This window comes from Coregonus clupeaformis, chromosome 29, assembly GCF_020615455.1.
Source record: "Coregonus clupeaformis isolate EN_2021a chromosome 29, ASM2061545v1, whole genome shotgun sequence".
Lineage (NCBI taxonomy): Eukaryota > Metazoa > Chordata > Actinopteri > Salmoniformes > Salmonidae > Coregonus > Coregonus clupeaformis.
The window spans coordinates 41283009-41859724 of record NC_059220.1 but is presented as its reverse complement, the minus strand read 5'-3'; the positions used below and the strand labels follow the sequence as shown (position 1 = coordinate 41859724).

General features: G+C 43.2%; 4 protein-coding genes and 3 long non-coding RNA genes across 12 annotated transcripts; 3 read left to right on the top strand and 4 right to left on the bottom strand.

The window, feature by feature from the left end:
• Positions 1–205198: 205198 nt before the first annotated feature.
• LOC121545154 lies at positions 205199–206405 on the bottom strand. Its single transcript, XR_005996202.2, has 2 exons — positions 205939–206405; positions 205199–205868 (listed from the first exon to the last, which is right to left on the bottom strand). It is a non-coding gene; the product is annotated as an uncharacterized LOC121545154 (long non-coding RNA).
• Positions 206406–206409: 4 nt separating this feature from the next.
• On the bottom strand, positions 206410–211413 carry LOC121545153. 3 transcript variants are annotated; one of them, XR_005996200.2, is made up of 7 exons: positions 211063–211413; positions 209808–210042; positions 208556–208993; positions 207860–208013; positions 207450–207586; positions 206657–206858; positions 206410–206541 (listed from the first exon to the last, which is right to left on the bottom strand). It is a non-coding gene; the product is annotated as an uncharacterized LOC121545153 (long non-coding RNA). The 3 variants fall into 3 exon arrangements; XR_005996201.2 differs by having other exon boundaries at positions 206681–206858; XR_005996199.2 differs by having other exon boundaries at positions 206410–206858.
• LOC121545152 (MAM domain-containing glycosylphosphatidylinositol anchor protein 2) lies at positions 211406–431083 on the top strand. Its single transcript, XM_045209210.1, has 17 exons — positions 211406–212275; positions 282557–282696; positions 299692–299866; positions 304427–304623; positions 305732–305864; positions 307956–308225; positions 324872–325201; positions 327554–327847; positions 355006–355275; positions 368900–369048; positions 405780–405957; positions 415631–415651; positions 415981–416136; positions 425654–425818; positions 428620–428750; positions 429000–429099; positions 430014–431083. The coding sequence occupies exons 1-17, from the start codon at positions 212203–212205 to the stop codon at positions 430100–430102; spliced, it is 2871 nt and encodes a 956-aa protein (XP_045065145.1). The 5' UTR covers positions 211406–212202; the 3' UTR covers positions 430103–431083.
• A 77970-nt stretch (positions 431084–509053) lies between these two features.
• Positions 509054–530914, bottom strand: LOC121545157. Of its 2 annotated transcripts, none has more exons than XR_005996203.2 (4): positions 530145–530914; positions 528061–528297; positions 527735–527893; positions 509054–509757 (listed from the first exon to the last, which is right to left on the bottom strand). It is a non-coding gene; the product is annotated as an uncharacterized LOC121545157 (long non-coding RNA). The 2 variants fall into 2 exon arrangements; XR_005996204.2 differs by having other exon boundaries at positions 530760–530914.
• Positions 530915–531047: 133 nt separating this feature from the next.
• Positions 531048–543003, top strand: LOC121545156. Of its 3 annotated transcripts, none has more exons than XM_041855594.2 (16): positions 531051–532328; positions 532538–532606; positions 532690–532994; positions 534480–534553; positions 534679–534803; positions 534913–535003; positions 535484–535608; positions 535776–535942; positions 536219–536297; positions 536406–537453; positions 537671–537828; positions 538160–538299; positions 541503–541648; positions 542005–542092; positions 542363–542411; positions 542521–543003. In XM_041855594.2, the coding sequence occupies exons 1-16, from the start codon at positions 531263–531265 to the stop codon at positions 542625–542627; spliced, it is 3837 nt and encodes a 1278-aa protein (XP_041711528.2). In that variant the 5' UTR covers positions 531051–531262; the 3' UTR covers positions 542628–543003. The 3 variants fall into 3 exon arrangements, with proteins under 3 accessions (XP_041711529.2, XP_041711528.2, XP_041711527.2); XM_041855593.2 differs by having other exon boundaries at positions 531052–532328; positions 532469–532606; XM_041855595.2 differs by lacking the exon at positions 542005–542092 and having other exon boundaries at positions 531048–532328; positions 532469–532606; positions 542521–542612.
• A 792-nt stretch (positions 543004–543795) lies between these two features.
• Positions 543796–554616, top strand: tpp1 (tripeptidyl peptidase I). The gene is made up of 13 exons (XM_041855597.1): positions 543796–543901; positions 544298–544369; positions 544469–544608; positions 544782–544932; positions 546716–546837; positions 546999–547177; positions 547495–547693; positions 548107–548295; positions 548788–548860; positions 549485–549605; positions 549949–550107; positions 550561–550686; positions 553573–554616. The coding sequence occupies exons 1-13, from the start codon at positions 543891–543893 to the stop codon at positions 553714–553716; spliced, it is 1686 nt and encodes a 561-aa protein (XP_041711531.1). The 5' UTR covers positions 543796–543890; the 3' UTR covers positions 553717–554616.
• A 10513-nt stretch (positions 554617–565129) lies between these two features.
• On the bottom strand, positions 565130–570192 carry LOC121545159 (transcriptional repressor protein YY1). The gene is made up of 5 exons (XM_041855598.2): positions 569563–570192; positions 568378–568540; positions 568087–568147; positions 566710–566868; positions 565130–566074 (listed from the first exon to the last, which is right to left on the bottom strand). The coding sequence occupies exons 1-5, from the start codon at positions 570062–570064 to the stop codon at positions 565892–565894; spliced, it is 1068 nt and encodes a 355-aa protein (XP_041711532.2). The 5' UTR covers positions 570065–570192; the 3' UTR covers positions 565130–565891.
• Positions 570193–576716: the final 6524 nt, after the last annotated feature.

Here is a 576716-nt window from a genome sequence, read left to right as displayed (position 1 = left end):
CATACCAATAAAGGAATTTTTACTCATTATATGATTAGTAATTATATGATTATATGGTTATGCCCAGGTGTTTTGGTGGGGGATCACTTAAGCCACAAGAGGTGTAGCTCTGCGAATCTTGATTACACAAAAAATATTATTTGGGAATACTATACTGAACAAAAATATAAACGCAACATCAACAATTTCTAAGATTTTACTGAGTTACAGTTCATTTAAGGAAATGTGTCAATTGAAATAAATAAATTAGGCCCTAATCTATGGATTTGACTGGGAATACAGATATGCATATGTTGGTCACAGATACCTTTAAAAAAAAGGTAGGGGTGTGGATCAGAAAACCAGTCAGTTTCTGGTGTGACCACCATTTGCCTCATGCGACGCGACACATCTTCTTCGCATAGAGTTGATCAGGCTGTTGATTGTGGCCTGTGGAATGTTGTGCCACTCCTCTTCAATGGCTGTATGAAGTTGCTGGATATTGGCGGGAACTGGAACACGCTGTCGTACATGTTGATCCAGAGCATCCTAAACATGCTCAATGGGTGACATGTCTGAGTATGCAGACCATGGATGAACTGGGAAATTTTCAGCTTCCAGGAATTGTGTACAGATCCTTGCGATATGGGGCTGTGCATTATGCATGAGGTGATGGCGGGAGATGAATGCCACGACAATGGGCCTCAGGATCTTGTCACGGTATCTCTGTGCATTCAAATTGCCATTGATAAAATGCAATTGTGTGTAAGGGTTGGTGTGAGGTGTGACCCAGGTGCGGTGCAGGATAGGCAGTAGGCAAAGATGGTGAATCAAGGATCTTTACTTGTGGTCCCAAAGCCAGGATACAAAACAACAGACTTATCAGAAAAAATAAAGGTGGAGCAAATTGGTCTCCAAAAACAGGCTGACAGCAAAAATACGAAATACTAACTATGACTGAAAACAACAATGAAACAGGGAGAACACTTCTCACGTACCTGTACTTCCGTCTCATGATCAGACACTGATTCATACTGCTTGACATCAAGAAACTAGCAGAGAAAACGGAGCAAGGGAACACAGGGAAGTGAGGGCATAAATAAACAGGTGACCAGATAGACACAGGTGACACCAATAGGATGATGATTAGTCCCGACTGTGAGTGAGGAGGTGCCTAAGGTTGTCGGAGGATGACACCTAGTGGGTCGCTCCGGAACTGCGACCCCCTCCTGTAACAATTGTGTTCATTGTCCGTAGCTTATGCCTGCCCATACCATAACCCCACCGCCACCATGGGGCTCTGTTCACAACGTTGACATCAGAAAACTGCTCACCCACATGATGCCATACACGCTGTCTGCCATCTGCCCGGTACAGTTGAAGATGAGCATTTGCCCACTGAAGTCGGTCATGACACCAAACTGCAGTCAGGTCAAGACTCTATTGAGGACGACGAGCATGCAGATGAGCTTCCCTGAGACGGTTTCTGACAGTTTGGGCAGAAATTCTTTGATTGTGCAAACCCACAGTTTCATCAGCTGTCCAGGTGGCTGATCTCAGACGATCCCGCAGGTGAAGAAGCCGAATGTGGAATTCCTGGGTTGTCGTGGTTACACGTGGTTACACGTGGTCTGCGGTTGTGATGCCGGTTGGACGTACTGCCAGACTTTCTAAAATGACATTGGAGGCGGCATATGGTAGAGAAATGAACATTAAATTCTCTGGCAACAGCTCTGGTGGACAGTCCTGCAGTCTGCATGCCAATTGCACATCTGTGGCATTGTATTGTGTGACAAAACTGCACATTTTAGAGTGGCCTTTTATTGTTCCCAACACAAGGTGCACCTGTGTAATGATCATGCTGTTACATCAGCTTCTTGATATGTCACACCTGTCAGGTGAATGGATTATCTTGGCAAAGGAGAAATGCTCAACAGGGATTTAAACAAATGTGTGCACAATTTGTTTTAGAGAAATATGCTTTTTGTGCGTATTGAACATTTCTGGGTTATTTTATTTCAGCTCATGAAACATGGGACCCACACTTTACATGTTGCGTTTATATTTTTGTTCAGTATACATTCCCAGCGCATTTACAGTGGATTCTCTCTGTGTGAGAATATCAGCGACCTATAATCTTAACAATCATATTTTTAATTCTGTATTTCTGTTTCTGTTTTGTATGTGGATTATTGTGAAAATCTATATTTTTAAATACAATTTTTATGTAAAAAAAAAAGAAGAATATCAGCGACCTAGCTACCAGCGACCATGGAATGAGGAGACTCGAGGAGACACAGCAACTTAACAGTTGGTAACTAGAGAGCTCCCGACCAGAGTTGAAAACTTGTTGCAAATTTCAGAAACGCAACCGTTTCTTTCGACCTTTAAGATCAAAAGATACCTTGGCATCCGAGTGGCACAGCGGTCAAAACACTGCATCCCAGGCTGTATCACACCGGGCGGCGCACAATTGGCCCAGCGTCATTGAGGTTAGGGGAGGGCTTGGCCAGGGGGAGGCTGATGGGATTTCTAGCCACTTCTTGTGGCGGGCTGGGCGCCTGCAAGCTGACTTCGGTCATCAGTTGAACGGTGTTTCCTACGACACATTGGAGCGGCTGACTTCCGGGTTAAGCGAGCAGTGTGTTAAGAAGCAGCGCAGCTTGGCTGGTCATGTTTCGGAGGACCCATGACTCGACCTTCGCCTCTCTCGAGCCTATTGGCGAGTTGTAGCGATGAGACAAGATCGTAACTACCAATTGGATCTCATAAAAAAGGGGTAAAAAAAGAGAGCCAGAACTTCGTTGGTGGGTGGGCCTGCAGAAATCTGGTTGGGAAGCAGCTAACTTCTTGCAATTTGTACACATTTTGCATGGGTCAAAAATAAAAATGTGTAGTTTTATAGTTCATCTCATGCTATTCTACAAATCTTGCTGTGAGGCTGAGAGAAAATGTAGCATTAATAAAGCTAATTAAAGCTCAAATATGTGTGTGTTGACTGTGATGTGATAAAGGCACTGGATTATGAGCTTTCTTGATTGCTAACTGAACAAATGAAGTAGGCAGTGGCATGGTGCATATAGCCATAGAAGCACAGTGACATATGCCACAATGCAGTCATATTTGTGGCTTATTGGGAGTGTGGCTTTCAGTTAGTTCTTTTTGGCAAACCATCCCATGTGAGTGAATGTCATTCCAGTTCATCTGTTCTGTTATATTTCATCAAATCTGACTAACCCAGTGCACTGCTTGCTATGGATTCTATCTGATGGTGTTTGCATTATTAGGTAAAAAGACAAGTAATGTCTTGTTTGGAACACTGACAAGTAAAGAGCATTAAAAATAAATAAATTGCTCAATCTGATTGGGTGGGCCTGGTTCCTAGTGGAACTGATTATTGATTTCTGTTGTTTCAGGTTCCAGTACAGTGTGAGGACCAACTCGCTGGTCTTCCTGTAGTGGTGTATGAGAGAGACACCTGGCTGCCATCAGCTGGCCACCATCAGCCTCCTGTAAGTAAAATATAACAGTCTCTGAAAATGAGGCCAGTTCTGCTCCAATAGTTCATACAACAGACAGAGATTTACAGATCTTATCCAGAGCAACTTACAGGAGCAATTAGGGTTAAGGATTCGACCTTTCGATTACTGGCCAAATGCTGTAACCACTAGGCTACCTGCCGCTCTCCCTGAGGGTTGTCTGGTAATCTGAGTGTGATTCTCATGTCTCCAGGTACCTGAACATGACTTCCAGTCTCAGAGATCTACTGCTGCCTCCAGTGTCTTGTAAGTGGACTTCTTGCTACTCAAATCTCTGTAGAAAATGTATCTAATATTGTAAATGGAAATGCAGATTAATGCTAGCCTGGGTACCAGTCTGTTTGGCAAGGAGTGTCATGGTGGCACAAACAGATCTGGGACTACAGTCTGATTTGGAAGCTGTTCAATGGTTATTTACATTCTTGATTTTTTATGTGGAAAGGCTGGCCGATACCTCTCACAATAAAAGGTTTAAAAGTAGAATGGAACTGGGTTTACTCAAAAATACAAGTTTTGTTTTCAATAAATTATAATAAATACATGGACATCAGGCAGTTAAAATGGCTAAAATCAAGGATAAAAAATGAAATGTACAGGAACAATAAAAATGTGCCAAGAAGTACTTGTCTAATCTAACAACTTTTCCCTCCCCCACACCTTTATGCACCTGGGCGCAATCAGGCCAAATTGGTGCCAGGGCTTAGTATGGAATTACCTTCGAGCCTTTAATATCAAGCAAACCTTTTTAATTTGAGAACAGAATTCTTAGTATTACAAACAGAAATTATATTGAAAGCAAAACAACAACCTAAAATAAATAATATTGCAAGGAAATAATTTTGAAAGGCAAGAACAAATGGATTGTAAATTAATGCCAAAACAATGTTTTCAGTGAAACCTTTTCAATTATAGCACGATTGTGATGAAACACTTCCCTCTTTGGCTGACATTTTGTCCTATCTTTGGTTACGTTACTCTGCCCTTTGCTTTCGCTACCTTTTTTTGCGGTTGCAAAGTTTTGGCGCATTCATTCCATGTAGGCAGGGTTAAGAGATAATGTGTCTCTATTGGTCAACTGGTTTTCGAGTGACAGGTCAGCCTCACCCAATGAAGTAGTATTTTTTAACATCTACATGTAGGAGTGAGGGGGTTTGATCATCTTGACCGGGCGCCCGTGTAGTCGTGTTTTGCACCGGCTGAAAGTTGATTGCATTCGATTTGGAAACGGGCAGCAGCCACCACCTTAAAATAACTCCCTCTATGTTAGAGGTAGCCTATTGTGCGGCTGGATAACTTGCTAGGAACTTGTTTGTTATTGTATAAAGTAGCTTGATTGCTAATTCCAGAAGTTGACTTTTTCCAAATGTTGTTACGTCACAGCCTTATTCTAAAATGGATAAAAAAATATATGCTTCTCAATCTACACACAATATCCCATAATGACAAAGCAAAAACAGGATTGTAGAAATGTTTGCAGATTTATCAAATAAAACTGAAATATCACATTTACGTAAGTATTCAGACCCTTTACTCAATACTTTGTTGAAGCAGCTTTGGCAGCGGTTACAGCCTCGAGCCTTCTTGGGTATGACGCTACAATCTTGGCACACCTGTATTTGGGGAGTTTCTCCCATTCTTTTCTGCAGATCGTCTCAAGCTCTGTCAGGTTGGATGGGGAGCGTTGCTGCACAGCTATTTGCAGGTCTCTCCAGAGACGTTCGATCGGGTTCAAATCCGGGCTCTGGCTGGGCCACTCAAGGACATTCAGAGACTTCTCCCAAATCCACTCCTGCGTTGTCTTGGCTGGGTGCTTAGGGTCGTTGTCCTGTTGGAAGGTGAACCTTCACCCCAGTCTGAGGTCCTGAGTGCTCTGGAGCAGGTTTTCATCAAGGATCTCTCTGTACTTTGCTCCGTTCATCTTTCCCTCGATCCTGACTAGTCTCCCAGTTCCTGCCGCTGAAAAACATCCCCACAGCATGATGCTGCCACCACCATGCTTCACCGTAGGGATGGTGCCAGGTTTCCTCCAGACGTGACGCTTGGCATTCAGGCCAAAGAGTTCAATCTTAGTTTCATCAGACCAGATTATCTTGTTTCTCATGGTTTGAGAGTCTTTAGGTGCCTTTTGACAAACTCCAAGCGGGCTTTCATGTGCCTTTTACTGAAGAGTGGCTTCCGTCTGGCCTCTCTAACATAAAGGTCTGATTGGTAGAGTGCTGCAGAGATGGTTGTCCTTCTGGAAGGTTATCCCATCTCCACAGAAGAACTCTGGAGGGCTTTCAGTGACCATCAGGTTCTTGGTCACCTCCCTGACCAAGGCCCTTCTCCCACGATTGCTCAGTTTGGCCGGGCGGCCAGCTCTAGGAAGAGTCTTGGTGGTTCCAAACTTCATCCATTTATGAACGATGGAGGTCACTGTGTTCTTGGGGACCTTCAATGCTGCAGTAATGTTTTGGTGACTTTCCCCAGATCTGTGCCTCAGCACAGTCCTGTCTCTGAGTACTATGGACAATTCCTTCGACCTCATGTATGGTTTTTGCTCTGACATGCACTGTCAATAGTGGGACCTTATATAGACAGGTGTGTGCCTTTCCAAATCATATCCAATCAATTGAATTTACTACAGGTAGACTCCAATCAAGTTGTAGAAACATCTCAAAGATTACCAATGGAAACAGGATGCATATGAGCTTATGTAAATAAGGTATTTGGTTTATAAATGTTTGTACAAATTTGCAAGAAATTCTAAACCTATTTTTGCTTTGTCATTTTGGGGTACTGTGTGTAGATTGATGAGGATTTTATTTTATTTTATCCATCGTAGAATAAGGCTGCAACGTAACAGAATGTGGAAAAGGTCAAGGGGTCTGAATACTTTCCGAATGCACTGTATACATTAACATTACTTAGAAAGTATCTGTCAAATAATTTGCGTACATGGTTGCACCAGGTAATCTGGTCACAATGCAGACACACTGGACGGATAAGAGACACATTTTAATACAATGTGTAGACGCGACACACTTTGATCAGATAGTGATTGGAATATGTTGATCAGATCACGATACCCACATGTTAGCGCAAGGTGGTAACAAAGCTATGGTGAAATTATGGTGTATGAGATGGACGTAAACACACATGACAAGCGCATAAGGCAGGTGTTCACTACAATAAACTGACACAACATGGCAATCATTGAAAAGAAATGCAATCAACTTAGTGGGCCTTCACATGTCATAGGAATTGTACCTCTCCAATGTCAATGCCATCCTGAATCTCCCAGTCTGCCCCGGAGTTGCCGTACATGTTGACATTATGGTGTATGGGGAGGATGCAACCACATATGATGACAAGTTCATAAGGCAGGTGTTCACCAGAACTGTCCTCAATAGGCCCACTCCACCATCAGTCCCCCTCCTGGCAGTTAATAAAGACAGAGACACTATGGAACTGGACTGCCACATGTCAGGAGTCCATGCAACAGCCAAAATGCCATCAGGAAAGTGTTGGCATGTAATGCTCTCATTTGTAGCTATTTCGCTACCACCCATGGCTGGCTAGCCCATGTGACACCTGAACTGGACACGCATGTGAAGAATGAGCTCTCATGCATTGGTTTGGGAAACTGTTCAGTAATCCCAACATCCCTATAAGAACATAATGCCATCAATGGCAAACAAGAGACCCCTTAGGGTGGTCAAACTTAAACAAATATGCTGTATGTGATTGTGTATGGTGGCTGGGGATTGACTGTGAGATAGTGGTCTTTGTGCACTATACTTGATCAGTTCCACCACCTCTGCAACCCCTTTCCTTTCCATCAAAGCCCAGGGATCATCTTCAAATGTACAGGATATGTGTGTGGAGCTGTGCTACGTCCCTCATAACCAACGCGTCATAGTCTATGACCTACGCTCTAAGTAACCTCTAGGTAACCTGAGGTCACCCTCCCCATCTCCTGCTGGGTCTGCCCCAGACTGTAATCACAGCCAACTACCCACAGTAAATATCGCTGCAGCTTGCCCAGAATTACCAGTTAGCTGTGCAACCTGGTCAGGCCCCAGAAATACAACCGATACTGGCTACTTTGTCTCCTCACCCTGTTAGGACACACTCATGTCCTGGTCACCTTAAAGACTTTGAATCAACCTTGCACACTTAGTTTCAGTGGGGAAAAGAGGGGGAATGTTAGATGTACATTTATGCTACTAGAGTGGCTGACTGTTGGATTACAGGTTGCTTTCCTACAACTTGGATACACTACTATGTGCTTGTGTCATGAAAAACATGGACACACATTTAAAAGCTAGTTGGCTTCAGCTATTCAAACACAATTTAGGCATGGCACACTTAGCGGTGTGCCGAGTAGTCGGACAAAACGAGTATAGTAAAGGAAATGGGCAATTTTCTGGATTCGATTATGATCCAAGTATCTTTTAGTAATTATCCTTGATCTAAAAACAGCACGCATCTTTCTCATGTCAGTCAGTCATGTGCTAGGTTCTCCGTGGTTTAAATAACTCAACTGGCTGTCTGTAAAGAGTGGACTGTATGTTGGTCCTGCTACTCTGATTGGATAGTGAAGCTGTATTTCTCCATCCACTTGCTTGATTATTTCACCCGATCAGTTTTCCTCACGTTTTTGGTCTGATCATTTAGATTGCTGCTGCCTGCTACTATGATAAATCACATGACGAGGACATTTGCTATCAAGCTATCAATGTGTATAATATCTAACAAGCGGGGCAAGGGTAGGGAAAAAATATGCAATGCTGATGCACATTCTAACTGACAGCAAACTTGGCTGCCCACTGCAAGTTGAGGACACACACACAGACACACCGTTTTGCGCACTGCTCCTAATCTGCAGCTTTTTTGCAGTGATAATGTGCAGGGAGGTATTTTGCCAACATCAATAGAGCCCCACAGTGGAGGTGTCATAATACCCATAAAACCTAGCGGTCAAACAAGGAAATGGTTCCAATCGTTTTCCCACCATTCATTTTTCCCAAAGGGAATTTTAGAAACACTTAAAATAAGGGCTGTGTTTCGTGTAGGCTTAAACTGGTGTGACGTTTTGATAACCATGTAAATCTCTCTCGGACAAGGTGACTTTTATCAATATATTCAGCTCTATTTACTCTCAGATTTGGGAATTGCAAATTAGCATCAAAGTAGACAATATGCAAAACTACAAATCCCTGCAAGCTCCTGCACGTCATATCTAGCTGACACCTTTGCTACAGGTATTGTGTCAATTTCAAACTTGCACAAGACAGTTCACAGAACTGTCAATTGAAAGAAATGTTGCCAATTTATTCATTACAAAATGTAGCTAACATTAGATAGTTAATCCAGAGATTCTTACCTTTGCCTCGATTCGGCAGTCTCGTCCAGATCATCATGTCATTTGTAGTCCTTTATGATAGCCACATTAGCAGCTAATTAGCATTTCATATTTGGGGGGTAAATACAGGCGAATATATCTTATATGGCCTGAAGAAGGGACATGCCATCCGGTTCCTCTTAGTTTCTGTAAGATTGCTCTGATCCCTGATATGCTCTCAATCGCGTGCCGTTGGTATGATTTGTCTGCAGCCTCTGGGGCTGCTATCTAGGGATAAGCAGAAGTACCTGACTCACATGAATGGCATGTGAATCACCCCACCCATCCTGAGTCTGTATAAAATGTCTGTGAGAACAAAGAGCGTGTTTAATTTGTTTTCCCATGCATGTTCAAATAACTGATCGGATTGCCTTCTGAGTGGGTTTTTTCCTCTACAATTCCTGGTGCCGTGACCCAGATCACTGCAGCAGGACCCGAACCCATATCGCCTGCTGTGAACCAGACAACTTCTCCTGGCCAAAACTAAGAGGAACAGGATGACCTGTCCCTTCTTCAAGCCTTATAAGATAACACATTAAAATGTCCTCTTCCACAATCCCCCCTTTTATGCTATTTTAGCATAACTAATCCTGGTACTGGAGGTTTGTTGGCACCAGGAGTTTCAGACTTCCCTGTCTAGGGGAAAGGGAATTTCAGTCATTAGAATGTTCTGTCCCTCCTCTTCCAGAGGGGGAGGGGACAGACAGGTAAACAGTATTGCTCAGACTTTGGGTGAGAATCTGTTTGATACAAGGGCACATACAGCAAATTACCAGCCAAAGAAAAGGTACAGGAACAGAATAATACAAAGAAACAGATTTTTTACAGAATTTTTACCATCTTCCCAGGAGAAAAGTGAAAATGTGTGCTTTTGACAATAGACCAAACAATGTGTGCTTTTGACAATAAACCAATCTGACCCATTAAGTGGCTGATAGAGACCAGTGCTACCAGTGGCGATCGGTGCCGTTTAAGATGAGGGAGGACGTTTTTTTTATTTTTATGAGCATGGCCTTATTTCTATTAAAGCATATTGGATGACTGTCATACATATTCCATTCACCCAGTTCAATGTAACATCGATAGGTTTAGGCTACTACATGATACTCAAATTTTCCCTATACCCATCATGAGGTTGCTACAACCTAGCCTATTAATGAAAGTTTACAGCGTAGGTGCACACAGGTCGAGATAAACATTTGAGGTGACACAGTGACACATGGACAGACAGTGACACATTCAATACCGCCTTGCACACTCTTGCCTGCATCTAGCTGATATAGGGTGTAATCATTAGTCCAACAGTTGCAAATGATAGTTTCTATTGGACAAATTCAGGTATGTTTATCCCTGTTTTGTTCCTCTTGCTTCCGTTCAAGAAACGTTTTTCAACAGAATCGGCGGAAGGAATACACCCCTGATCACACGTGAACACAGTTCACTTTCATAGCAGCCACATTGTATTCCTTCTTGCATCTATGCGCTCTCCTCCTATCACCTTTTCCTTTCGCTTGTGGACTTCAATGCACAACACATCAGCTGTATGTGACCAGGTGAAAAAAACTTTCCAAGCCAAACCATATCATAACCGCTACACGCAGCCTACATCATTGTCACCATATTAGCTAAAGTAAGGTCAGCATAGCTAATAGAACTAACGTGTTAGTAAACCTGCTACAATCATGCAGTAATGTTACAGTGTACAGTCAGTAAGCAGTTTAGCAGTTACACCGGCGGGCCCCAGTGGCAGTAAATTAGTCAAACCAAAAGCTTACCTTGACTTGGAAGAGTTCCAGTGTTGTGTTGGGTAGTCATAGCCAGCTAGCTAACATAGCATCCCTCTGTTTGAGCCGGGTTGTTTGAGTAGGTTAAACTAGCTAGCTGCATTTGCTAGCTAAGTAAGTGAAAGTGAAAGTGAATATGACAAAATATATCTCTTTCTCTCTCTCTCTCTTGCTTCTCCTTCATTTTTGAAGAAATTAATTTGTTCAAAACTGTTCAACTACTGTCTTTCTCTTTATGCATTCAGTACTAGATTATTTCTCTGATCCTTTGATTGGGTGGACATGTCAGTTCATGCTGCAAGAGCTCTGATAGTTTGGAGGACATCCTCCGGAAGTACTGTATAAGTCTATGGAAGGGAATGAGAACCATGAGCCTCCTAGGTTTTGTATTGAAGTCAATATACCCAGAGGAGGATGGAAGTTAGCTGTCCTCTGGCTACACCATGGTGCTACTCTAAAGAGTGCTGTTGAGGCTGCTGTAGACCTTCATTGTAAAACAGTGTGTTTTAATCAATTATTTGGTGACTGTGTGTGAATATATTTAGTATCGTTTTATCTAAAAAGGATAGCTTAAAAAACTTTAAAATATGTACAGTACCAGTCAAAAGTTTGGACACACCTTTTTACTATTTCCTACATTGTAGGATATTAGGGAAGACATCAAAACTATGAAATAGAACATATGGAATCATGTAGTAACCAAAAAAGTGTTAAACAAATCCAAATATATTTTATATTTGAGATTCTTCAAATAGCCACCCTTTGCCTTGATGACAGCTTTGCACACTCTTGGCATTCTCTCAACCAGCTTCACAGTCTTAAAGGAGTTCCCACATATGTTGAGCACTTGTTGGCTGCTTTTCCTTCACTCTGCCGTCCGACTCGTCCCAAACCATCTCAATTGGGTTGTGGTCGGGGGATTGTGGAGGCCAGGTCATCTGATGCAGCACTCCATCACTCTCCTTCTTGGTAAAATAGCCCTTACACAGCCTGGAGGTGTGTTGGGTCATTGTCCTGTTGAAAAACAAATGATAGTCCCAGTAAGCCCAAACCAAATGGGATGGTGTATCGCTGCAGAATGCTGTGGTAGCCATGCTGGTTAAGTGTGCCTTGAATTCTAAATAAATCACAGACAGCGTCACCCGCAAAGCACCCCCACACCATAACACCTCCTCCTCCATGTTTTACGATGAGAACTACACATGCGGAGATCATCCGTTCACCCACACCATGTCTCACAAAGACACTGCGGTTGGAACCAAAAATCTCAAATTTGGACTCCAGACCAAAGGACAAATTTCCACCCGTCTAATGTCCATTGTTCGTGTTTCTTGGCCCAAGCAGGTCTCTTCTTGTTATTGGTGTCCTTTAGTAGTAGTTTCTTTGCAGCAATTCGACCATGAAGGCCTGATTCACACAGTCCATTCTGAACAGTTAATGTTGAGATGTGTCTGTGACTTGAACTCTGTGAAGCATTTATTTGGGCTGCAATTTCTGAGGCTGGTAACTCTAATTAACTTCTCCTCTGCAGCAGAGGTAACTCTGGGTCTTCCGTTCCTGTGGCGGTCCTCATGAGAGCCAGTTTCATCATAGCGCTTGATGGTTTTTGCGACTGCACTTGAAGAAACGTTCAAAGTTGTTGAATTTTTCCGTATTGACTGACCTTCATGTCTGAAAATAATGATGAACTTTTGTTTCTCTTTGCTTATTTGAGCGGTTCTTGCCATAATATGGACTTGGTCTTTTACCAAATAGGGTTATCTTCTGTATACCCCGCCTACCTTGTCACAACACAACTGATTGGCTCAAATGCATTAAGAAAGCACACCTGTTAATCGAAATGCATTCCAGGTGACTACCTCATGAAGCTGGTTGAGAGAATGCCAAGAGTGTGCAAAGCTGTCATCAAGGCAAAGGGTGGCTATTTGAAGAATCTCAAATCTTTTTTACCAGTGTCACGTTCGTTGAATGACGGGTCAGACCAAGGCGCAGCGTTATATGCGTACATATTTATTCAACTTAATAAACACACGACAAAACAATAAACGAAACGAAACGTGAAGTCCTAAGGTAGTACAGACAACAAACCTTACACGGAACAAGATCCCACAACTAGACAGTGCCAATAGGCTGCCTAAGTATGATCCCCAATCAGAGACAACGAGCGACAGCTGCCTCTGATTGGGAACCACACCGGCCAACATAGAACTATACATACTAGATCCCACACATAGAAAAAGCACAACAAGGAATATACACACCCTGACTCAACATATAAGCGTCCCCTGAGTCAGGGCGTGACATCCAGATAAGGCTATCTTCTGTATACCCCCCTACCTTGTCACAACATAACAGCTCAAACGCTGAAATTCCACAAATTAACCTTTAAGAAGGCACACCTGTTAATTGAAATGCATTCCAGGTGACTACCTCATGAAGCTGGTTGAGAGAATGCCAAGAATGTGCAAAGCTGTCATCAAGGCAAAGGGTGGCTATTTGAAGAATCTCAAATATAAAATATATTTTGATTTGTTTAACACTTTTTTGGTTACTACATTATTCCATATGTGTTATTTCATAGTTTTGATGTCTTCACTATTATTCTACAATGTAAAAAACAGTACAAATAAAGAAAACACCTTGAATGAGAAGGTGTGTCCAAACTTTTGACTGGTAGTGTACATCTTTATGAAATTCACTGAGGAAGATGCTCCTCCCCTCCCCTTCCTCCTCTGAGGAACCTCCACTGGGTGCTACCGTATCTTCAGTCCAAATGAAAGAACAGTTGGATGTGGCCCTTACTGGCAAATATTGAAATACATTAGGAATTTCTGGGGAACCTGTAAAAAAAAAAGATTGACTAAATCTGTTACCTTTACATTGGTCCAGTAACAATACCGGGCTCATTCTTTATGGTAGCTGGGATAGAACAGATTTTGGGTTTGGATGATCTGTGCAAAATTCCAGGGGAACGAATTCTAAAAGGTAACAAGTTAAAGTTGGTAGGACCAAACACTCCTCGCACTCTCAGAAACAACCCTGGGGTTTTTCAATTTCGTGAGACATTTTATTTTTGTCTTATTCTGAAATAGCTTTACAGAATTTACGAAAGGGAGTAGGGGTCTCACGAGAGAATAGAGAGGAGTCAAGAGTGTGAGGAAGCGTTTGTAGAGTTAAATAAACAATTGTGTTAAGCGCCATAGATAGTAGGCTACTTGGCTGCTACGTTGTGTTTGACGCTTTCTTTCTCAATGTGTTCCGGTACCTCAGAGCCCCCCGGATAACCCCCCCACCCCTTGCACTCACTATGTGTTCTGGGACCTCCCGATTTACTTATGAAGCACTGGTTAGAATTACATTTTAAAATGTGTGTGCATGAATAGGATGGGCACTAAAGCGCGGTATAGTTATGCAGAATCATGAAGGTTAAGACAGACCAGTCAGGTACTGGAGTAAATCTTTAGACTCAGTGGCAAGAGGAATGCCACTGTGCCTATTAGTGTTACTATGAGAAGGAAAAGACAGACCAGTGAGACGAAACCTCTCCCTTCTCTACTCCTGTCACTTCCCCTGAAGAGTTGCTGAATCTAAAGGGGAGAACCCCTAGTAAAGAATCAGCCCCCTCCCAAAGACGAGGAAGGAGATCTGTGATCAGGAAACGTTTTGTAAGGGTAACCAGTCAGACAAAGATACTGACAGTAGAGTGTGGGTCCTGATCGGCAGTGAGGGCTGGAACCTGGAGTTTGCAAGAAAACGGTTCGCTTACTTTTGACACCACCCAGATGACCCGAGATGTCATCATTTGGTGGGTAGAACCCCTCTGCGTCTCCTCGCCCTCTGCCGTGAAGTGGTGGAAGAATGCTGCCATGATTAAATGAATCACTAAGTATGTAGTCCTGCGTAGAAAACGTGCCCCTGTTGCCGCCTCACATGCGTGCCCCCTGGTCCGGCCTCCCCCTCCCTTAGGAGTGGTGCATTGTATCCCTGCCTAAACCCCTGTTCTTAGATGCTGAAAAGGTTCCAGTGACAGTAAAAGCTCACATCTTTGTGAATAACTGGTACTACCGATGTGGGAGATTTAGAGAACGAAGAAGACGCCGTACACACCCCCTTTAAGGGGATGCCAACTACACAACGCAGAGCCCGAACCCGTAGGGACCTGTTCGGTGACATAACTGGTGTATTCGGCAGTGCCAACTCTCTGTCAAATTCAATAGCACTGGGTATCGAGAAAGGGAATAGGCAGGGAAAGCAACAGAGGTTGGCTAAAGGGTTGGTGGGTGGGGCAGCGGGGGAGAGAGTCCTAGCTGATGCTTTGAAGTTAAATGTTAAGGCCGCAGTTATATCGGCTAAAGTTACACTATATATACAAAAGTATGTGGACACCCCTTCAAATGAGTGGATTCAGCTATTTCAGCCACACCCGTTGCTGACCCGGTGTATAAAATCGAGCACACAGCCATGCAATCTCCATAGACAAACATTTGCAGTAGAATGGCCTTACTGAAGAGCTCAGTGACTTTCAACGTGGCACCGTCGTAGGATGCCACTTTTCCAAGTCAGTTTGTCAAATTTCTGCCCTGCTAGAGCTTCCCCGGTCAACATAAAGTGCTGTTATTGTGAAGTGGAAACGTCTAGGAGTAATGGCTCAGCCGCGAATTGGTAGGCCACACAAGCTCACAGAACGGGACTGCCGAGTGCTGAAGCGCGTAGCGCGTACAAATCATCTGTCCTCGGTTGCAACACTCACTACTGAGTTCCAAACTGCCTCTGGAAGCAACATCAGCACAAGAACAGTTCGTCGGGAGCTTCATGAAATGGGTATCCATGGTCAAGCAGCCACACACAAACCTAAGATCACCATGCGCAATGCCAAGCATCGGCTGGAGTGGTGTAAAGCTCTCCGCCAATGGACTCTGGAGCAGTGGAAACGTGTTCTCTGGAGTGTTGAATCACGCTTCACCATCTGGCAGTCTGACGGACTAATCTGGGTTTAGCGGATGCCAGGAGAACACTACCTGCCCCAATGCATAGTGCCAACTGTGAAGGGCTGTTTTTCATGGTACGGGCTAGGCCACTTAGTTCCAGTGAAGGGAAAAATGTAACGCTACAGCATACAATGACATTCTAGACAATTCTGTTCTTCCAACTTTGTGGCAACAGTTTGGGGAAGGCCCTTTCCTGTTTTAGCATGACAATGCTCCGTTCACAAAGCGAGGTCCATGCAGAAATTGTTTGTTGAGATCGGTGTGGTAGAACTTGACTGGCCTGCACAGAGCCCTGACCTCAACCCCATCGAACACCTTTGGGATGAATTGGAATGCCGACTGCGAGCCAGGCCTAACCGCCCAACATCACTGCCAGACCTCACTAATGCTCTTGTGGCTGAAAGGAAGCAAGTCCCTGCAGCAATGTTCCAACAGCTAGTGGAAAGCCTTCCCAGAAGAGTGGAGGGTGTTATAGCAGCAAAGGGGGGACCAACTCCATATTAATGCCCATGATTTTGGAATGAGATGTTTGATGAGCAGGTGTCCACATACCTTTGGTCATGTAGTTTAGTACTATGCAATGCAGCATGGCTTCTAATGTAGCAGACTCCTTATCGCCCGCTTCATTGTTAGGACAGACACTCTCTTGGTGGGTGACGGTACATATAGAGATTCCTATGGGAGGGAGACAGATAGGTAAATGGAGTGCAGTGACGTCTATGCCTGTTGATCAGGTCCAATTGGCAAACTCATTTCATTTTGGTAATGGATCTCATTTCATTAATAACACCTGTTCTGACTCCCTGACTACCATCTACTGCCCTCTAGGGGAGAGCGAGTTAGTGTCCTTAGGGTGTTTTCACATACAGTATACAGTCATGGTCAAAGGTTTTGAGAATTACACAAATATTAATTTTCACAAAGTCTGCTGCCTCAGTTTTTATGATGGCAATTTGCATATACTCCAGAATGTTATATTATGAGTGATCAGATGAATTGCAATTAATTGCAAAGTCCCTCCTTGCCATGAAAATGAACTTAATCCCCAAAAAACATTTCCACTGCATTTCAGCCCTGCCACAAAAGGACCAGCTGACATCATGTCAGTGATTCTCTCGTTAACACAGGACAAGGCTGGAGATCACTCTGTCATGCTAAATGAGTTAGAATAACAGACTGGAAAGCTTTAAAAGGAGGGTGGTGCTTGAAATCATTGTTCTTCCTCTGTTAACCATGGTTACCTGCAAGGGAACACGTGCTGTCATCATTGTTTGCACAAAAAGGGCTTCACAGGCAAGGATATTGCTGCTAGTAAGATTGCACCTAAATCAACCATTTATCGGATCATCAAGAACTTCAAGGAGAGAGGTTCAATTGTTGTGAAGAAGGCTTCAGGGTGCCCAAGAAAGTCCAGCAAGCGCCAGGACTGTCTCCTAAAGTTGATTCAGCTGCGGGATCGGGGCACCACCAGTGCAGAGCTTTCTCAGGAATGGCAGCAGGCAGGTGTGAGTGCATCTGCACGCACAGTGAGGCGAAGACTTTTGGAGGATGGCCTGGTGTCAAGAAGGGCAGCGAGGAAGCCACTTCTCTCCAGGAAAAACATCAGGGACAGATTGATATTCTGCAAAAGGTACAGAGACTGGACTGCTGAGGACTGGGGTAAAGTCATTTTCTCTGATTAATCCCCTTTCCGATTGTTTGGGGCATCCGGAAAAAATCTTGTCCGGAGAAGACAAGGTGAGCGCTACAATCAGTCCTGTGTCATGCCAACAGTAAAGCATCCTGAGACCATTCATGTGTGGGGTTGCTTCTCAGCCAATGGAGTGTGCTCACTCACAATTTTGCCTAATAACACAGCCATGGATAAAGAATGGTACCAACACATCCTTCGAGAGCAACTTCTCCCAACCATCCAAGAACAGTTTGGTGACGAACAATGCCTTTTCCAGCATGATGGAGCACCTAGCCATGAGGCAAAAGTGATAACTAAGTGGCTTGGGGAACAAAACATCGACATTTTGTGTCCATGGCCAGGAAATTCCCCATTCCCCAGAACTTGTCTTGAAAAAGAAGGGTCAACACTGCAAATATTGACTCTTTGCATAAACTTTAATGTAATTGTCAATAAAAGCCTTTGACACTTATGGAGTGCTTGTAATTATACTTCAGTATACCATAGTAACATCTGAGAAAAATATCTCAAAACACTGAAGCAGCAAACTTTGTGAAGACCAATACTTGTGTCATTCTCAAAACTTTTGACCACGACTGTATACTCTTTAAAATAACCTATTTCAGTCCTCTTTAAAGTGAACTCTGGGGTAAAAAAAATGGATGACCTGGATGCCCTTCTCCCTACGACTCTGATAGGTGTAGAGCTAGTCAACCTGGTGGCGCCTGAAGTTTTTAATAATACCAGATTGTTGATGCTTAAACAAAATATAACCGTTATAGTAACCGCCACTTAATCCAAGCATGGAGAAAATCTGAAGGCCTTGTCCATTATCCTTGAGTCTGTCAGTAATCAGGTGATAGCCGCTGACAAATTGATGGCAGAAGAATCTAAGTCAGGAAAATTGGTTGTGTCAGCAAGTGTGACTGAACGATTGTGTGATAGTTTTTTCTCCTGGGAAGATGATGCGCTTATCAATGCTGTAAAAATCTGTTCCTTTGTATTATTCTGTCCTGTACCTTTTCTTTGGCTGGTAACTTGCTGTATGTGCCTTTGTGTCAAACTGATTCTCAACCAAAGTGTGAGCAATACTGTTTACCTGTCTTTCCCCTCCACTCCCCCTCTGGACGAGGAGGGACAGAACATTCTAATGACTGAAATGCCCTTTCCCCCAAACAGGGAAGTCTGAAATCCCAGATGCAGTTATTGCTCGCAGAAATGTCCTTACAAGTTCGTGAATTTGATTACATCTACAAATGTTTAATTTTTTTATGTTCACTGTCACAAGTGTAGAGAGGAGTAGGCAGGAGCAGGTTTAGAACTACTGAATGTATTAAAGCACCATAGCTGAAAGCGGGACGAAACCCACTGTGCAAAATATAAAGCACTCAGGAAATAGTAGGAGCGATTCCTCTCAGGAAAACAAGCAACATATACAATGACTGACAAAGACAAATGGCAGAGGGAGTATATATACAGTGATAGTGTGGGGATTGGAACCAGGTGTGTGTAATAATGACGAGACAAGTCCGGGGTTGATGAGTGAAGGGCGTTTTCCAACAGTAGGTTCAGCAGCAGCTAGAAGGCCAGCGACGCCGAACGCCTGAGCTGGACAAGAGGGGGAGCCAAAGCGAAGGCTGGTGTGACAGTAACTCCCCCCCGAGGTGCAGATCCAGCAGCGGGGCGCCGCCGACTTGGGGTTGACCTCGGAGACGCAGTGCGGGTCGGTCAGGACGACACCTGTGGATGTCCCAAATGAGAGAACGACCCAGGACGTCTCGTGTCGGAACCCAGCACCGCTCTTCGGGACCGTAACCCTCCCAGTCAACCAGGTACTGGAGAAGCCCCCCACGACGCCGTGAGTTCAACAGGCTGCGGACAGGGTTAGCTGGGGCCCCCTCGACGTTCAAGAGAGGGGGAGGTGCGTTGTGGGTTCCAGCACTAGCCAAGGGACCAGCTGCCACCGGCCTGAGGAGAGATACATGAAATGAGGGTGAGATACGTTAATTGACAGAGAGCTGTAATCTGTACGACACCTCATTGACTCTCCTCAGGACTTTGAAAGGCCCCACAAACCACGGGTTCAGCTTCCGGCAGGGCAGGCAGAGGGGCAGGTCCTGAAAGCCAGACCCTGTCACCGGGGTGAAAGACCAGGGCCACACTGCAGTGATGATCGGCTTGCGCCTTCTGCCGGAGGACGACGCGGGAGCCTCAATCTGACTCCGGTGCCAAGGTGCCAGGGCCGGCTGATAGCCTAGGACACACTGAAAGGGTGTGAGGTTAGTGGAGGAGTGATGGAGGGAGTTTTGTGCGTATTCTGCTCAAGGCAGAAACGCAGCCCACTCCCCCGGCCGGTCCTGACAGTATCTACAAAGGTACCTACCCAGTTCCTAATTACCCTTTCCACCTGCCCATTAGATTGGGTACCCGTAGGTGAGGCTGACCGTGACCCCCAGTCATTCAATGAAGGCATTCCAGACACGGGAGGTGAACTGAGGACCACGGTCAGACACGATGTCCTCCGGGATCCCGTAGTGCCGGAACAGATGAGAGAAGAGAGCCTCCACGATCTGTAGGGCCGTAGGGAGACCAGGCAGAGGAATCAAACGACAGGCTTTGGAAAACCGGTCCACAACAACCAGGATGGTGGTGGGCCCCTCCGAGGGGGGAAGGTCTGTGACAAAGTCCACGGAGAGATTGGACCAGGGTCGTTGTGGAACCGGCAGCGGGTGGAGTTTGCCATAGGGGAGGTGTCTAGGTGTCTTGCTCTGTGCGCAGGTGGAGCAAGAAGAGATGTAAACCCGGACGTCCCGGGCCAAGGTGGGCCACCAGTACTTGGAGGAGAGACAGTCGATAGTACGGGCTGTATCCGGGTGCCCCGACACTGGTGCTGTGTGTGCCCAGACGAGGAGACGGTCCCACACATCAGAGGGCACGTGGATACGTCCCTCGGGACAGTGGGAAGGTGAGGGCACCTGTCGCAAGGCTCGACGGATGTCTGCTTCCATATTCCAAATGACAGGAGTCACAATGTGGGAGAGGGGAATAATGGGTGTCACTCTCTCTCTCCGATCCTCTGAGTCATGTACCCGGGACAAAGCATCGGCCTTAACGTTCTTTGATCCTGGCCGGTAGGAGAGGGTAAAGTCAAACCTGGCGAAGAATAGGGCCCACCTGGCCTGACGAGGGTTCAGCCTTTTCGCTGCTCGAATGTACTCCATGTTCCGGTGGACCGTCCAGACGAGGAATGGATGTTTAGCACCCTCCAGCCAGTGCCGCCATGCTTTCAGCGCCTTCTTGACGGCCAGCAACTCATGATCCCCCATGTCGTAATTCCACTCTGTGGGAGACAGCTTCCGTGAGTAGAAGGCACATGGATGGAGTTTAAAGTTTAGCAGTACTTAGCACCGCGTATCTGTTCGATCACAGTGGGAATGAGAGACAGTGAATACTGTAACTGAATTTAACAGTAGCCTTATTCAGTGTCTGGTAATCGATACAGGGGCGGAGACCTCCATCCTTCTTTTTCACGAAAAATAAGCTGGAGGAGGCCGGAGAGGTGGACAGATGGATGAATCCTTGGGCCAGCTGAGTTCATGGTGGTTTTGATCAACTGTGAGGGAAATGGGAATCGTGGTCTGGCGCAGCAGTCCTGTTCCTAGGGGACAGTTGTCTAGGGCATGGACTGGGATAGAGGGTTGTAAAGGGACTAGAGGAATGCATAATGATAAAGCCACATACCGGTCTAGGAAATTGCCTGCAGCACCTGAGTCCACTAGGGCAGGACTCAGTGGGGGACCAGGATAGTCAGGGAAGGTGACAGGGAGGAGGACAGGCTGGGTGAACAGAGAGGAGCAAGGCACGTCCATGCCTACCTGGGAAGGTGCAGGAGCGCTTCTCGGCCTGTCGCTTCCTCGCCTGGTTCTGCTTCTGGGACAGGTGTTCCAGGGGTGGTCCTACTCCCCGCAGTAGGAGCCGAGACCCTGTCGGTTTACATTCCGCAGGGAGAAGGTGCGTTGTGCCCACCACCACGACGACAGGCTCGCAGGAGATTATCCAGGCGGATGGCCATGGCGATGAGCTGGTCCAGCGTGAGGTCCTCATCGCGACAGGCCAGCTTGGTCTGGACATCCGCCTGTAGCCCGCTGCGGAAAACCATCAACAGGGCCTGGTTGTTCCAGCCAGTGGACACAGCCACCGTCTGGAAATCCAGAGCGTACTCCGACGCTATCCTGGACCCCTGGCGTAGACGGAGGAGAAGCTCACCTCTCTCTCGGCCCTCTGTTGGGTGGTTGAAGACTGCACAGAAGAGTTGGGTGAAGCGCTCATAGGACTGCACTTCTGGACCGTCCCTCTCCCAGCTGGCGTGCGCCCACTCCAGAGCCTGGCCTGTCAGCACCGAGATCACCAAGGCCACCTTGTTCCTCTCGGAGGCCGTCCCGGCATGACGGGCAAGGTAACACTGCCTGAGAAACCCTCTACAGTGAGCTGGGGTGCTGTCAAACCGCTCCGGGAGGGGCAGGTGGACGTTGCTGATCGGACCGGGGGGATATAGATAGTGGTGGGGTGGCTGGAACGACCGCGGGGAACTGGGAATGTGGTGGTGTAGCCTGCAGTTGGCGTAAAGCCCGGAGCACTTCGTCCATGGCAGTCCCAAGGAGCTCCAGGCACGAGTCGTGGTGGCGGAGCTTCGCTCCTACAGCGGAGAGGTCGGGATGTCCTGCTGCTTCCTGTTTTCTTGGGTCGGTCATTCTGTCACAAGTGTAGAGAGGAGAAGGCAGGAGGCAGTCACAGGTTTAGAACTACGGAATTTATTAAAGCACCATAGCATAAAGCGGGACGAAACCCACTGTGCTAAATATAAAGGAGAGATTCCTCTCAGGAAAACAAACAACATATACAATGACCGACAAAGACAAATGGCAGAGGGAGTATATATACAATGATAGAGTGGGGATTGGAACCAGGTGTGTGTAATAATGACGAGACAAGTCCGGGGTTGATGATTGAAGGGCGTTTGCCAGCAGTAGGTTCAGCAGCAGCTAGAAGGCCAGCGACACCGAACGCCTGAGCTGGACAGGAGGGGGAGCCAAAGCGAAGGCTGGTGTGACATTCACAACTCATCAGTTACACGTTTGAGAATGTTTTTACAACTACAAATATATTATACACGCTCAAATCATTATTTCAATGATTTACCTCCATAGACTTCCCCCAAACAAACAAAAACCGACCCCTTGGAGAATGAGTGCACAACTGGTAAATATTCGCTTATAGATGTGTCTGTCAGTCAGCTGGCTAGCTGCCGTCTGAGACTTCTATTGCAGTAACGTTGAAAGGCTCTGGCTAGTATTACTTTAGCCAGCTAGAAGGATGAAGTAATAAGCTAACGTTACCCGGAGCCTATCTCAGCTGGAGCAAAAATAATACGCTACTAAGTTCTCACTTCTCATAATAACTTTGCTTTACAGAGAGTAGGTTACTGAGGCAGACAGTGATGTGGCGCTCAGTGGTGAGGCTGAGGCAGGTTGCAATGCATGCAGGAGGAAGCAGAGGAGAGAGAGGAAGAAAGCAGGTTAATACAGTGGTTCCCTGGCAGAAACATTTGTTTTAGGTCAAACTCATATTGGTACTGCTAATGAGGAAAATCAGTGCCAAGTAATGACTTGCAACCATAGAGTTAGATGCTGTAGACATTATCTACCTCTATGCTTGCAACCTCCACCTCCTATTTATGCAGGTAGTAGTAGGCCTATCTAATATAGGATACCTACTTGTATCAGCTGGTGTAGATGAACTCCATGAGGATGAGTTCCTGCATATGGTCACTACTCAGTGAAGATGCCCTCCACTGTTGTCCACCACCACCCTCTTCCAGCCATATCTGTTGTCCACCACCACCCTCTTCCAGCCATATCTGTTGTCCACCACCACCCTCTTCCAGCCATATCTGGAACTCCTAAAATGACAGACAGAAATGCAGACAGGACAGACAGATGGACACACACACACATAACACACACACACACACACACACACACACACACACACACACACACACACACACAGCCAATGTGAGAGACAGGCCACAAAAAAAGAAACAAACACAAAACAAAATAGTTTATAGTACATGCACACTGTATAGTGTATAATGAAAAGCTTTCAGACAGTAATGCCCTAACTCTCCAGAACCCAAGGCCATACAGCACTGGAGTCATGAGAAGGGCTAGTAGTGCCCTTGTTCTTGAATAGCCACATACAGTGCCTTCGGAAAGTATTCAGACCCCTTGACTGTTTCCACATTTTGTTACGTTACAGCCTAATTCTAAAATGGATTACATTTATTTTTTCCTCACCAATCTACACACAATGCCCCATAATGACAAAGCAAAAACAGGTTTTTCGAAATTTTTGCAAACGTATTAAACATAAAAAAACTGAAATACCTTATTTACATAAGTATTCAGACCCTTTGCTATGAGACTCGAAATTGAGCTCAGGTGCATCCTGTTTCCATTGATCATCCTTGAGATGTTTCTACAACTTGATTGGTGTCCACCTGTGATAAATGTAATTGATTAGACATGATTTGGAAAGGCACACACCTGTCTATATAATGTCCCACAGTTGACAGTGCATGTCAGAGCAAAAACCAAGCCATGAGGTAGAAGGAATTGTCTGTAGATCTCCGAGACAGGATTGTGTCGAGGCACAGATCTGGGGAAGGGTACCAAAAAATGTCTGCAGCATTGAAGGTCCCCAAAATCACAGTGGCCTCCATCATTCTTAAATGAAAGAAATTTGGAAGCAGAAAGACTCTTCCTAGAACTGGCCACCCGGCCAAACTGAGCAATCGGGGGAAGAATACCTTGGTCATGGAGGTGACCAAGAACACGATGGTCACTCTGAGAGAGCTCCAGAGTTCGTCTGTGGAGATGGGAGAACCTTCCAGAAGGACAACCATCTCTGCAGCACTCCAACAATCAGGCCTTTATGGTAGTGGCCAGATGGAAGCCATTCCTCAGTAAAAGGCACATGACAGCCTGCTTGGAGTTTGCCAAAAGGCACCTAAAGACACTCAGACCATGAGAAACAAGATTCTCTAGTCTGATGAACCCAAGATTGCACTCTTCGGCCTGCATGCCAAGCGTCACGTCTGGAGGAAACCTGGCACCATCCCTACGGTGAAGCATGGTGGTGGCAGCATCATGCTGTGGGGATGTTTTTCAGGGGCAGGGACTGGCAGACTAGACAGGATCAAGGGAAAGATGAACGGAGCAAAGTAGAGAGAGATCTTTGATGAAAACCTGCTCCAGAGTGTTCAGGACCTCAGACTGGGGCGAAGGTTCACCTTCCAACAGGACAACGACCCTAAGCAAACAACCAAGACATCGCAGGAGTTGCTTCGGGACAAGTCTCTGAATGTCCTTGAGTTGCCCAGCCAGAGCCTGGATATGAATCCGATCCAACATTTCTGGAGAGACCTGAAAATAGCTGTGCAGCAACATTCTCCATCCAACCAATGTGCAGAGAAAAATGAGAGAAACTCCCCAAATACAGGTGTGCCAAGCTTGTAGCTTCATACCAAAGAAGCCTAGAGGCTGTAATCGCTGCCAAAGGTGCTTCAACAAAGTACTGAGTAAAGGGTCTGAATACTTATCTAAATGTGATATTTCAGTTCTTAATTTTTAATACATTTGCAAACATTTCTAAAAACCTGTTTTGCTTTGACATTATGGTGTATTGTGTGTAGATTGATGTGAAAAAACAAACAATGTAATCAATTTTAGAATAAGGCTGTAAAGTAACAAAATGTGGAAAAAGTCAAGGGGTCTGAATACTTTCCGAATGCACTGTACCACTAGAGTAACTTCAGAGTAACTTCAGTGCATCATATCTTGCTTGCTGGCTGTGATATAAATTATATAACCATGCTAGTTAGCTAGCTAGCAAGCTAATTGTTTCAATGCATCTTCTGAATGTGAAATTACAAGGCACAAAAGACACCTACCTAAGGGTGTTTCCCCGATGTCCTCCTTGTTGTAAAGGAAACGTTAGCTAGCTAATGTTAGGCAAGTCTGTCCCAATGGGCTAGCTAGCTGGCTAGTAGCCACTGAGCCCTTTTGATCTGAAATGGAAAAGTTAAATAAATAAAAAACTATTTTCTTATACACTAGCTTGTTAGTTAGTAGAAAACACTGTTGCCTCTCATTATTGTCAGCTAGCTAGCTATCTATCTAACATAGCTGTACTGGCCATAATTTTAAAGGTGTTATTAATTTTTTTGCATAGTAATTTCTGAATATGTCCATAATATATCTGCAGTAATAAGGGATCAATAGTGTTTCACAGTATTACTTACCTACCAGTGTTGATTGGCTGTGATATTCGCCTATTGATTGGGTTGGCTTCTGTTCTGTTGTCGAAATGGGAAAGCTGTTTTGACTTTGGCTGTGTTATCTAGTGGAAACTGGGGCAAGCGGCTACTAAAATTCTACACTGTTAGCTCAATTTCAGTTTATTTGAGAAAACAAGCACTGAATTGTGTAGGGAATCATTGTACCATCTAAATCTCTGTGGAATATATTTTCAATAACAACAAATATTGTTTTTACAGCTGTTTGAAGCTGGTGGACTGAAAGACAAAGGCTCAAACGCTTGTCTCCGCCATGTTACGGGGAAATGGGATGTGGAGGAGGGGGAGATTTGTTTTGAATGCAGCCTAGTGCTGTTGCAATTCACCTAGCTCCCACATAGAGGAGAAATTCTGAGAAATTCTATGTGTAGCACCTTTAAACTACTAGCTGGGGTATAGAAAATCAGGATGAACTGTCACTCCAAAACTGGTTGACCAATAGAGACTCATCATCTACACCTCCCTCTAAACCCCGCCTACACGGAATGAATGTTCCAAAACTTTGCAAACGCTAAAAAAGGGCAGGGTATTGCAGGCAAAGAGAGAAGTGCTTCACAGATTTTTATTTTATTTGATTAATTTACAATTAATTTGTTTTTGCCTTTCAAAATGATTTCCTTGCAATATTTTATTTTATTTTTCTCAATACTTTTGGGTTAATGTTTTGCTTTCTTTAGCATTATTTTTGTTTGCAATAATAATAATTTTGATCTCGAATTCAAAAGGCTTGCTAAATATTAAAGGCACAAAAGTAATTCCATAGCTCAGCCAACCAATGAGCAAATTAACCAATGCCTGCTTAACACACACAATACACAATGATTACACAGTTAAAAATCTATAGGCCTATTTCTTCTGATTCAATTATTAAAGATATCAAATGTTATTATTATTTTTTATACCTTTATTTAACCAGGTAAATCATTGAGAACAAATTATATTTTACAATAACGACCTGTACATATAGAATAAACACACAGGGTCCTAATAATACACATTTAAAAACACTTATAGGGGAAATATATTTATCTTAAGGTGATTCTCGAAGAATACAGTGCCTTTGGAAAGTATTCAGACCCCTTGACTTTTTCCACACTTTGTTACATTACAGCCTTATTCTAAAATTGATTAAATCGTTTTTTCCCCTCATCAATCTACACACAATACCCAACAATGACAAAGCAAAAACAGGTTTTTATACATTTTTGCAAATATATTAAAAATAAGATACTGAAATATCACATTTACATAAGTATTCAGACACTTTACTCAGTACTTTGTTGAAGCACCTTTGTCAACGATAACAGCCTCGAGTCTTCTTGGGTATGACGCTACAAGCTTGGCACACCTGTATTTGGGGAGTTTCTCCTATTCTTCTGTGCAGATCCTCTCAAGCTCTTTCAGGTTCGATGGGGAGTGTCGCTGCACAGCTATTTTCAGGTCTCTCCAGAGATGTTCGATCGGGTTCAAGTCTGGGCTCTGACTGGGCCACTCAAGGACATTCAGAGACTTGTCCCGAGGCCACTCCTGCGTTGTCTTGGCTGTGTGCTTAGGGTCGTTGTCCTGTTGGAAGGTGAACCTTCGCCCCCAGTCTGCGGTCCTGAGCGCTCTGGGGCAGGTTTTCATCAAGGATCTCTCTGTACTTTGCTCCATTAATCTTTCCCTCGATTATGACTAGTCTCCCAGTCCTTGCCGCTGAAAAACATCCCCACAGCATGATGCTGCCACCACCATGGTGCCAGGTTTCCTCCAGACGTGTCGCTTGCCATTCAGGCCAAAGAGTTCAATCTTGGTTTCATCAGACCAGAGAATCTTGTTTCTCATGGTCTGAGAGGCTTTAGGTGCCTTTTGGAAATCTCCAAGCGGAATTTCATGTTCCTATTACTGAGCAGTGGCTTCCATCTGGCCACTCTACCATAAAGGCCTGATTGGTGGAGTGCTACAGAGATGGTTGTCCTCTGGAAGTTTTTCCCATCTCCACAGAGGAACTCTAGAGCTCTGTCAGATTGACCATTGTTTTCTTGGTCACCTCCCTGACCAAGGCCCTTCTCCCCTGATTGCTCAGTTTGGCCGGGCGGCCAGCTCTAGGAAGAGTCTTGGTGGTTCCAAACTTCTTCCATTTAAGAATGATGGAGGCCACTGTGTTCTTGGGGACCTTCAATGCTGCAGAAGTGTTCCCCAGATCTTTGCCTCTACACAATCCGTTCTCAGATCTCTACGGATAATTCCTTCGACCTCATGGCTTGGTTTTTGCTCTGACATGTACTGTCAACTGTGGGACCAGGTGTGTGCCTTTCCAAATCATGTCCAATCAATTTCATTTAACACAGGTGGACTCCAATCAAGTTGTAGAAACATCTCAAGGATGATCATAGGAAACAGGATGCATCTGAGCTCAATTTCGAGTCTCATAGCAAAGGGTCTGATTACTTATGTAAATAAGGTATTTCTGTTTTTGTTTTTAATTTGTAAATATGTGTAAAAACCTGTTTTCACTTCGTCATTATGGGGTATTGTGTGTAGATTGATGAGGATTTTTTGTTATTTAATCTATTTTAGAATAAGGGTGTTACGTAACAAAATGTGAAAAAAGTTAAGGGGTCTGAATACTTTCCGCCTTGCAGAAATGTTCTCCCAAACAATATTTTACGTGGCATGTGCAAAGATGCTTCATGGAGTGATGTACAATGACAGGGTGACATTTTTGGTTGATTTCACAAATAATTCACCCTGTCATTGGATTTAGGTTCAAAGTTCGGTGAAAAAAATACAAAATGATCTCACTTTTTGCAAATCTAATCAGTTTTCTATGTTGATTCAACGTAATCACGTTTATTTATTTTTTGTTTAAATTACGTGGAAACCAAATTGATTCAACCAGTTTTTGTTAGTTGACAACTCAACCAAATGTACTGTAAATCAAAAGTAGATGTTGAACTGACGTCTGTGCCCAGTGGGGTGTGATGGACTAGAAAACCGGTCTGCACTGAGTGAATTGATTACACATTGTGTTCTCTAGAGGAAAATAATATTATATTATAAGCCACGGCCCTGATTTTCTCATTCTCTCTCTGCAGTGAATTTACTTCTATTAGGCCAATTTCAGACTTCGAAGATGAGGAGATTCCCATGGAGACAAATCAACAGGAGGAAGCAGGGATGATGGACACTCTCGTGGTCAAGTCTGCTCTGCATTTGGGCTTTGAGCACTGCCTGGTCGAGCAGATAGTCCAGAGTAAAATGAGAACCTGCGGGGAGAACTACAAGACGGTTCAGGAGCTGGTCTCAGATCTGAGGATGGAGGAGAAGGAGATGTGGACAGGTAGAAAAGTTGTGTCACATGAAACCACATTTTTGACCACACCCATTTTGATTTGACAAAAACCTTACATACAGTACATGTTTGCCCATGATAGAAATGGTAAGAATGTGAATCTTAAAGGCCAGGTTCACTTCATTTGAACTAAACCTCTATTTCTTATGGAAATGGTGTTATAGAAGTGCCCAGACACTTTTTTTGCGATTTCACTTGGTTTTGAGAAACTTACCCCACCAGCAATAGACTTCCTCATTGCTCGTTCTGCAGTATGGGGGCCATGGATAAACAAGAACAAAGGCTCCAAAAACACCCAAATATGTCCTTTTAGAAACGGCAAAGCCCTCAGTATAGTGATGCAGGTCTTTATATGTTGTACACATGAAATTGTGTAATTCTGAACTTCATCCACAATGTTATATTCCATTGTGTTGGACTCGAGTGATACTTTTCCATGTGCGAGCATACGCGTGCTTTCTCATTCCCATTGGGGTGATACGAGAAATTAGAAACCACGCGCATGCTCGCACACGGAAATGTATACCGCCGTCAGTTGAAGGGTGGAATACATGTTTGGCTGATAAATGTGCAAAAGATTTGAATATCATAGACATTTTAACTTTTAAATGGTACCACAATGACAGTTGCAGATCCATCCATCAAAGAATATTGACTTGAATGGGGATATTCATTGTTTTAAATTACATTGTCACTCCATAGAAAACCTATTGAAATCATAGAAATACAGATAATAGAACAGACATTCCCATTCAAGTTGATATTCGGCAGTGGGTGGACTGGCAGTCACCTTTGTGGTAGTAATTGGAATCAGTGGAGGCTGCTGAGTGGAGGACGGCTCATAATAATGGCTTGAACTGAGGGAATGGAATGGCATCAAACACATGCAAACCATGTGTTTGATGTATTTGATACCATTCCACTTATTCAGCTCCAGCCATTACCACGAGCCCGTCCTCCCCAATTAAGGTGGCACCAACCTCCTGTGGTGGAAGTTAACTCTTCGGAGTCTGGAGCTTTTTTGGCCGTTTTTGGGTACCTTCAATTTTGCCCTGATATACTACATAAAGAAATGTTTACCAGACCAATGTTGGGTATCTTTTTTTTCAGCACAACCTCACCTATATGATCTGTTAGTAAGTTTTTCACTTTGACATACTATTTCAACACACTGGACCCAAACACACACAGAAAACACAAAGTCCGTTTAGAAAAAAGATGGTTTTTTTATTGTAAAACCCTCAAACATGGTGAACCAAGCATTTAAAAAGCTTCAAATTGAACCACAAGGTGCAAATATGAACATATAAAAGTATTTTGGTGATATATACAAGCAATAAATAACTATTTACAATAAAAAGTAGGTATAACCACTGGCGTTTTTCTTCTATTCTAACCCTAAACCTTTTTGTGCCACTCCTCAAAACAGTTTCTGTCCAAAATGAAAAAAAAAGCTTCAAATTGAACCACAAAGTGCAAATATGAACATATAAAAGTATTCTTGAGATATATACAAGCAATACACAACTATTTACAAAAAAAGTAGGTATAGCCACTGGCCTTTACCCTATTTGTGCCACTCTTCAAAACAGTTCCTGTCCACAATGACACAGAGAGCCACATCACAGGCCTTGCACTTCCATGGTGTGACAAACCTCTTCTTGTCAACTTGTTTACAGCGTTGACAAACCCTGCGGCCTGCTGTGGCTTTGTCTTCTGCAACATTGGCAATGGCCACAGAAACATGGCTGGTGCTTTTTTGAAGTGGAACCCCTGTCTGGGTCACTCCGCACAGCTGGGCCACAAGTTCTGCCACAAAGTTCTTGTGCGTCATGGGTGTGACCTGTTGGGTCGCACTGATGTCACAGTGCAGGATGTATGCATTTGTTGTTCCCATGTCCAAAAAATGCAGGAAGAGGGTACGGTACCAGCGAGCAGTTCTGCGATGGGTTGAGTAATACTGGAGAAGCTGGTCTGACAGGTCAACCCCTCCCATGTACTTATTGTAGGCCATGATGGGGGTAGGGCAGGGAATGTCTTTTGCTACCCAGCGTCCAGGTCCTTCCTTCACCTTCCTCTTGATTGTCTCGCCCGAAAACGCTGGGTGGATTGTGGAGCACACCGACACCTCCCGCGTATCCATCCACTTCACAAAGACCAGGCGATCCTCTCTGATCCATCTCACAGACCCCTCTTCGATTTGCTGGTGAGGGCATTTTCTCTGCCACTAGGACACCCTTTTCTGTTGCTTCTGTAGGTCCCACAGGCTCCAAACTTCATACTTCCCAAACTCAGGAACAGTTTTGGGCTGGTGTTGAAATTGTCCATATAAATATGGTATCCTGTACCAAGATGTGATGGCTGAATGAGGTCCATAACAGCATCATATGAAAGTCCATGCACGCTGGGTGTGTGTGCTTTCCCAACATACACGTTGAAGTTTAGAGTGTAGCCATTGTTAGACTCTGCCAACACAAAGAGCTTGATCCCCCATTTGTTAGGCTTGTCCTTCATGTACTGGGTCATGCCAGTTTTGGCTTTTGTAGCCACCATCCTCTCGTCGACTGACAGTTCCTTCTTAGGATGGTAATGAGCCTGGCAGGCAGTGCGAATGTCGTCCATCAGAGGTTTGACCCTGAACAGTTTGTCATGCTGGGGTGTACCTTTGCGCTGGTCATTTATGACATCCTCCTCTGGATCACTTAGGTGGATGTTCCATGAGATGGACCGGAATCTGTCTCTTGGCATGACCTTCGCTGGCAATGAAACAGACAATATGTGGCTTTGTTTCCAGTAGTCCTGGATACTAGGCAGAGTCACCAATGAGGTGTAGATGAGGAGACCCAGAAATCTGTGCAGTTCCTCCACATCAACGTCAGTCCACTGATATTTGCTCCCCTTCTGCTGATTTCTTGCTGCCTGTTTGTTGGTGTTTCTGCAGATTGTCCTCATTGTATCTGCGGCGAAGTAGAGCAGGAAGAGGTCCTTTGGTGTGTGCCCTGAATGCAAATCCACCTGGGCTCCTGGTGGTCTGCGGGGCATGAACCTACTGGCTTGTGGGGCAGTGTCAGGATCAGTCTCTGTTTTCCATGGCTCAGAGCTCTGTTCTGGCTGTGCTGCTGACTGGGCTGGAGATCTTGACCTGGTCTTGGCCTGATCCTTCCTTCCACGCCCCCCTCTGTGATGGCCTCCGTCGGCTTGTTGTGGGGGTGGGGGCTGTTGATGGCCCAGGCTGCTCGTCGTCGTCGTCGTCACTATACAAAACAGGTAAACGGATTCAAGATTATTCAAAGTTCAAGATGTTCATTGGCATTTGCACTACAGTGAAGTAGAATAGAATACTATAGTAAGATAAACGAAAGCAATAAAACAAATTCATTTTAGAAAAATGTTTGTCTTCTTACCTCACGTTTTCAGCAACAAAATCAGGGTCCTCGAAGTCATCCTGGCCACTCTCATTGTCTGACGACGAACTTTCCAAAGTTTCTTCATCGCTCATTTGGAATAACAAGTCGACGGCTTGTTCAACGTGAAGTGTGCGCCTCATATTGCTTCACAAAAACGATACTGCTGACAATAAAACTCTTGAAATACTAACAATTGAAATACTAACTCGTGAAAAACTCTCCAAAACTACTCATGAACTGAACTAATTCCTCTCGTTCGTTCTTTCGCAATGGCTAGTTGTCATGGGAATGAATGTTTATATACTCGTGTGCATCCTGAAGAACCGGGTTAGCACAAGCACACGTTTTTTTCCGTTCCTTTTTATCACAAAAGACGACAAAGTTATTATAATAAATGCAAAGCGCTCATAAAAGAGCGCATATTTTGACGCACTTTTTTCATGGAATTGAAATTATCATAACTTTGGTTTTAGTTGGTGTATTTACATGAAACAAACACTCAAAACGTAGCTTCGGGTCTCCATTTCTGCATGAAATCGACGGCAGCCCTCTGCGTCACTTGGTTTGGATGCTGCGCGGTCCTAAAGCCGGCCCGCGATTTGAACGCGCCGAAGCGTTCGCCGACTCGGAAGAGTTAAAGATGCACTATGCAGAAATCGCTCCGCCAAATTCAAATAGTTTGACTAATATGAAGAACAAAATCTGAGTTTTTAGATAATTTACATCGAAGGTAAAAAATTACAGATTTATTTTGACATTTTCTTTTCAAGAAATTATAACATTGTTTGACTTTCAGGACCTCTATCTCCTGACAGGGGTGTCAAACTCATTTCGACCTGGGGGCTGAAATTCGGTCTTCAATGAGGTCCGGAGGGTCGCACTGAAAATGTGTTATATTTCCTCTCCGTCCAAATGTGCAAAAAAAAGTCCTCCATCCATAGTTTGGGGGATTTTCCATGCTCCCTGACTGTCTAGCTTTCATTTCGGTGAGTGTTAGCAAGCTGGACACAGTCAAGAAACTGTATGAATGTATAGTAGGTCCATTATCATTTCTACACAGTTTCTATTTGGTTTTAGTCATTTTAAAGTATATTGAGTTAGTTTTCGTTCGTTGTTTTTTTAAATTACTCAAACCACTCGCGGGCCGTATGTTTGACACCCCTGATATAGAATGACCCAGTGTGGGCTATCCGTCTTCAAGACAATATAAAAATGTCATGCCATTAGAATGTTTCATATTTCTCTTTCTACAGCTTCTTGCAAGGACCAAATGAAGCAGTCGCCTAAACAGCAAGAGCAGTTGCGCCATCTGCAGGAGCAGTTGCGTCATCTGCAGGAGGAACGTACATGTAAGGTGTGTATGGATGAGCCGGCCAAAATGGTCTTTATCCCCTGTGGACACCTGGTGGTGTGTGAGAAGTGCGCCTTGCTGAGTAAGTGTCCCATCTGTAGACAGGAGGTTCAACACACTCTCCTCATCTTCACTTAGACCAGTACAGGATGCCACCTGCTGAATCTTGGGTTATAGCGGATCCCCATGCTTTATCTTGGGTTCGAGTCATGCGTCCTCTGAAACATGACCTGCCAAGCCGCGCTGCTTCTTAACACCCGCTCGCTTAACCGGCAGCCAGCCGCACCAATGAGTTGACGGAAACACCGTTCAACTGACAACTGAAGTCTGCTTGCGGGCGCCATGCCCGCCACAAGGTGTCGCTATAACTAACGGGCAACCTGCCCGTCACTAGTGCGTCGCCCTATGGCGAGGGTAAAAAATAAACAAATTAAACCCTTATTCCTTAAGATGGATTTTTTGACTGTCTTTTTTGCCATTTAAGAATGTGTTATGCAATGTCGTTCTATGGGCTATAGTAGTGAAGGCCAAATTCAATATTTTATTAAATCAGTATATTTTTTTATACCTAAATGGCTTAGACTAATAGAGGTTAAAAACAATAGTGAGCTCAGGACAGCCCCTTGAGGCCTCCGGTACAAAGTGGGTGGAGAATGTTGTGACAACCTTCACTCTGATTTCTTCTGTTGGTGAGGATGCTTTGTATGATATTGACCATTTGTGGGGGGAGTTTTAGGTTGCTGTCTCTGAGTTTGTTGAGTAGGCCCTGGTGCCACATTTAGTTCCCGACACACTCAACCCTCTCCAAAAGGAATGCATATGTGAGGATGCTGTTCATCAACTACAGCTCGGCCTTCAATACCATAGTGCCCTCTAAGCTCACCACAAATCTCATGGCCCTCGGACTGAACTCCTCCCTATGCAATTGGGTCCTGCACTTCCTGACAGGCTGCCCCCAGGTGGTGAAGGTAGGCAACGTTACGTCCTCGACACTGATTCTCAACACAGGGGCCCCACAAGGGTTCTTCCTGAGTCCCCTCCTGTACTCAAATAAAATCACATTTTATTTGTCACATACACATGTTTAGCAGATGTTATTGGGGGTGTAGTGAAATGTTTGTGCTTCTAGCTCCGACAGTGCAGTAAAATCTAACAAGTAATATCTAACAATTTCACAACATATACCCAATACACACAAATCTAGTAAGGAATGGAATTAAGAATATATATATATATGGACAAGCAATGACAGAGCGGCATGGACTAAGATACAGTAGAATATTATAGAATAGAATACAGTATATACATATGAGATGAGTAGTGCAAGATATGTAAACATTATTAAAGTGACTAGTGTTCCATTTCTTAAAGTGACCAGTGATTTCAATAGGCAGCAGCAGCCTCTAATGTGCTAGTGATGGCTATTTAACAGTCTGATGGCCTAGAGATAGAAGCTGTTTTTCATTCTCTTGGTCCCAGCTTTGATGCACCTGTACTGACCTCGCTTTCTGGATGATATCGGGGTGAACAGGCAGTGGCTCGGGTGGTTGATGTCCTTGATGATCTTTTTGGCCTTCCTGTGACATCGGGTGCTGTAGGTGTCTTGGAGGGTGGGCAGGTTGCCCCTGGGAACCAGGCTGGGCACACCCCCATCCTCATTAACAGGGCCGCTGTGGAGACTTCATGTTCCTCGCCATGCACATCTCCAAGAAGCTGAAATGGTCAAATCAAACAGACACCGTGGTGAGGAAGGCACGTCAGTGACTCTTCAACCTCAGGATACTGAAGAAATTCAGCCTGCCCCAGAGAGCCCTCACGGTCTTCTACAGGACTACCATCGAGAGCATGCTGTCGGGCTGCATCACAGCCTGGTACGGCAACTCCACCACCTCGGACCGCAAGGCGCTACAGAGGGTGGTGCGCTTTGCCGAACGCACCATTGGGTGCACACTGCCTGTCCTCCAGGACACCTACAACACCAGGTGTCACAGGGAGGCCAAGAAGATCATCAGGGACCCCAGCCAACCGAGCCATGGCCTACTCTCCTCATTTCCATCACTCAGATGCAGGCAGTATAGGAGCATCATGGCAAAAACTGTAAGACTGGCCAATAGCTTCTACCCCCAGACCATCAGGCTGCTGAATACACCCCCCCCACCCCTGGGATGTTCTTTTTTTCAGATCATGAAACATGTGACCAAGACTTTACATGTTGCATTTATATTTTTGTTCAGTGTACATCTGCAACCCTGTACATGTGACAAATAAACTCTCTAATCTCCATTTTCTAAAACCAGCTTGGTGGATTCCCAGTACCCCCAGGGCCTCTACGTGTTCACTTAGTCTTTTGTTTAAAATCTTTACTAAAGGTATCCCTAAGTTGCTTAAAATTGATTGTCGGTAGATGGTTACATTTTGGGGATCTTTCCCAGTTTTTTTTTTTTATAATTGTTTCCCCAGCAGACTTCCAGGGTGCGGAAAGTGGTAGGTGGGGAGGAAAGCAGTGAAGAACTGACCCAGCAGGCTCAAGTAGGTTAGTGGGGCCTCTGAGGAGCCTGCTATCCACCTCGTCCTCATCAAAAGATAACTATTGCTCTCTCCCAGAAGCTTGGCTGGTGCGTAAAACCTGCGAATTCAAACAAAACAAAAAGGTGTAATGGGTTTGCACTCAAAAAGATGTTGCATAAAGCTTACTTCATTATTCATTATTATTTTAAAAAATGTACTGCCCCTCTCCTGATTAAATAGTTTTTCCCCCCTCATCAATAACAAAGCGAAAACAGGTTTTTCAATTTTTTTCTATTGATCATCCTTGAGATGTTTCTACAACTTGATTGGAGTCCACCTGTGGTAAATTCAATTGATTGGACATGATTTGGAAAGGCACACATCTGTCTATGTAAGGTTCCACAGTTGACAGTGCATGTCACAGCAAAAACCAAGCCATGAGGTCGAAGGAATTGTCTGTAGAGCTCCGAGACAGGATGGTGTCGAGGCATAGATCTGGGGAAGGGTACCAACACATTTCTGCAGCATTGAAGGTCCCCAAGAACACAGTGGCCTCCATCATTCGTAAATGGAAGAAGTACGGAAGTACCCAGACTCTTCCTAGAGCTGGCTGCCCGGCCAAACTGAGCAATCGGGGAAGAAGGGCCTTGGTCAGGAAGGTGACCAAGAACTCGATGGTCACTCTGACAGAGCTCCAGAATTCCTCTGTGGAGATGGGAGAACCTTCCAGAAGGACAACCATCTCTGCAGCACTCCACCAATCAGGCCTTTATGGTAGTGGCCAGACGGAAGCCACTTCTCAGTACAAGGCACGACAGCCCGCTTGGAGTTTGCAAAAAAGGCACCTAAAGACTCTCAGACCATGAAAAACAAGATTCTCTGGTCTGATGAAACATAGATTGAACTCTTTGGCCTGAATGCCAAGCGTCTGGAGGAAACCTGGCACCATCCCTACAGTGAAGCATGATGGTGGCAGCATCATGCTGTGGGGATGTTTTTCAGCGTAAGGGACTGGGAGACTAGTCAAGATCGAGGGAGAGATGAACAGAGCACAGTACAGAGAGATCCTTGATGGAAACCTGCTCCAGAATGCTCAGGACCTCAGACTGGGGCGAAGGTTTACCTTCCAACAGGACAACAACCCTAAGCACACACCCAAGAGTGGATTCGGGACAAGACTCTCAATGTCCTTGAGTGGCCCAGCCTTAGCCCGGACTTGAACAAGATCGAACATCTCTGGAGAGACCTGAAAATAGCTGTGCAACGACGCACCCAATCCAACCTGACAGAGCTTGAGAGGATCTGCAGAGAAGAATGGGAGAAACTCCCCAAATACAGGTGTGCCAAGCTTGTAGCGTCATACCCAAGAAGACTTGAGGCTGTAATCGCTGATAAAGGTGCTTCAACAAAGTACTGAGTAAAGGGTCTGAATACTTATGTAAATATGATATTTCAGTTTTTGTTTTATATACATTTGCAAAAATGTCTGAAAAACTGTTTTTGCTTTGTCATGATGGGGTATTGTGTGTAGAATGATAAATGGAAAAAATAATTTCATCCATTTTAGAATAAGGCTGTAACGTAACAAAATGTGGAAAAAGTCAAGGGGTCTGAATAGTTTCCCGAAGGCACTGATTGCTGATTTGGTTGCTGTTTCGTTTATTTATTTTCTGCCAAAAAAAAGTCCCCTGTTATTTGAGTTGGGGTTATTTTATCTTGATGAAGTCTCTTATCAGTTTCTTTTCTGTTTGATGAGGTTGATGTGAGCTGGGAGCTATTGTGATGTTGGCTTGGGGGTGGTGAGAGGTATGGTTTCCTCTAGGGCCTGTATGAGGATTTTCTCTGCCAGCTGGTATATATCCTGGGGTGGTGAGTATTTTGTTGCTTACACATTCTCTAAACTTCTCACAGTCTGCTTTTTTGTAGTTGTGTGTCTTTTTAAGGCAGGCCTGATGGAGCTGAAGGGAGAAGGAGGCGAGGATGGGGAGGTGGTCATTCCCTACATTATGGCTGACAGAGAAGTTGTGGTCAAGGATGTCGGATGAGGTCAACGATGTCGGTGGAGTTATTGGTGTGATTTTCAAGGCGGTAACACCAATGACAAAATCAATCAATCAAAGTTGTCACACAGTGCTTTACACTATTTTTTTAAGAAGGTATATTAATCACCTTTGTTTGGATTCTTTCTATTATTCAAAATAGTAGATAGATGTCTCCAAATCCCCCCAAAATGTCACTGCAACTCCCCAGTGGTCGTACGACATGATAGACGTATTTTACTGGTTTAAATCGGGTCGGGACATCATATAACCAGATCACAACCAGATTAAGACGTCTTCTTCATGGCACCTTTTTGACATCATGAGAAATTTGTCTTATTTTGGTTGATATCTGGTTTTTTGAAGAAATCTGATTAAACTGCTGACCATTTATCTAAATGTTACTCAATTAATAGAAACCAATCTATATGAACATGTGCATAGTGTTTGTGGGACACACACCCATTGCATATAAGACACTAGAACCATTACAATTATAAAAATTAAAGTAATGTTCTTTTTCAGCAGAGTTTGCATGATTCAGTTCAGCACACTTGGCAAACAACAGCTAGTAGAACGCACCAAAGCGGGTTAGGGTCTCGTGGCATTCTGTACCCAGTCCACACACTGGGCTCGGGCCTATTCCGTTTGAGACCCGGGGGACTCGGCATGGACCTGGGACTCGGGGGTGGGGGGTGCTTCATGCGGGCCAAACTCTTCCAGAAACAAGCAGAATCATATTACTCTGGACTCCAGCTAATGGTACTGGGGCCGAGTCCACTTCAGCTTATCCGGCCCGATTAACTTTTTCAGGAGTAGGGCCATTTGAAGTTTTTTTTCGTCAGGTGATGAAATTCAAAAACATGAAAAATAAAAGTGATATATTTCACCTCCAAGTCATCACATTTGCTAGGTCATTAAAAGCAGAAATGTGTGACATTCTCTACAGTCATATATCTATCAGAGATGGTCCCTAATTTAGAGAATCTCTGATGCTATAAATGCTTTTGCTTTTACTACAGGCTATGGCAGTGTTTTTTGTAGTTGCAGTTAGGGCTGTTACGGTGGCTGTATTTCCGCCACACCGGCGGTCACCTGTCATGACGGCAGTCAAATTCCACGTGACGGTTTAGTTACGGTAATTAGGCTTCTCCTAGCACTGATGCTGCTCATGGTCTTTAGTAGCCTACCAAACTTGCTAACTGCCTGGTACTCAGCACTCTATTGTCCCTCTAATCACTCTGACATCAATGCAAATGTAATCGAAAATCTAATCAAACACTTCATGAGAGCCCATGAGCTCATGTTTCGCAAACATTTCTATAGGCTATGCAATTGCGTGAGAAAACAGAGTGATGGCCTCTATTAACATGGTACATATTTTTACCTGTTGTAGGCGTTGGGTGTAGCTAGCTAGCTTTGATTTATGTTTAGTTAATGAGAGAGAGAGAGAGAGAGAGAGAGAGAGAGAGACTTACAAAAAATATTGTAGTTTTGAAACTGCAGTAAAAGTGCAGTAACTGCCTACCCCTGCTCCCCCTCAACATGCATTCTAACATTATACCTCTCAACTGCCTTTGTCAATTCTCGATTCTCTGTTTTTGCAGGAATCTTCTAGAATGATGGAAGGATGGAGGAGGGAACAAAGGGAAGGTGTACAGAAGTTATCCAGCCGGCTGACTAAGAAATGTAAATAGCCTATGCTTTGCTGTCTACATGGTGTCTGTGGGTCCTTAAAAAGTCTTAAATTCATTTATCTAAATTAAAAGCCTTAAAATGTAATAAATTGTCTTAAATTTAGTTTTCAATGGTCTTAAGAAAAACACAGCTATCCAATACTTGTTGTCACAGTTGAAGATAGGATGTTCTCAGCTTTGTGCAGGTATATATTTTTTATTTCTCAGCTGTCTATTTTAAAACCGAGATATTGATATGGATATGAGATACGAGCGTCCAAAATGAGCATTGGCCATTGCATTGGCCATTGGGTATTAGGCTATGACAGCAAAGTTTTTTTTTAGGACATTAATAATTGCTTTACTGTTAAAACATGGCTACTTCCAGTGAAAAGTACAGTATATTTAGAGGTAGTGATCTAGCTAATATTGTCAGAATCGTCGGAGGAAGTGGACCAATGCGCAGCGTGATAAGTGAACATACTTTATTTTGTTGAGAACACCACACGAACAAAACAACAAATGATACGAAACGTGAAGTCCTTGGTTACAATACAAACCATACCACAACACACTGTGGAAAACAGGTATGGTTCCCAATCAGAGACAACAATCAACAGCTGATACATGTTGCCTCTGATTGAGAACCACACCGGCCAACATAGAAACAAATGAACTAGAAAATCACCCTAGCACACAAAACACATACAGTGGGGAAAAAAGTATTTAGTCAGCCACCAATTGTGCAAGTTCTCCCACTTAAAAAGATGAGAGAGGCCTGTAATTTTCATCATAGGTACACGTCAACTATGACAGACAAAATGAGGAAAAAAAATCCTGAAAATCACATTGTAGGATTTTTAATGAATTTATTTGCAAATTATGGTGGAAAATAAGTATTTGGTCAATAACAAAAGTTTCTCAATACTTTGTTATATACCCTTTGTTGGCAATGACACAGGTCAAACGTTTTCTGTAAGTCTTCACAAGGTTTTCACACACTGTTGCTGGTATTTTGGCCCATTCCTCCATGCAGATCTCCTCTAGAGCAGTGATGTTTTGGGGCTGTCGCTGGCCAACACGAACTTTCAACTCCCTCCAAAGATTTTCTATGGGGTTGAGATCTGGAGACTGGCTAGGCCACTCCAGGACCTTGAAAAAATTACGAAGCCACTCCTTCGTTGCCCGGGCGGTGTGTTTGGGATCATTGTTATGCTGAAAGACCCAGCCACGTTTCATCTTCAATGCCCTTGCTGATGGAAGGAGGTTTTCACTCAAAATCTCACGATACATGGCCCCATTCATTCCTTCCTTTACACGGATCAGTCGTCCTGGTCCCTTTGCAGAAAAACAGCCCCAAAGCATGATGTTTCCACCCCCATGCTTCACAGTAGGTATGGTGTTCTTTGGATGCAACTCAGCATTCTTTGTCCTCCAAACACGACGAGTTGAGTTTTTACCAAAAAGTTATATTTTGGTTTCATCTGACCATATGACATTCTCCCAATCCTCTTCTGGATCATCCAAATGCACTCTAGCAAACTTCAGACGGGCCTGGACATGTACTGGCTTAAGCAGGGGGACACGTCTGGCACTGCAGGATTTGAGTCCCTGGCGGCGTAGTGTGTTACTGATGGTAGGCTTTGTTACTTTGGTCCCAGCTCTCTGCAGGTCATTCACTAGGTCCCCCCGTGTGGTTCTGGGATTTTTGCTCACCGTTCTTGTGATCATTTTGACCCCACGGGGTGAGATCTTGCATGGAGCCCCAGATCGAGGGAGATTATCAGTGGTCTTGTATGTCTTCCATTTCTTAATAATTGCTCCCACAGTTGATTTCTTCAAACCAAGCTGCTTACCTATTGCAGATTCAGTCTTCCCAGCCTGGTGCAGGTCTACAATTTTGTTTCTGGTGTCCTTTGACAGCTCTTTGGTCTTGGCCATAGTGGAGTTTGGAGTGTGACTGTTTGAGGTTGTGGACAGGTGTCTTTTATACTGATAACAAGTTCAAACAGGTGCCATTAATACAGGTAACGAGTGGAGGACAGAGGAGCCTCTTAAAGAAGAAGTTACAGGTCTGTGAGAGCCAGAAATCTTGCTTGTTTGTAGGTGACCAAATACTTATTTTCCACCATAATTTGCAAATAAATTCATTAATAATCCTACAATGTGATTTTCTAGATTTATTTTCCTCAATTTGTCTGTCATAGTTGACGTGTACCTATGATGAAAATTACAGTCCTCTCTCATCTTTTTAAGTGGGAGAACTTGCACAATTGGTGGCTGACTAAATACTTTTTTTCCCCACTGTAGAAACAACACACCCTGGCTCAACATAACAGAGTCCCAGAGCCAGGGCGTGACAGTACCCCCCCCCAAAGGCGCGGACTGCGACCGCGCCAAACATAAACCGAACAGGGGAGGGCCGGGTGGGCATTCCTCCTCGGAGGCGGTTCCGGCTCCGGGCTTGACCCCCACCCTCCAACAAACCCCCCAAAGCGCCCCTGGTCCGGTCTGGTCCTGCTGGCCGGAGCTGGACTGAACACTGGTGGAGCGGATTGCTCTAGCTCCGGAGTGGAGCAGCTGACCGGTGCCGGACCAGGCACCGGTGGAACAGGCACGGGCTGTGCCGGACTGACGACGCACACCCCAGGCTTGGTGCGGGGAGCAGGGACGGGCCGGACGGGCTGACGACGCGCACCATTGGCTTGGTGCGGGGAGCAGGGACGGGCCGAACGGGGCTGACGAAGCGCACCACTGGCTTGGTGCGGGGAGCAGGAACAGGCCGGACTGGGCTGACGACGCGCACCATTGGCTTGGTGCGGGGAGCAGGGACGGGCCGAACCGGGCTGACGAAACGCACCACTGGCTTGGTGCGGGGAGCAGGAACAGGCCGGACCGGGCTGACGACGCGCACCATTGGCTTGGTGCGGGGAGCAGGGACGGGCCGAACCGGGCTGATGAAGCGCACCACTGGCTTGGTGCGGGGAGCAGGAACAGGCCGGACCGGGCTGACGACGCGCACCACAGGCTTGGTGCGGGGAGCAGGAACATGCCGGACCGGGCTGGCGACGCGCACCACAGGCTTGGTGCGAGGGGCAGGAACATGCCAGACCGGGCTGGCGACGCGCACCACAGGCTTGGTGCGAGGAGCAGGAACATGCCGGACCGGGCTGGCGACGCACACCACAGGCTCGGTGCGAGGGACAGGAACAAGCCGGACCGTACTGGGGGGACACACCACTGGCCCTACGCGGGGATCAGGAACGGGCCGGACCGGACTGGCAACACACCCCAGTACCTCTCGCCGTGCCTCTACATTCTCCTTCCCCCTGGTGACCAGTGACTCCCGTAACCTGGCGGCCTCCTTTGCCAACCCGCTGAACCACTCTATCCTGGCCTCCTGCTGCCCCGTCGTCCACGGCGTGAGCCCCCCCCTAAAAATGTTCTGGGCGTCTCTCCTCCCCGTGGGCCAGGCCTCCATGGCTCTCGCCAGACTCTCGCTCCTCTGCTCCCAAGTCCAGCCTCTCTCCTCCTCCCGCGGCTTGACCCAGTCGAGGTTGATATCCTTTAGAGCCCTCTCTGGCGTTGGCTCCTGGACACGCTGCTTGGTCCAGTTATGGTGGGATCTTCTGTCAGAATCGTCGGAGGAAGTGGACCAATGCGCAGCGTGATAAGTGAACATACTTTATTTTGTTGAGAACACCACACGAACAAAACAACAAATGATACGAAACGTGAAGTCCTTGGTTACAATACAAACCATACGGAACAAGATCCCACAACACACTGTGGAAAACAGGCTGCCTAAGTATGGTTCCCAATCAGAGACAACAATCAACAGCTGATACACGTTGCCTCTGATTGAGAACCACACCGGCCAACATAGAAACAAATGAACTAGAAAATCACCCTAGCACACAAAACACATAGAAACAACACACTCTGGCTCAACATAACAGAGTCCCAGAGCCAGGGCGTGACAAATATGTTTTGAGTTTCCACTCACCCAGCCTGTGAATTAGCACCAAATATATTAGTCTATGATATTAGCGCTCATAAAGATGTAGGCTAATTAATATGTATTTAAGTAAAAATATTGAGTCCTATTTTAACAGTAAAATATACTTTGACCTAATTGTCAAACCAAAATCCATGACAATCACTGGATTAGGTTGCAGTGCACATATCTTGAATCATGCATTCCTGCTTAGATGAAACAAGTTATTTGAATACCATCTCAGTAGTCTATTGCACTTCTTTATTAAACCTCTGTGAATGATGCCATTAGAAGATGATTAGCCTACTTATTTTTTCTGTTGGTGATGGCATGATAAAATCTGGGAATATTAGCAGGTTTGTGGCACAAGCAGAACTCACAATTTGTATTAAATTGCATTTAAATTGGCATTAAAAAGGTCTTAAAGTCTTATATTCAACTTGATGGAACCTGCCCTGCTTAAATCCATACTCATTGACAGTAAGTTGTGTGCAAAATGTTGATGTTTGATACTCTGATTTTCAATGTTTATTGATTCCTACTAACCATCTTTGTAAGAGCTAGGTTTGTACTAGCTATGCTGATGATCATGAACGTTTTTTTCTCTGCATCAGGTTTCACTGAGACTGGATTCCCCAAGAGACATGCTATTCAGCTGCCTATGATTGTCTGATCTTACACTCTTTGAAAAAAAGGTGGTATTTAGAACCCATTTTGGTTCCAGGTAGAACCCTTTGTTGTAGGTAGAAGTATTTTGGGTTCCATGTAGAACCCTTTCCACATAGGGCTCTACATGGAACCCAAAACGGTTCTAAATGAAACCCAAAATGGTTCTACCTGGAACCAAAAATGGTTCTACCTGGAACCAAAAAGGGTTCTCCTATCGGGACAGCCGAAGAACCCTTTTAGAACCCTTTTTTTCTAAGAGTGTAGGTAATAGGCTGTAGTCAGGTGGTCATTACCAGGTTATAAACACCTGTTATTGGGGCGCGTATTTCAGTTTTATTTTAACTGTCATTGAAGTTGGTGGTTACTACTGGTTTCAGTGGGGGGTTCGATGCCAGCTGCCCAGCAAAGGGCAACCTGTCATCAGCATTCCTCAGAGCCAGATGCTGAGGAGAATTCCTCAGAGCCAAATTATGCAATACAATGCCTTATTATTCTTTCTCTGTTGTCATTCAGTTAAGCCTGTACTCAATTGAATTGAAGTTGTAGTGCTCAGCGGCGCAGCATTCTGGGTAATGTATTATTTATCCCTTACAATTGTCGTGGCGTGACTTTAACATTAATCTGAAGACTGTTATTATCTAATTAACTAACTATGTTAAATTTTTTACCCGATTAAATTAATAATGTAACAATTAACTCATTAGGATCTGGGGCACCACAAGAGCGGTTCTTGAAAGAGTTACCATCTCCCGAATTAACCTCTACGGGAACGGTGTCCCGTATATGGGACTGTTGAGTTAACATGCGCTAATGTGATTAGCATGAGTGTTGTAAGTAACAGCAAACTTTCCAGAAAGCTTCAATGGCCAGAAAGCTTCAATTCTTGTTAATCTAACTGCACTGTCCAATTTACAGTAGCTATTACAGTGATAAAATACCATGCTATTGTTTGAGGAGAGTGCACAACAACAAAAACTCATCATGGCAACTGGTTTGATACATTCACCTCTAAAGGTAAATAATGTACTTACATTCAGTAATCTTGCTCTGATTTGTCATCCTATGGGTTCAAGAGATAAAATGTAGCATAGTTTTGTTTGATCAAATCAATTTGTATATTCAAATATAGGGAACTGGGTTCTACAGTTTAAACCCCTGCTGTCTCTGGCTCCACACCCACCCCGCCCGGCCGTCTAGATGTGTGAAAGTTAGTGTATAAGCTAATGATCCATCATGTATGACATTCCTGGGAGTGTGTAAACTTACATTTTGTATTACCATATCATTTTTGTATGTTCTTTATAGTTATGTACTTGAAAATGTATCAATTGACCAATTCGGCACATTTGGGCAGACGTGATACAAAATAGTCCAGTATTGCAATGCTTCACTGGATCAATCTGAAACTTTGCACACACACCGCTACCATCTAGTGGCCAAAATCTAAATTGCGCCTAAACTGCAATATTATATTGTGGCCTTTGTCTTGCATTTCAAAGATGATAAAAAAATAGAAAAGCATATTTTTTGTTTGTATTATCTTTTACCAGATCTAATGTGTTATATTCTCCTACATTAATTTCACATTTCCACAAACTTCAAAGTGTTTCCTTTCAAATGGTATCAAGAATATGCATATCCTTGCTTCAGGTCCTGAGCTACAGGCAGTTAGATTTGGGTATGTCATTTTAGGCGAAAATTGAAAAAAGGGTCTGATCCTTAAGAGGTTAAACTCTAAAGGTTATTTACCTATCACATCTATAAACAGTCAACTTATTAATCATAACCTCGTATCATATCATCATTCTGAACAGTAGTAACCTCCTTAATCTGCAAAAACCAGAGCCAGCCTTACTTATGATTCAATACTACACAAATTGATTTAATGATTTATTTACTAGCTAATTAAATGGGAACACAGGATAAACATACACACTGGAGAAAACAGGTCCCTAGCGGAATGACAACAATATTGATGCTTGTTAAGAGAGGGACAGACACTTAACTTTGATACATTCAGAAACTACTCTCACATACAGTAATTACATACTTGGCACACGAACCGCCGCCCGCTTTGAGTAAGAAATCATGAATATATTTATGTGAAATGTCTTAGTTCGCCGGGGATCTTTCGGTGAACCGGGCCGCCTTGGAAAGGGGGTGTGCCTTTTTCGCGGTGTGCTTGTAAGGCTCTTCTTGTCCAAAATGGTTCACAATGTCCTTCTTCGTAGTTGTCCGGTCTCCAATGTCTTGTCATGTAGTCCTGAACAGAACTACATAATTTATTTTCCTTCCCGTCGGTCTGGAAGTTGCTTCTTTGAAGATAGGCTAGCCAGCCGTATCGATGTTTCCACAGTGGGGTGATAAGAGTAGCGTGATGCGATGGTTTGAGAAGAGTAGCCGGATGATTCTACTTAAATTAGCTTTCAAGTTTTTGTCCGGGAGGTGAGTTTTCCTTCTCCCCCTCGTGTTGCAATTCAGGGTTCCAACCACTTTAGACGTGCAGCTGCAGCTTTAAGTCTTTCTGGTCTGATATGTTCATTTTTTTAACCAGCTTTTATTCTCTCTGTCCGAAAGGGGGCGGTTACATCAGGCTGACACGCTTTCTGAACTCACTTTGGGCGGTGACTACTAACTGTGCCAAGTTATGAAAAAAATTATCTCATATAACCTCTCAAATCACATCCCTCTGTTAACAAAAACACTTTCATAATTGTTCATATTATATGCATAACGTATAGGATGGACACTTCGTACATGTAGTGGGTATACTTTCCAATATTTTTTCCAATATTTACAGTATTTCCTTTATAACATTTTTAATGACATCACAAATAACAAACAATATGACCTTAGTGTCCAATAGATCGCCTCGGACCATTCCCCACGTTCTACGTTAGGAATATTGTTCCAGTATTCGCTTTTGAACATGTTAGAGTTGCAGCGGGAAAAAGTCTGTTGAAACAAAGCCATTCCTTGGGTGGCTCTCAGATGGCTGTATGTGTCACAACTTCCTCCGAAGCTGCCTCCCCTCCTTGTTCGGGCAGGCTTTGTCATTCGGCGTCACCGGCCTTCTAGCCACTGATGCTCCATATCTCATCATTCCATTTGTCTTGTCTTGTCAATTACACACACCTGGTTCTTATTCCCATCATTAGTACGTGTTTAAGTGTTCCCTCTGCCCCCTTGTCCTTGTGGGTGATTGTTCATTGTGAGGATTAGTAGCTCGGTTGAGCTCAGTATTTTGTATTGCCGGGGTATTTTCCCCGTGGGCATGTTTGTTCCAGTGCGCCTGTTTTGCACACTAGACTGGTTACGCTAGATTACGGAATAAACTCTGTATACTGTGATTTATCGTCCTGCGCCTGACTCCTTCAAATCACGCATCACAGTATGTGTAACCACAGACAGTATAAAACCTGACTGGACTAGGATCAGTTAAGCCAGGGCTGCCCATACAGGTCGTGGGCCAATTATATTAAATGTGGCTCGCAAGAGAAGATAACACACACAACGTTTTGCCGGTAATATGTAACTTTTTACAGTACATAGAGATGTGGGGGGAAATCTGTGAAGATGGCCTCATATTGGGAGTTTTCGACTCATTAGTGGGAATCCTGCAAGCGGAACCTGAGAACCCTTACAGTGCATTCGGAAAGTATTCAGACCCCTTGACTTTTTCCACATTTTGTTACATTACAGCTTTATTCTAAAATTGATTACATTGTTTTTTCCCCCTCATCAATCTACACACAATACCCCATAATGACAAAGCAAAAACGTTTTATTTTATTTTATTTATTTGTGCAAATGTATAAAAAATACAAAACTGAAATATCACATTTACATAAGTATTCTGACCCTTTACTCAGTACTTTGTTGAAGCACCTTTGGCACACCTGTATTTGGGGAGTTTCTCCCATTCTTCTCTGCAGATCCTCTCAAGCTCTGTCAGGTTGGATGGGTAGCGTCGCCGAACATCTATTTTCAGGTCCGGGCTCTGGCTGGGCCGCTCAGACTTGTCCTGAAGCTACTCCTGCGTTGTCTTGGCTGTGTGTGTTAGGGTCGTTGTCCTGTTGGAAGGTGAACCTTCGCCCCAGTCTGAAGTCCTGAGCTCTCTGGAGCAGGTTTTCATCAAGGGTCGCTCTCTACTTTGCTCCGTTCATCTTTCCCTCGATCCTGACTAGTCTCCCAGTTCCTGCCACTGAAAAACATCCCCACAGCATGATGCCGCAACCACCGTGCTTCACCATAGGGATGGTGCCAGGTTTCCCCCAGACTTGAACCTTGGCATTCAGGCCAAAGAGTTCAATCTTGGTTTCATCAGACCAGAGAATCTTGTTTCTCATGGTCTGAGAGTCTTTAGCGGGCTGTCATGTGCCTTTTACTGAGGAGTGGCTTCCGCCACTCTACCATAAAGGCCTGATTGGTGGAGTGCTGCAGAGATGGTTGTCCTTCTGGAATGTGTATCCCATCTCCACAGAGGAACTCTAGAGCTCTGCCAGAGTGACCATCGGGTTCTTGGTCACCTCCATGACCAATGCCCTTCTCCCCCGATTGCTCAGTTTGGCCGGGCAGCCAGCTCTAGGAAGAGTCTTGGTGGTACCAAACTTCTTCCATTTAAGAATGATGGAGGACACTGTGTTCTTGGGGATTTTCAATGCTTCAGAAATTTTGGGGTACCCTTCCCCAGATCTGTGCCTCGACACAATCCTGTCTCGGAGATCTACGGACAATTCCTTCGACCTCATGGCTTGGTTTTTGCTCTGACATGCACTGCCAACTGTGCGACCTTGTATAAACAGGTGTGTGCCTTTCCAAATCATGTCCAATCAATTGAATTTAACACAGGTGGACTCCAATCAAGTTGTAGAAACATCTCAAGGATGATCAATGGAAACAGGATACATCTGAGCTCAATTTCGAGTCTCATAGCAAAGGATTTGAAAACTTTTGTAAATAAGGTATTTTTGTTTGATTTTTGTATTGATTTTTTTTAAATCATTGCATTTTTATTTAATCCATTTTAGAATAAGGCTGTAACGTAACAAAATGTGGAAAAGGTCAAGGGGTCTGAGTACATTCCGAAAGCACTGTATGTCAATAAAATCAACCATGGTTCGTTCTCAAGTAATCATTCCTCACATCCTCTTTCTCGCTTTCTTCTCAAAAGGCATTAGATAAAAAGGTCTGAGGGGAGGGATCTTGAACCTTCTCCTTAAATATGGTTGAAAAGAAGGCGAGACGATAGAAAGAGTTAATAAGATAAATTGAGAAAGAGCCCATATACCCTTTGTTCACTTCAAATGTCACCCATTGTTCTTTCAATTACATAAGTATGCCTAGATCTCAGCCCATTACGCTTGTTCTTATTTAGGTCTATTTAATTGTAGCAATTCACTTCCAAATCAGTCTGTAGAATTTATATTTTACTCTGCTATCAAGTAATCTATAGAAACTCATTGCTTTATCCCCTTGTACATTGGAATAGATTAACATTGTTACAACTCCCTCCGAAGCTGCCTCATCTCCTTGTTCGGGCAGGCTTCGGCGTTCGTTGTCACCGGCCTTCTAGCCACTGCCACTCCTCTTCTCATCATTCCATTTGTTTTGTCTCGTTTTTCACACACACCTGGTACATAGCCCCTCATCAGTCTCTGTATAATTATTCCCTCTGCTCCCCCATGTCTTTGTGTGTTATTTTTCCATGTGGAGGTGTCGCTAGCTCGTGTTGACCATTATGTTACTTTTATCGCCGGGATATTCACCCGTGTGTTTTGTTTTCCCAGTACGCATTTAAGTCTCACTGTATTTGGTTTACGCATTGCTGCGGACTGCTGTGTTGGCCAAATACACCATATTCTTTGATTCACACCTCCTGCGCCTGGCTCCGTCCTACTCACCTTGTTACAATTGTCTTCTTTTGTGTTTTGTCAGCAGAGAGAATGCCAGTCTGGTGTAAGATATCCCAGCCTGCCAAAATAACATGGATTGGGAGGTATGACAACAACCCAGACCCACCAGTCCCCACAGAGGAAGTCTCCACAGAAAGCCATCCACCTCCAGCCATTCCACCTTCCATTCTGCCTTCAAAACTGAGGAATCGGGAAGATGTGTGCAGGCATGGATTGATATCCGGGACAGCCTGCATGTCTCAGCTGTGGAGTCCCTCTGCCCACCACAAGACCCTCGCTGTGGGATTTGTGAGGGTGTCTTGGAAACACTGGACATCTGGAAGTATCCAGACTGTGACAGAGAGGCATTCTTCTGTACATCATGCATATGCAATGTCCACAGGAAATGTAACATTGCCCATGGAATGCAAGTATGGGAGGAATGAATACCATGCACTACATCACCTATAGGCTCACAAGAAAACAACCTCTTTCATACCGTAGTTCTTAACATGTTATTTATGTTTCCCCATCTAGGCTAATGGATTTGTGCAGAAACTGCCGAATGGGTTCAGGTGGGATTGGACCAGGAAGATGGCCATTACTTCACAGCTTGAGGTTACTCTCCCCCTTACTATTTAAGCACTTTGAGCATCCAGAAAACCGCTTGATATGACGTCTTTTCATAGTGTTGTAGGACAAGGTTAAATCTATTAGATAGGTGATTCTTGGTGCCACAGCGTCTGAATGCCAAGGATTTCAGTATGTCGAGGGAGCTTACTGGGGTTTATCTTAGAATGATTGATAGATGGAATATCCTGCCTTGGGTACAAGGTGATACCATCAGGGTGGGGAGTGCCCACTGATGATTACTAGATGTTGTTGAAGCAATATGTAACAGGGACTATAAGAAGAGAGATATTTTCTTTGTCTAGTAGTTCGGGTGACAAGAGGCAACGCACGTGCCGTTTGTTATACGAACCCGGTACCGTATCTATTAAATATTTTGTATCCACTCTCCATCTAAGTGTTAAATATCTTCTTGCATCGTGAATTTCTTGTTACCAGAGAAACTGTAGCTAGCAAGCAACTCCTGAGTGGCGCAGTGGTCTAAGGCACTGCATCGCAATGCTAACTGTGCCACTAGAGATCCTGGTTCGAATCCAGGCTCTGTCGCAGCCGGCCGCGACCGGGAGACTCATGGGCGGCGCACAATTGGCCCAGCGTTGTCCAGGGTAGGGGAGGGAATGGCCGGCAGGGATGTAGCTCAGTTGATAGAGCATGGCGTTTGCAACGCCATGGTTGTGGGTTCGATTCCCACGGGGGGCCAGTATAAAAAATAATAATAATATGTATTCACTAACTGTAAGTCGCTCTGGATAAGAGCGTCTGCTAAATGACTAAAATGTAAATGTAAACTCATCATAACAATTTGGCGTCTAAACGAACAGGATGCAGTTTACAGTCGAACCAACCGGTAAGCAGACTTTCATTTTTTTGATGATGTTAAAATCTGCTTATCTGTGGTAAAGCTGAGCTGTAAAGAACGTTTAAAATTCAATATTTTAAAGGGGGACGATGAGTGGTATTGAGTTATGTATAAGGACAAATATGAAATTAGACAATGACATGGTGCTATGGTTCAGAGTAATGAGTAAAAACAACAGAGGAGAAGGAGAGTGGGTTTAACAAGATTGGGCGCAGGGTCCTTTAATGTGTACGACATTATAAAGATAGAAAAATATAGGTTTGAGTCTTTTGGTATGTAAGAATCATCATAAAGTGTTAGGTTTGAGTAAAGGTTTGAGTCCTTTGTTACGAGGTTCAAGTCCTCAACAAGCTTTGTTAAATGTTAGAGTCCTTTGTAAAAGCCCTATAAGAGAGAATTAGTCCTTTGTGAATGACTCAAAACGGTCAGGAGAGAGAGAGAACAATAACTCATATGGCATAAAGAATCGAGCAGATACAATTAAGCATGTTGAATCATGGCACCAATGAATAAATGAGACAAATGAAATTTTAAGAAAGATCAAGGTGGGGATTTGATTCAAATATTTAATTACTAACATTGCATGAACTAATGTAAAAGCAATGGGGAGTCAACTCAGTAGACCGGTATCTGGCAAGACAGTCACGATTAAGAATAAATCAGAGCTTGATTTACCTCGAAGAGAGAAAGGCAATGACAAAAGTATTACAGACAAATCCGCATTTTAAAACGTCTCTTTTAAAAGTATCGAAAATCAGACAATGCGCGAATGAATGTTAAGTAAATTAGTGTTTTTCTATGTGGAACCATATCTCAGTGATTTATCAGCATGAACAGATAATGAGTATCCTTCAGAAGGTAGTTTTAAAAGGGATAAATTACAGGTAGCGCGAAAATATATCATTGACAATATTGCCGTAAGCAACACGAAATAAGATTTAGATTATATGAAAGAGACGTATAAAGCATGTGATTTGTCCTGGAAGTATAATTAATTAGGAGAAAAAGTCAGCTAACGAAGTTAAATAATTAAATGGAAGAATAGGCTACCTTATGAACAGAGAGCAGAAATTAATTTTAGTCTGATGTGTGCATAATAAATTATAGGATTGTGTATGATAATTTGATATAAGTTTGGATAATACGTTTCGATATATAACAGAATTAGGTCAAAGAAGATCAAGGAGTGGTATTGAGAGCGGGATGGTGTTTTACAAAGTAATGGAAAGTTGATATTTTCTGGGAGGATCCCATGACAGGCAGGGCAGTGTCCGGGAAACTACAGTTTGTTTTTTGGTTTCTGGGAGTAGATTGTGATAAACTAGATTGTGATAAGCTGATGTGTGGCAATGGAGAACCATTAAAAACGTGAAATGATTGGTTGATGTGAATATATGACGATATGGTGAATTTTATGTGTGTGTAGTGGATTACTAGAGATTTCATAAAGTAATAATTGTAATAATATTAATATGCTAACTTGCACACCCAAAACGTAGATGTACGTGAGGGGTGGGAAAGAATACATAGATCATTTGATAGAAATGAGATTACGCATTATATGACTGTCTCTCATTGCCGAGCTAAGGTGGTGTAGTAAAGGAATTTCTTTATGTCGCAAGAGAAAACATAATCCATTTGATTAAACTTGTTAGATCTGTTTCCAAATCAATGAATGTAGATTTGACTCATTGACTGCTAATTTATTCCCTTTGATCATGTGAGATCTTTGCAAAGAAACGTTTGGTCTACCTTTAAGGCCTTTTTCTGGTAATTGTGTTATGTGACAGATGTTAAAACTACAAACCATTGTAATTGGGATTTTAGCGGGATTTACTTGTCATTTTAATAGGCATAGGTTCTGTGTTACTGACTAAAGTCTGGGTTTCTGATTATAATTAAACTATGGCCATGGGTTGCTTAGATTGATATAGCAGTCAGTCTTTATTTTAAGATGTAAACGGAACGATTTCGAGGGAATACAGGTTTTTTTGTGTGGCCTGATGGTTTGCTGGAGGAACCTACTGGCAAACGGGGTTGTAATTTTAAATATTGAATGGAATATGGAAATTAAATGAATATATGCTTGTCAACTACAGCAAGTGTTTGTTTTGTTACCTGTAGCCTAATTGGAAGTGACAGTTACCTAAATGTACTAATAACAGCGGATTGACAATTGCGATAGAGATGTGGCCATGATCTTACTTGATAACATGAATTTTAAAGCATAGCCAGCTCCGATAGGGTGAGTGGAGTATGGTATGATGAGGAAGTAGCTAGCAAGCTAGCCACCTTTAGCCAGTTAGCTTGGGAGCTTGCTTGCCTTTGTGAGAATCAAGGAGAGGGGATATTAGATAACATTTAAAGTGAAGGTATGTATGTGTAAGAGCAGGAATGATGTTTACAAATAGTCTAACTTTGTTTCGCGCCGCATTTCAACGATCGCTACATGGTGTAAATCTGAGGGTTCTGTTGATACAATATGTCAAAGTGAATGGCAGTTAGTTTGGACTATTACGCTGGTAGGGCAGCACCAACTTTTTGGAGGTTCTGGATTTATTAAACAACAAATGTATATTTTTAGTGAATTAATGCAATAGGCTACAATGATAACATTATCGGAAATAGGCACAAATAGAATTACCCAAATTCGAAGGTGGGGGCGCAGACCGGGAGAAAAGGTAACAGTCAGACCACGAATATTAAAACAGTGGTGGGCGCAGGAAATAGTAATAACATAGAAGGTAGGAGAATTTAGGATATGAACTAGGCATCCGGAAATAGACAAGTAAAAGAGAAAAATTAAGAAGGAAAAGTTAGGGAATAAATGCCAAGACGAACATTAGAATGAGAACCAGCCGCATTTAAGTTTAGAATAAGGGGATATACAATAGTGGATTATACAGTGACAGCAAACATAAAAATAATAACGAATGATATAGACATACTGAAAGACAGGAAAATAAGGTATAGGAATTTGGATACGGGATACCTAGAGTACGAAAATGGAAATGTAGGAATATTTGAGAAAATAGTAACGTGGATATTATTAGTGGAAAATAGGGGGTGGTCTCGTGACCCAAGACTGAATAGACCACTGGGAAAATACCTAAGGACCGGAGAGTGAGGGGGTATTTTATAAATTTAAGATAGAATAAGGGAACAAAGAAAAAAAGAATATAATACAGAAGCACAGGGAAGCGAGTGTGTTATCTTAATGGGAAGTGGAGCACAGGGACAAAGAGAATATAAAGAGTATTAAAAACACAAGGGATAAAAACACATTGTTGGAAAGAAGCAGAGTATGAAGATATATTAGGGAGAGAGATACCATTAAATGAGGGATATAAAAACTTTTACCTGAGATCACTACAGAAATATTACTGACCCAACAACCTAACAGAGACAATGAACCAAAACATGAAGCTACAACAGGAATCTAGGATTGTGAAATTTGTCAAGTTAGTTTTTTAACCCTATGATAGAGGTAAACGCAGAACATCGATTAAGATGTGAGGGAAGATAGTGGAATTATCATTGTCATGCTTGTTACTGATTTAAGAGTGAACGTTAACAATATGTATACTTTTTCTTACAGGAGAAGGGGGTTTCATTATATTTTTCAGATGTTCCTGAGTATGTGTTCTTGGGGAGAGATGTTAAATTCGGCAGTTTTATAAGTAGTAAGATATCCGGAGTAGGCAGTGAAGGGAGCTACCAAATAAAACAAGGCCTGACCATTTTATTTCATTTATTTCTGTTTGTTTTGTATACCATATGGTTTGCAAATAACCACACAATACACTTGTTATGTATATTTGGTAGTGGTGTTAAAACATGTTTGACTCACTGAGTGGACTATTTCATTTTGTTTAGTGGGTTTTCACGGGTAAGTGCCGAGGTATCTTAAAGGGACACACACATGGAATTTTTTGAAGTTTTATTTTATGAAAATAACTGTACTAAGGACTTACTGTACACTTGGAATACGAAATGTATGAAATCTTTTGACTGTTGTTTATGATTAGTCTACTATAGAATGAAACACTTCTTTGAAGGAGTTGAATGACCTCTGACTTTCTAGTGGGATTTGATCACCCTCACTGGAAAGCCGAGAGATATTGATGAATTTGAGGTCATTTATAATACTGATTTGAAGGTTATTTATAATAATCTTAATTACGAAGAGGTTTATAGTTAATAGCCATATTTCTATTGTGGTTCGTGGGAAGAATGAGAGGGCGTTGCCTTTCATTAAGGATAGGAGTTTTTAAGTCTATTTTCTTATGACTGTATGGAAACAAGTTTATAGGCCTTATATTTTTAAGTTTTATAGAGTTATAAAGGATAGTGGTCATTATTCGATTTGTTTTTAAACCAGTAGTGGTGTTATTTTTGTTTTTATACTGTACTCACATTATGAGTCGTGTCACAATGGGTAATTACCAGTCCTTTGAGGTTTGGATTGAATTTTACACAACTTGAGTGATATGTAAGAATGTATTGAGGGATATATGGAGGAGTGTAACGTTGTGTTTGTTCTTTTTTGTTTCAATGTAAATCTCACCAGATTGGGTCTGCTGATTTGTTTGCGATTTCTATCATTGGATTGGAGGTATTACGTCATGGTTCGGTGACTCTGAGGTGTAATCGACAGTGTGATAAGGCGAGTATATTAGAAATTGGTATTAAGAATAATTGGTAAAACATAATAATTTGTCATATAGTCAATGCTTATATGGATTTCTTGGATTAGACATGAACTCAACTAAACTGTTAAGATCTGTCCTCTCTCTCTCTCTCTCTCTCTCTCTCTCTCTCTCTCTCTCTCTCTCTCTCGACAGATGGTGTCGTGATGCATAGCAGGGATAATTCGGTCAAGAACGGTGTGTACCTAAAAACAAAACTTTGAATATGATCCTGTCCAGCACCACTTCTACCTGCAACCGGTGTACAGCATCCAATCGAATCTATCAACTGATTTTCTCATGCTTTTCTCTGGGGAGTGTGACAGAAGTCCATGGGGAGTGGGCATGGAGAGAGATCTGTTCAAATACAACATTTATCATGATGCTGGTATACTGGTTGGCAAATGGACAAAACATAATGGGGGTAGTGGTGGTGGCGGATCAGGTGAGACATTGAAATTGTGACATTGTCATGGGCAATTCAAGTGGAACTATGAAGCTGTCTGAAGAACATAATGAAGAGAAGATTGAGTGCCAGGGAAGGACGGGGTTGGTCAGCTGTGTCCATAATTGATTTGGTTTTCTCTAAATTTGTTAATTTGGGTATGAGGTTGATGTCGAAGGTATATACACTGCTAAATGTATAGTAATTTGGACTAAGAATACATTGTGATAATGATCTGTAGTTATTCTCATGATGAGGAAGGTAATACTAGAATTATGGATAGTTATACTGTATGATCATATACAGTGAGGGAAAAAAGTATTTGATCCCCTGCTGATTTTGTACGTTTGCCCACTGACAAAGAAATGATCAGTCTATAATTTTTATGGTAGGTTTATTTGAACAGTGAGAGACAGAATAACAACAAAAAAATCCAGAAAAACGCATGTCAAAAATGTTATAAATTGATTTGCATTTTAATGAGGGAAATAAGTATTTGACCCCCTCTCAATCAGAAAGATTTCTGGCTCCCAGGTGTCTTTTATACAGGTAACGAGCTGAGATTAGGAGCACACTCTTCAAGGGAGTGCTCCTAATCTCAGCTTGTTACCTGTATAAAAGACACCTGTCCACAGAAGCAATCAATCAATCAGATTCCAAACTCTCCACCATGGCCAAGACCAAAGAGTTCTCCAAGGATGTCAGGGACAAGATTGTAGACCTACACAAGGCTGGAATGGGCTACAAGACCATCGCCAAGCAGCTTGGTGAGAAGGTGACAACAGTTGGTGCGATTATTTGCAAATGGAAGAAACACAAAATAACTGTCAATCTCCCTCGGCCTGGGGCTCCATGCAAGATCTCACCTTGTGGAGTTGCAATGATCATGAGAACGGTGAGGAATCAGCCCACAACTACATGGAAGGATCTTGTCAATGATCTCAAGGCAGCTGGGACCATAGTCACCAAGAAAACAATTGGTAACACACTACGCCGTGAAGGACTGAAATCCTGCTGCGCCCGCAAGGTCCCCCTGCTCAAGAAAGCACATATACAAGGCCATCTGAAGTTTGCCAATGAACATCTGAATGATTCAGAGTAGAACTGTGTAAGTGTTGTGGTCAGATGAGACCAAAATCGAGCTCTTTGGCATCAACTCAACTCGCCGTGTTTGGAGGAGGAGGAATGCTGCCTATGACCCCAAGAACACCATCCCCACTGTCAATGATGGAGGTGGAAACATTATGCTTTGGGGGTGTTTTTCTGCTAAGGGGACAGGACAACTTCTCCGCATCAAAGGGAGAACCTCCTTCCCTCAGCCAGGGCATTGAAAATGGGTCGTGGATGGGTATTCCAGCATGACAATGACCCAAAACACACGGCCAAGGCAACATAGGAGTGGCTCAAGAAGAAGCACATTAAGGTCCTGGAGTGGCCTAGCCAGTCTCCAGACCTTAATCCCATAGAAAATATGTGGAGGGAGCTGAAGGTTCGAGTTGCCAAACGTCAGCCTCGAAACCTTAATGACTTGGAGAAGATCTGCAAAGAGGAGTGGAACAAAATCCCTCCTGAGATGTGTGCAAACCTGGTGGCCAACTACAAGAAACTTCTGACCTCTGTGATTGCCAACAAGGGTTTTGCCACCAAGTACTAAGTCATGTTTTGCAGAGGGGTCAAATACTTATTTCCCTCATTAAAATGCAAATCAATTTATAAAATTTTTGACATGCGTTTTTCTGGATCTTTTTGTTGTTATTCTGTCTCTCACTGTTCAAATAAACCTACCATTAAAATTATGGACTGATCATGTCTTTGTCAGTGGGCAAACATACAAAATCAGCAGGGGATCAAATACTTTTTTCCCTCACTGTATGTGTACATTCTGACAGTGGTAATGTGTGTTAAATTGAGGGTTTTTAAACTATGAAACTATTCTCAACATGACCTGGTATTGCGTATACAATCGCAAGATAACTGTTTTAAATTGATATTATAGTTAGAGCAGCGATACATTATTTGAATGTGTTAGGACACACTTATAGTGGTTATTTAGAGTAGAAACTTTTTAATCTTACTGTTTGAAACATATAAGGTTAATGCAAGGATTGTGACTTATATCATGAACATGTTGATTATTAGGTTACTGTATTCACATATCAGTTACTATATACATTTGAAGTATTTGGATGTATTGATATGGGACCTATGAAGTGCCAGAGAGGGGGGATTGATGTGTATTTTTGTAATGAAAGGTTTAAACATTGGGACATGTGTTGCTAGGCAATAACTTAATTGGTTCATCTCACTGGGTTTGGTGTGTGAAACAGGAATGTTTGTTTTCTATCTGTATCTGTTCTGACCTCAGGTTGAATTCCTCGCTCCTAAGTAATCCGAGGCTGTCCTGATTTATCAGTGACTGAAACCAGAGTGTTATCCTTTGCCTCTATCCTAAGGCATATTACTGGAACGGAGTCGGGGTTGAACAGAGTTCAGGCTAAACCTGGTACCTACTAACGGTCATGGGCTTTCAAGCAATTGGGTCTGAAATGGCACTCATTAGACAATGTGCAATTGGTAATCGCATAGCATTGGATGCTATTACAGTGGCTAAAGGGGGAGATGCATGTTGTACATACTTACCATCAGAATCAGGAAGGTCTTGGGAATATAAATAAAGATATGGGAAATATTAGAGAAATAGAGGATGGAATTAGGAATACTAATAGAGATGTATAAATCAATATTAATGCAAGGAGGGAAAGTACACATTCTTCATCTATATCATCTTATTAAAGTGTAGAGTCCATTGATAATGTTGATTGAGGATTGGGGAATGTGATGTTAGAATTGTATAACTTTGACTATAAGGTTACAGGATGCGTAATGGGGGAACGTGACTATTTTAGTAGATAAGATAGCGACCCAGTGTGAAAGTAATTGGGGTTCCTATGAAGGAAGAAATGGAGAATGAAGACTGGAAGTTATTTTTATTGGGATATATTCATGTATTTCTATATTGTAGTCTACATGTAACTTAGAAATTGTCAGGAGCCAATGTATTTTCTTGGATGATGTCATGATGTTAAACATGAATTTTTATGTATGTTTATTTTGTTAGCATGTCTAAAGGGATGGGTATATTTGAAAAATAGGTATACAAGTGTGTTATTTAAAATATGTATGTCTATGTGGGATTTTTCCTTATGTATAATTGAGGTTTTGCCTACATAGATATTTAGAGTGAATATATATTAGTTAGTCATGTATCGATCTTTTACTCAGACTAAGTCCATAGAGGTTTGAGATGTTTGATTGTGCATGAGCCAGGTGACTGAGAATGTATACCTTTGTTGATTAAATATATTGAGAATCTAATTCGATTCAGGTATAGAAAGTAGAGGGGGATGAATTCTCAGTTATCTAGCATAGTTTATACTCTGAATCATGTCTATACTACTGATTGGAGAACATTTTATTTGTATATGAAGTTTTATGTGTGTTTTTTTGGGGTTAAGTCATGTTATATCTGGGGAATTCTACTTACAACAGGAAAAAAAGAAATGCGGGATTGATATGACGTCTTTTCAGTGTTGTAGGAACAAGGTTAACTCTATTAGATAGGTCATTCTTGGTGCCACAGAGTCTGAATGCCAAGGATTCCAGTATGTCGAGGGAGCTTGTGTTTATCTTAGAATGATTGATAGATGGAATATCCTGCCTTGGGTACAAGGTGATACCATCAGCATGGGGAGTGCCCACTGTTGGTTGCCAGATGTTGTTGAAGCAATATGTGACAGGGACTATAAGAAGAGAGATATTTTCTTTGTCTAGTAGTTCGGATGACAAGAGGCAACACACGTGCCATTTGTTATACGAACCCGGTACCGTATCTATTAAATATTTTGTATCCACTCTCCATCTTAATGTTACATATCTTCTTGCATCCTGAATTATTTGATACCAGAGAAACTCATCATAGCACCGCTATATCAATCAATCATCATCAAAGTGGTATAAAAGATGCACATTGTTGACACCATTATAAAGTATACATGCAGTTTGGTGCACCTTTTGTAAGTGTGAGACAGAGCAGCTAACTTTGATCCGTTTGGACTAAGCTAAGTATTATTTGCCTTGTGATATATGCTCAGGCAGATGTCTAATCATTTCTTTGAGTTACAGTTATTAATAACGACTCAATGCACTCTTCTTGCAACTCACTCTGTTACATGCTACAGGCATAACATTATGTTTAACCTATTTTGATATCACTCTGTGTCATTTTAGTGTCTTCACTAAACGTGCTGTGGATTTAGTACACTGGGTAGAGCACTGCAATATTTTCAAGCAAGTCTTTTCACGACGACCACAGACGGCCATCTCCCTCAGCCTGAGACTCTTGTCAGCTCTCCAACTAGTGTGGGGTCTCAATGAGAGGAATAACCACAGCCATTCAAAATGCATTTTGCCCATATAAGGTATTGTAAGTCATAACTATGGTACATACAGCTCAGTGATATTTGTAGTTTTGCTTTGAACAAAAATGTTTTACATCTCAAAAGCATATTGTACTGTTCATATGCAAACATTCTATCATGACGTCATTTTTGCCCATTACACGACGGGGTAAGAAGATACGACAACCAGAGGCAGAGGGGGCCATTCACACGGTCCCAGAACCCATGGGACTGAGTGTCTTTAATTTATCAAGCAAGATATTGAGTCCTGCCCATGTCTCCTTGCTTAATAAAGGGTTATCTTTTGTGCCTACAACTCAGTGCAATGATTTCGATGTTAATGTAGACATGTTTACGTTTTTTAGAAACATCAGTTTAAGGGAATACTTCAGCTCCCCTAATAGTGATATTTCAACTGAACATGTAGGTGGCTCACCTGCACATATTCCGACTCCTTTCAGAAGTAAGAGTTATTTTGTACCTCCAGCCAATCGCAATCACTCTATTGAGACATATTGCAGACTTGTTGAAAAAGATGTTGGTAATCTCCTTGAGAACAAACAGGAGTACATATCTTTTCAAAATTTACCCAAGGATGAAAAACAAGCTTTGCTTGATTTACAATCCGATACGTCAGTTCTTACCCGCCCTGCTGATAAGGGTGGGTCAGTTGTACTCATGGATAGGACAGTTTATGTAAATGAGTGTCACAGACAACTGCTTGACAACACCTTTTACAAGAAACTCAGAAGTGACCCCACTTCCCAATTTCAGAACACTATATTTTCTGTCCTAGATGGGTATTTAAGTTCTGGTCAAATCACCAAAAAATAACACAATTTTTTGGCTATTCAACACCCTAAAATTGCTACTTTCTATACTTTGCCGAAATTACACAAGAATGTTACAAAACCTCCAGGGTGCCCTATTGTAGCAGGCATTGATGCAGTAACAGCCCCTTTATCGACCTTTGTTGACTTTTTCATTAGACCTCTCTCAGAACAGCTCCCCTCCTTTGTAAAGGACACCAGCAGTATGATCTCTATTATTGAACCTCTTGATCCTCTCCCTGATAATACCTTGTTAGTTACTTTTGATGTTGAGTCGTTATACACGAATATTCCACACGAGGGCGATATTGAAGCAATGGAACATTTTATTCTGCAACGTGACCCTAATGAACTACCTTCCAGTGCATGCATTATAACATTGGCTGAAACAGTACTCACACACAACTACTTCATGTTTCTAAATTATTTCTTTATTCAGACGAAGGGTACAGCTATGGGATCCCCTATGGCTCCTAACAATGCTAATTTGTATGTGGGTTACATTGAGAAACAGTCAATTTTCAATCCTCTCAAAAATGTTTTCTTGCCTAACATTATTATTTGGAAACGGTACATTGATGATATTTTTGTTCTATGGAGGGGTGATTCGAAACAGCTCCAGGCATTCCATGCTTTTCTTAACTCTTGTTCTGAGCACCTGAGATTTACTATGCAATCTGACACACGTCAAATCAGTTTCCTTGATCTTCTGATTTTGTGTGAGGATAATATTCTATACACTGATCTTTACAGGAAACCTACTGATCGTAACAGTTTGTTGAGGCCTGATATTTGTCACCCGCTTCCCTTGAAAAACAGTTTGCCCTGCAGCCAATTCTGTCGAATCAAAATAATTTATAAAAAACAATCAGATTTCGACCGAAATATGGCTGAGACGCAAAGAAAATTCAAGAAAAAGGGGGTACAAAAATGGTCAGATTAATACTGCCATTGAGAAAATTCAAAACTAATCGAGACCTGATCTCTTTCAAGGACAGTCTCACAAAAAGAAGCATTCTTGCGTTCTAACTACACGCTATTCAAAGTGCTCTGAACAAATTAAGGGAATCGTTCACAAACATTGGCACATTCTAAGATCCGATGACAGTATTGGTAATGTGTTTTCAGACCCTCCCTTGGTTGTATTCTCGCGGGGCAGAAATCTCAGAGATCAATTGGTAAACTCTGATTTACTACCCCTAAATATCCCTGCACAACGTCTATTTGCGCCTCTACCGGATGGAAATTACAAGTGTAACTGCTGCACTCAATGCAATGGCACTTACAAATGTAGATCCTTCAAACACCCCCAAACAGGGAAACAGATCCCAATCAAAGGTGTTATTACGTGCTCCACTAAGGCAGTTATTTATCTTATAACTTGTCCTTGTGGTAAAAATTATGTGGGTAAAACAAAGCGCGAATTAAAAGTACGAATCTCGGAAGCATGGTAGCACCATTAGGTGCAAAAACTCGACATACCCAGTCGCTGCCCACTTTTTGGAAGCGAACCACTCGATTTCTTCCCAACGTTATATCGACATCGAACAGGTCACCCTCCCTAGGAGAGGGGGTGACCTCGACAACTTATTGTTAAAACGAGAGGATGCCTGGATCTTTAATTTAAAGACCCTTGCTCCCTTCGGTCTCAACGTAAACTTTGATTTGAAGCCATTCTTGTGATTTTGCTATTCATTGTAAATGTTGTGGGCCTATGTAGCCAAGTATCTATGATCATATGCTCTCCATGGTTTTTGTATGTTGTTTTTATCTGTGAATTGGCCAATGCTATTAGGCCACACCCGGCCATGATTACAGACACCTGCGTGTGTCCTTTGACACTATATAAACTAGTGACCCGCAGTGTTTGTCATTATACCCTGATGAAGACAGCTTGTCTGTCGAAATGTTGGTTATTAGGATATTAAATTATTGCATCTGAGCTCCTAGAGTGTGCGGCTTTCCTTTTCGTTTTCACATGCTACAGGCATAACATTATGTTTAACCTATTTTGACATCACTCTGTGTCATTTTAGTGTCTTCACTAAACGTGCTGTGGATTTAGTACACTGGGTAGAGCACTGCAATATTTTCAAGCAAGTCTTTTCACGACGACCGCAGACGGCCATCTCCCTCAGCCTGAGACTCTTGTCAGCTCTCCAACTAGTGTGGGGTCTCAATGAGAGGAATAACCACAGCCATTCAAAATGCATTTTGCCCATATAAGGTATTGTAAGTCATAACTATGGTACATACAGCTCAGTGATATTTGTAGTTTTGCTTTGAACAAAGATGTTTTACATCTCAAAAGCATATTGTACTGTTCATATGCAAACATACTATCATGACGTCATTTTTGCCCATTCATCTTTATGGAATTTTGATCAAATAATGCTTTTTAATAATTCAGACACTGGTAGTTCCAACAAAAGTCTTGCTACCATTTGAACCAAGTTTCCCATGTGCCCAAATGTTGCATTTTTACCATATGTATTATGTAGAATTACTATTAAATACCATAGTGAAGTTGATATCATAGCTTAACAATCTATTTAAGAGCATACACTGAGTGTACAAAACATTAGGAACACCTTCCTAATATTGAGTTGCACCCCTTTTTCACTCAGAACAGCCTCAATTCGTTGGAGCATGGACTCTACAAGGTGTCGAAAGCGTTCCACAGGGATTCTGGCCCTTGTTGACTCCAAAGCTTCCCACAGTTGTGTCAAGTTGGCTGGTAGTTGATCTCTACTCCGAATAGCTCGTTCCATCTCATCCCACAGATGCTCAATTATACTGAACAAAAAGATAAACGCAACATGCAACAATTTCAAAGATTTTACTGAGTTACAGTTCATATAAGGAAATCAGTCAATTGAAATAAATAGATTAGGCCCTAATCTATGGATTTCACATGAATGTGCAGGGGTGCAGCCATAGGTGGGCCTGGGCCCACACACTTAGCAGCCAGCCCCACCCAATCAGAATGAGTTTTTCCCCACAAAAGAGCTTTATTACAGACAGAAATACTCGGCTGGCTGTCCTTTGGGTGGTGGACCATTCTTGATACACACGGGAAACTGTTGAGCACGAAAAACCCAGCAGCGTTGCTGTTCTTGACACACTCATACCATACCCCACTCAAAGGCACTTAAATATTTTCTATTCCATTCACCCTCTGAATGGCACACATATACAATCCATGTCTCAAGGCTTAAAAATCATTCTTTAACCTGTCTCCTCCCCTTCATCTACACTGATTGAAGTGGATTTAACAGGTTGACATCAGTAAGGGATCATAGCTTTCACCTGGATTCACCTGGTCAGTCTATGTCATGGAAAGAGAAGGTCGTCCTAATGTTTTGTAAACTCATCAGGAAAATTAAACAATGATAGTTGATGCAGATGCCCTTTTTGAACTTCCCTGAAATAAGTCATCTAGGGAGAGGTTCGAGGCTCCCAAACATGGGGAGAGGTTTTTCCTCGACCAGGAAAAAGTGAACAGTTTCGTCCAAATAGGAAATAATTTTCCTCAAGAGGAGGTATCAAAATCTATGTCTTAACTTTTAATAGGTTTATGTATTATCCTCAACATTTTCAACCATTGCATAAAAATGGTCCTGTCTATGTCTGTACCTCTCTTTAAAAAAGCTTATGTTGCTCCCTAGGGATGTCCTGGATTTCAAGCTGGAAGTGCTCTCTGTTCGAAAACAAAAAAACTGAAGCTTGATGAGACAGGGGCACAATATGGTTGCTATGCATCACCAAGTGGGTGCTACATATTGGTGGTGGATAAAGTGTGTCTTAGTGATTTCACATGTACAGAAATAATATTGTTTTCTTCTGACTTAGCGTTAATGTTTTTTGGTTAATTATCTGATTGTAGTCGCAGTCCTTCAAGGATGGTCCAAAGCAGAGAAGCCTAAGGAAGAGGCCACAACTGAACAGATGGCCTTCATGCAGTCTCTTCCTGATACAGGTATGCAATGTCCCTTTCATATTTATTTGCAGGATGCAATGCCATCAACTACACCAGGGTTTATCAAACTTTTCCACCACGGCCACCTATAGCTGATTAAATTACCGGTTTTATGTAGCAACATTTGAAATGGTGTTTTTTACATTGGATATAAGTAGAGAAAATTGTATATCATACACTACAGTTGAGGAACAATGGGAAAGTAATTCTGCTTTGAAAGTTGATAAACTTGTAACCCCACTTTTGAGAAAATGGCCCTTGAATGTTTTGGTACACCTACTGGAGAGTTCTTCTTTGTCTACACCCATTCAGCATCGTTCACACCCTCTTAAGCCTTATCCCCACCCATCTCTTTAAGGATTCACATGTGAGGCCATGTGCTTAATAGAGTGAGTACGGTAGTGTACTAAACAACCAAAGATTTCAAGACTAAAGGCTAGTTTATACTACGTCTATCGACATGTCTGTAGACAGTTGTCGCAGTGACATCATGAACATTCTATTGTCGTCCGACATCAAACTTGTTGTTATGAAAAAGTATAAACACAAAAATGACAGGCTGCATGACATGGTACAAAAGAGCATAACTACTCTATTTTAACACCAATAAATCAATCTGCTTAAAAATGAATTTAGTATATGTCAATCTAGCAAACCAGGCAACTAAAAGCAACTTTCTAAGCAATGTTTTGGTTCGTTTCTCGCTTGTTAGCTAGCTAGCTAACGTTAAGTTAGCTGGCTAGCCAGTTCAAATAATGACCATATCATATAGCTGACAACCTCTTAACTTTAGCTAATTTGTATACATTATTACAGGAAAATAAACTCACAACAAGATCATTATTTACAAGTTAATGGCTAGCTAATTACAGAAAATAGCATACGGTTTTGAGTGTGATGAAATAAAAACAGGCCATTCTACCGGAGAATTTTTGAACTTGGACACTGTCTCATTGTTGGTCTAACGTTAAATCCTAATTTGACTTTGGTGCAGGTCATGTTGTTCTTCACATTAAAGCCTCTGGTAAACGCACACTATAACAAATCAAATCAAAGTTTATTTGTCACATGCACAGGATGCAGAAAGTGTAAACGGTACAGTGAAATGGTTACTTGCATAGTGTAGTCTTTTGTTTAAACATGTAGCTAGCTAGCTAGTTAGCTAAACAATTAACCATAATCCCAACTCATAACGTTACTACCCTGCATGAATCTGCAGGTAGCTAAACCTAACCAACTAGGTTCAATGTTAGCTAGCTAGCTAACATTAGGCTATAACTAGCAATTCAAATGGCCCTGAGATACAAATAATATTACTACACAGATCATACACGTAACATTAGCTAGCTAGTTAACAGTATGCTTTAACTTGAAATGAAAATGACTTTCTGACAAAATTTGAAACGTATAATATCTGAAAATGTAGCTAGCTAGACTCTTACCTGTATACATGGATGAACGCTTCTCCCTCTCTGTCACGGATGCCATGGTTGCCCTTAGTTTGAAGATGTAATCCGGAGACAGGTGTTTTATAGAACAGCCTTCTGTGTGTTCTCTTTTCGACTCCCTCCGCATATTTGCAATCCAACGCCTGCATTTTCTCCATCTCCTTAGCTATCATATTCTGTTTCCACTGGGCATTCCACTGATTTCAAAACTCTGTCCTCCAGAAAGTGGAAAATATTAGCAACACTTTTGCAGTTCTTCATAATATCTTTTAAAAAATACGCGTTAGAAAGGATTACCCTCACATACTGCAGGAAGCGTGCTAATGGCAGACCAATCCGAACTCCTCTCTCGGCATGTCCAGCACATCCATTATCTCAGCCAATCATGTCTAGCGGGAAGGTTCCTGTCTTTTTCCGTGGCTAAACCGTGGTCTTGCTTTTTTATGGCGGTTTTGGAGCAGTGGCTTCTTCCTTGCTGAGCGGCCTTTCAGGTTATGTCGATATAGGACTCATTTTTACTGTGGATATAGATACTTTTGTACCTGTTTCCTCCAGCGTCTTCACAAGGTCCTTTGCTGTTATTCTGGGATTGATTTGCACTTTTCGCACCAAAGTACGTTCATCTCTAGGAGACAGAACGCGTCTCCGTCCTGAGCGGTATGATGGCTGCGTGGTCCCATGGTGTTCATACTTTCGTACTATTGTTTGTACAGATGAACGTGGTACCTTCAGGTGTTTGGAAATTGCTCCCAAGGATGAACCAGACTTGTGGAGGTCTACAATTTTCTTTCTGAGGTCTTGGCTGATTTCTTTTGATTTTCCCATGATGTCAAGCAAAGAGGCACTGAGTTTGAAGGTAGGCCTTGAAATACATCCACAGGTACACCTCCAATTGACTCAAATGATGTCAATTAGCTTATCAGAAGCTTCTAAAGCCATGACATCATTTTCCGGAATTTTCTAAGCTGTTTAATGGCACAGTCAACTTAGTGTATGTAAACTTCTGACCCACTGGAATTGTGATGCAGTGAATTATAAGTGAAATAATCTGTCTGTAAACATTTGTTGGAAAAATTACTTGTGTCATGCAAGTGGTTGAAAAACGAGTTTTAATGACTTCAACCTAAGTGTATGTAAACTTCCGTGTGCGTGTGTGGAGTGTCATTGAAACAACTGTTTTTACACCTGTTTTACACTTAAAAAAAAGAGTTCTCAGCAAAATCCATGTATGAATGGTCAACAGGAATGGTTCGTTGGGATGTGTGTGTGTGGAAGGTATTTGAAACAACTGTCTGAAAACAGTTGTGTCCGGGGGCTTCCGAGGATTCTATTACGTTCTATTTGACCCTCTTATCATATCAAAACCTCTCAGACTAGAAAGTATGATTAGAAAGTAGGATTAGAAAGTAGGATTAAGAAACTATAATTATAAACTATGACAAACTATGATATGAAACTATGAACAACTATGAAGCCATGTCTGTGTGTGTGAGTGATGATCTATTATTTAATTGTGTAATATTATCTCTCAATGTATAACAATTCACTCAATGTATACCAAAATAAGTAATACATTACATTGTGTGCATCTGTGAGAACTTTATGTAATAGATCCTCTCTCTCTCTCTCTCTCTCTCTCTCTCTCTCTCTCTCTCTCTCTCTCTCTCTCTCTCTCTCTCTCTCAGGCTATGAAAAACACAAATGACATGACATTGACTCCTGAGTGTTGAACTTTTTGCCCACTCTATAGCCCCCCTGGTTATTATCTGACCCTGCTGGTCATCTACAAACGTTGGAACATCTTGAATAACGATAAGGGGCACATGTACTCTTAAATGTTTACTCAGCACAGCCCTCTCTAATTTTAATCCTAGGTTTATGACTTCTAGGGAGTGTTTCTGTCACGGTTTCGGCCGAGACTGCTCCTCCTCCTGGTTCGGGCAGGCTTCGGCGTTCGCCGTCCCCGGAGTACTAGCTGCCACCGTTGTATGTTTCGTGGTATGATTGCTTTGGTCTGTCTTGTACACCTGTGTCTGTTTGTGTTCTGATTACGTGTCCTATAAGTTTCCTGTTTTGTATTGGTTAGATTGTGTGTTGTTGTCTGCCTGTATTTCGGAGCTGCGTGTTGACGCTCTGTTTGTTTGCTTAGTGTTTACGCATGGTTTACGTATTCACTCGCCTCTGTTTGTTTCGAGGCCGTGTATTGTATTTTTGCACTTTTGACTAGTAAAGTCTGTTGGACGAAGCCTCTGTGTCCTGCGCCTGACTCCTCCACCACATCCACATCGGTTCATCTGACAGAACAACACACCAACCATGGAGTCAGCAGGAGCAGCTGCGACACCCATGTCGCTGGAGGAACGGATCAGCTATCAGGACACCATGATCCGGCAACTTGGGTCCGCCATGGACGAGGTGTCCAACACTCTGCGCCGGTTGGTTACTGGGGAGATGCCCACGTCTTCTTACACCATCCCATCACCAACGGCCAGTCCTCCTCTCTCAGCACCGGAACCCAGGGGCATTCGGCTCTCGCTCCCGAGGGCATATGACGGTTCTGCAGCCGGGTGTCAGGGGTTCCTCCTGCAGGTGGAACTTTACCTGGCTACCCTACACCCAGCGCCCTCGGGATACGAGAGCGTCTCCGCCCTCATCTCCTGTCTATCCGGCAAGGCGTTGGAGTGGGCCAACGCCGAATGGAGGGGAATAGACGCCGCTACCATCACCTACGCGGAGTTCTCCCGCCGCTTCAGGGCTGTCTTCGATCACCCACCTGAGGGAAAGGCGGCGGGGGAGCGTCTGTTCCATCTCCGACAGGGGAAGAGGAGCGCACAGGAGTTCGCCCTGGAGTTCCGGACTCTAGCGGCGGATGCGGGGTGGAATGAGAGGGCCCTCATCGACCATTACCGGTGTAGCCTACGAGAGGACGTTCGTCGTGAGCTGGCCTGCAGGGACACCAACCTATCCTTCGACCAGTTGGTGGACATCTCCATCCGTCTCGACACCCTGCTGGCTACCCGCGGACGTCCCCGAGTGGGGGTCGTCCATTCCACCCTCCAGCACCTCCGAGCCGATTCCCATGGAGCTCGGGGGTGCTGGCGCTAGAGAGAGGAGGAGAGAGAACCCGAGGGGGGCCATCCCCTGCACCAACTGTGGCCGTGGAGGACACACCGCGGCCAGGTGCTGGGGAGGGTCTCCTGGGAGAGGGGACAACAGGTCACGCACTGGGGAGTCATTTCAGGTGAGTAGGCGCCCCACTTACCCAGAGCTCTCTGTTGGTCACATGAGTATTCCTGTGAGATTTCCACAGGTGGCACCTCATTCCCAGCATAAGGCGCTAGTAGATTCAGGCGCAGCTGGGAATTTTATTGATCGTGCATTTTGTTATAGGTTAGGAATTCCCCTTCGGCCGGTAGAAGCCCCCTTTCCTGTCCACGCCCTAGACAGCCGGCCGTTGGGGTCGGGGCTGATCAGAGAAGTCACAGCACCACTTAAGATGACGACGCAGGGGGGTCATGAGGAGATCATTCAGTTTTATCTGATTGACTCTCCTGCGTACCCCGTGGTGCTGGGGCTTCCCTGGTTAAGCGCCCATGATCCTACCATTGCGTGGCAACAGAGGGCTCTTATGGAGTGGTCTGCCCAGTGTGTAGGGAAATGTCTAGGTGTTTCCTTAGGGGCGACCTCGGTTGAGAGTCCGAACCAAGTGCCCGCAATGCGCATTCCCCCTGAGTATGAGGACTTAGCACTTGTGTTCAGCAAAACGAGGGCAGCACGGCTACCACCTCATAGACAGGGGGACTGTGCAATAAATCTCCAAACAGGAGCGGCACTTCCGCGGAGCCGTGTGTATCCCCTGTCTCAAGAGGAGACTGCGGCTATGGAGACTTACATAGCCGAGTCCTTGGCACAGGGATACATACGGTCCTCCACTTCCCCGGTTTCCTCGAGTTTCTTCTTTGTGAAGAAGGACGGGGGTTTGCGCCCGTGTATTGATTACCATAGTCTCAATCAGATCACGGTTAAGTACAGTTACCCTCTTCCACTGATTGCGACTATGACGGAATCATTACGCGGAGCGCAGTTCTTCACAAAGTTGGATCTCAGGAGCGCGTACAATCTGGTGCGCATTAGGGAGGGGGATGAATGGAAAACGGCATTTAGCACCACCTCGGGTCATTACGAGTATCTCGTCATGCCATACGGGTTAATGAATGCTCCTTCAGTCTTCCAATCCTTTGTTGACGAGATTTTCCGGGACATGCATGGGCAGGGTGTGGTAGTGTACATCGACGACATCCTAGTGTACTCTTCTACACGAGCCGAGCATGTAGCCCTGGTGCGCCGAGTGTTGAGAAGACTGTTGGAGCATGACTTGTATGTCAAGGCAGAGAAATGCCTGTTCTTCCAGGAGTCCGTCTCCTTTTTGGGTTATCGGTTGTCCGCGTCTGGTGTGGAGATAGAGGTAGACCGTGTGTCGGCCGTGCGTAATTGGCAAACTCCAACCACTGTAAAAGAGGTGCAGCAGTTCTTGGGTTTTGCTAATTACTACCGGAGGTTTATCCGGGGGCTTTGGACAGGTTGCAGCTCCCATTACGTCCCTGCTAAAGGGGGGTCCGGTTCGTTGCAGTGGTCAGCTGAGGCGGACAGGGCATTTGTCAAACTGAAGAACCTGTTCACCTCGGCCCCGGTGCTGGCGCATCCGGATCCCTCTTTACCATTCCAAGTAGAGGTAGACGCGTCCGAGACCGGTATTGGGGCAGTCCTGTCACAACGGTCCGGCACGCCACCTAAGCTCCGCCCCTGTGCGTTCTACTCCAAGAAGCTCAGCTCGGCGGAGCGCAATTATGACGTTGGGGACAGGGAGCTGTTAGCTGTAGTCCAGGCCCTAAAGGTGTGGAGGCATTGGCTTGAGGGGGCTCAACACCCTTTCCTCATTCTGACTGATCACCGTAACCTGGAGTACATCCGGGCAGCTAGGAGATTGAACCCTCGTCAGGCTAGGTGGAACATGTTCCTGACCCGGTTTGTTTTTAAGATCACATACATCCCAGGGTCCCAGAACGGTAAGGCAGACGCCCTGTCCCGGTGGTATGACACAGAGGAGATGGCCATTGAGCCTACTTCCATACTGCCGGAGTCTTGTCTGGTGGCTCTGGTGGTATGGGAGGTCGATGCGGAAATCGAGCGGGCACTGCGTACCGACCCTACTCCCCCCGAGTGTCCTGTGGGGCGGACGTACGTTCCGCTCGAGGTTCGTGATCGTCTTATTTATTGGGCTCATACATCACCCTCCTCTGGACATCCAGGTATTGGCCGGACAGTGCACTGCCTTAGCGTGAAATACTGGTGGCCAACGTTAGCTAAGGATGTGAGGTTTTATGTCTCCTCCTGCTCGGTGTGCGCCCAGTGTAAGGCGCCTAGACATTTGCCCAGGGGTAAGTTACATCCCCTGCCCGTTCCACAACGACCATGGTCCCACCTCTCGGTGGATTTTGTAACCGACCTACCCCCTTCCCAGGGGAATACCACCATTTTGGTCGTTGTGGATCGGTTCTCCAAGGCCTGTCGTCTCCTCCCAATGCCGGGTCTCCCTACTGCCCTACAGACCGCCATTACACATTCAAAACTGTTGTTACAAAATCACTTCTCATTGTGTACAGTTCAAGGTTTCACACACATAAAACAACTATCTAGTTACTGTTTCTCGGACTAACACACTGTTGAGTTTCCTATTTACTAAAGAACAATCATTAAGACAAAACACAAAAAGTTGTAATATAATCTGTATACATGTCATTCTATACTGAAAACAGGTACATTCTGAAAGATTTTGTTGTTGATGATGTGAAAACACAATGCACAGCCACATGCAAATCCATAAACTCCAGCAATAAAACAATGAAAACATTAACATGATTACTGCCAATGTCATTATTTTCATCACCATCAATGGTTGAATTGCATTCTTTTTATTTGTACATGCACCAAGATTCCATTGGATGGAGCCAATAAACCTGGTAAATTAAAAAAGACCCAAATAAAACGTATGTGAAAAGATGTGGTCAAGTAAAGCTTTGCTGTTTTATTTATTTTTATTTTGTTTTGTTACAACAACCAGGTCTTCCTAACATTTTCCATAACTAGTAAGCCTTACATCCTGACTCTATATGGGCTACCAAATATGCATCGGGGCACACATTGGGAGGGGTGGGAGCACATGCACTTCTAAGTAATTGAGGCGAGAACATAATTGCTAAATTGTAATTAAAATAATTGACCCATAAGAGAACACATGACCAAAGCAAGGCATGACCCATATAGAATTAAATCTACATTATTCTTAATGAGAAATATAACCTAATAAACAAATGTTTGCATAACCAAAGACATGAAAACTGGCTCCAAAATTGTATTTAGCTAGCTATAAAACGTTCATATTGGCAGTAAGGTCATTGAGAATAACAATAGACAATAGTTATTGTTGGTAGGTTAAGGATACATATAGTGAAGGTTTATGAATGTTAAAGATTTGTTCACGGTGGGGATTTTGAAAGAGGGGGATTAGAACCCCAAAGTAATAGTGGTAAGAAAGATCATAAAGGTAATTTCAGATTCAGGTTTAGGGGGGATTAATAACTTTTTTGAAAACACTATTCACACTATGTGGATTATAAACATGTACAGACATAGAGAACCATCACATCAAGGAGGTGTGACAGTGATGAATGGCTATTCAATGTACAACAGAATTCGTCTGTAACAAGCAATACGTGTTAAATATGTTTACATACATCCATGACTGAATGGTTTCATAAACTCCTTTAAAGGTTTTTGTAAGTAAATTGTAACAGGCCTCATTCATGAGAAGCTTGGAGATTATTCCTCAAGTAAGGTGCAAAGAGCTGAGGTACCTAACTCTGCACAGACCAAAGGAATTTCCAGAGCTAGTAATCCCTGAGACTGTGTATGATAACTCAGACTCGTACGACTAATGGTTATTGTAGATGTTAGCTACAGAGGGAGTTTGCAGTATGTCAAAAAGCTTTATAAATTCAAAGAGAGCAATGAATGGACCTACGTGACCTCAAAGAGTGTCCCTGGTGTAGAGAGTAGTAGGCAGGAGGCAGTCGCAGATTTAGAACTACTGAATTTATTTAAGCACCATAGATCAAAGCGGGACGAAACCCAAACGCTGTTGTGCTCAAAATATATCTTCATAAACAAAAAGGCACAGGATGAACCCAAAGTGCAAAATATAAAGTACTCAGGAAATAGTAGGAGAGATACCTCTCAGGAAAACAAGTAACATATACAGTGATTGAGTGGGGATTGGAACCAGGTGTTTGTAATGATGACGAGACAAGTCTGGGGTTGATGAGTTAAGGACGTTTGCCAGCAGTAGGTTCGGCAGCAGCTAGAATGCCGGCGACGTTCCTCGGGACAGTGGGCAGGTGAGGGCTCCAGTCGCAGGGCTCGACGGATGTCCGCGTACACACGACAGGAGCCAAAATTCAGGACAGGGGAATAATGGGTGTCACTCTCTCCCTCCGATCCTCTGTGTCATGCACCCGGGACAACGCATCGGCCTTAACGTTCTTTGATCCCGGCCGGTAGGAGAGGGTAAAGTCAAACCTGGCGAAGAATAGGGCCCACCTGGCCTGACGCTGGTTCAGCCTCTTCGCTGCTCGAATGTACTCCAAGTTCCAGTGGTTCAGGCTCTGTCGTAGCCGGCCGCGACCGGGAGACCCTTGGGGCGGCGCACAATTGGCCCAGTGTCGTCCAGGGTAGGGGAGGGAATGGCCGGCAGGGATGTAGCTCCATTGGTAGAGCATGGCTTTTGCAATGCCAGGGTTGTGGGTTCGTTTCCCACGGGGGGCCAGTATGAAAAATAAAATAATGTATGCACTCACTAACTGTAAGTCGCTCTGGATAAGAGCGTCTGCTAAATGACTAAAATGTAAATGTCCATCCAGACAAGGAATGGGAGTTTAGCACCCTCCAGCCAGTGCCGCCATGCATTCAGCGCCTTCTTGATGGCCAACAACTCACGATCCCCCACGACGTAATTCCGTGGAGATTGGAACCAGGTGTGTGTAATGATAACGAGACAAGTCCAGGGTTGATGAGTGAAGGGCGTTTGCCAGCAGTAGGTTCACCAGCAGCTAAAAGGCCGGCGACGTCGAAAGCCTGAGCTGGACTGGAGGGGGAGCCAAAGCGAAGGCTAGTGTGACAAAGAGGGTCTGCCTACTTTATGATAGAGATTTCAGGGATGTGTACTGAACCTGTACCCATAATAAGACAAAGTGCTCTATGGTCAAATGCATCTAATGGCTTTAATGAAGTGGCAGCAGCATTCATATAGATGATTTAGCCATAGTCTAGGATCAGTAAGAACATCGATTTAATTATCTGCTTTGTACTATTAAGCAAGAGGCATGACCTATTTCTATAGAAAAGCCCCTTTTTATATTCAGCATCTTAATTAACTATTAGCATGGTATGAGACAACATAAATAATACAATTTAAGTAAAATAAAAATAAACAGTATTATCCTAAAATAAGACATGAATAAAAATTGTGTTATCACATCATCAACAACTAAATCTTTCAGAATGTACCTGTTTTCAGTATAGAATGACATGTATACAGATTATATTACAACTTTTTGTGTTTTGTCTTAATGATTGTTCTTTAGTAAATAGGAAGTGTTTTAGTCCGAGAAACAGTAACTAGATAGTTGTTTTATGTTTGTGAAACTTTGAAATGTACACATTTTGAATGGGTAATTGTATCAAATAGAAATCATTGTATGTTTGAATTAGCGCTCATATAAACGGTTTTCATCACTGCCCTGTAAACCCATTATTGTAAATTGGAGCTACTCTACATGATTGTCTGGGGCTGCTTTACAGAGAAGTCATAGAGCATCTTTATTATTTTCCATTTACAGTCAGCTCCTCCAAGCTCATGTAGTCTTTTTGAGGTTTTATCCATAAGGCCCGGGTTTACATTTCTGGGTATGTCTCACCTGTAACATAATAATAAATAAATAAATAAATAATAATGATTATGATAATAATAATAATATTGTTATATTATTTTTTATAATAATACAAATCTGTCAATCAACCAAATGTATTTCTTAAAAACCCTTTTTGCATCAGCAGTTGTCACAAAGTGTTTTACAGATACCCAGTCTAAAAAATCGAAGACCAATCAATGCATATGCCGAAGCACAGCCTGAGAAACAAGATTCTCTGGTCTGATGAAACCAAGATGGAACTTTTTGGCCTGAAAAACAAGATGAACTTTGTTCCGTTCATCTTTGCCTCGATTCTGACTAGTCTCCCAGTCCCTGCCGCTGAAAAACATCCCCACAGCATGATGCTGCCACCACCATGTTTCACCGTAGGGATGATGCCAGGTTTCCTCCAGACGTGACACTTGGCATTCAGGCCAAAGAGTTCAATCTTTGTTTCATCAGACCAGAGAATCTTTAGGTGCCTTTTGGCAAACTCCAAGCGGGCTGTCATGTGCCTTTAACTGAGTAGTGGCCACTTTACCATAAAGGCCTGATTGGTGGAGTGCTGCAGAGATGGTTGTCCTTCTGGAAGTTTCTCCCATCTCCACAGAGGAACTCTAGTGCTCCGTCAGAGTGACCATCGGGTTCTTGGTCACCTCCCTGACCAAGGCCCTTCTCCCCCGATTGCTCAGTTTGGCTGGGCGGCCAGCTCAAGGAAGAGCCTTGGTGGTTCCAAACTTCTTCCATTTAAGAATGATGGAGGCCACTGTGTTCTTGGGGACCTTCAATGCTGCAGACATTTTTTGGTACCCTTCCCCAGATCTGTGCCTCGACACAATCCTGTCTCGGAGCTCTATGGATAATTCCTTCGACCTCATGGCTTGATTGTTGCTCTGACATGCACTGTCAACAGTGGGACCAAAAATAGACAGGTGTGTGCTTTTCCAAATCATGTTTAATCAATTGAATGTACCACTGGTGGACTCCAATCAAGCTGTAGAAACATCTGAAGGATGATCAATGGAAACAGGATGCACCTGAGCTAAATTTCGATTCTCATAGCAAAGGTTCTGAACACTTATAATAATAATATAATAATATGCCATTTAGCAGACGCTTTTATCCAAAGCGACTTACAGTCATGCGTGCATAAATTTTTACGTATGGGTGGTCGCGGGGATCGAACCCACTACCCTGGCGTTACAAGCGCCATGCTCTACCAATTGAGCTACAGAGGACCACTTATGTAAATAAGGTATTTCTGTTTATTATTTTTAATACATTTGCTAAAATAAAAAAAAACAGTTTTCGCTTTGTCATTATAGGGTATTGTGTGTAGATTGCTGACACATTATTTTTATTTAATCCATGTAACGTTTATTTAATCCATGTAACGCAACAAAATATGGAAAAAATCAAGGGGTCTGAACACTTTTCGAAGGCACTGTATAGTATATACACTATATATACAAAAGTATGTGGACACCCCTTCAAATGAGTGGATTCTGCTATTTCAGTCACACCAGTTGCCGACAGGTGTATCAAATCAAGCGCACAGCCATGCAATCCCCATAGACAAATATTGGCAGTAGAATGGCCTTACTGAAGAGCTCAGTGACTTTCAACGTAGCACCGTCATAGGATGCCACCTTTCCAACAAGTCAGTTCGTCAAATTTCTGCCCTTCTTGAGCTGCCCCGGTCAACTGTAAGTGCTGTTAATGTGAAGTGGAAATGTCTAGGAGCAACAATGGCTTAGCCACGAAGTGGTAGGACACACAAGCTCACAGAACGGGACCGCCGAGTGCTGAAGTGCGTAGCGCGTAAAAATAATCTGTCCTCGGTTGCAACACTCACTACCAATTTCCAAACTGCCTCTGGAAGCAATGTCAGCACAAGAACAGTTCGTTGGGAGCTTCATGAAATGGGTTTCCAGGGCCGAGAAGCCGCACACAAGCCTAAGATCAGCATGCGCAATGCCAAGCGTCCGGCGGAGTGGTATAAAGCTCGCCGCCATTGGACTCTGGAGCAGTAGAAACATGTTATCTGGAGTGATGAATCACGCTTCACCATTTGGCAGTCCAACGAACGAATCTGGGTTTGTCAGATGACAGGTGAACGGTACCTGCCCCAATGCATTGTACCAACTGTAAAGTTTGGTAGAGGAGGAATAATGGTATTGGGCTGTTTTTCATGGTTCGGGCTAGGCCCCTTAGTTCCAATGAAGGGAAATCTTAAAGCTACATTAGACAATGACATTCTAGACGATTCTGTGCTTCCAACTTTGTGGCAGCAGTTGGGGGAAGGCCCTTTTCTGTTTCAGCATGACAATGCCCTCATGCACAAAGTGAGGTATAAACAGAAATGGTTTGTTGAGATTGGTGTGGAAGAACTTGACTGGCCTGCACAGAGCCCTGACCTCAACCCTATTGAACACCTTTGGGATTAATTGGAACGCTGACTGCGAGCCAGGCCTAATCGCCAACATCAGTGCCTGACCTCACTAATGCTCTTGTGGCTGAATGAAAGCAAGTCCCCGCAGCAATGTTCCAACATCTACTGGAAATCAAAAAGAAAGGAGGACCAAGGCACTCTTCATGTCATTCATTAAAATGTATTTATGTATTTATTTGCATGTTCAATGGAAACAAAGTTTTAAAACTCCAACACGTTTCGGCTGCATGGCCTTCGTCAGGGAATAAAAATATATGATAATACAATGTCCTCTTTTGAACAGCTTTTTCTTATCAACACTGATTTGAAGAGGGAGTGGTTACAGAATTCATTGGACAACACCTAGTAAGCAATACTATACACATTAAAAAGTGAAATACTGTAGATATGTTATCAAAAATGCAACTCAAGGCTAGAAGCATCAGAACCCCTAGAAAGGTAGATCTAACCTTGAATATGACTGGGCAAAGTGTTAAGAATAGGAGAGACATCTATTTTATAGTACACTAGAACACAGCAAACATGGACCACATCAGTCTAAACATAGCTGAGGGCAATAGAGCAAATGTAAATAGTCAATGTAAATAGTCCGGGTGGCCATTTGATTAATTTTTCAGCAGTCTTATGGCTTGAGGGTAGAAGCTGTTAAGGAGCCTTTTGGTCCTATACATGGCGCTCCGGTACCGCTTGCCATGTGGTAGCAGAGAGAACAGTCTATGACTTGGGTGACTGGAGTCTTTGACCATTTTTGGGCTTTCCTCTGACACCGCCTAGTATATAGGTCATAGACGGCAGGAAGCTTGGCCACAGTGATGTACTGGGCCGTACGCACTACCCTCTGTAGCGCCTTACGGTCAGATGCCGAGCAGTTGCCATACCAGGCAGTGATGCAACCGGTCAGGATGCTCTCGATTGTGCAGCTATAGAACCTTTTGAGGATCTGGGGACCCATGACAAATCTTTTCAGTCTCCTGAGGGGGAAAAGGTGTTGTCGTGCCCTCTTCACGACTGTCTTGGTGTGTTTGGACCATGATAGTTTGTTGGTGGACACCAAGGAACCCTCTCCACTACAGCCCCGTCGATGTTAATGGGGGCCTGTTCGGCCCTACTTTTCCTGTAGTCTACGATCATCTCCTTTGTCTTGCTCACATTGTGGGAGAGGTTGTTGTCCTGGCACCACACTGCCAGGTCTCTGATCCCCTCCCTATAGGCTGTCTCATCGTTGTCGGTGGTCAGGCCTACCACTGTTGTGTCGTCAGCAAACTTAATGATGGCGTTGGAGTCGTGTTTGGCCACGCAGTCGTAGGTGAACAGGGAGTACAGGAGTGGACTAAGCACGCACCCCTGAGGGGCCCCAGTGTTGAGGATCAGCGTGGCAGATGTGTTGTTGCCTACCCTTACCACCTGCGGGCGGCCTGTCAGGAAGTCCAGGAACCAAGTTGCAGAGGGAGGTGTTTAGTCCAGGGTCCTTAGCTTAGTGATGAGCTTTATGGGCACTATGGTGTTGAACGCTGAGCTGTAGTCAATGAACAGCATTCTCACATAGGTGTTCCTTTTGTCCAGGTGGGAAAGGGCAGTGTGGAGTGCGATTGAGATTGCGTCATCTGTGGATCTGTTGGGGCGGTATGCGAATTGGAGTGTGTCTAGGGTATCCGGGATGATGCTGTTGATGTGAGCGATGACCTGCCTTTCAAAGCACTTCATGGCTACCGACGCTATGGGGCATAATCATTTAGGCAGGTTACCTTTGCTTCCTTGGGCACAGGGACTATGGTGGTCTGCTTGAAACATGTAGGTATTACAGACTTGGTCAGGGAGAGGTTGAAAATGACAGTGAAGACACTTGCCAGTTGGTCCGCGCATGCTCTGAATACACATCCTGGTAATCCGTCTGGCCCCGTGGCCTTGTGAATGTTGACCTGTTTAAAGGTCTTGCTCACATCGGCTACGGAGAGCGTGATCACACAGTCGTCCGGAACATCTGGTGCTCTCATGCATGCTTCAGTGTTGTTTGCCTCGAAGCGAACATAAAAGGCATTTAGCTCATCTGATAGGCTCGCGTCACTGGGCAGCTCGCGGCTGGGTTTCCCTTTGTAGTCCGTAATAGTTTTCAAGCCCTGCCACATCCGACGAGCGTCAGAGCCGGTGTAGTAGGATTAAATCTTAATCCTATATTGACGCTTTGCCTGTTTGATGGTTCGTCTGAAGGCGTAGCGGGATTAGTGTCCCGCTCCTTGATGGCGGCAGCTCTAGCCTTTAGCTCGATGCAGATGTTGCCTGTAATCCATGGCTTCTGGTTGGGATATGTACGTATGGTCACTGTGGGGACGACGTCGTCGATGCACTTATTGATGAAGCCAATGACTGAGCTGGTATACTCCTCAATGCCATTGGATGAATCCCGGAATATATTCCAGTCTGTGCTAGCAAAACACTCCTGTACCGTAGCATCCGTGTCATCTGACCACCTCAGTATTGAGCGAGTCACTGGTAATTCCTGCTTTAGTTTTTGCTTGTAAGCAGGAATCAGGAGGATAGAATTATGGTCAAATTTGCCAAATGGAGGGCGAGGGAGAGCTTTGTATGCGTCTCTGTGTGTGGAGTAAAGGTGGTCTAGAGTTTTTTTTCCTCTGGTTGCACGTGACATGCTGGTAGAAATTAGGTAAAACGGATTTAAGTTTGCCTGCATTAAAGTCCCCGGCCACTAGGAGTGCCGCTTCTGGATGAGAATTTTCTTCTTTTGATTCTTGCCTTATACAGCTCGTTGAGTGCGGTCTTAGTGCCAGCATCAGTTTGTGGTGGTAAATAGATGACAACTAATAATATAGATGAGAACTCTTTTGGAAGAGGTTGAAAATGTCTGCCATTTTATGGGCTCCTAACCAACTGTGCTATTTTGTTAGTGTGGTCTACAGCTTATCATAAGGTACTCCATCTCAGGCGAGCAATATCTCGAGACTTCTTTAATATCATCGCGCATCAGCTGTTATTGACAAATAGACACACACCCCTGCCCCTCGTCTTACCAGACGTAGCTTCTCTGTCCTGCCGATGCATGGAAAATCCCTCCAGCTCTATATTATCCGTGTCATCGTTCAGCCACGACTCTGTGAAACGTAAGATATTTCAGTTTTTAATGTCCCGTTGGTAGGATATTCTTGATCGTAGATCATCTATTTTGTTTTCCAATGATTGCACGTTGGCCAATAGAACGGATGGTAGTGGAGATTTACTCACTCGCCTACGAATTCTCAGAAGGCAGCCCGACCTCCACCCCCTTTTTCTCCGTCTTTTCTTCATGCAAATGACGGGGATTTGGACCCGTTCCTGAGAAAGCAGTATATCCTTCGTGTCGGACTCGTTAAAGAAAAAATCTTTGTCCAGTTCGAGGTGAGTAATCGCTGTTCTGATGTCCAGAAGTTATTTTCGGTCATAAGAGACGGTAGCAGCAACATTATGTACACAATAAGTTAAAGAATAAGTTACAAGCAACGCGAAAAAACTAACAAAATAGCACAGTTGGTTAGGAGCCCGTAAAACGGCAGCCATCCCTCTGCGCCATTATTGTTATCTCTGATGCATCACGAGGCGCTCCCCTTCGCAACAAGTTCTCTCTGTCAAGTCGTCCGGCCCTTATACCTGCATCTTTCAGGACCTGAGCGCTGTAGCCTCGATTCAAGAAGCGATTCTCCAATTCAGCAGATTTGCCATTGTAGTCTGTTTCATGATTGCAAATTCTGTGGACTCTTTGGAATTGGCCAAATGGAATGTTCTCTTTTAGCCTTTTGGGGTGAAAGCTGTCTGCCCTCAGAATGGTATTCCCATCTGTAGGCTTCCTAAAGATTGATGTGTGCAAACCTTTGTCATTTTTACTGATGTCAGGGTCCAAAAAATGTATGTTATGCTTGCTGTACTCAATGGTTAGTTTGATGTTAGGGTTAATGCTGTTAAGGTATTGGTGGAAGGAAATAAGTTCATCTTCTGAGCAAGACCAGAACAGTCAAACATCCTCAATATAGCGTCCCCACCATATAATCCGGTCAAAGAACTGGTTTTTAGAAGGATCCAAAATGAAGTCATTTTCCCATTTACCTAACTACAAACCAGCGTAGGAAGGGCTGTAGCAAGCTCAAATGGCACATCCTTTGACTTGTTTAAAAATACGATCCTGAAAGACAAATATGTTATTATTAAGAGTCCATTCAGTCAGTGAGACAATTAATTCTGTGGGAGGCATCTCAGTCTCAGGAAGGGTACTCAAGAAATGGTGCATAGCTGCCAATCCTTGATCATGTTCAATGGTGGTGTATAGAGACTCCACATCCATGGTGACTAAAAAGGAAGCTGTACCTATATTGTTCAGTTCCTTAATTTTGTTCAACACATCTGTGGTATCTTGAAGATAGGCTGGGAGTGACGGCAGAAAAGGCTTAATAAAGTAATCAATGTATTTGGAGATGGGTTCTGTCAGACTTTCATTACCACTAATGACTGGTCTGCCTGGGGGGATTTTCAAGATTCTTGTGGACTTTTGGAAGAAGATAAAAGTGGAAAGCCTTCCCAGAAGAGATGAGGGTGTTATAGCAGCAAATGGGGTCCAACTCCATATTAATGCCTATGATTTTGGAATGAGATGTTCAACGAGTAGGTGTCCACATACTTTTGGTCATGTAGTGTATGAGTATCTAGCTATTTGTACTGTATCACAGCTTGTTATCATATTTATTAGAATATCTTTATTAATCTTTTTAATATTTGTGGCACAAATCTAATGCAAGTCAATATCCCATATATTAGCATTTTTCGCACTTCATGTCCAAATCATGTTAAAGTAACTTCATTGAGCTACACAATCAATTTGTGAAGCCATTGTGGTTATGTGTACTGTAACCTGTTTGAAACAAGCAAACTATACCTTTTTCCTCCTTCAGTAAACTTTGACTGTCTTTTATGTCTGCCTCAGACTGTTTCCCTTATATTGGCCTAGAACCTGTGATGTGATTAGATAATATGTACCTGTTATTTTGATTATATAATATGTACAATAATATGTACAGTACCCGTCAAAAGTTTGGACACACCTACTCATTCAAGGGTTTTTCTTTATTTTTTTACTATATTCTACATTGCAGAATAATAGTGAAGACATCAAAACTATGAAATAACACATATGGAATCATGTAGTAACCAAAAAAGTGTTAAACGAATCAAAATATATTCTATTTTTGAGATTCTTCAAAGTAGCCACCCTTTGCCTTGATGACAGCTTTGCACACTCTTGGCATTCTCTCAACCAGCTTCTTGAGGAATGCTGAGCACTTGTCGGCTGCTTTTCCTTCACTCTGCGGTCCGACTCATCCCAAACCATCTCAATTGGGTTGAGGTCGGGGGATTGTGGAGGCCAGATCATCTGATGCAGCACTCCATCACTCTCCTTCTTGGTCAAATAGCCCTTACACAGCCTGGAGGTGTGTTGGGTCATTGTCCTGTTGAAAAACAAATGATAGTCCCACTAAGCCCAAACCAGATGGGGGTGGCGTATCGCTGCAGAATGCTGTGGTAGCCATGCTGGTTAAGTGTGCCTTGAATGCTAAATAAATCACAGACAGTGTCACCAGCAAAGCACCCCCACACCATAACACCTCCTCCTCCATGCTTTACCGTGGGAAATACACATGCGGAGATCATCCGTTCACCAACACCGCGTCTCACAAAAATTATGAAATCAGACCTTCTTCTTGAGTGTCTGATAATCCTCCATTTACATAGGAGTGGTTAAAACATGCTAACAACGGTCCTCTGAGTATATCAAAAAAGGTTTGGTATACCTCGACTGGTATGCCATTCAGCCCTGGAGTTTTCCTGAAGTTCCTCCTCTATAATTTCACCTTCACATGAGTCTTTCTGTATGGCTGTTAATTTTACATTATCAATAGAAAAAAATATCCCTACAATTAGCTTCAGTTAGAGGAGATGGAGGCGCCTGAAACGAAAACATATCCTTATAGTACTTTGCTTCCTCCTTCAAAATATAATTTGGTGAATAATGGATGACTCCGTCATTTGTAACCAGTTTCAGTAAATTATTTTTGGTAGCATTTCTATGTTGAAGATTAAAAAAGAATTCGGTGCATTTTTCCACATATTCCATCCAGTTTGCTTTATTTTTTATAATATATTACACTTGATCTTTCTTGAATAAGTTTCTCAATTTCTTTTAGTTTTTCCTCTAATTTATTCTGAGCCTCTAAGTTACAGTTTTTATCTGTTCTGTTAGACCTTCTATTTCCTTTGTTAGTATGTACTCTTTTGACCTAAATTGCTTTTGTTTTCGAGATGAGTACTGAATTGCATGGCCTCTAAAGGCACATTTAAAAGTGTCCCATACAATAAGGGGATTTGCTGTACCTATGTTGTGTTGGAAAAATCCAGTTATAAATTCCTCTTGTCCTAGTTAAAAACAAGTTATCATCCAATAGGCTTTGATTAAATTTCCAATATCCTCGCCCACGTGGAAATTCAGTAAGAGTAATGTATATGCCAATTATATGATGGTCCGACCGCATTCTGTCATCTATCAACACTTTTTAAACTTTTGGAGCCAACGAGAATGACATAAGAAAGAAGTCAAGACGACTAGTTTGATTGAGTCTCTGCCATGTATATCTCACTAGATCAGGATATTTAAGCCTTCATACAGTATATCCACTAGTTCTAATGTATCCATGACATTCATGATTGTAGTGTGATTTCCTTTAAGGTCCATTGAGCTATTTAAAACAGTATTATCATCTCCCACCATAATAATAGAGTCTTGTATTGCTTGCAGGGTTGATAATTTATTATATATATTGTAAAAAAGCGTGAATCATAATTATTTGGTCCGTAAAGGTTAATGAGCCATATCTGTTTATGGTCCAATAACATATTTAAAATCATCCATCTACCTTGCGGATCTGTTTGGACAATTTGCACATTCGGATCAAAATGACTGTTAATCAATACCATCACCCCTTTTGAGTTTCTTAGCCCATGGGAGAAGTATATTTCCCCCCCACCCCCCGTCCTTTATCCACACAACTTCATCTAGAATTGTTGAATGAGTTTCCTGTAAACAATATATATTATATTCCTTCTCTTTGAGCCATGTAAATATTGTACTTCTTTTGTTATTATCTGGTAAGCCATTACAATTATAACTTGCTATACTGATTTCACTACTTACCATAATGAGATACAAGTTTAAAATCTATTTATCATAATATATGTTTGTTAATTTACCAATAAAAAGTACCATAGTGATTGAGTGTCCATAGAGCTGTACCATGATATTTGCATTGCTACTTAGTAACCCTCCAATTGTTCTCCACTATTCCCTCCGCTAAAGCCCCTCCCCATCCCAAGTTGGGTTGTCATCCCAGTGATCGGCATACCACCCCCGTCCCCCCGGATCCCTGGGCCCCCCGGGAGGCCAGGACCCATCCTTCGAAAACAGCACACAGTGCCACCCACAAAACAGAAGCAGGTCAACCGCCAAAAGCATTTCCAATGCTCTCACCTCAATTTGCTTTACATATTTATATGTATATATATATATATACAGTGGGGAGAACAAGTATTTGATACACTGCCGATTTTGCAGGTTTTCCTACTTACAAAGCATGTAGAGGTCTGTAATTTTTATCATAGGTACACTTCAACTGTGAGAGACGGAATCTAAAACAAAAATCCAGAAAATCACATTGTATGATTTTTAAGTAATTAATTTGCATTTTGTTGCATGACATAAGTATTTGATCACCTACCAACAAGTAAGAATTCCGGCTTTCACAGACCTGTTAGTTTTTCTTTAAGAAGCCCTCCTGTTCTCCACTCATTACCTGTATTAACTGCACCTGTTTGAACTCGTTACCTGTATAAAAGACACCTGTCCACACACTCAATCATTTTCTAATAATTGCGCCAACAGTTGTTGCCTTCTCACCAAGATACTTGCCTATTGTCCTGTAGCCCATCCCAGCCTTGTGCAGGTCTACAACTTTATCCCTGATGTCCTTACACAGCTCTCTGGTCTTGGCCATTGTAGAGAGGTTGGAGTCTGTTTGATTGAGTGTGTGGACAGGTGTCTTTTATACAGGTAACGAGTTCAAACAGGTGCAGTTAATACAGGTAATGAGTGGAGAACAGGAGGGCTTCTTAAAGAAAAACTAACAGGTCTGTGAAAGCCGGAATTCTTACTGGTTGGTAGGTGATCAAATACTTATGTCATGCAATAAAATGCAAATTAATTACTTAAAAATCAAACAATGGGATTTTCTGGATTTTTGTTTTAGATTCTGTCTCTCACAGTTGAAGTGTACCTATGATAAAAATTACAGACCTCTACATGCTTTGTAAGTAGGAAAACCTGCAAAATCGGCAGTGTATCAAATACTTGTTCTCCCCATAGCATTAAAAATATATATGTATTCAAATATCTTGCATATCTTAATTTCCATCATTATCAATTACTATGCGTAATAATGTTGGCAGTTCATGCGAAGGATTGTTACCTATAACCCGGATTGCCATTGTATTACATTACATTTTTGTCAAGCAATTATTATTTTAGCAAACATTATTGTGGTTCATCCTATATTCTCCTTAACATCCTCAACCCCTTGCAACAGATGTGGGATACACACACACACACACACACACACACACACACACACACGCACATTCTCTTACACACTCAACCCCTTTCCTCCACAATCAACCATAAGCACAGATGCGCAATAGTTGTTACATCCCAGAGCCCAACTCAAGAAAGGACCTGATTTACGAATGCATATACAGTTACAGCTGTTTGAGAAAGCATGCAAGAAGGCACACCTGTTAATTGAAATGCATTCCAGGTGACTACCTCATGAAACTGGTTGAGAGAATGCCAAGAGTGTGCAAAGCTGTCATCAAGGCAAAGGGTGGGTATTTGAAGAATCTGAAAAATAAAATATAGTTTGATTTGTTTAACACCTTTTTGGTTACTACATGATTCCATATATGTTATTTCATAGTTTTGATGTCTTCACTATTATCCTACAATGTAAAAAATTGTAAAAACAAAGAAAGACCCTTGAATACATAACTTTTGACTGGTAGTGTATATGCCTGTACATCCCAAAACACATTAATATATAAATATACCACTAGGGTACATACAAATGCTGATTGCATAACATAATTTAGTACTATAGAATACCTGAATATGTTCAGGTAAAGCTGTATCTCATCAGCCTTTTCTAGTGATATTCATAGCCATGTCATGAGAACTTTTCCAAGGCCTGATTTGAGGCTGTCAGACATACATTATGCAGTGGCTGAAATACATTTTAAAAAATGGCCACTTGGTGGTAGAAAAGGTCTGTTGCTTTGGTTGCTGTGAAGGCCTAATTATGACCATAGATGAGACAGGTGGAAATGTGTGGCACTCAATGTAAAAATCTATTTAGAAGACACCACACTTACAGTGCATTTCAACATGATAATTCAGATAGCCATGCTAGCTGGTATGTGGGTGCGAACAAGCTAGCAAGCAGGCTAGGGACAGAGACGGATACGGGACAGACCGACCAACACTGTCAGTATGGCTACATGCATGAATAACCAATTACTGGAGAGATAGGTAGTTTAGTCATGTGTAGCCTACTATGAAAGATGTTTGTTAGACTGGCCATTATTTCAGTCCATGTCTCAGTATTTTGTATTGACTGTACCCCGTGGTCACATTTTGAACATCTGAAACGTTAAGATTCAGGGTAGAGCTGAGACGATAAACTGTAAATGATAGACACCGACCATACTGATCACTTATCACAGGCATTTCGCTGATATCGTTTATTATGATAAGTAGCCTATACTAGAGAAATGTGAAGTTTGAAATGAAATAAGTACTAATATGGGTGATTGTTAACGGGAAAAATAATGGCTACAACCATCAAATTAGTAGTAGTTGTTTAAAGGATAAAAAATTTTTAACGGTAGTGCACATTAATGTTATAAACTTATCATTCAATTTTTCGTTACCGCATCAATTCAGGCAATTTATCGCTATATGGATTGTCCATATCACCCATCTCTAATTCAGGGGTTTTCCTTTATAATTAATGAACTAGAAAATCTATCGACCCATTGAAGTGGATGGCAGGTGATTTCCTGCCTGGCTACCAGCATCTGTGGCTGTAATGATACCAGCAAATTCATCTTAATAACTCAGACACCCAGGGATAGACATAGAAACCACTAGTCTATTTCTGGCTTTATTGATTTCAGAAATAAGGGTCCGTTGCCATGTCTGAGTGCCTGAATGCAGCGTGTAAATATTCAATAGAGGACAGCAGTCAGAGATTTGGAATTATGAGCCTAATGTGGACAGTGGAAATCTTTCCGGAGAGCTATACTGTATTTCTACACAGTGATTTCTATAAAAATTAAGTAATTAACTGTTATTGGTATTCATCATGGTTCATTGAAGGATACCAAGGACATCTATTTATAATGTAAGCATAGGACACTCAAACAGAGAGATAATAATAGAATAATGTTATGTTTTATGCAAATGATGTGCTTAATTGAGCTATTTTTAAATGTGACATCCTCCCAATGTGCTAATCAATGGTAAGAAACAGAGAATATAAGCAGAGCAAAAAGAAAATCAGACCTATCAAGTCAAGTTTGTGGTCTAAGGCACTGCATCGCAGTGCTAGCTGTGCCACTAGAGATCCTGGTTCGAATCCAGGCTCTGTCGTAGCCGGCCGCGACCGGGAGACCCATGGGGCGGCGCACAATTGGCACAGCGTCGTCCAGGGTAGGGGAGGGAATGGCCGGCAGGGATGTAGCTCAGTTGGTAGAGCATGGCGTTTGCAACGCCAGGGTTGTGGGTTCGATTCCCACGGGGGGGCAGTATGAAAAAAAAATATATATATATATAAAAAAAGAATACAAATAAAATAAATAAAAAATAAATAAAAGAATGTATGCACTCACTAACTGTAAGTCGCTCTGGATAAGAGCGTCTGCTAAATGACTAAAATGTAAAAATGTAAATGTAAGTTATCTCATACAAAACATTCCCAATCATAAAATGAAACCAACTTCTGTTGTTTTCAATTCTTCTGTTAGGAAGCCTCCTTTCACTCCTTAATCCCTCCATAACCACTCAAAGCTAATAGAATTTTAAATGTCCATTTAGGCTACATGGTAATTCTATTACCAGGATAATTATGACGAATGCTTCTTCATATAATATCAGGGCCTCTATGATTCCATAAAGTAAAACAATCTTATTGGAAAGTTCCTTGTCACCTCATTTATACTGTAGAGATTACTAAAAACAAAATGTCAAATACTAAATTAATCTCACTTAGAGCATTTGTTTTCAGGGTCTGTGTAATGCTATTCCATCCACAGAGAATGAAATAGTATTTTTCCCAAACCATGCCTTTTCTTAGTGTGCCTCAGAGTGTTTCCTGTCAGTAGAAACAATATTACATTTCTAACATTTGGAAATAGCTGCAAGGGAAATTTCTATATTGCAAAAATCCACTTCTATCAAACTAACCTTTCTCTAGTTTGCCCAACGGCTCTATCAAACATGAGTGGGTATCTGGATGGCTCTGATATTACTTGATTGCTCCTGAGAACTCAGTTCGGATTTTAATTAAATAAAAATAGCCTTTGAGGGACCATGTGTTTCATTAATGAGGGCATGGGCAATGAAGGTGATTAAAAAACAATATATACACATTAAAAAAATTTGTTCAGAGTTTTTATCAATTTCATTGAGATAAATGGTATACTTGTATTTATTAGGTGATATTATGGAAATTATTTTTGAATTACATAACAGTGAGCGTTGAACAGAGAAATACAAAAATACTTTACTAAACCCATGTTGTTGTTACTTTATTACTAACCTCGTCCCCATGTTATTGCTCACAGCACCTATAAGCCTGGTACCTCAACGATTCAAAGTGGGCCGTTGATCTACGTGTGTACGTGCACTCTTTTTGACTAGCTAGCGACGACGTTTGAACTTCAGGATCCGGTGTTACATGCCTGTTTACAAATGCTAGTTACCTGTCAAGCTAGTCTGGTGTTCTATGCTATATGACACTACTTTTTAGCCGCAAAAGCAAACATGTCTCTTTTTGAACAACAAGAGCTTGCACTGCTATTACTACTCAGGAGGAGGAGAAAAATAAGACTGAGAAAATGGCAAGTTCCTCCACTCAACACTAAGAGGGGAAGATGGAGAATACACGTCTCTTGTCCAACTATGCGAAGCATTGAAGAGGAAAGACATTTTTAATGCTTTCGGATGTCGGTTGCCAGATTATATGACTTGCATCACATTTCACACGAGAGAACTCAGAACTTGCCCGTAAGTGCTGCAGAAAGGCTGTCTGTGACCCTTCGGTTTTTGGTGAGTGGCAACACACAGCAAAGTATCACTACGAGTTATAATTTATAAGCTAGGAATCGCGACAGTTTGTGCCATCGTCAAGGAAGTGTGCCAGGCTATCTGGCATGTCCTGAAGGAGGATTTTCTTGCTTATCCCTTCGTGGCACAATGGGCAGAAACCGCCTGAGATTTTGGGGATCGTTGGAATTATCAATTTTGTGCAGGAGCTTTCGACAGAAAACAAGTTCGGATCCGAGATCCGGCAAACTCGGGCAGCGATTACTACAACTACAAGGGCTTTTTGGTCCTGATGGCAGTCTGCGATGCAAGGTACCGACCATATCCAGGTAAGATATGCTAAATACATGTGACTATATACATATGATGTGAAAATTATACCAATATAGACATTGTAATGATATGCCTCACATAAAAGTGGTCTGGCATCCCAATAAAAGGATGGGGCCCTATGTCCAAAGCATAGTTGTTATAGTACACATTTCATAGCCTTCATGTTCCTGTTCAATACTAATTGAAACATTTATTTTTATTTAAAGGTTCTTCTGGCCGTGATGACGCCAAGGTGATCTACAACTACCGCCACTCAAGAGCCAGAAGAATTTCAGAGAACTGCTTTGGGTTCCTTACTGCAAGATGGAGGATCCTGGGACGAGCCCTTGAGGTTGCCCCAGAAATAACTGAAACCATTGTGAAGGCCTGTGTGGCCCTCCACAACTACCTTTGCACCACAGACACTGACAACACAGATTCATCAACACGGTACATCCACCCCGCTTTCGTTGACCAAATCAAATCAAATGTTATTTGTCACATACACGTGTTTAACAGATGCTATTGCGGGTGTAGCGAAATGCTTGTGCTTCTAGCTCCGACAGTGCAGTAATATCTAACAAGTAATATCTAACGATTTCACAACATATACCCAATACACACAGATCTAAGTAAGGAATGCATTAAGAATATATACACATACAGTGGCTTGCGAAAGTATTCACCCCCCTTGGCATTTTTGCTATGTTGTTGTTTTTTGGGGTTTGTATCATTTGATTTACACAACATGCCTACCACTTTGAAGATGCAAAATATTTTTTATTGCGAAACAAACAACAAATAAGACAAAAAAAACAAAAACTTAAGCGTTCATAACTATTCACCCCCCCCAAAGTCAATACTTTGTAGAGCCACCTTTTGCAGCAATTGCAGCTGCAAGTCTCTTGGGGTATGTCTCTATAAGCTTGGCACATCTAGCCACTGGGATTTTTGCCCATTCATCAAGACAAAACTGCTCCAGCTCCTTCAAGTTGAATGGGTTCCGCTGGTGTACAGCAATCTTTAAGTCATACCACAAATGTTCAATTGAATTGAGGTCTGGGCTTTGACTAGGCCATTCCAAGACATTTAAATGTTTCCCCTTAAACCACTCGTGTTGCTTTAGCAGTATGCTTAGGGTCATTGTCCTGCTGGAAGGTGAACCTCCGTCCCCATCTCAAATCTCTGGAAGACTGAAACAGGTTTCCCTCAAGAATTTCCCTGTATTTAGCGCCATCCATCATTAATTCAATTCTGACCAGTTTCCCAGTCCCTGCCGATTAAATCATCCCCACAGCATGATATTCTTTCCATTTTTTAATAATGGATTTAATGGTGTTCCGTGGGATGTTCAAAGTTTCTGATATTTTTTTATAACCAAACCCTGATCTGTACTTCTCCACAACTTTGTCCCTGACCTGTTTGGAAAGCTCCTTGGTCTTCATGGTGCCTCTTGCTTGGTGGTGCCCCTTGCTTAGTGGTTTTGCAGCCTTTCAGAACATGTGGCACTTAGATTGCAAACAGGTGGACTTTATTTAACTAATTATTATTTCCAAAGGTAATTGGTTGCACCAGATCTTATTTTGGGGCTTCATAGCAAAGGGGGGGAATAGATATGCACGCACCACTTTTCCATTATTGTTTTAATTTTTTTTTTTAAACAAGTTATTTTTTTCATTTCACTTCACCAATTTGGACTATTTTGTGTATGTTCATTACATGAAATCCAAATAAAAATCCATTTAAATTACAGGTTGTAATGCAACAAAATAGGAAAAATGCCAAGGGGGCTGACTACTTTTGCAAGGCGCTGTATGGACAAGCGATGTCAGAGGGGCATGGACTAAGATACAGTAGAATAGTATAGAATACAGTATATATTAGTAGTGTTGATAACCATATACAGTAGAATAGTATAGAATACAGTATATATTAGTAGTGTTGATAACCATATACAGTAGAATAGTACAGAATACAGTATATAATAGTAGTGTTGATAACCATATACAGTAGAATAGTATAGAATACAGTATATATTAGTAGTGTTGATAACCATATACAGTAGAATAGTATAGAATACAGTATATACAGTTGAAGTCGGAGGTTTACATACACCTTAGCCAAATACATTTAAACTCAGTTTTTCACAATTCCTGACATGTAATCCTAGTAAAAATTCCCTGTCTTAGGTCAGTCAGGATCACCGCTTCATTTTAAGAATGTGAAATGTCAGAATAATAGTAGAGAGAATTATTTATTTAAACTTTTATTTATTTCATCACATTCCCAGTGGGTCAGAAGTTTACATACACTCAATTTTTGAGATGTTGCTTCAATATATCCACACAATTTTCCTTCCTCATGATGCCATCTATTTTGTGAAGTGCACCAGTCCCTCCTGCAGCAAAGCACCCCCACAGCATGATGCTGCCACCCCCGTGCTTCACGGTTGGGATGGTGTTCTTCGGCTTGCAAGCCTTCCCCTTTTTCCTCCAAACATAACGATGGTCATTATGGCCAAATAATTTACAACATTTTTGTTTCATCACACCAGAGGACATTTGTACCTGTTTCCTCCAGCATCTTCACAAGGTCCTTTGCTGTTGTTCTGGGATTGATTTGCACTTTTCGCACCAAAGTACGTTCATCTCTAGGAGACAGAACGCATCTCCTTCCTTAGCGGGATGACGGCTGCGTGGTCCCATGGTGTTTATACTTGCGTACTATTGTTTGTACAGATGAACGTGGTACCTTCAGGCGTTTGGAAATTGCTCCCAAGGATGAACCAGACTTGTGGAGGTCTACAATTTTTTTTTCTGAGGTCTTGGCTGATTTATTTAGATTGTCCCATGATGTCAAGCTAAGAGGCACTGAGTTTGAAGGTAGGCCTTGAAATACATCCACAGGTACACCTCCAATTGACACAAATTATGTCAATTAGCCTATCAGAAGCTTCTAAAGCCATGACGTCATTTTCTGGAATTTTCCAAGCTGTTTAAAGGCACAGTCAACTTAGTGTATGTAAACTTCTGACCCACTGGAATTGAGATACAGTGAATTATGAATGAAATAATTTGTCTGTAAACAATTGTTGGAAATATTACTTGTGTCATGCACAAAGTAGATGTCCTAACCGACTTGCCAAAACTATAGTTTGTAAACAAGAAATTTGTGGAGTGGTTGAAAAACGAATTTTAATGAGTCCAACCTAAGTGTATGTAAACTTCCGACTTCAGCTGTACAGTGAGGGAAAAAAGTATTTGATCCCCTGCTGATTTTGTACGTTTGCCCTCTGACAAAGAAATGATCAGTCTATAATTTGAATGGTAGGTTTATTTGAACAGTGAGAGACAGAATAACAACAACAAAAATCCTGAAAAACGCATGTCAAAAATGTTATACATTGATTTGCATTTTAATGAGGGAAATAAGTATTTGACCCCCTCTCAATCAGAAAGAGTTCTGGCTCCCAGGTGTCTTTTATACAGGTAACTCTTAAAGGGAGTGCTCCTAATCTCAGTTTGTTGCCTGTATAAAAGACACCTGTCCACAGAAGCAATCAATCAGATTCCAAACTCTCCACCATGGCCAAGACCAAAGAGCTCTCCAAGGATGTCAGGGACAAGATTGTAGACCTACATAAGGCTGGAATGGGCTACAAGACCATCGCCAAGCAGCTTGGTGAGAATGTGACAACAGTTGGTGCGATTATTCGCAAATGGAAGAAACACAAAAGAACTGTCAATCTCCCTCGGCCTGGGGCTCCATGCAAGATCTCACCTCATGGAGTTGCAATGATCATGAGAACGGTGAGGAATCAGCCCAGAACTACACGGGAGGATCTTGCAGGTCCCCCTGCTCAAGAAAGCACATATACAGGCCCGTCTGAAGTTTGCCAATGAACATCTGAATGATTCAGAGGAGAACTGGGTGAAAGTGTTGTGCTCAGATGAGACCAAAATCGAGCTCTTTGGCATCAACTCAACTCGCCGTGTTTGGAGGAGGAGGAATGCTGCCTATGACCCCAAGAACACCATCCCCACCGTCAAACATTGAGGTGGAAACATTATGCTTTGGGGGTGTTTTTCTGCTAAGGGGACGGGACAACTTCACCGCATCAAAGGGACGATGGACGGGCCATGTACCATCAAATCTTGGGTGAGAACCTCCTTCCCTCAGCCAGGGCATTGAAAATGGGTTGTGGATGGGTATTCCAGCATGACAATGATCCAAAACACACGGCCAAGGCAACAAAGGAGTGGCTCAAGAAGAAGCACATTAAGGTCCTGGAGTGGCCTAGCCAGTCTCCAGACCTTAATCCCATAGAAAATCTGTGGAGGGAGCTGAAGGTTCGAGTTGCCAAACGTCAGGCTCGAAACTTTAATGACTTGGAGAAGATCTGCAAAGAGGAGTGGGACAAAATCCCTCCTGAGATTGTGATTGCCAACAAGGGTTTTGCCACCAAGTACTAAGTAATGTTTTGCAGAGGGGTCAAATACTTATTTCCCTCATTAAAAGGCAAATCAATTTATAACATTTTTGACATTTGTTTTTCTGGATTTTTTTGTTGTTATTCTGTCTCTCACTGTTCAAATAAACCTACCATTAAAATTATAGACTGATCATGTCTTTGTCAGTGGGCAAATGTACAAAATCAGCAGGGGATCAAATACTTGTTTCCCTCATTGTATGTCTATAGGCAGCAGCCTCTAATGTGCTAGTGATGGCTGTTTGACAGTCTGATGGCCTTGAGATAGAAGCTGTTTTTCAGTCTCTCGGTTCCAGATTGGATGCGCCTGTACTGACTTCGCCTTCTGATTGATAGCGTGGTGAACAGGCAGTGGCTCGGGTGGTTGATGTCCTTGATGATCTTTTTGGCCTTCCTGTCACATCGGGTGTGTAGTTTGCCCCCTGTAATGCGTTGGGCATACCGCACCCCCCTCTGGAGAGCCTTGCAGTTGCGGGTGGTGCAGTTGCCGTACCAGGCGGTGATACAGCCCGACAGGATGCTCTCAATTGTGCATCTGTAAAAGTTGTTGAGTGTTTTAGGTGCCAAGCTAAATTTCTTCAGCCTCCTGAGGTTGAAGAGGCTCTGGTGCGCCTTCTTCACCACACTGTCTGTGTGGGTGGTCCATTTCAGTTTGTCAGTGATGTGTACGCCAAGGAACTTGAATTGTCTCACCTTCTCCACTGCGGTCCCGTCAATGTGGATAGGGGGGTGCACCCTCTGCTGTTTCCTGAAGTCCACGATCATCTCCTTTGTTTTGTTGACGTTGAGTGAGAGGTTATTTTCCATGGCACCACACTCCCAGAACCCTCACCTCCTCCCTGTAGGCTGTCTTGTCCACTCCACGCCCACTGGAGACCTGCTTCCAGAACAGTGGAGACAGGTGGTACAAGAGGACACCAGCTTCTTGGACCCAAGAAACATGTTGGCAGACAGGGCAACCAGAGTTGCTATAGACGTGCGCAACAACCTCAATGACTACTTCCTCACACCAGCAGGTCAAGTGTCTTTCCAGGATGCTGCCATCACGTGTGCCACCCTACAGTAAATGTTGGAGTGTGGTTTGGAAAACATGTGCACACATACGTTCTCTTCTTCTGGTTGATGACTGTTTATGTGTCATGTTGTGAGCTACACACTTGGTTTTGCTGTTTGGATTTTGCTGTTTTTCTTATTCACATTTTACAAATCACAATAAAGAGTCCTATAATGACAGTCACTTCATCCTTGTTTTAGTTGTTTATATGTGTTTTGGGAGGCTAGTCCCTAACCTCGTGTTATGTGTAGTGCACAAGAGACTGCTGAGGGGAGGACGGCTCATAATAATGTCTGGAACGGAGAAAATGGAATGGCATCAAACACATGGAAACCATGTGTTTGATGTTTTTGATACCATTCCACTAATTCCACTCCAGCCATTACAACGAACTCATCCTCCCCAATTAAGGTGCCCCCAACCTCCTGTGGTGTAGTGGCCTTTCAATGAGAACTTTCCTGCTATGGGAAATGGGTGAGAATGGCTGTCCAGCTGTAGAGAATAAGGGTAGACCCTCGAGGGTTTAACCTCATCTACATAACACAAGGTTGTACATGGTCATGTGTAGTGGCCTTTCAATGGAGACCTTCCTGCTTTGGTACATGGGTGAGTGTCCAGCTCTAGATAATAAAGACATTAACCTCATCTACATAGCTCATGTACAAAGCAGTACATGCTTACTGAGTGACTGATTCAAAACAGTAATATTTTCTGTAAAAATAACCAGACAAATACATTTGCAGACCTTTTAGATATTTATTTACTATCATAAAAGGAAAATAGTGCAATGTAAAACAGGTAAAAAGTGTGATGAAAGGGGAAATAAGATTTAAAAAAACTAAGTGAACACCAGTAACATGTGGAGCAGATGGCGAATACATAAGAATACAATGCAAGCAATCTTAAAACATCTCCATGGGCTCCTTTGAGTTAAAATGTTTACCCAAAAGAGAAAATGTTTTCACACACTGTCTGTTTTCTGATGTTTGAACTAGCCCTGCTAATCATTATGATAACACAGGCACTAAATAATTCCCACTCACAATTTCTCTCATCCAGAAAAGAGCTGATTTCACATGTTCTAACTAGGTCTCCTAAACATAAGATCACACACACTGACTGTACAAAAGGACTCGGCTGCATGACGAGCAGTGGCAATTTTAGCATGTAGATCTTGGTGGGGGCAAACAAACAAAAAAATGCCAGCAAAGCCACTACACAACACAGCACTAAACAATACATCAATTGCACTATAACAGTGACAAACGGTGCCCACAAACTGTTAGGGCCTACATAAAGCTGTCCCAACAGCAGAGCTTTCTTTTCAGCACCATGGAGTGAATCCTTACCACCTGTCACGCTCGTCTAAGGAGGAGGACCAAGGCGCAGCGTTGAAGGCAAACATCTTCTTTATTTAATAAATGATCACACGATCAAAACAACAAAACGAAACCGTGACGTCCCTGGTTACATACACCAACCAACACGGAACAAGAAACCACAAACACAAAGTGAAAGACAGACAGTTAAATATGGCTCCCAATCAGAGACAACCAGCTGACACTCGTTGCCTCTGATTGGGAGTCACTCAGGCCAACATAGAAATACAAACATAGAATTACACACCCTGGCTCAACATAACAGTGTCCCCAGAGCCAGGGCGTGACAGTACCCCCTAAAGGCGCGGACTCCGACCGCGCCAACTAAATACCACAGGGGGAGGGACCGGGTGGGCACTCCGCCTAGGCGGCGGATCCGGCTCCGGGCCTGATCCCCACTCCCTCTCCAACCCCCCCCAAAGTACCCCTGGTCCGGTCTGGCCCCGCTGGCCGGAGCTGGACTGCACACTGATGGAGCGGATTGCTCTAGCTCCGGCGTAACGCATCTGACCGGTGCGGACCAGGCACCAGTGGAACAGGCACGGCCGTGCCGGACCGACGACGCACACCACTGGCTTGGTGTGGGGAACAGGCACGGGCCTTGCTGGACTGACGACGCACACCACTGGCTTGGTGTGGGGAGCAGGAACGGGCCGAGCCGGGCTGACGAAGCGCACCACTGACTTGGTGCGGGGAGCAGGAACAGACCGGACCGTACTGGGGACACACACCACTGGCCCTACATCGGGATCTGGAACGGGCCGGACCGGACTGGTAACACACCCCAGTACCTCTCGCCGTGCCTCTACACCTTCCTTCCCCTCTTCTACCAGTGGTCCCCGTAACCTGGCGGCCTCCTCTGCCAACCCGCTGGACCGCTCTACCGCGGCCTCCTGTTGCCCCGACGTCGTGAGCCCCCCCCTAAAAATTCTGGGGGCCTCTCCTCCCCGTGGGCCAGGCCTCTATCGTTCTCGCCCAACTCTCGCTCTTCTGCCCCCAATTCCAGCCATTCTACTCTTCATTAGGCTTGACCCAGTCGAAACTCTTCCTCCACTGTTCCCAAGTCCATCCACTCTGCTCTTTACAAGGCTGGACCCAGTCGAGGTTGCCACGGAGATCTGCAAGCGATTCCCCAGGCGATGGCTCCTGGACACGCTGCTTGGTCCAGTTTTGGTGGTTTCTTCTGTCACGCTCGTCTAAGGAGGAGGACCAAGGCGCAGCGTTGAAGGCAAACATCTTCTTTATTTAATAAATGATCACACGATCAAAACAACAAAACGAAACCGTGACGTCCCTGGTTACATACACCAACCAACACGGAACAAGAAACCACAAACACAAAGTGAAAGACAGACAGTTAAATATGGCTCCCAATCAGAGACAACCAGCTGACACTCGTTGCCTCTGATTGGGAGTCACTCAGGCCAACATAGAAATACAAACATAGAATTACACACCCTGGCTCAACATAACAGTGTCCCCAGAGCCAGGGCGTGACACCACCGCTACACCTGGTTATCAGCGGAGCCTTGTCTGGTAGTGAAACAGTTCATTCAGCATAGTTTTACTGCCTTTTTAAAAAACATAGCTGTTATGGCTGACTTACTTAAACAAATGTGGTTTCTACTGACAATTGAGATGTACAAACTAAGGCATAAGGGAATGATGAGCGGATAAGAGGCAATCCGTAATTTCGATTAAGACATTAATGAGCGAGCTAGGACGGACGTTGTCAATATAACTATTTTTTCAGCACTTTTGAAATGTTCAACGACAGAATTCAGAACATGGGCCGTTCTTACAGTATTCTCCCTTTACACCAAGTCAGAACCGTAGGATAAATAAAGGGGGCATATAAGCAGACAATGAAAGCTCTTACAGTATACAATGATTACCTTTCTCTAAAACAGGCTATAGGCTGCATGTGCACCACCAAGTCAGAACAGTAGGCTAAGTTATGAGGGGGAAAGTGACCAAATTATTAGGGTGAGGCACATGGGCTACTAACAGCTTACTACACAACATAGACTTAGTATTACTTTCTTAGCTACAGCATACATATCTCCCTGTCATATTACATTATTTATGCAGCAGCATACAATACATTTTTGGACTCACCTTGTTGTGCTGTGCTCACTTGAACAGGAAGGTGGCGCGGCGGTCCATCTTGTGGGCAAATTTTGTCATCAAATGTTGTCATCAAAGTCTGGCATTCTCTGGATTTATGGTGCTTTCAAGACAACTGGGAACTTGGAAAAAAACAAGGTTGAATCATGACGTCAGTTATCTTCAGGTCGGAGCTCTAGAAAGAGGCCCAAGTTCCCGACTTGGTATTCCAAATTGGATGACCATTCAAAACTTATTTTCCAAGCCGGAGCTCGTATTTTTCAGTGTTCCCAGTTGTCTTGAACTCACTGAAGTCTGAGATTTCCCAGTTCCTAGTTTCCAGTTGTTTTGAACGCGGCAGAAGTCATGCTGGATTGACAGCATGGTCAATGTATTCAACCTTTTCTGGCCCATGGTGTTGAATGTTTATCCTTTAAAACTTGGAAAAGAGACCCTTAAACCCAGACTTGGACCACACACCCCCTCCACTCAATAGCAGGCTAGTGATTGCTTTGCAACGCTTGCAGTTAGCCACTGATTCCTTCCAAACCACTCATTGTTGAATTTGCGACTTCCAACTTGTTGTGTAATGTTTATGTCCAATGGACGATGAGCACCAATATGTTTTATCGATAATGTCTCTTCATATGACAAGGATTGAAAAGGATTTGCCAGTAGATTGTCGACTTGATTCATGATGATGACTGCTTGTTTAGTTTGCTAGCTAAGATTTTGAAAGTATGATGTTGACATGATCAGTCCAATCAAAGCTACAGTAGATATAACGTGATTTGGCGTCATTTTTTTCTGTGGCTAATGACCTTGAGCCTTCTTGGAAGGGAACTTCTAATGTAACTCTATGGCAGCACCCAAGGGGCTTGAATTCTCGAGCTCTCCCCGTAGATTTTGCAGTGACGTAGTGTCCTCATAAGTGACAGAAAACTGAGCCAATTACAGCGCAACTAGAGAACATTACCAACTCCTACGCTCTGCATTTTCTGCTGGCTGCCCCACCACCACAGAAAGCACTGAGCTAGGCTGAAACACCTGCATTTTGGAGCTGCCTTAATCAAGAAAGCAAAAAAGAGACCATGTTTGTATGCGGCTTTATTAACTAAATGATTATTATTTTTTTTACATTGTTTTCAAACAGATATGTGACGCGTATTAATCCCAAAATAACATGCAAAATGTTACATATATAAACTACCGGTCAAATGTTTTTGAACACCTACTCATTCAAGAGTTTTTCTTTATATTTACTATTTTCTACAGTCGTGGTCAAAAGTTTTGAGAATGACACAAATACTAATTTTCACAAAGTCTGCTGCCTCAGTTTTGATGATGGTAATTTGCATATACTCCAGAATGTCATGAAGAATGATCAGATGAATTGCAATTAATTGCAAAGTCCCTCTTTGCCATGAAAATGAACTTAATCCCCCCAAAACATTTCCACTGCATTTCAGCCCTGCCACAAAAGGACCAGCTGCCATCATTTCAGTGATTATCTCGATAACACAGGTGAGAGTGTTGACGAGGACAAGGCTGGAGATCACTCTGTGATGCTGATTGAGTTAGAATAACAGACTGGAAGCTTTAAAAGGAGGGTGGTGCTTGAAATCATTGTTCTTCCTCTGTTAACCATGGTTACCTGCAAGGAAACACGTCATCATTGCTTTGCACAAAAAGGGCTTCACAGGCAAGGATATTGCTGCTAGTAAGATTGCACCTAAATCAACCATTTATCAGATAATCAAGAACTTCAAGGAGAGAGGTTAAATTGTTGTGAAGAAGGCGTCAGGGCGCCCAAGAAAGTCCAGCAAGCGCCAGGACCGTCTCCTAAAGTTGATTCAGCTGCGGGATCGGGGCACCACCAGTGCAGAGCTTGCTCTGGAATGGCAGCAGGCAGGTGTGAGTGCATCTGCACGCACAGTGAGGCGAAGACTTTTGGAGGATGGCCTGGTGTCAAGAAGGGCAGCAAAGAAGCCACTTCTCTCCAGGAAAAACATACATTTACATTTTAGTCACTTAGCAGACAATCTTATCCAGAGCGACTTACAGTTAGTGAGTGCATACATTATTTTTTTCATACATCAGGGACAGACTGATATTCTGCAAAAGGTACAGGGATTGGACTGCTGAGGACTGGGGTAAAGTCATTTTCTCTGATGAACCCCCTTTCCGATTGTTTGGGGCATCCGGAAAACACCTTGTCCGGAGAAGAAAAGGAGAGCGCTACCATCAGTCCTGTGTCATGCCAACAGTAAAGCATCCTGAGACCATTCATGTGTGGGATTGCTTCTTAGCCAAGGGAGTGGGCTCGCTCACAATTTTGCCTAAGAACACAGCCATGAATAAAGAATGGTACCAACACATCCTCTGAGAGCAACTTCTCCCAACCATCCAAGAACAGTTTGGTGACGACCAATGCCTTTTCCAGCATGATGGAGCACCTTGCCATAAGGCAAAAGTGATAACTAAGTGGCTCTGGGAACAAAACATCGACATTTTGGGTCCATGGCCAGGAAACTCCCCAGACCTTAATCCCATTGAGAACTTGTGGTCGATCCTCAAGAGGCGGGTGGACAAACAAAACCCCACAAATTCTGACAAACTCCAAGCATTGATTATGCAAGAATGGGCTGCCATCAGTCAGGATGTGGCCCATAAGTTAATTGACAGCATGCCAGGGCGGATTGCAGAGGTCTTGAAAAAGAAGGGTCAACACTGCAAATATTGACTCTTTGCAAAAACGTAATGTAATTGTCAATACAAGCCTTTGACACTTATGGAATGCTTGTAATTATACTTCAGTATACCATAGTAACATCTGACAAAAATATCTCATAACACTGAAGCAGCAAACTTTGTGAAGACCAAATACTTCTGTCATTCTCAAAACATTTCACCACGACTGTACATTGTAGAATAATAGTGAAGACATCACAACTTTGAAATAACACATATGGAATCATGTAGTAACCAAACAAGTGTTAAACAAATCAAAATACATTTTATATTTGAGATTCTTCAAATAGCCACCCTTTGCCTTGATGACAGCTTTGCACACTCTTGGCATTCCCTAAACCAGCTTCACCTGGAATGCTTTTCCAACAGTCTTGAAGGAGTTCCCACATATGCTGAGCACTTGTTGGCTGCTTTTCTTTCACTCTGCTGTCCGATTCATCCCAAACCATCTCAATTTGGTTGAGGTTGGGGGATTGTGGAGGCCAGGTCATCTGATGCAGCATTCCATCACTCTCCTTCTTGGTAAAATAGACCTTACACAGCCTGAAGGTGTGTTGGGTAATTGTCCTGTTGAAAAACAAATGATAGTCCCACTAAGCCCAAACAAGATGGGATGGGGTATCGCTGCAGAATGTTGTGGTAGCCATGCTGGTTAGGTGTGCCTTGAATTCTAAATAAATCACAGACAGTGTCACCAGCAAAGCACCCCCACACCATAACACCTCCTCATCCGTTCACCCACACCGCGTCTCACAAAGACACAGCGGTTGGAACCAAAAATCTCCAATTTGGACTCCAGACCAAAGGACACATTTCCACCGGTCTAATGTCCATTGCTCGTGTTGCTCTTGGCCCAAGCAAGTCTCTTCTTATTATTGGTGTCCTTTAGTAGTGGTTTCTTTGCAGCAATTCGACCATGAAGGCCTGATTCACACAGTCTCCTCTGAACAGTTGATGCTGAGATGTGTCTGTTACTTGAACTCTGTGAAGCATTTATTTGGGCTGCAATTTCTGAGGCTGGTAACTCTAATGAACTTATCCTCTGCAGCAGAGGTAACTCTGGGTCTTCCATTCCTGTGGCGGTCTTCATGAGAGCCAGTTTCATCATAGCGTTTGATGGTTTTTGCGACTGCACTTAAAGAAACTTTCAAAATTTTTGAAATGTTTCGTATTGACTGACCTTCATGTCTTAAAGTAATGATGGACTGTCATTTCTCTTTGCTTATTTGAGCTGTTCTTGCCATAATATGGACTTGGTCTTTTACCAAATAGGGCTAACTTCTGTATACCCCCCATACCTTGTCACAACACAACTGATTGGCTGAAACACATTAAGAAGGAAATAAATTCCATAAATTAACTTTTAAGAAGGCACACCTGTTAATTGAAATGCATTCCAGGTGACTACCTCATGAAGCTGGTTGAGAGAATGCCAAGAGTGTGCAAAGCTGTCATCAAGGCAAAGGGTGGCTATTTGAAGAATCTCAAATATAAAATATATTTTGATTTGTTTAACACTTTTTTGGTTACTACATGATTCCATATGTGTTATTTCATAGTTTTCATGTCTTCACTATTATTCCACAATCTAGAAAATAGTGAAAATAAAGAAAAACCCTTGAATGAGTAGGTTCTAAAACTTTTCTCCGGTAGTGTATATATATTTATTTTGCTAATCAGGTGGGGCTCAAAACAGGTGGGGCTCTGCCCTACCTGCCCTGAATGATGGGTCGCCACTGATGACGAGTACATACCGTATCTGGCAAATTGGTGTCTGTCTGACAATGTTTCACGTGAACACAAAGCCAATTCAGTTGTCTGACAATCGGTTGGACACACACCAGCGGCAGCCCCACTCCTCTTCTCCTCTTCACCCTTTTCAGATTGCGAACATACCGGTCCCGAATTTTTCCCCATGTTTCTTTGATATCAGTATTGGTGTTCAGATTTTGTGATATCTCCCTCCAGCTGTTGTCTTTTGCTTGCTTGTCCGAAATACAACAAGGGTTGTAAAGGTTCTCGTATTGTCATATCCTCACATGGCCTCTCCTATCATTGCTACGCTGACGATACACAACTAATCTTCTCCTTTCCCCCTTCTGATAACCAGGTGGCGAATCGCATCTCTGCATGTCTGGCAGACATATCAGTATGGATGACGGATCACCACCTCAAGCTGAACCTTGGCAAGACGGAGCTGCTCTTCCTCCCGGGGAAGGACTGCCCGTTCCATGATCTCGCCATCACGGTTGACAACTCCGTTGTGTCCTCCTCCCAGAGTGCGAAGAGCCTTGGCGTGACCCTGGACAACACCCTGTCGTTCTCTGCTAACATCAAGGTGGTGACCCGATCCTGTAGGTTCATGCTCTACAACATTCGGAGAGTACGACCCTGCCTTACACAGGAAGCGGCACAGGTCCTAATCCAGGCACTTGTCATCTCCCGTCTGGATTACTGCAACTCGCTGTTGGCGACCATGGTGCTTGCCTATGGAGCTGTGAGGGGAACGGCACCTCCGTACCTTCAGGCTCTGATCAGTCCCTACACCCAAACGAGGGCATTGCGTTCATCCACCTCTGGCCTGCTGGCTCCCCTTCCTCTGCGGAAGCATAGTTCCCGCTCAGCCCAGTCTAAACTGTTCGCTGCTCTGGCTCCAATGGTGGAACAAGCTCCCTCACGACCAGTGGCGGCTCCTGAAAAAATTCTCAGGGGGGGCAATTTTTCTGATGATTTAGGTGACCTACACACATTTAAAAAAAGATATGTCCAGCAACAACATGAAGACAGGGGCAGCATATAAGTCAATACTGATATACACATTACTTGCTTCAAAAAGGCCTCATGGTTGAATTGGAAATATGTGCACCTGAGCATAATTCACAACAAGCAAGCAGGAGCTTTTGATAGAGGCTACTGAAAACATTGATGCAAGTTATTGGTAATAAGACATTTTTATAGACTTCCATATTCTTCCCTCTTGTATAGATTTGTGAAAATGAACAGTGATAGACATTTTGCCTGAAAACAGAATTTGAAAATAATTTCTAGAAAAGGTAAACACAGCTATCTGTATGGCTTTGTAAAAATGAACAACCATATTCTGGCCAATTGTATAGATTTGTAAATATGATGATGTCTCCTTTCATGCATACATTTTCAAATAAAGCTCTGCTTTGAGAAAGATCGAATGATATTGTTTAATCTTACCTTATGGCCTGCACACTCCTTGTGAAGCTGTCGAGGGCACGTTTGATGAAGACAGCATCGATGTCCTTCTTCTGTAGCTTCTGGTACAGAATGTCGACGTGGGGCATGATTTTGTGAAAAAGCCCCAGGGAAAAAATAAAATCTTCTTGCTATCTATGTACCTCAGCACAAGCACCAGCTGTGTCTGTGTAGAAACGTCCGTGGTCTCGTCAGCTTGGATAGCTACGAAGTTCGCCGACTTCACCTCCTCCACAATATGTTCCCTCATGACCGCTAGCATACACTCCAGTAGCTCGTTTTGAATGGTCTTTGATGTGCCCTTGAAAACTTTAGCATTTTTAAGATGGTCATCAAACACCTCATCTAATTGTGCCACAAAGTTGACAAGTCCAAGAAAAATACCAGGGTTGGTGGAGCCCTCCGTTTCATCTTTGCCTCGCAAAGCTAACTCAAACACTCCGCAAAACTTCACACACTGGATTAGCCGGCTGAGGATGTGGCGGTTCTTGCTAACCTCATCGTTGTGGCGGCGGACAGCTAGCCTGTATCCCTCATCCAGTTGAGTGGCAATGTTCACTCTCCCCAAAGCAGACAATCTCAAACAGCTATCCATGTGGGTCTTTGACAGCCCAATTTTTGGAAAATTGTTGAATTATTAAATTTGGTCTGGGAGGTCCTAATTGTTTCGTTGCCAATTTATCTTGATTTTTTTTTCGCCGACAAAAAGGAACTTCTTTCAAAGAGACAATCGAGTTGCACTGAACGCTAGCCATCTTGATTGACGCTGCTACCCGCTCTTTTCTTAGTTATGTTACGTATGACGAAAGCGCGTAAGTGCAAGCCCTCCCGGAACCCATAGAGATTGTATTGAAAGCTCTGATATTTGAAAAAAAAAAGATTTTACATGAGAGGCTATGAGACACTTCTGGGCGATTTTCAACCTGACTGAAATCGCCCCAAAACGGGCGGGGCCATTTGAAGCACGACTTTAGCCTGATTGGACATTTAGTGGCAGATCAGACGTCTAGATTAGAACACTAATAACTACTGTTGCCGTGATATAATTGATTAGAAAAAAAATCCCTTCCTTTTCCCGTTTGGCAGTGCGTCGCCCATATCGCCCTAATGAACACACCGCCCCTGCTCACGACGCCAGGACAGCGGAGTCCGGAGACATTTGAAACCCCACCTCTTTAAGGAATACCTGGGATAGGATAAAGTAATCCTTCTACCCCCCCCTTACCCCAACCCACCCCCCCCCCCCTAAAAAAAATAAAAAATAATAATAATAAAAGAGACAAAACAAAAATTTAGAAAAAAATAAGTAAAAAAATATATAATTGGAAAGTGGTTGTACTACTGGCTATAAGGTGAATGCACCTATTTGTAAGTCGCTCTGGATAAGAGCGTCTGCTAAATGACGTAAATGTAAATGTAAATGTCTTACCAGCTCGCACTGGCGCTCCTCCAAACTGGACATAGACATAATTACGCTTAGCAAATCTCGAAATAAAAAAGGAAGCTTGCAAGTAGTAGAAGCGAAGTAGCAGAACGTCCATCTCTTCTGTGTTTATACAAGAAGGGATACCGGAAAAGATGTGATCTAGACACAGGGGCGGGACTTCCATTGCAAAATTCACTCAATACTGCCCCTCAGTCTTCACAAGGAATGATACATCGGGTCTCAATTTCCAGGTAGGGAAAAACTGCGTTGAACAACGGAGCATATTACAAGGAGCAGCCCCTTTTGTGACGAAAGACAACATTGCAACACAGCGTTACGCTCCGTCGGCCATGTTTGCGTATTGTCTGTAGACCCCTTTAGTGTTAGTGACCATAGAATTATATGGCAGTGACCTTACTTGTCGTCATTTAATTTTAGTGAATCACACGACTGCGAGTCATGGCTCTGTGCTTGTGATATGCTAGTGTACGGTGTCGGTTAGGAGTGAAGGTGTTGTGGGAGATGATTTGTTGGTAGATTAAGCCAATTAAGCCAATGCCTATGCCCCAGGAGTTTCTCCTGCTATTTCTGTATTTATTAACAGGCCAAGTTTGACGTGTTGGTCCAACAGACTCTTTGCGCATTTGGGTGGAAGTTTCTGGGAACGAGATTATTGTATTACCCTTTTATTTGTTAGACAAGAGACCTCTTAGGCAATAAAAACTTTATAATAATGAGTACATTGAGTTCTCTACTTAAATCACTTCTAGGATGACACCTACACTCATTGACATCCTCCATAGTTAATTAACAGAACATCTGTCACCTGTCTTGAAACCCATTCTAGGTCACTTTAGAGCTCCTTCGTTAGTAGCCTGAGTGCCATGAAAGCAGTGGCACATTTTATGGAGATGTGTGCAAATGTCAAAAGTGACTTACAAATACTTAATTGATCCATAACTCCACATATCCCCAGGCTTTATTCACAAATGCATGACCAAACGAACACATCAACAAACACCGTATCGATCAGGGGGGGCAATGATTGGCCCATTTTCTACTGAAAATCCACTTGTACTACTGCCAATCCATCTTATTTACAACCCTCTGTGGTTTAAACAGGCAGCCCAGTGTTCTGGGAATAATTGAAGATAAAAAAAAAAGCTGAAGGCAAAGTGAGTGGGAAGCAGGCGCGACCCAAAATTGCTTCAAGGAGAGAAAACATATTCAGTTTAATGATCAGGCCCCCTCCATTGACATTTGGAAAATCCAATATTCCACATTGGAGCAGGCAATCTCTGTGAGTCTCTTTCGCTCTCTCCTGGCATTGCGTTTTCAGTGCGATCCGCGGCGGAGACCAATAAACACATATTTGGCATCAAGTCCACCTTCACCAGTGAACCAGAGGCAGGTAATAACACTGTGTAACCTGTGTTGTGTGAGAAACAGAAACATCCCGCTGTGCTGCAGGAATTGTTTCACCAGGATGCAAAACAACAGGATGATATCATACACCTGGTGACAGTGGTATCCAATCAGTGCACCTGTTATTGTGTGTACCTCGAAATCATATATCAATTTACTTTAGCCATTGTATGGTTGCTGGAATCAGAGGAGGGTGACAGCTGTACCACATTTGTAGGAAATACATTTCAAATTCAGTAAATGCACCTGCATTCATACAGATTAATTAATATTGATTCTTCTTTTAACTCTGACCTGATCATAATTTCCTCCTGGCTCCCGACCCTCCTAATGGTGCTGAGGCACACCACTTTCTATTCCAATTCAATTTCTGGTTTCATTTTATAAACGTTAAAATTTCACACCACATTACTACAAAAGTAAAAGTACATTGAGAGCTTCACAGTTTCTGTTTTCGATCTACGGGACCATTTAAGAGAAGCATTAGCTTCATTGAATGTGTTGAAATAAATCAACCAACCGCCGGTATAAAAGACCCGAACTGTGAATAGGATAGAGCACAGAACAAACTTGCTCAACCTCCGCTCCAGCAGATTACCTAGTTGACCTTAATGGAAATAAACACGGAGAACTTATTCAGCCCTCTCTTTTTTAATTAAACTTCAACAAATTCCAGCTCGAGAAGCTGCTTGTGTGACTGGCATGGTAATTACCCATGGAAGAAATTGCCAATTTGTTTTGGTGCCAGTGTTTAAATGCTTTTGGGATTTATTTGTAAGCCTGAAAAGTAGCTTGGCATCTAAATCATTAACAGCGGGCAACTCCATGTTTAATCATGAAGTTTGTTTTGCCAGGGTACATGTAAACCCATTCACCACCACCTGTACAATTACTGAATGAACTCCAACCTGAGGGAAAACACAACAAACAAATAATGCACGATGGAGAGATGTTTTCTCTCAAAACATGGCCTTGCAGTGTGCTTTCAGGAGGCCTATCAAAACATTTTATTACTTTGACCCCAAGGCCAACAACAACGCACTGTAGCTTTGTAGAAAAATATAGCACCTTTAAATCCAAACATGATTATGAAATATCCAGTGTTTGGGCTTTTTAAACACACCATAGTAATCGTTTGGCACGCTCCGTTGGGTTGAAGATTTTATTTTTTGCCTATATCAAAACACTTTAAGAAAAATATATCCCAAAAAGGCCTAATGAAGACACATGCAGAGGATAAAACTTAATAACACTTAAAACATTAATGAATGCTGCTTTGCATTTTATTGTCTGGTAATAAGAAGCCACCTACAGTGCATTCGGAAAGTATTCAGACCCCTTGACTTTTTCCACATTTTGTTACGTTACAGCATTATTCTAAAATGGATTAAATTGTTTATTCCTCCCTCATCAATCTACACACAATACCCCATAAAGACAATGCAAAAACAGGTTTTTTAAAATTTTTCAAATCTATATAAAAAAAATAATAATAATGAAATATCACATTTACATAAGTATTCAGGCCCTTTACCCAGTACTTTGTTGAAGCACCTTTGACAGCGATTACAGCCTTGAGTATTCTTGGGTATGATGCTACAAACTTGGCACACCTGTATTTGGGAAGTGTCTCCCATTCTTCTCTGCAGATCCTCTCAAGCTCTGTCAGGTTGAATGGGGAGCGTCGCTGCACAGCTATTTTCAGGTCTCTCCAAAGATGTTAGATCGGGTTCAAGTCCGGGCTCTGGCTGGGCCTCTCAAGGTCAGAGACTTGTCCCGAAGCCACTCCTGCGTTGTCTTGGCTGTGTATTTAGGGTTGTTGTCCTGTTGGAAGGTGAACCTTTGCCCCAGTCTGAGGTCCTGAGCGCGCTGGAGCAGGTTTTCATCAAGGATCTCTCTGTACTTTGCTCCGTTCATCTTTGCCTCAATCCTGACTAGTCTCACAGTCCCTGCCGCTGAAAAACATCCCCACAGCATGATGCTGCCACCACAATGCTTCACCGTAGGGATGGTGCCAGGTTTCCTCCAGACGTGACGCTTGGCATTCAGGCCAAAGAGTTCAATCTTGGTTTCATCAGACCAGAGAATCTTGTTTCTCATGGCCTGAAAGTCTTTAAGTGCCTTTTGGCAAATTCCAAGCGGGCTGTCATGTGCCTGATTGGTGGAGTGCTGCAGAGATAGTTGTCCTTCTGGAAGGTTCTCCCATCTCCACAGAGGAACTCTGGAGCTCTGTCAGAGCGACCATCAGGTTCTTGGTCACCTCCCTGACCAAGGCCCTTCTCCCCCGATTGCTCAGTTAGGCCGGGTGTTTCTGAACTTCTTCCATTTAAGAATGATGGAGGCCACTGTGTTCTTGAGGACATTCAATGCTGCAGCAATCTTTTGGTACCCTTCCCCAGATCTGTGCCCTGACACAATCCTGTCTCGGAGCTCTATGGACAATTCCTTCGACCTCATGGTTTGGTTTTTGCTCTGACATGCACTGTCAACTGTGGGACCTTATATAGACAGGTGTGTGCCTTTCCAAATCATGTCCAATCAATTGAATTTACCACAGGTTGACTCCAATCAAGTTGTAAAAACATCTCAAGGATGATCAATGGAAACAGGATGCACCTGAGCTCAATCTCGAGTCTCAAAGCAAAGGGGCTGAATAATTATGTAAATAAGGTATTTCTGTATTGTGTATTGTGTGTAGATTGCTGAGGACATGTTTTTATTTAATACATTTTAGAATAAGGCTGTAAAGTAACAAAATGTGGAAAAAGTCAAGGGGTCTAAATACTTTCCGAAGGCACTCAAACATCAAAATGGAATAGCCTGACTGAAACCATTCCCCAAACCTCAGGGAATTCACCGCCGTTGGGCTAACTGAATATATCAGTTCACGTCTGATAACTGTCACACGGGTTTTACTGCCGCCATGTAGGTTGATTATAGCTTGCTTGACTTTGCCTCTCCGGAGGTTGACGGTAATAGAGTTATGGAATCCAAACAGTCCATTTGTTCGCTGCAGTGTAATTAGTGTGGGCCCATATATTATTAACCTGGACATTGAGGGTAATAGCCAGTTGTATCCATTTCAGGGGGACTGACTCTGCTGACAACTAAATGGGGAGCGGTGTCAAAATTAATAAGAACTAATGGTGCTTGATTACAAATCCCCCAACCCAAAACCAATCTCATTACGCATAAACAATGTTCTTTGTTTCCGCCTCCTCTGGTGGACCCTGATTGCGGACTTCACAAGATGTTCCTCAAATTTACGGCCTTAAAGGCGAATTTCACCCTGGCTCTACCACGGCATATACAGTGCCTTCGGAAAGTATTCAGACCTATTGACTTTTTCCACATTTTGTTACGTTACAGCCTTATTCTAAAATGGATGAAAAATAATTTTTTTGTCAGCAATCTACATACAATACCCCATAATGACAAAGCGAAAACAGGTTTTTTGAAATGTTTGCATATTAATAAAAAAAACTTATTTACATAAGTATTCAGACCCTTTGCTGTGAGATTCAAAATTGAGCTCAGGTGCATTCTGTTTCCATTGATCATCCTTCAGATGTTTCTACAACTTGATTTGAGTCCACCTGTGGTAAATTCAATTGATTGGACATGATTTGGAAAGGCATACACCTGTCTATATAAGGTCCCACAGTTGACAGTGCATTTCAGAGCAAAAACCAAGCCATGAGGTCGAAGGAATTGTCTGTAGAGCTCCGAGACAGGATTGTGTCGAGGCACAGATCTGGAGAAGGGTACCAAAAAATGTCTGCAGCATTGAAGGTCCCCAAGAACACAGTGGCCTCCATCATTCTTCAATGGAAGAAGTTTGGAACCACCAAGACTCTTCCTAGAGCTGGCCGCCCTGCCAAACTGAGCAAACGGGGGAGAAGGGCCTTGGTCAGGGAGGTGACAAAGAACCCGATTGTTACTCTGACAGAGCTCTATAGTTCCTCTGTGGAGATGGGAGAATCTTCCGGAAGGACATCCATCTCTGCAGCACTCCACCTATGAGACCTTTATGGTAGAGTGGCCAGACGGAAGCTACTCCTCACCTGACAGCCCGCTTGGAGTTTGGCAAAAGGCACCTAAAGACTCTCAGACCATGAGAAACAAGATTCTCTGGTCTGATGAAACCAAGATTGAACTCTTTGGCCTGAATGCCAAGCATCACGTCTGGAGGAAACCTGGCACCATCCCTGCATGGTGGTGGCAGCATCATGCTGTGGGGATGTTTTTCATTGGCAGGGACATTGAGACTAGTCAGGATCGAGGCAAAGAGAGATCCTTGATGAAAACCTGCTCCAGAGCGCTCAGGACCTCAGACTGGGGCGAAGGTTCACCTTCCAACAGGACAAAGACCCTAAGCACACAGCCAAGACAACACAGGAGTGGCTTCGGGAGAAGTCTCTGAATGTCCTTGAGTGGCCCAGCCAGAGCCCGGACTTGAACTCGATCTAACATCTCTGGAGAGACCTGAAAATAGTTGTGCAGCAACGCTCCCCATCCAACCTGACAGAGCTTGAGAGGATCTGCAGAGAAGAATGGGAGAAACTCCCCAAATACAGGTTTGCCACGCTTGTAGCATCAATCCCAAGAAGACTCGATGCTGTAATCGCTGCCAAATGTGCTTCAACAAAGTACTGACTACAGGGTCTGAATACTTATGTAAATGTGATATTTCCGTTTTTTTTAATATTATTAACAAAATGTATTTAAAAAAACAGTTTTTGCTTTGTCATTATGAGGTATTGATGATTAAATAAATATTTTTTTTTTGAAAAAGGCTGTAATGTAACACAATATGGAAAACGTCAAGGGGTCTGAATACTTTCTGAATGCACTGTAGTCATTAATATATTAACAACATTGCGTTTTTATCATAAACATCACAATTATCCATACCATAAGCTAGAACTAACGCATTTTCATTTCACTTGGAGAATCGGGAAGTTTCGACATCTGCTCATTGTGAACCACAAAGTCCTGCATTCATAGTGAATGCTGATACCGCCTGCTAGGTCGACGGGGCGTGTCCACAAACTTGAATAATGGCGTTGTTTACTTTGAAAGACCAACACAGTAATGGCTTGTCATTGTTGACAGACAACAGTGATTTTTTTCACCTCTTCCACACTCACTTTACGGAATTCAAAATTACAATGATTGTCTGATACCTTTACTAACAAAGGCATGTTGCCCTACGTCCCTTCCACAAAAAGTGTAAAATGCTAAGACCACAGCCATGTCTTTCCAGGAGACGTGCAGTACCAGCAAATCTTCTGCAAAAGAACCAAACAGTTGGTGGTTAAGAAGCCCTACACCACTTTCGGCAGATTCTTATCCAGCTGCCCGGTCACCGCTGACAGGACAGGCCCATCGCCATAAGCTCAGAGTCTCAGCTTCCCCAGCCCACCATTGCCAGTGTACCGAAGCCGGATAAAGGACTATGGCTGTGTTTACACAGGCAGCCCAATTATGATATTTTTCACTAATTGGTCTTTTGACCAATCAGATCAGTTCTGAAAAAGTTCTGATACGATTAAGACCAATTAGTGGAAAAAATATCTGAATTGGGCTGCCTGTGTAAACGCATCCAAAGTGTCTCAGCATATGACCATGTAGAACAGGGGTCTCCAACCCTGTTCCTGGAGAGCTACCCTCCTGTAGGTTTTAGATTCAACCCCAGTTGAAACTAACCTGGTTCATCTTATCAACCAGCTAATTTTTAGAATCAGGTGTGTTAGATTAGGGTTGGAGTGAAAACCTACAGGACAGTAGCTCTCCAGGAACAGGGTTGGAGAGCACTGATATAGAACCACCATAAAATAAATATGGATATTTTCTATCAATCTTCTAAATTTGTCTGCCCTTATGGATTCACAGAATATATTTATATAAGCTGTACAGGGCTCTGTAGCATCAAACAGATGTTGGACATTCAGATATCCAAAGAATGTTTGTTTATTTGTCAAAATCCAAAATACAGGAAAGTGTATTTCCTCAAGAGAATTGGCTATTCAACATTTTAGTCATTTAGCAGACGCTCTTATCCAGAGCGACTTACAGTTAGTGAGTGCATACATTATTCTTTTATTTTTTTTTATACTGGCCCCCCATGGGAATCGATCCCACAACCCTGGCGTTGCAAACGCCATGCTCTACCAACTGAGCTACATCCCTGCCGGCCATTCCCTCCCCTATCCTGGGCCAATTGTGCACCACCCCATGGGTCTCCCGGTCACGGCCGGCTACGACTACGAGGATCTCTAGTGGCACAGCGATGCAGTGCCTTAGACCACTGCGCCACTCGGGCGTTATATGGTAAAAGTAACATACAATAGAAATAGTATGAACAGTGTAGTAGAGTTCAGTGTGTCTGAGTGTGAGAACTATAGTTACAGATTGTTGCATCAGATAATGTGATTAACCCAAAGATCTTTGCAGACATCTTGTCTATTTCAAGTCTTCTCTCATTGATCGAGACAGGTGCGTGTCCACCCCAAAGTGCTGCATGTCATGATGACAGAGACCTGTCTCGATCAATGAGTGAGAAGACTTGAAATAGACACGATGGTGGCACACATATTGTTGGAATACTTTATGGTGCATATATTTTAATAACAGAGCATTTTCTAAATTCAAACTGACCCCCTGCAACTGGACACAGACATTAATGAGACTCCTGTTTCCCCGAATCGAGGACGACGACGGCATCACTTAGGTTGCTCGAAAATTCTCTGTGCTACACCAAACAATACCTATCCTGTAACTCCCAGTAATGGATACCAAAAATATTTGGTTGAAATCCATTATCTGGTGTAACAATCTGGAGCTAAGAGAACTGGTGATCAACAGATGATGGGAGAGGTGGTCATGATGAAATTGCCATTCCAAAGAAACAATCAGTAAGTTCAGGGAATACTTGTAAAGCTGTGGGAGGAGTGTTGTCATGATCAAACTGCCATTCAGCTCCTCATTAGTAATCTGCTTGAAATCCAGCATAATGTCTAATCCCTCGAGATGGATACAGTTCACAGGATACAGTTCTGCTACAATGACACACGCAGGCAAAGGGATTCTGTTTCTGTATCTAGAATCCACACCAGGAAGAAACACATGGTATTGTCTGTAAAAAACAAATATAAAACAAATACTCCATTGTACAGTTTGAATATCATTAACATTTGGGTAGATTAGATTAACATGCATACATGTGCATAGGCACAGAGATTACATTTACAACAACATCTAGCCTAATAGAAAGAAATATGGCATAACCCTCAACCTTCGCACAGTACAAATGAGTTTAGGTACAGTGAGGGAAAAAAGTTTTTGATCCCCTGCTGATTTTGTACGTTTGCCCACTGACAAAGAAATGATCAGTCTATAATTTTAATGGTAGGTTTATTTGAACAGTGAGAGACAGAATAACAACAACAAAAATCCAGAACAACGCATGTCAAAAATGTTATGAATTGATTTGCATTTTAATGAGGGAAATAAATATTTGACCCCCTCTCAATCAGAAAGATTTCTGGCTCCCAGGTGTGTTTTATACAGGTAACGAGCTGAGATTAGGAACACACGTTTAAAGGGAGTGCTCCTAATCTCAGCTTGTTACCTGTATAAAAGACACCTGTCCACAGAAGCAATCAATCAATCAGATTCCAAACTTTCCACCATGGCCAAGACCAAAGAGCTCTCCAAGGATGTCAGGGACAAGATTGTAGACCTACACAAGGCTGGAATGGGCTACAAGACCATCACCAAGCAGCTTGGTGAGAAGGTGACAACAGTTGGTGAGATTATTCGCAAATGGAAGAAACACAAAATAACTGTCAATCTCCCTCGGCCTGGGGCTCCATGCAAGCTCTCACCTCGTGGAGTTGCAATGATCATGAGAACGGTGAGGAATCAGCCCAGAACTACACGGGAGGATCTTGTCAATGATCTCAAGGTAGCTGGGACCATAGTCACCAAGAAAACAATTGGTAACACACTACGCCGTGAAGGACTGAAATCCTGCAGCGCCCGCAAGGTCCCCCTGCTCAAGAAAGCACATATACAGGGCCGTCTGAAGTTTGCCAATGAACATCTGAATGATTCAGAGGAGAAGTGTTGTGGTCAGATGAGACCAAAATCGAGCTCTTTGGCATCAACTTAACTCGCCGTGTTTGGAGGAGGAGGAATGCTGCCTATGACCCCAAGAACACCCTCCCCACCGTCAAACATGGAGGTGGAAACATTATGTTTTGGGGGTGTTTTTCTGCTAAGGGGACAGGACAACTTCACAGCATCAAAGGGACGATGGACGGGGCCATGTACCGTCAAATCTTGGGTGAGAACCTCCTTCCCTCAGCCAGGGCATTGAAAATGGGTAGTGGATTGGTATTCCAGCATGACAATGACCCAAAACACACGGCCAAGGCAACAAAGGAGTGGCTCAAGAAGAAGCACATTAAGGTCCTAGAGTGGCCTAGCCAGTCTCCAGACCTTAATCCCATAGAAAATCTGTGGAGGGAGCTGAAGGTTCGAGTTGCCAAACGTCAGCCTCGAACACCTTAATGACTTGGAGAAGATCTGCGAAGAGGAGTGGAACAAAATCCCTCCTGAGATGTTTGCAAATCTGGTGACCAACTACAAGAAACGTCTGACCTCTGTGATTACCAACAAGGGTTTTGCCACCAAGTACTAAGTCATGTTTTGCAGAGGGGTCAAATACTTATTTCCCTCATTAAAATGCTAATCAATTTATAACATTTTCATCATGCGTTTTTCTGGATTTTCTTGTTGTTATTCTGTCTCTCACTGTTCAAATAAACCTACCATTAAAATTATAGACTGATCATGCCTTTGTCAGTGGGCAAACGTACAAAATCAGCAGGGGATCAAATACTTTTTTCCCTCACTGTAGGCAGGCAGACAGTATCTACCTACAGCCATGTCTATCAGGCATGCTTAGTCAAATATTTCATAGTAAATCCAGCTCCAGTTTTAGAGACTTACAACATTACATTTTTGTATTATTGTTTCTCTTCACTGTTTGCTAGTGAACTTAGCTAGTCAGCTTGCTGGATATACAATACTTGTTATTTACATCTGTTTAGAATCCTATCTTGCGTCATGCCTATACTTTTGTGAGATTTAAATGCATCCAAGGTCATAATCATAACCAATGTCAACCCTCATCAATTATGTTACATAGCTAGCTAGTAAAATTATTTACAGTTGCTGATGTTACACGTTTGCTAACAATTTACAAATGCGAGGCGTGGCGCATAACAAGTTAGCAGGCGCCAGGATAACTAGCTAGCCAACTCCAGTCATGTGCTAATGTTTACTGGTAAATCTAGCTTTACTGTGGGTGGCTGGTTCTAACGTTGTAGCTTGCTGTTTAGTAACTAGCCATATGTACGACTAAGTTTTTCCCAAAGGATTGTTGTTAGTGTCCGCCTCCTTTTTAAAAAAGCACGCCTTGTGGGAGGGACGGGGGCCAGAGCACGAAGCACCGCCCAACACAAGTTGTAGTCTTTCTGAGACTGGAAACAATGTGTCTGCTTGTATTTTTAGCAATAAATCAGCCAATAGGAATATCACTGAAAGACGTCCAATGGCTCTATTGAACAAGGACAACCATATCTACACCCACAAAAACAATAAAGTGCGATCAGTATAACATAGGGCCTTCGCGAAATGCCACAAAGCAGGACTACATGTATTTTTAGATCTTGCCCCCCCCCCCCATCAATACACTGGAATCCGTCATAGGGTGTGTCATTCAGTGCGTGAAGCCCAGACCTGCCTTCCTCCTGGGCAATTATGTGTGAAACATATCTCACTGTCTTAGGTAATGCCTCAGAATAGATGAGAACAAGCCCAGATTCCCCAGGGTTACATTTCCCTTTAATATTGGATCCACATCCTTTATTTATACAGGTTTATGATTATGGTGTGATGAGTACTGAGGATACGAAGAGGCAGGACGCAGACGCAGGAATCAACAAGGTAAAGGTTTACTTAACAATGAGAAAGAGAATAACAAAGAGCGAGTAATGACACGACGCTAACATTTACACACAACAATGACTGAATAGTCCAGGGCTATATAGGGTTGGTGATGAGATGATGTGGTGCAGGTGCGCTGGAGGTGATTAGGGTGCGTTGGGTTTCCATTCCTGTGTTGCCGAGGTGGTGCGCTCAGACCGGTGGCTCGGTAGACCGGCGAATCAGAGCGCCGGAGGGGAGCAACGGGAGGAGACGTGACATATGGTTAGGGATTGTGGGTAAGAAGGGGTACTGTTGGGCCGTTACCTAATTGGCTCATCAAGAGGACATTGTTTAATTTACTTGCGAACGCTTCGAAGACCCAATAGTATAACTTCATGATAACATCATACTGATTTAATAAATGGAATATCACACTATCTTTCTGTAATATTTGGGTCGTGAGTGGGCTTGGGCCTGGCCAGTCAAGTGATTGCAGTGCACAAAATGTTTTCTTTTGTTCATTTATTTGCCTACTTCATAGATCAATGGAAGGTAAATAATGTTATAATTACTCAGAGAGAATGACAGAGAATAAATAATATTATTTTTTAATCCGTTTTTTACTCTCTGGCTGGGCACTTAATTGATCAAAGAAAGGAGATAGGAAAAACTGTTTATATTAAATATTTGTCAACCTTTGAGTAGGTAGGCATACAGTTTGATATGGAACCATTCTGTTAGTCCCCTTTTATTTATGGGATTGAATGATCATATTTGTTTTTCTCAAACAGATCCCACATGCTCCTACCCACGCCTATGTTAGTCATGAGGTTTTGTAGTTTGCTCAGAGATAGTCTACACATCCATTTCTAAAGCCTCATAATGTTTCAAAACTGCCTGCAGATGCACAAAATTGCATAGCTTAGGGATTGTATCAACTTTCCTCAGTTTGTATGTATTTAATTCCTTTGATGACAGAGTTCAGTTTTAAAAACATGCTGCGATTTCTAATTAATGGAGCTGTGTGGGGGACATTAACATATTCATGAAGTGGTTTGCTAGCAATTTCCATATGAGTCAGTTGTACTGAGCTGCTGAAAGATTCTACAGGTAGATAAACTAATTGTGCACAATTTGCAATGCTGAAAAGGAAAATGAACCCTCCCATAACTTTCACTTCATGAACTGCAGGGGTATTTGAACTTTGGCTTTTAATCACGGATGTCACTGACCAACAGAAACTGTATGATAATTTGGGTTGAGGAATATTGGGAGAGAAGGGGTTTTAAAATCGATGCAAAAGTTAGACTTGAGTCAAATTAGTACTACAAATGGTACCCCGTCGTTTTGCTGTCTTTCTAGTAAATCCAGACCGTTAGCTTTTTTGTAGTGTAACAGTTTGTAGAACACTTAATTCAACATGACCATGCCCACAAGGTCAGCGGCACTGGGTGACGCCCTGAAGAGTGAGGGAGGTAAAGTGTACCCTTCATTGACAGTAGGCTACGAGTTCAAATGAATGCTGCCCCAGCCACTTCAGTGTCTCCATGGTGCCTCTGGGAGCACTGCTTTAAATTGAATTCACACTGCTACCCTGCTGTTTCCCTCTCCCGCCTTTCCTCCCTCTCTCCTACCTCTCCTTTCAACGTGATTGGTAACATTGCTTCCTTCAATGATTCAAGACCATTAGCATTTTAGAGACAGGGGAGTCAAACTGAGATAGGGGAGTCAAATGCTAAGTACCCACATAAATAAATTGTAGTATACTATGGTATAAATAATGTCGTATTATTGTAGTATTACTATATTTATATACTATAGTATTCACTGTAGTTTGTTTTGCAGACTTTACTGAAGTATTCACTATAACTGTGGTATTTACAGTAGTGTTTTTGCGAACATTAATGTAGTATTTACAATAGTGTTTTTGCTTAATTGTCTTTGACAGTGGCGACTCGTCATTCAGGTGTTTTGAGCCCCACCTGTTTAGCTAAAAATAAAAAATAAAAATCCCTGTTTTGCATGTTATTTTTCCATTAATTTGTGTTACATATCAGTTTGCAAACAATGTAAATAAAACAATTCCTTGAGTTAAGAAAGCCGCATACAAAAATTGTCTCTTTCTTGAGTGAGTAAGTGTTTCAGCCTAGCTCAGTGGTTTCTATGGTGGAGGGGCAGCCAGCGAAAACACAGAGCGTAGACAATGGTAATCTTCTCTAGTTGCGCCATGATTGGCTCAGTGTTCTGTCACTCATGGGGACACTACGTCACCGCAGAATCTACAGGGAAAGCTAGGCAGTTCAAGCCCCCTTGGGTGCTGCCAGAGATTTACATTAGAAGTGGCAGTCCATGAAGGCTCAAGGTCAATGGCCACAGGTTGAATACATTGGCCATGCTGTCAATCCAGTTTGACTTCTGCCACATTCAAAACAACTCCGACTTCCGACTTCAGTGCATTCAAGACAACTGGGAACTCTGAAAAAAACGAGCTCCGACTGGGAAAATACGTTTTGAACGGTCATCCAACTCGGAATTCCAAGTCGTGATCCCGGGTCTCTTTCTAGAGCTCCAACTTTCTGACCTGAAAACAACTGACGTCATGATTCGACCTTGTTTTTTTCAGTTCCCAGTTGTCTTGAAAGCACCATAAATCCAGCGAATGCCAGACTTTGATGACAAAGTTTGATGACAAATTTTGCCCACAAGAAGGACCACATCGCCACCTTCCTGTTCAAGTGAGCACAGCACAACGGTGAGCCCAAATATATGTCTTGTATGTGTCACGAACTCTGATGCGGATGTGGTGCGAATCAATAGCAGGAAACAGGAGCTCAGTTAATCCAGACTTTACTAGAAAATCCAAAATCATAACACGGGTCTAACAACCCGGAGGCGAAACATACGCCACAGTGCGTAAAGTACTCCCAAACCGAACTGCGCACGAACAATAGTGCGACGGTAAAACAAAGAGAGTCTAGCAAACAGCACTGCACCAAGCGACAAGAAAACAATTACACACAACACATGACAGAAACCACGAGAACTTATAGGACACATAATCAACACTAAACATGAACAGGTGTACTAAGTGGTCTAAGGCACTGCATCGCAGTGCTAACTGTGCCACTAGAGATCCTGGTTCGAATCCAGGCTCTGTCGCAGCCGGCCGCGACCGGGAGACTCATGGGCGGCGCACAATTGGCCCAGCGTCGTCCAGGGTAGGGGAGGGAATGGCCGGCAGGGATGTAGCTCAGTTGATAGAGCATGGCGTTTGCAACGCCAGGGTTGTGGGTTTGATTCCCACGGGGGGCCAGTATAAAAAAAATAAAAACATGTATTCACTAACTGTAAGTCGCTCTGGATAAGAGCGTCTGCTAAATGACTAAAAATGTAAAAAAAAAAAAAAATACTAAACAGACCAAACCAATCAAACATAGAAAACAAAGAACGGTGGCAGCTAGTACTCCGGAGACGACGACTGCCGAAGCCTGCCCGAACAAGGAGGAGGAGCAGCCTCGGCCGAAACCGTGACAGTATGCTGCTGCATAAATGATGTAATAACATGCCAGCGAGATATGTATACTGTAGATAAGAAAGTAATACTACATGTATGCTGTGTGTGAAGCTGTTAGTAGCCCATGTGTCTCACCCTAAGAATTTGGTCCCTCTCCCCCTCAGAATTTAGCTCGCTCATTAACATCTTAATCGAAATTACGGCTTGCCTCTTATCCGCTCATCTTTCCCTTATGCCATAGTTTGTACATCTCAATTGTTATATTGCTTATATACAGTAGGTCTATCTCACTAGTATCTTATCATTTTAGGCAATGTTGGAGTGATGCATTTCATTGTTTTGCTTACTTTGTGTATTATAATTAGCTCATGTGCTATTTCTCTATGAGCAGGGGATATTGTTGTTGGGTCTGTAACCATGTTTGCCAGTGAAAGTTCACTAATAGACCCATGTAATTCCAGTTGATATTGCAAGGGTTGTTTTGTTTTGCGCAATGCCGCTGTCTGCGCGTCGGTATATTGTCTATAAAAGTGGATTGTATTTTCCTTCCTTTTTAGACCACATAGGCCTAATAAAATGCTTAAAATGGTAGGCTAACAGCATCTGTCTCATCTTTCTCTCTCTCTCTCTCTGGTGACTTAAAAAAGAATAAAGTTAAGGCCTCAACATCTTGCTGAATTTATCTGAACTAACATCTATCTGAATTTCTGTCGGTCTCCATTTTGAAAGTGCTTAACGAATAGGCCTACCTCGTCACAGCTCTTTTGCTTGCACTTGGTTATACTTAGAGCTACGTGTTAATGATATAACAACAAACATGAATTTACTGAACATAAATGTAATAATGTTTGTGTGTGGTTCAAAAGTCAAACCTCATGTCGGCATTCAGTATTATTGAAGGAGAATGCGGTTCTTATCGAGTTACACAAATCCACAAGTCAGTAGAAACCATATTTATTTAAGCAAATCAGCCATATCAGATACGGTTTTAAAAAGGCAGTAAATGAGGCTGAAGGAACTGTTTCGCTGCCAGACAGACTCCGCTGATAGCCAGGTGTAGCGCTGGTAAAGATTCACTCCATGGTGCTGAAAGGAAAGCTCCGCTGTCGGGACAGCTTTATGTAGGCCCTAACAGTTTGTGGGCACCGTTTGTCGACATTATAGTGCAATTAATGTATTGTTTACTGTTATGTAGTGTAGTAGCTTTGCTGGCATGCAAAAAAAAAAGTGTTACATTTGCCCCACCAAGATTATCATGCTCACCACTGATCTTTGAGATAGAAGTGGGGGCTTTCTCCTTGAGGAAACCTACTGGACAAGTACTAAAAGAGTGAATGTAACCTGTAAGTAGGTAGGACAGGAGACTGAATGAATAGTTCAGAGCTTCTGCTTTTTTCTATAACCTGTAGGGAACACAACATATGGTCTATACTTGGCATGTAGGTTTCTTACTCATAGGTGGCATAAATTGGGATATGGGGGACTGGGTGGGGTATATGCAAATTGAATACTGTAGTATTACTATAGTTAAAACACTGTAGTGTTTTTGCAGACACTGTAGTGTTTTTGTGGACATTATTGTTTTTTGGGGGATAATACTCTAGTATTTACTATAGTACTCTACAGTATACTACAAAATTCTATAGTAAGTACTACACATGATCAAGGGATACTACAGTTTGGAGTATAGTATTCTACAGTACACTACAGTTTTCTACAGAATTCAATATAATTTTATAGTATTATATCATAAACTGTAGTCTTTATTTATGTGGGTAACTTTAACCTAAACGTATTTAGTGTTTGCTGCTGGCAACAATTGATTGTGTGACAGACTTGACAGATTGAACATCCAATTGATTATGCCTACAGCAGATCACAGAGAAGTGAAGGCAGAACTGATGGTGCTGAGAGTGTCATGCAGTAGCTACACCCTAAAGTCTTAACACGAGAGCTTATGTTTACACTATTACCTAGTTGCTACCATCTTTAAGTGAAAGTTCAAGTGAAGTATCACATACGCTTGAAGTGGAAATCGGAACATGTTTTAGCAGGGCTAAAGAAAATCGGGTAGCACTTCATTTTAATGGGGTCCTTGTTACAGTGTAATTACATATGTAATGTGACTGGTGGTAATTGCAGTCTGTAATTACAGGGGTGTAACAATGAATGCTTGTTACCATGCTTGTTACAAATGTTAAAGTTTCCGATAGCATCCCAACGCACAATATTTCAGCCTGCACAAACCATTTGATAAGTATTAGCATATTGAAAACCGAAAACCTCATTGACACAACTGAACAATAAAGGGCTCTGGAGTCTGATGCCCAGGCCCAATGGCAAAAACAGGTTCCCAAACAGTTCACATCAAAAAATACTTTAAATCAGGGGTGTCAGACTCATTCCATGGAGGGCCGAGTGGGCCAAGGTCACTAATTAGCAAGGAACTCCCCACACCTGGTTGCCTACGGCTTAATTGAAGGGAAAACCCTCAAATATACAGACACTAGGCCCTCCATGGAATGAGTTTGACACCCCTGGCCTAGTGTCTGCGTTTTTTGGGTTTTTCCTTTCAATTAAGACCTAGACAACCAGGTGAGAGGAGTTCTTTACTAATTAGTGACCTTAATTCATCAATCAAGTACAAGGGAGAAGCAAAAACCCGCAGACACTCGGCCCTCCGTGGAATGAGTTTGACACGTGTTTTACATTAAATCATTTAACAGTGCATTTGACAATGGGTCAATTACTTTAACCATCAATTTAAAAAAATTGGACACATTAATAAAAGGTTATGGTTAAAATTTTGATATAGTAATTTGTGCTTGCCAAATTGTAAGCCTATTAATTTTGGTTGAATAATGGTTTATAAATGCACTTAAAATGGTCATAAGACAAACTATTTTTCCATCATGTTTCACTGTTACTGTCCCCACTACAACAACAAAAATACTTAAATACATGTAATTTTGCCCTTGAAACATTTAAATGAAATACTGTAGAATTCCATTCATTTCTATGGAGGATTATTCCTACTGGGGAGTGCCAATATGGCCGACTGGTGACTTCAAAAGCAGCCTCTCAATGGCCAATAGATAGCATCAGCAGTCCAGGGTTTATGTACATCATTGCAAGATCTGTCCATCTGTGCAACACGCTCAAAATAACGACGACCTCGAATGTGCCCACATGTTGATGCTGACATCATGTAACAGTGTGCAAAGAACGGGGTCAAGACAAAGGTTAGTGTGCAAAATCCAGACATGAATGATTGCCGTGAAAGAATCAAAGTGTTGTTGGTCAAAAACGTCAACACAGGAGTGAGAAATACGTTTTCCATGCAATTTGTTTTGCTTTTTTGGATCCATGAATTCTGCTGGACGATTTAGTTTAGGTCGTTAGCTAGCTAGCTAGCCTAGTGTTGGCTAGCTCGCTAACTGTAGCTAGCTAGCAAACGTTAGCTGGCGTTTTTGTTGGGCCTACCATAGAGTTAGGAATTAGAATACTAGAACATACATGAACCTTCTTATGATGGTCCAAAGGTCAGCCATGTTGGTCAGGGAGTTGGTTAACCATGGTTTGCCAGTGCTGTAATGAGATAGTGTAAAACAATGAAAGCAAATAATTTATCTGCACTGTATGTGTGTTAAATAAGATAGCCAGCCAGTCAGAATTTTTTTGAGGAATGATTCCAGAACTTTTTCAAATTAAAACCCTTTAGAACCTATAGCGTCTGTCAACGGCCTTTCTTTAATATACTACAGCGGCCGCGAACGGCCCTATCGCAGAATTAACTTGCTAATAACCTGTTGTCGTAATCATGTGGCTGTCGTCATCAAGCAGAAACTGGAAACAGGGTATGCTGTCATTTTACTTTTCAAAGTTTTTTAAACTTCATTACCCAAAATGACAGCGCCGAAGCAGACACAACTTTTTACTATGAAAGAGGCTTTATCTATGTTTGTTGGTGATACGGATTCGCACACGTCCTTGCACTTTGAAAAGCGATGATGTCAATGTGAGTGAAATAAGTAAACAGCAGATATATGTTTGGTGTTGTCGATGTTTGATGCTGTGAAACCTGGGGAAAAGTTTACAGATTAGCAAATCCTGTCATGATAACTTGGTTGGTACAGGCTTGTCACGTTCGTTTAAGGACGGGTCAGACCAAGGCGCAGCGTGAAATGCGTACATGTTTATTTCAACGATAAACACAAACAAAACAAGCCTCTACACAGAACAAGATCCCACAACTAATGATACCAAACAAGCTACTTAAGTATGATCCCCAATCAGAGACAACGAGCGACAGCTGTCTCTGATTGGGAATCACACCCGGCCAAACATAGAAATACAACACCTAGAAAGAGAACATAAAAATAACAACATAGAACTACACACCCTGACTCAACATACTAGAGTCCCATAAGTCAGGGTGTGACAGTACCCTCCCCCAAAGGTGCGGACTCCGACCGCACAAACCTGACATAACAGGGTAGAGTCCGGGTGGGCATTCCGCCTCGGAGGCGGATCCGGCTCCGGGTGTGACGACCACATTCTCTCAGCCTCCCCGTTGCGCCCCTGGTCTGGTCTGGACCTCAGCGCGCTGCTTCCCCTCTCCTTCCTCCCACGATGCACCAAGCCCTGTCTGGGACCTGGTGTGGGAGACCCCGAACCTGGAGAGGGGCTGATGTCTGGGTCTGGAGCCGCTGACCGGAGCTGGACTAGGCACCGGTGAAGTGGACTGCTCTGGCTCCGGAGTGGAGCTGCTGACCGGAGCTGGACTCTGCACCGGTGGAGCGGACTGCTCTGGCTCCGGAGTGAAGCTGCTGACCGGAGCTGGACTGGACCCCGGTGGTGCGGACTACTCTGGTTCCGGAGTGGAGCTGCTGACCGGAGCTGGACTGGACCCCGGTGGAACGGACTGCTCTGGCTCCGGAATGGAGCCGCTGACCGGAGCTGGACTGGGCACCAGTGGAGCGGACTGCTCTGGCTCCGGAGTGGAGCAACCGACCGGAGCTGGATCAGGCACCGGTGGAGCGGACTGCTCTGGCTCTGGAGTGGAGCAGCTGACTGGAGCAGTCCGGGCCGTGCCGGACTGGACACACGCACCACTGGTCTGGTGCGAGGAGCAGGCACAGGCCGGACCGGACTAGGAACACGCACCAGGGCGGCAGGTAGCTTAGTGGTTAAGAGCATTGTGCCAGTAACCGAAAGGTCGCTGGTTCTAATCCCCGAGCCGACTAGGTGAAAAATATGTCGATTTGCCCTTGAGCAAGGCACTTAACCCTAATTGCTCCTGTAAGTCGCTCTGGATAAGAGCGTCTGCTAAATGACTAAAATGTAAATGAAAAAAAAATGTCTGGTGCGAGGAGCTTGGAACAGGCCGGGCCGGACTGGCAACACGCACCACTGGCTTGGTGCGGGGATCAGGTACGGGTCGTACCAGGCTGGCGACACGCACCACTGGCTTGGTGCGAGGAGCAGGAACGGGCCGGGCCGGACTGGGAGCACGCACCACTTGTCTGGTGCGAGGAACAGGAACGGGCCGGGCCGGACTGGGGAAACACACCACTGGCTTGGTGCGGGGAGCAGGTACGGGTCGTACCGGGCTGGCGACACGCACCACTGGCTTGGTGCAAGGAACAGGAACGGGCCGGGCCGGACTGGCGACACGCACCACTGGCTTGGTGCGGGGAGCAGGCACGGGCCGTACCGGGCTGGCGACACGCACCACTGACTTGGTGCGGGGAGCAGGCACGGGTCGTACCGGGCTGGCGACACGCACCACTGGCTTGGTGCGAGGACCAGGAACGGGCCAGGCCGGACTGGGAACACGCAACACTGGCTTGGTGCGAGGAACAGGAACGGGCCAGGCCGGACTGGGCACACGCACCACTAGCTTGGTGCAAGACACGAGGTGTACCGGACTGGGAACTGACGTTAGAGATCTCCGACTGTACCAGTCCTTCACTCTCCGCGCCCAGTCCTCCTTCCGTGAGGATTCCTCCTTGAGCCCCCACAAGTGCAGTGGTCGGGGCTCTTCTCCATCGATCCCCGACCACCCTTTTAGCCCCCCCAAAACATTTTCTTGTGGCTGTCTCTCGGGCTTCCTCCTCGGCCGGCGCCTTCTGTGTTTTGCCGTTGCTCCTCTCTAAACCGGGCCTCCACTGTCTCCTCCCAAGGACGGCGATCCATCCCAGCCTGAATCTCCTCCCATGTCCAGGATTCCTTTCCGTCCAGGATCTCCTCCCATGTCCAGGATGTCTGCTCCTGGGCACGCTGCTTGGTCCATTTTTGGTGGGATCTTCTGTCACGTTCGTTTAAGGACTGGTCAGACCAAGGCGCAGTGTGAAATGTGTACATGTTTATTTCAACGATAAACACACGAACAAAACAACGTACCGTGAAGTCCTCAGGCTAAACACAACACAAGCCTCTACACGGAACAAGATCCCACAACTAATGATACCAAACAAGCTACTTAAGTATGATCCCCAATCAGAGACAGCGAGCGACAGCTGTCTCTGATTGGGAATCACACCTGGCCAAACATAGAAATAAAACACCTAGAAAGAGAACATAGAAATAACAACATAGAACTGCGTGACAAGGCTAGCACATCAGCGGTGGAACGCGAATGATTGCTCTCTCATGGAAATAGTTGCAGTGTTTAGCTGTATATAGTTAGGATAGGGAGAGATTGAATATGTCCGTAAACACATCAGCCAGCTGGTCTGCGCATGCTCTGAGGACACGGCTAGGGATGCCGTCTGGGCCGGCAGCCTTGCGGGGGTTAACATGCTTAAATGTCTAACTCACGTCGGCCATGGAGAAGGAGAGCCCACAGTCCTTGGTAGGACAGTCCTTGGTAGTTGTTTGTTTTGTCTTGTTTCTACCGATGTACTGGTGCGAGGAGCAGGAACGGGCCGGGCCGGACGGCCCAAGCTGCTTGCTATAGCTAGTTAGCTAACTTGTTAGTTTTGTCAGGCAAGAAAAGTTGTGTGTAGTGGTAAATTTGGGCTGCGCTCACAAAGAGTCAACCTCAGCTGTCACTTTCACTAGCTAGCCATACAGACAACCAGCTAACTAGCCAACGAAATGAAGGCTAGAGTAATTGTGTAATGTGTTGGGCTTAGGTTATGGTTTGTCATGTCTGCTAGGGGCAGATATTCATAGGCTATACATTGCCTCATATTCCTATTATATGACAGCTTAGCTGTCGTGTTAGGGTAGTAGATGCCTGCGCAGTGGAGCTCATATGATGAGTTGGGTATTTGATTACATAGCCAGCTAACAAGTTGCTTGTTTTGTCCTGTTCCTACCGATGCAATTCATTTGGAAACTGTCACAGCTTCTTAACTAATCAGCTAACATTGGCGAACTCTGTTGTTAGTCTGTCAGGCAAGAAAGCAAGAGTTGATTGGAGGAGAGAGAGGGAGTGTGTGTGTGTGGAATGGGAGTCGTGTAACTGTATCACACAATTTATTATGGAAACCCCTTATTAGGAAGAGCGTATGTGTATGTTGAGAAAAAGAAAAAGACGAAGGAAGAGAGCGACATTGTGAGAGAGAGAGATTAAGCAGAGGGAGAGGACGAAGCAGAGGGAGAGGAGGAAGCAGAGGGAGAGGAAGAGGGAGAGGAGGAAGCAGAGGGAGAGGAGGAGGAAGAGGGAGGGGAAGAGAGAGAGCACACACGAGACATGAGCCTACGTTTACAATGGCATGTGTCTGCCCAAAGTCCCACCATTCACCATTGTACCACACAGCCTGGGCCTAAAGTGACAGTGGCAGGGGTTTTGGAGTTGCTTTTAAAAGTGGTAGAAACTTACATCTGTTTCAGAGCTTGTAATAGATTACAACAAGAAAATGGGCGGGTTGACCATCTTGACCAACTGAGGAGCTATTACAATGTTGGATGCACAGGCAGAAAATGGTGGAAGTATGTGTTTTGGGGGATGCTCAACATTACATTGACATTTTTAAATTTTAGTCATTCAGCAGACGCTCTTATCCAGAGCGACTTACAGTTAGTGAGTGCATACATTTTTCATACTGCCATCATAAATTCGTCCATTGTGTAGGGGACCCTGCAAAGGTCCCTTCCCAGAAACCGCAGGCGCTGGTCCCTGAAGGCATTCAAAATGCAGCTTGTGCATTCACTTTGTGATATGGCTACAGTGGCAGGAAGAGGGGTGCCAAGAGTGTGGCATCAGGGCGTGTGGACCGAGTTGTAACTCATTTGAAAGCATGTGAAGTTTGAAGGGCGCAAGAGAGGTGGTGTGCATCCAGAGTGGACGCAGGGCAAAGAGTGGGACATGTGTAGAAACCACCTTTGGGTGCTCTATGTGTTCTGTGCCATTTTGCAGGATGGGGTTGTCAATCAAATAGCCTACATTGTGTGGGTTTTGAAATACTTTCTGAATATTGTCCTCTGGTCACATTTTGGATAATTATATGTGTATAATATATTATACTTGGTACATTTTGAGTGAATAATTTAGTCATATTTACTACAATTTCAATACTCTAGGTTTTTTGTTGTTGTGTTGAGTGTTAATAGTTTTTTGATATTACACAATGGAGGACAAAATGAGTGTTATTACTATTGAATGTGGTGTCATATTAAAGAAGAGGTTGTGCTCTTTAAAACTAAGTTAACTTTGTCATTTGTTCTTTGCTTTTGAGCTATGTCTGTTTGTTTGAAATGTGTGATAAAATTAGCTTTATCTTGAAAATTCTCAGTAATCTACAGCATCATTCTAGAATTCTATTGGGGTCTAAAAGGTTAACTGCCAATATGCCAACATTCCATTCAAACAATGCAGTCTATCCACAACTAAACACTGGCTCAAACAGTTGATGATAGGACTTAGACAAGTTGTAAATACAACAGGTACTGATATTGTATCATATATTAGCGCTCACAGCTTTCCAAGAAAACTAAATCTGAGACATTTATGGTCTGTTGACATATATTTTTTAGAGGCTATTTGTACAGAAAATTGGTATAAAACCCGTATAAACTGTATTTATAATTATATGACAATATTTTAGGTTGACTAATTCCATTACATCATTTCTGATACATCACATGATTTACTTTTATTTTCCTGCAAAAGTTAAAGTAGGAAATGCATCACCTCTACTGCCGTTCATTCCAATTAGACTGGTTTGGGATTTCTCCCTGACCAAGATGGCTGACATTTTGGACCCATTATGGAACTTTGAGGGTTCATGACATGCCCTTCTAGTAATGTAATAGGATCTCTATGGGGCCTACCAACTAGGCTAGCTAGCTAGCTATTTACCATCTACAGAATAAACTTTCCATGCATTCTGTTGAGTTTTTTTGAATTAGCTAGCATGCTAGCTAGCAAGTTTTCTAACCTTGACTAGCTAGCTAGCTAAAGCTTGTAAATATGCTATGGTCGCTACTTTCTAGCTAAGTAGCTAGCTAATATTAGCTGGGCTCGATGGTCTTATCTTCCCTGAACCTTGTTCTCGGTATATCCGTTACCCAATGGTATTATTTGAGACACACCCAGTATATTAATGTTAGCTAGCTAGCTTCTTGTGTCAACACACTATGGGTGGGTTGCACCAACATGGTTGAAATTAATCTAGGATTATAGCTAATCTAGGTTTTGTAAATCTACGTTCATAATTAAGCAGAGATGTGTTGCACCACAAATCTATGATTAACAGTTAAAAAATATGATTAGTGACATGTTACACCAATATATGAGGTATTTCGTGAGTTGAAACGAAGTAGCTAGCCTACTTGACAAATGAGGCCACAAAGTTGCTGTTCCTTGATAAAATAATAACTATGTAGAACTACTGCAACTCCATCGTGAAAGGTTCTCATGGGTTGGCTGATTTGAAATAAAATCCGTTATTTGCCAGTACTAGACAGAAAATTAATTTGTTAGCTAACGTTAGCTACTGTAGCTAGCTAGTCTATAAACCAAGATAGCTAGCATAAAATATCAGTTATTGTTGTCATTACTTAACGTTATTTAGCCATTTATTATTTGTCCGCTAGCCACCTGATCATGGCATGTCAAAGAAGTTCACATTTCTCCGCTTATGAAAGAAACCTCTTGTCGGAGCTGATGATGATGGAGGAATTTAGTAACGTACTGGAGGATAAAAAGACAGACATCACGACTGTCAAAAAGATGGAAGACACCTGAGCCATTTTATGCAACAGATTTAATGGATCGACACGGATGCTGGAAAAACTTAAAAGCGAAAGCCGAAAAGGATGCGGCAGAAGAGAGGTGGGGGCTATTTCAGACCGGAGGGGGGCCTCCATCCAAGAGAATTGATCCTCTCTCCCAGAAGATATGTGAGATGATTCCCCAGTAGTTTGCACATCTCCTTAACCCCTATGATGACGACGGACAACTCGACCCACCAATATTTAGTAACGTTAAAACTAACGTTAATGCTACTTCACTACAATGTTACCGTTATCAGTCCCGTTACACCATGTTGCATAACATCATTATTTGTACCAAGGCTGGGCATATCATAAGCCCCAATTCAATTGTTGTACAAAATGAGCACGTAAATAACCGAATTTTCTTTCTTTGCTTTCCTTTAGTTGAGCTGACACCCTGTGCCGTGGAGAAACAGAAGTGCCTGGATCATGCACCAGCAGCAAAAACACCAGACAGGCCAAGCAAACGCCCCAGAACTGACATGAACCAAGCTCAAATTGATGAGAAAAATCTACTGCAGATTGAGGTCCTGAATTTACAAAAAGAGCTACTGCAAATTCAGAAACAGAAACTCCTTCAGGGAAACAAATGCCCACTCTGTAAAGAATGCTGATCTTTTTATTTATTTAAACAATTATTTATTAAAACAATCCCTTCCCAAGCAATTTGGTGTTCTCCAGTCTTGTCCCCACTCTTGTGTTCTGGTGCTTCCAGTTCCACCCTGTATGGTATTGAGAATAACAAAGTCTTAATAATACATTTCAATACAGATAGCCTAATTAGGAATTGTACGTGTCTATCAAAATATTATATTGCTTTTTACATGTTACCAATGTTACATTATACACACCTTAGGCTGCAAAATGGTTCTCAATCAGGGTTCTCCTCACAGCATTCCCATTTGCATTGGCAGCATGTTGCACCTGGCCATCTTCTGCATTCTCCTCAGGTAGGTCCTCCTCAGTCTCCTGCCAAAGTTAGACAGAACTGCCACTGCAATAATGTTTGTCAGTGTAGTGTCCATCTTCGTGCAGAGCCGTCCTGTAGGCACGGTAATCTTTTTTTCCACACTCCAAAAACTCTCTATGAGACATCTTGCCAGGATATGAGAGGTGTTGAATTCTCTCTCTTCAGGTGTCTAGGGTTTTAAAAGGGGTGCCAAGGTACCCACGACAGGCATATCCATTGTCACCTAGTAGGTCAAATAAAATAAAATTATATTTGCCAAATGCGCAGAATACAACAGGTGTAGACCTTACGGTGAAATGCTTACTTACAAGCCCTTAACCAACAATGCAGTTTTAAGAAAAAAAAAGAAACAAAAGTGTTAAGTAAAAAATAGATAAGTAAAAAATACAAATAGCAAATAATTAAAGAGCAGCAGTAAAATAAAATAACAGTACTATATACAGGGGGTATCGGTACAGAGTCAATGTGCGGGGGCACCGGTTAGTCGAGGTAATTGAGGTAATATGTACATGTGGGTAGAGTTAAAGTGACTCTGCAGCAGTGGCGGCTCCTGAAAAAATTCTCAGGGGGGGCAATTTTTCTGATGATTTAGGTGACCTACACACATTTAAAAAAAGATATGTCCAGCAACAACATGAAGACAGGGGCAGCATATAAGTCAATACCAGAAGCATTTATTGACTGATCTCAAAAGTGTTGGCTTACCAGGGTTGGTGGAGCCCTCAGTTTCATCTTTGCCTCGCAAAGCTAACTCAAACACTCCGCAAAACTTCACACACTGGATTAGCCGGCTGAGGATGTGGCGGTTCTTGCTAATGTCGTAGTAAATATATTTGTTATAGTGAATATGGAATATGATATGTTGAGTAAAATGTTGTGCTAAGATCTATTTAGGTCAGGAGCTGGTTATAAGTTCTGTTCCTATCCAATAACAATGGACAAAAGGGTCCTATCTTGTCAGCCAAGGACAACACCCACGCCATAGGCCTCTCAGTTCTTCCAACTCACGAGTTCTTGCTCTGAGGACACACACACACACACACACAAACACACACACACACACATCATCACTGTTAAACACACACACACACACACACACACACACACACACACACACATCATCACTGTTAAACACACACACACACACACACACACAAAAATCCCCTCTCTTAGGCTGAACATTTGAAGACAGAGAACCCGACTCAGAGCCAATGCAACAGTGACAGTAGCCTGGAGGGGACCTCACCCAACTCATCAGGACCAATCAGAAGATCAGAACTACTAGATTCAACCTACTTCATTTATTGCATAAAATGTCTGCACAGTGCACACAATGTTTCGGGGCTCTCTTCAGATAATAATAATAATAAATAATAATATGCCATTTAGCAGACGCTTTTATCCAAAGCGACTTACAGTCATGCGTGCATACATTTTTGTGTATGGGTGGTCCCGGGGATCGAACCCACTACCTTGGCGTTACAAGCGCCGTGCTCTACCAGCTGAGCTACAGAAAGTGGATACTCATGGATGCGCATCGCAATTGTAAAATGTCAACACAATTGGAGACACCACGTCATTTTTGGAGACATGTTATTGACAGTAAACTATTGTAGATGCGACTGCTAACTAAATAAAACATTTTAGCTGGCTAGCTAATCATCTTAGCTAAATGTGGGGCAAACAATTCAGTTATTTACCGTTAATTTGAGGGATTGGGGTGAAAGAAATCGAGTTACATAGTGATACTTTACTATATACTATATTGACAATATCGCAATATTTTAGCGCTAGTTGGCTGTACCTGCACCAAAACACCATTATTGTTCCTTCATAGCTTGTTCTCAATCTTTTCACATTGGGAGCCAATTTGTTTTCAGCACTTTTATTTCCATGACTGATCAAAACTCGTTCTCATGGCTTTCTGATCCCTCTGCAACAGACATATGGTGCGCAATAAAATCACAGTATCGAATCGCAATACGTATAGAATCATGAGACTCGCAATGCATATATCTTATCGTGAGGTTCCTGGCAATTCCCAGCCCAAGTTCATTTGCCACAACAAATCTCTTCGCTAGCAAACGCGATGTCTTCTCCAAAACGGCAATGTGTCTCCAGCAATGTTTACTTTTTTGACGTTCTATGGCATCTCCACTTTCCAAGCATATATGACCACATGTAATATTTTGGTAAGTGATGCAAATAGTGAACTATGTAGGGCCAGGATGTAAAATATATGTAGCTGCAGCAATTTCTCTTATCTGATATGGTAAGTAATGGGGCTTAATGTATAGCTCCCTAAGAGTTTGACGAACGGGTCCGTGCACGCGATTCCAGATATCTTTACCTCTGAATAAACTGCCTTTATTATACCATATCCACCCTGTCCAAAGTCTCTACTTGGTCTCAGTTCTCCAGTAAACTTGTGATTATCAACACTAACCTCATCGTTGTGGCGGCGGACAGCTAGCCTGTATCCCTCATCCAGTTGAGTGGCAATGTTCTTTTTCGTTAGTACCAATTTTTGGAAAATCCTCGGGTGTAGGACTTTCCGCCTTTAGTAGAAACCTGTTGAATTATTAAATTTGGTCTGGGAGGTCCTAATTGTTTCGTTGCCAATTTATCTTGATTTGTTCGCCGACAAAAAGGAACTTCTTTCAAAGACACAATCGAGTTGCACTGAAGGCTAGCCATTTTTACAGTAGTAGTGAATTGATTGAGGCTGCTACCCGGTCTTTTCTTAGTTACGTTCATGGTTACGTTACGTATGACGAAAGCGTAAGTGCAAGCCCTCAGACACCCATAGAGATTGTATTGAAAGCTCTGAAATTTGAAAAAAATGATTTTACATGGGAGTCTATGACAGACTTCTGGGCGATTTTCAACCTGACTGAAATCGCCCAAAAAGGGGGGGTGGCCATTTGAAGCACGACTTTAGCCTGATTGGACATTTAGTGGCAGATCAGACCAGACACGTCTAGATTACAACACTGATAACTACTGTTGCCGTGATATAATTGATTAGAAAAAAAATCCCTTCCTTTTCCCGTTTGGCAGTGCGTCGCCCATATCGCCCTATTGAACACACCGCCCCTGCTCTGCAGTATGAAAAATGTATGCACTCACTAACTGTAAGTCGCTCTGGATAAGAGTGTCTGCTAAGTGATTAAAATGTAAATGTAATAATAAACAGAGTAGCAGCAGCGTAAAAGAGGGGGGGGGGCAATGCAAATAGTCCGGGTAACCATGATTAGCTATTCATGAGTCTTATGGCTTGGGGGTAGAAGCTGTTAAGAAGCCTTTTGGACCTAGACTTGGCGCTCCAGTACCGCTTGCCTTGCAGTAGCAGAGAGAACAGTCTATGACTAGGGTGGCTGGAATCTTTGAAAATTTTTAGGGCCTTCCTCTGACACTGCCTGGTATAGAGGTCCTGGATGGCAGGAAGCTTGGCCCCAGTGACGTACTGGGCCGTACGCACTACCCTCTGTAGTGCCTTGCGGTCGGAGGACGAGCAGTTGCCATACCAGGCGGTGATGCAACCAGTCAGGATGCTCTCGATGGTGCAGCTGTAGAACTCTTTGAGGATCTGAGGACCTATGCCAAATCTTTTCAGTCTCCTGAGGGGGAATAGGCTTTGTCTTTCCCTATTCACGACTGTCTTGGTTTATTTGGACCATGATAGTTTGTTGGTGATGTGGACACCAAGGAACTTGAAGCACTCAACCTGTTCCACTACAGTCCCGGCGATGAGAATGGGGGCGTGCTCAGTCCTCTTTTTTTCCCTGTAGTCCACAATCATCTCCTTTGTCTTGATCAAGTTGAGGGAGAGGTTGTTATCCTGGCCCCACATGGCCAGGTCTCTGACCTCCTCCCTATAGGCTGTCTCATCATTGTCAGTGATCAGGCCTACCGCTGTTGTGTCGTTTGCAAACTTAATGATGGTGTTGGAGTTGTGCCTGGCCATGCAGTCATGGTGAACAGGGAGTACAGGAGGGGACTGAGCACGCACCCCTGAGGGGCCCCGTGTTGAGGATCAGCGTGGCAGATGTGTTGTTACCTACCCTTACCACCTGGGGGCAGCCCGTCAGGAACTCCAGGATCCAGTTGCAGAGGGAGGTGTTTAGTCCCAGGGTCTTTAGCTTAGTCATGAGCTTTGAGGGCACTATGGTGTTGAACGCTGAGCTGTAGTCAATGAATAGCATTCTCACGTAGGTGTTCCTCTTGTCCAGGTGGGAAAGGGCAGTGTGGAGTGCAATAGAGATTGCATCATCTGTGGATCTGTTGGGGCGGTATGCAAATTGGAGTGGGTCTATGGTTTCTGGGATAATGGTGTTGATGTGAGCCATGACCAGCCTTTCAAAGCACTTCATGGCTACAGACGCCCCCCTTTCCAGCATTGCACACAGACAACTATTGTCAAAGATTCAGCTGTCATGGGTGGATCCTGGCCATCTAGCTACAATGTTGGTGAACTGACCTTTGTCATCACAGACAGCCTGCACGTTGATGGAGCAGTAACCTTTCTGATTACGGAATAGTTCTCCATTCTCGCCACCAGGGTTGGGAATAGGAATGTGTGTACAGTCTATTGCCCCTAGTACACCTGGGAATCTAGCTCTCCTGTAAAATCCAGCTGCTGTTTCCTCTGTAGGACCTTATATACTGATTCTTCAGACTGGCAATAGCACTGGACACTGACTACAATTCTGCAGACGGTTGACTTGTGGAGTCCAAAAAGGTCCCCATCCACCATCTGGAAACATCCAGTTGCGTAGAACCGTAGGGCCACCAGGAGCTGAAGTAGTGGGGGTACAGCCACGTTCCTATCACTCCCATGCTTAATGGTTGGTCCAACCTTTGTTTCCAGTTGCATTACAGAGTCCTTGGAGAAGTGGCATCGCCTTGAAAACTCATCATTATCATAAAATTCAACAGGATTTAACCTGTCTCTAATTATTCTTTGAGGAACTCTGTCGTTTTGGTCTCTCCACAGTAGATATGCTGCCATTTTATCAGTTAAACCACCTCAAGTGGCAGTTTAGAATTAATCTCCGATCTAAATGTATATTATTATTCTTTTAAATAGAGCAACAGGCTTAAAATTAATCTAGGTTTAAAGTGAAAACTAAACTTTATTAGAAGAAGGATTTAATTTAACTAGGATTAATTTAAAACCTAGGTTTAAAATTTGGTGCAACAAGATTAATAGATAAACCTTGATTTAACCCAGTTTACGAGTTAATCCATGTTGGTGCAACCCACCCTATGAGTAACATTAGTTCCTTTTCAATGTAGCTAAACAATAGCTGACTGATTAGTGTTAGCAAGCACTATTATTGCTAGCTAAATAACACAACAACTAGCTAGACCTAGCTAGCTATATGCCTAAACGATAGAAATCATGGTGTTGATAACTAGGGGTAATGTAGTTTGTCTATGCTACATTGTCATTCTTCTCTACCACAGATTCCAACAAGGTCTCAGACTCCAGGATGGTAAAATGCTTACAAGAAAGAAAGATGAAGACAGAATCAGAGTTGTCGATTTCCAATTTTACTTGTAATGTTAAAAATGGAAGAAAGAAAATCAGATTTTTTTAAATTAGCTTTCTAGGCTATTCACCATACTATAGGCTACAGATTTGAGTCACCACCAGAATAGTTATTGTTATGTTATTGAGTAGGCCTATATCTTTGTTTAATCAAATTAATCAAATTATTAATATAAGAATAAAAGTCCTCATTAATTTGTAAGAAATGTAAGGTGTTTTTACATGTTGCAATAAAGTTGACTAAAGTAGAAGGTCATCTTTTGTTTGTAGGTATTTTCTCTTGGTAATGAGTCGTAAGTAATTAGATAGGAATTGCTCATAAGTAACTATAAAGTTACACTTCACCTTAAATAGCTAAATTCTGTGTAACAACTAGCGAGAAACTTGTACTTACGCAGATATTACAGATATGTACTCTGTGTTATATTAGTGTGTTTATTTTATCACTTGGATGGCACTTTCAGAAGCTGATGATTAGATTGTCAGAATGGGTAACATACTTTGTAGGTACACAATAATTACAAGTAAGTACACCTCAAGATACACTTCATTTTATCTAGCTAAATCCTGTGTAACACCTAGTAATTACATTGTATTTATGCAGATATTACATGTACTCTGTGATGTACTAGTGTGCTTATCCTCCCACTTGGATGGCGCTTCCGGAAGCCTTAAAAAAAAGGGCCAGGTTGTCAGGATGGGTAATGTACTATATAAGTACACATTAATGACAACTAAGTACGCCTCAAGATACACTTCATGTTAACTAGCTAAATCCTGTGTAACAATTAGTAATTACATTGTACTTATGGAGATATTACATGTACTCTGTGTTGTACTTGTGGGCTTATCCTCTCTCTTGGATGGCAAAGAGGTTTCAGGTTGTCATAATGGGTAACATACACATTAATTATTAATTAATATGTAACTAAATAGCAGTAGTGTAAATTCCTTAAGTAAAAATACTTTAACGTACTACTTAATTCATTTTTTGGGCTATCTGTACTTTACTTTACTATTTATATTTTTGACAACTTTTACTTTTACTACATTCCTAAACAAAATTATGTACTTTTTACTCCATGCATTTTCCCTGACACCCAAAAATACTAATTACATTTTGAATGCTTAGCAGGACAGGAAAATTGTCAAATTCACACACTTATCAAGAGAACATCCCTGGTCAACCCTACTGCCTCTGATCTGGTGGACTCACTAAACACATACTTCGTTTGTAAATTATGTCTGAGTATTGGAGTGTGCCCCTGGCTATCTGTAAATAAATAAAAACTAGAAAATGTGGCCGTCTGCTTTGCTTAATATAAGGAATTTAAATGATTTATACTTGTACTTTTACTTTTGATACTTAAGTATATTTTAGCAATTCCATTTACTTTTGATACTTAAGCATATTTAAAACCAAATACTTTTAGACTTTTACTCAAGTAGTATTTTACTGGGTGACTTTCACTTTTACTTGAGTCATTTTCTATGAAGGTATCTTTATTTTTACTCAAGTATGACAATTGGTTACTTTTTCCATCACTGCTAAATAGTAATACATGTATTTATACCATAGTAGTTATATGTAATTACTATGTAAATACTATGTAATTACACTGTAATAAGGGTTTAGCGATATAGGTTATTACACAAGTGGAACAAGGATACGTAATTACAAATCAGCTTGTTGGAGGTTATTCCACATGTGTTTAATTTTTGTATTACAACCGTATGGTAGACCCCAGTCAGTGAGGTTGACCTATATCTAATCTGTTTTTGTAAACTCAACCAAGTTAACCCAGATGGTACACTTGACTTTTTGGGGGCAAGTGCTAGCAACAACATTGAGTTGAGATTTTGAGGAGTGCACATTCACGGTAGGTAATTAGAGCCTATTGAGTTTTGTAATCACGGACACCCAGCGCATCTGTCCACAAGAGATTACAACCTTGTGACAGTTATTACTGAATCGGATACAGCGGAGAAGAAATAGAACACTAAATTAGGGAATTTTGTGGAATGTTGGCAATTTGTAACAAGCATGGTAACTAGCATTTGTTGTTACACCTCTGTAATTACAGACTGCAATTACTACCAGTTACATGTTATTACAGTGTAACTATGAGTTATTACAATTAACTGCAATACTTTTTACAGTGTAATTACACATGTAATGTTTCAGAGAGACTTTTCAGACAGCGTTAAAAGAGGGAGCTTTGTTTCTCCTTATAACTGTTAGCATATGGATTAACCTCCCTTGGGTTTCAAAACTTCCGATATTAAAAGTCCACTGTTTGAAGTTCCAAGCAGTACATTTAATAGGTGGAACGAAGCAATTACTTTGTTTTTCAAAGCCCCAATGCTGTATTAAACAAATGCCCTATACACATGAAAAAACAACCTAGTATCCTCTCGCATAACTTGTTTTCAATAAAAACAGTAAGTTGCTGATTAGTTTTGATTTCGGAGGGAATTAGAGGCAAAGCTCGAAGGAATCAGGGAAAGAGGAAAACTTGTTCCAGGAACAAGGTTTAATCAATTTCCCTACCAAACAAAACATCTGATCTATACAAACAGTTACAGTTGATTGGTCACGCTGTTGAATGCCACATTTTCCCCATAAAACAGGAAACATGATCTGCACCGAAGAATCAGCCTGCTACAGTGAATAGCAAAACCCACTCTCCCTCGCCCCAAATCACAATAGCCTTTCATGGTAATTTCATTAAGAAGATAAAGCCTTTACTATAGAGAGTACCTTATACATGACGTCAAGAACAATATGTGCCATTACGTGAATGTTGTTTTATGATGTTATTTGTTTAGGCACCTTTGATCCGAGGCCATGTTGGAGACATCCGCCTCTTTGCTTGATGTTGTCATTCAAATCTCCATTGCTGTTTAGAAGTTCACCTGCAATTGTTCACCTATAAGTGAGGATGTTGAATATTCATATTTCTTAGAATGTATTATTTTGTTGCCAGTACTTAGATCTGTAGAGCAACCCGTAGTTGCAACAATACAGTGTCCATTTTAGGACAGCTTCATACATCAACTCACTTTGATGTATGAAGCTGTCCTAAAATGGACACATACACTATTTCCTCCATGGTAAAAAAAATAAAAATCAACACAACAAGGACCCAACAAATACAGTGCATTCGGAAAGTATTCATACCCCTTTACTTTTTCCACATTTTACAGCCTTATTCTAAAATTGATTACATTGTTTTTTTCCCTCATCAATCTACACAATATTTTGCAAATGTATAAAAAAAAAAAAATGGAAATATCACATTTACATAAGTATTCAGACCCTTTACTCAGTACTTTATTGAAGCACCTTTGGCAGTGATTACAGCCTCGAGTCTTCTTGGGTATGACACTACAAGATTGGCACATCTGTATTTGGGGAGTTTCTCCCATTCTTCTCTGCAGAGCCTCTCAAGCTCTGTCGGGTTGGATGGGGAACGTCGCTGCACAGCTATTTTCAGGTCTCTACAGAGATGTTAGATCGGGTTCAAGTCCGTGCTCCGGCTGGGCCACTCAAGGACATTCAGAGACTTGTCCCGAAGCCACTCCTGCATTGCCTTGGCTGTGTGCTTAGGGTTGATGTCCTGTTGGAAGGTGAACCTTCGCCCCAGTCTGAGGTCCTGAGCACTCTGGAGCAGGTTTTCATCAAGGATCTCTCTGTACTTTGCTCCGTTCATCTTTCCCTCGATCCTGACTAGTCTTCCTGTCCCTGCCACTGAAAAACCTCCCCATAGCATGATGCTGCCACCACCATGCTTCACCGTAGGGATGGTGCAAGGTTTCCTCCAGACGTGATGGTTGGCATTCAGGCCAAAGAGTTAAATCTTGTTTTCATCAGACCAGAGAATCTTGTTTCTCATGGTCTGAGAGTCTTTAGGTGCCTTTTGGCAAACTCCAAGCGGGCTGTCATCTGCCTTTTACTGAGGAGTGGCTTCCGTCTGGCCACTCTACCATAAGAGCCTGATTGGTGGAGTGCTGCAGAGATGGTTGTCCTTCTGGAAGTTTCTCATATCTCAACAGAGAAACCCTGGATCTCTGTCACCTCCCTGACCAAGGCCCTTCTCCCCTGATTGCTCAGTTTGGCCGGGCAGCTAACTCTAGGAAGAGTCTTGGTTGTTCCAAACTTCTTCCATTGAAGAATGAGGGAGGCCACTGTGTTCTCGGGGACCTTCAATGCTGCAGAATTTTTTCGACCTGGTCCCCAGGCGGTGATTCTCATCCTCGACCAGGAGATGGTGGGGTCATGAAGTTGGAGCCACGGGATGCCGGGTGCGGTGCTGATGAGGAAGGGAAGGCTTTCCTGGTGCATGTGTCCCACGGTGAGGTGAGTGGTGCTGTGATGTGTGTAATTGTGCCAGATCCCAAAGTTCGCTTATCCAGGGCTTGCACAGGAAAAGGAGAGGAGAGCGGGTATGAAGTTATGTTCAGGGAGGAGGCGAGGGCCTGGTTGATGAAATTCCCTGTGGCACCGGATTCCACTAGAGCTGTAGAGACAACACCTGAGGGCCAGCCAGCCAGTGAAATAGGAACCAGAAAGGAAAATGATGATTATAGAATACTCATGCCTACCCTGGGAGACGGAAGATCACGGGCCGCCCACTGCTGTAGTGGTCCCCGGGTTAGGATGCACCCTGCTGAAGCTGGTGCCCCTCCTGGCCACAATAGGGACCAGTGTTGCCAACTAATTTTCAGGGGAAGTTGCTAGAGGCAGGTCGATTTGTTGCTAAAAGTTGCTAAATGACGTTGTGATGTCATTGCGTGATGATGTCATTACGTAATAACGTAAAACTGCGTCATTACGTAGAATACACAATAACGTTACTCAAATTGACTGGCCATCTCAGGGACAAATATGATTTGACATTTGTTAGTTTAGATTTGTTTGTTTATTATCACATATTTTTATATGTAAAAGTAATATAAACACAACACATTTTATATGATCAGATATTTTTACACATTACACATTATTGAACAATTACATTTTATTTCTTTTCTTATTAACTAGTAAACCTACACATTCTGAACAATTATAGTTTTAAGCAATGTATTGGTAGTTAGTTAACATGCTACCTAACTGATCTACAATTATAGGTACAAGCTAATAACAAGGTATATATGCTATCTTATTGAACAAGCAACTTAACTCAAATAATGATGTGTGCGTTAGGCATCTCTCTCCAGCTCTCTCCAGGTTGTTATGCTGCTTCGCTGGCCTGCTGCTGCCTGTGCACGAGTTGAGTGCCTGCTGCTGACGTCACTCACAATGCACTTTTGCAGCCAGGCACGTGTGTTGTGACTGAATGTGTGACAGAGAAAATCGTTTTTGTGTCATTTAGAGGGAACATTTTAGCGTTTGATTCACTTTTCAAAAGTTGCTAAAAGTTTTAAATACATTTTTAAAAGTAGCTCAATTTGTTGCTAGGTGCTGTTTGGACAAGAAGTTGCCAGGGTAGTCTGAAAAGTTGCTAAATCTAGCAACAAAATTGCTAAGTTGGCGTCACTGAAGTGTCACCCATTGAGCATGTTTTTAGGATGCTCTGGATCGAAGTGTACGGCAGCATGTTCCAGTTCCCGCCAATGTCCAGCAACTTCGCACAGCCATTGAAGAGGAGTGGGACAACATTCCACAGGCCACAATCAACAGACTGATCAACTCTATGTGAAGGAGATGTGTCACGCTGCATGAGGCAAATGGTGGTCACACCAGATACTGACTAGTTTTCTGATCCACGCCCCTACCTTTTTTTAAAGGTATCTGTGACCAACAGATGCATATTTGTATTCCCAGTCATGTGAAATCCATAGATTAGGGCCTAATTTATTTATTTAAGTTGACTGATTTCGTTATAGGAACTGTAACTGTAAAATCTTTGAAATTGTTGCATGTTGCGTTTCTATTTTTGTTCAGTGTAATAGATTTCTCCTCTAGAATTAAAGTGTACCAACACCTTCCTCATCACAGTAACTTTCACAGTGTATGGGTGTAAAACTAAATACTGTAAATCATTTATGATGGTATCCATTAATCTCCTCTATGATGTCTTGATTTCTGGAGTGTAGATGCAGCAGTTCCTCTGTAATGAGTTGCTGAGTCTCATAGTTGGCCTAAGTTCCCCCCACTTCCCCTCCTTGCTCCCTTAGGGCTCTCTCACAAACTCCCCACAATGCTGATCTCGGCTTTTATTTGCTCATGGTCCACTCTGAGCAGCTGACACCAAAGTCGATGGTACATGCACACTTCAGTGGAACAATAACAAGAAAATTCCCTCCGCCTTGAAATATTTTTAGTGCAAAAGCAAAAATAGTGGTGGTGGCAGTAGTAAAGTATTACTTCCAAGATTCGATAGGTTTGGTTGAGTGCCATAAAGCATAATCTTTGGACAGCAACTAGTTTTGAAATGTGCTCATGTTACAGGAAACAAACACATCAAGCCTTGGAACTCTTTACTCCATTCTTCACTCCATTTACTACACTCCCCATCTCCTCCCAAGTTCTCGAATTCAATTACATTGTAATTGGATCTGAAATGTAATTGGATCAATTTGGATCTGAAATGTAGTTCACTGGTGTAGACAAAGAGGGCAATAAGATCCCAAAGTGCCCCCAAAACATTATGTTTTACTGAATGAAAGCTGGTAACAGGCATCTTGCTCTCTCCCTCTCTGGATTACAAATACCTATAAATGCTTATCCAGGATCAATCTTTCAGATGGCAGGTTTTGTGTATCTTTGAGATGTGTGATACATCAAAGGATACAGAAGCAAATATAAGGCATCAAGACTGAAACACAATGTTGCTTACGAGAACATCTCCTCTTCCAAACATTTCAGGACATTCAGACTCTGAATCTAAACAATTCTTAGCCAATGTGGCTCTCTGTCTATTTGAGAAGTCGGAGTGAGACTTTTGTAAACACAAGCTGCTTTTTTGTCTAATGGGATTGGTCACTTACCCTATGGTTATGTTTTATTTTCATATTACCATTCTCCTCACACAGACTTGACAGGGTAGCCAGCCACAAATTACTTAGGAAGGTCGGAAGCCCGCACAGAGGCTTTAGGTGTCCTTTACAATACTTTTGCTGACCTATTGATTCTTACATGGCATCATATGATGATGGGGTTGGTCAGGCTGCTTGTGTTGGATGTCTTTGAAGCTACCTCGAGGAGTACACTCTTAGAAAAAAAGGTTATGCCTAATGTAACGGTGTTTGCTTAGCGAGTACTGATTCCTCCTGATTCGGCTCACTACCTTGCTACTGTAGCACATGACTGACCTCCCGAAGCGTCTAATCAGTCGCGCCACACAAAAAGCTAGCTATTCGGTGGCGCAAGTTGGGACACTTCAGGCTGACGAGTGAGTTTCACACATTCCCATGTGCTACATTCAACCCCCAAACTTACTCCACAGCGACAACAGCGTTGAGCTGAGCACAACTGCAGATCTGAGTCACGGCACCATCTGTAATGGACGTCACGCAACTTGCTTAACGAGTACCGCTTACTCCTGATTCAGCTCACACCGACGCTCGACCCCGGACCTCTGCCTTGCTAGCACACGTGGCCACCCTCCTGATGCGTCTTACTAGTAGAACCATGTGAAAAGCTAGGCAACGCAAGTAGGGACACTTACACTGAGGAGTGAATTTCACACATCCCCATGTGCTACACTAGCACCATAAATTATTCGTGTTTCCATGAGAGAAGAACCCTTGGTTACAGGTAGAAGGTTTTCACCCAACAAAGAACCCTTTAAGAACTCTTTCTTCAACCTTCTCAGGTGAAAAAGGTCCACATAAAAGCCTTGTCCCTGTAGAAAAAAACTTTCTAGGAGTGTAGGAACTGGACTCATTTATTGTATCTTCAAGCTATAGGAGGTTCCTGAGATGTTTTCTTTCTCATTCACTGGGTAAGGCTGCAGTGTAGAGTGCATACCTTGACTTCACAGGTATTCCACATTTTGTTGTTACAGCCTGAATTCAAAATGGAATAAGTATATTTTTCCCCTCACGCATATACACAATACTCCATAATGACGAAGTGAAAACCTGTTTTTGTAAATTAATTTTGTGAAAATGAAATACAGAAATGTACATAAGTATTCACACCCCTGAGTAAATACTTTGAGGAAGCATCATTCGCAGGGCTTACAGCAGTGAGTCTTTCTAGGTAAGTCTCTAAGAGCTTTCCACACCTGGATTGTACAATATTTGCCCATTATTCTTTTCAGAATTCTTCAAGCTCTGTCAAATTGGTTGTTGATCATTGCTAGACAACCATTTTCAAGTCTTGCCATAGATTTTCAAGCAGATTAATCAAAACTGTAACTCGGCCACTCAGAAACATTCACTGTCTTCTTGGTAAGCAACTCCAGTGTAGATTTGGCCTTGTTTAGGTTATTGTCGTGCTGAAAGGTGAATTAATCTCCCAGTGTCTGGTGGAAAGCAGACTGAACCAGGTTTTCCTCTAGGATTTTGCCTGTACTTAGCTCCATTTCGTTTCTTTTTTATCATTAAAAACTCCCCAGTCCTTAAGGATTACAAGCATACCCATAACATGATGCAGCCACCACTATGCTTGAAAATATGGAGAGTGGTACTCAGTAATGTGTTGTTTTGGATTTTCCCCAAACATAACACTTTGTATTCAGGACAAAAAGTGAATTGCTTTGCTACATTGTTTGCAGTATTACTTTAGTGCCTTGTTGAAAACAGGATGCATGTTTTGTAATATTTTTATTCTGTACAGGACTCTGTCAATTAGGTTAGTATTGTGGAGTAACTACAATGTTGTTGATCCATCCTCAGTTTTCTCTGATCACAGCCATTAAACTCTGTAACTGTTTTAAAGTCACCATTGGCCTCATGGTGAAATCCTTGAGCGGTTTCCTTCCTCTCCGGCAACTGAGTTAGGAAGGACGCCTGTATCTTTGTAGTGACTGGGTGTATTGATACATCATCCAAAGTGTAATTAATAACTTCACCATGCTCAAAGGAATATATAATGTTTGCTTTTTTATGTTTTTACTCATCTACCAATAAGTGCCCTTCTTTGCGAGGCATTGAAAAACCTCCCTGGTCTTTGTGGTTGAATCTGTGTTTGAAACTCACTGCTCGACTGAGGAACCTTACAAATAATTGTATGTGTGGGGTACAGAGATGAGGTAGTCATTAAAAAGTCATGTTAAACACTATTATTGCACACAGAGTGAGTCCATGCAACTTATTATGTGATTTGTTAAGCAAATGTTTACTCCTGAACTTCTTTTAGGCTGGCCATAACAAAGGGGTTGTATACTTATTGACTCAAGACATTTCAGCTTTCATTATTAATTAATTAGTACAACATTTCAAAAAACATAATTCTACTTCGACATTATGGGGTATTGTGTGTAGGCCAGTGACAAAAAAATCTAAATGTAATACATTTTAACTTCAGGCTGTAACACAATAAAAAGTCAAGGGGTGTGAATACTTTCTGTATGTAGGTGATAGAAAACACTTTTTCCACAATCTCTTTGGCCATATGTAAGCTTGTGTTTTGCAGTGTCATCTTCTGATTGCAAACATTTCTGTTCTTCTGAATAATATCTTCCTGTCTTTCTCCATGTTACAAAGATGAGGGCAAGAGAAGATATGCAAATCCCTTTTGTGTTACATCATTGACGCAAATGAAAATGTACAGCTGAATCTGGGCTATCTGGGCTGGTTGGGATGCGAAGTCCTTTGGTCTGTGAAGCTGCAGCAGCAGCTATCAAATCGTAGATGGCGACATCTTTTAATCCATTCCAACCCTGCTCAAGGAGATAAAATTCCACTTATCTGACGAAATTCATAAAAAAAAAGGTGATTTTCAGGAAGACTTTGCCATACTACTTCTTCAACATCACCTCTGATGCTTCTCAGCATCCCCCTCTAGTATCTGCACTAATTTATCCGTATCTTGGAACAGTTCAGTTCCCTTTTGTCTCATCTTCCCTTGTCTTTGATTTATGTTCTGCTCTTGCGACTTTGACTGGTATAATTAGCACAACCTGAACTCTGCAGCAGCACTTTGACTTTCCACTTCAAATGATAGGAGCAACTAAAGATAACTGGAGGCTCCTGTTCAGTGTTCAACAGTCAAATACATGCACAGGTAACTGCCAAAATAATGGGAACACCAACATAAAGTGTCTTAATAGAGCATTGGGACACCACGAGCTGCCAGAACAGCTTCAATGTGCCTTGGCATAGATTCTGCAAGTGTCTGGAACTCTATTTGAGGGATGCGACACCATTTTTCCATGAAAAATTCCATAATTTGGTGTTTTGTTGATGGTGGTGGAAAACGCTGTCTCAGACGCTGCTCCAGAATCTCCCATAAATGTTCACACACACACACACACACACACACACACACACACACACACACACACACACACACACACACACACACACACACACACACACACACACACACACACACACACACACACACACACTTTAAACCCCCTATGCTCCTTTGAGATCTCTTCTTCTAGCCATGGTAGCCAAAACAATGGCCAACTGGGCATTTTTATACATGACCCTAAGCATGATGGGATATTAATTGCTTAATTAACTCAGGAGCTACCCCTCTGTGGAAACAACTGCTTTCAATATACTTTGTTTTCCTCATTTACTCAAGTGTTTCCTTTATTTTGCCATTTACATGTTTCTCTGCCCTATCCATATTTTCTACTGCTAGTTTTCTACTGGTAGTTTCAATGTTTTCCAAGTGCCAGAGCGCACCTTACTGTAAGAGTGATTTTTAATTACCTTCATATAGTCCTATTACCCATACTGGGCACTGTATATGGGATTTATGTTGCTCCCATGTCAATTAATTGGGAATTGTAAGTACCCTTCACCTGGAGCGCTCAAAGAAATAGAATGACAATCCTGTCTCGCCGCTCTAAGGACAATTCCTTCGACCTCATGGCTTGGTTTTTCTCTGACCTGCTCTGTCAACTGTGGGACCTTATATATACAGGTGTGTGCCTTCCAAATCATGTCCAATCAATTGAATTTACCACAGGTGGACTCCAATCAAGTTGTAGAACATCTCAAGGATGATCAATGGAAATAGGATGGAACTGAGCTCAATTTCGCGTCTCATATCAAAGGGTCTAAATACTTACAGTACCAGTCATAAGTTTGGACACACCTACTCATTCAAGGGTTTTTCTTTATTTTTACTATTTTCTACATTGTAAAATAATAGTGAAGAAATTAGAACTATGAAATAGGACATATGGAATCATGTAGCAACCAAAAAAGTGTTAAACAAATTGTATATTATATTTATATTTGAGATTCTTCAAAGTAGCCCACCTTTGCCTTGATGAAAGCTTTGCACAATCTTGGCATTCTCTCAACTAGCTTCATGGGGTAGTCACCTGGAATGCATTTCAATTAACAGGTGTGCCTTGTTAAAAATTGATTTGTGGAATTTATTTCCTTCTTAATGCATTTGAGCCAATCAGTTGTGTTGTGACAAGGTAGGGGTGATCGCGTTTTCTTTGGAAAACAAGGACATTTCTAAGTGACCCCAAACTTTTGAACGGTAGTGTATATATATATATATATATATATATATATATATATATATATATATATATATATATATATACACTTCCAGTCAAAATTTGGACATGCCTACTCATTCAAGGGTTTTTCTTTATTTTTACAATTTTTTACATTGTAGAACAATAGTGAAGACATCAAAACTATGAAATAACACACATGTAGTAACCAAAAAAGGGTTAAACAAATCAAAATATGTTTTATATTTGAGATTTTTCAAATAGCCACCCTTTGCCTTGATGACAGCTTTGCACACTCTTGGCATTCTCTCAACCAGCTTCATGAGGTAGTCACCTGGAATGCATTTCAATTAACAGGTGTGCTTTCTTAATGCATTTGAGCCAATCAGTTGTGTTGTGACAAGGTAGGCGGGGTATACAGAAGATAACCCTATTTGGTAAAAGACCAAGTCCATTTTATGGCAAGAACAGCTCAAATAAGCAAAGAGAAATGTCAGTCCATCATTACTTTAAGACATGAAGGTCAGTCAATCCGGAACATTTCAAGAACATTGAACGTTTCTTCAAGTGTGGTTGCAAAAACCATCAAGCGCTATGATGAAACTGGCTCTCATGAGGACCTCCACAGGAAAGGAAGACCCAGAGTTACCTCTGCTGCAGAGTATAAGTTAATTAGAGTTAACTGCACCTCAGATTGCAGCCCAAATAAATGATTGATAGAGTTCAAGTAACAGACACGTCTCAACATCAACTGTTCAGATGAGACTACGTGAATCAGGCCTTCATGGTCGAATTGCTGCAATGAAACCACTACTAAAGGACACCAATAATAAGAAGAGACTTGCTTGGGCCAAGAAACACGAGCAATGGACATTAGACTGGTGGAAATCTGTCCTTTGGTCTGATGAGTCCAAATTTGAGATTTTTGGTTCCAATGCTGTGTCTTTGGGGGGGTTCTTAATGTTTTATACACAAAGTGTACATCAGCCGGTCTGCATTCAATTTTCATTTCACACATCATAATTTCTCCATGATACACTGCCCAGCCTCCAGTCCAGCCATACATTTAAATGGCACTCGGGTAATAACAAAGTATATTATTCCTCTATTTGGTCGAGAGCATGATTCTTCCAGTTATCAATTTACGCCTTGGCGTCAGTGAAGGGAATACCGGTAGCGCCGTTGCTCATTTGTCATGTGGCATGATTTCATATCTTCCTCCCAATAAGCCAGGATAAGGAGTAAATTAGTGCTTATCAACTTTATTTTACCGTTAGCTTCCATCTTCATTAAATATATGCATAGTGTGCATCCCCAGAGATCTTCATCCATCTACTCAGCTCGTTCAGAATAAGGACCTGCTCAAAAATAAAACAATGATTATTCAGAATAAGGGCCTCTTCAGAAAATATATTGGGTGGCTCTGCGTTATGCCTGTCTTTCAGATCTAAGTGTAGGGTTGCACAATAAAATATAACCTAAATTATTCAGTGATTGTTTTTAATAAATGTCTGTAGCCTGTAGCACTGTAAATTCAGCTCTCAGACAGAGCTCTGTAAATATTTTGGTGGGACTATGCTGCCGTCAACTACTGGCAGAGGGTTATGGAATTTAAACTGAACTGAACAGAGCACTGTTTCTCTTTCATTACATTTTTGAGAGAATGTTATGAGAAAAAGAAAACACCATTTATTTCTCCAACTATAGAAAAATATCATTAAAACATAATTTCTACTCACTTTGAGGAAACCCAGAACTGTAAAGTTCAAGTTTATTTGTCAAATGATCAAATATAAGCACAATTTCAGATTTTTTCTGCTTTTACAGTATCATACTTTTGATTTTGCAATCAAACAAAATACCTATCATGGTGCAAAGAAATAGAAATTGAAAAGATTGATTGATAGATTAATTTACTCTTGTCGGATGTAATCACCGTAAGAGCAAACAGAGACTGAACACCTATCCTCTCTCAAACTTCTTAAACAAAGTCCAAGTAACCAGCACTTCTAATGACACTGATATATTCCCCCTTTTCATTTTCCAAAGGTGATTTTCAATTACACTGCTTTGCCCCATTCAGAAATCACCAAAATCCATTAAATTGTTCTAATGGAGTGTAGAGCTTCCCTCATGCAGTGACTGAATCCATTCTACATTTGTAATTGATTCAACGCTACTGAAACTCTCTGTTGTGAATTCCAATTTCTGTCCTAGTTTCTCCTCATGGCATGGGGGTGTCAGTTAATATGTCACTGAAAAGATAGATTCACCCGTGTGTTTAATGGAAATGCCATTTGATAATAAAATGCCGAAAGTAGCCTACAGATACTAATTGGTTTTAATCAAATCAAATCAAACGTTATTTGTCACATGCGCCGAAAACAACAGGTGTAGACCTTACCATGAAATGCTTACTTACAAGCCCTTATTAACCAACAATGCAGTTCAAGAAATAGAGTTAAGAAAATATTTACTAAATAAACAAACAAAAAAACAACTAAGTAACACAATAAAATAACAATAACTAGGCTATATACAGGTGGTACCGGCACCGAGTCAATGTGCGGCGGTACAGGTTAGTCGAGGTAATTTGTACAAGTAGGTAGGGGTAAAGTGACTATGCATAGATAATAAACAGCCAGTAGCAGCAGTGTAAAAACAAATGGGGGTGGGGGGTTGTCGATGTAAATAGTCCGGGTGGACACTTATTTAATTGTTCAGCAGTCTTATGGCTTGGGGGTGGATGCTGTTAATGAGCCTTGGGGACCCATGCCAAATCTTTTAATTCTCCTGAGGGGGAAAAGGTGTTGTCGTGCCCTTTTCACGTCTGTCTAGGTGTGTTTGGACCATGATAGTTTGTTGGTGATGTGGACACCAAGGAACTTGAAACTCTCGACCAGCTCCACTACAACCCCGTCGATGTGTTCGGCCCTCTTTTTCCTGCAGTCCACGATCAGCTCCTTTGTCTTCCTCACGTTGAGGGAGAGGTTGTTATCCTGGCACCACACTGCCAGGTCTTTGACCTCCTCCCTATAGGCTGTCTCATTGTTGTCTGTGATCAGGCCTACCACTGTTGTGTCGTCGGCAAACTGAATGATGGTGTTGGAGTCGTGCCTGGCCATGCAGTCATGGGTGAACAGGGAGTACAGGAGGGGACTGAGCACGCACCCCTGAGGGGCCCCTGTGTTGAGGATTAGCGTGGCAGATATGTTGTTGTTGTACCACCTAGGGGTGGCCCGTCAGGAAGTCCAGGATCCAGTTGCAGAGGGAGGTGTTTAGTCCCAGGGTCTTTAGCTTACTCATGAGCTTTGAGGGCACTATGGTGTTGAACGCTGAGCTGTAGTCAATGAATAGCATTCTCACGTAGGTGTTCCTTTTGTCCAGGTGGGAAAGGGCAGTGTGTGGAGTGCAGTAGAGATTGCATCATCTGTGGATCTGTTGAGGCGGTATGCGAATTGGAGTGGGTCTAGGGTTTCCGGGATGATGGTGTTGATGTGAGTCCTGACCAGCCTTTCAAAGCACTTCATGGCTACTGACGTAAGTGCTATGGGGTGGTAGTCATTTAGGCAGGTTACCTTTGCTTTCTTGGGCTGTGGTGGTCTGCTTGAAACATGTAGGTATTACAGACTTGGTCAGTGAGAGGTTGAAAATATCAGTGTAGACACTTGCCAGTTGGTCCGCGCATGCTCTGAGTACACGTCCTGGTAATCCGTCTGGCCCTGTGGCCTTGTGAATGTTGACCTGTTTAAAGGTCTTACTCACGTAGGCTACGGAGAGCATGGTCACACAGTCGTCCGGAACAGCTGGTGCTCTCATGCATGCTTCAGTGTTGCTTGCCTCGAAGCGAGCACAAAAGGCATTTCGCTCGTCTGGTAGGCTCGCGTCACTGGGCAGCTCGCGGCTGGGTTTCCCTTTGTAGTCCGTAATAGTTTGCAAGCCCTGCCACATCCGACGAGTGTATTAGGATTCAATCTTAGTCCTGTATTGACGCTTTGCCCATTTGATGGTTCGTCTGAGGGCATAGCTCCTTGAAAGCGGCAGCTCTAACCTTTAGCTTGGTGCGGATGTTGCCTGTAATCCATGGCTTCTGGTTGGGATATGTACAGTGGGGGAAAAAAGTATTTAGTCAGCCACCAATTGTGCAAGTTCTCCCACTTAAAAAGATGAGAGAGGCCTGTAATTTTCATCATAGGTACACGTCAACTATGACAGACAAATTGAGAAAAAAAAAATCCAGAAAATCACATTGTAGGATTTTTTATGAATTTATTTGCAAATTATGGTGGAAAATAAGTATTTGGTCACCTACAAACAAGCAAGATTTCTGGCTCTCACAGACCTGTAACTTCTTCTTTAAGAGGCTCCTCTGTCCTCCACTCGTTACCTGTATTAATGGCACCTGTTTGAACTTGTTATCAGTATAAAAGACAGCTGTCCACAACCTCAAACAGTCACACTCCAAACTCCACTACGGCCAAGACCAAAGAGCTGTCAAAGGACACCAGAAACAAAATTGTAGACCTGCACCAGGCTGGGAAGACTGAATCTGCAATAGGTAAGCAGCTTGGTTTGAAGAAATCAACTGTGGGAGCAATTATTAGGAAATGTAAGACATACAAGACCACCGATAATCTCCCTCGATTTAGGGCTCCACACAAGATCTCACCCCGTGGGGTCAAAATGATCACAAGAAAGGTGAGCAAAAATCCCAGAACCACACGGGGGGACCTAGTGAATGACCTGCAGAGAGCTGGGACCAAAGTAACAAAGCCTATCATCAGTAACACACTACGCCGCCAGGGACTCAAATCCTGCAGTGCCAGACATGTCCCCCTGCTTAAGCCAGTACATGTCCAGGCCCGTCTGAAGTTTGCTAGAGTGCATTTGGATGATCCAGAAGAGGATTGGGAGAATGTCATATGGTCAGATGAAACCAAAATATAACATTTTGGTAAAAACTCAACTCGTCGTGTTTGGAGGACAAAGAATGCTGAGTTGCATCCAAAGAACACCATACCTACTGTGAAGCATGGGGGGTGGAAACATCATGCTTTGGGTTTTTTTTTCTGCATAGGGACCAGGACGACTGATCCGTGTAAAGGAAAGAATGAATGGGGCCATGTATCGTGAGATTTTGAGTGAAAACCTCCTTCCATCAGCAAGGGCATTGAAGATGAAACGTGGTTGGGTCTTTCAGCATGACAATGATCCCAAACACACCGCCCGGGCAACGAAGGAGTGGCTTCGTAAGAAGCATTTCAAGGTCCTGGAGTGGCCTAGCCAGTCTCCAGATCTCAACCCCATAGAAAATCTTTGGAGGGAGTTGAAAGTCTGTGTTGCCCAGCGACAGCCCCAAAACATCACTGCTCTAGAGGAGATCTGCATGGAGGAATGGGCCAAAATACCAGCAACAGTGTGTGAAAACCTTGTGAAGACTTACAGAAAACGTTTGACCTGTGTCATTGCCAACAAAGGGTATATAACAAAGTATTGAGAAACTTTTGTTATTGACCAAATACTTATTTTCCACCATAATTTGCAAATAAATTCATAAAAAATCCTACAATGTGATTTTCTGGATTTTTTTTTCTCATTTTGTCTGTCATAGTTGACATGTACCTATGATGAAAATTACAGGCCTCTCTCATCTTTTTAAGTGGGAGAACTTGCACAATTGGTGGCTGACTAAATACTTTTTTCCCCCACTGTACGTACGGTCACTGTGGGGACGACGTCGTCAATGCACTTATTAATGAAGCCGGTGACTGAGGTGGTATAATCCTCAATGCCATTGGATGAATCCTCGAACATATTCCAGTCTGTGCTAGCAAAACGGTACTGTAGCGTAGCATCGACGTCATCTGACCACTTCAGTGTTGAGCGAGTCACTGGTAATTCCTGCTTTAGTTTTTTTGTTTATAAGCAGGAATCAGGAGGATATAATTATGGTCAGATTTGCCAAATAGAGGGCGAGGGAGAGCTTTGTATGAGTCTCTGTGTGTGGAGTGAAGGTGGTCTAGAGTTTTTACCCCCCTGGTTGCACATGTGACATGTTGGTAGAAATGAGGTAAAACGGATTTAAGTTTGCCTGCATTAAAGTCCCCGGCCACTAGGAGCGCTGCTTCTGGATGAGCATTTTCTTGTTTGCTTATGGACTTATACAGCTCGGTCTTACTGCCAGCATCGGTTTGTGGTGGTAAATAGACTGCTACGAAAAATATAGATGAAAACTCTCTTGGTAAATAATGTGGTCTACAGCTTATCATGAGGTACTCTACCTCAGGTGAGCAATACCTAGAGACTTCCTTAATATTAGACATCACGCACCAGCTGTTATTGACAAATAGACACACACCCCCACGCCTCGTCTTACTAGAGGTAGCTGTTCTGTCCAGCCGATGCACGGAAAACCCAGCCAACTGTATATTATCCGCATCGTCGTTCAGCCACGACTCAGTGAAACATAAGATATTACATGTCCCGTTGGTAGGATAGTCTCGAATAGAGATCTAGGTCAATGACAGGACACGGCTAATCAGAGAGCAGGTAGTCAGTCCTGTTCCGCATGTGTCTTTCCCGATCAAATCACAGTTTAGGTGTCATTATTATCATTGATTAGGTCATAAATAGGACCTATTGCTGCAGCCTGCCGAGCATCATACTCTTATTTCTGTGTCTAGCTAAAATGTATAACCATTACGCAACCAAAGACCTTTATCTATATTTTAATACTGAACCTTGCTGAGAAAAACAAATGCTTTCCAACCAAGGTGCATGAACCGTGGAGCGAGCTGACGATGAAAATATATCCAGCATCTCTTGGCAATGGAAGTTTGTTTAAAAAAGTTTTTGTTATCAAACCCTGCCTCCTGCCTATGTTTGGCACTTTTCAACTCTATTTCCCATCTTGCCTACAACTATTTTTTAAGACTAAGCCGTCATTGGCCCAGGGATGGTGCTCCACCAAAACAAGTTGGATTGATTGTCCATCTGATTCACAGTGAGTCTCCTGTACTGAACTTTCCATATCTCATCCGAGACCGGCTATTTCGTTGACTCAACATAAAAAATCACTTCACAGTATCTAATCCTATCCAAACATCCAGAATGCATAATCACTCCTGTGTCAAGTCAGGAATGTACGGGGGAGCGAAACAGCTCACTATTCAAATACATCTATAGTTGATTACAAAACCCATTTAAAAACACGAAAGCACTGGGATGCACGCGTGCCTGCAGTAATTAGCCAGAGCAACTAGCCGTGAGAGCTAGGCAGGCTGTGAAGTGTGCGTGTCTAGAGAGGAAACCAGAGAGAAAACCCTCCACCTCACTGCAGTGCCAGCAGATGTCAGGTTCAGATTCAGTCAAGGTTTGAGTAACACGTTGACTCTTGGAGGGTGTGTGACGTCGCTATTGTTGACACTTATCGGGGGGGGGGGGCACATTGATACTTATATTTAAGTAAGTATCTAAGTCAAAAACTGCATTTTTTACGCAAGAAGGTATATTGGTATTTGCCTATATCTTAACTACATATAAATTCTGACATTATGCTTACCTCAATGCACTAGATGTTGCTTTTGGCTCATCCTAAAAACCTTATTATCGGGATTGATTGATTAGTGCCCTCTGTCCAAAATATAAACAACTGGCCAGTCTACATACAGTTACAGTCTGATTGGTTTCCGGACATCTACTGTATAATTGACCACAGAAGAGGCTAAAAAAACAACAACTGTCAACTGCTCCAGCCTCCAGACCTGACAGCGGTGCATTCTGTTTGGTGAAGCGCTCCATTGATTAATTAGGAAGAGGTTGACATTGGCATTCTGTCGGTGGGGTGAAGCAAATTAGTGCTGGAGGTACAATTAAGGCTCCCCAAGGAGAGCTGGTGACGAGACAGCCTCTCGCCAGGGGCCTGGGGGCTGCCTCGCTCATTATACAGCCCAGCTCAGTCCATCCATCCAGATACCGGCTCACCAGACCCACTTTACAATGTTTTAATTGCCAGTAAAGTGTGAAGTGTTTGCTCAGAAAGCAGGTCCAGAGCTGCAAGCCTAATGACTGAGCTTAGATTCACCATTAGGGGATGTTTTGGAACGCGGTACAGCAAAATGGCCTGCTGACATTACTCGCCGGTAGTAGTGTATGCAGTGGTTGACGAGAGCGGCCAGGCGAGGATTCTATAGACTGCGTTTGGACAGGAAAGTGATGACATTTTCACTCCAGCACAGTCTGTGGATCAAAAGGGACCTTTGGAACACATCGTTTGCTTCGTATTCAATGTGTGTCAAACACATTTTCTAATTTCACTGTCCCCGCTTAACAAAGTCACAGCAATTGCTGTCAGCCATGCGCAAAGACTCAGAAAAGAGGCAATGAATAATTTGGCAGTTTCTAAGTCCTCTGGACATTTTGGGACATGTCAGCTTATGGATAGGGTGTTATATTCATATTTCACAACCATAAGAGACTCAAACTTTCATTAAAATGTACAATTGTCCCTTGTGTCTTTCATAAAACATAACCAGGATTATAAAAATGGGAGGCAAATTAGGCATGCGGCTGGTGTACTCTGGATCCCCATGCCAAGAAAGTTAGTTCAATCAAGTACAGGCTTAATTGAATGAACAACAATGCAATATTACATTTTATTAAGCAGTTTGGGGAATGGCCTTGTCTCCGAGGGAAGATCCTCTAAGCCAGATGATGTGTTGGAAGGTATCTCTACAGGGCCAGTATTATGGGCGGGCCTGAGCGGGTCTGGCCTGCCCTGCCATACCTCCTTGTCCAAATAATATTTAAATATTGATATTATTTGACAGAGTGTAACGTCAACGCAGGGAGTCAGGAAGCAGGTGCAGTTAGTGAGTTTAATAATAAGGAACATAGAACAATACAAAACAAAACAACAGAAACGTCAGACAAGGAAACCAATACTACCTGATAACTGATAACAAAGGAGTGCTATATAAAGGGTAAGTAATCAGGGAGTAATGTAGTCCAGTTGTGACTGATGATAAGATGCAGGTGTGCTTAAAGATGGGTTGCCAGGACCGGTGGTCAGTAGAACGGCGACATCGAGCGCCGGAGAGGGGGAGCAGGAGTAGACGTGACACCGAGACACATGCCGACAGAAAGACGCATCGATCTCAGAAAAAGCATTAACATGAAGTATATGTCTATGTGCATCTATCAATTACACATACAGTGGGGAAAAAAAGTATTTAGTCAGCCACCAATTGTGCAAGTTCTCCCACTTAAAAAGATGAGAGAGGCCTGTAATTTTCATCATAGGTACACGTCAACTATGACAGACAAAATGAGAAAAAAAAATCCAGAAAATCACATTGTAGGATTTTTTATGAATTTATTTGCAAATTATGGTGGAAAATAAGTATTTGGTCAATAACAAAAGTTTCTCAATACTTTGTTATATACCCTTTGTTGGCAATGACACAGGTCAAACGTTTTCTGTAACTCTTCACAAGGTTTTCACACACTGTTGCTGGTATTTTGGCCCATTCTTTCATGCAGATCTCCTCTAGAGCAGTGATGTTTTGGGGCTGTCGCTGGGCAACACGGACTTTCAACTCCCTCCAAAGATTTTCTATGGGGTTGAGATCTGGAGACTGGCTAGGCCACTCCAGGACCTTGAAATGCTTCTTACGAAGCCACTCCTTCGTTGCCCAGGCGGTGTATTTGGGATCATTGTCATGCTGAAAGACCCAGCCACGTTTCATCATCAATGCCCTTGCTGATGGAAGGAGGTTTTCACTCAAAATCTCACAAAACATGGCCCCATTCATTCTTTCCTTTACACGGATCAGTCGTCCTGGTCCCTTTGCAGAAAAACAGCCCCAAAGCATGATGTTTCCACCCCATGCTTCACAGTAGGTATGGTGTTCTTTGGATGGAACTCAGCATTCTTTGTCCTCCAAACACGACGAGTTGAGTTTTTACCAAAAAGTTATATTTTGGTTTCATCTGACCATATGACATTCTCCCAATCCTCTTCTGTATCATCCAAATGCACTCTAGCAAACTTCAGACGGGCCTGGACATGTACTGGCTTAAGCAGGGGGACACGTCTGCCACTGCAGGATTTGAGTCCCTGGCGGCGTAGTGTGTTACTGATGGTAGGCTTTGTTACTTTGGTCCCAGCTCTCTGCCGGTCATTCACTAGGTCCCCCCGTGTGGTTCTGGGATTTTTGCTCACCGTTCTTGTGATCATTTTGACCCCACAGGGTGAGATCTTACGTGGAGCCCCAGATCGAGGGAGATTATCAGTGGTCTTGTATGTCTTCCATTTCCTAATAATTGCTCCCACAGTTGATTTCTTCAAACCAAGCTGCTTACCTATTGCAGATTCAGTCTTCCCAGCCTGGTGCAGGTCTACAATTTAGTTTCTGGTGTCCTTTGACAGCTCTTTGGTCTTGGCCATAGTGGAGTTTGGAGTGTGACTGTTTGAGGTTGTGGACAGGTGTCTTTTATACTGATAACAAGTTCAAACAGGTGCCATTAATACAGGTAACGAGTGGAGGACAGAGGAGCCTCTTAAATAAGAAGTTACAGGTCTGTGAGAGCCAGAAATCTTGCTTGTTTGTAGGTGACCAAATACTTATTTTCCACCATAATTTGCAAATAAATTCATTAAAAATCATACAATGTGATTTTCTGGATTTTTTTTTCTCAATTTGTCTGTCATAGTTGACGTGTACCTATGATGAAAATTACAGGCCTCTCTCATCTTTTTAAGTGGGAGAACTTGCACAATTGGTGGCTGACTAAATACTTTTTTCCCCCACTGTACATGTCAGTACATACACACAACAAGTAGGTCACATTGGGGAGAGGCGTTGTGCCATGAGTTTGCCCTTCCTTCTCTCGACAGTAGGGTATACTCCTCTCCTTCTCCAGATAGTTGAAGGTGCCGTGCCCAGTTGATAATCACCCAGATAATTTCCTCGAAACAAAACCGAAACTATACCGAAACTCATTTCACACATAACAACAGATTAAATAAATGAAGTAAAGTATGATGGGGGAGAAAGGGGGATAATGGCTGAGTTAATGAGGAAGGGGAAGCGAACAATGCACGGTCACCAATTGTGAATGAAGAACAGGGCGGGCCATTCTATTGTATTGATGTATTCTAATTTTAATCTCAAAATGGTATATACCCACTATCAGTCCACCAAATTCAAGCAGTCTTATCAGTCTACTCTGGCCTACTTGGAGTACACAGCGGGAGCGTGTGTAATTTACAATAGCAAGAAGAGCAAGACGAATGGATGCACATGCTGCGTTAGCGTTGCTACAAAATATAAATGATTCAGTGGGGAAGAAATGAAACATGATGACATCGCTGATGATTATTCTTCTGATTCTGAGCCTGAACCTACACCTCCGAGGCCTACGCGCAAGAAAAGCCAGAACGGTGCACACTGAGCAGGTGCCTGCACCACCACCAAATGAAACAGACAGGAGAGGCACCGTTTGGATAGAACAAGCCGGTGACAATGCTACGGGCAGATTATCAGCACAAAATGTAATTGCTGAGAGAGCAGGCCCTACATCTCCAAAAATTATAATCAGCATCACACTCACCAGCTTTCATTGTTTATGTGATATGGACATGCTCCAACTGATAATACATATTTTTGGACTGTTGTGATATCGACGCTTATTATTCATTATTGCTTTTGTGCTGATTTTCACTATTATCAAGCACACTTGGCTCTTGTAATGATTTTTAGGCTACGCTACTGATGTTTTCATCATTGGACCGTGCATCTTGCTGACCTTGCATCTTGGTGGTTGGGGTATTTTTGTAGGTATAAAAAGAAGCTGTTACCGCATTCCAACACCTATGCTTTCTGTTTTATAGTTGTAGCAGAGGCACTCCACGAATACAATTGATTGAACACTTGAATTTTGGTGCTTTTTTGTTTTACATACTGTATATCCTACAGTAACATATATGAAATGTATTAATTACACTGTTAGAATGACTGCACATTAGCTTGAAGGGGGGTCCAGTGGTTATAGTGTAAAAAAAGATATTGCGCGTGTACACATAGAAGGTCCCTTGAATAATACGTGCCCCCCTATGGAAATCAAATGCCACCGCAACCTGCCCCCTGCAGAAACAAAATAATGTATTAAAAATCTATTCTGTAGGCCTATAACTGTCCGAAAATGTCAGAGATGCTACCTGGTTGTTTTCCATGTGACGTTTAGGACACCAGTGTGTTCTGTAGTAAGTAGTAAAGTTGTTTTGTATAAAGCAAATTGTGTCCTATGCCCAATTGTCATTATGAAGAGAATTTAGAACACCTTTTTGTGAAATAATACAGAACTAAAGAAATATGGGATCTGATGAGAATTATCGGCTGATGTATTGATGTGCTGATGTATTGATGTGAAAGTTGATTAGTATTTATGTTCATTATTTGTGAGTGTAAATGTGAAAAAACTTCAATAAAGATTTTTTGTTTTTACAAAAAAAGAAATCAAATGCTCGTCTAACTGATTCATTCTGGCACCGGCACTGTAGCTCTATGTGGGTCTGCTGGCATCGAAACCCCCCGCTGTGGGAAAGGAGTTCCAATGACGTGCCTTAAGGTTATTACCTGGTAGTGGTGGGGAGGTGGATGGTTGTCAAACTGTTGCTGAAAAAGATCAAGTGAGAGAACAAGGGTAAGTTGGCATATAAATACATCCCAAGATTCATGCCCATTGGTTGAGAGAGAGAGGAAGGTGATAATTGCAGGAGTGAGCCCATAGGTTAAACGGCAAACATGAGGGATGTGCATTATTGTGCTTATAGACTATAACGTAAATAGGTGAATTACATTTCGCACATGGCTAATAGGAAAGAGGAGAAGAAACCAGACAATATGATGATACGTTTGTATTCATTCCCACTATGCCCGTAGAATAGGAAACAAAGTGAATTATGTTCTGCTTACTGGATTAAGTTAAACAAATCAAATCAAATCAAATTTTATTGGTCACATGCGCCGAATACAACAGGTGCAGACATTGCAGTGAAATGCTTACTTACAGCCCTTAACCAACAGTGCATTTATTTTAAACAAAAAAAGTAAGAATAAAACAACAACAACAAAAAAGTGTTGAGAAAAAAAGAGCAGAAGTAAAATAAAGTGACAGTAGGGAGGCTATATATACAGTAAAATAAAGTGACAGTAGGGAGGCTATATATACAGGGGGGTACCGTTGCAGAGTCAATGTGCGGGGGCACCGGCTAGTTGAGGTAGTTGAGGTAATATGTACATGTGGGTAGAGTTAAAGTGACTATGCATAAATACTTAACAGAGTAGCAGTAGCGTAAAAAGGATGGGGTGGGGGGGCAGTGCAAATAGTCCGGGTAGCCATGATTAGCTGTTCAGGAGTCTTATGGCTTGGGGGTAGAAGCTGTTGAGAAGTCTTTTGGACCTAGACTTGGCACTCAGACCAGCCTTCCTGATTGTAAACTACATTTCAATTGAGTACAGGCTTAACTAAATGAACAACTAAGACAGAATGCAATATGACATTTCATGAAATAGTTTGGGAAATGGCCTCGGAGCCAGATGATGTGATGGCAGGTAGCCCTATGCAGGGCTGCTGACATCGAAGTCCCCCCCAAAATAATATGTTACTTACCAGGTAAAAGAGACACAACAAAGCGACAATTGGATCTAAAGATGGAAAACAATGATTAATTAGATGTAAAAGAGATGAATGTGAGGAATAGAACAAAAATGAGATTATGCTGTAATGGAAAGTATTATATGACATTTTTCAATAAAGCATGGTGCACTGAGCGCCAGAATCAAACATTTGCTGATATGTTTAGATGAAATCCTAGGTATGCTTGTATGTAGAACCCATGTGACCTACTGAAAGGCAAACAGAAACACAAATCCGATGATAACATGAGTAGAGATGAGAAAATGGGTCTTACAATCAGATCCTTCGATTATCATTAAAAAATATGACCAAGGAAGAGGAATTTGTATACAAAACAAATGTGACTATGTGAATGAATGTTGCTGACAACTATCTAAAGGTGACTTCTATCACAAACTGAATTATGACCCTAGAATTCCAGCATAATATCACATTCACAGTGGAAAGCTGTTTGGAATCAGGACAAATCACCCAAAAAGAATGTGAAATTTCCTAATATACCTACTTTTTACACAGTCGCTAAATTACACAAACAAGTGTCTCCTCCCCCAGGTAGACCCATTGTAGCAGCAATCAACTCTGTGACGTCCAACATTTCTAAGTTTGTGGACCACCACATTAAACCGATGGTTGAGAATCTCCCATCTTATGTCAAAGACACTAGTCACGTGATCTCATTGATAGAGGGCTTAGGAAGGATACCAGAGGGCACCCTGCTGGCCACTTTTGATGTGGAGAGCTTGTACACTATCATCCTACACACTGAAGGCTTGCAGGCGCTGCAACACTTCCTTCAGCAGAGAGACCCTACCCTTGCTCCATCCAATGATTGCATCTTGCAACTCACTGAACTGGTATTATCCAATAACTACTTTGTCTTTGAGTCATATTTTGTCCTTCAAATTCGGGTTGTAGCTGAACACCGCAGCTCAATCAGGTGTAAGAACACTGACTAACTAGTAGCAGCTCACTTTGTCAAAGCTAACCATCCTATCTCCTCCCTCAAATACACAGGCATTGAGCATGTTGCTCTACCAAGGAGAGGAGGTAACATGGAGATCCTACTACTACAGAGGCAGGCCTACTGGATATCCTATTTAAAAACATTGACCCCTAGTGATCTGAATATTGACTTTGATTTCAGGCCCTTCTTATGACCAATTATAAATGAATATGTTATTTTACAGCTTATCAGCGTACACCTAATATGTTCCCCCTGTTGATGATGCTTATTATGCATTATGGTTGAACCAAAAGATGACATGTAACAAACATTTTACGAAATTGGAAACAATTAAATATATGTATACAGTACATGTTAAAATAAATTAAACAATAATGTATGTTGACGCTAATGTTATGCTAATGCTAATGATAACGATAGCCTAATATATTCAATATGCTGTAAACTATTGTCTTTTAACAGTTTCACTCAATTAATTCTAATCAATCTAATAATTATGACACACCCCTCACTATTGTCATTGCTTGCACTAATTGCACTGTTTGTCTACACACATATACATACATATATATATATATATATATATATATATATATATATATATATATATATATATATATATATATATATATACATACATACTATCGTTCAAAAGTTTGGGGTTAGAAATGTCCTTGTTTTCCATGAAAACATACATGAAATGAGTTTGAATAGGAAATATAGCGGCATGCATAGGAAATGTAGTCATTGACAAGGTTAGAAATAATAATTGTGTCCTTCAAACTTTGCTTTCGTCAAAGAATCCTCCATTTGCAGCAATTACAGCCTTGCAGACCTTTGGCATTCTAGTTGTCAATTTGTTGAGGTAATCTGAAGAGATTTCACCCCATGCTTCCTGAAGCACCTCCCACAAGTTGGATTGGCTTGATGGGCACTTCTTACGTACCATACGGTCAAGCAGCTCCCACAACAGCTCAATAGACAGAATACCAGCTGACTGCTTATTCCCTAAATAGTTATTGCATGGTTTGGAGCTGTGCTTTGGGTCATTGTCCTGTTGAAGGAGGAAATTGGCTCCAATCAAGCGCCGTCCACAGGGTATGGCATGGTGTTGGAAAATGGAGTGATAGCCTTCCTTCTTCGAGATCCCTTTTACCCTGTAAAAATCTCCCACTTTACCACCACCAAAGCACCCCCAGACCATCACATTTCCTCCACCATGCTTTACAGATGGCATCAAGCACTCCTCCAGCATCTTTTCATTTGGTCTGCGTCTCACAAATGTTCTTCTTTGTGATCCGAACACCTCAAACTTCGATTCGTCTGTCCATAACACTTTTTTCCAATCTTCCTCTCTCCAGTATCTGTGTTTTTTTGCCCATCTTATTCTTTTATTTTTATTGGCCAGTCTGGGATATGGCTTTTTCTTTCCAACTCTGCCAAGAAGGTCAGCATCCCGGAGTCGCCTCTTCACTGTTGACGTTGAGACTGGTGTTTTGCGGGTACTATTTAATGAAGCTGCCAGTTGATGACCTGTATGTTTCTCAAACTAGACACTCTAATGTATTTGTCCTCTTGCTCAGTTGTGCACCGGGGCCTCCGACTCCTCTTTCTATTCTGATTAGAGCCAGTTTGCGCTGTTCTGTGAGGGGGGTAGTACACAGCGTTGTACGAGATCTTTCTTGGCAATTTCTCGCATGGAATAGCCTTCATTTCTCAGAACAAGAATAGACTGACGAGTTTCAGAAGAAAGTTATTTGTTTCTGGCCATTTTGAGCCTGTAATCGAACCCAAAATTGCTGATGCTCCAGATACTCAAATAGTCTCAAGAAGGCCAGTTTTATTGCTTCTTTAATCAGCACAACAGTTTTCAGCTGTGCTAACATAATTGCAAAAGGGTTTTCTAATGATCAATTAGCCTTTTAAAATGATCAACTTGGATTAGCAAACACAATGTGCCATTGGAACACAGGACTGATGGTTGCTGATAATGGGCCTCTGTACGCCTATGTAGATATTGCATTAAAAATCAGCAGTTTCCAGCTACAATAGCCATTTTGTCACGCCCTGGCTCTGGGGACTCTAATATGTTGAGCCAGGGTGTGTATAGTCTATGTGTGTTCTAGGTTTCACTTTCTGGTTTTGTAATTCTATGTTGGCCAGGGTGGCTCCCAATCGGAGACGGCTGTAGCTCGTTGTCTCTGATTGGGAGTCATACTTAGGTAGCCGTTAGGCATTCATTGGGTGTGGTTTCTTGTTCGTAGTTGGTTTGTGTTTACCATTGACTGTCACGTCATCGTTTTGATCATGTGATCATTAATATAATAAATATGTTCACCTTCAACGCTGCGCCTTGGTCCTCCTCTCTCACCGACGATCGTGACAGAAGAAACCACCAAGACTTGACCAAGCAGCGTGTCCAGGAGCCATCGCCAGGGAGATCTCTAGCAGATCTCCTTCGCCTCCTCGACTGGGTCAAGCCGGGTGAGGAAGAGAAGGGCTTGACATTGTGGCAGAAGGGCGAAAGGCTGGCGAGGGACATGGAGACCTTGTCCACGGGTAGGAGAGACGCCCAGAAAATTTTTAGGGGGGGGCTAACGCCGTGGACGACGGGCCAGCAGGAGACCGCGGCAGAGAGGCCCAGCGGGTTGGCAGAGGAGGCCGCCAGGTTACGGGGGCCACTGGTCGACGAGGGGGTGGAAGGTGTAGAGGCACGGCGAGAGGTACTGGGGTGTGTTACCAGTCCGGTCCGGCCCATTCCAGATCCCTGCGTAGGACCAGTGGTGTGTGTCCCCAGTACGGTCCGGCCTGTTCCTGCTCCCCGCACCAAGTCAGTGGTGCGCTTCGTCAGCCCGGCTCGGCCCGTTCCTGCTCCCCGCACCAAGTCAGTGGTGCGCTTCGTCAGCCCGGCTCGGCCCGTTCCTGCTCCCCGCACCAAGTCAGTGGTGCGCTTCGTCAGCCCGGCTCGGCCCGTTCCTGCTCCCCGCACCAAGTCAGTGGTGCGCTCGTCAGCCCGGCTCGGCCCGTTCCTGCTCCCCGCACCAAGTCAGTGGTGCGCTCGTCAGCCCGGCTCGGCCCGTTCCTGCTCCCCGCACCAAGTCAGTGGTGCGCTCGTCAGCCCGGCTCGGCCGTTCCTGCTCCCCGCACCAAGTCAGTGGTGCGCTCGATCAGCCCGGCTCGGCCCGTTCCTGCTCCCCGCACCAAGTCAGTGGTGCGCTCGTCAGCCCGGCTCGGCCCGTTCCTGCTCCCCGCACCAAGTCAGTGGTGCGCTCCGTCAGCCCGGCTCGGCCCGTTCCTGCTCCCCGCACCAAGTCAGTGGTGCGCCCGTCAGCCCGGCTCGGCCCGTTCCTGCTCCCCGCACCAAGTCAGTGGTGCGCTCGTCAGCCCGGCTCGGCCCGTTCCTGCTCCCCGCACCAAGTCAGTGGTGCGCTCGTCAGCCCGGCTCGGCCCGTTCCTGCTCCCCGCACCAAGTCAGTGGTGCGCTCGTCAGCCCGGCTCGGCCCGTTCCTGCTCCCCGCACCCAAGTCAGTGGTGCGCTTCGTCAGCCCGGCTCGGCCCGTTCCTGCTCCCCGCACCAAGTCAGTGGTGCGCTTCGTCAGCCCGGCTCGGCCCGTTCCTGCTCCCCGCACCAAGTCAGTGGTGCGCGTCGTCAGCCCGGCGCGGCCCGTTCCTGCTCCCCCGCACCAAGTCAGTGGTGCGCCCGTCAGCCCGGCTCGGCCCGTTCCTGCTCCCGCACCAAGTCAGTGGTGCGCTCGTCAGCCCGGCTCGGCCCGTTCCTGCTCCCCGCACCAAGTCAGTGGTGCGCCCGTCAGCCCGGCTCGGCCCGTTCCTGCTCCCCGCACCAAGTCAGTGGTGCGTTTCGTCAGCCCGGTTTGGCCCGCTCCTGCTCCCCGCACCAAGCCAGTGGTGTGCGTCGTCAGTCCGGCACGGCCCGTGCCTGTTCCACCGGTGGCTGGTCCGGCACCGGTCAGATGCTTCACGCCGGAGCTAGAGCAATCCGCTCCACCAGTGTGCAGTCCAGCTCCGGCCAGCGGGGCCAGACCGGACCAGGGGTACTTTGGGGGGTTGGAGAGGGAGCGGTGATCAGGCCCGGAGCCGGATCCGCCGCCTGCCGGAGTGCCCACCCGGTCCCTCCTGTGGTATTTGGTGGGCGCGGTCGGAGTCCCGCGCCTTTAGGGGGGTACTGTCACGCCCTGGCTCTGGGGACTCTAATATGTTGAGCCAGGGTGTGTATAGTCTATGTGTGTTCTAGGTTTCACTTTCTGGTTTTGTAATTCTATGTTGGCCAGGGTGGCTCCCAATCGGAGATGGCTGTAGCTCGTTGTCTCTGATTGGGAGTCATACTTAGGTAGCCGTTAGGCATTCATTGGGTGTGGTTTCTTGTTCGTAGTTGGTTTGTGTTTACCATTGACTGTCACGTCATCGTTTTGATCGTGTGATCATTAATATAATAAATATGTTCGCCTTCAACGCTGCGCCTTGGTCCTCCTCTCTCACCGACGATCGTGACACATTTACAACATTAACAATGTCTACACTGTATTTCTGATCAATTTGATGTTATTTTAATGGACAAAAAAAATCGTTTTTCTTTGGAAAACAATGACATTTCTAAGTGTTGTGATGTCACGAGAGGCTGTGTCCTGGAGGGACGTTACATCCCCCTGAGGTGGCTGCAAACCCAGACAGCTATGGCTCCATCTGCTGGTATGGTCGGGAACTCCACCCCTCTATGGCCAATCTTCCCACGCAGCTGAAACAGATCAGGAGCTGATGAGCTGGAGGTTTTTGAAGGGAAGAGACACACTGAGGGTGAGGGTGTGGGTTGTGAAGTAACACAGTCTCCAACCTGGGCTCTCTGGAGGACAAGAGTGCTGCACGTCCACTTCCATGAGGAATATAAGGATTTGGAGATACTTACCTTTGGGAAATACTCACCTTTGGATATATGCACCTGTGGAAATACGTGTGGGACATTTGGAAGGACGTTTTGCTGGGTTGGCCACTAGCTGCAACGTGGAAGACAGTAAGACTGGGGAAAAGTTATTTGAGCGAGGGAGAGTTATGATTTTGGATGTGGAAGAGACATCCCTGAACTGTTAACCCTTAAGAGCCACCAGAGAACAGTATTGTGTTATACTTTCGTTAGTTTCCCAAGACCTTTAATAAAATCCTTGTTTTGGTTGAACCTGGTCTCCTTGCACTACTTGAGCAATCCCGCTGAAAGCTGTGTAGCCTCTCGTGACGTCACAGATGGTGGAGAATACGGGCACGCTCAAGCGTTAATAGTGCATGTCAGAGGAGGATACCGAAGGTTTGATCACCCAGTTTTCCAAGTTGGCCGTAGGCTCCCCGCCCGACTGAAATGGAGGACATATTGAAAGCCCTTGTTGCTGGCCAGCAAGCCCAGATGCAAGCAAACGTGGCTCTCTTGGAGGAGCAAAAAGAAAGCCAACCTTCTGAAGGCAGAGGAATTGCAGTTGCAGAGACAGAGGGTGGTCCAAAATACCCGCCCAATAAAGGCAAGTGACTTTATATCTAAGATGGGAGCTACCGATGACATTGAGGCATACCTGCATGCATTTGAGGCCACGGCCACTAGGGAAGCCTGGCCCAAGCAACAGTGGGTTGGTCTGTTAGCCCCCTTCCTAACCGGGGAAGCGCTGAATGCTGTCCGGGACCTGGGCCCGGACCAGGTTACTGACTATGATGCCCTGAAGTCTGAGATCCTCAGCAGATATGGACTCACAAAATTTGGTATGGCCCAGCGCTTTCACAGTTGGACCTTCCAACCAGACCAATCTCCTCGGGCGCAGATGCATGAACTTGTCCGAATCGCAAGGAAATGGCTGGATCCGCAGAGGAATACAGCAGCGGCGGTGGTGGAGGCCGTTGTGGTGGATCGTTACCTACGCGCCCTGCCTTATGAGGCAAAAACGGTTCATCAGTCAACAGGCCTTGACCACGGCTGATCTGACCGTGGAAGCTGTGGAAAAGTACCAGGCCACAGCGGAGATGCTGAATGCTTCCCGAAAAAGACCCCAGGAGTGCGGCCCCACCACAAATGGGAAGGACCCGTCCAAAGGACCCCAAGGTCTCGAACCCAGCCACGTCAGGACTTATCCCGGCTCCAGGGGGAGCCAGAAACCAGGCGGGTCCAAGAAGAGTACACCAGGAGGGGGAAACTTCGACAGTGTTACCGGTGTGGGGAGATGGGACATATCTCCTGGCAGTGTGGGAAACCAGCCGATGAACCTATGCCCACTGCGGAGTCCTCCAGCTCAGCACCCACACACCGGGTTGCCTCGCTCTTGGGAGTCGTAGATGGCGGCCCAGATCGACCCCCACCTGCCCGGTAACTGTGAATCACCATGATGTGGAGGCCTTACTGGATTCTGGTAGCCGGGCCACCCTGGTGCGTAAGGATTTGGTGGGCCCAACGTGTCTGACCCCGGGAAAGTCCTCCCAGTTTCCTGTGTCCATGGGGACACCAGAGAATACCCCATTACTGAACTTACAATGACCAGCACACGGGGAACCATACACACGACGGCGGGGGTGGTTGATTCCCTCCCGTCCCTGTCCTAATTGGGACGAGACTGCCCAGCCTTTTACCCACTCTGGAGAGAGTCTCAGGAGAGGATAACCCGAGTACCTCGGAAACGGAGAGGCAAGACTCATCCTGGGAAGGCTCCGGTGCAATCCTCCGAGTTACTCACTCCTGCCCGGGCTCTGATAGGGATGGCAGGTGCCCAGACCGACACAGAGACGGAGCTACAGAATCTGGACAAAGAACTGTCTGGTCTGAAGGGGACCGCTGAGAGGTATCGTTTGTTAAAGCAACAGTTAGACATGAAGACAGAAGAGTTAGATATCCTCCAGGCTAAACTCCAACAGAGCTCCTTCCCTAAGCAACAGGAGGAGCTGGAGAGGCTGCGCAGGACCATCGAGGAGTGTGAGGAGACCCTGCGCAGTAGTAAGGGAGGTCCAGAAGAAGGCAGAGGAGAAGTACAAGGTGTTGGAGAACAAGATGAAGAATGCGGAGGCAGAGAGAGAGAAGGAACTGAAAGCTGCTCAACAGAAGCTAAACTCTGCTAAAACCAAGGCTGATGCGTTCAGTAAGAAACTCAAGGAGAGACAACAGGAGGCTGAGTCCCTGGTCCTAGAGGTGGAGGAGTTGAAGAGAGAGCAGGCTGGCAAGCACCACGGCAATGCGGACGCCCTCTCCCGGCGTGATGCCTTCTTCGCTGCCTTTACCCCGACGAGGACGTCGGTCCCGAGGAGGGGGATGTGTGATGTCACGAGAGGCTGTGTCCTGGAGGGACGTTACATCCCCCTGAGGTGGCTGCAAACCCAGACAGCTATGGCTCCATCTGCTGGTATGGTCGGGAACTCCACCCCTCTATGGCCAATCTTCCCACGCAGCTGAAACAGATCAGGAGCTGATGAGCTGGAGGTTTTTGAAGGAAGAGACACACTGAGGGTGAGGGTGTGGGTTGTGAAGTAACACAGTCTCCAACCTGGGCTCTCTGGAGGACAAGAGTGCTGCACGTCCACTTCCATGAGGAATATAAGGATTTGGAGATACTTACCTTTGGGAAATACTCACCTTTGGATATATGCACCTGTGGAAATACGTGTGGGACATTTGGAAGGACGTTTTGCTGGGTTGGCCACTAGCTGCAACGTGGAAGACAGTAAGACTGGGGAAAAGTTATTTGAGCGAGGAGAGTTATGATTTTGGATGTGGAAGAGACATCCCTGAACTGTTAACCCTTAAGAGCCACCAGAGAACAGTATTGTGTTATACTTTCGTTAGTTTCCCAAGACCTTTAATAAAATCCTTGTTTTGGTTGAACCTGGTCTCCTTGCACTACTTGAGCAATCCCGCTGAAAGCTGTGTAGCCTCTCGTGACGTCACAGTGTATATATATATACACTTCCAGTCAAAATTTGGACACGCCTACTCATTCAAGGGTTTTTCTTTATTTTTACCATTTTTTACATTGTAGAATAATAGTGAAGACATCAAAACTATGAAATAACACACATGTAGTAACCAAAAAAGGGTTAAACAAATCAAAATATGTTTTATATTTGAGATTCTTCAAATAGCCACCCTTTGCCTTGATGACAGCTTTGCACACTCTTGGCATTCTCTCAACCAGCTTCATGAGGTAGTCACCTGGAATGCATTTCGATTAACAGGTGTGCTTTCTTAATGCATTTGAGCCAATCAGTTGTGTTGTGACAAGGTAGGCGGGGTATACAGAAGATAACCCTATTTGGTAAAAGACCAAGTCCATATTATGGCAAGAAGAGCTCAAATAAGCAAAGAGAAACTACAGTCCATCATTACTTTAAGACATGAAGGTCAGTCATTACGGAACATTTCAAGAACTTTGAAAGTCTCTTCAAGTGCAGTCGCAAAAACCATCAAGCGCTATGATGAAACTGGCTCTCATGAGGACCACCATAGGAATGGAAGACCCAGAGTTACCTCTGCTGCAGAGGATAAGTTCATTAGTTACCAGCCTCAGAAATTGCAGCCCAACTAAATGCTTCACAGAGTTCAAGTCACAGACACATCTCAACATCAACTGTTCAGAGGAGACTGTATGAATCAGGCCTTCATAGTCGAATTGCTGCAAAGAAACCACTACTAAAGGACACCAATAAGAAGAAGAGACCTGCTTGGGTCAAGAAACACAAGCAATGGACATTAGACCGGTGGAAATGAGTCCTTTGGTCTGGAGTCCAAATTGGAGATTTTTGGTTCCAACTGCCGTGTCTTTGTGAGACAGATGATCAAGGTGAACGGATGATCTCAGCATGTGTAGTTCCCACCGTAAAGCATGGAGGAGGTGTTATGGTGTGGGGCTGCTTTGCTGGTGACACTGTCTGTGATTGATTTAGAATTCAAGGCACACTTAACCAGCATGGCTACCACAGCATTCTGCAGCGATACGCCATCCCATCTGGTTTGCGCTTAGTGGGACTATCATTTGTTTTCAACAGGACAATGACCCAACACACCTCAAGGCTGTGTAAGGGCTATTTTACTAAGAAGGAGAGTGATGGAGTGCTGCATCAGATGACCTGTCCTCCACAATCCCCCGACCTCAACCCAATTGAGATGGTTTGGGATGAGTCGGACGGCAGAGTGAAGGAAAAGCAGCCAACAAGTGCTAAGCATAAGTGGGAACTCCTTCAAGACTGTTGGAAAAGCATTCCAGGTGAAGCTTGTTGAGAGAATGTCAAGAATGTGCAAAGCTGTCATCAAGGCAAAGGGTGGCTATTTGAAGAATCTCAAATACAAATATATTTTGATTTGTTAAACCCTTTTTTGGTTAATACTTGATTCCAAATGTGTTCTTTCATAGTTTTGATGTCTTCACTATTATCCTACAATGTAGAAATAGTAAAAATCAAGAATAACCCTTGAATGAGTAGGGGTCCAAACTTTTGACTGGTACTGTATATGAGTGTGCGACTCTATTTTTATAGCTTACTGCATGTAGAACCCAACCACGCATGCTGTAATGCAATTTGTATGATCAAATGAGACGTTTACTTTGCGTCAAACTCAGTAATATTAAGCGATAGGGACACGTGCCAAAGAGTGTCTGACCCAATGCAGGCCTGCTGAGTGCCTCGCATTGTTACATATGAGAATGTGTAATATTGAATGACTGCCACCACTATATGCATGAGTGTAATTGGAAACTTGCCAACTAATGTAGCTATTGATAACTATAGTAAAAGGACCATTGATCTGGGAGGATGGACAATTGATTGGGCTTAACATATGAGGTGTAGGCAGAGCATGACCAGCGACCTAGTTACTGGAGAGTGATGGTGGAATTATACCTAGTGTGGCTGCTGTGCAGGGTTTCAGTTAGCCGGTACAGCTGGCTTTTGTCCGTAATTATTTTTGTTGAAAAGCCAATAAATAAAATTGGGGCAGCCAATTGTCCGGGAGAAGAATAACAAAATTCCCATAATACTTTTTAGCCTATTCATTGATGGAAATACCAGTTGATGTAAATACCTTTCACTGGTCATGCTTATCGGTCTATAGGTTAATTTGCATAAATAAGTGGAATTAAATTGGCACATGTGTATAATATATTCATTATGCATCTTATTTATCACACGGATACAGCATACAGATACAGAGCCTTTGAGTGGAGAATCTGTCACACAGTGCAAGAGCTGCTGCTGCAATATCTTGTGGTGCTTTCAATACAACTGGGAACGAGGTCAAATCATGACTTCAGTGATCTTCAGGTTGGAAAATCAGAGCTCTGGAAAAAGGCCTGAGTTCCCGAGTTGGAATTCCGAGTTGGGAGGGCGATTAACATTTTTTTCCCAGTTCCCAGTTGTCTTGAATGCACTGAAGTCTGAGATTTCCGAGTTCCCAGTTGTTTTGAACGTGGCATCAAACGGCAACGGAAGGCAGGCTTCATCAGCGAGTCACACACCACTTTGCAATGAGCTGGAGGCAGTATGCATTTTGAAAACATATACACTATATATACAAAAGCATGTGGACACCCCTTCAAATTAGTGGATTCGGCTATTTCAGCCACACGTGTTGCTGACATGTGTATAAAATCGAGCACACAGCCATGCGATCTCCATAGACAAACATCGGCAGTAGAATGGCCTTACTGAAGAGCTCAGTTACATTCAACGTGGCACCGTCATAGGATGCCACCTTTCCAACAAGTCAGTTCGTCAAATTTCTGCCCTGCTAGAGCTGCCCGGTCAACTGTAAGTGCTGTTATTGGAAAGTGGAAACGTCTAGGAGCAACACCGGCTCAGTGTCACGCGTGCTGTAGGTGGGTGTAGTGGTGGAATCAAATGCAGAACACCGAAGGATAGTCCAAACAACTTTAGTAAATCTCCAAACAGGAAAAATGACAACACTTGCCCGAAGGCAAAAATACGCACAAAGGCGAATAAGCAAAAGCGCACTAACAGGTGCGTAACGCTCCAACGCAGTGGAGGAAAGCTCAACCGAGCGAAAGGGCGAAAATAAGCCCAACACACGACAGACCAAAATCAATAACACACAACACTAGACAAACACAACGAGAAACATATAGGACACTAATTACGCTAAACGAGAACAGGTGTGACAACAAACAGACAAAAGCAAACGAACATGAAACATACAACGGTGGCAGCTAGTATTCCGGAGACAACGAACGCCGAAGCCTGCCCGAACAAGGGAGAGAGGCAGCCTCGGCCGAAACCGTGACAGTACCCCCCTTGACGCGCGGCTCCAGACGTGCGCCGACTCCGGCCTCGGGGACGACCCGGAGGACGCGGAGCAGGGTGCGTCGGGTGCCCACGATGGAATTCCCGTCAGGAGAGACGGGTCCAAAATGTCTCTCCTCGGCACCCAGCACCGCTCCTCCGGACCGTACCCCTCCCACTCCACTAGATACTGGAGACCCCCATCCGACGTCTCGAATCCAAGATGGACCTCACGGAGTACGCCGGTGCCCCCTCGATGTCCAATGGGGGCGGAGGAGTCTCCTGATCTCACTTTCTTGGAGTGGACCAGCTACCACCGGCCTGAGAAGGGACACATGGAACGAGGGGTTAATACTTTTATATTCAACAGGTAGTTGTAATTTATAACACACCTCGTTCAACCTTCCCAGGACTTTAAATGGCCCTACAAACCGCCGACCCAGTTTCCGACAGGGCAGGCGGAGGGGCAGGTTTCTGGTAGAGAGCCAGACTCGATCACCAGGTGCGTACACCGGTCCCTCACTGCGGTGGAGATCGGCGCTCGCCTTATGACGTCGGAGGGCCCGCTGCAGGTGGACGTGTGCAGCGTTCCATGTCTCCTCCGAGCGCCGCGCCCACTCATCCACCGCAGGAGCCTCGATCTGGCTCTGCTGCCAAGGTGCCAGAACCGGCTGGTACCCCAACACACATGGGAAAGGGGTTAGGTTAGTGGAGGAATGGCGTAGGGAATTCTGGGCCATTTCGGCCCAGGGAACGTACCTTGCCCACTCCTCCGGCCGGTCCTGGCAGTATGTTCTAAGAAACCTACCCACATCCTGGTTCACACGTTCCACCTGCCCATTACTCTCCGGGTGGTAACCCGAGGTGAGGCTCACCGAGACCCCCAACCGCTCCATAAAAGCTCTCCAGACTCTGGAGGTAAATTGGGGACCTCGATCAGACACAATATCCTCGGGTACCCCGTAGTGCCGGAACACATGGGTGAATAGGGCTTCGGCAGTTTGCAGGGCGGTGGGAAGGCCCGGCATGGGGAGCAAACGACAGGCCTTAGAAAACCGGTCCACAACGACCAGTATAGTGGTATTCCCCTGTGAAGGAGGAAGGTCAGTAAGGAAATCCACCGAGAGGTGGGACCATGGTCGTTGTGGAACGGGCAGGGGTAGTAACTTACCCCTAGGCAGATGTCTAGGCGCTTTACACTGGGCGCACACCGAGCAGGAGGAAACATAAACCCTCACATCCCTTGCCAACGTGGGCCACCAGTACTTGGCACTAAGACAGTGCACTGTCCGGCCGATACCCGGGTGTCCAGAGGAGGGTGACGTGTGAGCCCAATAGATCAATCGATCCCAAACCTCGAGCGGAACATACTTCCGACCCTCCGGGCATTGTGGTGGACTAGGGTCGGTGCGTAACGCCCGCTCGAGCTCAGCATCGACCTCCCACACTACCGGTGCCACCAGACACGACTCCGGCAGTATGGGAGTGGGATCCACGGACCTCTCCTCCGTGTCATACCGCCGAGACAGCGCATCTGCCTTACCGTTCTGTGACCCAGGGATGTACGTGATCTTAAATGTAAACCGGGTCAAGAACATATTCCATCTAGCCTGCCGAGGGTTTAGCCTCCTCGCTGCCCGGATGTACTCCAGGTTACGGTGGTCCGTCAAAATGAGGAAAGGGGTGTTGAGCCCCCTCAAGCCAGTGCCTCCACACCTTTAGGGCCTGTACCACGGCTAACAGCTCCCTGTCCCCTACGTCATAGTTTCGCTCCGCCGGACTGAGCTTCTTAGAATAGAAGGCACAGGGGCGGAGTTTAGGTGGCGCGCCTGACCGTTGTGAAAGCACGGCTCCAATACCGGCCTCAGACGCGTCCACCTCTACCTGAAATGGTAAAGAGGGATCCGGATGCGCCAGCACTGGAGCCGAGGTAAACAGGTCCTTCAGCCTCCCAAATGCCCTGTCCGCCTCGGCAGACCACTGCAGACGCACCGGGCCCCCCTTCAAGAGAGAGACGTGATGGGAGCTGCCACCTGTCCAAAACCCCGGATAAACCTCCGGTAGTAATTCGCAAACCCCAAAAACTGCTGCACCTCCTTCACAGTGGTTGGTGTTTGCCAATTACGCACGGCTGACACCCGGTCTACCTCCATCTTCACCCCTGACGCAGACAACTGATACCCCAAAAAAGGAGACCGACTCCTGGAAAAACAGACACTTCTCTGCCTTAACATACAGGTCGTGCTCCACCAGCCTCCGCAACACTCTGCGCACCAGGGCCACATGCTCGACACGGGTCGGGCGAGTACACGAGAATGTCATCTATGTACAGCACGACCCCCTGCCCCTGCATGTCCCTGAAGATCTCATCCACGAATGATTGGAAAACTGACGGAGCGTTCATCAACCCGTATGGCATGACAAGATACTGCGTAATGGCCCGAGGTGGTACTAAAGGCTGTCTTCCATTCATCGCCCTCCCTGATGCGTACCAAGTTGTACGCGCTCCTGAGATCTAATTTAGTGAAGAAACGCGCCCCATGCAAGGACTCAGTCATGGTCGCAATCAGCGGGGAGTGGATAACTGTACTTCACCGTGATCTGATTGAGACCACGGTAATCGATGCACGGGCGTAAACCACCATCCTTCTTCTTCACAAAAAAGAAACTCGAGGACGCAGGGGAAGTGGAAGGCCGTATGTATCCTTGTCTCAGAGATTCGTCTATGTAAGTCTCCATAGCTTTCTTCTCCTCCTGAGACAGAGGATACACATGGCTCCGTGGGAGCGCAGCTCCTGCCTGGAGGTCTATCGCACAATCTCCCTGCCTATGGGGCGGCAACTGCGTCGCCCTCGACTTACTAAACGCAATAGCCAAATCCCCATACTCAGGGGGAACGTGCAATGCGGGCACCTGGTTTGGACTCTCCACCGAGGTAGCCCCCTACGGAAACGCCTAAACATCTACCCACACACTGGGCAGACCACTCCATCAGAGCCCTCTCCTGCCACGAAATAGCTGGGTTATGGGTACTCAACCAGGGCATGCCCAGCACCACCGGGTACGCAGGAGAGTCAATCAGAAATAGCTGAATCATCTCCTGATGACCCCCCTGCGCACACATCCTAAGTGGCGCAGTGACCTCCCTGATCAAGCCCGCACCCAACGGACGGCTATCTAGGGCATGAACGGGGAAAGGGACATCAACAGGAAGAAGGGGAATCCCTAAAGCTAAACAAAACTTCTTATCAATAAAATTCCCAGCCGCGCCTGAATCTACCAGCGCCTTATGCTGGGAATGAGGTGCTACCTGTGGAAAACTCACAGGCATACAGAAATGTGCAACAGAGAGCTCTGGGTGAGTGGGGCGCCTACTCACCTGGAAGGAATCCCCAGTGCGGGACCTGTCGTCCTCTCCCCTAGGAGGCCATCCCCAGCACCTAGCCGCGGTGTGTCCTCCCCGACCACAGTTGGTGCAGGGGGTGGACCCCCTAGTAAGCCGACCCCTCCTCTCTCTAGCGCCAGCGCCCCCGAGCTCCATGGGACACGGCTCGGAGGCGCTGGAGGGTGAAATGGACGGACCCCCTCGGGACGTCCCGCGGGTAGCTAGTAGGTTATCCAGCCTGATGGACATGTCGACCAACTGGTCGAACGAGAGGCTGGTGTCCCTACAAGCCAGCTCCCGACGGACGTCCTCTCGTAGACTACATCTGTAGTGATCGACGAGAGCCCGATCATTCCACCCTGCATCTGCCGCTACAGTACGGAATTCGAGGGCGAACTCTTGGGCACTCCTCCTCCCCTGCCGGAGGAAGACCAGACGCTCCCCCGCCGCTTTCCCCTCCGGGGGATGGTCAAACACCGCCCTGAAGCGGCGGGAGAACTCGTCGTACGTGATGGTGTCCGCATCGATCCTCTTCCACTCCGCGTTGGCCCATTCCAATGCCTTCCCGGAAAGGCAGGAGATCAGGGCGGACACGCTCTCATGTCCCGAGGGCGCCGGGTGCACGGTGGCCAGGTACAGCTCCACCTGGAGAAGGAATCCCTGACACCCGGCCGCGGTTCCATCGTAGGCCCTCGGGAGCGAGAGTCGGACTCCTCGGGGTTCCGGTGCGGGAATGGGCGGACTGGCCGATGGTGCTGGCAGGGAGGGTGGCGGTGGAGGCGTTCCCCAGCCTCGGATGGTGGTGATCACCTCCTGCAGTGCGGTCCCCATCTGCAGGATCTGGTCCCGTTGTTCCCGGACCTGGTCCTCCAGCGTCGTCTGGGCTGCTGCGGCTCCTGCTGATTCCATTATTGGTGTGTTATTCTGTCACGCGTGCTGTAGGTGGGTGTAGTGGTGGAATCAAACGCAGAACACCGAAGGATAGTCCAAACAACTTTAGTAAATCTCCAAACAGGAAAAATGACAACACTTGCCCGAAGGCAAAAATACGCACAAAGGCGAATAAGCAAAAGCGCACTAACAGGTGCGTAAAGCTCCAACGCAGTGGAGGAAAGCTCAACCGAGCGAAAGGGCGAAAATAAGCCCAACACACGACAGACCAAAATCAATAACACACAACACTAGACAAACACAACGAGAAACTTATAGGACACTAATTACGCTAAACGAGAACAGGTGTGACAACAAACAGACAAAAGCAAACGAACATGAAACATACAACGGTGGCAGCTAGTATTCCGGAGACAACGAACGCCGAAGCCTGCCCGAACAAGGGAGAGAGGCAGCCTCGGCCGAAACCGTGACACTCAGCTGCGAAGTGGTAGGCCACACAAGCTCACAGAACGGGACCGGCATGTGCTAAAGAGCGAAGCGCGTAAAAATGTGTCAGTCCTCAGTTGCAACACTCACTACCGAATTCCAAACTGCCTCTGGAAGCAACGTCAGCACAAAAACAGTTCATTGGGAGGTTCATGAAATAGAAACGCAGTGGAAATGCGTTCTCTGGAATGATGAATCACGCTTTACCATCTGGCAGTCTGACGGACAAATCTGGGTTTGACGGATGTCAGAAGAACGCTACCTGCCCCAATGCATAGTGCCAACTGTAAAGTTTGGTGGAGGAGAAATAATGGTCTGATGCTGTTTTTCATGGTTCGGTCTAGGCCCCTTAGTTCCAGTGAAGGGAAATCTTAACGCTACAGCATACAATTTGGGGAAAGCCCTTTACTTTTTCAGCATGACAATGCCCCGGTGCACAAAGCGAGGTCCATACAGAAATGGTTTGTCAAGATCGGTGTGGAAGAACTTGACTGGCCTGCACAGAGCCCTGACCTCAACCCCATCTAACACCTTTGGGATGAATTCCAACACTGACTGCGAGCCAGGCCTAATCGGCCAACATCAGTGACTGACCTCACTAAACTAGCCTTCCCAGAAGAGTGGAAGCTGTTATAGCAGCAAAGTGGGGACCAACTCCATATTAATGCCCATGATTTTGGAATGAGATGTTCAACGAGCAGATGTCCACATACTTTTGGTCAGGTTGCGTACTCAATTGTTTGAAACCTGAACGTTTTAATACATATTATAAGGCATGTCTTACCTTGCTTCAAAGTAGCCCATTAGATCTCTGCTCTTTCTAAATTTCTAACAGATATTTTCATCTCTGTCACATGAAACCGCTCAGTGTTTTTTCTTCTCCGGCTGCATAGACTACTGCCTTGTGCGTATTGCTGGGCTTATAATGTGAAGAAATAATACTTTATCAACATTTTATGCTAAATCTGTTGCATCAGACTCATTGTAAAAAAAATACAATAATGCAGCCTAGGCCTACTGGTTATATGAATGTGTGATCTATCGTCCCACAACAGTCCCAGAGTCTGTTTGCAACAGGCTATTTCTTACTTGCAAATTGACCTGTGGAATAGGTAGCCTAAACTTTTCTACTTATAGTAGAATGACATAGGCTAGTGATTTTGCTGTTTGTTACTTGTTGGCTGAGGAAAAGTAAATGTATACAGTTATTCTAACATGTTCAAAGTGCACATCAGAATTCGGTAGGGACTGCACATAGGTGCATCCTTGACTTGCATGTTCTGTTAATATGAATGATCATATTCTAAAATGTGATTTGTCATTCCAAGCACCGTGAATGGATGCCCTAATCAGGTTATGCACCCAATGCATATGGGTCTGGTAAATTTCTTAAATGTCCATAAATGTAAATGTTGCCAGTCAAATGTCCAGCGCCACATTTTCCTAATGGAAACCCTGCTGCTGTGGTTGCAGCTCCAGTTCTGAAAGAGTGACCAGTGTAGCATTGGGGTGAAAGATAACACCTTTATATTACTTGAGAAAGAAGAAAAGTGAAACATAATTTGGACGAGGGTTGAAAATAGAATGAGGAGCAGAGCGTGGTCGAGCGTGAATATATATTAGCATCGCATAAGACAGGATTGTGTGACTAGGGTGAAAAGACCAGATCAGAAAAACCTAAATCACGTGAAGGAATAAAAGTGATGGAAGGAGTTGTGAACTCGCCATTAGCAGGAAATCATAGAAAATATGATGTGGCTGTTCATGGTCTGATTTCTGTGTGTGTGTGTGTGTGTGTGTGTGTGTGTGCATACAAGTAAAAACGTTTTTAATAAACTGTTGACTCACCCTCCTTGTAGAGAAATGCCAATACCATCCTCCTCTTTCATGCTGCCTAAATGGTCTATGGCTACCTGGCTAAAATACTTGTTCCCTAGCCTAACTTCCTTTCATGGGCAACAATACGCCAGGCCAGCTAGTTAACATTAGCGTACTACATCTAGCTACATGTTGAACTTCCATCCTCTCAGGCCAGGGGCACAATGTATGAATTTATGGTTGGATCAGAATCACCTTTATAATCATTGGCCAGTACGGAGAATTAAGTAAAACCACATGTCCAAATCCCTATCTCCATCCATGGCTAATTTAGGAAAGGGACCATTTTAGCTAACTAGCTAGCCACCGGAGGACAACAACACAACGAGAAGCAACAATTCAAGTTTTTTTCTGTCAATAATGACGTTTGGCCTGTGATTTGATTGGTCTGAAGCCAAATCCAAACTGGCTTCCCTTCACTTTTTTGGGATGCGCCAGGACCGTTCAGAGCTGAGCTCACTCAGTTTAGCTCAATGCTGACTGGCTATTATCTTATAAAAAGAAAATATCAAGGGAGGCCATATGCCTGCTGGCTTCCCTTGCATTCAACGCTACAGGTGGCAACAATGTCATACTCTTTCTGATCAGACAGCATCAGATAGATACGCTACACATAGCCTACTGAGACAGAGGGGCGCTGTTTCGTTTATTCTTTCAACGGTGAGATACTTGCGAATTGAAGGAAATGTATGAAACGCAGAGAGACAAGAGATTAATTAATTTGTATGTTTATTTGTTGGTCCAGTATTATTATTTTGTAATTATACAGTTGAAGCGGAAGTTTACATACACTTAGGTTAGAGTCATTAGTAGTCCCCTGTAGGTAGAGCATGGCGCTTGCAACGCCAGGGTTGTGGGTTCATTTCCCACGGGGGGCCAGTATGAAAATGTATGCATTCACTAACTGTAAGTCGCTCTGGATAAGAGCGTCTGCTAAATGACTAAAATGTAAAAATTAAAACTCGTTTTTCAACCACTCCACAAATTTCTTGTTAACAAACTATGGTTTTGGCAAGTCGGTTAGGACATTTACTTTGTGCATGACACAAGTAATTTCCCAACAATTGTTTACAGACAGATTATTTCACTTATAATTCACTGTATCACAATTCCAGTAATATAATATAATATGCCATTTAGCAGACGCTTTTATCCAAAGCGACTTACAGTCATGTGTGCAGACACAATTGGCCCAGCGTCGTCCAGGGTAGGGGAGGGAATGGCCAGCAGGGATGTAAAAAAAAAATAATGTATTCACTAACTGTAAGTCGCTCTGGATAAGAGCGTCTGCTAAATGACTAAAATTTTAAAATGTAAAATGCAGACATTAGTGGTTCAGAAGTTTACATACACTAAGTTGACTGTGCCTTTAAACAGCTTAGAGAATTCCAGAAAATTATGTCATGGCTTTAGAAGCTTCTGATTGGCTAATTGACATAATTTCAGTGAATTGGAGGTGTACCTGTGGATGTATATCAAGGCCTACCTTCAAACTCAGTGCCTCTTTGCTTGACATCATGGGAAAATCTAAAGAAATCAGCCAAGACCTCATAAAAAAGGAAAAAGGGGAGTTTTGCAAGCCGAAGAACACCATGGCAAAATGGCTTAAGGACAACAAAGTCAAGGTTTGCCCTGACCTCAATCCTATAGACAATTTATGGGCAGAATTGAAAAAGTGTGTGCGAGCAAGGAGGCCTACAAACCTGACTCAGTTACACCAGCTCTGTCAGGAGGAATGGGCCAGAATTCACCCAACTTATTGTGGGAAGCTTGTGGAAGGCTACCCGAAACATTTGACCCAAGTTAAACAATTTAAAGGCAATGCTACCAAATACTAATTGGGTGTATGTAAACTTCTGACACACTGGGAATGTGATGAAATAAATAAAAGCTGAAATAAATCATTCTCTCTACTATTATTTTGACATTTCACATTCTTAAAATAAAGTGGTGATTCTAACTGACCTAAGACAGGGAATTTGGTGGTGTTACCTTGAGAGAGGGGAAGATCAGTAAGGAAGTCAATACACAAGTGGGGCCATGGCCGTTGTGGAACTGGTAAGGGCTGTAACTTACCCGCTGGGAGGTGTCTAGGTGCCTTACTCTGGGCGCACACCGAGCAGTGGGAGACATACACCCTCACGTCCTTAGCCAAGGTAGGCCACCAGTACTTTCCGGTCAGCCAGCGCACTGTAAGGCAGAGAAAAATCAAACCGGGTATAGAATAGGGCCCACCTGGCCTGGCGAGGGTTCAGCCTCCTCGCTGCCTGGATGTACAGTGGTCTGTCCAGACGAGGAAAGGGTGTTTCGCCCCCTCGAGCCAGTGCATCCACACGGTCAGGTCTAGGACAACAGCCAACAGCTCCTGATCACCAACGTCGTAGTTCTCCTCCACCAGGCTGAGCTCTTGGAGAAGAAGGCAGAGGGGCGGAGCTTGGCCCCGGATAAACCTCCAATAGTAGTTGGCAGACGTCCTCTAGCAGCCAGCAGGTTGTCCAACCGGATGGCCATGTCCACCAGTTGGTTGAAGGACAACATGGTGTCCCGGCAGGCTAGCTCCCAGGGAGAAGTCCTGCGCAGTCCTCGTCCCCTGCATCAGTTGGACCAGCCGCTCGCCCGCCTCTCTACCTTCGGGCGGGTGATCGAAGACGGCCCGAAAGAGGCGAGCGAACTCCCCGTATTTGCCTAACGCGGCTCCTCCTTCACTCCAGACCGCGTTGGCCCACTCCAGGGCTTTCCCAGAGAGGCAGGAGACGAGGGCGGACACCTTCTCCCGCTCCAATGGAGCCGGGCTGATATTCAAATAGTATAACTCCAGTTGTAGGAGGAATCCCTGGCAGAGGGCATCTGTCCCCTGGGAAATCCCGTGGTCAGGATATATGGATCCCTCTGGGTGATGGGGTGTGGGTGGCTAGATCCGGTCATTCAGCTGGTCCCGAAAGATCGGGTCCTCTCATCTCCAGGTGTTGGACGACCTGAAGAACCAGATCCATCGCTTCTCCCAAGCTGGCTAGCATCTTCGAATGCTCCCGGACCCGTGCCACGACTCCAGGCATGTGCTCCTCTCCTAGTGACTCCATGTCGGGTGTGTGATTCTGTGATGAAGTGATGTAGAAGGAGTCAGGCGCAGGAGGGTAAATCACAGAATAACAGGCTTTATTCCGCAATTTCACAGTTACGCAGAAATGCGTCAAAACACTCACACTGGAAAATACACGGCACATGGGGAAATATCCTGGCGATACAAAATACACGGAGCTCCACCAAGCTTCACTATCCTCCACAATAAACAATCACACACAAAGACAAGGGGGCAGAGGGAACACTTATACAGGTACTGATGAGGGGATATGAACCAGGTGTGTGTAATAAACAAGACAAAACAAATGGAATGATGTGATACGGAGCGGCAGTGGCTAGAAGGCCGGTGATGACGAACGCCGAAGCCTGCCCGAACAAGGAGAGGTGGCAGCTTCGGAGGAAGTCGTGACAGTTTCACTTATCTCTTGTAGACTGCTGTTGCAGTACCTAATTGTTCCTCCACAGGCCTTGGGACCCTTGTCATTACCAAAAAGGGTCAAATATGTCTATATTTTTTAAACAAAGACATGCTCTTTCAAATGATAGATTTTCAATCCCAAACATTTGAACAGCTCCCACTGTTGAGACGCACACTACTAAATGACTATTTGACATAAGCAGGAAGATAGTTTAAGAGTGCGTAGGCCTACTATTAAAGCGTATGCAATATGCATACAATCTCCACAAAGATACACTACACCATGCTCTTCAAACTGACTAATTGATTTCCAGTGTAAGTCTAGGCATTATGTCATGGAGCTACATTAAGTCTTCAGGTCTCAGGCAAGTTAAGTTACTTGTCTCCTCATCTGAACCACCTTCAGTTACCTTTCATCCCCTTTGACCTCCTCCTCGCAGACCCATCTAGATCATGGCATCAATGTGACGGAACAGGGTTTGGATTCGTGTCTCTTGCGTTAGCCCTCTAAACTCAAGCCTATCGTTATCCCAGAAAGCTAATGCCAGTGACACTCATCGTGCGTCACCACACTACCTGTCTTGCTTCATGACAAGGCAAACTGAGGATGTACTTGCTGATGTTTTGTCTTATGTTTTTCACAAGAACTCTCGCAAAAAAATGGTTTGATTCTGACCGATGGTTAACATGCCCCATGCCAAATAGTCCTTGAGGAGTGGTAAACGTGAAAGCAAGAATGCAAATCTATTAGGAGAGGATTAAAGGACACACTCATGTGATGTTGTACTGTATGAATATGGAGCAGGCTGGATTGCTTCCAAACAGATACACTCTAGCAAAGGCTTAAATAGGGAAGTTTTTTCAAGGTGATAGATTCCAAGGCAACTTCATGAAATACAACCCCGGTAAGGACACGTCAAGATTCACACCAAGCTCCCTATCTGTATTAATTTATCACCGGCAAAATGTGCAAGTCTAAAGATTATCGTAAACTTTAGATTTCCGACGATCCTCCCTGGTTTGCTATCTCTTCAGAGGCTGAGGAGAGTCAGCAGAAGGCCCTGAACTGTCTCCTTCAGCCCTGTAAATCCCACTTCCTTTTCCCAGTCTTTGACACCTCAACACTTTTATACAGTTTTTCTTATTTCAGTATTTAAAATGATTCATAAAAAGTGCATAAGTAGTTTACAAAATATGAACGATTAATTTAGTGTATTTTATAAATCAGTTAGAACCTATTGCTTGAAAATGTATGCTTTTTATTTTGGTGCTTTCCAAATAGTTAGCTTATGAAATATAAAACATTTTGAAAGCATAAACAACAGATCATACTGATGTGCAATAACAACAATGTACTTTCTTTTTTGTAATGTATTCATTGAGAAGTTCACATAAAATGTAATAACCTACGTTTCTGGCTGCTCCCAAGACTGGATAATGATCAGATCAGAGGTTTGATGCCAATACCTATTATATGGGCCATCGGTTCACTGTTTCTTGTCCAACCAGACACTGGTCCAAAATAAGCATCCTCGGCTCATATCATATGACTATTTGTTCAGAGACCGGTTTTTATTTGGCTTCTCAGCACTTCCATGACAAAAGGAATTATTTGATAAGCGTGTCAACTCTAGGATATGGTGCCCTTGGAGAATGTAGCCTACCCAGTTGCCATAAAGAAGGTCATGCCTCCTCAAATCCTCCTAAAGGTAAGCCAACGCTTATCTAAGTAAGAGTATTTCCACAATGGGTTTTGAATGGATGTCTTCCACTGAGGTAAGCTACTTAAACAGTTCACTTCAACTATTGAAATCAAAGAGAACCCTACCAGGTAGAAAAAAGTGATACGCTCATCATATTATCAATGCCAAGTAATGAATTGATTCATTCAGCCTACATAATACAAATAAATAAAAGGTAGAGTTATTGAAACAACGATTAGTATCAAATACAACACCAGCAGATTAAATCACAGGCCCATTCCCCACAATATTTTCCCAATGAACATGGGATTGGAACCGGTGACCCTCCGGTGTGTGAATTATTTGAAAGAACTCATCCACCTGGTCAAATTATGTCAGCATGACAAAATATTGAGGTGAGGGGAATTTGTGTTTTTCTAGGGTGAAAGTAAAAAATAAAAGTATTGGTATTTTATTTGTAAATGTTTCAATTATGGGAGTATCAATGAACAATTATGTTTGTTGAAAAGAGGAAAGGGAGAGCTATATTTCAAACCTATTTTTGAGTTCCTAGGTCATATTGTATGGGGACATTGCCACTGCCAGTATACAATAAATCCCAAGCTCTTTTGTTGCCTCTCTCTCTCACACATATTTTTCTGTTACACACCCACACGCATACACACACAAATTTACTCAAAATGTCACATGTTGAATGCTGAATTTTGTTACGAATATTGTTTGATCTAAGAAAGGCTTGGCTATTTCTAAGACTTTGTATGCTATATTGCTTCATTTCCTGTTACAAAAGGAATAAGCTACTAGCAAAAATTGTGACAACCAACCCCATACTATGTGGCATCCAACCCCACGATGGGGCTGGTTGTCACATGTGGACAGAGTGTGTTTGATGGTTTATAACTTGATGTTGGAATAAGGTATGAGGATACAAATGGGCCCCATTTCAACCCAATACCTTGGTCTTTCTCCTAATATAAAAACATGTATTGAAATACACATGAGAGTAATGACAACCAACCCCAGTATCCCCTGTCTGCTGTTGTGTTGGTATAGTTGACTGACTTTAATACAACATTGTGCAAAGGTCTGGTACAGCAAACCTATCAAAGGAAATTACAGCTTTCCCATTGGGTAGAACAGTCCCTTCATGGAATGACAGATAAAGAGCAGGTGTTCACAGCCTCCAAAGGGCAGCAATCCATCTAGCAATAGAGCCTGTGTTTGGCACAGCTGCCAAGCCAGAACATGACCTGCAGCATAGCAGTGAATACAGCTAAAGAGACATAACCATACAGTGCAAAGCTAGCAGTAGCCTATTGCACCATGGATCAATACTGACCAAATTCCTTTATCTAGATCAAATTGTATTTGTCAAATGCACTGAATACAATGAAATGCTTACTTATGAGCCCTTTCCCAACAATGCAGAGTTAAAAAGTAAGAAAATTAGCTAATACAAATTACAAATACTAACACAATAAATAACAATAACGAGGCTATATATAAGGAGTACCGGTACCGAGTCAATGTGCAGGGGTACGAGGTAGATGAGGCAATATGTACATGTACTGTAGTTAGGGGTAAAAGTGACTAGGCAATCAGGATAGATAATAAACAGAGTAGCAGCAGTGTATGTGGAGCGTGTGAAAGTGTATGTATGTGTGTGTGTGTTTTGTGTGTGTGAGTGTATGTAGTGTGTGTGTTGGAGTGTCAGTGTAAGTGTTTGTGAAAGTGTAGGTAGAGTCCAGTAAGTGTGCATAGAGTTAGTGTAAGAGTCACTGCAAAAAAGGGTCAATGCAATAGTCCAGGTAGCCATTTGATGAACTGTTCAGCAGTCTTATGGCTTGGGGGTAGAAGCTGTTAAGAATCCTTTTGGTGTATTGTGATTCAGTTTTTGCCCATTAATTCAGCGCAGTAACATGAAATAGTCACATAACATAAAATTATAGTTGTCATGTAGAAAACATATTCAATTAATCTACTATTTACTGAATTACACATTTTGTTTGTTATCTGTAGTTTAGTGTTAAACATGACTATGTAACATTACTATGCCAGTCAGTGAATTTTCATTGTAAATTCATACAGTACAGCCTCCCTTTTCCCCATCTCCAGAAGAGGGCGCTGGAATTACAACTCCACTGGGCTAGAGGACGAGAATCAGTTTGACTTTGACAGCGGCATGAAAGCTTTGCCAGCCATTGCATGATTATAAATGCCATACATACAGCCAATAAATAACAGTATTAAGGTTTTACTTCATGAGAGAACTTGAACACAAAATGGTAAAATGTGCAAGGGCAAAGCAATCGCTCCTCAATATTGTCCAAGACAAGAGGGTCTGTAATCTCAGAATTGCATGAGTATTTTGTAGGGGAATAGTTAAAATAGGCCTAATGGCTAGACTTTATACAGTGAATTCAGCTGATCATTTGGCAACCTCTGAAAGTGTACCCCAAAAGCAGTGGTGTAAAGCACTTAAGTAAAAATACTTTAAAGTACTACTTAAGTAGTTTTTTTTGCAGTATCTGTACTTTACTATTTATATTTACTACTTTTACTTCTCTACATTCCTAAAGAAAATTATGTACTTTTTACTCCATACATTTTCCCTGACACCCAAAAGTACTTGTTACATTTTGAATGCTTAGCTGGACAGGAAAATTGTCAAATTCACACACTTATCAAGAGAACATCCCTGGTCATCCCTACTGCCTCTGATCTGGTGGACTCACTAAACACATGCTTCGTCTGTAAATGATGTCTGAGCGTTGCAGTGTGCCCATGGCTATCAGTAAATAAATAAAAAACAAGAAAATGGCACCGTCTGGTTTGCTTAATATAAGCATTTTGAAATGATTTATACTTTTACTTTTGATACTTAAGTATATTTAAAACCAAATACTTTTAGACTTTTATTCAAGTAGTATTTTACTGGGTGACTTTCACTTTTACTTGAGTTTTCTATTAAGGTATCTGCCCAAAAGAGGAGCTAATGCCTTTTACTGTATCTCTAATAGCCCAATGGTGATGGATATCATTCAAATGAACAGTGATGTTTAATAACTGGCCTATACATCTACACTGAACAAAAATATAAACACAATATGTTAAGTGTCGGTCCCATGTTTCATGAGCTGAAATACAAGATCCCAGAAAATATCCATTTGCACACACAAAAAGCTTATTTCTCTCATATTTTGTTTACATCCCTGTTATTGAGCATTTCTCCTTTGCCAAGATAATCCATCCACTTGACAGATGTGGCATATCAAAAAGCTGATTAAACAGCATGTTCATTACACAGGTACACCTTGTGCAGGGGACAATAAAAAGCCACTCTAAAATGTGCAGTTTTGTCACACAACACAATGCCACAGATGTCTCAAGTTTTGAGGAAGCATGCAATTGGCATACTGACTGCAGGAATGTCCACCAGAGCTGTTGCCAAAGAATTGAATGTTAATTTCTCTACCATAAGCGAGGACATGTATGGCGTCATGTGGGTGAGTGGTTTGATGATGTCAATATTGTGAACAGAGTGCCCCATGGTGGCGGTAGGGTTATGGTATGGGCAGGCATAAGCTATGGACAACGAATATAATTGCATTTTATCGATGGCAATTTGAATGGACAGAGATACCGTGACGAGATCCTGAGGCCCATTGTTGTGCCATTCATCCGCTGCAATCACCTCATGTTTCAGCATGATAATGCACGGCCCCATGTCGCAAGGATCTACACACAATTCCTGGAAGCTGAAAATGTCCAAGTTCTTCCATGGCCTGCATACTCACCAGACATGTCACCCATTAAGCATGTTTTGGATGCTCTGGAGCGACGTGTATGACAGCGTGTTCCAGTGGGCCAACATTCCACAGGCCATAATCAACAGCCTGATCAACTATGGGGAGATGTGTCACGCTGCATGAGGCAAATGGTGGTCACACCAGATAATGACTGTTTTTCTGATCCACGCCCTTAATTCTTAATTTATGGGTGTATTACAACGTTTGGATAGTTAACATAACAGATTAGCATAATTAGTTCCGATTATTTGATGATTTATTGGCCGCTACTTTTATTAAATTTTTTACAAATCCCATATCACTATTGGAGGGCTTACCACCTCTGTTCCTGTAGAGCTACTTCACTCCAAAACCAGTAGTAACTAACGTGATTCAGCTTATCAACCAGTTAGTTAGGTGCGCTAGATAAGGGTTTGAAGAAAAATCTACACTCCCATTCAAACCCAGAATCCTACCCTGGATTTCTCAAGATTTCCAACACGATTCAACGAGACAAGATTTGGAAGGATGGCCACACGAGGCTAGTGTTGAACATATCAGCTAACTACATATTGGTGGTGTTCCTGCCTGATTACGTTGAAGACGTTGCATTGCATCAACCAATGGTGGTGCACCATGTCATCGACTGTCGGGCATTACATCGCTATATCATATGATGTGGTTAGCTGATGTGTTAAACACCTATCCAAGCTTTGCGAGATCTGGCAGCCGTCTGCAATGTAGTCATGCAGGAATGCGACCCATATGATATAGCGGTATAGCAATCTAATGCCCGACTGCGCAGTCGATGACGTGGCATGCAAATGACGTGCTATGCAACTATTGGTTGATGCAATGCATTATCTGCAATTTGGTCAGGGCCTGGAACATGACCCTCTGAATCAGGTATGTTAGGTTCGGGTTAGACTGAATACCCACAGGAGGGTAGATCTCCAGGAAGAGGGTTAGGTAGCTCTGTTGTAACCCATGTAAGTACTAGGTCATATTTATTGGTGCGGACCGTAGAAAAACTCCCTTGCAATGAAAAACAAAAAACAAGCGTTTCTTATCGGACAAGTTCAGGTAGTCCCTTGGAGTTTCAGTCCGTTTTCATTCTGTTTGGTGCCTAGTGAATACAACCCTGTACTGCTTCCAAGTCCTAGGCTTTTGTGGGCACACTGCCCCACGACGGCTCATTTGCAGTTCTGTAGTTTCAGTTTTGTTTTTGTGTAGAGAGCAGTCACGTGCATTGTTCGTTGACCGATGGCTGACCCAGATTGTACTTTACGAATTCAGAAAGACTGCCACTGCTCACAGGAAAGATCAAAAGGAACGATGTGACGGACTGGTCGTGGTCTCCCATCTCGTGTAGTGTCTTTAGATTGTTCTGTTATACTGGTCACAGCAAGACTCTTTATTGCCACACATTCAGAGTTGGTGTTCATTGCTTTTGGTACAGCATGATAGGCAAAAACTCTCATATGGTTTTAGTTTGAATTTATTAGTAGACAAGTAGAACATGTTAAGGCACAGTGTGAATTGCATTGACTCTTAAATTGCAAGAGACAAAACAATATAGAACAGCCAGGAAAATAACTTCTCCCTCAACGTCAACAAAACGAAAGAGCTGATCATGGACTTCAGGAGACAGTAGAGGGAGCACGCCCCCATCCACATCGACAGGACCGGAGTGGAGAAGGTAATGACAATCTGTAATGGTCCACCCACACAGACAATGTGGTGAAGGAGGCACAACAGCGCCTCTTCAACCTCAGGAGGCTGAAGAAATTTGGCTTGGCCCCTAACACCCTTACAAACTTTTACAGATGCACCATTGAGAGCATCCTGTCAGGCTGTATCACTGCCTGGTACGACAACTGCACCGCCTGCAACCGCAGGGCTCTCCAGAAGGTGGTGTGGTCTGCCCAACGCATCACCGGGGGCACACTGCCTGCCCTCCAGGACACCTACAGCACCCGATGTCACAGGAAGGCCAAAAAGACAATCAAGGACATTAACCACCCGAGCCACGGCCTGTTTACCCCACTATCATTCAGAAGGCGAGGTCAGTACTGGTGCACCAAAGCTGAGACCGAGAGACTGAATAAGGCCATCAGACTGTTAAATAGCCATCACTAGCCGGCCTCCACCCAGTACCCTGCCCTGAACTTAGTCACTGTCACTAGCCGACTACCACCCGGTTACTCAACCCTGCAGCTTAGAGGCTGCTGCCCTATGTACATAGACATGGAATCACTGGTCACTTTAATAATGGAACACTGGTCACTTTAATAATGTTTAAATACTGTTTTACTAATTTCATATGTATGTACTGTATTCTACTGTATTCTAGTCAATGCCAGTGGTACATTGCTCGTCCTAATATTTATATTTCTAAATTCCATTATTTTACTTTTAGATTTGTGTGTATTGTTGTGAATTGTTAGATACTACTGCACTGAGCTAGGAACACAAGCATTTTGCTACACCCGCAATAACATCTGCTAAATATGTGTATGCGACCAATAAAATGGTGTTTGATTTGAATATATCATAGAATCATGTAGACGTTAAATGTATCTCTACCAGTATAGAGTCTGATAACAGAATGTAGGAAATAGTTGGAATGGCTTTGTCCTAGCAGGTGGAACTGAGAAGCCGTGAACAGTCAGTGCTCTCTGGGTGGAGGGAGGTCGTGAAGAGGGGTGCGATGGATCTCTCATGTCTTTGAGGGGTAAAATTGTGGCTTCCTATCTACATTCCGTTAAAGTCACCTTCCGTGGCCAAAAACGTGAGGGTAGAGCTGGGGAGCATGGGAGAAAAATATAGCCATCTGCATTGTACTCGCTCAAGCTCCTTCTCTAGCTCTTTGGTGCAACTGACAAGCTGAACATTCTCATTCTCCAGTACAACATACTTGAATACATGAGCCCTTGTAATATTGTTATGATATTCTTATATAATCCATATACTGTATATCAGCACCATGTCACCAGGTCAAATTCCTCGAACATATAAATATTCTTGGTGAATAAAGTTTGTTCTGATTTTACAGCCCGTTGTTACAAAGTTAGTTACAAACATGTCAATAGCAACACAACACAGTAACATAACAGTGTACCACGTCAGCCAACATATCATGGAAACAATCTCACTAGTAAATCCTAGCAATAATCAGTGGAGTAGGTTTTTAGTGTGTTAATGGCTAAAGGCACAAAGCTTATACTTAAACATTGTCACGACTTCCTCCGAAGCAGCCTCCTCTCCTTGTTCGGGCAGGCTTCGGCGTTCGTCGTCACCGGCCTTCTAGCCACTGCTGCTCTTCATCTCATCATTCCATTTGTTTTGTCTTTTTTTATTACACACACCTGGTTCATATCCCCTCATCAGTACCTGTATAAGTGTTCCCTCTGCCCCCTTGTCTTCGTGTGTGATTGTTTATTGTGGAGGTTAGTTTAGCTCGGTGGAGCTCCTTGTATTTTGTTTCGCCGGGATATTTCACCCGTGTGCCTTGTTGTTTCCCAGTGCGCCTGATTTACGCACAGGAGTGTTTGACGCATTGCTGCGTACCGCTATGTTTTCGGAATAAACCCTTTTATTCTGTGATTTACCCTCCTGCGCCTGACTCCTTCAAAATCACTCACCACAAACATGCCTTATTGCATCATACGGTAGCTATGGCTGGATGTGAATAATGTGAAGTCAGTATCATCTGCCATGGGACTTGCCTTGCTTGTAATCTTGTATTATGCCTTAGTGATTTCTTAGCTGATTATGGCCCACTTCTCATATGAAGTCTGTGATATGTATACTAATCCATACATAACACTGGATTATGATATGTCATTCTGTTCTTAGGACAAAAAAGATCGTAATTTGTTTCTGATCAAAGAGAGATTTTGAAAGCCTTATTTGACCAGGGAATGACCAGGAGATGTGTGAGGCAGCCACCAGAACTGGACTGTCGGAGAGTATGGTGGAGGTGAGGGCCATTAATATTTTTGTTTTGTATTCTGTGAACATCAGATAGGGTTTTGTATTTTTCTAATATCTCCTTTGGTTCTGTGCAAAACATTTGGCTTAGGACTACTTAGGAAACTTCCTATGGCCTTACTGATGATTCACCTTTTATATAAGACATTAATTGAAAGCATCTTAACCTTCTGCTTCCTTAGATGGTATGTTTCAGCAGCGTCAAGTCTCAATGCATCCCATCACTCTACAAATCAGAATCCAGAACATTTTACAAAGACACACCCACTATACGACCAGTACCAACAGCTGCTATCAGGTCGAAGGTTCAAAACCCCACTCTGTAGAACAAACAGGGCACACAAGTCACTCATATCAACCAGCTGTAACTCACCACCTACAGTTTACCTATTTATCTATTTGTCTGTCTGACCTTGTCTTGTGAAGTATGTCCTGTGATATTTATGTTGTATTTAAGTGAAGTTGTGAATGTTCTGTGATGTGCCATTATTCCCAAACAAATGCCACTATGGAACAATTAAGTATTCATTAATCCATCGTTGTCGGGCTATTGGATTCCCTCACCTGGTCCCAATGCACTCCCTACCCCTTCCCTTTGGCTAGCTATCAGAGGGTTATGACTTCAAATTCTGAAAAAATAACATGGAAATCCTGGACCCTATCCTCTGCTGTTGTAATAATAATGTTGATTCTTATGTTATTTGAACTTTTTCCAGTAGCTATTTGTGTTTTGCCTCTAGTTTCATATCGCCTGGTAAAACCCAGATTCAAAACACCCCCCACTGCCCCTCTGGTTGTGACACAATACAGATAATTAATGGTATATAAGGGCTCCTTTTTCAATAATCTGCAAGATAATACGCTGAGTTGGTGGAGCAATAGTTTTGTGTCTACTCTTTTAATAAACTATTATGTGTAATTACTCTGATTTGAAAATGTGATGCAGTAGTCTTTACTATTGTGTTGTCTTCCTGTTGTTTCCTCTAGAACTGGTTAGGGAATGAAAGAAGAAAACTGTCCTAGAGTCAAGCTGTCCCTCAAAAACAAACTAAGCTCTACAACAGGAATGTGTCAGCTTACAACCTGTTTATGAGTGACCACCTTAAAGCAAAAGGTTTGTGCAGGTTTGGCTTTAATTACCTGTTTGCAATTACAAGAGCAAGGCGGGCATTCAAGTATTGTGGATTGTATGCATTTCTCAATCGGTGTGTCTTTGATGTAGGTTAATTATAATTATTTTTAGATTAATAATCAGAGGGGTTTCTCTTCAGAACTTTATGGGTCTAACGACAAATTCTAAAGTCTACTGACTCCATCTGAAACATATTTCTACTTTGTTTCAAAAAGTAAATGTTTTGTTGTAGTAATGCCTTGATAGAATAGATGGATAAAACAATGTCACTGACATTGTCATGTTTTCTGTTGTATGTCAGGAGTTATGGCAGGTACACAGGGCAAATGGCAGGCATTACCACCTGCCACAACAGCCCATTACAGTGAGGAGGCAGACAAGCTACAGGCAGGAGGTCAGGAGTTGAAGGGAAATCTGAAGGCCTTAAAAGTAAAATATTATTTAAGATGGCTGAAATCAATGGTGGGAATATATACTGTAGGGTCACAATAGTAAATCATGACATTTTGAAACTTTTACTTAAAAAAAGTAATATATTTGGATTTGATAGTTGGAGTTAGATTTGAGAGACAGATTTAAGATCCAGAGAACAGGCATTCTTCTTACGAAAGGATTTCAGTCTTTTTGACAACTCTTTTCATATAAGCATTTTTAGGTATTGTCTTTTTTTACATCTAATTTCATTTATTATTTATCTTGTCTATTTCTACATAATGTTTTGTTAGGTTATCGAGTTGGAAGGTATGGGGGTCAACACAGAATTCCTTGTCCACAACCCTGAGGACCCCATACCAGTCAGCACAGCCTCATCTGGGAGGGGAAAGGAATTTGTTGAGGGCCAGGATCTGATCGCCAAGTTTTCTGTACACTTTTCTGGTACACATATTTTACCTTTGGTAACACTTAACCTCAAGCATACAGATGTAGGATATTAATTTGATCACCCTGTTGCAGGATAACTTTTCTGCAATGCAGGACATTTTTAACTTGTAGTGTATTTGAGGTTTGAAAAGGCTTCTGAAGTTTGTAATTTTCACTTAGAAATTTTTGACTTGATTTTCCCTTGCGATAAATTTACATTTACATTTACGTCATTTAGCAGACGCTCTTATCCAGAGCGACTTACATTATTATTATTTTTTTCATACCCCCTGTGGGAATCGAACCCACAACCCTGGCATTGCAAACGCCATGCTCTATCAACTGAGCTACATCCCTGCCGGCCATTCCCTCCCCTACCCTGGACGACGCTGGGCCAATTGCGCGCCGCCCCATGGGTCTCCCGGTCACGGCCGGCTACGACAGAGCCTGGATTCAAACCAGGATCTCTAGTGGCACAACTAGCACTGCGATGCAGTGCCTTAGACCACTGCGCCACTCAGGAGACATATGTATCAACCCCCGACAAAATGTCAATTTATTATAATCCACATATCACATTTCCTGTTACTGCAGGATTATTTTCCTGCTGTAGCAAACTGATTCAAATTAAGATCACACACTCATATAGCACTGTCCCTCTTTTATTGTTACATCTAGGCAAACCTGCAGCTTCACAGTCAAAGGGGTTTGACAAGGCTAGGGTGCAAGGAGTACAAGCCTTATTCAATCAGAAGTATAGTATGTACCATTTTATTTGAAATAACTATTAAAATGTACTGTATATCTGTGATTCAACAATTCAATAACGGTCCTGCTCCGCTTTTAAGCAAGCTTAAACCTCTAACATTCACAGGCAGAGTTCTGTATACAAGGGCTGACATAAACATATGTGATAGCTGTGCCTTGTTGGTTTACATTGTTGATATTCAAGCAGTGGTGTAAAGTACTTAAGTAAAAATACTTGAAAGTACTACTTTTTTTTATTCTTTTTTTTTGGTCATTTTAGCAGACGCTCTTATCCAGAGTGACTTACAGTTAGTGAGTGCATACATTTTTTTCATACTTAACTAGTTTTTTTGGATGTCTGTACTTTACTTTACTATTTATATTTTTGACAACTTTTACTTTTACTTCACTACATTCCTAAAGAAAATTATGTACTTTTTACTCCATTCATTTCCTCTGACACCCAAAAGTACTCGTTACATTTTGAATGCTTAGCAGGACAGAAATGGTCAAATTCACACACCTATCAAGAGAACACGTGGTCATCTCTAATACCTCTGATCTGGCGGACTCACTAAACACAAATGCTTTGTGTCTGAATGATGTCTGAGGGTTGGAGTGTGCCGCTGGCTATCCGCAAATTAAAAAAACACAAACAATTGTGCCAACTGGTTTGCTTAACATAAGGAATTTGAAATGATTTATACTTTTACATTTTTGCAATGACATTTACTTTTGATACTTAAGTATATTTAAAACCAAATACAAGTAGTATTTTACTGGGTGACTTTCACTTTTACTTTTCCTATTAAGGTATCTTTACTTTTACTCAAGTATGACATTTGGGTACTTTTTACACCACTGTATTCAAGTAAGCAGATTTCTGGATTTCTAGATCACTGGTAGAAGCTTGGAATAATGTGTACACTTGATTGTCCTTCACTAAAGCCTTATTTCTGTTTCTGTTTAGATGAAGCAGGTGGACAGGGCAGAGTTCCATATATGGCTGTGGCTGCCAAGAAGGTGGTCATAGAAGTAGAGGGCATGCCGGGTGGGATAGAGTTACAAAAGCCCTCCCAGTATGGCATAGACCAACTATCTTCCATTTTGGAGGCAGGCCATGGCATCAAGTTCACAATAGGTAATATGCAATGAATGCTCTCTACAATGTTTCAATGCAGAATTGTAATGTCTTGGTCATTAAGATGAACAACATTGACATGTACGGTACAGGCAGTGACTTGACCCATTACTTTAGACCAGGGGTGTCAAACTCATTTTAGCTCAGGGGCCACATGGAGGAAAATCTATTCCCAAGTGGGCCGGACCGGAAAAATCATGGTATATATAACTTAAAAACAACAACTTCAGATTGTTTTCTTTGTTTTAATACGATCAACATACAACATAAAGCTGGAGCCTGAGGACAGTGTGTCCAAAATAGTACAAGCACAACATCACTATTAATCATAAAACACGTCAAGTTTATTTGAAAATTCTAAAGAAAAAGAACACACAAACACACAATGCCTCAGTGATTAACAGAACTGTTTCACAGATCACAGAACTATATCAGGTGTCATTTCTCAGGCAGAAATGTAGATAAAAATAATGAAATCCTGTTCCCCAAACAAGTGCAAGAACCACAGAGTCAAGAATAGGTTAAATATACAAATAAAATAAAAACAATTAAAAACAATAGCACATCAACATAAAAACATATAAACATAAATCTGAAAGCGTTGCTCAAACTCCCGTAACAGTCCCGTTATTTTATCTTTGAACCGCTTCATGTCTGCCACATGTTGGGTCGCGCACACATTTTTCAGACAGGGGAAGTGAGCTGCATCACCACCGGCAAGTTGCGTCTCCCACAATGACAGCTTCAACTTGAAAGAACGTATGCTGTCATAATACTGCGTGACAACTTTGTTGCGCCCTTGCAGCTGTTTGTTCAAGTTATTCAGGTGCTCTGTAACATCCACCATAAATGCAAGGTCCTGCATCCATTCTGCGGAATGAAATTCTAACACTGGTTTGCCCTTTTCTTCCATGAACTGTTCAATTTCTTCTCGTAAATCAAAGAAACGCCTCAGCACAGCACCTCGGCTTAACCATCTTACCTCAGTGTGGTATGGCAGGCCATAGATGTGGTCTTTCTCTCTGAGAAGGCTGTCAAACTGACGGTGATTCAGGCTTCTGGATCGGATGAAATTAACAGTTTGGATGACCACCTTCATGACGTTATCCATCTTTAATGACTTGCAACACAAAGCCTCCTGGTGCAAAATACAGTGAAAAGTCAAAAAATCACGTCCTCCATTTGCAGATTGCACTTTCTCTCTGAATTTTGTCACAACGCCTGCTTTTTTCCCGATCATTGAGGGCGCACCATCTGTAGCCAGGCTGACAGCGCGGGACCAGTCCACTCCGACCCTGTCCAGCGCGCCGACGAGTGCGGTAAAAATATCAGCTGCTGTCGTTGTATCTGTCATCGGCACCAACTCCATGAACTCCTCGGTGACGGTCAATGTGTCATCAACTCCGCGGATGAAAATGGCCAGTTGTGCAACATCTGTAATGTCCGTGCTTTCATCAATTGCAACCGAAAACGCAATAAATTACTTTACTTTTTGCTTCAACTGGCTGTCCAAATCCACTGAAAGATCGGAAATCCTGTCTGCAACTGTGTTTCTTGTCAGGCTGATATTTGCAAAAGCCTGCCGCTTTTCAGGGCACACAATCTCCGCTGCCTTCATCATGCATGTTTTTACAAATTCACCCTCACTAAATGGTTTTGAAGCCACTGCGATTTCATTAGCAATGAGGTAGCTAGCTTTCACTGCAGCGTCACTGATGTCTCGGCTGTGAGTAAACACAGACTGCTGTTTCTTCAGACCCGCCAACAGTTCATTCACCTTCTCTCATCTCCGCTGTCCTTGAAAGTTGTCATATTTGTCGGCATGAAGACTCACATAGTGGCGACGAAGGTTATATTCTTTCAGCACTGCAACATGCTCTGAACACACCAAACATACAGCTTTCCCATTCAATTCCGTGAAGAAATAGGATGACCATTTTTCTTGGAACACTCTGCACTCTGCGTCCACTTTTCTATTTTTTGACAGAGACATATTGGGGCAATGAGGGTGCCAAAGCACATAATGTTAAAAGTAGAAGCCGTAATAAATATCGCTGGCAAAACAAAGTAGCTCATTGGCTGCACGTGCTTGACCTACTTGCTCTGCCCCGGTATAAACAGTTTGCTTGCTTAACACAATTGCTATTGAGCCATCCAGTGGACGCAATTGGAACAGCAGTTTATTTTATTGAAAAATTGCAGCACATTTTGATACTTTACAAAATATATATATATATATATATATATATATTTTTATCATCTCGCGGGCCGGATTAAACCCGTTTGCGGGCCTGATCCGGCCCGCGGGCCGGACGTTTGACACCCCTGCTTTAGACAATCAAGACATTCCCTTTGAACAGATACCCATTGTGTTCCTAATGTTTTGTAAACTCAGTGTAATTGTATGGTATGTAGCTAGAGTATGTATGTTTTGTATGTTACAAATGATGTTTGGCTTAGTTCAAAACTAAATTCCAGATAAACAACAGCTCTGCACCTGACTTTGCACAGCAAATGTGTTCTGCATGACAAAAGAGTAAAAGATAAAGGAGTAATTGTAGTCAATGACCATAATCTTTGCTGGCATAGAAAGAGTCAGTTCAGAATTAGAAATTGGGTAAATGTGTGGAAACTCATTTTCCACACTACATAATGAATGAGGTGTTTCAGTGCAGACACTATATTAAAAACATTTTCAAAATGTATAATATAATATAATATGCCATTTAGCAGACGCTTTTATCCCTAGCGACTTACAGTCATGTGTGTATTCATTTTTACGTATGGGTGGTCCCGGGGGATCGAACCCACTACCTGGCGTTACAAGCGCCATGCTCTACCAATTGAGCTACAGAGGACTACCAATGTACTGTGAATGTAGCCAACAAGTCAACCTGTATTTTGTCTTTGATTATGAAGAACATACTGTATTACCCTACAATTTATCACTTCGTTATTGTGTCTCTGTATTTCTTTTCTTCCAGACATACACAGACATCCTTGCAATTGCAATGAACTACATTATTACTTAGCCACAATTAATAGTTTTTAAATAAAAAATGTTATTCAACATTGTGTTGGGTGTAATTACATTGATAGATCTAGTGAACATTAGATAAGCAACACTGAACTGCACTGGTTGGGCGTGACGGAGAGAAGTTGTCACTACAAGCCTTACATCAAAGTTGCCTGAAGCTGAATGGAACTATGCCCTGACCAGTTATTCAAAATAAAATCCTTGTGTCTCATTTACATAAGGTTGGTTAACTTACCAGCATGGACCCAAAACAAACACATTCTTCACATTTATAAACTACCTTTTTTAAGTTTCATTGCAACCATGGTGTTAATTTTTACTGAAGCATTACAGTATATCAAATAACATGACAATGATCCACATCATATGGGTCAGACGGTCCTATACAACTTTGCTCAACACGTTATACCCCAGAGGGTGTAAATAAAACCTTTAAAAGGTTGGTATGACTTGTATTATTATGATAGGGTACTAAAAGCTATTAGCCAGAAACTTAAACCATGCTTGAAACGGAGCAAACCATTCGGCTATATGGTAAAATCATGTGGCACAATGGAACGAGCCACAATGGAAAGTTATGGTGTAGTTTACAATGCACTGCTGGAATGGGTTATGTGTATATTCAATTCATTAAATGATTGTCATCGATACACTGGGTCACATTTATTTGGATAGTCCGGATTTTCCATCTGTAGATGCTCTACAGACTATCCAAATAAAGTGTTACACTGTAACCTTATTCATTTTGGCAAACAGAGACAAGTCATACTGTAGTAGGATGTCAATGGGATTGAGTAACAAAAGCATGCTCCTGGTCTCCCGGAGTGTTTTATTACTGTTTCTTTCAATCACTGGTGCAATTTTTTACATGTATGTGGTACATTTTCATAACTATTAGCACATAAATCAACAGATCATCAAAATGGGAAATTTTTCAAAACAAGTACATTTTCAATTGACTGAGTACAACAAACATATTCACAAAGTCACTTGTTCTCTGCACCAAATCAATCCTACAATTGGCATACATATTACATCTAAGTATCTGCTTTTCACAATACATTATTCACATAACTTTTGATATGATTTTCTTATCATTTGTTAAAATACATACTAAATATGACTTAATCAATTTGCTCCAAACTGTATTTAACTGTAACCAGTTAGGAAGGCAAAACCCATTTGAGTGTAGATTTGAGTGTAGAGTGGATTATGCAGTGTGAAGTATTGGCACACAGGTCAGAATACTTAATGTAGAATAGATTAAGCAGGGGACGGGGGAACTCATGTTTCTGGGATATGCAGTGAAAAGGGGCAGGTGACAGCAGGAGTTGGTGATAAGAGAATAAAGTAACAGGGAGTAGCTATGCAGATCCAAGAGATTGTGGGACCAGGACACAGCACACAGTAGAGTATAGGAACGTGGCAGTCATGACTGGTAGGGCTAAACCAGACAGAAAGCGGTGTTTAGAGATGGGATAAAACCTTAGGTCAGATATGTAGCAACTACTTACGCTACTTGATGTTGCTCTACGAGAGTTTCCACGTATCTCTCCTGCCAGGTAAGGAACAACGTCCTCTTGTCTGTGAGGGTCTCCTTTATCTGACGGGTCCAAACTTCTGTTCACCTTCCCACCCATGGGCCAGACTACACTCAATCATAGGACTGACAGAAGAGAAAAGTATTCAGTCTAGACTTGAAGTTGAGACAGTCTGATTCTCTCACATCGGCAAACCATTCCATAAAGAGGAGCTCTGTAGGAGAAAGCCTTGACTCCAGCTACTGAAGCCCTGCTTCCAATTCATCTGATTGAATTAGCAGAAAAGGATCATTACATATTAACAAAAATTATGAGCAGAACACATAGAATCTAACCTGGAATGCTGTTTAGCAGCACCATCAACTCCTCCTTACATTTTAGTAATTTAGCAGACGCTCTTATCCAGAGCGACTTACAGTTAGTGAGTGCATACATTTTCATACTGGCCCCCCGTGGGAAACGAACCCACAACCTTGGCGTTGCAAGTGCCATGCTCTACCAACTGAGCTACAGGGGACTCCTTTGCCTCGGTTTCCTCCTTCAGGACCTTCTGCCGACAGAGTTGTATTGCTGGTGCTATAACATATGAAGGTGAACATACATTTCATGTATTGTTTAAAATACATCAGCGCTTTTTTTTGCAAAATGATTTCAACACAATCCTGAACAACGGGTCGTCTCAATACTTAACTGATTTCCAGTTCTACATTTATACCTTGCTTCTCCCTGACCCTGGCTGCGTAGTTGAGGGCATCAGTGAGGGTGTCAACACGATGAGATGGTGTCATCTCTTTTGTGATCTTCCCACATTTTCTAAGGTAGGACCACAACCTCTCCATCTGTTCTCCGTCAGCAAGCCCACTATCAGTCACATACCTGGTACCATCAGTGACCTGAAAAGTAATGTACAATCAGAAACCATAATGAGCATTACAATGTGTGATGATGATTAATTAAGGGACTAGGACAAATTACAACTAGCTGTTTCTTAATATTGCTAGGGCAATTGTGCAACTACAAAGAATTGGTGTTCAACAGAATAAATGATCAAGAAAATGTTTTATTCATTAACTGACAGTCAGCATCATGAGCAGAGGCATGAAAGGCTGGCACTGCAAATGTAGTGTCCACCACCAGATCGGGATTAGTTTCTAAATATCCAAATAATTTATAGTGTAGGAGCAGTTATTTTGTGCATTTTTGTGTAAAATAAAGCAGGTATGGAGCAAAATGTTTCAAGCCATTCATAAAACAGTATCAAGCGATTCATGAATCTCTTACTACAGGGTGGTGGTTAAATTTTAAATACATTATCTAACGTATTATAATAGCTAACATAGATTGATCTATCAATTTTTCCTGTAAATGAGGCTTCAGCTGGCATGCAATGTCTTAGTGAAGAAACTAAATACATCAGCTACACATCTGAAACATCCATTCATCCATCCTTCCATCCATCCTTCCACATGCATCCATCGACATACTTCTCTCCTCTCTTCAGGTTCAGGAACTTCAGCGGATGCTCGTGCCTGCACGCCATCCCAAACACACCAGTTATGTCCAGTTTCTGGGTTTTGGGTTTGGATTGCAGTGCCTCCCCGGCTTGAAATCCCAGGCACCCCTGTAAAATGAAGTGAAAAAAAGTCACATTCACTAAGCAGTTGATGTTTCATCCAATCTGTTCAATTAAAAAAAAAAAATTATAGTCAGAATAGTCCAATGGTAGAGTTGCATCACCAAGGATAAATGGCTTCTCCTGATGTCAAACAAACCTTTAAACTTCTCCAACATTAGCCCAGCTGTTTGTAATACACACAAACACATGTCACACAGACGAGGGCTAGTGAAACTAACTGATTGTGAGATACATCCCATTCTTCAAAATCCAGTATACCTCAGTTGGTGTGTCTGATGCTCCTCCTACAAAGCAGTCAACTTTGTCTTGGTCACAAAAGAACCGCCCAGCATGTTTGGGATCCTCAATGCTGGTCCCAGACAATCTTTTTCCCAAATAGGCCATCAACTGCAATAATTTGATGACCGTTTTCCTTTAAAATCATAATGCAAATAATTAATTATACAAAATTATTAGGGATACAGGGAATGGACATTTGCAAGGGTATTACTTAAACCCTTATGCTCTTTGGGAAACATAGGTAATTTACGCTGTAGTTTCTTCGTGAATGTATCGGTAAATCGGTAGTATCCACTAAGCAGATGATTGGTCCACCTAGCTTTACCAAAGCCCCGTTATCCAGCGTGTTGTGGATCCAGACAGGCCTTCATGGCAACCGTAGCGGCCTGGGTGGCATTGCCACCCACAAAACTTTGCCCTGTCTGGCAATCCCATACTTTACCTGTTTCCGCCTCCCACGACTTGGACGAAGGGTTGGGTTTTTGAGAGGCTTGCAATGGTATTGCCGCATAACATTACTACTGTTTGGCAAGGCAATGATAGAATATATATAAGAAAGACAACAGAAGTTGGATATATTTCCCCTTATAAATTATGAACAACACTGAATGCAAATAAGAATCCCTAGCTTACTGAGACTTTATATTTGTTCCTTAATGGTTATCATTGACATACCTGTGGACAGAGGACACTTTGTTCCATCCGAGGTCAGTGGTGCCAACTTCCTGACAGTCTCTCGTTCAAACTGCCAGTGTTTGAACTCCTCAAATGATTCATTTGTGAGCTTTCGGTAGAGCTCAACTGTCTGTAGATTGAAAAATAAATAGAAAAACTACTCCTCATAGTAAAAAACACTTGATTTCTAATTTAAAATACAATAACTACTTTCCAGCATGCATTGGATGTATGGAAAGCCAAGGTAATCCCCCTCAAAGACATCCCACACTCCAGCTGCAGGGCTGCAAACTGGCGCAGGAGGTCCACTGAAATTGCTGTTTGCGGCAGATGTGTGTGTGTGTGTGGAGGGGGGGGCAGGCCAGAGTCTGTAGCGGATCAGGGTGACAGGTTCCAGCTCACAGCTGCAAAACTGCAGCCAGACGTCATGAGCTCTTCCTGAAATGAGGACATTCCATTTCTTAGATTGCATTGCTAAACATTACATCCGATGTTGGTGAGATGCCTGTCTCTTAAGAACTTTCAAAATGACACCGTATTTTCATCATAACAGAGTGAACAGAGTTATGGTAAACTAGATAAAATGAAATCAAAATCAAAGTTGTCATTTGTGCAGGAATACAGCGTAGTGTGCACAATACAATGAAATAAGTAGATAACTACAGTATATTAAGTACAGTACAGTAGTTGCCATAGAGCAAAGAGTCAGTTCAATTTTCATCAACAGTCTTATGGCTTGGAGGGAGAAACTGTCTCTGAGCATGGTGCTGCTCCACTTGATGCTCTGATACAGTTTGCAAGATGGTAAAAGAGCCAGATGTCTTAGTTTCCAATTTTGATATAAGGCCTATCTCTAACGTCAACAACTGTCAGAAGACGGTTGTACTGGCTGTGACAGTCATGGTCATCTTGTCTCCTCCACTCCCATCGTAGGCCCACCGGGACACATGGGATGAACTGCCCTGACTAAGACAGACAGACAGACACAAAGTTGCTGTAGAACAGACTACAGTAGCTGCAGATTTGAAACTACACTATCAGGGGGATATTTCATTGCACAAGTTGTTAGAAAACTCCAAATCAACTCTGTGCTTGGCACGACAGATTTTGCCACATTTACTTTACTGCTGCAGGGAACTGTAACTTTTATAGAAACTGAACTGTATGTACACGATCAACATTTTTGACTGGGAAGCCATTTTTTTTGGGCCAGAAGTTGACAGGTTTGTTGACAGTACATAAAATACATTACCTTCCATAACTCCAACTGTTGGACAATGTTGGGAGTGCTGTGTGTTCTCACAGCACAGGTGGCACAGAAATATTTATCTGAGCCACAATCCCCACAGCGCCATAGCTCAGCCTTCTCCAAAACTCTATATACACTACAGATGGCGTTGGGTGGAGGACATTCCAGCTCCAGCTATCACCCCTCTAGTCGGGTCTCTGTAAACCAGCCTGGCTCTTTTTCTTCTAAAAGATGGCATCTGTAAAGAAAAGCAAGACAATGACAACTAAGTTTGATTTATTCTAAATAAAGATATAATATGAATTACATTTAAATGATCTGATACATAGGACACATCATTATCTACATAACTATCTACTGTATCATAATGCATGACTAGTGCTTCTGCATCTGCATTGCTTGCTGTTTGGGGTTTTAGGCTGGGTTTTCTGTATAGCACTGTGACATCTGCTGATGTAAAAGGGCTTTATAAATCAATTTGATTGATTGATTGATTGATTGATAGATAGATAGTGGAGTTACTTTGCCTTCACTAAATTATTTTCTTATAGGGAATCTAAAGACAGTTATGGGTGGGAAGTTGTGCTTCGCATGTACATTAACTAGTCTGAAATGCCTCCAGACAGGTGTTGACTCATCTTTGTGCTTCAACAAGCATGGGACAGGAATATTTTGGGCATCTTGGCTAATGGATGATTATTGTTGGAATTGTTATAATGTACCATCTAATACTTGCCTAGTCCAGTGGATCTCAACCTTTTTTGGTAATTGTAGGCCCAATCGCATCTTGCTCTGCCCATAGTGCCTCCAAAGTACACCCTCATATGCATTTTAAATGTGATCATTTGAAATGAGTCTTTCTAAGTACCCACTTTGGATATTGGTTCCTGGTTATATGAATGGTGTAAGCCTTGGCTAGAGAGAGTTTAAATCAATTCGAGAAAGTGTACTATTGCACACTTCGGGAAAAATATGGATATTTAAGACAGACAGGACACGCAGCCTAGCACCTAAAACAGTAAATGACACCATGCCATGGTTCCCGAGAAATTTAAGCCGAAAAGACTGCTAATGCAAAATTGCAAATCCTTTTAAATGGATTACATATTCAAATCGAATTGCACTCATGACATGTTTTTCCCTACTATGGGTCATATTAGCGGCCGGGCTATCCCGGGGTAAAAACACTTTTTAAAATCCATTAGATTAGCTTTTTAAATCACAGTTTTAAAAAAATAAGAAAATAAAGATTAATTACCTTTGACGAAGGGAAAGGACGTCAGAAGATCTTGTAGTTTTAGTTACAGCACAATAAAAATGGTCATTACCGCCACCAACGTATATGGGGTGTAATAACAGCCGCGGTTGATACTTTTTGCCTACTCGGAAATTACGATATGAAACGTTGATTTCAACCTTCTGACCAACTAGTGGGTCAGGCGGCGCCCAACTGTCTGATTCATATCGCGTGATTTCTGATGATTGTTCTCGATTATATCGACTGATTGGTTCTGTATCGGGTGGTTTTTCAGTGTGCGAGTGTCTCCCATACAAATTAGATCTGAGGAGTCACGCACTTGACGTCGGCAGGAAGCGGAGGCTCGGCGTGTCAGCGCAGCGTGACTGACTAGATCAGAACACATCCTCTTCAAATAATAATGTACAAGACATTTTGAGATAAAAAGGCGCACGTAACGACGACTCACCGCTATTTCGAGAGACACAAACTGGAGGTTTTAGATAACCTACATGAGCCAAATGCGCTTCTAAAAACGGGAATTCTCATCCTCCGGGGATGGCATGTCCACCGTAGCATGAACGCATCACATCCAGCGGCTCTGCCTCATTTCGGAACACCTTTTGCCTGGCTGTCCTCGGAACGCTGTGGCAAGCCTTTGAGAGGGGAGGGAAAGCCGCAAGTGGATATCAGAATGTGTTTCATCGCTGTTTAGCAATGGAAGCTGCTGGAATTGGTGAAGGGGCAGTGTATACTCGTGGATATCACCGGACACCGAATAAGCTTGTTCTCGAAATAATTATTAGCGTTGCATCCTCGATTACTTTTGCAATGTCAAAATCAAGGAGATCCTCTTGAGGCTTAAAGTATGCACGGACATTGGCACATCAGTCAAAATCGCCTATCAAGGCACAATATTTACCCGTTTTTATCCATCATTGTAAATAATTTAACTTAATACACCTGCTGTCCTCACTGAAATATGGTTAAGAACCAAATGTATTTCATAGCGCATCAAATGCAAATTCGTTATACGATGTCTCAACCAGATTTACGCTAAATCCTGGTGCGGAACCGCGGGAACTGAGTTCTGACCATCTGCATCTCGCCTTGGGAAGAACCTGTCACCATCGAAGTGGATATGTTGACATTAACGTAAAGATGGGTTTAGTTTTCGGTCTCTTGTGGCTGTTCAACATCTTTTTGGAGGGCATTCATTGCCAAGGAGTGTATGGTAAGCCAATGCATTTCTAAATACCCAACAGTTATGATTAATACCAACTTGACCTTGTGAAAATGGAGTCGAATGCAAAATATGTTGTACAGTGTATCTTTGTTTCTGGTGGCTATAATAGCCTATGACTTGCCCACAATGTAGTTGACTACAACAGGTATGTCATCATTACATTTAAAGACGGTGGCTCGCTCAAACCACAGGTGCTCTCAAGGCATTAGGCTATTCGAACCAATGTAGCATTGGCACTGTTTCCGAACTTCTAAAAAGATACATCTCATCATCAGTGGTGGTATTTATATTCCACCAGCGCGTTTGTGCGTGCGTTAAAGCGACTGGTCTTAACACCAACCCACGACCGATTGTAGAGCCTCAATCTACCACCTAAGGCAGCACAAGCCTGGCAAAGGCATCTATAGAGCCTCAATCTACCACCCAAGGCAGCACAAGCCTGGCAAAGGCATCAACCTCGAATCTGATGTATAGAGCTGATGGAATCATGTCCTTATGCCTATATATCTAAATGTTGGATTTCATCAAGCTGAATGTTTTGAGAAAAGGATAGCCTATATTGGACATTGAAATGTGAGAATAATGTTAAATGAGCAATAATGTAATTGTGGACCTTTAAAACCAAGACCCAGAAATGGTCTTGAAATAGTGTTTCATTACACCATTTCATTACCGATTTAATAATCATTAGCTCAATGTCGTTCCCAGAGACTAATACTTTTACAAGATCAGATTACTGGTAGTGAGAATTTGGCCCCCAGAATCTCTTGTCAGTCCATGACTGCAACTGGTGGCCTATCTCCATGGCTATTCCTCATTTTGTGTCATATTTGATCCACTGTTCAACTTAATGCATGATCAAATCAAAATGTATTTGTCACATGCTTCGTAAACAACATGTGTAGACTAACAGTGAAATGCTTACTGATAGGCCTTTCCCAACAATGCAGAGATAAAGAAAATACAGAAATAATAGAAAAGTAATAATAAATACACAGAGTAACGATAACTTGGCTATATACATGAGGTACCAGTACCGAGTGGATGTGCAGAGGTACGAGGTAATTGAGGTAGATACTGTATGTACATATAACTAGGAATAAAGTGACTAGGCAACAGGATAGATAATAAACAGTAACAGCAGGCAAAAAGGGGCAATAGACCGGGTAGCTATTTGGTTAACTATTTAACTAACTATTTAGCAGTCTTATGGCTAGAAGCTATTCAGGGTCCTGTTGGTTCCAGACTTGGTGCATCGATACATTTACATGTTTACATTTTAGTCATTTAGCAGACGCTCTTATCCAGAGCGACTTACAGGAGCAATTAGGGTTAAGTGCCTTGCTCAAGGGCACATCGACAGATTTTTCACCTAGTCGGCTCGGGGATTAGAACCAGAGACCTTTCGGTTACTGGCACAACGCTCTTAACCACTAAGCTACCTGCCTCCACATATACCACTTGATTTGAAATACAATGGTGGCCAATAGCCAGCTGCCAGAGTTGGGCATGAATCAGTGGTACTGCCTGTGGTTATGAATGAGCCAAGTGCACTATCACCTGTGCCATAAAGGTTCAGACCTCTTGGCATTGACTGTAGTCCACTCACACATACAGGGAGTATACACTATTCCCCCTGTCTTGAGAAGCTCCCTATGTACAAATCCCAATGCAAACGGGGGAACACTTTTAACAAAGGCCTGAGAGGCCATTAGGGCTATCCAACCACTGCCGCCAGTGTAGCAATTGCTGGACCACGTCTTGAATAAGCTATTCTGTGGAGACAGGTCGAGGGCACTACCAACAAGTTCCAGACTTTTGGCAGAGGCTGTAGTATACATTGCTCACCCACAGGGAGGCCACAGTATTGTTTTGCCATATGTTACACGAGACCCAACCTTTATGAGTGGTTTCCTACTGGAATGTGGCTGACATATTATGTTTATATATATATATATATATATATATATATATATTTTTTGGTACAAAGTAACTTTGGGGTACAAAAAACATATGTGCATTTATTCCTGTCTTCCTGCCTTCAGTCCTCTCATCTCAGCAGATCCTACCCTTGTTGTAATGGGACTATCTAGGCCTAGGGTACCATGTAAAAAGATGGGCAACCAACATAGTTTCTAACAATGTAGGAGTCCATTAATCAAGTTATTTGAATGCACTGAAAACAGTGTTTATTGTTAAATGTACACATTAATACATTGTGTTCATCTGCAAAATAAAATAAAAACATTTAATTGAACTTTGTGCAAACTATTTCCAAATTTAGAGTATATATATTTTTTTAAACATTAACAACCAAAACTGTCTGACAGGGTAGTACAAATATAGTGAGAAAATACTAAACATGCAAAACAGATTCAATAAAAGATACTAAAATATTAATTAACAAACGAACAAACAGGAAATTGGTCCATGATTTACCTTCGACAGATTTCGTGAATATACAATACATCTCTACTGCATTAATTTTAAAAGTGATTAAAATTAGAAAGTTATGAGGATTTCTGGTTGAAGTCACTCTACATTCCTCCACAATAGGGTGTTATACCAACATCTATATGCATCCAGTAAACAAACAGCTTGCACATTCCAAACAACTCTCCTAAAAACCACACGGATCATAGTCAGTTGGAAATGTAGAAATCTGATCGCAAATATTCTAAAAATAAAGAATTAGACCATTGAGAGGTTGTGATGCCTAACTCTAGCCTCCTTGGGGGTCTATGAACATCCTGGCATGACGCATTACAACATTATGTATTATGATGTTGCTTAAAGGAAAGATGATTGGTTATGTTACAGGGAACCATCTGGATTAGAGGAAATGTATGAATCTTTTTCTTATACCTTCTTCCTTTGTTTCGTGCACTTAAATGTACTTCTATAACAGTAATGTAGGACCATAAATAACATCAGGCCGTATCTTAGTTTGATGATCATGTTGTTGGCTGAATGCAAACTTTGAGTGTATTCAAGGTTTAAAAAGGTTTCTTAAGTTTGTAAATTCCACTAAAAAATGTCAGACTTCATTTGCCCTAACGAAAAAGGTATCAACCCATATAAAAAAAGATCCATTCATTATAATCCACAAAAAAATCACATTTCTTGTTGCTGCAGGATTATTTTCCTGCTTTGTGAAACTGGCTCAAATTAAGATATGGCATCTGTTATTTATTTTTATACAGTGAATACATAAGGAACCATTGTAGGTTGCAACATTGTTACTGTCTGCACGTCTTTATCTGTAGGCAAATGTTTGCCAAAAGAATTCATTATGTGATCAAGTCAAATTTCATTAACAAGAAACTTCAGGATGTAATGTAAGTATCTGGGTGAAAATGATGGAGTCAACATCTTTTTTTCCTCACAGACCTGCCAAAATCATTAAGACTCACTCCTTGGTCCCTAATTGCAATATTACTGCTTTTAAATGGATTCAGAGGCTTTGACGGATAATGGTACACCTTACTACTTTCATTTGGTTGGTCTGAAAGCAGGTACATTTTTAATCCATCTCTTTTTGTAATCCTCATTTTGTGTTTTATTGAAGATCAAGTAGAAATGTAAACTTAAATGAACAAAGACCTGAATTAATTGTCAACCTGGAAGGATATAGTGGTGCTAATGTTTACCTTTGGAGTGCTGGCACGAGTATGGTGTCAGAGTATAGTGTCAAATCTTACCAGAATTTGTACATGCAAAATTTACATAGGTTATATGTTCATACCTTGTCAGGAAATCATACCTTCTTTAAAGCTGTGTAACATTGAGAATCTTTTGTAGAAAACTAAGATTGTGATTTTTACAGTGTCTTGTAGTTTTCAGTAATTTACTGCCGTCACAGTAGGCATACACAATTTACATTTGCTGCTGAGAATGATTTTATTTGCAGCTCACTTTAAATGCAGTATGTCAAATCTCTGCAGCATTCAAATATAGTTGTATAGCTTTCCTTTTCTTTCAATGCTTTTGAAGTCTACAAAACCTTGAACATGTCTGCTCAGTGGGTATTTTTTCATGGCCTAGACCCGAATTTGACTTCTAAGGTATTCAAATTAATGTTGATTGCGAAAGATGAGGATTTGTTGCCTTTCTTAGTTCTTCCTCCACAGACACCTTCACCAATTATCTTGCATCCAGGCCCCCTCATTCTCTAGCAGTTGGACTGGAACCATATTCAAATGAGTCCTCTCTCACCCACCTGCTTCTATCTATCCTACAAATTCTCAGAGAGGTAGACTTGATCCATGGGTCATATACTGTGTAGCCTCAAGTTCAGGCTCCCTACACTTGGGAGTATGGTAACGCGAGACTATAGATACTATGTGACTGAATAAAGGCAGGCAAAATTCATTCAGACTTCTCTACACACATCTTGAATCCTTTTCACGGTACGGTGGCGTCACCTCTGCCTCATGGAATCGACACAACTTGCAATTCGTAACCACGGGCTGTAGCGCTACCTGATTCCCCAGTCACATTCATTTAGTTAATCGCCTAGAGAACACGCTGCAACGAACAGAAGTATACGCTCCTATATGGACCGTTCGGCTCAGTTCAAGTAAAAATATAGCATTTCTCGAAGGCATCCGATCAGTCTGCAGTCTTTCAGTGGGTGGTGTGAACATTGACCCCTGAGACTGAATGCTTCAAGTAATTCTTCCATGCTGAAACACAACACTGTACAGAATGCCTCCTTTGTGCTGCAGTACTGTACTGTAGGTTAAACGATCTGCAGACTGGGGAATGAAAATGTCCCTTTGATAATTTCCATGAATCCTTTAGCTGTGATGAGGCTTTAGCTACAGTATGTACAGCAGAAAATATATAGTTCACAGGACAAACAATCCTTCAAGGATTCCATTCGCTAGCCTCTGCAAACAAAAATAGTAATCATTCACGAGAAAAGCGTATTTTAAAGCGGCTTCTCCCCAGCCGTTAGGCATCTATTATTAAGGCACTTCAGCATTCATTGCTCAGCATTACAGGGACTGCCGTGATTAAAATCGCTGGCGATGCTGGGTCAGTGAAAAAAACCCAATGCATATGCTGTACTAGCGGGTAAATCCCATCGCTCTGGGATCAGGTCGAAGGAGATCACTATTTGACGTCAGAAGTAGGGCTGTGAAGGTCATGGAATTTTGGATGACGGTAATTGGCCAGTCAAATGACCGCAGTCTCCCTAATAACTGTTCAAATAGCAACAAAAAAAACATACACTGAGTGTACAAAACATTAGGAACACGTTTCTACTATTGAGTTTCACCCCCTTTTGCCCTAAGAACAGCCTCAATTTGTCAGGGCGTGGACTACAAGGTGTCAAAAGCATTCCACAGGGATGCTGGCCCATGTTGACTCCAACGCTTCCCACAGTTATGTCAAGTTGGCTGGATGTTCTTTGGGTGGTGGTCCATTCTTGATACACACGGGTAACTGTTGAGCGTGAAAAACCCGGCAGCTGTACAGTTGTTGACACACTCAAACCGGTGCGCCTGGCACCTACTACCATACCCCGTTCAAAGGCACTTCAATCTTTTGTCTTGCCTATTCACCCTCTGAATGGCACACATACACAATCCATGTCTCAGTTGTCTCAAGGCTTGAAAATCCTTATTTAACCTGTCTCTTCCCCTTCATCTACACTGATTGAAGTGGATTTAACAGGTGACATAAATAAGGGATCATAGCATTCACCTGGATTCACCTGGTCAGTCTATGTTATGGAAACATATGTGTTTTGGAACGCACATTTTCTAATTTCCTCTGCTCCTGACTGCATGTGCTGCCTTAGAAATAGAATGAATAGAACGGTGTCCCCATTCAAGTCAATGATGGCATAATGAGTGGACTGGGGGAAATCCCCTCCCCCCACAAGCTAAATTGACTCCAGACATTATCACCTTGTTGCTGTAGCTTCAATCACCTCAGTCAATAGGGGACTTAACATTCTACAAACACAGGTCATACAATAATTAGTTGTCTGCTACGCACTAGCTCAACACCGCAATTATTAAGATAAATCAAGGGAAGCTTTTTGAGTTTGAGTTATATACACTTTAGGGAAGGATTTAAAGAATAATAAGGACATTGACAGTCGGTCGCAATGAATTTGCTGGTCAAGGATGGATTGATTCTTATCGTCGGAGTGACACAGCCCACTGTTTGCAACCTCTGTACGTTTGCAGCCAGTAGCCTATTGTTTTCCGTCGCTGGATGTTGGCGCTCTCCTTTTCGTGAGGTTGTTCCTCTTTCAGACAACAGGAACAGATATCACAGGCTCCAAACTGTTAAAGGGATCCCTAACCAAAAGGTCCACGACACTCAAGAGCTCAAATCTAACACAATGTTAGGTAGCCAGCACGCGAACAGCTGAAAGTGACAGCGGTCTATCACCGCATCTGGCTGACTAAGCTAGGGGTTAGCCTAAATGAATAAGGTTCTGATTACGTTCCTAATTGTGGAAAAAATATTTGGAGAAACCTAACTTACGACTGAATAGACAAATGTAATGGATATTATTCGCTAAATGACCAATTTTTTGCACCAGCGGCAAAAACCATATGTAATGTTCAAACCATCTGGACACTGGATGTAGCCAGAGCCATATATTTAGAGAGTTTGGCCAACTTTAAGAATGTTTTATATTGTTCTAATTCTAGATATTCAGTTACATAGCTTTAAAAATAAAAAATAAAATAAAAATCCACATGTAATGTTATTTGGGTGCTAATTTTGCTGCCATAGAATATTGTAGTGTCATGTACAGTGGGGAGAACAAGTATTTGATACACTGCCAATTTTGCAGGTTTTCCTACTTACAAAGCATGTAGAGGTCTGTAATTTTTATCATAGGTACAGTGCGGGAAAAAAGTATTTAGTCAGCCACCAATTGTGCAAGTTCTCCCACTTAAAAAGATGAGAGAGGCCTGTAATTTTCATCATAGGTACACGTCAACTATGACAGACAAATTGAGAAAAAGAAATCCAGAAAATCACATTGTAGGATTTTTTATGAATTTATTTGCAAATTATGGTGGAAAATAAGTATTTGGTCACCTACAAACAAGCAAGATTTCTGGCTCTCACAGACCTGTAACTTCTTCTTTAAGAGGCTCCTCTGTCCTCCACACGTTACCTGTATTAATGGCACCTGTTTGAACTTGTTATCAGTATAAAAGACACCTGTCCACAACCTCAAACAGTCACACTCCAAACTCCACTATGGCCAAGACCAAAGAGCTGTCAAAGGACACCAGAAACAAAATTGTAGACCTGCACCAGGCTGGGAAGACTGAATCTGCAATAGGTAAGCAGCTTGGTTTGAAGAAATCAACTGTGGGAGCAATTATTAGGAAATGGAAGACATACAAGACCACTGATAATCTCCCTTGATCTGGGGCTCCACGCAATATCTCACCCCGTGGGGTCAAAATGATCACAAGAACGGTGAGCAAAAATCCCAGAACCACACGGGGGGACCTAGTGAATGACCTGCAGAGAGCTGGGACCAAAGTAACAAAGCCTACTATCAGTAACACACTACGCCGCCAGGGACTCAAATCCTGCAGTGCCAGACGTGTCCCCCTGCTTAAGCCAGTACATGTCCAGGCCCGTCTGAAGTTTGCTAGAGTGCATTTGGATGATCCAGAAGAGGATTGGGAGAATGTCATATGGTCAGATGAAACCAAAATAGAACTTTTTGGTAAAAACTCAACTCGCCGTGTTTGGAGGACAAAGAATGCTGAGTTGCATCCAAAGAACACCATACCTACTGTGAAGCATGGGGGTGGAAACATCATGCTTTGGGGCTGTTTTTCTGCAAAGGGACCAGGACGACTGATCCGTGTAAAGGAAAGAATGAATGGGGCCATGTATCGTGAGATTTTGAGTGAAAACCTCCTTCCATCAGCAAGGGCATTGAAGATGAAACGTGGCTGGGTCTTTCAGCATGACAATGATCCCAAACACACCGCCCGGGCAACGAAGGAGTGGCTTCGTAAGAAGCATTTCAAGGTCCTGGAGTGGCCTAGCCAGTCTCCAGATCTCAACCCCATAGAAAATCTTTGGAGGGAGTTGAAAGTCCATGTTGCCCAGCGACAGCCCCAAAACATCACTGCTCTAGAGGAGATCTGCATGGAGGAATGGGCCAAAATACCAGCAACAGTGTGTGAAAACCTTGTGAAGACTTACAGAAAACGTTTGACCTGTGTCATTGCCAACAAAGGCTATATAACAAAGTATTGAGAAACTTTTGTTATTGACCAAATACTTATTTTCCACCATAATTTGCAAATAAATTCATAAAAAATCCTACAATGTGATTTTCTTGATTTTCTTTCTTCTCATTTTGTCTGTCATAGTGGACGTGTACCTATGATGAAAATTACAGGCATCTCTCATCTTTTTAAGTGGGAGAACTTGCACAATTGGTGGCTGACTAAATACTTTTTTCCCCCACTGTACACTTCAACTGTGAGAGACGGAATCTAAAACAAAAACCCAGAAAATCACATTGTATGATTTTTAAGTAATTAATTCGCATTTTATTGCATGACATAAGTATTTGATCACCTACCAACCAGTAAGAATTCCGGCTCTCACAGACCTGATAGTTTTTTCTTTAAGAAGCCCTCCTGTTCTCCACTCATTACCTGTACAAACTGCACCTGTTTGAACTCGTTACCTGTATAAAAGACACCTGTCCACACACTCAATCAAACAGACTCCAACCTCTCCACAATGGCCAAGACCAGAGAGCTGTGTAAGGACATCAGGGATAAAATTGTAGACCTGCACAAGGCTAGGAAGGGCTACATGACAATAGGCAAGCAGCTTGGTGAGAAGGCAACAACTGTTGGCGCAATTATTAGAAAATGGAAGAAGTTCAAGATGACGGTCAATCACCCTCGGTCTGGGGCTCCATGCAAGATCTCACCTCGTGGGGCATAAATGATCATGAGGAAGGTGAGGGATCAGCCCAGAACTACACGGCAGGACCTGGTCAATGACCTGAAGAGAGCTGGGACCACAGTCTCAAAGAAAACCATTAGTAACACACTACGCTGTCATGGATTAAAATCCTGCAGCGCACACAAGGTCCCCCTGCTCAAGCCAGCACATGTCCAGGCCCATCTGAAGTTTGCCAATGACCATCTGGATGATCCAGAGGAGGAATGGGAGAAGGTCATGTGGTCTGATGAGACAAAAATTGAGCTTTTTGGTCTAAACTCCACTCGCTGTGTTTGGAGGAAGAAGAAGGATGAGTACAACCCCAAGAACACCATCCCAACCGTGAAGCATGGAGTTGGAAACCTCATTCTTTTGGGGATGCTTTTCTGCAAAGGGGACAGGACGACTGCACCGTATTGAGGGGAGGATGGATGGGGCCATGTATCGCGAGATCTTGGCCAACAACCTCCTTCCCTCAGTAAGAGCATTGAAGATGGGTCGTGGCTGGGTCTTCCAGCATGACAATGACCCGAAACACACAGCCAGGGCAACTAAGGAGTGGCTCCGTAAGAAGCATCTCAAGGTCCTGGAGTGGCCTAGCCAGTCTCCAGACCTGAACCCAATATAACTTATTTGGAGGGAGCTGAAAGTCCGTATTGCCCAGCGACAGCCCCGAAACCTGAAGGATCTGGAGAAGGTCTGTATGGAGGAGTGGGCCAAAATCCCTGCTGCAGTGTGTGCAAACCTGGTCAAGACCTACAGGAAATGTATGATCTCTGTAATTGCAAACAAAGGTTTCTGTACCAAATATTAAGTTATGCTTTTCTGATGTATCAAATACTTATGTCATGCAATAAAATGCAAATTAATTACTTAAAATCATACAATGTGATTTTCTGGATTTTTGTTTTAGATTCCGTCTCTCACAGTTGAAGTGTACCTATGATAAAAATTACAGACCTCTACATGCTTTGTAAGTAGGAAAACCTGCAAAATCGGCAGTGTATCAAATACTTGTTCTCCCCACTGTATGTATACAGACATACATACATGTATGTGTGTGTATAAATATGTGTGTATGTGTGTATATATACATACGTGTGTGTTTATTTATATATATATATATATATATATATATATATATATATATATATATATATATATATATATATATGTATTTGCGAGAGAAAAAAACCATATGGGGGATTGGAAGTGATGCAGACAATTACATTGATGGAAGTTACAATCTATCTGCAATATTAAAGCTGATCTACCCCCTAGAAGAAAAAGGAAAAAAAACATTAACTAGCAATGCAAATAATTTTTCAGATTTGAATTATATTACTACACAGATCATACACGTAACGTTAGCTAGCGAGCCAGCAAGCTAACGTTCGCTAGCTAGCGAACAGTACGTTTGAACTTGCAATGAAAATGACTTTCTGACTAAATTAGAAACGTATAATATCTGAAAATGTAGCTAGACTCTTGCCTGTATGCATGGATGAACGCATCACGGCAGACTAGAACCATTTAACTCTGTTTTGTTTGTAGCTACATCTTGATGGGCCAGCGTTGTGTCAAGTCATGCTGGTTCACACTGACCATAGCATGTGCAGAAAGTAGCCCATCACAACTTTTCTCAACTGATCTGTCGATAGCGCCTGCTAAATTCAGGGCATCAATGTTGTTGAGAAAAGTAGCAAAACTTTTGTTGTTCTCGATGGCTAACGTTATATATTTAAAAAAAGCTGTGGTAGAAAGGATTATCAACACATACTGAGCAGCTCACGTTATAGACAGACGCATGCTACATGGCAGACCAATCCAAGCTCATCTCCTGGCATGTCCAGCCCATCCATTATCTCAGCCAATCATGGCTAGCGGGAAGGTTCCTGTCTTTTTCCATGGCTAAACCAACTAGGCTCGTAATTTAACCATTTTATTTGTACTTACAGATTAAATACAAGTTTGTTATTAAGGCACATCAATGTTCACATGTTCCAAAAGGCATTCCTGCCAAAAAACGCATATAAAAATAATAATAAATAAGATATTCAAATGCCTCTCCTGTGAATAAGTGACATGCGACATACGCCTAGCTTCCTGAAACGGGTCACATTTAAAACCTGTTTTAATTTTTTTTTTATCCCGGACCCCCGTAGCAAAATGTGTCCTCTCCCAATGTCAGAGTCGCTCCTACGCCCAGTGTCCACTGAACAGAAGCCAAGCTTTGAAATCAATATTTATGTGATCTTGAGAGGTCTTTGGAGGTTGAGAACACAATACCCATTACATTTAGGGGGCTTTCACACCAAATTGGTTTGGAGCGTTTTTCCTGAACTAGGGCACGTTTTCTCCCTTAGTTGGTTTTCAAAAATAGTTTGGAGCTATAGTTGGAATCCGAGTTCGATTATTTGATACATTGTATTTTTTTCATTTCGTCCTGTTGGTTTCACATTGCCAAATGTCAAACAAATGAAAACACCTAAACAAAACCACGTGTCCATGCAAGTGTTTGTTTATTGGACACAAATGCTCACATTATCATCTATGATTATCATGATGCATCACTTGTGATCCAATCTAAAATATTACTTTCGCTCTGGTCTTCCAACAACATGCGGGAGGAAACAGCGCAATAGCCACTCTAACTGCGATATGAATAGGCTATATTCAGAAGCCTATATCCCCTGTATAGCCCCCGTCTCACCTAATCTGCATCGGATTCGCTCATAATGCGCTGCTATATCAAACAACCGATAACACTGTGACTCTGGTTCTTTTCCTGTGTTTGGTCCTGACTGCCTTCTCACTTGCAGCGAACCACGGTGCGAATTGAATCGGACCGAAACCACCCTTTTTGAGCTCCCGAGTGCGGATAGTGTTCACAGCAGTCCAAATATTTATTTCATTTTGGAGTTAAATTACTGTATCAGCAGCCCTCTGCATGTTTTTTTCTCCATTGGTACTTTCTGCAGAAGAAACTGCAGAAAGGTCTGAAAGGTTACCTGCGAGGCCAAGACGTTAATTAATAAAATGTTAACCAGAGAGAACAAAAGGGCGAAGTACAGGAACATTTTGAGTATAAATGACTCACCATGAAAAGTCTCCCTAATTCAATAAATCTTTTAAATGTATTTATTTGTTTATTTTCCCCTCTGTTTCCCAGCTAATTATCATCTGCTAAGGAGTCAAGATTGTTGTGATACACAATTAGGCTACATAACCACGTTACACGTTACTCTATTATACGACTGGTTGGAACATGGAAAATAGGTCTCTTTCACAACCTCGTTTCTACCACATTTTGGCATTACATTGTTATTGCATTCACATCCCTCTCATTGACTGAAATAATGTTGGATATATTGCATGTAAGGAAAGGATATAGCCTATTGCATGGAAAGACATCAGTTTGTTGACAGACAGTGATATTGTGTGACTGAATGTATCTGCTCATTTGCCCCTCGTTAATCTGCATCGCGCACATAATGGCATTCTTTGGCCTTAAGAACCCATCTGCCAGAGAGAGAGGACTGGATGTTTTATCAACACACACAGATTAGGCAAATGCTCGGTTCACAGACCACTGGAGAGGCCAGTTGTAGATTAGAAAAACTGAAGCCCTCTCAATGAAGCGGAAAAGACACTATCCTTCCTCAGGGTCAGTGCTAGACTGGTAATTTGCACTAAGAGAATCCGACACAGTGATATTCTATTGATGTCAATGGATATTTTGTTGATTCGTTGCACACAATGCCAAACACTTGAATTTGTCACGTGGTCCAAATTGAGTATTGTGAATATATTATAATTCCAGTTTAACATGATAAATCAGAATTATGACAGAACCTATTGTTAACAGCTCTCTCCAAAGGGACCAACTATAACAGAGTGGGTATAAGAGGTTGGAAATGGGTTGAAGGTCACAGATAGCAGATGTGTGCAAAAGACGCACCTCCTTTGTGACTGCCAGATTAAGCCTATGTGGAATAGTTAGGTATGGCACTGTAGTTACGATGTATAATGTCACAGGATATTCAATGTATCGTGTCACACAAAATACGATATATCGTGTCACATGATATACAATAGACACTCACCGGTACACCACCCCGTTCACGAAAATGGATCGCTCCTACTGACAGTGAGTCACGTGGCCGTGGCTTGCTATATGAAGCGGGCAGACAGGCATTGGGGCATTCAGTTACTTTTTGATTGAACGTTAGAATGGGCAAAACTAGTGACCTAAGCGACTTTGAGCGTGGTATGATCGTCGGTGCCAGGCACACCAGATCCAGTATCTCAGAATTGGCCGCCCTTCTGGGCTTTTCACGCACGACAGTGTCTAGGGTTTACGGAGAATGGTGCGACAAACTAAAATGTCCAGTCAGCGGCAGTCCTGTGGGCGAAAATAGCTCGTTGATGAGAGAGGTCAGAGGAGAATGGCAAGAATTGTGCAAGCTAACAGGTGGACCACAAACAGACAAATAATGGCACAGTACAACAGTGGTGTGCAGAAAGGCATCTCAGAATTCACAACTTGTTGATTCTTGTCACAGATCGGCTATTGCAGCAGATGACCACACTGGGTTCCACTTCCATCAGCTAAAAACAAGAAGAAGCGGCTCCAGTGGGCACGCAATCACCCAACACTGGACAATTGAGGAGTGGAAAAACATTGCCTGCAACATGACAGCGAGTGCAGTTTGCTACAGTGGCCTGCGCTGTCCCCAGACCTCAACCCAATAGAGCATCTTTGGGATGACATGGAACGGGCTGTTCGCAGCATGAATGTACCGCCGTCCAATCTGCAGCAACTGCGTGATACCATCGTGTCAGCATGGACCAACATCCCTGTGGAACGTTTCCGACGCCTTGTAGAATGCCCTGAAGAATTCAGGCTGTTATGGAGGCAAAGAGGGGTCCGATCTGGTACTAGATGGGTTTAAGGCTGTTGCGGTGACCGTATTACCGCCACTCCGGCAGTCATGAGTCATGACCGCAGTACAATTCCATGTGACCGTTGAGTCACGGTAAGCTCCTCTTATGAACTCTGGACATGCTTTGTATTTGTGTTTATTATGGATCCCTGCCAAGGCAGCAGCTACTCTTCCTGGGGTCCAGCAAAATTAAGGCAGTTATACATTTCAAAAAACATAACAGATCACAGCACACTGTGTGCCCTCAGGCCCCTACTCCACTACAACATATCTTTGGTAGTACCCAATTTACTAATGACCATCAGGTCCTAATGACATGGTACTCAGGGCTCTATTGTCCCTCTAACCACTCTCACATCAATGCAAATGCAATCGAAAATCACATCAAACACATCAAAACAGTATAGTGCTTTCAAAACTTGCCTCACTGTGATGATCAAGTTAAAGAAGTTCAACAGCAGGTTGAAACTGAGTGTAAAACATGGTCGTTGTGGATGTTGTTTCAAAGCATATCACAACAAAATGGACAGCATTCTAAGGTGATGATTAATTCAAAACAACCATATGCATTTTAGAGCTTATGCATTCGCATAGGCTTATGAGCCCAAGTCCGAAAACCCCCCTGAAAAAAATATGATTGTGCCGTTATACAATACATAGCCTATCGCATATTACCCATGGCAGAAAAACATAAAACAAAACTGATTTAAGATGGTACATAATTGGTCTAGCCTATACCCCAAAATTAAACAATTTAGAGTAATCACCTTTGAGTGTGGACTTTGTATTGTTATACATACTGGATGGACTTTATGGACCTTATGCTACGCTCAAATTTCTATCCATGATTCTGGGAGAGCGGCCTGGGCGATGCTTTTGGTTAATTGATTGTGCAGGGCAGCTTACAGGTAGCCTACAATTATAGTGAATTTGTATTTGATTTTGAAGAGGAATGTTTTTTATTTTCATAATTAATTCGGTGGCACATTACCTTTAGCTATACAGAATACTACCATGCGTTTCCATCTCCTCCTCTCTCTCCTTTATTCCTTTCTCGAGCATGCAGAGAGGCTGTCAACAGTTTAGTGAAATATGTTTAGTTGCGAAACTTTTTACTATTGATGTTCCCGAACAGATTTCACTTGGTTTCCCAAATTAAGCACTGGGTAGCTGCAGGAACAGGGTTGGAGAGCCCATGGTATGCAGAGTTTGGAAAGAAAATCACCTGTCGTGCAGTGAGAGCATGCTCCTCAAACTGTGGTTGATGCCTGGAGTGAAATAAGCGTTCTTATATTTATTTCTCAGCTGCTCATATTAAGCACAGCTCTGCTATAAAACCGAAGTAGCCTACCAGCCATAATTCGCTATTCGAGTGCATACAGATGACATGTCTTTTTCCCCTGCCCCTGTTCCTGCCCCTGTGATAATGGGCCATTCTAAATCAAAACTAATTTTACATATTAGTAAAGGAACGATTACATTGAGAATAGTCTGATGGGTGAAAATATGACCACTTGATGAGAGAACAGCTGTGCAGCCTGAGGCAAGGAACAGAACGCAAGTTTTTTTTTGTGACTTTCTCAATGCCTCAATAGCCTATAGTCGCATCATGCAGCCCATATATGTTTTGATTTCTAAGACATTCTAAGGTTTGTAACATTCACAAAGTTGCCAAATAACTCTAAATCTAGTGTATAGGACCTGTTTCAAATGATCACTTTTACGCTCAACATAGCCACTTCATATGCGCACTCGCTCCGGAATGGGAAGATTATCCTTTCTATTATATTCTTCTTACTGTAAAATCATATAATATAAAATAATGGCATGGGAATTACAGTGCCTTGAAAAAGTATTCATCCTCCTTGGTGTTTTTCCTACTTTGCTGCATCACAACCTGTAATTTAAGTGGATTTTTATTTGGATTTCATGTAATGGACATACACAAAATAGTCAAGGTGAAGTGGAATGAAAAAACGAACTTGTTTCAAAAAATTCTGAAAAAATAAATAACGAAAAAGTGGTGTGTGCATATGTATTCACCCCTTTTGCTATGAAGCCCCTACATAAGATCTGGTGCAACAAATTACCTTCATAAGTCACATAATTAGTTAAATAAAGTCCACCTGTGTGCAATCTAAGTGTCACATGATCTGTCACATGATCTCAGTATATATACACCTGTTCTGAAAGGCCCCAGAGTCTGCAACACCGCTAAGCAAGTGGCACCACCAAGCAAGCGGCACCATGAAGACTAAGGAGCTCTCCAAACAGGTCAGGGACAAAGTTGTGGAGAAGTACAGATCAGGGTTGGGTTATAAAAAAATATCCGAAACTTTGAACATCCCACGGAGCACCATTAAATCCAACAAACCTGCCAAGAGAAGGCCGCCCACCAAAATTCACAGACCAGGCAAGGAGGGCATTAATCAGAGAGGCAACAAAGAGACCAAAGATAACCCTGAATGAGCTGCAAAGCTCCACAGCTGAGATTGGAGTATCTGTCCATAGGACCACTTTAAGCCATACACTCCATAGACCTGGGCTTTACAGAAGAGTGGCCAGAAAAAAGCCATTGCTTAAAGAAAAAAATAAGCAAACACGTTTGGTGTTTGCCAAAAGGCATGTGGGAGACTCCCCAAACGTGGAAGAAGGTACTCTGGTCAGATGAGACTCAAATTGAGATTTTTGGCCATCAAGGAAAACGCTATGTCTGGCGCAAACCCAACACCTCTCATCACCCCAAGAACACCATCCCCACAGTGAAGCATGGTGGTGGCAGCATGCTGTGGGGATGTTTTTCATCGGCAGGGACTGGGAAACTGGTCAGAATTGAAGGAATGGTGCTAAATACAGGGAAATTCTTGAGGGAAACCTGTTTCAGTCTTCCAGAGATTTGAGACTGGGACGGAGGTTCACCTTCCATCAGGACAATGACCCTAAGCATACTGCTAAAGCAAGACTCGAGTGGTTTAAGGGGAAACATGTAAATGTATTGGAATGGCCTAGTCAAAGCCCAGACCTCAATCCAATTGAGAATCTGTGGTATGACTTAAAGATTGCTGTACACCAGCGGAACCCATCCAACTTGAAGGAGCTGGAGTAGATTTGCCTTAAATAATGGGCAAAAATCCCAGTGGCTAGATGTGCCAAGCTTATAGAGACATACCCCAAGAGACTTGCAGCTGTAATTGCTGCTAAAGGTGGCTCTACAAAGTATTTACTTTGGGGGGGTGAATAGTTATGCACGCTCAAGTTTTCTGTTTTCTTTGTCTTATTTCTTGTTTGTTTCACAATAAAAAAATATTTTGCATCTTCCAAGTGGTAGGCATGTTGTGTAAATCAAATGATACAAACCCCAAAAAAATTCATTTTAATTCCAGGTTGTAAGGCTACAAAATAGGAAAAATGCCAAGGGGGGTGAATTATTTCGCAAGCCACTGTTGAAGCATATATTTTCAGCTAAATGAACAAGCCTATGGCATGGAGATTAGCCAGATAGAGTGGGCCAATTTATATTCTGTTCTTCTGAAATACATTTTCTTCATATCAGAATGTTTCTTTAGACGTGACAAAAATAAATAATGGATTTATTGTGATGGTGTATATTAAATTGATTTATTAGACTTTTTAAAAAATGTAGGTGTTCCAAAGGTGCGCATCAGCGGCTTGTATGCAGCTCTTATGCGTGGAGGCCTGGAGATGCTAAACGTGTTTACGTTAATTAACAGTAAATTACCGTGAGACTGGCAGTCTTTTGCATGACAATAACTGTCTGATAAAATGTCATGACCGCCACAGCCCTAGATGGGTGTACCAAATAAATAAAGTGGCCGGTGAATTTCTATTGTATGACTTGCCAGGACAAGACGGAGGGGCTACAGGTGGTAATGCCATTGGACGTCTTAGCATCAGAGATTTGCCCATGGGTTTGAGGAGATGCTCTTTCCATTTCCACTACTGTGACCTCAGGAGAGTGTGGCCCCATATACACTAGTGGTCAGGTTGGGTCGGCAGCCTGGCTTGCTTCTTTTCCATCTCCCCTTCTTCCTGTTATTACCCATATTACGCAGAGAACACCTCACTGCACACTCACCAAAAGGGTGTAGTGCAGGAATCAGTCATCCTAACATCTGGAGGCCAACAAGTAAAGCCAAAGCTCATTATTGGTTGGCCTTGCGCAGTGCTGTGTGGTTATGATAAATAGCCATAGCATTTACTAATGAACACACGTAGCACGTAGGACGAGGTTGCCAGTTTACATTATTAACTGATGCTTTTAGATTGCTTAAGCACAAGGAAGGGATGGGCAACTGGCGGCGGCCCAACTTTCGTAGGCCTGACAAAAAAGGACTCCATCGGGGTCTCAACTTACTGTTGAGTTATAATAGTAGAATACACAAGGTGCAATGTAGAAATGTGTATCAGCTGTGTTTCTCTTATGTCAGTCACTGACAGTCACTCAAATAGCCCATGTCAGCTAACATTTTTTTAGATTGTAAATTGGTCAGGCGGCCAGCTATCTAAACTTGTAGTAATTATAGTCTAATTACCGACCGGGGGCCCCCATTTGATTTTGTTAGTCACTCTCAGTCAGATATATAAAAAATTTGTAGAATTGCAGGAAATTAACTCTAAAACATCCAATTTCACTTAGGGTCCCCAAAAGGCTAGGTCTTGCTCCGACTGCATGTGTGGGTGTGGATGTGGGTACGGATACATGATAAAGCATATTTATTCAGCCAGTAATAGCTTTCCCTCTGATTGTGTTTAATCTAGCTTTCACATCTCTACTGTGTTACTCGTACCTCCCATATCAAAATGTATTCCCTGTGATATTTGTAATCCTGCTGCTATTTTTAACTACAGAGCCTCTAAACATTGACCAAATACTTATTTTCCACCAATTGAGTCTCCCGAGTGGCGCAGTGGTCTAAGGCACTGCATCGCAGTGCTAGCTGTGCCACTAGAGATCCTGGTTCGAATCCAGGCTCTGTCGTAGCCAGCCGCGTCCGGGAGATCCATGGGGCGGCGCACAATTGGCCCAGGGTAGGGGAGGGAATGGCCGGCAGGGATGTAGCTCAGTTGGTAGAGCGTGGCGTTTGCAACGCCAGGGTTGTGGGTTCGATTCCCACGGGGGGCCAGTATGAGAAAAAAAAAAAAAAAAAAAAACATGTATTCACTAACTGTAAGTCGCTCTGGATAAGAGTGTCTGCTAAATGACTAAAATGTAAATGTAAACATGGCGTTGCAGATTTTCTACCGAAATTAGATGTTCCCATTACACAGTGGGGAAAAAAAGTATTTAGTCAGCCACCAATTGTGCAAGATCTCCCACTTAAAAAGATGACCCCACCTGTAATTTTCATCATAGGTACACGTCAACAATGACAGACAAATTGAGGAAAAAAAATCCAGAAAATCACATTTTAGGATTTTTTATGAATTTATTTGCAAATTATGGTGGAAAATAAGTATTTGGTCACCTACAAACAAGCAAGATTTCTGTCTTTCACAGACCTGTAACTTCTTCTTTAAGAGGCTCCTCTGTCCTCCACTCGTTACCTGTATTAATGGCACCTGTTTGAACTTGTTATCAGTATAAAAGACACCTGTCCACAACCTCAAACAGTCACACTCCAAACTCCACTATGGCCAAGACCAAAGAGCTGTCAAAGGACACCAGAAACAAAATTGTAGACCTGCACCAGGCTGGGAAGACTGAATCTGCAATAGGTAAGCAGCTTGGTTTGAAGAAATCAACTGTGGGAGCAATTATTAGGAAATGGAAGACCACTGAAAATCTCCCTCGATCTGGGGCTCCACGCAAGATCTCACCCCGTGGGGTCAAAATGATCACAAGAACGGTGAGCAAAAATCCCAGAACCACACGGGGGGACCTAGTGAATGACCTGCAGAGAGCTGGGACCAAAGTAACAAAGCCTACCATCAGTAACACACTACGCCGCCAGGGACTCAAATCCTGCAGTGCCAGATGTGTCCCCCTGCTTAAGCCAGTACATGTCCAGGCCCGTCTGAAGTTTGCTAGAGTGCATTTGGATGATCCAGAAGAGGATTGGGAGAATGTCATATGGTCAGATGAAACCAAAATAGAACTTTTTGGTAAAAACTCAACTCGTCGTGTTTGGAGGACAACGAATGCTGAGTTGCATCCAAAGAACACCATACCTACTGTGAAGCATGGGGGTGGAAACATCATGCTTTAGGGCTGTTTTTCTGCAAAGGGATCAGGACGACTGATCCGTGTAAAGGAAAGAATGAATGGGGCCATGTATCGTGAGATTTTGAGTGAAAACCTCCTTCCATCAGCAAGGGCATTGAAGATGAAATGTGGCTGGGTCTTTCAGCATGACAATGATCCCAAACACACCGCCCGGGCAACGAAGGAGTGGCTTCGTAAGAAGCATTTCAAGGTCCTGGAGTGGCCTAGCCAGTCTCCAGATCTCAACCCCATAGAAAATCTTTGGAGGGAGTTGAAAGTCTGTGTTGCCCAGCGACAGCCCCAAAACATCACTGCTCTAGAGGAGATCTGCATGGAGGAATGGGCCAAAATACCAGCAACAGTGTGTGAAAACCTTGTGAAGACTTACAGAAAACATTTGACCTGTGTCATTGCCAACAAAGGGTATATAACAAAGTATTGAGAAACTTTTGTTATTGACCAAATACTTATTTTCCACCATAATTTGCAAATAAATTCATAAAAAAATCCTACAATGTGATTTTTTTGGATTTTTTTTTCTCATTTTGTCTGTCATAGTTGATGTACCTATGATGAAAATTACAGGCCTCTCATCTTTTTAAGTGGGAGAACTTGCACAATTGGTGGCTGACTAAATCCTTTTTTCCCCACTGTATACATTTTCGCTATGGGTTTTAAAAGCTGTGTTTGGTCAATATTTCGTTGCAATTCTAATCCATTTTACTACACCAGTTGGAAAATGGGAAGATTTAAGTAACAACACAGGCGGCTGCTGAATATTGAAAAAATGCTGCTTTTACTATATACCAAAAGGAAGTGCTGCTCAGCATTGTGCAGGGGCATTATGATGACGGGACGTTGGGGCATTAAGATGATGGGATGTTGGGGCATCACTTAACCTCTCAATAGGATCAGGATAATCCCAAACTTTGGGATTAGAATGATACCAAACTTTACATTTAAAACCCAGAAAAAGCCACGGCAGCATTGAACTTGGATATGTAACATACTGTTTCTCAGAAGGGAATGGAATTATTGACTAGACTGATTCCGAGGAAGAAATACGACTTTATTAGGTACAAGAACTACAGCCCAAACATGTTTTGCATGAACATGATGATACAAATAGCTGTAGCGCTTTAGTACTGTAGATCATCTTGATAAAGCCCTTAGAGTACAACACAGTTGCATTCTACATAGCCTCACTCTGACAAAGGATGAAACATAGTATTTATTTTGTATTTATTTATTTTCTACTTTCTTTGAATATATGCCAATTTAATAAAGGCTTTTAGGAGTTATACAGGAGTGCCTTGTAAATTATTTGTCCTTTATTGCCAAGAATACCCTTTCATCCCTACTACTCTTTAAAAATGAAAGCTACAGTAAGAAGCACTCAACCAGTTTCTGGTTGTAATGATGTCAGTTCAACCAGTTTGCCCACCCACTGAGCCTGTAGGCTGCAGGTTTTGCTCCACAACATAGACTGCCTTTGGGTCTGCAGACCGTAGGAGTGACTTATAAAGTATGGAGGAGCCTAAAAGGCACGTCGGAGGTTTCTGTTAGCGCTCTCTCTGTTTCTGCGTTTATCAAGCCATTAGCTGTAGATTTAGAGGGAACGAGCGTTAATAAGTGGTAATGAGTGGTAATGAGGATATAGCACTGCAGATTACTGGGAGCAATATGGGCACGCTTCATTTTGTGCTTGGCTGCACACTGAATAATTGTCTATCCAGGTTTGGTCGTCCCGCTGCCACCTCCCTAGCTAGTAGCTACCTCGGTCTCATCAGAGGCGGAGGAATGGTCCATCGGGGCTCAAGGCTTAGGGGCAAAGTTGGCTTGGGAAAAAAGGAATAATAAAAGTTGTAAATTTGCTTTATGAGTAGTGCGTGACCATAGGGTGACAATACATACATTCTAAGTGATTTCAATGGGTCTCTTTCCAATCTGATTGTTTTATACTGTTCAATTAAACTTGAAAAAAACAACATAATTCTGCATTTCTATACATTTCTGCATTTCCTGGACTCATTTGAGATCATTTCCAACTGCCACGTAGGACTGCACGATATTGGCAAAAAATCTAGGCCTTATTTTTAACCAAATGATTATTCTAATTCTATAGTTAGAAGATAATAGTAGGCACTTTGAATACAGTGTTGTTTGACATGACAACAAATGTAAATGCCAGGGAGGAGTTATTGTGACAGGGTAGGAACCAAAGTGTTGGTCAGTGTTTTCTAGGGGACCCTAACATCTTTGGCTACAGTCAATGTTTTCGCTTAGCTCCTTCATGTAGCTAACATATTCATGCTTCGTCTATTCCTCTTTGATTTAGAAGACAATGTTACACAAACAACATGCTGATTTAGGCCTACACCATCAATGGTATCAGGCTGTATTAGCTAGCTATGTTTGCTCTGACTATAACTAGAGATTAGCATTAGCGGTTTACTTAGCCACAACTTGCTAAGAAAAGACAAACTAGCTGTTTGTAGATGTAAGAAACACAAACTAATAGTGTAATTATAGAACGCTTGTGGATTTATATTAAGAAACAAAGTGGAAACAGCAATCTAAAACAGTTATGCATCGGTAGGTTTCTGTGTTCAAAGTACTGAGACAAACGATCTACAGAGGATGTGGTGTTGAAAGTTTGCCACCGATGTCCAATATCTTATGGAAGTATATCAATGCAACAGAAAACTCACATCATTTTCCAATGGAGATGTTCACCCAGAGATTGAAAGCCACTCAGGTCAATTCTGTAGTTCATTAGACATAAAACATGAGTAAGAGAAATCTCTGTTTACATTCCAAATATGTACCCCGCACTTAGAGACCGCAGGATCAAGGAAGAGATTATAGTATTAGGCAGCATTAATATTCCACATCAAAACATTTATTTTAAAGATGGGAAAAAACATTACATAGAAGAATACTGGTATTACACTATTATACAACATTCATATTCTCTTAAATTCAGATGTGAGGAAGCAGAAACGCTGCAGAAATGACATTCTAAATCGGGCAGATACTTTAGGCCTCCATGTTTTGGAGGAACTAATGGGGGGGGGGTTGTTTTTCTGACGTCCAACTGCGTTTTGTTCTAAAAGGCAGCTAGAAACTCTGCTAATCTCGCCACATGAAATTGAAATGTTGACAATAATTAATATGATTACATATGTGTTGGACAAATGGCTTGTTAATTGTCAGGATAGGATTATCTTGGGGACATAATTAAGTCATCAGGGAATGATAAAGATACACAAACATTGCCGTTCATAGATCTTTTCACAATATGCTATGCTACCTTGCGGAACTACAAATCATAGCACACGTGACAGATTATGGCAGTGTTTTGTCTCTATTCAGCCATGTGAAGAAATCCATATCCGTCACTTTATGGCCTGTTCATGAACAGGCATCCCAATTCGGATATTTTTTTCACTAATTGGTGATCAGCTCTGAAAAAGATCGGATGTGAAAAGATCTGATGTGATTGGTCCAAAATACCAATTAGTTAAAAAAAGATCAGAATTCGGCTGCCTGTGTAAACACAGCCTTATTGATATGTCTAACTTGAAGTCGTGTGACCCTCCACGGTCCATTCCACATAGACTACTTCAGTGAAAGTGCTTAGGGAAGTAGACAGAATGCTAGTAAGTAGACAACAGGCTGATGAGATTCCCATTTCTGACCTAAACTTTCTTGAGTTTCCCTCTCAAATGGTTTGTTGTGTTGGAGGGACTAAAAGGAAGGAGTACAATTAGGAAGGAATGGAGTTGATAGAGGGAGAGTAGCACAGTGTCCTTGGCAGAGCATCGACTTTACTTCTGTAAATACACCACCATGTTGAGGCTCTAATCGTCTTGGTCCATTCAAATAGCCCCTTGACCTTCATCTTGATAGGCCTTAATTGCATTTAGTGCATGCCATTTAGATTGCCTCCCATGTATCAGCATCATTCTCCAGGCAGCCTTAGTTTGATCAGACATAATGTACAGCAAGGAATACATTCACATTCCAGATATAACCTTGACAGCCCTTCCCAAGGATGATCATAGTTGGAAGTGAATGTCTTTTGTGAAGCATACACATGCTAAAAACTAGGGAACATGTCTTGAAGACTTGTGAGGGTATATGCACTTGTAGCTGAGGTTGGATGCTCATAAGCCCAGTTTCCATTGGTCATAAAATTGAAAATGACATCTGATTTGTTATGTCTAGATACTGGACTAGGAATGTGAGGATTTGTCAGAATATGGTATTGACCACATCAGGATGTAGTCTTGATAGGATTTCTATGGAATAGGATATAAATAATCACTTCATTCATATCTGAAAGTTGTATTTGTCCACCCCAAATCTTATTTGACTAACTGCATACCAGTTTAGTACTCTAGTTCAATTTTGAATTCCACCAGGAGTGACTCAAGTTTTGTCTTGACAATTAGTGACTTTGTCCATTGTACAATTCAACATGGCAGCTACGACAGAAAATGTTAGGTAGCTATTGTATTAGCCAGCTAGTTTAGCTAAAGTGCAACACTGTAAACTAGCTAGCTTTCAATGTTACAGTGGCATGCGAAAGTATTCATGACCATTGGCATTTTTCCTATTTTGTTGCCTTACAGCCTGGAATTAAAATTGATTTTTTTGGGGTTTGTATCATTTGATTTACACAACATGCCTACCACTTTGAAGATGCAAAATATTTTTTCTTGTGAAACAAACAAGAAATAAGACAAAAAAACTGAAAACTTGAGCGTGCATAACTATTCACCCACCCAAAGTCAATACTTTGTAGAGACACCTTTTGCAGCAATTACAGCTGCAAGTCTCTTGGGGTATGTCTCTATAAGCTTGGCACATCTAGCCACTGGGATTTTTGCCCATTATTCAAGGCAAAACTGCTCCAGCTCCTTCAAGTTGGATGGGTTCCGCTGGTGTACAGCAATCTTTAAGTCATACCACAGATTCTCAATTGGATTGAGGTCTGGGCTTTGACTAGGCCATTCCAAGACATTTAAATGTTTCCCCTTCAACCACTCGAGTGTTGCTTTAGCAGTATGCTTAGGGTCATTGTCCTGCTGGAAGGTGAACCTCCGTCCCAGTCTCAAATCTCTGGAAGACTGAAACAGGTTTCCCTCAAGAATTTCCCTGTATTTAGCACCATCCTTCAATTCTGACCAGTTTCCCAGTCCCTGCCGATGAAAAACAGCCCCACAGCATGATGCTGCAACCACCATGCTTCACTATGGGGATGGTGTTCTCGGAGTGATGAGAGGTGTTCGGTTTGCGCTAGACATAGCATTTTCCTTGATGGCCAAAAAGCTCAAGTTGAGTCTCATCTGACCAGAGTACCTTCTTTTTGGGGAACACCAAACGTGTTTGCTTATTTTTTTCTTTAAGCGATGGCTTTTTCTGGCCACTCTTCCGTAAAACCCAGGTCTGTGGAGTGTACGGCTTAAAGTGGAGCTGTGGAGCTTTGCAGCTCCTTCAGGGTTATCTTTGGTCTCTTTGTTGCCTCTCTGATTAATGCCCTCCTTGCCTGGTCTGTGAGTTGTGGTGGGTGGCCTTCTCTTGGCAGGTTTGTTGTGGTGCCATATTCTTTAAATTTTTTAATAATGGATTTAATGGTGCTCCGTGGGATGTTCAAAGTTTCAGATATTTTTTTATAACCCAACCCTGATCTGTACTTCTCCACAACTTTGTCCCTGACCTGTTTGGAGAGCTCCTTGGTCTTCATTGTTCCGCTTGCTTGGTGGTGCCCCTTGCTTAGCGGTGTTGCAGACTCTGGGGCCTTTCAGAACAGGTGTATATACAGTGAGGGGAAAAAAGTATTTGATCCCCTGCTGATTTTGTACGTTTGCCCACTGACAAAGAAATGATCAGTCTATAATTTTAATGGTAGGTTTATTTGAACAGTGAGAGACAGAATAACAACAAAAAAATCCAGAAAAACGCATATCAAAAATGTTATAAATTGATTTGCATTTTAATGAGGGAAATAAGTATTTGACCCCTCTGCAAAACATGACTTAGTACTTGGTGGCAAAACCCTTGTTGGCAATCACAGAGGTCAGACATTTCTTGTAGTTGGCCACCAGGTTTGCACACATCTCAGGAGGGATTTTGTCCCACTCCTCTTTGCAGATCTTCTCCAAGTCATTAAGGTTTCGAGGCTGACATTTGGCAACTCGAACCTTCAGCTCCCTCCACAGATTTTCTATGGGATTAAGGTCTGGAGACTGGCTAGGACACTCCAGGACCTTAATGTGCTTCTTCTTGAGCCACTCCTTTGTTGCATTGGCCGGGTGTTTTGGGTCATTGTCATGCTGGAATACCCATCCACGACCCATTTTCAATGCCCTGGCTGAGGGAAGGAGGTTCTCACCCAAGATTTGACGGTACATGGCCCCGTCCATCGTCCCTTTGATGCGGTGAAGTTGTCCTGTCCCCTTAGCAGAAAAACACCCCCAAAGCATAATGTTTCCACCTCCATGTTTGACGGTGGGGATGGTGTTCTTGGGGTCATAGGCAGCATTCCTCCTCCTCCAAACACGGCGAGTTGATGCCAAATAGCTCCATTTTGGTCTCATCTGACCACAACACTTTCACCCAGTTCTCCTCTGAATCATTCAGATGTTCATTGGCAAACTTCAGACGGGCATGTACAGTGGGGGAAAAAAGTATTTAGTCAGCCACCAATTGTGCAAGTTCTCCCACTTAAAAAGATGAGAGAGGCCTGTCATTTTCATCATAGGTACACGTCAACTATGACAGACAAAATGAGATTTTTTTTCTCCAGAAAATCACATTGTAGGATTTTTTATGAATTTATTTGCAAATTATGGTGGAAAATAAGTATTTGGTCAATAACAAAAGTTTCTCAATACTTTGTTATATACCCTTTGTTGGCAATGACACAGGTCAAATGTTTTCTGTAAGTCTTCACAAGGTTTTCACACACTGTTTCTGGTATTTTGGCCCATTCCTCCATGCAGATCTCCTCTAGAGCAGTGATGTTTTGGGGCTGTCGCTGGGCAACACGGACTTTCAACTCCCTCCAAAGATTTTCTATGGGGTTGAGATCTGGAGACTGGCTAGGCCACTTCAGGACCTTGAAATGCTTCTTACTAAGCCACTCCTTCGTTGCCCGGGCGGTGTGTTTGGGATCATTGTCATGCTGAAAGACCCAGCCATGTTTCATCTTCAATGCCCTTGCTGATGGAAGGATGTTTTCACTCAAAATCTCACGATACATGGCCCCATTCATTCTTTCCTTTACACGGATCAGTCGTCCTGGTCCCTTTGCAGAAAAACAGCCCCAAAGCATGATGTTTCCACCCCCATGCTTCACAGTAGGTATGGTGTTTTTTGGATGCAACTCAGCATTCTTTGTCCTCCAAACACGGCGAGTTTAGTTTTTACCAAAAAGTTATACGGGCCTGGACATGTACTGGCTTAAGCAGGGGGACACGTCTGGCACTGCAGGATTTGAGTCCCTGGCGGCGTGTGTGTTACTGATGGTAGGCTTTGTTACTTTGGTCCCAGCTCTCTGCAGGTCATTCACTAGGTCCCCCTTGCTCACCGTTCTTGTGATCATTTTGACCCCACGGGGTGAGATCTTGCGTGGAGCCCCAGATCGAGGGAGATTATCAGTGGTGTTGTATGTCTTCCATTTCCTAATAATTGCTCCCACAGTTGATTTCTTCAAACCAAGCTGCTTACCTATTGCAGATTCAGTCTTCCCAGCCTCGTGCAGGTCTACAATTTTGTTTCTGGTGTCCTTTGACAGCTCTTTGGTCTTGGCCATAGTGGAGTTTGAGTGTGACTGTTTGAGGTTGTGGACAGGTGTCTTTTATACTGATAACAAGTTCAAACAGGTGCCATTAATACAGGTAACGTGTGGAGGACAGAGGAGCCTCTTAAAGAAGAAGTTACAGGTCTGTGAGAGCCAGAAATCTTGCTTGTTTGTAGGTGACCAAATACTTATTTTCCACCATAATTTGCAAATAAATTCATTAAAAATCCTACAATGTGATTTTCTGGATTTGTTTTTCTCAATTTGTCTGTCATAGTTGACGTGTACCTATGATGAAAATTACAGGCATCTCTCATCTTTTTAAGTGGGAGAACTTGCACAATTGGTGGCTGACTAAATACTTTTTTTCCCCCCACTGTATATGTGCTTTCTTGAGCAGGGGGACCTTGCGGGCGCTGCAGGATTTCAGTCCTTCACGGCGTAGTGTGTTACCAATTGTTTTCTTGGTGACTATGGTCCCGGCTGCCTTGAGATCATTGACAAGATCCTCCCGTGTAGTTCTTGGCTGATTCCTCACCGTTCTCATGATCATTGCAACTCCACAAGGTGAGATCTTGCATGGAGCCCCAGGCCGAGGGAGATTGACAGTTTTGTGTTTCTTCCATTTGCGAATAATTGCACCAACTGTTGTCACCTTCTCACCAAGCTGTTTGGTGATGGTCTTGTAGCCCATTCCAGCCTTGTGTAGGTCTACAATCTTGTCCCTGATATCCTTGGAGAGCTCTTTGGTCTTGGCCATGGTGGAGAGTTTGGAATCTGATTGATTGATTGCTTCTGTGGACAGGTGTCTTTTATACAGGTAACAAGCTGAGATTAGGAGCACTCCCTTTAAGAGTCTGCTCCTAATCTCAGCTCATTACCTGTATAAAAGACACCTGGGATCCAGAAATCTTTCTGATTGAGAGGGGGTCAAATACCTATTTCCCTCATTAAAATGCAAATCAATTTATAACATTTTTGACATGCGTTTTTCTGGATTTTTTTGTTGTTATTCTGTCTCTCACTGTTCAAATACACCTGCTATTAAAATTATAGACTGATCATTTCTTTGTCAGTGGGCAAACGTACAAAATCAGCAGGAGATCAAATACTTTTTTCCCTCACTGTATACTGAGATAATGTGACAGATCATGTGACACTTAGATTGCACACAGGTGGACTTTATTTAACTAATTATGTGACTTATGAAGGTAATTGGTTGCAACAGATCTTATTTAGGGAATTCATAGCAAAGGGTGAATACATATTCACGCACCACTTTTCTGTTATTTTTTTTAAAGATTTTTTTTTAACAAGTTTCTTCACCAATTTGGACTATTTTGTGTATGTCCATTACATGAAATCCAAATAAAAATCCATTTAAATTACAGGTTGTAACGCAACAAAATAGGAAAACGCCAAGGGGGATGAATACTTTTGCAAGGCACTGTTTTACAGTTAACAAATACCATGCTATTGTTTGAGGAGAGTGCACAACAACAAAAAACGTATTACATTTTACATATTTAGCAGACGCTCTTATCCAGAGCGACTTACAGGAGCAATTAGGGTTAAGTGCCTTAAGGGCACATCGACAGATTTTTCACCTAGTCGGCTCGGGGATTAGAACCAGCGACCTTTCGGTTACTGGCACAATGCTCTTACCCACTAAGCTACCTGCCGCCCCACTTATCACGGCAACTGGTTTGAAACATTCACCTCTGAACGTAAATAATGTACTTACATTCAGTAATCATGCTCTGATTTGTCATCGTAAGGGTCCCAGAGATAAAATGTAGAATAGTTTTGTTTGATAAAATCAATTTTTATATTAGAATGTAGGAACTGGGTTCTACAGTTTGAACCCCTGCTTTCTCTGGCTCCACACCCAACCCACCCGGCCATGAAGATGTGTGAAAGTTAGTGTATAACCTAATGTTCCATCATGTATGACATTCCTGAGAGTGTGTAAACATACATTTTGTATTACCATATCATTTTTGTATGTTCTCTATAGTTATGTACTTGAAAATGTATCAATTGACAAAATTCGGCACATTTGGGCAGACTTGATACAAAATAGTCCAGTATTGCAATGCTTCACTGGATCAATCTGAAACTTTGCGCGCACACTGCTGCCATCTAGTGGCCAAAATATAAATTGCGCCTAAACTGCAACATTATATTGTGGCCTTTCTCTTGCATTTCAAAGATGATGGGGAAAAATAAATACATTAGAAAATGAATGTTTTTTTGTTTGTATTATCTTTTACCAGATCTAATGTGTTATATTCTCCTACATTTAATTTCAAATTTCCACAAACATCAAAGTGTTTCCTTTCAAATGGTATCATGTATGAAGAAAAAAAATATGTATGCACTCACTAACTGTAAGTCGCTCTGGATAAGAGCGTCTGCTAAATGACTAAAATGTAAATGTATCAAGAATATGCATATCCTCGGGTATGTCATTTTATGCGAAAATTGAAAAAAAAGGTCAGATTCTTAAGAGTGGCACAGTGGTCTAAGGCACTGCATCGCAGTGCTAGCTGTGCCACTAGAGATCCTGGTTCGAATCCAAGCTCTGTCGTAGCCGGCCGCGACCGGGAGACTCATGGGGCGGCGCACAATTGGCCCAGCATCGTCCAGGGTAGGGGAGGGAAGGGTCGGCAGAGATGTAGCTCAGTTGGTAGAGCATGGCGTTTGCAGCGCCAGGGTTGTGGGTTTGATTCCCACGGGCGGCCAGTATGAAAAAATAAATGAAAAAATAAATAAATACTGTAAGTCGCTCTGGATAAGACCGTCTGCCAAATGACTAAAATGTATAATGTTAAGAGGTTAACACTTAAACTGATTCAAAATAATATAAAAACAAAATATGAATGTTTTTGTCAAACTAAAACTGAATAAAACTAGTAAACTAACTGAAACTTAACAGAATTTTAGAAACTCGAAAAACGAATAGAAATAAAAACAAATATAAAAACACAAAATTATAATAAACTTGTTGGGACTCGACTTGGACTAATGTTTAGTGACTTGAAACTTGACTACATCACTACTTGACTACATTTTCATTTTAAAGTGAAGTGCCGTCACTGCTACATACTGTACATGGTGTCGGTTTAACCTTTGTCCTTTTGGTGATTGTGTACTCATAAAACATTGTGATATATGATGGTATCACCCCCTATTGGCCAACCCCCCCAAATACAGTGCCTTCGGAAAGTATTCAGACCCCTTGACTTTTTCCACATTTATTAATGTTACATACTAAAATTGATTAAATAGTTTTTTCCCCTCATCAATCTACACGAAATACCCCATAATGACAAAGCAAAAACAGGTTTGTAGAAATTTTTGCTAATTTATAAAACATAAAAAATCACATTGACATAAGTATTCAGACCCTTTACTCAGTACTTTGTTGAAGCACCTTTGGCAGCGATTACAGCATCAAGTCTTCTTGGGTATGTTGTTACAAGCTTGGCACATCTGTATTTGTGGAGTTTCTCACATTCTTCTCTGCAGATCCTCTGAAGCTCTGTCAGGTTGGATGGGGATCGTCGCTGCACAGCTATTTTCAGGTCTCTCCAGAGATGTTCGATTGGGTTCACGTCCGGGCTCTGACTGAGCCACTCAAGGACATTCAGAGACTTGTCCCAAAGCCACTCCTGCGATGTCTTGGCTGTGTGCTTAGGGTTGTTGTCCTGCTGGAAGGTGAACCTTCGCACCCAGTCTGAGGTTCTGAGAGCTCTGGAGCAGGTTTTCATCAAGGATCTCTATGTACTTTGCTCCATTCATCTTTGCCTCGATCCTGACTAGTACCCATGTCCCTGCCGCTGAAAAACATCCCCACGGCATGATGCTGCCACCACCATGCTTCACCGTAGGGATGGTGCCAGGTTTCCTCCAGACGTGGCGCTTGGCGTTCAGGCCAAAGAGTTCAATCTTGGTTTCATCAGACCAGATAATCTTGTTTCTCATGGTCTGAGAGTCTTTAGGTGCCTTTTGGCAAACTCCAAGCCGGCTGTCATGTGCCTTTTACTGAGGAGTGGCTTCCGTCTGGCCACTCTACCATAAAGGCCTGATTGGTGGAGTGCTGCAGAGATGGTTGTCCTTCTGGAAGGTTCTCCCATTTCCACAGAGGAACTCTAGAGCTCTGTCAGAATGACCATCAGGTTCTTGGTCACCTCCCTGACCAAGGCCCTTCTTCCCTGATTGCTCAGTTTGTCTGGGCGGCCAGCTCTAGGAAGAGTCTTGGTGGTTCCAAACTTCTTCCATTTAAGAATGATGGAGGCCACTGTGTTGTTGGGGACCTTCAATGCTGCAGAAATGTTTTAGTACCCTTCCCCAGATCTGTGCCTCGACACAATCCTGTCTCGGAGCTCTACGAACAATTCCTTCGACCTCATGGCTTGGTTCCTGCTCTGACATGCACTGTCAACTGTGGGACCTTTATATAGACAGGTGTGTGCCTTTCCAAATCATGTCCAATCAATTGAATTTACCAATCAAGTTGTAGAAACATCTCAAGGATGATCAATGGAAACAGGATGCACCTGAGCTCAATTTCGAGTCTCATAGTAAAGGGTCTGAATACTTATGTAAATAAGGTATTTCTGTTTTTTATTTATAATTTGCTAAAATGTCTAAAAACCTGTTTTCACTTTGTCATTATGGGGTATTGTGTGTAGATTGCTGAGGATTATTATTTTTTAAAATCCATTTTAGAATAAGGCTGTAACGTAACAAAATGTGGAAAAAGTCAAGGGATCTGAATACCTTCCGAAGGCACGGTATGTTTTGCAAAAAATACAAAATAATACAACACTGCTATAACCACTGTTGGGCTATTGCGTGAACTTGCATGCTACAACTGGCCGAATCATGCCGAAAGATAATGTTGTTTAAAGCCTGGGCAGAGGATACATGGAGGCAAATCTTTTCTAATCGTTTTTGGAGCTTCAGAATGGAACAGGTATGTGTATGTGTGTGTGTGTGTGGCATGTACGTGATGGAGCAAAGGGAGGGAGAGACGTGCCACTCACGCTGCCTCGGGGGAGGGGGCGGTGTGTGTGTGTGTCAGACAGGAGAGATGCAGTATAACCAAGCCAACTTGTGCTAGCTAACTTGTAGCAGCCACAATGTTATTTATCATCCCATCTGAACCGTTTAATTTCTTTTTGTACCGAAGTTTCGGTATACCATGCTTTGGTGGAATTTGCTTTTGCTTTCTTGAACATATTTATTGAAATAGGCTATAGCAAATAGGAATAGGCAAATTACTTAATGCCACTCGTGCGCTGCTCGACTCCATTCATTACTGTGTGGCGCCAGTCAAGTTAAAATAGGCTAAACCACCATCTGTCACATCATGATATCACCTTCGAAGATGGCTGTCAATCGTCGTCGATAGACGATACTATCGCAATATCACCCAACCCAAATGTACACACAAATTCTCAAGATATTACATTCGTTTTAATATTCAATGCTACATGTTATGAACTTGCTTTCATTATGAATCCCTCTGTCACTCAATGATTTATAAAAGGTATAAATTCCAGCGCACGTGATCTTGAATGCCCCATATAAAATGTCATGGAAATCAGAATTATATCAATTTTTTATATCAACTTTTGGTGGACGGTAGCTAGTCAGGGTAGGATTCAGGGTGTACTGTACTTATTCAAATGTAGTAGCCTGGGTTTGACAAATATATTAAGTTTCATTGGAATTGTTGGCAGTTACATTTTTTTTACTAAAGTGAGTAAAGGAATACGAGAAAGGCAAACACAAGAACGAGTAATCGATTATCAATAAGGCACCAGTGCACATGTGAAACTGGGAATTGATAACTGTGAAAAAAATCAAAAAAATCAAGATATATATATTCTGCATGACCAAGTCGTTCTTGTGTTTGCCTTTCTCGTATTCCTCAGCCACAATGGACTTTTGTCATGGAAGATGAATGGTGTAATATTGTGCTGTGTCAACTGTTTCCAAGTCTTTATGTATGAGAGGTCATCTGAAATACTCCTGGTGGTTGGATGATTTCAACATGTTTTGGTGAAGCTCTATTTTGTGCATGACCTGTCTTATTGATTTGTACTATATTATGTAATTACAATGATAGTTTGCAATGGTGGAGTTAAAATGATGAAATACTGCATGACACATCTGTTTGTATGGAATATTGGGCACCATAAGTACTAGCAACCAATTCCCTGCTACTGCATGATCGTCAACCTGAACTTTGTACTGAACAAAACTTTAATCCCAAAATGACTTATGGTCAGCCTCAATCGTTTAGGAACGATTATTAAAATGGTCGGGCCTTCAGAAATGCCTCAATTCGTTGGGGCATAGACTCTACAAGGTGTCGAAAGCGTTCCACAGGGATGCTGGCCCATGTTGTCTCCAATGTTTCCCACAGTTGTGTCAAGTTGGCTACCATGTCAGATATAGAGTTGAAATGTATTCAATTTTGAGTTTGCATCCCAATATTACACTTTATATATATCACAGAAGAGTGAAATATAACACAACTGTTTGACATAGAAACAAGTGACATCAATAAGGGATCATAGCTTTCACCTGCATTTACCTGGTCTGTTATGGAAAGAGCAGGTGTTCTTAATGTTTTGTATAATCAGTGTACAGTATATGCAAATATGATTACGTGGTCACTCAGCCAGAATCTTTAGACTACACTTAAAGCATGGTACCTTTCAAATGTTATTTAGCGGCCTTAAAATAGGTTGTGTACATTATGTAACTTGAAGGCGTATCATTTGATTCGCCAGCACTGAGGGGCCCAAACACAAGAGGGTTCAGTTGCATTTCAGAGGGAGAGATGAGGCTGGAGAGAGAGCCTTTTAAGGGTACGCAGGACTGAATGTTAAAGAAATTACAGTGACGGATGAAAAAGAAGAAGAAAACGGCCGTGCCGATAATGCAGTAAAAGTCATTTCTGTCTCTGCTGTCTGGCTGCCATCAGGCATTCTGGGATCAAGCGGATTGAATCTGAAATCTCCATTCCAGCACAGGCCTCCCTCGCGGGCCTTCACAGATCAAATAGCCTGTAGCGTTACAGTTGGAGTTTGGAGTATTGGGCTGTGGAAATGTGTGTATGTTTTCCATCAATGTGCTATAGCCATGATACATTGAGCCTTTTTCGGTGCTGCCGGTATTGCCGCGTGGCGTCTGAATATGATCAAGTATGATGGAAGTTTTAGATCAGAGATTTTCGACTACGTTATGTCTTAGCCCTTTGAAGCAATTTTCCAATTGGCCGTCACGGTTCATGTCGGTTGACATCTCTAAAACACTGACATATGGGGGATCAATTTAACAAGCCCCAGCTCTGGTCACAGCAGAGCCTCTAACCTTTGCTAACGCACAGTGACATTCTGCATGTGTTGGCAGAATCAAAGGCAGCAACTGTTAACATGACACCGCTGAAATGCTAGCTAAAAAGGCTATAGCTGTGTGTAGCTAGAGACCACTAGGACTATTTTCACACAATATCATAACATCTGTGTAGAGACATAGCTCTGATGCTAGAATTGCTTTTGCTATTTTTGTCAGAAATAACGTTCATTGTACAGATAAATGCCTAGAATCAAGAGGTCTAAGATGGAAGTAGCCTGATTTCTCATCAAAGCCTCAACACCTGAGAAGGTAACAGTGACTATATTCCACTATCAAAACATTTCCCATTACCAGCCTATCTGATACAGCTGAATACACGGGAGAAACCTCCAGTAAACATAAAATAAAAATCCAGATACACTATTAGTATGTGGACATTAGTGGATTCAAATGAGTGGATTTGGCTATTCAGCCACACCCTTTGCTGAGGTGTATAAAATTGAGCACACAGCCATGCAATCTCCATAGACCAATATTGGATGTAGAATGGCCCGTACTGAAGAGCTCAGTGACTTTCAACGTGCCACCATCATAGGATGCCACCTTCCCAAAAAGTCAGTTCGTCAAATATCTGCCCTGCTAGAGCTTCCCCGGTCAACTGTAATTGCTGTTACTGTGAAGTGGAAACGTCTAGGAGAAACAACTGCTCAGCTGCGAAGTGGTAGGCCACACAAGCTCACAGAACGGGACCGCCGAGTGCTGAAGCGTGTAGCGCGTAAAAATCGTCTGTCCTCGGTTGCTACCGAGTTCCAAACTGCCTCTGGAAGCAACATCAGCACAAGAACTGTTCGTCGGGAGCTTCATGAAATGGGTTTCCATGGCCAAGCAGCCACACACAAGCCTGAGATCAGCATGCACAATGCCAAGCGTCAGCTGGAGTGGTGTAAAGCTCGCTGCAATTGGACTCTGGAGCAGTGGAAACGCGTTCTCTAGAGTGATGAATCACGCTTCACCATCTGGCAGTCCGACGGATGAATCTGGGTTTGGCGGATGCCAGGAGAACACTACCTGCCCCAATGCATAGTGCCAACGGTTAAGTTTGGTGGAGGAATAATGGTCTGGGGCTGTTTTTCATGGTTCGGGCTAGGCCCCTTAGTTCCAGTGAAGGGAAATCTTAACGCTACAGCATACAATGACATTCTAGACGATTCTGTGCTTCCAACTTTGTGGCAACAGTTTGGGGAAGGCCCTTTCCTGTTTCAGCATGAAAATGCTCCGTGCACAAAGCGAGGTCCATGCAGAAATTGTTTGTTGATATCGGTGTGGTAGAACTTGACTGGCCTGCACAGAGCCCTGACCTCAACCCCATCAAACACCTTTGGGATTAATTGGAATGCCGACTGCGAGCCAGGCCTACTCACCCAACATCAGTGCCCGACCTCACTAATGCTCTTGTGGCTGAATGGAAGCAAGTCACTGCAGCAATGTTACAACATCTAGTGGAAAGCCTTCCCAGAAGAGTGGAGGCTGTTATAGCAGCAAAGGGGGGGACCAACTCCATATTAATGCCCATGATTTTGGAATGAGATGTGAGGTATGAGCAGGTATCCACATACTTTTGGCCATGTAGTATACATCTGCCAAGCCCCAGTTAGGTCAGTTGAAGGGTCAAATACCAATTGCTTGCCACCTGCTTGTTCCAATCCACGTTCATACACACTAGGGATGTGACAAATGGAAACATTTTCTTAATGTTTAAAAAGCCATTTTATTTTATCGTTTTTTGTTGATAAGAAAAAATCATACAATTCCTCTCAAATTCTCAGAGAGAGAAAATGTTATAATTTATGCTGCTGCTGCTCTTGCTTTTCACGAGAGTGGCACGTGTAGCTTGTTGTCGTCCAATCACAAGTCTTCAAACCGGCACTAGGCTACAGTTGTAGAGGTAGAACCTCCGTGGGGCAAATTATTAGGAGATATGAAGGCTAATGAATGGAAGATGGAATTAAAAAGACAGAACTAAAAGTTAAATGAGAAAGACAGGATACAACACCAAGAGCCAACATGTAGGCTGCTACTTAGTAATCTGAATGGAGTTGTTGTTATTTACTGTAGGATTCGGAAGGCGAGAAAGCCCACAGTTAAGGTTATGGAGTCTCAATAAGCCTAGCTAACGTTTGGTTTGATGCAATCAAGACGGGTACTATGTAATCAGTTGAGATGATAAATAGCTATCAATAAACTAATCTACCAGCGCAGGTCGGTTGCTATCTCTTTCCTGCTGCCCTTGTCACTCACATTTGAACTGTTGCTCTGCTTCGAGTCTCTCGCTCTCCCTCGTGCATTACGGCTCCGGCTAATAAAGTAGCTATTTTTTCTCCTCCTACAAACGTTGCAGCATTTCTGCATTAGGTATTTGTTGAATTTTTATTTTACCTTAAGGACAATGATCGGGACCTGTTAGTGGTAGTTTTATGATAACTGCAGTGTGATTTTAATTTTGTGAAGAGAAAAACCAAACATTGTTTTTCGGTTAGGGATTTCATCTTAACGTTAAGGCTACCAATTCACACCCCTAATACATAAATACATACATATACATACACACACACACACACACACACACACACACACACACACACACACACACACACACACACACACACGGCCTCTGCCCAGCAAGCTTTCCAAATAAAGTGTTCAATTGGGTTGAGATCTGGTGACTGAGACACACACACGCTTTAAACCCCTATGCTCCTTTGAGACCCCTCTTTAAAAGTCACTGAAATCTCTTCTTCTAGCCATGATAGACAAAATAATGGGCAACTGGGCATTTTTATACATAACCCTAAGCAAAATGGGATGTTAATTGCTTAATTAACTCAGGAGCCACACCTAAGTAGAAGCACCTACTTTCAATATACACTGAACATGCAACAATTTCAAAGATTTTACTGAGTTACAGTTCATATAAGGAAATCAGTCAATTGAAATAAATTCATTAGGCCCTAATCTATGGATTTCACATGACTGGGAATACAGTTATGCATCTGTTGGTCACAGATACCTTTAAAAAAAGGTAGGGGCGTGGATTAGAAAACAAGTCAGTATCTGGTGTGACCACCATTTGCATCATGCAGCGCGACACATCTCCTTCGCATAGTTGATCAGGCTGTTGATTGTGGCCTGTGGAATGCTGTCCTACTCCTCAATGGCTGTGCAAAGTTGCTGGATATTGGTGGGAACTGGAACATGCTGTTGTACACGTCGATTCAGAGCATCCCAAACATGTTCAAAGGGTGACATGTCTGGTGAGTATGCAGGCCATGGAAGAACTAGGACATTGTCAGCTTCCAGGAATTGTGTACAGATCCTTGCGACATGGGGCCGTGCATTATTATGCTGAAACATGAGGTGATGGTGGCGGATGAATGGCACGACAATGGGCCTCATGGGCTCGTCACGGTATCTCTGTGCATTCAAATTGCCATCGATAAAACTGCTCATACCATAACCCCACCGCCACCATGGGGCACTCTGTTCACAACGTTGACATCAGCAAATCGCTCGCTCTCACGACGCCATACACATACTTGTCTGCCCGGTACCGTTGAAACCAGGATTCATCCGTGAAGAGCACACTTCTCCAGTGGCCATTGAAGGTGAGCATTTGTCCACTGAAGTCGGTTACGACACCGAACTGCAGTCAGGTTAAGACCCTGGTGAGGAAGACGCAGGCAGATGAGCTTCCCTGAGACGGTTTCTGAGTTTGTGCAGAAATTCTTTGGTTGTGCAAACCCACAGTTTCATCAGCTGTCCGGGTGGCTGGTCTCAAATGATCCCGCAGGTGAAGAAGCCAGATGTGGTCCTGGGCTGGCGTGCTATAAACGCGTGGTCTGTGGTTGTGAGGCCGGTTGGAAGTACTGCCAAATTTTCAAAAATGACGTTGGAGGCAGCTTAAGGTAGAGAAATGGACATTCAATTCTCTGGCAACAGCTCTGGTGGACATTCCTGCGGTCAGCATGCCAATTGCACGCTCCCTCAAAACTTGAGACATCTGTGGCACATTTTAGAGTGGCCTTTTATTGTCCCCAGCGCAAGGTGCACCTGTGTAATGATCGTGCTGTTTAATCAGCTTCTTGATATGCCATACATGTCAGGTGGATGGATTATCTTGGCAAAGGAGAAATGCTCACTAACAGGGATGTAAACTAATTTGTGCACAAAATTCGAGATAAATCGTCTTTTTGTGCTCATGGAAAATTTCTGGGATCTTTTATTTCAGCTCATGAAACATGGGACCAACACTTTACGTGTTGCGTTAATATTTTTGTTTAGTGTACTTTGTATCCGTCATTTACTCAAGTGTTTATTTATTTTTTGGCAATTACCAGTATATTACCCATTCTCCATATTTTTGATCTTACTTGAACTCCAATCTGTCCCTTTTGTCCAACTAGCATTTTTTATACTATTGAATCCTATCACTGTCATCCCATAGAGGAAAAACATGTTCCTTCCCACAGAATCCACATTAATTTGATTTAAACTAAACTTCAGCCAAACATGTTTGAATAATTCATGAGGTAGCTTAATAGAAACTATTCCAATTTTCTCTTCTTGATCGTAGCCAGTAATGTCCCCATCGGCAGACCAAAAACGCAGCAGAATGTGTAAAAGAGAATTTGCGTTCGAGGTAGGCTCTAGGCAATTACATTAACTTGTTATGTTGTGGTACGCCCAATTTCCCGACTGGAGCTTTCCTCATGTCTCCTATCCAATAGATGTAGCGGAGAGCATTTGTGAATCAAACCCCTAATCTAATCATCACCTTTCATGTGGACAGCATGCTGCAGTATTAAGGGATTAAGCGTCTCTAAGCCGTACTGTAAGCTGCTTTGCTAAATTTCATTACTGTCTTCCTCATGATCAGGTGTTGTATTAAAAACAATTCCTCCGTCTCCTTGTGTTTCTGAGGGGGATGGCTGATTGATTGGTTGGGTAGTTGATTGGCTGTGTTTCAGAGGGGCTGATATGTTGATAGGTTGGCTTGTCGCTTGGTTATTTCTACCAGGGGCTGATTGGTTGGTTAGTTGGCTGGTTGGGTGGGCGAATTTCAATTCACAGTCATATTTGTGCTCATTTCACCAAATACATGTATGCTATTTCCTCTCACTGCATTCTGATTCAACCTGCTCTCTGTAGTGTAGCGGAAATGGCCTCTCAATTTGAAGGACTGTACAGAATTGCGTTTATGCCCCCTGTTGCGTCAAATATGAATACACATCTAAAATGGAACGTGTTCATAGGTAACTGCAGAACACTGATCAACAAACTTGGTGAACAATACCCGCTGATCAGATTATAAATGATGTATTCTTTTATTTCTGTAGGAGGTAGCCTTGGATCTGATGGGAAACACACGCACACGTGCACAAGCACACACATACAAACATACACACATTCACACACACCCTCCTCCTACCCCCCACACACTGTGATGTATTCATACGCAGGTCCTGATCTGACAGGGGTAGGCCTAAGTGTGCTGAGCGGAGATGGCACTGTGACAGCTCCTGACAGCGGAACGTCTCTGTGAGCCTGTCAGATGAGTCACTCTCCGTTCTATGTGATAGCGTGAAACACTAAACACCTCCAACTGGGCCAACTATTCCATGTCCTGTTTTTCCCCAGAGGACTGGAGTGTTGCGTTAGTGCCGACAAAGATTAATCTGAGGCCAACCCAGACAGGGCGGCGTTCAGCAGGGCACAGTGTTGTGTACGTTCAGATATACACTGAGTGTACAAAACATTAGGAACACCTTCCTAATATTGAGTTGCACCTCCTTTTGCCCTCAGCAGCCTCAATTCGTCGGGGCATGGACTACAAGGTGTCGAAAGTGTTCCACAGGGATGCTGGCCCATGTTGACTCCATTGCTTCCCACGGTTGTGCCAAGTTGGCTGGATGTCCTTTGGGTGGTGGATCATTCTTGATACACACGGGAAACTGTTGAGGGTGAAAAACCCAGCAGCGTTACAGTTCTTGACACACTCAAACCGGTGCGCCTGGTACCTACTACCATACCCCGTCCAAAGGCACTTAAATATTTTGTCTTGCCCATTCACTCTCTGAATGGCACACATACACAATCCATGTCTCAATTGTCTAAATTGTCTCCTCCCCTTCATCTACACTGATTTGAAGTGGATTTAGCAGGTGACATCCATAAGGGATCATAGCTTTCACCTTGAGTCACCTGGTCAGTCTATGTCATGGAAAGAGCAGGTGTTCCTAATGTTTTGTACACTCAGTGTATATTATGTACAGGTAACTGCCAAAATAAAGGAAACACTTGAGCAAATGGGGGATACGAAGTATATTGAAAGCAGTTGCTTCCATGCAGTTGTGGTTCCTGTGTTAATTAAGCAATTATCATCCTATCATGCTTAGGGTCATGTATAAAATGCCCAGTTGCACATTATTTTGGCTACCAGGGCTAGAAGAAGAGATTTCAGTGACTTTGAAAGAGGGGTCAGTCACCAGATCTCAACCCAATTGAACACTTCTGGGAGATTCTGAAGCCGTGCCTGAGAAAGCGTTTTCCACCACCATCAACAAAACACCAAATTATGGAATTTCTCATGAAAGAATGGTGTTGCATCCCTCCAATAGAGTTCCAGACACTTGCAGAATAATAATAATAATAATAATAATAATAATATGCCATTTAGCAGACGCTTTTATCCAAAGCGACTTACAGTCATGCGTGCATACATTTTTGTGTATGGGTGGTCCCGGGGATCGAACCCACTACCTTGGCGTTACAAGCGCCGTGCTCTATGCCAAGGCGCATTGAAGCTGATCTGGCGGCACGTGGGGGCCCAACGCCCTATTAAGACACTTTGTTGGTGTTTCCTTTATTGTGTCAATTACCTGTATTCTGAAAAGTATTCAGACCCCTTGACTTATTCCACATTTTGTTACGTTACAGCCTTATTCTAAAATGGAATACACACAATACCCCATAATCATCAATTTACACACAATACCCCATAATGACAAAGCAAAAACTGGTTTTTAGAAATGTCTGCTAATTTATAAATAACTGAAATGTCACATTTATATAAGTATTCAGACCCTTTACTCAGTAAAGGGTCTGAATACCTTTGGCAGTGATTACATCTTCGAGTCGTCTTGGGTATGACGCTACAAGCTTGGCACACCTGTATTTGGGGAGTTTCTCCCATTCTTCTCTGCAGATACACTCAAGCTCTGTCAGGTTGGATGGGGAGCGTCGCTGCACAGCTATTTTCAGGTCTCTCCAGAGATGTTCGATCGGGTTCAGGTCCGGGCTCTGGCTGGGCCACTCATGGACATTCAGAGACTTGTCCCGAAGCCACTCCTGCATTGTCTTGACTGTGTGCTTAGGGTCGTTGTCCTGTTGGAAGGTGAACCTTTGCCCCAGTCTGAGGTCTTGAGCGCTCTGGAGCAGGTTTTCATCAAGGATCTCTCTGCATTTTCCTCCGTTCATCTCTCCCTCGATCCTGACTAGTCTCCCAGTCCCTGCCGCTGAAAAACATCCCCACAGCATGATGCTGCCACCACCATGCTTCACCGTAGGGATGGTGCCAGTCTTCCTCCAGACGTGACGCTCGGCATTCAGGCCAAAGAGTTCAATCTGGGTTTCGTCAGACCAGAGAATCTTGTTTCTCATGGTCTGAGAGTCTTTAGCGAGCTGTCATGTGCCTTTTACTGAGGAGTGGCTTCCGTCTGGCCACTCTACCATAAAGGCCTGATTAGTGGAGTGCTGCAGAGATGGTTGTCCTTCTGGAAGGTTCTCCCATCTCCACAGAGGAGCTCTGTCAGAGTGAACATCGGGTTCTTGGTCACCTCCCTGCCAAAGTTGTGGCAAAATGGCTTAAGGACAACAAAGTCAAGGTGTTGGAGTGGCCATCACAAAGCCCTGACCTCAATCCTATAGAAAATGTGTGGGCAGAACTGAAAAAGCGTGTGGGAGCAAGGAGGCCTACAAACCTGACTCAGTTACACCAGCTCTGTCAGGAGGAATGGGCCAAAATTCACCCAACTTATTGTGGGAAGCTTGTGGAAGGCTACCTGAAACATTTGACCCAAGTTAAACAATTTAAAGGCAATGCTACCAAATACTAATTGAGTGTATGTAAACCTCTGACCCACTGGGAATGTGATGAAAGAAATAAAAGCTGAAATAAATAATTCTCTCTACTATTATTCTGACATTACATTTTCGTCATTTAGCAGACACTCTTATCCAGAGCGACTTACAGTTAGTGAGTGCATACATTATCATATTTTTTTTCTCATACTGGTCCCCCGTGGGATCGAACCCACAACCCTGGCGTTGCAAACGCCATGCTCTACCAACTGAGCTACATCCCTGCCGGCCAATCCCTCCTATACCCTAGACGACGCTGGGCCAATTGTGCACCGCCCCATGGGTCTCCCGGTCGCAGCCAGCTACGACTGAGCCTGGATTCAAACCAGCATCTCTGTGGCACAGCTAGCACTGCGATGCAGTGCCTTAGAACACTGCGCCACTCGGGAGACATTTCACATTCTTAAAATAAAGTGGTGATCCTAACTGACCAAAGACAGGGAATTTTTACTTGGATTAAATGTCAGGAATTGTGAAAAACTGAGTTTAAATGTATTTGGCTAAGGTGTATGTAAACTTCTGACTTCAACTATATGAGCAGTCAGCAGTTCACACACCAAGTAGGCCACTTAGAAGACAGGCAGCACTTAAAGTAGATGGCCCTAGCTTGCAAATATACTTTACTAGACCACAGCAGATAAAGACAAAAAAAGTTATACTTATCACTCCTGGAGATATCAGGAGTCCCCTAGCTATAGAATGAAGTATGATGCCTGGAAAAGTTTCATTAAGTCTTACAAGTTCTGTGGGAATTGCTGAGCTGTCAACGTTTGAATATTAGTCACAAAAGGTTTTTCATTTTAGCCCTGTAAAAACTACTTGTATTGAGGTCTGTTGATGGTCCACCTGCATTTTCGTGAGAAACCCTTGCTTTGTAAAATTGTACTGCTATATTTGTACTATTCTTATACACATCTATACTACCGGGATCATCTGGGGTCATTTAGGAGGGTTTCTATCTGCAACGTTCTGAACATTTCACCTCACTGACTAGGTCGTTATCAATAAAACGTCACAATACGGTGCAGAGCGTTTGATTTGACTGCTGGGGGGCAAGGACGCCCCCAGCTCTGCTAAAACCATTGACAACTATGTGCCGTTTTCAAGAGATTGTTAAATCAATTTTATAACTAGGCTAATTGGTTTTAATATCATCACCTCATGAAGAGCATAGTCAGAACTACACTTTTTCCACATTTAGCACTATCATCAGAGTTATAAAGCAAGTAACTGCAAGCTTTTCATGATAAATAAACATTGATCATGTATTTTCAGATACGTTAGGGTAGTCTATCCATTTGGCATGTGGCATGTAGCTAAGCAAACAACGTGTCATTTAGCTTGCTTCATCAGAGATTAGGCTTTTGGAAAGAGATTGACAAGTTTGTCATCACTATAGATGGCAATCAAATCAAACAATATTTGGATATAGCCATCTAGTTTATCCCCTGAAAGTTTGCTTGTTAACTAGACATATTGACGTGATCTGTTATTAGCTAGCTAGCCAATTTGATGTGGTCCATCAATCAATGTAACCTATCATGTCTGTCAGCAGCAATCGTGATTAAACACTCTTAAAAACAATGTTGAAAAGGGGATAATGTTAGCTAACTTAAAGTTAGGCCTACGTTGGTTGGAGAAAAAAATACATTAGCTCTATACCAATATGTTTAGCCAACTGTACAAAGTTATACCGGTAGCTTGCAAAGTAAGCATCATCAACTAACAGTACATCGGCAAATGCGCCCTTCTTCTGCTTGACAGGCAGAGCCCACAAAGGATGGGAAATTAACCTAAATATACTTGTCAGGTATAGCTCACTTTTATTTTATATCACTCAAATGTCCAATTAATGGTGGCCAATATTGAGAGATAGTGAGGCTACCCTCACGTATCTGAAATTACATGATCAATTGATGTTTACTGATCTTGAAAAGCATGCAGTTGCTGTATAACTGATGATAGAGCTAAATGTGCACAATTGTTTTGCATGGAATAATTGTAAATGTGTAGTTCTGACTATGCTATTCGAGGTGATGAAATTACAACCAAATAGTTAACATTTATTTAACAATCCCTTGAAAAGGGCATGCAGTTGTCAATGGTTTTGGCGGAGCTGGGGGTCTTCTTGCCCCCCAGCAGGCAAATTGAACGGTCTGCACCTTATTGGGACGTTTTATTGATAACGACCTATGTACCTACCTCGACTTTCACAGCTGACCAGCCCCATCCTCTCCAGCTCATTGCTCTGGGTTACAATATATGGCCTACTTGCCGGTCGCTCGTATACGTTCCACACGCCAAGACGAGCACAAATGGATTTGCAAGCCATCTCTTGTGAGCGAATTGTAACAAGGTTATAGAACTTTGCTGTGTCAGCCTTTCCCCCGGTTCACTTAACCTAGTGGATGATGGGAAAATAACCACGCTGGGTCCCTGTTTACTGACTGCATGGGCTATGATGACTTTATGTACACTGCAACGATGTAGGAAGCACGAGCAGAGCGGCACGACGACGTCGACGGAATGTCAGATATTGCTCTAATGGGGGGGGTGAAGAATAACAACCGAAACAAGCTTATTCACAAGTGAGTGGATATTGCTCATTTATTATAATTGTGTGATATTGCCTACGGTACAAAGACTGATAGAGAGTGGGGGCTGCGTCAGCAAAGAGCATGAAGGAACTCTCAAATTGCTCTGTCACAGGCCACCCATTCATTCATTTCACATCACTATCACAAAACCCCCCCATTCAGTACTCTGTAATGTATGACCAAACAAGATGTAGTCTACACACTGTATGAAAATGCTATATTTCATGCACCCAATGACATTTTGATGCCAGCAATTAGATGGCTAATGTCTGTGTCTGTTCTGTTACTATCAAATCAAATTGTATTTGTCACACCGAATACAACAAGGGTAGACTTTACCCTAAAATGCTTACTTACGAGCCCTTTCCCAACAATGCAGTTAAAAAGTAAGAAAATTAGCAAATAGATAAAAGGACAATAGTAACACAATTAAATAACAATAACGAGGCTATATACAAGGAGTACCGGTACCGAGTCAGTGTACTGGGGTATGAGGTAGTTGGGGTGATTGATTGAGGTAATATGTACATGTAGGTTTGGTTAGGTTAGGTGATTGATTGATTTAAGTACTATATACATGTAGGTAGGGGTGAAAAGCAGAAAGTCCAGGTAGTCATTTGATTAACTGTTCAGCAGTCTTATGGCTTTGGGGTAGAAGCTGTTAAGAAGCCTTTTGGTCCCAGGCTTGGCACTCCGGTACCACTTGCCGTGCGGTAGCAGAGAGAACAGACTGTGACTTGGGTGGCTGGAGTATTTTTAGGGCCTTCCTCGGACACTGCCTGGAATAGAGGTCCTGGATGACAGGGAACTCCGCTCCAGTGATTTACTGAGCCGTATGCACTACCCTCTGTAGCACCTTGCGGTCGGATGCCGAGCAGTTGCCACACCAAGCGGTGATGCAGCCAGTCAAGATGCTCTCAATGGTGCATATGTAGAACTGATGCATATCATTTGAAACACCAGGTTCAGAGAAGGCAAATTTTCCCACAAAACCACAGGTGTGAAAATTAAACACATTCTACTGCCACAGTCCTGCTGGGTGGAATCTCTTTACAGTGCTTAAAAACTTTGAATGGATTATTGTCGGTGCATTCCAGGTAATACTCGCTTAGCACTACCAAGCAATATCTTTCATGCCGTCGACATGTTCTACCCTCGACTTGCCCACGTAAATAGGGCTCAATTTGCTCTTCTTCTAAGGCAGCTTAAAGTTAGGATGCACGACTAATAAAGAAATGCATTTCCCAACAAAGTGGAGATGAATAGAAAGCTCCTGCCACTTGGGATAAAGTATAATGTAGCCTACACTGTAGTACTGGATGTTGATAACATAGTTTGACCGGTACAAGTTTTATCATCACATCAAACCACAATGTGTTCCTACAGTAAAGACTCCGAAATATCCAGACTGTTACATAAAGAGCAGCTCCCAGAACATCTGGAGTCTTGTCACCCCTGGAGCTGGGTCATACATCCACATGCAGATGGGTGCACACTCGCGACGTTACACCGGCTGAATCAGAACCTTCTGGAGTTTAGGAGACATGAGTTGTAGTGTAGATCACGGAAGGAAGGGCACAGTTCTCCAAATAAGGGTAAAAGGTGGGACGAGTCGGTTCAGAATGCGTGATTGCGGTTTGAAGAGTGCACTGGAGCTTCGCGCCAGTTCCTTCACCTACTATTTGCATGTAGAAAAGGAAGAGAAAATGCGGTGTCATACAGTAAGCCCTGGAGGTTGTGCTTTGTCATCAGTATGCTTGACGGGACGTCACATTTTCTCCAATCCTCAAGGCACGAGACGAATGGAAAACAAGGTCGCCTGCCTCCTTACAGGGATCTCGGATGCATTTAGAATTTCAAACAAAACTTCTCTGGGTTATGAATTGCTTGTAAAATTAGGCCTATTTCACATTGAACAGATTCGCTTATTAAGACTGACTCATATTGACCAGCAGCGAAGATGATGCAGGCCTTTGAAACAGCAGTTGCCAAGCTTCCATTCAATCGCACAATAACCCCTGTGTAATTAGCAACTCCGTAATGAAAAGGAAAAAACAACAACAAAGGAGTCATTTTGCTGCGCTTATTCAATTGCCACTTTATGAATAAAGAATTAGGGGAATTCCATCAGGCGGTACCCCTGCAGTGCCTCCTCCCAGACTGTGCCATCCCATCCAGCAGTATACTCATTCCCCATCCCAAAATGAAACGGGATATAAAATGGATCTGCTACTCTTCTCTCCCTCCCAGAAAGCTGTTGTAAATGCGTTGGTTTAGTGGGTGGGGGCAGATGCAGGGAGTACAGGCCAGGTTGGCAGGCCATGCCGAGCCAGATTCGGCCCATGTGGCAGGAGCCTGAGCAGCAGCCGGGAGCAACCTGTAGATGTGGCGTAGTGCCCCTGCAGTTGTCCTGTCATGTGTATCTAAGTGATTATCAGGGAGGGCAGTGGGCCGCTCTGTCCAATCAGGGCTATTATCCTCCCGGCTCCACGGCTGATTAGAGTGATTGAGGAGAGAGAGCGGAGAGGGAAGAGATCACTGTAAAAATTGGATTACGGGTACAAATGGGACTGTGGCTCGTATGTGTGTGTCCAGTGTGTCCAGTGTGTGTGTGGACCCATTGTGACCAAGTCCAGCTAAAACACTCGCTAGCTTTAACCTCCAGGTTAAGCAGCATGTAATCAAAGCTGGGATTTGTGTCGTTCACTGTACCTGGAATTAAAATATGTAGGCCTATTTCCCGTCCCCTTTATGGTTGTTGCTTATACAAGTTTGTTATTAGTTAATGGTTTCTGTATTAGTTTTTTTCGAGAAGCAGTAGCAATGTCCCACTTCTGCCATCTTGGGTCTAGCTCAAAGTGATAACCATTAGCGAACTCAGTTGCCACTGACTGTGAGGAGTTATCCAAAAGAGTGGCTATGTTTGTCCCTATTATTGTCCTGGTACTTGGTTTGCCACTTCCTCCACTGCTTTTGAAACACTCCGATGTCTGTGCAGTTCAAGTCAGAGAAGTGAGTCCAACAATTACGCCACCAAAAAGATGATAGATGCGAACGACTATGTTTATGGGAATGAAAACGAATCCTTTTGAAAGCTGAGCGATGATGTTGCTGCTCATCGGGACTTTCAATTTCAATTTACAGCAGAGTTCATCTAGCTACTTCCTCAGTTTTCTCTGTAGTAAAGTTTCAGGTGATATATACAGATCTAACTTCCTGAATAACAAATTGCATGGATCTCTTGGCCTCAAATATTTCTAACTTCTCCTTTATCCAAGATGGGTTGTAGTCAGAGCTAGAAACCAGAGTCATACCATGATGACTGCAACAAAATTTAACGGGCAATCATATTCTGTCTGCTTGTATGATTTGAGCAGGGTATAACCACACACAAACTGCCTGGCCCTTTCCAAGCACTGATATAATGTCAGATAATAAAAAATATAATATTTCAGCTCGCTCAAAACATATGACTACTAGCCTACAATCCAAGTTATTCAGTTTGGATTGCAGGCTCCATGAACACACAACCCAATTGTTTGCGTCTCCTTTCTCCGATGTTGTTCTCCTATTCAAATCCCACACGATTCATGATAAACCATGAACATATGCTACTCCCCGAACCATGGAAATGGCCCTAATTAAGGTGCATGATGGGAACTCACGTCATTGTCATCCTATGGGGGCATATTTTGGTGATGCACGCCACAGAGAAGACTGACATCACAGGACGGCCACATTAGCAGAGTCATGTAGGGGATAAAAGAGACTAATTCTCTAAAAACAGATAATAGAAAAGTAGGCCAGGGTACATCACAGTCAGCTGGTACACAGGAAGAAGAATACTTTATGTTTTTCCCCTTTTGTTGTGCGATCTGATGGAACAGCCTTAACCTTTAGCTCGTTAGCTATTTCGGGCCTCTGTATTTCAATTAGTTTAACTGATTGCTGTGTGCTTTCTGTGCTTTTTCCCACAGTGGAAAACATATTATGCATTATGAGTAAAAATGTATATTTTCCCGGCTCGTAAAGTTTTCTTATGTTCCGTAATGGCCTCCCGATACACATTCTAAACATTAAATCCATTCATTTCATACAGCACATTTCAAACACATTTCACTAAACCACTCTACACAATGGGAGGCTGCCTGTGCCAGAACCTCAATAAGAATAGGAGAAAATTGCATTCATTTCAGAGCTGCTTGGGGGAATTCAAGTGTAGATCATTGAAATTCTAGCTCTGTGATTCTGAAGGCTTCAGTTCTGCCTGTTCGGAGGGGGGGTATCAATAATGGAAACATCCCGGCTCATCGGTTTCCCGTGCACAACTTTGTGAAGTCAAATAAGATAAGGTTATTTTTATCTCCCGTTTCTGAGATTAATAATATCTTTGGTTTATTGCATAAATCGTATGCCTCTCAAATCCGCTGTGCTTTACATCTGTCGGGGAGATGCAGGTAATTGCACACAGGTCATTGCTGTGTGGAGTCGTTGGGTACTTTTTGGTTTCTTTCTGTCTCACATTTCTGTGGCAATGTTTTGTGTGAATCCTTAGAGACTTTTTCCTGACCATGTGACTTGACCCCCAAAAATAAAATAGAAATGTAAACCTTAATGAAGACACTAGCCAGCTTTACATTTGCTAGAAAAGAGTGGTGCAGTATCTAATAAACTTTAAATAAGTGATTTGTTTTGCCCCAGTTAGCCAAGCTAGATTACTTAGTTACTTTTTTAACTAGGTAAAGTTGTTTACAGTCAATGAGCCACCGCTCGCTAGCTACCATAACGCTGTCGTGTTAAAAGCATGTCTCCAGTTGTGTTTATACACTGAACAAAAATATATACACAACATAAAAAGTGCTGGTCCCATGTTTCATGAGCTGAAATAAAAGATCCCAGAAATGTTCCATATGCACAAAAAGCTTATTTCTCTCATATGTTGTGCTCAAATTTCTTTACATTTTAGTCATTTTAGCAGACGCTCTTATCCAGAGCGACTTACAGTTAGTGAGTGCATACATTATTTTGTCATACTGGCCCCCCATGGGAATCGAACCCACAACCCAGGCGTTGCAAACGCCAAGCTCTACCAACTGAGCTACATCCCTGCCGGCCATTCCCTCCCCTATCTTGGACGACGCTGGGCCAATTGTGCGCCGCCCCATGGGTCTCCTGGTCGCGGCCGGCTACAACAGAGCCTGGATTCGAACCAGGATCTCTAGTGGCACAGCTAGCACTGCGATGCAGTGCGCTGTTAGTGAGCATTTGATCCTTTGTCAAGATAATCCATTCACCTGACAGGTGTGGCATATCAAGAAGCTGATTAAACAGCATGATCATTACACACCATTATCCCAGAAACCCTAGACCCACTCCAATTTGCATACCGCCCCAACAGATCCACAGATGATGCAATCTCTATTGCACTCCACACTGCCCTTTCCCACCCTGACAAGAGGAACACCTACGTGAGAATGTTATTCATTGACAACAGCTCAGCATTCAATACCATAGTGCCCTCGAAGCTCATCACTAAGCTATGGACCCTGCGACTAAACACCTTCCTCTGCAACTGGATCCTGGACTTCCTGACGGGCCGCCCCCAGGTGGTAGGGGTAGGTAACAACACATCTGCCACGCTGATCCTCAACACGGGGGCCCCGCAGGGGTGCGTGCTCAGTCCCCTCCTGTACTCCTTGTTTACCCATGACTCCATGGCCAGGCACGACTCCAACACCATCATTAAGCTTGCTGATGACACAACAGTGGTAGGCCTGATCACCGACAACGATGAGACAGCCTATAGGGAGGAGGTCAGAGACCTGGCCGTGTGGTGCCAGAATAACAACCTCTCCCTCAACGTGCTCAAGACAAAGGAGATGATTGTGGACTACAGGAAAAAAAAGAGGACTGAGCACGCCCGCATTCTCATCGACGGGGCTGTAGTGGAACAGGTTGAGAGCTTCAAGTTCCTTGGTGTCCACATCACCAACAAACTATCATGGTCCAAACACACCAAGACAGTCGTGAAGAGGGCACGACAAAGCCTATTTCCCCTGAGGAGACTGAAAAGATTTGGCATGGGTCCTCAGATCCTCAAAAAGTTATACAGCTGCACCATCGAGAGCATCCTGACTGGTTGCATCACCGCCTGGTATGGCAACTGCTCGGCCTCTGACCGCAAGGCACTACAGAGGGTAGTGCGTACGGCCCAGTACATCACTGGGGCCAAGCTTCCTGCCATCCAGGACCTCTATACCAGGTGGTGTCAGGGGAAGGCCCTAAAAATTGTCAAAGACTCCAGCCACCCTAGTCATAGACTGTTCTCTCTGCTACCGCACGGCAAGTGGTACTGGAGCACCAAGCCTGGGACCAAAAGGCTCCTGAACAGCTTCTACCCCCCAAGCCATAAGACTCCTGAACAGCTAATCATGGCTATCCGGACTATTTGCATTGCCCACCCCCCACCCCACACCCTCTTTTACGCTGCTGCTCTTCAATTATATGCTATTTTTATTTTTTACTTATTTATTTTTTACTTTACCCTTTCTTTCTTTTCTTAACTGCATTGTTGATTAAGGGCTTGTTTTGTGCCGTTTTGTCACGCAACACAATGCCACAGATGTCTCAAGTTTTGAGGGAAAGTGCAATTGGCATGCTGACTGCAGGAATGTCCACCAGAGCTGTTTCCATAGAATGTAATGTTAATTTCTCTACCATAAGCCGCTTCCAGTGACATTTTAGAGAATTTGGCAGTATGTCCAACCGCCCTCACAACCGCAGACCACGTGTAACCACGCCAGCCCAGGACCTCCACATCCGGCTTCTTCATCTGTGGGATCGTCGGGAGGGGGGGTGCTGAGGAGTATTTCTGTCTGTAATAAAGGCTTTTTTTTGGGGGGGGGGAACTCTCATTCTGATTGGCTGGACCTCGCTCCACCGTGGGCGGGCCTATAACCTCCCAGGCCAACCCATGTCTGCGCCTCTGCCCAGTCATGTGAAATCCATTGATTAGGGCCTAATGAATTTATTTCAATTGACTGATTTCCTGTATGAACTGTAACTCGGAAAAAAATCTTTGAAATTGTTGCATGTTACATTTATTTTTGTTCAGTATATTGAAATGATTGATATATAATACACTTTTCCAATGTATTAAAAAGGATTTATATGACTTTAGTTAAATCTGTGTTAATTATTGAACATTAGGGGTGTAACGGTTTACCAAAACCACGGTTCTCTACGTATTGCAGTTTTGGGGTCACGTTTTGGTACAGCGGGAAAAAGTAATGCTAACATTTACAATATTTAATTTTTGTTTATTTAAGAAAATAAAAAGTGTTGGTATTCCAGATTTCATATATGATCATTAGTCATACAGTGCATTCAGAAAGTATTCAGACCCCTTGACTTTTTCTGGACTTGAACCCAATCGAACATCTCTTGAGAGACCTGAAAATAGCTGTGCAGTGATTCTCCCCATCCAACCTGACAGAGCTTGAGAGGATCTGCAGAGAAGAATGGGAGAAACTCCCCAAATACAGGTGTGCCAAGCTTGTAGCGTCATACCCAAGAAGACGCAATAATGTAATCTCTGTCAAAGGTGCTTCAACAAAGTACTGAGTAAAGGGTCTGAATACTTATGTAAATGTGGTATTTCCGTTTATTTATTTTTATACATTAGCAAAAATTCCTAAAAACCTGTTTTTGCTTTGTCATTATGGGGTATTGTTTGTAGATTGATGAGGGAAAGATTTAATCAACTGTGGAAAAAGTCAAGGGGTCTGAATACTTTCCGAATGAACTGTATATTGCCTGATGAGAGCACAATCAGGAATAACAACACTTTGTATTTTCTTAAATGAAAACACACGATAACTCATCAACAACACTAAAATAAAGTGCAATATGCGTGTGAAATAAATATGTAAACATGGCTCTGACATTGTATAGGCCTATGCTATGTTTTCTTACAAAGAGAAAAATATGTGCACTTATGATTCTCATAAAGGGGTACATTGGCCAATTCACTGACAACTTCGATTTTAGCTTGCTTACAGTGAGGGAAAAAAGTATTTGATCCCCTGCTGATTTTGTACATTTGCCCACTGACAAAGAAATGATCAGTCTATAATTTTAATGGTAGGTTTATTTGAACAGTGAGAGACAGAATAACAACAAAAAAATCAAGAAAAACGCATGTCAAAAATGTTATAAATTGATTTGCATTTTAATGAGGGAAATAAGTATTTGACCCCCTCTCAATCAGAAAGATTTCTGGCTCCCAGGTGTCTTTTTATACAGGTTACGAGCTGAGATTAGGAGCACACTCAAAGGGAGTGCTCCTAATCTCAGTTTGTTACCTGGATAAAAGACACCTGTCCACAGAAGCAATCAATCAATCAGATTCCAAACTCTCCACCATGGCGAAGACCAAAGAGCTCTCCAAGGATGTCAGGGACAAGATTGTAGACCTACACAAGGCTGGAATGGGCTACAAGACCATCGCCAAGCAGCTTGGTGAGAAGGTGAGAAGGTGACAACAGTTGGTGCGATTATTCGCAAATGGAAGAAACACAAAATAACTGTCAATCTCCCTCGGCCTGGGGCTCCATGCAAGAACTCACCTAATGGAGTTGCAATGATCATGAGAACGGTGAGGAATCAGCCCAGAACTACACAGGAGGATCTTGTCAATGATCTCAAGGCAGCTGGGACCATAGTCACCAAGAAAACAATTGGTAACACACTATGCCGTGAAGGACTGAAATCCTGCAGCACCCGCAAGGTCCCTCTGCTCAAGAAAGCACATATACATGCCCGTCTGAAGTTTGCCAATGAACATCTGAATGATTTTATTATTATTATTATTCAGAGGAGAACTGGGTGAAAGTGTTATGGTCAGATGAGACCAAAATGGAGCTCTTTGGCATCAACTCAACTCGCCATGTTTGGAGGAGGAGGAATGCTGCCTATGACCCCAAGAACACCATCCCCACTGTCAAACATGGAGGTGGAAACATTATGCTTTGGGGGTGTTTTTCTGCTAAGGGGACAGGACAACTTCACCGCATCAAAGGGACGATGGACGGGGCCATGTATCGTCAAATCTTGGGTGAGAACCTCCTTCCCTCAGCCAGGGCATTAAAAATGGGTCGTGGATGGGTATTCCAGCATGGCAATGACCCAAAACACACGGCCAAGGCAACAAAGGAGTGGCTCAAGAAGAAGCACATTAAGGTCCTTGAGTGGCCTAGCCAGTCTCCAGACCTTAATCCCATAGAAAATCTGTGGAGGGAGCTGAAGGTTCGAGTTGCCAAATGTCAGCCTCGAAACCTTAATGACTTGGAGAAGTTCTGCAAAGAGGAGTGGAACAAAATCCCTCCAGAAGATGTGTGCAAACCTGGTGGCCAACTACAAGAAACGTCTGACCTCTGTGATTGCCAACAAGGGTTTTGCCACCAAGTACTATAATGTTTTGCAGAGGGGTCAAATACTTATTTCCCTCATTAAAATGCAAATCAATTTATAACATTTTTGACATGCGTTTTTCTATGATTTTGTAGTCATTACTCAAACAGATAGTCACTGTGACCCTGTAGAGGGTCCAGATTTAAATTGGATCAACTTGAACATTTTGAGTAAGTCAAGAAAGGTTTTTAAGTACAACTTTAAACTCATTGTTAATTAAATGCAAAACGTATTAGTGGCTAAACAGATGTGTTGAGAAATTATTCAAATTAAGTTGATTGAACTTCAAATCAAGATGTTGCTAATTCAAAACAAAAAAAATCTAATCGTGCAATAAGCGTAGTTCTTTGTTTACCCAACTACAAAGAATAAAGTCAGGTTAACTGGTTAATTGCTTAAAACATTTAAGTCTGCATAAATTAACTTTTTTAAGTATCTTAGTTTCAATAGGCATGTAGAACTTACCTATTTTTTAAAATGATTTCTATTACTGAAATATATTTTTTATAAATAACGAAGAAATACTGTTGTTTTTTAAGTAGACTTAACTTGATAAGAGCAATTCAAAAGGCAAAATTATTAAGTTTATTGAACATTGATTTATTGTATTATGTTACTTTATTATTTGGAGTACACATGTAGCATATTTCTGGCTTAAGTAGATGAAGGAAGTCAAGTTCTGTACATGCCAACTACATTGTATTACAAGACGTTTGGGATGTCACGCAGTTATAGCACTTGTCCATTGAAGATGTAGTATTTTGCTTAATCTACTCCATCAGTAGGTAAATCAACACAATTCTGTACTGCCATGACATTGGGACTTTCTCATCAACAATGGAACATTTCCCCTAAAAAAAATAAGAAAAATAAACAACTTTGTCCTGGTAGGCAGCCCTTTTTAGACCTCCTAAAACCAACATATAAAAACACCAAGCTGGTGTGACTTGCAGACTGATTTAATCACATGCAGCAAGATAAAGTTTTCAATTCTGTAGATAAAGTTGCTACCGTGTGATCTCATTGGACCAGACTATTTCTGACCTAAAAAAGCACCCAAACTCTGTAGTCTCGTATAAAAAAAGTTGGTGAAGTGGTAAATACCAGTTGACAACAACCTTTGTCTAAATATTAGATTAATTGAGTGCAGTTGCAGTTGCAGTATTCGATTGCCTGTGTGTTGTACACAGCATTGTGATTTAATCATTTCTCAAGTAAAACATGTTCAGTCAAATTGCAGTCCGTCATTATGGATTCAAAACTTAAATATGTTTAGGATTTAACACCAAGAACTTGAATTCAGTTGAGTGAAAAACGTATATTAATTTAAAGAAGAATATGCACCACATGCAAAAATGAAATGTCCCAGCAGTAGCTGTTCCTCCTTGGAGAGGAAAATCAACATTGACAAGTTACAAAGACCCAATTGTCTTTCAAAGTGGTTCTGACCCAGCTTTCACAAGGGTGTATATATAGCAATCACATGCAGTGCACCAGGTCTTTTACAGTTGTAAAAGGAGCTTTGGTTTCAGTCTGTCACCATCTTAGTTCAGCAGCACTTTCTGTATGAAGTCAAACGTGTTCTTCATGCATTTTGGGTATTTCTTTTGGAGCGAGTACAGTAAACACATAACAGCATCAGGCCAGCATCAAGTCCTCCACCACCTTCTCTTCAAGGACCATGTAGATTCTTCGTGTAAGAATGGAACAGCATGTACATCTCTGTCATCCTCAACCCACCGTGCAAGTTTTTAACACTTCGGAGTCATCCTCTTTGAGTAAAGCTGGTAGACATTTGACAGCTATTCAGAAATATGAGGCAGACACATAGGCATATTGATCAAATTGGTTGAGGGTTCAGAAGAGATGAGTAAAGAAAAGAACAGAATGAGATTCGGATCCTTAGTTTTGAGAAATAATGTTTCGTGGCCTCTGCTTATTTTTTAAGTAATGTTCTTTAAATCTTTGTTTCGAAAATCACCAACTTCATTCATACTTCAATTAATCATTTTGCAATGTTTCATTGTAGCAACCACATGAACACAGATTGAACAGCTGTCTTCAGATATCTACCAGCTTTACTCCAAGAGGACGACCACGAAGTGTTCAAAACATGCATGTTTTAAATAAAAACCCTGCAGCGATTTGTACGAACATTCCAAAAATATATATATGAAGGCTAACCTTCTCTGTCTGTTGTAACGGATATTGCCATAGCACAAGCAAGACGCAGTCTACACATTGCATTGGGGCAAAACAATTAGCGTTTGGTGTGATGATTTAATCTTTATATTTATGCTGCCAAATAGCCAGCAGTCCGCCTCCTGTTTAACCAATGTTTGCAATTATGAAAGAATAACATTAAACCGCTATTGACTGCCTGTCTGTGTCTTGCTTGTTTGATATGCTGCGTAGGCTACATACAGCTTGCCTAAATTGGAATATGAAATTGCTAGACTGCCTGTTGTACTTATCTTTGCAATAGCCTATTGTTACAACAGACAGAGAGAGAACTACGTTTGTTCAAGCTGTTTGTGTACAAGTGGCAGCGTAGTCACGGAGTCTGAAATGAGGAGGTAGGCTAGCAGAGCTGCAGAAATCTCCTGTGCAGAAATCTCCGTATCTTTAGCAACGGCAAATCTGGTTCCAGAAAATCCGGAACCGCAGCCACTCTGTAAGAAATAACATTGCATACAGATTGCTTTCAAAATGGAGGATATCCTCTGTGCTGTTCTCCCAGACTTTCCTTGTGTGTCTCTGGATATGGCTAGCAAGCTGTCCGTGTGTTGGGCCAACATGGAATACATGAATTGCCGGAGTTGCTGGTTTGTGATGCAGTGGTATCAAAAACATACCTGTAACATAAGAAACACACACATAACACTGTAGTAAATACAATACTAATACTACACAGACAGACTTATGCTATAGACTTATAGCCAGGAGCCAATATGAACCGTTTATCACACACATTTGTCAGCTAAATTACACTTTTATTCTGTATCACTCAACTCTCATTTATAATTAGTCTTGTTTATAGATAGGCCTGTTTGTATTGTTGATGTGTTGCTGTAGTCATGGAGGGATCAGAGGAACAGATAGGCCGAGAATGTACACAAAACAATTATCAACATAGGCTATGCATAATTACCTGGAGAAATCTGACTTGCAATTTGTAAACAAAGCTGCTGTACTTTTTTTTATCACTTGACACAAATGGCAAATTACGCTTTCCTCTATCCATTTTGAGATATATTAAACAAAAAAAGAAAATGTGATATTTAATTTTTTACTTACCAAGTCTGGCTTTAAATCGGTAATGCTTGAGAAGATTGCCTATTGAATGGCAGGAGAAATAGCAGAGCTTACACTTCCATAGCATGGTCGGGGCAACTCTGTGAATTGGAGAAGTGAAATGACTGTTTGTCTGCAAAAGAAGGAAAACATTTCAGGAACATTTTCAAGTTAAAGGTCCAATCCAGAGTCTGACAGTTGTTTGAAGCTTTTAGCAACGCGGGTGTGTTTACATACACTAGCGTTGCTTTCAATTGTATTGGAATGCACAAAAACAGTCCGTGGGAAGCCAGAAGTTAATTCCATTTCAACTTATTGTGCAGGTGGGCATCCCCGGGGGCGATGACGTGGACGTCGATTAGGGCAGCCCCCCTCACCGCTCAGATTCAGAGGGGTTGGGTTAAATGCGGAAGACACATTTCGATTGAATGCATTCAGTTGTGCAACTGACTAGGTATCCCCCTTTCCCTTTCCCTTTCCCATTATGACGGGGGGGAATTTGAGACAAAATATCTAAAGGATCGTATTATTAAACAGACTTTCCAAACGGATGTCTGTTGTAGACTCACTTCCTCTCTGCTTACTTAATGTCACAATCATTATTTCTCCATTTATTTTCCCCATAGGAATGGCTGAACAAACCAGAGGTAACTCATTGCCATTTTTTAGGACTAGAAGCTAGCGAGCTCTATAACTTGTTGGAATAAACAACTTTATTCAAAAAGGGATCAAGGGTCTCAGTAGAGCAGCTGTTCAACATTTGAGGGGTAACTGTTAATTTTTGTTTGTGCATTGTTAAAAACAATACACTTAAAATGCAGAAGATTCAAATACAGTAGCTAACTGTTTTGAGGAATTAGCTAGCTAACTCTGAGTGATTGAGGAACCACTTGTCAAAAACGGTGGAATTGTCCTTCAATGTTAATCATTTATGACCATTGTTTTTTAGGCCAAACAAATCACAGTATCTAAAAATAGCTAGCTAGCTAGCTAGTCAGCTTAGCTTAAATTTCTCAAAACATACCTGGTGCAATGTTGGTTTGTTGCAGCAAACTCTGTAAGAGAGAATATGGATAACATTAGCTAGCTAGTACCCCTTTTAATGTTACGTTAACGTTACAAACATTAACTACCCACTGGGTTCAGACATCAGTTCAACTTCTAGTTTTTATTTACATTTGGTTGAGTTGTCAACTAATGTGAATGCAACATGAAATCAACAAAAAATGTCATCATGACATTGGATTTAGGTTCAAAGTTGGGTGAAAAAAGTACATTCCCTTATGTTGATTACTTTTTGCAAATCCAATCCATTTTCCACGTTGATTCAACATCATCACATAGTATTGTTTTGTTGAAATGATGTGGAAACAACGTTGATTCAACCAGTTTTTGCCCAGTGGGTAGTTACCTGGTACTCAGCCCACTGAAATGACTCTTGAACTTGTGGCAAGCTAGCTAGCTAACACAGCTAGTAATGCTAGCTACCCATGATAGCTAGAAAATCATGCTAGCTAGCTTGCCATGCTAAGCTAGCTAGTTGTTGAAGCTGGCTGCATGGCTAGCGAATATTTATAATGTTTCACGAGTGGTTCAGTCTCAAGGTAAAGACATATATTAACATATAAAACAATTGATTATATATAAAAAGGTAGATAGTTTTGATTGCTTTGACGAAAGAAATGAGCACTGGAAACACTCAACTGCTGCATTCGTGAAGCTGTAGCTAGCGCAGCATTCAACGTGAAAGAGCGAGGTGATACAAAGTTGTATAAATCCTCTTAACCCTCCCGTTGTCCTAGGGTCAAAATGACCCGCCACTGTGTTGAACCAACTTTATTTAATTTGTATATTTTTTGGATCATTTGTGAGAAGGAGGCAGTGATACTTTCTTTAAAGTCTCACTGCCTCCTTCTCACAAATGATCCCAAAAATATAAAAATTAAATAAAGTTGGTTCAACACAGTGGCGGGTCATTTTGACCCTAGGACAACGGGAGGGTTAAATGTAATTTCCACCTAAATAGACATACCCAAAAGTAACTGCTATTCATGTGTAATTACATGATTCTGACATGCAAATATGTGGTATATTTGGAAAGAAGACATCTGGGAGATTGTGAGGAAATGATCAGAAGATAATTAGGAGTTACATAGTTCAGAATATACAAGACCAAGCACACACAAAATAACCGTTTTTTATTTTGAAAGTCCTCTTTCATTGACAAGCTATAAGTGAATTATTGATGACCAGAGCTGGAAACACATCAGATGGCTTCCACAACATGTGAACAATATCAGGAAAAAAAATGGGATTGATAGACCTAACAACTAGAAATGGGCAGATGTTTTAGTAAGTGGTGTCAGGTGTGGTCACGGGACGTTTCCAAGTGTCCCTAAACCTCTCCAAAGTGGCATATGTCTGTACATTAGATAATTCCAGTGCTATTACATATTTGCAATCCCTAAATGCTATTTGTTCAGTGTAAAAACACAATTTCTACCAAATCACCTCACTCAAACATTTTGGTGGTGTTATGGGGTATCCAGGGTACATTCAAGTGTCCATTCAACCTCTCCAAAGTGTCCGAATGTGGTAATTGCACTGTTTTTGCACACTGGATGTGCCTAAAAGTTATTGTTCACTATAAAAACTACATTTCTACAACACCAACCTCTCTCAAACATTGTGGTGGTGTCGGGGGACAAACAGGGGATATCCAAGTGTTTTTTCAACCTCTCCAAAGTGCCTGAACGTTTAGCCTAGGCATATCCAATGTATTGGTCCCACATACAAATGAACTGTTTACCAAAACAATATAAAAGCAACAGATATACAGTACCAGTCAAAAGTTTGGACACACCTACTCATTCAAGGGCTTTTCTTAATTTTTACTATTTTTTACATTGTAGAAAGATAGTGAAGACATCAAAACTATGAAAACATATGGAATCATGTAGTAACCAAAAAAGTGTTAAACAAATCAATATCTATTTTCTATTTGAGATTCTTCAAATAGCCACCCTTTGCCTTGATGACAGCTTTGCACACTCTTGGCATTCTCTCAACCAGCATCACCTGGAATGCTTTTCCAACAGTCTTGAAGGAGTTCCCACATATGCTGAGCACTTGTTGGCTGCTTTTCCTTCACTCTGCCGTCCGACTCATCCCAAACCATCTCAATTTGGTTGAGGTCGGGGGATTGTGGAGGCCAGGTCATCTGATGCAGCACTCCATCACTCTCCTTCTTGGTAAAATAGCCCTTACACAGCCTGGAGGTGTCTTGGGTCATTGTCCTGTTGAAAATAAAATGATGGGATGGCGTATCGCTGCAGAATGCTGTGGTAGCCATGCTGGTTAAGTGTGCCTTGAATTCTAAATAAATCACAGACAGTGTCACCAGCAAAGCACCCCCACACCATAACACCTCCTCCTCCATGCTTTACAGTGGGAACTACACATGCGGAGATCATCCATTCACCCACACCGCGTCTCACAAAGACACAGCGGTTTGAACCAAAAATCTCCAATTTGGACTCCAGACCAAGGGACAAATTTCCACCGGTCTAATGTCCATTGCTCATGTTTCTTGGCCAAAGCAGGTCTGTTCTTCTTATTGGTGTCCTTTTAGTAGTGGTTTCTTTGCAGCAATTTGACCATGGAGGCCTGATTCACACAGTCCCTTCTGAACAGTTGATGTTGAGATGTGTCTGTGACTTGAACTCTGTGAAGCATTTATTTGGACAGCAATTTCTGAGGCTGGTAACTCTAATGAACTTATCCTCTGCAGCAGAGGTAACTCTGGGTCTTCCATTCCTGTGTCGGTCCTCATGAGAGCCAGTTTCATTGTAGCACTTGATGGTTTTTGCGACTGCACTTGAAGAAACTTTAAAAGTTCTTGAAATGTTCTGTATTGACTGACCATGTCTTAAAGTAATGATGGACTGTTGTTTCTCTTTGCTTATTTGAGCTGTTCTTGCCATAATATGGACTTGGTCTTTTACCAAATTGGGCTATCTTCTGTATGCCCCCCTACATTGTCACAACACAACTGATTGGCTCAAATGCATTAAGAAGGAAAGAAATTCCACAAATTAACTTTTAAGGCACACCTGTTAATTGAAATGCATTCCAGATGACTACCTCATGAAGCTGGTTGAGAGAATGCCAAGAGTGTGCAAAGCTGTCATCAATGCTAAGGGTGTCTATTTGAAGAATCTGAAATATAAAATATTTTTTAAAACACTTTTTTGGTTACTACATGATTCCATATGTGTTATGTCACAGTTTTGATGTCTTCACTATTATTCTACAATGTAAAAATTAAGAAAAACCCTTGAATGAGTAGGTGTGTCGTAGTAGCACAGATGCAGCACAAAGGAGAAAGGAGCGGTAGGATCAAACAACAACCGTCATTGGCCTAAATGCCCGCCTTCTCTCAAATTAAAGGGTAGGCCTACATACATACATTAAAGGGTTGTTTTATAGCTCAATGGTACATACACATTTATTTTTACATGTATTTATCACTCTTGTAGTTATTGTTTTTTCATGCCATTGCTTGCAGCACTCAAAAAGTTAACTAAGGTAACTTATCTGGGGACACTTTGTATACAATTTAAAGGCCTACATGAAACGGACAGAGGGGTCGCATCATGGCCAGTTCCTCCGTTACTTAGTTTAGATCAAATAAACCATACACATTAATGATTGAGTGTACTCGAAGGGTACCATCCAGGTCAGATGCCAAGAAATATCACCGGAGAAACAGGACAGGAGTGACACTGACAGCACAGCAGAGGCGTAGGCAGAAATTGACTGGGTCAACATTTTCCAGCAAAAATACATACAAAATTCCCAGACATCAGTGGTGTAGTCGTGGTGCATGGAGAAGTGGGTATATCCCTTAATGGCCTGCCTGGTGAATGAAAGGCGCCCTGTGTGAAAAATTATATGAGAAACAGATTTAGGCTACTCTGAATGACCTAAAATCATGGCAATGTGAAATACATCCACCGTGATATCCAGAATTAAATAATAGGCCTAGCCCTTATGGCTGATATGTTAGGCTAAGGGACCAGATAATCTCGGAGGTAAGAAATGGAACAGATTTCTGTGGTGGTGCGTTTTATGAGAACGGGATACTCGAGGAGTTCCTACACTTCACAGCAGCTGAAGGCTTGGATTCTAGTCACTGCTGATTCATCTCTGTATTGTGCGTTTTGCTAGAGGAGATTTATGGGTTACAAAAAAAGGCCTAGGCTACATTCAATTCCATACACCATGGTTTTCACATATTTATACCCTAATATTACTATTCTTGTATAATTTTCTTGACTGTAGTCTTTGCCACATGATTTCTGTGGGCCTAGGCAATTTCATCCATAGCCTGTCCCTAAAGCTCTTATATATCGAGAAGCAAAATAAAGGGGCTAAACTGTAGAACTCATGAGACATGGGAATAAATGCACAATTTTAGTTGTGAATGAGAATATTCGAAGTCAGAGAACAGAGTGGAGTGCGGAGCTGTCCGGTGCTGAAATATTTGACCCTACTTTCGCAGGCTCAGCCAGCGCCGGCCAAGCCGCATTACCTGCCCACGTGATGCTGAATAATATAGGCCAACAGTATGCTATGGTTTCACACTCACATTTTTCAAACCCATATTGCCAAATATTTCACGTGATTTGTCTTTGTGTAAGCTACTTTGTGCATGATTTCGCTATTGTACTACATACATTGATATGTCATATATTGTACCTCCACTACACCACATTGATATGCATCAGTAGGGATTAAGAAGTGAGTATACACAATGCCCACTGAAAAAAAAAAGTGGGTATATGGCGTATACCTGCGTATAACCTCCACTACACCACTGGCCATCATATTTAAGTGAAAATGTGTGCAATCACATTGCATCATTTAACAAATAACACAGGATAAATGTGACCAAAAATTATTATTATTGTCAAGTAGGCAGCGCAAGTGCGCAACTACGAAAGCCCTTACAACAACACCGCTGACAAAACAGGCTGATTGAAATACACAACATGTGTATCACCTACATATTCAGAGTGAGAGAGAGAAAGAGAAAGATTCTACAGCAGCAAAGTGCAGTGATAAAATTGGAAAAATTATACTGTCACAAAATACGGATAATGGATGAAGTGTTCAGTCCTTACAGTCCAACTTCATGAAATAATCAACATATTATCAGATCAGACCGACCACTCACACTCAAAGGAGTGATCTACAGTACAGGCACAACAGGTGGATTCAGGACCATGGTCAGCGCATTGGCCAGACACCAGCTCGGCACTGGGGTGGAATATGCGCAAACATCTTATTGCACAAAGAAGCAAGGAAGAATAGAAAGCCCGGAAAGTATTTTCATTAAGCCCAAAAGTGCACACTTTTTGCCATATGAAAACAGCCACACACAATACAATACAAACACTAGGCGTATATCTTGAACTGTACGGCAGGTATGCAATGAATAGCTCACTTTGAATAAGCAAATGCTACTCTATAGGCATTGAGGCATGAAATCATTATAAATAATACCACAGTGGGTAGGAATACAGTAGCTCACTTGAATCAGCAAACATATAAACCTGGCCTACAAGGCAGGCAAGAAAACATGAAATCATCATCATAACCTAATATCACGGTGGGTATGAATACAGTAGCTCACTTTGAATCAAACACATATAGGCCTGGCCTACTAAAGCAGGCATGAAAACATTAGGCTAAATCATAAATAAACAGTATTCAGGCTTACCTTTCTTGTGTGTTTCATGTTTTACAGCACAAGGCGTAGACGCCTAGGCTTAATGTTGACGATGGAAAGTATTTAATCATAGTCCAAAGAGTCACTGAGTTCCTTTTCAAAGGACAACAGGGCTAAATTGTTGAAACTTGCAGTCAGCATGCAAGATCTGATCAATGTTTTGATGCGGCCTGTAGAGGAGCAGAGTCTCTCAACAGTACATGAAGTCATAGGAAAGATGATCATGGCCCGTAGTAGTCTATTGATGTTAGGAAAAATGTCAGGGCTGCAGCTGTCCAAAACTTCAATAAGGGATGGGAATTCAAGACCTCCCCCCACTTTCTGATGCAATTGCGGAATAAACACTGTTAATTCTACATCCTCAGAGATATGATAGTGATCACATTGGGCCTCCAGTGATTATTTCAGTGCAAAAGTCATAGACTCTGGCAGACAGGCTGTTGCTGCTCTCATTAGTCCATATTTATTCTCCTGGAACCGGGTATGCAGCTCAGTCAGCTGTCGGTCCAGGATGATGAGTCTAGCATTTTTGGGCAGCTGCTCTAGACATTTTTTATTTAAACAAAATCATATTTGGATTTTTATTAAGGTCCTCTTCATTCCCTATATCCACGTAGTGCTATGTCCTGTAGTACCATATGATTGCGATATAACCAGTTGGATTTCTGATTAGTCAGGAGAGAATACAAACAGCAAATCAAATTAATTGATTTCATTTTTTTATTGAAAAAATATATCTTAAGCCATCCTGATTGAGTGGGCCAGTGTTCAATCTGGCAGGGCCTCTGCCCGGCCTGGCCCTGCCATGGCTTCGCATCTGTAGCACAGCCAGCTGAGACACACTGACTGAGAGGAGCAGAGGGGAGGACAGAAGGGGGGAGGGTAGGAGAGGAGATTTGGGTGAGAGGAGGCTGACTGAATAGGTTTATTAGCCCCCTTTCCACTACACAGGGCTGATCAGGGGCTGATCATCTTCCTCATTATTCAAGCAATTGCATTTCCCCTAAAATTAAATGAATGTGGCTGCCTTCTCATCTTGTTGCCTCCAGAGATGATTTGTCAGCTGGTGTGTGGTCTCGTTAAAACAATAGTGCCATTGACCCCATTTAACGTTAATTTTAGCTGGACCTGCAAGCCCTGCTGTTAAAAACTGTCTAGTGTGTCCCTGTTTCTGCTGTCTCTCCCATGCAATCACCATGATGATACCACCCATCTCATGTGCCTCAACCAACATTCACCAGAGCAGTGCAGTTACTCAGTATATACCCAGAAGAGCAGAAGAGCACCTTTACTCCCAGGAGGACCTGCATGGCCTCCCTCAATGCCCTCCAATCAACAGCACAGCATTATACCGCAGCAGCACCACTAGATGTATAGACTTACACAACCCTGCAGGGGAGAAACATACACTACATGACCAAAAGTATGTGAACACCTGCTCGTCGAACATCTCATTTCAAAATCATGACCATTAATATGGAGTTGGTCCCCCCTTTACTGCTATAACAGCCTCGTCTCTTCTGGGAAGGCTTTCCACTAGATGTTGGAACATTGCTGCGGGGACTTGCTTCCATTCAGCCACAAGAGCATTAGTGAGGTTGGGCACTGATGTTGGGCGATTAGGTCTGGCTCGCAGTCGGTGTTCCGATTCCTCCCAAAGGTGTTAGATGGGGTTGAGGCCAGGACTCTGTGCAGACCAGTGAAGTTCTTCCACACCGATCTCAACAAACAATTTCTGTATGGACCTTGCCTTGTGCATGGGGGCATTCTCATGCTGAAACAAGAAAGGGCCTTCCCCAAACTGTTGCCACAAAGTTGGAAGCACAGAATCATCTAGAATGTCATTGTATGCTGTAGCATTAAGATTTCCCTTCACTGGAACTAAGGGGCCTAGCCCAAACCATAAAAAACAGCCCCAGACCATTATTCCTCCTCCACCAAACTGTACAGTTGGCACTATGCATTGGGGCAGGTAGCATTCTCCTGGCATCCGCTAAATCCAGATTTGTTCGTTGGACTGCCAGATGGTAAAGCGTGATTCATCACTCGAGAGAACGCGTTTCCATTGCTCCAGTCTAATGGCGGCGATCTTTACACCACTCCAGCCGACGCTTGGCATTGCCCATGGTGATCTTATGCTTGTGTGCGGCTGCTCGGCCATGGAAACCCATTTCTTGAAGCTCCCGACTAACAGTTATTGTGCTGATGTTGCTTCCAGAAGCAGTTTGGAACTCAGTATTGAGTGTTGCAACCGAGGACAGACGATTTTTATGCACTACGCACTTCAGCACTCAGTGGTCCCATTGTTTGAGCTTGTGTGGCCTACCACTTCGCGGCTGAGCTATTGTTGCTCCTAGACGTTTCCACTTCACAATAACAGCACTTACAGTTCACCGAGGCAGCTCTAGCAGGGCATAAATGTTACGAACTGACCTGTTGGAAAGGTGGCGTCCTATGACGGTGCCACGTTGAAAGTCAGTACGGCCATTCTACTGCCAATGTTTGTCTATGGAGATTGCATGGCTGTGGGCTCAATTTTACACACCTGTTAGCAACGGGTGTGGCTGAAATAGCCAAATCCACTAATTTGAAGGGGAGTCCACATACTTTTGTATATATAGTGTAGCTTTTCACTCCAACAGGAAACACAGGCCAAATGCAGCACATGTATCAGGAAGCGTCATACCTTCACAGCTAACCTTGCCAACTAGCTAGGCTATTGATACAGTTCAGCCAATAGGTTGACTTTCCATATGTACAGACAGTTGGCAAGAGGCTAACTTGACTAGCCATATTGATCAGTCATCAGAGCCAAATATCATGTCATGTCTCTCCAGAACTGGTGCAAGGAAAGTGCCCTGGAAATATTAATGTTGCTAAAACAAAGGAGATGATAATTTGCAGCAATTTGTTGATTTAGAAGATAGTGTTAAATACTTGTTTTTAGTCTCGTTTTTAGATAACTCTCAGAATTTGTATGTGAACACTGACTACATTTTTAAGAGGGCCAAGCAGCGTTTTTACCTGCTCAGGAAGCTAAACAACTTTGGTGTCAGCCATCACATTCTTGAAATGGTCTACAAAAGCCTGATTGAAAGTGTTCTTTGCTTCAATATAACCACATGGTACGGCAACCTGAGTTCCAAGAACAGGACAAAACTGTCCAGGGTAGTAAATATGGGCAGCAAGATAGTTGGTAAACCTCAAAGGTTGCTAGCTCAGTGAGCAGTCAGAGGAAAGCACTGACTTGCTAATGACCCCTCTCATCCACTATTCCCAGAGTTTGAGATAGTCCCCACTGGGAGGCGGTTTAGGATGCCAAGAGCTACTAAGAATATATTTTTTTAATTATTTGTCCCAAGTGCAATAAGCAAATGCTTACTGGACTCTGTTGTGCTATGATGATGACATGTATTGTGATAATGGGGTGTTTTGCTGTTGATGATGGTCTATGATGTACACAGGAATTATTGGAATCATGTACTGTAGATAAGATTTTTAAACGTTAGTTGCACTTGTTTATTTGTGATTAAAAACATAAAATCTGGGCTCCCAAGTGGCGCAGCGGTCTAAGGCACTGCATCGCAGTGCTTGAGGCATCACTACAGACCCGGGTTCGATTCCAGGCTGTGTTACAACCGGCCGTGACCGGGAGTCCCATAGGGGGGCGCACAATTGGCCCAGAGTTGTCTGGGTTAGGGGAGGGTTTGGCCGGGGGGCTTTACTTGGCTCATCACCTTCTAGTGATTCCTTGTGGCGGGCCGGGTGCCTGCAGGCTGACTGCAGTCATCAGTTGAACGGTGTTTCCTCCGTGTTTCCATCACTTACTTAAAAAACACCATCAATTTAATGTAAAGTTACTTGACTAACCTCTGATTAAACAAATTATAATTTATATGTGATATTACCTTCAACTTCCTCAAAGTATTTGAGGTAAAAATGCCTTAGCGTTTACAGTGGAGGCTATACTAGTTGAGCAGTGGCAACATACTCTCCATCGCCATTGTAATCTACTGGGAAGTCAAAATGTTCCCAAACTGGAGATTTAAACGATGATGGAGAATCCTCCTGGTTTATCGACCCCACCACTCGCCATCGTACAGAACTAGTTCCCGGCTGTGCCTCACAAAAGGACAGTTTTAAATGCGGCAATTAAGATTAGAATTTTGATTACAACGTGCACATAGGCTCTAGTTCAGGGCTCTCCAACCCTGTTCCTGGAGAGCTACCATCCTGTAGGTTTTCGCTCCAACGCTAATCTAGCACACCTAATTCTAATAATTAGCTGGTTGATAAGCTGAATCAGGTTAGTTACAACTGGGGTTGGAGTGAAAACCTACAAGAGGGTAGCTCTCAAGGAACAGAGTTGGAGAGCCCTGAACTAGTTATTTTTTCAGCTCAGATTTACTCAATAGGCATACAACACAGCATAGACATAGCCTATAGGCCTACAGTTTTTATTTTGTATATATATATATTTTTTTGTTGTTGTGTGTGTTCATTTGGGTTCACAGAGCGAACTGAACCCGGTACCGTTACACCCCTATTGAACATGCGCCTGAAGTTAAGTTCTTTGATCTTTTCTTCCTCCACAGCATCTCCTACAGTCCGAATAATCCACTCTGGCCATGCATGCAACATTGAGGAGGAGCGCTACACCGAGCGCGTCTACACCATCCGGGAGGGAGAGACCCTGGAGCTAGCCTGTCTGGTCTCAGGCCACCCTCGACCTCAGGTGAGCTCATCACTGCACTATCCCCAGACCCAGTTTACTTATGTACTGCGTTGTCTGTGCCATCAAATTAGAAAGACTAGAACGGACATTACCATTCAAGTCAACGTTCTGTGATGGGTGGAACGGTGGCCATATTGAGTGTACCCACGAGTGTACCAGTCAAATTGCTGTGGTCTGAGCATAGAATTAGAATGACTAGAATATGCACTAATTTAAGTCAACGTTCCGTGATGGGTGGAACGGCGGCCATATTGAGTGTACCCACGACTGTACCAATCAAGTTGCCGTGGTCTAGCATTTCTATTTCTACGGCTCCTGTAAAGCCTCCACTTTTTTGACTTCCACTTAACTGCCTTTCTGTACCCACCTTTCCTTTGCCGGAGCAGCGGGGCTCAGTCAAGCACTCTCAGACTCGAGGATTCTGTAGGCAGCGGCGGCGGAGCGCTGTTCTGTCGAGGTCTTTATATGTGCAAATGAGTGCAATCACACCTAGTGAAGAGGAGCTCCCCATTGGGGAAATCATCAGATGTGCTGTACTGCAGTGCAAGCCCCTCAGGGAATCAAACATTTACACTAAAAGCAAGAGAGAACTGGAAAAGACGTGGGGGGGAGAGTCTTAATGAATCCGTGTGATAGTAATCTTTTATTACTCGACATATTTCAGTGAGTGAATGGGAAAGGCATACATGGATTTGACACAGTGGATGGTGGAGTTGGGGGATGGATTACTGGGGGATGCAATGTTTTATTGTGGGATTTTAATGCACATTTTTATTAGGATACCCATTCGCTGATGCCATAACATCAGCTAATCTTGCTGGGGTCCAATACAGAACTTAAAAGACAGACACCAGTGGCGCCGGAGGGGATGGCTGCCGTTTTACAGGCTCCTAACCAACTGAGCTATTTTGTGTGTTTTTTCGCATTGTTTGTAACTTATTGTGTTACTTTTTATTAAATGTTTTTACTTTAGTTTATTTAGTAAATATTTCCTTAACTCTTTTTCTTTAACTGCATTGTTGGTTAAGGGCTCGTAAGTAAGCATTTCACAGTAAGGTCTACACCTGTTGTATTCGGCACGTGACAAATAGCATTTGATTTGATTACAAACAATTACATTTACATTACAAACATTTAACAAGTAGACATTACAGACAATTAAAATACCTGACAGGTAATGCATTTAACATTCAGTGGGATTAGTATCTGTCCCGTCATATGGTCGATCACATTAGATGTCCTTTTAATGTTTTCTTGAAGGAGGATTTATTTTTTGCCTGAGAAATGTGATTTGGTAAAACAAATCACATCAACGTTTTGTTGCATACACAGATTTGCAGATGTTATCGCAGGTGCAGTGAAATACTTGTGTTTCTAGCTCCAACAGTGTAGTAATTCCATTCAGTGATGGCTCTGTATATTACTGTAGATTTGAGGAGATGTGTCTTTGTTCTGGGAGGTATCAGATGTCCTAAACTAGCCTGTCTGTTTTGGTGGTTATGTTCATTGCTAATATACACAAATTGGTCTGACAAATACAGTGGTTTCTAGAAAAATATGGATACTCATTTGTGTTCAACGGGAAGCCATGAGAGATGGTGGTGCATTCTGTTGACATTCATACCGATAGAGCAATGAAGAGCTAATCTGGCATCCCTGTTTTGAGCGAGTTGGAGCTTTTTAAGGTATTTTTGTTGTTGCTGCAGATGACCATATGACTGGACAGTACTCTAGGTGTGATAGAACCAAAGCTTGGATCAACTGATTCAGAGTGCTGGATGTTACATACTCAGAACATTTTCTTGTTATAGCAATGCCCTTACCCATTTTAATTGCAATGTTATCTATATGTTCAGACCAGGATAGAGTTGCGTTCAAAGTGATGCCAAGTAGTTTGGTCTTTTTAACTTGTTCCACAGGCAACCCATCCATCGACACGTTTAGTCGAAGGTCACCAGCAAGCATATACAGTGGCGTCCTAAATTATTGACACCCTTGATAAAGATGACCAAAAATAACTGTATAAAATAAAGAATTCAAGTACTGAGCTACAATGTATGCTCAGTATTTTTCAACACCTATCAATAGCTTACCTTGCGAGGATAATGGCACAGAGCCCTTTTCAAAGTTTTCACTTCCGTCCCGCCCCTCTGGAAACGTCTTTCTCAAATCTAATGATCCGAATCACATTCTGCGCATGTGTTATTTTACACACACATTCACGTTTCTCTCTTTCAAATCAAATTTGTATTTGTCACATGCATTGTGAACAACAGGTGTAGACTAACAGTGAAATGCTTACTTACAGGTCATTTTCCAACAATGCAGAGTTAAAATATAGAAAAACAATTAAATACAAACTAGAAATAGTGACATGAGGAATAAATACACAGTGAATTACAAATAGCAATAATGAGTAAAAGTAGCATTGCTACTGTATATACAGGGAGTACCAGTACAAGTCAATATGCATGGGTTCAAGGTAATTGAGGTAGCTACAGTGAGGGAAAAAAGTATTTGATCCCCTGCTGATTTTGTACGTTTGCCCACTGACAAAGAAATGATCAGTATATAATTGTAATGGTAGGTTTATTTGAACAGTGAGAGACAGAATAACAACAAAAAAATCCAGAAAAACCCATGTCAAAAATGTTATAAATTGATTTGCATTTTAATGAGGGAAATAAGTATTTGACCCCCTCTCAATCAGAAAGATTTCTGGCTCCCAGGTGTCTTTTATACAGGTAACGAGCTGAGATTAGGAGCACACTCTTAAAGGGAGTGCTCCTAATCTCAGTTTGTTACCTGTATAAAAGACACCTGTCCACAGAAGCAATCAATCAATCAGATTCCAAACTCTCCACCATGGCCAAGACCAAAGAGCTCTCCAAGGATGTCAGGGACACGATTGTAGACCTACACAAGGCTGGAATGGGCTACAAGACCATCGCCAAGCAGCTTGGTGAGAGGTTGACAACAGTTGGTGCGATTATTCGCAAATGGAAGAAACACAAAATAACTGTCAATCTCCCTCGGCCTGGGGCTCCATGCAAGATCTCACCTCGTGGAGTTGCAATGATCATGAGAACAGTGAGGAATCAGCCCAGAACTACACGGGAGGATCTTGTCAATGATCTCAAGGCAGCTGGGACCATAGTCACCAAGAAAACAATTGGTAACACACTACGCCGTGAAGGACTGAAATCCTGCAGCGCCCGCAAGGTCCCCCTGCTCAAGAAAGCACATATACAGGCCCATCTGAAGTTTGTCAATGAACATCTGAATGATTCAGAGGAGAACTGGGTGAAAGTGTTGTGGTCAGATGAGACCAAAATGGAGCTCTTTGGCAACAACTTAACTCGCCGTGTTTGGAGGAGGAGGAATGCTGCCTATGACCCCAAGAACACCATCCCCACCGTCAAACATAGAGGTGGAAACATTATGCTTTGGGGGTGTTTTTCTGCTAAGGGGACAGGACAACTTCACCGCATCAAAGGGATGATGGACGGGGCCATGTACCGTCAAATCTTGGGTGAGAACCTCCTTCCCTCAGCCAGGGCATTGAAAATGGGTCGTGGATGGGTATTCCAGCATGACAATAACCCAAAACACACGGCCAAGGCAACAAAGGAGTGGCTCAAGAAGAAGCACATTAAGGTCCTGGAGTGGCCTAGCCAGTCTCCAGACCTGAAACCTTAATCCCATAGAAAATCTGTGGAGGGAGCTGAAGGTTCGAGTTGCCAAACGTCAGCCTCAAAAACTTAATGACTTGGAGAAGATCTGCAAAGAGGATGTGTGCAAACCTGGTGGCCAACTACAAGAAACGTCTGACCTCTGTGATTGCCAACAAGGGTTTTGCCACCAAGTACTAAGTCATGTTTTGCAGAGGGGTCAAATACTTATTTCCCTAATTAAAATGCAAATCAATTCATAAAATTTTTTACATGCATTTTTCTGGATTTTTTTGTTGTTATTCTGTCTCTCACTGTTCAAATAAACCTACCATTAAAATTATAGACTGATCATGTCTTTGTCAGTGGGCAAACGTACAAAATCAGCAGGGGATCAAATACTTTTTTCCCTCACTGTATGTACATATAGGTAGGTAGGGGTAAAGTGACTAGGCAACAGGATAGATAATAGACAGTAGCAGCAGCGTATGTGGTGAGTGTGAATGTGTGTATGTGCAGTCAGTATGTATGTTTGCGCGTGCTATGTGTGTGTGGGCATATGTAGTGTGTATGTGTGTGTGTTGGGATGTCAGTGTAAGTATGTGTGAGTGTGTGGGTAGAGTCCAGTGTGTGTGCATAGAGTCAATGCAAGAGAGTTAGTGCAAAAAAGTATCAATGCAGGTAGTCCGGATAGCCATTTGATAAGCTATTTAGCAGTCTTGTTTAACAAGACTTTACTCACCCGCTTCTGAACCCTCAACCAATTTGATCGATATGATGATGTAGCCTCTCTCTCTCTACCTCATATTTCTGAACAGTTGAGATTTGAACGAACATTCCAAAAATATATATGAAGGCTACAACCTTCTCTGTCTGTTGTAACGAATATTGCCGTAGCACATTGCATTTGGGCAAAAACAATTATTATTTTGTGTGATGATGTAATCTTTATAGTTATGCTGTTGTATAGCCAGAAGTCTGCTTCCTGTTTAGCCAATGTTTGCAATGATGCTGAAAAAATTACATTACATCGCTATTGACTGCCTGTCTGTGTCACTGGGAAGTTCCACGTCTAGTTCTAATTTACATTTGGTTGAGTTGTCAACTAACGTGAATTCAACGTGAAATCAACAAAACATTTCACCATGTCATTGGATTTAGGTTCAAAGTTGGGTGAAAAAAAGACAAAATTCCCTTCCGTTGATGACTTTTTGCAAATGAACATTTACATTTGACATTTTAGTCATTTAGCAGACACTCTTATCCAGAGCGACTTACAGTAGTGAGTGTATACATTTTTATACTTTTTCCCCCATACTGGTCCCCCATGGGAATCAAACCCACCGCCCTGACATTGCAAACGCCATGCTCTACCAACTGAGCGACATGGGACCAACCTCATCACATATAATTTTTTTGTTGAAATGACACGGAAACTACGTTAATTCAACAAGTTTTTGCCCAGTGGGTTGCTTGTTTGATATGCTGTGTAGGCTACGTACAGTTGAAGTCGGAAGTTTACATACACTTAGGTTGGAGTCATTAAAACTCGTTTTTCAAACACTCCACACATTTCTTGTTACGACGTTGGATGCGACTTATGGTAGAGAAATTAACATTCAATTCTCTGGCAACCGCACTGGTGGACATTCCTGCAGTCAGCATGCCAATTGCACGCTCCCTCAAAACTTGAGACATCTCGTTTTTCAACCACTCCACACATTTCTCCAACGACGTTGGAGGCGGCTTATGGTAGAGAAATTAACATTCAATTCTCTGGCAACCGCACTGGTGGACATTCCTGCAGTCAGCATGCCAATTGCACGCTCCCTCAAAACTTGAGACATCTGTGGCAATGTGTTGTGTGACAAAACTGTACATTTTAGTGGCCTTTTATTGTCCACAGCACAAGGGGCACCTGTGTAATGATCATGCTGTTTAATCAGCTTCTTGATATGCCACACTTGTCGGGTGGATGGATTATCTTGGCAAAGGAGAAATGCTCACTAACAAGGATGTCAACAGATTTGTGCACAACATTTTATAGGAATAAGCTTTTTGCCCGTATGGAAATTTCGGAGATATTTCATTTCAGCTCATGAAACATGGGACCAACACTTTATATGTTGCGTTTTATATTTTTGTTCAGTATAGCTTGCCTAAATAACTGCATGTAACTCCACTCCTGAAAAACGAACATGAAATTGCTAGCAACCTGTTTGTGTTGTGCTTATGTTTGCAAAAGCCTACTGTTACAATAGACAAATAACTACGTTTGTTCGAACAGTTTTGTGTACAAGCGGCTGCACAGTCACGGAGTGACTGAGCACTGAACAGCAGGTTAAAAAGAGGTAGGCCAGCAAGTCGGGTTCCAGAAAATCCGGAACTACAGCCACTCCTCATGTTTTTAATGAGTTGGAGAACCACAGGCTTTCAATGGGTTTCAAGTCTGGAGAATGTTGATTTTGTGACCAATGAACAATTTCTTTGTGGATTTTGATGTGTGCTTGGGGTTATCCACTTGTGGCCAAGTTTCAGCCTCCTGGCAGAAGCAGCCAGGTTTTGGGCTAAAATATCCTGGTACAGGGTACCTCTGCCTCTGCCAGGATGCTAAAACTTGTCCGCAAACCCATTGAAAACCTGTGGTTTGAATTGAAGTGGGCAGTCCATAAGCGCAGACGAAGGATATCAAGGATATGGAAGGATTCTGTATGGAGGAATGGTCTAAGATCCCTCCCGATGTGTTTTACAACTCATGAAACATTTTAGAAAAAGGCTCATTGCCATTATCCTTGCGAGGTGAGATATTGAAAGGTATTGAAAACAGGGGTTTCTATAGACGGGTTGGCTGACAACGTCACGAAAATTATGTGCGCGCATCGACGTGGCCGGAAGCCGTGCATTGTTATAATTCAGAACGGTCATATAAAGTTGAAGTCGGAAGTTTACATACACATAGGTTGGAGTCATTAAAACTTGTTTTTCAACCACTCCACAAATTTCTCCACAAACTATAGTTTTGGCAAGCCGGTTAGGACATCTACTTTGTGCATGACACAAGTAATTTTTCCAACAATTGTTTACAGACAGATTATTTCACTTATAATTCACTGTATCACAATTCCAGTGGGTCAGAAGTTTACATACACTAAAGTTGACTATGCCTTTAAACAGCTTGGAAAATTCCAGAAAATGATGTCATGGCTTTAGAAGCTTCTGATAGGCTAATTGAAATAATTTGAGTTAATTGGAGGTGTACCTGTGGATGTATTTCAAGGCCTACCTTCAAACTCAGTGCCTCTTTGCTTGACATCATGGAAAAATCAAAAGCAATCAGCCAAGACCTCAGAAACATTTTTTTAGACCTCCACAAGTCTGGTTCATCCTTGGGAGCAATTTCCAAATGCCTGAAGGTACCACGTTCATCTGTACAAACAATAGTACGCAAGTATAAACACCATGAGACCATGCAGCCGTCATACTGCTCAGGAAGGAGACTCGTTCTGTCTCCTAGAGATTCACGTATTTTGGTGCGAAAAGTGCAAATCAATCCCAGAACAACAGTAAAGGACCTTGTGAAGATGCTGGAGGAAACAGGTACAAAAGTATCTATATCCACAGTAAAACGAGTCCTATATCGACATAACATGAAAGGCCGCTCAGCAAGGAAGAAGCCACTGCTCCAAAACCGCCATGAAAAAGCCAGACTACGGTTTGCAACTGCACATGGGGACAAAGATCGTACTTTTTGGAGAAATTTCCTCTGGTCTGATGAAACAAAAATAAAACTGTTTGGCCATAATGACCATCGTTATGTTTGGAGGAAAAAGGGATAGCTTGCAAGATGAAGAACACCATCCCTGCTGTGTAGCACGGGGGTGGCAGCATCATGCTGTGGGGGTGCTTTGCTGCAGGAGGGACTGGTGCACTTCACAAAATGGATGTTATCGTGAGGAAGGAAAATTATGTGCATATATTGAAGCAACATCTCAAGACATCAGTCAGGAAGTTAAAGCTTGGTCGCAAATGGGTCTTCCAAATAGACAATGACCCCAAGCAGACTTCCAAAGTTGTGGTAAAATGGCTTAAGGACAACAAAGTCAAGGTATTGGAGTGGCCATCACAAAGCCCTGACCTCAATCCTATAGAAAATGTGTGGGCAGAACTGAAAAAGCGTGTGCGAGCAAGGAGGCCTACAAACCTGACTCAGTTACACCAGGTCTGTCAGGAGGAATGGGCCAAAATTCACCCAACTTATTGTGGGAGGCTTGTGGAAGGCTACCCAAAACGTTTGACCCTAGTTAAACAATTTAAAGGCAATGCTACCAAATACTAATTGAGTGTATGCAAACCTCTGACCCACTGGGAATGTGATGAAATAAATAAAAGCTGAAATAAATCATTTTCTCTACTATTATTCTGACATTTCACATTCTTAAAATAAAGTTTTTGGGGGATTAAGTCCATTTTCATGGCAAAGAGGGACTTTGCAATTCATCCGATCACTCTTCATAACATTCTGGAGTATATGCAAATTGCCATCATAAAAACTGAGGCAGCAGACTTTGTGAAAATTAATATTTGTGTCATTCTCAAATTTTTTGACAACGACTGTATTATTCTCAGTTCTGTCTGAAGTGAATGAACTAGCTAGGTAGCTAGTAGCTACCACAGCCAGTTCAGCCCTAGCTATCTGTCAGGTAGCAGTATCTAACAGCTGTTGTGTGTATGGAAATGTTTTGTAGACTTTTTATCCCTTTTCAACAGAAGTTAATTAACTTGGCTGGTTTTCGCCAGTTGATGTACCATTAGAGCTAGCCAAAAATTGGCTAACGTTAGCTAGCTACCTCACTAACTTTAGCTATTATTTCTGCCTCAATCACACTAGACCCAAATCAAAAGATGAAACCAGCGGCCAAACGACTGAAGACCGATATTCTGATATTCCCTAGTTAATTCCTTACTTTTCACACTGACACGGTATAAACAGCTCTACAGGCTACACTGCCATGGTGCAGTCAGTACACAACACTATGCTCATCATGTCTTAGCAGGATTAGATGGTGACAGGTGTCCCAGCAGGGTCAGACAGCCAGGTGGTTGGCTGTAACTCTAAGCAATTTCCGTCAAGATTAGCTGTACCTGGTAACTTATCAGAAAGAGGCCGCAGCATCCTTTCAACCTCTTCTCTTTCTACTTGGGGAAATTAAAACTGGCAATGCCTCTCATTCTTGATACAATCTTTTATAAATGTATATGGCAGGGAGCATCAGTTGTACTCATGGCATTTCTCAACTTGTCCACTTTGCCTGTGAAATAGTCATTAAATTAATTTGCAGTGGCTTTATAATAGATACAGTGGGGAGAACAAGTATTTGATACACTGCCAATTTTGCAGGTTTTCCTACTTACAAAGCATGTAGAGGTCTGTAATTTTTATCATAGGTACACTTCAACTGTGAGAGACGGAATCTAAAACAAAAATCCAGAAAATCACACTGTATGATTTTTAAGTAATTAATTTGCATTTTATTGCATGACATAAGTATTTGATACATCAGAAAAGCAGAACTTAATATTTGGTACAGAAACCTTTGTTTGCAATTACAGAGATCATACGTTTCCTGTAGGTCTTGACCAGGTTTACACACACTGCAGCAGGGATTTTGGCCCACTCCTCCATACAGACCTTCTCCAGATCTTTCAGGTTTCGGGGCTGTCGCTGGGCAATACAGACTTTCAGCTCCCTCCAAAGATTTTCTATTGGGTTCAGGTCTGGAGACTGGCTAGGCCACTCCAGGACCTTGAGATGCTTCTTACGGAGCCACTCCTTAGGTGCCCTGGCTGTGTGTTTCGGGTCGTTGTCATGCTGGAAGACCCAGCCACGACCCATCTTCAATGCTCTTACTGAGGGAAGGGGGTTGTTGGCTAAGATCTCGCGATACATGGCCCCATCCATCCTCCCCTCAATACGGTGCAGTTGTCCTGTCCCCTTAGCAGAAAAGCATCCCCAAAGAATGATGTTTCCACCTCCATGCTTCACGGTTGGGATGGTGTTCTTGGGGTTGTACTCATCCTTATTCTTCCTCCAAACACGGCGAGTGGAGTTTAGACCAAAAAGCTATATTTTTGTCTCATCAGACCACATGACCTTCTCCCATTCCTCCTCTGGATCATCCAGATGGTCATTGGCAAACTTCAGACGGGCCTGGACATGCACTGGCTTGAGCAGGGGGACCTTGCGTGCGCTGCAGGATTTTAATCCATGATGGCGTAGTGTGTTACTAATGGTTTTCTTTGAGACTGTGGTCCCAGCTCTCTTCAGGTCATTGACCAGGTCCTGCCGTGTAGTTCTGGGCTGATCCCTCACCTTCCTCATGATCATTGATGCCCCACGAGGTGAGATCTTGCATGGAGCCCCAGACCGAGGGTGATTGACCGTCATCTTGAACTTCTTCCATTTTCTAATAATTGCGCCAACAGTTGTTGCCTTCTCACCAAGCTGCTTGCCTATTGTCCTGTAGCCCATCCCAGCCTTGTGCAGGTCTACAATTTTATCCCTGATGTCCTTACACAGCTCTCTGGTCTTGGCCATTGTGGAGAGGTTGGAGTCTGTTTGATTGAGTGTGTGGACAGGTGTCTTTTATACAGGTAACGAGTTCAAACAGGTGCAGTTAATACAGGTAATGAGTGGAGAACAGGAGGGCTTCTTAAAGAAAAACTAACAGGTCTGTGAGAGCCGGAATTCTTACTGGTTGGTAGGTGATCAAATACTTATGTCATGCAATAAAATGCAAATTAATTACTTAAAAATCATACAATGTGATTTTCTGGATTTTTGTTTTAGATTCTGTCTCTCACAGTTGAAGTGTACCTATGAAAAAAATTACAGACCTCTACATGCTTTTTAAGTAGGAAAACCTGCAAAATCGGCAGTGTATCAAATACTTGTTCTCCCCACTGTATACCCTCTGATTCAATAAAAGAGGCAGACATGTTTGAATTCCTACCCATTATAACATTAAAAGTTCTTGACTTCATCGATATTTTTTTTCTTGGATGTGATGTGCTAGGACTCTGGTCACAGATGGTTTCATCCATCTCCACTATACAGAACAGCTAATGAATACAGTAATGAATTCCACAGTAATGAATTGTCTGAGATCCATCACCCCGTTGCTAAGTCCAACTGTCCAACCTATGCGACCAAGGACAGATGGCGTCATGGGGGCTACAATGAAGCCGGGTACTATTTGACTGATTTCACCACCATTTCATTGGTTGGATGGGCTTCAAACATGCTGTAGATTTCCAGAGCTTGGTTTATGGGGCTCGTCAGTGATGGAGCTACTGGGCACAGTCCAGCCCTGGCACTGGCTTCCTTCTCCCCCCAATGACAAAAGTGTAATGTCACGGGGACATAATACCAAGATCATTGTTCTTCTCTGCTATTGTAGACTCAGCTGTGCTAGCATGGCCAAATGATATGTTTATTCCAATTTTCCACAAATTTTCTGCTGAAGACTATACACATTGTTGTCCATATTGGTTTTTGCTGGATTGAGATTGAGAATGTTTTCTTCCTCAGTGATTAGCACCATATCTCCCGCTTTCAGAAGAGTAGCTTGCCACCAATATAGCCTAACAACCAATACATTGTACCTAGGCTTGGTGGTATACCGTATACTGGAGTATTTCTATATTTGCGGGGGCTGTGGGGGTGTGTGTGCTACATATAATAACTATAAGTTATAACTATAAGTTAACTATCTAAGTAAGATGTGCCAAATAAATTATCTAGAGATCAGGGCTCCAGTTATGCATTTGTTTTTCTAACTTGCTAGCTAATTGCCTAGCTTGCAAGATTGTAAGCTTCTTGAGACAGTAAATTCCTTCCTGAATCAAGATCCCTGCTGCCTAAATAAATTGTTTTGTGCGTTTGGAAAGAAATAGCACCCCCTGTGTGCACTGCCGGTAATACTGTATACCCCGCCATGGTACAGGACCGGTATGAAAGTCTGGATACCGCCCAAACCTAATTGTACCTTTCCATCGCCATTTGCGCCAAGCCATTTTGTACTAGTTTGCATTTTTGTACTGTTACAATAGATTTTAGTATGTGATTAAGTCCTTTTTTTTCATGTGATTGTCATTTTAGTATGTGATTATGCTTTTGTCTATTGGTTTGAATGGATCTTGAATGTTCAGAGATTCAACAGATATTATAGGGTCAGGAAGGGTCTTTGGAGTAGCCTGGCTTCCATCCATGTGTAAAATGGAGCCCCAGATGTTTTGACCTAATCCAAAGCACAGTGTTCGACCACATGGGTTTGTGTGCTAAATTCACCCATCGTAACAAACATGACATTGATAGCACCGGTTATTTTTTGGGAGGGATTCCACATACCCATTTATTAGCAGAATTCCAGCCTGATAACAATGGTGAGCACAGCGTTCAGTCTGGTTTAACCGGGATATCTTTGGCATGTCCTAGAAGAGAGAAGTTGTATAGGATAAGGCCATGAAGTCCAGTGAATTGATGGTGAGCACAGCATTCAGTCTGGTTTAACCAGGCTATCTTTGGCATAGCCTATAAGATTTACAGTGTAAAGCCATCTTTCCATCTCATTTTCAGTCAGTGACCTCATTGGGCACATTGAACAATTTACTGTAATTCAGACAAAAGTAGACGATTGCAGTCCAGGACTCTGTTCAGCTCAGGACATGATCAAAGTTACAAATGCCATGACTGCTAGTGGTGACTATTGATCCGTTGAGTTTTAGCCGAGCAATTTCAGAGCGGCATAGACTAAGATACAGTAGAATAGTATAGAATACAGTATATACATATGAGATGAGAATTGCAATAAATGTAAACGTTATTAAAGTGGCCAGTGATCTCTAATCTATGTATATAAGCAGCAGACTCTAATGCGCTAGTGAAGGCTATTTAACAGTCTAATGGCCTTGAGATAGAAGCTGTTTTTCAGTCTCTCGGTCCCAGCTTTGATGCACCTGTACTGACCTCGCCTTCTGGATGATAGCAGGGTGAACAAGCAGTGGCTCGGGTGGTTGTTGTCCTTGATTAACTTTTTGGCCTTCCTGTGACATTGGGTGCTGTAGGTGTCCTGGAGGGCAGGTAGTTTGCCCCCGGTGATGCGTTGGGCAGACCGCACCACCCTCTGAAGAGCCCTGCGGTTGCGGGCGGGGCAGTTGCCGTACCATACGGTGATACAGCCTGACAGGATGCTCTCAATTGTACATATGTAAAAGTTTGTGAGGGTTTTAGGTGCCAAGCCAAATTTCTTCAGCCTCCTGAGGTTGATGAGGCGCTATTGCGCCTTCTTCACCACACTGTCTGTGTGGGTGGACCATTTCAGTTTGTCAGTGATGGACCTGGAAGTTTTCCACCTTCTCCACTGCGGTCCCATCGATGTGGATAGGGGGGTGTAGTATGCTATAATATGCATAAATATTTAAGGAAAATAGACATTTCTAGTGTACAAACTTAACATGATGAATATTAATGACATTTACTGTAATGGGTGGCCAAAAATAATTATATAAAAGACACGCCTCCAATAAGCCACACCACCAATCTTCTGATAGGCTGCCACCGCTACAATATATTATTAAAAAGGTTCCGTTTTGAACCTTTACACAGGGGTTCCTCGAATACCCTTTTCAGAGGGGTTCCTCAAGGAACCTTTTTGAACTGGAAAGGTTCCCCTTGCGTGGCAATTTTTAGAACCCAAAAGGTTCTTCCAGGCTCCTTTACTTCTAAGAGTGTCGAGCTGCCTGGTTTATTATTCTGAAGGTGCTAATGTTTGAGTGAGTGTGTGAAGTCTGCGGTGACAAAGCAGTAATATATCTTAAGACCATCCCACACATTATTTTCAAGAAGCCGTTTGAAACTCCACAGGAAGTGTTCGACAGTTCAAAAGACACCTTGTATTATGGGGAGGATTACCCTTTTTTGCACGAAGCTCAAGTGGTGTCTCCGACCTGAGCCCTTCCTCTGCCATATCCCCCACAGTTAAAGCAGCACTGCATCTTCCTCTCTTCCTCCTCCACTCGGTCTCTCTCTCTTTGATATGGAAAGAGCATGAGGGAGGAAGGGAGGGAGGAAGAGCGACATGGGGTAGCAGACAGAAAACCTTGTTATATCATCCTACGGTTTCGGTATATTCAGCTAGCTAGCACACTGACGCACCTGTCTTCCTCGCTCCTCAGCCACTGTCCACATGCATGCACACACAGTCAGAGTCCAAGATCAATTGTGCTGCCGGGGCTCCCACAGACAACAAGTGTGGCTGACTGGCAGATCCCCAGGGCTGCTGCTTATAACAGACCGCGGAGGCAGTGAGCGCTATAAATAGACCGGCGAATGGGCATGCTCGCCTGTCTTTTCCCAAACTGGAGCCTACGTCACTGCAGGGCGCTGATCGGGGACTGAGGCGCTCCTCTCATATGCCAGTCATCTGCTGTTACTGCTGCTGCTGATGCTGACTAGCTACATGCAGGCAAACCATCATAGCCATGCTGTGTGTGTGAACGACTATGTGAGTGACATACAAGGCAGAGAACAGCTTATTTTTCTTCTCTTTCTGGAACATTCTGTAACGTGCTTCAGGATCATGTCATAGGCTACAACCAGTGGCTTTGATAGACTGGATGGAATACATGATTAGCACATGCTGACTTTGAAGCAGGCCACATCACAAAAAAGATGCATTACGTTATTTCGTAATGATTTACATGATATTGTTTATAATAAAGCATATATTACACATCTATAAGCACATTGTAAACATGACATTATAGCTACATAGAGCATTTTCTAAGTAATACCTATGAGACCTGACTATACAGTGGTCCATCATGAACATTTTTGTTTTGTCATTAGCAGCAACTAGCACTCACCCAAATGAGATGGCATCCCTGAGTTGACAGTGATAATATCTGCGCCATTGGCCAGTGTCTTTCACTGTCCTGGTTTGTTCAGTAGTACTAAGTCGAATTGGAATTCTGAACGCCTGCTTTCATTTCAGACACTGTCTGGGGACCTAGATGTTTTATAGCCGAGGTTCAAGTTGCTGAGGAAAGAGAGGACATAATATCCCCCCGCCCCTCCCCCCAACCCCCCAAAAAGAAAGCCGGCGTGGCTAACCTAAGCCCCATGAATTCCAACGCCATGTTATTCCTTAACCAACACCAATATGCATGTAAACAAATCCACGCTACCTACCATCTTCAGCAAAGCATGAAATTGATTTTATCCCTTCGCTCGCCACGCGAAGCTAGGTTTGCGACTCTGTTCGGGCTCGGAACGTGTCTTAACCCAAGTGGTATTTGTATTATTATTCTGCCTCCATGGGGAGGTGAGGATGTGAAATGCTTCCAATTAGCTATTGAGAGGGGTGGAGGTGGTGAAGGGTGGGGCGGGGGTGTTAGTGGCTCCTCAATGCCCCCCCACCTACCCTCTTGAATGGGTCTCTGCTGCAGCTCGCTCGACTGCCGACCCCGGCCCTCCCCGCTCTTAAGGAGCCGCTAATAGTAAAGGAGGGTTTTGTTGCAATGTAGGTCAACCACACAGGAAGGCTCACACAGGCCCCATCAAGGGCCATGCCAGGGCTGAATGGGCAATTTGCTCTACTTGTCGGCAAGACTGGCAGAGTGAGTGTAGTGGGGGCCACACATCCACTTTCTTCAAAGCGCCATTTGCGCATTCCGAGAACACTTCTGCTGCCGACCGCGGCGGTCTTCTTCGCCTTCGGAAGCCAACAGCTTCACTGATCGTATATATATGTAAATGCAGAATCCGTGAAAATGCATAGACAGGCAGCGGGAGACTGATGTTCTTATCCTCCTCTCTTCTCAGATCACAAATGTATTTGATCTGTCCAAATGCCACTGATGCCTTGTTTCTTGTTTCCAGATGCGTGGTGGGAAGGATCATAAGATGCCATGTTCATTTGATTTCCGTGATATCAGAGGCATTTCTCTCCGAACACTCAAACACATTAGGTATTAGAGACTGTTTATCAAACAGCTTCAGCGCCATTGAGAATGCCACAAAGAGTTGCACGAAATTGTCAGAGCTGTTTTCTGAGGTTTTGTCAGAGTTCTGTGTGAAACTTGACGTGCCGTATGGAATCCAGACCCACTGAATGGCGTTGGAATGTTGGACACATGTCGCAGTCTCACGAGAGCCACTCAAACACGAGCCACCTAAATATTTGATGTGCTTATCCATCAATGGCCTTCGAACAGCACCATAGATATACATTTCAGTCAGTTTTACCATAAATTTCATTGTTATGCCTGTACTTTATTACGGAAACACTTTGCTCTGTTGTTGCGATTCTCAATCAAGAGTATATGGACATAATATATTATCAAGAAAGTTCCAAAAATATGTGGTACTACACTGAACAAAAGTATAAATGCAACATGTAAAGTCCCATGAGTTTAAATAAAAGATCCCAGAAATTTTCCATATGCACAAAAAACATATTACTCTCAAATGTTGTGCACAAATTTGTTCACATCCCTGTTAGTGAGCATTTCTTCTTTGCCAAGATAATCGGTGTGGCATATCAAGAAGCTGATTAAACAGCATGATAATTACACAGGTGCACCTTATGCTGGGGACAATAAAAGGCCACTCTAAAATGTGCAGTTTTGTCACACAACACATTGCCACAGATGTCTCAAGTTTTGAGGGAGAGTGCAATTGGCAAGCTGACTGCAGGAATGTCCACCAGAGCTGTTGCCAGAGAATTTAATGTTCATTTCTCTACCATAAACCACCTCCAACGTCGTTTTAGAGAATTTGGCAGTACGTCCAACCGGCCTATCAAATGCAGACCGAGTAACCACGCCGGCCCAGAGAAAAACTCATTCTGATTGGCTGGGCCTGGCTGCCTTTGCCCTCCCAGGCCCACCCATGGCTGCGCCCTTGCCCAGTCATGTGAAATCCATAGATTAGGGCCTAATTTATTTATTTCAATTGACTGATTTCGTTATATGAACTGTTACTCAGTAAAATATTTTCAATTGTTCTATGTTGTGTTTATATTTTTGTTCAGTATATTTTGTTTCATTGATTGTTCCTCACATGGGAGCGTAACAAAGCCCATATCTGAAAAGTTAACATTACTAGTCTGGCATTTGACTTATTTTAATCCAGAGTATGTGTTGTATATTTATCCCATGGCTGACCCCATTACCCTCTGTCCAGCCTGAGCCTGTTGTCCATAGCATTAGACCTCCTCGGTCAGCAGATGTCACCTCTGACCTCTATCTGTCTCTCCAACCCCAGATCAGATGGACCAAAACGGCCGGTAGCGCCTCCGACCGCTTCCAGGACTCCAGTGTGTTCAACGAGACCCTGCGCATCACCCGGATCCAGAGGCACCAGGGCGGACGCTACTACTGCAAGGCTGAGAATGGCCTGGGCTCACCGGCCATCAAGTCGATCCGAGTGGACGTCTACTGTGAGTGTACAGGCTTTGTCTCGGTCGCCTGTCTGCCCTTTTCCCATGCACTCCCCCGATGTTTTCTGCTAGGGCTGAGAATTGGCAGGGACCTAACGATACAATATTATCACAATACTTAGGTGGCGATCTGATGTGTATTGTGAATCTCACGATTTTCACGATTATTTTTATTAAATTTTTTTATTTCACCTTTATTTAACCAGGTAAGCCAGTTGAGAACAAGTTCTCATTTACAACTGCGACCTGGCCAAGATAAAGCAAAGCAGTGCAATAAAAACAACAACACAGAGTTACATATGGGGTAAAACAAAACAAAGTCAAAAATACAACAGAAATAAATATATATACAGTGTGTGCAAATGTAGCAAGTTATGGAGGTAAGGCAATAAATAGGCTATAGTGCAAAATAATTACAATTAGTATTAACACTGGAATGATAGATGTGCAAGAGATGATGTGCAAATAGAGATACTGGGGTACAAATGAGCAAAATAAATAACAATATAGGGATGAGGTAGTTGGGCGGGCTAATTTCAGATGGGCTGTGTACAGGTGCTCTGACAACTGATGCTTAAAGTTAGTGAGGGAGATAAGTGTCTCCAGCTTCAGAGATTTTTGCAATTTGTTCCAGTCATTGGCAGCAGAGAACTGGAAGGAATGGCGGCCAAAGGAGGTGTTGGCTTTGGGGATGACCAGTGAGATATACCTGCTGGAGCGCATACTACGGGTGGGTGTTGCTATGGTGACCAATGAGCTAAGATAAGGCGGGGATTTGCCTAGCAGTGATTTATAGATGGCCTGGAGCCAGTGGGTTTGGCGACGAATATGTAGTGAGGACCAGCCAACAAGAGCGTACAGGTCACAGTGGTGGGTAGTATATGGGGCTTTGGAGACAAAACGGATGGCACTGTGATAGACTACATCCAATTTGCTGAGTAGAGTGTTGGAGGCTATTTTGTAAATGACATCGCCGAAGTCAAGGATCGGTAGGATAGTCAGTTTTACGAGGGCATGTTTGGCAGCATGAGTGAAGGAGGCTTTGTTGCGAAATAGGAAACCGATTCTAGATTTAACTTTGGATTGGAGATTCTTAATGTGAGTCTGGAAGGAGAGTTTACAGTCTAACCAGACACCTAGGTATTTGTAGTATTCTATATGTATTGCAATTCGATACTGTAATCTTGATGTTCCAAACATATTGCTCACTAGATGGCTGCTGCAGAGAGACATGAGAAAATGAGTTTTGATCAGTCATGGAAGTAAAAGTGCTGAAAAATGTTGGCTCACTTTTTCAAAAAGAAGATGGAGCGCAAATCGATACTTGGAGTCAAAGTATCGATATAATATTGTCCCAAAATAACATTGCAATATTTAACTGTATCGGTTTTTCCCCCATCATCACAGCATGCATCATAAGTTCTGCCGATTGTCCTTTACCCTCTGCAGATTGCCCTTGTCCAGTTACTCATGCCTTGTGCTTTAGCTACTGAACAAAAGGCATTAGCTCGCTCACTCCTAGTCCTTACCATCCCAGACAACATGACATTGTGGCTGAAGAAAGTCGTTTCAAGCAGGTTAAAGTTATGTTAGAATTACAACATTACTTTTTGAAACACAAAAGGCCTCAAAAGAAAGCCACCCCAGGTATGACATCAGAGTAAATGAAATGTACCATACCCTCGCTCGAAAGCCAAAGGAAACAAACACATATTCGTCCTTACTCAGGACAATCCGAAGTGTTAATTGCAGGCAATGGCAGCCATTTCTTGACGCTGCCATCATATCAGTGTCATCGCTGCTTTTATTCACTCATTAAGGGAACTGCCCCCCAGCAGTGTGAAGGCCTGACAGTGCACATCGCTGAAGAAATTGATAGTTGTGAAACAAAGGGGTTGTGATTTCCAGCAATACAGACTGAGGTTGCATCCCAAATGGCACCCTGTTCCCTACATAGTGCGTTACTTTTGACCAGGGACCATAGGGCTCTGGTCAAAAGGATTGCACTATATAGAGAACAGGATGTCATTGGGAACGCAGACTTAGATGTCTGAAGTCATGCTGCGTAATCCCTACATTGTAAATGAGAAAAAGCAGCAACACTACCTAAAGAGAGAGATCACCCAAATTGCAAATCTAATTTTATGGCTGTAGAAAGTACTTTGTGGACCCACAGAGATGGCCACCCATTGGTGTTCACTTCGAATTCTCAAAGAGCACTTTATAGTGTTTCATTTGTGCAACTGTTATAGGCCTTGAGAGACAGATTGGGTTTAGCCTTTAGATGGTGAATTCATCAATTGTTCTAATTGCTCTGTTAATCAGGGCTGATAATTGTAAATTGACTCAAATTAAGCATTATGCGGATACTGCAAGATTTAGTGCCTCACATTGGTGTTTGCATACCTCTCTCTCTCCAAAGCAGCAATTTAATTTCAAATGTCTGAGGACATAATGTATGGTTTTGCATATACATTTTACCATTTACTAAGGCGGGCTAGATGTATACACTGAGTATACCAAACATTAGGAACACCTTCCTAATATTGAGTTGCACCCTTTTGCCCTCAGACCATTCGTCAGGGCATGGACCCTACAAGGTGTGGAAAGCATTCCACAGGGATGCTGGTCCATGTTGCCTCCAATGCTTCCCACAGTTGTGTCAAGTTGGCTGGATGTCCTTTGGGTGGTGGACCATTCTTGATACACACAGGAAACTGTTGAGTGTGAAAACCCCAGCAGAGTTGCAATTCTTGACACAAACCAGTGCGCCTGGCACCTACTACCATACCCTGTTCAAAGGCACTTAAATATTTCGTCTTGCCTATTCACCCTCTGAATGGCACACATACACAATCCATGTCTCAATTGTCTCAAGGCTCAAATCCTTCTTTAACCTGTCTCCTCCTCTTCATCTAGACTGATTGAAGTGGATTTAACAAGTTACATCAATAAGGGGTCATAGCTTTCACCTGGTCAGTCTATGTCATGGAAAGAGAAGGTGTTCTTAATGTTTTGTATACTCAGTGTATACTTTCTCTCTCTGGATGAGTTGTATCGGAAGCCCCCTAGAAGCCTTACTCTGCAATCTTCCCCTACCTCCATCCTCCCAAAAAAAGAGTCAGCTATAAATTCCCCAACCCCCCAAAATGAGGTTGATCGAGTCAGCGTCTCCGTGTTTGACATTCAGCGTTCCCCGGATGCCTGGAGCTGGCAAATACAAAAACGAGACAAATCTGGTGTGTCTGCACTCCGAGGATGTGCTTCCGAGAGAGTGGATAGGAGGAGACGATAGAGGGCCATGGGTTAGTTTACTGCAGAGATGCAAGATAAATAGGACAGGAGATGGACAGTGGCAGAAAACATTGCCAGGGGGAGACAATGAGCGTAGTGTCATTACCCCTGACTCAGAGATCAGAGCCAATGAGCTTACTGTCTGATCTCTGCTCCACTGTGGCGTACCGGCACACATGCACTTTTATCGATCCTGCCTGCTTCGCTAAATGAGACGAGCTGATCAAATCAATGACACGTGTTGCTGTTCGCTGCCACTAGGCGATGCTGTGTTGGAATCCTTGGTGGTTGGCAAGGCTAAAGCACAACGATGACCTTGATTGAGTCTGACTGACTGACATTCCACAGCAATAGGAGAAAGAATTAAGGAAAACGTGTAGACGAATTGACTCAGACTAATCTGCGAAGCCATTATTTATTATTTAAAAAATGCAAAGACATTATAATGGTTTGTACAGGAGATTTGTCTGGCTCTGGACTGCCCGTGGCAGTAGTTAGTCGGCTGGTGGGAAACTGCTTTTTCAAGGTGCTTGTCTGCATCTCAAAGTAGCCCATAAAAGCCGGTTGCTCTCCCGTGGAGCACTTTGTAGTCATTATCGAGCTCTTGTCAAAATCACAGTTTAAAAATTCTCCCTCTCGATTGGAGCTGGAACTTTGGAGTCTAAGTGACCCTTTTCATTGAACTTCAAGCATTACTCTGGCTGTCAAAAAAACGCTGAAAGCACCTCAGTGGAGTGCGTGTGCCTTTAATTGACAATTATGGATGGAGTTGAGGATTCCTGATATTTTGGATGTGTCATTTTGATGTGGTTGTAGACTGTAGAAGTCAGGAATTGTCATTACTGATGCTCTCCAGAAAAATCTCCTGAAAAATAGAAAAATTGAAATATTTCTATGATATTTCATATGATATTCATATGATTGATATTATATTTATAATGGAATCAGATTTCACATGTATAACAAATCATGATTTTCCCTCGTCATGCACATTTGGCATGAGTATTATGTCTGTGGCATCACGGGCTGTTTAAAGAGCTTAAGGGGGAAGATGTGATTGCAAAAGAAGACAAGAGCTTTATACCACTTGAACCAGCACACTTCATTAAAACCCAGCCACTGTATATAAATAGGTCCCTGGGATTAAGAAGGTCATGTAATTGCCCTTCAGGCGTTGACCTACACAAGTGTGTGGCAAACAGAGGCTGTTTGGAAGCGCCTTGAAGCCAAGGACCACTGTTTCTATGTTGTATGTTCTCTCTCTAGATTTGGATGATCCCATCGTAACCGTCCACCAGAGCATCGGGGAGGCTAAGGAGCAGTTCTACTACGAGCGGACGGTGTTCCTGCGCTGCATGGCCAACTCCAACCCCCCAGTGCGCTACAGCTGGAGGCGTGGCCGAGAGTTCCTGTCCCAAGGCTCTGATAAGGGCGTGGAGATCTACGAGCCCTTCTTTACACAAGTAAGCTGAAAGTCCACACCTGCTGCAATCAGGATCTGAAACTAGTGGCCTGGGCGCCAAATCCGGCCAAGAGCTGTTTCTTGTGTTTCTCCAGACCTATTGGAATCAGGCCTTCGGGGGAATTTTTCTGGCATTTGGGTAATTTTTGTATGAAAACCCTGAGCTTGATCAAACAACCCGTTCCTCTGATTTCAGCATTTAAGATATTAAGGAATTCCTATTCTCATAAAGGAAGTCGTTTCTTATTATGCAAATTGTGTGTTTTTGTGTTTTAATTGTGTGTGTTTAACCCCTTCACAGCATATAGGACGTTTCGTGAGGGCAATTTCAGTGACTTGGGTTGGGAAATTGCACCTGTTTTTTTAGAAACAACTCATCTAATCTAATTTCTCCTTGCAAAGTCAGCTCCATTGACAGGAGAGATGAGAGCATTTTGACAGTCATAAGCAGACAAACTATGATAGAGAAGGGAACAGCTTGGGCTCGCGGTGGCATGAAACTCACACAACTCAGATGTGCTCGAAATGAGCAGAGGGAGACGGCACTTCAGGGGCTCGCAGTATTTTCCTCCCAGTGGAGTTTCACACACAAACAGACACACACACACACACGAGGACATCAGGACCTAGTTTTTCAGGTAGACTTCACATGTTGTGCCATCCTCAGCCTAGTAATGCCCTCCTGAGTTTTAATTAAAAACATAAGGAACATAAGCATATTCTAAGTATGTTGCCAGTGCTACAAAGATGGTGGTGTACACAAGAGCAGACAAAACAGCTATTGTTGGTCAAATCATTTACAATGTCATGACGACACGTGTGTATTAATAGTGCTTGTACGCATCTTGACATTGGTCCCAAGCACACCGCTTCAAGCACATCCAAATAGACAGCTAATGAACTTCATGAAACTGAAAGCTCGGTGTAAAGATAATACTCCTCGTTTGAGGACAGGGAATGAGCTCATTGTTGAAGCGCTGCCAAGGAAGCTCTTTGATGAGGGCGAGCCGACGAGACCAGGTCAATACCACTGCTATCTTACTTTGTAAGACACATTAAGAGAGACAGGCGGCACAGCACTTTACACTGGTTCTCTTTCTGAGTTGCAGGGGGAGACCAAGATTCTAAAGCTGAAGAACCTTCGACCTCAGGATTACGCCAACTACAGCTGCATCGCCTCTGTCCGGAATGTGTGCGGCATCCCCGACAAGAATGTCCTCTTCAAACTCTCTAACAAAACAGGTAAACCTTTGCGGCGGCTGAGAACACTGTTCTGTAGTGTTCAAGGGTCTGGCAACTCCGCCATGAAAAGTGGCGGAATTGCCGCATCCATTACGGATGGGAATCCTGTAGGCTCGCCATTTTTCTCTGTGATGCTTCACCCACACATAGGGCCAATAATGATAAAGGAGAAAGCCAATCAGTCCCAATACACCCCCCTGCAGGTTTTCTGCTCCGGCCCTTTCCCCCGCAACCAGCATTGATTAGACTTGCAGTGTATGTGAGTCTATTTTGTGCCTGTTGATAAACCTATAAGGGTTATGAACTTACAAACGTAAAACCAATCATCATCTATACAGCTACACTATAGAACCGAATATCAACTAGTAACGGAATAGGATATGCTATTGGTTTTCAGGAAACAGAAAAATCATATTATTGACTTTCTATCGGCAAAGGTACCACTGCAGAGCATGATTAAGAGGTACACTACATGACCAAAAGTATGTGGACACCTGCTCGTCGAACATCCCATTCCAAAATCATGGGCATTAATATGGACTTGGTCCCCCTTTGCTGCTATAACAGCATCCACTCTTCTGGGAAGGCTTTCCATTAGATGTTGGAACATTGCTGCGGGGACTTTCTTCCATTCAGCCTCGAGCATTAGTGAGGTCAGGAACTGATGTTGGGCGATTAGGCCTGGCTCGCAGTCGGCGTTCCAATTCATCCCAAAAGTGTTCGATGGGGTTGAGGTCAAGGCTCTGTGCAGGCTAGTCAAGTTCTTCCACACCGATCTTGACAAACCATTTCTGTATGGACCTCGCTTTGTGGGGGAATTGCCATGCTGAAACAGAAAGGGCCTTCCCCAAACTGTTGCAACAAAGTTGGAAGCACAGAATCGTCTAGAATGTCATTGTATGCTGTAGCATTAAGATTTCTCTTCACTGGAACTAAGGAGCCCGAACCATAAAAAACAGCCCAGACCATTATTCCTCCTCCACCAAACTTTACAGTTGGCACTATGCATTGGGGCAGCGTTCTCCTGGCATCCGCCAAACCCGTCTGTCGGACTGCCAGATGTAGAAGCGTGATTCATCACTCTAGAGAACGCGTTTCCACTGCTCCAGAGTCCAATAGCGGCGAGATTTACACCACTCCAGCTGACGCTTGGCATTGCGCATGGTAATCCATGGCTGCTCGGCCATGGAAACCCGTTTCATGAAGCTCCCAACAAACAGTTATTGTGCTGATGTTGCTTCCAGAGGCAGTTTGGAACTCGGTAGTGAGTGTTGCAACCGCGGACAGATGGTTTTTACGCGCCACGTGCTTCAGCACTCAGCGGTCCCATTCTTTGAGCTTGTATGGCCTACCACTTTGCGGCTGTGCTGTTGTTGCTCCTAGACGTTTCCACTTCACAGTAACAGCACTTACAGTTGACCGGGGCAGCTTTAGCAGGGCAGAAATTTTACGAACTGACTTGTTAGGAAGGTGGCATCCAGTTGAAAGTCACTGAGCTCTTCAGTAAGGCCATTCTACTGCCAATGTTTGTCTATGGAGATTGCATGGCTGTGTGCTCGATTTTTTACACCTGTCAGCAATGGGTGTGGATGAAATAGCCGAATCCACTCATTTGAAGGGGTGTCCACATACTTTTGTATATATAGTGTATGTCCTACCTTTGGGAGGATACTAGTCAGTTTACAGCAGCTATAGTACCTATTGACTTGTTTGTTGACTATTGACTAATCTCTCATGGACAGATGTACGTAACATAAATGGTATTGTAACATCTGTCAACAGACTGTGGGATGCAACAAATAATGAGTAACAATTGTTCCGGTGCGCAGATCTTTCGTCACTGATTATATGGACTAAATCACAATTTTGCAGGTGTATGCATCTTTTGAATTTAGGAAGGGGTGGGGACATTTGGCCCATGCTTTGGTTGAGAGTTTCCGTTCTAGTTTAAAATGTCTAGTTTTCTCATCTCAAGAACCTAATTGAGTAGCTGGCGGGAGATAAAAAAATATGGTTTGCCGAGATTAACTATTGACTTGTTTCATACAGACATACATTATAATGCATTCTACTTATTCCTGTGGTTTCAAGCATCCCCCACCATTAAGCTGCTGGTGGAGGACCCCATCGTGGTGAACCCCGGGCAGTCCGTGACCCTGGTGTGTGTGACTTCCGGTGGGGAGCCAACGCCCACCCTCACCTGGGTGCGCAACACGGACGAGCTGCCCAAGAAAAGCCTCCTTAATGGGGGAACCCTCACGCTGCCCGCCATCTCCATGGAGGAAGCAGGCGTCTACAGCTGTGTGGCCAGCAACAACGTCGGCAACCCGGCTAAGAAGTCCACTGCCATCGTGGTTCGAGGTAAGGCCCTGGAGGTAATGCATTGATCCCGGACGAGCCTCCAATTGCTACCTTTATCCCGGGCAAACTCCTAAAATATTACCAAACCTGTTAGGTAGCATAAGGACAAGCCTGACTCTGTCTAGGAGAACAGTAGCTAGGATCATCTAGGGGCCAAACCTTCATGTAATTCTTGCATTGAGGTCAATGGAAGATTTGCACAAACACTGGAATTACATGCACACGTATCTCAAGTTAGGATTTAGGCCTTAGTGAATTACCTAAGATAGTGTCCATTCTACACTCTTAGGAAAAAGGGTTCCAAAAGGGTTCTTCGGCAGTCCCCATAGGAGAACCCCTTTTGTTCCAGGTAGAACCCTTTTGGGTGTCACGCCCTGGCTCTGGGGACACTGTTATGTTGAGCCAGGATGTGTAGATCTATGTGTTGTATTTCTGTGTTGGCCAGAGTGGTTCCCAATCAGAGGCAACGAGTGTCAGCTGTTGCTGGTTGTCTCTGATTGGGAGCCATATTTATAGAGGCTGTTTGCCCACAATAGTTGTGGGATCTTGTTCTAGTTGGTTTGTGTTAGACTGTTGACTGTCACGTTATCGTTTTGGTTGTGTATCACTAATAAAGAGTATGTTCGTCTGCAACGCTGCGCCTTGGTCCTCATCTCTTACTGACGATCGTGACAGAAGATCCCACCAAGACTGGACCAAGCAGCAAGTCCAGGAGCCATCGCCTGGGAGATCTCTAGCGGATCTCCTTCGCCTCCTCGACTGGGTCAAGCCATGTGAGGAAGAGAGGGGCTTGACGTGGAAGCAGAACGGCGAAAGGCTGGCAAAAAGTATGGAGACCTGGTCCACGGGTAGGAGTGAAGCCCATAAAATGTTTAGGGGGGGGCTAACGCCGTGGACGACGGGGCAGCAGGAGACCGCGACAGAGCGGCCCAGCGGGTTGGCAGAGGAGGCCGCCAGGTTACGGGGGCCACTGGTCGAAGAGGGGAAGGAAGGTGTAGAGGCACGGCGAGAGGTACTGGGGTGTGTTACCAGTCCGGTCCGGCCCGTTCCAGATCCCTGCGTAAGGCCAGTGGTGTGTGTCCCCAGTACGGTCCGGCCTGTTCCTGCTCCCCGCACCAGGCCAATGGTGCGAGTCTCCAGCCCGGTCCGGGCCGCTCCTGTTCCCCACACCAAGCCAATGGTGCGCGTCGCCAGCCCGGTTCGGCCCGCTCCTGCTCCCCACACCAAGCCAGTGGTGTGCGTCGTCAGTCCGGCACGGCCCGTGCCTGTTCCCCACACCAAGCCAATGGTGCGCGTCGCCAGCCTGGTCCGGCCCGCTCCTGCTCCCCACACCAAGCCAGTGGTGTGCGTCGTCAGTCCGGCACGGCCCGTGCCTGTTCCCCACACCAAGCCAGTGGTGTGCGTCGTCAGTCCGGCGCGTCCCGTGCCTGTTCCACCGGTGCCTGGTCCGGCACCGGTCAGATGCTTCACGCCGGAGCTAGAGCAATCCGCTCCACCAGTGTGCAGTCCAGCTCCGGCCAGCGGGGCCAGACCGGACCAGGGGTACTTTGGGGGGTTGGAGAGGGAGCGGGGATCAGGCCCGGAGCCGGATCCGCCGCCTAGGCGGAGTGCCCACCCGGTCCCTTCCCTGTGGTATTTGGTTGAAGCGGTCGGAGTCCGCGCCTTTAGGGGGGGGTACTGTCACGCCCTGGCTCTGGGGACACTGTTATGTTGAGCCAGGATGTGTAGATCTATGTGTTGTATTTCTGTGTTGGCCAGAGTGGTTCCCAATCAGAGGCAACGAGTGTCAGCTGTTGCTGGTTGTCTCTGATTGGGAGCCATATTTATAGAGGCTGTTTGCCCACAATAGTTGTAGGATCTTGATTCCAGATAGCACCTTTTTTTCTAAGCATGTACAAGGTCATATCAGATGTGGATGCTCAATTGAACGTGTAAAGAATCCTTGGAAACTGGTCTATTCTGACCAAATAGCACCAATGTGTGTTTGATTCCCCTCTAAAAGCATTGCCACTGGGCTGTGTGTGTGTAGTCAGTGAATTACTATCAGTGCCGGAGATATGATATAACAACCCTCGTGGGACAAATGAGTAAGATCAAAGAAAACAAATGCATGCTTACGGTTTGATGCTCCTAATATCACCCTCTTTTATTGAATCCTATGTAATGATGTTTTTTACCCCGACTCCTGTGATATACTCTTGGATTTTTGTGATGCTATTTTACCTGCTGAAAAGGACTAGAAAGACTTAAGCCATTGTTTTCCACAAGTACATAGAGTAGCCAGCCAAATAGAAAAAGTAGCCAGGCATGGTTAGAATTATTTTGCCGAATAGCTCTATTTTGGTGGCCTCAGGTACATTCTTATGCCTTGATTCCATCTGAAATACATAGTGAAATTATTGAATACTTTATTGAGTTTACCTCCCAGATGTGTGTTATTGTGTAGAAAGACATGACTTTGCAATTTAAATTACTCAAAATGTATGAATTCAGTGTATTGTTGGTTGCATTCTGTTCATGTCTTATGATAAACTTGGACAATGAATACATGTTCAATACATTTAGTTGATTCCCTATTAAGATCAACACATTTTGTTATATAGTTGAATTCGGTTTTAATTCCTGGATTCCGTGAGTGCCCTAATTATCATATTTGGACCAGAATAAGAATGTTTTCATAATTTATCTGCAAATAATCGCCAAAACCCCTAGGCCTACCAGTAGCATATGCAAATGAGCAAGCTCTGGCAAGCCCCGACATCCTACAATCTTAGAAAAAAGGGTTCCAAAAGGGTTCTTCGTCTGTCCCCATAAGAGAACTGTAAGGGTTGGGGTGAGGTGTGACCCAGGTCCGGTGCAGGATGTACAGTAGGCAGAGATGGTGAAACAAGGATCTTTACTGGTGGTCCCGAAGCCAAAATACAAAATAACGGACTTATCACGATAAAAGAAAGGCGGAGCAAATAAGTCTCCAAAAACCGGCTGACAGCCAAAATACGAAATATTACCTAAGACTGAAACAAATAACAAAACAGGGAGAACACTTCTCAAGTACCTGTACATAGATCTCCAATCAGACACTGAGTAGTACTGCTGGACATAGAGAAACTAGCAGAGAAAACTGAGCAAGGGAACACAGGGAAGTGAGGGCATAAATACACAGGTGAACCGATAGACACAGGTGACACCAATAGGATGATGATTAGTCCCGACTGTGAGTGAGGAGGTGCCTAAGGTTGTCGGAGGATGACATCTAGTGGGTCGCTCCGGAACTGCGACCCCCTCCTGTAACTGAGAACACTTTTTGGATCCAGGTAGAACCCTTTTTGGATTGAGGTAGAACCCTTTTGGGTTCCATGTAGAACTCTCTGTGGAAAGGGTTCTACATGGAACCCAAAAGGGTTCTACCTGGAACCCAAAAGGTTCTTCTAAGGGTTCTCCTATGGGGACAGCTGAAGAACCCTTTTAGGTTCTAGATAGCACCTTTTTTTCTAAGAGTGTAGGAAAGGAAACCTAGGAAATAATTTGGTATACTTGTCCTGATGGGATAGCATGGACATAGTCACTTTGCATGATTCATGAATGGCAAAGGGATATAGCAGATGGACTTTATTCAGTCAGTTCCACACCTTTTATAAACTAGTCAACACTTGCTGTTCAGTTGTCAATCAAAGCACAATAAATAGCCTATGCGCCACGACTCCGCGTGAATATGCCAGAAAACGAGTGGATTACATTACATTACATGGTACGTGCAAATTCACGAGCATCATGCTCTCCCTCCTCCGTTTAAATACATTTGACTGCAACCAACCACAGAGCGCAAAATTGTACCGGGAGGCAGGACATACAGCAGACTGCGCTTCCCTGTCATCTCTCGCTCTGTGACTGACGTGCCTATCCTATCAATAGTTCGCTAGAAGATGCTTATCGTTAATTCTAGTGGGAGAGGGCTCGACGGACTAGCGAATTGAAACTTTGAAATGAAAAGGACAGTAGATAATATGAAGTGGAGAAAGTAGCCGGCTGATTAGTCGACAGCCGGGGCTAATGGAAAACACTGCTTAAGCCTTGCAACAGAGGAGTGCAAACTTTCTACTTTTTAACCCACCCATTTCTCTTGCCTCAGACAAGCACCCACTCAGACTCGATCTAGGAGAAACGGTGAGTCAAATTCTAATGGGGCTGGACCATATGTGGTCTATTATGGCTGTTACAGCAATAGTTTACATCAATATGTTTGTACGATCAAACGTTCATTCCGCTTCTTGCACCTTAATAATTTTTCTGTCACAAATTTCTGTAATCAAACAACGTTTCTAGCCAGCCAGCAAACAGAATTGCGGGTACCGCCCCAAAAAGTAATTTTCATTCCACTCATGAGGCTCAGAAACGGTAACTTGCCTGGGCCAATGCTGCTGTAGCTGTTGCATCTTATTTCACAGTCACCCCCTCTTCAAAGCGGATAATCTGTGCGCAGAAATCTGCTGGCACCTTGGGACGGGTATAAACTGCAGGTTTTGAGAGGAGATCAATTTATGTCTGTGGCGTCTGTGGAGTCTTGGGCCCTGACAACACACTAAGTCCGATAACAGAAAGCTCCACATTTGCTTGGGGAAGGAGAATGTGGTTGTGTGTGTGTGTGTGTGTGTGTGTGTGTGTGTTTTGGGAGGTGGAGAGCCGTGGTTAGTTAGCGGTAGTCAGATGTTTTGCCAGTCTGTTGAGAGAAGGACTGGAGGCAGCTCAGGCTAGGAGCTCAGCTAGAGAGACCCAGGGTGGTAGACTCCACACTCAGCATTTTTGGTCCCCTACGGAGAAAAAACACATCCATCCATTCCAATCTAAGACTAGGATTTGTGACAGTCTTCTTCCAAAGTATTGTGTTTGGTTCTTTGTGGAAAGATTGTGACTCTTAGTCTGTAAAAACCTCAAAGGACATTGAATACTGTAGTGTAAATGTGTAGTAAGTGTTGAAATACGATAGAATCTGGGTGCTTGTGCTCAACGTACGATATAATCATTACATCATACAACTGATGAAGGTGTTCCAGTGTAACCCCATGATACGGCAACATAAGACAGACAGAATTCTTCACTCTTATTGTTGTTATTCACCAACCAATGAGGTTAGAGTCGCAGCCGCCGTGTTCTTCTACGGTTTTGTAGACACTCGCAAAAAAAATTGTTCAAGAGTGGATAGCTGTCTCCCTGGGCCTTCATCAAAGTTCTTCTACACAGGCTTCAAGGATGATAAACATATAACAGACAATAACCTTGATATGGTCTGTGCTGTGCAGCCGCTCTGAGTGGTAGTTCATTCGACTGCCTCTCCCAAATAAGGTATTCAGCCTCCGGTGACTTGGAGAGACATTTACAAGCTCTGCCACGCTGCTAGAATCTCATTTGTGGGGCAGCAGCAGAGGGGGATTGCACTTACATTTAAGTCATTTAGTAGACACTTTTATCCAGAGAAATTAGGGTTTAGTGCCTTGCTCAAGAGTACATCTACAGATTTTTCACCTAGTCTGCTCTGGGATTTGAACCAGCAACCTTTCGGTTACTGGCCCAATGCTCTTAACCGCTAGACTACCTGCCACCCAAGTAATCTCATTGTGTTTCTTGCAACTTTATTCTGGGTCCACTTATGTTGGGCTTTAATAGTCATTTTTTCACAGATGCATGCACTGTAAAAAAGAGACTGACTGTTTGTGGACCTTTTCTGAGAGTGGGGGCTGGACGGTGGAAATCCAGCCTCCCTTAGCATCCTGCTTGGACTAAACTGACAGGTATTCCCTCAGCAATGATGAAAACATCATCAAGAAAAGAAACGGCAGGCGCACTTTAGCTATCGTAATACAACCGGACTGCGAAACGTGTCAAATATATTGAGAGGGTCCATTCAGCATTTCAGTGCTTTTGAAGGCGTTCGGTAGACGACAATGCAGGAGGAAAATTACCTTACTCTGTGGTTTATAACTTATTTAGCAGTCGAGGTGTCGGGCAGGTAGGCAGAGCCGGGCTGGGGGTTAGCTGGGCTTGCTGACCATGCAACTCACCCATTTTATTTATTTACACATATCATCTCCAGTTGGTCTGTTTCTCCATGAGGCAAACATAATAGGCAGTTGAGATATAGTATATTTTGTTACTGTTCCAGTTATACTGCATAGATTCCGTTCTATAATGGGAGTCCTGGGCAAGTGGCAGCACTAGTGTTTGCCTCAGCAGAAAAAGGCCTGATCAATGGCCTTCTCTGGCTGTCAGTCTGGCCTAATTGATGAGTGGGCCGCTATTGAAGAAACTGCCCTCATTAAAAGCAGGTGGAGGGTCATGCAAAGTGCTCTTTGTGGTTATGGTATGTTTTTGGGGGGGTTCATGTTACAAAGAAAAGTCAATACTGTTTCTGAACTGTATTTCTCTCATTCTCTCTGGGATCTACTGGAAGGTTTTAGGGTTTGGGAGGTTGGGGCATTTCCTGACAAATTGGGTTGTATCAATGACAATACAGATTGAATTTGGTTTGATTGGAATTGACCATGGCTGCATATCTGAACAATGCTCTATTGTTGAATGGTGTCTGAGTAATCAGATCTAGAAATAATTGAAATTGTTTCCAGGAATTTCTATGGTCTACTTGTGGCTTGCTCGAATTGTGGGCAGATATATGCCTTTTCTTAGTTAAAGAATACACGATTCCAACTGATGTTCCATGACACCCGAGTGGCGCGGTGGTCTAAAGGCACTGCATCGCAGTGCTAGCTGTGCCACTAGAGATCCTGGTTTGAGTCCAGGCTCTGTCGCAGCCGGCTGCGACCGGGAAACCCATGGGCGGCGCACAATTGGTCCAGCGTCGTCCAAGGTAGGGGAGGGTTTGGCCGGCAGGTATGTGGGTTCGTTTCCCACGTGGGGCCAGTATGAAAAAAAACAAAAAAAAAACATGTATGCATTCACTAACTGTAAGTCGCTCTGGATAAGAGCGTCTGCTAAATGACATAAATGTGAAGCCTGGACTCTAGTAAGTGACCACATTTTTTTGGGTCACTGAAAGATTGAAGTCAGCGTTTAAGTAGCTTGATCTTAGACCATGTTTTTAGCTATTTTTTTCTAATTTTCATTGAAGTAGCTCTTTTTAAATCGCTTGTTAGAGAGAGTATGAAATCTATGACTGTCAGATGAAAGCTACACCAGTACACCAAATGCATGTACCACCGAGGGAAATGGCATGTCCCTAACTGCGTAGCATCAAACAAAGTGCAGAGTTAGACTTTTCTCTTTCTAAAGCATTTTTTGAAGTTACTTTCTAGAGTTAGCTTAGTGTCAGGATAAACAGCTCTGTTGAGATTAAACAGCTCTGTTGAGATTAACAAATTGAAATGAAATTAAACCCAGGACTTGATGTAACTTGACTCTCTGCCTTGCAATTACTTGTGAAGATTAGTCTAACCTCGTCTAACACACCGTCTCGTAAGTAGTAATATAAAAGCTCTTTTGATAATGGCTGTATCCATGCCAAGGCATCAGATTCCCAATCACCACACCTCAAAGGCTTTATGCGCTCATCGAAGTGGACTCCAGCCATTCCGGCTCAATTATGCTATCGATTAAGTTGCAAATTCGCCAACGAGAGGTGAGCCAAGCTGACCCCCTGCATGCCGTGATCCGCCTGAGCTACCGCTGCATGTTTACCAGGAGCAGAGAGAGGGTATTATTTATACAGCCTTCCCCTAATGTTACCACTTGGCTGCCCGCCGAACCCCCTTCGCCTTTGCAATAGGGACTTGTTACATTTCCTGCCCTGTATGTAAATCAGCATATTCATCAGATCTTCATCAAATTTGTTCAAAAATTATTTATTTGCTCGCAAAGCATCCTATTTCCATTAATGACTTGCAAATGAGGGCTGTGGGTGAGAGTGGTGCTATAGCAGGGGACGGTTGGTCGATGGCTGGCCAAGAACCCTAGAGTGAAGACGGGGAACCAGCGGACACTCTGGCGGGCAGATGGGGCTGTAGAAGTTCTCTAGGGAGAGGAGGATTGGAGAGGCGAGGGAATGACAGGGAGGAGGAGAGGAAAGGAGAGCAGATGAGGAGGAGGGAGAGGAGAGGGTGGAGGAGGAGGAGGAGGAGGGAGAGGGGAGAGGAGATGGGAAGGGAAGGGGAGAGGAGGAGAGAGATAATGGGAGAGAAGAGGGGAGAGGAGATGGGAAGGGGAGAGGAGGAGAGAGATAATGGGAGAGGAGAGGGGAGAGGAGATTTGAAGGGGAGAGGAGGAGAGAGATAATGGGAGAGGAGAGGGGAGAGGAGATGGGAAGGGGAGAGGAGGAGAGAGATAATGGGAGAGAAGAGAGCAGAATAGAGCAGGGGAAAGGAGAGGATGGCAGGGGAGAAAGGGAGAGGAGAGGAGAAGAAGAGTAGAGGAGGGGAGAGGACAGCAGAGCAGAGAGCATCTGAAGCAGCGTGCCGATCTCTCTGAATGGTAATCACCAGTCCCACAGTGCTTTCTTTCCTTCCGTTGAAACGCCTGCAGTCTACTCTGTGCTCAGCAGGTTTGAGTAAAGGAGAGACGGAATGGCAGGGTTAAACAACTCATTCAGGGGGAGAGATAATGCGTGTGACACATGGATTGGCAGGCACAGCTTTTAAAAGGAGAATTCACAACATAGGTCGTGGATGTCTTTATCTGCAATGAAAGCCATCATCATGGTGGTCCTCTGTAGCTCAATTGGTAGAGCATGGCACTTGTAACACCATGGTAGTGGGTTCGATCCCCGGGACCACCCATACGTAAAAATGTATGCACACATGACTGTAAGTCGCTTTGGATAAAAGCGTCTGCTAAATGGCATATTATTATTATATTATATCATATGAGTGATGATTTATTTGATTTGATTTGAGACAACGCTCGCTAGGGTTGAATGGTGGGAAACCGGTTACTGAGATTTATTGCCCAAACCAACTCCCTTTTCCCGGGATAAATAACTGCAAGAAACCGGTAAATTATAATACATTATTTATATGAACAGCATGACGTGAAATGGAACTGATAAATTATATGCAATGTCTAAATCTGGCTTCTCTACGGCCTTCTCTCTGCTCTCTGCATGATGAATCATCAACGCTCAGGGTGGGGACAGACAGCCCATCTCAGTATGGAGCACATTTCACAATGCATGTAGACCTATCATCTCATCATGGTAACTTTGTTTTATTGTGACAGGTAGGCCTACATTTGCTCAAGCATAGCATATTCTACTGGCTGTCAGGGGTCACCTTATTTTTTAATTGCAAAGATAAAAAACATGTTATTGCAGCTGCAGAGTTTTTAAACAGCCTATCACTCGAATATCGTTGCTTTAAATCCGTGCATGTGCGAGCACTCTCTCACATTCTTTCTCTCGCTCTATCAATTCCATTCAAATTCCATCCAAAATAGATAATCCTGTTCAAGATTGATATATATAGCCATATATATACAGTGGGGGAAAAAAGTATTTAGTCAGCCACCAATTGTGCAAGTTCTCCCACTTAAAAATATGAGAGAGGCCTGTAATTTTCATCATATGTACACGTCAACTATGACAGAGAAAATGAGAAAAAAAATCCAGAAAATCACATTGTAGGATTTTTAATGAATTTATTTGCAAATTATGGTGGAAAATAAGTATTTGGTCAATAACAAAAGTTTCTCAATACTTTGTTATATACCCTTTGTTATCAATGACACAGGTCAAACGTTTTCTGTAAGTCTTCACAAGGTTTTCACACACTGTTGCTGGTATTTTGGCCCATTCCTCCATGCAGATCTCCTCTAGAGCAGGGATGTTTTGGGGCTGTCGCTGGGCAATACGGACTTTCAACTCCCGCCAAAGATTTTCTATGGGGTTGAGATCTGGAGACTGGCTAGGCCACTCGAGGACCTTGAAATGCTTCTTACGAAGCCACTCCTTCGTTGCCCGGGCGGTGTGTTTGGGATCATTGTCATGCTGAAAGACCCAGCCACGTTTCATCTTCAATGCCCTTGCTGATGGAAGGAGGTTTTCACTAAAAATCTCACGATACATGGCCCCATTCATTCTTTCCTTTACACGGATCAGTCGTCCTGGTCCCTTTGCAGAAAAACAGCCCCAAAGCATGATGTTTCCACCCCCATGCTTCACAGTAGGTATGGTGTTCTTTGGATGCAACTCAGCATTCTTTGTCCTCCAAACACGACGAGTTGAGTTTTTACCAAAAAGTTATATTTTGGTTTCATCTGATATTCTCCCAATCCTCTTCTGGATCATCCAAATGCACTCTAGCAAACTTCAGATGGGTCTGGACATGTACTGGCTTAAGCAGGGGGACACGTCTTGCACTGCAGGATTTGAGTCCCTGGCAGCGTAGTGTGTTACTGATGGTAGGCTTTGTTACTTTGGTCCCAGCTCTCTGCAGGTCATTCACTAGGTCCCCCCGTGTGGTTCTGGGATTTTTGCTCACCGTTCTTGTGATCATTTTGACCCCACAGTGTGAGATCTTGCGTAGAGCCCCAGATCGAGGGAGGTTATCAGTGGTCTTGTATGTCTTCCATTTCCTAATAATTGCTCCCACAGTTGATTTCTTCAAACCAAGCTGCTTACCTATTGCAGATTCAGTCTTCCCAGCCTGGTGCAGGTCTACAATTTTGTTTCTGGTGTCCTTTGACAGCTCTTTGGTCTTGGCCATAGTGGAGTTTGGAGTGTGACTGTTTGAGGTTGTGGACAGGTGTCTTTTATACTGATAACAAGTTCAAACAGGTGCCATTAATACAGGTAACGAGTGGAGGACAGAGGAGCCTCTTAAAGAAGAAGTTACAGGTCTGTGAGAGCCAGAAATCTTGCTTGTTTGTAGGTGACCAAATACTTATTTTCCACCATAATTTGCAAATAAATTCATTAAAAATCCTACAATGTGATTTTCTGGATTTTTTTTCCACATTTTGTCTGTCATAGTTGACGTGTACCTATGATGAAAATTACAGGCCTCTCTCATCTTTTTAAGTGGGAGAACTTGCACAATTGGTGGCTGACTAAATACTTTTTTTCCCCACTGTATACCCTTTGTTGGCAATGACACAGGTCAAACGTTTTCTGTAAGTCTTCACAAGGTTTTCACACACTGTTGCTGGTATTTTGGCCCATTCCTCCATGCAGATCTCCTCTAGAGCAGTGATGTTTTGGGGCTGTCGCTGGGCAACACGGACTTTCAACTCCCTCCAAAGATTTTCTATGGGGTTGAGATCTGGAGACTGGCTAGGCCACTCCAGGACCTTGAAATGCTTCTTACGAAGCAACTCCTTCATTGCCCGGGCGGTGTGTTTGGGATCATTGTCATGCTGAAAGACCCAGCCACGTTTCATCTTCAATGCCCTTGCTGATGGAAGGAGGTTTTCACTCAAAATCTCACGATACATGGCCCCATTCATTCTTTCCTTTACACGGATCAGTCGTCCTGGTCCCTTTGCAGAAAAACAGCCCCAAAGCATGATGTTTCCACCCCCATGCTTCACAGTAGGTATGGTGTTCTTTGGATGCAACTCAGCATTCTTTGTACTCCAAACACGACGAGTTGAGTTTTTACCAAAAAGTTCTATTTTTGTTTTCATCTGACCATATGACATTCTCCCAATCCTCTTCTGGATCATCCAAATGCACTCTAGCAAACTTCAGACGGGCCTGGACATGTACTGGCTTAAGCAGGGGGACACGTCTGGCACTGCAGGATTTGAGTCCCTGGCGGCGTAGTGTGTTACTGATGGTAGGCTTTGTTACTTTGGTCCCAGCTCTCTGCAGGTCATTCACTAGGTCCCCCCGTGTGGTTCTGGGATTTTTGCTCACCGTTCTTGTGATCATTTTGACCCCACGGGGTGAGTTCTTGCGTGGAGCCCCAGATCGAGGGAGATTTTCAGTGGTTTTGTATGTCTTCCATTTCCTAATAATTGCTCCCACAGTTGATTTCTTCAAACCAAGCTGCTTACCTATTGCAGATTCAGTCTTCCCAGCCTGGTGCAGGTCTACAATTTTGTTTCTGGTGTCCTTTGACAGCTCTTTGGTCTTGGCCATAGTGGAGTTTGGAGTGTGACTGTTTGAGGTTGTGGACAGGTGTCTTTTATACTGATAACAAGATCAAACAGGTGCCATTAATACAGGTAACGAGTGGAGGACAGATGAGCCTCTTAAAGAAGAAGTTACAGGTCTGTGAGAGCCAGAAATGTTTCTTGTTTGTAGGTGACCAAATATTTATTTTCCACCATAATATGCAAATACATTCATTAAAAATCCTACAATGTGATTTTCTGGAAGAAAAATCTCAATTTGTCAGTCATCGTTGACGTGTACCTATGTTGAAAATTACAGGCCTCATCTTTTTAAGTGGGAGAACTTGCACAATTGGTGGCTGACTAAATACTTTTTTTCCCCACTGTATAGATGTCCTAGCCTACCTCTTTCAGGTAAGAAATTGATGGGTTGTGCATAATAAGCTTCTAACTTATAGCCTCTGTCTCTTGTGCAATACGCACACACCTGTGCTCCACTGGCCTCGCTCCTTATAAAATACTCCTTAACTTAGAGTCCCATGCAGGAAAAGCTAGACTAGAATAGCTTGCTGGACATTCTTTTTTTTAGCGTTTCTTATACCAATAGACTATTCGAAGAGGGAAGCAATATCTTGTTTGCTGAACGTTAAATATAGCAACCAATAGAACTCATGGGTAGTTTGAAAGAAGAGCGAACGCACAATGGTGGTAGGCTAGCAGTTATTTATTCAGAGCCATAACTATTCAATCTGATTCTAGTCCTATATTATTCAAGCATGTCATTAGAATGATGAAGATAAGGATAACGAAACTTATGTCATTTAACTGTTGAAAGTGAGGTAGGAATAAAGCAACACCAGAGAGAGAAAGAGGAATTATTATGAAAGGCCCTATTATATTTCAAAAAATCAAATCAAATTCACTAGCCTATACTTGTAACTTTGTTCTCTCCCTGCTTTATCATGGTTTGAACGAGGTGTGTAATTCCAGTCCATATATTACAGTACAATACAATACAGTACAGTAATACAGTGCACACTCAAAAAGATTAGCCTATTGGAGCTTGTTTCATTTATTTTCCCAAGAGAGCATATACTGTAGCTAGCTTTTATGTTTTTCTGTTGTGCATAATGTGCAGTAGACCCCTAGATTTTTTCCACATTTTGTTATGTTACAGCCTTATTCTAAATGGAATCTACACACAATACCCCATAATGACAAAGCGAAAACAGGTTTTAATAATTTTTTACAAATTTATAAAAAAAAAAAAACTTATTTACATAAGTATTCAGACCCTTTGCTATGACACTCAAAATTGAGCTCGGTGCATCCTGTTTCCATTGATCATCCTTGAGATGTTTCTACAACTTAATTGCAGTCCATCTGTGGTAAATTCATTGATTGGACATGATTTGGAAAGGCACACACCTGTCTATATAAGGTCCCACAGTGCATGTCAGAGCAAAAACCAAGCCATGAGGTTGAAGGAATTGTCCGAAGAGCTCCAAAACAGGATTGTGTCGAAGCACAGATCTGGGGAAGGGTACCAATAAATTTCTGCAGCATTGAAGGTCCCCAAGAACACAGTGGCCTCCATCATTCTTAAATGGAAGAAGTTTGGAACCTCCAAGACTGGGGCGAAGGTTCACCTTCCAACAGGACAATTACCCTAAGCACACAGCCAAGATAACACAGGAGTGGCTTTAGGACAAGTCTCTGAATGTCCTTGAGTGGCCCAGCCAGAGCCCGGACTTGAACCCGATCGAACATCTCTGGAGAGACCTGAAAATGCTCCCCATCCAACCTGACAGAGCTTGAGAGGATCTGCAGAGAAGAATGTGAGAAACCCCCCAAATACAAGTGTGCCAAGCTTGTAGCTTCATACCGAAGAAGACTCAAGGCTGTAATCGCTGCCAAAGGTACTTCAACAAAGTACTGAGTAAAGAGTTATTTTTAATACATTTGCAAAGATTTCTAAAAACCTGTTTTTGCTTTGTCATTATGGGGTATTGTGTGTAGATTGATGAGAAAAATAAGGCTGTAACGTAACAAAATGTGGAAAAATTCAAGTGGTGTGAATACTTTCCGAATGCAGTGTATATCATGTCTATTGGATAACGGTACAATCATTTGCGCTTTTCTGGGCTTGGGCTCATTTTGGCCAAAGCACTTGGCCCTAAGCCCTTTATCGAGTGTCCACTTGTTCCGTTCGATAGTGATCACTCGAGTCTGCAAGTGTTTTGGCCAAAATGAGCATTGACTTCACACTCGACATTCCAACTGCCACTTATCAGTATTCAACATATTCTAAATATTTTCCCAACCATTGTCTCCCGCAACCTGTCTTGTGCATAACTCACTCGCTATGAAACACGGGCACTGGGGCAGACGTATACTCTGATAGACAGTGAGAAAGTTGTAAAAACAAAACGACATCGCTCTATAAAATATGTGCAAGTACTGTATATCGTCACCAGTGATTTCATCAGCTGATTTAGCTTGTTGTAGCCTGTCTGCTGCTAGCTAGCTTCACTGACAAACACAGATATGGATTTTTGATAGCTAGCTAGGGATGTTGGGCACTGCCCTGATAAACAGTGTGTAGCTTGTCACTTATTTATGATAGTTTGACAGCTTGCTGATGAAGATGTAGACATGTTCTCATCATGTTTTCAAAGCACCAATCACTATGTTGTAACATTGGGTCAGCTAAAAGCACAGCGGAGCAGCAGACTCGATACTGTACTGATTCGGGGCAGAGCAGGCTCTTCGTTGCTGTCGCTTGCCTTTCTCTGACATTTTTCCAATTTAACGACGATGTGCTTTGTAGCCATGTCAAATCATTTGAAAGATGCATAACTCCTAACGTTACAGCATTGTTGCGTTAGGTATTTGTTTAATTTAAATTGTCCCTTCATGATGATGATCGGGATCTGTTAGTGATAGTTTTATGATAACTGCACTGTGATTTAGATTTTGCGGAAGAAACAGTTAGGGAGTTTTTCTTAACGTTAATGTCCCAATTTCATTTAAACATTTTAACATTTAAACATTCACACCCCTAATTTGATTTCTTTCATTTAATTCATGCTCAAAATCCAAAAGACTGAATTTTGCAGAATATACAGTAACATTAGGACAATACTTTTAAAAAAACACAACACAAGGTACTACATACACTTAGTCTACAATTAATAATTAATAATTCCAGTTATTGCGATGTTCAGTCTTTAATGCTCTTTTTAAAGTAGCATTTTGACGTAGTATACAGTGGTCTCTACAGTAGTGTGAAAAAAAACATATTTTTCTTCTCCATGTTAGTAAAATGGCTCACGTAACATTCAAGCACTACTTACAAAATAAATATTGTTGAATGCAGCTGGCTGATTCACTTCATGACTCCATCTGTAGTCACTCACTACTAATGTAGCCCTACTGTATGAGTGAGTGGCTTCACATTCATCATTCTGATCCCGTGGTGCAGTGGTTTTCTCAAAGTCAGTGTCTTGGAGGCATTTTCTTTTCATCTTGATTAATAGGGACAGTACGATGCTTCACACTCACTCGCCTGGGCTATTTTTAGCAACTCTTTGTGATGTCAAGAGACTGGAGAGATGGGATATGTACTTACACCAATCGTAAAAGGAACATTTACAAATACGTTTGATTGTGAATAATCTTTTTCTGTTGTGGTTCATGTTTTAAAGTAATAGACGTTGTTTTTTGGAGTGTGGGAACAGCTATTTTTGTATTGGAAGTGTTTTTTTTTCATCCCCTTTGCCTGCATCCTCTGAGTTGACGTTTCACTGCAATTGTGGCTTCAACCTTTTAAGCTGCATGCTCAAACATTTGAATTCAACAGAAGGCACAAATATTTTCCTGTTGTTTCAAAGTATTAGATACCAAATAGATAGTACATGGAAAAGGGACTGAGAGACCACTGTTATATCAGTTATTTACGTCACTGTAAATTGGTACATTGGAAATATTTTTGCTAATGTTTTTAATGCTTTTAGTGTCCTGCAAAGATGCATATGAACTCTGAGGTAAATGGGAAAGTGATGTTTATCAAAAACACTGTCGTGAAACGTATACCGCTGTCTTCGTGGAAAGGTGTGTGACAGTTAGAATGAAGTCGGAAAACAAACAACCTCAAGTAATTAGTTAATTCACTGAAATGCAACCTCTCTCAGAGAATCTGGGAATTTGGCTCTTATTTTTGCTCTATTATTAGCCGTCCCTAATAAGTTTGTCCTGAATTTGTCCTGACCACATAAACTAACCAGGAAAGTCTCTTGGACCTACAATAGTTATACAATGACTTATACCAAGTGTTTTTTCTTGGTCTCCAAAGGGAGACGTGGTTTGGATTCCACTTCTGACACCAATATTATGCTAGCTAGCTTTGGTGAGCAATGAACATTCATTCATTCAGCCATCTTTATTAAAAACTGTAACTTTTTGTGCCCCCAGGTGGCAGCCATAATCATATATCATATCAGTACAGTAAGGTTGCTTGTTTATAGGAAAAACATGGGGCCAAAATTCTTAGCATTAGTGCTGATGTAGCCTAATACTCTTTCTCTCCGCAGGGCTAAAGAAGGGGCGCTTCTGGATCACGCCCGACCCGTACCACAACGACGACAACATCCAAATCGGCCGCGAGGTCAAGATCTCCTGCCAGGTGGAGGCAACGCCCCCTGAGGAGCTCCTGTTCAGTTGGCTGAAGAATGGCCGTCCACTGCGCAGCTCGGAGCGCATGGTCATCACCCACACCGACCCCGACGTCCAGCCCGGCACTACCAACCTGGACATCATTGACCTCAAGTTCACCGACTTCGGCACGTACACCTGTGTGGCGGCGCTGAAGAACGGAGGTATCCCCGAAGTCAGCATCGACGTCAATATCTCTTCGACTACAGGTGAGCAATGGACTGTACTGTACTGTTGTCCTTCTAGTCGTTTAATAGCTTTGTGGCACAGTAGACTAAGGTCATCTGGTCAGCCCCTGTTTTAGTGCACAGGACTAGGCCAGCTTTGTCACGTCTAAAGTGGGCATATTGTAGAACTCATCATTACAGGACGTCATAGGTTACAGCAGGGCTCTCCAACCTTGTTCCTGGAGAGCTACCCTCCTGTAGGTTTTCTCTCCAACCCCAGTTGTATTTAACCTGATTCAGCTTTTCTACCCGCTAATTATTAGACTCAGGTGCGCTAGATTAAGGTTGGAGCAAAAACCTACAGGACAGTAGCACTCCAGGAACAGGTTTGGAGAGCCCTGTGTTACAGGGATATGGAAAGTCATCAAGATCTTTTAGTGTTTATGTAGGATGAGATGCTGGGACAGCCCCTCCACACACACCCCTACCCCTCTTAGTAGGCAATACACAAAGTGCATACTACAGTATGTGGACTTTGATAGGAAGGACACGCCAAGACTGAACGATGGGCAGATGTGGCAAAAACACAGACCGCCATTCATATACAGTCCATAATCCTTATGTGTTGGGTTTTAAAGCATGATGAGTTTCCAGTAAAGTCCGGATTCTAATGTGAGTGTTTTCGGGCCAGATTGTTGGGATCTGTCCATTCAATCAGGCCTAAATCAGTCGCTAATATGCACATTCCTACTTAATGATTATTTACAGCCTGCTAGTTTAGGGTCACCTGTGTTATTTTCTCCTAATTAGCTACTCCCTCTGTATTTTGCCTTTAGTTTGTTGGCATACAAACTGATGAAAAATATCTTTAGGTGTTTTTTCTTTAAAACTATTGATAATGAGTTAGTAATGCTGGAGTGGAACATCAAATGTTTGATGATAAGCCCGGACGTTGACATTATTATTCCTGTTGTGGGCGGGATGATTGGTCAATTGGCAATGAAACAGAAGGAGAACTTAAAAACATCAAGGAGCTGACCATTAGGATCATTGAAGTCCATTAAAACTACTGTTGTGAGTAGTTACAACGCATAAACCCAGAAATAGATGAGTCTATGTGCGGCGAGGAGCCTTTGTAGGACATGCTAATGTGCATCAACCTGGAAATACACACACACACACACGCATACTTCCCTCCCTGGCACAGGTCTCCTGCAACTACTTACGTAAGTCTCAGCTGGTGTGTCTTTCCTTCCCTCTCATCTAGCTGTCTTGATCTGTTCGTCAGATTCACATTTTTAGGGCCTGCGTTTGCCATTGTTGTCACCTCCAGTATATTAACCAATGGAGCAGAGAAGCAGCCTCCAACATGCATTACTCAAATCCATTTGGGCTAAGCAAAGTAAAGCCCATCCAGAATGATTGGCCTGGGTTGGGATGATGGTATATGCCTTTGGCAGAGAACCCCCGTAGGGGAGCGGAGCTGAAAGCTCAGGGGGAGATAGCTACCCCTCAAACGCGCCAAATAAATGACCTGGCAAGCCCAGGAGACCTGTCTGTTCATTCGTTGCCTCTCTGCTCTGTGTTCCCTTCCCTTACTGTATTACATATTTGGTGCTATTTTTGTATTCATAGCTTTTTATGTCAGTGTAGCAGCAGCGGATTGGGATTGCAGTAGCAGAGGATGAAGGATGAAATGAAACAAGGATGCCACAGTCATAGCACTGTTGGAGAGGGGGGGAGGATGAGGGGGTGGTTCAGAGGGTTGGATGATCAGAATGCACAGGGCAAAAATCAAAGTGCTTCCTGCCTCCCACTGGGTGATTGTGATCAAGAGAGTGGAGGGGGAAAACACTGAGTAATACTTATACTGTCTACCAACCCCTAATCCTGGCTGGAGAACTACAGGGTGTGCAGGCTTTTGTTCTTGCCCACCTGATTCAGCTAATCAAGGTCTAGGTTATTTGTTGATTAGTTGAATCAAGTGTTAGTGCTGGGTTGGGATAAAACCTAGCTCTACCACAAAGTAAAATCATGTTAAATAACATCACGTAAAGTAACACAACGTAAAGTAACATAACGTAAAGTAACATCACGTAAAGTAACAAAGTAACATCACGTAAAGTAACATCACGTAAAGTAACATCACGTAAAGTAACATCACGTAAAGTAACATCGCGTAAAGTAACATCGCGTAAACTAACATTGTGTAAAGTAACATTGCGTAAAGTAACATAACGTAAGAAACAACCTAAAGTAGCATCACATAAAGGAACATCACGTAAAGTAACATCACATAAGGGAACATCATGTAAAGTAATGTAACGTAAAGTAACACCACGCAAAGTTAAGTAACGTAAAGTGACGTTAAGTTTCTTTCTCCTTCTCTCCCAGTCCCTCCGGAGCTGACAGTGCCTCGGGGCAAGTCCCCCATGGTGGTCCAGGAGGGTGACACAGTGGACCTGCAGTGCCTGGTATCAGGGAAGCCAAAACCCATCATCCTATGGTCGAGGGCTGACAAGGAGGCGCCTATGCCCGATGGCAGCCTTCAGACGGAGAGCTATGATGGTGTGCTACGAATTGTCAATGTATCGCGTGAGATGACTGGAACCTACCGCTGCGCCACCAGCCAGTACAACGGCTTCAACGTGAAGCCCCGGGAAGCGCTGGTGGAGCTCACTGTGCAATGTGAGTATTCTGGATATACAGTGTTTTTACAGTACACTTCTGATAAATGCAATGGGTTTGAACCACGGTGGGTTACATTGGTGCTGTGAGCTGGATAGGTCTCTATAAGGAGGAGGTCAGGAGAGGTAGATGAACCGTGCAAAATAAAAAATAATATATTTGAATTGTGACTTGAAATCGTTTTAAGGGGTTTAAGTTAGATGTGTGGGCATTTCGCATTTCAGTATTATATTTTGTTTGATACATCATACGTCATCAATTCAATACATCATTAGTTTCAATTAGAAACAGCACACAACGTTGGTGCGTTACACATTTCACTAATCATCTGGCCTCGGCTAATCATTAAAACGTCTGGATTCAATTTCCCCAGGTGGAGAGGTTAATGTAACGTAATCAATTCCCTATTGTACGTTCTACGTTCAAATAAATATTTCAACACAACTTTAACTCAGTCACGCCGAAAAAGTGACCGAAAAGGCTCGTATCTCAGTGTTAATGACCATTAGCGGCCTACACTTAACGTTTATTGACCTTGTACATACATGCGTGCAAGGAAATGATCTGGTGACATGATGGAGGAAGACACTATTAGAGGAGCCTTGGTGGATGCATACCAAATGGCACCCAATTCCCAATGTAGTGCACTACTCTGGTCAAAAGTAGTGCACTACATAGGGAATATGGTGCCATGTGGGATGCAAGCTGTGAGAAACATCCAGTCTAATTAATAGCGTCTGTGTTACTCTTAATATCGAAGAGGAGGGAAGATGCCTTGGGATGGCTTATAGAAATGCAGAGCTAGTTATCGCTCGGATCACCGCTTCTTACTTACTAGTGTCAGGCCTGTGAAATATCTGTGATCTCTGACCTTATATCCCACCCACCACCACACACACATACAGACCGTGAGGTGGGTGAGGAATGATGAGCCATAGGAAGTGTGTGCGTGTGCGTGTGTGCGTTCATGGATTCATGAAGGCGCATGTGTGTGTGTGTGTTTTGAGCGTGCCTGTGTGCATTCATGGATTCATGCGGCAGTGTGTGTATGGCTGTGCGTGTGTGTATCACTAGGCCACATACACTATTCCACAGTAGCTCTCACTGAGTCACTGGAGTGAGAGCCCCTTAGGCAGCCTGGCCTCAGAGTTGTCCTTAGTGTGGCCCCAGCAGAACCGTTTGTGGAGTGTGCAGAAACAGACGAGAAGGAGGCTAGGGGAAAGGGGGGATGAGGAAGAAGGAGGGCTGGGCCCAGAGAGCCTGGCCTTGTGGGACCAAGCCAGGTACAATCAGAACTACAGCAATAGGGCTCTGGTCAAAAGTAGTGCACTATATAGGGAGTAGGGTGCCATTTGGGACGCAGCCTAGCTCCAGCATTGGGATGCAGATGCCACTCCTCCTCCCCCTCTCCCTACCCAATCTCTCTCTCTTCCCCTCCTGCTCTCTCTGGATGAGTGCACTGAACAGTGTATTGACACAGATAAGGAGGTGTAGGACATGACAGTTATCTGTTACTGTACGCAGTGCTATGCACACCAAGGAATTGCAGGAGCGCCGCTATCCGACAGGAGTGGCAAATAACGGTAACAACCGGGGCCATGGGATTGAAGGTGGGATTTTCATTGGCTCATGGTGTTGGTGTAAATATGACAGGGTAAATGCTGGGTATAATCTTGTATATGCTTGATAAAAATTAAAACGGGCAATCTGCAATTGCTACATACATTTTTAGACTTTTCAATCAGTTATATACAGTGGTGTGAAAAAGTGTTTGCCCACTTCCTGATTTGTTATTTGTTTGCATGTTTGTCACACTTGTTTCAGATCATCAAACAAATTTAAATATTAGTCAAAGATAACACAAGTAAACACAAAATGCAGTTTTGAAATGAAGGTTGTTATTATTTAGGGAAAACAAAATCCAAACCTACATGGCCCTGTGTGAAAAAGTGTTTGCCCCCCCCCTGTTATAACACAACTCAACTGTGGTTTATCACACCTGAGTTCAATTCCTCTAGCCACACCCAGGCCTGATTACTGCCACACCTGTTCTCAATCAAGGAATCACTTAAATAGCCTGACATAGTGAAGTAGACCAAAAGATCCTCAAAAGCTACACATCATGCCGAGATCCAAAGAAATTCATGAACAAATGAGAAAGAAAGTTATTGAGATCCATCAGTCTGGAAAAGGTTCTAAAGACATTTCCAAAGCTTTGGGACTCCAGCGAACCACAGTGAGAGCCATTATCCGCAAATGGCGAAAACATGGAACAGTGGTGAACCCCTTCCCAGGAGTGGCCGGCCGACCAAAATTACCCCAAGAGCGCAGCGACGACTCATCCAAGAGGTCACAAAAGACCCCACAACAACATCCAAAGAGCTGCAGGCCTCACTTGCCTCAGTTAAGGTCAGTGTTCATGACTCCACCATAAGAAAGAGACAGGGCAAAAATGGCCTGCATGGCAGAGTTCCAAGACGAAAACCACTGCTGAGCAAAAAGAACATGAAGGCTTGTCTCATTTTTGCCAGAAAACATCTTGATGATCCCCAAGACCTTTGGGAAAATACTCTGTGGACTGACGAAACAAAAGTTCAACTTTTTGGAAGGTGTGTGTCCCATTTACATCTGGGGTAAAAGTAACACCGCATTTCAGAAAAAGAACATCACACCAACAGTAAAATATGGTGGTGGTAGTGTGATGGTCTGGGCCTGTTTTGCTGCTTCAGGACCTGGAAGACTTGCTATGATAAATGGAACCATGAATTCTGCTGTCTACCAAAAAATCCTGAAGGAGAATGTCTGGCCATTTGTTCGTGACCTCAAGCTGAAGCGAACTTGTGTTCTGCAGCAGGACAATGATCCAAAACACACCAGCAAGTCCATCTCTGAATGGCTGAAGAATTTTTTTTTTTTTACTTTGGAGTGGCCTAGTCAAAGTCCTGACCTGAATCCTATTGAGATGCTGTGGCATGACCTTAAAAAGGCAGTTCATACTCGAAAACCCTCCAATGTGGCTGAATTACAACAATTCTGCAAAGATGAGTGGGCCAAAATTCCTCCACAGCACTGTAAAAGACTCATTGCAAGTTATCGCAAACGCATGATTGCAGTTGTTGCTGCTAAGGGTGGCCCAACCAGTTATTAGGTTGTAGGGGGCAATCACTTTTTCACACAGGGCCATGTGGGTTTGGATTTTGTTTTCCCTTAATAATAACAACCTTCATTTAAAAACTGCATTTTGTGTTTACTTGTGTTATCTTTGACTAATATTTAAATTTGTTTGATGATCTGAAACATTTACAGTGAGGGAAAAAAGTATTTGATCCCCTGCTAATTTTTTAAGTTTGCCCACTGACAAAGAAATGATCAGTCTATGATTTTAATAGTAGGTTTATTTGAACAGTGAGAGACAGAATAACAACAAAAAAATCCAGAAAAACGCATGTAAAATATGTTATAAATTGATTTGCATTTTAATGAGGGAAATAAGTATTTGACCCTCTCTCAATCAGAAAGATTTCTGGCTCCCAGGTGTCTTTTATACAGGTAACGAGCTGAGATTAGGAGCACACTCTTAAAGGGAGTGCTCCTAATCTCAGCTTGTTACCTGTATAAAAGACACCTGTCCACAGAAGCAATCAATCAATCAGATTTCAAACTCTCCACCATGGCCAAGACTAAAGAGCTCTCCAAGGATGTCAGGGACAAGATTATAAACCTACACAAGGCTGGAATGGGCTACAAGACCATCGGCAAGCAGCTTGGTGAGTAGGTGACAACAGTTGGTGCGATTAATCGCAAATGGAAGAAACACAAAAGACCTGTCAATCTCCCTCGGCCTGGGGCTCCATGCAAGATCTCACCTCGTGGAGTTGCAATGATCATGAGAACGGTGAGGAATCAACCCAGAACTACACGGGAGAATCTTGTCAATGATCTCAAGGCAGCTGGGACCATAGTCACCAAGAAAACAATTGGTAACACACTACGCCGTGAAGGACTGAAATCTTGCAGTTCCCGCAAGGTCCCCCTGCTCAAGAAAGCACATATACAGGGCCGTCTGAAGTTTGCCAATGAACATCTGATTGATTCAGAGGAGAACTGGGTGAAAGTGTTGTGGTCAGATGAGACCAAAATGGAGCTCTTTGGCATCAACTCAACTCGCCGTGTTTGGAGGAGGAGGAATGCTGCCTATGACCCCAAGAACACCATCCCCACCGTCAAACATGGAGGTGGAAACATTATGTTTTGGGGGTGTTTTTCTGCTAAGAGGACAGGACAACTTCACCGCATCAAAGGGACGATGGACGGGGCCATGTACCATCAAATCTTGGGTGAGAACCTCCTTCCCTCAGCCAGGGCATTGAAAATGGGTCGGTATTCCAGCATGACAATGACCCAAAACACACAGCCAAGGCAACAAAGGAGTGGCTCAAGAAGAAGCACATTAAGGTCCTGGAGTGGCCTAGCCAGTCTCCAGACCTTAATCCCATTGAAAATGTGTGGAGGGAGCTGAAGGTTCGAGTTGCCAAACGTCAGCCTCGAAACCTTAATGACTTGGAGAAGATCTGCAAAGAGGAGTGGAACAAAATCCCTCCTGAGATGTGTGCAAACCTGGTGGCCAACAACATGAAACGTCTGACCTCTGTGATTGCCAACAAGGGTTTTGCCACCAAGTACTAAGTCATGTTTTGCAGAGGGGTCAAATACTTATTTCCCTCATTAAAATGCAAATCAATTGATAACATTTCTGACATGCGTTTTTCTGGATTTTGTTGTTGTTATTCTGTCTCTCACTGTTCAAATAAACCTACCATTAAAATTATAGACTGCTCATGTCTTTGTCAGTGGGCAAACGTACAAAATCAGCAGGGGATCAAATACTTTTTTTCCCTCACTGTAATTTATGCCTCATGCGCTTACTTTAACTGTTTTACCCCTTTGTTTGTAAACAATGTAATTGCTCAAAAATACTGAAAAGCTTCAAAACAAAACTATCATTTTTATTTCATGGATGGGCAGTACTTGTAGTCATAGCTTTTCGTTACATTTTCACATATTCGTTACATTTCTCCAGCCCCATCTCACAGCTCTTTACCAAAACAGCGGCTGGGTGTGTTCAAAGGTATTTCTAGTTGACACTTTACACAACTGTTCTCTTTTTTTGTAGCCCTAACCCTTATCCTTAACCCTTACCCTCACCCTAAGTACAGTGTAACCATGAGTAATTACAGTACTTGTTACACTGTACAGGAATAATTACACAGTAACAAGCTCACAGTCATGTAAAGTGTGACCTATTTTGGCTAGCTAGTTATCTCTACAGTCTCTATACAGGTGGTGTAGTGCTATTCAATTTGTTTGTTCTACAAATCACGACACAGACAATATTCTATCAACCAGATCCACAATGGCAATACCACTGAATTTAATGTAACGCTTATATAACCTTACATCTCTATGGGCAATACTCCAGTCTACCAGATCCACAATGGCTCTACTCATAGTTTGAGTTTTACACACAAGGATGTCTGTAAACAGCTTTACAGCTGCTCCTGCTGTTCTGTGTGTGTGTGTGTGTGTGTGCGTGCGTGCGTGCGTGCGTGCAAGTGAGTGACTCACTGATGTTGTTTGTGGTTGCTAGCCATTTGAACGGCTCTCCACTCATTATGTAACTCCCATGCAGCCATGTCCTTGAGCACAAGGACTTAGGTTAATTCACTATGAATACAGCACGCCGCATTGTTAGCCTCTATTAATGAAAGTACATTGAATGTGATGTTCCACAGTAGTTCGCCTGCTAGTCGTGGGGTCTGTACATTCTGTACAGCAGGAGGATTTACATTACTTGCATGTTTATTTCTGCTCCTCAATAAAACTTATTTGAAACACAAAACCTTGGCAGAGAGGGAATCCTGTTCTTCCTGTGTCATGGACATGATAAATGAGGACGTTCATATTATAGGCTTGAGGAGCATTTTGTAGGAAAATGACTATTTCTTATCAAGCGTCTTTTAAATCAAACAATCTATTTTGTATGGTTTACCAATGATTAGAAGAGTTTTCTTGAGTGCATGTTAAGCATATGCATGTACACCAGGCTAAATGTGCTGATGCCATGTTGATTTGGGGTGTGTCCCAAATAACGCCCTAGTCACTAGGGCCTTGCCTTCAGAAAGTATTCACACCCCTTTTTCCACATGTCGTTGTGTTACAGCCTGAATTTAAAATATAGTTTTTTTGTCACTGGCCTACACACAATACCCCATAATGTCAAAGTGGAATTATGTTCATCAATAAGTATTCAACTCCTTTGTTATGGCAAGCCCAAATAAGTTTAGGAGTAAAAATGTGCTTAACATAATAAGTTTCATGGACTCACTCTGTGTGCAATAAGTGTTTTTGAATGACTACCTCATCTCTGTACCCCATACATACAATTATCTGTAAGGTCCCTCAGTCGAGCAGTGAATTTCAAAGACAGAATCAACCACAAAAGCCAGGGAGGTTTTCCAATGTCTCGCAAAGAAGGGCACCTATTGGTAGATGGGTAAAAAAAAGCAGACGTTTAATATCCCTTTGAGCATGGTGAAGTTATTAATTACACTTTGGATGGTGTATCAATACACCCAGTCACTACAAAGATACAGGCGTCCTTCCTAACTCAGTTGCCGGAGAGGAAGGAAACTGCTCAGGGATTACACCTTTAGGCCAATGGTGACTTTAAAACAGTTACAGAGTTTAATGGCTGTGATAGGAGAAAACAGAGGATGGATCAACAACATTGTAGTTACTCCACAATACTAACCTAATTGACAGAACAGAGTTAAAAGAAGGAAGCCTGTACAGAATAAAAATATTCCAAAACATGCATCCTGTTTGCAACAAGGCACTAAAGTAATACTGCTAAAAATTAGGCAAAGCAAATAACTTGTTGTCCTGAATGCCAAGTGTTATGTTTGGGGCAAATACAATACAACACATTACTGAGTACCACTCTTCATATTTTGAAGCATAATTTTGGCTGCATCATGTTATGGGTACGCTTGTAATCGTTAAGGACTGGGGATTTTTTTCAGGATAAAAAAGAAACAGAATGGAGCCAAGCACAAACAAAATCCAAGAGGAAAACCTGGTTCAGTCTGGTTTGCACCAGACACTGGGAGATGAATTCACCTTTCAGCAGGACAATAACCTAAAACACAAATCTACACTGGAGTTGCTTACAAAGAAGACAGTGAATGCTTCTGAGTGGCTGAGTTACAGTTTTGACTTAAATCTACTTGAAAATCTATAGCAAGACCTGAAAATGGTTGTCTAGCAATGATCAACAACCAATTTGACAGAGCTTGAAGAATTTTGAAAAGAATAATGGGCAAATGTTGCACAATCCAGGTGTAGAAAGCTCTTAGAGACATACCCAGAAAAACTCACAGCTGTAGTCACTGCCAAAGGTGCTTCTACAAAGTGTTAACTCAGGGGTGTGAATACTTATGTAAATGTGATATTTCTGTATTCATTTTAATACATTTGCAAAAATGTCTAAAAACATGTTTTTACTTTGTCATTATGGGGTATTTTGTGTAGATGGGTGAGAGAAAAAATATATATTTACTACATTTTGAATTCAAGCTGTAATACAACAAAATGTGGAATAAGTCTAGGGGTATGTGTAACGATCCCTGCAGTCTGAGTCGGTTTCTGTCTGGGTACTAGTTTTTCTGCTCGGGATCTCCAGTTTCCCGAGGGTTCTGGAACGCTCCCTGCCTGGTTGCCGGGCAACGTTGCTAGGCGGGAGCTTTCTTGATTTCCGCACCTGCATCCCATCAGCAATCTGCACACCTGGTCCTGATCATCACCCTTCTTAGGCTCTGTCCTAACATCCAGTCCCTGCCGGATCGTTAGCCATGAACAGTATGTTTATCAGTGGATCAGCCTTAGAGCATGTAGCGTTAGTTTTGTTGTTTTGCACCTTGTTTGCTTGTTTTGTACTTACCTCCGTTTTGTTCCATCTGCAGTCACTCATCCGGAACCTTCACCCAACCTCTGCCTGATGGTCGGCGGCTGCCGAGCCATTACTGGACCTACCACTGCACCCTCTACAACCCATCCACGCCGCCCGCTCTGTTCCCTGGATTATTCAACATCACCCGTGGATCAGTTAAATAAACACTCACCTTTGACACCACTTACCTTGTCCTGGTCTGCTTCTGGGTTCTGGCTTAGTAAACCGTGACAGAACGATCCGGCCAGTATGAACCCAGCGGACCTGGACTCTGTTCGCCATGCCCTTTCCCATCAGGAGAAGATGTTGGGCCATCATAGCACGGAGCTACAGGAGATCGCGTTGGCAGTTCGGAACCTTTCTACCGGTCTGACGGAGGTCCAGAACCAGTGCAAGTTTCCGGTGGAGGATCCACTACCGGTTTCACCCATCTCGCCTGCCGCTTCTGGAGCTGTGTCCTTCCGTGAGCCCAAGGTTCCGACGCCGGATAAATATGAGGGGGAGCTGGGAAGATGCCGTTCTTTCCTTATGCAGTGTGGGTTAGTGTTCGATCTACAGCCCTACTCTTATGCCACAGACAAGGCTAGGATAGCCTTTGTGATTGAGTTGCTGCGTGGTCGGCGCTGGAGTGGGCTTCAGCCGTTTGGGAACGACAGGACCCCTGCATGGCTTCATACCAGGGGTTCACGGCCGAGATGAGGAAGCTCTTGACCATTCCGTCCGAGGGAGGGACGCAGCTAGGCGCCTGTTTTCGCTTCGCCAAGGAACTCGCAGCGTGGCCGACTTCGTGATCGAGTTCAAGACGTTGGCTGTGGAGAGTGGGTGGAATGAGGAGTCTCTGCAAGCGGCCTTTTACCAGGGTCTGTCGGAGCAGCTCAAGGATGAGTTGATCTCCTATCCGAGCCTAGTGACCTGGACAGCTTGGTAGCCTTGTCTATTCGGGTGGATAATCGAGTCCGAGAGCGAAGGAGGGAGAAGCAATGGGTCCCGTCCAACCGATCAGCTTCTCAGGTTCCAGTCGGGTCGGGATTGGACCAGAATACGTCGATCATCGTCCACCACAGGATTAGTGGAGAGGTCCTGTCTCCCGATTCTGAACCAATGCAAGTAGGGCGGCACGGGTTAACCAAGGAGGAACGCCAACTCAGACGTAGGACTAACTGTTGCCTCTACTGTGGTGGTTCGGGACATTACCTCGCCACCTGTTCCCGGCGGTCGTCAAACTGCGCGGCTCGCTAAAGTTGGGAGGACTTTTAGCGAGCCAGTTTCGACCTCTCAATACCTCTGTCAGACCCCGTTTCCCGGCTACCCTTATGAGCAGGAATCAGAGCTTAGCGATTAACGCTTTTATCGATTCAGGTGCCGATGGAAGCTTTCTTGATGCCGAGTTGGTGGAACAGCTGGGGCTTTCCAAGGAGCAATTGCCGGAAGCCATTGAAGCGACCACTCTGAACGGCAGTAGTCTGGCACGTATCACGATGAGGACTGAACCGGTTAAGATGCTGTTGTCGGGGAATCATTCTGAGATGATTTCATTCTTCATTCTGCCGTCTTCCCATGTTCCTCTGGTCCTTGGATACCCCTGGCTGAAGGAACACAATCCCACGTTCGATTGGGTGACGGGCAAGGTAACGAGTTGGAGCCTTGATTGTCATGCTAACTGTCTCAAGACTGCCTGCCCCCATTCGGTTCCCAGTCAGGTGATTGAGGCTAAACCCCCAGATTTGTCCCTGGTTCCCGAGACATATCACGATTTGGGGGAAGTGTTCAGTAAGCAGAAGGCTCTGTCACTCCCTCCCCACCGACCATATGATTGTGCCATCAACCTGTTCCCTGGAGCTGTCTACCCCAAGGGAAGGTTATACAGTATCTCCGACCTGAACGTGAGGCTTTGGAGACCTACATCAAGGAGTCCCTAGCTGCTGGTCTCGTTCGTCCCTCGTCATCACCCCTGGGGGGCAGGATTCTTCTTTGTGGGTAAGAAGGATGGCTCTCTTCGACCGTGTATTGATTATCGGGGGTTGAATGACATCACGGTCAAAAACAAGTATCCCCTGCCCTTGATGAGTTCTGCCTTCGACTCCTTACAGGGTGCTACGGTGTTCACCAAGCTAGACCCACGCAATGCGTATCACATGGTCCGGATCAGAGAAGGGGACGAGTGGTTGACGGGTTTCAATACACCGATGGGTCACTCGAGTATCAGGTGATGCCGTTTGGACTGACCAATGCTCCAGCGGTATTCCAGAGTATGGTGAACAACGTCCCTGAGAGATATGATCGGTCTCTTTGTGTTTGTTTACCTGGATGACATTCTGATCTTCTCGAAGGAACCTTCCGACCACGTCCAGCATGTCCGGCAGGTTCTGCAGCGATTGTTGGAGAATCGCCTGTTCGTGAAGGCCGAGAAGTGCGAGTTTCACGCCCACACGACATCCTTTCTCGGGTACATCATCTCCAGGGGAGAGATTAGGATGGACCAGGAGAAGGTTAGAGCGGTTCTGGAATGGGCCCAGCCCGGTACGAGATTGCAGCTCCAGAGATTTTTGGGGTTTGCGAATTTCTACCGCAGATTCATCCGGGATTACAGCCGTGTGGCCGCTCCGTTAACTGCCTTGACTTCCAGTATCAGGATCTTCAAGTGGAATCCGGAGGCGGATCGAGCGTTTCTGGATTTGAAGAGGCGATTCACCAACGCACCGATTCTCTCTCAACCGGACACGGCCCGTCAGTTCGTCGTTGAAGTGGACGCGTCTGATGTGGGAGTTGGCGCCATCCTGTCGCAGCGATGCTCCACGGACAGTAAACTCCATCCCTGCGCCTACTACTCTCGTCGCCTTTCGCCTGCGGAGAGGAATTACGATGTGGGTAACCGGGAGCTTCTCGCGGTGAAACTTGCCTTGGAGGAGTGGCGCCACTGGTTGGAGGGGGCGGAGCAACCGTTTATTGTCTGGACTGACCACAAGAATCTTGCTTACGTGCAATCGGCTAGACGTCTCAACTCCCGTCAGGCCAGGTGGGCGTTGTTTTTCGGACGATTCAATTTTTCCCTGACGTTCCGACCTGGATCTAAGAACGGCAAGGCGGACGCCTTGTCCCGGATGTTCTCCAAGACGGAGGAGAGTGGGTCCAAGACCGAGACAATTCTTCCCCGGAACTGCGTCGTGGGAGCTGTTAGGTGGAAGATTGAGGAGGAGGTGATGGCGGCCCTTCGGACGCAGCCCGGTCCCGGTAACGGTCCACCCGGTCGGTTGTTTGTGCCTGAGTCGGTTCGTCCTGCTGTCCTCAAATGGTCCCACGCCAGCAAGATGGCTTGTCACCCTGGCGTGGCTCGGACGATGGCGTTTCTTCGCAGACGTTTTTGGTGGCCTGCCATGGCCGAGGATACTCGGGGTTATGTTGCTGCCTGTCCAGTGTGTGCGCAGAATAAGAGTACCAATCGGCCCAGCTCTGGACTACTTCACCCCCTTCCTATTCCCCGGCGACCATGGTCGCATCTGGCCCTGGACTTTGTCACTGGGTTGCCCGCTTCTGAGGGAAACACGGTCGTTCTGACTATCGTGGACAGATTCAGCAAGTTCGCCCACTTTGTGCCTATTGCCAAGCTTCCCTCTGCCTCGGAGACGTCCGAGATCCTGGTTAGGGGAGGTTTTCAGGGTCCACGGTTTGCCCAGTGATATCGTTTCCGACCGTGGCCCTCAGTTTACCTCTGCTGTCTGGAAGTCCTTCTGTTTGGCCATTGGAGCTACAGTCAGCCTCACATCTGGTTTTCACCCCCAATCTAATGGTCAGGCGGAGAGAGCCAACCAGAAGATGGAATCCACGCTACGCTGCCTTGTCTCCTCCAACCCCACCTCCTGGGTCTCTCAGTTGCCTTGGGTTGAGTATGCCCACAATACTCTCCCTACATCTGCCACTGGGATGTCTCCCTTCCAGTGCCTGTATGGCTACCAACCTCCCTTGTTCCCTTCTCAGGAGAAGGAGCTCTCAGTGCCCTCTGTTCAGGCCCATATTCGTCGTTGCCACCGGACCTGGCATCGGGCCAGAAAGGCACTCCTTAGAGTTTCGGACCGGTATCAGCTCCAGGCGAATCGTCGCCGGATCCCCGCTCCCACCTATACCATCGGAGATAGGGTCTGGTTGGCCACCACGGGATCTTCCTTTACGGACTGAGTCTAGGAAGTTGTTACCGAAGTTCATTGGTCCGTTTGTGGTGGAGAAGGTGATCAATCCGGTGGCAGTTCGACTCAAACTACCGAGGACGCTCAGAGTCCATCCCACCTTTCATGTCTCCTGCCTCAAGCCTGTTCTCCTCAGTCCTCTGTTGCCTCCTCCGCCTCCTCCTCCTCCTCCTCGGATGATCGGAGGTGGTCCTGCCTACACGGTGCGACGCATCATGGATTCCAGACGGCGGGGCCGGGGTTTCCAGTATCTCGTGGACTGGGAGGGGTATGGTCCTGAAGAGAGGAGTTGGATTCCGCGGCGACAGATCCTAGATGCTGACCTCATTCGTGACTTCTACCGCCTCCATCCTGGCGCTCCGGGAGTCCGCCCGGTGGCGTTCGTCGGAGGGGGTACTGTAACGATCCCTGCAGTCTGAGTCGGTTTCTGTCTGGGTACTAGTTTTTCTGCTCGGGATCTCCAGTTTCCCGAGGGTTCTGGAACGCTCCCTGCCTGGTTGCCGGGCAACGTTGCTAGGCGGGAGCTTTCTTGATTTCCGCACCTGCATCCCATCAGCAATCTGCACACCTGGTCCTGATCATCACCCTTCTTAGGCTCTGTCCTAACATCCAGTCCCTGCCGGATCGTTAGCCATGAACAGTATGTTTATCAGTGGATCAGCCTTAGAGCATGTAGCGTTAGTTTTGTTGTTTTGCACCTTGTTTGCTTGTTTTGTACTTACCTCCGTTTTGTTCCATCTGCAGTCACTCATCCGGAACCTTCACCCAACCTCTGCCTGATGGTCGGCGGCTGCCGAGCCATTACTGGACCTACCACTGCACCCTCTACAACCCATCCACGCCGCCCGCTCTGTTCCCTGGATTATTCAACATCACCCGTGGATCAGTTAAATAAACACTCACCTTTGACACCACTTACCTTGTCCTGGTCTGCTTCTGGGTTCTGGCTTAGTAAACTGTGACAGTATGAATACTTTCTGAAGGCACTGTAGTGTACTACTTTTGACCAGGGCTCATAGGGCTCTGGTCAACAGTAGATGGGTCCTGGTCAAAAGTAGTGCACTATAGGGAATAGGGTGCCATTTGGAACGCACTCATGGTTTGCCAATCTGGGATTGTTGCTTTTTATGTCGCTCTCATGTTTGATATTATTAATGATGTATTCAAATGCGCAACTTTGGTTTTAGAAGTGGTGGGGACATACAGTACCAGTCAAAAGTTTGGACACACCTACTCATTCAAGGGTTTTTCTTTCTTTTTACTATTTTCTACATTGTAGAATAATAGTGAAGACATCAACACTATGAAATAACACATATGGAATCATGTAGTAACCAGAAAAGTGTTAAACAAGTCAAAATATATTTTATATTTGAGATTCTTCAAATAGCCACCCTTTGCCTTGATGACAGCTTTGCACACTCTTGGCATTCTCTCATCCAGTCTTGAAGGAGTTCCCACATATGCTGAGCACTTGTTGGCTGCTATAAAATATAAACCCTTGAATGAGTAGGTGTTCTAAAACTTTTGATCAGTGGTGTATATTATTATATATTTTTTCCCCAGTCGGATAAACACTCCAAACAGCCTATCCGATCGCTCAGAGGTGTCCACATAGTCCTAAAGCACACTGTTGCCTCGTTTTGTATCACATTCAAATCAAATCAAATCAAATTTTATTGGCCACATGCGCCGAATACAACAGGTGCAGACATTACAGTGAAATGCTTACTTACAGCCCTTAACCAACAGTGCATTTATTTGTAATAAAATCGTAGAATAAAACCACAAAAAAAGTGTTGAGAAAAAAAGAGCAGAAGTAAAATAAAATAACAGTAGGGAGGCTATATATACAGGGGGGGTACCGGTGCAGAGTCAATGTGCGGGGGCACCGGCTAGTTGAGGTAGTTGAAGTAATATGTAGATGTGGGTAGAGTGATATAACTTGGGGGGACAAAAATGCAATTTCAGGATGTGAGGGGGACTTGTCCCCCCGTCCCCAGTGAAAGTTGTGCCCCTGTTCAAATGAGTCCTGGCAAAATACCAGCTCTAAGAGAGCATGTCATCATAAATCCACAGCTGCTCAACGACTGAATTATTAAATTAATGACTATTATTAAATTAACTATTTCATATCTGTGCAGCGCACCAATTATATTTAGCGGAAGTTATGAAGTATTAAATTGTAAAACATAATGTGGTGTTACAGTAGTGATATAGTGCATACTGTGCGTCACAGATATCTGTAAACCAACTGTTTGTGTTCCCCTTAGCCTCTGGTCTGGAGGCAAGGATCACATTATTTATGTCACATGTCCAGTCTGTCAGTCTGACGGTACTATTAGTACGTCATGTAGCTCTCTTCTCCTTAGTATGTGTAGTCCTTTAGGGTAAAGTCTTCAGTAGTGTGTGGTGTTCCCTCCTCCATAGCGGAGGCCCAGTGGACTGTGTGTGTGGCTAATTGAAGGAGATGCCTGTTAGTGATGACTCATACATATAAACTTCACTGTATACAGTTGAAGTCGGAAGTTTTCATACACTTAGGTTGGAGTCATTAAAACTCGTTTTTCAACCACTCCACACATTTCTTGTTAACAAACTATAGTTTTGGCAAGTTGGTTAGGACATCTACTTTGTGCATGACACAAGTAATTTTTCCAACAATTGTTTACAGACAGATTATTTAACTTATAATTCAATGTATCACAATTCCAGTGGGTCAGAAGTTTACATACACTACGTTGACTGTGCCTTTAAACAGCTTGGAAAATTCCAGAAAATGATGTCATGGCTTTAGAAGCTTCGGATAGGCTAATTGACATCATTTGAGTCAATTGGAGGTGTACCTGTGGATGTATTTCAAGGCCTAACTTCAAACTCAGTGCCTCTTTGCTTGACATCGTGGGAATATCAAAATAAATCAGCAAAGACTTCAGAAAAAATTTTGTAGACCTCCACATGTCTGGTTCATCCTTGGGAGCAATTTCCAAACGCCTGAAGGTACCACGCTCCTCTGTACAAACAATACTACGGTTTGCAACTGCACATGGGGACAAAGATCGTACTTTTTTGAGAAATGTCCTCTGGTCTGATGAAACAGAAATATAACTGTTTGGCCATAATGACCATCATTATGTTTGGAGGAAAAAGGGGGCCGCTTGCAAGCCGAAGAACACCATCCTAACCGTGAAACACGGGGGTGGCAGCATCATGCTGTGGGGGTGCTTTGCTGCAGGAGTGACTGGTGCACTTCACAAAATAGATGGAATCATGAGGTAGGAAAATTATCTGGATATATTTAAGCAACATCTCAAGACATCAGTCAGGAAGTTAAAGCTTGGTCGCAAATGGGTCTTCCAAATGGACAATGACTGTCAGATGGGGTGATGTGTATGCGGCGGTGAAGTCAGGCGCAGGACACAGAGGATCAAGATGACTACTTTACTTCAAGTAAACACGCACAAAACAAAAGTCTCCACAACACTGGAGGAGTAAACACGCGCTGTGCGTAAAAGGCGAACTAGAATTGCCGAACATCAAACAGGACAAAATGACAATAACACACAAAGGCCAAACGTAAAACAAGGGAACTTATATGTTACACAATCAACACAAAATAAGTAACAGGTGTACAAACTAGACAACACAAGACAAACACCGAAACATCGATCGGCAGTAGCTAGTACTCGGGGACGGCGAACGCCGAAGCCTGCCCGAGCAAGGAGGAGGAGCAGTCTCGGCGGAATCCGTGACACTACCCCCCCTTGACGCGGCTCCAGCCGTGCGCCGACCCGGCCTCGGGGGACGGCCAGGAGGACGCGGAGCAGGGGCGAGTGGGATGACTCGGTGGAACTCCGTCAGGAGGGAGGGATCTAAGATGTCCCTCCTAGGCACCCAGCACCGTTCCTCCGGACCGTACCCCTCCCACTCCACGAGATCCTGCAGACCCCCCATCCGACGTCTCGAATCCACGATGGACCGGACTGAGTACGCCGGAGCTCCCTCGATGTCCAGTGGGGGCGGAGGAGTCTCCCGTATCTCATTGTCCTGGAGTGGACCAGCTACCACCGGCCTGAGGAGAGACACATGGAACGAGGGGTTAATGCGATAATCATTTGGCAGTTGTAACCTGTAACATACCTTGTTCAATCTCCTCAGGACTTTAAATGGCCCCACAAACCGCCGACCCAGCTTCCGGCAGGGCAGGCGAAGGGGCAGGTTTCGAGTCGGGAGCCAGACTCGATCTCCAGGTGCATACACTGGACCCTCACTGCAGTGGCGATCAGCGCTCGCCTTCTGCCTACGAATAGCCCGCTGCAGATGGACATGCACAGCGTTCCATGTCTCCTTCGAGCGCCGAAACCATTCATCCACCGCAGGAGCCTCGATCTGGCTCTAATGCCAGGGTGCCAGAACCGGCTGATACCCCAACACACACTGAAAAGGGGTCAGATTCGTAGAGGAGTGGCGAAGGGAGTTCTGGGCAATCTCTGCCCAGGGGATATACCCCGACCACTCCTACTGCCGGTCCTGACAATAAGACCTCAGAAACCTACCCACATCCTGGTTCACTCTCTCCACCTGCCCATTACTCTCAGGGTGGAAACCCGAGGTAAGGCTAACCGAGACCCCCAAGCGTTCCATAAACGCCCTCCAGACTCTAGAGGTGAACTGGGGACCCCGATCAGACACTATATCCTCAGGTACCCCGTAGTGCCGGAAGACGTGAGTAAACAGGGCCTCAGCAGTTTGTAGGGCAGTAGGGAGACCCGGCATTGGGATGAGACGACAGGCCTTAGAAAACCGATCCACAACGACCAGAATAGTGGTATTCCCCTGGGAGGGGGGAAGGTCCGTCACAAAGTCTACCGATAGGTGAGACCACGGCCGTTCGGGTAGGGGTTGTAACTTCCCCCTGGGCAGGTGTCTAGGCGCCTTACACTGAGCGCACACCGAGCAGGAGGAGACATAAACCCTCACGTCCTTTGCCAATGTTGGCCACCAGTACTTTTCACTAAGGCAGTGCACTGTCCGGCCAATACCCGGATGTCCAGAGGAGGGTGACGTATGAGCCCAATAAATTAGTCGATCACGAATCTCGAGCGGCACGTATTTCCGCCCCTCCGGACACTCTGGAGGAGTAGGGTCGGTACGTAACGCCCGCTCGATCTCCGCATCGACCTCCCACACCACCGGTGCCACCAGACAAGACTCCGTCAGTATTGGAGTGGGCTCAATGGACCTCTCCTCTGTGTCATATCGCCGGGACAGGGCGTCTGCCTTAACGTTCTGTGACCCTGGTATATAGGTCAGCTTAAAGACAAACCGGGCCAGAAACATGGCCCACCTAGCCTGACGAGGGTTCAGTCTCCTAGCTGCCCGGATGTACTCCAGGTTACGATGGTCAGTCAGAATGAGAAAAGGGTGTTGAGCCCCCTCAAGCCAATGCCTCCACACCTTTAGGGCTTGGACCACAGCTAGCAGCTCCCTGTCCCCCACGTCGTAATTACGTTCCGCCGGGCTGAGCTTCTTAGAGTAAAAAGCACAGGGCCGGAGTTTAGGAGGTGTGCCTGAGCGTTGAGACAGTACAGCCCCAATACCCGCCTCTGACGCGTCCACCTCCACTTGGAACGCCAAAGAGGGGTCCGGATGTGCCAGCACCGGAACCGAGGTGAACAGGTCCTTCAGTTGTCTAAACGCCCTGTCCGCCTCAGCCGACCACTGCAAACGCACCGGGCCCCCCTTTAGCAGGGAGGTGATGGGAGCTGCTACCTGTCCAAAACCCCGGATAAACCTCCGGTAGTAATTGGCTAAACCCAAAAACCGCTGCACTTCCTTAACCGTGGTAGGAGTCTGCCAATTACGCACGGCTGAAACGCGGTCAATCTCCATCTCCACCCCTGACGCGGACAACCGATGGCCCAGGAAGGAGATGGACTCCTGGAAAAACAGGCATTTCTCCGCCTTCACATACAAGTCATGCTCCAACAGCCTACCCAACACTCGACGCACCAGGGCCACATGCCCGGCTCGTGTAGCAGAGTATACTAGAATGTCGTCAATATACACCACTACACCCTGCCCATGCAAATCCCGGAAAATCTCGTCCACAAATGATTGGAAGACTGAAGGAGCATTCATTAACCCGTATGGCATGACGAGATACTCATAGTGACCCGAGGTGGTACTAAATGCTGTTTTCCATTCATCTCCCTCCCTAATGCGCACCAGGTTGTAGGCGCTCCTGAGATCCAATTTTGTGAAGAAGCGCGCTCCGTGTAATGACTCTGTCATACTCGCAATCAGAGGGAGAGGATAACTGTATTTAACAGTGATCTGATTGAGACTACGGTAATCAATACACGGGCGCAAACCTCCATCCTTCTTCTTCACAAAAAATTTACTTGAGGACGCAGGCGAAGTGGAGGGCCGTATGTATCCCTGTCTCAGAGACTCGGCGATGTATGTCTCCATAGCCGCCGTCTCCTCTTGAGACAGAGGATACACATGACTACGTGGAAGTGCAGCACCTGCCTGGAGGTCTATCACACAATCCCCCTGTCTATGAGGTGGCAATCGCGTCGCCCTCTTCTTACTGAACACGAGTGCCAAATCATCATACTCAGGAGGAATGTGCAGTGCGGGCATTTGGTTCGGACATTCCACCGTGGTCGCCCCTACGGAAACACCTATACACCGCCTGACACACTGATCAGACCACTCCCTGAGACCCCTCTGTTGCCACGAAATGGTGGGGTCATGAGAGATTAACCAAGGAAGCCCCAGCACCACGGGAAACGCAGGAGAGTCGATCAGATACAACTGTATGATTTCCTCATGACCCCCTGCGTCTTCATCTTTAGTGGCGCCGTGACCTCCCTAATTAAACCTGATCCCAAAGGACGGCTATCTAGGGCATGAATAGGAAAAGGCACATCTACTGGTAGGAGGGGAATCCCTAACTTAACACAGAAATTACGATCAATAAAATTCCCAGCTGCGCCTGAATCGACTAGCGCCTTATGCTGGGAATGAGCATATTCAACTTGAATACACAAGTGGACAACAGAGAGCTCTGGGTGAGTTGGGCGCCTACTCACCTGAAATGACTCATCAGTGCGTGACCTGTTGCCTCGATCCCCAGGAGACCCTCCCCAGCACCGAGCCGCAGTGTGTCCTCTACGGCCACAGTTGGTGCAGGGGACGGCCTCTCCGGGTCTCTCTCCTCCTCTCTCTAGCACCAGCACCCCCCGAGCTCCAGGGCTCGGCTCGGAGGTGCTGGAGGATGGAATGGACGGCCCCAACTCCGGACGTCCGCGGGTAGCCAGCAGGGTATCCAGACGGATCGACATGTCCACCAACTGATCGAAGCTTAGGTTGGTGTCCCTGCAGGCCAACTCTCGGCGAACGTCCTCTCGTAGGCTGCACCGATAGTGGTCGATGAGGGCCCTCTCATTCCACCCCGCATTAGCCGCCAGAGTCCGGAAGTCCAGGGCGAACTCTTGTGTGCTCCTCTTCCTCTGTCGGAGGTGGAACAGATGCTCCCCTGCCGCTTTACCCTCTGGGGGATGATCGAAAACCGCCCTGAAGCGGCGGGAGAACGCATAGCTGATGGTGGCGGCGTCTATTCCCCTCCATTCGGCATTGGCCCACTCCAATGCTTTGCCGGATAGACAGGAGATGAGGGCGGAAACGCTCTCGTATCCCGAGGGCGCCGGGTGAATGGTTGCCAGGTAGAGTTCCACTTGAAGTAGGAAACCCTGACACCCGGCTGCGGTGCCATCATATGCCCTCGGGAGCGAGAGCCGAATCCCACTGGACTCCGGAGATGGTACGATGGGTCTGACCGATGGTGGTGGTGTTGTAGGAGGAGGTGTGGGCAAGCCTCCTCTTTCCCATCGGCTCAGAGTGTCCATCACATCTTGCATGGCGGTGCCAAGTCTACGGATCATGGCGTCCTGGCTGCTGACCCGATCCTCCAGAGACTCAGTTACCACCGCTGGTCCTGCTGACTGGTTGGTGTGTTATTCTGTCAGATGGGGTGATGTGAATGCGGCGGTGAAGTCAGGCGCAGGACACAGAGGATCAAGATGACTACTTTACTTCAAGTAAACACGCACAAAACAAAAGTCTCCACAACACTGGAGGAGTAAACACGCGCTGTGCGTAAAAGGCGAACTAGAATTGCCGAACATCAAACAGGACAAAATGACAATAACACACAAAGGCCAAACGTAAAACAAGGGAACTTATATGTTACACAATCAACACAAAATAAGTAACAGGTGTACAAACTAGACAACACAAGACAAACACCGAAACATCGATCGGCAGTAGCTAGTACTCCGGGGACGACGAACGCCGAAGCCTGCCCGAGCAAGGAGGAGGAGCAGCCTCGGCGGAATCCGTGACAATGACCCAAAGCATACTTCCAAAGTTGTGGCAAAATGGCTTAAGGACAACAAAGTCAAGGTATTGGAATGGCCATCACAAAGCCCTGACCTCAGCCTATAGAAAATGTGTGGGCAGAACAGAAAAAGCATGTGCGAGCAAGGAGGCCTACAAACCTGACTCAGTTACACCAGCTCTGTCAGGAGGAATGGGCCAAAATTCACCCAACTTATTGTGGGAAGCTTGTGGAAGGCTACGCTAAACGTTTGACCCTAGTTAAACAATTTAAAGGCAATGCTACCAAATACTAATTGAGTGTATGCAAACCTCTGACCCACTGGGAATGTGATGAAATAAATAAAAGCTGAAATAAATCATTCTCTCTACTATTATTCTGACATTTCACATTCTTAAAATAAGTGGTGATCCTAACTGACCTAAAACAGGGATTTTTTACTAGGATTAAATGTCAGGAATTGTGAAAAACAGAGTTTAAATGTATTTGGCTAAGGTGTATGTAAACTTCCGACTTCAACTATATGTGCATGTCATGCTTCCTCCATTTCACAAATGCCTCCTACTCATCCACCTACTCCTCCTCCTCTTCCTGCAGAGATTGTGATGGCAGGGAAGGGAACTAGGGCAGGGAAGAGAGAAGGGTAGCTAGGAGGATAATCCCTAGCACAGGACTCATTACTTGTGGTAGGTCTGGGTACCAATGTATGCCACTGGATAATGTGTACTTATATCTGTGACAGCTGAGCAGGCTCTTGCAGCAGTGTTTGCGGAGGCGGCAGATGGAGAGGAGGGATGAGAGAGAGGGAGAGGAAGAGAGAGGGAGAGAGGGACAAGAGGAAGAAAGAGGGAGAGAGAGTGAAATTGAGAAACAGAGGGAGGAAGAGAGGAGGATGAGAGAGGGGGGTGGGGGACAAGGTAAAGTGAAAGAGAGAGGAGAATGCTGCCCACCAGGGAAATGGAGAGATTGCTCTAGATTTCCCCAGGCTTTAAGCCTCCAGATCGGCATTACTCTGTTTTATTGGTAATGAAATATAATTGTTCCTCTCTCTTTCTCTCTTTCACTCTCTCGCCTCTCTCTCTCTCTCTCCCGCCCGGCCGGCATCACCCTTTACACAAAGTGACGCCATTAAGGCCTGGAGGCCATCTGTTAGTTGCTGCCCCTTGTATTTAGCCCCACTCTGTTCTATGTGTCAGGGCCAGCACATGTAAGATAGACACTTTATTTTTAATTGCATTTTAATATGCATAGAAGCCATTGTGATGGCTGTTGTTGACGACGTCATAAGACAAAGGCTTTGGTTAACTTCGGAAACTTGGAACAGGACCTTGGTTGACTCCACTAGAACTTCTCAGAAAGCCCCAGAGGACCTGCAGCCCACTTCAAAAGCCTTCCTCAGTGAAACTATTGCTGTACTGTGCAGCTTTGGTCTGGAGACTTCACAGCTCAATTATATTCAATGCTACTGTACAGTGTATGTCCATCTGCTCTGAAATAGTTCAGGCTTTAGTTCACCAGAAACATTAAAACCTCGGAAAGGCAGAAACCTTGAAAAAGCCAAAAAGGCAGAAACATTGAAAAAGTATATATAATGATAAATAGCCGTAAGACTGATTCCTATGACAGCATACTACAACTAGGAATGGGGAGCAGCACCCAATGTAGAGACCACAGCCCCACACCCAGGTAATTGAATGCTCTCAGGTAATATACTTGAACCCAATTAACTCCTGTCTCACCTTAACAGTGTGGGTGCTGCAGCAGCCAGCCAGTAATTCAGTTCCCTGCAGTCTACAGACCTTATCATTCCAAGGGTTAATTGAGTTTATTGGCCAGGCGTGTTCCGGCAAAGCGCCCAATATACAATTACGAGGCACAGTGATTCAGCTGGATCAACAGGTGGGCTCCCGAGCGAGCCGGGATCACGGAGGGCCTGGTTGGCTTTGTCAAAGGATCTCAACCTAATCAGACATGCTGGCCGAAGGGGGAACTCTCCGCAGACTGGAAAGGTCAATGCCCATACTTGTCACTGTTTCACGCTCTTTGAGTTGGCGCGGGCAGGTGCGGTAACAGGGAAAAGGGAGATGGCAAGGCTTTTGGAAGCGTGGCAGCGTGTAATTTGCACTGGAGCTTTGTTCTTTGTAACAGTACAGTCATTCAGTGTCTGGTACCATTGTCACAGCTGTGTCACAGACGTGTCACAGACAGGACAGAAACATAGTTGTTATCACTAGGATTAGTGTGATTTGCAGATTGCAATTGTGACAGACTGGGTTCAAACCCGAGTTTCCTGCTCACAATGACTGAGTTAGCTCGCTGAGCCAAAGCCCGGTCATGACAAAGAAATGTCTTCCAATTGCACAGGACTTTGTAAAGCATTGATATAGTATCACATTATTTGTAGGTAAAAAAGTTGGTTTGGAGTGCATGTTAAGATAAAGTTGTCAGTCATATTGTGAGAATTATATAATGACAGGTATATCCTTAATAAAATCATAGGCTGTAGAGATTGATTTCTTTCTCATAGGCAGGCACTGTGCTACAGTAGTTTCCCCCAAATCCATAATGAATTTTCTCAAAATTCTGATAAGACACTGATGATTATTAATGTCGCTATTTAAAGCATAATGAAGGGATAATTGCAGTCGTACTCTGACATTTCACGGCCCTTTCTGCATATTTCTCCCCTCGACATAAGTGCAAAAGGATTAAACGTACAAAAAGAAACCAGCGAAGATCCATCTTCCTCTGAAAAGCCCCAATTATTGTTAGTTTAAGCATTTCATCTATGGCTGCTATTTTTTTCTTGCTTTACCCTGGTTATAAGAAATTAAATGTGTTCTGAAGTATATTGATGTAAGCTGCTCTACCATCAAATCATAGCCTCTTTAATAAACACATGAAATGAGCTATGGGCATCATTTGGAAGGCAAGAAGAAGGGGAGAGAAAGCAGCATATCAAATGTAAAGAACAATTACTATAGGATGAATGGCAAATTCCTAGTCAAGCCCCCTGACTATGGGTTGATAAATGTGGGCATTGTGATCAGCACTGGGGAACTAGCTGGAGGGTGATCTATATGGAGGATTAACATTACTCTCTAAAAGGCTTCTATGACCAAGGCTCTGTCGTAGAAACACGTGTTTAATCCTGGGCTGTTCGTTAAGTATGGCATTGAAAGCTGGCTCCCAGCCTAATTAGCGAAGCGCAAATTTATCCCCACCAGTATTCATTTACGAAAAAGAGAGAATACGTTTGGAGAGGGATAAAAACTAAACGACAACACTGAAATTCTGAAAGTGCTATCATCACCCAGTCATGCAATGCGAGTAGACTGAGAAATCCCCAGTTGAACCGACCATGAAATGGGGCACGGATGGAACTATTCACACTGCAGCTTTTTTGCTGCCATTTCCCCCATTTCAAGATACTGGTAACAACATAGCATTAGCATAATAATGTTCAGTCGAACAATGGAACATGTTCTATGAATGTTTCATGGACTGTCATATGGAGTGATTTTAGTGCCACCAGTAAATTCAGATTAAATTTTTGGTGGCACTAAAATCACTCCATACTGTCATCTATAGCTCGGTTGCATCCATAACACAGCCCCGTCCCTCAGCTTACCAAACAGTGCCAGAATCAGGCTGTTGAAATTACATATTGTGCCTTTAAGGTTCTCTTTTCTCTTATTTACTTTTGTTTAGACTTTTTGTTCTACCTCTTATGTTTTAATCCCTGTGTTAAATAACAGGTACAAACCTTACACCATTAATGAGTAATACGGATGGCTTTTAGGAGGAAAACGAGTTTTTAGTTTTTCCATAGTTCACTTCCTTGCCTGTTGTATTCTGCATTTTTGAGGATATTTGAATTGAGAGTATTTCTCTACTTTACAATCAAAAGGCATTGCTGCTCCAAAATTCCAAACATATTGTATGTGACAAAAATGTTTGAAGTTAGTTAATTTAAGCATAGTAATATTAGCTGTTCCGATGGTGGCCTGAGGAGTGCTCCCCTCCAGCCTCGTTACAGATAGCGGTCCGTTAGGTGCTTGCTGGGCTGTAGCATGCTAACAGGGTTCCTACCACTTTCATTGTTTTGCACTCCACTATGCTATTGCTAGGGTGTAGCTAAGTAAACAAACCACTTGGGACACCGACCTTCGGCCTCTATAGACTACTTTCTAGGTATCAATAAGATAAAGTATATTTGCATTTCTGGAGAATCAAATCAAATCATATGTTATTCGTCACATGCTTCGTAAACAACAGCTGTAGACTAACAGTGAAATCCTTACTGAAGGGCCCTTCCCAACAATACAGAGAGAAAGAAAATAATAGAAAAATAAAACACGTAATAATAAAAGTAATAATAGATATACAATGAGTAACGATAACTTGGCTATTTAAATGGGGTACAAGTCGATGTGCAGGGGTATGAGGTAATTGAGGTAGATATCTCCATGTAACTAGGAATAAAGTGACAGATAATAAACAGTAGCAGCAGCGCATGTGATGAGTAAAAAAAGTTAGTGCAAAAACGGTCAATGCAGATAGTCCGGTTAGCTATTTGGTAACTATTTAACTAACTATTTAGCAGAACTGTTCCTTTAAGTGTTTCTGGAGTATTATCTAGTAAGGTGCCACTCAGAAATTCTGTGAATCACGCTCGTTTGTCTCCGAGCAGAAGGCGGTCCCTACGGACACTCTCAGCCATTCTGTGTATTCAGGCAGCAAGCTCTTTCAGTCAGTCGAGTTAAGAGAGGACAGTTCCTCTGAGAGTTCTCAAAATTAGACACGAAATGGGAAAAAGATATCAGAGGCCCTTAAAATATCTCCTACTAAAGTGCCTCACATAGATACAACAACAATTCCTTTTCACTAGAAGCTATAGTATCCTAGACGTGCGACTTCTTAGTTCTCATGTTAGTGCTAAGTAGCCCGTTTTGCCCACATACTCAGACTTCCACGGTGTAGCTGTGTCTGCTAGACGTGTACCAAAGAGTGACAGGAACATTGCAGTTTAGATCACTTTCCACTGAAGTCGGACTCGCTAATTGATAAAGCCACGGCTAGTGGCATCTCATTGCTGGTGCATAAGTGGTAATTACAGCACAAGATAATCTAAAGGCTGGATAAATAAAGAAGGGCTGATGGGACTTTAAAGTCCTGCAGATGGAGAAATTCTGGGTGCAGATGAATGGATTATGCTTGGGTTGACATACGGAGACGGGCTCAGATACTGCCTGTGTGAGAAGGACAGTTTTGCTGAATTCCAAATCAACCCCTAGCCCTTCCTACTACCTAGGCACTCCTGTAGATCTGAGAGGTTGATAGGTGTAAACAATATGGGGAAGTAATTACCATATTGCTTGCACCTACCCAGTGGTGTGAAGTACTTAAGTAAAAATGCTTTAAAGTACTACTGTTAGATTCTAAATAAACAGAGTAAAAACTCACGGACGACTAGTAAAGCTAAAACCAAGTTTATTCACCCACTGGGTCACACAGCAGCATAAGACCAAGACATATTTACACAAGTACTGGTAAACCTTCCCTCCTATGCTGAGTCTCCTCCTTACCCATCTGGACAGCCAATACGTCTCTGTTGCTAGACAGGACTTTAGTGATGCCTGTTCTTTCTCACTTCATCTGACCTGACCAATTCCTCCCTCCTCCCCAACTCACGGCTGTCCTGTTGACTGGAACCAGACTGTGGCATTTCTCCTCTCCATAGGATACCTGATGTCTAACAATAACATGTTCTGACAGAATGTAAACATTCTGCATTCCCCTCTCTCCCTCAGTAACATGAATAAGGATATTTCAAGTTTAGAAGTCAGAACCCATCACTACTTAAGTCATTTTTTGGGGTGTCTGTACTTTACTATTTATATTTTTGATTACTTTTACTTTTACTTCACTACATTCCTAAAGAAAATAATGTACTTTTTACTCCATACATTTTCCCTGACAACCAAATGTACTTGTTACATTTTGAATACTTAGCAGGACAGGAAAATTGTCCAATTCACACACTTATCAAGAAACCATCCCTGGTCATCTCTACTGCCTCTGATCTGGTGGACTCACTAAACACACGTGTGAATGAAAATGATGTCTGAGTGTTGGAGTGTGCCCCTGGCTATCCGTAAATAAAAAAAAACAAACTTGAAAATTGTGCCGTCTGGTTTGCTTAATATAAGGAATTTGAAATGATTTATACTTTTGCTTTTGATACTTAAGTATATTTTAGCAATTACATTTACTTTTGATACTTAAGTATATTTTAAACCAAGTACTTTTAGACTTTTACTTGAGTCATTTTCTATTAAGGTATCTATTAAGTTATGACAATTGGGTACTTTTTCCACCACTGCACCTACCAAATCTTCTCAGATCTCCACAAGTGCACAGAGGCTAGGCGCTATTTTAGGCCAGGGCCATTGCTGCTCTGTGCCTGACTGATGTGATATAGGCTAGGGATTTATTTGGGACTCAGCCTTTGCCTCCCTGCCTGCCTGACTAATAGGGCCTTCTGTCTTTCTCTCCATAGATCCGCCGGTGGTGGAGCCGGTGTTCACAGAGATCCGCCAGGGTCTGGGTCGCGCCTTCACTCTCAACTGCCAGGTGCTGCGGGCGCACCCGTCCAAAGTGCTGAAGTACGAGTGGAAACTGGGCACCAGGCTGCTGACCATAGGCCAGTTCGACCAGCGCGACGAGACGGACTACCACGTCAGGGCACTCAATAGGGAGGGCTACGGGGAGTACACCTGTGAAGTGACCAACGAGGCAGGGGCGGGTGCCTGCAGGTTCTTAGTCACAGGTATGTACTACAGACGTCTTTAAAGGCCACGTTCCAATACTGCCCACTTGCAGTGCACTTCCTATATATCCACTAGATTGCTTCATACTAAGTGGTGTGCTAGTGTTGATATTGTTGATATTGGAACAGAGACAAATACTGCACCTTTGTAATAGAACTCAAGACTGACCCATCTCTAGTCCTACCTCTCCTGCATTGTCTCTAAACGTGTCTGAACATTTGGTCCTGTGTGGCTCAGTTGGTAGAGCATGGTGCTAGCAACACCAATGATCGTGGGTTCGATTCCTGCTGGGAAAAATACAAGAAAAAAATATATACAGTTGAAGTCGGAAGTTTACATACACTTCGGTTGGAGTCATTAAAACTTGTTTTTCAACCACTCCACACATTTCTTGTTAACAAACTATAGTTTTGGCAAGTCGGTTAGGACATCTACTTTGTGCATGACACAAGTCATTTTTCCAACAATTGTTTACAGACAGATTATTTCACTTATAATTCACTGTATCACAATTCCAGTGGGTCAGAAGTTTACATACACTAAGTTGACGGTGCCTTTAAACAGCTTGGAAAACTCCAGAAAATGATGTCATGGCTTTAGAAGCTTCTGATAGGCTAATTGACATCATTTGAGTCAATTGGAGGTGTACCTGTGGATGTATTTCAAGCATCATGATGTGGTGCACTTCACAAAATAGATGGCATCATGAGGAAGGAAAATTATGTGGATATATTGAAGCAACATCTCAAGACATCAGTCAGGAAGTTAAAGCTTGGTCGCAAATGGGTCTTCCAAATGGACAATGACCCCAAGCATACTTCCAAAGTTGTGGCAAAATGACTTAAGGACAACAAAGTCAAGGTATTGTAGTGGCCATCACAAAGCCCTGACCTCAATCCTATAGTCAATTGGAGGTGTACCTGTAAATGTATTTCAAGGCCTACCTTCAAACTCAGTGCCTCTTTGCTTTACATCATGGGAAAATCAAAATAAATCAGCCAAGACCTCAGAAACAAAATTGTAGACCTCCACAACTCTGGTTCATCCTTGGGAGCAATTTACAAACGCCTGAAGGTACCACGTTCATCTGTACAAACAATAGTATGCAAGTGTAAACACCATGGGACCCTGCAGCCGTCATACCGCTCAGGAAGGAGACACTTTCTGTCTCCTAGAGATGAAATCAATCCCATAATAACAGCAAAGGGCCTTGTGAAGATGCTGGAGGAAACAGGTACAAAAGTATCTATATCCACAGTAAAACAAGTCCTATATCGACATAACCTGAAAGGCCGCTCAGCAAGGAAGAAGCCACTGCTCCAAAACCGCCATAAAAAAGCCAGACTACAGTTTGCAACTGCACATGGGAACAAAGATCGTACTTTTTGGAGAAATGTCCTCTGGTCTGATGAAACAAAAATAGAACTGTTTGGCCATAATGACCATCGTTATGTTTGGAGGAAAAGGGGGGTTCCTTGCAAGCCGAAGAACACCATCCCAACCGTGAAGCACAGGGGTGGCAGCATCATGCTGTGGGGGTGCTTTGCTGCAGGAGGGACTGGTGCACTTCACAAAATAGATGGAATCATGAGGTAGGAAAATTATCTGGATATATTTAAGCAACATCTCAAGACATCAGTCAGGAAGTTAAAGCTTGGTCGCAAATGGGTCTTCCAAATGGACAATGACCCCAAGCATACTTCCAAAGTTGTGGCAAAATGGCTTAAGGACAACAAAGTCAAGGTATTGGAGTGGCCATCACAAAGCCCTGACCTCAATCCTATAGAAAATGTGACGGCAGAACTGAAATGGTGTGTGCGAGCAAGGAGGCCTACAAACCTGACTCAGTTACACCAGCTCTGTCAGGAGGAATGGGCCACAATTCACCCAACTTATTGTGGGAAGCTTGTGGAAGGCTACCCGAAATGTTTGACCCAAGTTAATCAATTTAAAGGCAATGCTACCAAATACTAATTGAGTGTATGTAAACTTCTGACCCACTGGGAATTTGATGAAAGAAATAAAAGCTGAAATAAATCATTCTCTCTACTATTATTCTGACATTTCACATTCTTAAAATAAAGTGGTGATCCTAACTGACCTAAGACAGGGAATTTAGACTAGGATTAAATGTCAGGAATTGTGAAAAACTGAGTTTAAATGTATTTTGCTAAGGTGTATGTAAACTTCCGACTTCAACTGTATTATGCACACGACTGTAAGTCGCTTTGGATAAAGGTGTCTGCTAAACGGTATGTATTATTGTTATATATTATGTCAAATTTCATACCTCGAAGGATAAACAACTTTTGCACACTGTAGTGTACATTAATGTTTGTAATGCACTGCTTTTGGATGTGTATCAGTCAGATCTACAGTATAAATAAAAAGTTGGATGGGGAGAAATAATGCATACTGAGAGGATTCCTCTGAGGAATAGTGTGTGTTTTTAAATGGCACTGTATCAACAATACTGAGCATAGAAATGGCACTCTTATTTTAAGTGGTTGGTTGGGGAAAGTACCTCTTCAAGGAAGAAGCCTCAGAAAGCCCTGGTTTGTTGTTTTTTGCTGAATCATGTTATCTTTCAATGAGACTACATATTATATTCACATTTTAATAACTTTGTTCCCACGAGACAACTTCTTATGTGGACATGCAGCAGAATCAGCAGGGAGAAAATGTCTTAATTGTCAATGTGATATGGTGTTGGGATTTTGTCGTTTTGCTTTCAAGCTTCTTCAACAGCAGAGGCTCAACCCCTATCTTGCTACCAGCCATTTTCTGATGGATGGGAGAAAATGGCTAGAATGTTTTACTGTTGATAAGTGTTCAGAGTCTGCAGACTGCAACTGAATCACTGCTAAAGTCTTTCCCAAGTTATATTAGCCCCAACTTGGATTTGCATTGGCAATTTTCTGCCCTGCACAGCAGCCACGAGAGAGGATTACTGCACTCTCCATCCTGCCCTCCACCCCAAAGAAAATGTCAGCAATTTAGGGAACACGAAAACTCAGGTTCACTTGTTATATGAGAAGGTCACCTCGTGTTCCTGTACGGCATTCCTGAAACAATTTGACTGTCGAACATTAACGATGAGCAAGAAAACCTGTCTGTCTTCCTAATAAAAGTTTGTGGTTAAGACTCCCTCTCTTGATCCTGGCAGTTGTTTGAATCTTTGATATATTCTGTCTGAAAAGAGCATTAGCATCCAAACAACACTGCTTCTGCTTTTATTACGGATTAATGCTTGATATTTCAGTGCTTTTTGGAGGCGTTAATTCACATGAAAGCAAGGCATTAACAAACCTTGAAGGTAAACTCAGTGATACGATTTAGATGCAGAAAGTAAACAGCATAGTGGGTTTATTTCCGCAACAACTAAGAGCGTTGAAGTGCGAAGCTCAACTTCTCCGCTGTTTTGGTCCCGTGGCTACAACGCTGTAACAGCGTAAAGCGGACCCATGGACATGCGCAGATACTGTGTGAGAGCGAAGTCTTGGATCTCGCTCATCTCAATATGGTTGATGTGATTGGTTGTGGTCTTCTTCTATGTGTCTTGTCACGTTACAATGTGCACATGTTCTGGCTGCCTTCTTCTGATCCGTAGCAGTAACATTGCTGCGTCAGTGGCTGGTAATGAATACTTGACAAGATGACAGGTCCACATTTCTGGAGTTGGTTGTGAAATATTGATGGCCTTGGTTTATCTCAGATGTCTGTTTTCGATGGGTAAAAATATAGAGGTGTAGGCTATTTGGGAAAGGGATAAGAAGTAATCAGGTAGGCCTATTTTATGACATTTCCAACGGATCAGAGCATGACATTTTTCCCTTTCACGCTGAGTGGTTATCGAAAAGGAGAGAGCTGGAAAGATTTTCCAAATACATTGAGGAACTATTTTTATTCTCAATGGATGTAAAAACAGACTTTGTTTGCTTTACAAAATTACCTTGAAAAGCTCCACAGCTCATTAGTGGTGGTGCGTTAAGCCAATCAGAAATACTATCAGATCCTCAAATGGGCATATTTATATGCCTACATTTGCGCGCAGGCCAGGTAGCCTATAGGCCTACTTCAATGCGTAATCAGGTGTGCGTCCTTATTCAACATTGACAGGAGTGCTCCAAACAAAAGACAATGACTAAATTGACAAAATTCGTAAATGGAATGAAATAAACCAAAACTTGTTTCTCACAAGTGCGCTCCGCAAACAACGTGTCCACTCCGACAATGAGAACAATAAAAGACTGTAATAATAATATATTGAATGCATTAACAGAAATTACTGGAACCAAACAAACATTTGTAGATTATAAATTATAGGAATGAACGGAAAATGTACTACTGGTAATAAACAGTGCCTTCGGAAAGTATTCAGACCCCTTTACTTTTTCCCCCAAAAAATTGTTACAGCCTTATTCTAAAATTGATTAAATTGTTTTTTTCCCTCATCAATCTACACACAATACCCCATAATAACAAAGCAAAAATAGTTTGTAGAAATTGTTGCTAATTTATTACAAATAAAAAACAGATATCTAATTTCCATAAGTATTCTGACCCTTTACTCAGTACTTTGTTGAAGCACCTTTGACAGCAATTACAGCCTCGACTCTTCTTGGGTATGGCGCTACAAGCTTGGCACACCTGTATTTGGGAAGTTTCTCCCATTCTTCTCTGCAGATCTTCTCAAGCTCTGTCAGGTTGGATGGGGAGCGTTGCTGCACAGCTATTTTCAGGTCTCTCCAGAGATGTTCGATCGGGTTCAAGTCAGGGCTCTGGCTGGGCCACTCAAGGACATTCAGAGACTTGTCCCGAAGTCACTCTTGGGTTGTCTTGGCTGTGTGCTTAGGGTCGTTGTCCTGTTGGAAGGTGAACCTTCACCCCAGTCTGAGGTCCTGAGCGCTCTGGAGCAGGTTTTCATCAAGGATCTCTCCGTACTTTGCTCCGTTCATCTTTGCCTCGATCCTTACTAGTCTCCCAGTCCCTGCCGCTGAAAACATCCCCACAGCATGATGCTGTCACCACCATGCTTCACCGTTGGGATGGTGCCAGGTTTCCTCCAGACATGACACTTGGCATTCAGGCCAGGCTAAGAGTTCAATCTTGGTTTCATCAGACCAGAGAAATCTTGTTTCTCATGGTCTGAGAGTCTTTAGGTGCCTTTTGGCAAACTCCAAGCGGGCTGTCATGTGCCTTTTAGAAGATTTTCTAAAAGGCACATGTTTTTTGGTACCCTTCCCCAGATCTGTGCCTCGACACAATCCTGTCTCGGAGCTCTACGGACAATTCCTTCGACCTCATGGCTTGGTTTTTGCTCTGACATGCACTGTCAACTGTGGGACCTTATATAGACTGGCGTGTGCCTTTCCAAATCATGTCCAATCAATTGAATTTACCAATCAAGTTGTAGAAACATCTCAAGGATGATCAATGGAAACAGGATGGACCTGAGCTCAATTTCGAGTCTCATAGCAAGGGGTCTGAATACTTATGTAAATAAGGTATTTCTATTTTAATTTTTTTATACATTTTCAAACATTTATAAAAACCTGTTTTGCTTTGTCATTATGGGGTATTGTGTGTAGATTGCTGAGGATTTGTATTTATTTAATCCATTTTAGAATAAGGCTGTAACGTAACAAAATGTGGAAAAAGTCAAGGGGTCTGAATACTTTACGACGACACTGTATGTAATGGTGGAATTGATAGACACTAACAGTCAAACGCAAACAATTCACACAATTAAGTTATGAAACAATGAATGTGCACAAATTCGTGGGAGAGAGTGCATTCAGGAGAGAGACGTGCATTGTGCATTTTAGCCACACTCCCCTTGTTCTTGTACTGGACCATCCCCGCGGCCTGTGCCGCGGGGCGCAGCCGAGGTGGTGCGCTCAGACCGGTGGCTCAGTAGACCGGCGAATCAGAGTGCCGGAGGGGAGCAACGGGAGGAGACGTGATAGTACCGCCCCCCATCCACCAGAGGACCAGGAACCACTGGCCTGAGGAGAGAGACACATGAAACGTGGGTGAGACACGGTAGTGAGGGGGAAGGAGCAGCCGGTACGATACCTCATTTATCCGCCGGAGGACTTAAAAGGCTCCACAAACCGGGGGCTCAGTTTCTTGCAGGGCAGGCGGAGAGGGAGGTTTCGAGTAGACATCCTCAGTAGACCGGCGAATCAGAGCGCCGGAGGGGAGCAACGGGAGGAGACGTGACAACAGTGTGTACTTCATTCTTACTTATAGGCTATATATTTTGTCTACAAACAACAACATGTCCATGTTTTTATTGTAGATGATTGATGGGAAATGGATGAGCTTGGATAACTTTGTTTTCTTTCAATCATAATAACAAGCGGGAACTCTATTAATCTCACTTTAGAGTTAATAGTTTACCAAGATGGTGTCAAACACAATCAAATATTTATATTTTCATATCATTTTTTCATTTCTCCATGAAAACAATTCAATATTAGAATAGATTCCATACAATTAGATAGTGTTAGCCCGCTAGCTAAAGCCAAGGCATTCGCTTGGGAGCCAACGCAAGTCTCCAGGTTTCAGACAAGGGTAAACATCACTCGAGCGTGCTCAAAAACAACCTCTGTTACACACACACATACCTTTCATGTTAAAAATCCTAGAATATGAGACAGATGCAGTATGTTGTGTTGAATCGTTATTCACTGTAACATCAAATATACAGTACTTTATCCCCATTTTGTTACGTTGTTGTTTTTTTCCCTCATCTATCTACACACCATACCCCATAATGACAAAGCAAAAACAGAAATATCAAATGATGTAAATATTCAGACCCTTTACTCAGTACGTATGACGCTACAAGCTTGGCACACATGTGTTTGGGGAGTTTCTCCCATTCTTCTCTGCAGATCCTCTCAAGGTCTCTCCAGAGATGTTCGATCGGGTTCAAGTCTGGGCTCTGGCTGGGCCACTCAACGACATTTAGAGACTTGTCCCAAAGCCACTCCTGCATTGCCTTGGCTGTGTGCTTAGGGTCGTTGTCCTGTTGGAAGGTGAACCTTCGCCCCAGTCTGAGGTTCTGAGTGCTCTGAAGCAGGTTTTCATCAAAGATCTCTCTGTACTTTCCTCTGTTCATCTTTCCCTCGATCCTGACTAGTCTCCCAGTCCCTGCCACTGAAAAACATCCCCACAGCATGATGCTGCCACCACCATGCGTCACCGTAGGGATGGTGCCAGGTTTCCTCCAAACGTGTTGCTTGGCATTTAGGCCAAAGAGTTCAATATTGGTTTCATCAGACCAGATAATCTTGTTTCTCATGGTCTGAGAGTCTTTAGGTGCCTTTTGGCAAACTCCAAGCAGGCTGTCAAATGCCTTTTTACTGAGGAGTGGCTTCCGTCTGGCCACTCTACCATAAAGGCCTGATTGGTGGAATGCTGCAGAGATGGTTGTCCTTCTGAAAGGTTCTCCCATCTCCACAGAGGAACTCTGGAGCTCTGTCATAGTGACCATCAGGTTCTTGGTCACCTCCCTGACCAAGGCTCTTCTCCCCCGATTGCTCAGTTTGGCCGGGCGGACAGCTCTAGGAAGAATTCCCCAGATCTGTGCCTCGACACAATCCTGTCTCGGAGCTCTATGGACAGTTACTTTGACCTCATGGCTTGGTTTTTGCTCTGACATGCACTGTCAACTGTGGGACCTTATATAGACAGGTGTGTGCCTTTCCAAATCATGTCCAGTCAATTGAATTTACCACAGGTGGACTCCAATCAAGTTGTAGAAACATCTCAAGGATGATCAATAAAAACTGGATGCACCTGAGCTCAATTTCGAGTCTCATAGCAAAGTGTCTGAATACTTATGTAAATAAGGTATTTCTGGTTTTTATTTGTAATACATTTGGGAAAAAATCTAAAAAACCTGTTTTTGCTTTGTTATTATGGGGTATTGTTGGTAGACTGATGAGTGAAAAAATTATTTTATCTATTTTAGAATAAGGCTGTAATGTAACAAAATGTGGAAAAAGTCAAGGGGTCTGAATACTTTCCGAATGCTCTGTATGTGATAGGAACTAGGGCTGACCCCAATTAGTTGACTGGTCGATTGTTTGGTCCATATGCTGTTGGTCGACTGATAATTAATTGTTTTAGTCGAGCAGTTGCAGATATATATATATATATATATATATATATATATATATATATATATATATATATATATTTTATGGCACACGAGACAACTGTCTTATTTGCGGCCATCTCTGTGAACTAATCCATTGTGGAGGCCGAGACTAATCCATTGCGGAGGCTGCGGGGATGGTACAGTACAAGAAGTGGAGTGTGGCTAAGATGCACAATGAACGTATCTCCAGAATGCACTCTCTCCTGCCAATGTGTGCACATTCTTTGTTTCATAACTTCATTGTGTGAATTTTTTGCGTTTGATTGTTACCGGCTATCAATTCCCCATTACATACAGTGGGGAGAACAAGTATTTGATACACTGCCGATTTTGCAGGTTTTCCTACTTACAAAGCATGTAGAGGTCTGTAATTTTTATCATAGGTACACTTCAACTGTGAGAGACGGAATCTAAAACAAAAATCCAGAAAATCACATTGTATGATTTTTAAGTAATTACTTTGCATTTTATTGCATGACATAAGTATTTGATCACCTACCAACCAGTAAAAATTCCGGCTCTCACAGACCTGTTAGTTTTTCTTTAAGAAGCCCTCCTGTTCTCCACTCATTACCTGTATTAACTGCACCTGTTTGAACTCGTTACCTGTATAAAAGACACCTGTCCACACACTCAATCAAACAGACTCCAACCTCTCCACAATGGCCAAGACCAGAGAGACAGAGGGGTGCTGTTTCACTCGCTCGGATGCTTTAACTGAGATTGATGCTTTAACTGAGTCTTTCTGTCGACGCACGTCTCCGTCAAATAAATTATCAATATTTCAATATTTTATTTGAAAGGACAAGGAGGTAGGGCGGGCCAGGCCCATAACGCCGGGCCTGCAGAGCGCTCAACCTATGCTACACTTGTGAGAAACAAGTTTTGGTTTATTTAATTACATTCATTTAGTCGTTGTCTTTTGTTTGGAGTGCTCCTGTCAATATTGAGTAACCTGATTACGCATAGAAGTAGGCCTATATGCTGCCTGGCCTCCGCGCAAATGTATCTGCTACTATTTCTGATTGGCTTAACGCACCACTACTAATGAGCTGTGGAGCTTCTCAAAGTAATGTTTTCACCTCAAACAGCAAACAAACAAAGTCTGTTTTTCATCCATTGTGAATGACAATAGTTCCCCAATGTGTTAGGTTTCCCAGCAATAAAACCAAAAATGTTGCTCAAACAGAAGGGGGAACTAACAGGGTCACTGACCAACAACCAAAACGAAACAGGTGGGATTTTAGGAGGAGTTCTGAAAGACACTCATGGGGGTGTCCACTGAAAGTTGACTAGCAACAACTGGAACCTAAAAGACACCCACCATGAGTGCCCACAAAATTTGCCCAAGAAGAGGCAAACAAAAAAAAAACACACACCAAACTTAAGGACAGGAAGCAAACCAAAAAGTGGAGCAAAACGAAAACAGGGAAGCTCAGATAAAGGATTGTTTGTCTAGAAATCAAAATAGCGAGCGTTAACACTCCTCATCTCTCAAGACAACTGGCGCACTGGGCCAGCCACTCTTAAATAGCACCTGGGCCAGCACAGGTGAAACACCTTCCCACTAACGAGATGGCAACCAGCACAGGTGTAACACATACTGACTAACGAGGTGACACCAATCAGTGCGCCCTACTTGCTAATGAGCTATACGTGCTAAAGTCCAACCTCAAAACATAAATGGAAAAACCAAAGCCTGTAACAAATGTATTTGAAAAATCTTTCCAGCTCTTGCCCTTTCGATAACCACTCAGCGTGAAAGGGAAAAATGTCATGCTCTGATCCAGTGGAAAGTCATAAAATAGGCCTACCTGATTACTTCTTATCCCTTGCACAAATACCTTACAGCTGTGTCTGTCCCGAGCTCACTTGCGAGGGAAACTCTGAGGGCCCAGAATATTTTATACAATGTTGCAAGTTTGCTAGCACGAGGTTCGGGCTGGACCCAAGTTAATAGTTGATACAATGTTTCAATTTGGTTGCAGACAAGCCATGTGTAGCCGATGTGATTTATAGGATATTTATTTTTATCCGGATATTTTCTACCTGCAGGCTGCAATGTTTTTATTTGTTGGCTTTACAGGCTATTTTTACAGTTGGCGATGGCAATAAAGTTACTTTTTAGGTTTGTATATTTTTTATTAAGATTTGGATATAATTTTTATTAACCACATGACAATGACTTTGGGTTTCGAAGATGTTATTATAAAATAAATGAAACTGTTACACAAATGTGCATATGAAAACCATAACTGTCACGCAGATCGGGAGAAATGGTAAGATAAATTGGCATTCCACATGAGAAAGGTTGCCGACTACTCGTGTAGCCTATTACCGGCAACTTCAGGAGAGTAATGGCAGAATCTGCGAAAGCCAGTGGGAGGAAGGTCGGGTCAGGTATAGGTTTGATTCTTCTGGTTATCTTGATCTCGGGCTCCCTCTTGAGTCATTTGTGTCTTATTTCATCAAACGGTGCACTTAAAGCGTCAGACAAGTTCAATGCATATATAGTTTATTAAAACACATACAGTGAGGGAAAAAAAGTATTTGATCCCCTGCTGATTTTGTACGTTTGCCCACTGACAAAGAAATGATCAGTCTATAATTTTAATGTTAGGTTTATTTGAACAGTGAGAGACAGAACAACAACAAAAAAATCCAGAAAAACGCACGTCAAAAATGTTATAAATTGATTTCCATTTTAATGAGGGAAATAAGTATTTGACCCCCTCTCAATCATAAAGATTTCTGGCTCCCAGGTGTCTTTTATACGGTAACGAGCTGAGATTAGGAGCACACTCTTAAAGGGAGTGCTCCTAATCTCATCTTGTTACCTGTATAAAAGACACCTGTCCACAGAAGCAATCAATCAATCAGATTTCAAACTCTCCACCATGGCCAAGACCAAAGAGCTCTCCAAGGATGTCAGGGACAAGATTGTAGACCTACACAAGGCTGGAATGGGCTACAAGACCATCGCCAAGCAGCTTGGTGAGAAGGTGACAACAGTTGGTGCGATTATTCGCAAATGGAAGAAACACAAAATAACTGTAAATCTCCCTCGGCCTGGGGCTCCATGCAAGATCTCACCTCGTGGAGTTGCAATGATCATGAGAACGGTGAGGAATCAGCCCAGAACTACACGGGAGGATCTTGTCAATGATCTCAAGGCAGCTGGGACCATAGTCACCAAGAAAACAATTGGTAACACACTACGCTGTGAAGGACTGAAATCCTGCAGCGCCCGCAAGGTCCCCCTGCTCAAGAAAGTACATATACATGCCCGTCTGAAGTTTGCCAATGAACATCTGAATGATTCAGAGGAGAACTGGGTGAAAGTGTTGTGGTCAGATTAGACCAAAATCGAGCTCTTTGGCATCAACTCAACTCGCCGTGTTTGGAGGAGGAGGAATGCTGCCTATGACCCCAAGAACACCATCCCCACCGTCAAACATGGAGGTGGAAACATTATGCTTTGGGAGTGTTTTTCTGCTAAGGGGACAGGACAACTTCACCGCATCAAAGGGACGATGGACGTGGCCATGTACTGTCAAATCTTGGGTGAGAACCTCCTTCCCTCAGCCAGGGCATTGAAAATGGGTTGTGGATGGGTATTCCAGCATGACAATGACCCAAAACACACGGCCAAGGCAACAAAGGAGTGGCTCAAGAAGAAGCACATTAAGATCCTGGAGTGGCCTAGCCAGTCTCCAGACCTTAATCCCATAGAAAATCTGTTGAGGGAGCTGAAGGTTCGAGTTGCCCAACGTCAGCCTCGAAACCTTAATGACTTGGAGAAGATCTGCAAAGAGGAGTGGGACAAAATCCCTCCTGAAATGTGTGCAAACCTGGTGGCCAACTACAAGAAACGTCTGACCTCTGTGATTGCCAACAAGGGTTTTGCGACCAAGTACTAAGTCATGTTTTTCAGAGGGGTCAAATACTTATTTCCCTCATTAAAATGCCATGGTGGAGAGTTTGAAATCTGATTGATTGATTGCTTCTGTGGACAGGTCTTTTATACAGGTAACAAGCTGAGATTAGGAGCACTCCCTTTAAGAGTGTGCCCCTAATCTCAGCTCATTACCGTATAAAAGACACCTGGGAGCCAGAAATCTTTCTGATTGAGAGGGGGTCAAATACTTATTTCCCTCATTAAAATGCTAATCAATTTATAACATTTTTGACATGCGTTTTTCTGGATTTTGTTGTTGTTATTCTGTCTCTCACTGTTCAAATAAACCTACCATTAAAAGTATAGACTGATCATGTCTTTGTCAGTGGGAAAACGTACAAAATCAGCAGGGGAACAAATACTTTTTTCCCTCACTGTAGGGTGTGTCTATATATGGACAAATACAAGAACAGACCACTTTCAGTCGACCAAGATGTTTTTATTCGGGGACAGCCCTAATACATAGACAGCTCCTCAATGTCACATTAACATCCACATTGGACTAATCCTTTACCCTTTTGGAATAATAGTCACACTGAATCTCCTGTGCACCTCTTCTTGCTTCCCTAGTAGCAAGTTAGGTTTTCATTTGACAAGAACGAGACAGCCCTCTCTGCTAAGCTGTTTTCAATTTCCTGTCAGCTTTCAGCTCATAGAGGAGCCCTCTTCTTCTTTACTGCATAGTTCTGTGTCTATGCATTCTTTGAACCACTGAAAACCTCTCATCTCTGCATTGGGGAAAGTAACGCTTCAATGCTACAGTGGCAGTGCTTAGAATGTACCATGAGTTTACAAAACATTAGAAACAACTGCTCTTTCCATGACATAGACTGACCAGGTGAAAGCTCTGATACCTTATTGATGTCCCCTGTTAAATCCACTTCAATCCGTGTAAATGAAGGGGATGAGACAGGTCAAAGAAGGATTTTTAAGCCTTGAGATAATTGAAATATGGATTGTGTATGTGTGCCATTCACAGGGTGAATGGGCAAGACAAACTATTTAAGTACCTTTGAACGGGGTATAGTAGAACTGCAATGCAGCTGGGTTTTTCACGCTCAACCATTTCTTGTGTGTATCAAGAATGGTCCACTACCCAAAGGACATCCAGCCAACTTGACACAACTATGGGAAGCATTGGAGTCAACATGGGCCAGCATCCCTGTGGAACACTTTTGGCACCTCGTAGAGTCCATTCCCCGATGAATTGAGGCTGTTCTGAGGGCAAAAGGGGGTGCAACTCAATATTAGGAAAGTGTTCCTAATGTTTGATACATTCAGTGTATATTGACAAGAGGCTATTTGTAGGCGTAGAAGAGTATTGATAAATGGCATTTCAAGGAAACTAAGAATGTTATGTCACCGCTGTGTGTGGCTGAGGGGAATAACGTCAGTTAGAATGGTGATGTATGCATGCACACACACACACACACATTCACACAAACACACAGCTCATGCTAAAACCAGTCTGCTTTTCTTTTTTTTGTTACAGGGAGGGCCTTTGCCCCAGAGTTTTACTATGACACATACAGTGCGTTGTGGCAGAACCGGCCCAGGGTCTATGGCTTCAAGCTACAGTGGACCCAGCAGAACCCCCTGTCTGTGGACCGCATCGTGGCCTACCGACTGGGGATCAAACAGGTGAGCAAGAACAATGGGACCTTCTCCCACTTTTTATGCTCTCTGTTTTGTCACAGTTTCACCCTTTTACGTCTGCTTTTGTCTCAAGGGTAAGAGATCGATAAAGTTTGAATTAGCTGTAGCACACACTAGTTCCTAATTGTGTTGTCACTCTTGAGAGTGAGTTAGGCTGTCATGCTAGCCAAGTAATGACTTTGACATTATTCATTGCAACAAATGTCATTACTTTGCAGTCATTTCATGCAGAAAGACCAAACCAAGGAGATTGATAAGCATTGCAGAAGATGGGCCTGAGACCTAACATAGCCAATCCCACTAAAGCTTGTGCATGATGCACTTGTGAATGCATTAGCATTTGTCCTTTCTGACTGTGTCGCATTCTCTTGTGGGGGTCCTCCCCCCCACTCCACTTCAAAGATGAACAGAGGAAGCCAGCAGAGTGCGTTTCAGTTCTTTAAACCTCCTCCCTGTTGGTGGTGTTCCAGTTATGGATGGCATTCCGCTTGTCAATCATGTCTTCTCCGTTCACCATTCCCTCTCCCTCACCTTCAGCGCTGTCATCGCTCAGCTGGAATGGCAGAGTCCTCAGCCACTTCTAATGACATCACACACGGCGTGATTTATTCCCCATCAGGGTTGTCATTGCCTGGTCGCCACCCACCGGCACTCAAAGTCAACACTGAGTAAAAACAAGTCACTGATTTTGTTCTTTCTTTTCCTTCTTTATTTAATAACAAAATTAGCAGTCTTGCGTGCTGTTAGTCATCACTGCGGGGAACTTTTTTTTTTTTTGGTACTGTGTAAACGTCAGGTGTTCTGCCCAGTGATTTCACACATATTGGGGGAAGCTCTCTCTCTCTCTCATGACACGCTCACCGTTACTTTTAGCACACTGAAGCACATTTTCACTGACTGCACATATTTGTTTTTCAGGCTCGCAGGACTTCTTTAAGTACTCGAGCTGGGTGTCTTTTCACCTGGGAGGTGGTGCATCTGTATCGTCAGTGAGTCGGCTCTGTTCTACTTGTGTTCGTTCATCTCTTCTGCTTTCGTGTTTTCTTTATTATGACAAAGCATTGTGACAAAGCAGCTAGCGATTGTTTCTTATTTCCTAATTCTTGCTAGGTCTGCATAGGAGAGGAGCCTGACAGTCATTGCTATATAGGTGATTCTACAGAAGTGGTGAAAATTGCAGTCCCACCCCAAAAACGTAGGACATTTATTTACGTCATGATATGTTCTAATTCAATTCAATAACAAAGTAATTGTTTATACACCCATTTCTATTGAGAGGTGGCTGTCCCAAACCCGGACTCCTAAACTTTGTTTGAAATAAAGCTATTAATGATAAATATATATAGCACTATTTAAATTGAACATCTTGAGTTGTTCTATTATTACATTGAAAGAAACTGATCTAATTAGTAGTTTTGTTTATTTTTAAACATCTTTCTAAAAAAAATGCTGTCCCACCATTTGAAGGCACTTCTGAAACACACACGTTAGAAGACTAGAATGAATGTGCCTTAAGCCACACCCCTACAAATATCACCAGGTGATGGGATTGCACCCCTCTCCAGCGTAGCCTGTCTGCAAACATTTTGGAGAAAATGAGTGAGCAAGTTGGTAAATCTTTATGTATGTTTAAGAAGTATCACTACCGAACATCTAATATATCAAGAAATAGTTAAAGTATGGTTTTGGAACTAAACTATATATATTTTTTGCAAATGTACATATGTCCAAATGAAAAATATCCAGCCATATGTTAGTACTAATGAGTGATTAGTGCTTTTTGAGGTGGGTTCGGTTATTGAAAAATAATCACGGCTTTCAATTTCAGTTTCTTTTTTTCTTTTCTTTTTTTTTTACAATAAATGCATTGTGGGTCCAATGCTGTTACAACACAGAATATAACAATTTACGGTAGTGACTACTCATTACTATCACTTATTAGAATGCTGAGTTGCATCCAAAGAACACCATACCCACTGTGAAGAATGGGGGTGGAAACATCATGCTTTGGGGCTGTTTTTCTGCAAAGGGACCAGGACGACTGATCCGTGTAAAGGAAAGAATGAATGGGGCCATGTATTGTGAGATTTTGAGTGAAAACCTCCTTCCATCAGCAAGGGCATTGAAGATGAAACGTGGCTGGGTCTTTCAGCATGACAATGATCCCAAACACACCGCCTGGGCAACGAAGGAGTGACTTCGTAAGAAGCATTTCAAGGTCCTGGAGTGGCCTAGCCAGTCTCCAGATCTCAACCCCATAGAAAATCTTTGGAGGGAGTTGAAAGTCTGTGTTGCCCAGCGACAGCCCCAAAACATCACTGCTCTAGAGTAGATCTGCATGGAGGAATGGGCCAAAATACCAGCAACAGTGTGTGAAAACCTTGTGAAGACTTACAGAAAACGTTTGACCTGTGTCATTGCCAACAAAGGGTATATAACAAAGTATTGAGAAACTTTTGTTATTGACCAAATACTTATTTTCCACCATAATTTGCAAATAAATTCATTAAAAATCCTACAATGTGATTTTCTGTACCTATGATGAAAATTACAGGCCTCTCTCATCTTTTTAAGTGGGAGAACTTGCACAATTGGTGGCTGACTAAATACTTTCCCCCCCCACTGTATTCAAAATAAACTGAAATATTACATTTACATAAGTATTCAGACCGTTTACTCAGTACTTTGTTGAAGCACCGTTGGCAGCGATTACAGCATCAAGTCTTCTTGGGTATCACACTACAAGCTTTGCACACCTGTATCTGGGGAGTTTCTCCCATTCTTCTCTGCAGATCCTCTCAAGCTCTGTCAGGTTGGATGGTGAGCATTGCTGCACAGCTATTTTCAGGTCTCTCCAGAGATGTTCGATCTGGTTCAAGTCCGGGCTCTGGCTGGGCCACTCAAGGACATTCAGAGACTTGTCCCGAAGCCACTCCTGCATTGTCTTGGCTGTGTGCTTAGGGTCGTTGTCCTGTTGGAAGGTGAACCTTCACCCCAGTCTGAGGTCCTGAGCGCTCTGGAGCAGGTTTTCATCACAGACCTCTCTGTACTTTGCTCCGTTCATCATCGATCCTGACTAGTCTCCCAGTCCCTGCCGCTGAGAAACATCCCCACAGTGTGATGCTGCCACCACCATGCTTCACCGTAGGGATGGTGCCAGGTTTCCTCCAGATGTGACGCTTGGCATTCAGGCCAAAGAGTTCCATCTTGGTTTCATCAGACCAGAGAATCTTGTTTCTCATAGTCTGAGAGTCTTTAGGTGCCTTTTGGCAAACTCCAAGCGGGCTGTCATGTGCCTTTTACTGAGGAGTGGCTTACGTCTAGCCACTCTACCACAAAGGCCTGATTGGTGGAGAACTGCAGAGATGGTTGTCCTTCTGGAAGGTTCTCCCATCTCCACAGAGGAACTCTGAAGCTCTGTCAGAGTGACCATCGGGTTCTTAGTCACCTCCCTGACCAAGGCCCTTCTTCCCCGATTGCTGAGTTTGAGTCTTGATGGTTCTAAACTTCTTCCATTTAAGAATGATGGAGGCCACTGTGTTCTTGGGGACCTTCAATGCTGCATAAATGTTTTGGTACCCTTCCCCAGATCTGTGCCTCGACACAATCCTGTGTTGTGGAGCTCTACGGACAATTCCTTCGACCTCATGGCTTGGTTTTTGCTCTAACATGCACTGTCAACTGTGGGACCTTATATAGACAGGTGTGCCTTTCCAAATCATGTCCAATCAATTGAATTTACCACAGGTGGACTCCAATCAAGTTGTAGAAATATCTCAAGGATGATCAATGGAAACCGGATGCACCTGAGCTTAATTTCGAGTCTCATAGCAAAGGATCTGGGTACTTATGTAAATAAGGTATTTCTGTTTTTTATTTTTAATAAATGTGTAAGAATTTCTAAAAACGTGTTTTCGCTTTGTCATTACGGGGTATTGTGTGTAGATTGCTGAGGATTTGTATTTATTTAACCATTTTAGAATAAAGCTGTAACGTAACAAAATGTGGAAAAAGTCAAGTGGTCTGAATACTTACCGAAGGCACTGTATTTATTTTCATTCCCCAAATTGCACCACTTCTGTAGAATGACCCATATAAGAGTCAGCAACAAAGCAGACACCTGGTTAAGAGCAGGGGGTGAAATAACAGGAGAGGAGTGAGGGCAGGAAACTAATTAACAACTTCATCCAGAGGGGAATAGCTGCCAAAATAAGGTGAGGAACCAGTGATGGAATTCACTAGAACAGAGGTTAGCTGTGTGTGCCGTGATTACATGTGCATGAGCTATGTCTGAAAATCAGACAGGCAGTATCTTTCAGTGGGAGAGGAGAAGAAGTGGCTGCTGGGTAAAAAGAGGACTCTTCCACTCTTCCAGACTCATCACATTGCAGGTGCCCGGTTGTCACTGTCCCTGTCAGCCCCTCTCTTGTTTAATAGACAACGTTCTCTAACCGCCTGTCTTTTGCATTGATATTATGGAGCGCTTGTATTGTGGTTTTATTCGCCGGGTTCAGTACAGTGGTTTCCTGGATGAGGCCCATCCATCATGGAGGTATGGTTGGTGACTGCTCTCTCCTTTCCGCCTGGCTCAGTGCCTGCTGTGCCATGCACTCCTCCCGTCCTCTCCCCCTCTCTAGTCTGGCACTCCGGCCCTCTCTCTCCTCTCTCTTGCTCACTCATTCACTCACATTTGCTCACGTGTGACATTTTCAGGACACCAGCTGCAGGTTGGACGTTTATTGTCATTATTCTTGTCCTGGACGCAAAGCGGAGCGATTTCCCCTTAGATAGGCCATCTGCAAATTCAATATGGCTATATTGTAAAAGTTCCTGAAAACAAGAAGTAGCTTTTTGGTCTTAATTTACAGTAAGGTTAGGGTTAGGCATTAGGGTTAGCAGTTTGGTTAAGGTTAGGGTTAGGTTTAAAATCAGATTTTATGACTTTGTTGCTATGCTAGCTAGTGTCCTCCAGAAGAAGATTCATGACATAAAACGCTAACCTGCATACCAGCCTGCATGGGCTTTAACTTTGCCCCTAGGAGGGTTGACTGGACTGGACACTTAGCTTGTTCACTTGCTGCATATGCAGTTCCTAGCAAATAGGTATGGATTTTTTAATAACATACCTATTTGTGTTTTACAGCTAATTGATCCATAATTGGGTAATTATGGGTATGAGATGAGGGGAGGTAAATCTCTAGTCATGTGTGTCCCTCTTTAGATCTCAGATTGCAATACTAGTGAAAAGATGACTCACTTATTTGAAGTATTATATTACCTTGTAAACCAGGCATTGTATGAAATAATATCCATGGGGAAAACAAAGCAGCACCATCTCTGGCCACCAAACTGAAGGCAAACCGAACAAATACTTCATTTAAAATCAGGCAAAAGTAAATCAAACCCCACTTCTTGTTTGAAGTGTTAAGCGTAGGAGATTTTCATATTGTTTCTAATTTCCCCAGCTTTCAATGTTTTGCCTCTTAAATCTTGTTAGGGAGAAGGTAATTGCTTTACAAATGAGCTTACTCTTTTGGAGTATGAATGCTTTCCAGCGCTTTTTATATTGTTTGTGTCCAGTTGGCTGGTTTGATTTTGGAGTTTCATTTAGCCCTTTTTTACGTGTGTGTCTATGTGTGTGTGAACAAAGTGTTTCTTCCCAATCCAATCATTTGCCAAAATGACAGATAACCAGTCCTATTGTTTAATCAGAATTAGCCGGTTATTATTCTGTCTGTATTGTGCATAGTTTAATAGCATTGTTTTCTGGGCAACGAGTAATGATGAATAATGAACACTTCCATTAACTTTTTAATCACTTCCACTTTTCCAACATCGTGGCTTTGGCGTCACAAACGATTTACATAATGAGGAAATGATAGCTACCTCGATGATGAGATGCCGCCATTATTATACGCATTAGTCACGGTGGTCTAAGGACATGCAGATTAATTCTCATAGTTATAAGCCAACCGATAACAGAGTTAGTCTCACTTCGGCTGGGGGATTTGGCGTCGACTAAGACTGGGCTATGTGAGCCTATATCACGTTCTCACGAAACACGCTATATCGCTGTCTTCCGTTCTCATCCTTTATCCTTGATAACAGAAGCTGATCAGATCCCAGATGGATCAAGCCATTGGGAGTTTGGGGATCAGCCCGGGCTGCCTAGAAGTGTTGCAATTCCACTGTAACAATATCATCATACAGCTCCAGTGTTGCAGCAAGTGGGAAGTAGCATCCCATTCATTCATTCTGAGGAAGAAATGCAGTTTGTCTATTTGTTGGTTTGGACTGGCTGGCTGGTTGGCTGGCCGGTTGTCTGTCCCTTTGTCTTTCAATACCCGTTTCCCATGGTTGATTGGGTGCAGGGGAGGGAGGGAGGGAGGAAAGGGAGAGACTGTGAGGAGGGATGTAGGGGGGGAGTCAGAGGGATACCGTCCTCCATCACGCTAACTCTCCAAGCTCCCCATCTCTTTTGGTCAGGTGGCCAAACCCTCCCCCCACTCCCATTGATTATGTAAGCCCCCGCGGGGTCATGACGGCGGTCGTTTCCGATCAGGCGTCCCAGCAGGACGCCCTTATCTAATTGTGCACCCCGTATCCGCCTCTGATTCCCGTGCCCCCATACTGTTTATCCGCTTAATTTATTCAATGGCGAGTTCTCTTCTTTCGCTCTCCCGCTTGCTCGCTCTCCCTCCCACCCCCACCCGTTCTCAGAAGCTCATACAGGCTGAGATATGCCAAATGGCTGCTAATAGCGTAATAAACTCTGCGACTGCTCATAGAGCTTCGCCTCAACTTCACACACAGTGTCGTCTAGCATCCTAACAAGGCCACGTGTAACAACTCATTCACATTCCCCCTTACAGCTCTCTCTCCCTCCTTAGTACACTACTGTTAGAGTTATAAGTACTCTTAGAATATCTGTTTCACAATGTGCTTTTCTTGTCCTTGCCGTACGTAATAGGGAAACATAGACTATTGCAGAATATTTACATAAGTATTTACTAATATATTTTATATTTACTGTATATATTTACATATTCAATCTCTCCCTATCCCAGTCTGCTGTCCCCACTTGCTTCAAAATGTCCACCATTGTTCCTGTACGCAAGAAAGCGAAGGTAACTGAACTAAATGACAATCGCCCCGTAACACTCACTTCTGTCATCATAAAGTGCTTTGAGAGACTAGTTAAGGATCATATCACCTCCACCTTACCCGACACCCTAGACCCACTGCAATTTGCATACCGCCCCAATAGATCCACAGATGATGCAATCGCGCTGCACACTGCACTATCCCATCTGGACAAGAGGAGTACCTATGTAAGAATGCTGTTCATTGACTACAGCTCAGCCTTCAACACCATAGTACCCTCCAAGCTCATCATTAAGGACGGGGCCCTGGGTCTGAACCCTGCCCTCTGCAACTGGGTCCTGGATTTCCTGACGGGCCGCCCCCTGGTGGTGAAGGTAGGCAACAACACCTCCACTACATTGATCCTCAACACAGGGGCCCCACAAGGGTGCATGCCCAGCCCCCTCCTGTACTCCTTGTTCATCCATGACTGCGACCTTCAACTCAATCATCAAGTTTTCTGACGACACAACAGTGGTAGGCCTGATTACCAACAACGACGAGACAGCCTACAGGGAGGAGGTGAGGGCCCTGGCGGAGTGGTGTCAGGAAAATAACCTTTCCCTCAACGTCAACAAAATGATGGAGCTGATCGTGGACTTCATGACCACACTGCCTGCCCTCCAGGACTTCTACAGCACCCGTGTCACAGGAAAGCCAAGAAGTTCATCAAGGACCTCAGCCACCCGAGCCACGGCCTGTTCGCCCCGCTATCATCCAGAAGGCGAGGTCAGTACAGGTGCATAAAAGCTGGGGCCGAGAGACTGAAAAACCTCTATCAGACTGTTAAATAGCCATCACTAGCCCACCTCCACCCAGTACCCTGCCCTGAACTTAGTCACTGCCCTATGTAGATAGACATGAAACACTGGTCACTTTAATAATGTTTACATACTGTTTTACCCATTTCATATGTATAATACTGTATTCTAGTCAAGGCAATCCAACTATTGCTGTAAATATACTATTCTATCCTACGTATTCTTCAGATATACTACATATTCTATCCACATACTGTCCATAATGTCTATACATCCCATCACATATATACTGAACAAAAATATAAACTCAACATGCAACAATTCCAAAGTTTTTACGTAGTTACAGTTCATTTAAGGAAATAAGTCAATTTAAATATTTTCATTAGGCCCTAATCTATGGATTTCACATAACTGGGCAGGGGTGCAGCCATGGTTGGACCTCGGACGGCATAGGCCCACCAACTGGGGAGCCAGGTCCAGCCAATCAGAATGAGTTTTTCCTCACAAAAGGGCTTTATTACAGACAAATACTCCTCAGTTTCATCAGCTGTCCGGGTGGCTGGTCTCAGAAGGTTCCGCAGGTGAAGAAGCCGAATTCTCTAAAATGACGTTGAAGCGGCTTATGGTAGAGAAATTAACATTCAATTATCTGGCAGCAACTCTGGTGGACATTCCTGCAGTCAGCATGCCAATTGCAAGCTCCCCCAAACTTGAGACATCTTTAGTATTGCGTTGTTTGACAAAACCGCATATTTTAGTGGCCATTTATTGTCCCCAGCACAAGGTGCACCTCTGTAATTACCATGCTGTTTAATCAGCTTCTTGATATGCCACACCTGTCAGGTGGATGGATTATCTTGGCAAAGGAGAAATGTTCACTAACAGAGATGTAAAGTAATTTGTGCCAAAAAATTGAGAGCAATAAAGTTTTTGTGATTCTGGAACATTTCTGGGATCTTTTATTTCAGCTCATGAAAAATGGGACCACCACTTCTTGTTGCGTTTATATCTATATTTGTGTGTGTGTGTATGTGTGTTTGTTTGTCTATTTTTGTGGGGACCAGAAGTCCCCACAAGAATTTGACCAACTGGGGACATTTTGTTAGTCCCCATGAGGTCAAATGCTATTTCTAGGGGGTCAAGGTTAGGTTTAGGATTAGGAGCTAGGGTTAGAGTTAGGAGCCAGGTTTAGGGTTAAGGTTAGGTTTTTGGGTTAGGGTTAAGGTTAGGGTAAGAGTACGGGTTAGGGGTTAGGGAAGATAGGATTTTGAATGGGACTGAATTGTGTGTCCCCACAAGGATAGCTGTACAAGACTGTGTGTGTATGTGTGTGTGTATATATATATATATATATATATATATATATATATGTATGTATATATGTGTGTGTGTGTGTGTGTATACATACATACATACATACATACACCATACATACATACATACATACATACATACATACATACATACATACACAGTACCAGTCAAAAGTTTGGACACACCTACTCATTCAAGGGTTTTTCTTTATTTTTACTATTTTCTATATTGTAGAATAATAGTGAAGGCATCAACACTATGAATTAACACATATGGAATCATGTAGCAACCAAAAAAGTGTTAAACAAATCAAAATATATTTGAGATTTGAGGTTCTTCAAATAGCCACCCGTTGCCTTGATGACAGCTTTGCACGCTCTTGGCATTCTCTCAACCAGCTTCATGAGGTAGTCACCTGGAATGCATTTCAATTAACAGGTGTGCCTTCTTAAAAGTTAATTTGTGGAATTTCTTTCCTTCTTAATGGGTTTGAGCCAATCAGTTGTGTTGTGACAAGGTAGTGGGGGTATACAGAAGTAGCCCTATTTGGTAAAAGACCAAGTCCATATTATGGCAAGAACAGCTCAAATAAGCAAAGAGAAACGACAGTCCATCATTACTTTGACATGAAGGTCAGTCAATACGGGACATTTCAAGAACTTTGAAAGTTTCTTCAAGTGCAGTCTCAAAAACCGTCAAGCGCTATGATGAAACTGGCTCTCATGAGGGCCGCCACAGGAATGGAAGACCCAGAGTTACCTATGCTGCAGAGGATAAGTTCATTAGAGTCACCAGCCTCAGAAATGGCAGCCCAAATAAATGCTTCACAGAGTTCAAGTAACAGACTCATCTCAACAGCAACTGTTCAGAGGAGACTGTGTGAATCAGGCCTTTATGGTCGAATTGCTGCAAAGAAACCACTACTAAAGGACACCAATAAGAAGAAGAGACTTGCTTGGGCCAATAAACACGAGCAATGGACATTAGACCGGTGAAAATGTGTCCTTTGGTCTGGAGTCAAAATTGGAGATGTTATGATGTGGGGGTGCTTTCACTGTCTGTGATTTATTTAGAATTCAAGGCACACTTAACCAGCATGGCTACCACAGCATTCTGCAGCGATACGCCGTCCCATCTGGTTTGGGCTTAGTGGGACTATCATTTGTTTTTCAACAGGACAATGACCCAACACACCTCCAGGCTGTGTAAGAGCTATTTTACCAAGAAGGAGCGTGATGGAGTGCTACATCAGATGACCTGGCCTCCACAATCCCCCGACCTCAACACGATTGAGATGGTTTGGGATGAGTCGGACCGCAGAGTGAAGGAAAAGCAGCCAACAAGTGCTCAGCATATGTGGGAACTCCTTCAAGACTGTTGGAAAAGCATTCCAGGTGAATCTGGTTGAGGGAATGCCAAGAGTGTGCAAAGCTGTCATCAAGGCAAAGGGTGGCTATTTGAAGAATCTCAACTATAAAATATATTTTGATTTGTTTACACTTTTTGGTTACTACATATGGTTACTGCATATGTGTTATTTCATAGTTTTGATGTCTTCACTATTATTCTACAATGTAGAAAATAGTAAAAATAAAGAAAAACCCTTGAATGAGTAGGTGTGTCCAAACTTTTGACTGGTACTGTGTGTGTGTGTGTACATATACAGTTGAAGTTGGAAGTTTACATACAGCTTAGCCAAATACATTTTAACTCTGTTTTTCACAATTTCTGACATTTAATCCTAGTAAAAATTCCCTGTTTTAGGTCAATTAGGATCACCACTTTATTTTAAGAATGTGAAATGTCAGAATAATAGTAGAGAGAATTATTTATTTAAGCTTTTATTTATTTCATCACATTCCCAGTGCGTCAGAAGTTTACATACACTCAATTAGTGTTTGGTAGCATTGCCTTTAAATTGTTTAACTTGGATCAAATGTTTCGGGTAGCCTTCCACAAGCTTCCCACAATAAGTTGGGTGAATAGTGGCCCATTCCTCCTGACAGAGCTGGTGTAACTGAGTCAGGTTTGTAGGCCTCCTTGCTCGCACACGCTTTTTCAGTTCTGCCCACAAATTATCAATAGGATTGAGGTCAGGGCTTTGTGATGGCCACTACAATACCTTGACTTTGTTGTCCTTAAGTCATTTTGCCACAACTTTGGAAGTATGCTTGGGGTCATTGTCCATTTGAAAGACCCATTTGCGACCAAGCTTTAACTTCCTGACTGATGTCTTGAGATGTTGCTTCAATATATCCACATAATTTTCCTTCCTCATGATGCCATCTATTTTGTGAAGTGCACCACAGCATGATGCTTGAAATACATCCACAGGTACACCTCCAATTGACTCAAATGATGTCAATTAGCCTATCAGAAGCTTCTAAAGCCATGACATCATTTTCTGGAATTTTCAAAGCTGTTTAAATGCACAGTCAAGTTAGTTTGTGTAAACTTCTGACCCACTGGAATTGTAATACAGTGAATTATAAGTGAAATAATCTGTCTGTAAACAATTGTTGGAAAAATGACTTGTGTAATGCACAAAGTAGATGTCCTAACCGACTTGCCAAAACTATAGTTTGTTCAAAATAAATTTGTGGAGTGGTTGAAAACGAGTTTTAATGACTCCAACCTAAATGTATGTAAACTTCCGACTTCAACTGTATTTATATATAGAAACTCAGCAAAAAAAGAAACGTCCTGTCACTGTCAACTGCGTTTATTTTCAGCAAACTTAACATGTGTAAATATTTGTGTGAACATAACAAGATTCAACAACTGAGAAATAAACTGAACAAGTTCCACAGACATATGACTAACAGAAATTGAATAATGTGTCCCTGAACAAAGGGGGGGTCAAAAGTAACAGTTAGTATCTGGTGTGGCCACCAGCTGCATTAAGTACTGCAGTGCATCTCCTCATGGACTGCACCAGATTTGCCAGTTCTTGCTGTGAGATGTTACCCCACTCTTCCACCAAGGCACCTGCAAGTTCCCTGACATTTCTGGGGGGAATGGTCCTAGCCCTCACCCTCCGATCCAACAGGTCCCAGTTGTGCTCAATGGGTTTGAGATCCGGGCTCTTCGCTGGCCATGGAAGAACACTGACATTCCTGTCTTGCAGGAAATCACCCACAGAACAAGCTGTATGGCTGGTGGCATTGTCATGCTGGAGGGTCATGTCAGGATGACCCTGCAGGAAGGGTACCACATGAGGGAGGAGGATGTCTTCCCTGTAACGCACAGCGTTGAGATTGCCTGCAATGACAACAAGCTCAGTCCGATGATGCTGTGACACACCGCCCCAGACCATGACGGACCCTCCACCTCCAAAACGATCCCGCTCCAGAGTACAGGCCTCAGTGTAACACTCATTCCTTCGACGATCAATGTGAATCCGACCGTCACCCCTGGTGAGACAGCACTTTTTGCCAGTCCTGTCTGGTCCAGCGACGGTGGGTTTGTGCCCATAGGTGACGTTGTTGCCGGTGATGTCTGGTGAGGACCTGCCTTACAACAGGCCTACAAGCCCTTAGTCAGCCTCTCTCAGCCTATTGCTAACAGTCTGAGCACTGATGGAGGGATTGTGCGTTCCTGGTGTAACTCGGGCAGTTGTTGTTGCCATCCTGTACCTGTCCCGCAGGTGTGATGTTCGGATGTACCGATCCTGTGCAGGTGTTGTTACACGTAGTCTGGCACTGCGAGGACGATCAGCTGTCCGTCCTGTCTCCCTGTAGCGCTGTCTTAGGCGTCTCACAGTACGGACATTGCAATTTATTGCCCTGGCCACATCTGCAGTCCTCATGCCTCCTTGCAGCATGCCTAAGGCACGTTCACGCAGATGAGCAGGGACCCTGGGTATCTTTCTTTTGGTGTTTTTCAGAGTCAGTAGAAAGGCCTCTTTAGTGTCCTAAGTTTTCATAACTGTGACCTTAATTGCCTACCGTCTGTAAGCTGTTAGTGTGTTAACGACCGTTCCACAGGTGCATGTTCATTAATTGTTTATGGTTCATTGAACATGCATGGGAAACAGTGTTTAAACCCTTTACAATGAAGATCTGTGAAGTTATTTGGATTTTTACAAATTATCTTTGAAAGACATATACATATATATATACAGTGGGGAGAACAAGTATTTGATACACTGCCGATTTTGCAGGTTTTCCTACTTACAATGCATGTAGAGGTCTGTAATTTTTAGGTACACTTCAACTGTGAGAGACGGAATCTAAAACAAACAACCAGAAAATCACATTGTATGATTTTTAAATAATTAATTTGCATTTTATTGCATGACATAAGTATTTGATACATCAGAAAAGCAGAACTCAATATTTGGTACAGAAACCTTTGTTTGCAATTACAGAGATCATACATTTCCTGTAGGTCTTGACCATATTTGCACACACTGCAGCAGGGATTTTGGCTCACTCCTCCATACAGACCTTCTCCAGATCCTTCAGGTTTCGGGGCTGTCGCTGGGCAATACGGACTTTCAGCTCCCTCCAAAGATGTTCTATTGGGTTCAGGTCTGGAGACTGGCTAGGCCACTCCAGGACCTTGAGATGCTTCTTACGGAGCCACTCCTTAGTTGCCCTGGCTGTGTGTTTCGGGTCGTTGTCATGCTGGAAGACCCAGCCACGACCCATCTTCAATGCTCTTACTGAGGGAAGGAGGTTGTTGGCCAAGATCTCGCGATACATGGCCCCATCCATCCTCCCCTCAATACGGTGCAATCGTCCTGTCCCCTTTGCAGAAAAGCATCCCCAAAGAATGATGTTTCCACCTCCATGCTTCACGGTTGGGATGGGGTTCTTGGGGTTGTACTCATCCTTCTTCTTCCTCCAAACACGGCGAGTGGAGTTTAAACCAAAAAACTCTATTTTTGTCTCATCAGACCACATGACCTTCTCCCATTCCTCCTCTGGATCATCCAGATGGTCATTGGCAAACTTCAGACGGGCCTGGACATGTGCGGGCTTGAGCAGAGGGACCTTGCGTGCGCTGCAGGATTTTAATCCATGACGGCGTAGTGTGTTACTAATGGTTTTCTTTGGTGACTGTGGTCCCAGCTCTCTTCAGGTCATTGACCAGGTCCTGCCGTGTAGTTCTGGGCTGATCCCTCACCTTCCTCATGATCATTGATGCCCCACGAGGTGAGATCTTTCATGGAGCCCCAGACCGAGGGTGATTGACCGTCATCTTGAACTTCTTCAATTTTCTAATAATTGCGCCAACAGTTGTTGCTTTCTCACCAAGCTGCTTGCCTATTGTCCTGTAGCCCATCCCAGCCTTGTGCAGGTCTTCAATTTTATCCCTGATGTCCTTACACAGCTCTCTGGTCTTGGCCATTGTGGAGAGGTTGGAGTCTGTTTGATTGAGTGTGTGGACAGGTGTCTTTTATACAGGTAACGAGATCAAACAGGTACAGTTAATACAGATAATGAGTGGAGAACAGGAGGGCTTCTTAAAGAAAAACTAACAGGTATGTGAGAGCCGGAATTCTTACTGGTTGGTAGGTGATCAAATACTTATGTCTTGCAATAAAATGCAAATTAATTACTTAAAAATCATAAAATGTGATTTTCTGGATTTTTGTTTTAGATGCCGTCTCTCACAGTTGAAGTGTACCTATGATAAAAATTACAGACCTCTACATGCTTTGTAAGTAGGAAAACCTGCAAAATCGGCAGTGTATCAAATACTTGTTCTCCCCACTGTATACAGTGAGGGAAAACAGTTTTTGATCCCCTGCTGATTTTGTACGTTTGCCCACTGACAAAGAAATGATCAGTCTATAATTTGAATGGTAGGTTTATTTGAACAGTGAGAGACAGAATAGCAACAACAAAATCCAGAAAAACGCATGTCAAAAATTTTATAATTTGATTTGCATTTTAATGAGGGAAATAAGTATTTGACCCCCTCTCAATCAGAAAGATTTCTGGCTCCCAGGTGTCTTTTATACAGGTAATGAGCTGACATTAGGAGCACACTCTTAAAGGGAGTGCTCCTAATCTCAGCTTGTTACCTGTATAAAATACACCTGTCCACAGAAGCAATCAATCAATCAGATTCCAAACTCTCCACCATGGCCAAGACCAAAGAGCTCTCCAAGGATGTCAGGGACAAGATTGTAGACCTACACAAGGCTGGAATGGGCTACAAGACCATCGCCAAGCAGCTTGGTGAGAAGGTGACAACAGTTGGTGCGATTATTCGCAAATGGAAGAAACACAAAATCACTGTCAATCTCCCTCGGCTTGGGGCTCCATGCAAGATCTCACCTCGTGGAGTTGCAATGATCATGAGAACGGTGAGGAATCAGCCCAGAACTACACGGGAGGATCTTGTCAATGATCTCAAGGCAGCTGGGACCATAGTCACCAAGAAAACAATTGGTAACACACTACGCTGTGAAGGACTGAAATCCTGCAGCGCCCGCAAGGTCCCCCTGCTCAAGAAAGCACATATACATGCCCGTCTGAAGTTTGCCAATGAACATCTGAATGATTCAGAGGAGAACTGGGTGAAAGTGTTGTGGTCAGATGAGACCAAAATGGAGCTCTTTGGCATCAACTCAACTCGCCGTGTTTGGAGGAGGAGGAATGCTGCCTATGACCCCAAGAACACCATCCCCACCGTCAAACATGGAGGTGGAAACATTATGCTTTGGGGGTGTTTTTCTGCTAAGGGGACAGGACAACTTCACCCCATCAAAGGGACGATGGACGGGGCCATGTACCGTCAAATCTTGGGTGAGAACCTCCTTCCCTCAGCCAGGGCATTGAATATGGTTCGTGGATGGGTATTCCAGCATGACAATTACCCAAAACACACGGCCAAGGCAACAAAGGAGTGGCTCAAGAAGAAGCACATTAAGGTCCTGGAGTGGCCTAGCCAGTCTCCAGACCTTAATCCCATAGAAAATCTGTGGAGGGAGCTGAAGGTTCGAGTTGCCAAACGTCAGCCTCGAAACCTTAATGACTTGGAGAAGATCTGCAAAGAGGAGTGGGACAAAATCCCTCCTGAGATGTGTGCAAACCTGGTGGCCAACTACAAGAAACGTCTGACCTCTGTGATTGCCAACAAGGGTTTTGCCACCAAGTACTAAGTCATGTTTTGCAGAGGGGTCAAATACTTATTTCCCTCATTAAAATGCAAATCAATTTATAACATTTCTGACATGCGTTTTTCTGGATCTTTTTGTTGTTATTCTGTCTCTCACTGTTCAAATAAACCTACCATTCAAATTATAGACTGATCATTTCTTTGTCAGTGGGCAAACGTACAAAATCAGCAGGGGATCAAATACTTTTTTCCCTCACTGTAACTCAAGGCTAATAGGTACCTTTTTAAGGATTTAGTGTTGTTTGCTTCTTGTGAGAGAGAGGCCGTGGATTGAATACTCCCCTGATTGTTATTTCCTCAGATTAAAGGATTTCCTCCTGGTCTCCGGTGGATTTGAAGCCGTTTTCTGTATCCCAATGAATCGCAGAGGAAGTGAGAGAGGAGGAATTTACATGAGAAGGGATCTTTCTCTCTCTTCTCTCTTCCTTCCTTCTTTCTGTCTCTTTCTCCCTCTTCCTCTCTCTCCCACTTTACAAAACATTTGCAGAACGATGACTTGAATGAGAAGTGAGACTCTTTTCCATGGCAACACTGGGTTTTACCTCCAACAGGCATTGCTTAGCAGAATACAAAAGCGGCAAAGCAGAATGTGGGTGAAGAGACTTCAGTATAGAGTTTTTGCAAGGTCTTACCCTGACATTGTTGTATTTATTCATAGTCACCGTTTTGGTGGATGACAAAGACATTTTGTCTAACTGTGTATGCAACCATACATAAGTGTCAGTATCTGCTCTCTCTCAATATCTCTAAGCAGTAAATGCTGAAAGGTGGGTGCATTTTTATAGAGGACATAGCGTTGATTCCCGATAATTACCATAAAGAGAACCATCAACGCATTCAAATCACCATTATCACTGTGAATGACCCTAACATGGAACGTTAATGGCTCTTACCTACACTACCTCCTACCTGCAATGTGGGCAATCATCAAAACGAGCCAATCTATAGCTAGAGGACTCCTGATATCTCCAGGAGTGATAAGTATACTTTTTGTCTTGATCTGTGGTTGTCTAGTACTGTCTTTTTGCTAGCTAGGGCCATCTATTTTAAGTGCGATATGTATTCCCAGTAGCCTACTTGATGTGTGAGCTGCTGACTGCTCATAACTTGCAGCTGATTGTTGACACATCAACCAGGATTAAGGTGCAATTTGTGACTGTTGTTTTGGTAATCAGTGCCTGTATTGGAGGGGCAGTGTTTTCACCTTTTACGTAGTTATTTTCAGATCTAATTCTGCTCTTTTGTAGCTTTGTCAACTATGTGTGTGTTTTCTATACCTGTTTGCTCCTCTCCCTGTAGGCTTTACACATGCTCCCCACCCCTTGGCTGCAACCCTTCTAATTTTGTACCCTGCTTGCACAACCCATGTGGAATTCATGGTCTCTGGCAGCATTTGGACCTGCCGATCTACGGTCTATAGACTTTTTGGGCTGACTGACACATGGATCACCCCAGAGAACACTGCTACTCCAGCTGCTCTCTCTCATCTGACTATGTGTTTTCTCATAGTCCGAGAGCATTTGGTCATCGCGGTGGTGGCACAGGGCTACTCATTTCTCCTAAGTGGGGATGTTCTATTTTCTCCCTCACTCACCTGTCCATATCCTCATTAGAATGTCATGCTGTCACTGTCACTTGTCCACTCAAGCTTAATATTGTTGTCATCTATTGCCCACCAGGTGCCCTTGGAGAGTTCCTCAATGAACTTGACACCTTGATAAGCTAATTTCATGACGATGGCTAGCCGTTCATTGTACTGGCCGATTTCAACCACCTCTTTCTTTCCCCTCCTTGACGCTTTTGACCTCACCCTTTCCCAGTGCCCTCCCACTCACAAGGCAGGCAATACACTTGACCTGTTCGCCTACTAATCTCACTGCAACCTTTGAAAAGAAGGTTGACGACATCCGCTACTCATTCACTCAGCTAATTGAGTCCACTGGACCCACTCACACAGAACAACCCTATGCCTTGATTTCTTTCTCCCCCTGCTGACATATCTGCCAGGCATGCAGAGATGCAATCCTGTGAGTAGTGAAGTCCGGCCGCCCGACAACCTGCCCGCTCAACCCCATCCCCTCCTCCCTTCTCCAGACCATCTCTGAAGATCTTCTCCCATTCCTCACTTCCCTCATCAATGGATCCCTGACCACTGGCTGCGTTAACCTCTGACTTCAAAATGGCCAGCGTCGCTCCCCTCCTCCCCTCTGACGTCAAAAACTACAGACCCTTCTTTATTTTATTTCCAAAACACTCAAAGATCTTCTTGACCCTAACCAGTCAGGCTTCAAGACGGGTCACTTAATCGAGACTGCTTTCCTCTGTGTCACAGAGGCTCTCCACACTACCAAAGCTGACTCTCTCTCCTCTGTTCTCATCGTCCTAGATCTATCCGCTGCCTTCGACACCATGAACCATCTGATCCTCCTCTCCACCCTCTCAGGGCTGGTCGTCTCAGGCTCTGCACACTCTTGGATTGCATCCTTCCTGGCAGGCCTCTCCTACCAGGTGACGTGGAGAGGATCTGTGTCTGCACCACATACTCTCACTACTGGTGTCCCCCAGGGCTCGGTTCTAGGCCTTCTCTTTTTCTCTCTATACACCAAGTCACTTGGCTCGCTCATATCCTCACATGGTCTCTCCTATCATTGCTATGCAGATGACACTCAACTACCTTTCTGCCCAGGTGGCAGATATCTCAGCCCACCACCTCAAGCTCAACGTCGACAAGATGGAGCTGCTTTTCCTCCCGGGAAAGGCCTGCCCGCTCTAAGACCTCTCCATCACGGTTGACAACTCAACAGTGTCCACCTCCCAGAGTGCAAAGAACCTTGGCGTGACCCTGGACAACACCTTGTCGTTCACTGCAAAAATTAAAGCAGTGACTCGCTCCTGCAGGTTCATGCTCTACAACATCCGTGAAGTACGACCATACCTCATACAGGAAGCGGCGGAGGTCCTAATTGGTTGGGCTCCCCGCTTGTGCCATTAAGCACCTGCAACTTACTCAAAACGCCTCAGCCCACCTGCTGTTCAACCTTCCCAAGTTCTCCCATGTCACCCCGCTCCTCCGCACACTCCACTGGTTTCCAGTCGAAGCTCTCATCCACTACAAGAGCATGGTACTTGCCAGGAGGAGACAGGTAGAGACAGGAGGAGGCAGGAGGAGACAGGAGGAGGCTGGTGGGGCTGGAAGAGACAGGAGGAGACTGGTGGGGGGAGGAGACAGGTAGAGAGACACCATAAAGTTCAGATATCATTCTCTCTCCTCAAGAATAGAGAGTCATTTCAGCTTTATACATCAGATTTCTATCTGCAACATTCAGAACGTTCAGATACTTTAGAAATATATTGAATAGAACAGATATGATGCGGCGCATAATTGGCCCTGCGGTAGGGGAGGGAATGGCCGGCAGGGATGTAGCTCAGTTGGTAGAGCATGGCGTTTGCAACGCCAGGGTTGTGGGTTCAATTCCCACAGGGGGCCAGTATGAAAAATTAAATAATGTATGCACTCACTAACTGTAAGTCGCTCTGGATAAGAGTGTCTGCTAAATGACTAAAATGTAAATGTAAATGTAATGAGCCCCGTCCTCAAGAATAGGGAGTCATATACGTTACATTTCTAACTGCAACGTTAGGAAGATTTTTGCCCTACTGAACACACCCCGTGTGTAACACACCATCTTCTTTTTTAGTGGATATCTCTGCGGTCCCAGCCCCCTCAGCCCAGAGGCGAGGGCAGTGCTCATGCTCAAGGATGTGTTAAAAGTCAAGTGCTGTCTCAGACGAGGCCGATGGTCCCTTGTGCTTCTCGGGGTGAAGTGCTTGAATGGCAGACTTAGCTGATAACTTCCTAACATCTCAGCGACATGGGACCTAAACTGGGGCAGAAGAGGAGTGTAGTGTATTTTGGAATATTCCAAAGGGCCATTAGTAAAGTACATGCAATGCCATTTTAACAGCACATAGTTTCAAGTTTTATTAGTCGTACGGATGCCCATGGTATACACGGTCCAACGAAATGCTTACTTGGTGGTTCCTTCTCAACAATAATAAATAATCAAAGATAAGAATACGAACTTAAAGTATATGGCTCATTAGATTAGATTAAACATTTTAGCACAAGTATAATACAGGAAGGCACAATTTATAGTCCAATATTTACACGTGTTTTGGGGAAGGGGGAATTGGGGGGGCAGTATTTTGCAATCATAATAAGTCTAATATCAGCAATTGTGATGGTGTCTATGTGAGTGTCTGTGTGCATGAGTGAGTGCATGTGTGCTAAGGTGCGGAGAATCAGAGCAGGTGGTCAGTCCAGTTCAAGTGTTCAGCAGTCTGATGGCTTGTAGATACCAACAGGCTCAGAGACAGTTTCTATCAGACCTCATGATCCAATAGTATTTGGAGAGAACCTGGGGTGGCATGCCAAATTTCTTCAGCTGTCTTTGGAAGTAGAGATGCTGTTGCGCCCTCTTGACGAGTGGTGGTGTTGTTGCTCCATGTCAAGTCCTCAGTGATGTGGACGCCGAGGAACTTCAAACTGCTGACTCTCTAATGTGTTAAGAGTCAGTGTGGAGGAGGTTTTTGTTGCCAATCCTCACAGCCAGTGGTCTGCCTGTCAGGATTCAGTTGCAGAGAGTGGTGTCCAGACCCAGGGCTCTGAGCTTGGTCTCGAGCTTGGAGGGAACAATAGTGTTGAATGCTGAACTGTAGTGAATGAACAGCATTCTCACATAGGTGTTCCTCTTGTCCAGATGTGGTACGGCCGTGTGAATAGCAATGGAAATGGCATCTTCCATGGATCTGTTGGCGCAGTAGGCAAATTGGAGTGGGTCCAGTGTGCCAGGCATGCTGGCCTTGATGTGAGCCATGACCAGCCTCTCTAAGCACTTCATGATGACCGGGGTGATAGTCATTTGGGCATGTATTGTCTTTTTGCGTCCCTAATGGACATATGCGTTGTCTCTCGGGACACACAGGCCTATAGGTAGAATTGGATTGTGCATTGTGTTGCAGTTATAGTGCGTTAAGACTTGTCATAAGCGTGTATGACCCCCTTATAATGTCTGATTATCATCTCATAATGATCCTGACTACAGAAATGCCATTTTAAGTCAGTTCAAATGTTGATACATAGAGAGACATCACATATTACACCTTATTATTAGACATTATAGAGGCTTTTACATGCTTATAACACTTTTTGAAGCATTAGACCTGCAGGCTTTAAGTAAAGTGTTACTTTATCCAGTAGTCCATTTGGGCTGTTTGCTTGTCACCTGGAAATCGTGAGTAATTACAAGGTAAATTTGGAACAGCTGTAAGGGGTTTAGGATCAGTAGCTTTTCATGGTTTGCGAGGACATACTATCTATCAATGTCTAGCTAGTCAACAAAAGATACAGTACACTTTATCTGAAGAAGAAGGACAATAAGAAAAAAAGCTATCTTTCTCTCTAACATTTCAACCTTGGTTCCATGCGGTAACCATAGAAATAGTATTAGAACACATACTGTAGTATTATACTGTAAATCTCTACGGCTCAAGTGGACAGAAGAACAGGCAAGAAAAAGATGCAAGTTTCCTGGTACGACCTGTAGACGTGGAATTAGGTTGCTAGCCGAGGCAATAACCACGTAATTGGATGTGTGGAAGATGGAAATGTGGTTAGCGGGGTAACAGGGAGCTGCAGGAGAAAAAAGTCCTGATGAGAACACTGTGGGCCTCACAGGTCCCCCGCTCACTTCCCACCAGCTCCACTCCCCATTGGTCGAATTCTGGCTTTGACCAATCATCTTCTATTTGTCGGCTGCCAGGCCTACTGTCACTCATTCAGCTGTCACACGAGACGGCGTCGGACTTGGCACCACGAAGAAACGGCACTCTGGGAAAATGGCCAGCATGCTAATTGTTGTAGCCAAGATCAACAGTCATTAGCTGCACAACATGGCTCAGGGGTTGGCCACGTAAACAAGTGTTGTTGCATCTCTGGCATGGAAAGAGAATGAGTTGAGATGGTGGTATAAGTTGTTACTGGTGATGAGTGCATAAAAAAATTGTCACGCTGTCATTTTGAGTGACAGGATATGAATACAGTGATTTAAAGTTGTTCAATAAAGAATGAAAACTGAAGCTATTATTTATTTTGAGACGGTTTGTTTGAGCCTAACCCTAATGTAAAATTAATAGGTATCAGATGCACTAATGAGGATGTGAACAGCAGAACAGTACATTATTGTTTTGCATCAGTGAGATACAATATACAGTTGTGTTTGGTGTACAGTTACATGCTGACTACACCAGGCACGCGTGCTTGCCATCGCGCGCATGTTGATTTTTGTCTATCCACACCAGACGATCAGAACACACAGGTTGAAATATCAAAACGAACTCTGAACCAACTGTATTAATTTGGGGACAGGTCGAATCACATGAAACATTCATGGAGATTTTTAGCTAGCTTGCTGTTGCTAACTAATTTGTCCTGGGATATAAACATTGGGTTGTTATTTTACCTGAAATGCACAAGGTCCTTTTTTTCCTGGAACTTTGTAGAATTTTGACCCATTATGAGTCACACAAAATCTTGTGTTCTCTACTTCGACAATTAATACACAGATAAAAGGGTATACCTAGTTAGTTTCTAATAATCTCTCCTCCTTCAGTCTTCTTCTTCTGTGGACTTTATATGGCAGTTTGCAACCAACTTTAAGGTGCATTACCACCACCAACTGGACTGGAGTGTGGACCTCAGTTCAGCTTTCAATCACCCATGTGGGTATATGCTCCTAAAAACCAATGAGGAGATGGGAGAGGCGGGACTTGCAGCACATCAAGCGTCAAAAATAGAACCAAGTGAAATCTTAGCGCCTGGCTACGCAGACGCTCGCTAGCAGTTTGGATGAAATGATTGAATAACATGTATGTGTACATTTATTTTGCACTGCTTGCTCGCTCAACGCGGTCGGTGTGGTCAGCATGTTATTGTCGTCCTCAACTGTCTCCAATACAGGAAACCTGGCAAGCAAGGCAACTGTACAATCAATCGATGTATAATTCCAAACATTGGGCCTCACTAAAAGCTACAGTGCCTTCAGAAAGTATTCACACCCCTTGACTTTTTCCACATTTTGTTGTGTTATAGCCTGAATTTAAAATTGATAAAAATTTAGATTTTTTTGTCACTGGCCTACACACAATACCCCATAATGTGATAGTGGAATTATGTTTTATGAAATGTTTACACATGTAATAAAAAATGAAAAGCTGAAATGTCTTGAGTCAATAACTATTCAACCCCTTTGTTATGGCAAGCCAAATAAGTTCAGCCGTACCCCACACATACAGTTACAGTGGGGAAAAAAAGTATTTAGTCAGCCACCAATTGTGCAAGTTCTCCCACTTAAAAAGATGAGAGAGGCCTGTAATTTTCATCATAGGTACACGTCAACTATGACAGACAAAATGAGAAAAAAAATTCCAGAAAATCACATTGTAGGATTTTTAATGAATTATTTGCAAATTATGGTGGAAAATAAGTATTTGGTCAATAACAAAAGTTTCTCAATACTTTGTTATATACCCTTTGTTGGCAATGACACAGGTCAAACGTTTTCTGTAAGTCTTCACAAGGTTTTCACACACTGTTTCTGGTATTTTGGCCCATTCCTCCATGCAGATCTCCTCTAGAGCAGTAATGTTTTGGGGCTGTCACTGGGCAACACAGACTTTCAACTCCCTCCAAAGATTTTCTATGTGGTTGAGATCTGGAGACTTGCTAGGCCACTCCAGGACCTTGAAATGCTTCTTACGAAGCCACTCCTTCGTTGCCCGGGCGGTGTGTTTGGGATCATTTTCATGCTGAAAGACCCAGCCACGTTTCATCTTCAATGCCCTTGCTGATGGAAGGAGGTTTTCACTCAAAATCTCACGATACATGGCCCCATTCATTCTTTCCTTTACACGGATCAGTCGTCCTGGTCCCTTTGCAGAAAAACAGCCCCAAAGCATGATGTTTCCACCCCCATGCTTCACAGTAGTTATGGTGTTCTTTGGATGCAACTCAGCATTCTTTGTCCTCCAAACACGACGAGTTGAGTTTTTACCAAAAAGTTATATTTTGGTTTCATCTGACCATATGACATTCTCCCAATCCTCTTCTGGATCATACAAATGCACTCTAGCAAACTTCAGACGGGCCTGGACATGTACTGGCTTAAGCAGGGGGACACGTCTGGCACTGCAGAATTTGAGTCCCTGGCGGCGTAGTGTGTTACTGATGGTAGGCTTTGTTACTTTGGTCCCAGCTCTCTGCAGGTCCTTCACTAGGTCCCCCCATGTGGTTCTGGGATTTCTGCTCACCGTTCTTGTGATCATTTTGACCCCACGGGGTGAGATCTTGCGTGGAGCCCCAGATCGAGGGAGATTATCAGTGGTCTTGTATGTCTTCCATTTCCTAATAATTGCTCCCACAGTTGATTTCTTCAAACCAAGCTGCTTACATATTGCAGATTCAGTCTTCCCAGCCTGGTGCAGGTCTACAATTTTGTTTCTGGTGTCCTTTGACAGCTCTTTGGTCTTGGCCATAGTGGAGTTTGGAGTGTGACTGTTTGAGGTTGTGGACAGGTGTCTTTTATACTGATAACAAGTTCAAACAGGTGCCATTAATACAGGTAACGAGTGGAGGACAGAGGAGCCTCTTAAAGAAGAAGTTACAGGTCTGTGAGAGCCAGAAATCTTGCTTGTTTGTAGGTGACCAAATACTTATTTTCCACCATAATTTGCAAATAAATTCATTAAAAATCCTACAATGTGATTTTCTGGATTTTTTTTCTCAATTTGTCTGTCATAGTTGACGTGTACCTATGATGAAAATTACAAGCCTCTCTCATCTTTTTAAGTGGGAGAACTTGCACAATTGGTGGCTGACTAAATACTTTTTTCCCCCACTGTAACTTTTTAAAATTATATAATCTTTGTAAATGATATCATCGGTAGGACTGGTGGAGTTATGTCGCACATGCAGCTAACAAAAACATATGGAAATGTCTGCTCTACCCAAAATTACAACCAAATAATTGCAGCCTTACCGCAAAAATGGAAGAGGAAAGTGGAAGGGGGAGAAAGTAAGGAACTTGTCTGTCGGCCTTGCATTAAAGAACATAATTGGTTAAGGAAAACTGTGATAAATAAAAAAGGATATCAATTTCATTTAAGGACCAAAAGATTGACAGCCGTCCCATATAGATTGCAAAATAGTTGGGAAGAGATTTTTGACGTACCGATCCCATGGCATAGTGTTTATGAACTGATTCGCAAAACGACACCGGATTCAAAACTTAGAATCTTTCAATTTAAATTATAATATACAATTCTTGCTACCAATAGAATGTTATTTATATGGGGGATACAATCTTCCCAGCTCTGCAGATTTTGCTGCGAAGAGACAGAATCATTAGATCATTTGTTTTGGTACTGTCCATTTGTAGCTTGTTTTTGGACACAGGTCCAGGAATGGCTAAAGGATTGCAATATTTACCTGGAGCTAACCCTGCAGATAGCACTACTGGGTGATCTGAAAAGTCATAGTCAATCGATCAATAACATAATAATACTATTAGCAAAAATGTTTATTTTCAATTCACCATCTGTAGAAACAATGAGAATAGAAAGGTTCAGAACTTTTGTAAGACATCTCAGTACAGTTGAAATATATATGGCAAATAGAAATCCTATATGGATGGTGTTAAAAGATAGATGGGAGGTGTTGAATGGAATTGAAGGATGGGACTAATAACAACTAACAACAAACAATAACAAGATAACTAATAATGTAGGCACTCTGTGTCCATAATAAGTGTATAAATTGTAGGTTGGGAGCTTTTGTGAAAGAGCACAGTTAGAAAGATATGGCATATAGAAGCAAACCGGATGGACATCATGAAAATGATCAGAGAGGTTGAGAGTAGAAGAAGTTCAGGAGAAAGAACAAACAAAATGTAATTATTGTAAAATTGACTGTGTCCATAAAATGTAGATAGTAAGTATGAGCTGGAAGTAGAGGCCTAAGCATTGTTGTTCACTAGTTTACTCCAAGTAGGGAAAGGGTGGCGGGGTTGGAAAGTAATAAAGGGGAATATATACAGTGAGGGAAAAAAGTATTTGATCCCCTGCTGATTTTGTACGTTTGCCCACTGACAAAGACATGATCAGTCTATCATTTAAATGGTAGGTTTATTTGAACAGTGAGAGACAGAATAACAACAAAAAAATCCAGAAAAACACATGTCAAAATTGTTATGAATTGATTTGCATTTTAATGAGGGAAATAAGTATTTGACCCCTCTGCAAAACATGACTTAGTACTTGGTGGCAAAACCCTTGTTGGCCATCACAGAGGTCAGACATTTCTTGTAGTTGGCCACCAGGTTTGCACACATCTCAGGAGGGATTTTGTTCCACTCCTCTTTGCAGATCTTCTCCAAGTCATTAAGGTTTCGAGGCTGACGTTTGGCAACTCGAACCTTCAGCTCCCTCCACATATTTTCTATGGGATTAAGGTCTGGAGACTGGCTAGGCCACTCCAGGACCTTAATGTGCCTCTTCTTGAGCCACTCCTTTGTTGCCTTGGCCGTGTGTTTTGGGTAATTGTCATGCTGGAATACCCATCCACAACACATTTTCAATGCCCTGGCTGAGGGAAGGAGGTTCTCACCCAAGATTTGACGGTACATGGCCCCGTCCATCGTCCCTTTGATGCGGTAAAGTTGTCCTGTCCCCTTAGCAGGAAAACACCCCCAAATCATAATGTTTCCACCTCCATGTTTGACGGTGGGGATGGTGTTCTTGGGGTCATTCCTCCTCCTCCAAACACGGCGAGTTGAGTTGATTCAAAAGTGCTCGATTTTGGTCTCATCTGATCTGAGGTTACAAACTGAGATTAGGAGCACTCCCTTTAACAGTGTGCTCCTAATCTCAGCTCGTTACCTGTATAAAAGACACCTGGGAGACAGAAATCTTTCTGATTGAGAGGGGGTCAAATCAATTTATAACATTTTTACATGAGTTTTTATGGATTACTTTGTTGTTATTCTGTCTCTCACTGTTCAAATAAACCTACCATTACAATTATAGGCTGATCATTTCTTTGTCAGTGGGCAAACGTACAAAATCAGCAGGGGATCAAATACTTTTTTAAGGATATGTATGTGTATGTATGTATGTATGTATGTATGTGTGTGTGTATATATATATGTATATGTATGTGTGTATATATGTATGTATATGTGTATATATATGTATATGTGTGTGTATATGTATATGTATATATATATATATATATATATATATATATATACATACATACATACATACATACATACATACATACATACAGTGGGGGGAACAAGTATTTGATACACTGCCGATTTTGCAGGTTTTCCTACTTACAAAGCATGTAGAGGTCTGTAATTTTTATCATAGGTACACTTCAACTGTGAGAGACGGAATCTAAAACAAAAATCCAGGAAATCACACTGTATGATTTTTACGTAATGAATTTGCATTTTATTGCATGACATAAGTATTTGATCACCTACCAACCAGTAAGAATTCTGGCTCTCACAGACCTGTTAGTTTTTCTTTAAGAAGCCCTCCTGTTCTCCACTCATTACCTGTATTAACTGCACCTGTTTGAACTCGTTACCTGTATAAAAGACACCTGTCCACACACTCAATCAAACAGACTCCAACCTCTCCACAATGGCCAAGACCAGAGAGCTGTGTAAGGACATCAGGGATAAAATTGTAGACCTGCACAAGGCTAAGATGGGCTACAGGACAATAGGCAAGCAGCTTGGTGAGAAGGCAACAACTGTTGGCGCAATTATTAGAAAATGGAAGAAGTTCAAGATGACGGTCAATCACCCTCGGTCTGGGGCTCCATGCAAGATCTCACCTCGTGGGGCATCAATGATCATGAGGAAGGTGAGGGATCAGCCCAGAACTACACGGCAGGACCTGGTCAATGACCTGAAGAGAGCTGGGACCACAGTCTCAAAGAAAACCATTAGTAACACACTACGCTGTCATGGATTAAAATCCTGCAGCGCACGCAAGGTCCGCCTGTCCAGGCCCGTCTGAAGTTTGCCAATGACCATCTGGATGATCCAGAGGAGGAATGGGAAAAGGTCATGTGGTCTGATGAGACAAAAATAGAGCTTTTTGGTCTAAACTCCACTCGCCGTGTTTGGAGGAAGAAGAAGGATGAGTACAACCCCAAGAACACCATCCCAACCGTAAAGCATGGAGGTGGAAACATCATTCTTTGGGGATGCTTTTCTGCAAAGGGGACAGGACGACTGCACCGTATTGAGGGGAGGATGGATGGTGCCATGTATTGCGAGATCTTGGCCAACAACCTCCTTCCCTCAGTAAGAGCATTGAAGATGGGTCGTGGCTGGGTCTTCCAGCATGACAACGACCCGAAACACACTACTAAGGAGTGGCTCCGTAAGAAGCATCTCAAGGTCCTGGAGTGGCCTAGCCAGTCTCCAGACCTGAACCCAATAGAAAATCTTTGGAGGGAGCTGAAAGTCCGTATTGCCCAGCGACAGCGCCGAAACCTGAAGGATCTGGAGAAGGTCTGTATGGAGGAGTGGGCCAAAATCCCTGCTGCAGTGTGTGCAAACCTGGTCAAGACATACAGGAAACGTATTATCTCTGTAATTGCAAACAAAGGTTTCTGTACCAAATATTAAGTTCTGCTTTTCTGATGTATCAAATACTTATGTCATGCAATAAAATGCAAATTCATTACTTAAAAATCATACAATGTGATTTTTTGGATTTTTGTCTCTCACAGTTGAAGTGTACCTATGATAAAAATTACAGACCTCTACATGCTTTGTAAGTAGGAAAACCTGCAAAATCGGCAGTGTATCAAATACTTGTTCTCCCCACTGTATATATATATATAAAACATGGGGGATTGGAAGTGATACAGACAGTTACATTGATGGAAGTTACAATCTATCTGTAATATTATGCTGATCTACCCCCCAAAAATAAAGAAAATAAAAATAACTTCTTAAAATTAAGCACATTAATCCGCTTTACAAGGGGTATAGATAGAGCCTAACTGGCATCCATTAGCAGCGCGTGAGTTTCAAGTTTGGGGAAGATAATTTTCACCATAAAAATGCACCTTTATAATAAAAGCATTACATGTATAATTGCATTTGCGGTCACTTTTGATAATGGGGTTTTCCGATAATGGAACATTCACGCTTATAGCCTACTACCATGTGCGCATTGCTGCGCTTATAATGTGAAGAAATAGCCTAATAGTTTATCAACATTTTAAGCTAAACGTGCTGATCTGTTGCATCAGCCACAATGCATAAAAAAGGTTTTTTGAATCTAGTGGTTGTATTAATTTGAGATCTATCGCATCCCACAACTGTCCCAGACTATGTTTGGAATATTTATTTCTCGTACAGAATAGGTCAACTTTTGTACTATGGGGGATAGTAGATTGACATAGGCTAGTGCTTTTTCTGTTCGTTAGGCCTACTCATCTTGTTAGCTGACGAAAGGTAAATGTGGACAGTTCTTCCAAAATCTTCAATATGCTCCTTGGAATTGGATAAGGACGCGCGCAGTTGCGTCCCCAATGTGTCTGTCTTCACTTGTAGCCTGTGAGAAAGACCTGATCCCGTGACGGAGTGCCATGTGAGTGAGAGGCGCTTCGGATTGCGCAGCACACTCAGGGAGAAGGGCACAACGCAGCACTCTGGGCCGCAAAAGGCATAGATTTTTTTAGGGTGCATTAAGGCCTCAAAGGGGATGCCGCCGTGAAATTCGAGGCATTATCAAGTGCTTGTCAAATTGTGAATGAGAGACTATTGGAGTGTGTACAGCCTGCGCAAAAAACAAAGCAGAGCTCATGCCTTTTAAGCACCTTTTTTTCAAATCATCATAAGTCTCATTATGCAGCCTTACAATGTATTAAAAATCTAAACATATAGCCCGACGTTTGTAGAACAACTAAAGTTACATTAATAACTCTAAATTAAGCATATAGGAATAAGTATTTCTTTGTTAACCGCTCAACACAGAATAGCCGCATGTGTGCACTCCCTCAAGTCGTTTGGAGAACATCTTTGTATTTTATTCAGCTTTGTTCAATTGTATTCTTCATACTATAAAATAATATAAAATAATGCCACGGAATTGTAAGTAAATCTTGTCTGCTAAATGAACTAGTGTAGCCCACAGCCATTTGGCATAGCTTCATCAGGACCTAACATAAGGACAACTCAGAGTATGCTATTCTTTTCTTCTGAAATAGACTACATTTTCTTCATATAATGCTTCTTTAGACCTGCCTAAAATAAATAATGGATTTATTGTGAAGGTGTAGGCTATATTACATGGATTTATTAGACTTTTTAAAATGGCTTTTAGGCTATGTGTGGAAGCCAGGAGATGATAAATGTGTTTGTCAATTAACGGTCAATTACCGTGAGACCGACAGTTATTTTCTTGACAATCACCGGCTGAAGAAATTTCGGGACCGCCACAGCCCTAGTGGTGGCTGCATCATGTTATGGGTATGCTTGTAATGGTTAAGGACTGGGGAGTTTTTCAGGATAAAACAGAAACGGAATTAAGCTAAACACAGGCAAAATCTTAGAGGCAAACCTGGTTCAGTCTTCTTTTCACCAGACACTGGGGGATGGATTCACCTTTCAGCAGGACAAAAACCTAAAACACAAGGCCAAATCTACACTGGAGTAGCTTACCAAGAACACAGTGAATGTTCCTGAGTGGCCGATTTACAGTTTTGACTTGAATCTAAAAATGGTTTTCTAGCAATGATCAACAACCAATTTGAAAGAACTTGAAGAATTTTGAAAAGAATAATGGGCATATGTTGCACTATCCAGGTGTGGAAAGCTCTTAGAGACTTACCCAGAAAGACTCACAGCTGTAATTGCTGCCAAAGGTGGTTCTACAAAGTATTGACTCAGGGGTGTGAATAATTATGTAAATTAGATAGTTCTGTATTTCATTTTCAATACATTTGCAAACATTTCTAAAAACATGTTTTCGCTTTTTCATTATGGGGTATTGTGTGTAGATGGGTGAGAAAAACATATATTTAATCAATTTTGAATTCAGGCTGTAACACAACAAAATGTGGAATAAGTCAAGGGGTATTAATTATTTCTGAAGGCACTGTAAACATTGTACTCATATTCAGCCTATGATTTTGAGACTCATCTCTTTTGACTAGTGCACTGGTATACCTGAGGACCGAGGGAGTTGTGGTGGTGAGTTGAGTTTGACATGCTTAGCTGGTTCTAGAGGAATCGTGCGACTAAGAAACCAATAAGGGAACTAAGACGGCGAGAGTATTTAGATTAAAACCTACATGCTTTAAATTATTCCTTTAATATTTGATTTGAAGATGCATGTTTCTTTGTGCAACTTGTTTTCAATGCAAATGGGGATTTCAGAAAGCGAAAGCATCTTATCACGTCTCAATGCTTCCAACACGGTGGCACCACAGCTCCAATTAGGTGTCTTTGCTCTTTAGCATGTTTGTCCATTTCGTAATTGACACCTATTCGTGAACATATTTCTTATCTTCCCTGCAGCAATAGTCTATTGTCGTCATTGCAGCTGTAGTTTGTGTATGTGCGTGCGTGTCTGCGCATCTGCCTGCTTGTTGTATTCAAATGCATTTGTTAATGTCTTTGTTTATGTCTGCCAACAACACTTGTCATTATGTTGAGGTGCCATTTGTAAAACAGTTGGTCAATTCATTATGAAGTTTCACAATATATTTCTTGGCAGGCTGTGTTATTTGTAAGAAAGACAGAAATAAAAAGCCATAGTGATAGACAGGACTGTACAACAGAGTGTACAAGTGTGGCACAGTGTGGTCATTACAGAATGGTCCAAAAGTATTTGGACAGTGACAATTGTTTTGGCTCTGTACTCCAGCACTTTTGATTTGAAATTATACAATGACTATGTAGAATAGAATATGTTTCTAAACATTTCTACATTAATGTGGATGCTACCATGATTACGGATAATCATGAATGAATCGTGAATAATGAGTGAGAAAGTTAGAGGCATAAATATCATACCCCCCCAAAAATGCTAACCTCCCCTGTTATTGGTAATGGTGAGAGGCTAGCATGTCTTGGGGGTATGACCTTTGGTGCAGGATATATCGCTTGGCTTCGGAACATTCTCAGCATATTTATGGAACCTCACAAAACAAAACAAAATCATGGTGTTTCATTACTTTAACAGAACGTTTCCTAAAAGTTCAAACATGGTTACATTTAATTAAAATGTTTTTAATGTTCTAGGAACGTTCTCTAATTGGTTTGACTTTGGGAATGTTCTCAAATAGGTCAGAGAACGTTAAGAAACAACATTCTTCTGTGGGAATTTCAGTACTTCAGTATAACGTTTCCTACAGGTTTCCTCATGGTTCTATTTAAAGTCGTTCTCAAATTGTTCAGAGAACGTTAACAAAACGTTCCATAAAAACCACAAAAGACTAGTAACGTTCAGAGAACATTCTAAGAATGTTCTCGCAATCAACACAATTATCTTCTATCTTGTTAAGTGTGTTTAGGTGTGTTGGACGTGCCCACCTGATCTTAATGAGTGCTTGTTTCCTTTGAAATGGGGTCTGTTTGAATAGACCAGGGCTCTCCAACCCTGTTCCTGGAGAGCTACCGTCCTGTAGGTTTTCACTCCAACCCTAATCTAGCACACCTGATTCTAATAATTACATTTACATTTACGTCATTTAGCAGACGCTCTTATCCAGAGCGACTTACAAATTGGTGCATTCACCCTATAGCCAGTGGGATAACCACTTTACAATAAAAAAATTATTTTTTCAAATTTATTATTATTATTATTTTTAAAAAATATTTTATTTTAATTTTAAAAAAATATATTTGGGGGGGGTAGAAGGATTACTTTATCCTATCCCAGGTATTCCTTAAAGAGGTGGGGTTTCAAATGTCTCCGGAAGGTGGTGAGTGACTCCGCTGTCCTGGCGTCGTGAGGGAGCTTGTTCCACCATTGGGGTGCCAGAGCAGCGAACAGTTTTTGACTGGGCTGAGCAAAGGAAGGGGAGCCAGCAGGCCAGAGGTGGATGAACGCAATGCCCTCGTTTGGGTGTAGGGACTGATCAGAGCCTGAAGGTACGGAGGTGCCGTTCCCCTCACTGCTCCATAGGCAAGCACCATGGTCTTGTAACGGATGCGAGCTTCAACTGGAAGCCAGTGGAGTGTGCGGAGGAGGGGGGTGACGTGAGAGAACTAGCTGTCTGATAAGCTGAATCAGGTTATTTATAACTGGGGTTGGAGCGAAAACCTACAGGCAGGTAGCTCTCCAGGAACAGGGTTGGAGAACCCTGGAATAGACTCAAATGAACAGCTTTGAATACGTAAAAAAACATTCTGGTGGTGCAGTGGACTAATTCCATAGACAGAGAACAGAAGATCATAGGTTCATATCGCACTGATGCCATGTCACAATAAAAAATTAATGTGTTTGCATGATTAATGCTTAAGGAAATGAATTACCATGTGTCCTATCTCTGGTTGGAGTTTGTTTTTTAAATAATCCCCAAAAAGCTAGCAGTGTTATTAAGTCTTATTGAAACAGTCAGTGAAAGTTTTAAGGAAGTTATTAAAAAATAAAATAAATAAAAAATAACCTATCATTTCCATTCTCAAAACATTAATAAAACCTCCCAGGAAACCAGAGTAAAACTTTCTCAGAACCGCCCTGCAACATAAAAATAAGCGGTCTCAGATCAGGCACAATTTTCACTGCTGTTATCAGAACGTTAAACTTTCAGTTTTACAGGTCAGGAAATGTATGGTGCACACTTGCAGAGAATTGTGACGTAGCCCCAGTCTCTAGGGGTTTCCTTCACTTGTCATTCCTCCAGAATCACACAAACTAACATAAAGCTAATTGATGGCAAGCTTGGGAGAATCTCAATTGTATTTCCTTGATCAAGGGACGGAGTACACAAGGAATTAAGGAAATACAATTGAAATCCACCCCTTGTCTCAACTTATTTTGGTCTGACTTAATGGTAGATGGGACAAAGATCATGTAACCAAGTGTTTTGGAGGCTGTAGTGATGGTTGCACTTCCTTGTAAAATACGTACACTTCCGGTCAAAAGTTTTAGAACACCTACTCATTTTCTTTATTTTTACTATTTTTAAATTGTAGAATAATAGTGAAGACATCAAAACTATGAAATAACACATATGGAATCATGTAGTAACCAAAAAAGTGTTAAACAAATCAAAATATATTTTATATATTTGAGATTCAAATAGCCACCCTTTGCCTTGATGACAGCTTTGCACACTCTTGGCATTCTCTCAACCAGCTACACCTGAAACGCTTTTCCAACAGTCTTGAAGGAATTCCCACATATGCTGAACACTTGTTGGCTGCTTTTCCTTTACTCTGCCGTCCGACTCATCCCAAACCATCTCAATTGGGTTGAGGTCGGGGGATTGTGGAGGCCAGGTCATCTGATGCAGCACTCTATCACTCTCCTTCTTGGTAAAATAGCCCTTACACAGCCTGGAGGTGTGTTGGGTCATTGTCCTATTGAAAAACAAATGATAGTCCCACTAAGCCCAAACCAGATGGGATGGCATATCGCTGCAGAATGCTGTGGTAGCCATGCTGGTTAAGTGTGCCATGAATTCTAAATAAATCACAGACAGTGTCACCAGCAAAGCACCCCCACACCATAACACCTCCTCCTCCATGCTTTACGGTGGGAAATACACATGCTGAGATCATCTGTTCACCCACACCGCATCTCACAAAGACACGGCGGTTGGAACAAAGAATCTCAAAATTGGACTCCAGACCAAGGGACACATTTCCACCGGTTTAATGTCCATTGCTTGTGTTTGGGCTGCAATATTTGAGGCTGGTAACTCTAATGAACTTATCCTCTGCAGCAGAGGTAGCTCTGGGTCTTCGTGGCGGTCCTCATGAGAGCCAGTTTCATCATAGCACTTGATGGTTTTTGCGACTGCACTTGAAGAAACGTTCAAAGTTCTTGAAATGTTCCTTATTGACTGACATTCATGTCTTAAAGTAATGATGGACTGTCGTTTCTCTTTGCTTATTTTAGCTGTTCTTGCTCAACCCACTCAGTTTCCACCACAAAAGACCAGAAAATGGGTATGAACCAGCTCACCAGCTTTTACTATGATTTGACTATCAATGTTGTTGTTTTTTTTTTTTTTTATAATAGTTTCAGCATATTAAAGTGAGAGTTAAGTTCACGTAACAGGGTTGACCTTAAAATCAGGGACTTGATATTTTACCAAATAGGGCTATCTTCTGTATACCCCCCCCTACCTTGTCATAACACAACTGATTGGCTCAAACGCATTAAGAAGGAAAGAAATTCCACAAATTCACTTTTAAGAATGCACACCTGTTAATTGAAATGCATTCCAGGTGACTACCTCATGAAGCTGGTTGAGTGTGCAAAGCTGTCATCAAGGCAAAGGGTGCTCCAAACTTTTGAAAGGGTGTCCAAACTTTTGACTGGTAGTGTACGTCTGTCCCTGATTTTAAGGTCAACCCTGTTACGTGAACTTAACTCTCATTTTAATATGCTGAAACTATTTATTTTTTTAAATATATAAAAAAAAAGAAACATTGATAGTCAAATCATAGTAAAAGCTGGTGAGCTGGTTCATAGCCATTTTCTGGTCTTTTGTGGTGGAAACTGAGTGGGTCGAGCATAGCACGTCAACCCTGTTACCCATAGATAGACAGGCTAGAAATGTTTTAACAATGTTTGACATTTTTTGTCAAGCTTGCATTCAATTGGTTGAGAGAATGCCAAGAGTGTGCAAAGCTGTCATCAAGGCAACGGGTGGCTATTTGAAGAATCTCAAATCTCAAATATGTTTTGATTTGTTTAACACTTTTTTGGTTACTACATTTTTTGGTTATTTCATAGTTTTGATGTCTTCACTATTATTCTACAATGTAGAAAATAGTAAAAATAAAGACAAACCCTTGAAAGAGTAGGTGTTCTACAACTGTTGACCGGTAGTGTAATTCATTAAATATCTGATGGCCAAATGTATTCTATTAGTATGGATTTCAAGGATGTTTTCTTTGACCTTGAGTTCAGAAATGGGATCAGTGAGAATTGATTATAATGTGGCCAGTTTGGACTATGTGCACTTCTTGTATAAAAAAACATTACAAAAGGGTATTCTAATGATTTTTCAAAAAAATCCTATGTTTTGTCTAGACGGGCCAGTCGAGGTGGTGGGAGCAGGAGATCCCCATGGAGGGAGCAATCGCCAAGGGGGAGCTGATCACCCACAACCTGACGGAGCTCATCAAGCCCGAGGCCTACCTGGTCCGCCTCACCCCCATCACACGCTTCGGAGAGGGAGACTCCACAGACAGAATCATCAGATACAGTGGTGAGCGGAAATCATTCTCAGTCTAGTTGAACTGTACAGTATGGCTGTGTATACTCACAATTTTGTTTTGTAGTATACAAATGTACTTGACCCTCAGCATTGTTCAGACTGTATTTTATTCTTCAGTAGGGACTAGCATGGCCTTGTATGCGCACAATTGTGTATTGCATTATTGTAGTTGCATATTGTATTGTATATTGTTGTATATTGTATGTGACCCTCAGCATTGTACTGTAAAGACAGAATGTTCTACAGTAAGGATTAGCGCCATATGTAACATGGACATAATGTTCTATGTAGAACAGGGGTGTCAAACATACGGCAGGATGGTTTGGTGGGGAAAACAAACTCAATATACTTTAAAATGACCAAAACCAAATCCGTGTCGAAATGATAATGGACCTACATTCATACAGTTTCTTGAATGTGACCAGCTCGATAATAATCAACTAAAGGAAAGACGGACAGTCAGTGAGCATAGAACATTCCAAAAATAATGGATAGAGGACTGTTTTTGAAATCTAGATGGCGAGGAAATGTAACACATTTTCAGTGCGGCCCTCCGGACCTCATTGAAGACCAAATGCGTACCTTGGAGTAAAATGAGTTTGACACCCCTGATGTAGACTGTTAGCATCTAGGTCCTATCCTAGCCCTATATGGATGTTGTCATTTGTCATAATTACACAGTCATGTAAACATGGCTTGAAGAAAATATCACTGTAAGAGCGATTTAGACGCTGTCATATTTTGTGAGTATTTATATGGTAATAGGGACCCCTACTGGTTAGGAAAATATAATTAGATAGGTCACTGACTGAGGTAGTAAAGCACAGAGAGAAATGCATTTTTTTTCTTCTCATTCAGAGTGATCAGTGATCATTTCTCATTCAGAGATTCAGGCAAAATTACATCAAAACTTTCAGCAATTCAACTTAGTCATCAAAAAGTGCCATTATCACCGCTGACGGGGCAGACAGCCTTAAAAGTATCAGGAGCCATCCATTAAGGATTTCAGCCGAGGTTACAGACTTAAAGGATTTTGAATGAAATGCAATTTTAATGTAGTTGGAGGGTGGACTTTAATTGCGTATCTGTTATTACTGGTCTTTATGTAGACAAGGTTCCACATCAGAGAATAATCATTGTCTATTTAACTAGTGTTTCTCTATCTTTCACTCTCATTTACTGTTTTGTCTCAATCCATTTTGGTACATTCTTACAAAGGGAATGAAAAGAGTCACAGAAAATGTCTGTCCAATGCACCTGTTCAACAAATTAACTCCTTTCAAGACTGGACAACAGGCTGCGGAATTAGAATGACAGCCTGAGCGTTGCTTCAATGCTTCAACAACACCAACACAGTTGGAAGCCCTTGTAGTGCAACACTACAACACAAGAAACAATACTGTCCAGGTTTTGAGTCCTCTTTCTCCCAGACATGAATAGCCTAGCCTGGGTCTATGCTAGCTCCACCCTTTGAAATCCACGCCTGGTACAAACCTACAGCTGTCAGCCCTAGCATGTGAAGTATGCATGCATGCACGCAGCCAGCCAAACCCACCCCATAGAAACACAAAATTACAGTCTGGTGGCGAGCTGCTCTGACTAGCAAACAAAACACAACAGTTCACTGACCTTCTGCACTAATTAGATGCTTCCAGCCTATTTTCTCTAATTATGTGTTCTCTGCGCCCAGGTTAGGTGAGGTAATAGCAGCACTAGAATGCATTGCACTCCATCCACCCATCTATTATCCTGTTTTTAGGGGGAGTATGCTATATGTTCCATTTCAGAGGTCTGAAACTCCCGGCCCTTGGCCCACATCAGGCCCAGAGGTGCTTATTAGTGGCCCGCAGGCCTGTAGTTTGAGACGATGCTGTATGCTGTATCCATGTTATGGTTGTTGCCCATACTGACAGGCACGCCTGACTTGACATTTCAACCTCTACTCTCCGGTCTCCTCTCAACAGTGTTTAAGGTCCCATGTGACCATAGGTTGTGGTGCAACAACGACATCAGGACTCGAAAGGTCGCCGTTGATGCAGTGACACACTTAACCTATCGGTGTACAGTTTTAAGCCCATGGGAAAGCACATTTTACTGTATTCAGGAATGTCTATACTGTGTATACTGTAATGACCAGTATGAGACCCTTATACTCCTCATAAAATTATTTAGGCTACATTAAACTCACCAACTGCAATTTATACAACCACTAAGGACATCGTGGTAAAAGAGAATGTTTGTAAGTGAACATCCCTCACTCCCCTATTAAGACTGACCTTTGACTTATTGAGATAAATATTCATCTTTGAATGTGCTTGTTGGTTCTCCTTTCAATGAGTTTCTCTCATAGAGCTATAAAGCCGGCAGTTACGACCTGTGGCAAAGGTTGAGTTGTGTTTGTTAATCAAGATTTGCAATGGCTGCAGTTCAAATGTATGCTTGGATGGTGCCAGACAAATTGGCAAGCAAATGGGGAAAACTGTAATTGCTCAGTCATCTCATATCATAAAATAAAAGGGATGCTCAAACACACACACACACACACACACACACACACACACACACACACACACACACTAAATGCCTGTGGATAACATTTATTTTAATATAAGAGAAAACATTCTTACACATGATTGTTCACATAAGATGATACCGTGACCTGAAATATTGAGAAATATATTTTCGTGTTTTTGCCCAGTGATACAACATTGTACTTCAATGATTTACAGATTATCTGACAACCAACAGATGATTCCTCCAAAACTATCTGACCTGAAACGTTTAATCTCCCTCTGCATGAGTTGTATCAAGATTACACAAAGCACACTACCCTCAAATAAGACATTTTTGCATATTTGTAAATGTTATAAACCAGAACCTGGATACTGTTTAATCACTACTGTCTGAGGAGTGCCTTGAATTACTTTTGGCTACACATTATACCTGTGTAGCAAGACTTTACACTGTAATTACCCTTATAACAACATTGTATTAACTTGTTATTATATTATACATTAGTAACTGCATTTTAATTGCATGAGGAAATATCAATGAGCTCCTCCAAAGGGCACCTTCAAACTTATTCCCAAACTTGTTCCCAAACTTTCCTGCCTTTGTTTATTCCTTGACACTGTACGCAGGCTCTTAAACTAAGACATTATACTGAGCTTGATGACAAAACCATTAGTTGGCTTAGCACCAGATAGACTACTGCTGTACAAACGTTCTATACCATTTTAGTTGTATATCACCGGGCAGAGCTTAAGTTGCTGTAATCATAGATCAGAAACATTGCTTGGTGAAGGGGGCCTTTGAAAGCAAGCTAAACAGGGAAATTATTGCAAGTAGCCTATATAGGGAATACAGCAATGAACTATTGCACTGTTCATTTTCTGTCATTTGATGGGAAGATGAATGGACCCCAGATTCATTGTCTTATATCAGATAGCGCTTAGAAGAAGATGGCGCCGGAGTAGATGGCTGCCTGTTTTACGGCCCTCTAACCAATTGTACTATTATGTGTGTTTTTTCACCTTTATTTGTAATTTATTCTGTACATAATGTTTCTGCCACCAAAAGAGCTATGACCAAAAAGAGCTTCTGGATATCAAGACTGCGATTACTCACCTCGTATTGGACAAAGATTTTTTCTTCAACGAGTCAGACGCGAAGGATATTCTACAGACACCCGACAAGGCCCAAATCCCCGTCATTCGCATGAGAAAGAGACGGAGATATCGTGGACAGAGGTCGAGGTGCCTTGTAAGGATCCGACGGCGAGCGAGTAAACTGCCTCTTCCATCAATCCTATTAGCCAACGTTCAATCATTTGAAAATAAATTGGACGACCTAAGATTACGGATATCCTACCAACAGGACATTAAAAACGTTAATATCTTATGTTTCACCGGGTCGTGGCTTAACGACGACATGGATAACAGCTTGCAGGATATACACTACAGGCAGGATAGAACGGCTGACTCCGGTAAGACAAGGGGTGGCGGTCTGTATATATTTATTTGTAAACAACAGCTGGTGCATAAAATCTAATACTAAGGAAGTCTCAAGGTTTTGCTCGCCTGAGGTAAAGTATCTCATGATAAGCTGTAGACCACACTATTTACCAAGAGAGTTTTCATCTATATTTTTCGTAGCTGTCTATTTACCACCACAAACCGATGCTGGCACTAAGATTGCACTCAATGAGCTGTAAAAGGCCGTAAGCAAACAGGAAAACGCTCATCCTAGTGGCCGGGGACTTTAATGCAAGGAAACTTAAATCCGTTCTACCTCATTTCTATCAGCATGTTAAATGTGCAACCAGAGAGAAAAACTTTAGACCACATTTACTCCACACACAGAGACACGTACAAAGCTCTCCCTCGCCCTCCATTTGGCAAATCTGACCATAACTCTATCCTCCTGATTCCTGCTTATAAGCAAGAACTAAAGCAGGAAGCACCAGTGACTCTGTTTATAAGGAAGTGGTCAGATGACGCAGATGCTAAGCTACAGGACTGTTTTGCTAGCACAGACTGGAATATGTTCCGGGATTCTTCCGATAGCATTGAGGAGTACACCACATCAGTCACTGGCTTCATCAATAAGTGCATCGATGACGTCGTCCCCACAGTGACCGTACGTACATACCCCAACCAGAAGCCATGGATTACAGGCAACATCTGCACTGAGCTAAAGGGTAGAGGTGCCGCTTTCAAGGAGCGGGACTCTAACCGGGACGCTTATAAGAAATCCCACTATGCCCTCCGACGAACCATCAAACAGGCAAAGAGTCAATACAGGTTGAATCGTACTACACCGGCTCCGATGCTCGTCGGATGTGGCAGGGCTTGCAAACTATTACAGACACAAAAGGGAAGCACAGCCGCGAGCTGCCCAGTGACACAAGCCTACCAGACGAGCTAAATCACTTAATAATAATAATATGCCATTTAGCAGACGCTTTTATCCAAAGCGACTTACAGTCGTGCGTGCATACATTTTTGTGTATGGGTGGTCCCGGGGATCGAACCCACTACCTTGGCGTTACAAGCGCCGTGCTCTACCAGCTGAGCTACAGAGGACTCACTTCGAAGCAAGCAACACTGAAGCATGCATGAGAGCATCAGCTGTTCCGGATGACTATGTGATCACACTCTCCGTAGCCAATGTGAGTAAGACTTTAAGCAGGTCAACATTCACAAGGCCAGACTGATTTCCAGGACGTGTACTGACGAACTGGCAAGTGTCTTCACTGACATTTTAAACATGTCCCTGATGGAGTCTGTAATACCAACATGTTTCAAGCAGACCACTATAGTCCCTGTGCCCAAGAACACTAAGATAACCTGCCTAAATGACTACCGACCCGTAGCACTCACGTATGTAGCCATGAAGTGCTTTGAAAGGCTGGTCATGGCTCACATCAACACCATTATCCCAGAATCCCTAGACCCACTCTAATTTGCATACCGCCCCAACAGATCCACAGATGATGCAATCTCTATTGCACTCCACACTGTCCTTTCCCACCTGGAAAAAAAGGAACACCTACGTCAGAATGCTATTCATTGACTACAGCTCAGCGTTCAACACCATAGTGCCCTCAAAGCTCATCACTAAGCTAAGGACCCTGGGACTTAATACCTCCCTTTGCAACTGGATCCTGGACTTCCTGACGGGCCGGCCCCAGGTGGTACGGGTAGGTAACAACACATCTGCCACGCTGATCCTCAACACAGGGGCCCCTCAGGGGTGTGTGCTCAGTCCCCTCCTATACTGCCTGTTCGCCCATGACTGCATGGCCAGGCACGACTCCAACACCATCATTAAGTTTGCCGACGATACAACAGTGGTAGGCCTGATCGTCGACAACGATGAGACAGCCTATAGGGAGGAGGTCAGAGACCTGCCATGTGTTGCCAGGATAACAAGCTCTCCCTCAACGTGATCAAGACAAAGGAGATGATTGTGTACTACAGGAAAAGAAAGAGGACTGAGCACGCCCCCATTCTCATCGACGGGGCTGTACTGGAACAGGTTGAGAGCTTTAAGTTCCTTGGTGTCCACATCACCAACAAACTATCATGGTCCAAACACACCAAGACAGTCGTGAAGAGGGCACGACAAAGCATATTCCCACTCAGGAGACTGAAAAGATTTGGCATGGGCCCTCAGATCCTCAAACAGTTCTACAGCTGCACCATCGAGAGCATCCTGACTGGTTGCATCACCGCCTGGTATGGCAACTGCTCTGCCTCTGACTTCAAGGCACTACATAGGATAGTGCGTACAGCCCAGTACATCACTGGGGCCAAGCTTCCTGCCATCCAGGACCTCTATACCAGGCGGTGTCAGAGGCAGTCCCTAAAAATTGTCAACGACTCCAGCCACCCTAGTCATAGACTGTTCTCTCTGCTACCGCACGGCAAGCGATACCGGAGCTTCTTCTTAACAGCTTCTACACCCAAGCCATAAGACTCCTGAACAGCTAATCAAATGGCTACCCAGACTATTTGCATTGTCCCACCCCCACCCCCTCTTTTACGCTGCTGCTACTCTCTGTTTATTATCTATGCATAGTCACTTTAACTATACCTGGATTTAACTAAACATGTACATATTACCTCGACTAACCAGTACCCCCACACATTGACTCTGTACTGATACCCCCTGTATATAGCCTCGCTACTGTTATTTCTACTATTATTTTACTACTTTTATTTTTCACTTATCTATTGTTTAGTTAACACATATTTTTCTTAAAACTGCATTGTTCGTTAAGGGCTACTCTCTGCTACTACACGGCAAGCGGTACCAGAGTGCCAATTCTAGGTCCAAAAGGCTTCTTATCAGCTTCTACCCCCAAGCCATAAGACTCCTGAACAGCTAATCATGGCTACCCAGACTATTTGCATTGTCCACCCCACCCCACCCCCTCTTTTACGCTGCTGCTACGCTGTTTATTTTCTATGCATAGTCACTTTAACTCTACCCACATGTACATATTACCTCAATTACCTCGACTAACCGGTGCCCCCGCACATTGACTCTGTACCGGTATCCCCTGGATATAGCCTCCCTAATGTTATTTTATTTTACTGCTGCTCTTTAATTATTTGCTTCTTTTTTTTTACTTAACACTATTTATTTTTTATTTTTTTTAAAGCTGCATTGTTGGTTAAGGGCTGTGGCAAATAAAATTTGATTTGATTCTGCCAGTATTTCTGGAGTTTGAAAATGTGCATGACAACTAACATTTTAGTCATTTGGCAGACGCTCTTATCCAGAGCTAAGTGCCTTGCTCAAGGGCACATCGACAGATTTTTCACCTAGTCGGCTCAGGGATTAGAACCAACGACCTTTCGGTTACTGGCACTATGCTCTTAACCACTAAGCTACCTGCCGCCCCAATAGTAATAGGAAGCTAACCTAGTGCACACACTCAATGCTGAACACCAAACACTTCCTCCATAAGCTAGCTAGCAAGCTACTTTAGCAACATTATTTCATCACAATGAATTCGTTTTTAAGAAGCTGCTAGCGCAGCCTGTTCTGCCACGAGTCAGTAGCTTCCCGTCAGCTCAGCTGCTGCTGCTCTGCTCAGCTGACCCCAACGTGATTGGTTGCTAATAATTTTAGCAGCACCTAGTCACAACTTTGTTGTGCACCGCATAGGAGTGATGCGATCTGACATAAGACAATGCCCCAGATTGTTATTGCTCTGTGAAAGCATTTAGCTAGCCTAAGTGCAGGTATTACGATAAGGGCTTGTGTAATAAGCCTAAAATGAACTGACCTTGGATTCTGTATTTTCTAACTGTAAGAAGATGATGAGCATTATCCTGGTGCCAGATCTGTTTGTGTTCATAGGACTTGGCAAGACAGCACAAACAGGTCTTGGACCTGGCTAGTTGAGCATTATTTCTCGCAGAAATATACTGTAGTACAGTGGTTTGCGTTTAGTGTTGTTAGATGAGTGTAGATAATTATCATGTATGACTGGAGGCAATTGCTCAGAAATGTGTTGAGTTCTGATTCTGGCGTCCCATATATGTACAGTAGCATACGAACATTGCACCTTTCGATTCTAACGTGCGGTGGCACTGCGTACAACTGTGTCCTCTGGATAACAGCATTCAAGGCCCGAGGACATGCCAGGGCAGCCACTTCAGTTTGATTCACTGGATCATCTTTCGTAACCACAAGTGTTGGTGTTAGAGTTACAGTATTTTCTTGGAGCAACTTTGGCCTTGTGTTTACTTCTTGCACACTAAATTGTACAGCAGCTGTTTGATAAAGAAAACAAGGATATTCAGACGGTCTCCTGAAGTGACGCCTACAAGAGAAAAGCAGAATGTACAAAAACATGTATTTTTTTATGTAGGCTTACGAAAACGTGTAGTCTATCCTACACGATGAGGAAAAGAGAAATGCACCAATTTGAATGTGTATTTAATGATGTTGACTACCTTTTTATGCGTTTTTTCACCGTCGCCTCCCTGCCTATTGCCTCCTACATCCCGCCCTGCCTCTGTAGCCCTAATTGTGGTCTTGCTGCACCGAGTGCACAGAGGCTATCAATTAGTGTCAGTGCTAATGTAGAGCATGTTTCCAAACTAGCAGCATCTGCTCCTCTCCACCAAGGCAACCTCCTCCTCCTCACTCAATTTGGAAACAGCTGTGTGGTTTAGTAGTGGGGGAAATGGAACCTCCCGATGCATAATTGGCTTCTATATTGCAGCTCGGAAAGGGGAAAAACTATGTAAAAAACGGGCAAATAATGAACATCTGATGCGATTCGCCACTAAACCTCCCACCCACCCCTCCATATTATACAGTTGCCCAAATTAAAATAATTTGATGCAGGCGCATGCATTTTCATATTTTAATCCTCAATCTGAAATCAATCAATTGGCGGTTCTCTTTACAATGGGATAATTTCTCAGCAATTTTTTTGTACAGACTTCATTTTAATAATAGCAGCTTCTTCCCTTGAACATCTGCAGTTGTTTTGTTTTTCAAATGTGTTATATTTTTTGCATTCTGATAATTCATCATTAGTCTATTCAATGGGCCTCTGGCTGCACTTCTCTTGGGCCGCACTGATCTGTTACACTACCAAATGGACACACTGTTTACTCTAGTGCAGATGGCTCACCATGAAAGTTTACAGCCTGAATACATCTCACCAACTCCTACTGTGCTTGAAGAATGCTTTCTCTACAGATTAGGCTCTGGGAGTTGATTGGTTGAAATTGGGATCAATTTCAGGTCAACTATCTCCGCGGCACATTGTTGCGAAACCTCTACCTAGCATGCAGTTCTGCCCTCATTGGGATTGCGGAAGGACTCAGCCGCTGTTCCTGGCGAGCGCAGATAGGGAAGGTGGTGAATTAAATTAAGAAAGATGCAGGTCTGTATGGTTCACCTGAGCATTGTGCTTCCTCTCTTCCATTAGCCCTCTGCAGTATATAAGCCCTCTCTCTCTCCGGATGATAAGAGAGAGTGATGGCACCTCACTACTCCCTAGTACTTTGCTGCAAATTCGACTGCAGGGACAAACAAAGTAGTTCTTCATTTTTATATTTAAATCTTAAACGCAGGCATTCCTTTCAGAAGTTTGAACACCTAAATGATTTAAGTCTCATGTTTTTTCTTTCAGCTCCAGCCAACCCTCACTTGAGTAAGTATCACTCCTATGAATGCTATGACTCCCTTGGGCAGTTTGATCCAAATATTTAATAAGCCAAGCAAAATGATTTAGTTAACACAGGCCATAGATAAATAAAAAGAAGTGAAGAGTTTTAATATGTAATACACAGTTCATTAATGTTAATCATCAATTGCAATACACAGGTCCTTAATGTCAAAAAATTATGACCTATTAATACATTCTTCATAATGCATTTTAAGCCCCTTTTGTAATCTGTTTGAAAATGCATAACGTCTATTTTTCCTGACCTTCATGTACAGTAGCATCTAAATGTCTTCTCTGTGTGTCTTCCCCACCAGGAGAGTTCCAGTGCAGCTTTGAAGATGAGGCCGTGTGTATGTTCACCCAGGACAAGACGGATGACTTTGACTGGACCCGACACAGCGCTGCCACCAGAGACACCAAGTACACGCCCAACACCGGGCCTAGCAGTGACCGAGCGGGCTCCAAGCAAGGTTAGCACACACACAAATACACACACAAACACACATACACCTTCCCACGCATGCACACTCTTACCCAACCAAACACAACACTGGGCTCTATATCTTTCAACTAATTTCTCCATTCTGTTCTGCTCTCATGTAGTGGACAATGATGGGATGACATATCAGGAAGTCGATTGGTTATTGCAAAATCACGTTGCTGATCATTTGCAACTAACGTTGGCACTTTCTCTAATCTGATCGCCAAATCTATAATTGTTGTTTGACATTTCTAAGGGACGATGGATACAAATGGACTGGCTGACACCAGACCATGTGGTACAATCAAGCTTTTAACTCTCATTGAGTCCCACACCACGTTAAGGGTAGTTTTTGCTTAGTTTTGAGTGATCGCGCTGATTGGTTATCACACACAACAGTTGTAAAGCAAGGGGGGCGGTACTCAGTAGCTGAGTGTGTGGGTGTTTAGTGTGTAAGAGAGACACAGTGGAGAGCCATCCACTATAAAAGCACAGCCCCCTTCATTATCGACGTGTCGTGCCTACATCATCAAAGAGCCTCCCCCAGACTCTGGAGTCAGCCTCAGTCTGTCGCTTTAGCCATGCAAGTATACAAGGGCATTTATGTGGAAAACATTTCAAGGACATTTATGCAAGTGCATTGATAAATGGAAACCGGATTTGAAACAATGTTTGAAATGTACTTAGTATTCTCTACATCAGTGGTCACCAACCGGTCGATCACGATCCTTCAAGGCTCGATCCCCAAATATTTCTGTAGAAAAGCCAACAATAAAGGCTTGCGCTCTATTTTTTATTTAATCGTGTTGCACTGTTGGCGGTAGGTGCACTTGATTCAGAAGCCCTTTTGGCGGTAGGTGCACTTGATTCAGCAGCACTGTTGGCGGTAGGTGCACTTGATTCAGAAGCCCTGAGCACTGGGTAGGCAAAGTGTTCCCATTTTGAATCATTTCATTTGTCTGAAAAGAAAAACTCTGCCTACCCAGCGGACCGGGAGATCTGTGGCTAAATCGAGTGAACGGTCATCCAACTCGGAATTCCAACTCGGAAACTCAGGCATCTTTCTAGAGCTCCAACTTTCCGACCTGAAGATCATTGACGTCATGATTTGACCTCGTTTTTTTCGAGTTCCCAGACTATCAGATGCAGGTACTGTTATATCTAGCCTAGTTGTAGAAGAACGGACATCTGCACAGTTTCACATTGAACATCACTCTGTCGTTTAATGACATGTGCCACGCATTCTGACAACCCATTCATCCGTAACGCAGCACACTGTCGTAAACCATAACAACGTACAGTACGACGTACAGCACGTCGTACCATACATAACATTTCCCCCCCCTTTCCAAAACCAGGGACTGGTACCATATATAAAATGTCCATAGGGCAAGAACCTAGAGTGATACCTGTAAGAAATAAACATTAACCCTTAAACGGATGGACTCTCCAAACTAGCCAGTTCAGTCCATTAACCTGGAGGTTGACTAAGACACCTAACGGAGCCTAAGAATGAAAAGAGGTTAAGTAGTCCCCCAGATAAGCAGGGCGAGTTCGTGCCCGCATAGGCCTTTCTTCCACCGCCACCGCCTGTGGCTCCGGCCCTCGGGGAACCCACAGAGGCTGGGGCTCAGGTGGTAGTGGTGGAGGAGGTCCATCTGGTGGCGTCTCTGGCCTGCATGTCTGTTTTGTGTGCCTTCGTGTTCCTTGAGGGGCAGGGACTTTTCTGAGGCGGCTGGCGTGCCAGCGTGATCCATTGCTCATCATGAATGTGGCGGGCCCCAGTTGTCGACTGACCTGCAAGGGGTCCGACCAGAATGAGGCCATTTTGTTGCACCGCTGAGGCCGTCGGGCTCGGACCCAGTCTGACACTTGAATGATCGACTTCTTCACCCTGTGTGCCTTGTCAAAACGCTGTTTCATTGCTCTTTGGTGCCTGGTCACTGCCTGCTGTTCTTGGGTGCGCCTAGTCGCCGGTTCTGCTACTCTCTGTGTTCTGAGTCTGTCCAGTGGCAGTTCCATCTCACGACCTAGCATGAGGGATGCCGGGGAGACCTGTGTTGTTGTGTGTTTGCTTGCTCTGTAGTGCATTAGCGTTTGATTCAAAGCAGTTTGGAACGTGCACCCCTGGACCAGGTGCGCTCTGATGCCGTTCTTCAGCGTTTGGTTGAAGCGTTCCACCCCTCCGTTAGCTTGTGGGTTGTAGTAGGCCGTGCGGATGTGTTTGATTCCCTTGTTGCTGAGATATGAGGAGAACTCGGCAGAGGTTAGCTGGGGCCCATTGTCCGTGGTAAGGGTGAGGGGTAGGCCCCACCTTGTGAACAGGCTGTCTAGGATGTCCACGATGGCCTGTGCTGTGACAGTTCCGACAGGAACCACTTCTGGCCACTTAGAGTGGAGGTCATACACCACCACCAGGAAGCGCTGATGGTGAGGGACTGCGTGTCCATGGATCTCGCCACAGATGTCCAGTTGGATGTGCTCCCAGGGGTGGGACGGCCATGCGAGAGGCTGCAGGGGGGTGGGGCGGACTGTCCTGTTTTCCCACTGAGGAGGCATGCAGCACAATCCCTGACTAGGGCTTCAATGTCGTGGTCGATGCCTGGCCACCACACAAGGTCTCGACATCGCTGTTTGACCTTGACTATGCCCAAGTGACCCTCGTGCGCCATGGATAGAACACGCGCACGCAGGCCACTCGGGACCACAGTGCAAAACCCTCGAGAGACACAGACTTCTTCCCAGCAAGAAAGTTCGTGCTTCACTCTGGCGAAAGTCGCCAGCTCTTCCGGCACATGTGCTGGCCATCCAGTGCGTATGTAGGTGCGCAGGGTAGACAGTGTGGGATCCTGTTCCGATGCTTGCTTCAGCTCCTCCAGTGAGACGACTGACTGAAGAGGAGCGTAGAGCATTTGTACAAGCTCTGTTTCGTTGTCGTCTGGCAAGACGGTCGGAGTAGGAGCGTCAAAGGAGCGTGAGAGGAGGTCTGCCACCACGTTATCCCTCCCCGGAGTGAACTTCAGCTGATAGTCATACTGTCTGAGGCGGTCGGCCCATCTGTGCAGCCGAAGTGGCTTGTGGCCAGTTCCTGATGCTGACAGTAGCGTTGTGAGGGACTGGTGGTCGGTTCGGAGTGTGAACAGACGGCCATATAGGTAGAGGTGCCACCTTTCGCACGCCCAGACACAGGCCAGTGCTTCTCGTTCGCCCACAGAGTACCGTTGTTCTGTGGGGCTCAGGGCCCTTGAGGCGAAGGCGACGGGCCTCTCAATGCCATTCTGCAGCTGTGAGAGGACAGCTCCTAGTGCTCCAGCTGAGGCGTCACATGTGACAATGGTGTGGCAGACGGGGTCAAAGTGAGCCAAGACTGGGGCTGTGGTGAGCTGACTCTTCAGTGAGCGGACCGCGTCTGAGCAGGCTGCCGTCCAGGCCCATGGCTCATCCTTCTTGAGGAGCTGGCGAAGGGGCGCTGTGGTCTGAGAGTAGTGGGGCAGAAACCGGAGGTAGTAAGCTGTCATGCCCAAGAATGAGGCCACCTGAGAGGCTGAGGTCGGTTCCGGGATCCGGTGGACGGCTTCAATGTTCGACATGAGTGGGGCAATGCCTTTGGCCGACAGGCGGAAGCCCACAAACTTGACGGCTGGAGCTGCAAAGGTGCACTTTCCACCGTTCAGGGTCAGGTTGTTCCGCAGTAGAGCACTGAATACTCTGTGGAGTCGATAATCATGGATGTGGAGGTCAGGGCCGTGGACCACGATGTCATCCAGATAGACCGCCACCCCAGGTATTCCAGCGAGGATGGTGCTCATCACCTTCTGGAAGCAGCTGGGGGCGGCGCTAAGTCCAAAAGGCATGCGTGTATATCTGAACACGCCAGCATGTGTGACAAAGGCCGTGAGGTCTCTGCTAGCTGCATGGAGGGGTACCTGAAGATAACCCTGACGAAGGTCAAGCTTCGTGAAGATCGTGGAGCCATGGAATTGTGCGGTCAGCTCCTCAGCTGTAGGCAAGGGGTACTTATCCGGGACAACGGCCTTGTTCACAGCACGGAGATCCACACAGGTCCGGATTCCACCTGACTTTTTGGTTGCAATGACCAAGTTTGAAATCCAGGGGGCAACGTTGACTGGCTCAATGATGCCTGCATCCAACTGTGACTGGAGATCTTTTGTGACGTCATCACGCAGTGCAAAGGGAATGCGCCGCAGGGGCTGCATGACTGGGGTCACTTCCGGATTCACTAGGGGCCTGTGAGTAAAGGCTGTGAGGCAGCCCAGTCCATCAAACAGAGTCGGCCAGTTCTGTTGCCATGTGCAGGTAACCTGGTAGATAGCTGACCCACTGTCATCTCTCAGTGTGAATCCCAAGCCTGTGAAGAGGTCGAGGCCCAGGAGGTTGGCACCCCGCTTTGCAACATGAAATGTGAATGATGGCAGATGTTTGGTGCCGTAGTGTACTGGGACCTGGAGGGTGCCTACAATGTCTATCTTAGATCTACCGTACCCACACAGGGCAGTGGAGGGCTGTTGGAGTGGTAGGTGACTGAAAAACTTGTAGTAAGTGGCAAGGTTGAGCAACGACACCGCAGCGCCAGTATCCAGCAGCAAAGGCAAACCCACCTCACCCAGCTGCACAGTGCATGTCCTGAATGACACATGGTTGGTGGAGATGGTTCGGATTTCCGTGTGTTCATGTTGAGATTGAGATGAAACGAAGGGCCTGTTCTGGGTGGAGCTAGTAGCAGGGGCAGAACGACACACTTTCGCAAAGTGATTGTATTTTGAACAGTTCTTGCATATTTTCCCACGGGCTGGGCAGTTTGAAGCCCTTGAATTGTGAGAGCTAGCCCCACAGTTGCCACAGCTAGTTCTGTTTGTTTGTCTGTGTGCCTGCTGCACGGGCATGTCGGTGTCTGTGTCCATGCAGCTATCGACGCGGGAGGGCGTGCGCAGCGCGTGATCGTTGTAGTGCGCCTGCTCGGGTTGAAGCTGCTGTGTGAGAATGGCTGGGGGCCGAGTGTATGCTGCAGAGCTGTCTGTTAGCATTGAAGAGCATTCCAACGCCGCTTCAACCTGGAGTGCTATTTTAATAGCTCCATCTAGTTGTAAATTATCCGATTCCAAAAGCAGTTTCTCCCTTGTCTTTTCACATAACGTCCCCTCTATCAACTGATCCCTGATGATCTCGTCCTGAAGTGTCCCGTAGTTACAAGAGCTAGCCAAATCCCTCAGATTAGCCACGTAGCTTTGAATGGACTCACCCGGCCGTTGGTGTCTCTTCCGTAGCCGGTAGCGTCGGAGGAGCACTCGCTCTTTCCCGGCGAAGTGGTTCCGTAAGAGGCTGACTGCAGCAGTGAATGTAGGAGCCGATCCAAGCGCTCTGAAAATCCTCTGTTCCTCTGTACCAAGGCAGTGACGGAGCAGTGCTGTCCTCCGCTTGTCGGAGATTGTAGAAAAGTCCATAGCTTCTAGATAAGTGTTAAAACTATCAAGGCAGTTATTCCACGGGACTGGAGGTTCGCCAGGCACGGCGAGGAATGGTGCTGGCGGTGGTAAACTGAATTCAGCCATCTTCGTCGCCAATGTTATATCTAGCCTAGTTGTAGAAGAACGGACATCTGCACAGTTTCACATTGAACATCACTCTGTCGTTTAATGACATGTGCCACGCATTCTGACAACCCATTCATCCGTAACGCAGCACACTGTCGTAAACCATAACAACGTACAGTACGACGTACAGCACGTCGTACCATACATAACAGGTACCATCAGTCCAGTAAAATAAAAAAGCGAATTATTTGCAAAATATAAAAATGTATGCTCAGCTGTGCCTCGCAAGTGCTACACCAACTGGTCTATTTTGTTATAAAAGCTCAAGTTTTTAAATATTATATGGTCTGAGAAGAACAATATTGGCAGGCATATAGCCAATATGCTGTGATAATGTATTAGGCCTACTGCACAAACTTAATTCCTACAGAACTGTTTTTAATTAGGTTAATGTTAAATTTTTTAAGTCAGGCCCTGTGTAGCTCAGTTGGTAGAGCATGGCGTTTGCAACGCCAGGGTTATGGGTTCGATTCCCACGGGGGGCCAGTATGAAAATGTATGCACTCACTAACTGTTAGTCGTTCTGGATAAGAGCGTCTGCTAAATGAGTAAAAAATTATTATTATTTTTTTAAATCTGAGCGGTAGATCTCAGCTTGCTTTTTGACTGTGAATGTGATCTTGTCTCAGAAAAGGTTGGTGACCACAAATCTACATGTTAGCTGTGTCATTCCACCAATTCAGTGCCTTTTGTGAAGTGTAACTTGGACATTTCACCTTATTTTAATATTCTGTCATAAAGAACGAGTTTTTCCATCCCAAGAGATTTAAAAAATATATACTATAGTAAGTGCCTATTAAGTGCCAAATAAAGTAACACGGTTGACCGTAACCGGGTTGACGATTTCTTCTTAAATCAGTCATAAATCCCATTGTGACAGGGGGAATGGAAGCTTGTTGTGTGCAACAGGGAGTGGCAATTGAATGCAAGCTTGACAAAAAATGTTTTATTGTTAAAACATTTCTAACCTGTCTATCTATGGGTAACAGGGTTGATGTGCTATGCTCGACCCACTCAGTTTTCCACCACAAAAGACCAGAAAATGGCTATGAACCAGCTCATCTGCTTTTACTATGATTTGATTATTACATGTTCAATGTTTCTTTATAATAGTTTCAGCATATTAACATGAGAGTTAAGTTCACGTAACAGGGTTGACCTTAAAATCAGGGACAGACGTACACTACCAGTCAAAAGTTTGGACACCCTTTCAAAAGTTTGGAGTACCCTTTGCCTTGATGACAACTTTGCACACTCAACCAGCTTCATGAGGTAGTCACCTGGAATGCATTTCAATTAACAGGTGTGCCTTCTTAAAAGTTCATTTGTGGAATTTCTGCCTATCAGTTGTGTTGTGACATGGTAGGGGGGTATACAGAAGCAAGAACAGCTCAAATAAGGAAAGAGAAACGACAGTTCATCATTACTTTAAGACATGAAGGTCAGTCATTGCGGAAAATTTCAAGAACTTTGAAAGTTTCTTCAAGTGCAGTCGCAAAAACCATCAGGCGCTATGATGAAACTGGCTCTCATGAGGACCCCCACATGAATGGAAGACCCAGAGTTACCTCTGCTGCAGAGGATAAGTTCATTAGAGTTACCAGCCTCAAAATTGCAGCCCAAATAAATGCTTAGTGAGGGTGAACGGATGATCTCAGCATGTGTAGTTCCCACTGTAAAGCATGGAGGAGGAGGTGTTATGGTGTGGGTGTGCTTTGCTGGTGACACTGTCTGTGATGTATTTAGAATTCAAGGCACACTTAACCAGCATGGCTACCACAGCATTCTGCAGCGATACGCCATCCCATCTGGTTTGGGCTTAGTGGGACTATCATTTGTTTCTCAACAGGACAATGACCCAACACACCTCCAGGCTGTGTAAGGGCTATTTGATCAAGAAGGAGAGTGATGGAGTGCTGCATCAGATGACCTGGCCTCCACAATCCCCCGATCTCAACACGATTGAGATGGTTTGGGATGAGTCGGACCGCAGAGTGAAGGAAAAGCAGCCAACAAGTACTCAGCATATGTGGGAACTCCTTCAAGACTGTTGGAAAAGCATTCCAGGTGAATCTGGTTGAGAGAATGCCAAGAGTGTGCAAAGCTGTCATCAAGGCAAAGGGTGACTATTTGAAGAATCTCAAATATAAAATATATTTTGATTTGTTTAACACTTTTTTGGTTACTACATGATTCCAAATGTGTTCTTTCATAGTTTTGATGTCTTCATTATTATTCTACAATGTAGAAAATAGTAAAAATAAAGAACAACCCTTGAATGAGTAGGTGTGTCCAAACTTGTGACTGGCACTCTAAATGAATCACTAATCACATGAAATAAAAAATGATCTTCAGAAATGACTTTGTCAAAGCAACAAAATAACTACGGCTTTACAATGATTGTGAAACTTGGAGAAGTTTTGGGAGTAGGTGGGTTAAAATCTTCCTAGAAGTGACACTGACAGGGTTGACGGAGGGACATGAGAAAATGTTGAATTTAGCAAGCCTTTATTAAAATATTAAAATTATTTATTGAATTCTCCGGTCTAGCAGAAGGCTAGTAAATACACAGAGGTAGCTACACAATTGCAATCAGTTAACCCCAGTCATGACCCTTGCAAAAGAAGGTAACACTTAGCCAACAGGTATATGATGCAGTTATAATGCTTTGTAAGACTTGTCATGCATGTGATATGTTAGTATTCTTTGCAGTTTCCAGTTGTACTTTTATTTTCTGGAATTGGGTATGCTCCCCTGCTGTATAGTACCACCTCATCTGCCCCCATCTCCTCCTCCTCCTACTCCTCCTCCTCCTGCTCTGTCTCTATAGGGTGTGTGTGAGCCGTGATAGACATCTGCAGCGCCGCGGGCAGCATTATGAAATATGAGTGTCAGTCACTACCTGCCCATCGACAACCGCCTGAGGGAGCTAGCAGTAGCCATTCCTCCAAAGTAGAATCTCCTGCAATTCCATCCATTCGTTAAATGCCAAAAGCCCCAGCCGTTAAAATAAACCAATTAATTGGTAGGACTCCTCGGGATACATTTGTTTAAGTGTTTTAGGGCCTGTTACGGTGGATAATGTCATAAATAATGCATTGCTTTTAATTATCCAAAGCATTCCAATGAAACACGTGGCTCACAGTTTCCCAGTCCGTTTATTGTTTGTCTTTCAGTTCAAGTCATCTGCTTTTTGAATTCCCGACATAACTTGCTCTAAGAAGATGAAACTCTTTTTATCTGATTGGTATCCACGGAGCAAGCCAGTTTTATGGATTTATGCAAGTGCATTGATAAATGGAAATGGACACAATTTCAACTTTTCATCTCCCTCAAGGTCAGAAAGAAAATTGCAGTGCAGTGTTCAGAAAACTCTCCCGATACCACAACAGTTTATGGACTGCTAACGGCATGTACCTTAGCTACAATCTTGTAGCAGTTGTTATAGGTAGAGAGATTAACTCTGCCGTTTGTTTTAGAATTCTAATGGTCTCTCAATTGCAGTGGAACACCATCACATCAGACCTGGGTACAAAAAGGATTTGTTTTCATTCAAATAATTGTATCTTTAACTGTGTTTGCCTGGCACAATGGCACCAATAATCCCAAAAGTGCAAAGCCAGCCCTTTTGGCACTTGAGGCAGACTTAATTATATGCTCAAAGCATTTGAAAGAAGACATACTATTTGAATCCAGGACGGAATCACACTACCATGACAGAGAGAGAGAGAGTTACTATTTTTTATTTTTTTTACATAAAGTATGATGTAATGTTTAATTAGTGTTGTTGTTTTGATATCATATGGGTTTCTACATGGACATTGATTGTTGTTGTTTTTCCAATATACAGGTTTCTACATGGACATTGATTGTTGTTGTTTTTCCAATATACAGGTTTCTACATGTACATTGAAACGTCTCGACCTCGGCTGGAGGGAGAAAAGGCCCGACTGTTGACCCCCACGTTCAACGTCGCCTCCAAAAGCCCCTATGGGACTGTGAACGCCGCTCCCACCTACTGCTTTGGCTTCTACTACCATATGTATGGGAAACACATAGGTAAGCTGCCCCTAGTGAAGGGATCATCAACTATATTCAGCCGGGGGCCGTTTTTTTCTTTTTTTCTTGAGCAGATGGGGCCGGAATATAATTACAAATAATTTGTAGACTGCAAATTGACCGCAAGAAGTCCAAACATATATAATATTTGACTGAAACATAATAATTTCAAACCTTGCTTACATTTGTATACGATCACATATATCTCTCTATTACGCTTAGGAATGCTTTGGAACAGATTTCCAAAATTAAAATCACTTGGAGCTGATTTGCATAAAATCACCCACGGGCCAAATGCCAGTTGGGGAACCCTTTTAAATTAAATGTACACTATATATACAAAAGTATGTGGACACCCCCTCAAATTAGTGGATTCGGCTATTTCAGCCACAACCTTTTCTGACAGGTGTATAAAATCGAGCACACAGCCATGCAATCTCCATAGACAAACATTGGCAGTAAAATGGCCTTACTGAAGAGCTCAGTGACTTTCAACATGGCACCGTCATAGGATACCACCTTTCCAACAAGTCAGTTCATCAAATTTCTCCCATGCTAGAGCTGCCCCGGTCAACTATAAGTGCTGTTATTGTGAAGTGGAAACGTCTAGGAGCAACAACGGCTCAGCTGCGAAGTGGTAGGCCACACAAACTCACAGAACGGGACTGCCGAGTGCTGAAGCGTGTAGCAAAACTCACTACCAAGTTCCAAACTGCCTCTGGAAGCAACGTCAGCACAATAACTGTTCATCGGGAGCTTCATGAAATGGGTTTCCATGGCCGAGCAGCCGCACACAAGCCTAAGATCACCATGCGTAATGCCAAGCGTCGGCTGGAGTGGTGTAAAGCTCGCCGCCATTGGACTCTGGAGCAGTGGAAACGCGTTCCATCTGGCATTCTGACGGACGAATCTGGGTTTGGCGGATGCCAGGAGAACGCTACCTGCCCCAATGCATAGTGCCAACTGTAAAGTTTGGGGGAGGAGGAATAATGGTCTGGGGGCTGTTTTCATGGTTCGGGCTAGGCCCCAGAGTTCCAGTGAAAGGAAATCATAACGATACAGCATACAATGACATTCTAGACGATTCTGTGCTTCCAACTTTGTGGCAACAGTTTGGGGAAGGCCCTTTCCTGTTTCAGCATTACAATGCCCCCGTGCGCAAAGCGAGGTCCATACAGAAATAGTTTGTCGAGATCGGTGTGGAAGAAATTGACTGGCCTGCACAGAGCCCTGACCTCAACCCCATCGAACACCTTTGGGATGAATTGGAACGCCGACTGCGAGGCCAGGCCTAGTCGCCCATCATCAGTGCCCGACCTCACTAATGCTCTTGTGGCTGAATGGAAGCAAGTCCCTGCAGCAATGTTCCAACATCTAGTGGAAGGCCTTCCCAGAAGAGTGGAGGCTGTTATAGCAGCAAAGGGGGACCAACTCCATATTAATGCCCATGATTTTGGAATGAGATGGTGTCCACATACTTTTGGTCATGTAGTGTATGTTACAAGGATTCATGCAAATCCTGCACTGTAGCTATTTCATCAGGCAAATTTAGCATAGAGTGTGTTTGATTTGTTAAGTACACACATGCTAGCTTTCCATTAGCATCCACTTGCAATCATATCCCCTATTTCCCTGTTCGGTGCCTCCCTGATGATTAGATAAGTGTTTGCTTACCACTCAAGTTGTACTCCCACCTTTCTTTTTTAATTCGACAACCACTCAGTAACACTTCAATACTGGAATATCTGAAGCCCCCCAGGTGTTGGTGGAAATGGAAATTGAACACAGCACAATAAAAAACCTCACTATTTCTGGGTGTTTACAAACCTTCCATTTGAATATTAATAACCTTATCATCCATCAAAATCTAGTCAGGCTCCCCAGCTTCTGTCGCCAAGGTTGCCGCCTCACACCCTGCTCGTGCCCTCCTGTTGTTGCAGTGTCTTCCTCAGACAGGCAGTTGCACCTGAGCGATGGGTGTGACCCCTGACCTGCCAGACATGCCTGCAACTTCAATTTTCTGCCCCGCAAAGCTGTTGGGATTCTGAATAGGACGTGTCAACCTAATCCACGCAGGGCTCAAGGGGCCCTCTCTCTCTCGGCTCGCTCAGCCTCAGCAACCAGCAGCCAGAGTCAAAAATGGCTGGCGGCATGTGTCCTTCTTACCCGTCTTTCTCTTTCATTGGTTTCCGTTAGAGAAAGAAAGGCAACCTGCATTCAGAGTATATTTTTATTCTGTGCAGAATGTGAGTGAGTGGTGGAGAGACTTTTGAGTTCTTATTTGAAGTAGAGTCTGTTATTGTTGCCTTTTGATCATCCAGTGAGATCCACTTAAGACTCCCGTCACAGGGATGTGGCATATTGTAGCTGATGGCTCGTCTAGTTTGGCCTCTGTACATCAGAGCACTCACTTTGGCATCTCCTCGTTTGCACTGAAAAACCCCCCACAAGATTTAACTCCCATGATCATCCCTTGACAAGTAAATAATCTTAGCAAATTCATACATTCCACTCAATAAAAGCCACACTCAATAAGGGGAGGTTAATGTGTAGACCCCTTGAGACATTTAGTATTTGCAGTAATGAGCTTTTATGTGTTTTGTTAATAGTATACATACATTAATAATGAGTAAAGTATCAATACATAAGGATAAGTGCTGCCATGATGAGGCCATATATGATAGATGATATCAGACTTGGGTTCCAATTGTGCTTGAAATCTTTCAAATACTGAAGCTGTGCTTGATTGAGCTTGCCAGGCACTATGTTGTCCATAAAGTGCATGATGTTTTCTCCTCTAGGGGCATTGAACGTGTACCTACGGCAGAAGGGCCAGTCGGGCTCAGACAGTTCCTTGTGGACCTTGGTCGGGAACCAAGGGGACCGATGGAAGCAAGCCAAAGTCAACATCCACCCAATAGCCTCTTTCCAGGTGGGTACAGCTCTTTGGGAGGAGCAGTGGGTCACCAATGCAGAACTATGGTGGCCCTAAGGTACAAAGTACAAAACTACCTTCATCTTTGCTTCCCCTCTTAGGCCATGTCTTATATAAACATTTGTCTTATATATTTTGCTACAGTATATGTTTCACAGAATGAGCCATTGAGTTAGTAGCAGTAAGACATTTAAGCAGTTGGTGTTAACAAGTTTGGTTTTTGTCTGTCTTATCCCATTTTGGTAGTTGCTTCTGGAAGGAATTCGTGGTCCGGGTATAGAAGGGGATATCGCCATAGATGATGTCACCATTGAGGAAGGAGAATGTAAAGACCCTCCACCCAACAGTAAGTGCTTTTTTTTGTTTTTACCTGGGAACCCATGACAACCATGGACCTATACATCATCCAGAACCAATCAACTATGAAGAGGCAAGGCTTATAACATATGTATTTATATCATTCCTCTTAGGAACTATAATTCAAGGACTGAGAGAGCTCTATTGAGAGAGCTCTACTGTTAGCTCTCTCAGATTTGCTCGCCAGTGAAATTACATTTTAGAGGGAATGATCGAACAGCTGCTTTGAAGTGTTATGCAAGCCAGAAAATGTTTTGGAATGGCCTAGTCAAAGTCCAGACCTAATCCCAATTGAGATGTTGTGGCAGGACTTGAAACGAGCAGTTCATGCTTGAAAACCCACAAATGTCACTGAGTTAAAGCAGTTCTGCATGCAAGAATGGGCCAAAATCCCTCCACAGTGATGTGAGAGACTGATCAACAACTACAGGAAGCATTTGGTTGTAGTCATTGCAGCTAAAGGTGGCACAACCAGTTATTGAGTGTTAAGAGGGCAATTACTTTTACACACAGGGGAATTGGGTGTTGCATCACTTTGTTAATTAAATAAATAAAATAAGTATATAAATATTTTGTTTGGGAACTCAGGTTCCCTTTATCTAATATTAGGTTTTCTAAAGATCTGATAACATTCAGTATCCAAAATATGCAAAAATGGAGAAAATCAGAAAGGGGGCAAATACTTTTTCACGGCACTGTACATGCCAGAGGAGTCTCCTCCAGGGAGAAAGAGTACTCCTCAGAACAACTAAAAACTATAAAATATATTGAAAAGTATTCCGTAAATCAAACATAGAATCGTACACGTTCCAAACACATTATCCCATTAGCTCAATTAAAAAGTATCATGCTCCCTAGATTATCTAAATCACCAGCTTTCTTTATCTTTCTCTATCCCTACAGATCTAAGGTCACTGGCTCCTCCCACCACGCCCCATATATGGCAGTTATTGGTCACCCTGCCCCTGGTCTTTGTGGGCCTTCAGAGGTGACCCCTCTCTCCCAGGAGGAGCAACCTGACGTCGGCCCAACCCCCATTGAAGAGTTTCCAGACTTGGACTGTCCAAACCCCCAAAACTACCAAAGATGTACTCCTTTTCAGTCTGCAGGAGAGCAGCAGTCCAGCACTGGTCCAGGGTGGAGTATGAAGGAAACGAAAAACTCAGTAAATCCGGATTTTTCTGAAATATGCACAGAGAGCACTCCAAGGTCAGGATGGAGAGTCGGGTTCTCCATAGTCTCCGTAGTAGGGGCTCCAGTTCATAATTTTTTCTGAAGCTGAAGCAATCGTGGCAGAGTGTGGGTACATTTCTGTAAAGCACAAGCACGCATGGTGTGGTTACATTTAAATAAAAAAATTAAAATATTACGGCCACAGAATGATGATAATTGATTGCTTGATTAGATGGGTGTAGAATAGGTTGATTTTATGTCAACAGTATGTCGAGAAATGTACGAAATTCGCTCAACAACCCACACTGACCCCGAAGCTATTTTTTCATGAATATGATAGAGGCTGCTATTCCTCTGGGTTGTGGCTTTTCATCTCTCTTAAAACTTGGAGGCTGCCTACGGTCAGATTCATCAAAATGTGGATAAACAAGAACATTTGCATACTTTCTACCCAGAGGCTAGACTTTGACTGCTTGGTATATTATATGTATATCTGTAAGTCAATTCTTCATAATTATTCCTTTGTCTGTTCTTTTTTTACCTTTTCTTTTTTTACCTTCGAGGTTGCGTAAGGTTGGTTTCATTACAGTGTGCGTACACTTGTTAGCTAGGTTACTCTATTATGCAGTGGCTGAACTATGGTGCATTGTATGCCTTGTGTGTAATCAACCTCTAGACTCCTCGTAGTTGCAGCGCTATGAGATTGAGACCTTAGATCCTTTCGATGTACTGTAGGGGCTTCTCTGTGTCCCACCTGCCGTACAATTTCAGAATGTGATTTAATAAACAGGGACATGACACATCTTTCTTTCATTACCTAAAAGGGATTGATGAGGGATTATTGCGTTTTTCCCTCCCTTAGGTACTCTAGGCTTTATTAACCATGGTAATTTCAATCCAGCCCTTTGTATGAAAGGTGAGCTTCTATCTCTCTTTTTTTAGTTTAAATTATCTATTTAAGCTTCTCCTTTCACCTCCTGACCAATCATGATTCAGTCAGGTCAGGCCACATGTGGTGCTTAAAGACCAGAGCAGTGTGTATTCCAATGCGCTCTGAATCATCCTCCTGTAACATTCCTTACTTTAAGGACATTGGAGGAAATTCAAGCTCATTTGATTTCAGGTTGTAGAAGTTTTTCTCTCTCTCTCTCTCTCCTATTTGCAACTGCCAAGATTAATACCCGTTTCCAATAGAAGTCATTATCTTGATCTTTGATTTCAGCATGGCTCCATAAGCACATAAAATAGGTGCGAAAAAGAAAAACATTGAATGTCAGCACTCTCTTTCTCTCCCTGCATGAGTTGCTCATTGATCATGATACAGTTCCCATACAGGCTTGCGGCAGTCTTTTGGAAGGTTACTTTATGAGCAGTCGAAAGAGCAGTTTTTGCATCTTTTGGTCCTATCTCAACAGCTAGTCCTCTCGGGATAAGATAAGACGCTGCTGTCTGACATGAAATCAAGTGCCTTCAGACTTAGTGGAAATTTGCATGAATGGAATAACCGACATGGGCTATTTTACCATGCAAGCATTTGCCCCATAGGCACATTTTATAGAGAGAGAAAATTATGTGATCTGCAGCTAACTCCCATCGCCACACAGCTCTCTTTATTTTGACCTAGGAGATTACTTACTACCCTTGACAGTCCGGGCTTTTGGAGTGGGACTTGTGCTCGAGCGGAGGAAGGACGGTGGCTTTGTCAGAGTGACTGATTGAGAACGGGGAGCAATGGGCTTCGACAAAAAACAACTTGGAGGGAGGGATGGTTTTGATGTCTCCCCATTCATTTCAGCTGGACCTGCTGAGAAAAATACATTTTTGCGATGATGTCTAAGGACTGTAAAAGGAGTATTACAGCTGATAATGGACTTGGTTTACCTGGGTGTTTGTCAGTCGATTGGATCAGACTGTCTGGTTCTCACAGACCTATTTTAGTACTCAAATGAGCGTAACTCTACTTTCACAGAAACTGTAAATACATTGGAACTACCTGAGACCATGAGTTACCTTAACCAGCTGGTTTTTGAAAAAAACATATTGTAAAATTACTCTACTATTGTTCGTAACAATGTTTTGGGGGAAGGTTTTACATTTCCCTTTTAATTTATTTTCTTTTGGGGATTTTTTGTTTTTGTTTTCTGATTCCTTTTTCTTTACAGAATAATCAGAAATAGGCTATAAGCAAATTAATTGGGTAAACACCCCAGTGCAAAATATTCTATAAGAAACCATTTGTCAGTATTCATATAAAAAGCACAAGATGACACAAAACAGAATACAAACTGATTTTGACAAAATGTAATACATTTCTCACAAAGATTTAGGCCTATACATTTCCTCTCAGCAACCTGTTAAAATAAATAAAACATTTTCTTCCCTGTTCAATTAAATTATTTATGTAAATCATAGCATGTGTGGTCAGTCACTTTTTATCATGAAAAATATAATATTTTATCGAACAATCAGTTATAACTTCCATTCCCCCATGTCTCTCAATTCAATATTTTATTGCATTGTTTATCTACAAATTTGTGCTGACATTAACAACTCCCCCATGACTATTTGTGTTATTTCAAAGGAATGGTAAAAATATTTTTTTCTGGAAAAATGCTCTCTCCGCACTTACAGAGAAATGGAACTAGACAACTCCCCCCTCCTTTGCTTCTGGTCCTCGCTGTCATTTTCTACATAAGTACCACCAGCAAACAGATTTTATTAGAGAAATTCATTGCTTTTAATGTATGTCGATTTTTTTTCTACCCCAGGCTACCATCTTGACTTCAGAAACCCCATATATTATATTGTACAGCAGATTTCAATAGGGATTTTAACTCAATAATGCATTTCCTCTAATTGGATAATCGTTCTCTTGACGACAACACCCACAGAACAGAACTTTGTCTAAATGTATCAGAATGCTTTTATTTTTTATATAACTATAATTATCTGCAATAGTCTTCCTGTCATAATTTGGATTTGATTTCCCAGATGATTACATTGCATTATTATGAATAAATACACATTAAATGTAGTTTTCCATCCTGTGTCATCTGTTATCTTATTAGACAACAGTTTGTTGTCAGTGAGATGATCAGTAATATTTCATCACTTAGTTACTCATCACCAGAAAATACATCTTTGTAGAATGTGTCTGGAAGTGAGTTGATGAGAGAGATGTATTTATTATTTACAGGGATATATAAAAACACAACTGAATATGAGCAAATAGTTCTGTTTCAGTAGATTTCGTTAGTTGTTACAATTCTTTGATTCTCAGAAAGATTCTTTACACCTGATAGCTGTTTTCCAACCACAGCCACCCTTACAACTTCTGTTGACTTTCATTATACGTTTTTACTGTCCCTTGGCCTTCGGTTAGGCCATACTAAACATTTAAATATTTATATAATACACTGTAAGCCCTGGGGATACCTTACTGACCTTACCTTGAGTTGCAATGCAATGTGTGTACTGTACAGCGTGTGTTCTCTCCATTCAAGCATTGTTTATGTATTCAGTAAGTAAACCATCTCTCTAGAGCCACCAGGCAAAGCCTCTTCTCTCGGTGCAGATGAGATGCTGGACATGTTTCACATCTGGCCGGGAGGGCACCCATCTGCAGGTGCATCTGCTCCCAGGTACAGTACAAAGAGTCCCTCATGCATATTAGCCAGTGAACATATGGCCCCGCTGATAACTAGTCTAGTATGCAAAATTTTACCTGAATGTTCTAAAAGTATGAACACAGGAGGTTTTAGATGGTTTTTATTTATTTATCCGGAACTGTTATCACACTTATTATACAGTCTGTGGAAGACCCTAGAGTCTAAAGGGATGGACAGGATTTAAATAGTTTTCATAGCCACGATCAAGGTTGAGCCACACTATACTATTCTTGGAGTGTTTGTATCTGACACTGACTTGTCTAACACTGTACACGTTGAGGATAACCTGGGTTCAAATAGTATTTGAAACCTTATTCAAAATATTTTTACAAATTAAGCTGTGCTCGATTGCGATTGCCTGCCACAATGGAACCAATGGGATAGTCCCAAAACTGCAAACCCCGCCCATCTAGCAGTATTTGATAGTATTTGAAGTCTATCTAAACCCATCCATTGAGGATGTTTATTCCAGGGGAAATACTATACATATGACAACCTATTGACATTGAGGGTTATTTTCTTGTATGAAAAGAAAACACAGAAGTTATTTAAGCTAACTGTGCTGATTGGTTATCACACAAGTTATGTGGCATAATCCGGTACACTTTTAATCAGATCCTATCATGGCTTCCTATCATCAGTATTGCAGGCTGATGCTGTAAATGTATTGCCTGGCACGGAGGCAATGTCAACTGCATTAAATGCCACGCTAGGGTGGAATAGTGATAGCCACAAGTAACAGAGCACGGTGATGAAAGATATGGGAGCTGTGGAGACACGTTCATTTCCCAGCTGCCTTCCAAACCGAGATTGAGATGTTTCCTTCCCAGTTCAGATGGTATTCTCCAAGGCCTTTCGATAATATTTTACATACTTCTGTTTGTTTGTTTGTCTCTCTATATCCAAGGCCTGGTGGTGATTACCCTGTGATCCACATAACAGCACGACCTTGACCTTATAATTTTAATATAGTTAAATGTTTTCTTCTTTTATTGTTTTCCAATTCCACTCCTAGTCTATGTGCATACCATAGACTTAAATGCATACATGCTGTCACGTCCTGACTCAAGGGACTCGTATTTGTTGAGTCAGGGTGTGTATTTTCTGTGTTGTGTTTTGCTATGTTGATTTTCTATGTTTAGATCTGGTATGTGTAGATCTATGTTGGCCGGTGTGGTTCCCAATCAGAGGCAGCTGTAGCTCGTTGTCTCTGATTGGGGACCATACTTAGGTAGCCTATTGGCACTAGTGGGTTGTGGGATCTTGTTCCGTGTGAGGTATGTTGTTTAATCTACCTTGGACTTCACGTTTCGTTTCATTTATTGTTTTGTCGTGGTGTTTATTCAATATAAATAAACATGTACGCATATCACGCTGCGCCTTGGTCCGTCCCGTCTATAAACGATCGTGACACATGCAGTATATATTTGCTAAAACACTTATTATTTAAATGCTGTGGCAATGGTAGAATGTGTTTTGCGTTATGAGCAGTCAGATGTTATATATTTCCTCCAGCATTAAATGTAATTAAGTTCAAGTCACAAATCAATGAGTCACCAGAAATAACTATGCTAATCATATTGTCAACAAAACACAGGAATATATATATATTTTAGCTTTATTTTGACAGGGAAGACATAGACCTAGGTCTCTTTTCCAAATGTGCCCTGTATAATACAATATAAAATACACATTAAACACAAAACAATATATACATTATATATAAGTTATATACACACCCGGTCAAAAGTTTTAGAACACCTACTCATTCAAGGGTTTTTATTTATTTTTACTATTTTCTACATTGTACAGTAACAGTGAAGACATCAAAACTATTAAATAACACATATGGAATCATGTAGTAACCAAAAAAGTGTTAAACAAATCAAAATATATTTTATATTTGAGATTCTTCAAATAGCCACCCTTTGCCTTGATGACAGCTTTGCACACTCTTGGCATTCTCTCAACCAGTTTCACCTTGAATGCTTTTCCAACAGTCTTGAAGGAGTTCCCACATATGCTGAGCACTTGTTGGCTCCTCCTCCTCCATGCTTTACGGTGGGAACTACACATGTGGAGATCATCCGTTCACCCACACCGTGTCTCACAAAGACACTGCGGTTTGAACCAAAAATCTCAAATATGGACTCCAGACCAAAGGACACATTTCCACCGGTCTAATGTCCATTGCTTGTGTTTCTTGGCCCAAGCAGGTCTCTTCTTATTATTGGTGTGCTTTAGTAGTGGTTTCTTTGCAGAAATTCGACCATGAAGGCCTGATTCACACAGTCCCCTCTGAACAGTTGATGTTGAGATGTGTCTGTGACTTGAACTCTTTGAAACATTCATTTGGGCTGCAATTTCTTAGGCTGGTAACTCTAATGATCCATCCTCCCCTCAATACGGTGCAGTCGTCCTGTCCCCTTTGCAGAAAAGCATCCCCAAAGAATGATGTTTCCACCTCCATGCTTCACGGTTGGGATGGTGTTCTTGGGGTTGTACTCATCCTTCTTCTTCCTCCAAACACGGCGAGTGGAGTTTAGACCAAAAAGCTCTATTTTTGTCTCATCAGACCACATGACCTTCTCCCATTCCTCCTCTGGATCATCCAGATGGTCATTGGCAAACTTCAGACGGGCCTGGACATGCGCTGGCTTGAGCAGGGGGACCTTGCGTGCGCTGCAGGATTTTAATCCATGACGGCGTAGTGTGTTACTAATGGTTTTCTTTGAGACTGTGGTCCCAGCTCTCTTCAGGTCATTGACCAGGTCCTGCCGTGTAGTTCTGGGCTGATCCCTCACCTTCCTCATGATCATTGATGCCCCACGAGGTGAGATCTTGCATGGAGCCCCAGACCGAGGGTGATTGGTTAGTAGGTGATCAAATACTTATGTCATGCAATAAAATGCAAATGAATTACTTAAAAATCATACAATGTGATTATCTGGATTTTTGTTTTAGATTCCGTCTCTCACAGTTGAAGTGTACCTCTACATGCTTTGTAAGTAGGAAAACCTGCAAAATCGGCAGTGTATCAAATACTTGTTCTCCCCACTGTATATGTTTTTTAAACGTCAAATACATATCATTACAAATGCCTAAGTATTTAATTCAAATCAAATCAAATCAAATGTTATTTATCACATATACGTGTTTAGCAGATGTTATTGCGGGTGTAGCGAAATGCTTGTGCTTCTAGCTCCGACAGTGCAGTAATATCTAACAAGTAATATCTAACAATTTCACAACATATACCTAATACACACAAAACTAGTAAGGAATGGAATTTAAGAATGGTATGGACAAGCAATGACTGAGCGGCATGGACTAAGATACAGTAGAATATTATAGAATAGAATGCAGTATATACATATGAGATGAGTATTGCAAGATATGTAAACATTATTAAAGTGACTGTAACCATTATTAAAGTGGCTAGTGTTCCATTTCTTAAAGTGGCCAGTGATTTCAATAGGCAACAGCAGCCTCTAATGTGCTAGTGATGGCTATTTAACAGTCTGATGGCCTTGAGATAGAAGCTGTTTTTCATTCTCTTGGTCCCAGCTTTGATGCACCTGTACTGACCTCGTCTTCTGGATGATAGCGGGGTGAACAGGCAGTGGCTCGGGTGGTTGATGTCCATTATTATCTTTTTGGCCTTCCTGTGACATCGGGTGCTCTATGTGTCTTGGAGGGCGGGTAGTTTGCCCCCAATAATGCGTTCGGCAGACCGCACCACCCTCTGGAGAGCCCTGCGGTTGCGGCCGGTGCAGTTGCCATACCAGGTGGTGATACAGCCCGACAGGATGCTCTCAATTGTGCATCTGTAAAATTTGTGAGGGTTTTAGGTGGCAAGCCGAATTTCTTCAGCCTCCTGAGGTAGAAGAGGCTCTGTTGCGCCTTCTTCACCACACTGTCTGCGTGGGTGGACCATTTCAGTTTGTCCACTGCGGTCCCGTCGATGTGGTTAGGCGGGTGCACCCTCTGCTGTTTCCTGAAGTCCACGATCATCTCCTGTTTTGTTGACGTTGAGTGAGAGGTTATTTTCCTGGCACCACACTCCCAGAGCCCTCACCTCCTCCCTGTAGGCTGTCTCATCATTGTTGGTAATCAAGCCTACTACTGTTGTGTCGTCTGCAAACTTGATGATTGAGTTGGAGGCGTGCATGGTCACGCAGTCATGGGTGAACAGGGAGTACAAGAGGGGGCTGAGCACGCACCCTTGTGGGGCCCCAGTGTTGAGGATCAGCGAAGTGGAGATGTTGTTTCCTACCTTCACCACCTGGGGGCGGCCTGTCAGGAAGTCCAGGACCCAGTTGCACAGGGCGGGGTTCAGACCCAGGGCCTCGAGCTTGATGATGAGCTTGGAGGGTCCTATGGTGTTGAATGCTGAGCTATAGTCAATGAACAGCATTCTTACATAGGTATTCTTCTTGTCCAGATGGGATAGGGCAGTGTGCAATGTGATGGCGATTGCATCGTCTGTGGATCTATTGGGGCGGTAAGCAAATTGAAGTGGGTCTAGGGTGACCGGTAAGGTAGAGGTGATATGATCCTTGACTAGTCTCTCAAAGCACTTCATGATGACAGAGGTGAGTGCTACAGGGCGATAGTCATTTAGTTCAGTTACCTTTGCTTTCTTGGGTACAGGAACAATGGTGGCCATCTTGAAGCATGTGGGAACAGCAGACTGGGAAAGGGAGAGATTGAATATGTCCATAAACACACCAGCCAGCTGGTCTGCACATGCTCTGAGGATGCGGCTAGGGATGCCGTCTGGACCGGCAGCCTTGCGGGGGTAAACATGCTTAAATGTCTTTATCACGATGGCCACGGAGAAGGAGAGGCCACAGTCCTTGGTAGTGGGCCTCGTCAGTGGCACTGTTTTATCCTCAAAGCGGGCGAAGAAGGTGTTTAGTCTGGAAGCGAGACGTCGGTGTCGGCGACGTGGCTGGTTTTCCTTTTGTAGTCCGTGATTGTCTGTAGACCCTGCCACATACGTCTTGTGTCTGAGACATTGAATTGTGACTCCACTTTGTCTCTATACTGATGTTTTGCCAGTTTAATTGCCTTGCGGAGTGAGTAGCTACACTGTTTGTATTCTGCCATATTCCCAGTCACCTTGCCATGGTTGAATGCGGTGGTTTGCGCTTTCAGATTGGCGCGAATGCTGCCATCTATCCACGGTTTCTGGTTAGGGTAGGTTTTAATAGTCAGACAGTGGGCACAACATCACCTATACAGCAAAATGGGATCGTGGTCAGATTTGCCGAAAGGAGGGCGGGGGAGGGCCTTATAACCATCCCGGAAGTTCGAATAGCAATGGTCGAGGATTTTGGCAGCGCAAGTACAACAGTCGATATGTTGATAGAACTTCGGCAGCCTAGTCCTCAAATTTGCTTTGTTAAAATCCCCGGCTACAATAAATGCAGCCTCAGGATATGTGGTTTCAGTGAAGTTCTTTGAGGGCCATCGTGGTATCGGCTTGAAGGGGGATATACACGGCCGTGACTATAACCGAAGAAAATTCTCTTGGGAGATAATACGGTCGGCATTTGATTGTGAGATATTCTAGGTCGGGTGAACAAAAGGACTCTAGTTCCTGTATGTTACTACAATTACACCATGAAACACACACCTCCGCCCTTCTGCTTCCCGGAGAAATATTTATTCCTGTCTGTGCAATGAACTGAGAACCCCTCTGGCTGAACCCCTTTAAACCTTATGCGGGAACATGTTCGATTGGAGAACCAACTAATGAGTGAACATGTAGTTCATCTAAAACATTCTTACGAGAGTTTAAAAACACACATGTATTTCGTTTTGCCCATATTAAGCAGAAGTTGGAAAGGGATTCCTTCATACAGTAGTTATAAAATCTGACTGTAGTTTTGACACAGCCAGATCAACAGTTGGGGCAATAGCGTACATAATAGTATAATCCGCACATATATTAAGTTTGCAAATTTTTACAGATTGACCAATGGTGCTTATATAAATAGTTTAGAAAACAGGTTCCAAAATCGACCCCTGTGGTACACCTTTATGCACTTCAAGGAATTCTGATTTAACCCCATACATTACGGTGGCCTGAGTTCTGTCACTAAGATAATCATGAACCCAAGAACAGGCATCAGAGCTCAGGCCTACAGATGACAACTTATTCAATAAAATAGCATGATCAACAGTTTTAAAAGCTTTTGACAGGTCCACAAACAAAGGAGCACATTTAATGTTAGTGTCTAAAGCATTGACAAGATCATTAACAACTAAAGTGGTTGCTCTAATAGTGCTATGCCCAGGCCTAAACCCTGATTGGTTTACATTCAAATAAAAAATAGCAAAGTTTTATATTTACCAATGATTCGAGAATCTTAGCTAGACAAGGAAGCCTTGAAATGGGATGGTAATTATTAAGATCACTACTACACCCGCCCTTATGGAGTGGTAGCACAAGAGCTGATTTACATACTTTTGGAATATTTCCCGATAACAATGTTAAATAAAAAATTTGTGTTATTGAGCCATCAATGATGAGCACTGCACACTTAAACAGACCAGGATCCAATTGGTCGGCCCCTGTGGATGTCTTGTTGTCTACTGCTAGCAAAGCATCTAGGACTTCTTTATTTGTAAATAGCCTGAAAGAACAGCTTTGACTATAATTTCTCTGATCATTCAGAAAGTTTCCCCTGTCAGCACCCAGCCCATTATCATTGTGAATAGTCTTAGAAGTTCTTTCAAATAAATAAAATCAATGATGGCATTTTTTCCCGTAATGAGGCCAGTGCCTGAATTAATTCATTGTGGCAGAGAGGACAAAGTAGAACCCTTTTAGGGATTTCACAGTTTTCCAGAATTTAGCCGGTTCCCATTACAATCTGAAAGAGCGGTTACATAATAATCAAATTTAGCCTTTCTGATTTGTTTAACACAATGATTCCTCAGTTGCTTAAAAGCGTGGCCTTGACCCAAGCGTCATCTCTTTTATGAATGACTTCTGAATATTCTGGAGTGTACCAGGCATTCGATCTACCTTTAACCCTTAATTTTTTGAAGGGAGCATGATTATCCACAATAGTATTGAAGACATCCGCAAAGAGGTTCAAAGCTAAATCCGGTTCAGGGATAGCTGAAATACAATGAAGGTCACTAAAATAAAGATAATGTAAAGAAAAGCCTGTTCAATTCCACATGAGGCTTTGATTTTTGTATTCTCACATCTCTAACAGAAACAACTGGGCAATGGTCACTAATGTCTTGGGCGAAGACACCAGTAGAAATGTTTTTGTTTTACTTGTTAAAATAAGGTAAATCAGAGTTGACTTTGAAGGATCTCTAGGGTTGGCCTGTGTAGGCTTGGTCACCAGCTGGGTTAGGTTTAGATCATTACACATGTTTTTTAGATTGCCTGAAGCCTGCATTTCCCAATCCTAATTTAGGTCACCCAGGATAATAACTTCTGATTTAGTAAAAGAAGACAACAAACTAGTTAGCTCCTCGAGTGCACAAAGGTTAGCCGAGGGAGGACGGTAGACCCCTATAACAGTTATGGATAATTTTTTCCCCAGACAAAGGCTTAAGGATAGTAGCTCAAATTGTTTTGGGGCAAGGGAAATGGATTTCAGTAAAGAGACAGATACATTATTTTAAATAAAAATGCCACTCCACCACCCCTACCCTGTCTGTTAGCTCTGAACACATGATAACCCTCAATATTAATATCAGAGTCCAGAATGTCCCCAGAGATCCAAGTTTCAGTCAATACCAGAATGTCCGGATTCTTCTGCATAGCCCAGATCTTGATGTAATCCAGTTTAAGAAGTAAGCTCTTAATGTTCAGATGCATCAAACCAAGTCCTTTAAGATTTCTAATGTCACATGGACACTCAAACAAGCTATGTTCAATAGGCGATTGCAGGCCCTGTCTGATGGTTGATATTGAAATAGTTGGTATGCCTTTAAGATGCATAGAACTGCACCATTTGGTCTATCCCTATTAGTAATAGAGGATGGAGAAGAAATGTGAATTACTTTTCCAAGGTTAGCACCAATAGGGACTGAGGCTGCAGACAATGTTAATATGAGGAACTTTCAGAGTAACCGATGATGGAATGTTATAAACTGACTTACATAGGCTTTGGTTGCCATCGTGCAACAGCCCAAGCCCTCTACGTGATTTGAAAACCGAGGTGGTATTCAAGTTTATGGAATTCACATTTGAACTAAAAGCACTGGGTGAGCAAACCACAGCGGACTCCTCTTTTGAGGTAACAATAGCAGATCTAAGAGTGGAGTTCAAACGAATGGGTAGAAGATTACAACTGACAATATCCCCTGGCAGTATAGACAACAGTACGATGATAACGCTTAGAAAGGATGGGAGGTATTACCTGTAGCTGAGTCAATATCTTAATGCTGCCTTGAAATGTGAATAGAAGGGTCCAGGCTCCTAGATGGTTTGGGTGGAGTCCATCATCCCTGTAGAGCATCTTTTGTTTCCAAAAAGTGTTGAAATTGTCAATAAAAGTTATGCCAGCAGAGTGGCAGTAGTCTTTAAGCCAGATATTTTAACATTTAACATTTTAGTCATTTAGCAGACACTCTTATCCAGAGCGACTTACAGTTAATGAGTGCATACATTTTGTGCTAAGAGCCTGCTGAACCTTTCGCAGCCGCGACCCAGCGACGGCACGGGACCAGAGATAAATGGCTGCTTTTCAGAGCCTTTTAGGGTGTTGGATCACCTCAATAAAATCATGTTTCATTAGCTCTGATTAACCCTTTCTGATATCATTTGATGCCACATACACTAAGACAGCAGCAGCCCTTGGCTGCTGATGTAGGACGGACAGAAGAAATACTGTGATATCCTTCACCGTAGCTCAGGGATTTTGCTCAAGGAACCAAGATGTGCCTCACTATGGAACTACCAATGATGGTGGCTGGATGAGTGGCCTGATGTGAGAGGGAGCCCAGGAGGTACGGGCCTGTGGTAGAGACCCCCTGAGCTGGACCCTCAGAAGACAGGGTAGAGGATAAAGGAGCAGGAATCTCTGGAAGCAGGTGGGCGAAACTTTTGGACAGCAGGATGGGACCCTCAAAGCCATTTCAGCCCAATTCACCAAAGACCGCTGCCTTGCGCTGGGCTTACGGTGTATGACGTGCCTTCACTGGGATGCAGGATCGATAATCATGGCATCCGCCAGCTCCTCATGAAGTGTCCTTGCTCCTTTATTCTACAAGGGGGGTGGGGAGGGGGGGCCGGGATGGGAGGTCGGGGTAGGATGGGAAGGGCGGGTGAGATGGGAGGGGAGAGGTGGCTTCACAAGGGATGGGTCTCTGCAGGCAGCCCTGGCCAGTCAGTCAGAGAGTGGCAACACAGTGGTGAGGCAGTGGCACGATGACCAGGCTGAGGAGTAGAAAAGGAAAAGGTCTTAAAGTGGAGTGGGACCTATCCAGGATACGCTGCATTGTCTTAATTTGCTTACTCTGGATGTCCACCTCAGACATACTGTATATTCCTCAATAAGCTGACAGTGTCCACATTGGAAATTTGGCCGACCAATATCATCCCGGAACTGAGCAAAATACACTACAATACAAAAGTATATGGACACCTGCTTGTCGAACATCTCATTCCAAAATCATGGGCATTAATATGGAGGTGGTCCACCCTTTGCTGCTACAACAGCCTCCACTCTTCTGGGAAGGCTTTCCACTAGATGTTGGAACATTGCTACGGGGACTTGCTTCCATTCAGCCACGAGCATTAGTGAGGTCTGGTACTGATGTTGGGCGATTAGGCCTGGCTCGCAGTTGGTGTTCCAATTCATCTCAAAGGTGTTCGATGGGGGTAAGGTCAGGGCTCTGTGCAGGCCAGTCAATTTCTTCCACACCGATCTCGATAAACCATTTCTGTATGGACCTCGCTTTGTGCAGGGGGGCATTGTAATGCTGAAACAGGAAAGGGCCTTCCTTAAACTGTTGCCACAAAGTTGGAAGCACAGAATCGTCTAGAATGTCATTGTATGCTGTATCGTTAAGATTTCCCTTCACTGGAACTAAGGGGCCTAGCCCGAACCATGAAAAACAGCCCCAGATCATTATTCCTCATTTCCACTGCTCCAGATGGCAGTGAGCTTTACACCACTCCAGTCGACTCTTAGCATTGCGCATGGTGATCTTAGGCTTGTGTGCCATGAACAATTATTGTGCTGATGTTGCTTCCAGAGGCAGTTTGGAACTCGGTAATGAGTGTTGCAACCGAGGACAGATTATTTTTACACATTACACGCTTCCGCACTCGGCGGTTCTGTACTGTGACCTTGTGTGGCGTATCACTTCGCGGCTGAGCCTTTGTCGTTTCCACTTCACAATAACAGCACTTACAGTTGACCGGGGCAGCTCTAGCAGGGCACAAATTTGAATAGAAAACAATCTCCAGAAGTGCCTTCGGAAAGTATGCAGACCCCTTGACTTTTTCCACATTTTGTTAGGTTACAGCCTTATTCTAAAATTGATTCAATTGTCCCCCCGCTCTTCTCTGCAGATCCTCTCAAGCTCTGTCAGGTTGGATGGGGAGCGTCGCTGCACAGCTATTTTCAGGTCTCTCCAGAGATGTTCGATCGAGTTCAAGTCCTCTCAAGGACATTCAGAGACTTGTCCCAAAGCCACTCCTGCGTTGTCTTGGCTGTGTGCTTAGGGTCATTGTCCTGTTGGAAGGTGAACCTTCGCCCCCAGTCTGAGGTTCTGAGTGCTCTGGAGCAGGTTTTCATCAAGGATCTCTCTGTACTTCATCTCTGTTCATCATTTCCTCGATCCTGACTAGTCTCCCAGTCCCTACTGCTGAAAAACATCCCCACAGCATGATTCTGCCACCACTATGCTTCTCCGTAGGGATGGTACCAGGTTTCCTCCAGATGTGACGCTTGGCATTCAGGCCAAAGAGTTCAATCTTGGTTTCATCAGACCAGAGAATCTTGTTTCTCATGGTCTGTGAGTCTTTAGGTGCCTTTTGGCAAACTCCAAGCGGGCTGTCATGTGCCTTTTACTGGGGAGTGGCTTCCGGTGGAGTGCTGCAGAGATGGTTGTCCTTCTGGAAGGTTCTCCCATCTCCACAGAGGAACTCTAGAGCTCTGTCAGAGTGAGCATCGGGTTCTTGGTCACCTCCCTGACGAAGGCCATTCTCCCCCGATTGCTCATAGCAAAGGGTCTGAATACTTATGTAAATAAGGTATTTCTGTTTTTTTTAAATTATACATTTGCAAAAATGTCTTTACACCTGTTTACGCTTTGTCATTATGGGGTATTGTGTGTAGATTTCTGTGGATTTTTATTTTATTTAATCCATTTTAGAATAAGGCTGTAACGTAACAAAATATGGAAAAGTAAAGGGGTCTGAATACTTTCTAAAGGCACTGTATTTGGTTGGTGTAATGATATACTGTATTGTTTTATATTATATTACAGTCATTTAGCAGACGCTCTTATCCAGAGCGACTTACAGTTAGTGAATACATATATATATTTTTTTCATACTGGTCCCCCGTGGGAATTGAACCCACAACCCTGGCATTGCAAACGCCATGCTCTATCAACTGAGCTACATCCCTACCGGCCATTCCCTCCCCTACCCTGGACAACGCTAGGCCAATTGTGCGCTGCCCATGAGTCTCCCGGTCGCGACAGAGCCTTTTAGTTATGTGTTAGGGTTATTTAAGATGTTACATTCTCTTCAATCACAGATATTAACTTGGGTGTCAACCACCCTTTTTCATGGTTGATTTCCTCCAAAACTATCTCACGGCTTTGCTTCTCTGAAATACTCTCCCCGCATCATGGCTGGCTCTAGCCTTTTGGGGGCCGTAAGTGAGAGTTGGTTAACATTTTACATTTGAGATTTTAGTCATTTAGCAGACGCTCTTATCCAGAGCGACTTACAGTTAGTGAATACATTTTTTTTTTTTTATACTGGCCCCCCGTGGGAATCGAACCCACAACCCTGGCGTTGCAAACGCCATGCTCTATCAACTGAGCTACATCCCTGCCGGCCATTCCCTCCCCTACCCTGGACGACGCTGGGCCAATTGTGCGCCGCCCATGAGTCTCCCGGTCGCGGCCGTCTGCGACAGGGGCCAAACATTTTAGTGGTCCCCCTCTTAACTGTGTAGAGAACATGTTTTATTTTAAAATCAATTTCCTGCAATTCTACACATTTTGCCATGTGGTGGAGAGAAATCTTTGCAGTTTGAAAGCTAATTTCCTGCAATTCTACACATTTTGTAATTACTTATGCCATGTTAATATGATATCTGAGTGAGAATGACTAACAAAATCAATGTGCCCTGCGTGCCCGGTCGGTATTCGGCCATGATTGCTACAAGTTTAGATAGCTGGCTAGAATAATTACTAATCTAAAAATTGTTAGCTGACATGGCTAATTGAGTGACTGTCACTGACAGACATAACAAGAGAAAAGCTGCTGATGCATAACCACAGTAAGTTGAGACCCTGACTCAGATCCCCCAAAAATATATATACATTATTATAAATTTTTTGTGGCCGGGGGGCCCTAAGCGACTGCTTATGTCACTTATGCCTGGAACCGGCCCTCATTTGCCAAAACGTCTGGGTAATGTGAATTAATTTAACTCAATGATATTCCACCCTTTGCCCTTGGCCCGATGGCGTAGTCAGCGATGATTTGAGGCCTCGCCATTAGGTTATGTTGGAAGTGTAATTTATGGTCTGAAGGCCCCAACAAGCAAAGCCATTTGTCACTTGTGACAACCCCACCAAGCAAATGTACTTCTCAATTTAAAAATGAAAAGAGCAAGTCTCTCTCCTGCTTTCCAAAAACTGTACTGTGGAATATAATTATGATCGGACAGCTACCTTGTTGGACACTCTCCTTTATTTACCATGTAAAAGCATCGGGAACTTAATGTCAGTGGACTTAATAGCTACAATACATCATACTTAAATAGATTTTCTATTTTGTCTGAGAGTGTGTGTGTTAAGAGGATCAAAATTAGACCACTGTACATATTGTCTGGACATTTATTTTCGTAGTAGCCATAAGTGGGTTGCTCAGTTCTAGGAAATTCTTATTATAGAGTGGGTAGTAACAATACAAGGACATTTCTAATATCAAATCGTTATTGTAAAAGAGAATGCCCTAAATAAAGATCTGGTGCAACCAATTACCTTCAGAAGTCAAATAATTAGTAAGATTGCACACATATGGACTTTATTTAAGTGTCACATGATCTGTCACATGATCTCAGTATATATACACCTGTTCTGAAAGGCCCAGAGTCTGCAACACCACTAAGCAAGGGGCACCACCAAGCAAGCGGCACCAAGGAGCTCTCCAAACAGGTCAGGGACAAAGTTGTGGAGAAGTACAGATCAGGGTTGGGTTATAAAAAAATATCCGAAACTTTGAACATCCCACAGAGCACCATTAAATCCATTATTAAAAAATGGAAAGAATATGGCACCACAACAAACCTGCCAAGAGACGGCCACCCACCAAAACTCACGGACCAGGCAAGGAGGGCATTAATCAGAGGCAACAAAGAGACCAAAGATAACCCTGAAGGAGCTGGGCTTTGCGGAAGAGTGGCCAGAAAAAAGCCATTGCTTAAAGAGAAAAATAAGCAAACACGTTTGGTGTTCACCAAAAGGCATGTGGGAGACTCCCCAAACATATGGAAGAAGGTACTCTGGTCAGATGAGACTAAAATTGAGCTTTTTGGCCATCAAAGAAAACGCTATGTCAGGCGCAAACCCAACACTTCTTATCACCCCGAGAACACCATCCCCACAGTGAAGCATGGTGGTGGCAGCATCATGCTGTGGGGATGTCTTTCATCGGCAGGGACTGGGAAACTGGTCAGAATTGAAGGAATGATGAATGGCGCTAAATACAGGGAAATTCTTGAGGGAAACTTGTTTCAGTCTTACAGAGATTTGAGACTGGGACGGAGGTTCACCTTCCAGCAGGGTGAATAGTTATGCACGCTCAAGTTTTCTGTTTCTTTGTCTTATTTCTTGTTTGTTTCACAATAAAAAAATATTTTGCATCTTTAAAGTGATTGAATGTTGTGTAAATCAAATGATACAAACCCCCCCAAAAACTATTTTAATTCTAGGTTGTAAGGCAACAAAATAGGAAAAATTCCAAGGGGGGTGAATACTTTCACAAGCCACTGTATCTAGTCCCCCCATTTGAAGGTGTCATAAGTATTTGGACAAATTCACTTATAGTGTATTACATTTAGTCAAAGGTTTAATATTTGTTCCCATATTCCTAGCACGCAATGACTACATCAAGCTTGTGACACTATAAACTTGTTTGATGCATTTGCAGTTTGTTTTGGTTGTGTTTTGGATTATGTTGTGCATAATAGAAATTAATGGTAAATAATTGATTGTGTCATTTTGGAGTCACTTTTATTGTTGATAAAAATGTTTCTGAACACTTCTGCATTAATGTGGATGCGACCATGATTACGGATACTCATGAATGAATTGTGAATAATGATGAGTGAGAAAGTTACAGGTGTACAAAGATCATGCCCCAAAAACATGCTAACCTCTCACCATTACCAATAACAGGGGAGGTTAGCAGTTTTTTAGTGGTATAATATTTATGCCTCTGTTTAAGCCTATTTATGCCTCTAACTTTAAAACATATACTTTTTTATCTCACATCCAAAATGATGGAATATAGAGCCAAATGAAAAGTTTTAGCTTCACTGACCAAATAAATAGGTATTACTTACCACTAATACTTGTTGTTTTTGTCAACTAAAGCTTTACTCTTGTTTGAATTCAGCTTACTCGTCTTGACTCGTTTGAATTCAGCTTACTCGTCTTGACTCTTGTTTCAATTCAGCTTACTCGTCTTGACTCGTTTGAATTCAGCTTACTCGTCTTGACTCTTGTTTCAATTCAGTTTACTCGTCTTGACTGGATTTGTGTTAGCTCATAATTTTGCTTACCGGAACATTACAGCATGATTTTGCAATGAATGGCCTCTGGCTTACATGTACTTGACCTACTGACGTCTCAATAAAGCTTTGTTTAGATTGATATGGATGATGTCACTCCTTGCCTGGCGGTGATGTAATCCGTTCAGTGGTGAGGTAGATTAAGTGGCGGGTCAATGCAGCAGTAATTGTCTGCTAGTGAATGAGGGGGACATCCACATCCAATATAGTACATGAGTGCTAAAGTACATGCAAAATATCCACTAGGCATGATTAACAGAAAGCTCTGTGAGACCTTTTATGAGAAGTGGTCTTAAATTGTACTATGCACTGTTGTCCTTTTTTTCTATTCTGTTGATGGGAAGCATCACAATCAAAGTCCGAAATGACACCCTATTCCCTATATAGTGCACTACTTTTGACCATGGTGCCTATAGGGAATAGGGCAGTGATGTAGTCAAGTCACTAAACCTCGAGTCAGAGTCAAGTCCCTAGTGTTCGAGTCCGGTCCTTTATACTTGAGTCACAAGTCAAGTTATAAGTCCCTTGGTAGTGCTAAAAGTAGCTGTCAAAGCATTTTTTTATATAAATGTAATAACACTGTTGCACATTTGTAAGGCTAAATAGACAATACAGTTATCTAACATTTGCTGTTGTAGCTAGTACATTAAATTATGCAAAAAAATAGAGATTGTCTGACAACAAAGTCACAACTGGTCGAGTCTGAGTCCAAGTCTGAGTCACCACTGGTCGATTCCAAGTCGAATCACAAGGACTCAAGTCCACGTCCTGGACTTGAGTACTACAACACTGGAATACGGTGCCACTTCAGATGCAGCATAGAGTATGACTATTACTCTCCAAACCCTCACTGAGTATGTGTTAGTCTTCTGATGTGTGTTTCCTGTGATCTCTGTGTACGCCAAAGATCTCTTCCACTGGGGATTTCTCTGTGGCCCCTACTTCTCCCTTCAGCAGGCTTATACCACTAAACAACCCTCAATTGTGTTTTGTTTTACCCTACAGTAGGTCCCCACCTAGCAGAAGTATTTTCCTAAATAATATTGTCGACTCAACATTGAATCCATATGGTGTCATGCACAGAAGCAAACTCTCAACACGTTGGCATTGCTTTCCAAAAGGTCAAATGAAAAACACAAAAGGAGTGTTTGAAATATATGGAATAAAAACATGGGCTGTGGTCTCAGTACCGGGTGGTTCTGCTATCTGCTGCTTTGGTCTAACCTTCAGAGGGACCAACAGGGGGGAATTGGCTGCTCTGGTCGTCTCTTTCATCTGGCTTCACCTGAGCAAAATATTGAAAATGTGAATAGCGTTTGTTTGACTGCGACCTTACAACACTGTCACTTTGGATATTGGTGAATAACATGTGAGTGGCAACTGGGGTGAGGCCTTCAAACACTGTGCTGGAAAATAGCATCAGAAGGAGGAGGGGGCAGACACACATCTACAGGCAAGATAAATGACCATTATCATGGTGGATGTGCGACAAGCTTGCGAAACAAGTACTGTCTATTCATTATTTCTCTGGTGTATTGGGAGCTTAAATTGAGCATTTTATTGCTCAAAGAAGTGCCTGTATACCAAGCTTTCCCTTTCTCAAAAGCACAATCCCATTACCTGTGAACCACTGAATTAATCAGGAAGGACAAAGACATACAGTGGCTTCAGACAATGGATTCACTTTATTTTTGTTTCTCACCCATCTACACACAATACCAGATAATGACAAAGTGAAAACATGTTTTTGGTTTATTTTGCAAATGTATTGAAAATGAAATACAGAAATCTCTCATTTACACAAGTATTCACACATGTTAGAATCACCTTTGGCAGCGATTACAGCTGTGAGTCTTTCTGGGTAAGTCTAAGAGCTTTGAACACCTGGATTGTACAATATTTGCACATTATTCTTTTTTTAATTCTTCAAGCTCTGTCAAGTTGGTTGTTGATCATTGCTAGACAGCCATTTATAAGCCTTGCCATAGATATATTCGTCTCCCAGTGTCTGTTGGAAAGCAGACTGAACCAGGTTTTTCTCTAGGATATGTGCTTAGCTCTATTCCGTTTATTTTTATCCCCTAAAAAACTCCCTAGTCCTTGCTGATGACAAGCATACCCATAAAATGATGCAGCCACCACCATGCTTGAAAATATGAAGAGTGGTACTCAGTGATGTGTTGTGTTGGATTTGCCCCAAACATAACGCTTTGTATTCAGGACATAGTTAATTTCTTTGCCACATTTTTTGCAGTTTTACTTTAGTGCCTTATTGCAAACAGGATGCATGTTTTTGAATATTTTTATTCTGTACACATTTCCTTCTTTTCACTCTGTCATTTAGGTTAGTAACTATTGTTGATTCATCCTCAGTAACTATTGTTGATTCATCCTCAGTTTCTCCCATCACAGCCATTCAAATCTGCAACTGTTTTAAAGTCACCATTGGCCTCATGGTGAAATCCCTGAGCGGTTTCCTTCCTCTCCGGCATCTGAGTTAGGAAGGACGCCTGTATCTTAGTAGTGACTGGGTGTATTGATACACCATCCAAAGTGTAATTAATAACTTCACCATGCTCAAAGGGATATTCAATGTCTGCTTTTTTTTACCCATCTACCAATAGGTGCCCTTCTTTGTGAGGCATTGGAAAACCTCTCTGGTCTTTGTGGTTGAATCTGTGTTTGAAATTCACTGCTCGACTGAGGGACCTTACAGATATATGTATGTGTGGGGTACACTCGGGTGTCTCCCGAGTGGCGCAGTGGTCTAAGGCACTGCATCGCAGTGCTAGCTGTGCCACTAGAGATCCTGGTTTGTATCCAGGCTCTGTCGTAGCTGGCGGCGCACAATTGGTCCAGGGTAGGGGAGGTAATGGCCAGCAGGGATGTAGCTCAGTTGGTAGAGTATGGCGTTTGCAACGCCAGGGTTGTGGGTTTGATTCCCACGGGGGGCCAGTATGAAAAGAAATATATATATATATATAAAAAAAGAATGTATGCACTCACTAACTGTAAGTCGCTCTGGATAAGAGCGTCTGCTAAATGACGTAAATGTAATGTTAAACACTATTATTGCACACAGAGTGAGTCCATGCAACTTATTATGTGACTTGTTAAGCACATTTGTACTCATTTGAACTTATTTAGCCTTGCCATAACAAAGGGGTTGAATACTTATTGACTCAAGACATTTCATCTTTTCATTATTAATTAATTTCTAAAAACATAATTGACATCATGAAGTATTGTGTGTGTAGGCCAGTGACCAAAAATCTCAATTAATCATTTTTAAATTCAAGCTGTAACACAACAAAATGTGGAAGAAGTCAAGGGGTGTGAATACGTTCTGAAGGCACTGTATAAAGGCCACATCTGTAGGTGAAAAGGACATCCTGCCTCCTGACCTTTGAGAGACACCGTTGGATTTTTAACACCAATCTATTCCTCTTCAACATCCTGGGAGTCATTCTCAGAGAGATTCACTTCCAAGAACACTCATGCCTCTCTAGAAATTGACCATATTATGAAGAAAGCAGGTACATTTGGCGATTTTGTTTCCTATGTAGTGGTCAAGCAAAATGCTAAAGGCCCAGTGCAGTCAAACACAGTATTTTCCCTTTGTTTTATATACAGTATATTTCCACACTATGAGGTTGTAATAATACTGTGAAATTGTGAAAATGATGATAATGCCCTTTTAGTGTAAGAGCTATTTCAAAAGACCGCCTGAAATTTAAGCCTGTTTTGGTGGGCTGGAGTTTTGGCAGTAAATTAGTTAATAGATCAATAAGAAAGAGAGTTCCAAACCTCTGCCAACAACAGCTAGTCTCAGATTTTCCCTCCACACTCAGACAACTCCCAGACAGTCCTAGTAAAATTCTTCCTTGAGAAATCCCACTGGGCAAACACTGGTTGAATCAACGTTGTTTCCACGTCATTTCAATGAAATTACGTTGAACCTACGTGGAATAGACGTTGAATTGACATCTGTGCGCAGTGGGATTGCTCTTGCTAAGAAAAATGTTTTGTCAATTTTTTACCATTTTGATTGAAAACAATCACAGTAAGGTACGTAATTGTTACCCGGAAATGATTTGATATTGACGTAAAAACGGCTGCATTGGGCCTTTAATGCACAAGGGGCCCGATTCACTTAGGAAATGTATGCCTTTCCTACGCACTTAGTTGGCATTGCCACCCCCGTGCTTCACGGTTGGGATGGTGTTCTTCGGCTTGCAAGCAAACTCCTTTTTCCTCCAAACATAACGATGGTCATTATGGCCAAACAGTTCTATTTTTGTTTCATCAGACCAGAGGATATTTCTCCAAAAAGTATGATTTTTGTCCCCATGTGCAGTTGCAAACCGTAGTCTGGCTTTTATATGGCAGTATTGGAGCAGTGGCTTCTTCCTTGCTGAGCGGCCTTTCAGGTTATGTCGATATAGGACTCGTTTTACTGTGGATATAGATACTTTTGTACCTGTTTCCTCCAGCATCCTCACAAGATCCTTTGCTGTTGTTCTGGGATTGATTTGCACTTTTCGCACCAAAGTATGTTCATCTCTAGGAGACAGAACGCGTCTCCTTCCTGAGCGGAATGACGGCTGCGTGGTCCCATGGTGTTTATACTTGCGTACTATTGTTTGTACAGATGAACGTGGTACCTTCAGGCATTTGGAAATTGCTCCCAAGGATGAACCAGACTTGTGGAGGTCTACAACTTTTTTTCTGAGGTCTTGGCTGATTTCTTTTGATTTTCCCATGATGTCAAGCAAAGAGGCACTGAGTTTGAAGGTAGGCCTTGAAATACATCCACAGGTACACCTCCAATTGATTCAAATGATGTCAATTAGCCTATCAGAAGCTTCTAAAGCCATGACATCATTTTCTGGAATTTTCCAAGCTGTTGAAAGGCACAGTCAATTTAGTGTATGTAAACTTCTGACCCACTGGAATTGTGATACAGTGAATTATAAGTGAAATAATCTGTCTGTAAACAATTGTTGGAAACATTACTTGTGTCATGCACAAAGTAGATGCCCTAACCGACTTGCCAAAACTATAGTTTGTTAACAGGAAATGTGTGGAGTGGTTGAAAAACAAGTTTTAATGACTCCAACCTAAGTGTATGTAAACTTCCGACTTCAACTGTATATGAAAATATGGTGAATTTTATGTGTGTGTAATCGATTACTAGGGATTTGATAAAGTAATAATTGGAATAATATTCATATGCTAACTTGCGCACCTAAACGTAGACGTACGTGAGGGGTAGGAAAAAAAGAAATAGATCATTTGATAGAGATAAGGTTAAGCATTATATGACTGTCTATCATTGCAGAGCTAAGGTTATGTAGTAAAGGAATTTCATTATGTCGCAAGGGAAAACATAATCCATTTGATTAAACTCATCAGATCTATTTCCGAATCAATAAATGTGGATTTGACTCGTTGACTACATTTGTGAGAATCAGGAGAAGAGGGCGTAGCCAGGGAGAAAATATAATAGTTAAACCACAGTTATTTAAACATTGGTGGATACAGGAAATGGTAATAATAGAAATCTGGCTCTGAGAATTTGAGATATGGACTAGCCATTCTTGTATAAACATATATATAAAGAAGTCAAAGAAAAAAACTAAAAGGGAAACAGGGAATAAATGCAGAGACGAAGATTAGAAAGAGAACCACAGGAAAGGAGATATGATATAAGGGGATGTTACATAGGGGAATATACAATGGCAGCAAACATAAAAATAATAACATATGAGGTAAACATGTGGAAGGAAATAGAGAACAGATATAAACAATTTAGATAAGGGAAACATAGAGTAAGTCAATACAAATGGAGGACTATTGGAAAGTAACGCAACGTGGATATTAATAGGGGGAGACAGGGTGCTGACATTGGCCAAGAGTCACAGCAAGGAGCCATGGAAGGCAAATTAAAACGAGAATTGAGGAACAGAAAGACAATAAAAAAAAGCAGATGTTAAGACTTCAAACCATTGTAATTGGGATATTTGGGGGATTCCTGTGTCATTTCAATAGCATTGGGTCAATGGCATAAACTAAAATCTGGGTTTCTGATTGTAATTCAACTGTTGGTATGTGTTGCTTAGACAGATACTGCAGCCAGTGTTTAGTTTAAGATATAAACTGGACGATTTAGCAGCTTGCTTGGTTCAAATTGAAAAACTCACTTATGCCACCGGAATAGCGAGACGATTTCAGGGTAGTCATTTTTTGCGTTGCCTAATGATTTGTTAGCTTAAACTACTGTGAAGGGGGTCGTAAATTCTATCACTAAATTGAATATTAATACTATGGCTATAAATTGAATGTATGCTCGTAAAAAAAACTGCAGATGTGTGTTGTATTACCTGTAGCCCAATTAGAAGGGACAGTTACCTAAATATGCTGACTTCTAATAACAGCGGATTGGCCATTGCGATAGAGATGTGGCCATGATCTTACGCGATAACATGAATTTCAAAGCATAGCCAGCTCCGCTAGGGTGAGTGGAGTATGGTATGATGAGGAAGTAGCTAGCAAGCTAGCCACCTTTAGCCAGTTAACTTGGGAGCTAGATTGCCTCTGTGAGAATAAAGAAGAATGGAAATTGGGTAACATTGATATTGGTGGTATGTATGGGCGAGGGCACGAATTATGTTTACAAATAGTCATATGTTGTGTCGCAACGCATTTCAATGATCGCTGCATGGTGTAAAATTTAGATTTGTTCATCAACAGGTTTATATATTTACTAAATCAATGCAACAGGTTGCGATGATTAGATTACCGGAAAGGGGTTATAGGTTTATATTAGAAGGTGTCTAGTCAACTTAATTGAACACTGTATTATCTGAGGTGTCTTTAGTAGGAGTCTTTCTTCCAGGACTGTTGGAAGTACCCTACAGTATGTATGTTAAGGAAGACATAGGAAGCAACGTCTCAAACTATTTTTTAATAGATGCCTGGGGATCAAATATCACGGATTCTTTACGCTGAGAAATTGATTATATTTGCGAATGACTAAAATATTACATTTAGAGGGATAACAGGAACAATCCAAGGCAAAACAGCTATTACCTATGTCGTTGGACAGTGATCCAATAACGATACGACGATAATTTGACATGGGAGCAAATGGAGCCGATTTTGGGGTTGAATAATCCTTGTGTGAATTACAGATAGTAATGTCTAAAGGGTAATCAATTAAAAATACTCATTGCAAACTCAGAGAGCCTTGGGTGGTTTTCATCTTGAGAGATTTTAGGTCATCTTATTCTGGAGTAGTAACAAGGAATTACATTTAAACATTGATTAAGATGTGAGGGAAGATAGTGGAATTATCGTTGTCATGCTTGTTACTGATTAAGAGTGAACGTTATCAATATGTATACTTTTTCTTACAGGAGAAGAGGGTTTCATTATCTTTTTCAGATGTTCCCGTGTATGTGGTCTTGGGAAGAGATGTTAGTTACATTCGGCAGTTTGATAAGTATGTAGATATCCGGATTAGGTTATAAGAGGGAGCTACCAAATTAAATAAGGCCTGGCCATTTTTGTTTGTTTTCACCATATGGTTTTCAAATAACCACACACAGCCCACCTATTATGAAATGTTTGTTGTATAGGGGTTTTATTTTTAGATTTTAGGGGGTTTTCACGGGTTAGAATTGCGGTATCTTAAAGGGACACACACATGGAATTTTGTTAAGTTTTTATTTTCTGAGTGAGTTTAAGTAAGAACATGTGATTTATTTTTAAAAGAACTGTACCAAGGCTTTACTGCACACTTGGGATACGAAATGTATGAAATGTTTTGACTGTTGTTAATGATTAGTCTACTATAGAATGAAACACTTCTTTGAAGGATTTCAATTACCTTTGACCTCTGTCCTGAAAGCCGATAGACATTGGATGATGAATTTAAGGTAATTTATTATACCGAGTTGAGGGTCATTTGTAATACTGATAATTTTGAAGAAGTTTATAGTTCATAGTCGTATATATGATTCGGACCATTACAAGGACAGAGAGAGAGAGCGCTAGCCCTGAATAAGGGACACGTGTCGCTAGTCAATTTTTATATTCCTTGTATTACATTATGGGATACAATTAAGTTAAGATGTTATCAGGGGGTGTCATTCTACTTTGATTTGTTATTTTGATTTAAGAGGCAGTGTTGTTTTGTTTTTTGAACACATTAATCACTTTGTGAGTCATGTGTCCAAAAGGGGGAATTATTGGTCGCCTGGGGCTTTTGGTAAATATGCAAATTGTATTAAGAATATGAGCAGTAGTATTAATGCATATTGGGTTAGATGGAATGTTTTATGTGCAAGTGTATGTGTAGAGGAGGCCTGTCTCTGAAACTAGTGGACTACAACAAGCTGCAAGTATGTGCACTTCCTAATCTCAGGGCTTCTCCTGACTGATGAGAAGACATGGTACAGTAGCATACTGTGTCTCACTTAACAATGTTCTTAAGACTCTCTTCCCATGGGTGAAGGCTTCTCTGCCCAACCTAGCAGGATAATCTGAGCATTGTCTGCGCACTGGAGGCTTTGTGGTGGTAAAAGGTTACAGAAGTAAGAGCTGGACAGACCCTAGGTGGAGAGGCCTGTGCCAGTTGGTGCTGACTACCTCATTGGTGGTCAAAGTAGCAGAGAGAGATACCTGGATCCATGTGTCCCACTGTAGGAGAGCTCCAACCCCAGAAGAGGAAGATGGCCTCGCCACTGCATAGCATTGTTTTATTTTGTGTCTGTGTGTCTTTGCAGCAGTGAATCTCAGCTTCCCTATTGGTACGCTGCCAGAAGGACACACTCCACAGACCGATGTTGATAAATTGAGAAAGATACTGCTTGAGCCCGAGACCCTAGTGACGGAAGAAGGTTCCGAGCCAAAGGGACCATACATCGTCACCCAGGCTACACCGACGGCTGTACGGAGAGTGGTGAGCTCGACTTGGTATCATCTAAACCACTACACCAGAGTACCACGAGGAAACCGACTACATAGAGATGAGGGAGCTGCGGATGCTGGAGCTGGCCAGAATCAGGTGATGGGAGACGATGGCAATGGGAATGCTACTGATGAGCTATGTGTTCTGGCTGATTCCTTCGGCGGAGGGACAGACCTCCAAGAACATCCAAGAACTTCAAGATCTTCCAGAATTTCAAGAATCACCTGACTTCCCCACCATTGATTTCTATGTATTTGACTAGTCCCCCTAACAGAAATGGAGGTCTAACTTCCTAATCCTGTAACTTTGCGGTGTAGCTGATAGGGTGATAAGGGGAGTATATGAGAAATTGGTATTAAGAATAATTGGTAAAACATAATTTGTCATATAGTCTATGCTTATATGGATTTATTGGATGAGAAATGAGCTCAGCTAAACTGTTATGTTCTGTCCTATCTCGAGGTAACTACAGATGGTGTCGTGATGCATAGTAGGGATAATTCAGTCAAGAACGGTGTGAACCTCAAAACCCCTCTAACCGGCTGAAGAAAAGCAACCAAGGCGTTGAATATGGTCCTGTCCAGCACCACTTCTACCTGCAACTGGTGTACAGCATCCAATCAAAGTTTTCAACTGTCTTTTCTCTCATGCTTGTCTCTCGGGAGTGTGACAGGAGTCCACGTAGAGTGGGCATGGAGAGCGATCCGTTCAAATACAACATTTCTCATGTTGCTGGTATACTAGTTGGCAAATGGACAAGACATAATTGGGGGTAGAGATGGTATCTGCTCGGATGAGACATTGAAGTTGGGACATTGTCATGGGCAATCCAAGTTGAACTAGGAAGCTGTCTGAAGAACATGATGAAGAGACGCCAGAAGATTGAGTGCCGGGGAAGGGAGGGTTTGGTCAGCTGTGTCCATCATTAATGGGGACTTCTCTAAATTTGGTAATTTGGGTATGAGGTTGATGTAGGAGGTATATACACTGCTAAATGTATAGTAATGTGGATTAAGAATGCATTGTGATAATGATCTGTAGTTATTCTCATGATGAGGAAGTTAATGCTAGAATTATGGATAGTTATACTGTATGTTAATATAAGTGTACATTCTGACAGGGTCGATGTGTGCTAAGTTGAGGGTTTTTTACTTTGAGTGGTAGGACCAATGTGAATCACCAAGCATTGTCATTCTAAATTTGGGTTGGATAATTAATTTGGATGTTGATGATTTTTCAGTAGACTATAGTTAAATTTATTCAGACTCAGTGGACTAAACGTAGTTAATCAACGAACACGGAGCTAGGGTTATATCTATGTTGCAATACAAGAACTTAATTGGTTCCTATGATGGGGTTCGGTGTGTGTGGCATAGGAATGTTTATGCTATTTTCATCCTATCTGACCTTGGGTCGAATTCCTCGCTCCTACATAATACAAGGCTGTCCTGATTTGTCAGTGACTGAAACCAGAGTGTTATCATTTGCCTCTATCCTAAGGCATATTAATGGAACAGAGACAGGGTTGAACAGAGTTCAGGCTAAACATGGTACCTACTAACAGTCATGGGTTCAAGCAATTGGGTCTGAAATGGCACTCAGACAATATGCAGTTGATAATCACATAGTATTTTATGCTATTGCAGCTAAAGAGGGAGTGTATGTTGTACATACTTGCCATCAGAATCAGGAAGGTCTTGGGAATTTAACTAAAGCTATGGGAAATATTAGAGAAATACAGGATGGAATTAAGAATACGAATAGAGATGCAAAGATTGTGGCGGGATATAGTAATTTGAACGCTGTTGAAGTCTTTAAGGTTTTTTAGTGGTAATTCAATAGGCACATGGATGGCAAGCATTCTAGGTCCCCTAGGGGCCATAGTACTTATTGTAACCATAGTTATGGGGTGTTGTTTTCCCATATTTCGGGGATTGATTTTGAGATCTGTACAAACGATTACTAAGATGCCAGTGGTTACAGCTAGAGATGTGTTACAAACCCTGTGGCTTTAAAAGTCTAGGGTGGATGGAAAAGAGACCCGTAACATAACTCATGTGAATTAGAATATTGCCACGGAACAGTGAGAACAAAAATACGCCAACAACCAAAAAGATACCGTCAAACACATAAATGTTTATTATAAACACACGGTAAAGGTTTGGGGAAAAGGGGCTGAGCAGGACCCAAGGAATGAAACAATAATGTCAAAAACCCCTGAACTGATCTTGCCTGCCTCAAGAACTGCTAAGCTTACTACTAACTACACAAAAATACACTGGGTGGTCCGCTCAGGTCTAACTAGTGTTTTTAGACAAAGTTTTCCTACGGGTAGTGTATGCCCAAGGGTGACTTGCTAAAAATCCCCTTTTCCCAGGAACAAACATCATAGTTAGCATATGGAGTAAACAGCAAATGACACCACAGTATCAATAGTATCAAAACAAGACACCACAGTATCCATACTCACAAACAAAAAGAGTCTCTCTCAGAAACCACAACTGACTGGCTTTTAAAACAAGGGGATGTGTGATGTGATTGGGTATGAAAACCAGAAACAGTTGGTGCAATCAGGAGAAGTGGCCACTGATTGGTCCACATCAGCAATCCGCAGATGAACTGATGACTGACAGGTGGGACACACCAACGACCTCCAATCAGGAACACAAAGGACACCTGTGAATAGGGCAGAAGGAGAGGAAAAGCACAAAAACACAAAAAGGATACCTGTATCCGTAACACTCCCACCCTTAAAAGAGCAAACCACAATGGTTTGCGACTCAAGTACTATCACACAAAACAAATTCAAAGAGCAAAACATCCGCACGGGATACAAAATAATGTCTAAACACGAGACAAAGCATCTGCCATCACATTATCCAAACCTTTTTTTGTGGCAGATCTCCAAATTATAATTTTGCACAACAAGGGTTGGATCTGGTTGTACATACGGCGGAGAAAAACTAAGGGGTTAGGGTCAGTATACACTATTACTGGTAGTGCACTGGTACCAACATAGACTTCGAAGTACTGCAGAGCGAACAACAAAGCTAGAGCTTCTTGTTCAATGGTTGAATAGTTAGTTTGACATTTGTAAAATGTACGCAAAAAATAACAGACCGGATGGTCCACTCCACTCTGGTCCGGCTGCAGTAGAACAGCACCAGCACCTCTGGCACTAGCATCTACCTCAAGTTTAAACGGCCGTTCAAAAACTGGAGCAGCAAGAACAGGGGTACTACATAAGAGTGCTTTCGCAATGTTGAAAGCAGTATGACAATCCACAGACCATACAAATCTTCTCGCAGGACTGAGCAAATCTGTTAATGGAGCAACTACCGCAGAGACATTTTTACAGAAACAACGGTAGTAGCCAACCATCCCTAAAAAGTGGCATAGCTCTCTTCTGGTGGTAGGTGCTGGAAATGCAGTTATAGCCGAGACCTTGGCATCAACAGGGTGCACCTGACCATGGCCGACCTGTTTTCAGAGATAAGTAACAGTGGCCTTCCCAAACTCGCACTTTGCTAAGTTCAGGGTTAGAGAAGCGGCTGCTAGACGTTTACACACTACCCTTAATGTGTTAATATGATCTGACCACTCAGTTGAATAAATTACCAGATCATCAAGGTAGGCACTACAATTAGGAACTCCAGCCAATACTGTGTTAACCAGGCGTTGGAAAGTGGCTGGTGCGTTCCGCATCCCAAATGCCATGACAGCATATTGCAGGAAGTTGTCTGGGGTCACATAGGCAGAGATGTCGGAGGCACGTGAGGTTAACGGCATCTGCCAGTAACCTTTTTTATTTTTTTTTGAAAACATCGCCGGAGAAGATGGCTGCAGTTTTACAGCCCTCTAACCAATTGTACTATTATGTGTGTTTTTCCGCGTTATTTGTAATTTATTTTGTACATAATGTTTATGCCATCGTCTCTTATAACTAAAAAGAGCTTCTGGATATCAGGACAGCGATTACTCACCTCGTATTGGACGAAGATTTTTTCATCAACGAGGCGGCCGCGAAGGATATCATACAGACACCCGACAAGGCCCAAATCCCCGTCATTCGCGTGAGGAAGAGACGGAGATATCGCGGACGCAGATCGGGGTGCCTTGTAAGGATCCGACGGCGAGCGAGTAAACTGCCTCTTCCATCAATCCTATTAGCCAACGTTCAATCTTTTGAAAATAAAATGGACGATTTAAGATTACGGTTATCCTACCAACGGGACATTAAAAACTGTAATATCTTATGTTTCACGGAGTCGTGGCTGAACGACAACAATGATAACATTCAGCTAGCAGGCTATACGCTACATCGGCAGGACAGAACGGCTGACTCCGGTAAGACAAGGGGAGGCGGTCTGTGTATATTTGTAAACAACAGCTGGTGCACAAAATCAAATACTAAGGAAGTCTCGAGGTTTTGCTCGCCTGAGGTAGAGTATCTTATGATAAGCTGTAGACCACACTATTTACCAAGAGAGTTTTCATCTATATTTTTCATATCTGTCTATTTACCACCACAAACCAATGCTGGCATTAAGATTGCACTGAATGAGTTGTAAAAGGCCATTAATCAACAGGAAAACGCTCATCCAGATGCAGCGCTCCTAGTGGCCGGGGACTTTAATGCAGGGAAACTTAAATCCGTTCGACCTAATTTCTACCAGCATGTTAAATGTGCAACCAGAGGGAAAAAAACTCTAGACCACCTTTACTCCACACACAGAGACGCATACAAAGCTCTCCCTCGCCCTCCATTTGGCAAATCTGACCATAACTCTATCCTCCTGATTCCTGCTTATAAGCAAAAACTAAAGCAGGAAGCACCAGTGACTCGGTTAATAAAAAAGTGGTCAGATGACGCAGATGCTAAGCTACAGGACTGTTTTGCTAGCACAGACTGGAACATGTTCCGGGATTCTTCAGACAGCATTGAGGAGTACACCACATCAGTCACTGGCTTCATCAATAAGTGCATTGATGATGTCGTCCCCACAGTGACCGTACGTACATACCCCAACCAGAAGCCATGGATTACAGGAAACATCCGCACTGAGCTAAAGGGTAGAGCTGCCGCTTTCAAGAACGGGACTCTAACCCGGACGCTTATAAGAAATCCCGCTATGACCTCCGACGAACCATCAAACAGGCAAAGAGTCAATACAGGTCTAAGATTGAATCATACTACACTGGCTCTGACGCTCGTCGGATGTGGCAGGGCTTGAAAACTATTACAGACTACAAAGGGAAGCACAGCCGCGAGCTGCCCAGTGACACAAGCCTACCAGACGAGCTAAACCACTTCTATGCTCGCTTCGAGACAAGCAACACTGAAGCATGCATGAGAGCACCAGCTGTTCCGGATGACTATGTGATCACGCTCTCCGTAGCCGATGTGAGTAAGACTTTTAAGCAGGTCAACATTCACAAGGCCGCAGGGCCAGACGGATTACCAGGACGTGTACTCCGAGCATGTGCTGACCAACTGGCAAGTGTCTTCACTGACATTTTAAACATGTCCCTGACTGAGTCTGTAATACCAACATGTTTCAAGCAGACCACCATAGTCCCCGTGCCCAAGGACTCTAAGATAACCTGCCTAAATGACTACCGACCCGTAGCACTGACATCTGTAGCCATGAAGTGCTTTGAAAGACTGGTCATGGCTCACATCAACAGCATTATCCCAGAAACCCTAGACCCACTCCAATTTGCATACCGCCCCAACAGATCCACAGATGATGCAATCTCTATCGCACTCCACACTGCCCTTTCCCACCTGGACAAGAGGAACACCTACGTGAGAATGCTATTCATTGACTACAGCTCAGCATTCAACACCATAGTGCCCTCTAAGCTCATCACTAAGCTAAGGATCCTGGGACTAAACACCTCCCTCTGCAACTGGATCCTGGACTTCCTGACGGGCCGCCCCCAGGTGGTAAGGGTAGGTAACAACACATCTGCCACACTGATCCTCAACACGGGGGCCCCTCAGGGGTGCGTGCTCAGTCCCCTCCTGTACTCTCTGTTCACCCATGACTGCATGGCCAGGCACGACTCCAACACCATCATTAAGTTTGCCGACGACACAACAGTGGTAGGCCTGATCACCGACAACGATGAGACAGCCTATAGGGAGGAGGTCAGAGATCTGGCTGTGTGGTGCCAGGACAACAACCTCTCCCTCAACGTGACCAAGACAAAGGAGATGATTGTGGACTACAGGAAAAAAAAGAGGACTGAGCACGCCCCCATTCTCATCGACGGGGCTGTAGTGGAACAGGTTGAGAGCTTCAAGTTCCTTGGTGTCCACATCACCAACGAACTATCATGGTCCAAACACACCAAGACAGTCGTGAAGAGGGCACGACAAAGCCTATTCCCCCTCAGGAGACTAAAAAGATTTGGCATGGGTCCTCAGATCCTCAAATAATTCTACAGCTGCACCATCGAGAGCATCCTGACTGGTTGCATCACCGCCTGGTATGGCAACTGCTTGGCCTCCGACCGCAAGGCGCTACAGAGGGTAGTGCGTACGGCCCAGTACATCACTGGGGCAAAGCTTCCTGCCATCCAGGACCTCTATACCAGGCGGTGTCAGAGGAAGGCCCTCAAAATTGTCAAAGACTCCAGCCACCCTAGTCATGGACTGTTCTCTCTGCTACCGCACGGCAAGCGGTACCGGAGTGCCAAGTCTAGGTCCAAAAGACTTCTCAACAGCTTCTACCCCCAAGCCATAAGACTCCTGAACAGCTAATCATGGCTACCCGGACTATTTGCACTGCCCCCCCCACCCCATCCTTTTTACGCTGCTGCTACTCTGTTAAGTATTTATGCATAGTCACTTTAACTCTACCCACATGTACATATTACCTCAACTACCTCAACTAGCCGGTGCCCCCGCACATTGACTCTGCAACGGTACCCCCCTGTATATATAGCCTCCCTACTGTCACTTTATTTTACTTCTGCTCTTTTTTTCTCAACACTTTTTTTGTTGTTGTTTTATTCTTACTTTTTTTTGTTTAAAATAAATGCACTGTTGGTTAAGGGCTGTAAGTAAGCATTTCACTGTAATGTCTGCACCTGTTGTATTCGGCGCATGTGACCAATACAATTTGATTTGATTTGATTTGATTTGATTTTAGAAGATCTAGTTTGGTTACATAAGTAGCAGCACCCACAGTGTCAATACAATCATCCAGTCTGGGTAACGGGAACGAGTCGGGCACTGTGACATAATTTTCCTTTCGATAGTCCGTACATAACCTGGATGTCCCATCAGGTTTGGGAACCAGAATGCACAGAGAACTCCAAGGACTTGAACTTGGTATAGCCAGGTTATTCTCCAGCAAATAACCGACCTCATCCCTCATCTTTCTTTTAGAGACGTTAACACGATAAGCATTGTTCTTGATAGGTGCAGCGTTTCCAACATTAATGTCATGTTCTAACACATTTGTGCGTGTAGGAACATCATTAAAAAGACATGCAAAGCTGTGTAATAGCCTCATAATATGATCTGCCTGTCCGTCCGTTAAATGAATCAGGCTTGACGGGAGAGACAGCAGCATCTCTGAATTGGGCAATCTAACACATTGCTGCTGAGTATTGCGCAACTCCAAACCATCTCCGTCCACACCATTAACATGACCTCCCACTACAGCAATAGAGAGCCGTCTCGGCCAGTTTCTCTGGACTGTCTATCTGGGTGACGGGTCTGGTGTAGTATGTCTTCAACATGTTAATGTGGCACACACGAGATTGGTGTTTTCTATCGGGAGTCTGTATCACGTAATCAGTTTCACTTAGTTTATTTTCAATTACATAAGGACCAGAGAAACGTGCTGACAATGACACTCCTGGTACAGGCAACAATACAAGAGCTTGGTCACCCAGCTGCAGTGAATGAGAAACATCTTGGTTGACATGGTGCCGTTTCATACGTCTTTGTGAGGAAGACAGCGCTTCCTTTGCTAGAGCACAGGCACCATGTAGGCGCTCACAAAAGCGACTAACGTAGTCCAACATTTTCTTTCGCACACAACTCCTGTGATAAAAACTGATCTTTAAGGACGTTCATAGGTCCTCTCACTGTGTGTCCAAACACCAGTTCAGCTGGGCTGAACCCTAGGGATTTCTGTACCGTCTCACGGACAGCAAACAAAACTAGAGGAACTCCCTCATCCCAATCCTTCTCAGATTCCAAACAATATTTACGGAGCATAGACTTCAGTGTCTGATGCCAACGTTCAAGCGCACCCTGAGACTCTGGGTGATATGCGCTTGACACACGGTGTGTAACTGACAAGGATTTTAACACCTGTTTGAAAAGCTTAGAAAGGAAATTCGTACCTTGATTAGTTTGTACCACTTTAGGTAACCCAAAAGTTGAGAAGAATTTAATCAAGGCTTTACTCACCACTGGAGCAGTAATCCTTCGCAGAGGAATGGCCTCTGGGTATCTGGTGGCCACACACATAACCGTCAACAGAAACTGGTTACCAGATTTTGTCTTCGGTAATGGTCCAACACAATCAACAATCACATGTTCGAATGGTACACCTGGGACAGGTATGGGACAAAGAGGAGCGGGAGGAATAACCTGGTTCGGTTTCCCAGTTACTTGACAGGTGTGGCATGTCCGACAGAACTGAGCCACATCTTGTTTTAAACCGGGCCAAAAGAAATGTCGAAAAACCCGATCATAAGTCTTGGTGACTCCCAGATGTCCGGACCACTGGTGATCATGAGCGAGGGATAAAACATTTTGTTGAAAGGCTCGTCTGCCAGTACTGTCAGGGCGTGTTGTAGGTGTAATGTAGGAATCAAACGCAGGACTCAGACTGAATGTTCCAAAGGCTGTATTACTGGCCAAACTAAGGCAACAGGACAACTTAGCCCGAAAGCGAAAAAACACGCACGAAGGCGAAAGGTAATTGCGCACAAACAGGTGCGACAAAAATGTAACTGTGCACACACAGGTGCGAAAATGCTCCAGCACAGTGGAGAATAAGCTCAACCGAGCAAAACACAATACTGACGGAAATAATTACACACAACACTAGACAAACACAACGAGAAACTTATAGGACACTAATTACGCCAAAACAGAAACAGGTGTGGAAACAAACAGACAAAAGCAAACGAACATGAAACATATAGCGGTGGCAGCTAGAATTCGGAGACGAGCGAACGCTCGAAACCTGCCCGAACAAGGGAGAGAGGCAGCCTCGGCCGAAACCGTGACAGTACCCCCCCTTGACGCGCGGCTCCAGACGTGCGCCGACTCCGGCCTCGGGGGACGACCAGGAGGACGCGGAGCAGGGCGCGTCGGATGCCCCCGATGGAATTCCGTCAGGAGCGACGGGTCCAAAACGTCTCTCCTCGGCACCCAGCACCGCTCCTCCGGACCGTACCCCTCCCACTCCACTAGATACTGGAGACCCCCCATCCGACGTCTCGAATCCAAGATGGATCTCACGGAGTACGCCGGTGCCCCCTCGATGTCCAACGGGGGCGGAGGAGTCTCCAAGATCTCATTTTCTTGGAGTGGGCCCGCTACCACCGGCCTGAGAAGGGACACATGGAACGAGGGGTTAATACACTTATACTCCACAGGTAGCTGTAATCTATAACATACCTCGTTCAACCTTCTCAGGACTTTAAATGGCCCTACAAACCGCCGACCCAGTTTCCGACAGGGCAGGCGGAGGGGCAGGTTTCTGGTAGAGAGCCAGACTCGATCACCAGGTGCGTACACCGGTGCCTCACTGCGGTGGAGATCAGCGCTCGCCTTCTGACGTCGGAGGGCCCGCTGCAGGTGGACGTGTGCAGCGTTCCAAGTCTCCGCCGAGCGCCGCGCCCACTCATCCACCGCAGGAGCCTCGATCTGGCTCTGCTGCCAGGGTGCCAGAACCGGCTGGTAACCTAACACACATTGAAATGGAGTTAGGTTAGTGGAGGAATGGCGTAGGGAATTCTGGGCCATCTCGGCCCAGGGAACGTACCTTGACCACTCCTCCGGCCGGTCCTGGCAGTATGTTCTGAGAAACCTACCCACATCCTGGTTTACGCGTTCCACCTGCCCATTACTCTCCGGGTGGTAACCCGAGGTGAGGCTCACCGAGACCCCCAACCGCTCCATAAACGCTCTCCAGACTCTGGAGGTGAATTGGGGACCCCGATCAGCCACAATGTCCTCGGGTACCCCGTAGTGCCGGAACACATGGGTAAACAGTGCCTCGGCAGTTTGCAGGGCAGTAGGAAGACCCGGCATGGGGAGCAAACGACAGGCCTTAGAGAACCGGTCCACAACGACCAGGATGGTAGTATTCCCTTGGGAGAGGGGAAGGTCTGTTATAAAGTCCACTGAGAGGTGGGACCATGGTCGTTGTGGAACGGGCAGGGGTAGCAACTTACCCCTAGGTAGATGTCTAGGCGCCTTACACTGGGCGCACACCGAGCAGGAGGAAACATAAACCCTCACATCCCTTGCCAACGTGGGCCACCAGTACTTGGCACTAAGACAGTGCACTGTCCGGCCGATACCTGGATGTCCAGAGGAGGGTGACGTGTGAGCCCAATAGATCAATCGATCCCGAACCTCGAGCGGAACGTACTTCCGACCCTCCGGGCACTGTGGTGGACTAGGGTCGGTGCGTAACGCCCGCTCGAGTTCAGCATCGACCTCCCACACTACCGGTGCCACCAGACACGACTCAGGCAGTATGGGAGTGGGCTCCACGGACCTCTCCTCCGTGTCATACCGCCGAGACAGCGCATCTGCCTTGCCATTCTGTGACCCAGGGATGTACGTGATCTTAAAAGTAAACCTGGTCAAGAACATACTCCATCTTGCCTGGCGAGGGTTCAGCCTCCTCGCCGCCCGGATGTACTCCAGGTTACGGTGGTCCGTCAAAATGAGGAAAGGGTGTTGAGCCCCCTCAAGCCAGTGCCTCCACACCTTTAGAGCCTGTACCACGGCTAACAGCTCCCTGTCCCCTACGTCATAGTTCCGCTCCGCCGGACTGAGCTTCTTAGAATAAAAAGCACAGGGGCGGAGTTTAGGTGGCGCGCCAGACCGTTGTGAAAGCACGGCTCCTAAACCGGCCTCCGACGCGTCCACCTCTACCTGGAACGGCAAAGAGGGATCCGGATGCGCCAGCACCGGGGCCGAGGTAAACAGGTCCTTCAGCCTCCCAAACGCCCTGTCCGCCTCGGCCGACCACTGCAGACGCACCGGACCCCCCCTTCAACAGAGACGTGATGGGAGCTGCCACCTGTCCAAAACCCCGGATAAACCTCCTGTAGTAATTTGCAAACCCCAAAAACTGCTGCACCTCCTTCACAGTGGTTGGTGTTTGCCAATTACGCACGGCCGACACCCGGTCTACCTCCATCTTCACCCCTGACGCAGACAACTGATAACCCAAAAAGGAGACCGACTCCTGGAAAAACAGACACTTCTCTGCCTTCACATACAGGTCGTGCTCCACCAGCCTCCGCAACACTCTGCGCACCAGGGCCACATGCTCGACACGGGTAGGTGAGTACACGAGAATGTCATCAATGTACACCACCACCCCCTGCCCCTGCATGTCCCTGAAGATCTCATCCACAAATGATTGGAAAACTGACGGAGCGTTCATCAACCCGTATGGCATGACCAGATACTCGTAATGGCCCGAGGTGGTACTAAAGGCTGTTTTCCATTCATCACCCTCCCTGATGCGCACCAAGTTGTACGCGCTCCTGAGATCTAATTTCGTGAAGAAACGCGCCCCATGCAACGACTCAGTCATGGTCGCAATCAGCGGGAGTGGATAACTATACTTCACCGTAATCTGATTGAGACCACGGTAATCGATGCACGGGCGCAAACCACCATCCTTTTTCTTCACGAAAAAGAAACTCGAGGACGCGGGGAAGTGGAAGGCCGTATGTATCCTTGTCTCAGCGATTCGTCTATGTAAATCTCCATAGCTTTCTTCTCCTCCTGAGACAGAGGATACACATGGCTCCGTGGGAGCGCAGCTCCTGCCTGGAGGTCTATCGCACAATCCCCCTGCCTATGGGGTGGCAACCGCGTCGCCCTCGCCTTACTAAACGCAATAGCCAAATCCCCATACTCAGGTGGAACGTGCAATGCGGGCACCTGGTTTGGACTCTCCACCGAGGTAGCCCCTACGGAAACGCCCAAACATCTACCCACACACTGAGCAGACCACTCCATCAGAGCCCTCTCCTGCCACGAAATCGCTGGGTTATGGGTACTCAACCAGGGCATGCCCAGCACCACCGGATACGCAGGAGAGTCAATCAGGAACAGCTGAATCATCTCCTGATGATCCCCCCTGCGCACACATCCTAAGTGGCGCCGTGACCTCCTGATTAAGCCCGTACCCAACGGACGACTATCTAGGGCGTGAACGGGAAAAGGAACATCCACAGGAATGAGGGGAATCCCTAACGCTAAACAAAACTTTTTATCAATAAAATTCCCAGCCGCGCCTGAATCTACCAGCGCCTTATGCTGGGAATGAGGTGCTACCTGTGGAAAACGTACAGGCATACAAAAATGGGCAACAGTGAGCTCTGGGTGAGTGGGGCGCCTACTCACCTGGAGGGAATCCCCAGTGCGGGACCTGTCGTCATCTCCCCCTAGGAGGCCATCCCCAGCACCTAGCCGCGGTGTGTCCTCCCCGACCACAGTTGGTGCAGTGGATGGACCCCCTAGCCTGCCGACTCCTCCTCTCTCTAGCGCCAGCGCCCCCGAGCTCCATAGGACACGGCTCGGAGGCGCTGGAGGGTGAAATGGACGGACCCTCCGCAGGACGTCCGCGGGTAGCCAGTAGGTTATCCAGCCTGATGGACATGTCAACCAGCTGGTCGAAAGAGAGGCTGGTGTCCCTACAAGCCAGCTCCCGACGGACGTCCTCTCGTAGGCTACATCTGTATAGATCGATGAGGGCCCGATCATTCCACCCTGCATCTGCCGCTAGAGTACGGAATTCGAGCGCGAATTCCTGGGCACTTCTCCTCCCCTGCCGGAGGAAGACCAGACGCTCCCCCGCCGCTTTCCCCTCCGGGGGATGGTCAAACACCGCCCTGAAGCGGCGGGAGAACTCGTTGTAAGTAATCGTCGTGGCGTCGATCTTCCTCCACTCCGCGTTGGCCCACTCCAACGCTTTCCCGGCCAGGCAGGAGATCAGGGCAGACACGCTCTCATGCCCTGAAGGTGCCGGGTGCACTGTGGCCAGGTATAGCTCCACCTGGAGTAGGAATCCCTGGCACCCAGCCGCGGTTCCGTCGTAGGCCCTCGGGAGAGATAGTCGGACTCCTCGAGGTTCCGGCGCTGGAATGGGCGGGCTGGCCGATGGTGCTGGCAGGGCGGGAGGCGGTGGAGGCGTACCCCAGCCTCGGAGGGTGGAAATCACCTCCTGCAGGGCGGTCCCCATCTGCAGGAGCTGCTCTTGTTGGTCCCGAACCTGGGCCTCCAGTCTCGTCTGGGCTGCTTCGGCTCCTGCTGATTCCATTGATGGTGTGTAATTCTGTCAGGGCGTGTTGTAGGTGTAATGTAGGAATCAAACGCAGGACTCAGACTGAATGTTCCAAAGGCTGTATTACTGGCCAAACTAAGGCAACAGGACAACTTAGCCCGAAAGCGAAAAAACACGCACGAAGGCGAAAGGTAATTGCGCACAAACAGGTGCGACAAAAATGTAACTGTGCACACACAGGTGCGAAAATGCTCCAGCACAGTGGAGAATAAGCTCAACCGAGCAAAACACAATACTGACGGAAATAATTACACACAACACTAGACAAACACAACGAGAAACTTATAGGACACTAATTACGCCAAAACAGAAACAGGTGTGGAAACAAACAGACAAAAGCAAACGAACATGAAACATATAGCGGTGGCAGCTAGAATTCCGGAGACGACGAACGCCGAAACCTGCCCGAACAAGGGAGAGAGGCAGCCTCGGCCGAAACCGTGACAAGTACAGACGCTTCCGACAGAGAGGATACTTTCTGTTCGTTTAGGTAAACTACAATGCGGTCGGGTAAGCAATTTTTAAACTCTTGTAACAAGATTAACTCCCGTAGAGAGTTAAAATCAGTTACCTTACTAGCAGTGTTCCATTTGTCAAACAGATTTCCTTTGTCTCTAGCAAACTCCACATAAGTCTGAGTAGAATACTTTTTATGAGACCTAAATCTCTGTCAATATGCCTCAGGAACAAGCTCATAAGCACAAAGAACAGTAGCTTTGACCACGTTATAATTCAAGCTGTCTTCAAGAGGTAGCGCTGACAGAACCTCTTGGGCTTTCCCTGATAATTTACACTGAAGTAATAGGCACCATACTTCTTCAGGCCATTTCAATGCTACCGCTATATGCTCAAAAACACTGAAATAGAAGTCAACCTCTGACTCCTTAAACACAGGTACTAAGGTGATCTGTCTACTAATATCAAAAGTAGCAGACGACACAGCTGGTGAGGACGGCTCTCTAGCAGGCATAACATGAGCAGAGACTAACCTCGCTGTCTCTGCCTCCAGTTCTATCTTACGCGTCTCCAGTTCCATCTTACACGTCTCCAGTTCCATCTTACGCGTCTCCAGTTCTGCCTCTAGCTTACGCATCTCCAACTTTTTGCCTGATTTGTGCCCTCTCTTCCACCTCCATTTGGAGCCGTCTCAAGCGGACATCCATCCTGGCATCACTGTCTGACAGTGGGGAGAGTGGGTCAAAACTGGGCAATGTGGCTGGAGCCTTAGCCTCGCTCTCGTCCTCAGACACCAATGGGCTCATAGGAGCAGCAGCCACATCCCCTACTGGAGCAGCAGGCTCAGGCGGCGGTAACTCAAGCACTCGCTCGTTCAATAATACCTCTAACACCACTTTCCTAACTTTCGCTTTCACCAAAACCCTCGCTATGGGTATAGAAAAGTGGTCAGCTAAAGCCTGTAGATCCACTCTACGGCAATTATCAAAAACCTCCCACGTAGGGTTATCCAAAAAGGCATCCAAATCAAAAGTAGCCATCTTCAGCTAGCAACACGAGCCGACAAATACTGCACACGAAACCAGCTAGTCACAGCTGCCAAGCTCAACACTGAACCAGACACTAAACCAATGTGCATGAGTGGCATGGGTATCATTGAGAGATCCAGGGCGAGCCCCCACTTTATGTTACGAACCCCGTGGCTTTAAAAGTCTAGGGTGGATGGAAAAGACACCCGTAACATAACTCATGCGAATTAGAATATTGCCAAGGAACAGTGAGAACAAAAATACGCCGGCAACCAAAAAGATACTGTCAAACACAAAAATGTTTATTATAAAACACACGGTAAAGGTTTGAGGAAAAGGGGCTGAGCAGGACCCAAGGAATGAAACAACAATGTCAAAAACCCCTAAACTGATATTGCCTGCCTCAAGAACCGCTAAGCTTACTACTAACTACACAAAAATACAGTAGGTGGTCCGCTCAGGTCTAACTAGTGTTTTTAGACAGTTTTCCTACGGGTAGTGTATGCCCAAGGGCGACTTGCTAAAAATCCCCTTTTCCCAGGAACAAACAAACAACATAGTTACCATATGGAGTAAACAGCAAATGAGTGAGTACACAAAAAACAAGACACCACAGTATCCATACTCACAAACAAAAAGAGTCTCTCTCAGAAACCACAACTGACTGGCTTTTAAAACAAGGGGATGTGTGATGTGATTGGGTATGAAAACCAGAAACAGGTGGTGCAATCAGGAGAAGTGGCCACTGATTGGTCCACCTAGAATGAATATGTGATGGAATGTCCTGACTAGGGTGCAAGATGATACCATCTAGGGTGATACTATTGTAGTTGGGAGTGACACCCAATAATGGTTGGCAACTGTTGGATAGAATTGGATTGCTAAACAGTATATAAACTGAGAGATTTTCTATGCCTATCATTCGGATAGTAAGATGCAACCCACGTGCAGCTTGCTATGTTGAATCCGGTACCGTGTATATTAAATGCATGTATCAACTCTCCATCTAAGTGTTGAAGTATCTTCTTGCATATTGAATTCCTTGATACCAGAGGACTCATCATAACACACTGTTTATTAAGCTCATACAGTGCAGTACATTGCATCACATCACACTTGAAGCAGAATACTGTATGGCGCTTCATCAAAGGATCTTTTGGTCCTGCCATGAGTCTCCTAATGGCCCATATGCCTTTTTCTGAGAGTAATCACCTTTCTCTTCAAAGTATTCACTTTCATCTCCTAGAGTGATTTAGAGAGAGACACACCGAGGACCTTCATGAAAAGAAATGTGTTCATGGATGCCAACGTTGAAACTTATGAGGGAAGTTATGCTGACTTGGTAACCTGCATATGAATCCATCCTGCGTTGACGAGAGAGCTAGTCGTTGAAGGAATTCCATTTCATAATGTGTGCCTCGCAGACACTGGATTACCTCAGAAGATGTCTCTTCGACACCTCCCCTCAGCACCGTTGAATAGAGAAAAGCCACCGGGTGACCATCGTGTTTCATCTCTGATTAGATTGAATAGGCAATCATTGCCCATCTCCCCTCAAAGAGCCCAAAATGGGTTAGGAAATGAGGCGTGCAAAGGGAATCCATAACCTGTGTGTGTGTGTGTGTGTGTGTGTGTGTGTGTGTGTGTGTGCGTGTGAGCGTGTGTGTGTGTGTGTGTGTGTGTGTGTGTGTGTGTGTGTGTGTGTGTGTGTGTGTGTGTGTGTGTGTGTGTGTGTGTGTGTGTGTGTGTGTGTGTGTGTGTGTGTGTGTGTGTGTGTGTGTATGTGTATGTGTATGTGTGTGTGTGTGTGTGTGTGTGTGTGTGTGTGTGTGTGTGTGTGTGTGTGTGTGTGTGTGTGTGAGCGTGTGAGCGCCCCCTCCATCCGCAGCCAATCTAATTAAAGGTGCTCCACCCAGCCCCGCTCTGTTCTAAACCATCGGGTGCCGCTCACCTCTCCTTACAACAGCATAAGATACCGCTGGAGGGCAGGAGCCATCACTCAAGCAAACCAAAGTCCTCATCCTACTGTTATTTGCATATGACTAACAATCAGTGATTTAATTAGCATATGAGGACTAATTAATTTGTTACCTAACCTTGCCATTTTGGTTGGGTGGCTAGTGTGAAACTATTTAGATGAACTAAAAGGATACTGATAACCAAATTACCTTGTTAACACAACTTCATTTGTTGATTTCTGTATGAGTGATGAAGCAGTTATGTTGTCTACTATAAGTCAATGCAATGAACAAGTTACTTATGACTTATTAAAGGCAAAACTTTATATTTAGGCGTCCCTATAAGGGTGGTTGTAAATTACTTATAAGTAGACTAAGGGTTAATTGACAGTTAATTATTTGTTAATATGTAGTTTATAATAATTAATAAACAGTGGTTTTACAGGATGCAGATTGCAAAATGTGTTTATTCTTAAGTGTCCATAGAGATTTTTTCATCTCATCAGGTGTACAAATGACCCTACTCTGACTCCAGCCTACTTCTTATTAATCTACAAACACATTTCTGTTTCAGATATGATCAATTGAATAGCATGGTATTTTTTCAAGGTGGGATGTGGCAGGAATTTACTTACAGTACTCTTAAAAAATGCAGACCTGGATGTTATGCAAATTGTAGTGGAGCATTTCTGGAGCCTCCATAAAACAAGACAGAATTAATCTGACTGACTTCTCCTGGTTGGAAATTCTGTGTTTGAGGGCTGTGCTGCCTAAATTGCACCTGTACACAGGAGATAAAAGGAGTTCTCTCCTATGTTCCTGCAACTGACTGTTTATCCCAATTAGGTCAAGATTAATTATTATTTAATGTCAAACTCTTCTCCCACAAGTGGTTAATAGGAGGTTGTACTGCCCTCTTATCTGGCCTCTTTATTCTCTCTTTTTCAGATGTAAGACTTTTTGCTGATGATACCAACTTGATTTTATAGCACAATAATTTATATTCACTAATCAAAGAAAATAAAAAATATCGCTAGCCTATGTCAATCTACTATAGTAGAAAAGATTAGGCTACCTATTCTATTGGTCAGCTTGTCGAGAAAGAAACAGACTCTGGGACAGTTGTGGGATAATAGATCGCAAATTCATACAACCAGTAGACCTAGGCTACATTAAAACAACTTTAAAAAGCAATGAGTCTGATGCAATAGATCAGAACGTTTAGCTTAAAATGTTGATCAACTACTATTATGAATGTAATGTGCAAAAGGCAGTAGGCTACAAGCGAATGTTCGTTCCATAATGCAATTAGCGGGAAAACACCTTTGTCAAAAGATAACTGCAAATGTTCGTTCCATAATGCAATTAGCGGGAAAACACCTTTGTCAAAAGGGCACTGCAAATGTTCGTTCCATAATGCAATTAACAGGAAAACACCTTTGTCAAAAGGGCACTGCAAATGTTCGTTCCATAATGCAATTAACAGGAAAACACTTTCGTCAAAAGGGCACTACAAATGTTCGTTCCATAATGCAATTAACAGGAAAACACCTTTGGCAAAGGGCACTGCAAATGTTCGTTCCATAATGCAATTAACAGGAAAACACCTTTGTCAAAAGGGCACTGCAAATGTTCGTTCCATAATGCAATTAAGAGGAAAACACCTTTGGCAAAAGGGCACTGCAAATGTTTGTTCCATAATGCAATTAGCGGGAAAACACCTTCGGCAAAAGGGCACTGCAAATGTTCGTTCCATAATGCATTTAGCGGGAAAACACCTTTGTCAAAAGGGCACTGCAAATGTTCGTTCCATAATGCAATTAGCGTGAAAACACCTTTGTCACATGCGTGCAGTTTCATGTAACAGAGATGAAAATATCAGTTTGAAAGAGAGGAGATCTAATAAGCTACTTTGAAGCAAGGTAAGACATGCCTCATAATATGTATTAAAAAGTTTAGGTTTCAAACAATTAAGGATATGTTTATAAAATGCATACTGCCTCCAGGACGGCTAATAATAGTGGCTGGAATGGAGCAAATGGAACGGCATCAAACACATAGAAACCATGTGTTTGATACCATTCCACAGATTCCGCTCCAGCTATTACCACGAGCCCGTCCTCCCCATTTAAGGTACCACCAACCTCCTGTGGTAGGTATATCTAGCAGACATTCTGATGGAATGGCTTGTGCTGCACTTTGTAAAAACCCAGAGTGCATTGAGTGAATGTTGAAAAAAGATCTTGGTTCTTTTCTAAACATCACACTGTGAATGCAAAGAGGACTCAGACCACAAAATAGGTGAAGTTAACTGGCAAAATAGTTGAGTCCTCATTCAAAGGCAAGGGCAGAGTGAATACAAAGAGAACTGAGTTCCTTAGATTTTTTTTACCCCAGAGTCCACTTTAAAGAGGACTGAGCTCGGTTCTTTTAAAGAGGACTGTATGTGAAAACCCTAAGCACGTACACTTGCACACACAAAAACAAACATGCTTTTTGAACACTGAGTTTATCATGTTTAATTGTAATTAATATGCTTAGTTGAATTGATTGAACAATCTGTTTAGTATATAAATATAGTGATTTTTTTGTTGTGGTTTTCATATAAGCCCTCACCTGCATACTTATTTCTCTTCTTTTTTTTCTATCTGCACTGTTTGTCTTTCAATTGTCTTTTTTCATTGTGTGAAAAAATAAAGATACAAATAATAATAATAAGCACACGCATATGCGCATATAAATGCTTCAGAAATCATTAATCGTCATGCTATGTAAAGGGTGTCAAAAGTGTTATGCTACATTAGACAAAGCACCAGATTTAAGGACCTTTTATATCACCATTTATGTAGTATGTGAATCATATTCTTCACGAATGCCCTTTAAAGTGTTGTTCATTTAGCGTGACAGACTTTTCAAAAAAATCTGCAATCTCCTGGACCACAACTCTATAATGAACAGGCCTGTTATGATTCGAAGCATACTCCAATGTGTTACATGTTATGAAAGGGAGAAGGACCTCAGCCAACCTTAACGGGCAGACTTCAAAATGATGACCAAATGATGGTTCACTCACACATGTAATGGTGCATCATAAAACAAGTCATAGTGCAACAGCACATTGGCTATGCTCAGTTGCATTTTATGATGGGCAGAATATATAGTCTGTGCACAGCTGGGTGTGTGTTCACTGTACAGACACATTTGACCCACTTTGGTATTCCACAGTGTTGCATACATTTCCATTCATTAGTCTGGGCAACTAAGGTTGTTTCCCAAATGGCATCCTATTCCTTATATAGTGCACTACTTTTGACCAGCACTACAGTATATAGGGGATAGGATGCCATTTGGGATACCATTACACCCCATCACCAACTGAAAACGTGGGTCAAGGATCATCTCATTGAGTAAATGGTCCTATCTTACAATGGCAGTCCTGCCCTGAAGTACCTAGGCAGAGAAGAGAGTGAGTAAAGGACAGAGCAAAAACAGATCAACTCAAATGCCCCAGATTCAGTAGCCTACTGCTGTATGAGGGCAATCCATGCTGTACATATTACAGTATGCAGTGCAAGTAGTGTGTGTGTGTGTGTGAGTGAGTGCGTGTGTACGTGTGTGTGTGTGTACATGCATGTGTGTGTAGGTGTGTGCGCTAACGTGCACGCGCACGGGCACACATGCATGTATAGGTTTGAAGTGCAGGGGGTCAACAGCTCCAACTCAATCACATAGTCCTTGACCCTACGAGAGCCGAGCTGAGATGCAGTTCCCAGTATCAGCATCAGTGGCCAGCAGATAAGAAATGATGAATGCAGGCTGTTCCCTCCCTGACAAAATCATTAGTCTATAGTGAGTTAACACCAGCGGGAGATGCACTCTCCTGCTTAGTCTGCTCTAGCTTTCAGGGCCTGGAACCAACGGTGACTGACCGCTGATGCATCTAATCCTGATCCACAGTGCTGCTGTGCATGAAAACCAAACGGGGCTGCTGCTTTCAGACAGACGCACACTGACAAATACGCTGGGGAATGGGGGTCTACCTACCCCGAGAGAGAGCGAGGCAGGGAGAGAGACATCTACACTACAAGGCCAAAAGTATGTGGACGCCTGCTCGTCGATCATCTCATGCCAAAATCATGGGCATTAATACAGAGTTGGTCCCCCCTTTGCTGCTATAACAGCCTCTACTCTTCTGGGAAGGCGTACCACTAGATGTTGGAACATTGCTGCGGGAACTTGCTTCCATTCAGCCACAAGAGCTTTAGTGAGTTCAGGCACTGATGTTGGGCGATTAGGCCTGGCTCGCAGTTGGCGTTCCAATTCAGCAAAAGAGCATTAGTGAGGTCAGGCACAGATGTTAGGCGATTAGGCCTGGCTAGCAGTCGGCGTTCCAATTCATCCCAAAGGTGTTTGATGGGGTTGAGGTCAGGGCTCTGTGCAGGCCAGTCAAGTTCTTCCACACCGATCTTGACAAACAATTTCTGTATGGACCTCGCTGGCATTGTCATGCTGAAACAGGAAAGGGCCTTCCCCAAGTTGTTCCCACAAAAGTTGGAAGCAAAGAATCGTCTAGAAGGTAATTGTATGCTGTAGCGTTAACATTTCCCTTCATTGGAACTAAGGAGCCTGAACCATGAAAAACAGCCCCAGACCATAATTCCTCCTCCACCAAACTTTACAGTTAGCACTATGCATTTGTCCGTCGGACTGCCAGATGGTGAAGCGTGATTCATCACTCTAGAGAACGTGTTTCCACTGCTCCAGAGTCTAATGGCGGCGATCTTTAAACCACTCCAGCCGGCGCTTGGCATTGCGCATGGTGATCTTAGGCTTGTGTGCGGCTGCTTGGCCATGGAAACCCATTTCATGAAGCTCCAGACGAACAGTTCTTGTGCTGATGTTGCTTCCAGAGGCAGTTTGGAACTCGGTGGTGAGTGTTGCAACCGAGGACAGACGATTTTTACACGCTACGCGCTTCAGCACTCGGCGGTCCCGTTCTGTGAGCTTGTGTGGCCTACCACTTCGCGGCTGAGCCGTTGTTGCTCCTAGACGTTTCCACTTCACAATAACAGCGCTTACAATTGAATGGGGCAGCTCTAGCAGGGCAGACATTTGACGAACTGACTTGTTGGAAAGGTGGCATCCTATGACGGTGCCACGTTGAAAGTCACTGAGCACTTCAGTAAGGCCATTTTACTGCCAATGTTTGTCTATGGAGATTGCATGGTGGTGTGCTCGATTTTATACACCTGTCAGCAACGTGTGTGGCTGAAATAGCCGAATCCACTAATTTGAAGGGGTGTCCACATACTTTTGTATATATAGTGTATGTCCACCCTTGATTTAAAAGAACCTTCTTTGCGGATCAGTCTTTTAGCAAACAGCTTCACAATACTACCCAGAGCCTACAGTGACTGCTATGAGGTGAAATATAAATGTAGTTAGAAATAGATAAGAAATAGACAGTTACATTTTTCAAACCAGCGTGGTTTTCGTTGATATCCTGTGGCACATTTCGCAATGAATTGACAGGTTTTATTTCATCCTGTTTTATTGATAATATCGCTGTGTCTCTCGACTATCTCTTCGTGTATTGAAGAGCTGCCTGTCTGTTGTCTGATGTATTTTGTTTTTGTTGATTGAAATGGGACTTCGTCAGTTTAGTTAACGGAAACGAAGTGGTTGGTGGTGATTTCTAAGAATACTTTTTATTTCTTGTGTTAGCCAATACTAATAACGAATTAAGAAGAAATGAATCCATAATTACTCATGAGTAATTTAACATTAAATGAAATTACTTGAATTAATGAAAACAAGTTTGTGGTTCTGTTTGGCCTTCCGTTAGAAGCTTACTGGCAGGTATACCCCTTTGGACTATAGCAGACAAATCTCACACCCTCTTTTCTAAAAGTATTTAACTACTGTCTGTTGCAATAGGAAAGGAATGAAAAAATGAAACACATTAAAGTAAAAGCCGATCTAAGTAAGTTTTCTCATGTTGATGACACTGCAGTTTACCTTGACTTCGGTAAGGACAAATCTTTATTTGAGAGATTACTTTTTACACAACTCCTCTTTCATTTCACTGGGTGTGTGTACTTAACTTTGACTGTCCAACACTCAATCAGCCTTTTTGGGGACACAGAAGGTCACATACATAGTAACCCATTTCATGAATCTCTCAGTTCACAGCTGAAATTCTGAGTCACTGTTTTAATAGCACACAGTATTACAAATGAAAACCAGAGTCCTTTGAAGGGGTGAGGCTTCACACAACATGTGTAGCATTCACACCAGCAAACAAAACAAATATTTGTTACTTTTTAATGATGTCTGATGTTTGATCTGAGCATCCGGAATGGTTATTCCTTTCAATCGACAATAAAATGTAAACTGTCTCTCTTCAGAGTACTTTTTAAAATTACACAATGAATAATGCATCGCATCAAATGTGATTAAAAACATTTGTTGGAGCGAGATGTATATTATTTATAAAGAAGCCAGTCATATATATGTCTGTTTCTTTTCTGTCATCTCCCTGAGCATGATACCATTAGAACCTAAGTTCAGAGATACTATCATTTATTCATTGTTTCTCCAATTCTTCGAGAGAGTTATGAAAAAGGAATGCTCTCTCTTTGTATTCAGGGGTCTTTACCCCAACATTCCCACCCTCCAGTAGCCCATGAAGAAACAGTGAATGTTGTGTTGTACACTAGAGTCAACAGTTGCCTACATTGTGAATCCAATATGTTTACATATTGGTGTGTCCCACCCCATTATAAATGGAAGTATTTCTGTCTGTAATAAAGCCCTTTTGTGGAGAAAAACTCATTCTGATTGGCTGCACCCATTGCCTAGTCATGTGAAATCCATAAATTAGTGAATGCCTAGTGAATGTATTTCTTTTTGACTGATTTCCTTATATGAAATGTAACTCATGCAACAATGTAAAATATTTTATTGTTGTGTTTATATTTTTCTTCAGTATACATAATAACAGTTTGTAAAAGTTACTACCTATGTCTGAATGTGCGGGAACGCATTTTATTATGATGGAAAGCTACAACTTCATCCCTGCAAAAATGACTACAATACCTCTTATTAGAGAATAAGAGGGCTGTAAACAAAAATCCCAATGTCTCCGAATGGGTCCAATAATTGCTAATGCTGTTGAAGTGTGGAGACAGGCCAATAGACATTTTATGATCCCATCCCCTTTTCACAACCATTCTCCATTATGGAACAATAACCTCCTATTATCAGGCTCAAAATCTTTAGTTTTTCCTCAATGGTCTAGTAGAAATATTTTCACCCTCAGTGACATCTTTGCCAATTCAGGTCATGTAATCATATAATCTCCCTGGGACTTCCTTATTTTTTAAAACTTAAGCTCTTGTCACGCTCGTCATAGGGAACAGACCAAGGCGCAGCGTGATGAACAAACATACTTTAACTAGTTAAAGTTTAAACATGAATACAAAACAAGAAACGACTAGTGACGTCCAACGGTATCAATGACCGAACACGGAACAAAAACCCACAAACACAAAGGGAAAACATACAGTTTAAATATGGCTCCCAATCAGAGACAACCAGCCAACAGCTGACACTCGTTGCCTCTGATTGGGAGTCACTCAGGCAAAACATAGAAATCAACACAACAGAATTACCAACATAGAAATACACACATAGCATGAACACACCCTGGCTCAACATAATGAGTCCCAGAGCCAGGGTGTGACAGTACCCCCCCCTAAAGGCGCGGACTGCGACCGCGCCTCAACTAAACAAAACAGGGGAGGGCTGGGCGGGCATACCTCCTCGGCGGCGGTTCTGGCTCCGGCCTAGACCACCACCCTCCAATACACCCCCCATAGTGCCCCTGGTCCAGTCTGGCCCCGCCGGCTGGAGCCGAACTGGACTTAGCAGGAGCGGTTAGCTTCAGCTCCATCGTGGAGCAGTTGACCGGTACCTTACCAGGCACCGGTGACCCAGGCACGGGTTGTGCTGGACTGACGACGCGCACCCCTGGCTTGGTGCGTGGAGGAGGAACGGGCCTTACCAGGCTGACGACGCGCACCCCTGGCTTGGTGCGTGGAGGAGGGACGGGCCTTACCAGGCTGACGACTCGCACCCCCTGGCTGGTGCGTGGAGGAGGACGGGCCTTACCAGGCTGGACGACTCGCACCCCTGGCTTGGGTGCGAGTGGCAGGAACAGGCCGGGCCGGGCTGGCGACGCGCACCGTAGACTTGGTGCGAGTAGCAGGAACAGGCCGGGCCGGGCTGGCGACGCGCACCGTATACTTGGTGCGAGTGGCAGGAACAGGCTGGGCCGGGCTGGCGACGCGCACCGTATACTTGGTGCGAGTGGCAGGAACAGGCCGGGCCGGGCTGGCAACGCGCACCGTATACTTGGTGCGAGGAGCAGGGACAGGCCGGACCAGGCTGGCGACGCACACCGTAGGCTTGGTGCGTGGAGCAGGGACTGGCCGGACTGGGCTGGCGACGCACACCGTATACTTGGTGCGAGTGGCAGGAACAGGCCGGGCCGGGCTGGCGACGCGCACCGTATACTTGGTGCGTGGAGCAGGGACAGGCCGGACCGGGCTGGCGACGCACACCGTAGGCTTGGTGCGTGGAGCAGGGACTGGCCGGACTGGGCTGGCGACGCACACCGTAGGCTTGGTGCGTGGAGCAGGGACAGGCCGAACCGGGCTGTGGAGATGGATAGGAGCCCTGGAGTGAAGAGCGGCCACAACCCGTCCTGGCTGAATGCCTACCCTCACACACTCTGTGTGAGGCATCCGCACAGGACGTACAGGGCGGTGTATCCGTAACCTGGTGGCCTCCAGAATCCGCCCCTCTTTTGCCTCCGTCAGCCCCGTCGTCCATGCCGTGTGCCCCCCCCTAAAAATTTTCTGGGGTTGCCTCTCGACCGCCCGACGACGACCCTGATCACGCCGTTGCTCCTCTCTACGGCGCGCCTCCACCGTCTCTTCTCCCGGCGCTTCCTCCCATGTCCAGCCCAAGAGCTGCCCCTGGACACGCTGCTTGGTCGTTTCATGGTGGGTTTTTCTGTCACGCTCGTCATAGGGAACAGACCAAGGCGCAGCGTGATGAACAAACATACTTTAATTAGTTAAAGTTTAAACATGAATACAAAACAAGAAACGACTCGTGACGTCCAACGGTATCAATGACCGAACACGGAACAAAAACCCACAAACACAAAGGGAAAACATACAGTTTAAATATGGCTCCCAATCAGAGACAACCAGCCAACAGCTGACACTCGTTGCCTCTGATTGGGAGTCACTCAGGCAAAACATAGAAATCAACACAACAGAATTACCAACATAGAAATACACACATAGAATGAACACACCCTGGCTCAACATAATGAGTCCCAGAGCCAGGGTGTGACAGCTCTGCTCGGCTCTAAAAGCCTACGGAGTACCCTGGGATTCCCTATTGCCACCCATCCCCTGGTTGGGGGGTGACAAATTGCTTTCTGATAAGAATGGAGCTATTGTGTTGTGTTTACTCACACGTGTAGTGCTTTGGCCCTTCACTCAACTCATTCACTGACTAAGCTATAACTATAAGGACAAATTGGTACAATTATCAACAGTATCTTGCAAAGAGAAATCAGTTGAAACGTCATTTCTATGTTATCATTGGTTTCCAGCGCTTCACAATTAAAACGAGAAATGATACTGTCACTAGGCCTATGTGTGCAAAGTCTCTAGCGAGACAACTGGGTCCATACAAACAAGCCTCATAGATTATTTAAGCATTATTTATAGTGTTCTGGTATTACAAATCTAAGTAATGCATCATATTTGTAAAGTACATCCTCATACAAAGCACTCTGTCACTATGCATTTATATTCCGTTGCATGTTTGTGTCAGCATTTTAGTGGGTGTGCAATACTGCTCAGTTTGATCTCCAAAAAGCATTAAATAAAGTATGGTAGAGCCACATACAGTGGGGAGAACAAGTATTTGATACACTGCCGATTTTGCAGGTTTTCCTACTTACAAAGCATGTAGAGGTCTGTAATTTTTATCATAGGTACACTTCAACTGTGAGAGACGGAATCTAAAACAAAAATCCAGAAAACCACATTCTATGATTTTTAAGTAATTAATTTGCATTTTATTGCATGACATAAGTATTTGATCACCTACCAACCAGTAAGAATTCCGGCTCTCACAGACCTGTTAGTTTTTCTTTAAGAAGCCCTCCTGTTCTCCACTCATTACCTTTATTAACTGCACCTGTTTGAACTCGTTACCTGTATAAAAGACACCTGTCCACACACTCAATCAAACAGACTCCAACCTCTCCACAATGGCCAAGACCAGAGAGCTGTGTAAGGACATCAGGGATAAAATTGAAGACCTGCACAAGGCTGGGATGGGCTACAGGACAATAGGCAAGCAGCTTGGTGAGAAGGCAACAACTGTTGGTGCAATTATTAGAAAATGGAAGAAGTTAAAGATGACGGTCAATCACCCTCGGTCTGGGGCTCCATGCAAGATCTCACCTCGTGGGGCATCAATGATCATGAGGAAGGTGAGGGATCAGCCCAGAACTACACGGCAGGACCTGGTCAATGACCCGAAGAGAGCTGGGACCACAGTCTCAAAGAAAACCATTAGTAACACACTACGCTGTCATGGATTAAAATCCTGCAGCGCACACAAGGTCCCCCTGCTCAAGCCAGTGCATGTCCAGGCCCGTCTGAAGTTTGCCAATGACCATCTGGATGATCCAGAGGAGGAATGGGAGAAGGTCATGTGGTCTGATGAGACTAAAATAGAGCTTTTTGGTCTAAACTCCACTTGCCGTGTTTGGAGGAAGAAGAAGGATGAGTACAACCCCAAGAACACCATCCCAGCAGTGAAACATGGAGGTGGAAACATCATTCTTTGGGGATGCTTTTCTGCAAAGGGGACAGGACAACTGCACCGTATTGAGGGGAGGATGGATGGGCCATGTATCGCGAGATCTTGGCCAACAACCTCCTTCCCTCAGTAAGAGCATTGAAGATGGGTCGTGGCTGGGTCTTCCAGCATGACAACGACCCGAAACACACAGCCAGGGCAATTAAGGAGTGGCTCCGTAAGAAGCATCTCAAGGTCCTGGAGTAGCCTAGCCAGTCTCCAGACCTGAACCCAATAGAAAATCTTTGGAGGGAGCTGAAAGTCCGTATTGCCCAGCGACAGCCCCGAAACCTGAAGGATCTGGAGAAGGTCTGTATGGAGGAGTGGGCCAAAATCCCTGCTGCAGTGTGTGCAAACCTGGTCAGGAAATGTATGATCTCTGTAATTGCAAACAAAGGTTTCTGTACCAAATATTAAGTTCTGCTTTTCTGATGTATCAAATACTTATGTCATGCAATAAAATGCAAATTAATTACTTAAAAATCATACAATATGATTTTCTGGATTTTTGTTTTAGATTCCGTCTCTCACAGTTGAAGTGTACCTATGATAAAAATTACAGACCTCTACATGCTTTGTAAGTAGGAAAACCTGCAAAATCGGCAGTGTATCAAATACTTGTTCTCCCCACTGTAGGTCAGAGATGCTATAGCCAAATGATGAATATCTCACAAACTTTTATGCCTTAACTTTTCTGATATACTGTATTATTAATGTTAAAATCAATTGGCTCCCAAAAAGAATCCTAAATTACCCAATGGAATAGTGGTGTATTGACACTTTAATTCACTTCTCTTGACTGGTAAATCGCCCAACAACAAAGGCCAGAAGCTTTTTCTTTGTAGGCCTACTTCTAACATTAAAACAACTTTAATGTAGAAACATTCTGACTCTGTTCATTAGAGAAAGATGGGAAGTATCCACCACAACACAATATGTCATAGTATAATTTATATTTGTACATATATGGGAGAAACTTTGTATTGTGTCTAAAGCTTTAGAAATCATCATCAGCTATACATCCGCACAACAGGTGGCCATAATAAAAAAAAAGATGAAATGATTTGAAAATAAATACTGTATTCCTCTCAGGGGAAATGATTTACAGTCACGAAATACATTTTCATTCACACACCTTTCAGGCAACATCCACAAATTGGTTTTGCTGGCGAGCTTCAAGTCAAACTTCCTGGGGCACAAATTGCAGAACTACTAAAGCTCAGGAAATGGAAGAGTTCAGAAATGTTGTTGTAAAACCTAAAATTATTTTTGCAACTACCGGGCAATAATCCAGTTTTCTTCAATAAATAGGCCTACTGCTGTATTGGTGAGGGCAAGCGTTATGAAATATATTTGCAGTGCCTTGTGAATGATAAACAAAATATTTACAGTGACAGTGACTGAAGAGAACGGAAATTGATAAGCAGTTAATTGCTAACCAAGTTGATGAGCGGTCCTTCGTTGCCAATAATGGAAGACTTTGCAGATTTTTAATTTACACTACCGTTCCAAAGTTTGGGATCACTTAGAAATGTCCTTGTTTTCAATGAAAACATACATGAAATGAGTTTGAATAGGAAATATAGCAAAATGAATAGGAAATGTAGTCATTGACAAGGTTAGAAATAATGATTTTTAATAGAAATAATAATTGTGTCCTTCAAACTTTGCTTTCGTCAAAGAATCCTCCATTTGCAGCAATTACAGCCTTGCAGACCTTTGGCATTCTAGTTGTCAATTTGTTGAGGTAATCTGAAGAGATTTCACCCCATGCTTCCTGAAGCACCTCCCACAAGTTGGATTGACTTGATGGGCACTTCTTACGTACCATACGGTCAAGCTGCTCCCACAACAGCTCAATAGGGTTGAGATCCGGTGACTGTGCTGGCCACTCCATTATAGACAGAACACCAGCTGACTGCTTCTTCCCTAAATAGTTATTGCATAGTTTGGAGCTGTGCTTTGGGTCATTGTCCTGTTGTAGGAGGAAATTTGCTCCAATCAAGCGCCGTCCACAGGATATGGCATGGTGTTAAAAAGTTGAGTGATAGCCTTCCTTCTTCAAGATCTCTTTTACCCTGTACAAATCTCCCACTTCACCACCACCAAAGCACCACCAGACCATCGCATTTCCTCCACCATGCTTGACAGATGGCATCAAGCACTCCTTCAGCATCTTTTCATTTGGTCTGCGTCTCACAAATGTTCTTCTTTGTGATCCGAACACCTCAAACTTCGATTTGTCTGTCCATAACACTTTTTTCCAATCTTCCTCTGTCCAGTGTCTGTGTTCTTATGCCCATCTTAATCTTTCTTTTTATTGGCCAGTCTGAGATATGGCTTTTTCTTTGCAACTCTGCCTAGAAGGTCAGCATCCCGGAGTCACCTTTTCACTGTTGACGTTGAGACTGGTGTTTTGCGGGTACTATTTAATGAAGCTACCAGTTGAGGACCTGTGAGGCGTCTGTTTCTCAAACTAGACACTCTAATGTATTTGTCCTCTTGCTCAGTTGTGCACCGGGGCCTCCCACTCCTCTTTCTATTCTGGTTAGAGCCAGTTTGTGCTGTTCTGTGAAGGGAGTAGTACACAGCGTTGTACGAGATCTTCAGTTTCTTGGCAATTTCTCGCATGGAATAGCCTTCATTTCTCAGAACAAGAATAGACTGGCGAGTTTCAGAAGAAAGTTATTTGTTTCTGGACATTTTTATTTTGTAATCGAACCCACAATTGCTGATGCTCCAGATACTCAACTAGTCTCAAGAAGGCCCGTTTTATTGCTTCTTTAATCAGCACAACAGTTTTGAGCTGTGCTAACATAATTGCAAAAGCGTTTTTAAATGATAAACTTGGATTAGCAAACACAACGTGCCATTGGAACACAGGACTGATGGTTGCTGATAATGGGCCTCTGTAAGCCTATGTAGATATTCCATTAAAAATCAGCCGTTTCCAGCTACAATAGCCATTTACAACATCAACAATGTCTACACTGTATTTCTGATCAATTTGATGTTATTTTAATGGACAACAACATTTATTTTCTTTAGAAAACAAGGAAATTTCTACGTGACCCCAAACTTTTGAACGGTAGTGTAGCTATTGTTGATCTCTGTAAGCAGGAAGTTACCCCGCTGTGTAGGATAATGAGTTCAACTTATCAACTTAATTAAGAAATTGCTTTTGCCAAATTCTTCACATGACCTACGCACACCGGAACATATCCCAGTCCGCGTGATGAAAACAATCTTGAAGCATGGATTCCGATTGGTCAGACCAGTGTTGAATAGACCTTAGCATGGGTACTTCCTGTTTGAGTTTCTGCCTATAGGAAGGGAGGAGCAGGATGGAGTCGTGATCTGATTTGCCGAAGGGAGAGCGGGGGAGGGCCTTGTAGCCATCCCAGAAGGGAGAGTAACAATGGTCGAGAGTTTTTGAAGCGTGAGTACTACAGGCAATGTAGAACTTCAGTAGCTTTTTCCTCAGATTTGCTTTGTTAAAGTCCCCGGCTACAATAAATGCGGCCCCAGGATATATAGTTTCCAGTTTGCACAAAGTCCAGTGTAGTTCCTTGAGGGTCGTCGTGGTATCGGCTTGAGGGGGAATATAGACGGCTGTGGCTATAACCAAAGAGAATCCTCTTGGGAAGTAAGATGGTCGGCATTTGATTGTATTTGTATTTGTCAAGGCAGCAGCTAGTCTTCCTGGGGTCCATCAAAATTAAGGCAGTTATACATTTTTAAAAACATTATAATACATTCACAACAGATTGCACGCGTCCTTATCCAATTCCGAGGTGCATATTGAAGAACTGTTCACATTTACTTTTCGTCAGCCAACAAGATGAGTAGGCCTAACAAACAGCAAAAGCACTAGCCTATTTCAATCTACTATCCCCCATAGTACAATAGTCGACATATTCTATTCTGTGCGAGAAGTAATATTCCAAACATAGTCTGAGACAGTTGTGGGATACAATAGATCCCAAATTAATACAACCACTAGCATCGGAAAAGCAATTTTTACACATTGTTGCTGATGCAACAGATCAGAACGTTTAGCTTAAAATGTTGATAAACTATTAGGCTATTTCTTCACATTATAAGCGCAGCAATGTGCACATGGCAGTAGGCTTTAAGCGCAAATGTTCCATTAGCGGGAAAACACCATTATTAAAAGTGACCACAAATGTGATTATGCATGTAATGTAAAGGTGGATTTTTATGGTGAAAAGATCTTCCCCAAACTTGAAACTCACGCGCTGCTTATGTATGCCAGTTAGGCTCTACACCCCTTGTAAAGCAGATTAATGTGCTTAATTTTAAGAAGTTATTTGGCCACTTTAGTTGTGATACAAACCTTATTAAAACATTTAGGCCTATGGGCTAGGCTACAGGAGGTGTGCGACTATGAACAAGAAAAAGTAGCTAAAAAAAGGCATTGTTTCTTATGCTGGGCATCATTCACAAGTGATAATATATAATTCACAACTGATAGGCTAATATTGTCACCCATCAGACTATTCTTGGTTTAATCTTGTCTTTACATATACTAAATAATATACAGTACCATTCAAAAGTTTGGACACACCTACTCATTCAAGGGTTTTTCTTTATTTTTACTATTTTCTACCTTGTAGAATAATAGTGAAGACATCAACTATGAAACAACACATATGGAATCATGTAGTAACCAAAAAATGTTTTCATTTGAGATTCTTCAAATAGCCACCCTTTGTCTTTAGGACCGTTTTGCACACTCTTGGCATTCTCTCAACCAGCTTCACCTGGAATGCTTTTCCAACAGTCTTGAAGGAGTTCCCACATCTGCTGAGCACTTGATGGCTGCTTTTCCTTCACTCTGCCGTCCGACTAATCCCAAACCATCTCAATTGGGTTGAAGTCGGGGGATTGTGGAGGCCAGGTCATCTGATGCAGCACTCCATCACTCTCCTTCTTGGTAAAATAGCCCTTACACAGCCTGGAGGTGTGTTGGGTCATTGTCCTGTTGGAAAAAAAATGATAGTCCCACTAAGCCCAAACCAGATGGGATGGTTTATCGCTGCAGAATGCTGTGGTAGCCATGCTGGTTAAGTGTGCCTTGAATTCTAAATAAATCACAGACAGTGTCACCAGCAAAGCACCCCCACACCATAACACCTCCTCCTCCATGCTTTACGGTGGGAACTACACATGCGGAGATCATCCGTTCACCCACACCGCGTCTCACAAAGACACGGCGGTTGGAACCAAAAATCTCAAATTTGGACTCCAGACCAAAGGACAAATTCCCACCGTTCTAATGTCCATTGCTCGAGTTTCTTGGCCCAAGCAGGTCTCTTCTTATTATTCGTATTATTATTATTCTTCTTCTTATTGGTGTAGCAGTATGAAAATGTATGCACTCACTAACTGTAAGTCCCTCTGGATAAGAGCGTCTGCTAAATTACGTTAAAAATTTTTTTTTGCTCAGTTGGTAGAGCATGGCGTTTACAACGCCAGGGTTGTGGGTTCGTTTCCCACGGGGGGCCAGTATGAAAAATGTATGCACTCACTAACTGTAAGTCGCTCTGGATAAGAGCGTCTGCTAAATGACTAAAATGTAAAAATGTAAAATGTGTCCTTTAGTAGTGGTTTCTTTGCAGCAATTCGACCATGAAGGCCTGATTCACACAGTCTCCTCTGAACAGTTGATGTTGAGATGTGTCTGTTACTTGAACTCTGTGAAGCATTTATTTGGGCTGCAATTTCTGAGGCTGGTAACTCTAATGAACTTATCCTCTGGAGCAGAGGTAACTCTGGGTCTTCCATTCCTGTGGCGGTCCTCATGAGAGCCAGTTTCATCATAGCGCTTGATGGTTTTTGCGACTGCACTTGAAGAAACTTTCAAAGTTCTTGAAATGTTCCGTATTGACTGACCTTCATGTCTTAAAGTAATGATGGACTGTCGTTTCTCTTTGCTTATTTGAGCTGTTCTTGCCATAATATGGACTTGGTCTTTTACCAAATAGGGCTATCTTCTGTATACCCCCCCTACCTTGTCAGAACACAACTGATAGGCTCAAACGCATTAAGAAGGAAATAAATCCCACAAATTAACTTTTAAAAAGGCACACCTGTTAATTGAAATGCATTCCAGGTGACCTCATGAAGCTGGTTGAGAGAATGCCAAGGGTGTGCAAAGCTGTCATCAAGGTAAAGGGTTGCTATTTGAAGAATCTCAAATATAAAATATATTTTGATTAGTTTAACACTTTTACGGTTACAACATGATTCCATATGTGTTATTTCATAGTTTTGATGTCTTCACTATTATTCCCTAGAATATGTGTGAAATTTGTTTTGATTTAGATGGACCATTATCATGCACCTGTATCAAAACAGACAGAGGCAGTGGGAAAAAATACGCCATCTATGCACTTAAATAGCGAATGGAGGACGCTTTTCCTCGTGGTTTATTTTCATGCCAGCCAGGTAGGCTATACTCCTGTTGTAAATATAAGCAATGTGCTTAATATTAGGAAAGATGAAAAATACATTTAGTAGGCCTAGCCTATAGAAAGCCATCACTGTTTTCTCGCGCAATTGCATAGCCTATTGAAATGTTGATGAGCGCTCATGAAATGTTTGATTCGATTTTCGAATACATTTGCATTGATGTCAGAGTGATTTGAGGGACAATAGAGTGCTGAATACCAGGCAGTTAGAAAGTTTGGTAGGCTACTAATGACCATCAGCAGCATCAGAGCTTGGAGAAGCCTAATTACCGTGACTAAACGGTCACATGGAATTTGACTGCCTTCATGACTCGTGACCGCCGGTGTAGTGGAAATACGGTCACCGCAACAGCCCTAGCCATAACACATAAATTTTTCCAACAACAGACTATGATCGATAATGTCAAGCCAACACTGAAGTAACAGAACAGCCCCCACAATCTTTTTATCATCAATTTCTCTCAGCCAATCATCAGTCATTTGTGTAAGCGCTGTGCTTGTTGAATGTCCTTCCTTATAAGCGTGCTGAAAGTCTGTTGTAAATTTGTTTTCTGTACAATAGCATTGTATCTGATCAAACACCATTTTTTCCAAAAGTTTGCAAAGGGTTGGTAACAGGCTGATTGGTCGGCTATTTGAGCCAGTAAAGGGGGCTTTACTATCCTTGGGTAGGGGAATAACATTTGCTTCCCTCCAGGCCTGAGGGCACACACTGACCTGTGTGACCTTGCAAGGGTTATTTCCGGTCTCTTGTGTGTCTCATGTTGTGAAAACATTTTGTCTTGGTGACTACCCAACAGTGTGATGGATGCTTTGACCTTGCTAGATGCTAGATATTTCATAGCTTCAATAAACCGTGAAACTCGGAGGGGATTGCACCACATTACATTCAACCCCTGTGAAATAGAAACTAATGACCCTTACGACGAACTTTTCAACCAAGACATCTTCTGAGTATGCATTTATCCTAACAGCATGGTGCTTGTTTGCATTTATCAAACTGAGTGTAACTATGAGTTTCAGATAAGATTGTGAGGTCAATTCAAGGTTATGGGTTCAGTTACCACAGGGATTGCAGACACATACAAAAAATGTGTGCTCTCACTGTACTGTAAATCTCTTTAGATAAAACCATTTGCTACATGGCATATACATTTTTGTTATAAGATAATTATAAACTGCATGAGAGCAACATTTCATTTTAAAATAATATGTCAGTCCTTTGTCCACATCAAAATGGCAAATTATGGGAGGGGAAACTACCCAATAAACAACACATATGTGGGTGGCAACAAAGGTATCAAATGCAAAGAGTGTGCATACACTTACTAATTCAACACAGGTGGGATATGTGGAGGGGTAAAAAAACATCCTTATAATGTGATGCATCTTTAGAAATGTATCTCTCTGGACCATCACAAAGTTAACAAGGCAATGTGCTCCAGCAGGCTACAGGAAGCGATTGACTGACTGACTGTGTGTGTGTTTACTGCCCTCTTGTGGCAACTCAGTAAAACATGGGATAAAATAAGCCAGGATCTTTTGACACTCAAGACATCAACTCATGCTTTAAAGGCTTTAAAGGCCATGTTACACGTTCAATTTGGCAACATAGAATATACACCCCTTGTAGATGGCAATAAAAATAAAAAGCTTAGATTTATTTTCCCAGGGCTGCTAAATAAAAAAAATTGTGAAGCACATGTGCTAGTAAGCAACGCCCCCTCAAGTGCATGACACAGCCTGTGATTTTGCCTGACATTCCTTCAGGTGAAGACTGGACAACATCTGGTGAAGACAGTTCTACAAACAAGTAGCAATTATTCCTCAGCCTGAAGTCCTAGAATAAAACTGAAAGGATCTGCTTGAAGGTAATTGTCTCTTTTATATGTGTACATGATATGTGTTGGTAAAAGGCATGAACTTGGCATTGCTAGCTGGCTTCTGACTTATTCATCCCTAGCAAGCTGTATCAGGCAGCTTTAGATGGGGAAACAAATAGCTATATTTGCTAAGCTATCCATCTGATTGATAAAGTTGATAAAAATGCGGTTAGCTAGATTTAAACTGCTGGAGGAAAGTTAGCTAACATTACCTAACTCCGACCATAAGTCTGAGTTCACCACCTTAGCTAGCTGTGGACTAGCTACGTTTCTAGAAAATAACTATATATTTGCTAGCTATAATACTGACTATTGTGAACACTTTTTATCAAACTACTTTGTTCCCCTGCCTGTTTATTGATGCACTGGTGACTGAAAAAGTTGGTAAGAAAAATGCCCCACTTGATTTCACTGCAAATAGGCAAATTTGGCTGAATGGGCTTGTGCACGTTTACATTAGTGTTTAATTGGTTAACTAAGTTACTGACTGACTAGGCAAATTCTTATTCATGTTTTTGGTGTTGTTGCATTTCAGATGAAGGGGGAGTTAGTGCACTAGAAAGCAGCATGCAGACAGACCAGGTCCCGGTTTCACAAAGCATCTCAGTCGGAGTACTGATTTTAGGATCAGTTTTGCCTTTTATATCACTATTAATAATTACATTGTCAAGGGGGAGCTGGGTCTAGATCACTATTCCTACTCTGAAGACACTTTTTGAATACGGGCCTGGGAAGAAAGCTGTTGCCCAATACCTTGCACAGTAGTCTTTCACCACAGGACCCTAGTGGCATTGCAGTCAATGCTTATGAAGTTAATATTTGTATGTGAATTTCCAAATCAATGACACTAACAAAAGGGTTGAATTGTTCAGCAACATTTGCAGTGAACATGGCTTTAGTGATAAAATATACATAATGCATTTGTCCCTATCAGGCCACCGCATGCTGTGACATGGGCTTGGATGGTGACACGCATCTTCTTCAAGCTTCCTGACTGAATACTGGGGTCTTCAGTGGTTCAGGAAGCAAGGGCCTTACCTGGGAGTACAGTAACAGTCTGTCAACATGTTTTATATGTAACCACCCAAATTCATACAAACTGCTACGGACGCAAGCACCAATTTATATTCACTTTGTCCCATTCTTTAATATATTTTAGTTGAAATACCTGTATGATATACATTAATAAAAATGTATTCACTCTGGACATGAGACTTAAATCATAACCTCTAAGTGTAATTGTCTGGATGTTTAAGTTAGTAAAAATGTGAAGCCCAACATGACAAACATGCTATGAAAAAGTCATTGTTTTATAATTTTACAATTTAAAAAAAATGATGAGTTGTATTTGGTCATCCCCAAAATGTGACCATTGAAAATCTGCAGATAGCTGACAACAGGGTGGCAGATTAGTTGATGTGCTGCTCTAGAGTTCCACAGCCCAGCAGACTCACCTAGAGGAAAGGGGGTTGGACACATGTTAGTTTTGATGAAGGTCTGGGAGACTTTTACAGGGAGCAAGCATGAGCTGGAGTGAGTAAAGTAAATCCAATCCAACCATTGGCCCTGGATAACATGCTAGCATCACAAAAGCAGACTGCCATAGAGAAGGTTGTTTACGTAGTGCATCAAGATGGCACCGACAGACATGGTAGCTCTGCTTCTAGCTCCTATTTTTATTTAAATGTTTGTTATTTCTCACATTATTAGGCCAGAATTTTTTTGGGGTTATTACATACAGGCGGAAATAACTTTTGGATATCAGAGTGGCGGTAACTAACCAGCATTCCGACCAGAAATACGACTTTCCCGAATTGGATCCTTTGTTCGTACCCCCCAAGGCAATTGAACTTATCCCAGAGGCTGCTCTAACACGCCGCCGGCGGAGAAGAGGTATTCGGAGTGGACTTCTAGTTCGACTCAGGAAGCGTGCACTCGCTAATGTTCAGTCCCTGGACAATAAAGTAGACGAGTTCAGGGCAGCTCTGAACAGTTGACACAGGATTTCAAAGAGCTTATTGACTCTCTGCTAGACACTAATAAAATACCCACCATATCTGGCCCTGTGCCCCCTCTGAATCGTGGCATTAAATGCTTTAGCAGGATTCTTTCTCTTCACAACTGGCTACGTGATTATTGCAGCTCAATGGGTGTAACTTTTGTTGACAATTTCGATACCTTTTGGAAACTAAACATGTTTTATAAGGAGGATGGGATCCACCCATATCATTTGGGTTCCTGGATCCTTTCACAGCATTATAAGGCTGCATTGAGACAATGACTTATCATTGTGTCGCTGAGTCATCATAATGCTTTAGCGAATGTACATTATACCAGGGGCATTGGTAACCTAATTTATGTCCCTCTAACTGCCCTGAATGCCTGTGCTGATCCTACAGCTATTGTATTTAATTTTTTTATTTTACCTTTATTTAACTAGGCAAGTCAGTTAAGAACAAATTCTTATTTACAATGATGGCCTACACCGGCCAAACCCGGACGACGCTGGGTGTGTGCCGCCCTATAGGACTCCCAATCACGGCCGGTTGTGATACAGCCTGGAATCGAACCAGGGGGTCTGTAGTGACGCCTCAAGCACTGAGCTGCAGTGCCTTAGACCGCTGCGCCACTCGGGAGCCCGTATGCAGCAATCATGTGCCTATGAACCAGATTTATGCTGTTAGCACTGAGGTGGTGTGCCATAGTAGGAAGTCCACTGTGTGCAGCTCACCCTGCACTAACATAAATAACATGATAATATCTACTTCTGCTATGCTTCTCAATAAAGCAATGAAAACAAACAAGCATCCCAGAAAAGTGCTCAAAATAGCCCACGTTAACATATGTAGCTTAAGAAACAAGGTTCATGAAGTTAATAACTTACTAGTAACAGATTATATTCATATTCTGACTATCTCTGAACCTCACTTAGACGATACCTTTGATGATACAGTGGTAGCAATACAAGGTTATAACATTTACAGAAAAGACAGAAATGCCAGTGGTGGAGGTGTTGCTGTTTATATTCAGAACCACATCCCTGTAAAGATTAGAGAGGATCTCATGTTAAATACTGTTGAAGTAATATGGCTACAGGTTGATCTGCCTCACCTAAATCCCATTATTGTGGGAAGCTGCTATAGACCACCAAGTGCTAACAGTCAGTATCTGGATAACATGTGTGAAATTCTTGATAATATATGTGATATCAACAGAGATGTATATTTTCTGGGTGATTTAAATATTGACTGGCTTTCATCAAGCTGCCCACTCAAGAAAAAGCTTCAAAATGTAAGCAGTGCCTGCAACTTGGTTCAGGTTATCAGTCAACCTACCAGGGTAGTTACAAACTGCATAGGAATGAAATCATCAACATGTATTGATCACATCTTTACTAATGCTGCAGAAATATGCTTGAAAGCAGTATCCAGATCCATCGGATGTAGTGATCACAATATAGTAGCCATATCTAGGAAAACCAAAGTTCCAAAGGCTAGGCCTAATATAGTGTATAAAAGGTCATACAATAAGTTTTGTAGTGATTCCTATGTTGTGGATGTAAATAGTATTTGTTGGTCTGTGGTGTGTAATGAGGAGCAAACAGACGTTGCACTTGACACATTTATGAAATTAATAATACCAGTTACTAATAAGCATGCATCCATTAAGAAAATGACTGTAAAAAATGTTAAATCCCTGTGGTTTGATGAGGAATTGAAAATGTGTATGGTTGAAAGAGATGAGGCAAAAAGAATGGCAAATAAGTCTGGCTGCACAACCGATTGGCAAACGTACTGCAAATTGAGAAATCATGTGACTAAACTGAATTAAAAAGAAGAAGAAACTACACTATGAAACAGATAAATGACAAAGAATGATAGTAACAAGCCTTGGAGCACCTTTAATGAAATGTTGGGATGAAAGGCAAACTCAGCTCCATCATTCATTGAATCAGATGGCTCATTCATCACAAAACCGACTGATATTACCAACCACTTTCATGATTTTTTCATTGGCAAGATTAGCAAACTTAGGCATGACATGCCAGCAACAAACGCTGACACTATACATCCAAGTATATCTGACCAAATTATGAAAGACAAGAATTGTAATTTTGAAATCCGTAAAGTGAGTGTTGAAGAGGTGAAAAAAGTATTGTTGTCTATCAACAATGACAAGCCACCGGGGTCTGACAACTTGGATGGAAAATTACTGAGGATAATAGCGGACGATATTGCCACTCCAACTTGCCATATCTTAAATTTAAACCTACTAGAAAGTGTGTGCCCTCAGGCCTGGAGGGAAGCAAAAGTAATTCTGCTACCTAAGAATAGTAAAGCCCCCTTTACTGGCTCAAATAGCCGACCAATCAGCCGGTTACCAACCCTTAGTAAAGGTTTGGAAAAAATTGTGTTTGACCAGATACAATTCTATTTTACAGTAAACAAATTGACAATAGACGTTCAGCATGCTTATAGGGAAGGAGAGGTATTTGTGAGAGGTATTAACATGTTGAAAGAAGGAGGACTTGTAAGAAGAAGCTGGTCCAACAGGGGGCCTGTTGTTAGACAAGATGGCATATTGAATAGAAAGCGGTACAAACCACCTCAAGATAAAAACATATCCAAACTAGATCGATGAGAGAAAATCTAGTACTTACGGGTATTCAGGAAAAGGAGGGAGAAATAACCGAGAATATTATGAAGGATTTCCTGCATACAGCGCTTCAAATCCCACTCGAGGCTGTCGATAAAATCCAACTCGAACGTGTACACCGTTTCGGAGAAAGAGGACAGAGATATGAGCGCCCAATCGTTGACAAATTAGCATTTTTTAAGGATAAAGCAATGGTTAAAAGCCTAGGTAAAAGACTTGCTGGCACGAAAATAGGCATGAATGATCAGTTCCCGAGGGAGATTGCAGAAAGGCGCAAAGTTCTATATCCAATCTTCAAGGAAAATAGATGAAAAGGGAAACGTGTTGTACTTGTTGTCGATAAACTGTATATTGACAACCAAATGTTCAGAGACACAAAGACAACTCCATGGCTATTCTAAAAGTTGTAATAGAGGAGTCGAATAATGGAACACCCAATACTAGCCATGATAGGGATTGTAATATTAAAGAACATTTATAGTAAGTATAGTATTTTATAATAGGATATGACGATATAACAAGAAAAGATAACAAGCAGAATAATACATCTTCAAATACAACTAATTAGAACATTGCTTTTTTGGCGGGCAATTGTTGTTTTGGTGGACGGTTGTTGTGGTTGGTCCTGTGTTCTCCCTGGCGTCCTTTCCCCCTTGCGGCAGGTGTGGGATGCGGGTGTGTTTGTGCGCTCGGCCCATTTCCTCCGCAGTCAACCATGTGGTGTGCATTTTTGTGTTTGGAAAGGTGCAGCGTTAAGTGAGTGAGAGGGGAAATGGTTGCATATCCCAGAGCCGACGGGGGTCTATGAGCAGGGGTAGTGAGAGAGAGCTTTCAATTTTGTGTAGATGAGGGATATACATTTTTAAATATAGTATACATCTAATCAAATGTTTTATTGTCCTATCATGATGGAAAGATCCCCAACCCTATATCCTGGACACCCACCTGAGCGACCCATACACCAAAGAGAAGTTCCCATCTGTTTTATGGACCTGCTGTGAGTATGCAGCCTAAACAGAGAAAATAAATGCGGTCAGAGACCTACTTGGGCAGCACCACCCCCTCAAGATTCTGAGCCTGCCTGGCAGGGTTGGTCCTACAAAGCCAGAGCCCCCTGATGGGAGAGCATTATATACAAGGAAATTCTCAAAGCTGCTAATGAGAACCTTGACGACCTTGTACCTAGCCGGTGGAGATTCCGGTGGGGTACCCCCACCCAGGTAGTGGCAGTGCTGGCAACACTGGCTGCAGTAACCCATGGGGAGGGGGTCACACTCGGACAATCAGAGAGTGGGCATATTATTGTGGCCCTGGTGGCACAAAATAATCAAAGGTCTGACTGCACGGAGATGCTTGGGAACAACAGGGGACCAGAGTGTTTGTGTCTCAGGTGAAGAGGATGGATCTGATCTCCTTCACCTAGGACTTGACATAGATTAAATGATTAATCAAATCTCACATTGTTGTCAATTTCTGCTCAATCTTGCATGCTTTCTCAATCATCTATAACTGTATGTGCATTCGTAAATCAGGTCCTTTCTTGAGTTGGGCTCTGGGATGTAACAACTGTTGAGCATCTGATTTTATGGTTGATTGTGGAGGAAGGGGGTTGAGTGTGTTGGAGTATGTGCGTGTGTGTTTGTCCTGCATCTGTTGTGGGGGGGTGGGGATGTTGGGGGGAGTATGGGATGGACTGCGGTAATTGTTTGCTAGGATAATAATTGCTTGTCAATAAATTAAATGTAATACAATGGCAATCCGGGTTATATGTTAAAATCATACGCATTAACTGACGACATTATTATGCATATTAATTGATAAGATATGCAAGATATTTGAATAGATATATATTTTTAAATAGTTTTATATATATAGAGGTGACAACATTGGAAATGCTTTTGGCGGTTAACCAGCTTCTGTTTTTGGGTGGCACTGTGTGCTGTTTTTGATGGATGGGTCCTGGCCTCTCGGGGCCCTAGGGATCCGGAGGGACGTGGGTGAGATGCCGATCACTGGGATGACGGCTCAACTTGGGATGGGGAGGGGCTTTAGCGGGGGAATTAGTGGAGAACAATTGGAGGGTTACTTAGTAGCAATGCAAATATCACGGTACAGCTATATGGACACTCAATCATTACGGTATTTTTTATTGGTAAATATACAAACATATATACAGTGGGGAAAAAAAGTATTTAGTCAGCCACCAATTGTGCAAGTTCTCCCACTTAAAAAGATGAGAGAGGCCTGTAATTTTCATCATAGGTACATGTCAACTATGACAGACAAATTGAGAAAAATAAATCCAGAAAATCACATTGTAGGATTTTTAATGAATTTATTTGCAAATTATGGTGGAAAATAAGTATTTGGTCACCTACAAACAAGCAAGATTTCTGGCTCTCACAGACCTGTAACTTCTTCTTTAAGAGGCTCCTCTGTCCTCCACTTGTTACCTGTATTAATGGCACCTGTTTGAACTTGTTATCAGTATAAAGGACACCTGTCCACAACCTCAAACAGTCACACTCCAAACTCCACTATGGCCAAGACCAAAGAGCTGTCAAAGGACACCAGAAACAAAATTGTAGACCTGTACCAGGCTGGGAAGACTGAATCTGCAACAGGTAAGCAGCTTGGTTTGAAGAAATGAACTGTGGGAGCAATTATTAGGAAATGGAAGACATACAAGACCACTGATAATCTCCCTCGATCTGGGGCTCCACGCAAGATCTCACCCCGTGGGGTCAAAATGATCACAAGAACGGTGAGCAAAAATCCCAGAACCACACGGGGGGACCTAGTGAATGACCTGCAGAGAGCTGGGACCAAAGTAACAAAGCCTACCATCAGTAACACACTACGCCGCCAGGGACTCAAATCCTGCAGTGCCAGACGTGTCCCCCTGCTTAAGCCAGTACATGTCCAGGCCTGTCTGAAGTTTGCTAGAGTGCATTTGGATGATCCAGAAGAGGATTGGGAGAATGTCATATGGTCAGATGAAACCAAAATATAACTATTTGGTAAAAACTCAACTCGTCGTGTTTGGAGGACAAAGAATGCTGAGTTGCATCCAAAGAACACCATACCTACTGTGAAGCATGGGGGTGGAAACATCATGCTTTGGGGCTGTTTTTCTGCAAAGGGACCAGGACGACTGATCCGTGTAAAGGAAAGAATGAATGGGGCCATGTATCGTGAGATTTTGAGTGAAAACCTTCCATCAGCAAGGGCATTGAAGATGAAACGTGGCTGGGTCTTTCAGCATGACAATGATCCCAAACACACCGCCGGGCAACGAAGGAGTGGCTTCGTAAGAAGCATTTCAAGGTCCTGGAGTGGCCTAGCCAGTCTCCAGATCTCAACCCCATAGAAAATCTTTGGAGGGAGTTGAAAGTCCGTGTTGCCCAGCGACAGCCCCAAAACATCACTGCTCTAGAGGAGATCTGCATGGAGGAATGGGCCAAAATACCAGCAACAGTGTGTGAAAACCTTGTGAAGACTTACAGAAAACGTTTGACCTGTGTCATTGCCAACAAAGGGTATATAAACAAAGTATTGAGAAACTTTTGTTATTGACCAAATACGTATTTTCCACCATAATTTGCAAATAAATTCATAAAAAATCCTACAATGTGATTTTCTGGAAAAAAAATTCTCAATTTGTCTGTCATAGTTGACGTGTACCTATGATGAAAATTACAGGCCTCTCTCATCTTTTTAAGTGGAAGAACTTGCACAATTGGTGGCTGACTAAATACTTTTTTCCCCACTGTAATGATAAATAGACTTGAAACTTGTATCTCATTATGGTGTATGGTGAAATAAGTATAGACAGTTATAATTTTAATGGCTTAGCTGATAATAACAAAAGAAGAACAATATTTACATGGCTCAAAGAGAAGGAATATAATATCTATTGTTTACAGGAAACTCATTCAACAATTCTAGATGAAGTTGCGTGGAAAAGGGAATGGGGGGGCGAAATATACTTCTCCCATGGGCAAAGAAACTCAAAAGGGGTGATGATATTAATTAATAGTAATTTCGATCCTAATGTGCAAATTGTCCAAATAGATACGCAAGGTAGATGGATTCTTTTAAATATGTTATTGGACCATTAACAGATGTGGCTCATTAACCTTTACGGACCAAATAATGATGATCCACACTTCTTTGACAATATACAGTGAGGGAAAAAAGTATTTGATCCCCTGCTGATTTTGTACGTTTGCCCACTGACAAAGAAATGATCAGTCTATAATTTTAATGGTAGGTTTATTTGAACAGTGAGAGACAGAATAACAACAAAAAAATCCAGAAAAACGCATTTAATTTTTTTTATAAATTGATTTGCATTTTAATGAGGGAAATAAGTATTTGACCCCCTCTCAATCAGAAAGATTTCTGGCTCCCAGGTGTCTTTTATACAGGTAACGAGCTGAGATTAGGAGCACACTCTTAAAGGGAGTGCTCCTAATCTCAGCTTGTTACCTGTATAAAAGACACCTGTCCACAGAAGCAATCAATCAATCAGATACCAAACTCTCCACCATAGCCAAGACCAAAGAGCTCTCCAAGGATGTCAGCGACAAGATTGTAGACCTATACAAGACTGGAATGGGATACAAGACCATCACCAAGCAGCTTGGTGAGAAGGTGACAACAGTTGATAAGATTATTCACAAATGGAAGAAACACAAAATAACTGTCAATCTCCCTCGACCTGGGGCTCCATGCAAGATCTCACCTCGTGGAGTTGCAATGATCATGAGAACGGTGAAGAATCAGCCCAGAACTACACGGGAGGATCTTGTCAATGATCTCAAGGCAGCTGGGACCATAGTCACGAAGCAATTGGTAACACACTACGCCGTGAAGGACTGAAATCCTGCAGCGCCCGCAAGGTCCCCATGCTCAAGAAAGCACATATACATGCCCGTCTGAAGTTTGCCAATGAACATCTGAATGATTCAGAGGAGAACTGGGTGAAAGTGTTGTGGTCAGATGAGACCAAAATTGAGCTCTTTGGCATCAACTCAAATCACCGTCTTTGAAGGAGGAGGAATGCTGCCTATGACCCCAAGAACACCATCCCCACCGTCAAACATGGAGGTGGAAACATTATGCTTTGGGGGTGTTTTTCTGCTAAGGGGACAGGACAACTTCACCCCATCAAAGGGACGATGGAAGGGGCCATGTACCGTCAAATCTTGGGTGAGAACCTCCTTCACTCAGCCAGGGCATTGAAAATGCGTTGTGGATGGGTATTCCAGCATGACAATGACCCAAAACACTCGGCCAAGGCAACAAAGGAGTGGCTCAAGAAGAAGCACATTAAGGTCCTGGAGTGGCCTAGCCAGTCTCCAGACCTTAATCCCATAGAAAATATATGGAGGGAGCTGAAGGTTCGAGTTGGCAAACGTCAGCCTTGAAACCTTAATGACTTGGAGAAGATCTGCAAAGAGGAGTGGGACAAAATCCCTCCTGAGATGTGTACAAACCTGGTGGCCAACTACAAGAAACGTCTGACCTCTGTGATTGCCAACAAGGGTTTTGCCACCAAGTACTAAGTCATGTTTTGCAGAGGGGTCAAATACTTATTTCCCTAATTAAAATGCAAATAAATTTATAACGTTTTTGACATGCGTTTTTCTTGATTTTTGTTGTTGTTATTCTGTCTCTCACTGTTCAAATAAACCTACCATAAAAATTATAGACTGATAATTTCTTTGTCAGTGGGCAAACGTACAAAATCAGCAGGGGATCAAATACTTTTTTCCCTCACTGTATATAATAAATTATCAACCCTGCAAGCAATTCAAGACAATATTATTATGGTGGGGGATAATAATACTGTTTTAAATAGCTCAATGGACCGTAAAGGAAATCACACCACAAACAATCACCCACATGCTCTTAAGGAAATCGTGAATGTCATGGATACATTAGAACTAGTAGATATATGGAGGCTTAAATATCCTGATCTAGTGAGATATACATGGCGGAGACTCAATCAAGCTAGTCGTTTTGACTTCTTTCTTATCTCATTCTCGTTGGCACCAAAAGTTTAAAAAGTGTTGATAGGGGACAGAATGCGGTCGGACCATCATATAATTGGCATATACATTAGTCTTACTGAATTTCCACGTGGGCGAGGATATTGGAAATTTTATCAAAGCCTATTGGATGTTAATTTATTTTTAACTAGAACAAAGGAATTTATAACTGACTTTTTCCGACATAACATAGGTACAGCAAATCCCCTTATTGTATGGGACGCCTTTAAATGTGCCTTTAGAGGCCATGCAATTCAGTACTCATCTCGAAAACAAAAGCAATTTAGGTCAAAAGAGTTTATACTAACAAAGGAAATAGAAAGTCTAACAGAACAGATAGATGGCAATAAAAACTGTAACATAGAGGCTCAGAAGAAATTAGAGGAAAAACCAAAAGAAATGGAGAAACTTATTCAAGAAAGATCAAGTGTAATATATTATAAAAATAAAGCAAACTGGATGGAAAATGGGGAAAAATGCACCAAATTCTTTTTTAATCTTCAACATAGGAATGCTACCAAAAATTATTTTATGAAACTGGTTACAATTGACGGAGACACCCATGATTCACCAAATTATATTTTGAAGGAGGAAACAAAGTACTTTAAGCATATGTTTTCGTTTCAGTCGCCTCCATCTCCTCTAACTGAAGCTAATTGTAGAGATTTTTTTCTATTGATAATGTAAAATTAACAGCCATACAGAAAGACTCATGTGAAGGTGAAATTACAGAGGAGGAACTTCTGGATGCAACTAAAGACTTTAAGTCCTGGAAAACTCCAGGGTGGGATGGCATACCAGTCGAGGTATACCAAACCTTTTTTGATATACATTTATTTATTTTTTTTACATTTTTTTGTCATTTAGCAGACGCTCTTATCCAGAGCGACTTACAGTTAGTGAGTGCATACATTATTGTTTTTTTAAAATATATTTTTTATTTTTTTCAAGCTGGCCCCCCATGGGAATCGAACCCACAACCCTGGCGTTGCAAACGGTAAATACCTGTCAATTTGTGAATTGAATTCGGAGGACAGAAATGATTAAATATTAAAGCATTAGACCTATCACTAAAAGCTTCAGTCATACAAAAGTTACACTTAAATTCGAACTGGTTCTCTAGCAAATTAGTAAGATTGTCTCACCCAATGTTCAAGAATGGCCTTTTTCCCTTTATTCAGATTACAACCTCTGACTTTCAGTTATTTGAAAAGGAAATCATCTCCCAAATATCACTATTTCTAAAACAAGCCATAGAAAGTTGGTTACAATTTCAATTTAATCCTCCAGAAACTACAGAATAAATAATGCAACAAATATTGTGGTTAAACTCAAATATACTAATTGATCCCCTGCTGATTTTGTACGTTTGCCCACTGACAAAGAAATTATCAGTCTATAATTTTAATGGTAGGTTTATTTGAACAGTGAGAGACAGAATAACAACAACAAAAATCCAGAAAAACGCATTTCAAAAATGTTATAAATTGATTTGCATTTTAATGAGGGAAATAAGTATTTGACCCCCTCTCAATCAGAAAGATTTCTGGCTCCCAGGTGTCTTTTATACAGGTAACGAGCTGAGATTAGGAGCACACTCATAAAGGGAGTGCTCCTAATCTCAGCTTGTTACCTGTATAAAAGACACCTGTCCACAGAAGCAATCAATCAATCAGATACCAAACTCCACCATAGCCAAGACCAAAGAGCTCTCCAAGGAGCATTTACTCAGTATATTGTTGAAGCACCTTTGGCAGTGATTACAACCTCGAGTCTTCTAGGGTATGACACTACAAGCTTGGCACAACTGTATTTAGGGAGTTTCTCCCATTATTCTCTGCAGATCCTCTCAAGCTGTGTCAGGTTGGATGGGGTGTGTCGCTGCACAGCTATTTTCAGGTCTCTCCAGAGATGCTCGATAGGGTTCAAGTCTGGGCTCTGGCTGGGCCACTCAAGGTCATTCAGAGTCTTGTCCCAAAGCCACTCCTGCGTTGTCTTGGCCGTGTGCTTAGGTCGCCCCCAGTCTGAGGTCCTGAGTGCTCTGGAGCAGGTTTTCATCAAGGATCTCTCTGTACTCTGCTCCGTTCATCTTTCCCTCCACCCTGACTGGTCTCCCAGTCCCTGCCATTGAAAAACATCCTCACAGCATGATGCTGCCAACACCATGCTTCACCATAGGGATTGTGCCAGGTTTCCTCCAGACGTGACGGTTGGCATTCAGGCCAAAGAGTTCAATCTTAGTTTCATCAAAATGTTTTATTTAATCCATTTTAGAATAAGGCTGTAATGTAACAAAATGTGGAAAAAGTCAAGGGGTCTGAATACTTTCCGAATGCACTGTACGTAGACATGGAATCACTGGTCACTTGAATAATGTTTACATACTGGTTTGACTCATTTCATATGTATATACTGTATTCTAGTCAATGCCATCCTATTCAACTATTGCTGTATACAGTTGAAGTCGGAAGTTTACATACACTTAGGTTGGAGTCATTAAAACTTGTTTTTCAACCACTCCACAAATTTCTTGTTAACAAACTATAGTTTTGGCAAGTCGGTTAGGACATCTACTTTGTCCATGACACAAGTAATTTTTCCAACAATTGTTTACAGACAGATTATTTCACTTATAATTCACTGTATCACAATTTCAGTGGGTCAGAAGTTTACATACACTAAGTTGATTGTGCCTTTCAACAGCTTGGAAAATTCCAGAAAATGATGTCATGGCTTTAGAAGCTTCTGATAGGCTAATTGACATCATTTGAATCAATTGGCGGTGTACCTGTGGATGTGTTTCAAGGCATACCTTCAAACTCAGTGCATCTTTGCTTGACATCATGGGAAAATCAAAAGAAATCAGCCAAGACCTCAGAAAAAAAATGGTAGACCACCACAAGTCTAGTTCATCCTTGGGAGCAATTTCCAAACACCTGAAGGTACCACGTTCATCTGTACAAACAATAGTATGCAACTATAAACACCACGGGACCACGCAGCCGTCATACCGCTCAGGAAGGAGACGCGTTCTGTCTCCTAGAGATGAACATACTTTGGTGCGAAAAGTGCAAATCAATCCCAGAACAACAGCAAAGGACTGATGTGTACAAAACATTACGAACACCTTCCTAATATTGAGTTGCACCCCCTTATGACTTCAGCACAGCCTCAATTCATCGGGGCATGGACTACAAAGTGTCGAAAGCATTCCACAGGGATGCTGGCCCATGTTGACTCCAATGCTTCCGACAGTTGTGTCAAGTTGGCTGGATGTCCTTTGGTTGGTGGACCATTCTAAATTCACACAGGAAACTGTTGAGTGTGAAAAAGCCAGCAGCATTGTAGTTTTCGACACACAAACTGGTGTGCCTGGCACCGACTACCATACCCCGTTCATAGGCACTTAAATATTTTGTCTTGCCCATTCACCCTCTGAATTGCACACACACAATCCATGTCTCAAGGCTTAAAGGGATCCTTCGGGATTTTGGAAATGAGGCCATTTATGTACTTCCCCAGAGTCAGATGAGCTCGTGGATACCATTTGTATGTCTCTGTGTCAAGTATGAAGGAAGTTAGAGGTCGTTTTGTGAGACAATGCTAACTAGCATTAGCACAATGACTGGAAGTCTATAGATATCTACTAGCATGCTAGCAGATACCCATAGACTTCAAGTCATTGCGCTAACGCTTGTTAGCAATTGCACGAGTGCTAGTTAGAAACTTCACTCAAACTACACGCAGACATAAAAATGGTATCGACGAGTTCATCTGACTCTGGGGTTAGTAGATAAAGGGACTCATTGCCAAAATCCTGAAGTATCCCTTTAAAAATCCTTCTTTAACCAGTCTCCTCCCCTTCATCTACACTGATTGAAGTGGATTGAACGGGTGACATTAATCACCTGGTCAGTCTGTTATGGAAAGAGCAGGTGTTCCTAATGTTTTGTACACTCTGTGTGTATGACGTAGTACGCAATTTTCGGGAACACGTTTTGGCTCAAGCTCTACTTTCAGAACTACTGGCTAAAAAGTATGCAAATCCTCAGGAAAGTCTCTTTAATATCAGTGGTGTTCAACCAGACAGCTTTCAGGAGCCCAACAATATGTTTATTTAATCAAAACTGAGTATCAGCCATTTGTATTGCCAATTGTATTGTCTCATCAAAAATGTTGATTTTGTTGTCGTGTACAATCATTTATTCTGTTCATCTCAATCAAGCACACACACATCAGATTAAAACTACAAATATCACATACCATTTGAAATTCCTAGGCTGTTCCAGTTGTATCAACTGTCTGTTGCCATGTTCTATACACAGATAGCCTGTAGTTGACCACTTTGACCTTTACAGGGGTATTTACTTAATATACATCCGTTTCCTTATTTTGCATCAGCCAAGTTGGCGTTGTAAACAAACCATTTTTGGACTGAATAAATATTTTGTATCTCAAATGATGAGTAAGCAGTTTCGTATCATATCACATGTTGAAAACATGCTGTTGAAAACGTTGTCCACAGTCACAGGTTCACTTCCTCTGATTAGTAGTGAGTACAGTAGCAGGCTGTGGGATCTCTAGGGCCCAGAGAATGGATGATTTGGGCTCTGTAGTTGGTCAGGACCTGCAGCGTGTGGATCAGCTGCAGAAGGTGAGGACTAGGTCTGTGTGCATCCAGGATCGCCAAATGCTCCAAATGCTTCAACTGTTGGAGGCTCAATAACTCCCTCTCTGGTACATTGTAGTGTCTGAAAGAGTGGAATAGAAAAGCATATCAGTATATCTGCCTGGCTTAGATTATTGTGTCAAACCTTTGGAAAAAGTGTACATTACATACTAAACACTTCATTAGGATTATAATAGGACTGCTAAATAGTTAGTTAAATAGTTAACCAATCGCTACCCGGAATATCTGCATTGACCCTTTTTGCACTAATCTTTTTTGACTCATCACATCGGCTGCTGTTACTGTTTATTTTCTATCCTGTTGCCTAGTCACTTTATCCCTACCTATATGTACATATCTATCTCAATTACCTCCTACCCCTGCACATCGATTTGGCACTGGTACCCGTTTATATAGCCAAGTTACCATTACTCATTGTGTATTTATTCCTTGTGTTATTTTTAAAAAATATTTTATTCCTCATTATTTTCATTAAAAAATATATTTGTTTTCTACTCTCTCTTTTTTTTCTCTGTGCATTGTTGGGAAGGGCCCGTAAGTAAGCGTTCCACTGTTAGTCTACACCTATTGTTTACAATGCATTTGACAAATACAATACAATTGATATGGGCGGCAGGTAGCTTAGTGGTTAAGAGCGTTGTGCCAGTAACCGAAAGGTCGCTGGTTCTAATCCCAGAGCCGACTAGGTGAAAAATCTGTCGATGTGCCCTTGAGCAAGGCACTTAACCCTAATTGCTCCTGTAAGTCGCTCTGGATAAGAGCGTCTGCTAAATTACTAAAATGTAAATGTATATACACTACCAGTCAAAAGTTTGGACACAACTACTCATTCAAGGGTTTTTCTTTATTTTTACTATGTTTTACATAGTAGAATAATAGTGAAGATATCAAAACTATGAAAAAACACATGGAATCAAACCAAAAAAGTGTTAAACAAATTGGAGATTCTTCAAATAGCCACCCTTTGCCTTGATGACAGCTTTGCACACTCTTGGCATTCTCTCACCTGGAATGCATTTCAATTAACAGGTGAGCCTTCTTAAAAGTCAATTTGTGCAATTTCTTTCCTTCTTAATGCGTTTGAGCCAATCAGTTGTGTTGTGACAAGGTAGGGGGGGTATACAGAAGATAGCCCATTTTGGTAAAAGACCAAGTCCATATTATGGCAAGAACAGCTCAAATAAGCAAAGAGAAATGACAGTCCATCATTACTTTAGGACATGTAGGTCAGTCAATATGGAACATTTCAAGAACTTTGAAAGTTTCTTCAAGTGCAGTCGCAAAAACCATCAAAAGCTTTGATGAAACTGGCTCTCATGAGGACCGCCACAGGAAAGAAAGACCCAGAGTTACCTCTGCTGCAGAGGATAAGTTCATTAGAGTTACCAGCCTCAGAAATTGCTTCACAGAGTTCAAGTAACAGACACATCTCAACATCAACTGTTTAGAGGAGACTAAAGGACACCAATAAGAAGAAGAGACTTGCTTGGGCCAAGAAACAAAAGCAATGGACATTAGACCGGTGGAAATGTATCCTTTGATCTGGAGTCCAAATTGGAGATTTTTGGTTCCAACCGCCGCGCCTTTGTGAGACGCGGTGTGGGTGAACGGATGATCTCCGCATGTGTATTTTCCACCGTGAAGCATGGAGGAGGAGATGTTATGGTGTGGGTGTGCTTTGCTGGTGACACTGTCTGTGATTTATTTTCGAATTCAAGCCACACTTAACCAGCATGGCTACCACAGCATTCTGCAGCGATACGCCGTCCCATCTGGTTTGGGCTTAGTGGGACTATCATTTGATTTTCAACAGGACAATGACCCAACACACCTCCAGGCTGTGTAAGGGCTATTTTACCAAGAAGGAGAGTGATGGAGTGCTGTATCAGATAACTTGAGATGGTTTGGGATGAGTCGGACCGCAGAGTGAAGGAAAAGCAGCCAAAAAGTGCTCAGCATATGTGGGAATTCCTTCAAGACTGTTGGAAAAGCATTCCAGGTGAAGCTGGTTGAGGGAATGCCAAGAGTGTGCAAAGCTGTCATCAAGGCAAAGGGTGGCTTTGATTTGTTTAACACTTTTTTGGTTACTACATGATTCCATATGTGTTATTTCATAATTTTGATGTCTTCACTGCTATTCTACAATGTAGAAAATAGTAAAAATAAAGAAAAACCCTGGTATCAGTAGGTGTGTCCAAACCTTTCACTTGTACTATATAAATAAAAAAGACAGAAATCATGTTTTTGACTGCACTGGGCCTTTAATATCTCACCGCATTTTAAGAGTCCTGAGCTGGGGGAATAATTTGGGGATCTCTCCGATCCTGCTCCCGCCATTTAGGGCTGTCCCCGACTAAAATAAATATTGGTCGACCGAGAGTCATCTGTTCTTTCGACCAATCGATTGGTCTACATTTAAAAACGTGCATTTTTCCATATATAGACACAGCCGATGTATTTTAATCAAATCAACTATATGCACTGAGCATGTCTGATGCTTTAAGCAATCTGTTTGATGAAATAATGAAGACACAAAAATGACTAGAGAGTCCGACCGCAATTGTTTTGACTGTGCCGGGCTCAGACTGACAGCGAGTGACTGTGACTAGCACCCGTTGTCTCTCTCTCCTCCTTACTGCAGCAACCACCACAGAACATCAACAGTGTTTATCGCGCTGTCCGTGTTGCTGAAACTGCAACATAATTACAGCCATTTCTGACTGACATTTTTAACCAAAATCCCTAATTTGTTTAGGAAAAACATTCCCTATTCCCTCAACCCTTGCGCTATTTACTTGACACATGTATGCACCACATGCACGTGACCAATAGGGCCTGACCTATAGCATATTATAATCACATCAATAAATTGATTATAAAAAACTCCGAACACCATAACACATGTGACAGCAAAATGGATGCAGAGGACGTGACAAAAACTCGAAACGGGGGAATGTTCACTGGTTGCTCAGGAGGTAAAGCGGAAGTCAGATGTGTGGAATATATTGTGACCGACCGCCTTGATTTGGTCTTATGTAGCAAATTTGAAATTGTGTTTTTTTCATTGGATAAAAGCAGAGACCCAGAAAAAAATTTGTATATCATGCATTTGAGGAACAATGGGAAAGTAATTCTGCTTTGAAAGTTGATAAACTTGTAACCTCACTTTTGAGAAAATGGCCTTTGAATGTTTTGGTACCTACTGGAGAGCTCTTCTTTGTCTACACCCATTCAGCATCGTTCACACCCTCTTAAGCTTTAGCCCCACCCATCTCTTTAAGGGTTGATCCAGAGTGTTGGTGGCTGTAACTGTGCTGCTGGCAAAAATTTACTATTTTTTGCCAACGTTTACTGACACCGGCCATATTCAACGGGTGTTGAGCGTTTGTAAATTAGTCAGTTATTCTGCGCTCTGGCACACTCAGACGACAGTGCTCTGAAATCGGAGTAGATCGCCAGAGCGAATTTACCAGCTACGTCTATCAACAGTTGTCGCAGTGACATTCTATTGAAATGGTTACTAGCATAGTGGAGTCTTTTGTTAAGACATGTAGCCAGCTAGCTAGGTAAACAATGAACCATAATCCCAACTCATGAATCTGCAGGTAGCTAACCACCCAGGTTCAATGTTAGCTAGCTAACATTAGGCTATAACTACCAAAGCAAATGGCTCTGAGATACGAATAATACGATCATACACGTAACGTTAGCTAGCAAGCCAGCCAGCTAATGTTAGCTAACTAGCTAAACAATGAACCATAACCCCAACTCATGACGTCACCACCCTGCATGAATCTGCAGGTAGCTAACCAACCAGGTTCAATGTTAGCTAGCTAACATTAGGCTATAACTAGCAAAGCAAATGGCTCATTCGTCATTTCCGTTTTGAGCGTGTCACTTATCTCCGTGCTGCTGTGCTGTGCTGTTTGCTGCTACTTGGCTACCTGCCAAACTTGACTGTTTGGTTTAAACCGTTTAATCAATCTTAATTTAACACATTTTACCAATGTCTTAGTTATGATTTTTATTTTTTTCCTCTTGCTCAACTTTTTTCATTCAACTTTTTCACCCTGGACGCTTATCTGGACATGGTTCTACAGGACTTCCACCTAGATGACATTAACACTATGCCATCTAAATGAAGTCGCTGTACTAATAATATACAAGAAAACTATTGCCTTATGGTGAGGATAGTCATGCTGCATTCACAGCTTCAGATGCAATCGTTAGGCAAGGGCAATTTCAGTGTAGGAAAGGATGATACAGCGTCTGTGCCACCAGTAAGTACAGATAGTAGTATAAATCCCCTCGCACAGTCCCCACAGCCGGACAATTTCTCAAGGCTTCTGGAAAGAAATGCGGTCGGCATGCTCAACCGGTGTCACTCATTCAGACGACAGAAACGTTCAACCGGTTCTCCCTATTACGCAAAGAGTCGGAGTCAGAGGCCGATCCTTCTCAGGTCTCTCCTCCACTCGTTACGGGGTCTGAGCCACCGAAGCATCCCACCATTAGCTCTGACAAATGGAAAACCCTAGTCATTGGCAACTCTATTATCCGCAATATTAGACTTAAAAAGAATCATCCAGTGATCATACACTGTTTACCAGGGGGCAGGGCTACCGACGTAAAGGCTCATCTGAAGATGGTGCAGGCTAAGGCAGAAACTGGCGAGTGTAGAGAGTACAGGTCCCCACAGTGATCGTACGTATATACCTCAACCAGAAGCCATGGATTACAGGCAACATCCACACTGAGCTAAAGGGTAGAGCTACCCGGACGCTTATAAGAAATCCCACTATGACCTCCGACGAACCATCAAACAGGCAAAGCGTCAATACAGGACTCAGATTGAATCGTACCACACCGGCTCCGACACTCGTCGGATGTGGCAGGGCTTGCAAACTATTACAGACTACAAAGGGAAGCATAGCCGCGAGCTTCGAGACAAGCAACACTGAAGCATGCATGAGAGCAACAGCTGTTCCGGACGACAGTGTCATTACGCTCTCCGTTGCCGATATGAGTAAGACCTTTAAAAACAGGTCAACATTCACAAGGCCGCAGGGCCAGACAGATTACCAGGACGTGTACTCTGAGCATGCGCTGACCAACTGGCAAGTGTCTTCACTGACATTTTCAAACTGTCCCTGACTGAGTCTGTAATACCAACATGTTTCAAGCAGACCACCATAGTCCCTGTGCCCAAGAACACTAAGGTAACCTGCCTAAATGACAACAGATCCGTAGCACTCACGTCTGTAGCCATGAAGTGCGTTGAAAGGCTGGTCATGGCTCACATCAACACCATTATCCCAGAAACCCTAGACCCACTCCAATTTGCATACCGCCCCAACAGATCCACAGATGATGCAATCTCTATTGCACTCCACACTGCCCTTTCCCACCTGGACAAAAGGAACACCTACGCGAGAATGCTATTCATTGACTACAGCTCAGCGTTCAACACCATAGTGCCCTCAAAGCTCATCACTAAGCTAAGGATCCTGGGACTAAACACCTCCCTCTGCAACTGGATCCTGGACTTCCAGAGGGACCACCCCCAGGTGGTACGGGCAGGTAACAACACATCTGGCACGCTGATCCTCAACATGGGGGCCCCTCAGGGGTGCATGCTCAGTCCTCTCCTGTACTCCCAGTTCACCCATTACTGCATGGCCAGGCATGACTCCAACACCATCATTAAGTTTGCCGACGACACAACAGTGGTAGGCCTGCTTACCGACAACGATGAGACAGCCTATAGGGAGGAGGTCAGAGACCTGGCCGTGTGGTGCCAGGATAACAACCTCTCCCTCAACGTAATCAAGACATAGGAGATGATTGTGGACTACAGGAAAAGGAGGACCGAGCACGCCCCCATTTTCATTGACGGGGCAGTAGTGGAGCAGGTTGAGAGCTTCAAGTTCCTTGGTGTCCACATCACCAACAAACGATCATTTTCCAAACACATCAAGACAGTCGTGAAGAGGGCACGACAAAGCCTATTCCCTCAGGAGACTGAAAAGATTTGGCATGGGTCCTCAGATCCTCAAAACGTTCTACAGCTGCACCATCGAGAGCATCCTGACTAGTTGCATCACTGCCTGGTATGGCAACTGCTCGGCCTCCGACTGCAATGCACTACAGAGGGTAGTGCATACGGCCCAGTACATCACTGGGGCTAAGCTTCCTGCCATCCAGTACCTCTATACCAGGCGGTGTCAGAGGAAGGCCCTAAAAATTGTCAAAGACTCCAGCCACCCTAGTCATAGACTGTTCTCTATGCTACCGCATGGCAAGCGGTACCGGAGCGCCAAGTCTAGGTCCAAATAGCTTCTTAACAGCTTCTACCCCCAAGCAATAAGACTCCTGAACAGCTAATCAAATGGCTACCCGGACTATTTGCATTGTCCCCCCTCCCCACACCCAACCCCTTTTTTAGCCTCTGCTGCTACTCTCTGTTTATTATCTATGCATAGTCACGTTAACACTATCTACACTACCAGTGAAAAGTTTTAGAACACCTACTCATTCAAGGGTTTTTCTTTATTTTTACTATTTTCTACATTGTAAAATAATAGTTACAACATCAAAACTATGAAATAACATATGGAATCATGTAGTAACCAAAGTGTTAAACAAATCAAAATATATTTTGTATTTGAGATTCTTCAAATAGCCACCCTTTGCCTTGTTGACAGCTTTTGGCATTCTCTCAACCAGATTCACCTGGAATACTTTTCCAACAGTCTTGAAGGAGTTTCCAAATATGCTGAGCACTTGTTGGCTGCTTTTCCTCCACTCTGCCGTCCGACTCATCCCAAACCATCTCAATTTGGTTGAGGTCGGGGGATTGTGGAAGCCAGGTCATCTGATGCAGCACTCCATCACTCTCCTTCTTGGTAAAATAGACCTTACACAGCCTGGAGTTGTGTTGGGTCATTGTCCTGTTGAAAAACAAATGATAGTCCCACTAAGCCCAAACCAGATGGGATGGCGTATCGCTGCAGAATGCTGTGGTAGCCATGCTGGCTAAGTGTGCCTTGAATTCTAAATAAATCACAGACAGTGTCACCAGCAAAGCACCCCCACACCATAACACCTCCTCCTCCATGCTTTACGGTGGGAAATACACATGCGGGGATTATCCGTTCACCAACACCGCGTCTCACAAAGACATGGCGGGTGGAACCAAAAATCTCCAATTTGGACTCCAGACCAAAGGAAAAATGTATACCGCTCTAATGTCCATTGCTTATGTTTCTTTGCCCAAATAAGTCTCTTCTTCTTCTTATTGGTGTCCTTTAGTAGTGGTTTCTTTGCAGCTATTCGACCATGAAGGCCTGATTCACGCAGTCTCATCTGAACAGTTGATGTTGAGATGTGTCTGTTACTTGAACTCTGTGAAGCATTTATTTGGGCTGCAATTTCTGAAGCTGGTAAATCTAATGAACTTATCCTCTGCAGCAGAGGTAACTCTGGGTCTTGCATTCCTGTGGCGGTCCTCATGAGAGCCAGTTTCATCATAGCGCTTGATGGTTTTTGCGACTGCACACATTTTCCGGATTGACTGACCTTCATGTCTTAAAGTAATGATGGACTGTCGTTTCTCTTTGTTTATTTGAGCTGTTCTTGCCATAATATGGACTTGGTCTTTTACCAAATAGGGCTATCCTCTGTATACCCCCCCCTACCTTGTCACAACACAACTGATTGGCTCAAACACATTAAGAAGGAATGAAATTCCACACATTAACTATATTTTGATTTGATTAACACTGTTTTGGTTACTATATGATTCCAAATGTGTTATTTCATAGTTTTGATTTCTTCACTATTATGATACAATGTAGAAAATAGTACAAATAAAGAAAAACCCTTGAATGAGTAGGTGTGTCCAAACTTTTGACTGGTATGGATGATTTATAAAGCCAGGCACACTTAACAGTTAGGCTACTGATTTTAGACCTAATTAAGTTGGGGTTTCCTCTCTCCTCACTTTTTTTGACAATGAAGGGCAAAACAGAAGAAGCATGATTGACACTGTAATCCAGATGCATGCCTGGATAGTAACGACCTTGTAATTATCTTTAAGAATGTACTCATATTATTTATGAAACTGCTAGTATCACGCCACCAACATAATTGCGTTAAGAGTTGAAGGGGAGGGGAAACCCCGCCTAGAGAGAAACAACTTAGGTTTGGAAACAATAGTGGAGTGAAACTAACAGACATTAGTCATTTACATAAAGAGGAGTGACTATGTATGTTGTGTAAGAATGAAACTGTATAAAATGAGAGCTCTGAGTCAGTTGCTCCATGGACCACCTCGGTTTGTTACTTTGTCAGTACTGAATTCACAAGCTCTGGTGTCTGAGAAATATCTTTGAAGAATATTTCCATGACATATCTTGAAGTCACGAAAAAGATTGGCAAAAAGGGACCAGAAAACATGAGAACCTGCGGCTGTGGACGGCCTGGACGAACTACACAAAAAAGTGACCACTAAAAATTAAGCAAAGTTCTTGCTTAATAGTATAGAGTTTGTGTGGTTCGCTCCGGGGCCTGGCCTCAGCAGCAGGACACCAAGTAGGTCTCTCCAAATTTAAGAACTAGAAAAACATAAACGGGGAGCTTTTGATTTCAAAATGCATGCAAAAATAATGAAGGAATAAAAAGTCTCAAGGGTTGCAACAAGTAGAAAAAGCCTAGGTAGAAGTACATTTGCTCAGCCCATGTGGGTTGGTGGTTTGCTTGGGTGGTTTTGTTTCATTCAGTTCAGTTAAGTTGGACTGTTCACCTGTTTCATTCAGGTTGTTCATTTGATCAATCTGTTTGATCCGGTTGTTTTATCTGTTCGTTTTGCCCAGACCTGTTTTGTTCAACCTGTTCGAGTTGCGAATGCAACCTGTTCATCTTATTCAATCAGTCAGACTCAATTCGGGCATTCAATTCATCGGGTTCACTCAGTTGTTCGTCTGGTGCATTTGTTCAATTCGTCTGATTCATCTGTTCATCCTGCTGATCGTTCTGTTCGATTCATTTCAGCGCGAGCGGCTGCCCATCTGTTTGGGTAATTAGAAAAAGAAATCCTGCGGATACCGCTCTAGTGTGTTGAGGAAGTGAATCAATAAAGGGCTGCTTAGACAGGCAGAAATCCTGTATAAATACTGCTTTTTCTGTGTCGAGGAAGTGTATCAGAAAGATGGCTGAATTTGCAGGTTGTTTTTTGAAAACATAGAAAGAAAGTGTGAATATAAGTACGAAAGCTTCCGTCTCTGGTGGAGAAAGGGTTGCGCACCTCTCCTGGATCGTCACATAAAAGTAACCTGTGAGAGAGTACGCACCCAGTTTGCACGGGAAAGGAAGAGCGTGAATGAATGTGTGATTAAAGTACTAAAAGTGAGAAGTGTGAAAGAAATTCCTGTCCTGGGTGGGGAAGGGGCTGCGCACCTCTCCTGGACTGTTGCTTAAGAGTAACCCGGCAGAGAGGACGCACCCAGTCTCGCACTTGGAGAGAAAGAGTGAACGGTGCGCGAATGCCCATTGAAGCACTAAGAGTGGAAAGATACACGCTGCCAAGCGGTTTGGAAATAACAAAAATAAGAATAAAAAGAAAATGTATGAGATTGTCCACACGAAAAAGGCGGACATCAGGAAATATAAGTGTAATAAGAGAAAACCGAACACACACATTTACAATAACTGAGTTCTGGCTAGGAGAGTCAAGATTGTGGACAAATTTCCAATAGGAAAATGTAAATAACAGGGTAAAAAGAAACTAGGGAACAAAGAATAGCACGGATATTACAGGAAGCTGAAAGGGGGTTGAACTTGGGACTGGCAGTGGGGAGTCCAAGAATACAGGTTGCAGAAATGAATAAAACAGCGGTAGAAATGTTAAGTGCCAGGTATCCTCTGTGCAAAGAATAACTAATAAAGATCTCCAACAAATAGGAACAACGCACCAAAAAGATGGGCACCAATTGGCCAGAAGGAGGAACGTTTGATGTCTCGGTGTGTGAGGAAATGGAGACACTGATAAAGAACTATAAAACAAATGACACAGGAAAGAAAAGAAAAGGCCAAAAGAGAAAGAGAAAATGTTTGCTGAAAAACAGCCCTGAATTCTGGCAAGCCTTAAGAATGGAATACCCGGCAAGAATTTACCCCAAATCACTGAAAGGGGGAGCACTGGGGGAGACAGAGAATCCAGTTGCCTATCTACACGGACGGCTGAAACGATGGAGACTGGAAACAGAACGAGACCCAGAGGGGGATCCACTGATGAGAACCTTGTTCCGAAACTCAGTGATAGAGGCCATGCCCCAGCCAGTGAAGACAATCCCAGGGTCCTGTGAACCCATGGGCAGGACCCAATCAGGGGTACTAGTGGTGCCCAGAGAGTCTTACAGGGGAGGGTCAGTTTCCAGTGCTAACTACACAAGCTGATCAGGAACCTACTCTGCGGGTTCAAATAGAAAATAGAGGCACACCCATCATGATAGACACTGGAGCCACTTACACTTACACTCCATATTATGCCTCTCACCTCCCCATGTCTGGCAAATACACCAAAACTGTAGGATTCTCGGGACAAATGCAGCTAATTCCAATGACATCTCCAGTTCACTTAACAGCTGATGATAAATCCGCAACCTTCCTTATATTAGTATCAGAACACACCCCTGTTAATTTATTAGGAATGGATGCTCTATGTAAAATGGGCATACAAATTCGGTGTTCCCCCGAAGGTGTGATTATAGATAAAGCAGGGTTAATCTTGCAAATGATAATGACAGGGGGCACAGCAAATGTATAATGGTTAGGAGGCATTGAAACGGAAGTGGATAAGACAATTAAGAAATGGGGTAGGTTTATTCAAGCTCAGATACCAGAAGCTGATAGAGCAAAATCAGAGTACCATTGCACAATGCAATTTGATCCCTATCGTGATCATCTTTTGGAACAGCTATGGTTGTTAAATGCAAATGGGAAATCAGTACGTCTCAGTATATAATTATAGGAAAACAGGGAGCAGCAATGGAAGTAACAGACAGGGAAAGCTCAGACTTTGTGGCAAGATGGTATAATGTTTCCGGGGCTGCCCCACACATTACCTTATTAGTAAATAAGGGAGTAATGGCTAAAGACCTAGGCCCCATGATGAAACGAGCAAAAGCAAGTCAATGGGACAAATCAGACAACCCGTTGATTTATCACTCAAAAAATAGAGCTTTTATTAAAATATTGACTACCACATTAATGACTGGAGACCCAATGGAGGTAGAAGTTACAGTCAAACAGCAAATACAGTTAGGGGAAGCAACAGAACCAGAAAACCAGCAAAAACAGGAAATGGAGAGAAACATACCGGATGGGTTATGGTCACAACATGATACAGATGTTGGATTGGTAAAATCAGCAAGTACTATATGCGTCAAGATAAAACCAGACGCTAAGCCCCCTTGGAAGGCTCAATACCATATGAAACCTGAAGCAGAAGAAGGTATTAGCATGACAATAAAGGGACTAATAAAAGCAGGGGTGCTGATAGAAACACAAAGCTGTTGCAACACACCTCTGTTACCGGTTCTTAAAGCGGATGGGAAGAAGTGGAGGCTAGACCATGATTTAAGGGCAGTCAATTATATAGTACAAGCTGAACCTCGGAAAGACGGAGCTGCTCTTCCTCCCGGGGAAGGACTGCCCGTTCCATGATCTCGCCATCACGGTTGACAACTCCGTTGTGTCCTCCTCCCAGAGTGCAAAGAGCCTTGGCGTGACCCTGGACAACACCCTGTCGTTCTCCGCTAACATCAAGGCGGTGACCCGATCCTGTAGGTTCATGCTCTACAACATTAGCAGAGTACGACCCTGCCTTACACAGGAAGCGGCACAGGTCCTAATCCAGGCACTTGTCATCTCCCGTCTGGATTACTGCAACTCGCTGTTGGCTGGGCTCCCTGCCTGTGCCATTAAACCCCTACAACTCATCCAGAACGCCGCAGCCCTACTGGTGTTCAACCTTCCCAATTTCTCTCACGTCACCCCGCTCCTCCGCACACTCCACTGGCTTCCAGTTGAAGCTCCTATCTGCTACAAGACCATGGTGCTTGCCTACGGAGCTGTGAGGGGAACGGCACCTCCGTACCTTCAGGCTCTGATCAGTCCCTACACCCAAACGAGGGCATTGCGTTCATCCACCTCTGGCCTGCTGGCCCCCCTACCTCTGTGGAAGCACAGTTCCCACTCAACCCAGTCAAAACTGTTCGCTGCTCTGGCACACCAATGGTGGAACAAGCTCCCTCACGACGCCAGGACAGCGGAGTCACTCACCACCTTCCGGAGACACTTGAAACCCCACCTCTTTAAGGAATACATGGGATAGGATAAAGTAATCCTTCTAACCCCCCTAAATGACGTAAATGTAATTGGCCTGCTGAAGTTCCAAACCCTCACACGCTGCTGACCAATGTTCCCCTGGAAGCCAAATACTTTACGATGATTGATCTATGTGGAGCATTTTTTTGTGTGCCCCTGGCGGAAGAATGCAGACATTTGTTTGCATTTACGTATAAAGGAAAACAGTACACATACACCCGCATGCCACAGGGGTTTAAGCACTCGCCTCGTTTGTTTAATCAGGTACTGAGAGCAGACCTGGAGGAATTAGTACTTGAAGGAACATTGATTCAGTATGTAGATGATCTGTTGATCTGTGCCTCCTCTTAAAGCAATTGGCAGAAGGAGGGCACTTGGTGTCAAAAACAAAACTCCAGTACTGCCAATCCCAAGTTGAATACCTAGGACGAACAATAGCACATGGAACAAAGGCAATGGCACCAGGACAACTAGAAGGGATTAGCAAAGCGCCACTTCCCCAAACAGTGGCTCAGATGATGACATTTTTAGGAATTACTGGATTTAGCTCGGACTGGATAGAAGAGTATGTGGTTAAGACAGCCCCTCTGCGAGAAATTATGAAGGAAGCAGGACAGCTAAACCTTAGGGCAGGTCTTGAGTGGAACAGTGATGCCCTGACTGCATTTGAAACACTGAAAAAAGAGATGCAGTCCGGTCCGGCTCTGGCAGCCCCAGATTATACAAAACCATTCCTGCTGTATGTGGTGAATAGATGTGATAGGTATGCGGCGGCAATACTTATGCAGTAAACATGCAGTGGAAGATGCAAACAACCCATTGCCCATATAATACCAAATTGGACTCTGTTGCCCAGGGATACCCACCCTGTTATCAGGGCTTAGCTGCACTACAATATGCATATGATAAAGCCTCCACCATCACCATGGGATATCCAATTACAATACACACACACCATAAAATAGTGGAGTTCATAGAGCAGGGAAAATGTGTCTTAACCAATGCTAGAACCTTAGAATATATGACCCTACTAACCTACCAAGATGTTTCCATTAAACGATGTAGCACGGTGAACCCAGCTGAAAGAATTCCATTAGAACTTGAGGGACAAGCACATGACTGTGTAGCAGAATCTCTGACGTTTACCAGGCTTAGATCAGACCTAGAGTTAACCCCATTGCTTAACATGGGGGAAGAGTACGTAGAATAATATTTTGTGGATGGGTCCTGTTATAAAGACCATACGGGAAATCATGCAGGTTATGCAGTGGTACGAAAACAAGGAAAGGAGCTTAAAGAAGTGATAGCAGAATACTGTCCACAGCCATGCTCAGCCTAGTTAGCTGAACTAAAAGCACTTACCGCGGCCTGCACTCTAGGAAAAAATAAGACAGTTCACATATATACTGATTCGGCATATGCACATGGGGTATGCCACCTATTTGGGGCAGTCTGGAAACAACGAGGATTTAGAAAAAGTGATGGAACACCCATTCAACATCACGAGCAGATCGTAGAACTAATGACGGCATTAATGTACCCCACAAAGCTGGCAATAATAAAATGTCAGGCGCACAAAAAATGAAATTATTTTGTTTTTAGAGGCAATAACGCGGCAGATGAGGCTTCCAAAAAAGCATCTAAATGCACCATCCCAATATAAACGGTACCAATGGTATTTATCGAATCTGCACCGCAACCAGATGATATAATTAGGATGCAGAAATGGACAGGGACTTATGAACAAACAATGTGGCACCAAAGAGGGGCCACCAAAGACATGACAGAATTATGGAGGTCTCATGAAGGAACCATAGTAGCACCCACTATGTTGCTTAATCTGCTGATAACTGATGCGCATGGTTTTGACCATTGTGCAAGGGTGGAAGTGGTAAGAAAGAAAAAAAAAAGGATAATGGTCTTCATATTTGCAAGCAATGGTAGATGATGCATTGGCAAAATGTGAAGTTTGTGCGCAAAATAATGTGCGTAAAGGCATAACCACGCCTATAGGTCACATACCAGTCCCAGAGCAACCATTTCGACACCTAGTCATGGATTATGTGGATATGATAAAAAAGGTAAATGGCAAGAGATACATGCTTGTGATAAGTAGAGGTGGTAACATCAGCAGACCTTGGATCAGGGACAGTAATTAAATTCCTAACCAGAGAAGTAATAGCCAGGTTCGGAATACTGACAGAAATCAGCTCAGACAATGGATCAGCATTTATTTAGAAAACGGTCAAACAAGTGCTACAACAGTTAAGGATTAAGTAAAGACTGGGATGTGTATATCAACCAGTCGCAAGGGATGGTTGAGAGAATAAATGGAACCTTCAAGGCTAAATTGAATAAAGATCTGTACTAGTGCAAAGCTTAACTGGGTGGAGGCACTACCACTTGCTTTAATGAGTTATCGCATGCAATCTAACAGAAATACACACCTACCCCGCATGAAATGCTTACAGGTCGACCCATGCCAGTGCCAATTCTAAGAGGACCCTATAAAGGTCCCTTATTGGAACAATTAGAAATGGAACTTAAAGAATATGTGAGACAACTAACTGATATACATAAAGTTATTTATATTCAGGAAAAAAGGCAAGAACCGGAACCCAGACCAGAGGAGCCAGGCCCAGTGATACCAGGGGACCAAGTTTACATCTGAGCGTTCTGCAGAAAGTGGAACGAGCCCAGGAGAGAAGGACCATACACGGTGATCCGAGCAACACCCACGGCGATACAGTTGGAAGGAAGTACAACGTGGTACAATCTGAACCACTGCACCAGGGTCCCAAAGGAATCGGCGTACCACCGGCGAGCCATGAGGAAGCTGAGGATATTGAGGCACCAGGCAGGGTCAAAGAAGAAGAAGAAGCAAGCACGAGCCTCAGCACAAATATCGAAAGCCAGCAGATACTCCCTCCTGAAAATCCAGAGTCAGGGGATGGGGCCTGCTGACGTGTGGAATATTACTAATGGGATACCTGTTGTGGCAGGTGCCCCAAACACAGGTAATAACCCAGGCAACGGAGGGACAACAGGCGATAGAGGGGAAAGTGACTCGCCCACCATCGAGGATAGCGCCTTCCCCACCATTGACTTCTCTGTCCTCCAATGGTCCCCCTAGCGGTAAACGGAAATCAGATCAGTTGAAAAACTGCGGAATGGCCCTAACACTGATAGCAGTTAACCTAGGAAAGATGGTAGTGAGTTTGCCCACAACCATACAGTATTCAAGGGATAGCCTTACTGAACCAGGGAGAATATCTATTATGAATAAAGATCAGGTTCTGCTCACAGGATGGCCAAAATTAGGCAGATGCCAAATAGAAGGGTATGTGTTAATTAGGATGAAATGGCTTAAAGACCATTGTGTAGAAATAACACACAAAAGAGATGTGAATAGGAGGCCTCTAGGAATAGAACATGCAATAATAATGGATATAAAACAAGCCAAACGTCTTATGATCCCAACAATACCTGAGAAACTAACTCCTGAAACTAAAATGAAAATATGTAGTCTAGCGGTTCTAATGGCAAAAATACCTCAGCAAGTGGAGGCCAGACAATGTAACCTGATAGGTCAGATGCATCAACAACCCAGTATAGGAATAACCACACTTAAGGTAATGACTAGTGATCAAAAATGGAAGACCTGGGTGACTCAAACAGAGGATAAATGCAAACTAGATGAACCAGGTTATAAATTGAAAACATATGGAATAGAAGTTAAGTGTCACTACAATTGGTGTACCTTGATAGATTAAATAGATATTACTCTGACCAAAGAAGATGTAAAACAGTACCTAGGACAACAAGTACCAGCATTAGAAATACATTCTCCTGAGAAAGGAGGAACATGCAATATAACCCTAGGAGATGCAAATAGAAAGAGAAGGGACTTGCCCACTAAATGGTACTGCCCTCCCAACCACCACTCCACCCTCAACAGAACAGACAAAATCAGCAGGGGGTCTACAATGGCTGTGGAATATCCTAGGGAGCATAGGTAATTTAGAACCATCATCAAACACGATAGCAACTCCTAAGACAGATGAAACTACCCCTAGAAACAGGGATAAGGCATGGGAGGAAGGATTTTAAAATGATTGGTATAAATGGGCACTGTACTGTATTGTCTAGTATGCGCCCCCTCCCCATTGAAGGAACTGATAGTAGTACCTAGTCCGCACAGCTACAGGGACTGCGCTGACTTTAATCAGAAATTCTGTTACCTCAAAAGATCAGAAAGACCCTATTGCCCTGCGGAATGCTTATCCTACTTAGGAAGTCCCGACCACCACAAGTATTATATTCAAACAGGATGGGGGGAGTGGTGTAAACAATTAGATGTCAGAAAGAAACTAGAAAAATGGAAACACCTGAGAAATATCGAATAGATTATGGGCAGAAGTATGAGTGCTACAACAAAACAATGATTAGGGAAATTTTAAGGGAAAGTGTGAAACTACATGGCACCTGAATAACGATATCTCCTGGAATGCAGACACCCCCCGAAGAGCAACCTATCAGGCAGCAGGGTCAAGTACTGGTGATAGTTACCCCTGGGGGCCCTGGGGAATGCGAGAAGCAGACACTGGCACTACCACTGATCTCTCCTTATGAGGAGCAGTCGGTGGCGGTGGTAGACTTCTATTGGATATGTGGAGGATAAAGAGTTAGAGCCACCCTGCCTAAAAAATGGAAGGGAATATCTGCTCGAGTACAAATGCTTCAGGAAATAGGTATATCAGACTGGGAGTCAGTAAAAACAACAGACTGGGATGCACAGAATAACTATAAAATAATAAAAAGAGAGTGTCAGACTGACCTCGATGTATATTTCCACTCAATAGGTCAGCCTAGAGGATGTGCAAAGCTGCCATCAAGGCAAAGGGTGGCTATTTGAAGAATCTCAAATATAAAATATATTTTGATTTGATTAACACTTTTTTGGTTATTATATGACTCCATATGTGTTATTTAATAGTTTTGATGTCTTCACTATTATTCTACAATGTAGAAAATAGTACAAATAAAGAAAAACCCTTGAATGAGTAGGTGTGTCCAAACTTTTGACTGGTAGTGTATATGGATGATTTATAAAGCCAGGCACATTTAACAGTTAGGCTACTGATTATAAACCTAATTAAGTTGGGGTTTCCTCTCTTCTCACTTTTTTTTGACAATTAAGGCAAGGGCTGTTTTCTCGTCTCCTAACTCTGCTGCTGCCTCCGCCACATTTTTCTCAACACCAATATGCTGGTTAACTTTGCTATTATCCACATAACAACATGGTCTAGGAAAAGGCGCCAATTCAACAGCGCACTGATGTTTCAGAACCACGGACAGCGACCGCTATCAAACGCGGGAGAAAGTGCATTTGATGTAAAATAATATTATTTTTATTAGTGTTGCACCATTGTCCTTAACCATATACAATTTCAGTAACACATGCCTTAGAGTGATGGACTTTGCCATCCCCACGGCCTCCACAATGGATTAGTCCACTCAGACAGGCGCAAATCAGACAGGTGTCTTGTATACCATTATTGTATAATTTTTTTGCTACTGCTTGACTAAAGCGATCTCGGTCGACCAACAGCCTATCAACCAAACAATCGACTAAATGGGGTCAGCCCTACCGCCGTTATAGCTGCATGGATCAAAGTGCTGATGCAAGAGGCCTGGAACCTGTTTCCCTAGAGTATTCAAGTCGTCCAGCTCCATCGGCACCCACCGCAGAGTCCAACTGATCACTGTGTCGGGAATGGAGCGTGCATAAGCACTGACGGGATGGCCTTCTAGAAAACAAGAACAGTCAGACATAGGACATCCCCAATAGATGCCATAGGACAAGGGATGCATAAATGCACAGAACTGTTAGACTCCATACTGCTACCCCGTAACCCCACCAACTGCGCATGACATGGAAAATGCTGGTTTGCTAGCTGGCGAATCACATACTCACTTGCAATGTTGAGAACTGCCAGTTGAGGGAGTTCCCTCAGCCATGTTTTCAGGTGGCACTTTCTGGAATCCACAGGCACAGGTCTCTGTAGTCCACAGATAGGCTGTGCAGGGAGGGCAGGCACTTTATCGTCTCTTCATATCAGGTGGGCTCCATGTAGTCAAGAAGCTCCAGACTGGTCAAGCAAGGTTGCCTGACCTGCGGATCTTCTAAAGACTGTTTGTCCTTATTGCAGAACTTAATAACATGCAATTTATGATGATATAGGTTACTACAGACAATGACATACAGTGGGGAGAACAAGTATTTGATACACTGCCGATTTTGCAGGTTTTCCTACTTACAAAGCATGTAGAGGTCTGTAATTTTTATCATAGGTACACTTCAACTGTGAGAGACGGAATCTAAAACAAAAACCCAGAAAATCACATTGTATGATTTTTAAGTAATTCATTTGCATTTTATTGCATGACATAAGTATTTGATCACCTACCAACCAGTAAGAATTCCGCACTCACAGACCTGTTAGTTTTTCTTTAAGAAGCCCTCCTGTTCTCCACTCATTACCTGTAATAACTGCACCTGTTTGAACTCGTTACCTGTATAAAAGACACCTGTCCACACACTCAATCAAACAGACTCCAACCTCTCCACAATGGCCAAGACCAGAGAGCTGTGTAAGGACATCAGGGATACAATTGTAGACCTGCATAAGGCTGGGATGGGCTACAGGACAATAGGCAAGCAGCTTGGTGAGAAGGCAACAACTGTTGGCACAATTATTAGAAAATGGAAGAAGTTCAAGATGACGGTCAATCACCCTCGGTCTGGGGCTCCATGCAAGATCTCACCTCGTGGGGCATCAATGATCATGAGGGAGGTGAGGGATCAGCCCAGAACTACACGGCAGGACCTGGTCAATGACCTGAAGAGAGCTGGGACCACAGTCTCAAAGAAAACAATTAGTAACACACTACTCCGTCATGGATTAAAATCCTGTAGCGCACGCAAGGTCCCCCTGCTCAAGCCAGCGCATGTCCAGGCCCGTCTGAAGTTTGCCAATGACCATCTGGATGATCCAGAGGAGGAATGGGAGAAGGTCATGTGGTCTGATGAGACAAAAATAGAGCTTTTTGGTCTAAACTCCACTCGCCGTGTTTGGAGGAAGAAGAAGGATGAGTACAACCCCAAGAACACCATCCCAACCGTGAAGCATGGAGGTGGAAACATCATTCTTTGGGGATGCTTTTCTGCAAAGGGGACACGACGACTGCACCGTATTGAGGGGAGGATGGATGGGGCCATGTATCGCGAGATCTTGGCCAACAACCTCCTTCCCTCAGTAAGAGCATTGAAGATGGGTCGTGGCTGGGTCTTCCAGCATGACAACGACCCAAAACACACAGCAAGGGCAACTAAGTAGTGGCTCCGTAAGAAGCATCTCAAGGTCCTGCAGTGGCCTAGCCAGTCTCCAGACCTGAACCCAATAGAAAATCTTTGGAGGGAGCTGAAAGTCCGTATTGCCCAGCGACAGCCCCAAAACCTGAAGGATCTGGAGAAGGTCTGTATGGAGGAGTGGGCCAAAATCCCTGCTGCAGTGTGTGCAAACCTGGTCAAGACCTACAGGAAACGTATGATCTCTGTAATTGCAAACAAAGGTTTCTGTACCAAATATTAAGTTCTACTTTTCTGATGTATCAAATACTTATGTCATGCAATAAAATGCAAATTAATTACTTAAAAATCATACAATGTGATTTTCTGGATTTTTGTTTTAGATTCCGTCTCTCACAGTTGAAGTGTACCTATGATAAAAATTAGACCTCTACATGCTTTGTAAGTAGGAAAACCTGCAAAATCGGCAGTGTATCAAATACTTGTTCTCCCCACTGTACATAGCAATATTTCAACATGGACTTCACACACTAAACAGAACATAGACCTATGAAGTGATCAGCTAGTGGAAACCAAGTGGTAGGTTTAGGCTTATCATTCATTGTACCACCAATGCTTTGTATAAGTAGTAAAAATAAACTTTGGTACAATCAATCACTGTTGTCTTGGGTTGTAACTCTGTGCCTTACCTGGAGAGCCATTTATTGTTTTGTCAAGATTAAAATAACAATCTGTGAGAGAGCCATGTTGTGTTCCCATTTTCAAAGACCGACGCTTCAGATGTGGCAAGCGGTTAAGCATTATGTGGAATGTCTGTCTTGGGTTAAGATGATTGCCTTCGTGATAAAAGAGATGCCAGATGGGGTCTTTGAGACAGCACTAATAATATCTGCTCTTGGAGCACAGTGCATCTCACACATAATAAAATGAGTCACAACAATGGAATCAGACACTCCCTGGCCACAGCTACACCTGCGAATAGCCAGCCTCTTCAAGTTATGAAATTGCTTGATAATTTCAAAGGCTTTCACGTCGAAACAATGCTCCATGGCTATTGTCTTGAGCCAAGAGAGGGATAGGGCAAGCTGTTTCCATTATTTCAAACTTGCCCTCTGTACAACAATTGAGATGATTTTCCTACTGCGAATAGTTGTCCAGAACTGCGAGGTGTAGGCACACAGCTTTTTAAGCATTACTGTGTTGCCTTTCCAAAGAGACCAGTGGTCAACCAGTTTTTTTAAAAAAATTATTTGCAGCATGATTGAATGTTACGTTGACAGATATCCAAACACATTTACCCATACCTCCGATGGTAACTTAGTTGTGCAGATCCCACCACATGAAGTGCCATATCTAAGCAGCTGCTGCTATTTTCATCTCTTCTTCACTGCAGGCATTAGCAGGAAAAATTGGTTAAAAGTAAATACACCCCAAAACTACTATATGCTCACACTTTTCTTCAAAATGTGAGGTTTGTTTGAGTTCTTTTGACAGCACGCTCCATGCCATGGGGCATCTCGGTGAACATAAGTTGTTTGTGGAAGTGACGCGTTTGACATCGCCGTCCAATCACACGACTTCTGAAGTTCAAAATACAGCAGGTCTCCGCTGTGAGTGAAGTTAGCTAGCTAACGTTAACTAAATGTTTGCTATTTTACAGTTTAAATATGTATAATTAATGCAGGCATTCACAATAGTATGTAATATATAATTACTGTCTAGATGTAAACCAGGAATAAGAGCAAATGCTTTACCTTTGAATCGGGAGATGCCATTGCATGTAACTTAGCAGCTAGCTGGCTAACTAATGTTAGCTACCTATCCAGTCGTTAACGTCTCGGCCAAAATCGTGAAAAACATGTTTACTCCGTCAAGACAAAACAGAGAATCTGCTTATTTTAATGAAGAAAGTCAATTTGGTGGAGAGTCAATTATTTTCCCCACATTGAAGGCTTTGAGGACAAGCGACCCAATACCCAGGCGACTCGTTGAAAGCCCAGCCAAGGTTTTTGCGAGGATGAAGGCTAGAGTTCAGACAGAGAGAATAGCGGTTGAGAATGAGGGGACCAAAACACCTAAACCTGTCCAAGAAAAACGAGTTAGAGGAAAAAATGTCAGAGAAAAGCGAGTCCAAGAAAAACATGGTGGAGTAATGAGTTCGCCAAGAAAAATACATCAGCCTTGGGTGAACTATGAACAAAAGGAAAACGAGGACCTTGAATTCACTAATGAGGCAGAGGCTCTGACCCTTTCACCAGGTCAATCACCAAGGAAGGGCTTGACGCATCCATACTTTGTGGTCCACAAACAAGACCTTCAACGACCATCACCTCAGAAAGACATGGGTAGTGCATTCAAGCCAACCAACAGAAATACACCCATGAAAGGCCCACCTCTGGATGCTTTCTCAGTAGCATGGTCTCCAAGGAAAGCGTTGTCTCATCCCAAGGAAAGCCAGACCTTTGACTTCACTAATGAGGCTGAGGCTCTGACCCTTTCACCAGTTCAATCACCAAGGCAGAGTTTGACACATACGTACTTGGTCCACACAGAAGACCTTCAAAGACCTTCACCCTTGAAAGACATGCATAGTGCATTCAAGCCAACCAACAGAAATACACAAAATAAGGGCTTAACTCTGGATGCTTTCTCAACACAGTCCCCAAAGAAAGCTTTGTCATACCTGTACACTCAACTCAGCTCAAATGACATCCAACAACCAGCCCCCCCAAAATACTTCAAAGGGGCCTTCCAGACAACCAACAGAACTACACCAGTGAAAAGGTCAACGCAAAGGTCGAAGTCAACTGAAGATTATAATGGAAAAACTGCATTTGGGGCACATGACATTGTACAAGATCCTTCGGTTTTCAGTAAGTTGTGATGTTTCTCTTATTCTCAATTATTGTGTCAATCAACTAAGGTTGCTAGGTTGTCAGAAATACTTTAATTGAAGACTTTAAGATAGATTATTCATTTTTTATGTTTTTAAAAACAAAGGTTTTCTGCACAGGGTGTCATGTTGCTTTGGATAGACTGCCCTTTCTGGAATCTCCAGCAAATATGTGTTCTCTCCTGTTAGAGAGAAGGCAAAAGAGGGACCAACAAGATGGTTATCAAGTGAGCAGCCCGCAGGATCCCATAACTGGAGGTGAGAGCTAGAAATGTAGAGCATCTGATGTCGACTCAACAAACAGAGCAATCTTTCAAACCACCTTTCTCTGCTCTTCACAGGATGTGCCCGTGTGCGCAGCATGTCGACCCCTGCACATGTCGCCGGGGGGAATGAAGAGGATGCCAGTGTGAATGTGACCTGTGGTGTCGCCGCAGTGCCCACTAGCCTATCAGAGACCAGTGTTCCCTCGAGTCCAGAGGCCGGCCCCAGCCAGTGTGGGTACTACTGTGCCGAGCCTCCCCCTAGGCCCCTCCCAGACCTGGTGCACGACCACCTCCTGCAGGTCTCACCAAAGATCTCCATCCCCAAGAAGCAAGAGGCTGTATTCCAATCCAAGCAGATTGCAGAGTCCAATGGATCTAATGTAAGTAGATGGTCTTGATGGTGCTGTTTCATCTGAGTTTGTTGCTGTTAGCTTTGTATTTTTGCTGGGAAGTTATGTTCTCTTGTATGGTATCTGGTGTGACCACCACCATTTGCCTCATGCAGCGCGACACATCTCCTTCGCATAGAGTTGATCAGGCTGTTGATTGTGGCCTGTGGAATGTTGTCCCACTCTTCTTCAATAGCTGTGCGAAGTTAGTGGATAATGGCGGGAACTGGAACACGCTGCCGTACACGTCGATCCAGAGCATGTCTGGTGAGTATGCAGGCCATGGAAGAACTGGGACATTTTCAGCTTCCAGGAATTGTGTACAGATCCTTGAGACATGGGGCTGTGCATTATTATGCTGAAACATGAGTTGATGGTGGCGGATGAATGGCACAACAATGGGCCTCAGGATCTCGTTACGGTATCTCTGTACATTCAAATTGCCACCGATAAAATGCAATTGTGTTCGTTGTCCGTAGCTTATGCATTCCCATACCATAACTCCACGGCCATCATGGGGCACTCTGTTCACAACGTTGACATCCAAACCGCTCGCCCACACGACGCCACACACGCTGTCTGCCATCTGCCCGGCACAGTTGAAACCGAGATTAATCTGTGAAGAGCACATTTCTCCAGCGTGCCAGTGGCCATCAAAGGTGAGCATTTGCCCATTAAAGTCGTTTACGACACCGAACTGCAGTCAGGACAAGACCCTGGTGAGGACAACGAGCACGCAGATGAGCTTCCCTGAGACAGTTTCTGACAGTTTGTGCAGAAATACTTCGGTTGTGCAAACCCACAGTTTCATCAGCTGTCCGGGTGGCTGGTCTCAATATACGGACAGGTGAGACAAAAAAACTGGTTGCTGTTCATTTTGTACAAGCTGGACATCCTATTAGTTCTCTGAAATGCATTGGAATATAAATGGTCAAGATGTCACGCGGGGGAGGGAACATTGAGAGTAAACTAATTCAAAGGGAATCTTTCTGGATCCACTTGGCCTTAACGAGGAGTTCGACTTAAAACAATTTTTATAGTTCCAAAATGTCCAAATCATTGTGTTTTCTATCCTAACTGAATATTGTGTATATATATTACTGTAGATATTGATCACATTCCTTGTGTATGGTCATATATTGTTATACATTGAATGTTGATATTGTGAACCTATGTTATATATTCTTACCTCCTGTTTCAGGAAGTGATGTCACTGAGTACTGCCCCTGTATATAGGACCTTCCACCCACACCTGGGATATGGATGCTTGATGAAGACCTAAGGGTCGAAACGTTGTTATAATAAAATCACCAGGGAGCATGAGCAGCAGTGTGCAGCATTTTCATCTTCATTTTCCATCTTTTATTTCAGCTCCTGAAACATGGGACCAACACTTTACATGTTGCGTTTATATATTTGTTCAGTGTACGTGATCGATATCTACCTATATAACTATTAATGTCTATTGCTTCATAGGCTACAGGAATTCACCTTAGGCGCTGGATCCTGAAGGGTAGTAGCAGCAGCCTGTATGTGGAAGGTTTCCGTGCGTAAGTAGAATTGATTGTTTCTCGGAATCATATTCTAAAGTGATACCACAGGTTCAATAGCAAGTCATTATTTTGGTAAACGCAAATGTTGATTCACTTACTTATCTCTATGATTTTCCACCAAGGGACAACAAAATGCCCTGGCATAGCAACACCATCGCAGAGCGAATGTCAAGCAACATCCTGAAAACCACATCGGGCAGCACTTACGTCCTGGTGGGGAAAATGGCCCCGGATCTCAGCGGAACTCGTAAATCAGAAATAATGTTCCATTTTGGAATATGTGTTAATCATGCACAGCCATAATAGAACTCATTATGATGCTTTCTTCTTGTTTTTGTGCCTTTCTCCTCGACAAGAACTCCCAACATGGCTGTTGAAGAAGTTTCTCTTTGGCTTCCCAAAGAATTGGAAGGAATACCTTGAGCGCTTTTTGTCAGAGCCGAAAGGGTAAGTTGTGTCTCTGAGGTCGTGCCATTTGTGTCAAGCGTCTGAGTAGGAGTGATATGCTGATCTAGGATCAGGTCCCCCCGTGTCCATGTGTTCTTATTCATAGGCTGCGTTTACACAGGCAGCCCAATTCTAATATTTTTTTGACAAATCAGATTAGCTCCTTTGCCAATAACTGTGCAGTAGATCATAATTTGGTAAACGCAGCCATATTGATCTAAAAGGCAAAACTGATTCGAAATCAGTACTCCTATTCTGAAAGGCTTGATGCGTACTGCCCCAGGTCAGGTCGTTAAAAGAGAACGTGTTCTTTTCAATGACATATCTGGATAAATAAAGGCAATGCATAAAATCCTCTGATTTCAATAGGTCTTTATCTGTCTCTTGGGCTATTCAGGTTTAACGAGTGTTGTAGTCATATCTGTTTGTGTTAACATCTAGTGCTTCTATTTTGTCAATTGTTTGTAATGACAAATGCAGTTCAGAAGCTGACAACAGTAAAGGTCCAAAAGGGAGCAAGGACCTGGTAACGCCCCAGAACCAAAACCACCTCTCCACCAAGATGCAGTCTTCCACATCCCTGAAGCTAAAGGCCACTAAGAGACGTGAGTCCAAAAGTTGGCTTCACAAATGCTCACTGTATTTATACTGGTAGTACTCATGTCTCTTGTTTTAATTATTGATTGAAAAACAAATTAATCTATAGATGAATTTATATTTATAAATCTGGGAAGGTTCATCCTATTCATGTTTAATATTGCTCATCCAACAGCTGCTCCTTGCAGTGCCACCTCTGAGGCGAGCCGTGCTAAGGTTTCCCGGAGTGGCCGCCTTCTCAAGACCCCTCTGGAGTACTGGAAAGGGGCCAGAGTCATCTTGGATTGTGACATGAACGTCACCATTCTATCAGGTTATGACGAGTCGTCCATCCTTCAATCGGTAAGCTGCTGCTGCTCCATTTTTTCCTGTATATTGTAGAGCAGTGTACCCCAAGCCACTTATTCACTTATTTAAGTATTTAATGTATTCCAGTTCTAACACACCTGAATCAACTAATCACCAAGCCCTTCATTTGTTGAATTAGGTGTGCTAGTTCTGGAATACATCCAATACGTGGAATGGCTGGGGGTTGCTGAGAGGTTTGGGAAACACTGTTGTAGAGTGAGTTATCGCGTTGCTGCGTTAAACTGATAAGTTATTTCCTTTCTTTCTCAGCGAATAAGTACACCTGTAGCCAGAAAATTGTCACTGCTACCACCAAAATCAGCCAAGGTGTTCTTAACTCCAGCAGAAGGTATGTTTTTTCTGTACATAAGCTTGGGAATGCCTTTATCCTCGTATCCCAGCTCCAACAAAGATGGCGACTACAGTTTATTTGACAGTGTTATGTTGTGTTCTACAGAGCGGCTGCGAGGTGACACCAGTGAGGAGGCTGTGCCACTGAGAAAAGTGACGGCCTATCACAGGCCTCAGAGGTCGAAGCCAGAGAAGAACCCCTCTCCCGGGACCCCCAAGTCTCAGAGGGGTAAGGCTGAGGACAACCCCACTCCCAGGGGCCCCGAAAGGCCCAAGAAGACCAGCCCAGAGCCTCCCAGGTTCATATCTTTAGAGAACCCCTCTAACAGGGGCCACGGAAGACCCAAGAAGACTAGTCCAAACTCTCAGTGGTCTAAGCCTGAGAACCTCTCCACCAGAGGCCCCGGAAAACCGAAGAGGGCCAGCCCAGCATCTCTGAGGTCCAAGTCCGAAGTGATCCTCTCTCCTAAGCACCTGGGACAGCCCAGGAAAACCAGCCTAAGGTCTCAGAGTGCAGCAGCGCCGGCCGCATATGCAGACCCTGCCCCACAATTCCTGACCCCTCCACATCGCTCCCTCCAGGGCGCCAACAAACAGAGCAGCCATGACGACTCGGACAACACCAATACACCCACAGAACTGTTGCCAGGGAAACCGATTAAGGGTTCAGATAAAGCAGACCGGAAAGTGCTTGAAATGCCAAAGATAAGGGTTAGTCGTCAGAAGAAGCTCCCAGCGAAGCTCCATAATGACATTGAGATGGAGGGGAAAGACACAGGGAGTCGTGCGCCCACAAAGACCGGGTCAGCTGCCATGGGTAGGAGTAGGAACGTTCAGGGCAGTGGAAGTGGTACTGCCGAGGAGTCCCAGTCTGATGACAATTTCGCACCTAAGAAAAGGCCTAAGGCAAAGGCAGTCAAATCAGGACCCATAAAGCCACGGGGTATGAGGACATGTGGAAGGGTTCCGAAAGGTTCCGAATCAGCGACGAGTCAGTTGTTGACTTCCTCGGACGACTGTAAGAGGGAATTGACGAAAAGGGCTGTCCCGCAGACACCAAGAGAAAAAGTGGGAAAATTTGCCAGGGTTCAGCAGGGAAAAAAGGAAGAAAATGCAGATCAGTGGACAGAGGCGGAACTTCTGAGACTACATGAGTAAGTTGCTATCCACATAGGGCGTCATTTTGCATGCATCGCTCAGTTTACTTAACTCTGGTTAAACAATGGTCTCCTTATAACGCACTTTGTTGAAGAAAAGTTTCAAGCAAGCTAGCATATATAGGCCTAAATGTGTGCAAATTGCTTTGTTTATATAGAAACAGGACTGTATTAGTGTATGTCAACTTCCGGTGTGTTTGTGTTTGGCATTCAGGGCTGTTACATCATTTCCTAAAAACATGAATAACTTCTGGTTGAACGTTGGCATGGGGGTGGGCACCCGTTCAGCCGAGGAGTGCCAGGAGCAGTACAACGCCCAGGCCGCCACCAAGTCCACGAAGAAAAAGGAAGTGCCCCAAAAGAAGGAGCTATGCAAGTTACTTTATCTAGTATTTTTATCCATAAGCTATGCATCATGGGACCTTATATGTCTTAGTGAAGGTCTCCCATACAAGCTCTAACCATGACAACCAATGCTTAGCATCTGTGATTGTTCATGGCTTTTACCAGTGTTCTACCGTAGTGTTGGTCTTTTATTAATGAATTAACTCAATGACAGAACACATTGGGCTCTCACTGATTGCAATTTATTTTAATGGTGAACAATAGTTTTTTTATTGAATCACAATCTATACAGTCTGTACGTCAATAAGAATTACAGAGAATTTATGTGACAATGTCATATATTATATTTGAACTGTAGTGACGGAACCACCCCGGATAACCGCGAGAAAGGGCACACTGAAGCGGAAGCAGCAGGTGAGGAACCTCCTGGACCACATGCCCAAAGACGACCACGATGACATCTTCAACAGCTCTCCCATGCAGAACAAGCGGGTCAAGGTGTGTTGTGTTTCCGCCTGGGGTGCAACGTCTCAAACACTCAACAATGTTGCCGTTTTTGGTTCTTTAGGAAAATATTGCATATGTACATTAAGTGGTGCTGGAGGTCAAATAATATATTCAGCAAAATTCAAAGACTCTTGCTTGCATGTGCAAAATGTATATTTAACAACTGCTGATATATACAGTTGAAGTCGGAAGTTTACATACTCCTTTGCCAAATACATTTAAACTCAGTTTTTCACAATTCCTGACATTTAATCCTAGTAAAAATTCCCTGTCTTAGGTCAGTTAGGATCACCACTTTATATTAAGAATGTGAAATGTCAGAATAATAGTAGAGAGAATGATTTATTTCAGCTTTTATTTCTTTCATCAGATTCCCAGTGGGTCAGCAGTTTACATACACTCAATTAGTATTTGGAAGCATTACCTTTAAATTGTTTAACTTGGGTCAAACGTTTCGGGAAGCCTTCCACAAGCTTCCCACAATAAGTTGGGTGAATTTTGGCCCATTCCTCCTGACAGAGCTGGTGTAACTGAGTCAAGTTTGTAGGCCTCCTTGCTCGCACACGCTTTTTCAGTTCTGCCCACAAATGTTCTATAGGATTGAGGTCAGGGCTTTGTGATGGCCACTCCAATACCTTGACTTTGCTGTCCTTAAGCCATTTTGCCACAACTTTGGAAGTATGCTTGGGGTCATTGTCATTTTGGAAGACCCATTTGCGACCAAGCTTTAACTTCCTGACTGATGTCTTGAGATGTTGCTTCAATATATCCACATCATTTTCCTTCCTCATGATGCCATCTATTATGTGAAGTGCACCAGTCCCTCCTGCAGCAAAGCACCCCCACAGCATGATGCTGCCAACCCCGTGCTTCACGGTTGGGATGGTGTTCTTCGGCTTGCAAGCCACCTCCTTTTTCCTCCAAACATAACAATGGTCATTATGGCCAAACAGTTCTATTTTTGTTTCATCAGACCAGAGGACATTTCTCCAAAAAGTACGATCTTTGTCCCCATGTGCAGTTGCAAACCATAATCTGGCTTTTTTATGGTGGTTTTGGAGCAGTGTCTTCTTCCTAGCTGAGCGCCCTTTCAGGTTATGTCGATATAGGACTAGTTTTACTGTGGATATAGATACTTTTGTACCTGTTTCCTCCAGTATCTTCACAAGGTCCTTTGCTGTTGTTCTGGGATTGCTATGCACTTTTCGCACCAAAGTACGTTCATCTCTAGGAGACAGAACGCGTCTCCTTCCTGAGCGGTATGACGGCTGCGTGGTCCAATGGTGTTTATTATACTATTGTTCGTACAGATGAACGTGGTACCTTCAGGCGTTTGGAAATTGCTCCCAAGGATGAACCAGACTTGTGGACGTCTACAGTCTTTTTTCTGAGGTCTTGGCTGATTTCTTTTGATTTTCCCATGATGTCAAGCAAAGAGGCACTGAGTTTGAACGTAGGCCTTGAAATACACCCACAGGTACACTTCCAACTGACTCAAATGATGTCAATTAGCCTATCAGAAGCTTCTAAAGCCATGACATCATTTTCTGGAATTTTCCAAGCTGTTTAAAGGCACAGTCAACTTAGTGTATGTAAACTTCTGACCCACAGTGAAAAATTATAAGTGAAATAATTCCAAACGCCTGAAGGTACCACGTTCATCTGTACGAACAATAGTATAATAAACACCATATATATATATATATATAGGAGCAGTCAAAGTTTGGACACACCTACTCATTCCAGGGTTTTTCTTTATTATTACTATTTTCTACATTGTAGAATAATAGTGAAGACATCAAAACTATGAAATCACACATGGAATCATGTAGTAACCAAAAAAGTGTTAAACAAATCAAAATATATTTTAAATTTTAGATTCTTCAAAGTAGCACTCCATCACTCTCCTTCTTGGTCAAATAGCCCTTACACAGCCTGAAAAACAAATGATAGTCCCACGAAGCGCAAAACAGATGGGATGGCGTATCGCTGCAGAATGCTGTGGTAGCCATGCTGGTTATGTGTGCCTTGAATTCTAAATAAATCACAGACGGTGTCACCAGCAAAGCACCATCACACCTCCTCCTCCATGCTTCACTGTGGGAGCAACACTTGCAGAGATAATCCGTTCACCTACTCTGCGTCTCACAAAGACACGGCGGTTGGAACCAAAAATCTCAAATTTGGACTCATCAGACCAAAGGACAGATTTCCACCGGTCTAATGTCCATTGCTCGTGTTTTTTGGCCCAAGCAAGTCTCCTCTTCTTATTGGTGTCCTTTAGTAGTGGTGTCTTTGCAGCAATTTGACCATGAAGGCCTGATTCACGCAGTCTCCTCTGAACAGTTGATGTTGAGATGTCTGTTACTTGAACTCTTTGAAGCATTTATTTGGGCTGCAATTTCTGAGGCTGGTAACTCTAATGAACTTATCCTCTGCAGCAGAGGTAACTCTGGGTCTTCCTTTCCTGTGGCGGTCCTCATGAGAGCCAGTTTCATCATAGAGCTTGATGGTTTTTGCGACTGCAGTTGAAGAAACATTCAAAGTTCTTGAAATTTTCCAGATTGACTGACCTTCATGTCTTAAAGTAATGATGGACTGTCGTTTCGCTATGCTTTTTTGAGCTGTTCTTGCCATAATATGGACTTGGTCGTTTACCAAATAGGGCTATCTTCTGTATACCAACCCTACCTTGTCACAACACAACTGATTGGCTCAAATGCATTAAGAAGGAAAGAAATTCAACAAATTAACTTTTAACAAGGCACACCTGTTAAATGAAATGCATTCCAGGTGACTACCTCATGAAGCTGGTTGAGAGAATGCCAAGAGTGTGAAAAGCTGTCATCAAGGCAAAGGTGGCTACTTTGAAGAATCTCAAATATAAAATATATTTTGATTTGTTTAACACTTTTTAGGTTACTACATGATTCCATATGTGTTGTTTCATAGTTTTGATGTCTTCACTATTATTCTACAATGTAGAAAATAGTAAAAATAAAGAAAAACCCTTGAATGAGTAGGTGTTTAAACTTTTTTGACTGGTACTGTATGCTTGCTTCTCTTCCATTTCTAAAAGCTTGTATGTGCAAAATGCAGCTGATAGTTTCACTTGTTTCTCTGAAGCTTACAAAAAATGTGCAGCAATCAGAAAGGGATTGCCTAAACTAACCGTGTGCTCTCTTGTGAATTAGTTGCCCACAGTGTCTCCCAATGGGAAAGAAGATGTGTTCATGCGCTCTGAGCAGGACCCACAAACCCCCAGTTCATCACGCTTCCCATCAGTGAAAACTCCTCAGTGTCTCCACATCACCCCAGGCATGATGGGCTCAGTGAACCGGTAAACAGAACTATACCACTGACATGGTGGTCCTCGGTAGCTCAGTTGGAAGAGCATGGCGCTTGCAACACCAGGATAGTGGGTTCGATTCCCGGGACCACCCATATGTAAAATGCATGCATGACTGTAAGTCGCTTTGGATAAAAGTGTTTGCTAAAATGGCGAAAGGCTACCCCAATCGCTGCTTATAGAATGAGCAATTTAATACTGTATTTAAGTTGTAATGTGTGCGGTTTGTTTTTAAATCATTCACTCATTGGCTATTACAAGAGAGGTGGTACTACCGGTAAATGAACGGTTATGTTGGTTTTTTCAAAAGCATTCTAAAATCTGAAACTTTTCATCAAATGTTTCAGAGGCAACGATGACAAGTATGTCTACCAACTTCAAAAAAAAATGAAAAAAAGCCAAGCTAAGCTGCATAAATTGGGGGCCGCTTCAAAGGTATGCTGTTTTGAATGGAATATTTCTGAGGAGCTTATCGACAAAATAATGGCTTTGTTCAGTCATATACAGAATGCCTTGGGCCATTGTGAAAATGAAGCTGTCTCAAAGATGCCATGGACAACTCTAGGGCAGTGCTCTGGAAAACATGTGATAGTCAGGAGAGGAGACCTTTAAAGTCTTTCACTGTTTATAGTTTTGAGTTCTTATTTTTATACAGGACGTATACAGAATGTTCTTTTTTTTTAACATCTGCATTTTCCATCATAGCACATGCCAACTCCATCAGCCAAACATGTTTTGAAGAGATGCAATATCGGTAAGTGTTATTTTTGAATGAAGATTTTTCTTGAGGTATTTTATACTTTTTCTGAACTTGAGAATTTGGAAACCTTATTCACTCAATAACATGTTTACTTGTCTTTCAGCGGAGAATGATTCTTCTTTTGTGGTGTGGGAAATGTTCCCTGATAAGGAGGACCATTCAGTGGAAAGTGGGGAAGAAGAGGACTATTATTTCATGGATGACGACTGACTTACAGATTCCCCATTGGTAGACATCAGAGGCAAATGGGCCGAAACGGGGAGGGATCTACCTGAATTTGTCAAATAGAAAACGCTTGTTGTCGTTGCAAAACATTTCTTGTTGCAAAACGTTTTGCTACTGTTTGCACTAATGAATACACCCCTTGTTCAGATGATTTCGTTTTAAATCAGAAAGTGAAATACTCCAAGATTCTCAATAGATAAATATAGACTGTATAGTAATGTCAATTAGGTTATTTGATTCAAACCCCACTGCTGTTGTTTAAAATGTTTTGTTTGTATTATTGTGCCACTGAAGGCAAATTTGTTTATATTGTGCCACAAAAGGCAAAGGTTTTTGCAATAAATGTTAGGACAATTTTGTTCATTGTGGTTGTTTCCAATACTTTATCACCAAAAACAGGCAAAGATGGTACCTTCTCTAGTATGCTGTAATGCTCAGTGGTGGAAAAAGTACCCAACTGTCAGACTTGAGTAAAAGTAAAGATAACTTAATAGAAAATGACTCAAGTGAATGTCACCCAGTAAAATACTAAAAGTAAAAGTATTTGGTTTTAATTAAATATACGTAAGTATCAAAAGTAAATGTAATTGCTAAAATATACTTAAGTAAAAGTATAAAGAATTTAAAATTCCTTAAGCACCATTTTCTTGTTTTTATATATATATATTTATTCATAGCCAGGGGCACTCCAACGCTCAGATTTAATTTACAAACGAAGTATGTGTGTTTAGAGAGTCTGCCAGAACAGAGGCAGTAGGGATGATCAGGGATGTTCTCTTGATAAGTGTGTGAATTGGACAATTTTCCTGTCCTGTTAAGCATTCAAAATGTAACGAGTACTTTTGGGTGTCAGGGAAAATGAAGTAAAAAGTACATTATTTTCTTTAGGAATGTAGTAAATTAAAGTACAGATACCCCAAAAAAGTAGTACTTTAAAGTATTTTTACTTAATGCTTGAGTTTCACAAATCTAGTTCATTGCACCACTCATACAAATGTGGATTATAATGAGTCATTTATTTATGAAATTCTAAAGTGTAAGAATAAGCACTTCGTACTTCAAAAAGCTGATGGCAACATCATGGGATTTGAGCGTTTGCAGCATTTTGTCCTTTATGCCGGTTACTAGTCACGTGACAGGCTACAGCTCATATGGTCATGTGATGAGGAACCGCAACTAATATTATCGAGCAAACAACAATTCGAAAACAGTCAGTCCTTGCGTGGAGAGTCAACGAATGTCACCAAAATGAGGATTCTGTAAGTATTTCCATGACATTTTGTATTGTTTAGAATGCGACAAGAATAACTACTGTACTCCTCGTGGTTTTTGCTTCTAGCTAAAAGACTAAATTGTTGACCTATTTTACATGAAGACCTTTGGGCTATACTTCCTTGTTTGTTTACAGTTTGCACTGTAAGCTATTCTAGAGATTGTATTTGTTTTGTGCACGATTTCAACTGAGGGTGGCGTCGACAATCTCTGTTGCAGCCTTGCACAGGCAGTAACACAGAGGCAGATCCTTTGTTTAGCACAGAGGTCAAACGTTTTCTGAATGTTATACTTTAATTTTGCTGATTTTATAATGCTCTCGCACATTTTATTAATGGTTTTCTCTGATATTTTGTTTGTAAACACCCTCTTATTTACTTTAGGTTGGCCTTCAGTGTCCTCATATACAGCTCATTGGTTCTGAGTGAACATCTTGAGGCTGATCAAGACATCTTGTGAGCAAACAACCCTAACATTGTAAAGTTTTTGGAAATGAACTGCTACAATGTGTAGTTTACCATCATTTGAAGCTACATCACATAATGTATTTTCAGGATACCAGAAGACTGGACTCGTGTAGGCAGGATCTCCTCCACAGAGAAGTTGGAGCTGACCTTTGCTTTGAGACAGCAGAATGTGGACCAACTGGAAGACCTGCTGCTACTGGTTTCGGACCCTGAGTCGGCACAATATGGTAGAAATCATTCTCATGCTTAAAACGGCAAACATTTTACACCATTCCTGGGCTCACTAACAATCAAATAGATTTTGAGGAGATGAAACTTACCGACTTTTATCCCCTTGGATAATTGATTATGCATTACTGTGTACTCCTTTACAGCACTGTGTCAATTATGTCTGTCGTAGGCAAGCATCTGACTCTAGAGGAGGTGGCTGCTCTAGTACGTCCATCCCAGCTGACCCAGAAAGTGGTTCGTCACTGGCTGCAGAGTCACGGGGTCACAGACTGCCAGACCATCCTCACTCAGGACTTCCTCCAATGCTCCATGACCACGCAGTAAGGGCCTCTCTCTCAAATCACATGCGCCGACTACAACAGGTGTAGACTTTACCGTGAAACGCTTGCTTGGGAGCCCTTCCCAGCGATGTAAAGTAAAAAAATTAATTAATAGTAACGCGAGGAATAAAATACACAAGAATGAAGCTATATACAGGGAGTACCAGATTAATGTGCAGGGTTACAAGGCATTTGAGGTAGATGCATCTAGCGATAAGGCCTGGCTCGCAATCGGTGTTCCAATTCATCCCAAAGGTGTTCAATGGGGTTTAGGTCAGGGCTCTGTGCAGGCCAACCAAGTTCTTCCACACCAATCTCGACAAACCATTTCTGTATGGACCTCGCGTTGTGCACGGGGGCCATTGTCATGCTGAAACAGGAAAGGGCCTTCCCCAAACTGTTCCCACAAAGTTGGAAGCACAGAATCGTCTATAAAGTAATTGTATGCTGTAGCGTTAAGATTTCCCTTCATTGGAACTAAGGGGCCTAGCCTGAACCATGAAAAACAGCCCCTACAATTATTCCTCCTCCACCAAACTTTATAGTTGACACTATGCATTGGGGCAGGTAGCGTTCTCCTGGCATCCGCCAAACCCAGATTCGTCCGTCGGACTGCCAGATGGTGAAGCGTGATTCATCACTCCAGAGAACATGTTTCCACTGCTCCAGAGTCCAATGGCGGCGAGCTTTACACCACTCCAGCCAATGATTGGCATTCGCATGGTGATCTTAGGCTTGTGTCTGGCTGCTCGGCCATGGAAACCCATTTCATGAAGCTCCCTACTAACAGTTTTTGTGCTGATGTTGCTTCCAGAGGCAGTTTGGAACTCAGTAGTGAGTGTTACAACTGAGGACAGACGATTTTTACACGCTACACGCTTCAGCACTCAGCAGTCCAGTTCTGTGAGCTTGTGTGGCCTACCACTTTGCGGCTGAGCCGTTGTTGCTCCTAGACGTTTCCACTTCACAATAACAGCACTTACAGTTGACTGGGTCAGCTCTAGCAGGGCAAAAAAATTACAAACTGACTTGTTGGAAAGGTGGCATCCTATGACGGTGCTAAGTTGAGTCACTGAGCTCTTCAGTGAGGACATCCTACTGCCAATGTTTGTCTATGGAGATTGCATGGCTGTGTGCTCGATTTTATACGCCTATCAGCAACGGGGTGGCTGAAATAGCATAATCCACTAATTTGAAGGGGTGTCCACATACTTTTGTATATATAGTGTATGTACATGAAGGCAGGGTAAAGTGACTAGGTATCAAGAAGAAGAAGAATAGACAGAGTAGCAGCAACATATGAGTGTAAAAGTGTGTTCTGTATGATTGTGTGTGGGTTTTATGTCAGAGTAGTCTGTCTGTCTGTCGAAGCTGTCTTGAAGCCTGTTGGGCCGAGGGCCGAAATTTTTTTCGGTACCGTTTGCTGACGTCGACTCACTGACTTCACACACAGTTTCTCCAGACAAATTCTCAAATGATTGGGGGATGTCATTATTGTTGGTTACAAAGTCAGGGCCACAATCACTAGTGGAACATTACAGATAGAAATGTCATGAATAAAGCTCATGTGATTCCTGATTTCTACATGTCAGACTCATATTAACTCTACATAATACATTTTATATCTGAACGTTCCACAATGCTGTTCACTGCTGGCCCAGGTTTTACCACCCATGTCTGGGCCCAAGAAAAACAAATCCTAGATCAGCATTCCCTCTGAGATGCTTTATGAACTCCATACAGCTGCCACAGAGAGTGAGGCTTTCTACTTCTCCTGTTTCAGAGTGGCAGAGGCCCTGCTTCCAGGCATTGAGTTTCACCGCTACGTAAGAGATGGCATCTCCCTGGTGAGGTCATCATCTGCATACCAGGTGCATGAGGATGTTCTCCAACATCTTGACTTTGGTGAGCAACAAGTTCATCATGACCATTTCTGAGGTTGTCGAAAGTAATGCTATTGATATCTTATAGCTAGTATGGTAATAGTACAACAAACCAGTTGTTAAGAGTGTGACAAACAATATTATGGATGTGATGATCATTTATTTATGTATTTCCACCCATAGTTGGAGGTGTTCACCGCTTTCCACCCAAGGGGCAGGACCTCAATGAAGTCTTGACAAAGAGGAGACGGTCTGGAGCGAAGTTTCATCTTGGAAACACACCCGCCACCCTCAGGTCTCGATACAACCTGACAGCAGCGGACGTGGGTTCAGCTCAGAACAACAGTCAAGCCGTGGCTCAGGTATTTGACCACTTGTTATGTCAATACCAATGGACAGCTGTGTCGGACTAGAACAGTTGATAGAAAATATAGGGGGCAAATGTTTTGCCTCAATCTAACAAAACTTTGCTCAGTAGCTCTTTTTCCCATGGTCAAATAAAAATACTAAACTGATCTTTGGTACTATATACAAACCTACAACTACTGCCAGGTAGACACCCCTCACAGATATGCTTTCACTTTTCAGAATGAGAAGTGTGTGTGAGTAGGATGAAATTTGTACGGTGGATATGGTTTGATTGAATTCCAGCATAGCTATCATCTTATCCTCTGTCCAGTTCTTGGAGCAGTTCTACCACCCTGCTGACCTGGCTGAGTTCATGATGCTGTACGGACGGGGATTCCAGCACCTGTCTAAGATTGACCGGGTGGTGGGCGTTCAGGGAGCAGGGAAGGCCGGTCTGGAGGCCAGCCTGGATGTGGAGTACATCATGAGCACAGGGGCCAACATCTCCACGTGGGTCTTCACCAATCCAGGTATACTAACAATGACAAACCAGAGTGTTAATGTAGCCTTAGTCACGTTGCCTTTGCAAAAAAAGGTTTATTTACATTTGCATGTTAATCATTTGGCGGACGTGACTTATAATAAGTGCATTGAACTAAGGAAGGCGTGACGACCACATATCATCGTCGCAAGTAAGCTAAAACCTTTCCAAGAATGCTCCTAGCAACAGCCACAATGCTAGTGAGATCAAATACCCAGTGGTGTATATATATTTTTGTATCTTTAGCTATGTCTCATATGTCCATACTAATATACCACTTAGAATGAAGCAATGTATTGGGGATGCACTCTTAGTACAGGTAGGTAGTATGCTAGAGTAGATATTGAAACAGCCTTTGTCTGATAGTGGTTTGATAATGGATACTTCTTGACTGCTCCTCAGGTCGCCATGAGTCCCAGGAGCCATTCCTCCAGTGGATGTTGCTGCTCAGCAACATGACGGACATCCCGTGGGTCCACACCATCAGCTACGGGGACGATGAGGACAGCCTGTCCTCCGCCTACATGATGCGCATCAACACTGAGTTCATGAAGGCTGGCGTCCGGGGAATCTCTATACTGTTTGCCTCAGGTTAGTCTGTGCTAACCTGGGCCAAAATCTGTTTGTGCTGTCTTGCCAACACCAATGGTCAAAATGCATGACAATGACCATCGGTGTTGGCAAAAGCGCACAAATAGATCTGGGACCAGGCTAAGTCAACATTTTCTGTTTTATTGGCTTTTTACTTTTAAGTGTTTACGATCTTGATCTAGTAGTCAGTGACAGCAGATTTATGATTGTACATTTAAAATGATCTAGACTATTTGAATAGTTCAAACTCAAGCAGGTGTTGTGGATGTTGTAAGAGGTGATGTGGCCTTGGTTTTTGTGGTGATGCCATTGTTACTTTGGAAATGTGTAATTTCAGATATGAGTCAGGCAGGGATATGATACATGAACACGGCACCATGTTTAATTGAGTAAATTGACTACTTTTTTTTTTGTAATCCATAATAATGTCATCTTGGGTAAGACTATAATTTCCCTGAAGTTCGTTTTCATACTTTAACAATCTTGCCTCAGGTGATAGTGGAGCTGGCTGCAAACACTTGACCAAAGGAGAGAATTCTTTCAGACCAAGCTTTCCTGCATCAAGGTGAGCCATTTCCACTGTTGAAAGAAACTAATGGCACTTGTGTTATTTGGGTATTCATTGCTTTATTTGAATCCATAAAATACGGAAAGTATTCGATTTTGTGCGAGATTCAATCCAATCGCAGGTTATAGAGTGGCGCAGTGGTCTAAGGCACTGCATCTCAGTGCGTGAGGCGTCACTACAGACCCCCTGGTTCGATTCCAGGCTGTATCACAATCGGCCGTGATTGGGAGTCCCATAGGGCGGCGCACAATTGGCCCAGCGTCGTCCGGGTTTGGCCGTCATTGTAAATAAGAATTAGTTCTTAACTGACTTGCCTAGTTAAATAAAGGTAAAATAAATAAAAATAAATACGCATTCCGGTTTTTAAAGGCAGTTTCTCGATTGATTTGACATATGCAGCGTTTAACGTGGCAACATTGCCTTTAAATGCCGCAGTGCTTGTAGACCGGTTGGTTGACAAAGTCACGACAATGATGTGTGCGCATCTGAGGCTAAATACTTAGTCTATTTTGTCATCTGAAATCAATAGAATAAGAGAACCATTGTCTTTGTGGGGCAGTGGGGTCGGTTTTCCAGTCCATACCCAAATCTGTTCTCCAAAGTGAATTTATATGCTTTCAGCCCATACGTGACGACAGTGGGGGGAACTTCATTCAAGAATCCATTCAAGATCACCTATGAGGTCACGGACTACATCAGTGGCGGCGGCTTCAGCAATGTTTTTAAGATGCCAGACTACCAGGTATTAAGAGCGTCTATGCAGGACATAAACTCACGGACACTGCCATAGGTCTTTCCTAAATATGTGCTTTTTAAAGTGACCTTTAGAATTAAAAAAAAAAAAAATATGTTGTACGTAACTGAGTAAAAAGACAAATTAGATGTATTCACTAACTATCAGTTTAGGTACACAAAAGTTCTATCAACAGATGAGGTCCAGGCTAATTCTACCAGTAGACCTCATTGATGCACACTAAATGATGTGTGAAGTATTTATTTATGTATGGTTTATTTGGATAGAGACTGATACAAATACGTTTGATTGAATAAACAATGATCTGATAGCTTGTCACTTTTTGCCATAGGTCGGTGCTGTGGAGGGTTATCTGAAAGCGGTGTCGAGTCTCCCTCCAAAGACATACTTCAACACCAGTGGACGGGCCTACCCAGACATAGCCGCTCTCTCAGACAACTACTGGGTGGTCACCGATAGGGTACCTATCCCCTGGGTGTCTGGTACTTCGGTAAGAAAATAGTATCTCATAGGGTGAATCTCAAAAGTATTTTGTTGATTCCTCATACAACCTCAAAACAGATTGGAGAAGATCTTCCAATATACTTTGAGAAGGAGGCAAAGAATAAACTGACTTTTTAGATACACCTATAGATTTTTTTCTCTCACCTGCTTATCTCCAAATGTAAAAAGTATTCAACTGTATCTATGAGAAATACTATATATGTTGTTATTATATTTACATGTTTGTCATTTTAGCAAATACTTTTATCCAGAGCAACTTAAAGGAGCAATTAGTGCCTTGCTCAAGGGCACATTGACATATTTTTCACCTAGTCAGCTCGGGAAATAGAACCAGCAACATTTCAGTTACCGGCCCAATGCTCTTAAACACTAAGCTACCTGTCGACTCTTGGATCATATAATGCATTAACAATGAATATTTACTTGTGTTGCTCTTTAGGCCTCCACCCCTGTGGTTGGAGGAATCCTCTCTCTGATCAACGACCAGCGCTTTCTGAAAGGCCTGCCTTCTCTGGGCTTCCTCAATCCCCGCCTGTACCAGCTGCAGGGCCAGGGACTCTTTGATGTAAGTCACTGATCATTAGATATGGAGAAAATAAGACTAGTTTCATGTTGTGTATGGTGGTGTCATGTATGTGTATAGTCACAGTAGTGGTGGAAAAACTACCCAATAGTCATACTTGAGTTAAAGTAAAGATACCTTAAACGAAAATGACTCAAGTGAAAGTCACCTAGTAAAAGACTACTTCAGTGAAAGTCTAAAAGTATTTGGTTTTAACTATACTTAAGTATAAAAAATAAATGTAATTACTAAAATATACTTAAGTATCAAAAGTAAAGTAGATTCCTAACCACACGGCACCATTTCATTTATTTATTTATGGATAACAGGGGCACACTCCAACACTTAGACATATTTACAAACAAATCATTTGTGTTTAGTGAGTCTGCCAGATCAGAGGCAGTAGGGATGACCAGGGATGTTCTCTTGATAAGTGCGTGAATTTGACAATTTTCCTGTCCTAGTAAGCATAAAAAATGTAACGAGTACTTTTGGGTGTCGGAAAATGTATGGAGTAAAAAGTACATTATTTTCTTGAGGAATGTAGTAAAGTTAAAGTTGTCAAATATAAATAGTAAAGTACAGATGTACTACTTAAGTACTTTACAGCAATGGAGCATCTAGTGCAGGGGTTCTCAAAGTTGGGTGTACTGCAGGGGATCCGCGGACAGATAAAATGTGTATGTGTGTGTGTATAAATATATATATATATATATATATATATATATATATATATATATATATATAGTACCAGTCAAAAGTTGTTATTTTCTTTTTACTATTTTCTACATTGTAAAATAATAGTGAAGACATCAAAACTATTAAATAACACATGGAATCATGAAGTAACCAAAAAAGTGTTAAACAAATCAAAATATATATATTTTTTGAGATTCTTCAAAGTTGCCACCCTTTGCCTTGATGACAGCTTTGCGCGCTCTTGGCATTCTCTCAACCAGCTTCATGAGGTAGTCACCTGGAATGCATTTCAATTAACAGGTGTGCCTTGTTAATTTGTGGAATTTCTTTCCTTCTTAATGCGTTTGAGCCAATCAGTTGTGTTGTGACAAGGTAGAGGTGGTATACAGAAGTTAGCCCTATTTGGTAAAAGACCAAGTCCATATTATGGCAAGAACAACTCAAATAAGCAAAGAGAAACAACAGTCCATCATTACTTTAAGACATGAAGGTCAGTCAATCCGGAACATTTCAAGAACTTTGAAAGTTTCTTCAAGTGCAGTCGCAAGAACCATCAAGCGCTATGATGAAACTGGCTCTCATGAGGACCGCCACAGGAATGGAAGACCCAGAGTTACCTCTGCTGCAGAGGATAAGTTCATTAGAGTTACCAGCCTCAGAAATTGCAGGCCAAATAAATGCTTCACAGAGTTCAAGTAACAGACGCATCTCAACATCAACTGTTCAGAGGAGACTGCGTGAATCAGGCCTTCATGGTCGAATTGCTGCAAAGAACCCACTACTAATGGACACTAATAAGAAGAGGCTTGCTTGGGCAAAGAAACACGAGCAATGGACATTAGACTGGTGGAAATCTGTCCTTTGGTCTGATGAATCCAAATTAGAGATTTTTGGTTCCAACCGCCGTGTCTTTGTGAGATGCGGAGTAGGTGAACAGATTATCTCTGCATGTGTGGTTCCCACCGTGAAGCATGGAGGTGTGATAGTGTGGGGGTGCTTTTCTTGTGACAGTGTCCGTGATTTATTTAGAATTCAAGGCACACTTAACCAGCATGGCTACTGCAGCGATACGCCATCCCATCTGGTTTGCGCTTAGTGGGACTATCATTTTGTTTTTCACAGGACAATGATCCAACACACCTCCAGGCTGTATAAGGGCTATTTGACAAAGAAGGGGAGTGCTGCATCAGATGACCTGGCCTCCACAATCATCCGACCTCAACCCAATTGAGATGTTTTGGGATGAGTTGGACTGCAGAGTGTAGGAAAAGCAGCCAACAAGTGCTCATCATATGTGGGAACTCCTTCAAGACTGTTGGAAAAGCATTCCTCATGAAGCTGGTTGAGGGAATGCCAAGAGTGTGCAAAGCTGTCATCAAGGCAAAGGGTGGCTATTTGAAGAATCTCAAATATAAAATATATTTTGAGTTGTTTACATGATTCCATATGTGTTATTTCATAGTAAAAATAAAGAAAACCCCTTGAATAGGTGTCCAAACTTTTGACTGGTAAAAATATATATATATATATATCAACCAATTTAAACTAATTTTGGCCAAGGTTTCCGTGGAATAAGTTTAGTGTGTAATAAATTGTTAACCCTATTACATTGTATGTTCAGGCTCACATGGGTATTGGTATCCACAGTACTCCAACAATTATCCCTGTTTCAACTCAATACTTATTGTATTCCCAAAAATTGTTGCATTTTTTAACAAAAAAAAATAAAATATATATATATATATATATATATTCTCTTAGCATCATGGCAAAATGTGTAGAATTACAGGATATTGGCTTTTTAAAGCTGGAACAGCTAAAAACATCTCTGCCCTATAAAAATGTGTAGAATTGCAGCAAATTTCCTTAAATTGCAACATTTTCTCTCCAGTGCCAAGAGGCGGGCCTTTAAAATGTTTCTTCCCAGGGCCTGAGACTTGGTTAATCCAGCCATGCACTGCTGGCTAAGTCATAGTAAAATGGCTTGTATGAGATAGATGGAGAGATCTCAGTCTAGTTGTGTTCTGATTTTATGAATTTGCTAAGGTATCCCCCGCCCAAAAAAGTTTGAGAACCCCTTGAGCTATTGTTTCTCAATGTTGTATTGTGAACACCACCACAAGATGGCAGTAAATAAGAGGTTTCCTCCTGTCATTGAATTTACTGACTGCTTTCTGTTCCGACCCCCAGGTGACTGATGGTTGTCACCTGAGCTGTCTGGACGAGCAGGTCCAGGGGAAGGGTTTCTGCGCGGCACCATCGTGGGACCCAGTCACCGGATGGGGAACGCCCAACTACCCTGCTCTGCTGGCTGCCCTGGTGTTGGAGAAATGAACGCCTGGGACTCTATTCAGAAAGTGCAAATGTAACAGAATGTTAAGATAGAAAGGTAGTGTGTGGAACAAACCTTTGTCTGCGGTGTAGAGTAGAGATTGTGTCAGCTCTATATTTGTTACATTTCTAACTGCAACTTTCTGAACGTTTCACCTCAGAATACACCCCTGACAATTTTGAAGTACTTCAGCTGCCTGCTTATATGGTGTCAAGCAATGCCTCCTTTCACCTTCCATTGTAAATTACACTGGACAGATACTTTTATTTTTAAATGGAAAACACAATTCTGGCATATCCTTCGTCTCAGGTTGTTTGATACTTTTGAAGGATAGACTCATTTAATGTGGTCAGTGACATAAAATATACATAAATTTTCACTGTTACAAGTTCATCAGTCAGCCATATGATCGTAACCAGATCTGGTGGGCTAATCAATGACAAGGTACGTAGATCAAACAGGTATTTTTTTCATATTGTTTTTGCATGCGTGTTCTGATAAATATTTCTACTCAAAGGGTGGTGAAGTTAGGCCTATGCTATACATTTCTTATCTGAATCTTGGACAAATAGTTTTTTGCTTGAGGAGAGAAGCAGCATTTATCACGGTGTTATTGATTTCAAATATGTTCTGTGGTTGCACACACAGGCCTATACCAAATAATTACCGATTTAATCTTGATGTGCTCATTGAGCAAATTGATTCTGCAAATCTCTATCCCCACCAGAATTGTTGCACTTGTTTTTACTTTTTAATAGGTTTTTGGAAATGGTCCATGCAATGTATAAAATAAAGACTGCATTGATTGTAAACATTGAATGAAGTTGGAAATAATGAGTTCGCTCTGCCGTCAGTACTTGAACTTGTCTTTGCTTTGAGGAAATAAACTGTACTTACTGGTGGTGAAATTGTATTTCATTTCTGTATGTCTAGAGAACTGAAATTAGATTGAATAACAACCAACCACAAATGGATACAAGAACAGGATGAAAATCCATATCCACAGATCACTGACAGCAACAAACTGCAGAGCAAAATCAGATGTGTGGCAGAGAAAGGAAATAAATAGAAAATGTGGCATTCTGACCATTTATTGAAAAGACCTGTCATAATTTTTTTTTCTTTTCTTTTTCATAAATACATTTTAACATTGTTCACCATGTTCCTATCAACCATTCAATTTCAATGTAGGTACCAATTTGGAACAGTCCTTACCGATGGGAAATGTCACATAAAAAAAAATCCGTCATAACCTTAAAGGGGCAAGCTGCAGGTGCTACATCCATTATTAATTATATTTATCCATTGATTCTTGAATATACACTGTGTACAAAACATTAAGGACACCTGCTCTTTACATGACATAGGCTGGCGAAAAAGGGAAAAATGTATTTGATCCCCTGCTGATTTTGTACGTTTGCCCACTGACAAAGAAATTATCAGTCTATAATTTTAATGGTAGGTTTATTTGAACAGTGAGAGACAGAATAACAACAAAAAAATCTAGAAAAACGCATGTCAAAAACGTTATAAATTGATTGGCATTTTAATGAGGGAAATAAGTATTTGACCCCCTCTGCAAAACATGACTTAGTACTTGGTGGCAAAACCCTTGTTGGCAATCACAGAGGTCAGACGTTTCTTGTAGTTGGCCACCAGGTTTGCACACATCTCAGGCGGGATTTTGTCCCACTCCTCTTTGCAGATCTTCTCCAAGTCATTAAGGTTTCGAGGCTGACGTTTGGCAACTCGAACCTTCAGCTCCCTCCACAGATTCTCTATGGGATTAAGGTCTGGAGACTGGCTAGGCCACTCCAGGACCTTAATGTGCTTCTTCTTGAGCCACTCCTTTGTTGCCTTGGCCGTGTGTTTCGGGTCATTGTCATGCTGGAATACCCATCCACGACCCATTTTCAATGACCTGGCTGAGGGAAGGAGGTTCTCACCCAAGATTTGACGGTACATGGCCCCGTCCATCGTCCCATTGATGCGGTGAAGTTGTCCTGTCCCCTTAGCAGAAAAACACCCCAAGGCATAATGTTTCCACCTCTATGTTTGACGGTGCAGATGGTGTTCTTGGGGTCATAGGCAGCATTCCTCCTCCTCCAAACACGGCGAGTTGAGTTGATACAATGGTAGATATTGCTCGTCTGCCTGCAGCTAACTCTAGCAGGCTTGTAACTGCATGGGCCTCCCGAGTGGCGCAGCGGTCTAAGGCACTGCATCGCAGTGCTGGAGGCGTCACTACAGACCGGGGTTTGATCCCAGGCTGTGTCCCAGCCGGCCGCGACCGGGAGACCTATGAGGCGGTGCACAATTTGCCCAGTGTCGTCCGGGTTAGGGGAGGGTTTGACCGGCCCGGATGTCCTTGTCCCATCGCGCTCTAGCGACTCCTTGTGGCGGGCCAGGCGCATGCACGCTGACTTCGGTCGCCAGGTGTAAGGTGTTTCCTCCGACACGTTGGTGCGGCTGGCTTCCGGGTTAAGAGAGCAGTGTGTCAAGAAGCAGTGCAGCTTGGCAGGGTCGTGTTTCGGAGGATGCATGGCTCTCGACCTTCGCCTCTCCCGAGTCCGTACGGGAGTTGCAGCGATGGGACAAGACTGTAACTACCAATTGGACATCATGAAATGTGGGGTAAAAAATAAAAAGGCTTGCATGTGGCTAGTCAAACGCCATACTCTTAATTGAAGCAATGCTGAAACATCCAACCATGGGTGAGTCAGTGCCACATTTTAATTTGTGCCAAAATTGAAGGTCAGCCATTTGCCAAGCTGATCTGGCACCTTTGATCCTCACCAAGGAGAGTGTCATGACAGTGCCCCTCTGGTGGGTTCAAGCTTAGAAAGATTCTGCAAGTTGCAACCCACCATAAAAATGACCACGGGATGTCCTGGTTGTGGATCATCGTTGCGGTCCCCTTCTGGTGGTTTACTCTGGTAGGATTTCTGCAAGCTGCATACCACCACAAGAATGGCCAGGGGATGTCCTGGTTGGGGATTGCCGTTGCGGTCCTGTCGTCCGGTTGTCCAGGCAGTAACTTAGGCAGTTGTTAACGCACAACACTCACAAAATACATCATTACATTTCTTCCCCAAATGAGTGGCGCTGTGGCACTATCTGATTGTTGTATGGGGAACTTGTTTATGGCTCTATCACTTCCTAAGTGTCAAAGAAAATGAAACAGAAATGAATAAAAGCATTAACAAAAGATATACAAAATAGTGAGAAAATTGAAAAAGATAAGTCAACATGACTAGGTGTGGATTTGCCGGACAACAGGTCAGCCAAAATTAACACCATTTGCGAGGATGTAAACAATCAAATTACTCCCGCTCTCACTCGAGACCCTATCCAGGGCCCGCTCGATCAAGAAACAAGCCCAAAGGCTTTGACTATTGACTCTGATACTAATGTTGCGAAGCAAAAGGTAAAAAAACATTGCAATAGCCAATTCCACTCAAACCCCGATAAGTCGACCTGTCTTCACCATGAACACAAATGACACATCACGTCGTTGAGAACAACTACTCCACTTTGTGGGGAATATGACCATAAAACGCAACTCAAAAAGCCCATACCTGTGATGCGCTAATTGATTAGGGCGCGACAATATCGCTAATCTCTCAAACGTTGTTTAATGATCTCAAAATCGGAACGATGCGACACTACATTTAGAGGTTTCACTCAGACTACCTCAACTCAGACTCACGCTGAAACTACACTTCCAAGACGTATCGCTTGTTCACCCTGTGTATGTTACCAGCCTCGAAACTGAACACCTGCTACTCGGAGCAGACTTGATGGATCGTTTGATCCCACTAATGGATTGGAAAACCATCCAAGTATGGTCACTGGTAACCGTGCCGTCTTCACTGACCACACTGTCTTCTCCGAACGCTAGCTGCAACACAGTAATCCAATAGGGGTATCTATCGAAAGAACCCCTTGGGAAAAATACGTTTTTCAGGAAACAAATCTAGTTGTAAACTTCCCCATGAGAACAGAGAGGAGCGGACAGGCCCCTCGACGGGGATAACCTTAGAGCACATCTGAGATATAACTGAGGTGTACCACACTGGTCGTGAACCTCCAAAACAAATGGCAACACCAATAATTCCTTGCCATGTGTAGTTTCAACTACGATGCAACTAGTGACATGCTCTAATCATGTGTTCCGGTAGGATAACACTTCAGAATAACTCGGTAGGATAGCTGGTCCCCTTGAGTACCAGTACCAATGCCAGCCACACTAAGAAGGTTAGAGACCTAACAATTTGAATTGCCCTTGACAACAGCGACAGAGGAGTTAGTAGTCACTCAGATTGCAACACGTGGAAGGGAATCTCCCAAAACACTCTTCTGATGGTTAACACACATGCCACTAATAAATAGAACCCTCCATTCAGGAGGAAAGTTATTAGAAGTCAAGAACCATGATCACACCGCGTACGACTTGTTCCGTGCTTATAGAGTACTGCCGTCGTGAGGTTAACTCCTCCGTGGATAACATAGCTATGAAATAGACTCCTTCATACCTATCGCCACTATAATGGTGTAAGACACATTGACTTGTAGTAAAACCACTACAGGTCCACTTGGTATATAGCTTGAGGTTGGCACCGATTCTTACTGGCACACGGTCATTGACATGGAAATTATCTGATGACGTCAGACTCATTCTGAACAGGTTGCAGCCGACACGGATACTTGATTTTCTTTCCCTTGGCATGTGCGCTTGTGTAAGCATAAACGCACATGTACAACGGAACATTTAATTTATGCTAGGATCACTTAAGGGTCTGAGCAAAATAACAGCCTTGGTAAAGTTGAAAATGTACCCTGAGGCCTTTTGATTCTACAGCTACCGTACTCACCAGTTTCTCCCCAGAAGTCCATAGGTCGTCCCTGTAGACTGTCCGAAGCTAGTGCCTTACAGCTGTAGATGTATCATGTAGCTATCAACTTAGGATAGTGCCCTAAGCATTACACCTCTAAGTAGGAACACCCTAGATATGACATTAGAGAATGCCATGATAGCGTAATTTAGCCAAGACCGTGGACTTATATAGAATACAGTCCAATTAGATGATTAAGGTGTGGTAACTATATTTTGTATATCTTTTGTTTCTGTTAATTTTTTACTTTCATTTGATTTGACTTAGGAAGTGATAGTGCCACAAACAGGTTCCCCATAACACCACCAGTTAATGCTAAAACGCTGCTCATTTGGGGAAGAAATGTAATGATGTATTTCATGAGTGTTGTGCGTTGTTAACGTCTGCCTAAGTTACTGCCCAGATCTACCAGCCTGGACGACGGGTCCGGAACGGCGAACACCAACCCGGACATTTCCTGCCCATTCTTGTGGTGGTCTGCAGTTTGCAGAAATCCTACCAGGTTAAACCACCAGAGGGGGGCCGCAACGATGATCCACAACCAGGCCATCCCGTGGTCATTTTTGTGGTGGGTTGCAACTTGCAGAATCCTTCCAAGGTTGAACCCACCAGAGGGGGACTGTCATGACTCTCCTGACAGTGGATCAAAGGACCAATCAGCTAGGCAAATGTTTGAAGATAGCCAGACCCCCCTTCTCCCACAGAAGACGGGAAGGGGGGCTGTGCCGGTCTCGACACCTTAACACTGGGTCGTACATTTAGAGAGAACTTTCCCTCTCTGCCTTTCAGTATCCACCAAAGGAATGGTCATTAAGGATGGTATAACGAAATGACTAACTCGGAAAGGCTACGCTTTCTATTTGTCAAGTTTACATCTAAATGTTGTATAAAAGATATGATATATGGTCTACAGACCAGCCGACGTGCAGCGGGAGCTGAACATTACAAATGGTTGACACTCTAAGACCAGGAAACGTGAGACGTTAAACCACACGTTTGAAATGGTGAGAAACTCTGAAACTCTCAATCTCTACACAAGAAGAAACTCATTAGACCGTAGCATTAACAGTCTGCAGCTGGCATGTATGCACGCATGACTGTAAGTCGTTTTGGATAAAAGCGTCTGCTAAATGGCATATTATTATTATTATTATTAAAGTAGTTTAGAGCTTTCACAAAGACACGAATTGGGAAGGACAATACCATCTCAGACAATCATTGGTACATCTGAAGTATCTCTTCTAACAAACACTTTACTACCAGAGAAGCTCTACAAAGGACATTGTGACCTCTGGTGGACAATCAAAGCCTCACACCCATCGACTCCTTCCCCATAGAAGGAGTGATTGGTTTCAACAGAGAGACGACGGAGAAGACATTCTACACGTAAATAAACTCTGCAAAAAAAGAAACGTCCTCTCACTGTCAACTGCGTTTATTTTCAGCAAACTTAACATATGTAAATATTTGTATGAACATAACAAGATTCAACAACTGAGACATAAACTGAACAAGTTCCACAGACGTGATTAACAGAAATTGAATAATAATAATAATAATAATAATAATAATAATATGCCATTTAGCAGACGCTTTTATCCAAAGCGACTTACAGTCATGCGTGCATACATTTCTTGTGTATGGGTGGTCCCGGGGATCGAACCCACTACCTTGGCGTTACAAGCGCCGTGCTCTACCAGCTGAGCTACAGAGGACCAACTACAGAGAACAAAGGGGGGATCAAAATCAAAAGTAACAGTCAGTATCTGGTGTGGCCACCAGCTGCATTAAGTACTGCAGTGCATCTCTTCCTCATGGACTGCACCAGATTTGCCAGTTCTTTCTGTGAGATGTTACCCCACTCTTCCACCAAGGCACCTGCAAGTTCCCGGACATTTCTGGGGGGAATGGCCCTAGCCCTCACCCTCCGATCCAACAGGTCCCAGACATGCTCAATGGGATTGAGATCCGGGCTCTTCGCTGGCCATGGCAGAACACAGACATTCCTGTCTTGCAGGAAATCACGTACAGAACGAACTGTATGGCTGGTGGCATTGTCATGCTGGAGGGTCATGTCAGGATGAGCCTGCAGGAAGGGTACCACATGAGGGAGGAGGATGTCTTCCCTGTAATGCACAGTGTTGAGATTGCCTACAATGACAACAAGCTCAGTCCGATGATGCCGAGACACACCGCCCCAGACCATGACAGACCCTCCACCTCAAAATCAATCCTGGTGAGGACCTGCCTTACAACAGGCCTACAAGCCCTCAGTCCAGCCTCTCTTAGCCTATTGTGGACAGTCTGAGCACTGATGGAGGGATTGTGCATTGCTGGTGTAACTCGGGCAGTTGTTGTTGCCATCCTAGTACCTGTCCTGCAGTTGTGATGTTCGGATGTACCGATCCTGTACAGGTGTTGTTACACGTGGTCTGCCACTGCGAGGATGATCAGCTGTCCGTCCTGTAGCGCTGTCTTAGGCGTCTCACAGTATGGATATTGCAATTTATTGCCCTGGCCACATCTGCAGTCCTCATTCCTCCTTGCAGCATGCCTAAGGCACGTTCACGCAGATGAGCAGGGACCCTGGGCATCTTTCTTTTGGTGTTTTTCAGTCAGTAGAAAGGCCTCTTTAGTGTCCTAAGTTTTCATAACTGTGACCTTAATTGCCTACCGTCTGTAAGCTGTTAGTGTCTTAACGACCGTTCCACAGGTGCATGTTCATTAATCGTTTATGGTTCATTGAACAAGCATGGGAAACAGTGTTTAAACCCTTTACAGTGAAGATCTGTGAAGTTATTTGGATTTTTACAAATTATCTTTGAAATACTTTTTTTGCTGAGTTTACATTTTATTTCTTACCAAAACGGGCGGTGGTTAGGGTGCTAAGTATTCTGATTACTGTGAGCGTAGTTTCCAAATGTATGTACGATAAGTTTGATTCTCTGTCCCGCTCTCCCCCCTTCTATTGACCCCTCCACGTTTTGATAACCAAGCAGTCATGCTGTTAGTCCGCTAGGGACTTTTCTCATTTATTAAATATGTATGTATTCTGTGTTATTGAGTTAGCTAGTAAATAAATAATTACGCCAATTTGTGTATTGCCGACTCATAAGGTTAGGGTTCTTGCAGATTCAAGGATTATGCGACGTTCAGAATGAGACTGATATGAGGTAATGATTTAATAAGTGACTGTTATCGATATAACATATATCTTCTAAGTTTAATTCAGGAGATGGTAACTCGTTAAACAACTTATTCCGTGGTGCCCCAAATCCCTAATGAGTTAATTGTTACATGATTAATTTCATTGGGTAACAATATAAAACATAGTTAGTCGATTCGATAAATAACAGTCATCACATCTATTAAAGTCACGTCACGACAGTGTCTTCCGTATTTAACCCAACGACTCTGAATCAGAGGTGCGGTGGGCTACCTTACGCCTTGATCACACCGACAGTGTTTTTACGCAAAATGGTACGCGGCATCATCTGGATTTGTGTGCAACAAACGTTAAACATTCACCTTCTGCCGTCTACGCATACAGCTTGTTAAATTCAACGAATGCACCACACAGAACGCACTGCAACTGCCTCTGCAATGCAATGCTGCAAGTCAAACGCAGCATTCATTTACATTACATTTTAGTCATTTCGCAGACGCTCTTATCCAGAGCGACTTACAGTTGGTGAATGCATACATTTTCATACTGGCCCCCCGTGGGAAACAAACCCACAACTCTGGCGTTGCAAGTGCCATGCTCTACCAACTGAGCTACAGGGGACTGGATTTCGCAGTTGGTGTGATCGAGGAGTTAATCGATGTCATCGGTGCCCAGGGAGCAGTTGTTGGTGGGGGTTAACTGCCTTGCTCATGGGCAGAACGGCATATCTTTTCACCTTGCCTGCTCTGCAATTCGAACCAACAACCTTTTGGTTACTGGCCCAACGCTCTTAACAGCTAGGCTAGCTGCCGTGTGCTTATCAATGCACAAGCACCTTCCCCCCATTCTGTCATTATTAAATGTGATAGGTATTTTAAAATTATATATATATATATATATATAAAATATTTGATTAATGAAATTTAATCTTCCTCAAATCTTTGCGAGAGGGAGGGAATCTGATTTAATTGGTCCTCAACTTCCGGCTCAGACACTTCATTCAAGATAATGGAGTTAGTTAGCCTGCCCCAGAGCAGGTTAGTTCTTAAGGATTCATTGCCATAGAAACGTACCTGGCTAAAAGATCAGCCACTTTCGTGGTACCGGTTATCCAAAGTTACATTGCTAACTCCTCAAACCACATACAGTGCATTCGGAAAGAATTCAAACCCCTTCCCTTTTCCCACATTTTGTTACAGCCTTAATCCTCAAATCTACACACAATACCCCATAATGACAAAGCAAAAACGGGTTTAGAATTGTTTTCAAATATAATAAAAACAAAAAACGGATACCTTATGTACATAAGTATTCAGGCCCTTTTCTATGACACTCGAAATTGAGCATAGGTGCATCGTGTTTCCATTGATCATCCTTGAGATATTTCTACAACTTGATTGGAGTCCACCTGAGGTAAATTCAATTGATTGGACATGATTTGGAAAGGCACACACCTGTCTATATAAAAAGTCCCACAGTCGACAGTGCATGTCAGAGCAAAAACCAAGCCATGAGGTCGAAGGAATTGTCCGTAGAGCTCCGAGACAGGATTGTGTCCAGGCACAGATCTGGAGAAGGGTACCAAAAAATGTCTGCAGTATTGAAGGTCCCCAAGAACACAGTGGCCTCCATCATTCTTAAATGGAAGAAGTTTGATACCACCAAGACTCTTCCTAGAGCTGGCTGCCCGGCCAAACTGAGCAATCGGGGGAGAAGGGCCTTGGTCAGGAAGTGACCAAGAACCCAATGGTCACTGTGACAGAGTTCCTCTTTGGAGATGGGAGAACCTTCCAGAAGGCTTTTGTGGTAGAGTGGCCAGACAGAAGCCACTCCTCAGTAAAAGGCACATGACAGACCGCTTGGAGTTTGCCAAAAGGCACCTAAAGGATTCTGACCATGAGAAACAAGATTATCTGGTCTGATGAAACCAAGATTGAACTCTTTGGCCTGAATGCCAAGCGTCACGTCTGTAAGAAACCTGGCACCATCCTTACGGTGAAGCAGGGTGGTGGCAGCATTATGCTGTGTGGATGTTTTTCAGCGTCAAGGACTGGGAGACTAGTCAGGATCGAGGGAAAGATGAACGGAGCAAAGTACAGAGATCCTTGATGAAAACCTGCTCCAGAGCGATCAGGACCTCAGACTGGGGTGAAGGTTCACCTTCCAACAGGACAAAGACCCTAAGCACACAGCCAAGACAACACAAGGCTTCGGGACAAGTCTCTGAATGTCCTTGAGTGGCCCAGCCAGAGCCCGGACTTGAACCCGATCAAACATCTCTGGAGAGACCTTAAAATAGCTGTGCAGTGACGCTCCCCATTCAACCTGACAGACCTTGAGAGGATCTGCAGAGAATTGGAGAAACTCCCCAAATACAGGTGTGCCAAGCTTGTAGCGTCATACCCAAGAAGACTCGAGGCTGTAATCACTGCCAAAGGTGCTTCAACAAAGTACTGAGTAAAGGGTCTGAATACTTATGTAAATATGATCCTAGAAAACAGTTTTTTCTTTGTCATTATGGGATAGTGTGATGAGTGGGGAAAACTATTTAATCCATTTTAGAATAAGGCTGTAACGTAACAAAATGTTTAAAGTCAAGGGTTCCGAATACTTTCCGAATGCACTGTACATCGTATTGGGCTCAGGGGTATACTACAAAGCAGGATGAATGAGCTAGCCAGCTAACTTTGATAAACAACCAAAAATAACTACCGGTACAGATTTTCAGGTTCAATTAAGAAAGCTACTTTTATATCTGTTTTTGGTTGTTGGCTTATTAGACCATGCCCATATTTCATTCTTTTGGGGTGTTATTTCAGAATATTTAGGTCTCTATTCAATCTGTATTCCGGAAGTTCAGCGCTAAAGCCCAATTAAAAATGAATTCAATATTTCAGCATTGGCGGAGACTGCATTCACGGTAAACGCTGCATGTCAGCTCAATCGGAAATTACCTTCACTTCTATCGTGCAATCTGTAACTCTAGACCGATACAAATTGGATAGACCTTAAGCAAGTTAGCTGGCCCAACGCTCTAACCGCTAGGCTACCTGCCGTAGTAGTATACTCGTTGTACCCATCAGAACCCAAAATATAAGCTTGTTTTACTCCAATGTTTGTAAACAAAGTAAATGTAAACAACCACTATATAGCCTAAAAACATGGTTAAAAATATCATTTTTATATAATGAATGCTCAGTCTGTATATGAGAGTGGTTACATTTCTCTAGGCGCATCCTTCAGCTTTTTACCAAAACAGGGGTGGGGAAAATGCTGTTATTGTTTCAACTGCAGGGTGCCCCTTTAAGGCGTATACAATCTACTGTACATAAAGTAGGAATTGTCTGAAACAAACTTGCTTATGGACATGTTTTTATTGGCCGCTTATTGGAGAGGTCAATATTAGCTAAAGTTAATGCTGCCTGTACAAAACATTTTAATAATGCAACTGATCACCAGTTCTGGTTGTATTGTGTGTTCAACTAAACAGAAAGGATTTGATGGATATGACATGTTTTTGCTCTCTGGCAGTGCAGGGAAAAAAGAAAACGGTTTTAAATCAGTTAACACTACTTAAATCACATTGCTATTATGTACATGATTCCAATATATCTGTACGTTACAATTATACAAAATGAAAAATCTGTAAAGAATACCCCTACCCACCCAAATAAACTTTTTATAGGGGAAAAAAAAAGCAGAGAGGTACAATAAACTGCAAATTCTCCTCCAAGAAGAGCTATCATAGATTTCAATTCTCAGGGAAAACAAACATGCATAATACCACTAAGCCAGAGAAAGTGTACAATATGCACACTTAGAAAAGGGTACAAAATTTAAAAGCAATTATTTTGCAATGCTGATGGAGCACATAACTTTAAATGTCGATTCCTTCTCTTTGGGCACTGCAGTATAAATAACTTGTCTTTTCGGTTGCAGGTCCAAGAACTTCACATCTTCACAAGAAGAAACGTTATGCTTTTCTTTCGGGATTGTGCCAAGGTGGCAGGGTAGGAGGCGTTAAGCATCATCTTTAGAGTTCGTTGTTTTCATCTCTCTACATTTCCTAGCTCTTAGGGGGCATAAGGCGCTGCCGCCGAGGTGGTTGGTTCACAGTCACTGATTGTTTTTAGCTTTAGCATGAGTGAGGATGTGAGACTTGAGGTTGGTGGATTGGGCAAACTTCTTGTTGCAGCCGTCGAACGGACAGACGTAGGGTCGGTCTCCAGTGTGAATCCGCACATGCGTGCGTAAGTTAAAGTCCAAGGAGAATCTCTTTCCGCAGCCCTCAAATGTGCACTTAAAAGAGAAGGAGAGAGTAGATTTAATTATGAGGCTGCAATGCTGGTTGACAATCTGGGCATCTATGGGTGCATTGCCATACATGCCATGTATAAGTTAAGTTAGAAGTGTTGAGAATCAAACTAAATGTATTCACAGGGATGCAAACTGGTGAGGGCGGAAACAAGCAAAACATTTCTGTAAACTGCAAGAAAATGTGCCTATTTTCAAAATGGGGTTGTCACAATACCAATAATGTGATACCAGGCCAAGTATCACGATACCGAGTAGTATTGCAGTAGAAAGCGGAGAAGGTAGCTCCGGTAATATGGGGCATAACTTGAGTGGTTTGGGCTAGAAACTGCCGGTTTTCAGTGATGTAAAGGCGCAAGCATGACTGTCACTGTGCGACGTTTTTCCTTTATGGCAGTGGCACTCAGAGGCTGCGTGACAGCGAAGCACAGTCAGACTGGCCTGCTTATTCTTACAGGCGAAATGAAAAGATACGGTAATGTTAGCTTGCCAACTTAAGATGCTAACATCAGCTAGCTCGCTAAAAGTGCAGAGATTGCAACCCTGTGAAACTGTAATTGTTTGACAAGAAGTAGATCTCTCAATATGAAGCCATTTTGAAGGGGCTGGGGGAAACATACCTGGAAAGGCTTCTCTCCGGTATGAACAAGTTGATGCCTCTTCAGTTTGGAGCTTTCGACAAAGGCCTTTCCACATTCGGCGCAGACGTGAACACGCGGTCCGTGGGTGTGCAAGTGCTTCCTCATCGCCGAGTTATCCCTGAACATTTTAGTGCACCCCTGCAGAGGCAAAGGTAGCAATTAATCACTGCGAACTTCAGAAATGACAAAACCAAAAGGTCCACATCAGACCACAAATAAGCTATAGATAGGGCCCTATAAAATCTGTTTTCTTTTTGGCCTGATTTGGTTTATAAAAATAAATAAGATTCTCCAGGTTTCAGTTTTCACTTTCAAAAGCAAACTTTTTGAATAGATTATTATGAGATATATATATATATATATATATATATATACACACACACACACACACATATATATACACACATACACATATATTACACATATGTATATATACACATATGTGTATATATACATACACACAATGTTTTTTAGAAATATATATTTTTGGGTGTCATTACCCTTTAATGCAAGTGCTCACCAGGAAGCAACTGTTGTTTGGTTAAGCAGTGTTGCTGTAGCGCTCATGTGATCGCAGAGTTTGCTAAACAAATGGCCACTGGACAGATACAAATAATCATAGGCTACTTTTTAGTTAAATGTTAACTGAGAAGGTTTTTGGGAAAGCCTTTCCATCTCTACCAGAAGTTATCATTAGCATCATCTCTAACGGCTACACAAAGTGTAGACATACGCACACGCACCACACACACAGTGGCATTCCTCTGCCGTTTCAGAAAGTTGCATGAAAATACGAATAACTGATGCATTTTGTTCATGCCTGATGATTCACTGTGGCAAATTAATGCATTTCCTACTAAGTTCAATAAATTCAGTTTTAATGTCTGGATTCCATCCACAATGCAGATTTTATAGGGCAATCACAGAGCATACCGGCTAGGTGAATACCATTATTTACCCAAACACTGCTCTAGTGCCTGTGTTACCATTCTCTAATACCAGTTAGGACTCCATTCAATCAGATCGAGCGTTAACCTGCGTTGGCCGACATCTGCATAGCGATGTTCTGACGGTGTAACTGCGGTATGAGCTGACAAATCGGTGAGCGGTTGCTCGTGTCAAAAGCCACTCCCTTCCTATTATCCATGTTAGAAGTTCAATACGGCAATAGAAAGTCTATGCTCTATTGATGATAGAAATAATGATAGGCTTTTATGCATGTTTTCATGTACATTTAGATATGGGGGGGTTGACAGCGCTAACGCGGTTTCACTTCCGCCAAAACAACCGCTACGCGGATTGCAGCTAATGCGGATCTGATAGAATCTAGCCCTTAGACTAGTAGAGCACACTTACTTTGTGGGGGCAAGCTATCGTCCTGGGAGAGTCGTCCTCCTTTATTTTCCGTGGCTTCATCCTGCAAAAGACATGATAGGTCAAAGATCTTCTATTCACTACACTTTGGGAGAGTTCAAGAGGGGAACGTTGTAACAGTACATAAGCCTACATATGGTTTTATTTATTAGGTCATGCAACGGGAAATGTTTTGCAACGGAAAACGAAAACAAGGGTTTCTTAATGGACTAGTCCCTCCCAGTTTCCCTCCGTTAGGTGCCTAATGAACATGGCCTTGTGTCTCTAACTCACCTCGCAAATTCTGCCAGCTGTTTGGGGTCTGACAGGTCGATCCCTGGGATGCCTCCGGGCGGGAGCTTCTTCCCTGTCATGTACTCTGAGTAATCGGGAGGGGAATTCTCCCCGATGACATGCTCCTCCACCATAGTGTCATGGTCAATTTCCTTCTTGTCATCTGAGAGAGCAAAGGAGCAGAGTTAAAACAGGTGCACAGGGATATGATTTGCATTTGATGTCTGACCCAAATGGTCAATTGAAATACCAAATCAACAAAGAATATCACTATTCTAACCACCAGGAAAATGTATGGCATGAAAACTGGGGAGCATAATTGTGTAAAATATACACAATCTCACATTTTACAGTTGAAAGCAGTATTTGGTCTGCACAGTTGAACAGAAAGTGAATGCACATTTTAGTTCCATTTGAATGGCCCTAGTTTTTAATGGTACGACTTAGTGAATAGCCATAGCTATACTTGCAACAATTCAGACAGACTAACGTCGGGATTTTGAGAAACTCAAATCAAGGTAGCTAGTTAGCTAACGTTAACTGGCTGGCTGACGTTTCAAGTCTGTAAACTCAGTTTGTTACTAGGATTAAGGTTAGCTAGCTAGCTAACTGACGAAAGCCAAACAATTCAAATAAATATTCTCAGGTCAGAGTCTCAAAAAGCCAACAAGGCAGACTGCACAATTGAGAAAAAAATGTAATGACTAAAATATCAAACGACTGAGATTCCATTCTTGTCGACTCTTCGCCGCGGTTAGAACGGTCGCTAGCAGTAGCACATCCAGTCTTGTGACATCTAGCCTCCCCCGTTCTTCTCGAGAGTTTCGAGCCGAGGCCCCTGTGCTGAACTGCGCCACAGCGGCCTACTCCTGCAGCAGCGCGCTCGCTCCCACCCGCCGCCATCTTTCCCCGGCCAAATCAACGCCATTTTTTCGGTCCGCCATACTGTTCCAGGGGAACATGGCGGCGCCCATCAACACATAAAACATGGCTTCCCATAAAAACAAAAACATTTCAAATACACGGCATGCATTTCGGACTTGGAAAACAGTTAAGAATTCTGCTAAAATTAGCCAGAGGACAACGCCCGTACGAGGCCGAGTTACAGGGCACACACCGCAAGAACAATGCAGCTGGCAAATTTGCAAGAACACACTTTCGATAGAGCTCTAACGTTAAACTTACCCGATGCCCACATGGTCACCGAAAACTCTCCTTCCAAAGTCTTTATCTGGACTTGTTTCTGTTCCCATTTTCTACTACTGGCCTCCGGTGCACCCAAGTAACTCTTTTTATTTCTCTTTACGCTTCCCCCCTTCTTCATCCGCCCCGAGCTCTTCCCGGCGACAGTCACCAGAGTCTGTTCGATATATTCCTCTTCAGCGGCAGGGACTGGGACAGGTATAAGAATTTGGTCCTCGTAATCATCGTCCCCGTGCATGTCCGAATCATCTTCACCAACCACCTCTTCTCGTGTTTGCACCAATATTACCTCCTGATGATGGTGATGCATTGAGTGTGGATCATCTGAGTCAAGGGGCTGTAAAGCGATCATGGGCTGTTCATCGTCGTCCTCTCCAACAACTGTTGTCTCGATGGTCTCCACTTCGATTTCATGGAGTTCCACTATCTCAGCTGGCATCTCTGAGCCGTCCGTTTCGATGTACAGGGTATCGCATGATGCCATGTTGGAAACCCCTGAATTCCTCACACTTGTTATGTTTTTTACTGCAGTTTCCCCTTCTAGACTGCCTTCCTCCTTCAACAAACTCAACTCTGTTCTACTACCGTCTCCACAGCATTGTGAAACTAGCGACATTAAGGTCACGTGATCATACGGCTACTTTTCAAAATAAAAGTCCCCCTGAAATAATTTAACTGAATTAAAATCATAAAACATATAGTTTAATGTTACTTAAATATACATTTATTGAAAAAAATAACAATATATTTTTGAAATCAGTTAACAAATATCTAGTTACTGTATTTTAACTACACTGAACAAAAATATAAATGCAACATGTAAAGTGTTGGTCCCATGTTTCATGAGCTGAAATAAAAGATCCCAGAAATGTTCCATACCCACAAAAAGCTTATTTTACTAAAATGTTGTGCACAAATTTGTTTACATCCCTGTTAGTCAGCATTTCTCCTTTGCCAAGATAATCCATCCACCTGACAAGTGTGGCATATCAAGAATCTGATTAAACAGCATGATCATTACACAGGTGCACCTTGTGCTGGGGACAATAAAAGGCCACTCTAAAATGTGCAGTTCTGTCACACAATACAATGCCATAGATGTCTCAAGTTTTGAGGGAGCGTGCAATTGACATGCTGACTGCAGGAATGTCCACCAGAGCTGTTGCCAGAGAATGTAATGTTAATTTCTCTACCATAAACACAACGTGCTTGAATGCACAACATCGTTTTAGAGAATTTGGCAGTATGTCCAACCGGCCTCACAACCGCAGACAACGTTTATGGTGTCAAGTGGGCGAGTGGTTTGCTGATGTCAATGTTGTGAACAGAATGCCCCATGGTGGCGGTGGGGTTATGGTATGGGCAGGCATAAGCTACAGACAATGAAAACAATAGCATTTTATTGATGGCAATTTGAATGCACAAAAATACCATAATGAGATCCTGAGGCCCATTTTTCTTTAAGGTATCTGTGACCAACAGATGCATATCTGTATTCCCAGTCATGTGAAATCCATAGATTTGGGCCTAATTAATTTATTTCAATTGACTGATTTCCTCATATGAACTGTTACTCAGTAAAATCAATGAAATTGTTGCATGTTGCATTTATATTTTTGTTCAGTATATAACGATGATGTTTGTTGATGTAGTCCCCTGTAAAAAAACAAAACAATAACCACACAATACCAACACTGTTGCTGGAAGTTTAACTGTTGTCAATTCGTAACAGAACAGGATTTAATCATGCTTTGAAGATAACATTTTCAAATTGGCCCGTTCCAAGAGTAACCTTGGACGGGGCACAGTGTCCCCCGACAGCCCCTATGCTGCAATAGCCTATGTGTCAGGAGGTTACGGTCAGTCTGTCTTATCTAGTGTACTGTGTGATTTTAGGCATGCTCTCTCTAATTCCACTCTGTCTCCCCTCCCAGAGGACCTGAGCCGTAGGACCATGCCTCGCCTGACGACTCCTGGCTGTCCCTGTCCCCAGTCCACCTGGTTGTGATGCTGATCCAGTTCTGCAGCTGTGGACCCCTGACCTGATTCAATGGGCGTGCTACCTTGTCCCGGACCCCCCCCCTCTCTCTCTCCCTCTCTCTCTCTCTCTGTCTCTCTCTCTCTCTCTCTCTCTCTCACAGCCCTATACAGCTTCTGAATTCTGAGTTTCTGAATCCTCAGACCCCTGACTGGGAGCAGCATGGGGGACAGTGCCATCTAGTGGAAGGGAAATTAAACTATTATTCCAGGAATTATTTAATGAAGAATACTGACCTTTCAATCATTAATTCCTTTTCAACTGATTAATATTTAACATTGTTGTTTGATACCCATTTCGATGTCCCCTTATTAACATAACTTTAATTACGTTTTTGTACATGTACTGATTGCCTATTTTATTTCATTTACCCACCTTGGCAGAGTAACTATTTAGACTACAAAAAACCACTAGAACTCAACAACACGCCTCAATGCCTCCTAAAATGGCATGAAAGGGAGCGGGTAGGATCAGAGAAACAGAACGCATCTTGAAACAGGAAAAATATACTACGATTTGTGATCTTGTTCAAGTAAACGGAGGACTTTTAATTTGAAACCTTTTGCGCGATTTCGGACCCGTGGATCGCTTCTTACCATGACCCATTTAATATGGTTGATTTCATGGATCTCGTCGCAACTACGCTATGGGCTACGTAGTCTCGCGAGACTTGGTTTTTAAAATATATATATTCAGCTCCGGAAAATTTTTATATATAGGTATGTGTTTGGGTAAAAATAACATTTTTGTTTTATTCTATAAACTACTGACAACATTTCTCCCAAATTCCAAATAAAAATATTGTAATTTAGAGCATTTATTTGCAGAAAATGACAACTGGTCAAAATAACAAAAAAATATGCAGTGTTGTCAGACCTCGAATAATGCAAAGAAAATAAGTTCATGTTCATTTTTAAACAACATAATACTAATGTTTTAACTTAGGAAGAGTTCAGAAATCAATATTTGGTGGAATAACCCTGATTTTCAATCACAGCTTTCATTTTTTTATTTTATTTTACCTTTATTTAACTAGGCAAGTCAGTTAAGAACAAATTCTTATTTACAATGACGGCCTACACCGGCCAAACCCAGACGACGCTGGGCCAATTGTGCGCCGCCCCCCTATGGGACTCCCAATCACGGCCGGTTGTGATACAGCCTGGAATCGAACCAGGGGGAATGTAGTGACGCCTCAAGCGCTGAGATGCAGTGCCTTAGACTACTGCGCCACTCGGGAGCCCATACGTCTTGGCATGCTCTCCACCAGTCTTTCACATTGATGTTGGGTGACTTTATGCCACTCCTGGCGCAAAAATTCAAGCAGCTCGGCTTTGTTTGATGGCTTGTGACCATCCATCTTCCTCTTGATCACATTCCAGAAGTTTTCAATGGGGTTCAGGTCTGGAGATTGGGCTGGCCATGACAGGGTCTTGATCTGGTGGTCTTCCATCCACACCTTGATTGACCTGGCTGTGTGGCATGACGCATTGTCCTGCTGGAAAAACCAATCCTCAGAGTTGGGGAACAATGTCAGAGCAAAAGGAAGCAAGTTTTCTTCCAGGACAACCTTGTACGTGGCTTGATTCATGCGTCCTTCACAAAGACAAATCTGCCCGATTCCAGCCTTGCTGAAGCACCCCCAGATCATCACCGATCCTCCACCAAATTTCACAGTGGGTGCGAGACGCTGTGGCTTGTAGGCCTCTCCAGGTCTCTGTCTAACCATTAGACGACCAGGTGTTGGGCAAAGCTGAAAATTTGACTAATCAGAGAAGATGACCTTACTCCAGTCCTCTACGGTCCAATCCTTATGGTCATTTGCAAACCTCAGCCTGGCTCTTCTTTGCTTCTCATTGATGAAGGGCTTTTCTCTAGCTTTGCACGACTTCAGCCCTGCCCCTAGGAGCCTGTTTCGAACCGTCCTCGCTGTGCACTTCACCCCAGCTGCCGTTTGCCATTCTTTTTGTAGGTCACTTGATGTCATCCTACAGTTGTTGAGTGACATTCGAATGAGTTGGCGATCGTCCCGGTCAGTAGAGAGTAATTTTCGCCCTCTGCCGGTCTGTAGCTTTGTTGTCCCCAATGTCTGCTGCTTGATATTATGAACCACCGTCTTTGAATTTTTAAGGATGGAAGCAACCTGACGCTCACTGTATCCCTCTGCCAGTAAAGCCAGAATTGAACCCTTCTTTTCCTCACTCAAAACTTTCCTTTTCAACTGTTTTGGCATGGTCAATAGTTATTTTTTGATTAATATTACTTTTGAGGTACTATTAGCACTGTGTTTACCATCCAGCTGGTCCTATTGCAAGAGGATAGTGATGACCACAGCAGTGTTTTTTATACTTTTCCTCATTAAATAAGATTTGGTTCATGTGATCACCTAATCAGTACCTAATTCAGTAGAATGAGGTGTGCCTGTGTTGGAATTCAACAGACACTGGAATGGAATGAAATACAGTGCATTCGGAAATGTAGAGATGCTGATGTAAGAAAAATTTGCAGTGGTCTCTTAATTTTTTCCACAGCTGTATATATATACACACACACACATTTAGACCGTTCTTATTGCAGCCTATCTCAGTGACATAGACACACAGGCCACCCACCAAAAAAGGCTTCAGAAAAAGACAACAAAACTGCAAAGTTCCAACATCATTACGTAGATAATTTATGAATATGAATACTGTGCGGTTCAAAATGTGTAAAAGTTGCACATTAATTCAATTATTAGAAATCAATGGTACGATTTCAAAATCAGCGCATTTTGGGTAATTTCCCTTAGCAGCATTGAGGTTGCCATGTTACATATTTTTAGGGAGTCATAATGAGACCAAGGTCTCTTTTACAGATGAGCCCTGAATTACAGAAATGACAGAAATACAAACATCAAAATACAAATAGTCCTACTAAATGCAAGCAGAAAGAAAAAACATAAAAAACAGACACATTTATAATAAGGTCCCCGATCAGCTTTCTGAATTGCCCTAGAGGCTCCAAAACATCCAATATGAGAACATTTATTAGATTGTTCCACAAACACGGTGCAAAAAAAACTAAAACTGATTTACCTAACTCAGTAAAGACCAAAGGAATTTCCAGTTATAGCATCGCTGTAGGCTACCGGACCGAAGGAACCCCAAAATAATACTAGATAAGAAGCTGTTGAAACACGCTAAATACAGTGCACTCTGAAAGTATTCAGACCGCTTTACTTTTTCCACATTTTGTTACGTTACAGCCTTATTCTAAAATTGATTAAATTGTCCCCCCCCTCATCAATCTACACGCAATACCCCATAATGACAAAGCAAAAACAGGTTTAAAAAAAACAAAAAACGGAAATATCACATTTACTTAAGTATTCAGTACTTTGTTGAATCACCATTGGCAGCGATTACAGCCTTGAGTCTTCTTGGGTATGACGCTACAAGCTTGGTACACCTGTATTTGGGGAGTTTCTCCCATTCTTCTCTGCAGATCCTCTCAAGCTTTGTCAGGTTGGATAGGGAGCGTCGCTGCACAGCTATTTTCAGGTTTCTCCAGAGATGTTCGATCAGGTTCATGTCCGGGCTCTGGCTGGGCCACTCAAGGACATTCAGAGACTTGTCCCGAAGCCACTCCTGCGTTGTCTTGGCTGTATACTTAGGGTCATTTTCCTGTTGGAAGGTGAACCTTCGCCCCAGTCTGAGGTCCTGAACGCTCTGGAGCAGGTTTCCATCAAGGATCTCTCTGTACTTTGCTCCGTTCATCTTTCCCTCGATCCTGACTAGTCTCCCAGTCCCTGCCGCTGAAAAACATCCCCACAGCATGATGCTGCCACCACCATGCTTCACCGTAGGGATGGTGCCAAGTTTCCTCCAGACATGACGCTTGGCATTCAGGCCAAAGAGTTCAATCTTGGTTTCATCAGACCAGAGAATCTTGTTTCTCATGGTCTGAGAGTCTTTAGGTGTCTTTTGGCAAACTCAAAGTGGGCTGTCATGTGCCTTTTACTGAGGATTGGCTTCCGTCTGGCCACTCTACCATAAAGGCCTGATTGGTGGAGTCCTGTAGAGATGGTTGTCCTTCTGGAAGGTTCTCCCATCTCCACAGAGGAACTCTGGAGCTCTGTCAGAGTGACCATCAGGTTCTTGCTCACCTCCCTGACCAAGGCCCTTCTCCCCCGATTGCTCAGTTTGGCCGGGCAGCCAGCTCTAGGAAGAGTCTTGGTGGTTCCAAACGTCTTCCATTTAAGAATGACGGATGCCACTGTGTTCTTGGGGACCGTCAATGCTCCAGAAATGTTTTGGTACCCTTCCCCAGATCTGTGCCTCGACACAGTCCTGTCTCTGAGCTCTACGGACAATTCCTTTGACCTCATGGCTTGGTTTTTGCTCTGACATGCACTGTCAACTGTGGGACCTTATATAGACAGGTGTGTGCCTTTCCAAATCAAGTCCAATCAATTGAATTTACCACAGGTGGACTCCAATGAAGTTGTAGAAACATCTCGAGGATGATCAATGGAAACAAGATGCACCTGAGCTCAATTTCGAGTCTCATAGCAAAGGGTCTGTATACTTACAGTGTGGAGAACAAGTATTTGATACACTGCCGATTTTGCAGGTTTTCCTACTTACAAAGCATGTAGAGGTCTGTAATTTTTATAATAGGTACACTTCAACTGTGAGAGACGGAATCTAAAACAAAAATCCAGAAAATCACATTGTATGATTTTTAAGTAATTAATTTGCATTTTATTGCATGACATACAGTGGGGAAAAAAAGTATTTAGTCAGCCACCAATTGTGCAAGTTCTCCCACTTAAAAAGATGAGAGAGGCCTGTAATTTTCATCATAGGTACACGTCAACTATGACAGACAAATTGAGGGAAAAAAATCCAGAAAATCACATTGTAGGATTTTTCATGAATTTATTTGCAAATTATGGTGGAAAATAAGTATTTGGTCACCTACAAACAAGCAAGATTTCTGGCTCTCACAGACCTGTAACTTCTTCTTTAAGAGGCTCCTCTGTCCTCCACTCGTTACCTGTATTAATGGCACCTGTTTGAACTTGTTATCAGTATAAAAGACACCTGTCCACAACCTC

Coding starts and splice junctions, on each gene's coding strand:
- LOC121545152 (XM_045209210.1), top strand. CDS start 212,203: ATGGGTTTAGTTTTCGGTCTCTTGTGGCTGTTCAACATCTTTTTGGAG. Junction 212,276..282,556: donor TCATTGCCAAGGAGTGTATG/GTAAGCCAATGC, acceptor CTTCCTCCACAG/CATCTCCTACAGTCCGAATA. Junction 327,848..355,005: donor GGTGGAGCTCACTGTGCAAT/GTGAGTATTCTG, acceptor TTCTCTCCATAG/ATCCGCCGGTGGTGGAGCCG.
- LOC121545156 (XM_041855593.2), top strand. CDS start 531,263: ATGTTAGCTACCTATCCAGTCGTTAACGTCTCGGCCAAAATCGTGAAA. Junction 532,995..534,479: donor CAGAGTCCAATGGATCTAAT/GTAAGTAGATGG, acceptor ATTGCTTCATAG/GCTACAGGAATTCACCTTAG. Junction 542,412..542,520: donor TTTGAAGAGATGCAATATCG/GTAAGTGTTATT, acceptor CTTGTCTTTCAG/CGGAGAATGATTCTTCTTTT.
- tpp1 (XM_041855597.1), top strand. Junction 548,296..548,787: donor CTCTATACTGTTTGCCTCAG/GTTAGTCTGTGC, acceptor ATCTTGCCTCAG/GTGATAGTGGAGCTGGCTGC. Junction 548,861..549,484: donor CCAAGCTTTCCTGCATCAAG/GTGAGCCATTTC, acceptor ATATGCTTTCAG/CCCATACGTGACGACAGTGG.
- LOC121545159 (XM_041855598.2), bottom strand. CDS start 570,064: ATGGCATCATGCGATACCCTGTACATCGAAACGGACGGCTCAGAGATG. Junction 568,541..569,562: donor GGTGACCATGTGGGCATCGG/GTAAGTTTAACG, acceptor TTGCTCTCTCAG/ATGACAAGAAGGAAATTGAC. Junction 568,148..568,377: donor CAGCTGGCAGAATTTGCGAG/GTGAGTTAGAGA, acceptor TGTCTTTTGCAG/GATGAAGCCACGGAAAATAA.